Source organism: Lithobates pipiens, unplaced genomic scaffold (genome assembly GCF_037356315.1).
Source record: "Lithobates pipiens isolate NorthernLeopardFrog02 unplaced genomic scaffold, aLitPip1_a1.2 Scaffold_28, whole genome shotgun sequence".
NCBI classification, from domain to species: Eukaryota; Metazoa; Chordata; class Amphibia; order Anura; family Ranidae; genus Lithobates; species Lithobates pipiens.
In genome coordinates this window covers 57,055,899-57,592,265 of record NW_027507789.1, presented here as the reverse complement: position 1 = coordinate 57,592,265, position 536,367 = coordinate 57,055,899, and the positions used below count along the sequence as shown (strand labels likewise).

The following is a 536,367-nucleotide window of genomic DNA, read 5'->3' as shown; positions in this document are numbered from 1 at the left end:
CCACACATTGAGGGGGGTGTAAGTGGCTGGGTGGCATTGCTATGGGGTTCACTCTGCACTCAGACACTGTCTGACAGAATCCTGAAGGGAATCCCTGGCTCTGGCTGCTCTGTTTTTTGTGATTTTTTTGTGAGCTGGAACACCCCCAGCACTGCGGCCAAAATAGTATGGTCCAGTTTCTGTTTTCACCTGCTAGCTCCACCCACCACTGCTGAGCAGCCGAGCTGAGTGTGTCATCATTCAGCGCGGGGGTGGCTGCTGTTACACTCTGTGTCCACACCATCTTCTGGAGTCTAAACCTCCCCAGCTGAAGCTGAGAGCCGAGGTGAGCTGGTGATAGGGGGTGTGTGGGTTGTGAGAAGACGCTGGAGGAGTGTGTCTGTCCTGCCATCCTTACTGTGCTGCTCTGTCATAGAAGGGGGGGGGGGGGGTTGCTGTGTCCACCACAACCCAGGTATAGTGTAGCTGACCTGATGGGGGGGGGGGGTTGCAGAATACAGGCATGTGCTATGTACAGGTTGCAGAATACAGGCATGTGCTATGTACAGGTTGCAGAATACAGGCATGTGCTATGTACAGGTTGCAGAATACAGGTATGTGCTATGTACAGGTTGCAGAATACAGGTATGTGCTATGTACAGGTTGTAGAATACAGGCGTGTGCTGTATACAGGTTGCAGGATGCAGGCGTGTGCTGTGTACAGGTTGCAGAATACAGGCGTGTGCTATGTACAGGTTGCAGGATGCAGGCGTGTGCTGTATACAGGTTGCAGGATGCAGGCGTGTGCTGTATACAGGTTGCAGGATGCAGGCGTGTGCTGTATACAGGTTGCAGGCGTGTGCTGTGTACAGGTTGCAGGATGCAGGCGTGTGCTATGTACAGGTTGCAGAATGCAGGCGTGTGCTATGTACAGGTTGCAGAATGCAGGCGTGTGCTATGTACAGGTTGCAGAATGCAGGCATGTGCTGTGTACAGGTTGCAGAATCCAGGCGTGTGCTGTGTACAGGTTGCAGAATCCAGGCGTGTGCTGTGTACAGGTTGCAGAATCCAGGCGTGTGCTGTGTACAGGTTGCAGAATCCAGGCGTGTGCTGTGTACAGGTTGCAGAATCCAGGCGTGGGCTGTGTACAGGTTGCAGAATCCAGGCGTGTGCTGTGTACAGGTTGCAGAATCCAGGCGTGTGCTGTGTACAGGTTGCAGAATCCAGGCGTGTGCTGTGTACAGGTTGCAGAATCCAGGCGTGTGCTGTATACATGTTGCAGAATGCAGGTGTGTGCTGTATATTGCTGTGTGACCACCTATAGTAGCTGAGCTGTGAGCTTACCTGGTAAGGGGGGGAGGTGGTGTTGCTGTGTTCACAAACCAGGTATAGAGTAGATAAGCTGGTCTGATAAAGGGGGGACTTACACCCACATCTTGCAGCCATCAGATCCGTCCAGCAAGCAGCAGGTCACAGGAGCATCTTGCCATCTTCTCTGCGGCCATCAGATCCCATCCACGGTCCAGCAAGCAACACGCCTTGTCAGCAGGTCAGTTCCCAAATCTGAATGAAATCATCAATGCCAATGCTGTCCCCAAGGACAGATCTGATCCAGAGATCGCCATACAGTGGGATATCTGGATCAGATCTGTCCCTGAGGACAGTAGATAATGCAAAGTATGGGCCATACTTTGTATTGTCAGCTGTCTCCCCTTCTCACTCTGATGTCTCCCTCATAGCAGCTCCAGTCCAGCTCTCCACTTTCCTGACCGTGGCACGATCTGTCCAAAAATGTGGCATCTGCTCACACCTGAGTGACTGACACCTCTGTCCTGTCCCGTCTATTGTCACTGGCTAATGGATGAACAGCATCGACTGTTATTACAAGGAGCGGGAGGGGACATCCCCATCCCCCCACAACTCCGCCCAGGTCTCCCGTCCTACCCGCAGACTTGAGCCACCAGCCAGCTGGCCAGAGACCCGAACAAAGCCGAATTTGCCTTTGATCAGGTTTCCGATGTAGAAAACTGGAAGCGACAGCACAGTGTCACTTCCGGTTTACTCGGTAACCACAGCGCCATTTAAAATAGAAAGCAGAATTAAAAAACACTGATCTTGGAGGAGGGTGTTTTTTTGCGGGTGTTTTTACAGTTGGGGGGGTGCCAGATATAGGATGGGCCCTGGGTGCCAAATGCTCTAGGTACGCCCCTGAAACACACCCCCCTAAGCTAGTAGGAGCGGGGGGTATAACTCAGAATTCGTTTTTTTTTTATTCTGCACTGACTGTCTTTGTAAATTGCCCCAGCTCCTGTTGAAGTCAAGTCCGGGGACAAACCCGGGGACAGACTTGGTCCAGGGACAGTGTCCTCAATCCGGGGACTGTCCCCTGAAACCGGGGTCACCCTAATAAAGAGTGATGACGGTCCTCCCTGAGTTTCGAAAATCACCCAGTAACTGCTTTTTGTTTTTAATTGAGAATGCAATTAATAAGAACAATGACTTCAACATTAGGCCGACAAGTTAAATAAAGAAACACAATATACCAGTGGCGGCTGGTGGTAATTTTTGGGGGGAGGGGCAGTGAACAGTGCACCTAACACCCCCCCCCCCCCCGGGTCGGGTCAGGTCAGTCGGTCGGTGCACTTACCTCAACCATGAGGAACGGCTGCCCGGCTCTCCTTCACGGGCATCACGAGCGGGCATCTCTTTCCCCTGCTCGGCGACTTCCCTCTCCTCCCTCCTCCTCGGCGGCCAATCAGAACGCTTCTTCTTTCAGCCAATCGAGAAATGCGTCTCCCACCCGTGCTTCCTGATTGGCAGAGAGGCGATTCAGATTCTAACACACCTGGGTGGGCTCCAAGCTCAGTGCCCTGCGTCCAGAGTCCATCCTATTTTGAAGCCTATTAGAGCCTCTTGCTCTAATCGGGTGCTTAAAAAAACAAAACCCTACCACTGTAATTCATGCGCCTGGCGTCCTGAAAGGGGCTGGATGCATGAATAGGGGGTGGCGGCAATAGAAAGGGGAGGCAGCACCCATTTGCCCTTAACCTCCCTGGTCGGTAATCCCGAGTCTGGCTCAGGCTGGGATTTCAGTACCACGAGCGGTAACCCCGAGCTAGACTCGGAATCACATCGCTGGATACAGGGAGACTTACTTGCCTTGTCCCCTGGATCCAGCGATGTCCCTCTGCTGTGTGTGCGAGCCATCCTCCGCTCAATTCACACAGTGCTCGAGTGCCGTCGAGCTCCTTTCTCTGTGACGTTATGACACACGGGAGCGGAGATTGGCGCCAAATTTAAACAAGTTAAAATAAACAATACACATACAGTACTGTAATCTGTAAAAAAAAAATACACACCCCTTTGTCCCTAGTGGTCTGTCCAGTGCCCTGCATGCACTTTTATATTATAAATACAGTTTTTTTCTGCCTGGAATTTGGAGATTGTCCATAGCAACCAAAAAGTGTCCCTTCATGTCAAAAGTGATTTTAGACCAGCTAGAAAACAGCGATAATAAATTAGAATCACTTGCACAATTGAGCGATAGCGATTTGTGGGGAGATCCGTCATTACACACTAAATCGAATTAGAAAAATACACTCAAAAGAACACTGCGCTGCCTAAAAGCTCTTAAAATAAGCAAAATCAAGCAGCTAACACAACAAACAAAATTTGTTTCTAAAAATAAATAGGTATATACAGTGGTGTGAAAAAGTGTTTGCCCCCTTCCTCATTTCCTGTTCCTTTGCATGTTTGTCACACTTAAGTGTTTCGGAACATCAAACCAATTTAAACAATAGTCAAGGACAACACAAGTAAACACAAAATGCAATTTGTAAATGAAGGTGTTTATTATTAAAGGTGAAAAAAAATCCAAACCATCATGGCCCTGTGTGAAAAAGTGATTGCCCCCTAAACCTAATAACTGGTTGGGCCACCCTTAGCAGCAACAACTGCAACCAAGCGTTTGCGATAACGTGCAATGAGGCTTTTACAGCGTCCTGGAGGAATTTTGGCCCACTCATCTTTGCAGAATTGTCCTAATTCAGTTACATTAGAGGGTTTTCGAGCATGAACAGCCTTTTTAAGGTCATACCACAACATCTCAATAGGATTCAGGTCAGGACTTTGGCTAGGCCACTCCAAAGTCTTCATTTTGTTTTTCTTCAGCCATTCGGTGGTGGACTTGCTGGTGTGTTTAGGATCATTGTCCTGCTGCAGAACCCAAGTTCGTTTCAGCTTGAGTACACGAACAGATGGTCGGACATTCTCCTTCAGGATCTCTTGGTAGACAGCAGAATTCATAGTTCCTTTTATCACGGCAAGTCTTCCAGGTCCTGAAGCAGCAAAACAGCCCCAGACCATCACACTACCACCACTATATTTTACTGTTGGTATAATGTTCTTTTTATGAAATGCAGTGTTCCTTCTACGCCAGATATACTTGGACACACACCTTCCAAAGAGTTCCACTTTTGTCTCATCGGTCCACAGAATGTTGTCCCAAAAGTCTTGGGGATCATCAAGATGTGCTGTGGAGAAATTGAGACGAGCTTTGATGTTCTTTTTGCTCAGCAGTGGTTTTCTCCTTGGAACTCTGCCATGCAGGCCATTTTTGCCCAGTCTTTTCCTGATGGTGGAGGCATGAACGCTGACCTTAACTGAGGCAAGTGAGGCCTGCAGTTCCTTGGACGTTGTTGTGGGGTCTTTTGTGACCTCTTGGATGAGTCGTCGCTGCGCTCTTGGGGTAATTTTGGGCGGCCGACCACTCCTGGGAAGGTTCACCACTGTTCCATGTCTTCGCCATTTGTGGATAATGGCTCTCACTGTGGTTCGCTGGATTCCCAAAGCTTTGGAAATGGCTTTATAACCCTTTCCAGACTGATAGATCTCAATTACTTTCTTTCTCAATTGTTCCTGAATTTCTTTGGGTCTCGGCATGATGTGTAGCTTTTAAGGATCTTCTGGTGGGCCTTACTGTGTCAAGCAGCTCCTATTTAAGTGATGCCTTGATTGTGAACAGGTGTGGCAATAATCAGGCCTGGGTGTGGCTAGAGAAATTGAACTCAGGTGTGGACAACCACAGTTATAGTATGTTTTAACAAGGGGAGCAATCACTTTTTCACACAGGGCCATGATGGTTTGGATTTTTTTTCACCTTTAATAATAAACACCTTCATTTACAAATTGCATTTTGTGTTTACTTGTGTTGTCCTTGACTATTGTTTAAATTGGTTTTATGTTCCGAAACACTTAAGTGTGACAAACATGCAAAGGAACAGGAAATGAGGAAGGGGGCAAACACTTTTTCACACCACTGTAAAGTGTAGCGCTAAGAATGATAGTATGGTTAAAACATGTCAGGACCCCCAGACATATAAACCTACATGAAATGATACTGAAGTAACTGATCAATTCACTCTAATCTTATTATTATCAGTTATGTATTCCTTGTCTAGTCCCTATAGTTCAGCTAATCTATCAATCTATTACGCCAAGCACATGTTATTGTTAATACCACAATGCTACCACCCTTGGCTATGAAATAAATACACGGTCTAAGGTCAATTAAATCTTATTTATTTCCCAAGGAAATAAGAAAACGTGCATCAAGTGTCAGTAGAAGTTACAATAATACATAGCATACAATCACAGTGCAATATAAGCCTTATACTTATCGATCCTCATGACTGGGTCTCCTGATGGAATAAAAAGGGACAGAGAGAGACCTCATGGTTGCAAACCTTTTTGTTAAACATACCTCAGCCATACCACACCCCATAGCCCATCCTACTCTTTCCCGTAGACCAATCAGCGTCTCTGGGGCGTCTCCTCCCCCAGGCTAACAGTCCTGCCATACTTGGCCTCTGGGGGGCCAGTGTTTGCCCATGAATTGCAACTGCTCCGACTGGATTGCAAATCTTGTGGCTTGATCTCGGACGCCCCACCAGCTGTCCTCTGTTCTTGCAGACAAGCCGGCGCCATATTATCTTTGAAGTCAGTACATTCCAGGCGGGCTGAATAGAACTCATTCTGCTATTCAAATTGTGTCACATTCCTTGCTTTAAACATGTGAAACTGCCTGGCATCAGTATGGCTGAGTTCGGCTGTACAAACAGCTGTGTAGATGTATAATAATAATTCCTGTCTGATTCCAACAGATACTGAAGTGAGCTGGTGGCCTATACTAAAAAAAATCAAATAAAATTACCAAACGATGTGATAATATCAAATTCAAAAATACAGAGTGTAATTAGTGATACTCGTTAATGTCTTAAAATATTGGCCTGCATGTTAAATGTGCCTGTGTCAGTACAGTTTCGATGGAGCCTGAGAAACTGACTCCGTGGAACTGAACTCAGCCACAATTTATGGTGGCAACTATCAATAGGGATGAAGCTGTTACAGTCTGTAGGTTTGAAATAAGTTTGGAGGGGGCGTGGCTTGGCACGCGGCACGGATGGCAGCACAATAGGTGAGCTCCGGCAGACACACGGCCCAACGGCCTGAAAACCCACCGCACAGCCGTCAATGCCGGGCAAAAAACACTGCAGCGCAGCACCCTCTCATCCTCGAAGTGGCCAGCACTCTGTGGCAGCGAGAAACATCTCGGAGCTGTTTAAACACAGCTCCGCCATCAAGAGCAGCGCGGCCGATTCCAAGATGGCGCCGACACCCCCCCATGAGGTGGATCACAGCGGGGACTCAGACTCAGCCACGAAGGCCCCAGGTAGGGGGAAAACTAAATCAAATAAACCCCTGACATATGCAGATATGTCCTGCTTCACAGTGGACATTAAATCCACCTTCTCAGCTGCAATCACTGACCTAAAAACGAACCTTGTGGTTCTCACTGAGAAGCTGGCAGCCACAGAGCATGCAGGAAGGCAGAGGGACAAGGCCCTTCATAGATTGGATGAAGTTGCAGTTGCACATGCACAGCATTTTATTGAAATGAACAGGCACTTGGAAAACCTTGACAACAGAGGCAGAAGGAACAACATCAGGGTACGGGGGATACCCGAATCAGTGGATGCTGACCAAATAGCCCCCACACTACAGAGAGTGTTCAATAGCCTCCTGGACAGACAAGACGATATAGAGATAGTTTGTCTGAGGGCGCATAGGGCCCTCAGACCAAGGGGTTTGGACACTGCATCGCCCAGGGATGTGATTTGCTGCCTATCTTTAATGGCGAGACCATCATGTTATTCCAGGACTTGTCGCAGATCACTCTCAGAAATCGAGAGCTTTGCGTCCACTTCTTGAGCAGCTGAGAGAAAAGGACTTAAAATATACATGGCGTTTTCCCTTTGCACTTATTGTGTCATCTAATGGTCGCCAACATGTCCTACGCTCTCCAATAGATCTACCTGACTTTTGTGCAAACTTGGGTCTGGATTTTGTGGAGTTACCGGACTGGTATGCAGAGTTTGCTCTACCCCCTAAATGCAAAAACCAAGCTCGCTCACCATTCTCTACCCCAGAGAAGCCCAGCAACAAGAAGCTGAAATATGGCAAAGCTGGGGGCTCCAGAGCTGGCACCCCAAACCCGAGAGGTGCACCAGAGAGAGATCGGTCAGATGACTAAAGTTTGTTGGGCACCCAGCATCACCGCCTCCAACATTGGAAACTTCTAGCAAGCATGGAAGCGCTGACGGGGCACCAATATCTGGCACTGACCGGGCTCACTTTATTACTGTCCTGACTGTCCCACAGCGATGACGGGCAGCTTTTACTCCCTCTTACTTCTCGCCAGAGGTCGCCCAACCTACCACCGCATCCCCACAGATGGCTCCTGCCGGCTTCGCCCTTACGCGTCAGGGCAACCTACCCCTAATCATTTACATATGGAGTCACTGCTCTACACCCCAACCCGGCATTTTGGAAGGCACCCACGGGAGTGGGACGGTTCTCCGCATAGGGGGTTACCGCACACATTACAGAGACGGTACCATGAGTGCACTACACGGCACCGGGCTACTTCTCAGACTTTCAACACTCAGCTGTTTATTTGGGATGTAGTCGGACAGGCACCCATTTGTGCTTGGGACATTCGGGGGGATGGGGTGCTGCCATGACGCTTGGAAGGCGATGGCTGCTGCAGGGTTTAATATGCTTAATATGTTTAATTTGTTGACAATGTTACATATGTTCCACAAATCAGGTGGAGGCTGGGATCCGGCATCCCACGGGTGTGGGGCGTGGGATCCCGCCCTCTTAGGGTTCATTAATGTTTATGTCTAATAAGAATTCTTTATTTGGGCCGTGTGTCGAGTGGAGATGTCTTTAAATAGCAACAGACTTATTTACAGTGCATAAGACTTAGTTTTAGTCTTAATACACTTACCGAGTTGCCGTCTCCCTTTCGCCCCACTAGGTGCCCTGGTTCCCCCCAGGGACACCACATTACTACTAGATAGGGCTCTATCTAGTGACAATACTTTTCATCTCTATAACCCAGTTTCAACTGTCTAATTTCTTAAGGACTTTGGGTCAACCTCTTGGCTATATTGCCTCAGATTGTTTATTGTTTTTGTAAACGCATCATTCACTATCCTCTGGTATCTCTTCTCTTCTTTCCTCATACAGAGTCCTCGGGACCTCAAGCCTCCTGAGCACGCATCATGGCCTACGCCTCCCTGGGCAGCGACCCCACTGTGATCTCACACAATGTAAGGGGACTGAACATCCCAGAAAAAAAGCACCACGCTTTTGAGAGAACTCAAAAAGGGTAAGCCACATTTTGTGTTACTGCAAGAGACACACTTTAAAACACACAGTGTGCCTAGACTCACCGACTCGAACTACACAAGAGCTTTCCATTCCACGAACAACCTAGCTAAGTCTAAAGGGGTCTCAATCCTAATTCACAAGAACGCACCTTTCGAATTGGTAGAAGGGAATTATGGTGGAGTGCCAATTACTATTGCAAACGCATACTTCCCAAATAAAGCTCATTTAACATTTATTAAGCATTTAGTCCATCAACTACTAGGTCTTTCAACAGGCTGCATGGTTCTGGGTGGGGATTTCAACATACCTTTGAATCCCCTACTGGACACCTCAACGCGCAAAACCAGCATACGGTATAAAACCCTTAAACATATTAAAAAACTCTTACAATCTCTGCAACTGGTAGACGCCTGGAGATTCCATAACCCAAACGGTCGCGACTATACATTTTACTACGCCCCACACAGAAAACACATTAGACTAGACTACCTTTTTGTATCCCAGAATGACCTAGCCAAACTAACAGATGCTCGCATAGGACTGCAAACGATATCGGACCACGCGCCCATCACTCTTACCTTGAACGTGGCCAGATCACCCCTAAAGGCCCATTCCTGGAGATTGAATTCCTCCTTACTAACCGACCAGACGCTACTGCCCAAATTAAAAGATTGTATCACAGACTTCTTTGTGCGCAACACTATCCCAGAAGTAGATACCCTGGTTATTTGGGAGGCTCATAAGTGTACGTTGAGAGGCGAGCTGATGAAAATGGGGGCTTCCCATAAAAGACAAGAAATACAAGCACTGACAGACCGCATTAACAAACTAGAGACACTCCACAAACAGTCCCTCTCAATAGACTCGGCAAAAGAATTGCTAGACCTGAGGAAAACACTGCAACAGATTTTTGAAACTAAGTCCAAACGCTTTTTATACTTTAGAAAAAGAATTTATTATGAGTCAGGAAACAAGGCAGGCAGGACTTTAGCCAGAGCTCTCAAAGAGCATACCCATAGTAACACCATACTAGGCATCAAACGGACAAACGGCTCACTAAACATCACCACAGAAGCCATAGCAGGTCATTTTCATACCTATTACTCCAACCTTTATAATCTTCCACAACATAGACATCCTGAAATGGTGGGTGGCAGAGCCCAGATCATCAAAGACTTTCTTAACAAGAGTGGTCTCCCCCCACTAGACAATGTAGAAGCCAATTCCTTAGAACAACCGATAGGAGCACTAGAAATTAGACACGCCATCAACTCACTGAAATTGGGCAAAAACCCCCGGCCCGGACGGTTATACTGCAATCTATTACAAGACCTTTATTGATCTTTTGGAACATCCCCTAAGGAGGGCCTTGAATTCCTTGCCCCAGTCCAAATAAACGTCGCCAGAAGGGCTTGCGGCCTTCATAACGGTTTTGCCGAAACCACGGAAAGACCCCTCGGAGTGTGCGAGCTACCGGCCAATTTCGCTTTTAAACCTAGATCTGAAAAACTTCGCAAAGATCCTCACGGACAGACTGAAACCATTCTTGGCTAAATTGATAGGTCCGGAACAGGTGGGCTTTATGCCTGGGCGTGAAGCAAAGGATAATGTTATCAAGTCCCTGCTGCTGATTCACGCGGTGGACCGGAGCGCTGTCGAGGGCCTTCTCCTGTCCACGGATGCGGAGAAGGCCTTTGACAGGGTGGCGTGGGATTACATGCTGGCTACGTGCAGACATGTAGGCCTGGGCACAAATATGCTAGCATGGATCTCGGCTCTTTACCAGAGGCTCACAGCAAAATGGCACGAGGCAGGGGTGCCCTTTATCCCCACTATTATTTATCTTGACCTTGGAACCATTTACCAGGACGATCAATGCAGATCCTTCCATAGGTGGTTTCAGGGTGGTGGGCAGGGAGTTCAAGGTCGCTGCCTATGCAGACGATTTGCTTTTTTTTCTGACCTCCCCACATACTTCTCTCCCTAACCTGACAAAAGCTTTTAAACAATACGGGTACATATCCAACCTAAAAATAAATTATATGAAATTCGAAGCGATGAATGTGACTTTATCGACCCAAACACTTAAATTGACGAAAAACAACTCTCCCTTTAGATGGGAACCCTCCTCCCTAAATTACTTGGGAATTAAACTGACTCCACGGGTCTCACATATCTACGAGCAAAACTTCACGCCAATGCTTAAGTCCATCGAACACGACTTTAAAAAATGGAATACAGGAAACTTTTCTCATGGTTCGGCCGTGCAGCGATCATTAAAATGACCATTCTCCCCAGGCTCCTTTACTTAATCCGCACACTCCCCATCAAAATCCCACGACGAATGTTTCACGCCCTTCGTTCAATGATCATGAAGTTCATTTGGGCACATAAAAAACCAAGAATTAAGTATGTTTCTTTAATTAGGTCAAAGGAGCTTGGGGGACTGGGAATACCAGACTTTCGTAATTATTACGTGGCTTCCCACGTGGCAAGGATCATAGACTGGCATTGTCACGGTGACACCAAGGACTGAGTTGCTTTGGAAACATCGGTCAACTCAATCCCATTGACTTTTGCTCCCTGGGTGGCATATACAGACGACCTGAAACGTCACCCCCTAACAGGGACAATGCTTAACCACTTGCCGACCGCCGCACGACGATATACGTCGGCAGAATGGCACGGGCAGGCATATGGGCGTATATATAAGTCCCTGCCTGCCCGCGGGTGGGGGGCCCGATCGGGCCCCCCCCCGGTGCCTGCGGCGGTCGGCATTTCTTCGAGAGCGATCCGGGATGAGGGGGCGGCCATTCATTCATGGCCACCCCCTCGCGATCGCTCTCGACGAATGGAAATCCCCCGTGACATCACTTCCTCTCCTGTAATGTAAACACAGGAGAGGAAGTGATGTATTCTCTCCTCCGTGTCGGTATTTTCCGTTCCGACACGGAGGAGAGCGGATCGGTGAGTTGCACCAACACTCTACACACACAGTAGAACATGCCAGGCACACTCACACCCCCCCTTTACCCCCCGATCACCCCCCCAATTACCCCTGCCCCCCAGTCACAGTGACACCAATGTCATTTTTTTTTTTTTTTTTTTTTGCATTGGTGTCATTTGTGACTGTAATAACTGTTAGGGCAGTTAGAGTTAGCCCCCTTTAGTTCTGATGTACCCCCCTAACCCCCCCAATAAAGGTTTAACCCCGTGATCACCCCCCGTCGCCAGTGTCACTAAGGCTGGGTTCACATTGCAGCGGTTTATGAGAACGAATGTGATTCGCACCGCACTGCAGTGCAAATCACATCCGATCTCTGTGCGATTCGAGTTCAGCCATTCGCCGCACCCGCCACACCCGCCGCACCCGCCGCAAATTCGCACGGGACCCTTTTTTTGGCCCGCAGCAGAATCGGATCGCATGGGTGTTCACACCATGCGATCCGAGTTTGCAGATCGCACTGCGATATGCGAACTGATCTGGGGGTGTCAGTAACATTTCACTGACACTCCCAGCAGTTCGCATAGGGCAGTGTGAACTGCCGCCGGGAGGCATGCGATGCGGGAACCCGCCGCGGATTCGCGGCGTTTCCGCATCGCTCCAGTGTGAACCCAGCCTAATAAGCGATCATTTTTTTGATCGCCGTATTAGTGTCACAGGTGACGCTAGTTAGGCAGGTAGGTATTTAGGTTCGCCGCAGCTTTTTATAGCGCCAGGGACCCCCATATACTACCGCATAAAGCCCCCTGATTGCCCCCTAGTTAACCCTTTCACCAGTGATCACCATATAACTGTTACAGGTGACGCTGGTTGGTTAGTTATTTTTTTATAGTTTCAGGGCACCCGCCATTTATTACCTAATAAAGGTTTAACCCCCTGATCACCCGGCGGGTGTCATTTGTGACTAATAACTGTTAGGGCAGTTAGGGTTAGCCCCCTTTAGTTCTAAGGTACCCCCCTAACCCCCCCAATAAAGGTTTAACCCCGTGATCACCCCCCGTCGCCAGTGTCACTAAGGCTGGGTTCAGATTGCAGCGGTTTGAGAACGGATGTGATTCGCACCGCACTGCAGTGCAAATCACATCCGATCTCTGTGCGATTCGAGTTCAGCCATTCGCCGCACCCGCCACACCCGCCGCACCCGCCGCAAATTCGCACGGGACCCTTTTTTTGGCCCGCAGCAGAATCGGATCGCATGGGTGTTCACACCATGCGATCCGAGTTTGCAGATCGCACTGCGATATGCGAACTGATCTGGGGGTGTCAGTAACATTTCACTGACACTCCCAGCAGTTCGCATAGGGCAGTGTGAACTGCCGCCGGGAGGCATGCGATGCGGGAACCCGCCGCGCATTCGTGGCGTTCCCGCATCGCTCCAGTGTGAACCCAGCCTAATAAGCGATCGTTTTTCTGATCGCTGTATTAGTGTCACAGGTGACGCTAGTTAGGCAGGTAGGTATTTAGGTTCGCGCAGCTTTTTATAGCGCCAGGGACCCCCATATACTACCGCATAAAGCCCCCTGATTGCCCCCTAGTTAACCCTTTCACCAGTGATCACCATATAACTGTTACAGGTGACGCTGGTTGGTTAGTTATTTTTTTTATAGTTTCAGGGCACCCGCCATTTATTACCTAGTCTCACTAGTGTACCCCTAAATTTAGGGGTGTCTACTTTCCAAAATGGGGTCATTTGGGGGGGGTTTGTGCCATCTTGGCATTTTATGGCCTTCAAAACTGTAACGCCCTTAGAAAGCCTGAAGGCGGTGCTTGGTTTTCGGGGCCCCGTACGCGGCTAGGCTCCCAAAAAGTCCCACATATGTGGTATCCCCGTACTCAGGAGAAGCAGCAGAATTTATTTTGGGGTGTCATTTCACATATGCCCATGGCATGCGTGAGCAATATATCATTTAGTGACAACTTTGTGAAAAAAAAAAAAAAAAAAAAAAGTTTGTAATTTTCCCGCAACTTGTGGCAAAATATAAAATATTCCATGGACTCAACATGCCTCTCAGCAAATAGCTTGGGGTGTCTACTTTCTAAAATGGGGTCATTTGTGGGGGTTTTGTGCCATCTTGGCATTTTATGGCCTTCAAAACTGTAATAGGTAGTGAGGAGTGAAGTCAAATATTTACGCCCTTAGAAAGCCTGAAGGCGGTGCTTGGTTTTCGGGGCCCCGTACGCGGCTAGGCTCCCAAAAAGTCCCACATATGTGGTATCCCCGTACTCAGGAGAAGCAGCAGAATTTATTTTGGGGTGTCATTTCACATATGCCCATGGCATGTGTGAGCAATATATCATTTAGTGACAACTTTGTGAAAAAAAAAAAAAAAAAAAAAAAAGTTTGTAATTTTCCCGCAACTTGTGGCAAAATATAAAATATTCCATGAACTCAACATGCCTCTCAGCAAATAGCTTGGGGTGTCTACTTTCTAAAATGGGGTCATTTGTGGGGGTTTTGTGCCATCTTGGCATTTTATGGCCTTCAAAACTGTAATAGGTAGTGAGAAGTCAACTCAAAAATTTACGCCCTTAGAAAGCCTGAAGGCGGTGCTTGGTTTTCGGGGCCCCGTACGCGGCTAGGCTCCCAAAAAGTCCCACATATGTGGTATCCCCGTACTCAGGAGAAGCAGCAGAATTTATTTTGGGGTGTCATTTCACATACGCCCATAGCATGTGTGAGCAATATATCATTTAGTGACAACTTTGTGTAAAAAAAAAAAAAAAATTTTTTTTTTGTCATTATTCAATCGCTTGAGGCAAAAAAATAAAATATTCAATGGGCTCAACATGCCTCTTATCAATTTCCTTAGGGGGTCTACTTTCCAAAATGGGGTCATTTGGGGGGGTTTTGTACTGCCCTGCCATTTTAGCACCTCAAGAAATGAGATAGGCAGTCGTAAACTAAAAGCTGCGTAAATTCCAGAAAACGTACCTTAGTTTGTAGATGTGACAACTTTTGCGCAAACCAATAAATATACAATTATTGACTTTTTTTTTACCAAAGACATGTGGCTGAATACATTTTGGCCTAAATGTATGACTAAAATTGAGTTTATTGGATTTTTCTAATAACAAAAAGTAGAAAATATCATTTTTTTTCAAAATTTGCGGTCTTTTTACGTTTATATCGCAAAAAATAAAAATCGCAGAGGCAATCAAATACCATCAAAAGAAAGCTCTATTTGTGGGAAGAAAAGGATGCAAATTTTGTTTGGGTACAACATTGCATGACCGCGCAATTACCAGTTAAAGCAGCGCAGTGCCAAAGTGTAAAAAGACCTCTGGTCATTTACCAGCAAAATGGTCCGGTCTGAAAGTGGTTAAACTGATACAAGGCCTCCCCAAAAAGTCAGATAGAGGACCCCTGACCCCACTACAGGGAAATGCAGACTTTATAACGGGGCTCGGAAACACGCAGCTTAGGACTACTAACGGGGATAGACCCCTATTAGCTAGGGATTGTTATACACATACCAGGCTAAAAGATCTCCCCGAGCTGAAAGGGGATAACAGGTTGCCCGAGCTGCCATTCTGGACCTATCTCCAATTGCGGAACTACCTCCAGAAGCACGGGAAGCTGGGTGAATTTTCTAGACCATTGACAGGATTTGAGTCGGTGTGTCTTTCCGGTACACAAATAACTAGGGCTACCTCAATAGCATACGAGTGGTTGCAGGAGGCTAAACACCCAACAGATGATGGACTCAGGAGATGGTGGTCAGAGGAATTACAGGTAACACTCAGTATAAAACAATGGAGGAATGCTTGTGTTTTAGCTCATAAGTGCTCAATCAGCACCAAGATTCAAGAATCGGCTTTTAAATTGCTGACACAATGGTACCTAACACCCCAAAAACTAAACAAATGGAGTCCGCAGGTCTCCGACCTATGCTGGAGGTGTCGGGGAGATGTGGGTTCTTTATTGCACATTTGGTGGCATTGCCCATTGATTACCCCCTTTTGGGACTCAATAAAGAAGCTCATCAAAACCATAACAGAAACCACTTTGACCTTGATGCCTATTGCACGTATCCAACTGGTCCTTGAAAAAATACAAGCACTCTCTCACCATACACTTATTAGGTGCAGCCAAGTCATTGATTCCAGTCCACTGGAAGTCCTCACAGGTCCCATCCACAAGGGACTGACTCCACAGAGTCGCTGAAATTTATGAAATAGAAAACACAAGGGCACAAGCTAATGAAAAGGTGGAGGGTTTCTTGGGAACTTGGCAACCATGGATTATTTTCAAACACTCTAAGGCCTTCTCAGACATTGTTGAAGGCTGAGTCGGAGCTGTACGCCAGCCCAACGGCCCCCTCACTTAACTGGAAGTCGAATGGTAGTGAAATCTTTGGTTAAGATGGTTGACCCTTATCCTTTCTTTTCTTTCCTCTTCTCCTCTCCCCTCCCTATTGCCCTCACCCGCTCCCCCCAATTTCTTGCACCCTTCCTACGGTCCCGTACCCTCCCTTTTTTACCCTTTATACCCACTTCTCACTATTACTTATTCTCTCTACAAATCCCTCTTGAGGCCCTTTTATACTCCTAGTTCCTTTCCAACACAATAGGGACCACTAATTTGGTTAATCACACTTGAGGTACTCCAATGCCATTTTCTAATCCTATTCAGTTGTATTGTTATGGGATATTGGATTAGAAACCTGCAGGAAATATCCATCCATATATTGTTCCTCTTGATCTTGCTCACAATGTTAAATTATCTGTGGTTGTGTGGATAACTTTCATTGGAATTTAACTGTACAAAAATGGATCACATCGTGTTTCTTTCTCTTAATGTATTGTCTTTTGCTTCAATAAACTCTTTAATGACAAAAGAAATAAGTTTGAAACCTGAAATGGTTATCGACCATCTCTATTTCTAAGTCCAAAAAGTGTATCTTGCTCGAACTAGCCTCATATGTTAGGGTAATACCCCTATCATTGGAATTGAGGAGTTTGAAAAAGATCCAAGGGAGTCTATGGTGCCGCTCCATAGTGTCAGGTCACCTGAGACCAGGTGACAGATGCACTCCGTAGGAGTCGGAAGTGCACCGCTAGGTAGTGGACCTTAGGACTGACTGCTGCGGATTGCACCCAGGGAGATTCAGGACACAGGTCTACAGGATCACTAACACAGATCCCAATGGGGGCTGGAGCATAGATTCCCCAGGGCATGGAGTCTAAGAGCCAGCGGGTGTTCGCCAGAGCCTCCAGTGGTGAGGATGGACTTTGCTGCAGTCTGGCTCCAGGTCACGGCCCCTAGGGTCTCACAGTTCACGCTCACAGTAGACTACAGGAGAAGGAAGCAGCAGGCTGGAACGACAAGTATAGTAAAGGGATACGGTAGAGGTCAGGGCAACTAGCAGACAGGAACAACAGAGTACATGCCAAAGGTTCAGGGTCACAGGCAGACAGGGACATGCAAAAGGTCAAGGTCACAAGCAGACAGGAATCGGTGAGAACGCGCCAAGGTCGGTAACAGAGTCAAACATAGAGCACACGGCAAGCAGGAACCAGGAAGCCAAACACACAATGAATACACAATGGTTGGACAGCACTGTTGGCTTGCAGTGCACAGGTTAATATAGGGTTCCCTGATAGGGCCTGGGGTGGAGCCATGCTTAGAGGAGAGGTTATAAAAACCACAAGGTGGAAGTGGCTGGCCTCTTAGTCAGAACACATGAGGGGAGGTAAGCAACCAGAGGAAGATCACTGCATAACCATGACACATAGGAGGAGGATGTCGTCTATGTACCTAGCCCAAAGAACCAATGATGGGTTCTGTTGGGCATAGACGACATCCTCCTCCCACTTAGTCATGAAAAGATTGCTACCCCCCTTTGTTGCAAATAATAACGGTCGTTAAACCAAAAGTAACTATGCTTGGTGGCGAATTCCAGAAGTTCAATCAAATACTCACATTGAAAGGACGCCAGAGAGTGCTTGTGACCCAAAAAGTGGCGGACAGCCTCTATGCCCCTCTCATGCGGTATACATGTGTACAAGGACGCCACATCTGCCATGGCTATAATGTAATTGTCCTGTACCTCAATATTTTCTAGTAGTCTAATGGTAGAACCCGTGTCCTTCAAATATGACGGAGTTTTTCTAACTAAAGGCTGTAAATAAAAGTCTATATAACGGCCTATACGTGATGTGACCGAGTTGATGCCACTCACTATAGGTCGTCCTGGGGGTTTCACTGGATCCTTAGGAATTTTGGGTAAATAATAAATGGTGGGGATTCGTGGAGCTGTAGGTATCAAAAACATCTTTTCTTTTTTATTTAAAATATTAAGGTCATGCCCCTAACAAGTTCAACCAATTGTCTTTTATATAAACTAGTGGGGTTGTTGGGTACTTCTTTATATGTACCCAGTTCGCTGAGAATTCTGTACATTTCTAGTTCGTATTGTTCTTTGTCTAAAATAACAATACCGCCACCCTCATCCGTTGGACGTATGATCAGATCCTTTTGATCATACAAGGATCTGAGTCCACCCTAAACACTAAATCTAATGACAGCGACAATTCTGCAAATGAGCAAATTTCAGTGTTTTTGGATTTGATTACATTATTGAATAATTTTTATTATTATTTGTTATCATTATTTATAGTTATTTATTATATTATAAACTTTATCATACCCGGGATGTCTATTAGACTCTTGTTTGAACAGATTTAAGAGAGTTATTCCTAAGAATTGCAGGCCTACACTATAAAACGCCAAATTTCCATGCAAAATAACTGTACTGCTTTCAGCACCTAAAATCAGAAATAATCATACCTCCAGGTTAATGGACGGGCCGCCCCTGCAATATACAGTATATTAGTTGAGAGAGACCTAACAGTGCTGGTTCTAGTGGTGTACATGAAGAAACATTTTAATGGAGTGTGGTTGGACTAGTAAATAGTAACTCCTTTTTAACTTGCTTAAAATAATCTGGGTTCATGGATAGCCAGGACTGTTTTTAAGGCAGGGCAAAAGGGGCAGCTGCCCTGGACCCCATCATTGTTGTGAGGCCCAAAGCAGCTGCCTCATACTTGCCAACTATTCCAGTTTAAACTCCCTTGAAGTTTTAGTCCTGTGCTGTGTCCCAATATCTCAGTGTAGTTCTGTTTCTGCTGCCCTATTACCGTGTACAGATGACCCTCCTGCAGATCTTGTGTTTACATGTAAATAACCTGCATTGATATGTAAATAGTGGCAGCATTAATATGTAAATAGCCGTGGACCGTGGCATTGAAATGTAAATAAAGGTGGCATTCATATGTATATCATGTCCCCTTGAGGTCATTTCTACCATCACTTCTACTGAATGCTGCCCACTGGGGAGGTAAAGGAGCATGCTTGGAAGTCTTGCCTACAATTATAGTCATTAAGCTGCTAAAGGGCAGCATGTCAGGAAAGTGGTTTTGCATGTATTCCCAACACACACAAATATGAACGCAGGCCAAATGTCTGATACATTGCTGGTCAGTGTAAATCTTATTACATTGGGGCTTGGTGTACAATCCTTTCATTTACACTAGTTGCAAGTGTGAAGGTCCCCCATACATTGGTGGTCAGTGTAAATTCCTCTTTACATTAGTGGTTACTGTTAATGCTCCTATTATATTAGTGGTCAGTGTAAATCCCAATTACATTGGTGGCCAGTATAGAAACGCCTCTTTATATTGGTAATCTTTAAAAAAATCCAAACTTGCATTTATGGTCAGTTTCAAATCCTCCCTTACATTGGTGGTCCATGTAGAAGCCTCCTTTAAATTGGTGGTGAGTGTAAATCACCCTTACATAGGTGGCCGGTGTAGGAATTCCCCTTTATTGGCTGTTGATGTAAAGTTCCCCAGTGTAAATTCTTCATAACATTGGCGATCAGTGTACATTTCCCTTTACATTGGAGGTAGGTGCAGAATTGCCCTTATACTGCTGGTCAGTGTAAATCCCCCTTTACATTTTTGGTCAGTGTAAATCCTCCCTAACATTACTGGTCCGTGTAAAGGTGTCACCTTACATTGGTGGTCAGTACAAATCTCCTCGACAATGGTTGGCCATTGTATATTCCCTCTTACACTGGTGGTTGGTGTAAATGCTCTTATTACATTGGTGTCAGTGTAGAAATTCCTATTTTCTATTGGTGGGTGGTGTAAAATCCCACCTTACATGGTGGTCAGCGCAAATTCCCGCTCACATTGATGGTCAGTGTAAATCCCCCTTCACATTGGTGGTCAATAAAAATTCTCCATTACATTCCCAGAATCCCCCACTATACACTTAGATTGCCAGCTTTGCTCTACTTCATGGGTGCTCAACCTGTGGCCCTCCAGCTGTTATGGAACTACAACTCCCATCATGCCTCTGACTTTGGGAGTCAAGCTTGTAACTGTCAGAAGCTTGCAATGCATCATGGGGCTTGTAGTCCTGCAACAGCTGGAGGGCCACAGGTTGAGCACCCATGCTCTACATGATTCAGAATTTGCCACAATGTACTGCCTCCTAACTAATCCAAACCCCCCTCAACTGCCACTCATCCCATCAACCCCCCCCCCCAGCAATGCCACTGATCACAGCTCCCCCAGCATTGCCACTGATACCAGGAGCCCTAAGATTCCTAGGAGTTTTCTGTCTATTGATGGGTCCTCTCACCTCCCCAGTCCATGGTTTGCAGGCAGTGAGGAGATGTTGTGCTGTAATTATTAGCAACCAATCAGTGAGCAGTAATGCTGTGCATTAACCTATTGCAACCAATCATTGAGTGGTAAGGATATGTAGTAACCTCTAGGAACCAATCAGTGAGCAGTAATAATGTGCAGTAACCTCTAGCAACAATTTGTGAGTGGTATAGATGTCCAGTAATCTCTAGCAACCAATATACAAGCAGAAGTAATGTGCTATAACCGCTAGGAAATAAACAAACAATGAGCCATAATGTGTGCTGTAACCTCTGGCAACCAATCGCAATAGCTGCCTGATCTGATTCAGTAAACTAATTTTGAGTCTAGCTGCTACTTATTGTATGTCTCAAAGCATGTGGAGAGTGACATTGCATGGCAGAGGGGGCCCAAGAAATTGTTTGCCCAGGGTCCAGACAATATTAAGATGGCCCTGTGGATAGCACTGTAATTTGGTGGATATTGGAAAAATTATCCCCCACAAGCTTATAATATAGCTGCAGTATTTTATCCCAGTATAGAACAATGATTGACCATGTACCCCAGATGTGGGTCGTGATACCTGGAACCCCCAGGCACCTCCAGCACTCTTTGGAAATATAGGGGTCAATCACTTGTTAAATTTTAATTTTTTTCTGAACAAATATCATATTTATCGGTGTATAACATGCACTTTTTTCCCCTTAATTTCAGGAGAAAATCGTGGGTGCGTTTTATACGTGATCCCCACTGGAGGAGCGAGCACCGCCGTTATACACATAGCTGAGAGTACTGTGTACTCAGCTCCACTCGGCTCCACTCGCAGTCACTCCTAAGTCTTGCCATAGGACCTGTGTTATGTCCATCATAGGAACTGGGCCAAGGGGCGGGACTGTGGGAGGAGCCGAGAGGAACTGAGAGGAGCCGAGTACACAGGACATCCGGCTCTGTGTATCTCGGCGGCACTAATTTGATTTCAATAGATTTTAATTGGTATTTTAATACAATAAGATCAAAAATAAAGGCAGAAATGTGATAAATGTATATCATATACACAGTAACATAAACAGGATGCAATATAGGAGTACAAAACAGTGCTAGGAGACATTGCATCAAACCTCTATGTCCAGTCTTTGGTTGATTGTTTCGGGTGTGTGCCCATCTTTCATCATAAAAGATGGTAGGGCTAATCAGCAGTAGTAGATTTGACCCCGCTCCCCGCAAACACCCCTATGAGAGCAATCTGTATCATCGTGATGTCTGAGTTGGTTGTACACACTTAGGGAGAAGGTATCAATTCAGTATTTGTGTACCAGGAGAACCAAGGCAACCAGTTGTTGGGCGGCGCTAATTTTAAACAATAAGGCTGCAATGACACTGGGCAAGGCTGCATTGACACTGGGCAAGGCTGTAAATGACACTAGGCATGGCAGCAGATGGACACTGATCATGGACAAGGCTGCAGATGGAAATGTATAAGGCTGCATTGATGGGCATTTAAATGTAAGTTTTTTTCCTTAAACTTCCCCCCGAAAAGTTTTTATCCTTAAAACTCCCTCCTAAACTTGGGGTGCGTGTTATATGCCGGCGCACATTATACACCAATAAATAGGGTAGATCTTTTAACACAATATAGTTACTAACTTATTCTACTTAAAAATGTGATTACGGGTAAAGCATAGTGGCCATGTTTAACACACGTTCTTGCCTAGAACATAAGAAAAGATAGCCATGTATTGCATAATAACAAAAAGTGGAAATAAGCCTTTATCGGTTTTCATTTGAAAACTACTTTTGTGTACATTTCTTTATAATATAATTCCGAAATTTAGTTCATGATACTCAGAGACTTGTAAACAAGATGAGTGGAAGGCAATATAAAAACAAATGGAGTAAAGAGTATATAATCAGCCCTAGATGAGCTTCGCGTTGGTGCGAGTTGGTGCGAACGTTATGGACCATTCGCAGCAAATTTGTGTGGCGCTCACGGCCCACAATGGAGTGCATTGCTGGCTCATGATTGGCCAAGCATGCACTGTGACCCCGCATGCTTGGCCAATCACAGCACCGGCAGCGAGGAGAGCCATGATTGGCCACAGGCAGGATGCCTATGGCCAATCATAGCTCAGGCTGTGTAGTACACACCCCACACTATATAAGGCCGCCAGCGCGGCGGCCTTGTGTAGTGTGTTGGCGTCTGTAGGAGTCAGTGGGTGTTCTCTGTGTACCTTCAACACAGTATACACCGTTCGTTATCGGCCGATTTTGCGTTCTTGCTCTTCTGTTGTCTGCGTGCCCTGACCGCAGTATACACCATTATATCCACCTATATAGCTAGCTATATTGCTCTTCTCTAATAGAGCTTGCAGTCAGTTGTAGGAGATTGTGCGTGTTGTCTGCGTGCCCTGACCGCCGTATACACCATTTTATCCACCTATATAGCTAGCTATATTGCTCTTCTCTAATAGAGCTTGCAGTCAGTTGTAGGAGATTGTGCGTGTTGTCTGCGTGCCCTGACCGCACTATACACCATTATATCCACCTATATAGCTATTCTCTAATTGAGACATCTGCAGGAGTTAGTTGGTGTTGTGTGCCTCCAGCACAGCACAGTATACACCAGTATCTACCCTTTAATTCCTGTTCTATAATAAAGGCATCTGCAGGAGTTAGTGGGTGTTGTGTGCCTCCAGCACAATATACACTACCCAATTGCTGGTTTTCCCATCTCCCTTCAGGCCATTACCATGTCTGGAATGGCAACAAGGAGAGGCAGACAGGCACGAGCCAATAAAAGAGGGCAAGCAGGCTCTGTGTCTAGAGACAACAGTGCTGGTCGTGGACACGGTGCATCATCATCATCAGCATGTGGCCATGGAACACGCTTGTCCTTCTTTTCGGCAGCTGGACGTGTTGAGCCGCATTCATGCCGAAGACTTGGTAGAGTGGATATCCAAGCCCTCTTCATCCTCCTCATCCTCTCTCACCCAGGCTCAGGGTACTATCAAAGCAGCTGCCAACGCATCGTCTTCCCTCGTCTCAATGTCATCATTAGTGACTCCTTCCCCAGAAACACCACGTCCTCCTGAGAAGTCCCCTGAACTCTTTGAGCACAGTGTTGGGTACATGCTCCAGGAGGATGCCCAGTGTTTTGTAGGCTCTGATGATGATACTCAGCTAGAGGAAGGCAGTAGCATGAGCGCAGAGAGAGGGGATGCTCAAGAAGGACAGCAATCTGGCAGTCATGTTCCACAAGCTGCAGCATACTGCCAGGTTTGCTACAGCGATGAAGAGGGAGGGGATGATGAGGGCACTGACTCCACGTGGGTGCCTGGTAGGAGAGAGGAGGAGGCACATGTCCAATGAGGCAGGATGCCCTCCGGGGGCCAGCTTAGGGGCAGCACACTGACTGAATCACACCGCAGAGCTCCGCCTGTGCAGGGCGCTGCCTCTGCGCATTATTCTAAAAATTCTTTGGTGTGGGCCTTTTTTGAGACGAGTGCATCAGATCTCACCGCTGCTATTTGCAACATATGTCTCAAGCGTATCTCGCGTGGCCAAAACATCAGCCGCTTGGGCACCACATGCTTGACCAGACATATGTTGACCTGCCATGTAGCTTGTTGGCAAGCGTACCTCAAAGACCCACACCAAAGAACAAAGCGGACCTCTCCTTGCTCCTCATTAGCTGGGATCTCCAACCCCACTAGACCTTCAGTCCTCTCTGAAACCTGCACTGAGAGGAATGAAGGTGTAGAATTAGGTGTGTCACAGCCAAGTGCTTCCCGGGCACTCTGCTAGCAGTACACCCACGTCCGATTATAGCAGGCAAATTTTCCTGCCCCAGCTGCTGGACCGTCAAAAGAAGTTCACTCCCAGCCATCCACATGCCCAGCGGTTGAATGCTAGCTTGGCTAAATTGCTAGCACTTCATCTACTGCCTTTTCAGTTGGTAGACTCTGCCCCCTTTCATGAGTTTGTACAATGTGCGGTTCCTCAGTGGCATGTCCCCAAACGCCACTTTTTCTCACGGAAGGCGATTCCGGCTCTCTACCGGCATGTGGAAGGCAATGTCCTTGCCTCGCTGGACAGGGCTGTCAGTGGTAAGGTGCATATTACCGCTGACTCATGGTCCAGCAGGCATGGACAGGGACGTTACCTGTCTTTCACTGCCCATTGGGTCACTCTTCTGGCAGCTGGGAAGGATGCAGGACAAGGTGCAGTAGTGTTGGAGGTTGTTCCGCCACCACACCTCCAAAATGCTACTACTGGTTGTGACACACCTCTCTCTTCCAGTGCTCTGTCCTCAGAACCAGCGGTGCTCCATAGGCGTTCAAGGGGCTACGCAAGTATGCAGGAAAAACGATGCCATGTCGTGCTTGCGCTGGTTTGTTTGAGGGACAGGAGCCACACTGGGGCAGATATTTTGTCAGCTCTGCAGGGGCAGGCCGAGAGGTGGTTGACGCTACGCCAGCTTAAGCCAGGAATGGTGGTTTGCGACAATGGCACCAACCTCCTTTCCGCCCTCCGACAGGGACATCTGACCCATGTGCCCTGTGTGGCTCACGTCCTTAACCTGGTGGTGTAGCGGTTCTTGGGCAGGTACCCGGGCTTACAGGATGTCCTGAAGCAGGCCAGGAAAGTCTGTGTGCATTTCTGCCAATCATTTAATGCCTGTGCTCGGCTGGCTGAGCTCCAAAAGGAGTTGAACCTGCCCAAGAACCGCCTTATATGTGACATGCCCACCAGGTGGAACTCAACGTTGGCCATGCTGCAGCGGCTGCACATGCAGCAGAGGGCCATCAATGAGTACCTGTGCGACTACGGCACCAGGACAGGGTCAGGGGAGCTCGGTTTTTTCTCACCACGCCAGTGGGGCATGATCAGGGATGCATGCACTGTCCTGTCACCGTTTGAGGAGGCCACAAGGATGGTGAGCAGTGACGGTGCATGCCTCAGTGACACTGTACCTCTTGTCCACCTCTTGGAGCATACGCTGCATGGAATAATGGACAGGGCACTTGAGACAGAACAGAGGCAGGAAGAGGAGGACTTCCTTGCCTCTCAAGGCCCCCTTTATCCAGACAGTGTTCCTGCTGTGCCACCCATCACACAGGAAGAGGATGAGGAGGCGGAGGATGATTGTGTCAGCATGGAGGTGGAGGCTGGCACTCAGCAGCAGCAGCAGTCTTGTAGGGATGATTTACAGTCCCAAGAAACCCGTGGACTTGTACGTGGCTGGGAGGAGGCAGCTGCGGATCATGTTGTCCTTAGTGACCCAGAGGACTCCGGACTGAATGCTTCAGCTAACCTACGCTACATGGCCTCCCTGATCCTGCAAAGCATCCTCGTATTCTTCGGATCAAGGAGAGGGACCATTACTGGCTGGCCACTCTCCTTGATCCACGGTACAAGGGTAAGGTTGCCGACCTTATCTTGCCATCGCAGAGGGAGCAGAGGATGAGACATCTCCGGGAGGCATCGCAGAAAGGTCTGTGCAACGTGTTCCCAGTGACTGGGGGGTTACAAACTCCTGGTCCTGGACAACGTGTTGCTGAGGCATCGGTCAGAAGAAGCTTTGGAGAAGGTGGCCGTCTGACCGATGCGTTCAGACAATTTTTTAGTCCGCAGCCCCAAGGTATGATCGGTTCCAGCAACCATCGCCAGCGTCTGATTTACATGGTGCAGGAATACCTAGGGGCAAGGTCAGACTTGGACACCTTTCCCACCGAAAATCCTCTGGCTTACTGGGTCTTAAGGATGGATCACTGGCCAGAGCTTGCACAGTATGCAATTGAGCAACTGGCCTGTCTTGCATCCAGCGTTCTTTCGGCACGCACCTTTAGTGCTGCTGGTGGCTTTGTTACCGATCACAGGGTGTGCCTGTCCACCGACTCAGTTGATTGACTGACCTTCATAAAGATGAATCCGTCTTGCATCACCCACAGCTACCAAGCACCTGAAGCTGATGTAACCGAATATTTTTTTTTTTTTTAAATATCACATGCCTTCAAGACTGCCTATGCTGATGCTGAGTGACTGTCCTTTTATGTTGATTGTCTATCCTCTTCCTCCTCCGCTGATATGTTGGAAGAACATTTTTGGTGCTGGGTGATGCCACCAGCCCAATTTTTCAGCCCCCGTTTAACAGGGACGTTTAATTACAATTTTTGATGCAATGCTTTGCAGCCGGGCTCATTCCTGCGCTACAACTAGAGTATATGGGAGAGGTTGCAGTGTCGTGGCACCAGCACCAGTGCCTAAGACCCAATTTTTCAGCCCCTGTTTAACAGGGGCATGTAATTACAATTCTTGATATAATATTTCACAGCAGGGCCCATTCCTGTGCCCACCGAGAGTAACTGTGAGGACTTATAGTGTTATGGCACCAGCACCACAACCACCAAAGGCCCAATTTTTCTACCACTGTTCAACAATGGCATGTAATTACAATTCTTGATATAATCGTTCACAGCAGGGCGCTCCAGCGCCCACCAAGAGTCACTTTGAGGGCTTACAATGTTGTGGCAACACCAACACTTTGCTCTGCCATTTCTGCAGAGCATATAGGGCAGGTCCCTACTTTCAAACATCCAACTTACAAACGTTTCCTACTTGCAAACGGAAGGAGACAACAGGAAGTGAGATGAAAAAAGACAGACGGCAAAAAAAATTATACAGGGGTGATAACCCTTCCCTATGTTTTCCAAAAAGCTTAAAAATAGATTTTTTGACTGGAGCTACACTTTAAAAATGTACCAGTTCAAAATTACAAACAGATTCTACTTAACACAACAAATCTACACAGTCCCTGTCTTGTTTGCACCGCCTATATACTGCTGTTCTGAGTATATAGGGCCTGGGGGCCCCACGTCTTTCCTTTTTTTAATATGGGTACGGGGTTCCCCTTAATATGCATACAAGACTCAAAGGGGCTGGTAATGGGCAGGGGGGGCTACCCATGCCATTTTTCTCAATGATTTTCATCCATATTGCCGGAACCAGATATTACATTAAAAACGCAAGCAGTTTGAAATGACTTTTTTTCCGTTAAATGTTATTTTGTGCAGGGACTGTTCTAAACACAGGAAACACGTGGCACTTCACAGGCATACTATAGACACCCCCCAGGCACTATATTTAAAGGAATATTTCACTTTAATCGTCATTAAAATCAGTGCTCCCGACAAAACGGCCATTTTTAAAAACATTTTAGCCATTGACCCATGTCCCCTGGGACAGGAGCCAGGTCCTCAAACCCTTTTTAGGACAGTATCTTGCATATTCGCCATTAAAATTAGCACTTTTTATTTCCAACGTTCGAGTCTCATAGACTTCAATGGGGTTCTAACGTTCATACGAATTTGCGGTCCGTTCGAAAGTTTTGATGCAAACCGAACCGGGGGGTGTTCGGCTCATCCCTAATCAGCACCCACAATATATATGTTTTGTCATAAAAATGTAACAAGCAGTTACATTGTGATAGAAAAAATATAATTTTCAAAAGTTCAGAACCAAATTATTAGTTGGGTAATCAATCACCCAGTAAACCTCTGTCAAAAAATGATCACATGGATCAGGGTAACATGATCTAATAAAATTAATTTTGGTAGCCTGGGCTCTTGCAATTTGTAATTCTGGATAATTACTTCTAAGAATATTTCTATATATACAGAACTGGGCACAACCAATAGAACATATTCATTGAAATACACCTCTGTAAGCTTAATTAACACTGTTACACAGGCTATGCCATCTTTAAGATAATTGATGTTTAAAATATTTACATTCATCCTGAACATTATGACATTTCAATGTGCCCTCTTCCAGTGATTCAGTGTCTATGCTCCCCCTTGTTTCTCTGCTGTCCCTGCGGACATCTTCGGCCAGTCCTCTTCTGTGTCTTGCAGTTCTGCCATGATATAACTCTTGTGTGTGAGCGTTGAAGTTACATCATCCCAGCACCCAGCTCCATGGCTGCCGAGAAGCTTAGGCTTATCTTAACCCCCCTTTATTTGAAACACAACAAACCTTGCCCCCCAAAAATACACATAGACCACTTTTAGTTGGAAGTAGTGCAAGGCCACAGCTTTACTGAACATATCAGTATAACAACCTTCAAAATACCAATAACCATGCCGGGCACAGTTAAGCCGTGAGCATTTATAAACAAATGAAAGCTGTTACAGCAATATTCCTCTGCGTTCTGATGATCCGGCTGCATTGATGGGCACAGATGACAGGGCCAGATTAAGAACATCATGGGCCTGGTGCTGAGGATTTTGGTGGGGCCTTTTATAAACAATAAATAAAAATGCTAACTATTTTTTGGTATAACAAATTAAACTAAAGAGAGAGAAGGAGGATGAGAGAGAGCGAGAGAGAGAAAGTGGATGAAAGAGGTGTGAGGGGTAAGGGAGGGAGGATGAGAGAGAAAGGGGGAGATGAGAGAAAGAGGATGCACATGAGCATGTGTGGGAATGACATCAACGTAGCCTGGCTAAGGCAAGTGACCAAAGGCACAGAACACAGAAGGAATACCGGGTGAAGATGGAAGTGCCCGGGCCCCGCCGGATTGATCACAGCACAGCACTGGAGGGCTCAGTCTGACGATTTAAGTGTACCCTAATGTGCTAATATGCTGGGCATACTTGTACATTATGGCATAACCTACCCAAGGGCCTCTAAAAAAGTAGTAATGTTAGAAAAGTTTACTACCGCTTTAATATCACAGGAGCCTCTCATGGGGCCCCCTACTGACCCTGTGGCCCTTGGGCAGTGCCTAAGTACATAGTTTCAAAAATATTTTCAGGGACGCTTTTTTTTACAAGTGCTATATTTAGAGAAGCTGACACCCCCTATATTCCTCTATACATCACAAGAGTAATTACAAAATTAAATAAGTACTAATAATGGGGCAGAACAAATATGAGGACTGTGAGATTTCCTTTAGTTGAACTAACAAAAGTGTGCCCATTCTAGAGCTGGTAACATTGAGGATATTCAGTATAATTTTAAAGAACAGTTTTTGTGGGAAAGAGGCATAGGGGAGGAGCATGGATGGTATAAAAGTGGGAAGTATGTGCAGGTGAGGGAGAGGAATGTGGAGGGTATAACAGTGGGCACTGTGTACATGAGAGGAGTGCAGAGGGTATGGCAGAAGGCACTAGGTACAGGAGGGGAGTGTGAAGGGTATGACAGTGGGCAGTATGCACAGTAGAGGAGTGTGGAGGGTATGACATTGGGCACTATGTTTAAGAGAAGAGTGTGGAGGGTATGACAGTGAAGAATATGTACAGGAGTGCGGAGGGTATAACAGTGGGCACTATGTACAGGAGAGACATATGGAGAATAGGACAGTAAGCAGTAATTACAGGAGAGGAGTGTGGAGGGAGGGTATGATGGTGGGCACTATGTATAGGAGAGGAGTATGGAGGGTATGACAGTGAGTAATATGTACAGGAGAGGAGTGTGGAGGGTATGACAGTGGGCACTATGTATAGGAGAGGAGGATGAAGTAATCTGGGAAGGAAAAATGTAAAGGTTTGTGGAAGGATGTTTAGGAACTGCGTAGTGGTTAAGCGGGCCATATATGGATTGAAATTACACCAATTAAGCAGAGACCAGCCATAGTCGATCTATGTATGGGCTAGCTGGTTTTACACAAGTCAACCTATTAACCGACTTGAGTACAACCAGCCTGTCAGGTTTTCCCCAAAACAATCAGTGCTACCAGCTATAGTTAGCAACACTAATCATTGTATTCACTGGCAGAACACAATAACACTGTGGGGGTGATTGCATTCACAGGTCAGCAGGTGAGAGGGTGTGTGGGGACAGACTGGGGAGAGATACTAGTCAGTCCCTGGGTAGGCACTGGTTAGTACCAGAGCCAGATACACACAGGTTACATACGCCACGATCGTTAGATCATTAGAGCGTTAGAGCGAGAGCAATAATTCTAGCACTAGACCTCCTCAGTAACTCTAGACATGTAACCTGTAAAAAAAATGTAAAGCATCGCTTAGTACACAACAAAAAATCGTGCTAACTTTAGTGTTTTTTTTTATGAATGAAACTGTTTCTTTCCAAAAAAAACGTTTGAAATATCGTGTAACATAAGAAGTTGCAAAGACCACCATTTTATTCCATAGGATGTCTGCTAAAACAATATATAGTGCTTGAGGTTTCTGAGTAATTTTCTAGCATAAAAAAATGATGATTTTTACATGTAGGAGAGAAGTCTCAGAATGGGCCTGGGTGGCAAGGGGTTAATTATCATAAGTTATCTACAAATAATTATTATAAGCACTGTGAGTTCATCCTCTCAGTCTACTGCAGAGTGTTCCAGCTTGTATTGAACTGGCTGCTCTGTATGTAGCTTCTGACAGGCTGGGGTCTCTGTGACTCCTGATCGCCGAGCTACAATCCTCGAAGTCGATCTTTTTTTTTTTTTGAGGCAAATGGGCCTATCTTGAGAAAGGGGCCTGGAGCTGCAGCTCCAATAGCCCCTATGTTAATCCGGCCCTGACAGGTGAGGTTGCATTGTTGGACACAGGTAGGCTGCATTGTTGGACACAGGTAGGCTGCATTGTTGGACACAGGTAGGCTGCATTGTTGGGCACAGGAAGGCTGTATTGTTGGGCACAGGTGAAGCGATATTTATGGACACAGGTAGGGTGCATTGTTGGGCACAGGTAGGCTGCATTGCTGGACACAGGTAGGCTGCATTGATGGATACAGGTAGGTTTTATTTTTAGGGCACCGATGAAGCGGCATTGATGGACACAGGTAGGTTGCATTGTTGAATCGTAATCACAACAGAAATTACCCAAATGATTATGATCAAAAGTTTACATACCCTCTGTTCAGTGCTATTAGTTAGTGTGCTATACTTTGCTATTTTGCTTCAATTGTCAGTGTAGAATATTAGTTTAGTGTCAGTCTAGGGATAGTGTGAGTGTAGTAAGAAGGACCGTCATTCAGCTTTGCATAATGTGCAGCTAGAGTATGGAAAGCTCAGATAGTTTCACTGCAGTGTAGTGAGACTGTGTCATTCATACATACATTAGTGTAGCGTAGGGACAGCTCAGATAGTTTAATACCGCGTACACACGATCGGAATTCTCGTTGGAAAAAGTTCGGATGGTTTTCTCGAGGGAATTCTGCTCAAGCTGTCTTGCCTACACGCGGTCACACCAAATTCCGATCATTTAGAAGGCGGTGACGTACAACACGTACGACGGGACTAGAAAAAGGAAGTTCAATATCCAGTAACCAATAGCTTCCGTCTCGTAATTGAATCTGAGCATGCGTGATTTTTGGCGTGTCGGAATTGCATACACACGATCGGAATTTCCGATAGAAAGTTTTTCCTTCGGGAAAATTGAGAACATGCCATCAATTTTTGGCTGGCGGAAATTCGGACAGCTAAATTCGCGGTCGCATACTCATTGGTCATTTTCTGGCCGGAATTCCGATCATGTGTACGTGGCATCAGTGTTGTGTAGTGAGACTGTGTCTGTAATCTTGACATTAGTGTATAGGTAGAGTAGGGACAGTTCAGATAGCGTCAGTGTAGTGATGGATGAACACCGTCTATTTGATTGCGTTACTGCCAGTTTAATGCCATTTACTTCTGTGTGCATTACTGCCAGTTTAACTCCATTCAGTTTTGTGCGCGTTACGGCCAGTTTAACGCTATATAGTTCTGTGTGTGTTACTGGACCGTCAACGCCAAATAGTTCTGTGTACGTTACTGGTAGTTTAACGGCATATAGTTTTGTGCATTACTACAAGTTTAACGCCATTTACTTCTGTGTGCATTACTGCAAGTTTAATGCCATATCGTTCTGTGCATCACTGTACATGTGGCGCAATTTGTTGCAGTATATTATAGTATATCCGTGAAGTGTGTCTGCGTAGTGAGTACTCAAATTAAAGTGCACCAAACACCACTTTACTAATGTCTGGGAGGACAACAAGGAGAGGCAGACGTTCCCTTGCTACTGTAAGGGGGCCAGCAACAAATGTGTCCACAGGCAAAGGTGGACATGGTGGTCAGTCCTCAGCCAGGGCATCATTTCCTCTGTTTAGTGAGTTTTCCCGGGCTATCCAGCCACAGCATGCAGAGGAGGTGGTGGACTGGCTTACTAAGCCTTCTTCATCCTCCTCATCCTTTGTCACGAAAAAAGCGACAAGTGTGCAGTCCCCTGCAGTTGCCAGAGTAGATAAACCTGCCTCTTTGTCCACATCTATTCCTACCATAGCCCCAAAATCAACCATGGAGGAGGCAGCTGAGTTATTTGACCACAGTGTCAGCCACTTGCTTCTTGATGATGCCCAGCCATTACTGGATTTAAATGTTGGTTCTGAGGTTGAGGATGACATGAACATGAGCCTAGAGATGGGGGAGAACACTGGTAGACAAATTGGCATTCATGCTCCCCTAGCCGCAGCATATTGCCAAGTTGTCTCCAGTGATGATGATGCATTTTTTTACAGCAAGGAAATTCTTGCTTTCATCAAGATTACCTCTATAGGGTTACGGTGGGAAGGCGCCACCGACACCCAAAGACCAATTTTTACGCACCCGTTACTTCTATCCAATGTCAAAGTGACACCAGAATGTATCCAAAAAATCTCTAATCTTGTTCCCAGTGCACTACATTGTGGCCTCATCATACACATTGGCTTTATAAATGTCATTATTGCTGCAGGAGATTCTAGAGATGGTACAGATCTACCACTTTACAGGTAGACTAAGGGGACCCCCCAGGTACTATTTGGAAGGGTTTTTTTCATTTTTACGCTTTCACTTTAAAAATCAAAAAAATCACTGCTCATTTAAAAATTACGTTTTTTACAAACTTTTCTTTTATTGATACACATCCCCCAGGGTATGAGCCGGACCCCTATAACCATTGTATGCCTAATTACTTGCATATAAGCCTTCAAAATGGGCACTTTTTGTAGCTCACACATCCCCAAAACATCAGCAATCCACCTCCATGTTTCACAGTAGGAATGGTGTGCCTTTCATTATAGGCCTTGTTGACTCCTTTCCAAATGTAGTGTTTATAGTTGTTGCCAAAAAGCTAAATTTTGGTCTCATCACTCCAAATGACTTTGTGCTAAAAGGTTTGAGGCTTGTCTCTGTGCTGTTTGGCGTATTGTAAGTGGGATAATTTGTGGCATTTGCATAGTAATGGCTTTCTTCTGGCGACTCGACCACGCCTTTGGCTTTCTTCAAGTGCCTCCTTATTGTGCATATTGAAACAGCCACACCACGTTTTCAGAGAGTCCTGTATTTCACTTGAAGTTATTTGTGGGTTTTTCTTTGCATCCCAAACAATTGTCCTGGCAGTTGTGGCTGAAATTTTTGTTGGTCTACCTGACCGTGGTTTGGGTTCAACAGAACCACTCATTTTCAACTTATTGATTAGAGTTTGAACACTGCTGATTGGCATTCTCAATTCCTTGAATATCTTTTTATATCCCTTTCCTTTCCTTCAATTTTTTTGCTTTCCCCATGACTCAAAATCCAGAAAGGTCAGTGCAGCACTGGATGAAAGATGCAAGGTTCTGTCAGGAGTCCAGAAACTCACTGACCTTTTATATACACACACACACTAATTACAAGCAAACAGATTACAGGTGAGGATGGTTACCCATTAATAGCCATTCAAACCCCTTTGTGTCAAATTGTGTGCCTGTTATCAGGCCAAAATCATCAGGATATGTAAACTTTTGATCAGGGTCATTTGGGTGGTTTCTGTTGTCATGTCATTATGTTTAAAAAGAGTAAACACAGTTGATTGATAATTATTATTAAAGATAATAAAGGCTTCAGCCAAACACTAACCATAATTGAAAGAAATGCTTTTGTGTTATCATTCATATTCTCTGAAAAATGGCCAAGAAATCATAAATTCTGCCAGGATATGTAAACTAATGAGCACAACTGTATTTACCATATATACGCTTGCTCCAATGTTATCGCATGCACACTGAGGAAAAGGCACGATCATGCTGTTTCTAAGGGGCTCGTGTCATGGCCAGTGGCTCCCGCACGCATGCGTCATGACATCATGTGACTCCAGCCAGTCATGGAGGCGGCCACCAGCGGGGAAATCCTGGGCTTCGTTTGCAGGTAAGTGCAACATAATGGGGTAGTATGCGATGCATACTACCCCATTATGCTTTTACTTTGCAGGGGTAAAGAACCATCTGAGTTTACTTCCTCTTTAATTGTTACATTTAGGGGATTAGGTAAATGGTAAGATTAGAGGTAGAGGATAGATCCAGTGTTAGTAACAGCTAGCCATGGGTTCTTGCAGTGAACATAATGGCGCTGATTTGTCCCCAAATATCTGGTGCAAGGTTTCGGCCACTTAAAAATAGCATTCACTTCTGTTAATTTACATAGTAAATGAGTAACATGGAAAAACAATGAAGACACCAGATAAATATTGAAATGCATTATTTATCACTATGATAAAGAAAGATGATTTAGAAACATGATTTAGAAATATGAGAAAAAATCCCCAGATATGCCATTGTGGGTTATAATACATGCTAAATTATACACACAGCTAATAGTGTCTGTTACTTTGTGTACAACACACAGAGAATATCAGTCTGTTGCGGGGAGCAGGGAATACATAATTGCTTCATGTCTATGACACATGCAGTATGTCTCTCCTATTTACACATTTTTATTGTTACAGTGAAAAGAAACACAAATCAATGGATGCTATCAGGTTAACCACTTCAGCCCTGGAGGATTTTACCCCCTTGCTTACCAGAGCACTTTTTGCGATTCAGCACTGCGTCGCTTTAATGACAATTGCGTGGTCATGCGACATGGCACCCAAACAAAATTGATGTCCTTTTTTTCCCACAAACAGAGCTTTATTTTGGTCTTATTTTATCACCTCTGTGGTTTTTATTTTTTGCGCTATAAACAAAAGAAGATCGACAATTTTGAAAAAAACACAATATTTTTTACTTTTTGCTATAATAAATATCCCATTTTAAAAAAAAAACGAATTTGTTCCTCAGTTTAGGCCGATACATATTCTTCTACATATTTTTGGTAAAAAAAAAAACGTATTTTTTTTTTCACATTCATTTTTATTGAAAATTTTCTAAAATAATGTGTACAAATATATTATAGACAAATAGAAAAGATATATTCAAAATGGGTGGTTCCCCTGTCGTAGTAGGTTTAGACAATTCAACATTAACCACTTGGGATCCGCGCTATTGCCAAATGACGGCATTAGCGCGGACCTACTTTTCCGGGACGACGTCTATTGACGTCGTCCTGTGCACGAGCGGCCTGCGCGCCCCCTGAGGGGCGCGCGCGGCGCGCTCTGTGATCGGCGAGTCCGCGAGACTCGCCTGATCACCGATCCGAGCAAGGGGTCAATCCCGACCCCTTATCACGTGATCAGCTGTCAGCCAATGACAGCTGATCATGTGATAGAACGGAGCCGGTAATCGGCTATTATTCCTCCTCGCGCTGACAGCGCGAGGAGAAAAAAAAAGAGCCGATCACCGGCGGCCGTGATCGGGACATCAGTCCCGATCATGGCCAGCCCTGCTAGTGCCCACCTGCCCCCTGCCAGTGCCCACCTGCCCCACCTGCCCACCAACATTAATAAAATGTTAGTGCCACCCAGCAGTTCCCACAGTGCCACCCAGCAGTGCCCACAGTGCCACCCAGCAGTGCCACCCAGCAGTGCCACCCAGCAGTGCCCACAGTGCCACCCAGCAGTGCCCACAATCTGCCTCAACAAAGGTGCTGCACCCCAGTGCCACATATCCGTGCCCATCAGTGTCATCTACCAGTGCCCATCAGTGCCCATCAGTGCTGCCCATCAGTGCCACCTATCAGAGCCACCTATCAGAGCCACCTATCAGAGCCACCCATCAGTGCCCATCAGTCCCATCTATCCGTGCCACCCATCCGTGCCACCCATCTGTGCCACCCATCCGTGCCATCTTATCTGTGCCCATCTTTGCCCATCAGTGCCGCCTTATCTGTGCCTATTAGTGCCGCCTTAACTATGCCTATCAGTGCCCACCAGTGCAGCCTATCAGTGCCCACCAATGCAGCCTATCAGTGCCCACCAGTGCAGCCTATCAGTGCCCACCAGTGCAGCCTATCAGTGCCGCCTCATCAGCGCACTTCAATGAAGGAGAAAAATAACCTGTTTGCAAAATTTTATAACAAACTATTAAACATGATTTTTTATTTTTTTTTGCATCTTTTTTTGTTTGTTTAGCAAAAAATAAAACTCTGAGCTGTAATTAAATACCACCAAAAGAAAGCTCTATTTGTGGGAAAAAAATGATAAAAATTTCATTTGGGTACAGTGTTGTATGCCCGCGCAATTGTCATTCAAAGTGCATCAGCGCTGAAAGCTGAAAATTGGTCTGGGACTGAGGGGGGTTTAAGTGCCCAGTAAGCAAGTGGTTAATGGAAGCAAACTTGGTACCAAATTATTCCTGTAATTTGGAGGGCATGAGTCAAGTAATCACAAAGCACAAGATGCATATAATGACATGCCTGCATATAAAGATTGACAAAGATCAAAATAGGGAATTTTAGTACGAGCTTTTTGTTCTTTTAATCGTCGGGCTAGATATTTACCCACTTTTTTGCCTGATGCGTATAATGTTGATTTTAAAGAGTTAACAAATTTGTTGTGTTGTTCTAGAAGATTAATTCTAAGTTCTAAACGCAGGTTATTTAATTTTTTTGCTAGCATAGCATTTGGAGTTGCTTTGTTCTGGGCTTCTAGTGCTTTTTAATCCTCGCACTAGCCTGTATCAAAATTCCTCGCATAAATGCTTTGTGAGCGCACCACAAAATTATAGGATCTTCTACCGAGTTGGTATTAGTTGTGAAATATTCTTATAGTTGTTTGGATAAGTACATCACTTGTTTAGAAGATTGGAACAAACCAGTGTCAGTCCTCCAAATGCTAGATGCTCTATGTGCATTCCCCTCCATCATCGTGATCGAAACTGGAGCATGGTCAGACCATGAAATTTCATGGATGGCGGAGGAGGATACATCTTGTAACAAAAATTGATCTACAAGTATCATATCAATCCGTGAATAGGAATTGTGCCTAGAGGAATGAAAAGAATAGTCTCGTTCGCTAGCATGTTGGCACCTCCAAACATCATACAGTTCTTCTTCTTGCAGCAAATGTTGGAGTGATGGTAAGGGCCTTCGGGATTTGGTGGTAGTGTCCATAGTGTAGTCTGACGTAATATTATAGCTCCCACACACCACCAAATCTCCTTTTCTAACTGCATTTATCTTTTTGAATGTTCTTCTTAGGCCGCGTACACACGGGCGGATTGTCTGCCCAACTTAGTCCGCTGAACCGTGTTTCAGCGGACAATCCGCTCGTGTGTGGGCTTCAGCGGACTTTTTCAGCGGACAATCTGACGGACTTAGTCTTTCGGAATTTCCGTAATTTTGTCCGTCCAAACTTGGTTTTGTCTGTCCAAACTTGGTTTCAGCGGACAGTCTGCTCGTGTGTAGGCAAGTTGGACGGACTAAGTATGGCGCATGCTCAGAAAGGATTTACACGGCCGAAGGTTGCATTGCAGTGTATTGGACGTCGTTTTTCTAGTCCCGTCGTACGTGCTGTACACGTCATCGCGCAAGTTTTCAGCGGACTGTCTGTTCATCGTGTGTGGTCAAGTCCGTTCATTCAAAAGTTGAACGGACTGTCTGTCGGATTGTCTGACGAACTTAGTTGGGCAGACAATCCGCCCGTGTGTACGTGGCCTAAGAAACCTTAACTGGTGGGAGTTAGCATACAGGCTAACCAACGTGCAAATCCTGTGGTTAAAAGAACCTATTACTATCAGGTATCTTCCTTCTGGATCAGATATTGTAAGCTCGTGTGAAAAAAATCACACCGTCCTTAATAGCAATTATTACTCCTTTTCTTTTTTGTGGAGCAGAAGCTGAGAAAATGTGTGGAAAATTTTTATGCTTAAAGGGAGGATGTTCGGTGTTAAGAAAATGTGTCTCTTGAATACAGAGTACCTCAGCATGCAGTCTTAGGGCTTCTCTCCATACTGAGGCTCTCTTTGCTGGATGGTTCAGACCGTGAACAGTAAACGATATTATTTTGAGTGGCATTAATGCAAAGGTGGAGTGATTGGCAGCATACCTCCTTTGGGGTCGTTTCTTTTCCTCTGTGTTGTTGAAGGTCTTCTTTGTTTGCTTCCAGTGGTGATTCCGACATCACTTTTTGGTCCATCTCTAGCTGGGGAGGAAAGGAACTGGGTGGAAGAATAGGGTGGAAATAAGCATAAAAAAGAAAAACATTCAAAGAACCACGGCAAAAGCCATAAGTTTATAAGAAAAAAACGATTCAATCCTGAATCTGTTAGCAGCAGTGCTGCTCATTGTGTGATTAGGGGGGGATTAGGAAAGCACGGGGTTCAATTTTACCGTGAGGATCAGAGAAAAAAAGGTACTTAGTTGTGGTTACAATTATCTGGGTGTTCAGTGGTTGTGTTTTGGTGATGTTTTCTTACGTGTCACCACTTGCCAGGTATCCTGTGTATCTATTCTGGATGGCTCCATCTGATTGTCACCATTTAGAGCAGGAATTATGTCCCATGTCCGGAGAAGTGCCAAACCTTCATCTAGGTTATTGATTACTGTTGTTTGGCCATCCTTGGTCACTGTCGACTTGGTAGGATAACCCCAATGGTAAATGATAGCATGGTTGCACAGAGCCTTCATAATGGGTAGAAGGGTCTTTCGTTTCTGCATTGTAAATTGCGATAAATCCACAAAGAGTTGTACAGTGGCATACATCTCAGGGGGTTGTTTGTTGTTGTGGAAGGCCAACATAAATGTTTCTTTTACGTGAAAAAAATGGACCCTCATTAATACATCCCTGGGGATATTGTCTGGGAGATGAGGTGGTTTTGGCAGGCGGTGGATTCTGTCTATCACCAAGTCTGTGGCAGAGGAGTCAGGTAAAAAAGCCCCCATTAGTTCTTGGGCATAATGCTGGAGCTGGCCTGGAAGTACAGATTCAGGAATACCACGGAGCTTAATGTTATTTCTCCTGGATCTGTCCTCCAGTTCCACGACCTTCGTTTTTAGCCAAGTCACTTCATCTGATTGTTCATTGTGAGCGTCCACCATGGATTTGAATATGGCCGCGAACTCCCCCATTTTATGTTCCACATGGTCGACTCGGTCTCCTAATTAATTTATATCCTTCTTAAACCCCCTCATACACTCCAGCATGTCAGCATATAATGTGCTACGTAAAGATACGCAGTGCACAGTGCAGATGCACAGTGTCTAATATTGGCTGGATGTGGGAAAGGAGTTTATAGTGTCTGCTAGCTCCCTGGTGTCATCTAATGGCTCCTTTCCCTCACTCATCTTCCCTGTGCTGTGTTCTCCTTCCATGCGTGGCCTGGATTTAGCTGGGCTAAGCGAGAGCGGGGTAGATACTGCAGGAGAGTGGCGTTTTGATCGACCCTGCGATCCCGGGCTCAGAGTCGCCGAGCCCGATGCACTGGAGGGAGAAGGAGAGGGAGAGGCGCTGTTGGCGCCATCTTAGCTTAGGCCGCGGGATGTCCTCGGAAAGAACTGAGGCAGCTTTTGCAGTTGAAACACACCTTTCCTCTTGCGAGCCATCCCGATGTGTTGGCTGTCGCTGTAGGTGCACTTTGCAATAGATTTGGACATTCGGGAACACCTCGGACTGTGAGAGATCATCTCGGCGGCACGGAGCTATCGTCTCAAGCGTCCATGCGGTAGCTCGGTAGCCACGCCCCCACCCCCGTAATAAGTGTATATATTGATTGGTTTGTGCAAAAGTTATAGTATCTACAAAATAGGGGATAGATTTATGGCATTTTTTTTTTTACTAGTAATGGCGGTGATCTGCGTTTTTTTTTCGTGACTGCGACATTATGGGGGACACATCGGACACTTTTGACACATTTTTGGGACCATTCACATTTACACAGCGATCGGTGATATAAAATTGCACTGATTACTGTATAAATGTGAATGGCAGGGAAGGGGTTAACACTAGGGGCGCTGCAGGGGTTAATTATGTTCCCTAGGAGTGATTCTAACTGTGGGGGGATGGGACTCACAAGGGGAGGAGACAGATCGGTGTTCCTCTGTACTGGGAACACACCATCGGTCTCCTCTCTTCTGACAGCATGTGGATCTGTGTTTACATATACAGATCCGCGGTCCTGCTGTGTTCCCGAGCAATCGCGGGTGCCCAGCAGACATCGCGGCCGCCGTGCACGCGCACTGGATCCCGAGCGATGCTGCCGGTGCGCGCCTCCTAGATGGCCGGGAATGAGAGGACGTCATATGACGGCCGTCCAGGATGGGAGATCCCATCTGCGGGCATCATATTACAATACGCCAGTGTCAAAGTGGTTAAGTAAGCTGTTGATGTATTATATTTTTGACGTTGTAGCAAGTCCCTGCATTCTGTGCATAACACTCCTGGACCCTGCTCTGTGTGTCATGTACTCCTAAACCCAACACTGACTACAGCCCTCTGTGCATTAGATACTCCACCCTGGACCCCTGCTGTCGGCGTTCTGCATCCTAAACCCAACACAGCACTCCCCTACTCCTGTGCTCTGCATTACACACTCCTGTATTATATACACAGTACTGTACATTATATACTTCTCACCAAAGTCTTCATTGTCTCAACAGTTGCTGGTTGCTATACTGTCTCTGACTATTTTAATGACGTTCTTCTTTAAGGTAGGCTCAGACAAAGCAATCAAATCATATTTTTAGGTACAATGAAGCCTGTGTTCCTGGGCTTAAGCGCCCCCCCCCCCCCCCCCCCACACTGGTAAGACTTTGGCCACACCCACACTTTGCAGCGGCGTGCGTAGCAGATCACTACTTCCCTCAGGTGTCCCTCATTCTGAAGTTCAAATGTTGGGAGGTATGAATTTCTCTCCCTGGCTGCTAGGGATGAGCCGAACACCCCCCCAGTTCAGTCGCATCATAACTTTCGAACAGACCGAAAATTCATGCAAACTTTAGAACCCCATTGAAGTCTATGGGACTAGAACGTTCGACATAAAAAGTGCTAATTTTAAAGGCTAATATGCAAGATATTGTCCTAAAAAGGGTTTGGGGACCTGGCTCCTGTCCCAGGGGACATGGGTCAATGCCAAAATTGTTTTTTCGGAACCACTGATTTTAATCACGATTAAAGTGAAAAAAATGTGAAATATTCCTTTAAATATCATGTCTGGGGGGTGTCTATAGTATGCCTGTGAAGTGCCATGTGTTTCCTGTGTTTAGAACAGTCCCTGCACAAAATGACATATAACGAAAAAAAAGTCATTTAAAACTGCTTGCGGTTTTAATGTAATATCTGATTCCGGCAATATGGATGAAAATCATTGAGAAAAATGCCATGGGTAGCCAGCCCCCTGCCCATTACCAGCCCCTTTGGGTCTTGCACGGATATTAAGGGGAACCCCGTACCCAAATTAAAAAAAGGAAAGACGTGGGGCCCCCAGGCCCTATATACTCAGAACAGCAGTATACAGGCAGTGCAAACAAGACAGGGACTGTGTAGGTTTGTTGTGTTAAGTAGAATCTGTTTGTAATTTTGAACTGGTACATTTTAACCACTTAAGGACCGCCGTATTGCCATTGTACGTCATCACAATGGCACAGGCAGGCACAAGCACGCACATGTACGTGCCTGCCTTTCAGCGGGTGGGGGGTCTGATCCTCCCCCTCCCGCTGGATACGGCGGTCCGGTTCGCTGAAGGAGCGATCTGTGATGAGGGGATGGCTGTTGGTTTCTGGCTACCCCCTCTCGATCGCTCCTGGCCAATGAGAAGCTTCCTCCCACTGTGTATTGTATACACAGGAAGGAGGAAGTGATGTCATTCTCCTCGGGGCGGTCTTTTTGACCGGACTACGAGGAGAAGACAGAAAGTAAGTGTGCACCAACACTACACTGACATGTAGGTACACACAGGCACACAAACCCCCCCCCCCCCAGTCACAGTGTCACTGATTGCAGTGATCATTTATTTACTGATCACTGCATTCAGTGTCAGTTGTAAAAGTAAAAACTGTCAGGGCAGTTAGTGTTAGGTCCAGGGTAGCCCCCTATCAACCCCCAATAAAGGTTTAACCCCCTGATTGCCCCTAGAGTTAACCCTTTCACCCCCTTTTGCCAGTGTCACTAAGCGATCATTTTTCTGATCGCTGCATTAGTGTTGCTAGGTAGCTAGTTATTTTTTTACGGTTCACCGCCAGGTTTTTATAGCGCTAGGTACCCCGATATACTACCCAATAATGGTTTTAACCCCCTGATTGCCCCTAGTTAACCCTTTCACCCCCTTTTGCCAGTGTCACTAAGCGATCATTTTTCTGATCGCTGCATTAGTGTCACTAGTGTCGTTAGGTAGCTAGTTATTTTTTTAGGTTCACGCCAGGTTTTTATAGCGTTAGGTACCCCCATATACTACCCAATAATGGTTTTAACCCCCTGATTGCCCCTAGTTAACCCTTTCACCAGCGATCACAGTATAAGTGTCACTGGTGACGCTGGTTAGCCAGTTAGTTATTTAGGTTCCCCGTCAGGTTTTTATATAGCTCCAGGGACCCCCATATACTACCTAATAAAAATTTGAACCCCCTGATTGCCCCTAGTTAACCCTTTCACCAGTGATCACTGTATAAGTGTTACGGGTGACTCTGGTTAGTTTGCTTTTTATAGCATCAGGGCACCCACCATTTATTACCCAATAAAGGTTTAACCCCCTGATCACCCGGCGGGTGATATCAATTAGGTTTTAGGGTCAGGGTCTGCGTCGCCCCAGGCAGCGCTAGGTTAGTGCCAGTACCGCTAACACCCACACGCAAAGCATAAACCTCCCGTAGTGGTATAGAATCTGAACAGATCAATATCTGATCTGATCAGATCTATACTAGCATCCCCAGCAGTTTAGGGTTCCAAAAAAACGCATTGTTAGCGGGATCAGCCCAGATACCTGCTAGCACCTGCGTTTTGCCCCTCTGCCCAGCCCACCCAAGTGCAGTATCGATCGATCACTGTCACTTACAAAACACTAAACACATAACTGCAGCGATCGCAGAGTCAGGCCTGATCCCTGCGATCGCTAACAGTTTTTTTGGTAGCATTTTATATTTAAATCCGGAAGGCAGTGCTTGGTTTTCGGGGTCCCGTACGTGGCTAGGCTCCCAAAAAGTCCCCCACATGTGGTATCCCCGTACTCGGGAGAAGCAGCAGAATTTATTTTGGGGTGTAATTTGACTTATGCCCATAGCATGTGTGAGCAATATATCATTTAGTGACAACTTTGTGCAAAAAAAAAAAATTTTTAAATTCCTGCAACTTGTGGCAAAATATAAAATATTTCATGGACTCAACATGCCTCCCACTAAATAGCTTGGGGTGTCTACTTTCCAAAATGGGGTCATTTGGGGGAGTTTTGTGTTATTTTGGCATTTTATGGCCTTCGAAACTGTGATAGGTAGTGAGGAGTGAAATCAAAAATTTGCACCCTTAGAAATCCTGAAGGCAGTGATTGGTTTTTGGGGTGCCGTATGCAGCTAGACTCCCAAAAAGTCCCACATATGTGGTATCCCCGTACTCAGGAGAAACAGCAGAATATATTTTGGGGTGCAATTCCACATATAACTATGGCATGTGTGAGCAATATTATCATTTAATGACAACTTTTTGTAAACTTTTTTTTTGTGTGTTATTATTCAATCACTTGGGACAAAAAAAAAATATTCAATGGGCTCAACATGCCTCTCCACAACTTCCTTGGGGTGTCTACTTTCCAAAATAGGGTCATTTGGGGGGAGGGGGGGGGTTGTGTTATTTTGGCATTTTATGGCCTTCGAAACTGTGATAGGTAGTGAGGAGTGAAATCAAAAATTTGCACCCTTAGAAATCCTGAAGGCAGTGATTGGTTTTCAGGGTACCGTACGCGGCTAGACTCCCAAAAAGTCCCACATATGTGGTATCCCCGTACTCAGGAGAAGCAGCAGAATATATTTTGGGGTACAATTCCACATATAACTATGGCATGTGTGAGCAATATTATCATTTAGTGACAACTTTTTGTAAACTTTTTTTTTTGTGTCATTATTCAATCGCTTGGGACAAAAAAAAATATTCAATGGGCTCAACATGCCTCTCCACAACTTCCTTGGGGTGTCTACTTTCCAAAATGGGGTCATTTGGGGGGGGGGGGGTTTGTACTGCCCTGCCATTTTAGCACCTCAAGAAATGAGATAGGCAGTTGTAAATTAAAAGCTGTTTAAATTCCAGAAAATGCACTCTAGTTTCTAGACGCTATAACTTTTGCGCAAACCAATAAATATACGCTTATTGACATTTTTTTTACTAAAGACATGTGGCTGAATACATTTTGCCCTAAATGTTTGACAGAAATTGAGTTTATTCGATTTTTCTTATAACAAAAAGTAGAAAATATCATTTTTTTCTCAAAATTTTCGGTCTTTTTCCATTTATATCGCAAAAAATTAAAAATCGCAGAGGCAATCAAATACCATTAAAAGAAAGCTCTATTTGTGGGAAGAAAAGGACGCAAATTTCGTTTGGGTACAACATTGCATGACCGCGCAATTACCAGTTAAAGCAGTGCAGTGCGAAATTGTAAAAAGACCTCTGGTCCTTAGGCTGTTTATTGGTCCAGGGCTGAAGTGGTTAAAAGTGTAGCTCCAGTCAAAAAATCTATTTTTAAGATTTTTGGAAAACATAGGGAAGGGTTATCACCCCTGTATAATTTTTTTGGCCGTCCATCTTTTTTCATCTCACTTCCTGTTGTCTCCTTCCGTTTGCAAGTAGGAGACGTTTGCCCTATAGGCTCTGCAGAAATGGTGGAACAAGGTTTTGGTGTTGCCACAACACTGTAAGCCCTCAAAATGACTCTTGGTGGGCGCTGGAGCGCCCTGCTGTGAACGATTTTATCAAGAACTGTAATTACATGCCTTTGTTGAACAGTGGTAGAAAAATTGGGCCTTTGGTGGTTGTGGTGGTGGTACTGGTGCCACAACACTATAAGTCCTCACAGTTACTCTCGGTGGGCACATGAACGGGCCCTGTTGTGAAATATTATATCAAGAATTGTAATTACATGCCCCTGTTAAACAGGGGCTGAAAAATTGGGCCTTAGGCACTGCTTGCTGGTGCCACAACACTGCAACCTCTCCCAGATACTCTAGTTGGAGTGCAGGAAGGAGCCCTGCTGCAAAGCATTGCATCAAAAACTGTAGTACATGCCCCTGTTAAACAGGGGCTGAAAAATTGGGCATATACACTGCAACCTCTACCATATACTCTAGTTGGAATGCTGGAATGAGCCCTGCTGCAAAGCATTGCATCAACATTTTTAATTACATGCCCCTGTTAAACAGGGGCTGAAAATTGGGCCTTAGGCACTGGTGCTGGTGCCACGACACTGCAACCTCTCCCATATACTCTATTTGGAGTGCAGGAATGAGCCCTGCTGCAAAGCATTGCATCAAAAATTGTAATTACACGCCCCTGTTAAACAGGGGCTGAAAAATTGGGCTGGTAGCATCACCCAGAACCAAAAATGTTCTTCCAAGATATCAGCGGGATCATTGAGGAGGAAGAGGATAGTCGGTCGACATAACAGGACAGTCACTCAGCATCAGCATAGGCAGTCTTGAAGGGATGTGACATTTCCAAAAAAAGTATTCGTTTACATCAGCTTCAGGTGGTTGGTAGCTGGTGGTGATCCAAGACTGATTCATCTTTATGAAGGTCAGTCCATCAACTGAGCCGGTGGACAGGCGCACCCTGTAATCGGTTACAAAGCCACGAGCAGCACTGAAGGTGCGTTCCAAAAGAAAGCTGGATGCAGGACAGGCCAGTAGCTCAACTGCATACTGTGCAAACTCTGGCCAGTGATCCATCCTCAAGACCCAGTAAGCCAGAGGGTTTTCGGTGGGAAAGGTGTCCAAGTCTGACCTTGCCCCTAGGTATTCCTGCACCATGTAAATCAGACGCTGGCGAAGGTTGCTGGAACCGATCATACCGCGGGGCTGCGAAATAAAAAATTGTCTGAACGCATCGGTCAGACGGCCACCTTCTCCACTGCTCCTTCTGACCGAAGCCTCAGCAATACGTTATCCAGGACCATGAGTTGGTAACCTCCCAGTCTCTGGGAACACGTTGCACAGAGCTTTCTGCAAGGCCTCCCGGAAATGTCTCATCCTCTGCTTCCTCTGCGATGACAAGATAAGGTCTGCAAACTTACCCTTGCACCGTGGATCAAGGATAGTGGCCAGCCAGTAATGGTCCCTCTCCTTGATCCGAAGAATACGAGGATCCTTCCGCAGGCTTTGCAGGATCAGGGAGGCCATGCAGCGTAGGTTAGCTGAGGCGTTCCGGAGTCCTCTGGGTCACTAAGGATAATATGATCCGCAGCCACCTCCTCCCAGCCACGTACAAGTCCACGGGTTTCTTAGGACTGTAAATCATCCCTACAAGACTGCTGATGCTGAGTTCCAGGCTCCACCTCAATGCTGACACAATCCTCCTCCTCTTCCTGTGTGATGGGTGGGACAACAGGAACACTGTCTGGTTAAAGGGGGCCTTGAGAGGCAAGTAAGTCCTCCTCTTCCTGCCTCTGTTCTGCCTCAAGTGCCCTGTCCATTATTCCATGCAGTGTATGCTCCAACAGGTGGACAAGAGGTACAGTGTCACTGATGCATGAACTGTCACTGCTCACCATCCTTGTGGCCTCCTCAAACAGTGACAGGATAGTGCATGCATCCCTGATCATGCCCTACTGGTGTGGTGAGAAAAAAACATGCTCCCCTGACCCTGTCCTGGTGCCGTAGTCGTACAGGTACTCATTGATGCCCTTCTGCTGCATGTGCAGCCGCTGTAGCATTGAGTTCCACCTGGTGGTCATGTCACATATAAGGCGGTTCTTGGGCAGGTTCAACTCCTTTTGGAGCTCAGCCAGCTGAGCACTGGCATTAAATGATTGGCGGAAATGCACACAGACTTTCCTGGCCTGCTTCAGGACATCCTGTAAGCCCGGGTACCTGCCCAAGAACCGCTGCACCACTGGTTTATGAATGTGAGCCACACAGGGCACATGGGTCAGTTGTCCCTGTAGGAGGGCGGAGAAGAGGTGGGTGCCATTGTCGCAAACCACCATTCCTGGCTTAAGCTGGCGTGGCATCAACCACCTCTCAGCCTGCCCCTGCAGAGCTGACAAATTATCTGCCCCAGTGTGGCTCCTGTCCACCAAACAAACCAGCGCAAGCACGGCATGGCATCTTTTTGCCTGCGTACTTGCGTAGCCCCTTGAACGCCTATGGAGCACCGCTGGTTCCAAGAACAGAGCACTGGAAGAGGCCATGGAGGAAGAAGAAGAGGAGGGGGTGGAGGAGAGAGGTGTGTCACAACCAGTAGTAGCATTTTGGAGGTGTGATGGCGGAACAACCCCCAACACTACTGCACCTTGTCCTGCATCCTTCCCAGGTGCCAGAAGAGTGACCCAATAGGCCGTGAAAGACAGGTTACGTCCCTGTCCATGCCTGCTGGACCATGAGTCAGCGTTAATATGCACCTTACCGCTGACCGCCCTGTCCAGCGAGGCAAGGACATTGCCTTCCACGTGCCGGTAGAGAGCCGGAATCGCCTTCCATGAGAAAAAGTGGCGTTTGGGGACCTGCCACTGAGGAACCGCACATTGCACAAACTCACAGAAGGGGGCCGAGTCTACCAACTGAAAAGGCAGCAGTTGAAGTGCTAGCAATTTAGCCAAGCTAGCATTAAACCGCTGGGCATGTAGATGGCTGGGAGTGAACTTCTTTCGACGGTCCAGCAGCTGGGGCAGGGAAATTTGCCTGCTACAATCGGACGTGGGTGTACTGCTAGCAGAGTGCCCGCAAGCACTTGGCTGTGACACACCTAATTCTACACCTTCATTCCTCTCAGTGCAGGTTTCAGAGAGGACTGAAGGTCTAGTGGGGTTGGAGATCCCAGCTGATGAGGAGCAAGGAGAGGTCTGCTTTGTTCTTTGGTGTGGGTCTTTAAGGTACACTTGCCAACGAGCTGCATGGCAGGTCAACATATGTCTGGTCAAGCATGTGGTGCCCAAGCAGCTAATGTTCTGGCCACGCGAGATACGCTTGAGACATATATTGCAAATAGCAGTTGTGCGATCTGATGCACTCGTCTCAAAAAAGGCCCACACCATAGAACTTTTGGAATAACGCACAGAGGCAGCGCCCTGCACAGGCGGAGCTCTGTGCTGTGATTCAGCCAGTGTGCTGCCCCTAAGCTGGCCCCCAGAGGGCATCCTGCCTCGTTGGAGATGTGCCTCCTCCTCCTCTCTCCTATCAGATACCCACATGGAGTCAGTGACTTCATAATCCCCTCCCTCTTCATCACTGGAGCAAACCTGGCAGTATGCTGCAGCTGGTGGAACTTGACTGCTAGATTGCTGTCCTTCTCGAGCATCCCCTCTCTCTGCGCTCACGCTACTGCCTTCCTCTAGCTGAGTATCATCATCAGAGCCTTCAAAACACTGGGAATCCTCCTGGAGCATGTACCCAACACTGTGCTCAAACAGTTTGGGGGACTCCTCAGGAGGACATGGTGGGTCTAGGGAAGGAGTGACTGATGATGACATTAAGATGAGGGTCAACAGATACAGATATGTATATATGTATATAGATACAGGTGTATACTGTGCTGTGCTGGAGGCACACAACACCCACTAAATCCTGCAGATGGCTCTATTAGAGAACAACAGCAATAAAGGGTAGATACAGGTGTATACTGCGCTGGAGGCACACAACACCCACTAACTCCTGCAGATGCCGGAACACTACACAAGGCAGCCACGCTGGCGGCCTTATATAGTGTGGGGCGTGTACTAAACACCCTGAGCTATAATTGGCCACAGGCATCCTTTCACTGTGATGTGTTTGCGTAAGATGGCAACACCAAATAGAATAACTGGGTCTCGAGGACAGACTAGAACAGAGGTTTTGTTTGCTGATTATGCAAAAAGTACATGTAAACCCAATCATGAAAATCCCAGGAGCATATGTAGACAGGAAGTGGTTGCAAACAGGCGGCAGGAGATCAGCAGCACAAAGGATGAAAAATGATGAGCATAACCATCGGCTTGTACCGTTAGGGCGCTTAGTGGACATTCTGCATTCCCAACATATTTAGTTGTACATGTCTTTATGCCATGTTCTTTGTAGTGTACCCATGCATGTAGTGATGCCATGTTATTTTGCTTACAATAAAAATCATTGTACCAGAAAAATTATCAACGGAAGTAATTTGATTCTTTATTTTCAATAAACAATTTGAAAAAGTAAAAAAAAAAAAAAAAAAAAAAGTTAATAAAAATAGATAAAATGTCATTCAGCTATGGTTTATACATATATATTTTAAACTTTTTTTAACCATTAGAGAAGAGCGTTGAAAGCTACCAGATTGCAATACTATTGTTTATAAAACAAGCTTTGCTGCCTCCTCATGGACAGTTCAGGGGCTAGCACTAGCAAAAGTGTGCCCATTCCAGAACAGGAAAGGTTTGCGATATAATGAACAATGCTAAGGAAGTTACTTGGTGGGCAGTATCTAAACGAGAGGGTTGTGGTAGGTATGATAGGAAGTGACAACTTTTGTATAGAAGGTTTAACCCTATTGAACAAAAGCGGACCTTTGTAAGCACCCCGTCAATGCTATGTGGTTTGTCCTAACCCCTTACACTGGCACTTTTACTGGGCAGCTTATTCCACATGTAAATGTGAAAAAAAGAAGAAAAGGAAAAGGAAGGAGCTCCTCTACTGAATATTATTAAAACACGCATTATCCCATAGCTCCCAACATTTTGAGATGGGAATTAGGGACACCTACCATCAAATGTATGCAGGGCCAGATTAAGAACATCATGGGCCTGGTGCTGAGGATTTTGGTGGGGCCTTTTATAAACAATAAATAAAAATGCAAACAATTTTTTGTTATAACAAATTAAATTCAAGAGAGAGAGGGAGGATGAGAGAGAGAGAGAAAGGGGATGAAAGAGGTGTGAGGGAGGGAGGATGAGAGAGAAAGGGGGGATGAGAGAGAGGATTCACATGAGCATGTGTGGGAATCACATCAACGTAGCCTGGCCAAGGCAAGTGACCGAAGGCACAGAACCCAGAAGGAAGACTGGGTGAAGATGGAAGTGCCCGGGCCCCGTCGGATTGATCACAGCACAGCACTGGAGGGCTCAGTCTGACAATTTAAGTGTACCCTAATGTGCTAATATGCTGGGCATACTTGTACATTATGGCATAACCTACCCAAGGGCCTCTAAAAAGTAGTAATGTTAGAAAAGTTTACTACCGCTTTAATATCACAGGAGCCTCTCATGAGGCCCCCTACTGACCCTGTGGCCCTATATTTAGAGAAGCTGACATCCCCTATGTCCCTCTATACATCACAATAGTAATTAAAAAATTAAATAAGTACTAATAATGGGGCAGAACAAATATGAGGACTGTGAGATTTCCTTTAGTTGAACTAACAAAAGTGTGCCCATTCTAGAGCTGGTAACATTGAGGATATTAAGTATCATTTTAAAAAACAGTTTTTGTGGGTAAGAGGCACAGGGGAGGAGTATGGATGGTATAAAAGTGGGAAGTATGTGCAGGTGAGAGAGAGGAATGTGGAGGGTATAACAGTGGGCACTATGTACATGAGAGGAGTGCAGAGGGTATGGCAGAAGGCACTATGTACAGGAGAAGAGTGTGAAGGGTATGACAGTGGGCAGTATGCACAGCAGAGGAGTGTAGAGGGTATGACATTGGGCACTATGTATAAGAGAAGATTGTGGAGGGTATGACAGTGAGGAATATGTACAGGAGTGCGGAGGGTATGACAGTGGGCACTATGTACAGGAGAGAAGTATGGAGGGTATGACAGTGAGTAGTATGTACAGGAGAGAAGTGTGGAGAGTATGACAGTGGGCACTATGTATAGGAGAGGAGTATGGAGGGTATGACAGTGGGCACTATGTACAGGAGAGGAGTGTGGAGGGTGTGACAGTGGGCACTATGTACAGGAGAGAAGCGTTGGAGGTATGATAGTGGGCACTATGTATAGGAGAGGAGTGTGGAGGGTATGACAGTGAGCAGTATGTACAGGAGAGAAATGTGGAGAGTATGACAGTGGGCACTATGTATAGGAGAGATGGTATAAAAGTGGGAAGTATGTGCAGGTGAGAGAGAGGAATGTGGAGGGTATAACAGTGGGCACTATGTACATGAGAGGAGTGCAGAGGGTATGGCAGAAGGCACTATGTACAGGAGAAGAGTGTGAAGGGTATGACAGTGGGCAGTATGCACAGCAGAGGAGTGTAGAGGGTATGACATTGGGCACTATGTATAAGAGAAGATTGTGGAGGGTATGACAGTGAGGAATATGTACAGGAGTGCGGAGGGTATGACAGTGGGCACTATGTACAGGAGAGAAGTATGGAGGGTATGACAGTGAGTAGTATGTACAGGAGAGAAGTGTGGAGAGTATGACAGTGGGCACTATGTATAGGAGAGGAGTATGGAGGGTATGACAGTGGGCACTATGTACAGGAGAGGAGTGTGGAGGGTATGACAGTGGGCACTATGTACAGGAGAGAAGCGTTGGAGGTATGATAGTGGGCACTATGTATAGGAGAGGAGTGTGGAGGGTATGACAGTAAGCAGTATGTACAGGAGAGAAATGTGGAGAGTATGACAGTGGGCACTATGTATAGGAGAGAAGTGTGGAGAGTATGACAGTGGGCACTATGTATAGGAGAGGAGGATTAAGTAATCTGGGAAGGAAAGATGTAAAGGTTTGTAGAAGAATGTTTAGGAACTGCGTAGTGGTTAAGTGGGCCATACATGGATTGAAATTACACCAATTAAGCAGAGACCAGCCATAGTCGATCTATGTATGGGCTAGCTGGTTTTACACAAGTCAACCTATTAACCGACTTGAGTACAACCAGCCTGTCAGGTTTTCCCCAAAACAATCAGTGCAGCCAGCTATAGTTAGCAACACTAATCATTGTATTCACTGGCAGAACACAATAACACTGCGGGGGTGATTGCTTTCACAGGTCAGCAGGTGAGACGGTGTGTGGGGACAGGCTGGGGAGAGATACTAGTCAGTCCCTGGGTAGGCACTGGTTAGTACCAGAGCCAGATACACACAGGTTACATACGCCACGATCCTTAGATCATTAGAGCATTAGAGCGAGAGCAATAATTCTAGCACTAGACCTCCTCTGTAACTCTAAACATGTAACCTGTAAAAAAAAAAAATGGAAAGCATCGCTTAGTACACAACAAAAAATCGTGCTAACTTTAGTGTTTTTTTTTAATGAATGAAACAGTTTCTTTCCAAAAAGAATGTTTGAAAAATTGCTGCGCAAATATCGTGTAACATAAAAAATTGCAAAGACCACCATTTTATTCCATAGGGTGTCTGCTAAAACAACATATAATGCTTGAGGGTTCTGAGTAATTTTCTAGCATAAAAAAAATGATGATTTTTACATGTAGGAGAGAAGTCTCAGAATGGGCCTGGGTGGCAAGGAGTTAATATTCATAAGTAATATACAAATAATTATTATAAGCACAGTGAGTTCATCCTTTCAGTTTGCAGAGTGTTCCAGCTTGCATTTATACTGGCCGCTCTGTATGTAGCTTCTGACAGGCTGCGCAAGCAGCCCTGTATCTCCGGAACCATAGATGATAGCAGCCCCATATTTTAACCAGTGCTGGAGTGGGTCTTTAGCTACCCACCCTCCAAAATGTGACTCCTGATCGCTGAGCTACAATCCTCGAAGTCGATCCTTTTTTTTTTTTGGGCAAATGGGCCTATCTTGAGAAAGGGGCCTGGAGCTGCAGCTCTAATAGCCCCTATGTTAATCCGACCCTGAATGTATGCAGGCATGGGACAAGCCCCCTGCCACACCCCCTTAAAGGAGAATTAACCCAAAAAAAGGTCAATTAAATCCACAACAGTTTTTTTTTTACCACTACTACTCCTTTATATTGGCTTTTAAAATGTACAAATGCAGCAATTTAGAATTTGGATGAAAGTTTTAGCGCTGGGAAACACTTCTTGAAAGATAAAAAGTGAATTTTATATACAGCTATATGGATCAGACCAAAATGAGGGACAAATGAGGGGGGGGGGGGGGAACAGAGGGACATTGCTCTAAATCAGGGACAGTCCCTCAAAATCAGGGACAGTTGGAAGCTATGATATATTCACATAGAGTTCCCAGAATACAATATTTTTCCCTATGGAGGACACTGTCCGGAAGTCGTAGTCTGGAGAAGCTTTTAACTCCTTACTAAAGATCCACCCGTTGATGCTGGGTGGCATAACGCTCTTGGTACATTGTAAGCCCTTGTACACACAGTTGGACATTCCGACATCCAAATCCGTCAGATTTTGTCCAACGGATTTTGTCTGAAACTGTTGCATACACACGGTCGGACAAAGTTGTCGGAATGTCCGATCGTTCAGAACGTGATGACGTTATTTCGTTACGACGGGACTACGTTCAGGCTAGTAGCCAATAGCTTTGGTGTAGGAATTTGATCTGAGCATGCGTGGCACTTTGTCCGATCGGAATTCTCTACAAACGATCGGACAAAGTCCGATCGGATCATGTTGTTGAAAAATTATATAGCCAAGCTGGAAAACTTGGTCCGTGGGATATGCCGACGGAAACAGTCAGATGGAGCCCACACACCGTCAGATTATTCGACAACACGGTCTGATCGGACATTTTCCATCGGAATGTCCGACCGTGTGTACAAGGGCTTAGACCTGATTTGGGACTGTAGTGTGTGCTGTTCCTGTAAGGATATTCTGCTAAGTAGATTGTCACCCATTGTTATTATCATTTTGAAGTATGGTGTGAGCTTGAGCCCCTGTCCTGTTCAAGTTCTTCAGCAATAAATTCTAAAACAACATCTCCTAGGCTGAGTCTGTATTGTTGGTGTGCATGCAACTGTGTTTGTGGATGGCAGGCTCTGAACTAGCAATGTTACAAACAGTAGAAAGAATGTAGGTCAGAGGAGAGCCAAGTGAAGGGAGCCCATACCTTTTAGGGGTATTGCCAAGTCAAGCATTCATTAAGGGTGCGCATCTTCACTGTTCTCACGATTCCATTCGATTACAATTATCCTGTCCACAATTTGATTTGATTTGATTCTGCGATGCATCACGATTACAGTGCAAGTTTAAAAACATTTCATCCAAAAAGTCAAGCAGTCAGAAAAACTAAATTTTCCTCCAGTGGCAGAGGGATGTTGGGATCAGAGGCAGAGAGACGTTGGGATCAGAGGCAGAGAGATGTTGGGATCAGAGGCAGAGAGATGTTGGGATCACAGGCAGAGGGATGTTGGGATCAGAGGCAGAGGGATGGTGGGATGAGAGGGATGGTAGGATCAGTGGCATAGGGATGGTGAGATCAGTGGCAGAGGGATGATGGGATCAGTGGCAGAGAGATGGTGGGATTAGAGGCAGAGGGATAGATGGGATCAGGCAGATGGATAGATGGGATCAGGCAGATGGATGGTGGGATCAGAAGCAGAGGGATGGTGGGGTCAGAGGCAGAGGGATGGTGGGACCAGAGGTAGACAGATGGTGGGATCAGAGGCAGAGGAATGGTGGGATCAGAGGCAGAGGAATGGTGGGATCAGAGGCAGAGGAATGGTGAGATCAGAGGCAGAGGAATGGTGGGATCAGAGGGATAGATGAAATCAGAGGCAGAGGGATAGATGGGATCAGGAGGGGGGTAGTGGGATCAGAGGCAGACGGATGATGGGATCAGGCAGATGGATGGTGGTATCCGAGGCAGAGGGGTGGTGGGAATGGAGGCAGATGGATGGTGGTCTCAGAGGCAGAGGAATCAGGCAGACAGATGGTGGGATTGGAGGCAGACGGATGGTGGGATCGGAGGCAGACGGATGATGGGATCAGGCAGATGGATGGTGGTATCAGAGGCAGAGTGGTGGTGGGATCGGAGGCAGATGGATGGTGGTAACAGAGACAGAGGGATCAGGCAGACGGATGGTGGGATCAGAGGTAGGCGGATGTTGGGATCGGAGGCAGACGGATGGTGGGATCGGAGGCAGACGGATGGTGGGATCGGAGGCAGACGGATGGTGGGATCGGAGGCAGACGGATGGTGGGATCAGAAGCAGGCGGATGGTGGGATAGGAGGCAGACAGATGGTGGGATAGGAGGCAGACGGATGGTGGGATCGGAGGCAGATGGATGGTGGGATCGCTGGCAGATGGATGGTGGGATCGGAGGCAGATGGATGGTGGGATCGGAGGCAGATGGATGGTGGGATTAAAGGCAGACGGATGGTGGGATGAGAGGCAGTCGGATGGTGGGATCAGAGGCAGAGGTATAGATGGGATCATGCAGACGGATGGGGGATCAGAGCCAGAGGGATAGATGGGATCAGGCAGACGGATGGTGGGATCAGAGGCAGAGGGATAGATGGGATCAGGCAGACGGATGGTGGGATCAGAGGCAGAGGGATAGATGGGATCAGGCAGAAGGATAGTGGAATCAATGACACTGGCACTCAGGGTACAGGCATTCACATAGTAGAAAAACATACTGCTGCTGGGAGGACAGAAGTAATGGAATCTGCAGCTGACAAACAGATCTGTGAAGTTCACTGTATTCTCTCAGTGCTGAGAGTTCAACTCTTTCTTGTTGCACATTCCAACACACTAGGAGTTAACATAGTGGAATGTGTGAACGGGGAAGACGGAGCTGAACTCTCCCACGGGGTCAGTACAAGTTGTAAGCATTGTAAGCAGAGTACACTTATATGTACTCTTCTTACTCCTGTTAAACTAACTGTGCCTTATCGAATCCCCTCTTATTGTACATTAAGTGCCCCAATGTAAAAATATGTAGCTATATACCGCATATTTCAGACTGTTCCTCAGCTCACATGTAACTCAGACCTGGCTGGCTACTTGCTGCTCTCGTCTCTCCTCTCACTGACATCAGCGTAGGATTCTCAGTCCTGCCCGCTGTAGCTGTTAGATGGAGAGAGGAGAGCTGTGTGCCGGGGAGTAACATGAGCACAGAGGAACAGTCTGAAATATGCTGTATATCGCTACATATTTTTTAATAGGCATGTACACTTGAGCAGTGGGGCACTTAATATATTATAAGAGGGGATTCGTTAAGACACAGTTATTTAAAACTTGTAGAGTATGATGGTGGCGCTCTCCCAGGAGGGACGACGTCACTCGCCAGTTGATTATGCCGGTCGAAGCATCGATGCTGCATCGATGCTGCATTGTGGACTCTTGAATCGCGATGCATTGATGCTACGATTATATTCAACACTCCTAGCATCCATGCAAAGAGGATGATAGTAGTCCTGATAAGTCCTGCACCTTACTTCCCTGCTTCTCTAAGGGTTTGTTGACATGTGCAGCAGCCCTTACCACTCCTCCAAAAAGTGATCCGCAGTGGATGGCTTTTCAGAAGCATTTGACAGACAATATGTCTCCTCAGTGCCTGATTTAACTCTTCTAAATATCGTACCACCACACCACATTAAGTGCATGCAGTTGTGGGGCAGCCTCACAGATCTGCATGGGCCAAGATGAGCAGTGATAACGCCCACAGAACAGGCTGTTCCATTTTTGCCATTGATGCAAAGCACTCCATCAGTGCTGTGGCATGTGTACAGCCCTGAGCAGCTGCCTTTTCTAGGTTCAGACAGGCTGTTGGAGGGTGGTAAAACTGTGGCTCAACTGCTCTGTTTTACCACCTCCTGGTAGCATATGTGAATGAAATATAGCTGTATAGTTCAGTATCACGTCTTACAGAAAGAATTAATTAAAATTGCATGCATTTCCCCCCTCAAAGTGCATATAGATTTGCTGGGGGACTTTTTTTTGCTTCTTTACATGAGGTCCCTTCTTTACCAGATTTATTTTTGGGTGTACTCCACAAAATTATTGTTCATTCTTGCTCTAGGATGTTCTACAGCAAACTTGATATTTACAATGAAAAATAAATGGCACTGCTATATTTTGGGGGGCCTTTGATGGGTGTGGCATTTTTTGCTTAATTTTTTTATAAAAGCCAAAAGGCAAATGTTATTTGCCGGCAATTTAACTTTTTTTTTCCTTTGCATTTTTTTTAACCACTTAAGGCCCAGACCATCTTGCTGGCCAAAGACCAGAGCACTTTTTGCGACTCGTCACTGTATCGCTTTAACTGACAATTGCGCGGTCGTGCGACATGCGACGTGGCTCCCAAACAAAATTGATGTCCTTTTTTCCCCCAAATAGAGCTTTCTTTTGGTGGTATTTGATCACCCCTGTGGTTTTTATTTTTATTTTTTTGCGCTATAAACAAAAAAAAAACGACAATTTTGAAGAAAAAGCATTATTTTTTACATTTTGCTATAATAAATATCCCTCAAAAATGTATAAAAAAACATTTTTTCCTCAGTTTAGGCCGACACGTATTCTTCTACATATTTTTGGTAAAAAAATTGCAATAAGTGTTTATTGATTGGTTTGCACAAAAGTTATAGCGTTTACAAAATAGGGGATAGTTTTATGGCATTTTTATCATTTTTTCTTTTTTACTAGTAATGGCGGCGATCAGCGATTTTTATCGTGACTGCGATATTATGGCAGACACATCGGACATTTTTGACACATTTTTGGGACCATTGTCATTTATACAGCAATCAGTGCTATACAAATGCACTGATTCCTGTGTAAATGACACTGGCAGTGAAGGGGTTAACCACTAGGGGGCAATGTAAGTGTTAAGTGTGCCCTGGGGAGTGTTTCTAATTGTGGAAGGCGTGGCTACATGTGACAGTGTCACTGATCTCTGCTCCCAATGACAGGGAGCAGAGATCAGTGACACTATCACAAGGCAGAATCGTGAGATGCTTGTTCTTCTTCCCCGTGAGACGATCGCGGGTATCCCCGCAGCGATCGAGTCCGCGGGACCTGCGATCCGACTCACAGAGGTCTCGGCCGATGCACGGGTTCTTTTTTCCGGACTGGTTCCTAGGGCAGTGCCCACCCACACCCCACCTGCTAATTTTTTGCCGACCCTTTGGTGGGGTGTGCCATTTTTTTTCTATTTTTTTTTATAGAAGGCAAATGTTATTTGCTGGCAATTTAACTTATTTTTCCTTTGCAATTTTTGAAAAAAATCACTGCTCAAGGGCCTATCAGATTTTTTAAATGAATAATTTCAGTTCCTAGGGCAGTGCCCACCCACCACCCACCTGCTAATTTTTTTGCCAACCCTTTTCCTTTTAGCTCATTAATGCCGCGTACACACGATCGGACTTTCCGGCGGACTGAAATCCATCAGACAATTCGAACGTGTGTGGGCTCCAGCGGACTTTTTTTCCCCAAAAGTCTGATGGACCTAGAAATAAAACATCTTTCAAATATATCCGATGGACTCAAGTCCAACGGACTAAAAATCGGGAGAACTGTTTGTTTGCTAGTCTGATGGACCAAATACGACGCAAAGGCAGCTATTGACTACTGGGTATTGAACTTCCTTGTTTAGTCCGTTTACATCATCATGTTCAAAACACACGGACTTAGTCCGGTCGTGTGTGGCCAAGCCCATTTCTTTCAGAAAGTCCATCGGACCTCTGCCGAAAGTCCGTAGGGAAGACCGCCGGACCTAGTCCATCGAAAAGTCCAGTCGTGTGTACGCGGCATAAATTGCTATTTTTTATTTGACAGATTTAGCTCCCATTAATTTAAATGACACTTCTACTACAGTGATTGCTACTAGCTTTTAGGTTGGCAGCTAAGCAGCTGCCCTTCTGCTTAGTGAACACAGGAGGTTGCACACTTCAGCATCGCACAGCATTTTTTTTTTCATAGTATGCATATATAAACTATGCATAGATGTTGCTATTAAAGTGGTTGTAAACCCTTACAACACACTTTGACCTACAGGTAAGCCTAGATTAAGGCTTACCTGTAGGTCCAAGAAATATCTCCTAAACCTACACGGTTTAGGAGATATTTGCCGAAAGACAGGCACCGCTGTCTACGGCGCATGCGCGCAGGCGCACTGAGCGCGGCACCGTCAACGACGAAGATGCCGTGCGTGGCAGCTCCCGTGCGCATGCGCGGGAGTGACGTCATCGGGGCTTCGCCGAATGAGAGCGGCGGAGCAGCGAGACCCACCGAGAAGATGGATGCACCGGACTACAGGGGACAGCGGTGACATCGCTGGCTCCTGTGTCAGGTAAGTGACACATAATGGGCTACTATGCGATGCATAGTAATCCATTATTCTTTGCCTTTGCAGGGAATGAAAGAGGAAGTAAACTCATCAGGGTATACTTCCTGTTTAAATAACATTTCTGATCATATGAAGTTAATCACAAGTGTCCTCATTTACCTCAGAGTCCACAGAGTTCCCCCTTTACATCAGAGTCCACAGAGTTCCCCCTTTACATCAGAGTCCACAGAGTTCCCCCTTTACATCAGAGTCCACAGAGTTCCCCCTTTACATCAGAGTCCACAGAGTTCCCCCCTTTACATCAGAGTCCACAGAGTCCCCCCTTTACATCAGAGTCCACAGAGTTCTCCTTTTACATCTGAATCTGCAGAGTTCCCCTTTACATCTGAACTTGTAGAGATTCACTGTAAGGGGGGACTCTGCAGACTCTGATGTATAGGAGAACTCTGGAGACTCTAACATAAGGGATGCTCTGGTGTACTGAGAGGACTCTGATGTAAGGAGGAACACTGTGGCCTCCAGTGTAAAGGGGAGCTCTGATGTAATGAGTGCTCTGAGAACCATGATTTACCTTAGCATATTCACTTAGAGGCAGGAGAGAGAAGGGGGGGGGGGGGGGGGATTTAGTCCGGTATGAATAATGTGTCCTGGTCTCAGACAGTCTGAAGCCTGGACGCATGATTCCAAATCCGAACTGTCCGGTTGAATCCCAAACAGGTGGCAACGCTATATAAGTAAGATTCAGTCTAAAGACAGTTTTTACTTTTTTTTGCATCTCAAGCTGCTGATCCCCCCTTTCCGCAAGTGCCCGCCCCTTTCCGCAAGTGCCCCGCTGCCTGCTGGGAAACACACAGATCCCAGAGGCAGCGGGGACCATCCTTATTGCGCAGCGCGATTCGTGCATGCGCAGTAGGGAACCGGGAAATGAAGCCGAAAGGCTCCATTTCCTGATTCCCATAACCAAGATGGCGGCGGCAGCACCCGACAAGACGATCTAGAGATCGGCTTCGGTTGCCGACATCGCGGGCGCGCTGGACAGGTAAGTGTCACTATTTTAAAAGTCAGCAGCTGCAGTATTTGTAGCTGCTGGCTTTAAAAAAAAAAAAAAAACGCGGAGTCCCGGCGGAGTCCCGGCGGACTCCCGCTTTAAGTACAACGGGACTATGTAAAGGCTAGTAGCTTTGGTCTCATAATTTGATCTGAGCATGCGTGACACTTTGTCCATCGGAATTCTCTACAAACGATCAGGAAAAAGTCAGATCGGATTTTTTTGTCGCAAAATTTTAGATTCTGCTCTCAAATTTGGAAAAAAGGCCGATAGAGCCCACACACGATCGAATTTTCCGACAATATAATTAGATCGGACCTCTTCCCTCTGAATTTTCGACCACGTGTACAGGGCATTACAGTCACTAGATATTATTTATTAAAATGACAGCAACACGCTAAGGCTTTTAGGAGATTTCAATGATTAGATTTAATTCAATTTAAAACTGAAGAAATTTGCTTAAAGGGGTTCTAAAGACATTTTTTTTTTAAAATAACAAACATGTTATACTTACCTCCACTGTGCAGCTCGTTTTGCACAGAGTGGCCCCGAACCTGGTCTTCTGGGGTCCCTCGGCGGCTGTCTCAGCTCCTCCCCGCAAGAACTAACCACCTTCATGTGAGCTCTCTCACATGGTGGTTAGTTCTTACGGGTGCGCTTCCGTGATACGGCCGGCGGCTATAGCAGCTCACTGTATCACTCGGCCCCGCCCCCCGCGCACTGCGTCATTGGTTGTGATTGACAGCAGCGTGAGACCACCCACTCTAGCCAATCAACGGCCAGGCTGAGAGGCGAAGAGGACATTGGGGGCAAACGTAGCAGGTGAACGGGCTCAGGTAAGGAAAATCGGGGGGCTGGGGGGGCCAGTATTGTTGGATGTTTTTTCACCTTAATGCATAGGATGCATTAAGGTGAAAAAACGCAAACCTTTACAACCCCTTTAAATACTACAATCATGTGTTTTCTTATTTGAATCTTGTATCAGAGTTCCTTTATACCAGCCAATCCCCCCCCCCCCCCCCCACCTGCTCTGCGACCAACCATTGATCTCTAAGGGGAAAGGAAGGGGGCCGATATAAGGGGACCCTAATATAATGAAGGGTGCTAATATAAAGGGATTGTAATCTAATGGGGAGGGGGTGGGGTTGGTCTCTGAGTGAGAATCTAATATAAAAGGACTCTAAGCTAATGGGGTTTATAAGTGTGGGGGGGGGGGGTATTGATGTAGGATCATAGACTAAAGCTTGTAGACTTCACCTCAGTAACACCTCTAAAATGTGCCCCTTTTTAACTAATGAAACCACCAAGCTACTCATTCACTCCCTTGTTATCTCTCACTTTGACTATTGCAACTCCTTTCTCATTGGCCTACTTCTCCATAGACTATCCCCTCTTCAGTCTAACATGAATGCTGCTGCCAGACTCATCTACCTTACCAACCGTTCAGTATCTGCCACCCCTCTCCACCAATCCCTCCACTGGCTTCTGATCGCCTAGCGAATTCAATTCAAAATACTAACCACAACATACAAAGCCGTTCACAACTCCCCGAGCTACATCACCAATCTTGTCCCCAATTCTTAATCAACCTGTCATCTCTGCTCCTCTCACGACCTCCTGCAATCAAGCTCCTTTGTCTCCTCCTCCCATGCTCATCCCCAGGACTTCTCCAGAGCCTCTTCCATCCTCTGGCACTCGCTACCTCAATCTGTCCGGCTATATCCTACTCTGGCTATCCCTGAAAACTCAACTCTTCAGGAAAGCCTATCATGCCTCCAGCTAATCTTTTATTACTTCCATCAGCTTATTCCCCACAGTTAAAACCTTTTGTACCACTTGCCCCACCCTATTAGATTGTAAACTGTTTTGGGCAGGGGCCTCTTAACCCTCTTGTATCTTATTGTATTGTACTGTGCTACGTAAACTGTTGCCACTATATAAATCCTGTATTATAATAATAATAAGGTGACTCTAATATAATAGAAGATCTCTAAGGGTGGGTGCTAATATAGGGAGAATCTGGTATAATGGGGGGGGGGGGGGGTCTGTAAAGAGGGCTGCTGACTTACAATTAGCAGCAGCCAGCAGCCCCCTCCCTTAGAGGCCCCCATTAGCTCACAGTCCCCTTATATCAGTGCTCCCCCTTAGAGACCTTCATTAGATAAGAAAGACCCCCTTTATATCAGTACCCTTGCTGAAAGATCGCTTTACTGGCAGGACTCAGGAGAAGCTGCCAGCCAGTAAGTGTGGAAGGCTGGAAGCCAGAGTTCAGGGGTGGAGCAGCTACAGCTCTAGGGCTATTTTCTTCCCCTACAGTGTATGCAGCATATCATTGCTTGCTGTGACACCTGGAATTCCCAGCAACCAATGACTGCATGCAAAGGAGATCACTGAGGGGGAGGGAGAAGAAGACGCCGGCAAGGGAGAAGGTAGAGAGAACAGAAAGGCAGCCACAGCTGACAGGAGCAGAGCCCAGTGCTGAATCTTGGTCCAGCCATCTTGGGGCCCCCTCCACAGTGGCGGAACTCCAGGGCCTGGTCACAAGTGCAACTGTTGCAACCCTGGTAGTTCCTCCACTGCTTCAGTATAAAACAACTCCTGCAATATGCCTCTGTGTAGTAATTTATTGTAACAATAAATAATAATTGTGCTCTCTAATCTTGTGCAAGGTGACTGGTCTTGTATCCACCACCCCCCCCCCCCCCGTAGTTTTCTGCAGGCTGCCTGTAATGGAAAGATGTGCTGGATCCCTCCCACAGCTTGGCTCTCTCTATATGTGCAGCACAGTGATGTCATCACTAAGTTTTATAAAGTAATACAGTAAGGCCGCGTACACACGCGCGGACTGTTGGCCCAACTTTGTCCGTCCAACAGTTTGAGCGAACAGTCCGCTCAAACTTAGCATGGACGGACATGGCCACACACGACGGACGAACAGTTTGCTGAAACCGTGCGCGATGACGTGAACGGCACGTACGACGGGACGAAAAATACGACGTCCTATACACTGCAATGCAACCTTCCGACGTGGAAATCCTTTCTGAGCATGCGCGAGACTTAGTTGGCCGAACAAGCCTACACACGAGCGAACAGTCCGCTGAAACCTTGTTTCAGCGGACAGTTTTTCGGAATTTCCGTAAGACCTTGTTTGGCCAACTGTCCGCTGAAACTGTCCGCTGAAGCCCCACACACGAGCGGACTGTCCGCCCAAACACTGTTCAGCGGACAAGGTTGGGCGAACAGTCCGCGCGTGTGTACGCGGCCTAAGACTGCAAGTAAAATTGCAAGCATAATTCGTTCCAGAAACATGCTTGTAATCCAAAGCACTTGTATATCAAAGCAAATTTCCCCATAAGAAATATCATAAGGAAACTCAGATGATTCGTTCCACAACCATTTATTCATAGGTCCTTCAGTTTATAGTCCTAAAAAGAGTATAGCAATGTGACCAGGTTGTGTAACCATAAAATGTCCATCCACAAATGGAAGCCTCCACAAGGGGAATAGAAGCAAAATCCAGCAGGAGCTACATAGTATTAAAGCGGGAGTCCGCCATTTTTTTTTTTTTTTTAAAGCCAGCAGCTACAAATACTGCAGCTGCTGACTTTTAAAATAATGACACTTACCCCCCCAGCGCGCCCGCGATGTCGGCACCCGAAGCCGATCTCTCGATCGTCTCTCGGGTGCTGCCGCCGCCATCTTGGGTATGGGAATCAGGAAGTGGAGCCTTTCGGCTTCATTTCCCGGTTCCCTACTGTGCATGCGTGAGTCGCGCTGCGCAATAAGGATGGTCCCCTTACCACCCAGCGTGCAGCATTACACCTCTGCCTCCAAGCCGAACGCTTCAGATGGAGCTGAAGTAAACACCTCCCCCTCGTTCATCAGACTTGACTCATCAGCTCTGCAGCCCATTGAACACCTATGAAGTGAGTGTCCCTAGGAACATTGTTCCATTCGTTTACACTGACCTTTCATACACGCTCTGGGTTCTTTCAGATGACTGATTGCATTCATTAGGCATCCGATAGCTGTGCACATTGGTCTTTGGTTTCCACCTTCCCAAAGTTACAACTGAGAGATCTGAGGAGCTTTTCATTATCAAACATCTGTCTGTTTTATGATTGGTGTTTTTTATGTGTTTTAGATCCTGCAGGGATCAGATGTCTGTGTTCATTTTTTACATTTAATAAATGACATTTTAAAGTCTTTTTCACATCAATCTACTACCTGCACCCCCCTCCCCCTTGAAAGGTGCCAATTGTGGCGCCGGAGGGGGGGAGGGTTCCAATGAGCGGAAGGTTCACTTTAGGGTGGACCTCCGCTTTAAAGAGAAGAAAGGAGCCTCTAAGTGTAGAAATATGTTGCTAAATGTTGTACCTTAATAAAATGTAACCATATTGCTACACTTATGCCGTGTACACACGATCGGTTTTCCCGGCGGAATAAACTCTGAAGGTTTTTCCAACGGAGTTCTGACAAAATTGCGCTGAAACTGTCTTGCGTACACACGATCTCACCAAATTCCGACCATCAAGAACGCAGTGACGTACAATACATACGACAGGACTAGAAAAAGGAAGTTCAATGCCCAGTGCGCCACCCTTGGGGCTCCTTTTGCTAATCTCGTGTTAGTAGAAGTTTGGTTAGAGACGATTCGCGCTTTTCAGACTCTTGCTTTTCAGATCGTTTGAACTGCTGTTCTGTTTGTGCTTGTGGGTTTGTATTTGTTCTTCAGTGCATGCAGTCAGGTCATATCTGTTTTTCAGTGCATTCTTGTCCGCTCGTTACTGATTTTCAGTTCCCTCTTCACAGGCCTTGCTGTTCTTCAGTGCCAGGCGACCATTTTGAAACCATGTTGCGCTTACATTCTCATCGTACAGTTCATGCTGCGTGGGGGCTTGGTCCATGAACTCCTCCTCGCCCTGTTCATTTTGGTTACTCTATGATTGGTTACTCTAGAATTGGTGACCAATTCTCTCATATGCCTCATATGCCTCTACTGCATGAGATCCAGGAGAATAATCCTGATGATTTCAGGAATTTTCTCCAGATGACAGACCTCGTTTTCCACCATCTGTTGGCTTTGCTGTCCCCTTATATTACGAAGCAGGACACCTGCATGCGGCAAGTCATCACTCCGGAGCAGAGGCTGGTCGCCACCTTGCAGTACTTGGCGACTGAGAGAAGCCTGCAGGACCTCAAGTTCTCTACAGGCATCTCCCCCCAGGCTCTGGGGATCATTATCCCAGAGACCTGTTCTGCCATCATTCAGGTCCTGCAGAAGGACTATAGTATATTAGGGTAAGTTTTCTCCTTTAACATCACATTATATGTATTTAATGTTTGCTAATGTATTGTATTTATTTCATCGTTCCCTAATTACCATGATTGGAATATGCTGTGAATGTCCCCTTTATCCTCATGCATGCTGTAAGCTTTTAATGCTCCTTTTTTGGCATACATGCATATTTGCCTTTAATAACCTCCCCAGCATGCTATCCTGGGCCCACATACACCTATAGCCTAATCCCTTAACAATGTATTTTGTCAGCTCCATTGTAGTGCTTTACCCAAAACACCTCCTAAAATGTGTACAAATGTTATGTGTGTCCTTAAATTCATTTATAACCCCCAACCCCCCCCAAAACGTTTACAAATGTTATGTGTGTCCTTAAGTTCAGGCAGAGTGCCAGAGGCTTTTTTTGGGGTCCCAAACTCAGCTCGAACCCTCCTCCCCCACCCTAAAATTTTTACAATAGGCCATCAGGGGGGGTGAGGAATCTGATAAGTAGACCTTAGAATTTTGCCTTGAAATATTCCTTAAAATAAATGTTATACTGATGTCGGCCAAGAATGTTTGTGTGTAATCTGCTTGCAATGTTATGTGCAAAAGTACTTATATATTTTTTTCTGTTTTGACTCCACAGTTTCCTTCAACGCCACAGGAATGGCAGACTGTGGCATCCCATTTTGCCAACTGTGGAGGGGCTATAGATGGGAAGCATGTTCACATCGTGCCACCACCCCATTCGGGGTCTTACTATTATACCTATAAGGGGTTTAATAGTATAGTGTTAATGGCGGTGATGTCGGCACAATATGAGTTCCTCTATGTGGATAATAATAATACATTTTTATTTTATTTTTGCGCTTTTTCTTCCACGGGATTTAATAATTTTTCATCTTGGATAAAATGGAATATTTTCATTTCACTTTCTAGGGCCTATTGGTCAATTTTTTCACTTATCTCACTTATTTCATACAGGCATACACACCTGTATAAGGTGGTGTATGCCTGCAGCATCTTTTACATAATTTCTAATTTCACTAAGTTACATTTTGGTTAGATTTTTGGTCAATTTTTTTATTTTTTGCTTTCTTTTGAGTTTTCTTGAGTATTTTCACTGCTTGGCAGCACATGCTAAGATCTAATTGCAAATGCGATTCAGCTGTATGCAATTGCCTTCAATCTTTCAATTATGTGATATGCCTTGCCTCTTTTATGTTTTATGCTATATATTTGATATTGGCTTGAAAGATGGTTAGCTATGAGTAAGCACTGATTACTGTGCGAAACGCGTCAGTTTTTTCCTGTACCCTGTTATTCTTTTGCTGTGGATTTTTTGATTTTGTTTGGATGTAACCCACGTTGTTTTAGTTAAAGATGGGATTTCAAGTCTTTTTCCAGTGTGTGGCTATCCAGAGTTTTGTTCTGCTTGTTTGCTCATGGTGTGTGTAATGGCCAGCACCTGGGGCTCATCAATAGGAGACAGAGCTTCAATCCTCGAGGATTACTTTGGAGCGGTGGTTCATCCTTTCCTCTGTGGATGTGGGGAAAAATGGCTGGATGTCAGATGGAGGAGTCTTTGCCCAGACAGAGTTTTACCAAGGTCTCCAGACTGGTGGCCTGGCATTGCCACTTGATGTGGACAACGTGGAAGGACTCCCATTCGTATTTATTGCTGATGAAGCGTTCGGTCTGGGCAAGCACCTGATGAGGCCATTCCCCCAAAGGACCCTCACCCCAGAGAGGAGGGTTTTTAACTACCGACTGGCCAGAGCGAGAAGAGTCATTGAGAATAGGATTCAGGATAATGGCCAGCCGGTTCCACCTGTTTCTGACAGCAATCCATATGGCGGAGTACAAAATCAACCACATCATATTATCCTGCTGCATATTGCATAATTTTTTAAGAAAAAATGCACAAAATTATATTACCTCAGTTGGGCCTGAGGCAGGACTTAATGAGAATCCCCTGATGGGCCTGGATACTGGCCATACTGGCTTGGCACCCCAAAGTGCCCGTGAAGTTTGGCAGAAATATGTAAATTATTTTACCAGTAGGGGGGCCATCTCATAAAAATAAGATCTCATAAAATCTTGAATTTTTTTTATTGCTTGTGTTTGTTTTTGGCTGTCTCCTAGGTTCTCCTAGTGCACTTGTAGTGCCAAGTGGACTTTCCTTTAGTAAATAAGCCCCGTTGTCTCTGTAAACACAAAATTACTTCAAAAACTGGTATTGAGCATTGAAAGAAGAAGACATACATTGTTGATTAGCAAAATGTTTACTCTGTGACATTCACATGTGCGTTATAAAATTTTGAGGTAAAACTTTTTTTTTCTCAAGTTTTTTTTTACAACTTTTTCTTTTTTTGGTATAAACACGCATGTTTAGAAACATAACATACCAAACTCTGGAACTTACAAAGTTCAACATAGAAAAACTGAAGGCAATATTAGACATTATAGTGTCAAAAATGTCTTGATATTGCCTTCATCAGATGGGGTGATGTCATCCCTGTAAAAGCCAAATTTTGAAGATGCACACAATTTGGGAGTCAAAATGGGTCTTTCCCTCCTGATCCCATGCCTAATGTCAACATGTGCTATGTCCCATCATGGGGGGATTGATGGACGTGTTTTGAGGGGGCAACCCCTTCCCTTCCCCTCACTTAATAGAGTTACTAGGAAGTGGTTGCACCCACAAAACACATACATTGATATCTCCTGATGGCAGATAGCACATATTGACACACTGTGTGCATCTTCAAAATTTGGCTTTTAAAATGCCAAAAAAAAGTTTTAGGAAAGTCCACAAAAAGTGAAAATGGTGGCATTTGGAAGAAATTCAGATTCTACCCAACACATCAGTCATGTTCTTCATTTGATGTTCCATAACATTGAGTTTCTTCCTTATGCTGTCAATTTCACCATTCCACACCATGATGTCGTTGATTAGCCTTTGTGCACTTGCACTTGTGAAATGTTCAGCTTGCTCTTCAACAACCAGCACATCACCTAAAAATTTGAGTAAAAACATGTATTTAGCAATATGCAGGCATACATATAGTAGTACCTGAAGCTGGGGTGTCAGACACTCTCCTGTTGTGGTGACAATCTCACGACTATCTCCACCTCTCCTTCCTCCAGATCCTTGGGGTGTGTTTTTGTTCTGAGTTCCCCTTCTTTCTCATGTGGGGGGTTCCTGGGGTCTACTGAGTGGTGTTCTCCAAGTCTTTTCTCCCCTTATAACAAATTAATGATTTAAAACAAAGAGATCTGCATATCAATAGACAGTAGTTGTCAAAAATATTTGGGACAAGAATGAAAAATGCTGGGGTCAGAATGATAGTCTTTTCTATTTATTAACATTCAATTTGCAAGTCATGAGCTGAAAATTGTGTTTGATTGATGAAGCAAAAACAAAAACGATGTCCCTTTTTTATACACCAGATGAGCTCAGCCAGGAGGAGGGTCTGGAAAGTGGCAGCCAGAAAGAGGAGGCTTTGCCCAGCGTAAGCCAGGAGGAGGGCGGGCCCAGTGTCAGCCAGGAGGTGGGCGGGCCCAGTGTCAGCCAGGAGGTGGGCGGGCCCAGTGTCAGCCAGGAGGTGGATGGGCCCAGTGTCAGCCAGGAGGTGGGTAGGCACAGTAGGAGCCCAGTAGGAACCTCACCCAATCCCAGGTGCCTCCCCTCCGACTTACAACAAAAAGGCCCAGGGAGGGGATGATGAAGGAGGAGGAAGCGTTGGGCCTTATTAGGGAAGCAAGTGATGTCTTCAGGAGCTCCCCCAACGCTGAAGAGGCCTATGACTGCTATCTAGCCACAAGATTACTAAAATTGGAGGAGGGCCAATGCCTTCTCTGTGAGGGAATTATTGGGGAGGGCCTTCAGAAGGGGTTGAGGTGCCAGATGACTGAGAACAGCCACATATATGAGCTCATCCATCCTCCTCCTCCTCCTGCCACAAGTCCACCACCAGAGGCACAGCCTCCAAGGAAGGCTGCAGGGAAACGTGGAGGGAAGGCTGCAGCGAAGAGAAGAAAGTGATGACCTGGGTTCAGTCTGGTCTGACAGAAGACAAAGACTGGTGTAGTATAACAGCCTGGGGAAGACTGGTGTAGTACCACAGCCTGGGGACAGATATGTCTAATCTCTGGAATTCCTGGACCAGATTGTGCTCCAAATTATATGGACTCCTCAAGCTACCAATTTTCTTTTCCACAGACTTGTGCCCTGGGGACCAAAAGGCTTTGCAAATTCCAAAAGTTTCTCCAGCGTTGCCTTCCTCTTTATTTTGTTATCAGCCAGAATAAATGTAGATTTTATTTTCTAAAAATACTTGCCTATGTGTTTTTCTACAAAAAGGACAGTTTGTTTGTGAGTGGGCAGGTACATTTCTAAAAGACAATGTCACATTAACAAGGGACAACAACCTCCTTGAGGTTAATAAAAAAATACAAGATAATAATGTTATTGTGGTAATTTGACACACAAAAAATAAAAATATATATGGAGATCACTAGAAAATAATTTTTCAATAATCCAAAAAAAGGAGATCTTGATGAAATAAAAAATAAATAAAATAAAGGACTATAAAAAAATTCTAAACATTATTATGGATATCAGGCTTTTAAAAATTAAAAGATTTTTCATGAGATCAGGAGAAATAATCAAGAAATAAGTTTATGAATATGAGCAGCAAACCAACTTCATTATTCTAGCATTAAAAGAAGAAAAGAATGCGCTGCATTAAAAGATCACAGAATTTGCTGTGTGAGGAATGTGCTAGCTCCATTACGAATGCTAGTTTTACCACACTGAGCGCTTCTGTCTTGTACTTTCTTTGGTACGTCGGAACAGCATACAGACAAGTGGTTTTCCCGATAGGAATTGGTTCTGTCTGACTTTTTCTGTTGAACATTCCACTCCTGTGTACACGGCAATAGAGGTGACTCTCTTCTCTTTTATACTCAGTTGTGACATGACGCTAATTGTATATCAGGACATCGCTTGTATATCAAGTCAAAATGTATTTAAAGATTTAGCTTGTCTTGCAAAACGCTCTCAAACCAAGGTTTTGCTGTATCTAGGTTTTGTAAAGACATTCGGTGGAACAATTTATTTGTGGTTATTGAAATATATATTACAATTTAAATTAATTATTTGTACCTTCAGCTTTAGGAATGTAGTCTGCTTGTGAAACCAGGGTATCATAAAATGCATGCTTGGGTCAACATCCAGGCTCGAGTCTTAAAAGAAAATGAATGACATCTCTATCAGCATTTTAAGTGGAGGTATTTCTAAGCCAAGACTAGCAACTTTAGCAGAATGCAGGCATTTCCTCTAAGGCTGGGTTTACACATGTGCGGTGCAAATTGCAGCTTCGGTTTCCCTGCAAAGATAAAAATGATTTATTCAGAAGTTCCTCAGCGTTTTAGCTGTGGATCAGCTGACCAGGGATAGGGGGAAGGTGTAGTGAGGAGGGGGAGAGAATTTGTGTTCAGAACGGAACACATCTGCGAATCAGATGCGTGCCCATTAAAGATTATGTGCATGCAATTCACACCACGCTGCAACGCACATATGTGAACCAGACCCATTGAAAATAACATATTTTCAAATGTTCTGCAAACTGAATGCAGTGTAAGCCGCATCCAATACGCATATGTGTGACCCCAGCCTTAAACCAAACCTATAAGCCTTGATTTATTATTATCTTAATTTTTATACTCGAGACAATTTCTTTCAGTATTTCTGGTTTAATCCGGGGCGCATCTACTTTTGGTTTGGGCTATCCCCCATAGTCTGCAAAAGCTGTAATAAAAGGTTTACTTATAGTTATATTGTATTGTTTTTATTAATTAATAAAAAGTTTTATTAAAATGGAACTTCAACCAAAACTTTTTTTTTTGTTTACAGAAGCTTTTGGAAGATCAAAGGTAAAACTTCAATACAATGAAGGTGATATCATTCAGTAATACAATATAGTATAAAGGTTATACAATAAGTGATATCAATTCCTATTGTATTCAAATTGTGTGATAGGCACAATATATATGACAAAAAATCATCGTATTGTTAGAAGAAGATATGTAAAAGATTGAAATAACAAAAACTTTTTTTTAAGAGTGAGAAATAATTAGAACCTTTTAGAAAAAAAAAGGATTTTGCAGCTTGTGTCCCTATTGGAAAAATGTTGCTTCCTGTCACACAGGCATGATACAAAACCGAGTGCCACCTGCTGGTGGAATTTAAAATTAAAAGTAAAAAAAAAAAAAAAAAAAAAAAATCAAAGCTCTATTAAATATTCAATATGCATAAACCTTATATTAAAGATGCCTAAATAAGTGAACATTAATGGAGCTTACCAAGGAAATACTGGCTGTTCTTTAATTGAAACTACTGCACACATGGGAACTGTGTCAATATCAACCTCAGACATAAATTAATCAGCAGAAAATCCATTCTGACTACAGAGATGCGAACAAGGAAACACAACCCTGCAATAATAAATGCTGCGAACTGTGTAGTCACATACATTAAAACGTATCACACACACAAAAAGAGACTCCAATACAACTGGATCAAAAAGCTGCACCTCCAGCAATGTGGTTACCTAAATCAATGTAACCAGAGATGTTACATTGGTGAGACAGGAGAGAAATGACAATGAATCTGCATATACCGATCAGACATAACTTTATGACCACTGACAAGTAAAGTGAATAACATTGATTATCAGGTTTCAGATGACAGGCTATCAATGTCATCTGAAAGTCAGTGGGATATATTAGGCAGTAAATGAACATGTTGGCCCTGAAGCTGATGTGTTATATAGCGTACCCCCTAAGGAGCCGCAGGTAGAGAGGGATTCCCCACCCTGCACAGCCAGGCACACCACATTTTCACAGAACACTTGAGGCAAGGCCAGTGCTTTGTTTTGTATTTTTATTAGGGGGTCTAACTTGGATAGGGAGAAGGGTAATATGGGATGCCCACTTTAGTAGAACTTTCAGGGACAATTTCTTCTGTACAGCTATTTACACTCTTTGGCTTTCTCCAGCACAACACTTCTTTGAAGCACTACAACTCCCAGGACCAGCTGGTACTGTTAGATTGATAGCAAATGACCTTTAGAGGCAGGGACTGTGGGCCTCTTGTTTGTGTAGCAAAATCTTAGTGCCCAGCTGTCCTGTGGCTACTGATCCCAGCACCACCTCTTCAGGTACTGCTAGCCCACTTGGTTGCAGCTGCCCCTTTCTCTACTCCTCTTGGCTAAACTTCCACAGTCCTCCCAGACTGACTCTGCATCCATCACAGACTGCTCTCACCCAGTCCTCTCTGGCTGCTTCTCAGTTCTCTCAGACTGTAACACTCACCAGCCAACCTGGCTTCCTCCCTGGAGATTTGCCTGGAGGTGTTCTTCTGCTGCCGTGCCACAGGCCAGGACACCTTTGTGTGTCGTGAAGAGGGTCCCTTCTGCATCAGAGCTCCCAGACCCGAGGTCAACCTCCCAGACTAAGGGGCTATGCTCAAGGGTCTCTGACAGCCTCTTAACGCTCCATCTTCCACCTAAACTCCACTGCCCCAGGGCCTGTCCCCTGCCAACCCAACTGTTTGGCATTGGTCAGGGCCCTAAGACAGCTCCACCTCATCTCCACTCCCATTCTTCTGAAAATTTCCAGCAAATTCTAGAAGTAGGGGGAGGTCTCAGAAGTGCTGCCTGTGAGTCATCCAGCAGGGAGGTACGATGAGGTCAGAGGCTGGTGAAGCACTGGCTAGTATCAGAGCCAGATACACACAGGTTACATATGCCACAATCTATAGAGCGAGAGCAATATTTCTAGCACTAAGTACTGAAGTTTGGTGCCATTCCACGAGTGTGCACAATTTTAGAGGGTGACATATTAGGTATCTATTTACTCAGCGTAATCTGTATAATCACATTGTACAAAAAAAATCGAGCTGACGTTAGTGTTGTTTTTTTGTTTTGTTTTTTAAATTGCTGCGCCACCATTTTTTTTTCCTAGGGTGTCTGCTAAAACAATATATATAATGTTTGGGGGTTCTAATTTTCTTGCAAACAAATAATGATCTTTACATGTAGGAGAGAAGTGTCAGAATTGGCCTCGGTGGCAAGGGGTTAATTACCATAACTAAGTAATATACAAATAATAATGATATATTGTTTTTAAGGTAATTTACTATATTTTCTAAATCTGTACTCAAGCAGGTGACTTGACAAACTATAAATTACTGAAGTTTGAAGTTGTAACTTCCAACCAGTAATTTCACAGTAAATAGATAAATAATAAATTATTATTTTATTACAGATAGCATAGTAATATATGATTTAGCTTGAATATAACAGTACCCTTTCAGCAGCAGAAGATTCTCATTCTCCCTCTTAACTGTGTGAGAAAAACATGGGATTATGGGTAAAACATGGGATTGTGGGAAAATGTTATACTCATACACACACATTTTGTCCTTGTAGATAAGAGGGCTGGGCTGGAAGGGAGCATTTGTCTTTTAGACACATGCCCCTTCTACGACACTGCAGTGAGAGGCGTGCCTCCACTGCAGCATTTTCATTGGATAGCTGGGACCAATGGTACTTTACTATTGGTCCAAGACTCCAAGCTGTTTATTGAGCTCAGTGCCTCTGAAAAGAAATGAGAGGCACTGTGAACATAACCTCTCAGTCTTCTGCAAACAGAGTGCGATAGCTTGTATTTAAAGTGGCCACTCTGTATTTAGCTTCTGACAGGCTGTGCAAGGAGCCCCATATCTCTGGAACCATAGGTCATATGACCCCCGGTGGTGGGGTAGGACTTAGGCTACATACCCCCCAAATTTGGGGTCTCTGTGACCCCTAGGTCACTGAGCTACGACCCTCGAAGCTCAATTTTTTTTTTAAATGTTCATGGCCCTGCTTCGCCTGCCTTCCCTGATGGCACATCCCTGTCATCCAGCTCTCCCTGATTCACTCACCCGGACCCAGAAAAAAAAAACACATAGGTTTGGCTGGCATTCGAGCCTAAACAATTTTGCTACACTAACAAAACCTACTCTAGCACACTAGAGAGTGCTACAGTTAAAAGCAGAATAAATTACTTAACTATGTTGTGTAAATTGGCTGAAATTAAGGTATCTTTACTTTTACTTTTTTTTTTTGTAAATAATAATAATAATAAAAAAAAAATATTTATCAATGAGTGGCTTTTGAGACCTGGCTATCAAAATGACAGCTGGGTGTTGCCAAAAATAGTAAAAGTGGCATGGAAGGAGGACAGTGTAGTAAAACTTTAAAGTGATACTAAACTCACACTGTTTAATTTACATTGTCCCTTGCATTCTGTATGTGGATGATGGCACTGTAATTTTAATAAAAAATAAAACATCGAAGTACCTTTTTCCTAATCAATATACAGCTGTCACATGACTCAGATCTCTCCCAGCCAGTCTGCAGGGAAACATAAGCGGGGGAGCTTCTAGTCCTCTGTTGCTGGTTAAATATTCAAAATAAAAGAAAACAGCCTTTAGAACAGAGAGTAAAAATAAATAATATCAATAAACGGTTTTAAATAGTCATACAAATATTTGAAATCAAATCTTTATTTTTGGCAATAACACAGTGTGGGTGGATTTCTGCCAGTCACAGGATGCCACGCCCCTCCAGTCTGTGTCTTAGAATATAAGGGAGGTGAAGCAACCATTAACCACCATTCCCTATTTTTTTCTCCTTGTTTTTTTATCTTTCTATCTCTTTCCCTCCCAAATCCTTCAACCCTTTTCTAACAATTTTTTTACCTTTTCCTTTCGCCAACCTTTTTCCTCATGGTTTTAGGTATTCTTAGTGGCTTATTCACCTGTCAGGTGTTAATCACTCATACATGATCCTGCTGTGCCTAATGTCCAGTTTGCATCACTTGATGAATATTGAATCTCATGTTCAATTAAAAATATTGTTTTCATTTATTTGTTTTTTTCAGATTTTAATCTTGACCATTCATGGTGAGATTCTTTGACTAGAGAAGCATCTGTTCATATATCGTAATTACCTATGATTATCATATCATTATCATATCCGGCTGAATTGTGTCTCCCCAATTGTGATGTGGCAGTTTTCTGTCTTCTTGCCACTTGGGGGGACATTTGTTCAGCCAGGATATACTTGTTTAGCTTAATTCTGCTCTTATGGGCAGAGATGTATTTCAATCCAGCGTTATCTTCCCTCTTTTTCCCTTGTGGGACCTTATCAGGTGAGAGGAGTTCATTCTCTCCCCCAGTGGAGGACATACGCCACTCCAGCAGGGTGGGGTTTCTCTTTTTGGGCATCTCCTCTCCCCGTTTCTCCGGTCTACGTGGTTTCCGCAATGACCGGGGTCATGTGCTCGCACATTCTATTACTGACGCGTGCGCACTGGGAAAGACAGACCCAGTGACGTCGGAACCCAGCGCCGGTGTCTTGTCGAATACTGTCCCCCATTGGATAGTGTCCATCCTTTACTGTGCTTGCGCAGTACAGAGGACAAAGGAGACACCGAAAGTCTCTGAAGGTGAACAGCTGATCGTCCACTGTACACGGCGCCTGCGTCCAGGTTCAAGTCCCACCATCCAAGTGGACATATAGTTAGAATAAAAATATGCCGAGAGCAGCGAGGCCGTGCCCGAAGCATGGCGAGCGAAGCAAGCCCGCGAGTGCCCCGTTACAAAGCGGTGACTATTAAGTCTGCAGGCGCTGTGTACATCTGATGGTCAGCTGTTCAACTTTAGAGACTTTTGGCGTCTCCTTGTCCTCCGTACTGCACAAGCGCTGCGCCTGCGCAGTATAGGGCGGACACTATGCGATTGGGGGGACCTTTCTCAGCAGAACACCGGCTGGCTTCCTACAATCTTCCAGGTTGGAGGCATTTAAGGCTGCCGATGGCAGCCTTTAGTGAGATGACTGAAACCCAGGAATGCCCCTGTTGCGAAGCACACAAAGGTAAGCTCTATTTGTGGGAACTGGAGGCACAATATCCTGGCACACAGGACACTACAAATTGGCTTTACATGGCATGGTGACCATACATACTTACCATCTATTGTTTTTCTTTGACTATCTCCCTCTTATTAGATCCAGTTTGGCAATACTCATTGCATGAGCCAAGTGTACCAGTGCTACCTTGTTCCTTACTGTCTGGGTTCAAACAAACCCAGTTAACCTAATCAACCTAGTGTGCCTTCATTCCTGGGTGTCACATGACATTAACGACACAATTGTGTGGGTAATTTCCATTCTAACTCTATGCACACTACAATCTCAATCACCCTTTCTCTATCAACCCCTCTTTCCCCCACCCCCTTTTCTCTTTCTTTACTTTTTCGCACAGTTCCTCCACTTTCACCATCACCCTATTGCTAATAGTCTTCCATATTGCTTCCTTTTTTCTATTTGTTTTTCACATCCCCCCTTTTCCCGTCCCTTCTTCCCCCTTCCTTTTCATTCTTCTCTTCCCATTTCCACCCAGTTATTTAGGTTTATTTTTCACCCCCTTTCTTTCTCTCTTCATTACTGTGATTTTCACTTTTTCCAATTTCCTTACCCTCCCTTTCTTTTCTCTTTCTCACTCTGCCTTTTTCCTTCACTCGCCTCTTGTTCTCCCTTTTTACCCCCTCTTCCCTTTTCTCTATCATTTCTTTACCCCTCTATTTCTCTTTTCTTTATTCTTCTTTTTTCCTCATATATTCTCTCTTTTCTTCACTTTTTCTTTCTTTATTTCTTTCTTCTCTTCCTTTCTCTCTTTCTCTTATTTCCTCCCCTTTTTTTCCTCTCTCTTTTTCCTTTTTCGCTTTTATTTTTATATTTATACTATTTTTATATTTTATATTTCTATTTCACCTTTTCCTCTTGTTCACGGTTTTCTTTACCCTCTTTTCCTTACCCCCTTTTTTTAACTTTCTTGGTCTTCTCTCTCCCCCCCCCCCCACCCCTTTAACTTTTTCTTTTCTTCCCTTCCCTTTTTTCCTCTTTGCCCCTTGTTTTCACCTTCACTTCATTTTTCCATCTCACCTTTCATATCTCTATTCCCTTGTGTGTGCTTGAGTATTGGTCCCACATCATTACATGTAGAAATTTCTCTATATCATTTTAGTCCATTCCACATCTATTGCCTCCCGTGTCCATCCTGGGAGAGACACCCGCTTAGGGTGTCTCTAATGCCGTTAGATCCCTCTTTGGGTTTTCATTGGTAAGTTACGCTGCTTTTTATCAAACTCCACTAATCAAGCGTTATGGATAGCCTAGCTATAATGTCTTTTATTTGTGTAATTATGAGATTGTATTTACTTGCCTTTAGACGCTATGATTGACACCTCCTGATGAAGCGACACACGTTGCAAAACTTGTTGAGGATATCGTCTGTATCTGCATTGCTTTTCCCATCCACGTGATAGGCTCTTGACTATATTAATGTGAACCTCATGCAATTGTATACAATTCATAGACTGTTTTTGTTGTTATTGTATTTTATGTATTTTTCTATAATAAATGTATCAAATTTTATTTTATCATAACTTGCCTAAGATTACTGGGTACCGAGATAGTCATTTAATCACCATAGGCATTACAGGGAATTTTGCTTGGAGTGGTTCATGTTAACTCGTTCCTTCTTCTATTAACTTAATTAGGATGATGGTACCCACCCCTACTATATTTAAATATTAAGTGAGGCATCACTTATATACTTAACCACTTCAGACCCGGAAGATTTTACCCCCTTTCTGACCAGAGCACTTTTTGCGATTCGGCACTGTGTCGCTTTAACTGACAATTGTGCGGTCATGCAAGGTTGCACCCAAACAAAATTGATATCCCCTTTTCCCCACAAATACAGTTTTCTTTTGTTTGGTATTTGATCACCTCTGCGGTTTTTATTATTTGCGCTATAAACTAAAAAAGAGTGACAATTTTGAAAAAAAAGCAATATTTTTTACTTTTTGCTATAATAAATAACCCCCAAAAATATATAAGATTTCCTCAGTTTAGGCTGATATGTATTTGTCTACATATTTTTGGTAAAAAAAAAAAAAAAAACGCAATAAGCGTATATTGATTGGTTTGCGCAAAAGTTATAGCATCTACAAAATAGGGGATAGTTTTATTGCATATTTATTATTTTTGTTATTAGTAATGGCGGCGATCTGCAATTTTTATCATGGCTACGACATTATGGCGGACATATCAGACACTATTTTGGGACCATTGTCATTTATACAGCGATCAGTGCTATAAAAATGCACTGATTACTGTGTAAACGACATTGGCAGGGAAGGGGTTAAACATTAGGGGGCGATGAAGGGGTTAAGTGTGTTGTCCTAGGTAGTGATTCTAACAGTGGGGGAGGGATGGCTACAATGATGTACATGACAATGATCACTGCTCCCGATGACAGATGCGATTTCTGTCATGGCACTAGGTAGAACAGGGTAATGCCTTGTTTACATAGGCAGCTCCCTGTTCTGCGGCTCTGATGTGACTGTCGGGACACCGGCGGACATGGATTCCCGGGGCATGATCATGCTGTACATGGCGGGCAAGCCAGCTAGCCCCGCCAATTAAAGGGGACATACAGGTACGCCCATTTTTCCACTGCTGCCATTATGCCAACGTATATCATCATGCATTAGTCAGCAAGTGGTCAAGCTACATGTAATACCCCGCCCCCATTGTGTTTAGCTGGTTAGTAGGCATGATGCAAAAAATACGAATTGCCTATATACTATTACAGCACATAACCCATACACCAATAATTAATCCTGAGTGATCACAACAATGTCCTTGTTGAGACAACAATGATTGTTCTAGCAGGCTTGGATTACTATGTGTAGCTCGGCTCTACATGTTATGCATATAAACACTTCTTCAGGAGCTTACACATACATTCTATAGAAAATGAAGAAACATGTGTGGAACTAATTTAAGCCACTGTGTATGATGACAACTATCAACTGGAATGTATCCATTGCGGTCAGTAAGTTTAAAATAGGTTTTAAATTCTAAATGATAATCAATTGCTGATATCTTGAAATTGAGAAAATGCATGGTGATAAGAAGAGCCTCACAGCTCAAGACAATGCCCCTATCATTATTATTGAGTGAAGTCATAAAGGCATCAAGAGATTCCCAATCACCATTCCATAGGATGAGGATGTCATCAATGTACCTGGCCCAGAGAACTAGCTCTGGTCTCTTAAGGGCATAGACAACATCTTCCTCCCACTGGGCCATGAACAAGGGGCCCCAATGGCCACACCCCTCTTCTGCAAATAAAACTGATTTTGAACCAAAAAAATAGGATTTTTATAACAGCTTACCATATCCTTTTCATTGAAGTACATCACGGGACACAGAGCCATAGTAATTACTATGTGGGTTATAGGTCACCTACAGGTGATGGACACTGGCACACCCTAAGACAGGATGTCCACTCCCAATATAACCCCTCCCACTACTGGCAGTACCTCAGTTTTTGGAGCAAAGCAATACACGTGTATACCAGAAAGAAGGGAGGGACCTCTGTGTCCCGTGATGCACTTCAAAGAAAAGGATTTTATGGGTAAGCTGTTTTAAAAATCCTATTTTCTTAATCGTACATCACATGACACAGAGCCATAGTAATTACTATGTGGGATGTCCCAGAGCAATACCAACTGAAGGGAGGGAGACACAACAAAATTAGGGCACCATGAAATCAGGGGACTTATACTGCAGCCTGCAGAACACTGTGCCCAAAGGCAATATCCTCATAACTTTTTACATCTACCTTATAGAATCTGGTAAATGTATAGACTGAAGACCAAGTTGCAGCCTTGCAGATTTGAGCCATGGAGGCTTGGTGATGCAGGAAAAAAAATCAAGGTAGAATAATATCCTGGTTTAAATGAAAACTTGACACTACCTTCGGTAGAAAGGTAGTGTCAAGTTTTCATTACCAATACTACATAATACTACCTTATCCTTGTGAATAATTAAATACGGCTCTTATCAAAGAAAGAGCAGTCAACTCTGATACCCTTCATGCAGAAGATATGGCTACCAGAAAAATGAGTTTCCTTATCAAAAGGACCAAGGGAATATGTTGTATCGGCTCAAAAGGCTGTTTCTGTAATGCTGACAGAACTAAATTCAAGTCCCAAGAGTTCAGGGATGACCTAACCCAGAGGATTAAGCCGCGTTACTCCCTGAATAAAGCTACGAACCAAAGAATGCAAAGCAAGTGGTCGCTGAAATAATACTGATAAGGCCGAGGCCTGGCCCTTGTTAGTACTCAAGGCCAACTTAATTTCTAACCCCATTTGTAGAAAGTCAAAGATTCTACTTATGACATACTTCCTGGGGTGCCAACCCTTGGATTCACATCAGGAGACATATTCCTTCCAGACTCTATAATATATGATTCTGGAGGCCGGATTCCTTGCATTCACCAAGGTAGACATCACTGAATCTGACAGCCCACACTTCTTCAGAATGTGGGTCTCAGTAGCCAAACCGTTACATTTAGCCTTTGTAAGGTAGGATGGAATACCGGACCTTGCAAGAGAAGGTCTGGACGTGGTGGTAGGGTCCATGGGTCCCCTACTGCCATCTTTATGGCCTCTGCAAACCAAGATCTCCTGGCCCACACTGGGGCCACAAGAATCACTGACTAACCTTCCTGCTTGATCCTGCAAAGAAGTCGTGGAAGCAGAAGAGGAGGGAATGCATAAATCAGTGAAAACTGATTCCACGGGAATACCAAGGCATCTGTTCCGCAAGCTAGCAGATCTTTTGTTCTTGACAAAGTTTTTATTGCACCTTGACGCAAACAGATCTACGTCCAGAATACCCTATCTTTGACATATTGTCAGGAAGATATCGGGGTGAAGAGACCATTCTCCCGGGAACAACTGCTGGCGACTCAAGTAGTCTGCCTGACAATTCTCTTCCTGAAATGAAGATTGCCGACAGGCAAAGTACATTCATTTCTACCCAAGTTAGGATATGATTCACTTCTCTCTGGGCTGTACTTCTCATGCCCCCTTGGTGATTGATATAGGCCATTGCTGTGGCATTGTAGGATTGGATCCGAACAGGACAATTCCATAATCTGCACGTCCAGGCCCTCAGTGCCAAATATGCGGTCTGCAGAATATTGACAGGCAAAGTAATTTCTGACCTGGACCATTTCCCTTGGACAGTCGCCTCTTCCAGGACTGCTCCCCAACCCGAAAGGCTGGCATCTGTTGTTACCACCTTCCAGGTAACTGGTAGGAAGGATTTTCCTTTCTGCAGATTCTTGGTTATCAACCGAGGCTCTGGCGCACCTTTGGAGACAAGCGCATTGGAAAATCTAGAGCTTGGACTTTCTTGTTCCATGGCGATAGGACACTGTTTTGCAGCAGTCTCAAATGAAACTGAGCATAAGGAACGGCCTTGAATGAAGCCACCATCTTTCCTAAAAACCTCATGCAAAGTCGAATAGAAGGATTCTTCTTTGCCTTGACTACCTGAATCAGCTCCCTTATGGCACTGATCTTCGCCTGGGGTAAGAATACCCTCTTCTGGGCTGTATCTATGATCAGACCCAAGTATTCCAATCACCTTGATGGTTTTAAGGAAGATTTCTCTAGGTTGACAATCCAACCTAGCTATTCCAGGTAGTTGACTGTGGTGACCATACTTTGGTCTAAGCGGGCTACCTTGAGCCCTTAATCTGGCTAGAGAAGGGGCCAAAACCTTTGTAAATACTCGAGCAGCAGTAGCTAGCCCAAAAGGCAGAGCTACAAACTGATTTTCTATATCGAACCATAGATATTTTTGGTGAGCGGGGAAAATCGGCACATGGAGGTATGCATCCTTGATGTCGATTGACACCAGAAGTTCTCCACCTTGTAGGATGGAGACTATTGATTGGATTGACTCCATGTGAAAAGAGCGGATATTCAAAAAACTGTTTAGATCTTTGAGCTCTAGAATGGGTCTGACATCTCCATTTGGTTTGGGTACCGTGAAAAGGTTTGAATAAAACCCCAACCCCTGCTCTTCTATGGGGACCACGGATATAACATTTGGAGACAAAAGATGGTCCAATGCTTGAAAGAGACATTTTTCTCTGGATCCCTGGGAACTTTTGATCTGAGAAAACGAGGAGACGGGGACTCATAGAACTCTAGTTTGTACCCTAGAGTAATTGAGGAAGCCACCCATTTGTCTTGATACTTCCTGCCAGACCCTTGAGAACTGCAGAAGTCTTCCCCACACTTGAGCGAGCAGGGGCACCCCTTTAGAAGGAGGCTTTAGTATTTTGTTTTGTAGGTTTCCTTCCCCAGGACTTCTTTTGCCTGTCCTCCCTCTCCTTTTGGCAGTATGTTTGCATGGTTACAACGTGAACAATGTGTTTTACCTGCGTCACGAGACGTTGACGCAGGGTGGCACCACTAGGGAGTCATATCCGACACCTCTTGGACGGGGTGGCATGACGTGACAGCTTACATAGATGTCCTATTGGACATCGCTCTCCTCCTTCCACCGAGGTGACGTGCGGGGAAGAGGTGCCGCTCGCCGCTGTACTTGGGGGTCACTCCCCCAGTTATGTTCCACTTCTCCCTCTGCTGGCTGTAGGCCTATCAGAAGGTGAGTTCACTTAAGGATACAGCCTTTTTAAACAGGTGTTTCTTGACTGCCTCCTGACTGCAGAATACCACAGGTTGACGTGTTGCTGGATCTAGCTTGGTAAGCTTAGCACTGACTAATAGCTACTACTTCTAGGATCATCTTGTGATGGATCTAATCCTTACTCTGAGATATTATTTTGTTTTCTACATATGATTTTTATAGATTCTGTTTCTTACTACATCTGTGGCTTTATTACTACAAGCCAAGCGGGGGGACTGGCTGTTTAGTGGCTGTGTGTCTGCGTCACACGAAAATGCACTCGGATGCTGTCAGCATCTGACGGATATCCTCGGATTAGCTTTTGAGGGATTGAGTTTGGTCGTCCATCCATCTCGGTGCTGCCAGTTTGGATCGTGGACTCTGACCGAAGTGGACGCGGATTCAAGCCACACCTTGGGGGACACCATCAAGCTAGGCATTTACCATTTTTGGCTATTTAGCCTCCCAAGCTCGCATGACACATTGCCGTATGGTGTATGTGTCCACAGCTTACGGTAAGAGTACCCATCCTCTTATCTGTATGTTGTAGCAGTTTGACGTAGAAGCTATTTTGATTGTAAGCCAGTGCTGGAAGATAAAGCCCCATGAGTGGACTGAAACAAGTGGACATTCACCCTTTTGACCTATGGTAACTGTTGTTGTCCTTTTTTTCACATGATTAAGGACTTGTCACTATGGTTTATGTCATAGCCATTTATTTTAGATTTTTCTAATAAATACCAATTTTAACAAATATTACTCTTTCCACTTCTATACTATTATCTATTTGCATTAGCCCTACTTAAATTCCCATTAGAGGATATACACTCTCCTTGAGTGATTGTTTTTCTATTATATTAGGGATGTGGGCTCACTGACAACTTAGTCTCATACAGGGGTGACACCACTCTTTCATCTTTTGTCCCTGGGGTTGACCCTGAGGTTTACCTCTTGAATTTGATGGTGGGTACTGACGAGACTGCCTGGAGGCCAATGCTCCCGGCGCTGGAGAAGCGTCTCATTTAAATGAAATAGGCTTACTCCTTTTCCCAACTGGGAAAATAGTACTTTTCCCATTAGAAATTTTTTGTATGTACTTATCCAGATCATCACCAAACAGCAGTTCACCGCAAAAAGGAAATTTTCAACCAAAGTATTTTACGCATACGCACCAGCCCCAGCGTAAGGCGTGAGGCCTGGAGAATAGAATCTCTCATAGTGTTTATTGAAAAAACCCCCTGGAAGCTCAGTCAAATCTTGGGCCTGCTGATCAGGAATAATCTTGAGCACCTGTTTAAACTGGTCTCTCAAGGATTGACATACACCAATTGCTGCCAGCGCAGGCTGAGTTACTGAACCTGCCAGAGAAAAAGTGTTTTTTACTAGGAATTCAAACTTCTTATCTGTTGGATCGCCAAGCATTTGAGCATTGTCTACTGGACAAATCAAACTTTTATTCACAGAGGATATAGCAGCGTCAATTGCTAGTATCTCCCATTTTTTATTAAACTTTTCCTCCATAGGATAAAGTGTTGAAAACTTTTTAGGAGGATAAAAATGCTTATATGGGTGATCCCACTCAGAATACATAAGCTTTTCCAGCAATGAATGGATAGCAAAGGCATGCGCAGCTTGGGGAGGCTTTAGCGAACCCAAACAAGAAGTAGGCTTGTCAACCGACTCAGTTAAGGGTAGCATAAATGTGGAGCGGACCAAAACAGTAAGAGATTGTACCATCAATCTTTCAAATTGAGAACCTGATCCTTCCGCATTTGACCCCTCAGAAGAGGAGTCATCGGCCTCTTCCCAGTCCCCTGAAAAAAATTCATCATCGCTTAGTCCCACTCTGGGATGCGATTAAAGCTGCTAACCTCTGATCCAATCCTAACATGGTTGAGGAAAAAACATCTTCAGTAATGTAGACAGGGGCTGCAGTGTTCGAAACAGTTGCAATACCTGATGTCCCCAATTGGCTCACTCTGACCAGCCACTTCAGATCTCTCAGGGGAGGATGCCATCATAGAGATGAGTTTAGGCTTTTTAGAGCTTGAAGGAGTCCCTCTGGAGCCCTTTTTTGGGGTGTTTCTACCCCCCCTTCTGACCATAGCCTGATGCACAAATGCAGAGGTACTACCAGAACAAATCATATCCACTGCTTGAGCAAATAGTCCAGCAACTGCCGCTGCTATTTAACGCTCAGCCTGGTGCATTGATGCATTGATGGTACAATCTCTTACTGTTTTACCAGTTTAAACAGGTGCTCAAGATTATTCCTGATCAGCAGGCCCAAGATTTGACTGAGCTACCAGGGGGTTTTGCAATAAACACTATGAGAGATTCTATTCTCCAGGCCTCACGCCTTACGCTGGGGCTGGTGCGTATGCGTAAAATACTTTGGTTGAAAATTTCCTTTTTGCGGTGAACTGCTGTTTGGTGATGATCTGGATAAGTACATCCAAAAAATTTCTAATGGGAAAAGTACTATTTTCCCAGTTGGGAAAAGGAGTAAGCCTATTTCATTTAAATGAGACGCTTCTCCAGCGCCAGGAGCATTGGCCTCCAGGCAGTCTCGTCAGCACCCACCATCAAATTCAAGAGGTAAACCTCAGGGTCAACCCCAGGGACAAAAGATGAAAGAGTGGTGTCCCCCTTGTATGAGACCAAGTTGTCAGTGAGCCCACATCCCTAATATAATAGAAAAACAATCACTCAAGGAGAGTGTATATCCTCTAATGGGAATTTAAGTAGGGCTAATGCAAATAGATAATAGTATAGAAGTGGAAAGAGTAATATTTGTTAAAATTGGTATTTATTAGAAAAATCTAAAATAAATGGCTATGACATAAACCATAGTGACAAGTCCTTAATCATGTGAAAAAAAGGACAACAACAGTTACCATAGGTCAAAAGGGTGAATGTCCACTTGTTTCAGTCCACTCATGGGGCTTTATCTTCCAGCACTGGCTTACAATCAAAATAGCTTCTACGTCAAACTGCTACAACATACAGATAAGAGGATGGGTACTCTTACCGTAAGCTGTGGACACATACACCATACGGCAATGTGTCATGCGAGCTTGGGAGGCTAAATAGCCAAAAATGGTAAATGCCTAGCTTGATGGTGTCCCCCAAGGTGTGGCTTGAATCCGCGTCCACTTCGGTCAGAGTCCACGATCCAAACTGGCAGCACCGAGATGGATGGACGACCAAACTCAATCCCTCAAAAGCTAATCCGAGGATATCCGTCAGATGCTGACAGCATCCGAGTGCATTTTCGTGTGACGCAGACACACAGCCACTAAACAGCCAGTCCCCCCGCTTGGCTTGTAGTAATAAAGCCACAGATGTAGTAAGAAACAGAATCTATAAAAATCATATGTAGAAAACAAAATAATATCTCAGAGTAAGGATTAGATCCATCACAAGATGATCCTAGAAGTAGTAGCTATTAGTCCAGCAACTGCCGCTGCCATTTAACGCTCAGCCTGGTGCTTTTAGTAAATGTGCCAAGTGAATGCCTGTGTCACCAAACTTTTACATGCCCATTTTTGCTCGTGCCCCTCCGACAGCTGCAGCCAGCAAAAAAATACTCCTGCACTGGACATTGCTGCACGCCAAGCCCCGCCCCCTGTCACAGCGTCTTTCCTGCACGGGCCTTTGATCCGATGGGATCGGCGTGTGTGTGTGTTGGGGGGGTGACAAGGAGGAGACCCAGTAATCAAACCGCCATGCAGGGGTGCTAAAAACGGAGCGGCATCGCAATCATTTTGACTCCCCCCTATCCAGGGAGAGCTTTGTCCTCGTGGGGTGTTTTTTTGTTGTAAGAAAATTCCACCCCCCAATCTTACCGTAGGTCTGGGCTGTTAGCCAGAGGGGGATCTGCAGCTTCTGCTGAAACAGCGTGATCTTTGAGGAAGCATGACAGGGTATGTGCTTCTATACAGCCCCCCAGGTGGTGACTTTTAGGCATGACAACATTTACTTTTTAAAGGAGACAATTCATAGGAAATTTAAAAATTCCTTAGAAATCTCCACTTGCCTTTCCGGCCGCAGGGTTTTCTGTGGTAAAACCAACAGACCCAATCTTCGCCCCTCACGGTGGGCTCCATTTAAAAAAACCTTCAGGAACTGGGGCCTTTTTTTATCAGGGATCCGCATTGCTAGAGTTTTTTTTTTTTTTAGGATCCGCACAGGGCCAATCAGCACTGTCCAGAGGGGTCATGCAGCCTCATAGGACAGTCAGAGCAGGATGAAGACAACTCGTACAAGCTTTAACCAGTGCACGGCAGGACACCGATAGAAGTCACAAGACTGCTCTATACCGTCGATGAGAAAAGGTACTTACCAGTTTACATTTACTAAAATAATTACATTTCCATGTTCTGTGTACTGTGGGAGACCAGAGATAGTGAATGCAGGGTCCTGGGTTTAACACTAATAAAGACTCCAGTGGGCCAAACACATACTGGGCACAGCCATGCCAAAAACCCTTTTCAGAAGAAAAATTTGCAAATCTGCATTTGTAACATTTATTTTAGGAAATACATTTTAAAACACATCTTTATTATTTATACAAAAAGGACTAGTTTGTCATAATGCATATAAATCAAATAAAAGGCCACTTTAGGAAATCTGGGAATTTAAGCCAGAAAAAAAAAAACAAAAACAAAAAACAAGCATTACAAAAATGAAAACACATTAACGTTTCCTCTTAACAAAAGGACATTACAATAACATCACAGACAGGTTGGCAAGTGCATGGAGCTTCCTGTCTCTTCATACCTTAATCCTTAGCATGTGAAATATATATAAATCTTTTGGATGATATAGTTTTTTTATTTGCTAAAACATAGCAACTCGACAAGTAAATGATTATTTTTTTTTTTATTATTATTTTTACATTTTAATGGAGCGCAGCTTAGCAAGTGGAAGGATTTTTAGAGAAGGGTAAATCAGAGATTAATAATAGGACACTTTACAAATGAAAGGGCGACAGGTATACTTAGAAAAAAAAAAAAAAAAAAAAAAAAGATAAATACACAGACACGTTTATTATTCCTGCCTGGAAGGGAGCACATTAGTTTTCCACCCACTGAGTCAAATACATAGACTGGTTGCTTCTAGTACTGAAAAAAAGAAAAATGTGAGCATCGATTGAAATTTGATTTAAAGCGCATGCCTGGGCATCAAAAAAAAATATGAACTACCTATCTGAATATGAACATTTCCCATTGTTATGCCCTTATTAAAAAAAATGTGGCATGTATAGAAAAATATCTGTTGCTCTCCTAGAAATCTAGTGAGCCCCTAACATGCGTGGTATACGTTGCCCTGTCATCTCTGCCCCCTTTGGTTGGGTTACTAAACACCTCTGCCTCCTTTTCCATAATAATACAAAGGAGATGTGTTCTGTAGCTCAAGCGGAGAACAGAGAAGGGCAACAGGGCTGATTACGAATACAGTGCAGCAAATGCACAGTTTTCGGATTGCTACAGAAAGTGAGAAACTCACTGGATTTCTTCAGAATCAACAGGTATTTTACTGTACCTGCAATGTTTTTAAAGAGATAACAGAGAAATGTGCATGTATTGCAGAGATGTACTACATATAATTTTTTAAATTTTCCCTGACAGACACTTTAATACTACAATGCCATGTTGAGTGATAAATTACAAAAAATAGTGGCAATAAGAAGAAAAATATTGGAGAGATCAAAGAGGGGGGAAAAAAAAATAAAAACAGATAAATAACAAAAAGGTAAAAAAAAATTCATCAAGAAGAAAACTTGGTCTAATGAGGAGGGGGCAGTTCAACAGTTTGATAGACAAAGAAACGTAAGGAATTCGATCAAACCAGAAGGGTAAAGGAAACAACTGACAAATAAGGTTCTTCGAAAATCTCAAAAACAAAGCATTTTTTTTTTCTTAAAATGAATAAAACTTCCTTAATCCACTTTCAATCTCATCCGTTTTCCATCTTCTTTCACAGGAATAATAAATACCAATTCAGCCCACAATCCATAGATGAAATGCACTTTCACATTCACATTCTTTAATTTGACTTTCGGCACTTAAGAATGAAACAAAAAAAATTGACTATAGGACATTCTTGCTAGGAATACTTTGCTCTGAGCTCCCTGATGATAGAGCAAACTGCAGAAAGGTTTCAGAAAATGAGGAGAGCCAACTGGACTTACAATGAGCTATATCTCTATACAGTTCACCGTAGCAATGAAAAGGGTACTGCACAAATGTAACAAGGCAGTTAAGTGGCTCACACTAGTAGGAAAAGAAAAAGTAAATACAGATGTCTACCGTCCCCCTCTTAGTCTAATGACTGCCATGATGCCTTCTCCCTTTTATGGCACAAACTTGCAGATCAAGGCCCAGTCAGACCTGGAGACCTTGAAAATTAATGGGCTAACCTTCCTGTACTTCCTCCCCTCTATTCCTCCTGCACAATGTCACAGGAGCTGAACACACAGAAACTGAAGGACAGGATGAACATGATGGAGGGTGTACGATCCCAGGATTATATCTCGTTGGAAGAGTAGTCTTTTTCCGATGTGCCGTTGGAGAGCATGTTTCCTTCTTGAAGCCTCTTGACACGATATGCTTCAAAATGAATACTGCTTGTTATGTCTTTGATGTTCTGCATGTGCGTCCTGCATGGGAAAACCAGATAATGGAGTTTAGCATAGCAATGCTTTGCACTGACTCATTTAAAGGTAAATTTCAAAATGATGTCCATTCTAAACTCCAAAAAAAAAAAAAGTCACTAAATAAAAAATACATTTTTTATAGATTAGAAAGTTAAAATCTCTCTTTTTATTGCCATCTGTGCCCCATTTATTACAGGTACTTATATTGTGCAGTCAATTTATGCAGCGCTTTACACATATATATTGTACATTCACATCAGTCCCTGCCCAAGGAGCTTACAAATCTAAGGTCCCTTAAGCCGCGTACACACGGGCGGACTGTCTGGCCAACTAAGTCCGTCAGACAATCCGACGGACAGTCCATCCTACTTTTGAATGAACGGACTTGACCACACACGATGAACAGACAGTCCGTTGAAAGCTTGCGCGATGACGTGTACAGCACGTACGACGGGACTAGAAATACGACGTCCAATACACTGCAATGCAACCTTGGGCCGTGTAAATCCTTTCTGAGCATGCGCCATACTTAGTCCGTCCAACTTGCCTACTCACGAGCGGACTGTCCGCTGAAACCAAAGTTGGACGGACAATATTACGGAAATTCCGAAATACTTAGTCCGCCAGACTGTCCGCTGAAGCCCACACATGAGCGGACTGTCCGATGAAATGTGTTTCAGCGGACTAAGTTGGACAGACAGTCCACCCGTGTGTACGTGGCCTTACTCACATTTGTACATCTACTAGGGCCAATTTAAACAGGATCCAATTAACCTACCAGCATGTCTTCGGAGAACCGGAGGAAACCCACACAGACACAGGGAGAACATGCAAACTCCAGGCAGGTAAGTGAGTTGGTTGGGGTTCTAACCCCCCTTTGTAGAGAATTACCTTTTTGTCCCATAGACACAACAGGAAGAGGAAGTCTCTACAAAAATCCCTTTTTCCCTTACAGTAATGTGGTCTCCAAGCCACCCGAGAGTGCAACTCTACCCAATAGGTAAGAAGACAGCAATAAAACCTGACAGAGGTTCTAGTCCTTCCCTGCTTTATCCAAAAAAAGAAAAGGTTTTGATACAGACTGAGATACATTTTAGAGAAGCCTCCCTTCTTCAGCAGGCTTGATGAGGGAAGGTCACCTAAGATGCAAAACTCAGTCAAGATTCTCCAGAAATCAGACCAACCTAAGGTCCTAGTGCTATGGCTGTCATGACATTGTAAATTCCCCTACTAAAGTAAACGGGGCCAACATATATTTACTGGCTGCAAGAAAAGGAGATTGCCAGGGGAACTTCAAAATGAAAACTGAAGCACTCAGTAACTCTGGTTGAAGTTCTTTCCCAAGCTAGGTTTTGGCAAAATATATTAAATAGACAAAGTCAAAAATGTACTTTATGCTTGTAGTATCCCTTTATTGCTGGGCTCCCTGATGAAGGTGTCCGAACCTTCGAAATGTGTTCGTGTACAGTGGGGGCCAAGGTTCTGTGGAAGGAAGAAGGGACCATAACCTGTTGGATTCCATTATGCAGTGACTGTTTTTGACAGGTGCCCGCTCCCGCTTCAGGGTGACTTTGCTGCGGTGAAGTCACTCGGAAGTTTGGCTGCCCTCCTCCTTCCTCCAGGACATTCACAAAAGGCAGCGTGATTTGCACATGTGCATTAGAGTACCGGATTCGCTGCTAGTTTCCCCTACAGGAAATGGCGGCAGCAGCACCCAAGAGCTGATTGAAAAATTGGCTGGGGTGCCGACATCTTGAGATCTCTGGACAGGCAAGTGTCCTAATATTAAAAGTCAGCAGCTAAAGTATTTGTAGGGGCTGGAGCTCTGCTTTAATGTCAATCGTTTCCAGAAGGTGATGGAAGTTGGTCAACAGCTCTAACCAGGATCTAGCGTGTTTTACATTGTATGCTATTCCCTTTGTTGCTGCCTTTTAAAAAAAAAAAGTTCCGTCCAAGCCAACAAATACTTACCTCTGACTGGACCTGGGGTTTAATGGAGTTTTTTTTAATTATGTGGCAGGAAGAGTCGCTTTCAAAAGCAGCTGTGAAAACCCAAAAAGAAGGTAGGCAACAGACTGAGGAACTATGACCCAGAAGTAATAAGCCATTAAAGTGGTAGTAAACTTAGTTTTAAAAAAAATTGCTCACAGGTAGGGATTTTATGACAGAAAAGACCCTATTGGTCTCGTCTGCCATAAAAGCTTCCCCCTGCCTGTCAGCCGGCGTGTACACTAAGCCGTGTATGCGCACATTTATGGCCCAGATCTGTGCGGTGGTAATATGACTCTGGTGTGCATGCGCGTGATTGATGTAATCGCAGCCTGGCCATTCAAGCGACTGAATATACACACATGCACACACCGTGCCTTGAAAAGGTATTCATGCCCCTTGAAATTTTCCACATTTTGTAATGTTACAACCAAAAATGTAAATGCATTTTATTGGTATTTTATGTGATAGGCGCCTATAATTGTCAAGTGGAAGGAATGTGATGAATGGTTTTTAATTTTTTTTTACAAATAAATATCTGAAAAGTGTGGCGTGCATTTGTATTCAGCCCCCTTTACTCTGATACCCCCAACTAAAATCTAGTGGAACAAATTGCCTTTAGAACTCACCTAATTAGAAAATAGAGTCCATCTGTGTTTAATTGACTCTCAGTATAAATACAGCTGTTCTGCGAAACCCTCAGGAGGATTCCTAGAGAACCTTCGTGAACAAACAGCATCATGAAGGCCAAGGAACACACCAGACCAATCAGGGATAAGGTTGTGGAGACGTTTAAAGCAGGGTTAGGTCATAAAAACATATCTCAAGCTTTGAACATCTCACAGAGCACTGTTCAATCCATCATCCGAAAATGGAAAGGAAGAATGGCACAACTGCAAACCTACCAAGACATGGCCGCCTCTGGTGGGAGAATCTGTCCACAGGACAACTATTAGTTGGGCACTCCACAAATTTGGCCTTTATGGAAAAGTGGCAAGAAGAAAGCCATTGTTGAAAGAAAGCCATAAGAAGCCCCGCTTGCAGTTTGTGAGAAGCCATGTGGGGGACACAGAAAACATGTGCAAGAAAGTGCTCCGGTCAGATGAGACCAAAATTTGAACTTTTTGACCTAAAAGCAAAACGCTGTGTGGCAGAAAACTAACACTGCACATCATACTGAACACACCATCCCCACTGTGAAACATGGTGGTGGCAGCATCATATAATGGGGATGCTTTTCTTCAGCAGGGACAGGGAAGCTGGTCAGAGTTGATGGGAAGATGGATGAAGCCAAATACAGGGCAATCTTGGAAGAAAACCTGTTAGAGTCTGCAACAGACTCGAGACTGGGGCGGAGGTTCACCTTCCAGCAGAACAATGACCCTAAACATACAGCCAGAGCTACAGTGGAATGGTTTAGATCAAAGCATATTCATATGTTAGAATGGTCTAAAGTCCACACCTAAATCCAATTGAGAATCTGCAGCAAGACTTGGAAATGGCTGTTCACAGACGCTCTCCATCCAATCTGACAGAACTTGAGCTATTTTGCAAAGAATGGGCAAAAATGTCACTCTCTATATGTGCAAAGCTGGTAGACATCCCCAAAAAGACTTGTAGCGAAAGGGGGTTCTACAAAGTATTGACTCAGGGGGGCTAAATACAAATGCACACCACACTTTTCACATATTTGTTTGTAAAAATAGTTGAAAACCATTGATCATTTTCCTCCTACTTCACAATTAAGTTCTACTTTGTGTTGGTCTAATCAGATAAAATCCCAATAAAATACATTTATGTTTTTGGTTGTAACATGACAAAATGTGGTAAAAATTTCAAGGGGTAGAAATACTTTTTCAAGGCAAAGTGTATATATATATACATATATATATATGTATTTCTGAGAACAAAGGCCCGCAAGCCATAAATTTAACCAAGATAATGAAATACAGAAGAGAGAAGTATGTCTGACATTTTCACAGGGAGGAAGGAAGTAGCTGGTGTAAGGCCACAACGCGTCGGTTACAAGAAATATCACGCTTACTGCAACAGAGGATGCACAAAGGCAAAAAGGAGACAATACAGACATGGCATCATCCTTTCTCTTAGTAAAACACTAATATGAAGAGCATAATGCTGTATAAATAAATCGCCATATACTGTAAAATTCTGGTGGTATTTCCTTGATTAGGTTCATAAAACATGGGCGCCTCTAGATAGAATACAATACGTGATAAACTGCAGTAACACATTGCTGGCTGACTCACCTTATCAGAAGATCTCGCAAGTGAGCGAATTCACAATGACCAATGTTTTCCACTGCAGAAAAAAACAAAAAAAACAAACTATAAAGCATTTATTCTCATATACAAGATCAAGTAAAATCAGAGGAGCCAGCACTCATTTTACCAACTCATTAAATCCACCTATAAACTGCTGTATGTTATCAAGGGAAATGGCCGACTTAAAGCTGAACTCCAGACACAAAAATTAGTAAATGTAAATAATTTTACTTGGTATCAGCCTCTTGCAGTCTACACTATATTCTGTATAGCAGAGCTCAGAGATGCAAAAGCACCCAGCCATGAGTCCTGCAGTGCAGGAGCAATGCTGATACAAAGTGGGAGCAGAGTGACAAAGTAATAAAGTTGCTAGTGTGCGGTTTTTCCTTTCACTGTCCAGTCACTGAGTGGGGAGAGGACCTGTAAGTGAAACGGCAAAAAGAAAGCTTGAGTCCCCTGCCAGATAGGACTGTGTTGTGTAACTATTACAGTAATAAACCATGATGTAACACAACTTAATCTCAAAATAATTTCAACAAAGTCCAAATAAAGTGTCCATGTAATATCGTGCTTCCAGCCACCAGCGTGTATGGAGTATCTTCCAAATTGCCCAACGCCACCCATGCTTTGCATGCTTCCACCTTGTGTAAACAGTGAATGCTAATAATCTTAGAATCAAGGTTGAAAATAGTTTTTTTACATTCACAGTTTACACAAGGTGGGAGCATGCAAAGCACGAGTAGCATGTGATCATTTGGAAGATACACCATACACGCTGGTGGCTGGAAGCACGATATTACATGGACTTTGTTGAAATTATTTTGAGATTAAGTTGCGCGGCTACATCATCGTTTATTACTGTATTGGTGTAGGAGTGTGGTCAAATCAATCAACTTTGTGTTTTAGTAGCAAGTTGGGTCTTTGTTTTAATAAAGATATAAAACCATTTATTTGATTGCGCCGATTGTCTTTTTGTCACATTTTAAAGCTGTGTAACTCTTAGGACTAGATGGACAGAAAAAAAAGGTTGTAAAGTCTCAAGGTTTTTTTTGCATTCTTTGTATGAAGGTAAAAAAAAAACTCCAGTGTGCATAATATGGTAATGGAAAGAACATAATTTCACCATAAACCAGCTACAACCAGGTGCTCCTCAAGATTGGAGTGAAAAGAGTTATCAGAAGGAGTTGTCCAAGAGCCAAGGCCCACTTGTGGAGAGCTTTGGAAAGACCAGGAATTAGCAGGTACAATTGTTTCAAAGAAAAATATTGCACTCAACCGCTATGGCCTGTATGCACACTCACCACGCAAGACTCCATTGCTGAAGAAAAAGCATGTTGATGCTCATTTAAAGTATGCTGCACAACATTTAGACAAGCCTGTGACATACAGGGAGAATATAGTCTGATCAGACCAACATTTAACTCTTTGAATGGCATAATACACACCACGTTTGGAGGTCAATGGCACTGCACATCACCTCAAAAACACCCCCATATCAACAGTGAAGTTTGAAGGTGGGTACATCATGGTGTGGGGCTGTTTTTCAGCATACGGTACTGGCAAACTTCATGTCATTGAAGGAAGGATGAATGGAAAAATGTACCAAGACATTCTTGGAGGCTGCCCTCTACCAGGACGATGAAGATGAAACGAGGGAGGACATTTCAGCAAGACAAACACAAAGCCAAGGAAACTCTCAATTGGTTTCAAAGAAAGAAAATAAAGCTGCTACAATGGCCCAGCCAATTACCTGACTTCAATCCAATAGAAAATCTATTGAAAGAACTAAAGATCAGAGTTTATAGAAGAGGCTCATGGAACCTTCAAGATTTGAAGACAGTTTGTGTGGAAGAATGGCCCAAAATCACACCTGAGCAATGCTTGAAACATGGGGTGGAGAGATTTGGGTGGAACAGGGTCTCTGAGTTTAAAGGGATTATTCATGTAATTTCTGGCAGCTGAACAGAGAGTAGGTAAGTGACAGGGGCATTAAGGCAAACCTGATGCTTTGCACTGATTGAGCACATCATAGGTAGCCTTTCCAGTTGGCCCTTTAAGACCCCTTTCACACTGGAGGCGTTTTTTGGGTGCTTTAGTGCTAAAAAATACGATTTTTATAACAGCTTACCTGTAAAATCCTTTTCTTCGAGTACATCACGGGACACAGCGCCACAGTATTTACTGATGGGTTATATAGGCACCACTAGGTGATGGATACTGGCACACCCTAGACTGGAAGTTTAGCCCCCTATATAATCCTTCCTCTTACTGGGAGTACCTCAGTTTTATAGAAAAGCAATATATGTGTATAAGAAGAGGGGAGGGACCTCTGTGTCCCGTGATGTACTCGAAGAACAGGATTTTACAGGCAAGCTGTTATAAAAATCCTATTTTCTTTTTCGTACATCACAGGACACAGAGCCACAGTATTTACTGATGGGATGTCCCAGAGCAACTGAGGGGAAGGAGATACAACAAAAGTAGGGTGCAACCAGACCCGAGGACCTTGTACTGCTGCCTGCAGCACACTGCACCCAAAGCGATATCCTCATGTCTTCTCACATCCACCTGATATAATCTGGTAAATGTATGGACTGAAGACCAAGTTGCGGCCTTGCAGATTTGAGTCATGGAGGCTTGGTGATGCACTGCCCATGAAGCACTAACAGCCCTGGTGGAGTGTGCTTTGATTTGAAAAGGTGGAATGAAGATTGCCGATATGCACAGCACATGTTTTTCTGCCCAGATTAGGATCCGATTTACCTCTCCCTGGGCTGCACAACTCCTGGTGCCCCCTTGGTGATTGATATAAGCCACTGCTGTGGCAATGTCGGATTGGATCCTGACAGGACAACCCTGCAACCTTAATGTCCAGGCCTTTAGGGCTAGGTACGCCACCTGAATCTCTAGCATGTTGATGGGTAAGGTCCTCCCGATTTTAGACCATTTCCCTTGGACAGTCGTCTCTTCCAGAACTGCTAGCCAACCCAAAAAGGCTGGCATCTATTGTTACCACCTTCCAGGTAACTGGTAAAAAGGATTTCCCTATCCGCTTCGAATGAAGCCACCATCTTTCCCCATCAACCTCAAACAAAGGCAAATTGAAGGACCCTTCTTTGGCCTGACTTCCTGAACCAGCTCCTTTATGACACTGATTTTTGCCTGGGGTAAAAACACCCTCTTCTGGGTTGTATCTATGACCATAGTTACATAGTTCATCAGGTTGAAAAAAGACACACGTCCATCCAGTTCAACCTTAAAAACAATAAAAAATAAAAAAAATATCGTACAATCCAATATGCCCAATTTTATACCCAGGGGAAGGCAAAAAAACCCCAGCAGAGCATGCTCCAATTTGCTACAGCAGGGAAAAAAAAATCATTCCCGATCCCCCAAGAGGCAAATCGGATTTTCCCTGGACCAGACCCAAGTACTCTAGTCTTCTTACTGGTTTTAAAGAAGACTTCTCTAGGTTAGGGATCCAACCTAGGTATTCCAGGTAGTTGACTGTGGTGACCAAGCTTTGGTCTAAGCGGGCTACCGACTGGTCTATTAAGAGCAGGTCATCTAGGTACGCTATAAGCGTTATACCCTGGGCCCTTAATCTGGCCAGAGGAGGAGCCAGGACCTTTGTGAACACCCCAAGGTGCAGTAGCTAGACCGAAAGGCAGAGCTATAAACTGAAAATTATGTTTTTCCACTTCGAAATGCAGATATTTCTGATGAGCAGGGAAAAGAGGTACATGCAGGTATGCATCCTTGATGTCTATTGATGCCAGAAGTTCTCCTTGTAGGATGGAGACTACTGATCAGATTGATTCCATGCGAAAAGATCTAAATTTTTGGGAACCAGTTTAGATACTTGAGATCTTGTATGGGTCTGACATCTCCATTTGGCTTTGGCACCATGAAAAGGTTTGAATAAAACCCCAATCCCTGCTCTTGCATGGGAACCACCATGATTACTATTTGTGACAATAGACGCTTGAAAGAGAGACTTTTTTCCCTGGGTCTTTGGGAACACCCCAAAGATGGGAATTCTCGGAACGCTAGTTTGTAACCTAGCGTTAATGTGGAGACCACCCATCTGTCTTGAAAATCCTCCTGCCAGACCCTTGAGAAATTTTTTAACATGAATTCCAATTTTTTTGTCAGTAGGATCCCTAAGCATTTGAGCGTTGTCAACAGGACAAGTCAGTCTTTTATTCACAGAGGATATAGTGGCATCAATTGCCAGTATACCCCACATCTTTGTGAATTTTGCCTCCATAGGATAAAGTGTTGAAAACTTTTTAGGAGAGAAAAAAGGTTTATCTGGGTGATCCCACTCAGAATAAATAAGCTTTTCCAGCAAGAAATGAACAGGAAAAGCATGAGCAGCTTGAGGAGGCTTCAGTGAACTCAAACAGGACTTAGGTTTTTCAACCGACTCAGTTACGCGTAACTTAAATGTGGAGCGGACCATTTCAGTAAGAAATTGCACCAGCAATTTCTCAGCCTGTGAAGCTGAAGAAGGTCCTTCCCCCACTCAATTCCTCAGAAGAGGAATCAGTCTCATCCCGGTCCTCTGAGGGGGATTCTTCTCCCCTTTCACAGAGTTCCTCTGAGGGTCCTGGGTGGTAGACGGAGACCTAATGCGTTTTCTTCCATGTTGTGAAGATGCGATCTTTCCTGTAATCCACTTATGGTTGAGGGAAAAAAAACTCCCGAATAATATATACAGAGGCTGAAATGCCAGAAGCAGTTGCAGCCTCTGACCCTGACGGCTCACTCTGACCAGCCTCCCTAGGTCCTTCAGGCGGAGATGGTGCTGCAGAGGGAGATCCCTTTGAGCCCCTATTTCTCGGGGTATTTGTACCTCCCCTTCTACCCATAATGCCAAGCACAAATGCAGAGGTACTATCAGAAATGCACCAACTGCTGAGCAAAATAGTCCAGCAACTGCCGCTGCTATCAAGGCTCAGTCTGATGTAAATGTTGCCTGGGAATGCCTGTGTAACCCACACTCACATGTCCCCATCTGCTGTGTGCACCTGCAAAAGAGTGCACTTTGTAGCCTTGTATAGCCCGCGTTGTAGGCGTTAAACCACGCTGACTTCACGCTAATGCTCCGCCCCCCTCTTCCGACCAAAGACCACTTTTCCCGCGCAAAAGGGATCCCACATGGAGGGGAGACTGAGGCGGAGGAGAGCAGTGAATACACTTTCTTTGCAGCAATTTAGGAGCAGTGAATACACTGCTCCTAAAGTGCCCCGCCCATTGATTTTAACCCTTTTTTGGCTGCTAGTGGGGGTTAAAACTGTCAAATAGCACAGCTAAAATGATGGCACGGCTGATGCCTGGGCACTTTCAGTGTGAAAGGGCTCTAAAACTTTGTAAGGTCAGAGGTCTTCCATGGGCTTCACGAGCATGTGATCACTGTTATTTGCCATCATGGTGATCAGGAGCCCACCCCACCAGCTACTGATCATAAACAATGACTAGGAACTGTTTATGACAGCACAGTCACTGCACTGGGGGGGTTGGGGTCAAAGACTGAGCATGCTCTCAGCATAAACAAGGGACACCAGCTGTATACTTAATTTGGGTCACCTCGGTGTTAAAGCCCACCGCTATGCTGCTACATATATGTGTACAGCTGATGTTAAGGGGGGTCAAGGGCAGACTTGTAGCCTTTATTAACAAATGAACAATCATTTTCATTATTGCCCACCAGGTGGCAGGCATTAGCCAAGGCTGAATTGTAACATGATGCAGGCAATAAGGTTTTAAGTCACAATTACTTTCAGGGGATCTGCAAACAAAGCAAGTATCTTAGCAGAACTTAATGTGGGGCTGGCACTGACTTTTTCCCCCAAAAATCTTTTCGTTTGATTCTTATCCGTCATAATTATCCAGGCTAGTCCCCTTCATTTTACACTGCATATAAAAAAGGGGAAGGCTTTGTGTTATTTAACAAAGAGTTAAAATCTTCTCAGCGTTGGACACGCCACTCGTCTTAAGCCAAGGAACAACGTGAGCCTGTGGAGTGGAAAGAGGGGGTGGTGGGAGGAGAGGGGTGCGCGAGTAACCTCGATCTGAATTAAAAGTACAGACGTGGCAGGAGATGCTAGCCACAGATCATGTGCTGGCCTGGTCCAAGAGTCTGCTGGATATAGAACAGCCAGCAAGCAAAGCCTTGCTATACATCCAGAGGAGGGAAAAGGTGCTGAGATAGACTCAAATAAAACAGAAATAGAATCTCAAATAAAATCGGATCTAAGCAAAACCAGGCATTGCTATGTCAGTCACAAGACGTTCATGCACTTGGCTTTATTACTGAAGAGAGACAACAGGGTGCCCAAACCCATAGCAACGGGCCACAGAACTTTTACAGATATGCTGAAAATGCAAGTTGCTTGACATTCCTGATCAAATGACTGATACTTTCTGAGCCACCAAGCAGGCATGAAGACAAGTCAGAACTTGCGATCTGTATACTTGTTCCAGAACAGCGAGCCAAAAAGTATTGTAGTCACTGGATTAGCAGGGGAGGAGGCAAGTGGCATTTTCAAGTGGTCCTTCCAGATACCCAGTGAAGGGACGGACTATCCTTAGGTTATGCACAAAAATTAAACAGATCCTCCTACATAAGTTGTATCTGTCTATCTGCAGTCTTCTCTTCCCTACATCTATCTGTTCAAAAGTACTGAATTTACACTCTGCAGAGCTCAGCGAGGAGAGTTCTGATAGCCGATTGGAGGGAAGAGACACACCCCTCCACACAGCACACTGCAACAGGGCTGAGGCTGTCAGGAAAACTTGTCAGATTGACTCATGCTGATAGCAGAATGAAGAAGCAGACACAAATGACACAGTGGGGGAGAATACTAAAACTGGTGCAGCTGTGCATGTTAGCCAATCGCCTTCTAACTTCAGCTTATTCAATCAAAGAGGAACTACAATCTCTCCTCACATAACTTGTAATAAAAAAATCTTTGCTACTCTGAAGCTTCCCTCCAACCACGCTGCAGATTATTTTATATATACACTGTGATCAGGGCTCAAAATTTCAAGTCCTGAGCTACTAGCCAGGCCTTAAGGGTTACTCGCCACCAGTTGCCCCACCCAACCCCTCCCATGCCCTGCCCCCTAATCAGACCCTCATAAATGATATCTTGAAATGACACTTAAATGTTTTATGCAGAATTAGGTTACAAAATTGATTATTAACTTTATCAGTGCAGCCTCACCTGTGCCCAATTCAGCCTCACCTGTACAAAGAGGAAGAGGCAAGCCGCCCGGATCAGCAGAGAGTGATTGCCCGCTGTAATAGCTTTCATTTGAATTTCCTGCCTTCCCGTGGCTCATCGTCACATAGCCCCACCTCTTGGCCCAGCACCTTTAATAGAGAGAACGCCGGTCCAATGCGGGACGTGTGACGCCGCCAAGAGGTGGGGCTATGTGCCTTCCCGGGGCTCATCGTCACATAGCCCCATCTCTTGGCAACGTCACATGTCCCGCATTGGATCTATGCGACGATGAGCCCCGGGAACACAGGAAGTTCTAATGAAAGCTATTACAGCGGGCAATCACTCTCTGCTGATCCGGACAGCTCGCCTCTTCCTCTCCTCTCTCTTCCCCTGGCTGAAAGACCGTGCCGGAGGTGCTCACCCTGAACCCCCCCAACCCCCCACTCTGAAGCAGCCCCTCGCTCTCCAACAGCCATTTTCCACTTGCAAAATGCGAGTGGAAAATTTGAGGGCTGCTGTGATTCTGTACTTGCAAAATATGCTGCAGAAATGTCCCTCCACTAAGTCTGGCTGCATCCACTTTAACTACCGGCAGCTGAAGCTGCAGCCTGTTCACTGCCTGGATTCACAAAGAGGCACACCTGCAGCTCTCATTGGCCCTCTTATAACTCAGGGAGAGGGAGGAGGGAGGGGGGGGGGAGAGGGAGGAGGGAGAGGGGGGGGGGGGAGAGAGAGAGAGAGAGAGAGAGAGAGAGAGAGAGAGAGAGAGACACACAGACAGAGAGAGAGGGGGAGGGGGGGAAAGAGGGAGAGAGAGGGAGGGAGAGGGAGAGAGAGGGAGGGAGAGAAAAATATTTTACTATCCAAAGTTAAGATGGAAATCTGAAAAAAAAAAAAAAAAAGACTGAAGTTCCGCTTTAAGCTTTGACAATAAAACCTGGAATCTTATTGGTTTCAATGCAGACTGTGCAAAAGCTGGTGCAGCTCACTCTAGTTTTAGTAAATTTCCCCCTTTGTGCTCTTAACTGAGACCAGTACACACTATAGAGGGATAAGCTTTGTTCATATTTCATGTCTGAGGTTTACAACCACTAACAACCAAACTACGCAAAAGCAAATACTGATTGGCTGAAAACTGTTGCCATGTTGTTACTTTATAATTTTTTTTTAAATCATCTCCAAGCTCCACTTCCTGATACTGAACACCTGGGCAGATCTCTCCCCAGATTCTACACAGGTAACTAGATGTGACAGTTCCAATGTCAGCATCGACAGTTTCCATTTAAAAAAGGTATATAGAATTTTAGCTGATTCTTCAGAATTTCATTTCTGGATGGTCCTATTGGCATTGCGTGACTCAACAAACTTCGAAACTGAAAGCTGAAAGAACTGGGAGGAGGATTATCGTCAAAACGATGACTGCAGCCAATCATTACTCAGGACGTCAAACAGCTACAAGTGTGTGGCAGTCTGAATACAACACTCAGCAGAGGAGATTCCTGCATCCACACTGTTTTAGCCTTATAAAGAAAAGAGACAAGAGTGTATGGCTAGTCTTATACATATCTATTACCTTTCCCAGAGATCAAATATTCCCATGGACAATACCATTTTCTCCATAAGGATGCCGTTTTTATTCAAGCATCATCCAGGGTCAGCATGTACTTCTGGGATTAATATGCAGATTTAGAAATGGCACAGTTACATAAATCCGAGTGACAAAGCAGTTCTTGGCAGTGTTCACATATATCCGACACATTGTCACTTCCTACGATGTTGCAGTCTCATCACTGGGGGGATGAAAGACTGAGGAAATACTTCCTCCTATCTGCATCATCTCAGTCTAGAATAATGTCCACTTCAAAGCGGAATGCATCTCATTAAAATTACAAATGGTAGCCATTACTAATCTCCTGAAAAAGCCATTTTCCTGGCTGTGATTGGCCTCAATTTTTTGCGCCAATGATTCAGAACAAGCATGCAGCAAGATGAACTTTTCCTGGGTCTTTGTCTTAAAATGCACCAAAGTCAGAGCGGTAACCTGTATACTAACCAGCCAATTTTTTCAGAGGCAGCCTACTGGTTTCCTTTAAACCTTCCATCATCTACAGCCTTGGGGTGTTAAAGATCCTAAAGTGGACTTTCATTATCAGAACGCTCATAACCTAGTGGCTTAATGTGCTTAAATAGCTCCTGCGAATGTTGGTAGTCTTGGAGAAAAGGTGGATCTGTGAATCAATCCAGTGGCTTGCAACATGACCAAGGTCTAGACTGGTGTTTCTCAACTCCAGTCTCCAAGGCGCCCTAATGCCCCGTACACACGAGCGGACTTTTCAACATCCAAAGTCCGAAGGACCGAGTCCGTCAGACTATCCGATCGTGTGTGGGCTGCAATGGACTTTTGATTCGCCAAAGTCTGACGGACTTTAGAAATGAAGCATGCTTCAAATTTTCCCGAAGGAACTCCGCCGGACCCGGTCCCCTTCGAAAACTCCGCTCGTGTGTATGCTACTCCGACGGACTAAAACCGACGCTAGGGCAGCTATTGGCTACTGGCTATGAACTTCCTTATTCGAGTCAGGTCGTACGTCATCACGTTCGAATCCGTCGGAGTTTAGTGTGATCGTGTGTGGCCAAGTCCGTTCGGCCGAAAAGTCTGTCAGAACTCCGTCGGAACTCCGGCGGAACTCCTTTGGAAGTCTGTCGGACATAAGTCCTCTCGTGTGTACGGGGCATAACAGGTCATGTTTTTAGGCTCTCCGTTATTTTTCACAGGCGATTTAATCAGTTTCACTGCCTTGCATTGCATGAATCTATCCATGGCAGCAGCCGCCGCCACCCCCTATTCAGGCGTCTGACCCCTTTTCGGAAGCCAGGCGCCTGAATTACAGCTGTGGTGGTGTGTTTTTGAAGCGCCCAATTAGAGAAATAGGCTCCAAAAAACAACAACATTTGATTGGGCACAGTGGTGGCTGCAATCGATTGGGGCACAGTGGTGGCTGCAATCGATTGGGGCACAGCGGCGGCTGCAATCGATGGGGCACAGCGGCGGCTGCAATCGATGGGGCACAGCGGCGGCTGCAATCGATGGGGCACAGCGGCGGCTGCAATCGATGGGGCACAGCGGCGGCTGCAATCGATGGGGCACAGCGGCGGCTGCAATCGATGGGGCACAGCGGCGGCTGCAATCGATGGGGCACAGCGGGCGGCTGCAATCGATGGGGCACAGCGGCGGCTGCAATCGATGGGGCACAGCGGCGGCTGCAATCGATGGGGCACAGCGGCGGCTGCAATCGATGGGGCACAGCGGCGGCTGCAATCGATGGGGCACAGCGGCGGCTGCAATTGTTTTTTTCCCTGAATTTTTCAGTTTGTTTGCGCCCCCTCAAAAATTTTGAGCACCAGCCGCCACTGGAAGTCCCAATACATTTGCTGCAACGCAGTTGCATGTAAATAGCTGATACAACATACAGTACAAAGCACTGATAGCAGGTGCATGTATTAGAAAAGGAAAGTTTGTTTGGGCCAGCTTGGTGCAAATTAAAGTGATTTTACAGATACTCGTCTAACGACCGCCTGGACTTACGGCCAGCTCTACCCATGCGCTGTACATCATTGTTTTGTACAGTACAGAATTTTTTGCTATGGGGGCACCTAAGCCAAGTCAAAGCTCCCTGTGTCATACATTAACTATTTTAAGTGATAGCAAAGCTGGAGTTAGGCTTTATGCTGAAGGATCGGGTGGGGGCTATGCTAAAAAGAAGTTGAGATAGCCAATGCATTATTTTATCAAATGTGACACCAAACCCCAAAATGTTATACGCCCATAGTGCTGCAAACCTCAGCACTTACCACCTTTGTGCTGTTCCTATTAACCATGTAGTTTGCTTTGCATTTCATCTTGAAAAATAGACTCTTTCCCCTGCTCCTTCTTTAGGGTGTCTCCATCCACTTGCTGGATCTTGTGGAGCCACCTCTGCGTGTGCGCTTGCGATTGAATTTGTGCGCTCGTCAAGTCAAGCTCATGCATTTAGTGATACAAGGCGCCCACAGCACCAAGCCACTCCCTGGCTCCTCTCTCCTCCAGTAGTTTAATAGATAGCAGGGTGACCCTGCGTGTGCAAAGAAAATAGCACTCTGCTGACGTGTTTAAGCCCTTTCCTACCCAAAGTTTGGAGAGGCAGCACAGAGTGCTCTGCAGCCGGCAGCAGACAGAATAAAAAAATTAAACATACTGCAGAATGTTTACCGCCCTAAGAAGAGTGGATACAAATTGCAGCATTTACAATGACTAAGTTGTTGAGCTAATCTGGAAAAACATTTTCCACATTTGCAGATCTACTTTTCTTAAGGCACAGCTTTTGTTAGCATTTAGAAGCTAGTAAAGCAAACTCCAAATGCAGCCAGCACCCATCAAAAACATTGGGGTGTGCTCTGCCAAGATCCTCCCAAAGGCTAATGCTCAAGTAAACAGGGCCATGAACCAAATGTATAAAATAAACAGTTACCAAATGTGCACTTTACAGTGGGATTTTATTTATTTTGAGTCAAGATTACTCAGAAGATTAAACGTGGTCATCTTGGCAACATTTGTAGATGTATAAGAGCAAATTGGGCATATTACCATGACCCGCCTGCCTATAATTATCATAATATAGTAACAAGTGAAGTAGACACATGGGAGTATACTCACAGAGTTAGGTGTACCTACCAAGAATTACAAAGCCCCACCAACATTTAAAGAGGACGTAAAGGCAAAAAAATAAAATAAAAAAACACACCCCCTGTAAGGCAAAGGCATAATGAGCTAGTATGCATAGCATACTAGCTCATTATGAATAACTTACCTGAGAACGAAGCCCCCTAAGCGGCCCTCCGTCTTCCTCTTCTTCGCTGTCATGTATCCCGGAGCGACTACCGGGTCTTGCTGCGCCGGTGCTGTGATTCGCCGGAGCAGCGATGACGTCACTCCAGCGCATGCGCACGGGAGCCGACACTCGCGGCATATCGCCGCAATCTGCAGCCTGCCCAGTGCGCCACTCTGCCCAGTGCGGTGGCTGTCTTCGGGTAAATATCTCCTAAACCGTATAGGTTTAGGAGATATTTCTTGGACCTACAGGTAAGGCTTAATCTAGGCTTACCTGTAGGTCAAAGTGGTTTGTAAGGGTTTACAACCACTTTAAAGCTCAACTCAAGGCAAACGGCTAAATATACTTGGATTTCTGTCCATCGATTCCTGAGATTTACACAGCCCTGCTAGACACCAAAGCCACCCTGGTGACCACAGTTTTCTCATACCGTTAAAAATGCAGCTCGGTCACCTGTCTCCAGCTTATGACTAGACAGAGGTTTTAATTCCTTCCTGCTCCATCCCAAACTAAAACATAAAAATGTTGCCTTCTGATAAAATTAAATTTTTCTTAGTTTGATTGACCTGGAGCTCAGCTTTAATACAATAGGTAACGCTGTAGAGTAAATACAAACAAATTTAACCAGATAACGTTTGTCAACTTACCTTCAATGGTCCCCCACTTGGTTTTCCGGCCCAGTATTCGCCTACCATTAATTTGGTACTCTTGGTCACTACCAACAACAGCAAATGGAATCATTTCCTGCGACAGAAGATAGAAAGGCTCATTAGCATGATGTATGTGGGCAGTAGGCACAGCTACACATATACAAGGGGCGCGATACATGCGCCTGTATGGCAGGGAATGCCTTGGCCAATAATGATTGGCTTTGTGCAGCGACAGCTTACTGGCAAAATAAGATGGGTTTGGACTAAGATCTGAACATGCCCAAGTTCATCCCTGATAGGCAGGAATACTACATTACTAACATTTATAGGTATAGTTGGTCCAGGGAATATCCGATTGCCACTGTATCATGCTTTGATGTGTTTTTTTGCGCTCCTCTGGATCAACTGTGGGTATAGGATTGTGTATATGGGATTGGATTTTATGATTTTTTTTGTTGAAAATGTTATCCTTTTTATTGGTTGAACTAGATGGACTTTTTTCAACCTAACTATGTAACTAAAGAATGACTCAAAAGACATGCCGGTAGGTTAATTAGACCCTGTCCAAAAAAATTGGCAATGTTGTAAGTGTGTCAGGACCCTACAGGTTGAATGACCGCATAAAAGCTGCAGATGGATACCGGTGGCAAGAAAGCGCCCTGAGGCGATTCAGTTCGCATAGGTAGCGCTATACAAGTCACTCATTCAATGACTGTATTCTACCTATAAAGTGTGATACAACCAAAGGGGCAATGCAATGGATAGTATGACTGGACAGTATGACTGGCTACTTACTCTGATCTTTTCATTCACCAGCCGGTCTTCTGCATCCTCATCAAACTCCTTCTGAGGATAGATATCTATACCATTGTTCTGTAGATCTTGACGGATCTGTAAAGACAGAGGAAACATTCTTTGAAGCCAACCACAGAAATATTTCTTAACATATAATTTTTGGGGCAATGTGCTGTTCTGGTTTGCTAAAATTGAAACAATTTGTAGCCAGAAAACGCATCTGAAGAATTTGTTCCTTGCCTTAGAATCCATGCAAATAAAGACAATACGGGAAAGTTTTTATATACCTACTAGAAAAACTGTGTGCATCTTTGGAGCACCCGATTAGGTGACACACAATCCCCAATTAGCTGCCACAAGCTGATTGTCCCTGGATATTACTTGGCCTTCCTCATAATGATGGGAAAACCATCTGCAATGTGGATTCCAGAAAAATCACAGAAAGAGAATTCTGTTATGTGTGGGGCCAAGAAAACATTCTTGGCAACTTTCCCCACTGATGCATGTTTCAGCCCATTGGGTTTAGGATGACCACTGAAAATTATTAAGCTGCAACACGTTTTGTGATACCAGACAATGTGCGTTGTGCTGTGCGCTGGTGTGTTGCAGTGTTCCCACATTTTGGAGATACGTGGGGAGCTAATTACAGAAGAAAGGCACCACAGTACACCAACACACATGAATGGGCCCTTAGGGCAAAGCAACAAGGTTTTGATGCATGGTGGTGGAGTAAGAAAAAGTAATCCTGTAGTTTAATAATAGATTTTTTTTTTTTTAATAATCCTAGCCCACTGAATTTGACAGACATTGTACTAATAGCCTCTACTTTTAAAGGTTTTAATGCTGCTTTGTGGTTTTAGCAGTTGCCCAGTGTGTATAAATATAACTGCGCAGTTCAATAGGCACTAAAGTTTGACCAGAGTACTCGGAAGCTGGGTATACACTGACTTTTTTTCATTCAACCAGTGAGTTCACACATACAAAAAAAAAAAACCCTCACAGTCCAATCCCCCCCCCCCCCCCCCCCATCAACACAAGTGATGTTGATGCAGAGATCTTTCTAGCCGTGTCTTTGTATGCCGACAGTAGTGACTCCCCATTGTCAGAATACACAAATAAGTGCTGTAGCCACTGGCTGCAAGCGCTGATTGAATACCGGTTTTCCAGCATGACTGTTCAACAGAAGCCAGTTACACTGGATTCTGTTGAACAGAGAGGTACACACATATATTGAAAGTCAGCTGGTTCAGCGGGTACATGTATACCCAGGTTAAGGGCTTGTGTACAAGGGCATTGTTTACCTGCTATTGATGTGCACATCAGTAACAAGTCTGCAGATTCCCATTTGCCTTAACAGTACAGTACAGATGATCTGAGGCTCCATTTAATCTGCATTTTCTATTAACGTAAATTTAGATGTGCATCTAAATCTCCCTTGCCATTGAAGCCCGGTCTACTTTCGTGCTCCAGAGGCTACTGACAGGTGATGAGGAAGTGACGCGACGCCTCCTCATCGCCTGTTTTAACCCCCTTTTTGCAAACAATTGCATGCAGCTGCGGGGCGTTTGTATTGCCTCCCCATTGAGTCATGAAGCAAAGCCTCGCAGCCAAGGCATGTAAAGATTCCAATCTGCAGCCTAATGCAGCTTAAATAGGGGCAGCTGGCAAATGGCAAGAACACAGATCAATTGAAAATCTAAACAAGGTGCTCGAGATGTATTGCAGGTAAGGATCATATGCAGTCTTTTGTATTTAAACTTGTGTTAAGATGTGCCGAGTTGGAATATAAAAGCTTATGTTTGACAGCAATTTTTTTATACAAGTCCCAACAAACCTCTCTTTATCCGCAATACAAGTATGAGCGAGGGTGCATGTGATGAAGGGTGCGGCCAGAACTCTATGCCATCACAGAACACGGCAGTGGAAGTTCAGAAGAAGCATTTTGACTAAGAGGAAAAGGAATTTCAAGGCCTATTCAAACAAAAAACAGTGAAGGACTATTTACCCTGTTGCACTAGGACAACGTGATCATTCTGAAAGGCACGTCAACCCACTTAGAGTGCAACATACTCGCATTGCAATGCACAGCATCAGTGTAAACCATCTGTGCACTGTAGCAAGCTGCCTTCAAAGAAAAGAGAAAAAATAAAATAAAATAAAAACATGCATTTATTTTTTTCTGTGTGTTAAGGTGCTCTTCAAGCTCATTCATGGTGTGCATAGCATGGATGAAGTCCGAAAAATCCTAGACAGCCGTACACAACTGTATAGAAAAAAAATTGTGTGAAACTTCAATTGGCCTTTACAACTGTCATCCTCAAGCTGGATGAATCTATTCTTTTCAAATAGATACTTCTTAGAATTGATTATTTTATGAACTCATCTGTACACAAGATTTACATTAGAATAGATACACTTTATAATCCAAGAAAGTGTGAAAGATCTTTGATTGCAGCTGTTTCATTGGCCTAAAACAATATCCTGTGTATAGTCATAGCAGCCGGCACACAGGAAGCACCAGTAATGCTTCTTCAACACTTCATTTATCAAGATCAGAAGAGCACAGGAAACCGGTAACTGTATGTTGGTTAAACAAATTCCACACTGCTCGGCATGACAGAAACTGCAACAGCGCACTGACATTAGCTAAACTGACATGTAGCGCCCATTTAATATACCTTTAAAGCAGATTAAACTCCTCTTTTTTTTTTTTTTTTTTTTACTAAAAAGGACCCCAGGAGCTGTAAGCAATAATGTGCTAAAATTAGCACATCATGGTAGACTACCTGTCAAATGATCCCCTCCAGCATTGCGCTGCCAAGTGTTCCTTCCATCTTCTCTCTGTCTTCCTTCCAAGGTCTCAATGTTTGGCCACTTGCGCACAGGAGTCCAATCATTACGGCACAGAGGGGTGCAACAAATGTACGCTGAGCTGTGCCACGTGTGGCTTAGTGTACATTAACCTTGACAGGCAGCAAGAAATAGTTATGACAGAAGCGACCAGTTGGGTCTCTTCTGTCAGAAAAGTCCTACATATCAGGGATTTTTTAGGTTCAGTTTCACTTTAATAGGGTATGTCCACCCAAAAGTGATTTTAGTTTTCGGTAGATGATTTAAAGTTCACCTTTGTGAACATATTACGCCGATATTTAGGGTGTAACATGCAAGATGTTTAGCATCTCCCCACAGTCGCGTCATTCACCGAGTTCTTTGAATTCAAGAGCTACAAGTACCGCCACCCTTTGCGGATGATGGCTTTTAGTTCGCATCGAACTACCAGGGCAGGGATGAGCAGTCTAGGCAAGTCATTGTAGGGGGTCGACCAATGTCATTTTTTCAGGGCAGATACCGATTTTCATCTGCCTTTCAGGCCAATAGCCGATATTCCGTATATCACCATCACCTAACACCCAGATGCATCTTGTCACCCTCACCTGCCACCCACATGCAGCATATCACTTGCCACTGTCACCTGCCACCCATATGCAGCTCGTCACCGTCACCTACCACCCATATGCAGCTCGTCACCGTCACCTACCACCCATATGCAGCTTGTCACTGTCACCCATATGCAGCTCGTTGCCTTCACCTACCACCCAGATGCAGCTTGTCACTGTCACCCATACGCAGCTTGTCATCGTCACCTGCCACCCAGATGCAGCTCGTCACTACTTGCACTGAATCAGGCAGCCTCTCCCCAGCGGTGCCCGAGCAGGTAAACATGCGGGTGAGAGACGACATCTCTCTCTCTCTCTCTCTGCTCGCCTTCCTCGCGGCCCTGCTGTAGGGGTGGAACAGCACTGAAGCAAGGTAGGTAATAGTGAAAGATGTCATCTTTTTGATGCCCGCCACACAGCTGACTGAGATTGGCAGAGACCACAGCAAGTGCCGTGTGGGGACAGGGGGAGGCAGTCTAACCAATATCGGCAAGTTTCTGACTAGTACAGATTATTTGGAAAAAAGGCTGCTCCGATAATCGGTCGACCCCTAGTTCATTGATCTTCCTATAATAGAGTAACTGCCTGCCCGTATTGGGGGTATGAGCAGACAGCTACACAAATTGTCTGTTGGAGCCCAACATTGAACCCACTACCTGCAGTAATGCTTTACAGGCTCAAAAAAAAATTAAAAAAATAAAAATAAAGCACATTTCTTTAACTACAAAAAAAAGTGCTTTTTTTTTTTTTTAGAAGGTGAACTTATCCTTTAAACCAACTGACAGTTTCTTATATCTCTTGGGGACTTTAGTTCCCAGGCCGGGACACTGGCTGACCATTAGGAAGCTTTCCCGTTGTATTTTTATTTTATATTAAGGAGAGATTTACAAAGTCCTGGAACACCCAATATTTCCAGGCAGACATGAACAGAGTAAAGCATTGCAGCAGTTAGATATTGCTGTTTGATCGTCCAATGCACATAAGAACTCATGGCCTGATCAACCCACAAGGCTCCACCAATATCAAACTATCACTTTTGGGTGGACTTGGACTTTAACAAGCCTCATACTGGGCCTGTCTTTGGCTGAAAAAACTTGCACATGGTAACATGGCAAGCACACAGGAAAAATACATCTGTGCATCGTTATGTGCACCACTGCCCAGACTATGGATAATAAACCTAATTAGGGTAAGCAGCAACCTATAACACCATTCAGACGTGTGTTGTGGTGAAGTGTGCTGCCAAAAATAATGTATGCAAATTATGTTCATTGGAAAGTGCATTTGGGTACCATTCTGAATGAACTGCACTGCACTTGACTTATCAGGTGTTGCGCTAATATGCACGCTACCACAGATACATGGTGTGAACAGGCCCTTAGACATACCTGCTGGCTATTTACATTAGGTAGTTGCCAGCCTGCCATCATCTGCTGTTCACAGATAAAACTTTGTTTTGATATTTGAAGACACATTCCTCCACAATGCCTATAACTAGAGAGGTGAATGGGGGCTTGCTTGAAGTGCTTTTCCTTTTTGTTCAGGATACCTTTAGTGCGTATAGTTTGGGCAGGGGTTCACTTTAACATGCAGGAGGTGAAACCAGTGTCCGACATTACTGATAAACGACAAAACTTATTGGCTGCCACCAGTAGAAGATATGGAAACTTACTCTCTGTTTAAAATAATCTCTTTCTTCTAATGTTAATGTATCTGCTTTGGCAATAACGGGTACAATATTCACCACTTTACTCAGGCGTCTCATGAATTCGATGTCCAGTGGCCTGAGTCTGTAAAACAAAAACATTTGGAGCCAGGTTATTAAACTTTTGCAGCACTAGCCTATAAAGACATACAAAGAACTCAATAAAAGGAACATAATCTCTGAAATGAAATCTCTTTATGAGTCAGATTAAATCTATGCAGCTTTATAGAACATGTTTGATTGTCTCCCAGGATTTGAATCACCCAGCAACAAAACAGCCAAAACCTTGCAACACCACGACTCCAGAGCCAAAAGTTTAAGTTTAGAAACAGCATGCTTAAATAAAGGAAAATATCACAGGGCATATTAGCAAACAAAACCAAAGTGGTCAAACTAAGCAGTTAAAAGGTCAAGGGATTCTTCCTGCTTGGAAATAAATAGCGTTGCACCGATAACACTTTAAGACTAAGTACCAAGAACTCGCCAATACCGATTACTGATACTTTTTTTTTTTTAAATATCATGTGACAATGGCACCAATATGCATCACTGATAGGTGGCACTAGTATACAGCACTGATTGGGCAACAATGAGGCGTGCACTGTGTCAGTAGATTTTCAATGCTTTTTTTTGGGGGGGGGGGGGGGGGGGGGGGAGTGGACGGTGTCTGTGTTTTTTAAACATTTATTACAATTCTTTTTTTATTTTTTATCAGCCCTGTTGGGTGGCGGCTTTGGTGAGATATCAGAGGTCTAAACAGACCCCCGACAGCTCCCTTTTGAGACAGGAAAAGGGACTGCGGATAGAGATTCCCCAGTCCCTTTCTCACCAGCCTCAGCTGCACTGAAGATGAATGGACAGGAGACAGAGGCTCCTGTTCATTCATAAAACTGAAGCATTGTTACAATGCTCAGTTATGAATGACCAGAATCAGTGATCACCCAGAAAAGGAAGGAGCCGGTAAATGACAGATTTATGGGCTCCTTCCTCTGCTCTCTATCATGAAAGATACAGGACAAGGGGGGACCGGAAGAGGATCTGAAGAAGGAAGACACCGGAAACAGACACCTGACAGGTCCCTTGTGAGACAGGAAAAGGGACTGAGATAGAGATGAATGGACAGGAGACAGCGGCTCCTGTTCATTCATAAACTGAAGCATCATTATGTTACCTGGAGAAGGAGGACCCTGGGAGCCAGACAGCCAGGGATGATCGGTGTGGTGGTGGGGGCAGTTACAAGCACCAATCTCTCTGTATAGCTTTCAATAAAGCAGCTGAAAGCCACAAGAGGAAGGAGGAGGAGGAGGAGAAACGGCTGTCAGAAAAGCTATACAGGGAGATCAGTGCTTGTAACTGCCCCCAATGCCGCACGGATCATCTCTGAGGCTGCCCGGCACACCCTGCTACGCTGAGGATGGCGGGTGTACTGGCCTCTTGCAGGGAGGTATCGGATCAAGCATCGGAGCATTTGCACAAGCACAAGTATATATGCAAATGCTCATTATCAGTGCAACCCTAGAAAGAAGATGTATGCAATTTATAAGTAATTTACATGGATGTAGGATACTTCACCTTGGCTTACTCATTTACACCTCTATGGGAAACATACACATGCCACGAGTTCCTGTCTACCCTACTGGCTGATATTATGCTATTAAAGATTAGGAGAGGGTTCTAGTATACCGATTCTGACACGTTCTCCTGAAAAAGGATTGCCTAAACATGTTGAGTCTACATGTGAACTGTAATCATAATCTTAGCATTTTGTAAAACCCTATATGTGGAGAGTAATTTTTAAATGTTGTGCAAAACATTTTAAGGGCACTTTCACAATGGGGCGTCGGCGGTAAAGCGCTGCTATTCATTAGCCTTTAACCTCCGCTAGCGGCCGGAAAAAGGGCTTAAAAGCTCCTGCAAAGCATCGCTGCGCGAATCACTTTGACGGCTCTGCCCATTCATTTCAATGGGCAGGGGCGCTTTAGGAGTGGTGTATACACCGCTCCTAAAGAACCCCCAAGATGCTGCTTGTAGGACTTTTTCTAGAGTCCCGCAAGTGCACCGCTCTAGTGTCAAAGCACTCGTCTTTCACACGAGAACAACAGGAGAGGCGCTTTATAGGTGCTATTTTTTAGAGCTAAAACCCCTGTAACGTGCCTCAGCGTGAAAGTAGCCTTAATGATACATAATAAAGTTGTTTTTTTTATGGTACTCACTTCCTCTTCCATACGTCCACACATAGTCCATGACTACATAATCTGCTCATAGTGGTACATACTTTGATTAGCACTTTGGCTTTCAGCACTAGAGTTCTAGATTCACAATTAAGCAGAGCCCTAAATGTATAGAGTTTCCATTGTTTTTTTTTTTTTTTTTACTATGTCTGAGTGGGTTCTCATTAGATACTCCATTTTCTTCCAACTGGAGCATATGGGTCCTGGAATAGCTGCGCATGGCAACCAGTTTCTATACTCAACAAATGGTCACAAATAAAAAAAAAAAAAAAAAAAAAAAAATAAAAAGAATTTGCTACGTTTATCATGCTTATTGCAACCCACTGAAATTAATATGCTGCCCTATGGGTGAAGCACCACAATGTGGGGGAAAAAAAAACAAAAGACGAACAAACCGAGTCCTGATTCCTGATGTTGGCCAACATAATGTGAATGGGGTATTAAAAAGGATAAGTTTACCTTTACTAAAAAAAACAAAAAAACAGGGGGCCAGTGTAACATGTAACAAAAGGTGAACTACTACTACTCGTACAGGCAGGCAGATGCACACTGACAGGAACAGACAAAAAACAATCAGAGCGCTCAACAGCACCATGGTAGTTCAATAAAACAAGCCGTCAGCCGCAAAGACTTTTATAGTTTACTATTTAAATAACGCTCGGCCATGTCATTCATTCAAAAAGTGACAGCGGGCACCGGGAGAAGATGCACACCCCCACGGTCATGAGAGGGAGAGGCTGCAGCTGCTGGAGCATGTTATATGTTCCACCCTAAATACAGGTGGAATATGTAACATGTCCAAAAAGATGAACTTTTCCTTTATAGCAGTATTACACTGAAAAAAAAAAAAAAAGTAATATAACATAGTTTACCAATCATTAAATGTGGTGGCTGCATTAATTTCTTTTTTAGGCTTTTTTTCCTCCTCTGTCTTCACCTGACCAGTACCACATCACCTATATTAGAGTGCCCGTCCAGTTGGGATGAAGGAGCACAAGGGCACCTTTAGATAGCAGTATTGGAAAAAAGGTGTTAGATGGCCTAGTTTTACATAAATAAGCACCCGTAAGACTCAGTTCACACTGGGGCAACTTGTCAGGCGACTTAGCCGCCTGACAAGTCGTGCTCCATTCTGTACAATGGAACCGTTCTAATAGGAGCGACACAAGTCGCTCTGACTTAGAAAAAGGTTCCTGTACTACTTTTGGGGTGACTTCAGGCGAACTGCATTGACTTCTATACAGAAGTCATTTTGCAAGCCGCCGCTGAAGTCGGATGCAGGTCGCCCGAGGCAGTCATGCTGCAAGTCATGCTGCCTCAGTGTGAACCGACTCTAATCCCTTGTACACACGGTTGGACATTCCGACGGAAAATGTCCGATCAGACCATGTTGTCGGATAATCCGACTGTGTGTGGGCTCCATCTGACTGTTTCCGTCGTAATATCCGACAGACAAAGTTTTAGAGCTGGGCTATAAAACTTTCCGACAACATGATCCGATCGACTTTGTCCAATTGTGTGTAGAGAATTCCGATCAGACAAAGTGCCACGCATGCTCAGATCAAATTCCTACACCAAAGCTATTGGCTACTAGCCTGAACGTAGTCCCGTCGTAACGAAATAACGTCATCACGTTACGTACGATCGGATTTTCCGACAACTTTGTCCGACCGTGTGTATGCAACACAAGTTTCGGACAAAATCCGACGGATTTTGTTGTCGGAATGTCCGACCGTGTGTACAAGGGCTTAGTGTTAAATGGTTTGCGTCAACCCTCCAACCACAACAACTGCCGGACATTAAAAAAAAAAAAACTAAAAACACAGGTTTAATGGCCATATCACCCGGTGAAAAAGGAAGGAAAGCATAAAAAAAAAAAGTTAAAACAAACACAGCCATCACATCTACGAATTGGTAAGCTGCAATATAATAAATGTTTGCTTTGGGGTTTAATACTACTTTAAAGGGTAACTCCACTATTGAGGGGCAAAAAAAAGCAAATAAAAAATAAAATAATATACACAACTGCGAAACAGGTCATAGTCTAATTGAATGTTATTACAAACTACCTTTCCTTTTCAATCTGCAGCTCTGTAGTTTTCTGGAAATTGCAATGCAATAAACTGACGGCTGCAGGAAGAGAGGCTGGATACTGCACCTGTGCCCCCTTGACGCATTAAAGCACCAAGGATCGGACACACAGGGCTATATACCCAGCATATGTGGACGTAAAGGTGATGTGATACAAACAGATGCATTTCGTGAGATTTATTGGCACAACTGAGCTTTATTCCTTGAGCATAATAATAATAATAATAATAAAAAACTAAAATTATACATTTCCAAAAAGTGACTTACGAGTGTCCTGTGGCCGGAATAAAGTATATACAGCAGTGGACTCTGGTGTCTGGGATTCTCTTCTTACGGTTGATGTTCACCTCTTCCTGTAGGTACTTCTCATACTGGTCATTAATGAACTTCATAATGGGCATCCAGCTACAGAAATAATTATATGAAATAAATAAATATAGGAACCATATCTGCAAGCTATTACCACTCCAAGACATTTTACAAATTGAAAAAAAAAAGCTTATTGGATAAGCCTTATTTTCAATAGTTAAAGAAAATAAACATAATTATTTTAACAAGCCTGTTTAGTAAAAGTGCCAAAATCTACCATTAGATGCTTATCGAGATGATTCACACTAAAGGTGGCAACAATTAGAATGAATGGATGTAGGTGAATCTGGAAACAGGAGATGTCAGTTCCTTTATCTGGACAGTTATGGAAATGATTCATGTCCGTGAGTACTCTACAACCTCTCAGAACGCCTGCCCGGGAAGAGCCAATAACAGCATGCTTGTACATTCTATAATGCTAAAGATCTACAGCTTTTTTGGTTGGATCTTCCACTCATCTCATGTCTAGGGATACCTAAAGAAGAAATCCAGGCAAACAGCTAGTTATACAGATAAAATACATATATGGGGCGGTTTTACCTTTCCAAAAAATTGCATTCTGTCTATCCAGCCCTGCAATTTAAATAGCTCTGCCACACAGCACAGTTCTGTCATAAGAGGGGGCCTGATCTTTCTCTGTTGCAGTTTTACTTCCACTTACAGGTCTTCTCCCCACCCTCTCCCCATGACTGGACAATGAAAGAAGAAACTCCACAACTGCCCTCTTCTCCCATCAGCATACTGCGGCCTTGCACTGCAGCACACCCGACTGGCTCATTTTGCTGCTTCTCCCTGCCCCTCTGAGCTCTGCTGCACAGGGGCTACAAGGAGTGGATACCAAGTCAAATTCAGGTTCTTGCACTTAAAAGCACAAATACATTCTACATTGCATGTGTTACTTTGCTTTTTATGTTGGCCCTGGGTTCAGAAATAAAGGCTGAGTTCACTTTTCTGCAGCATGTTACATGTTCCACCCATTTTTATGGTAATATGTTCCGATTACTATAGTCGCTCCCCACAGCCCTCTCTCCCTTTGACAGCAGTCCTGGGAGAAGTTCCTCATACTAGCTGTCACTTTTTTAAAACAGTGTGGTTGCAGGGGGCTCCACCTAGGAGGCTGCGACATTCAGTCACAGAGTTCTGTGACCGAATGAACTACAAGTCCCGACATCCTTTGTGGCTTGTAGTTCTAAATGAAGTACCATGGTGCTGTTGCACGCTGTTTAATTCATTAGGTCTTCCCGTCAGTGTGAAACGATGTATAGGCAAGCTCACACTGACAATCTGCAGGAGACCTGCATGGCAACAGCGATCTGAAAAAATAAATAAATAGTAAATGCACATTTTTTTACCTGCAGAAAAATGTGCAATTTCTTTTTTTTTTTTTAAAGTGAACTTATCCTTTAAAGCAGACCTGAGGCTGGAAACAGATTTTGGGTTTGCCTAGGCCCCATCTTTTACCAAAAGCCGCAGCTAGTGCCAAAATACTTACCTGCAACCTGTAGAAATCTCCCTCCAGGTATCCTGAAACTCTGCTACTTCCTGCCTAAAGCCACATTCATGGGACAGGAAATGTACAGTATCTAACAAAAAGTGAGTACACCCCTCACATTTTTTGTAAATATTTTATGCCATCTTTTCATGTGACAACACTGAAGAAATTACACTTTGCTACAATGTAAAGCAGTGAGTGTACAGATTGTATAACAGTACATGTTGGCATTCATGGTTCCCTCAATGAACTGTAGCTCCCCAGTGCTGGCAGCACTCATGGAGCCCAGACCATGATGCTCCCACCACCATGCTTGACTGTAGACAAGAACACACTTGTCTTTGTACTCCTCACCTGGTTGCCTTCACACATGCTTGACACCATCTGAACCCAATAAGTTTATCTTGGTCTCATCAGACCAGGACATGGTTCCAGTAATCCATGTCCTTAGTCTGCTTGTCTTCAGCAAACTGTTTGCAGGCTTTCTTGTGCATCATCTTTAGACGAGGCTTCCTTCTGGGACGACAGTCATACAGATCAAAGTGTGCGGCGTATGGTCTGAGCACTGACAGGCTGACCCCCCCCCCCCCCCTTCAACCTCTGCAGCAATGCTGGCAGCACTCATAGGTCTATTTCCCAAAGACCTCTGGATATGACGCTGAGCTTGTCCACTCAACTTCTTTGGTCAACCATGGCGAGGCCTGTCCTGTTAAACCACTGTATGGTCTTGGCCACCGTGCTGCAGCTCCGTGTCAGGGTCTTGGCCATCTTCTTATAGCCTAGGACATCTTTATGTAGAGCAACAATTCTTTTTTTGACCAATATGAGAGAGTGACATCGATAACACCAAATTTAACACACCTGCTCCCCATTCACACTCAATATCTTGTAACACCAACGAGTCACATGATACTGGGGAGGAAAAATGGCTATTTGGGCCCAATTTGGACATTTCCGCTTAGGGGTGTACTCACTTTTGTTACCAGTGCTTTAGACATTAATGGCTGTGTGTTGCGTTATTTTGGAGGGGGATATCAAATTTACACTGTTATACAAGCTGTACACTCACTACTTTACAATGTAGCAAAGTGTAATTTCTTCGGTATCATCACATGAAAAGATATACTAAAATACAGTAAAACCTTGGTTTATGAGCAACGCGGTATACAAGCGTTTTGAAAGACGAGCAACATTTAAAAAAAAAATTGTCTTGATACACGAACAGTAGTTTTACTGTAAAAAAGACTTACACTCACAATGTTAAGGAGTCTGGTGTTCATGCATGTAAAACTGCTGTGTATATATACATTAAACCTGTCGGAGACACCCAGAGACACTCCCAGCTGGGTGGAGCGGGCATAATGTGTGTTCGGAGGACCTGGAAGTGATTTCAGCAGTTCCCGAGTGTCTCCGAGTTCTCCAGGAAGCGCACCTCTGGCCACATTTAGCGCTGCATACTGTACACCAGTGGCTTTACTGTAATATACACAGCGGGATCACATGGATGAGCTTCAAACTTCTTAACATTACAAGTGTAATTCTTTTTTACATTAAACTGCGATTCAATTTTTTTGTTCTACACAGAGGTGTACAGTATTCCTACTACAGTACTGTATTAATATGAACTTTTGCTCATATTTTGATCATTTTTATATGAATAAATTATCTGCATTTCCATTACTTCTTATGGGAAAAATTTCCTTTGATATAAGAGTGCTTTGGATTACAAAGCATGCTTCTGGAATGAATTATGCTCACAAACCAAGGTATTACTGTATTTACAAAAATGTGAGGGGCGTACTCACTTTTGTGAGATACTGTAAATGACAGGGCCACTGACTGGTTACCAATGACCCACATTTACAATCACTTTGCCATGATCTTATAGAGGAAGTAAACTCTGCGGGGTAAAAAAAAAGTTTTCCCCTTCCCTGCAAAGTAAAAGCATAATGTGTTTAGTATGCATTGCATACTAGCACATTATGTGAAACTTGCCTACAAACGAAGCCTGCGCTGTCCCCGCTGCAGGGCGCATCCATATTTACCCCTCTTCCTTCTGGGGCCGCGAAAAGTCCGGCTATGTGACTGGCCGAAGCCGCGTGACGTCACTATTGCGCATGTGTGCGGGAGACGCCATTCATGGCTTGTGCTCCTGAAAAAACTGCATGGACGGCCGTTCCTTCAGAGCGCATGCGCCGATGACATCATTGGCGCAGCATACAGTAAATACCTCCTAAACAGAGCACGTTTAGGAGATATCTACAGTACCTACAGGTAAGCCTTATTTTAGGGAGGTTTACAACCTCTTGAAGCAGTAAACGGCAGAATTTTAGGGAGGCTACTCAAGATTGCATTTGGGCACAACTTTATAACTTCTACTGAGCATAGGGAGCAAATGGATTTTAAAATCAGTTTCTAACTATAGGTCTGAGTTAAAGTCTGTTTCTACACCCCCCCCCCCCACCTATAATGAAGGATCGGTGAAGACTGTATCCTCATCCCACCTGCTGCCTGACTAATTACAAAACAGGTATTCACATAAGCAGATGTCTGCTTTGTTACCAATTCCTCAACTTCCTTGAAGCTGTGACCCACCCACCAAGGGAGCCTCTGTGGTACCACAATGTGCATGCTCGTTGGACTATAGGCTAGCTTAGGTAACTCCAGCTCTTAGCAAAGTGAAGCCAGGATTAGAGGAAAAACAGAAATTGTTCTGGTCAATGAACGCAATGGGAAGCACCATATGGAGCATGTTAGCTCTTGCATTTAAAAGTTTAAAATGGTGGATGGGTGCAAGGCCATCATGGCAGAAATGTGTTAACATCTGCTGTACCTACCTGTTTTTTGTTAGGTAGTAAATTTGAAAAGATTGAAGAGCATCTTTTACGGATTATCATGTTGGCAGCTGAGCGACTGCTTATCCTGCACCCGACAGCTCAGGGGGACATTCAGATGATTTGGGGTAGTAGCACCCTTTTCTTTCTTTTTGTAGCACTTTAAGAAATGGTTAACTTACCAGTTTTCATTATTAATGTGGTCCCCAAATCCAGGAGTGTCTATGACTGTCAGTTTCATCCGAACCCCTTTTTCTTCAATTTCTAAAAGGAAATGACAGGTTAACACATTAAAAAAAAATGAGTTTATGGTTGCAAGAAGAAAAATCTGTTTGATATACTGTAGGTCATGGAACAAAACCCTTATCACCACTCTGTCCTCGGCTGTACTGAAGCCTGTTGAGAGGAACATCATGCACAATGTTCTACAAATCCTTATCGGTCTCACTGGGGACTTGTACTTTTTACTGTCCGGTCTTATTTATTCATACCAAATTTATACAATTTATTTTTCTTACTCATTTCTAGAAAATATTTGTACCAAAGAACAGAAGTGTGCAAACCTTAACTATGTGAGAAAACACAAATCTTCCTTTATAAAGTGGACACTGACAGTTGCCTAAAAATATAGGAAGTAACACTTATTGATGACACTTTTTGCAGGATTCCACTACAACAGCCAATAGCTAAAAGATTATATCCATGTCAGAAAATCCTCCTAGCCCCTGTACACACGGTCGGACATTCTGCCAACCAAATCCGTTGGATTTTGTCCGACGGATTGTGTCCGAAACTGTTGCATACACACGGTCGGACCAAGTTGTCGGAAAATCCGATCGTTCAGAACGTGATGACGTTATTTCGTTACGACGGGACTACGTTCAGGCTAGTAGCCAATAGCTTTGGTGTAGGAATTTGATCTGAGCATGCGTGGCACTTTGTCTGATCGGAATTGTCTACACATGATCGGAGTATGTCCGATCGGACCAGTTTGTTGGAAAATTGGGTCAGACGGAATCAGTCCGATGCATACCACACACAGTCAGTCATCAGTCCGACAACAGGGTCCGATAGGACACATTCCGACGGATTCTCCGACCGTGTGTACAAGGGCCTACAGTCAAGGAGTAGATTACTGCAGTGGGTAATACTATGCGGAATGGAAAAACTAAAATTTACCAATATGAAAAGCTGCGGGCTCCATGGTTGGATGCCTCTGGGCTTGCCCCGGCGGATCTAGTCATGGACAGATTATTAGGGTTGAATGTTGTTTAATGCTTAAATATGGTCACCTGCACAGGTTGAATGCAAGAGTCTTGATTTCAATGGCATATAAGCTGCGGACCAGGGTTATACTGGTTCTGACTATTTTTATACTTGCATTGGAAAGTACTGCTTGGCTATGCTGTACTGGCTTTTTGTTAATAAAGCTTTTTTTCTGTATAAAAAAAAAAAAAGAAAAAAAAAAAAAAGAAGATTATATCCCACCTACCTACTGGAACAGAAAGAAAGGAAAGAAGGGCTGCATGCACACAACCATATTAAAGCATGCTTATCTACACTGGAGCTTTCTGCCAGGAGATTGCAGAAAAATCGTTAAAAAAATTATCGTATTAGCGGGCAATTACGCATGGTTAAAGACGTACAGAAGCACATGTGCATAACTCATCTGACTGGGTGGAATATTCATTTACTCTAGCCACTAAAATGAATGTATGCATTTAGGCACGTATTTGTGTAAATTATGCCAATAAGCTCCTCTCTGAACATAGGCTTGGGGCATTTTTTTTGCCCTTCAACATAGCTCTACAATACAAATCTTAAAAAGGTCAAAACATGCGTGGACACCTTTATTAAAATAGAGCTGCGTTCAGAGGCATAGTTAAAAAAAAAAGAGAGAAATAAAAAATTGCTCTAAAAGCGGCCATTTTATTGTCTGCGTACATGGGGCCTTGAATTCCAGGAATTCAGAAAACTTTGTAAAAACTGAATTCACACCATGAGTGAACCCTAAACAAAGTGACTGCCATCCCATAGGCTTATCGCTAATATTCACACCTGAAAGGTTTATTGTGCTTCACAATAGAAGATAATTTCTCCAATGCTGCGCACTGTGGTCTCAGTTCCTTCAAGAGCTGAGTCGCTGGGATTGCTAAGCCTGCCCCTGTCCTACTTTTGCCCATTCGCAGAAGTCTTTGCATTATGTAAACTCATTCACAAAAAACAAAGGCTTCTGTGAATGGGATAGCAGAGGAGAAGGGCAAGCATAGCTGCTGTGTGAGCTTCTCTCCTCCCACAGTCAGAGCATAGTCTTTGAAACTGCAATAAACCTGTCACATAAGTAATAGAGATAAGTCTCAAAAGGTGACATGCACCTAATTGGACTTCTCAAAGTGTGCCTTCATGTTTTGCAAAGTTGCTGGAAAACAGCTTTAAAGTTCCTCAATAGAGGTACAAGTACAATAAATAACTCAATAGTCATAATGACTGCTATACATTGGGGGATGTCATGGAGGACTCCTGGAAAAACAATTACTATTCCTCGCTTCAAGATTGTCTTTCAAAACATGAAAACTAAGGGAAATCTCAGAGAACAGCCGGGTTAGGAAACCCAGCATATCCCTTAATGCAGCTCCTATAGAAGGTAGAAAAGCTGCTAAACCAATTATGTAGTCTACTAATCCAAGGGCAAGGGTAGCCTGTCCCTGAGAACGGAAGCTGCACAGTTACACAACTGAAAAGTCATGTCTGACCTGCGCATATACTGTATATTTAGAATATCTCAGTGTGCTTATATTGGAAGAGATCTCAACAGTAAAATCTGATAATTCATTCTCCTCCTCTTTAGAGATGTCAAAGGAAAAAATCTGTGGAAACATATGATGCCTGCCACCAAGAACTAACAAAACTGCCCCACTGCCTGCCAAGACATTTGCACATGGGCATTAAGAAATAGATTCGTGAAATTGTAAGGAACATTTAACGATTACTTGATTTAGAAAACAGTGTAATGATAAGATATATTTCTGGATAGGCACCATTTCCCAATGCCAATGTCACCTGCAATGTCTTCAACTGCAAAACTAGAGCCCCTATCAAACTTTTCTCTACTCTGGAAGGATCTACGTTACCTTCATCCAAATGGTATGGAGATACATGACCACAGAGAGGCGTGGGGCATATTATATACATCCCACACCTACAAGCTTAACATGAAATCTAATCCTAAAAGTTAAATACACCTTACCATCTATGACCTTCCATTGTTGCTCTTCTCTTTATAGCTCCTTTTTCATTGTATTAACCAGGTGATTGTCTATCTTAACTGCTTAAGGACCACCTCCTGCACATATACGTCGACAGAACGGCACGGCTGGGCACAAGCATGTACCAGTACATTGCTCTTTAAGTGCCCAGCCTTGGGTCGGGAGTGCGCCGCCACCGCGCTCCCGACCCGGTCCTGAGCTCCGTGACCGTGGCCACGAGACCAGCAGACCCAATCGCTGCTTTTGCCCCGCGATCGGGTCACAGAGCTGAAGAACGAGGAGAGGTCGGTGTAAACAAACCTCTCCCCGTGTTTCCTACTGTGGCTGTCACTGATCGTCTGTTCCCTGTTATAGGGAAAGACTATCAGTGACGTCACATGCCAGGCCACGCCCCCTACAATAAAAAAAATTTAAAAAACACACACACACACACACACACAACCCCTCCTCACCCCCCAGTGGTTAACTCCTTCACTACCAGTGTCATTTATACAGGAATCAGTGCATTTAAATAGCATGGATTGCTGTATAAATGACAATGGTCCCAAGAATGTCCGATGCGTCAGCCATACTGTAGCAGTCACAATAAAAATCGCTAATTGCCGCCATTACTAGTAAAGAAAAAAAGAAAAAAAACCATCCCCTATTTTGTAAACGCTATAACTTTTGCGCAATCAATTGCGATTTTTTTATTTTTTTTACCAAAAATATGTAGAAGAATACGTATCTGCTTAAACTGAGGGGGAAAAAAAATGTTTTTTTCTATATTTTTTGGGGATATTTATTATAGCAAAAAGTAAAAAATATAAAAAAAAATTCAAAATTGTCGCTCAATTTTTCTTTATAGTGCAAAAAATAAAAACCGCAAAGGTGATCCAATACCACCAAAAGAAAGCTCTATTTGTGGGGGGAAAAAAGACGCCAAGTTTGTTTGGGAGCCACGTCGCATGACCGTGCAATTGTCAGTTAAAGCGACGCAGAGCCGAATCGCAAAAAGGGGCCTGGTCCTTTGGCTGCAAATTGGTCCGGGGCTTAAGTGGTTAAAGTGACAACATTCCAGGGAATATTTCCTTAGCTGAAGCAATGTTGTCACCCTAGGATACGGGTTCCAACCACCCCCAGTAAAGCATGCCTACCGATTACACATTTAGCATCAGTACTGCCCACCACCATTGATTGACTGCTGCTTCAAGGATATGTATTTTTTTTATGTGGAACTTTACATTATCAATAAGAGACGTGCGCCCAGCTCTGAGCTGAGAATGTATAAAGCAGCCTTAGGGAGTGAATTTAGAAGTAGAAAAAAAAGGTACATTTACTAAATATTACTAAAAATAAGATCAACTCATGTGGACACAAATTAGTTGGTACGGTTTAGTTATACTTTAAACATTCTGATTCACTTTGGCTTTAAAGCGAAGTTCCACACAATTTTAGTACTTGGCCTTAAATGAAAGACCACCCTTTCCACTCCTCGTTTTTGGATAAAAAAAAAAAAAATGTTCTTACCTTTCGTCCCAGCCATGCCGCGGCGAGATACGTCATTTCCTCTTTTGGCTCTGCCCCTTCTCCCCCCCACCACTGCCTTCTGGGATCTTTGTGCATTCCAGAAGACGACGGGGCCATTCAGAAAGTGCCGCGGGCCTTGTGTAGTAGGAAACTGGCAGTGAAGCCTGAAGGCTCCACTGCCGGTTTCCCTTCATTACAACGGTGGCGCCTGCACCCAATCCAATGGATGGATCAGCTATAGGGCTCCCAGAACAGGTAAGTGTCCTTATTAAACGTCAGCAGCTACAGTGTTTGTAGCTGCTGACTTTTAAAAATAACTGAGGGTGGAACTCCGCTGAACAACCAGCTTATTATGTTGATCATCTCCTGAGTTGGTAACTACAAAGTCAATGCCCTTCACACTATATTATATATTATATATAAATAAATACCAGTTTTTTACTGACAAGTATCAATACTTATACTCAAGTACTTGCCAATACATTTGCAGTGCGATTCGTGCCCGAAGTCACCATGACAAGCCTGGATTCACACAGGAGTGGTGTGGCAAACGGCATTTGATTGGGAATCGCACTGGAATCTTGTTCAAATCACATGCAATTCTTTGCAGTGCAATTTACGCCCATTCAGTTTGCATAGGCTCAAATCACACTTCAAAAAGATATAGGTTTTAGGTATAGGAGCATACATAAAACCAATACCTTTGCGGTGTAATTTGAGCTTGTACTCGTGCAAATGTTTAGTGTTGCTTTGCTTCCAGTATCGGTGCAACCCTCTATATAAGAATATCAGACATAAGGACAAAGGGCTCTTCGCCTACCCAATACGCTACAGTACAAGAAACAAATAGGACTATCCAATTAAGAGAACACAATGAACTACAGTAGCTAGATTTACATATGACAGTGGAAAACTGTATGTTGCTCCTAATAGAAGTTAATTTCATAAAGTAAAAGGAAAAAAATGGATTGCAGTCAAACATTAGCAAAAAGGAGGATAATGAAAAACACCACAACCAAGCCAAATGAACTAACATCTAGACATCTGATCTATAATCTGCTGTGTTAATCTATCAGGCTGAACAGAGGGGGGACTACACATTTATTGCTCCCCTATGGAAAGAACACTAGTACCTGGTAAAGGCCATCAGGCTAATTGGTCTCAAACATTCCTATTACATTTGAATATATCTCACTATGGTTGTGGAGATTTCACCGTGGCTTAGTGGTCGGCACTACTGCCTTGCGTCATTGGGATCCTTGGTCGGAGGCCTGGTCAGGACATGGAGTTTGCATGGGTTTCCCCTGCGGTGTCTTCCCTCATTTCAAAGACATACCTGTAGCTTATTTGGTTCCTGTCTAAAATTGGCCCTATGATATAGTAGGATATTCTACAGAGCACACCCAAGATGGCGGCCTCAACAGCTGGTCCAACAGTATAAGAAAGCTGGCCCAATAAGAAAGAATGTGATAAATAAAAAAAAAAAATGTGTAGATAGAAATACAGCTAATCTACGAATCACTAAACTTTATACAGTAACAAAAAAAAGGAGCAAATATGTAAAAATCTGGAAGTCGCATAAAAAGAAAAAAAAAATAGGCAAATGCACTAATAGGTCAAAACATCTACTAAAAATAAACTAAACTATACTTTCTATTTATTCCTGTGGAACATACCATTCTAGGACCTTCTACTCCCCTAGGCATACTTAGCAGTAACTTTTTCAGCACCTGCGGTCTCAAAACACATCATACATACAGGTGAAGTCTGCTTCAGAGGGTAGGGTAGGTTGTTTTTTTTGGTGCTTTTAAAGTATAACTTAAGGCAAAACTTTTTTACGTTTTAGATTTAGAGTGGAGAGGGATTAGAACACCAGTCAGTTTTTATTGCTGTCTGTGCCATGCTGGGGAGAGTCCTTCTCTCTATTTGTCCTGTTTACCATTATCATTAAGGCCGGGTTCACACCGCTGCGATGCGGGAACGCCGCGAATCTGCTGCGTTTTCCCGCATCGCACGACTCCCGCCGGCAGTTCACACTGCCCTATGCGAACGGCTGGGAGTGTCAATGATATGTTAATGACACCCCCAGATCCGATCGCATATCGCAGTGCGATCTGCCAACTCGCACAAGAATCGGATCGCATGGTGTGAACGCCCATGCGATCCGATTCTGTTGCGGACGAAAAAAAGGGTCCCGTGCGAGTTTGCTGCGGGACCGCTGCGAGTTCAGCCATACTATCTGTATGGCTGAACTCGCAGCGCTACGGAGATCGGATGTGATTTGCGGTGCGAATCACATCCGGATCTCCCCCCGCAGCAGTGTGAACCCAGCCTAAAAGTAAAAGAAACTCCCAAATTTTGGGTTGTCCCCAGAAAAGTATTAGAGGGGAAATCTTCCAATGGGGACACTAGTTCTGGAGACTTGAAGGGCCCCAAGGGATTCCCTTAATTTGCAGGGATTTTCTCGCACTTCCTTTTTGTCTATAGGAAAGGAAGTGAAGGGAGATCTCCAAAAAAGGGACGAGGATGGTAAAAAAAAAAAAAAATCAAAAAAAAAAAAAAAATCTGGGGTTATAAATATCATTTGCTCTTACCAAAATAAAATAAAAAAAATAAAAAAAAAAAAAAAGAGAGAAGTAGTTTTGCCCATAGTGCTACTTTAACCACTCACTGGCCGGCTCACGCACATTTACGTCGGCAAAGTGGTTTCGTTACCGCAAAACAACGTAACGATCGGGGGCATAAAAGCCAGAATGGGGATATTTGTGTGTAAACACAAAAAACCCTGTTCTGACAGGGGAGACACATCTGCTGTTTGTAGTAACAACACTCACGAAGGAACATATTTAACCCCCTTCATCGCTCCTAGTGTTAACCCCTTCCCTGCCAGTGACATTCACACAGTAATCAGTGCATTTTTATTGCACTGATCGCTGTATAAACATCAATGGTCCCAAAAATTTGTCAAAAGTGTCCGATCTGCCCGTCGCAATGTCGCAGTACTGCTAAAAATCACAGATCACCTCCATTACTAGTAAAACAATAAATACAAATGCCATAAATCTTTCCCATAGTTTGTAGATGCTATAACTTTTATAACTTCAAACCAATCAATATACGCTTATTGAGATTTTTTTTTTTTACCAAAAATATGTAGAAGAATACATATTGGTCTAAATTGATGAAGAAATGTTTTTTTCAAAATTGTCGTTCATTTTTTGCTTATAGCGCAAGAAATAAAAGACAGCAGAGGTGATCAAATATTACCAAAATAAAGCTCTATTTGTGGGGGGGAAAAAAGGGTGCCAATTTTGTTTGGGTACAGAGTCGCATGACAGCTCATTTGTCAGTTAAAGCGACGCAGTGATGTATCGCAAAAAATAGCCTAGCCGTTAAGGAGGCAAATCTTCTGGTTTGTAAGTGGTTAAAGCAAGTCATTGGACAAAGTTGTGCCCCAGCAGGCTACACCACATCTGTAAATCTAGCCACTATTTGAATGGCCAAAATGCTGTATATGCATTTCTTACTATGGTCCAGTAAAATGTTGCATTTATATATTACAGTATATAGATATAAAGGAGGTTATGAATACAATGGTAGTTTCAGTTCTATTACAGATAATGTACATAAAACAACATGCTTTATTTTGATATTCTTTAAAGGATAATTATATATATATATTATGTGTGTGTGTGTGTGTGTGTGTGTGTGTGTGTGTGTGTGTGTGTGTGTGTGTGTGTGTGTGTGTGTGTGTGTGTAAATATTTTTTTATTTTTATTTTTATTTTTTACCATCTTCGTCCCATTTTGGAGATTTCCCTTCACTTCCTTTCCCATAGACAAGAAGAAAGTAAGATAAAATCCCTGCAAATTAAGGGAATCCCTTAATGATAATCCCTTTTAATGATAATGGTAAACAGGACAAATAGAGAGAAGGAATCTCCTCAACATGGCACAGACAGCAATAAAAACCGACTTTGGTAACAGGTTAGGTCTCCCCCCCCACCGATCCCCCGCTTTATCAGCAGCCGAAGGAAATTCCATCCCTGCTCACTGTCACCATCAAAAAAAAAACACCACACGCGCGCGTTTGCCCGGCTACATCAATCATTCACAGTGTTCTGTGAGAACACTACAAGAACCGACGGCCTTTGCGTCTCTTGGATTCCAGTTCTCAATGAACTACCAGAGTGCTATTGATCGCTCTAGGTAGTTCACTGAGCCTTCTTACAGAATGCAACTGCCGGCCCGTATCGGAGGTACGAGCAGACAGATGCACAGTCTGCAGGACTGTGGCATTACACCCACAATCTGCTGATGGTGGGTACCATGCTTTTAATGTCCCTAACAAAAAAATAAATAAAATTATTTTTTTTTTACCTGCAAAAAATAAATAAAAATGTGCATTTATTTTTTTTGTAAACATGAACTTGTACTTTAAATCCATTAGATGCATTGTTCTAGTCCCCATATCCTCCACAGATTGGATTTCTACCACCGTCATGTTTCTTACCATGAGTGATACTTTTAATCTCTATAGTTTTTGGAATCCTCTCTTCAGCTGTAGGCTGCACAGATTTTCTGCTGACCTTGGATTTGAAGAGTGTGTTTATTAAAGTAGATTTTCCAAGTCCACTCTGACCTAAGAAAATGATGAAAATGAACAAACTGTTAAAAATTTAGGACTTCACTACAGTACAATAGTCTTTTTGGGCCGTGTAATAATAATAAAATAAGTTGTTAGGTGTACAAGTATTAGAAAACCTATTAGTCTTTTGGCTATATTTACAGAAAACATATTTTGGGGTAAGCCTCTACCAGCTTTGCTTATGCAGACCCAGCAAGGTTTTCCCTTTTCTTCTGTGAACATTCCCTAGCTTTGCTTGGCTAATGGGAATGGTTGGTAAGCATTAGAGATGAGTTTGGGTGTCATAAGAACTCCTCCCAGCCAAACATCAGAATGGTGTTTCTTTTTATTCCGATCTGCAGGCTGGGTCCTTCCCCTGCTGTGCAACACATGTAAACAAAAGGCTGGGATGCTGGTGACATCAGTAAAACTTATATGGACACATGCCTATATTTTTTTTTTTTATTCACACTCTTATTGAATCCATCCATGGAATCCTATAACAAAAAGGTATTCCAATACAACAAGCCATAGACAAACCACATCGCAGCTAAAGTCTTACAGAACAAGTAAGAAACACTGACTAATGCCGCATACACATGATCTGAATTTTGGTCTGATGTTTTCCCGACGGAATTCTGATGGGATTTCGCTCAAGCTGTGTTACATACACACAGTCACACCAAATTCCGAACGCGGTGATGTACAACGGGACTAGAAAAAGGAAATTCAATAGCCAGTAGCCAATAGCTTCCGTCTCATAGTTGAATCTGAGCATGCGTGAGTTTCGTGCTTCGGAATTGCATACACACTAATGCATTCTCGGATAGGAAATTTTCCGACCGAAAAATTGAGAACATGCTTTCAATCTTTTGATGGCTGAAATTCAGTCAGCAAAAGTCAGATGGAGCATACACATGGTCCCATTTTCTGACCAAAAGCTCTCATTGGTCTTTTGCTGGCCGAATTTGTGCGTACGCGGCATTAGGCAACAGTACATGTCTATACTTAACTAATAGCATTGACTTAATATGGGCAGGCATCTATTCAAATAAGGTCACTGCAATTACCAGCATCCCTGCCCTGTGCTAGTGTTTTTTTCGGCGTTCAGCCGACTAGCATAACACAAAAAATAATAATAATTTGGATGTTAGAATAGAAACAAGCTCGGAGGATGCCCAAGCTCATTCCTAGTAATTGGCAATTTTCCAGACTTGCCACAGATTTTAATCTGGATTGAGGTGAAGGCTTTGACTGGGTCATACGAAGACATTTCAGATGCCACTCCAGAATAGTTTTTGGCAGTGTCTTCTGAGTCATTGTCCTTCTGGAAATGGAATCTCCACTCCTTTTCAGGTCTCCGATATTGGATTTCTGTGCTCAAGTCAAAAGAAATGATTTCGCCCAATACAAACAAAAACACTTTCTACTCTAGAAGAGTCACTCCTGTGTCCTCTTCATGTTCTGATTGCAACCACGAGGCCGATGATCATGAGACCCAGTAGATGAAAAACTGTACTGCCCACACGTTAGTGCTCTGAATATTTAAAAGCTGTGGGATTTATTTAAATCTCCAATGGCTGTGGTATTCACATGCCGGCCTTCCATGAATGAATGCCTGGCAACAACCACAAAACTCATATCATTGACAAGGATTGAGGCAAAACAGATGTAGGCTTGGAGCTGGAATGCCCCATACAAAAAGTCACAAAAGAATGACAGTCATGCATGCCTAAATACTGCAAATACTCTAAGAATGTACATAGGACTGTCTTACTACAGAATGAGGCTTCCTAATAGATATTAAAAAGGAGAAGTATGGCCAAAGCTCTTTTTCTATACTTCTATGGATCACAGGAGTGCACTTTGTTCTGCACTCTTGTGACCTGTTTTCAGCCAACAACAGGCTAAAGCCCATGACACTCAGCCATCCAGGCCCTGGAAAGTCGGGATCCACCCAGAGGCCTGGATTGGCAGCTGGCTCAGCCTCTTAATGTTCCACCTGGAGCACAAGTCAGTAGCTCCCGCACCGTCCACAGCACTCCAGTGAGCGCTGGAGGGTCAGAGGAGAGAGCTAGTGATTGACAGTCATCGGCTCTATGCAGTCCAAATACAGAGAACCGAGCGATCATCGTTCTTTGATTGCTCAGTTCTCAGAAGTACAGCTGGCAAGGGATAACTACATCTGTGATTGGTGCTAAAGACATCTAGGAGAGTGCGACTGTTTATCATTTCTATTCTGGAGCTTCTCTTTTAAAGGTCTATACCACATTATCTCATGAGCGTGTTTACAATGAGCAAAGTCCATACCCATCAAAAGAAGAGAATCCTCATATAGAATAGCACCACAACCTAAAAATACTAGATTAAATACTTCAAAGCATAAATTCCTGACAAAGCATTCCTACATTGTGCAATGTGTATGGCTTTGATGGTTTGTTGTGTGACAGCAATCACCTTGAGCGCTGCAAAAACAAATCTACCGCCATCTCCTACAGGAAAAGAGGAGATAGATATCTGTTCTTTGTTGCTATCTATGAAAAAGAAAAATGTAAAAAACAAAAATCACTGAAATCCTTTTGATTGAAAATCACGCCACTCCCGCACACTGAGTTAACCATGCACAGTATCTTTTTGTTAGGAAATGTATATTTATATAGCACTCTCCATTTACAGTGTTACACTTTTGTCCCCCTGCAAAGTCCAACAAATACCTGTGGATCCTGCCCGTGCCCACCTAATTCAGCTTCCTGTGATGGTTGACAACAATGCTGCATTGTTCCTGAATTCATACTATTATGTACAGTATGCTATCTGCTTGAACTACAGTGGGATGTGACTACATTGCAGGATGTGTCACTGCTGATTTACTATCCTATAGCTGTCAGTCAGCACCTGACCACACCTAGTCCTGCCCACTGTTTTCTGGACTGACAGCTTCTGTTATTGAAACCCACCTACTATGAGCTGCAGTGTCTGGAAGGGTGAGCGTGTGAGACAAATGAAGAAGGATTTGGCTCAGATAGGGAAAGTAAAAGGCAGAAAAGCCTTTACAGTGCCCTGAAAAATTATTCATACCCCTTGAAATTTTCCACATTTTGTCATGTTACAACCAAAAACGTAAATGTATTTTATTGGGATTTTATGAGTTAGGCCAATACAAAGTGGCACATAATTGTGAAGTAGACAGATTTTTTTTTTACAAATAAATATCTGAAAAGTGTGGTGCGCATCTGTATTCAGCCCCCTAAGTCAATATTTTGTGGAACCACCTTTCACTGCAAATACAGCTGCAAGTCTTTTTTGGGGATGTCTCCACCAGCTTTGCACATATAGAGAGAGTGTCATTTCTGCCCATTCTTCTTTGTAAAATAGCTCAAGCTCTGTCAGACTGGATGGAGAGCGTCTGTGAACAGCAATTTCCAAGTCTTGCCACAGATTCTCAATTTGATTTAGGTCTGCACTGTGACTGGGCCATTCTAACACATGACTATGCTTTGATCTAAACCATTCCATTGTAGCTCCTGTATGTTTAGGGTTGTTGTCCCCCTGGAAGGGGAACCTCCGCCCCAGTCTCAAGTCTTTTGCAGACTCTAACAGGTTTTCTTCTAAGATTGCCCTGTATTTGGCTCCATCCATCTTCCCATCAACTTTGACCAGCTTCCCTGCCCCTGCTGAAGAAAAGCATCCCCACAATATGATGCTGCCACCGTGTTTCACGGTAGGGATGGTGTGTTCAGGGTGACGTGCAAAGCTACATTTTGGTCTCATCTGACCAGAGCACCTTCTTCCACATGTTTGCTGTGTCCCCCACATGGCTTCTCACAAACTGCAAACGGGAGAAAACGTGGACATTTTCAAGGCACTGTAGATGTGCTTTTTTATATTCAGACCCATGCATGAAACCTAGAGGAATGGCATTTATGGACCAATCCACCTTAGAAAAAAAACGATATTAAAGCTGCAGTGGAGTTTGGTGGGCAGTGGCGCTCGCACAGGTTTTTCCTGCTTTGGACAACAAGGTCTCTGACCCAATTCCCAACTCTATTCCTGTCAATCTTGGAATTTTGTCTGTTTCTCCCCACCTTTCTGTGTCCTGACATCTCCTGTTACAGTCTCCAAAGTATAAAACATTTTTACATTGACAAAAGGCACTAACCTAAGAAGAAAGCAGCTCAATATAAACCAGTCTGTCAGCCAATTTGCTAAAATGTAATGCTGTAGCAAATCTCCCAGCACTGGTCCTATTCCATATTTCTGGGTGTGTGAAATAGTGCGCCCCCACTGGCTGCTGTGGTCCATGCCAACAATTCCTATGTCACTACTGTGTCCTGCAGTGACTGGGATCAGAAAGAGGAAGCACAGTGGCCAGTAGGAGGACCCTCTATTTGACCACCTTCAGGAGGTGAATCTGGTTACCGTGGGAAGCTCTGCTACAGGGGTTTTAGAAAATTGGCTGACCCCACTGGAATGCTGCAGCCAGGTTAGTGCCTTTTGCAACTTTAACTCCCTTACATGCTATAACAGAGGTTTTAACTAGATTGTAGTTGCATACTTTGATATTTAGGTGATGCCACGGCATATCAAAGGCCAAGTTCACTTTTTTTTTTTTAAACCAAAATAGCATTAATGTACTTATTTTGCAAAAATAAAACGGCTTTGAATAAATTCTACACAGGCTTACCTCACTCTCTTGAGCTGTTTAAACACACTGCTCGATTACTTCTGCCTTACTTCCTGGTCAGACTTTAGGTCATGACACAGGAAGGAGTTGACCAGCTGATCTCATTAGCACGCACCCTGCATCATCTATCCACAGCTGTTCAACTCCTTCATGTGCAATGACCTAAAGTCTGACCAGGAAGTAAGGCAGAAGTAATCGAGCAGTGTGAACAGCGAAGAGAGAGTTAGGTAAGCTGGTGTAGAATGAAAAGCTGTTGAAAAAAAAAAAAAAGTGAATTTTCAGTGGCTATGAACTACTAAAGCACACAAACCAAGAACCAGTGCAATTTTTGGAAAAAAAAGAGCTTTCATGGGAATCTTAATTTAATGACTGGTGCAGTCGGAGTCACAATTATATTAGTGAAACAAAAAACAAAAACGCATATATGGATAAAGATGCTCACCAACCACCATGATGTTAAGCTCGAACCCTTGCTTCATTGCCTTTTTCCTCATCTGCTCCAAAATGGCATCTATTCCCACATATCCAAAATCCATGGCTGGCTTCTCCCCTACGGCTCGGGTGGGAAGGGGCTGCTTCATCCCTGCGTCTCTGATAATGTCTGTCATGTTGGCAGCGTACGGCTGAGTGTCCTCAATAACTGTTGGAGAAAGCCAAAAGAAAAAGGGTAAGTATTGTGGTTATACCTGTAGGAACACATTTTGGATTTAAAAGGAATTTACTTTATAGCCTGGGTCATACAGATCTCCTTTTAGAGCAACTGCACATTAACCAATTGCTACCCAGGCCAATTCTGAAACTTTGCGCCTACATGTAAAAATCATAATTTTTTTGCTAGAAAATTACTCAGAACCCCCAAACATTATATAGGTTTTAATTAGGGCTGCAACTAACGATTATTTTCATAATCGATTAGTTGGCCGATTATTGTTTCGATTAATCGATTAATAACCTTAAAAAAAAAAAAAAAAAAGTGGGTCAAATTGATGTTCATTTTCAACCACAGTGACGGGAAAATTTGGAAATAATAGAGAACTTCTTGGTCAAAGGACTTTTCAGACAGTGTATGTGGTTTTTGTTCAGAAATGAAGTGAAAATTTCAAACAAAATTCTTTCATTCAGCGAATGTACAAAGATTTTTCATCTGAATATTCTCACCTGAAAAATTGATCCCGTGAGGCCAGCATAACGCTCATTGCACATCTATGCAGTTTTTGCTTTTGATCTGTTTCTGCAGTGCTTTTTGCTGTGCGTTTTGATTTTTACGCACATGATTTTACGGCAATTTGCGTTTTTTGCATTTTTTTTGGGGCAGATTAAAAAACACAAATTGCTGCAAAAACGCATTACATTCTTTTCTGCAGCTTCTCCATTGAAGTATATTGAACCAAAAAAAGCACCGTTTTGCGTTAAAAGTCCCTGACCCTTTCCAAATATGCAGCGGCTGAAAAAAGCAGAGATATGAACGTGTCCCATAGGAAACCATGTAAATGAACTGTAGTGCGTTTCTGCAAAAAGCACCAATAAACATAAACATATAGATGTGAACCAGGCCTAAGACGTTTAGTAATATAATGGGGTTAAAAAGACTAAAATTAGCCCTTTATAGTACAAAAAAAGCAGATAATCACTACTGGAAGGGGTTCTTTTCTTTACTGTAGCACAGTGAAAGTAATATTTACAGTAGTGATTATATTTTTGTACTATAAAAAGGGCTCATTTTAGTTTTTTTTTAACCCCATTATGTTACTGGCCGATTAATCGATTATGAAAATAGCAATCGATTAATTTCATAATCGATTAGTTGTCGATTAATCGATTAGTTGTTTCAGCCCTAGTTTTAATAGCAGAGAGAAAAAAAAACAGTAAAGTTAGCAAAATTTTTTGCATAATGTGAAAGATGATGTTACGCCGAGTAAATGGATACCCAACATGTCACACTTTGAAATTGCACACACTTGTGGAATGGTGCCCAACTTCAGTACTTAAAAATCCCCATAGGCGACGCTTAACATTTTTTTTATAGGTTACCCGTTTAGTTACAGAGGAGGTCTAGTGCGAGAATTATTGCTCTCGCTCTAACGTTTGCGGCGATACCTCACATATGTGGTTTAAACATTGTTTATATATGTGGGCATGATCTAGGTATGCACTCGCAAGCATTTTTTTTGGATCACTGTTATTCCAAATTACAAGAAATGTAAAGATGCCTTAGGAATAGTGCATGACAGGCCCTCTTTACAGTGAGATCTGGGGTCAATAACCAAAAAAAGGGAGGATCCTGGCTTCCCAGTCGAGGCGGTGGCATTGTTTCAAATGCAGAGGCTGGGTGTGAACCCATAACGCGCCCGGCCGCCAAAAGATCATAGACACACCCGGTGGGCCAGATGGCCCCCGATTCTCTATGGTAAACTTCTGGCATGGACCAATTTTTCTCCCTCTTGCCGATCCTACAGGCAAGCTGGGAGAAACACCAGAGGGCGACGGGCAGGCACCATTCAGATATCCCCACTCAAAGTCGATGAAAAACAAGAAAACCGCAAGAAGGTTTCCTTTTAAATCCTACGGGACTTTTCACACCACTGCGTTACAGATGCAGTGCGTTTTGAAAAGTCCTGCATGCAGCATCCTTGGATGTTTAGAAATCCGCACCAAAAATGCAACTTCCCATTGAAGTGAATGGAAATCTCTGCAAAATCGTGGTAAAAAGTGCTGCGATTTAGCTTTTTTGGTGCATTTTTGAGTCCTAGGTCCATTTTTCACAAGTGCAGGCAACCCAAAAATACCAGAAATGCACAGCAAAATAACAGTAAAAATGCATACGCGCTTTTACTGCGATCTTGCTACAGAGTAGTGTGAAAGTACCCTTAGTATGGATGCACTTGGAATGCATTCAGCTGACAACTGTTCAGGAACGAAGCATGTCACTTATCCGGCTCTGCAGTGAGGAACACGTGTGCAACTCACAAATATCACAAGCCCAAAAACAGTGAACACATATGTATTTCAAATGTGTATTTAGCAGTTTGCCTGAGTAATGACTTTAACTACATGGCAGCAGTCCTACGGAGCTCCTATCAGCTGCCCATTAATCTGCATGCCTGTCCAACAACGAACACTCATGGTTAAGAATCTGGGCAGCCAAACCAGGATATGGTAATGAAGGTCAATGAGAAGTAGAAGAGGTTGATGACAGTACAAAGAACAGATCAGAGAAACATGTTGTCACCCGATTCAGATTCTGTATATTTGCTCAACAAGTTCTTACACAGATTTAGTGGCTGTTTCCAGGTGAAGTACAACAAGTACATGGAAGGGAAGGGAATGTTTACCATGCCCTGAAATTACATTTTGTATATTCATCTCATAATTCGGTGCCAATTGATGGATTTTTACAAATAAGCCATTAAAGGTGTGCTGATGGAGGCAACGTTTACTCCGACAATAGTATTAGTAAATGGCAAATATTACCATAGTAGGCCATTTACATAAACCATTATGGGGTGGCTTTCACATTTATATTTCCTTCCTGTTCCATACTGAGACTGTTATTTTAGATTAGTAAATGCAAACTCTAGTGTTCCTGTGTTCACGGAAAATGTTTTCAGTGAGCTAAAGCAGAAGTTTGCACTAAGAGAATGGAGCAGTGAAGCACAATCATTGTGCAGCACTATTAATCTGTTAACATAGGCATACATGGTAATCCCCATATGTTTGCAATTCTACCTTTCTGATGCAATGCAAGTATTTCTCAACATGCACCAAAAAGCTCTGTGATGGCTCTGAAAGGTTATATTGAACTTGCCATTGAAAATGAAGAGCAATATAGTGCACTGCTGTATCCTGCATACGAATGGGCCCCTAACAAGTCCCATCATGCCTCTGCGTGTCATACTTGTGGCTGTCAGAGTCTTGCTATGCCTCATGGGACTTGTGGTTCTGCAACAGCTGGAGGCCTGCTAATTGCATTTCCCTGATATAGTGGCATAATACACTTAGAACAGGGGTCTCCAAACTTTCTAACCAAAGGGCCAGTTTACAGTCCTTCAAACTTTAACTGGGCCGGACTGGGGCCATTGGGAGTAGAAATTGTCCTGGCATTAGTGGGAGTTAGTAATGCATCTTTGTTACCAGGGGGAGGACTAGTTCCCGATCGTTTATGTCTGTGGTAAGAATAGTGCCCCATCATTGGCATCAGTGAGAAGAATAATGCCCCATCATTGGCATCAGTGAGAAGAATAATGCCCCATCATTGGCATCAGTGAGAAGAATAATGCCCCATATCATTGGCATCAGTGAGAAAATTAGTGCCCCATATCATTGGCATCAGTGAGAAGAATAGTGCCCCATTATTGGTGTGTTTAAAAGAATAGCACCTCATTGTTGATGTCAGCGGAAGGAAAAAGGCACCAAGGACCAGATAAAGGCAAGTAACTGGCCCTTGGGCCACAGTTTGGAGACCACTGACTTAGAACATCAATTTAGCCATTGTTTGGTTTTAGGGAATGTATCATAAATTTGTACATATTCATTAACTCTTTTAATTATAGCCTGGCCTAAAAAACAAACAAAAAAACTCAAAACGTAAGAATAAACAGTTTGTCAAATAATGATGAAAAATTGGAAATTAGTATTGTGCTGGATGGAGAACTAGCCAGCAGATGGAGCTCTAGTCTCCTTTTCTCATACTCTGCGATTTTAGCTGTGCTAACAGAACTCCTATTGATAAAGACCAGCTCAAATATTGAGGGAATTCCTCCTTACTTCCTTTTAGGGCAGGAAACGATAGAACATCTCAAATGGGACACAGATGAGAAGGGCAGCTTCACACGGAGCCGCTGCACTTTGGCCACAGTGCAGTGTACCTACAGTTTTCATGCAGGGTTTCTGCACTTACCTATACACTATTATGTCCCGTGATTTTGGTGCGATTTAAGAAAGCACATCAAAACCACAGGGCATAATAAAAGTCTATGGGGAAGTGCAGCTAACCTGCCCAAAAACTATCGGTATACTTGCTTCAAACCTGCGCTGCATCCAAAGCGCATTAAGAGCAGTGTGAAAACGCACTTAAAAAAACGCACCCATAAGTGCAAAAGGGTTTAACTCCTGATGATATGGTCTGTGGCCTCCTGTACTGGTGACAATGACTCCCTTAACCACTTCCCGACTGCCCACCCCACAGTTACTGTGGCAGGGCGGCCCTCTATGCCAGATCACGTACGTGAACTGACACTTCCGGGGTTTGTATGCTTGCGCCGCTGCCAGTGACCCGCTCCCGCTGTGATCACACACACATAGCAGGAGCCCAGGAGCAGATACCACAGACTCTATGTCTGCCAGCACCCGCCAACTGTTTAGTACAGAGGGAGAATGGTGGTCTTCCTATGTAAACAAGGGAGACCATTGTTCTCAGCAGGGAAAACATTGGTCCTGTGTTTCTGCTAAGCAGGAACACAGATCCATGCCTTCCCATAGTAGAAGCACCTCCCACACAGTGAGTAAGCACTTGCTAGGAACACATTTAACCCTATGAGCGGCCCTGTTAACTCCTTCCCTGCCAGTGTCATTAGTACATCGACAGGGCATATTGTTTAGCATTGGTCACTGTATTAGTGTCACTGGTCCCCAAAAAGTGTTAGGTGTCCGTTTCGTCTGCCGAAATATCGCAGTCCCGCTACAAGTCACCTAGATCGCCGCCACTACTAGTAAATAAAAAATTGAAAAAATATCTCATAGTTTGTAGACACTATAACTTTTACGCAAACAAATCAATATATACTTATTGGGATTTTTTACCCAAAATATGTAGCACAATACATATTGGCCTAAATTGAAGAAACTTTTTTTATTGGATGCGTTTTACATTGTTAGAGCCGGTTCACACAGCGGGCGATGCGAGGCGACACGACTCGCCTCGCAAGTTGCCCCCGTTCTGTACAATGGAACCGTTCTGAGAGGAGCGACTCGAGTCGCTCCGACTCAGAAAAAAGGTTCCTGTACTACTTTTGGGCGACCTCGGGGCGACTTGCATTGACTTCTATACAGAAGTCATCTGCAAGTTGCCGCTGAGGTCGCGGCAGGTCGCGGCGAGGCAAGTCGGAGTCGCCTCGCCTCGCCTGCAGTGTGAACCGGCCCTGAGTCATTTTTTTGTTAACAACGCAAAAAAGCAGAAAAAACAAACAAAACAAAACAAAACAAACAAAACAAAACAAAAACAAAAAAAATGCAGAGATGATCAAATACCACCAAAAGAAAGCTCTTTGTGTGGGGGGGGGGGGATATTATATTTGTGTACAGCGTTGCATGACCGCGCAATTGTCACAGAAACGCAGTGCCATATTGGAAAAATGAAACATAAAAAGAAAAAAAGAGCGCAAAGCTGCCCTAGTGTGATACTGTGTAATACTAGAATACAAATTCAAATTAAAGGTTTCACAAACGTGGATCTGAAAATCACATTGTACAGCAAGGTGGATGTCTCTTCTCCTAGCCTGATAGAACGGGTTGGCTCCCAAAAATTAGTGATGTGAATGGGGGATGTATAAAGCAGACTCCACTTCCTCCTCATGTCCCATTGTGTAACTCGCGGCCGAGAGTGAAAGATTGTTAGTGAAGTAACTCCTTCTGCCTAGCAGAGCGGTTGCCAAGACAACACGTTTTGGAGGCGTGGCCTCCTTTTTCAGGTCCAGTAAATATTCTGGAGTTGAAGTGGTTAAAGTGGTTGTAAATATTAGTGATGGAATCTGAGCAAATCACATACATCTATAGTGTTTACTTATCTCTCTCTAAAGCTCTAAATGTAATTTCTCTTTGGTGTTTCCTTCCTCTGTTATCAGCACAAGTCACTTCTGAGAAGTTTTTCCCACACATGAGATAAATTTGTGTTTGGGAGGGAGGAAGGAGGGGAGGAGAGCTCAGAACTGAGCTCCTCTATTCAGAACACAGTTCTTCTGCTGTGTGGAGGGGGGTGTGTTCCTTTCCTCCAATCAGCTCTTACGTACTGTAACTGCAGCCTCTATGCCCCCTCCTCTGTGCTCCTGACAGATAAAGAAAGAAAGATTTTAACTTTTCTGCTCTTGTGAAGGGGTGTAGGGAAGAGAAGACTGCAGATAAACAAGTTAAACCTACACAGGAGGATTTGTTTCATCTGTGTGCATCATCTGAGGCTGTTCAATTAACTGGGTATATGTAAGGGTCTACAGCCACTTTAATATTGGGTCATAAAGACTGCAAGCAAGGAGAAATATCCCCAACAGGGTCAGAGAACCTGAATTTTAAGCTCCTCACTCTTTTTAGTGCTAAAAGACTTTGGTTGGAGCTAGGCTCCGCTGAGCCATCAATGTTGTAATCAATGCAGTGACTCATCTAAAAAAAAAAAAAAAAAAAAAAAAATACAATTGACCCCAAACTATTCTAGTTTCCTTTTAAGGGAATAATAAATTTAAAGTACCACTTAAAATAGTGTAATTATATTTTTTTATTATTATTATTTCAGATTTGCATTAGAAACACCAACAGGTAAGAAGCTGACTGGCAAGGTGTTGACTTCTACTCTCCTATTTCATTTCTGATTGTGTGCATAATGTTTCACCTGTGTGCAGGATTACAGAGTAAACAGTTTATTAGGCACCAGAGGCTTAGGCCTCTTTCACAAGGGCTTTCCCATCAGGTCCGCCTGTTGGTTTTTCAGGTGGACCTGATTTGATGCTCCATTCAGCCCTATAGAGTAGCTGTGACATGTCTGCTGGCACCCGGTGCTATCCGATGATGTCCACGAAATGCAGACAGATTAAAAACCATATTTTCCATCCGCCTGGTGGATCAAATGAAAAACGGACAGGTTGTCAATTTTCATTCAATCTCCCCATAGAGGAGAGGGGGGCTCCGACAGGTCCATCTCAGCACAGCGAGCCAGGACAGACCTGTCCTCCGCTTGCTCAGCGGGTATCAGCGGATTGATCCCCACTGAGCAAAAACTGAATCCGCCAGGCGGAAAGCCGGTGTGAAAAGACCAAGAGAGCACAAGGGAAAATATTTAGAAATGGTAACACCAGGATTTTATATCTCTGGCCCCGCTACTGCAAGGTCTAGCTAGGGTTCCCAAGGTATACAGAAAGTTACTAGTGAGCCATAGAAGGGGTTCATGATCCAATGGACACTAGCAAAAAAAAAAAAAAACTGGAGGCTGATGGAGTGGGTGAGGTTATAAGTATACATTGGGGGGCTGTCCCAGCAAAGATTTTTGCCTGTGTCCAATCTCCGGAAGATAGCTGCACATAACCCTTGGTCTTAGAACCAATTCCTGTACTGTAGGACTAAAATGTTGATCTGCCAGAAATACACGCCCTCAGCTCCTAAGTCCTGTGCAGGCTGATAGCACAAAGCATTGTTGTGGACTGAGTGGTGTCAGCCCTACTCAACTGTCTTTTGCTAAACTACTCAAACCTTCCCACTTTTCATTTTGTACAACATAAAGGCTGTTCATTTTAGGAGGGCTAATTAGTCTCTTTGAGATAACATGGAATGTCAGTCTGCACAGGACAGCCCTGAATTTTAATATAAATCAACGGGTATTTTTCGCACTCATAAAACAGATAAAACAAATACTTTTCAAGTGCATATTTAACAAATCTAAAGGGAGCAAATAAGAGAAGTTCAGTAGGTTTAGATACACTTTAAGAAGTGCAAATTATAGAAGATTGCAAATAAAATTATTATACGCACTAATTAAAGACTAGGGGATGCATTATTAATAATATCCCCAGTCTTGTCCATTTTGAAACAGGCACGCTTTTTCTAGTTTAGAATAAATATAAGATCCTTGGGTGTGTGTGGCACAAATATCTAGAACAGTGATTCTCAACCAGGGTTCCGTGGAACCTTAGCGTTCCTCCAGAGGTTGCTAGGGGTTCCTTCAGCATTGGGCCATTTCTGACTTTCGGATAAGTTCCCATCGATACATTGATATTTTTATCTATCTGTAAGGAGGTAAATCTTCCCAATGACCACAAGTCTAAGAACCATTCTTCCCACTGACCATCACACTAATGTATCATGAGTTGTAGATTTCTAATTTTTAGCAGGGGGTTCCCGAGACCCGAGAACTATTTCAAGGGTTCTCCAGTGTTGAAAAAGACTATTTAGAATGTACAAAGAAGCTAAACAATTATTTCAGTGTACTAATTAGTTTATGATGTAAAGGAAAAAAAGAAAAAAAAAAAAACAGTTTCCTGTTGTGGAGGGTGGTAAAGGAAATGTAACATTGTGTGCACTGATGCAGCTTGAAGTAGAGTCACTGATATTTAAAATATTTCTCAGGACTTCCAAGTAGATATTCTAGAGATAAAATATAGAAAGAAAAGGCCTAAACAGAGTTTTAAAAAATATATTATGGACACACATTTGAAGTGAAGTGATGTTTTGATTATGTCAGCTGAACAATTAGAACAACTGCTCCAAAAGTTTTAAATTTCCCCAAAATTTTGGCAAAAAAAAAAAAAGTTTATTTTAGGAAAATACACTGGAGCGAATGGAGGGTAAAAAATAATTCTCAAATAAGTTTCAGAAATTAACAGTTTAATAAATTAATTCTCAAATAAGAACACATAAGGAGCGAAAATCTAAACTAATGAGCAAAACTGAAAAAAAAAAAAAAAATTCAAATTTACCAAAATGTTGCTGTCTGTAAAATTGCTACATTTTCTCTGAAATCACTCTGCTCATCCCCAAAAAGCATTAAGAATTCTGTAAATTATGAATTAAAGATGTCAAAGGCTCATCAACATTATTGCAGGCCACAGAAGATATGCCTGGTTACCTCATTACCTACACAAGGTTTATACTGAGCTCAAAAAGAGAACCGTCCCACTGCTAGATAATGCCATAATGCAGGCCAGAGTCCTGTGTGATTACAGTTGTGAAGAGCTGAGGTCTTCGATTTTAGACTGAACACACCAGAGCAATCCCACTAGGAAGCTGTCACCTTGTCCTGTACTGCCAATGGGGAAATAAAGGAAAAAAAAAAAAAAAGGGGGGGGGGGGGTGGGTGGCACAAAAACCATAGGCGAATCAACAGGAGAGGGTGGCCGGCTCCCAATGGAGCAGTTCCCACATCTCCGTGGTGGCCACGGAGCAGATTGCACAGGGGTGCATCTATGGCTCCTTTTCAGGTCCTAATTCAGGCAAAATTTTAGCCCGATGTGTCCCTGAAATGGAGAACCGGGATGCACCAGGCCCCTGCTGTGAGCCGCGTCTGCACTAAGTGTGAACCCAGCCTAAAGATTTACTTTTAAGTGCCAAATTCACTTTTTTTTTTTTTTACAGCTCCCCTATGTACCAATATAGCATTAATGTACTTCTTTTGCAAAAATAAAAAAACAGCTTTCCATTTATTCTACACACCCTTCCTTACTTCATGGAAGTTTAAAAACCCTGTTCCATTATTTCTGCCTTACTTCCTGAACATACTTTAGGTCATGACAGAGGAAGGAGTTGACCAGCAAAGGGTAGATGATGCAGGGTGTATGTTAATGAGGTCAGATGGTCAACTCCTTCCTGTGTCATGACCTAAAGTCTGTCCAGGAAGTAAGGCAGAAGTAATGGAGCAGTGTTTTTAAACATCCATGAAGAAAGTGATGTAAGCGTGGGTAGAATAAATGGAAAGCGGTTTTATTTTTGCAAACAAAGTACATACATGCTATATTGGTACATTAGGGAGCAGGAATAAAAAAAAAAAAAAAAAAAAGGAGAAGGGTTAACTTGGCATTGAAAGGGCTTCCCTGCATATTTCTTATGCTCTCTAGCCATTTGCAGAAAAAGGTACAAACTATTACCTCCTCACAGTTCTGTAATTGGTCTTAAAGTGGAAGTAAACCCATTGATTTAAACAGTTAAAAAAAATAAAAAAAAAGACTTGCCAGGAATGCTAACTGCACATTGGCTGTGCTCTCAGCCAAACTATCAAACCATCCAATGGCTGGTGTCATAACGAATCACATGTGCAGCACCATAGCAGCTGAAGATTAAACAGAGGCAAAGATGGCAGCTTGGCTTGGCACCTTGGCTGAAACCGATAGGGGAGTTTACTTCCACTTTAAACCAAGTCACCAGTTACAGCGTAGTACAGTACTGAACGAGAATTAAATGAAACTGAAAATAAACTTCTCAGTGGACAACTTTCACCTGTTTCAAGAAACAGGTTATCCTGGGGGGGGGGGGGGGGGGGGGATACATGGAATGAGGAAGCCCTTTTCCATGCACATCGAACCATTCTTCTACAAAATATTCTGGAACGCAGGTGAAAGTATATACGAGCTGTGAACTTATTAACCATATTGATCAGGTCAATGATGACTCTCCAATATTAAATAAAAAAAACACAAAATAAAAATAAAAAATAAAAAAAACACACACCACATATTATTCCAGTTTTATCTTTAAAATAGGCTACAATTTCCTTTTCGCCCATCTTCTTTGTAAGAAATTAGAACTAAAGAGTCCTAACATTATTACATTTTCTGCTATGTTTTGATGAATCGGAGCCACAGCAACTTGAAATGGTTGCCAATGTTCTCTCAGGGCCTAAATATCTGCCTAAACTCGCAGCAAGCATTCCTCAACTGTACCGCTCTTCCTTAACCAATTCAGTTACTCTGCGATAGAACACTTAAAGTGATACTAAACACACACTGTTTAATTTACATTGTCCCTTCTCTTTCTGCATATGGATGATGGCAATGTAATTTTTACTTTTAAATTAAAAAAAATACAGCCTTGGAAATACAGAGTAAAAATAAATAGGTTTTAAATTGTAATACAAATATAATTAATATATATGAAATCAAATCTTAATTTTTTGGCAATACCATAGTGAGGTCGGATTTCTGCCCCTCCAGCCTGTGTCTTAGGACAACAGGAAGGTGAAGCCTCCATCAATCAAGATGTAATATCCCTCCCCCATAGTGTTTAGCTGGTTAGTGGACACGGAGGAGGAGGTAGGACGTGGGATGTCATTAACCACTGTGTATACGCCTACATGTGTGACTCTATAGTGACATGGCCTGCTCAAATGTGATGAGGAGAAAATGCTCACAGCAGAAAATACACTGAAAACATGTGCACTAGCTGCCAACATCCTGCTCTGCAAAATACTCAACTGCATTGGGGACATAAACAGAAGTGGGAAAAAACAGAATCGATCAGAACAGCAGGATCAACCAGGTTTTTTACAGAATGCAGAAAACGATAACTCATAGTGAGTTAGTATAAACAGAATGCAATACACCATTTATTGATAGATTTTGATGATGTGGGTTTAGTGACACTTAACCGCTTCCGGACCAATTTTACTGTGGCAGGTTTGCTCCCCTGCGTGAGCAGTCGTAGCTGTACGTTGGCTCTTTAACACACCTCCGGCGGCGCCCGCGCCTGAAGCGTGTCCCCGGAGCCGATGCGAGTGCCCGCGATCGTTCGTGACAGAACGAGAATGGGGATGTGTGCGTGTGAAAACGCACAAATCCTGGTTCTCTCAGGGGAGAGGAGAGAGATTGCGTTCATACCAAGTATAAACACTATCTCTTTCCTCCCCTAGTCAGTCCCATCCCCCCTAAAAGTCAGAACACACCTAGGGAACACAGTTAACCCCTTGATCGGCCCCTAGTGTTAACCCCTTCCGTGTCGGTGTTATTTATACAGTAATCAGTGCATTTTTATAGCACTGATCGCGGTATAAACGTCACTGGTCCCAAAAATGTGTCAAAAGTATCCAATTTGCTTGCCGCAATATTGCAGGATCGAAAAAGAAAAAAAATAAATAAAAATCTCTGATCACTGCCATTACTAGTAAAAAAAAAATAATAAAAAAATAATAAAAATGCCATAAATCTATCCCCCCATTTTGTAGACGCTATAACTTTTGTGCAAACCAATAAATATATGCTTATTATGATTTTTTTTTTACCAAAAACATGTAGAAGAATGCATAGCGGCCTAAACTAAGGAAAACTTTTTTTTTTTTTTTAATTGGGATATTTATAGCAAAAAGCAAAAAATTGTGTTTTCAAAATGGTCGCTCTTTTGTTTATAGCACCACAAACAAAAAAAAAACAAAAAAACGCAGAGGTGATCAAATACCACCAAAAGAAAGCTCTATTTGTGGTTAAAAAAAAGAACGTCAATTTTGTTTGGGTACAGCATCACATGACCGCGCAATTGTCAGTTAAAGCGACGCAGTGCCGTATCGCAAAAAATGGCCTGGTCATTTAGCAGCCCAATCTTCCGGGGCTAAAGTGGTTAAAGTATAACTAAAAGGCAGTTTTGGACATTGAGAAAATTCCTCCTCTCTATTTGTCCTGGTTACCGTTGTAATTGAAAGTGAAAGAAAATCCCAAATTTTGGATTGTCCCCAGAAAAGTAATAGGAGATGAAATCTTCCAATGGGGACATTAGTTCTGAACTGGGGATCCCTAAAGAATTTCTTTAACGTGCAGAGATTTCCTGTTTGGCTATGGGACAGGAAGTGAAATCTCCGCAATGGGACACAGATGGCAAAACTGACAGGAGTTATAACCCTCACTTGCTCTATCCAAAAAAAAAAGGTTTTGCCAATAGTTCTACTTTTAGCTATAAGACATTGGCGCCTAGGTTCCTGTGCCCACAAACCCAGTTCCCTGAGCACCAAGAAAACATTCAAGACTTGCCACCAAGAGTGGATGACAATTTTCATAGCCTACAAAAATCAAGAACCAAGAGTTCTCAATGGTTTTATGAAGGCCAGAAGGTGCCAAAACAGTCTGAACATTGCCCCATCCAAAGCCAGCCACAGACATTGGATAGTTGCCAAATCTGGTGCCAATGATTCTTACCACTGGTTATCAGTGCAGATGACCCCAGTCAAGTTTCCCAGCTGATTGGACGGTTTCATTTTTATAGCGGATCAGTAAAATTTCATCCAGAGAAAGGCAAGTTGGCACCAGATCTTTCTAGACACACCACCATCTTTTTCCTGCTAAATTTTTATCAGAAAGGCCAGTGTTTGAGGAACATTATTCATCTTAAAGCCCAATCATTTCTAAAGGATAACCTGTGGCAAACACAGGCCTGGCAACCATAATGTAACACATATGTCTGAAACCACAAGTAAGAAAGACTAAACATTTAAGGGAAAAAATGAAGACATGAAAGCCCTGACTTGATGTCAATTTTACATCAAACGAAAAGAACAGAAAGCTACACAACACCAACCTAACCTCACGTCGGAGCAGATTTATAAAAAGTAGAACTTTGCTCCACAACCAGCAATCACTTTCATGTTCTATTCTCTGAGAAAATAAAATGGTACAGATGAAAATGTTCCAGAAAAAATAAAATTGTGTGCGCTCAAACACTTCACTAAACATGGCATCGTGTTCGGCACGATCACATGATGAGTAAAGTTTCACCCTAATTACTGGTTAGGGGATGGTTTCCACTCACAAGGCATTTGCTTGACATGACCACCCTTTATCAAATGAAACAAAAAGCCAAATGCAGGAGTACCAACTTTTCATCATAAGCTGGCTAAAGCAGCATACTGGTAAATTTTATTTTTTTTCCTTAATACATTTTGCACTAAAATTTTATATATAGTCTTATGTTCTTTATGTGACCCCCATCAAATCATTCCCTCCATCCATTACCTTTTAGAATGTAAGCTCTACAAGCAAGACCCTCCTGTATTGAACTGTACTGTAATTGTGCCGTCCCCCCCTCTACATTGTAAAGCGCTGCCTAAACTGTTGGCGCTATATAAACCGTGAATATTATATCACACCGCACTCACGTGAAGCCAGCCATGTATGGATCAAAATTTGAACGGTTCAGCAGGAACCAGCAGAATTTAGAGGGGGGGGGGGGGGGGGAGGGTTTAAGTGCCCAGTAAGCAAGTGGTTAATTAACTACTTCAGTGCAGCCAGCCTGTCAGATTTTTTTTTCATATTCTGATGCTCTGGGAAATGTGGGAGGGATTCCCACATCAACTCTGATTGTGTTGATGGGGAAGGCCCAGCAATTTTCTTCCCTTCAACCCGTGGTCGACGGAAAGAAGATTGCATAATATATGGCCTTACCCAAAGTCAACCATAGATGGATAGAATCTGGATAGAATCTCAGCCAATTCAGCAGGGACCGGCCAAGAATTGATCCATGTATGGGCATGCTGATTGCACAAGTCGATCCATTGCTCGACTTGGGTACAACCAACATATCGGATTTTTAGCATGCGATAATAAATGTGTTTTTCTGGCATGGACGATTTCCCCAGCTGAGATTCCCCCATCAACACTGACCTGCAGGAAACCCAGGGTTGCAGGAAAGAAAATAGCATCATCTTTGGCCTGCTTTAGAATGACATCCTCCTTCCAATGGACACAATGGAAAGTGGTAGTATGAACTAGAAAAGCAAAGTAATTTCAGCAGCCGAAACATATCGTCTGAAAATGGTGTCATTGGCGTTTTGCTGATAATGGTGCCGAAAAAGCACGCGATTTTTACCACGATTTAGCCGTGATTTTACCACCATTTTTACTTGCTTATGGTGTGTTTTTCCTAGGTTATGGGCCTAAAAAAAAAAAAAAAAAAAAAACGCATTAAAAACGTAACATGGGTGGCGTTATTGATGAATTCTTGCTGCATTTTCAATGCGGAGGTGCGTTTTTGGTGGAACAGCTAAACAGGAAGTCAGAAGAACTCCGTAGAACAGTAACACTCAGAATTAAAAATGCTTCTAGGGGAATGCTAGAACCATCATTCAGCTTTCTATTGGTTTTTCTGTGCCGTAGATTCCTGTCTGGTAAAATGTTGTCCCCTGGAAGTACGAGGAAATCTCTCTAACAGAGCCCTGGATAACCGTAAAGCTTGGCTGGGATTCTAACCTTTTCCACCATTCTACCCAAAACGATAGAAAAACAAAAAAAGTTTGGTTGGTCGGGTGTGGATACAATTTAAAGGCAGAAGATCAGATCTATATGAATTGGTTGTTGGTTATACGTTCACTTCATTATGGTTCTACTCTTATACAGCAGAATGCTTTGTACTTGAATGGGTCAGTGTGATGAGCCCTGATACAGACCATCCACTCCTCCTCCTCTGATGGATAGCATGGCTGGCTCCCCACTATCTCCCTTACTTTAGAGGCTCAGTATAAACAGGAAGCTTTTAACATCTCGTCTGTTTGTCAGGGTGACAAGATCGGCAGAGAACAAAGATGCCAATGCGCTCTACATACAGCCCATTGAACCAGTAATGGCACCACAGATGTTTTGACTTTATATAAATATATATAGAAGGGGTTTTTCTTCTCAATGGTTTGTGGGCAGAAATGTGGTCATGTAAAGTGTTGGAACATTTGTAATTTTGGACTGAAGGTTGAAGACCTCCCACATCTCTCACATTTTGATGGGGGGTAGGCCATAGGCCAGCTCATATTTTCTCCATCCCAACATGTTACTGAAGCAGCTGTGGTTGGTGGAGAAAAGCCTCTTCATGCCAAAGTTTGTTTTTGGTGTAAAGAGAGAAACCACTTTTAAAGGAACTTTTACTTGATTACAATGCCCCAAAACTGCCATTCCCATACAAACATAGAAGAGTGACAACAACAAAAGAAAGACCAAGTGGAGTATAAGTAGGACTGACTCAATGAACCACTCTTCTATATTTCCTACTTTTAAGATCAGACTCCTTTTTTGGAACACATTAGCACTATTATGTTCATTATTGATTTTGGGTTCTGTACGTAAAGATATGAGTCGTAAAAGGACTTGGTCAAAAACAGACCTCTATGTAGTAGTTCCTACTACAGTGATTTTCAGATTCCGGACTATAGCACAGGTATGGAACGTGCATACTAAAGCCAAGTACACACAGGTGCTTCACACCCGTGGAAGTCGACCCAAGCCCATCGAACACTAAACATTCAAGTCAATGGGGAAGAACTGCAAACGTTCAAACTGTGTGCAATGCAGTTGTGGTCCATTTGTTGGCAAAAATGGGGTGAAAACAGGCTGTGAGGAGTTACATCACTTCATAACCCGCCTATCAGAGTGCGATCCAAACACAGATTGGGCTTCAGAGGCAAGAAAGATTTAGACACATGTCTAAATCTACTCTAAGCCTTATCAGGAGCCATACACATTCTATAACTGTCACAAAAAGTAAGAGATTTCAGATTTGTTCATTAAAATAGCCACTGCTGTGTTCTCCTCTCCCTTCATCCCTAACCTCAGCTGGTTCCATCTTCAAAGGAGCTCTGCTGTGATCCAGGAGGTGAGAGTGGCCTGTGGGACCTCCGCCTGGCTCCACCGGACTCTTATGGTCAGGACGCTGCTCGGCGCCATCTTGCTGGAGTCCGGAAGTAGTGCCCTTTGGCCTCTAGTATCTATGGATCCACCATTTTGGTGTGGACTGGAACTGAATGTGATGCCGCCCGGAAAAGGAACCATCTTGTGCCACCCGTCCAGAGCAGTCCCTCCTGCCTAGGAGTGTTTCCAGCTTTCCCTATGGAGCTGCACTGCCGAAAAACGTCACCCTTCATCCTCCAGTGGCCTGGACCCCTGCTGACCCTCCGGTTCCTTCATCCCCCAAGAACCCAGATTGGGTGAAAGTTAAGGGAGGAGGCATTTACCCACAAGAGTTCTGGGATACCCCACTGTGCCCTGGAAGCTCTTTACCGGGGAGTACCCCCAGTCACTGAGAGTCCCCCCTGAGAAGGGACTGAACCCTGGCTGGACCCACAGCCCTCCCCGGATTTGGCGTCCAGCTCCCAGGGGGTGACCGTCCACTACCATACGATAGCATGAAATTCTAGCTGTGTATGTACATAATTTTCTGAAAATCGGCATTCAGAGCACACAATAGCGCAATTATTGACTTACACATTGACCATGTGAATGCTTTACATTTTAACACTTGACTTGGATTATTTACAGAAGTGATGTGATGTTTAATAATGCAGGTGACCCCATTCTGTCACTTCCCTCGTGCTAGTGTACTTATTGGAATGTTGGTCTATAAACGCAGCATTGTTCATTAGAGCAGCCGTTGCCTGTGATAGCAGTATGGATTGGGTGGATGATGACAATGAGAGTTCTTCCATAGTAGGTGTGATGCTTGGAGCTTTGGTGAATCCGAAGCAAGAAAAAGGACAAAAATAATACAGGATATGGAGCAAGGAGAAGCTGAGGAATCCTGATCAATTTTTCCACAAGGATCTACTGTGAATTAAAAGGAAACAAATCCAGATGATTTCTGAACCCATCTGTGGATGTCAGAAGAACGTTGGACATTCACACTGACAGTATTTCATAGGTTCTGATAAGAAACAGGCAAAAAAAAAAACATAAATAAAAACTAATTATTGTTATTATTGCACCTCTGTCAGCGTTATATGGTTTGTTTTGACCCTCTAACTGCTACATTGGCATAACAGCATGTTCTGTTGAAAAGCAACAAAGTTACTGGCCAGATCACCAGGTGAAAAAAGAAAAATCAAAAAAAAAAACAAAAAAAAAAAAAAAACAACAACAACAACAACACTATTGCAGTCATCACTAAGAATTGCTAAGCTGCACTATAATAACAGTTTAACCACTTTCAGACCAGACCAATTTGCTGGTCAAAGACCAGACCACTTTTTGCGATTCGGCACTGCGTCGCTTTAACTGACAATTGCGCGGTCGTGCGACATGGCTCCCAAACAAAATTGACGTCCTTTTTTTCCCCACAAATAGAGCTTTCTTTTGGTGGTATTTGATCACCCCTGCGGTTTTTATTTTTTGCGCTATAAACAAAAATAGAGCAACAATTAAAAAAAAAACGCATTATTTTTTACTTTGTTATAATAAATATCCCCCAAAAATATATAAAAAAACATTTTTTTCCCTCAGTTTAGGCCGATACGTATTCTTCTACATATTTTTGGTAAAAAAAAAAAAAAAAAAAAAAAAAAATCGCAATAAGCGATTATTGATTGGGTTGCGCAAAAGTTATAGCGTTTACAAAATAGGGATAGTTTTATAGCATTTTATTAATAATTTTTTATTATTTTTTTTTACTAGTAATGACAGCGATCAGCGATTTTTATCGTGACTGCGACATTGTGGGGGACCCATCGGACATTTTTGACACATTTTTGGGACCATTGTCATTTATACAGTAATCACTGCTATACAAATGCAGTGATTGCTGTGTAAATGACACTGGCAGTGAAGGGGTTAACCAGTGGGTGGCAGTGTAGGGGTTAAGTGTTCCTAGGGGTGTGTTACTAACTGTGGGGGGGTTGGGCTTTCATTTAGTGAACACTGATCTCTGCTCCAATCACATGGAGCAGAGATCAGTGTCAATAGTTGCTAGGCAGAATGAAGAAATGCTGTTTACAACGGCATTTCTTCATTTGGCCGCTCCGTGAGACGATCGCGGGGATGCCCGCGGCGATCGAGTCCGCGGGTCCCGCGACCGGACTCACGGGGGTCCCGACCAGCGCGGGAGCCGCCGCTGGCACGCTCCCGATGGCAGGGCGGCAAATTTAAAGGGACGTACATGTACGCCCATTTGTCTGCCCGTGCCATTCTGTCGACGTACATCGTCGCGCGCTGGTCGGCAAGTGGTTAATGGGGTTTAATGCTTCAATACTGGGTTTAATAAGTGGTTGTAAACCCTTACATAATCTACCCAGTGAAGTGTCGGATGAAACAAATCCTCCTACATATGCTGTACCTGTTTATCTGCAGTCATTTGTCCTGTACAGCCCTATAAAAAAAAAAAACTGAGAAAGAAAAAAAGGAAGGATGTTTTACAGCACAAAGCAGTGGGCGGAGAACTGAAATTACACTCTGCAGAGCTCAGCGAGGAGAGCTCAGTGAGCTGATTGGAAGGAAGAGACACACCCCCCTCCACACAGGAACAGCGCTGGGGCTCTCAATCAGCTAGAAGTCCTTCTCATCAGTTTTTCTCTTGGAATCAAGAAAACTTGTCAGAAGTGATTCATGCTGATAGAGGAACGAAGCAACAGACAGAAATGAAACTTAGTGCTCTGGATTGAGACAAGTGCACAATAGAGAGGGATATGCTTTGTTCATATTTCATGTCTGGGGTTTACAACTGCTTTAAAAATTACTTCAGCATGCAAACGGAGGTTTCTGAAGGTGTCTTTGTATAAGAGATCACTGGACGTTAATAGCTTTTGTCATTTCCCATGACCATAAATAAGAAAAGAGGTCGGGATGATATGTGCCGTTTTCTTTCTTGATGTGCATCATGGGACCAAAGCTGGACATGGTGGACATGACTTTGTATTTATTAATCCTCAGCTGGAACAAACTATCCACGTAGTGTTTGCTTTCATACATGACCCCAAAGTGTCGTTTCAAAGGGATCTTTTTTATGTGCAAGATAGGATTTGGCTTTCAAGCTTTTCCCACCCCATAAAGCATAGGAGCTGCAGCTCATCCAAGACTGACCGTCAGCACACAATTAGGCAGATTGAGCTCCTCTTATTTCTGGACACTTTCCTAATCCCACTGTATAACGGCCCGCTTACAATACTGTCACAGTGTGAAGGGCAGAGACGCGGCAGCGACATTCACTTCCTGCCAAACTCCCGTCTCCTCATCCCACTGTCATTTCTCTCGCCATGTGGAGAAGCAGATAAACGATTCCGCATATTTATTAAAACAAAAACATTTACACAACACCTTACTGTGCGCAGCTAGCAATAAGTATGTTAAAGGAAAACTCCAGGAAAAAAGTACAACCAGTGGACTACTAATGGTATTCGGGAGGCACTGATGCTACTCTACAATCATGAAGACCAATCTATATACCAGTGCAGTGACCATACTGGGCAAAGTTAACAGGTTCACTTTACTGGAAGAACCCCTAGAGCAGTGATGGTGAACCTTGGCACCCCAGATGTTTTGGAACTACATTTCCCATGATGCTCATGCACTCAGCAGTGTAGTTGAGCATCATGGGAAATGTAGTGCCAAAACATCTGGGGTGCCAAGGTTCGCCATCACTGCCCTAGAGACAGCAACAAAGCTTGGGGGGGCCTTCATGGTATCAGCAGTGGAGGTTTTCTTTCAAGATGTTGTTTTAAGTAAACCTATCAATTTGCCCTGAATAGGCACCTTCACTCCTTTGCCACATTGTTGCTCTATTGTCCTCCAAGTACCAGGTTCACCTTACTTGTGGAGTCCCTAAAGACAGAACAAAGTGGCAGGAGAGCAAAGGAGAGTATCAGTGGGTGAATGCCGATTTCCCAGGAGAGCCTGTCACTCTGAAATGAAGGGGCAAGGTTTATATTCTTGCCTGGTACTCTTTGTGGTGAGCATCAGCAATGGAGGTTGTTCCTTCAAGAGAAAAAGGTCTTTCGAGAGGATATTGTTTTAAGAGATCCTATTCTTTTATCATGAATGAGCAAAGCTGATACTACCACCAATACTAACCTTCGCTCCTCTACTGCCTCGTTGCTCCAAGTGTCCTCCAAGTATCAGGTTCACTTTACTGTAGGAACCCTTAAAGACAGCAACATCAAGTGAGCGAAGGGGAGTATGAAAAAACAACCTCCACCCACCAATGCTTAAGTTGGCCATAGCTTATTTCAGTGCATCACTAAAACAAATGGCTTTAGAAATGAACAGTCCTTTTATATTCACTTGGTAACCATACAAATAGCACAATTCCTGCCCCTTCATGTCTACGCTCATTTCTCCACTTTATCTCAGGAGGAAGCCATAGTTGTCACAAATTGGACCATCAAATACATCCGTCTATGTTCATCCCATTACATGGTGGATTGATGGGACTAAGGCAGCCCCATTGATTTCTTTCCTTCCTTCCACCACAGGTGGATGAAAAGAAAATTGCTTGATTCTCCCATCACACAGTTAGTGTTAATGGGGGAATGGCTCCGGTAGCGCTTTGGTGTTCTGCCGTCAGAGGGCGTAGGAACCTTTCCAGCTGGCGTTCAGTCAAAATAGCCAATTCATTGAGATCTTCAATCAAGTCACTTTCGATTACTGAAAACGATCAATAATTAGAGATTTTGGCGAGTTGCCGTTTTGACAACACCAAACGCGTACATTCTGGTACACGAAGACTTGGCTGTTTTGACACAACAGCGGCTAATGAGGAAAAAGCTGTTGCCGCTTCAGAGGCGGCCATTTTATTGGTTAGTATCGGAGGGGACTAACAATGTCTGCTTATATCGTGTACCAGATTGCATATAGTGCCCGATGCCGTGTATAAACAGCAAATCATCAAATTCTCTAATTACTGATGGTTTACAATAACCGGAATTAACGTGTTGGAGATCTCGACAAATTGGCTAGTTTGACAGAAAACAATGATTACTGCTAGAAGCTATAGCCACCGACAGTAATCAAGTGTACAAAATCCTACAGGCTAGTTGTACCCAAGTTGTTTGATGGGTCGACTTGGACATGGATCAAATACTGGCTGTCCTTGCTGAACCACCCGAGATTTGATCCATGCATGGCTGGCTTAATAGTTTATACAAGATGAGGTTCTTTGAGCTTTTTAATGCACAGGACAAGCATGCAGCATTTCTGACCAGATCAACTGGTATCTTCTGTACTTTCTAAATATGTACTTAACCTGAAAATGAAAAAAACCAATGCAACCATCACATCTAAGGACTGGTAAAGCTGCAATACACATAGCTCCCAACTGTCCCTGATTTTGAGGGACTGTCCCTGATTTGGAGCAATAGCCCTCTGTCCCTCTTTCTCCCTCATTTTGGTCTGATCCATATAGTTGTATATATAAAACGCACTTTTTATCTTTCAGAAAGTGTTTCCCAGTGCTAAACCTTTCATCCAAATTCTAAATTGGTGCATTTTAAATTTTAAAAGCCAATATAAAGGAATAGTAGTGCTAAAAAAAAAGCTCTTGTGGATTTAATTAACCTTTTGTTTTGGATAACTCTCCTTTAAGAGGGTGTGGCAGGGGGCGTGTCCTATGCCTACATACATTTACTAGTAGGTGTCCCTCATTCCCATCTCAAAATGTTGGGAGGTATGAATACGCGAGGGAAAAAAGTATTTGATCCCCTGCTGATTTTGTACATTTGCCCACTGAAAGAAATGATCAGTCTATAATTTTAATGGTGGTTTACTTTACCAGCGAAACAAAATAACTACAAAAAAATCCAGAAAAACACATTTCAAAAAAGTTATAAGTTGATTTGCATTTTAATGAGTGAAATAAGTATTTGATCCCCCATCAAGATTTCTGGCTCCCAGGTGTCTTCTATACAGGGAACGAGCTGAGATTAGCACTCTCTTAAAGGGAGTGCTCCTAATCTCAGCTTGTTACCTGTATAAAAAGACACCTGTCCACAGAAGAAATCAGATTCCAATCTCTCCATCATGGCCAAGACCAAAAGAGCTGTCCAAGGATGTCAGAGACCAGATTGTAGACCTACACAAGGCTGGAATGGGCTACAAAACCATCGCCAAGCAGCTTGGTGAGAGGTTGACAACAGTTGGGGAGATTATTCGCAAATGGAAGAAACACAAAATAACTGTCAATCTCACTCGGTCTGGAGTTTTAAATGATCATGAGAACGGCGAGGAATCAGCCCAGAACTACATGGTAGAATCTTGTCAATGATCTCAAGGCAGCTGGGACCATAGTCACCAAGAAACAATTGGTAATGCACTACTTCTGAGAGGTGTGCAAACTTGATGGCCTCTGATTGCCAATAAGGGTTTGGCAACTAAGTCATGTTTTGTGAAGGGGTCAAATAGTTATTTCACTCATTAAAATGCAAATTAATGTATAACTTTTTTGAAATGCGTTTTTCAGGATTTTTTTTTGTTGTCATTCTGTCTCTCCCTGTTAAAGTAAACCTACCATTAAAATTATAGACTGATCATTTCTTTGTCAATGGGAAAAAGTATAAAATCAGCAGGGGATCAAATACTTTTTCCCCTCAATTTACATGATTTTTTTTCAGTTATGGGTTCAGATGGGCTTTTACTTTATTTCTTCACTGCCCGAAATAATTGGGCTGAGTTGACTTTAGGGCTGCAACTAACGATTATTTTCATAATCGATTAGTTGGCCGATTATTGTTTCGATTAATCGGTTAATAACCTTTAAAAAAAAAAGTGGGTCAAATTGACGTTCATTTTCAACCACAGCGACAGGACAATTTTCAGACAGTGGATGTGGTTTTCGTTCAGAAATTACACTAAAATTTTAAAAACAGAATGTTAAAAACAAGTGAAAATTTCAAACAAAATTCTTTCATTCAGTGAATGTACAAAGATTTTTCGTCTGAATATTCTCATCTGAAAATAGGCGTGGCCAGCATAAGGCTCAGTACACACCTATGCAGTTTGCTTTTGATCTGTTTCTGCCGTGCGTTTTGATTTTTGCACACATGATTTTACTGCAATTTGCTTTTTTTTTGGGCAGATTAAAAAACATAAATTGCTGCAAAAACCCATTACATGCTTTTCTGCAGCTTTTCCATTGAAGTATGTTGAACCAATAAAGCACCATTTTGCGTTAAAAGTCCCTGACACTTTCTGATGTGAACGTGTCCCATAGGAAACCATGTAAATGAACTGTAGTGCATTTCTGCAAAAAGCACCAATAAACACATAGATGCAGATCTAAGACATTTAGTAACATAATGGGGTTAAAAAAACTAAAATTAACCCTTTATAGTACAAAAAAAAAAAAAAGCAGATAATCACTACTGTAAGGAGTTCATTTTTTTACTGTAGAACAGTGAAAGTAATATTTACAGCAGTGATTATTTGCTCGTTTTGTACTATAAAGGGCTCATTTTAGTTTTTTTTAACCCCATTATGTTACTGGCCGATTAATCGATTAGTTGTTTCAGCCCTAGTTGACTTGCACATTTAAACATCTATTCATAAAAATACAAAATACTTTTTCAGTTGTGACCACATACCTAAAGCATGCAAAAAAAAAATATGGCGATGAAGTCAGAAGTATGAAGATTGTGACTGGCCAGGCATCATCTGATAACACTGAAAAAACGATAAATCCTAGATGTACTGTTATGTGAAACCGAGTAGACGCATAACATGTATGGCCTGCAGGCAATGCAGATCAAATGTAGGATAAAGAAAGATTTCCTAATCACTGAAATGTCCTTTAGAAAGGGGATCTAGAGATTTATATTTTTTTTATTGAGCCATACATCATTATCAAAGACATCCAATTAAAATGCAATTCAGAAACTAGTAGGGAAGAATACTACAATGGAAAAGATTGTATGTATACAATTAGATTATAACCCCATAAACAGATTTTTTTTTCAATAATATTCTAAACTAGTAAGAAAATGCCAATACAAAGAGCACTGACACGGGGTGGGCAGACTGCCCTTTATAAGAAAGCTTAATTACACTTATTCTTCCTGTTGCAGCCACCTAAGTGCTAGGCCCCGAGCAGCACCCTGTTAAAGACCAACAATAGTGACCTTTCTCTATCCTCCGCCAGCTGGTCCAGGAGAGGATGTGGGGCTGTGCTGGGGAGGAAGGGAAGGAGAGGCTAGCCCTACAGAAAGAATAAAAAGGTCCCCGGAGGAGGGGGGGGGGGGGGGGTGGGAGGAGAAGGGGACACACACACTAGGGGAGGTTTATCACTTCCTCATACAGGCCTGTGAAACTTTATAGATTTAAATGCAAACATGTGTTGCGAGGGATTGGTGCTATTTGTATATGTATACACTAGCACATACCAGACATGAAGGCAGAAGGGGGAAAAAAAATGATTCCAGATACGCTTGGTGAACAAAAGTCCTGAATAGAACGAGGAGCCATCAAGTTCAAAAGCAAACTTTTTTTTTTTTTTTTTTTTTTTGCTGAAGGGATTATTCAGTTACATTCCCAGCTCTGCATTTGTCCATGGCGTGTTTGCATGGGTTACCATTTATCAAAATGATTTCTTTGGAAATTGCACCAACAATGTAGAATTTTAAAGTCTGGGGAGAAAAAAAATTAAGTCAGCAGCTACAAATACTGTAGCTGCTGACTTTTAATATATGGACACTTACCTGCCCAGGGAGCCCAAGATGTTGACACACCAGCTGATCTTTGGATCGGCTCCCGGGTGCTGCCGCCACCATTCCTGGTAAAGGAAACCGGCTGTCATGCCTTTCAGTTTCACAGCCAGTTCCCTACTGCGCTTGCGCGCTGCAGTTTCTAATTGGCCGGCGGCAGGGGAAGGAGAAGTTGGGCCGAACTTCCAAGGGACGGCGCAGCAGCGCAGTCTCACAAAAGTGGGGAAGGGTACCTGTCAAGAACAAGTAACCGTTCCCCCTCCCTTCCCGAAATGTGGCACCGGGGGTGTGTGTGTGTGTGTGTGTGTGTGTGTGTGTGTGTGTGTGTGCGTAGGAAGAAGATAAGCAGAAGTTCCACTTTTGGGTGGAACTCTGCTTTAAGTTTTGTAAAGAAATGTGTTGAAGCGTTAAAGTGCAACTCCCGAGCTGTGCCTGCTCTGCATGGATTAACTGCTTGTTTTGTCAAGGGGTGTCCAGAAAGCTGTACCACACATCCAATCCTTGGCTCCAGCAGCAAACAACACTCCCCCATGATCCATTGGTGGCCCGTTCCTGTCTGTGCCAAGTGAGATTAAGCAATGCCCCATCTTTGGTATTAGGGGAAGAAATAGTTATTGTCAGTGGGAGCAATGGTGCCCCATCGCTGGCGTCAGTGGGAGCAATGGTGCCCCAAGGACCAGATGAAGGCAAAGGGCCGCAGTTTGGAGGACATTGCCCTAGGAAAAAACGAGCAGTAAATCCATGCAGCATGGAGAAAAAAAAATACCCGGAGTTCAGCTTTAAGTAAAAACACGCCAATGTTTCAGATACATCTGTGTACCACTTTGCTTCATTTTTGCATTCCTCCAGAACACTGTCAGGACCCTGGCTAATGACGACATCAAACATGAAGTTGCCTTTTGCAACTGAGAGAGGAGAAGAAGTATTCCCTATCTGAGCTGCCCATCATCACTCAGAAGTAATGCTGGTCTGGTTAAGATTACAGAACCGAGTATTTCTAAGCCCTCTTTTGCATGGGCCTAGCTGCTGACTCGTGGCCCGTGGTGGATCACGTCTGCAGCAGCTGGTCCACGGTTGGCAGACGATCAGTAGGCGATACTTTATCACCCATACAGAAGACACACTGAAAACCCTCTTTAAGCCACCACAACCAGGTCCCAAGCAGCATTGCCCAATTTATCTCTATGGGGAATGGAGGCAACTAGTATTGCCCAACGAACACAATGTGCCTTTTTTCTTTTCGCGCTGGTAATGCTTTGTTGGGTTTTTTGTTTTTTTTTTCTTTCCTCTGGATCATCTGTGGGTATAGGATTGTGTATATAGGAGTGTAGAATTCTTTTTTTTCCCCTATTTGTGGACCTGGACCACTGACTGGATGGACTTTTTTCAACCCGACTTTGCAACTCTAACTATATGTAATATATCTCCGGTGGTCATTGCTTGGGTTTGAAAAATAAGCCTCAACTGCCTGTTTTTGCTACTTGATAAAGGGGCCTAGAGCAATCAAAGTCAACCTGCCAAAATAGACATTGCTGCTGAACTTTGATATATGCCAGTTCCCTGCCTGAGATGCTGGACCAATAACTGGGACTTGGGTGACAACCACAATTTCCAGCACTGTTTCAAAAGTATTAAACAAAATATGTTATGGAGTATGCGGCTAGTGTCATACCCATGGTTTCTGACCTGCGTGGGCAGGCCCAGGTGGACGTCACTCTTGCCTACGTGAGGACTGAGGGAATGGGAGCAGGTAGCGGTCAAAAAAAAAAGTATATGCTCCAAGTCAAAGAAGAAAAAAAACCATCAGAAGTGTTAGAAGCAGGGGTGGGGAGGGGGAATAGCAGAACTTTCTTGCGAAGAGTGTAGATCTGCTTTAATGAAATGTCAATTGTGACACGGGAATAAAGTTCCAACATTCAAAAAGTACCACCACCAGTGGCCGGGCAAGTAGGAGATGCTGCAGATGTTAAATGAACCCAATAAAGAATCTATAAATGGATGTTTGCCCATGCTCAGTTACTTGCCAGTCAGCAATGGTACCGTCCATATTGCATCATGACAGATTCACTTTAAGGCTCAGGAATGGTTAAACTGCGGTCAGGGAGATGTATCTGAAGAGCATCAGATGGTCTATGGTAAGCCAGACTAAGCTTTTTAGCATATGTGGGGGTACAAGTCATTTTGCGAAAATTACAAATCTCTAGGGGGGGGGGCTCCAGGTGCTGGGCAAATCTAATCATCATCATGTGACTGGTAAAGAATGCCAAGATGGCTCTAACGGCAGATGGCATGTCATTAGGGACCTCTTATATGATAGCATCTGAAATCATGTTGCCCAACCATCTTCTACCTCTAAATTTTTACAAAAAGGACGGGAGAATCAGATTACTATAAGCAGTAAAGATTGCCCATGCTCAGTTTCAGCCCAAACAACCAGAATGCTCTTAGATGAAAATTGTCTTGTGGAAATAAATGCTCCCCAAACAAAACAAAAACAAAACAAAACAAAACAAATGGGAAGGAGCTTAGAAAATATTGCGGATACTTCCCTGCTTCTGGCCTGTAGATGTGGAGTAACCAATGCACTAATATCCTTAAAAAATAAAAATAAAAAATAAAAAACGCTGAGGGGGCAGGAGTCTGGAAAGATCAATGTAAAAAAAAAAAAATGTATAATGTATATATATATAAAGTATTAAAAATAGCAAAAAATAAATAAAGGTAAAGAGAACACTGCATATAGCCATCCCTACTGATGTTAAATTCCATAAGCAAGTATTTCACCAAAGATGGAAGGCTAACTGCAGCAAACATTACGGCTAGGTTCACACCTGTGTGTTTAGTGTTTTTTGCAGAATTGCACTAGTTGATTTAACATGGCTTCCTATGGAAAATGTTCACATCTATGCTTTTTTTCAGGCGCTGTATTTTTGGAAAGGGTCAGGGACTTTTTTTTTTTTTTAAATTGTACGCTTTAGTTCAATAGACTTCATTGGAGAAGCTGCAGAAAAAAAACATGTAGTACATTTTGTGCCACAGTTTTACCACAACTGGTGCTTTTTTAATCTGCCCAACAACAATTTGGCCAAAAACAAAAACCATAACAAAATGCAAAACACAAAAAAGTGGGAAAAACACATGAAAAAAAGAATGCAGAAATGGATCAAAAGAAAACTGCATACGTGTGAACCAGGCCTAAAACAGAGCTGAGGTTGCCTGCAATTTTACCGCCCAACTCTGTGTAGATGTCTGTAAAAGAAGCAGGGAATAAGATTTTTTTTTTCTTTACTACTCTTCAGGACAACCAAATATTGTTCAATTACAAGTCATGTGTTTTCCCACTAAATCCTGATGTGCTCTATGAATCTCTTCCAGATCTGTGCAGAAATCCAGTCTGAAACTTTACCTCTGCACAGGAGCTTCCTGTAATAAAGACCGGTCACTGCTGCTCTCTCTCGTTGTGCAGAGTGACTGGTCTTGTCTCCGCCCCCTCCTGAAGTTATCTGCAGGCGGCCTGTAATGGGTGGGGCCTCTGCTAGGAACTTGTAGACTTTCCACAGAGAAATCCCTGTGAATGGCAGAGAAGTACCCCACGATTAAGGTAAGGATGGGGTCAATTTAGGAGTTGGGGACAGGGAATGTTACCATGTTGCACCCTAAAATACCAATGTTGAAATCATGCATCATCTTTAGTTTTGTCAGTTGTGCCATGTTTGTCGTGATTTTTTGACACGAAAAAAGGGCATCTCTTTTGCGTGTTTGGGGTGCCAATCACAATGGCACTACGAGCCCAACACAAATTTTACATGCGTCTCTGCATACGTTCAAGAAATGCTACAGTGTGAATGCAGCCTAAATAGATTTGACATCTGCACTGAGCAGTTTTCTAGTATGTATAAGTACGTTTATTACTAAAGTTGGCCATACATTGGGTGAATTTTGGTTGGTTCCTAATACAGTGGCGGAAAATCAGAGAGAGGCCCCACTCCTCCCAGCATCATTCAACTGTAAAATCAAAGCAGCTGGGCAGAAAACTGTTGGCCAAACAGTGCCTGCATCCAATCAGATGCAGACACTGTTTTGGTATTCTGACAGCTGATGCCCCTGGCTGTCAGAATACTTTAGGCACAGTGGGGTATTAGTCCATTCACACGGTTTAGCAAAGATAGAGAAATCTGTTTGATTTCTTTCGCAGGCTGCTCGCAACGCTTGACCTCTACCCAATTTCATGTCCGCTGACATCCCCCGCTACATAGGGGAGATTGCAAGATCTGATCAGGTCCCCTAAAAAAATGGACAGGCGGGCCTGATCAGACAGCCCCTGTGAAAGGGGCCTTAGGCGGTCCATAGACGATTCTATTTTCATTCCCTCCAAGGGTGGAAGGAAAGAAAATTGCTAGATTCCCCCATCAACATAGTCAGTGTTGATGAAGGAAAGCCTCCCGAAGTGCTATCGCGTTTCACTGTCGGGGGGGCATGGGTAGCCTTCCTATCCGGTAGAACACAATTACTGCTGGTGGCTATATCCGCCAACAGTAACTGCACATAAAAAATTGCAGCAGGCCAGTTGCACCAAAGATGATTGATAGTTTCACTTGAGTACAATTAGCCTGCTCTTAAATGGATCGAATCTTGGCCAGTCCCAGCTAAACCGAACGAATTTCATTCCATGTATGACCAACTTTAGTTAGCCCATAGGCTGAAAAGGTTAGTCCACCTTCTCAGAAAAAAATGAAAAAGGTGAACACCCTGCCCACCCTCCCTCTCCCCACTGTACTTACCTCCATGGGTGACAGCCCATCAATGCCCATGCAACCAGTGTAGCATTCTAGATGTTTGAAATCCCTGCTCTTCCCCTTCTTTCTGTAAGGCTTTCAGGACAGATTGGAGCTTTTTGTATTTGGTCAGCACTTGACACACGCTTCAACCAATCGCTCTGATCTGTCTCGGAAGCCCTAGAGAAAAAAAAAAGGGAAGAACAGGGATTTCAAGTCCCCAGACCACTACACCAGCTATGTGGGCACTGACAGCTCATCACGGAGGTGTATGGAACCTTATGCCTCATTTCCACTGAGCGGAACGGTTCGGGTTGGTACAGTTTGGAATAGTTAGAATGGTCCGGCCTATTCAGGTGAGCGTTTCCAATGCAAGTTGGACCACCAGGGGCCATAAGGGGTTTAGAAAAAATGCCTTTGACATGAGCATTGACGTTTTTTTCTGTCCGCCAATCAGTGGAATCTATTGTGTAATGCCAGTATCCCCGCCCTAACAGTACCGTACCATTTTCTATGGCCCCACATCTGAAGCAGGACCATGAATGGTGCGGTATAGTTCGCTTGTATGGGCCGCTTTCATAATGGAAACACTCAAAATAGCGCACCGTACTGCACCAAACCGATCCAATCAGTGGAAACGAGGCATTATTGTAAGGTCCATGCTCCATATGTAGAAGGGTTTTCTCTATGGGCGTATAGCACCTTATTGTAAGGTCCATGCTCCATATGTAGAAGGGTTTTCTCTATGGGCGTATGGCACCTTATTGTAAGGTCCATGTTCCACATGTAGAAGAGATTTTGCCATTTGTATCCCAAATCAACCTTTGGGTACCCTTGAAGATATTGTCAATCAATAACGCTGCTTCCTTCTGACCAAGAAACAAAAGGGCTACTTAAATTTTTTTTTAAAAGAGACACATGGCAGCAGTTTGAAAAAATATAGGAAACCCAATGAAGGAATTGGGATCACTAAAAATAAAGGGCGCGTAATATTCTGCCAGTCTCCGATGCACAGTGCATAGAAATTCAATATATACATAGCAGGCTCTTTTATAAACACCGGCTGACTGTTAACCTTTCCCTGATCCAGAAGAAGACAGCCCGGCCTGCTGGAATCTATAGGCTGAGAAGGATGTGCATGTCTTTGCTAGATTGCAGAGACTAAACAGGAGGGTGGTTGGGGGGAAAATCCGGGGAGGGGGGGGGGGGGATGGGGAGGTGTGGAAGGTGAGCTTTCTGTGTCTTCATTTACAGAACAGGAAACCATGACAGATCTCATGTGCTGAATACACCCTCACCAATAACCATGACACAGATACAATAAAGCCGAAACATAAAGGATGCATGTGTCTGTACTGCCATAGATAATCGGCCTGCAGGATGCTTGGAGGTACGAGGCCACTGACAACGTTAACTCCATTTCCTGAAAAAACAGGCCAAGGGATCGCATTGCTCATGGGTTCATTAATGAGCTCACCACCAGGTTCATTTCATTCATCCATGGTCAACTCTATCGGGGGATTTCAGTGTGACATTCATCAATCTAGAACTGAAGATTGCCCTCTTCTATAGTAGATAGGCAGCCCTTTTATTATATAGGAACCTCATTTTATCACATGATAATAATCCACGTATGCAGTGGGATCTATTGCTGCTTTCTCTGAAGGTACCCTGAGAGGCAATGCAGAAAAAGCCATTGATTAATCATCAATAGGATTAGGTTAGAGACACATGGCTTTCTCATACAATAAGCCGTCATTTTCCTTTACGGCTGCGGACCGTCCTCCTGACGTGACCCATCGATGATGTGCTCAGACACATCTTCTGGGATGGTTGTCATTGACAGTCATGGGCTTTCTGAAAATTCCACTATTTTATATCTCATCAGGGTTCTTGGGTTGCCTTTGGAATTTAAAGCAAGCTACCGACGCAGCGCTGCGAGGACAGATAGTCTGCAGGTACAACATTTTCCTGCCGTCAAGGTTACAAATAGTATTTGGCAACCCAAAACCAGCGACAGGGAAGATAAGGCCATTGCACTGTCAACACCTGAGAGAAAACAGGTTTAGAAGGAAGTTGGAGCGTTTTCTTCTAGAGTGGAAAATGTGCCACACTCAGCATAAGAAACATTTTAACCGGGTGATGGCTGAGCCCAAAACCTAGAAGGACCCAATACTTCTGATGGCTCAGAATCCTGTAATAGGCCCTGCATGTGTATCACTGGGAGGATGCGGCTGCACCAAAGGAGCCTGGCGTGTGGCCCCTGACTTCAAAGGGCCAATCATAATACTCAGTTAATTAATACTCCATTAACTATCAGAGCCTTCAGGATATGGTCAGAGAGCGCAGGCGCCGCGCAGGAGGAGGGTCAGAGAGCGCAGGCGCCGCGCAGGAGGAGGGTCAGAGAGCGCAGACGCCGCGCAGGAGGAGGGTCAGAGAGCGCAGACGCCGCGCAGGAGGAGGGTCAGAGAGCGCAGGCGCCGCGCAGGAGGAGGGTCAGAGAGCGCAGGCGCCGCGCAGGAGGAGGGTCAGAGAGCGCAGGCGCCGCGCAGGAGGAGGGTCAGAGAGCGCAGGCGCCGCGCAAGAGGAGGGTCAGAGAGCACAGGCGCCGCGCAGGAGGAGGGTCAGAGAGCGCAGGCGCCGCGCAGGAGGAGGGTCAGAGAGCGCAGGCGCCGTGCAGGAGGAGGGTCAGAGAGCGCAGGCGCCGTGCAGGAGGAGGGTCAGAGACCGCAGGCGCCGTACAGGAGGAGGGTCAGAGAGCGCAGACGCCGCGCAGGAGGAGGGTCAGAGACCGCAGGCGCCGTACAGGAGGAGGGTCAGAGACCGCAGGCGCCGTACAGGAGGAGGGTCAGAGACCGCAGGCGCCGTACAGGAGGAGGGTCAGAGATTGTACATGTGATATGTTACACAAAACTGCAAGAGATCTCTGTTATTACAGTCCCTCTACAAATCAATGCATCTACATCTGTGCTCCCTACACTACCTTGCAAATTACATTATACTACATTTGATATCACTCTCAGCAAGAACCAATATAAAACAGATGAATAAAAATAGAACAAAAAGGGATAAAGAGCCCAGAAAAAAAATGCTATTGTGAAATAAAAACAAACCATTTAACCACGACAAGCCAGTCTATTGAATAGTTTTTACTGACTTAAGCATCAAAACACAGAATGTTGTCTAGGGGCCCCAAGGGCCATACAGTAAGGGCCAAAGCACCATATGTGACCCCTGGGCCTCAGAGCCTTGTATGTAAAGGTATTAGATATAGGAGGCATCGGCTGACGCTCCTGACATATCCAAGGGGCCACATATAGGAGACACTGAAGACTGATCGGGGACCACAGATATGAGGGGGGTGAGTGAGGGGGGTGAGGGGTCAGGGACCACAGATATGAGGGGGGATGAGCGATCACCCTACAGGGGACGGTCTGATGTTGGGGTTACATGACAATGATAGAGGCGACAGAAGACTACCCAGGTCTGAGGGCCATACAAGTACTTTTGGGGCCCGGGTGGACACTGGGGGCCCTGGAAGTAGTCACCTTGTGATGTAATCATGGAGGGCCCCATTCTTCATGTTGTGCCCAGGACAATCAGTTCATTTTATTGGCCTGCCCAAAGGGTCGTCGTGGTTTTAGTACGGTGTGTCCTTGTGTGGGCCCCTGACTTGGCCTGTTTGGGGCCCATCATCAATGAAGGGACAAGTGATGTGATTTGCTGTCATTATACATGGATTTGAATGGGGCCCAGTGTCAGGGAGCTCTGTCAGTGTCATATTTCAGGTGATGATCAGTATCTCCTATATTATCAGGAGGAGGAGGATATCTCTATAGAGGTGACAGGCCCGGCACAGCGCGGGTTAATGATGGGCCCTGCAGCGCTGATCTCCCCTCCTCCAGGCCGTACGATGCTCCGTGACCCCCCCCCCCATGACCAGATCGGGGTCGGGCGATGTCGGTGCTCCCCACCCCCCTCCATCCATATGGTCTGATCACATCACTACACACTATTTATCAATGAGCGGCACAGACAGCGACGCCTCCTCTCCCTCCCCGGACTCCTCCGCCCCGCACCTACCTCCCGACCACACCGATCCCCGGGGCTGCTCCTCCCGATCACCCGCACCAGGCACACTAACTACGAGCAGAGCCTGAGAGACGGAGGAGAGCGGAGCGGCCACACCCCCCTGTCACATGGTACACGGAGGGGGCGTGGTCTCTGCGGGCGAGGGGCGCAGGAGCTGTGATGAGCTCGGGGTTGATGGGGGGGAGATAGCGGGCGATGTCCGATACCGTACGATGTGTGATCGGAGGAGGGAGGAGACTGTCCCTGAAGTCCTGATGGGGACAATGACATCATTTAGTGACACTAGATCATTGCATCAGGCACAACATTGCATCCACTCTCACACACCATGGAAATATAATAAATATATATATATATATATATATATATATATATATATACATACACACACACACATCATTTATATACAGTATACAGGAATATTTTTTTTACTGAGTCTCAGGACTGCATTATGTCAAGCCAGACATTCCAAACAAAATGAATGGATCAGTCCTGCTGCATTTTTTGCAATGTGCACGAAGGAGAAAGTTGGAATAATCATTGGCGCCAGTGACCGCAATAATGACCCCCCTCATTGGAGTAAGTGACCGCAATAATGACCCCCATCATTGGCGCCAGTGACCGCAATAATGACCCCCATCATTGGCGCCAGTGACCGCAATAATGACCCCCCTCATTGGAGTAAGTGACCGCAATAATGACCCCCATCATTGGCGCCAGTGACCGCAATAATGTCCCCCATCATTGGCGCCAGTGACCGCAATAATGACCCCCCTCATTGGAGTAAGTGACCGCAATAATGACCCCCATCATTGGCGCCAGTGACCGCAATAATGTCCCCCATCATTGGCGCCAGTGACCGCAATAATGACCCCCCTCATTGGAGTAAGTGACCGCAATAATGACCCCCATCATTGGCGCCAGTGACCGCAATAATGTCCCCCATCATTGGCGCCAGTGACCGCAATAATGACCCCCATCATTGGCGCCAGTGACCGCAATAATGTCCCCCATCATTGGCGCCAGTGACCGCAATAATGACCCCCATCATTGGCGCCAGTGACCGCAATAATGTCCCCCATCATTGGCGCCAGTGACCGCAATAATGACCCCCCTCATTGGCGTCAGTGACCGCAATGATGACCCCCATCATTAGCATCATCAGTGACCTCAATAATGACCCCCATCATTGGTGTCAGTAACTGCAATTATGACCCCCCTCATTGGCGTCAGTGACCTCAATAATAACCCCCATCATTGGTGTCAGTGACCGCAATAATGACCCCCATCATTGGTGTCAGTAACCGCAATAATGACCCCCCTCATTGGCGTCAGTGACCGCAATAAAGACCCCTATCATTGGCGCCATTGACCGCAATAATAGCCCCCATCATTGGCGCCAGTGACCAAAATAACGACCCCCATCATTGGTGTCAGTAACCGCAATAATGACCCCCCTCATTGGCGTCAGTGACCGCAATAAATTAAAGACCCCTATCATTGGCGCCATTGACCGCAATAATGACCCCCATCATTGGCGCCAGTGACCAAAATAACAACCCCCATCATTGGCGTCAGTGACCGCAATAATGACCCCCATCATTGACGTCAGTGACCGCAATGATGACCCCCATCACTGGCGCCAGTGACCGCAATAACTACCACCATCATTGGCGTCAGTGACCGCAATAATGACCCCCATCATTGGTGTCAGTGACCGCTATGATGACCCCCATCATTGGTGTCAATGACTACAGTAATAACCCCCATCATTGGTGTCAGTGACCAGAATAACAACCCCCATCGGTGTCAATGACAATATTAGCTCCCATCATTAGTGTCAGTGACCACAATAAATCCCCTCTCCCCCTTCATTGGTATCAATGTAATAGCCCCTAGTGCAGTGGCAGTGAAATGTAACCCTCCTTTGCTTATCGCACGCTCTAGCGCTTGTCTCCCCAGTCTGTACAAGGGGACCAGAACCGGTACTGTGGGTGGCGATAACACCCATACAGTACAGTGGGTAGAAAAACGGTCATTTAAATATATATAAAAAGACAAAAGATATGCATCTGCAAACCCAGTTATTACCTTGTAAAAGTATCTGTGACCTAATCACTGTGCTGTACATATCCTGTGCAGAGAACAGTGCCGTGGGAGGGGCCAAGCAGCCCCACCCACTACAGGCTGCTATCAAAGAACTACAGGAGGGGGCGGAGACTAGACCAGTCACTCTGCACAATGAGAGGGAGCAGCAGTGACTGGTCTTTATCACAGGAAGGTAAAGATTCACACTGGATTACTGCACAGATCTGGAAGAAACACAAAAAGCACAATAAGATTCAAGTGATTCAAGATTCAAGGCTTATCAAGGCTTATCTCCTGATCCAACCAAAAATAATTGGATCAAGAGACTGTCCTCTAAGGTCCATGGCACATTCACAGCTCATGCAGACAGCTCTAACCAGCCATCCTCTTTGGAAAAGTCAACTGGCTGAGTTTGGTTTTCCCACTTGATCACATTGACTGCTCAATGGGAATTATTGCTGGAGCAATGAGAACATGGACTTCTATGGAGGAATCCAAAAGACTGTACAGTGATCAGATCATTCCTCCATCTTATATCCATAACAGATATACAGCTATGGAAATATATTCCTGACCAACAAATCAGAATTCATCTTCTTACAGGATTGTACCCAATATGTGATAATGGCCAACGCTGACCATGGACATCACAAAGAGGTTGAATGTGCACAATCTGACCACCTCCCAATGTCTTGGCCAAGGCTTGCTCATACACATGAGGGTTGTAGAAGAGCTCCTGAAGGAAGGAGGTGGAAGGTGGTCACAGCACACACTTCATACAGCAATCAAATGGGCTTTTCTGACCTGTTGGCCCTCCGATGGATTGGTAGACGGCCCTCCTCAGGTCTATGGGCCCTTGTTCCTGCCTATAATGATCCAGAGGGAAACTTGGTTTTGGGACTCATCTCCCGAAAACCTCCAGCCAACTGATCAAGCTGACTGATAGAGAAAAATAATGATCTAAAATTTGGATTTCTTTGGAAATTGCAGCTTTTCTTTTGAGATAAGTCCAGAGGCGTCTGCTCAGTGCATGTTCATGTTCTGTCTGGCAAGGTATGACTGGGCTTAGTGCTGTAGAAGGCGTAGGGAATGACTGTTCTGCCTTACAGCTAAACGCAGGGCAAACGTCTAAATACACAGCTAAAGTATCTACATGGGAGTTTTTTCTTAACCTGCCAAAGTACCTCTGGCAATATAGTCCTGAGATTTATAGTCCTGTACGTCAAGTATAGTCAAGGATGGCTACCTTAGTGATTACGGCCAGTTCACACCACAGAAACGCAGCCTCGATGCGTTCTGAATGCGTTTGTGCATGTGAATTTTTAAAGCATTCCACTGCGTCTTTTCCCCTTTTATCCTTCATCTTAAATAGGGACATGTGCATTTTTGATGTGTTTTGGTGCGTTCCGGCATGTTTTTAATGTGTTTAGGTGCGTTCCGGCATGTTTTTAATGTGTTTAGATGCGTTCCGGCATGTTTTTAATGTGTTTAGGTGCGTTCTGGCATGTTTTTAATGTGTTTAGATGCGTTCCGGCATGTTTTTAATGTGTTTAGGTGCGTTCTGGCATGTTTTTAATGTGTTTAGATGCGTTCTGGTGTGTTTTTGATGTGTTTTGCCATAATCTAGTACAGTTCTGTGCAGAAAAAAATGCTGCATGTTCTACTTTTTTTCTGCACTGAAACTGATTGCACTGGTGTGAACGATGCTATTGGAACCCATATTACCTGCTGTATGCAAAACAACAACAACATCAAACTGCATCTGGTGTGAAATAGTCCTTAAAGCGGAGTTCCAGGCTTTTTATGTTTATTAAAAAAAAGCAGCTACAAAAAGTGTAGTTGCTGACTTTTAATAAACAGACACTTACCTGTTCCACGGTCCAGCGATGCGGGCAAATGGAACGCCGCTCTTCTCCCCCTCCTTTCCGCCGGCACCTCCAGTTCCACTCTGGGCACCTGGCCGTGACAGCTTTTGGCTTCACGGCCAGGTGCGCACGGTGCATGCGCAAGTCACGCTGCGCTCCCGGAGTGGACAGGCGATCTCCTGGGACCCGTCACGTGTCCCAGGAGATCGCCTAGAGGGAGGGGCCTAGGGTTGCCACCTGTCCAGGATTCACCCGGACAGTTCGGGTTTGGAACCATGCGTCCGGGTTTCAGACTGCCTGAAACCCGGACACATTAATCAGACTGGACTATGGCTTCCCAGCTGGGTTGCTGGCTGCAGTTGTCTGAGCTGAGAGTGACTTTTACATTCTTTCACGCTGCCCAAAGCCAGCACTAACAACCCCCCCAAACACACACACAGATGGGAGAGGAGAGAGGGCTCGATCTGCACCTCTGCCCCCCCCCACCCCCTACCCCTCTGTGTCTGCCCACACTCCAATCATGGGCACTGTACTTCAGAAAAGGAAAATGGGGGTTGGAAATTTGAAGTTCAGCAGTCTCAGATACATCTGGATGAGAGGTGCTGATTGCCAAGGGGGTGAGTGAGCTCACCATCCATTCCAGTCTGTGACTGAAGTCTCCCCCTTCTCTCTCCTGCCTCTGAGAGAGTACACTAAGGTATATCAGGGTTCTCAGAGCACCCCTTACATCAGATTTCCCCTTTAGACCAGAGGCCACAGTGTTTCCTCTCCATACATCAGAGTTCTCAGTGTTCCTCCTTAAATCCGGGTTCCCCGAGGATCCCTTATGTGTCAGAGTTCCCAGAGTTCTCCTTATCATCAGAGTCTGCAGAGTCCCCCCTTACAGTGAAAAGGAACTCTACGAGTTCAGATGTAAAAGGGGAACTCTGCAGACTCTGATGTAAAGGGGGCTCTTGTTATTAATTTCATATGATTAGAAATGTTAATTAATAACAATATATATATATATAGTTTATAATATATAAAAAAAAAAAAATTAGTGTGCGCCGCTAAAGTGTTCGGGTTTGACTTGAAGAAAAGGTGGCAACCCTAGAGGGGCCGCCTAAGGTGAAAGGAAGAGTCGCCTTGGCGGTCCCTGGGCGGAAGGAGGAAGTGGGACAGGAAATCCCCCTCCTAACAAAGCCCCCACTCCCCCCCCCCCCAAAAAAAATGACATGCCAAATGTGGCATGTAAGGGTGGAACTCCACTTTAAAGCAGAACTAAACCCTACTGTACTATCCTTTACAGACAAGGAAGCTTCCATCTTGGCCTCTGCATTTGCAACGGAGCTGCACATGTGATCAGTAAGGATGGGCTCAGGTGTGTTCGCAAGCACACGCGCCCGCCAGGAAGCTGACACTTTGCAGCGCTAATCACAGGCAGTGATACATTTCCCGATCCGCGGCTGCGCAGATTGGTATATGGCTCACTGCCTGTGATTAGCGCTGCGGAGTGTCAGCTTCCTGACGGGTGCGGGCACGTGGACTTGCGAACACGCCTTATCCCATCCTTAGTGATCAGTTATGGCACCAGCCATTTGAAGGTTTGACAATCCGACATGCCTTCAATGAAACTGTTTCTGGAACCTTTTCATTTTAGATAGAGCGAGGGCGGGTTATAATCCCTGTCAGATTTTTTTTTTCACCATCTGTTTCCCATTGTGGATATTTCCCTTTACTTCCTGACCCATAGCCAAGCAGGAAGTGTAAGAAAATCTCAGTAAATTAAGAGAATTCCTTGGGGAACCTCCAGGTCACCAGAACTAGTGTCCCCATTGGAAGATTTCCCCTCTATATCTTTTCTGGGGACAACCCAAAATTGGGATTTTTTTTTTAACCTTCACTGATAATGGTAAACATGACAAATAGAGAGGGGGATCTCCTTAACTGGGGCACAGACAACAATACAAATTTAAAGTGTTCTAAGCCCTCTCCACTCCATCCAAAAATGAAAAAAAGCTTTGTCTTTTTAATTATATTTTACGCTTTCTCTACTGCATCTAAAGAAAAAACATCCTATTTTTTCTTTTATTAATTTAACTCTCCAGAAAACAAAGTGCACATGGATCTATTCTGGCTGGTGGTTTCGTTGTCCCCTAAACACACCTTTATATGCAAGCTGTAGCGCCACCCTGTTTGAAGCCCAAATTATGGGTGTTCCTGTGGAGGGAGATACAGGCAGCATAGCGCCTAAACAAGGCACAGGTTTTGCCTCGATAAATTGCTACAAAACACATTGCACAAACTTGTCGCCCAAAAGAAGCTTCACCTTCACGTGATGTGGTTTGCCAGCATTGCAGCATGATTTATTGCATGGCATTCGTGGCAAAACGACACTAGGTTTAGGTGTCATTAAAAATGAATGGCACCTGAATGCGCGTGCTGCATTTTGCCAGGATTGCAGTGCAATTTGGAATCGCGGGCAGAATCGCAGCAATTCTGCCCACGATCCCTAACCTTTAGCTGTAAATGGGGCCTATGGATTTTGGATCTGTATACAGGATCTGCCATGTGTGTGTATAATCAGTGGCAGATACATTACACGGAGCCGCAGATCTGAGGCCTAATTCACACCAGCTGCTGGGTTTGATTTGAAGAAAAGATGGCAACCCTAGTCCCACGGGATTACTGCAGTACTGATACAACGATCCCAGCGTATTGCATTGTTCCCTTTTTTTGTTTAAACAAACTTTATTGAAATGTCACACAGACATTTCATAAAGTTCAATTGGCATTGCTCATGCATTGCAGTGCAGTGATGTGAACTGAGCAAACAGGAGACAAGGCATTTTGCCACCCAATGAAGTCTCACCATCTGGTGTGAATGAACCCTGAGTGACCTTTTACCATTATGAATGAACAAGCAGTGCTGATCGTTCATTCATAACAGTGACAGATCACTCAGAGCTGTGAATCTCTTGGTCTATCAGGCCTAGTACAAATACACAGCCCAGCCAATGGATCACAGAGAGCTGCAGTGCTATGTGAGCTTTCTCTTTTATGAATGAGCAATCAGCCATGTCAGGCTGGTACCATTTAAAACGCAGTCCAACAACGCTGATTACTCATTTATGAAACTGAAGAATCACTCAGCACTGTCACCCATCAGCAGGCTAAAAGCAACCCGGATAGACACAAAGAGTCACAAGCTCTGTGATGCTATTTTGTGTCCGGCAGCACTGATCTCCGGAGAGACCAGAGCTGTCATTCACAAATCTCCATCCTAGCAGTGTTTTCGGATGGGGGGAAACCTGTCCAACCACACTGTTTTGTAACTAAACCCTTATACACACTAGGGGTGCAACGGATCGTCACCAATCCGTGATCTGAAACGGGTCACCCTGTTCGGAGTGCTCCGCGGATCGCGTGGCTTTAGAAAGGCCACGGCTTCAGCCTAGCTCCGGAGCGGTGGCCATCTTGGTACACCCGGCGGCCGCTGTATTGTCAGGAAGTTATGTTTCCTCGCCGACATCTTGCTACACCCCACACTTCTGCACAGTAATGATAGAGTGAGCAGGGGGCAAGCGGGCATCTTGTTAGACCCACCGGAGTTTTCGATTTCATGGTTATTTTCAACACAAAACGGAGCTTAGATGCTTAAATACAGTATTTGTAAATCAGACGGACTGTTTAGATGTTAAATTTTAAAAGTAGCAGCAAACCTGCTGACCTTACATGGTTGCTAATGTGACAGAACTAAAATGTTAAATGTGAAAATCAGAGGTGTTCTGTCACATTAGCAACCATGTAAGGTCAGCAGGTTTGCTGCTGCTTTTAAAACTTAACATCTAAACAGTCTGTCTGATTTACAGACACTCTATTTAATCATATAAGCTCCGTTTTGTGTTGAAAATAACTGTTTTTTTTTTTTGCTGATCCGAAAAATGATCCGATCCGTGACTCTGATCTGAGGAACGATCCGATCCGTGAGTTTTTTTGATCTGTTGCACCCCTAATACACACTGATTTTTGTCTTTAGATTTACCAAAACCATGTAGTGTGTCTGACTGCATACACATTGAAACTCCAAAGGTTTGACCTCATATTATATAGTTTTGGTAAATATGAAGGAAAAAAATCAGCAGAAAATCTGATAGTGTGTATGGGGCTTTAAAAGGGACCGATTTTAACAGGGCCAGGTGCTACAAGCACTTGGATCCCTAGAGAGTTATAAAGCATTGCAAATGTGTAGTGATTGGACTGTGAGGGAGCAGCAGAACACAGATGAGCTCATCCCTCTGCTCATTCTATTCTCATCCCCTGTCAGTTTGTTCCCTGGGCTCGGATCACATAAGTACACATATACATACTGTATATACAATTCTAGAATCTATAACAGCCAGAGCAACCTAAAGAATAAATGATATTTCTTTATATAATGGGATGATAATGGATCTGGTTATTTCTAACCAGAACAGACATCTGACAACAAATAGGTGTCACAAATTTAGCAGGGTATAAATTCTGGACAAAATGTAGGGCGACCTTCCCCTACAATGTACAAAAGCTATGTATTAAATGATTAAATAGCCTCACAGGAATAAACATGACACTTTCATGAATGTAATTTAACACATAAATTATAACATTGATATATAAGGTTTCACTAGGCTTTCTAAAATAATCAACACTTTATACTGCAAAGCAGACATAAGAAACAAAGAGTTGTGTTAGTAAAAGCATCACATACAGTAATACACACATTACACATTGTTAGGCACACATTTAACCACTTGATTGCCCTTCTCCTTCCCAGCCAGAGTCATTAGTACAGTGGTAGTTTTAATTATTAGCACTGATCACTGAGCCTAGTGTTACTGGTGATGTCAGTGGTAGTGAGTACCCTCCTCCCCTCCCACAGTGTCAGTTAGTGTCAGATTTCCTGCCACTAACTAGCGCAGTTCCATTATAAGTCGCTGATCCCCGCTATTAGTGGTATTAAAAAATAAAAATAAAATTCCAATATATGTGCACAATAGTTTGTAAATGCTATTACTTTCGCACAAACCAATCAACACACTTATTGGGATTTTCTTTTACCAAATACATGTACCAGAATACACTTTAGCCCAAATTTATGAAAAAATGTGATCTTTAAATAGTTTTTTACTGGATATGTTTTATAGCAGAAAGTAAAAAATATTGTTTCTTATATATAAATATTCTGTCTTTTTTTGTTTTTATCGTAAAAAAAACAAACAAAATAAAACCCCCAGTGTTGATCAAATACCACCCAAAAAAAGCTCTATTTGTGTGAAAAAAAGGGGAATTTCCATTTGTCTGCCTGCTCCTTCGCCCCCCTCCCCCCCCCCGCCCGGCTGCCACATTTATTATTTATATAGCGCCAACAATTTACACAAGGCTTTACAATGTATGGGGGGGGGGGGGACACAACACAATTACAGTACAGTTCAATACAAAAGGTACAGGAGGGCCCTGCTCGTAGAGCTTACATTCTAAAGGAAGGGGGTGGTGGTACAAAAGGTAATAGCTGCAGAGAATGATTTGATGTGGAGGTGGCTCGGGTGGCTCACATTTGGCACCTTTTGGGGGAATTGGGTATCTGGTTTGGTTTTGACAGGTACCCGCTCCCACTTACGGCTAAGTTCCCCGCGGCAGACTGAGCGGGAAGTTTGGCCCCTCCCCTCCTTCCCCGCAGCCTTCTGGGATACTTCACAGGTCCCAGAGGACTACGGCCCATTCACAAAACGCTACATGCTTCATGCATGCGCAGTAGGCAACTGGCTGTGAAGCCACAAGGCAATGCAGACTTGGAGAAGCCGTGTGTCTAATGCCCCGTACACACAGTCGGACATTCCGACAACAAAATCTGTCAAATTTTTTCAGATGGATTTTGGCCCGAACTTGTGTTGAATACACACGGTCGCACAAAGTTGTCACAAAATTTGATCGTTCTGAACGCAGTGATGTAGAAGACGTACGACGGGACTATAAAGAGGCCAGTAGCCAATAGCTTTTGTCTCGTAATTTATTCTGAACATGCGTGGCACTTTGTCCATCAAAATTGTCTACACACGATCGGAATTTAAATGATCGGATTTTGTTGTCGGAAAATTTTAGATCCTGCTCTCAAACTTTGTGTTTTGGAAATTCCGACGGAAAAAGTCAGATGGAGCCCACACACGATCGGATTTTCCGACAACACGATCCGATCACACATTTTCTATTGGAAAGTCCGGTCATGTGTACGCGGCATAAGTGATGATGAATGATCTGAGAAGCACTGAGATGAACTGTTCAGCGCTCAGAAAACAACATCTGTTCACCTGCAATGCTTTTACACAGTGCTTGTATCTTATGAGACAACCCCTCCTGATGGCCTGTGGGAAAGTGCTGGAGGACCTTGGGAGGATGGGAAGTCATGCATTCCAGCAATAAGACACTAATCCAACTGAAACACAATGTAAAAATAATGTGAAACTTTTTGTCATGAAGTGCCAAAACTTTGCACTTATCCACTATGGAGGAATCTTGGTTTTATGTTGAATCATGAAAATCTAGCCATTCATCTCTAGCTATTAAAGTGCCCATAGACATTACAGGACAGTCTGCCAAGCCAGCCTATAACAGCCAGATTGGTCAGTGATCCATTGTCTATGGGGCAGCAAATTCTAGCCCTGAATTCGTGTTTTTGCGCATCAAAGCAAGTGAGCAGGTTAGAAGACTTGCCTGGTTGCTTTTGTTTGGGCTGGAAGATTTTACTCCCTTCCTGACCAGAGCACTTTGTGCAATTTGGCACTGCGCCGCTTTAACTGATAATTGCGCGGCCGTGCGACGTTGTACCCAAACAAAATTGGCGTGCTTTTTTTCCCACGAATAGAGCTTTCTTTTGGTGGTATTTGAACTGTAGTTTTTATTTTTTGCTCTATAAACAAAAAAAGATCGACAATTTCTAATAAAACACAATATATTTTACTATTTGCTATAATAAATATCCCCAAAAAATATTTAAAAATTTTTTTTTTTCCCTCAGTTTAGGCCGATATGTATTCTTCTACATATTTTTGGTAATAAAAATTGCAATAAGCGTATATTGATTGGTTTGCACAGAAGTTATAGTGGGGTTAACCATTAGGGGGCGATGAAGGGGTTAAGTGTGTCCTAGGGAGTGATTCTAACTGTGGGCTACCTAGGAAATGACAGCGATCACTGCTCCTGATCACGGAGGAGTGGATCTCTGTTCATTCTGTTCATGCCTTGCTTAGATAGGCATCTCCCCGTTCTACCTCCCCACACCGCAATCGCGGCCCGCCAGAGAACATTGAGTTCCCAAGACCCACGGGCACGTGCCCAAAAGGCGGAAAATTTAAAGGGATGTACCTGTACGCCCATTTGCATGCCTGTGCCATTCTGCCGACGTACATCTGTGTGCGGCGGTCGGCAAGCGGTTAAACAAGCAGCTAGCAGGCTTCATCACTACTTGAAGCTTGCTGAAAACCTGCAAGTCGCTTGATAAAAGTGACAGTCTTCACTCCTATTAAGATCTGTGTATAACATTTCCAAACAGCAGCTGAAGGGCACTTTAAAGGCTTAGAGAAAGCCACTCAAAGCTTGCTGTAAGTTTCATAAAAGCTTGCTGTTTACACTGCTCTTTTACAAGCTGAAGACCATGTGAAACAGGCCTTACGATCCAGAGCAATACTCTTTGCAGTAATTGTTTTATGCCACTAGATGTCCTCAGTCTCCTGGGTTGAATGACATCCAACATTACAGAACACACTTTCCCTGAGCCTAGGCTGTCATGGACCAACCTCCAGCCCATGACTGGACAGTGAAAAGAGAAGCAGCACAGGGATCAGCTCATCTCTGTGTCATTCTGCTTTCTCCTCCTTTTAGCATGTTCCTTTTCAGAATAAGATCTGGCTCCTTGTACAGCTCATTCACGGAACGGCAGAATGGGGAGATGCCTTTGTAAACAGGGCATTTCCCTGTACTGCCTAGTGATATGACAGTGACATGCCACTGATATGACATGATGCTGTCATATCAGTGGTAGCCCATCCCCCCCACAGTTAGAACATCTCCATAGGACACACTTAACCCCTTGATCACCCCCTAGTGTTTAACCCCTTCCCTGCCGGTGTCATCTACACAGTAATCAGTGTATATTTATAGCACTGATATCTGTATATAAATGAAAATGGTCCAAAAATTGTGTAAAAAGTGTCCATAATGTCGCAGTCACGATCACTGATCGCCGACATTACTAATAAAAAAAAATAACAATAAAAATGCCATAAATCTATCCCCTATTTGTGACGCTATAACTTTTGCGCAAACCAATCAATATACGCTTATTGCGATATGTAGAAGAATACATATCGGCCTAAACTGAGAAAGACATTTTTTTAAATATATATTTTTGGGGATATTTATTATAGCAAAAAGTAAAAAATATTGCTTCTTTTTTCAAAACTGTCGCTCTTTTTTTGTTCATAACGCAAAAAATAAAAAACGCAGAGGTGATCGAATACCACCAAAAGAAAGCTCTATTTGTGGCAAAAAAAGACGTCAATTTTGTTTGGATGCAACTTTGCACGACCGTGCAATTGTCAGTTAAAGCGACGCAATGCCGAATTGCAGAAAGTGCTCTGATCAGGAAAGGGGGTAAATCCTACCGGGGCTGAAGTGGTTAATACAACTTCAGGGAATATAGGGTAAGTTCTGCTTTAAGTCTTCCTCCCCCTCCTCCTCTATCACATTTAACATATAATTTTTTTGGGGGAGTGTGTACATAGTTTTGACAGGTATCCGCTCCCATTTCCATTCGGTTCGCCTAGGTGATCCGAGCAAAAGTTTGTCCCCCCACCCTCCTTACCTGTAACTTTCTGGGACACGTCATAGGTCCCAGAAGGCTGTGGGACCATTCACAAAGTGCAGTGTGGCTTGCACATACACAGTAAGATGCCGGTAGTGAAGCCACAATTTGTCACAGCCAGCTTCCCACACTAAAGATGACAGCATCAGGGACCTGAAGATTAGTGAAGAACTAGCCCAGGTGAGGACAGAGCTGGATCCCTGGACAGGTAAGTGTCCTTTTATTAAAAGTCAGCCGCTACAGTATTTGTAGCTGTTAATGTTTATATATTTTTTCTAGTGTGAAGAACTGCTTTAAACTCCAGTATAGTGACTTTGCCTAGGACAGGGATATGCAATTAGCGGACCTCCAGCTGTTGCAAAACTACAAGTCCCATCATGCCTCTGCCTCTGGGTGTCATGCTTGTGGCTGTCAGAGTCTTGCTATGCCTCATGGGACTTGTAGTTCTGCAACAACTGGAGGTCCGCTAATTGCATATGCCTGGCCTAGGATGATGATGATGCCATCAGTAATCTAAACCCCAGTGATCAGACTGCAACATTATAACTTTGTAGCAAGTTACAAGGCAAAAGGGTGAAGTAACAGGGTCTGATCTTTGTCTGAACCTCACAAGCACCATCATTTAGGCCCCTTTCACACGGGACAGATCAGTAATGAAAAACAAATGAAGGCATTGTCAGGGGGAGCACTGTGATTGTAATAAATACCTGTAAATATTACACTTATTACTTAGCTTTCATGCATTAGCAATAAAAAATATATCCAATGCTAGTGCCACTTAAAGAGCCAATAAGTTTGCTCTCTATATACATATGCATTTACAAATTATACATGCACGGTGGCTTAGCCATACAGAACTAGGGTCATTGGTTTGAATCCTGACCAGGGGCACCAACATGGGTGGAGATTTGCTAAAACTGGTGCACATAGAATCTCGTGCAGCTCCACATAGTAACCAATCAGCTTCTTACTCCAGCTTGTTCAATGAAAAGGATTGTAAACCCTTGTGCTTGTGTGTGTTTCCTCCCACACTTCAACAACATGCTGATAGGTAAATAGGCCTTAGTATTTGCATTTTATGCATATGTGGTAGGTACCTACCTTAGATTGTAAGCTCCTTGGGGGAATGAACTAATGTGAATGTACATTAAGTAAAGTGCTGTATAAATTGTCAACTTTTTGTGAACCTTTGTTTACATGAATGAGTTTTTTTTAAATTGACATTTATATCTATAAGAAAAAATCAGAAATACTTTACATTCCCCTTTATGACAAAGGTGTCTCTCTTTAACATATTTCACCTATTGGGTGTTGTATGTTAGGTCAGTGTAAGTCAAATACAGGATTGGTGATTACATCAATATAATATATTCAGTTTATCCAAACTAAAGCTGAACAATGTTTTCCATTGTCTTTATCTGCTGAGAAATAACTCCTTTTTTCTGCAAAAATGCTGCTGGAGCACGTGAATTTGCTATTAATAAGTAATTGGAAAAAGATGTGCAAATCCCATTTATAATCCGGCATCTGAGAAAAGGTCCTGATGACACTGTAAATGTATTAAATTGAAGACAGCAAAACATATAAAATAAGAAATTTTGCAGACTGGTGGCTGGGATTTCCCTAAAATGTCTTCACCAGGGATTGATCTTCTTGTCCCGGAGGGGCTCTCACTTCATGGCAGTGTGTTACATGATACTGGTCACTGGTCCTTGGCAAGATCTGAAGGGGTTGTTCCATGGAAGAGAAGGGCAGATGGACGCCAGATGTGACATTTTACAGATCTTTACGGGTTTGGTTCCCAGAAAGACTTATAACCCCATCTTACAGCAACGGCGCATACGGTTTTCTAGTAAAGCGTGATTATTTCACTATAGACTTTCTGCCATATTTTTTTCATGATAAGAATATACTACAATAGATTTATGGGCCAAACCATTAATTCTGGTAGCACTACCAAGGTCAAGAAGGGTGCTTTAGGGGTCCACCTGGCTGAAAGTACTCAGCGACTGTCATCTACATTGTGCCATGATAGGGAATCGGGGGCCTTTTTTTCTGTGGTTGTGGAATTGTAATAAATCCCTCCATGGAAGACTATTATGACTGGCACATAGACAAAAGATTACCGTAAAGGCTATTTACCATCCTCAGGTCCATCAGTAGGTTTCCTTGGGGGAACAGTGGCACACACTTCTGGGTATTACCCAGGGTTATCCGGGCAGCTGCATCTGTGTCCCTTGGCCACATTCCTAAAGGCCAGCGCACTCCATGGCAGACTTTCACACAACAATTGTCCACGTGTCGCCAAGCGCCCATGTTTCTTAAGCTTGCATTTCTTCTGTTTCTATGCCTTCTTGTGCCTCTGCCGTCCCCTGCTCCATGCAGGCAATAGCTGCCAATTCAGATATGGCAACTGATACTGCTCCTGGAATATGTACTTGTCGCTCCTGCTATATTCTGTTTGCAAACTCTGTTCCTCCGGGCCCTTTGCAGCTTGGCAACTACTCTAGGTATGATCTGCTTGCCAAACTCTGCTCCTTTGAGACCTCACAGCCGGGCACATCCGAGCATCTCTCCTTAGTGATCCCACAAGCTTTCCCCTTTTCCTCACTGGTTGCCTGGCTGCCTCCACTGGTGGTCCTATCGCATATTCTGGTTATGTTTTCCAGTATCTGAGAAAGTTTGAGAACAGAATGCAGTTAAATCCAAACCCAGGGGGTCTCTGGTGAATACGGGCCTATCCTATGTCTCTGCTCCTTGTAGAGCCCAGCTGCAGGCTTGGTAGGGTCCAAATCAGTATGTTTGGGCAAGGTTTTTGAACGTTATTGTTGTTTTCCACAGCTGATCACAGATCAGGGTAAAGGGCCAACCACAGCAGCCCTTTACCATGTGATTAGCTGTGTCCAGTCACAGCTGATCATGATGTAAACACAAGCCGGCTAATGCCATTCCTTTCCTTATGCTGATAGCGTGAGGAGAGAAGAGTCGGTAGCCAGCTTGTGTGAAAGAGACATCTGCACTGATAATCAGAGCACTGATTATCAGTGTCCCGATTATCAGTACAGCCCCAACAGTACCCATCAGTGATGCCAATCAGTGCCCATCAGTGTCTCCTCATCAGTGTCATCTATCAGCGCTGCCTATTAGTGGCCATAAGTGCTGCCAATCAGTGCCCATCAGTGCCTGTAGCTTGCCAATCAGCATCTGACCACACTCAGTCCTGCCCACTGTATTCTGGATTGACAGCACTGCTGAAAACCTCCCACTGTGAGCTGCAGTATCTTGGAGGGGGAGCATATGAGACACAAAAGAATATTTGGCTCATTAAAGCGGTGTTCCGCCCACCGCTACAAAAATTAAAAGCCAACAGCTACACATACTGCAGCTGCTGGCTTTAAATAATAGGACACTTACCTGTTCTGGAGTCCAGTGATGTTAGCACCGCAGCTAATGTTTCCATCAGCTGTCAAGTGCATGCCACCGCCATTGCGGGTAAGTGAACCCGGCAGTGTAGCTTCACACCGAGAACCCTACTGCTCATGCATGAGGCTCCGCTCCTCTCTCCTACTGGCCCGGCTGAGCGGTGACGTGGTGGGCCACGGCCTGGACTCCTGAAAGTGGGAACAGGATACCTGTCAAAGACAGGTATCTGCTCCCCCTGCCCCCAAATGTTGCACCGGAGGGGGGGGGGGAGACAAATCAACGGAAGTTCCACTTTTGGGTGGAATTCAGCTTTAAGAGAAGTTAACTTTTTTGTTTACTTTATGAGGTTTATGTATCACATAGTAAATGGATTATATGTTTTTTTTTTACCCAGTTGTCTAGCCAGTTTGCGCATTCTGCATCAGTTCACATTGGACCAATGACTCAAAGACAGCTTGTCACCCTATGCTGAGAGATAGTACAAAGTGTATGGAGCCCGAATGAGTGAACTGTAAGTACACAATACACTATTCCAGCAACATGAACACATTGACTGCTCAGGTACAGTACCAATGAAGACATAGCCAGATGGCACTGGCAGACATGGCAGAAGTCTGGGACCTTTTATTATACATAGGAATTTGTTGCAGTCAGCAACTTGTAATATAGGTGGCCTAGGACACAGACTCTGCTGGCTACAGAAATTCAGCCTTGGCTATGAGTATGGTGATATCTTCCAGCACATAGCAGCAGAACAAGAGCAATTACTCTTAGTAGAATATAATAGAAGCTCCGATTCCCCCCAGCCTCCTCTGGATGACTCGGGAGCTGTGCACAAAGACATGCATTTGTGCCAATTCAAATTACAATTATCATTTTCTTTTTTGCCGCGGGCAGATGAATATTAGTTTTTTTACAGTAATATGCTCTAGTTTATTATACAGCAGGTACAAACTGTTATTTCCTACAAGCTTGCTCTTTCGTTGAGGTTGATTTATTAAAGGCAAATATTAAAGGCAAAGAGACTGTGCACTATGGAAGTGCAGTTGCCCTATACAAGGGTATTTGCTCCAGAGCTTAGTAAATGAGAGGAAGCAATGCTGAATTCCATCATCCAATCACGTATGTGAAAACAAAAAAGATTCTTTTTTAAAATGTTCCTTGTATGTGATTAAGTATTCTCTGCAAAGTGAATTTCCCCCTCATTTATTAAGCTTTGGAGCAAATGCATTTGTGGACTTCAATTGCACTTGCAACGTGCACAGTCTAATTACCTTTAGTAAATCAGTAAAACCTCTTAGCTTTGTTATTCTTTAAATATTAAAAATTGTAGTTTAGCCACTAGAGGGAGCTCTGAATATGATTATAATCACTCCTCCTCCAACAACAACAGTTGTTAAACTGCTGAGACAGAATATCAGGCAGGACTCATAGGCTTGCATTGTAACAAGGAGCAGTAAAGCACAATCACTGTGAAGTTTGTGTTCCACATCCTTTTCAGCAAAAATGTCTGCACCAGCCATTCTGCTAAACGCATACAGCCCCATGCATTCCTATGGCTGAGCTGTATTGTACTGGAATATAACTCACCCACAGAAATGAATGGGTACGCAGCGTGGGCACACTAACAAGAGGAGGTAGCGGGGAAGTTTTTGCTGGAAAAAAAATGTGATGACCCCCCCCCCCCATGGCAGACGAACCTTAGGACGGAAGCAGATCATGCAGACATGGATCCGGGCTGCAGCTCCTCAATCCAGGGCATTGCTTCTCCTCCAGGCCGAATAGGAATTGGGTCCTAACTGAGACCCAATTGGCCGGGAGTCCTAAGACTCCCTGGCCAATTGGGTCTTAGGAACTGCTTCCTGATTGACCGTGAGAAGAATCAGGAAGACAATAGCGAAGATTAACTTGCTATTGTCACACAAGTGGATGGGTTCGGGGCGCAGTGATCTGCGCCCCGAACCCACCCTTTTTTGAAACCAATTAAAGCCTCAGGCTCTAATCATGTGCTTCAAAAAAAAAAAAACATTGAAATCCATGTGTCCGGCACCACGCATGTAGATTATCTGGCCGGATGCATGGATAGGGGGAGGCGTGCCCATGCACCCTCTATGGACAGGCCGCCGCTGGTTAGAAGCCTTTATTCTTTATACTTGTGTTAGATCAGTGACTTTAATAGAATTAAAGTCAAAGCATCAGAATGACAGTCATACAGACATAGAGGTCAACAATAGCGGTTGTCTACGAATCCATTAGAAAACCGTTCATTGAAATTAGTGAATGTAATTTAATTTGTCCCAATATCTGTCCCCTGTAATCCCCTTCACAGCAGCATTCAGATTGTGAGTGGGAACACAAGGAGATGGATAAACAGTGTAAATCTGGGCATACACTTTACAATCTGATTGTACAATCTCTGTACAATTTCCCCAAAACTATGTAATATGAGGACCTACCAAAATTATTCAATACGTTTCCATCCAATCAGACAGGCCCATGCACTACATAGTTGGTAGATTTAAGGAACATTGTACAATCAGATTGTGTAGTGTGCGTGGTCAGATTGATGCGCTGACAAGGAATTTGTGGATAGGAGGGGAGCAGAGTGGGTCACATGATGACCCCACCACCCTTTTGCTGTTCTTCGCTGGCTAAACAGCAGGCCAGTGAAGGAACAGGACTGAGAATAGGACTATGCTTTTTACTTAAGTTAGAGCTATAGGGAAAACTTTTCATTTTGGATAGAGTAAGGAAGGGAATATAACTGCATTTTGGTTAGTTTTTTGCCATCTGTGCCAAACTGGGGGGATTTATCTTCACTTCCAGGTCCAAAGTAAAAACAGGAAGTGAGGGGAAATCCCTGGTAGACCCCTAGACCACCAGAACTAGTGTCCCCATTGGAAGACTTCCCTTCTATTACTTTTCTGGGGACAACAACCCCAAATGGTAATGATATGATAACAGGACAAATAGAGGGGGGGGGGGGGGGGATCTAACAAGGGCACAGACAGCAATAAAAACTGACAGGGGTTCTAATCTCTCTCCACTCTATCCAAAACGAAAGAAAAAGTTTTGCCTTTTGGTATACTTCTGGGTATCGTGGGCTCCGGCACTGTGATTGGCCGTAGCCGCGATGACATCACTCCTGCACATGTGCACAGGAGCCACTGGTAACAGCACAGTCTGACTGGAGCAACAGTATGTACTGGCATTGCATCAGTGTGCATGTGGCGATGACATTCATGCAGGTTTAGGAGATATCCTGGGTAGCTACAGGTAAACCTTATTATAGGCTTACCTGTAGCAAAAAGTGGTCTGTAAGGGTTTACACCCTCTTTAAGATTTCTACTGACTGACTTCTGTTCCACTTCCCTGTTGGAAAATTGTTGCTTGATCGGTGCTGCAGGCTATATATATACACACACACACACACACACACACACACACACACACACACACACACACACACACACACACACACACACACACACACACACACACACACACACACACACACACACACACACACACACACTATATTATCAAAAGTATTAGGACGCCTGCCTTTACACACACACATGAATTTCCCAAAGGTGTTCTATTGGGTTGAGGTCAGCACTCTGTGCAGGCCAGTCAAGTTCCTCCATCCCAAACTCTCTCATCCATATCTTTATGAACTTTGCTTTGGGCACTGGTCCAAACATTTGGTGGAGGGGGATTATGGTGTGGACTTGTTTTTCAGGGGTTGGGATTGGCCCCTTAGTTCCAGTGAAGGGAACCCTTAAGGCGTCAGCATACCAAGATATTTTGGACAATTTCCTGCTCCCAACTTTGTGGGAACAGTTTGGGGATGGCCCCTTCCTGTTCCAACATGACTGCGCACCAGTGCACAAAGCAAGGTCCAAAAAGACATGGATGAGCGAGTTTGCGGGGGAGGAACTTGACTGGCCTGCACAGAGTCCTGACCTCAACCCAATAGAACACCTTTGGGGTGAATTAGAGCGCAGACTGTGAGCCAGGCCTTCTCGTCTAACTCCAACATCAGTGCCTGACCTCACAAATGCGTTTCTGGAAGAATGGTCAAACATTCCCATAGACACACTCCTAAACCTTGTGGACAGCCTTCCTAGAAGAGTTGAAGCTGTTATAGCTGCTAAGGGTGGGCCAACTCAATATTGAACGCTACGGATTAAGACTGGGTGCCAGTAAAGTTCATGTGTGTAAAGGCAGGCGTCCCTATACTTTTGGTAATATAGTGTGTGTGTGTATATATATATATATATATATATATATATATATATATATATATATATATCTCCATATACACAGTGATCTTATCATTTCCCTTCATTTTTTACATCATAATTTACATACTGTGAGTGACTAGTTATATTTTAACAGCAATGACATCATGTTCCATAAATATGGATATAATAATCCCTATACATGTATAGAGGTCAGCGATTGAACTATGAATCATTATATACAATTTTCCCTATAAAAATACAGTAATACATGTCTGTAAATGCAATGACTACAGCTACTGCGTGCGACTGAACCGCGCCTGTGAGAAAATATTCCCCGGGATAAATATTAGTTTGTATTTGTTCCAAACATCAAAGAGCGGGAAGTGCTGGATACTAGGGGTCAGAACAAGCTGTTCATTGTACGCCAGCGGCTGGTACCACCCTGCCACCAGACCAGGGCAAGCTGGAATACCAAGAGCCCCCTCTAGAGGATGAACAGGGTAGTGTGTGCATGTCCAGCTGTGCCTGAGGCCATGCAGGAATGACAGTAATGTCTATGGGTGAGCGAGTGGAGGTGGGAGGAGAGTGCAAGTATGAGGTTTCAATGCATTCTTCAAAGTCCTGGTAAATTCTTTGCCCGGAGAATTCAATGCCAGCCTGACCAGAAGAAGCTGACAAGCAAGATGATGGTATTAAGAGAGCAAAAACAGCAAATTGAAGAGCTGAAGTATACTGTACAAAATGCATGTGGCATTCCCTTGAATATTCATATTAAATATCATAGTAAAATTACTACTGTATAGTATTAGGTGCCATGATGGGCTAATTTGGGTAAGATTTAGGCTTCATTTAGATGTGCAGCTAGCATTGCTGCGCCTCTGAAAAATGACTTGTGGTGGATCGCTCTTCAGGGGCATTTTACAGGCAGTGAGGAGGCAATACTTCACTTCCTCCCTGTCTGTCTTACCCTACTAAAATGTAGATTTGTATGCAGCGCTATAAAACAATTACAGGCAGTCCATAAAAAGAAGAAGGGGGAACAGAGATGAGACCCCACGCAGATCTGTCGACATAAGATCTTACCTTGATAGCAGTACCTAAATCCCTAGAGCGGGATGGGGCCTGACCTTAGATGCAGGGCCGTCTTTAGCACAGGGCAAAAGGAGCAGCTGCCCCAGGCCCGGTCATTGTTGTGGGGCCCAAAGCAGCTGTCCCTTGAGCCTGCACTGTCTGCAAATAGTTGATAAGTGAATTCAGGAGGGCCCAAGAAAATGTTTGCCCATAAATATTAAAGATGGCCCTGCTGAGATGCCATTGTTAAGTTGGGGAGGAGGCCTGGAGACAAGTGTGACATTGACACAATCACTGACATACAACTGTTGGGCCTCATTCACAATGTGGTCTAGTGTAGTAAGTATCTTGCAGAAAACTGCAAGGTGTGTGCAGACAGCCGTGATGGGGAAGCAATGACAGGCTGACAATGGCAGCAGCTGTCCGCTGATGTTCAGAAGTTGTATATGGAGTTGATTATCTGCAGTTGAGGACAGATGATCGTTCCTGGATACAAGCTACTTGCAATCAAGGGCTGATTATGTGTCCCTAACTGCAGATAATTGCTTCATATATAATAACATCCAAATATCAGCCTGTTGGCCTGATACTCTTTTTGTACGGGCTTTGTACCGCAAGATACTTACCACACCATGACTAAGTTGGCCGTGTGAATGAAGCAAGACTTTCTCTAGTGGTTGTCTTTTCCTTGCTGGCCAATATGCTGAAGAATCTTATTTGGGAGGGAGCAGTGATGGAGCAATTCCTTTGTGCTTCACCATGGGATGAGGTGCCTTGATCCTGGCCATTATGTCACTGGGTGGCCTGTGCATCACTGACAGAATCCCAAGAGTGGCACTGTCCTAAGTACAAAGGGGTACCTGAGATATTACGTTATCTCATTGCACCTGTACAGTAAACACGTTCTAAGAGAAGCACAAAGGCTGCCATTCCCGACCTTCTGAAAATGCTAGTCGCCTGGCTGTCATGCCGACCCTCTAGGCAATGACCTAGAAATAACAAGTCTGCATACCAGATCCAGCCTAGTGTTCCATAGTACTAAAGTTGAAGGGTCAAAAAAAAATCTGTCCTCCGCTTTCCAATTCCAAATCTCCATTTTATAAAGCTTAAAAAGGGGATCAAAATAATTCCTTACCAAACAAAATAACCACTGATTACAAAGACCACGTATACACAGGTGCTGGATGCAGATGTGTGTCCTGCCTGAGCTGCCAGCACTTCCTTATTTCCAGGAACAATTCCAGGTTTGTGTCTGTCTTGCTGTTTGGAATTTTCGGCACTGACCACAATGATAACACTTTATTGTATATGAAATGACTGTATAGTCCTTTTTAATGTTTTAACATGTAAAAGATATCAGCTTGATGACAATCCTATCAATACATCTTCATATATTTAAAAACTTGTATGCCATTTGTTAATAATACATGAACATGGAGACACCCCAGGCCTGGCTTTTAGCTTTGCAGTGCTACACAATGGTTGTGGTTAAAAGAGAAGTCTGGGGTTTTGTACATTTATACTTACCTAGGTGGATGCAGCATTGGTAATATGCTGCATCTGTCCCCCCGCCGGCTCTAACACTGAGAACTGAGCGATCTAACACTGCAGATCGCTCAGTTCTCACAGCTTCCTGAGCAGAGAGCTGGTTGTGGAGGGGGCGGGAGCTTCCGGCTCAGGCTCTCAGCACCTCACTGAGAGGCTGAGGTGGGTGTCCGTCCAGGCATGTAGGTCGATCCCGACCCCAGTGTCGTGATCTTGGCCGAGTCCTGGACCGGGTTTGTGACATCAGCAGACAGCGGATTTCAGCCTGCTGTCTGCTGAAAATGGGTCACAGGAGTGCAGAACGAACTGCACTCCTGTGATACACAAGAGAAGTACAGCCAAAGAGCCAAAGAGAGTGAAGGTCCTCTTTAAGCAAGGGTTAAAATCGCCAATAAAACCATGGTAAAGCACCGCTAAAAATAGTGGCGCTTTACCCACCCCAGTGTAAAAGTGCCCTTAGGCTTGATTCACACTAATGCGTTTTTTGATGCATTTTGCAGAAATGCAAGGACATTTTTTAAACATGGGTTCCTATGGAACATGTTCACATTAATGCATTTTTGTGCCTCTGCGTTTTTGGAAAGGGTCGGGGACTTTTTTTCATGCAAAATGCAGCATTTTGCATGTAATAGAAGTCAATGGACCTGCATCAAAAACGCAAGTACCGCTTTTTACCGTGTTTTTACCGCGATTTGCGTTTTTTTTCTTCACTGTATATATCTGGTTGCTAAGCAACCACAGTATAAAAAAAACGCAAAAGGCGGCAAAATCGTGGTAAAACCGCGTGTCCAAAAACGCGGCAAGCACCGCAAAAAGCACTGCAAAAACGCTCAAAAGCAACATGCATAGATGTGAATCGAGCCTTAAGGGGGTTGTAAACCCTCGTGTTTTTTCACCTTAATGCATCCTATGCATTAAGGTGAAAATACGCCCTTCACTCAGCAGCACCCCCATTTTTACTCACCTGAGCCCATTCATTCCCTCAGGGGAGACTCACTCTACCTCTCTGGTCGGCTCTTGATTGGATAGACTGATAACAGCACAGACATTGGCTCCTGCTGCTGTCAATCAAATCCAATGACATGGGCGCTGGGTGGCGGGGCCGAGTCCGGCCTTCTGTGTCTATGAACGCGAATGCTGAACTTGGGAGTGCGAACCCATGGTAATCCCCTGGGAGAGCGCTTCTACTAGGGGGTTCCCAGATGCCAGGAGGAGCCACGAGCGCCGCCGGGGGACCCCAGAAGACGAGGTTTGGGGCCACTCTGTACAAAAGAACTGCACAGTGGAGGTAAGTATGATATGTTTATTATTTCAAAAAACAAAAAATAACAAGGGTTTAGTAACCCTTTAATGCCCCTCCATGTTAGTCTATATGTCTATGTACACATACAGTAGGTGTTTATATGCATTCAGAGGCAGAAAAAAAATTGAAAGCCAGTGCATTCAGGAGAGGAGCGATTCAGTGCCAAAAAACACTTGACATGCCTAAACGTGTACACATATCTAAAAGCCTGGGTGTTCATTCCAATAGCCAGAATATATAAATGTTCTGGCCAATGGAATAAATGTACACTAAACGCACCTAAACACATTTGCAAAACGCAGCTTAAGGTGCTTTTTTAACGCTGCTTTTTCCTCCCCTGGAGCAAAGGTGTCCAGGGGAGGAAAAATAATATCCTGTGTACATTATACAATAGTTTGCTCGATTTCCGCATTTAGTGTTGATGGTGGAATCCCTCCTGCTGTACTATTGTATTATGACAGCAGGAGGTTTCCTAGATGTCAAAATACAACGATCAAATGAGAAAATCTCAGCAGGCTGGTTGTACAATAGATCAATTTCAGTACAACCAGCCTGCCCATAGATGGATCGAAATTCGTCTGATTCCTACTGAGCCAGCCGAATTTTGATCCATCTATGGCTGGCTTAAGATTTACATCTAGACATGTAATGTTATATAAACTGTATATTGTACACAATGCATTTTCAACATCCCTTCCAGGATCATTATACATCATCTGCACTTCCTCTAGATAATATCTTGGTGAAAGAAACATCATGTGATGAGCGACACCCAGGGCACATTTACATGACCGGGACTAAACGCCCCTACAGAAGGAATATCACACAGAAAGAGCTTTCATGTCCAGCAAAGATAAGCGAGAGAAATCTAAAGGGTCTATACCAGTGATTGTCAACCAGGGTTCCTCCAGAGGTTGCTAGGGGTTCCTTCAGTATTGGGCAATTTCTACCTCTCAGATAAGTTCCCACTGACACCATTGATCTTTTTAGCTATCTGTAAGGAGGTAATTCTTCCCAATGACCACAAGTGTAAGGACCATTCTTCCCACTGACCATCACACTAATGTATCATGAGATTTCTATTTTTTAGCAGGGGTTCCTCAAGACCTATTTCAAGGTTTTCCCTGTGTTGAAAAGGTTGAGAAAGGCTACTCTATACTCTGACAATAAAAATGCTGCTGTTTTTTATATATAGAGTTTCGATGAAGCTGAATTGATCTGAAGCAGAACTGATACAATGTTTCACAGACGGAACTGTTGTTTACATCAGGTGATATGGAAAGGGTTAAAACAGTGAACTTGTCAAATCAATTTCTGTCTCTACAACTTTGTATCACATTTGTATAGCAGTTCACTCTCTGTAGTAGTGGATTCATTACACTTATTTATTATGATAATCTGCTCCATCTAGTGGTCATTATGTGGTATTTTCTTCATTCACTCTATTCTTATAAATGAAAAACAAAAGAGAAAATAGCCTAATAATATTTGTTTTTCACAAATAACACATGTACGAGGTTAGCTCTGTTTACAAGAAAGTACTTTATTTATCTACGTTTACACACTATCACCTTCAAAATAGTCTCCTTGCACAGCAACACAGCGCTCCCAGCATTCCTACCACTTCTGGAATGTGTCCTGGAAGTCTTCTTTTTAAAATGTGTCAATCACCTTCTGTGATTTGCGCTAGATCTCAATGGTGTCAAAACGTCCACCTTTGAGCCGGATCTTCATCTTTGGGAAGAGGGCGAAGTCCGCAGGAGCCAAATCTGGCAAGTTGGATGGGTGTGGAAGTGAGATCATGTTGTTTCCGGCAAGAAACGTTTGTTCTAACTTGCTGTCCACGATGAAGAGCAGGTGTGATAATGCACGTGGTCACAAAAGCACCAGTTGCACAGCTCCCGATGTACACAGGACGATGTCTTTTGGCAAACTTAAAGGGGTTGTAAAGGTTCATTTTTTATTTTCTACATATGTTCCTTTAAGCTAGTGCATTGTTGGTTCACTTACCTTTTCCTTCGATTTCCCTTCTAAATGTTTTTTTTCTTTGTCTGAATATCTCACTTCCTGTTTCTCCTCAGTAAACTTCTCACCATCATCCGAGCTGGTGGTTAGTCAGCCAGAACAGCTTACTGAGGAGGAACAGGAAGTGAGAAATTCAGACAAAGAAAACAAAGAAAAAAAAACATTTAGAAGGGAAATCGAAGGAAAAGATAAGTGAACCAACAATGCACTAGCTTAAAGGAACCTATTTAGAAAATAAAAAATGAACCTTTACAACCCCTTTAGGTCGGTGCTTCCTGTGACTGTGAGTGCAGCCTTGTGCTGCCATCTGTTGGCATGTTAGAAAACTAGCCTTGAAACATTTTGATACCACCTCTTACATTCAGTTTCCCAGAGAAAATAGCTCTTTCTCATATTATTTGGTCTTCTGGTCAAATGCTCAGAAGACCAAATAGTATGAGAAAGAGCTATTTTCTCTGGGAAACTGTATGTAAGAGGTGGTATCAAAATGTTTCAAGGCTAGTTAATATTAGGGGGGGGGGGGGAGTAATAAAAAAAAACCTGACCCCTCACCCCCATGGAAGATGAATGGCAGTGATCAGTGCTTCCCAGTGCAGCATCATGGTGTGTTTGGGCACGCTACTCCCACACTGGATTGTGATTTGGTCTTATACAATGCCTGTACATATTTTATCTTTATGAGTATTCATTTGGCTGTATGTATTTTATATAATAAACCTTCTGTAGAGCACTAGGCATTTGCACCCTCCTGTGTGCTCTTTTCTAAAAAAACAAAAAAAAACAAAAAAAAAAACATTTTAAATAACTTTTATAAGCAATCACATGATCTCTGTTCTCAGCTGCATACAGGGCTTAGAGAGGTTTCCCAGTGAATGGCTGTGCAGGAGGGGTGTGTCAACACAAGTCTTGGCCATTGGAGGACAGGCAGGCTGTTCTCCCAGCACAGCCAAAAAACTGACCACTTTGGGACGCATGTCATGCCTAAATTGGTCAGTTTAAAATAGGAAAGCAGGGGAACTGGCAGGTTTAGCAGGTATTTCACACAAAGGAAGAAATAAAAAGATAACTTAGGATACTTTTTAACACAAGTACAACAGACATATATCAGGAATATGACCTTTTGGGATAACATATTCTTTAAAGTCTTACTAAACCGTAAACAGTAAAAGCAGTCTGTATATGCAGGAAGCATGCTTGATATACTCATTGTGGAACCCAAGGGGTTAATCCTCTGCATTGTGCAAAAAGGCTGTTTGATCCTGTATGCACAGATCTTGCTTTTCTTCGACTGGCTCCAGAACATGTCAGGATAAGACAGAGTTACTGGATTCATTCTGCACATACTCAGGTGTGTACAGGTATACCCCACTTATAAGTACACAATGAGGTTTATTTACTAAAGCTAGAAAGTGCAAAATCAGACTCACTTCTGCATAGAAACCAATGAGCTTCCAGGTTTTATTACCAAAGCTTAATTGAATAATCTGGGGTTAGAAGCTCATTGGTTTCTATGCAGAAGTGAGCCTGATTTTGCACTTTCCAGCTTTAGTAAATAAACTCCATTGTGTACTTAGAAGTGGGGCATGCCTGTATTGCTAGAGTTTTTTTTGTTTTTTGTTGTCTTGGGAGAGTGCATGTGATCAGCACAGGGCCAATCAGCACTGTCCAGACAGAGGGTCAGGAGTCCTGCAGCCTGACAATACAATCGTGGGGAAAGGAAAAACTCCTCCTACAAGCTTTAACCAGGCACTGATAAAAGTCACAAGACTGCTATACACTGCTGATGAGAAAAGGTATTTAGCAGTTTATAATTACTAAACTAATTGCATTTCCATGTTCTGTGTACTGTGGGAGACCAGATATAGTGAATGCAAGGTCCTGGGTTTAATAACACTTTAACGATCATCACACAGGTATGGTCCACTATTGTCCCTATCAGGAAACCCACCCTGAGAAATTCCGTGTAACCTTCGGTGAAGTGCATGTAAACAGGAAAGTGACTGCAAAGTGGCAGCGGGAGATCGCAGCACTTAGATGCAACAACGGATAAAAAATGTCAAAATAAACATTTATTTCCAAAATGAACTGTTTATTATACACAGTGCTGAATGGCCTTCATTTAGAGTTTCCATGCCTGTTCCACATTTGTCCAGAAATGTTCTCCAGTTAAATAATGAAAGAAAGATAAATGAGAAGTTCATTGTGGGACTGTAACTGAGATTAGGAGGAGATCTCCTGACATGTTATACTGGGCCAAAGCCTATTGACTAAGCCTAACAGAAATGGAGTTCTTGTTATACATTAGGGGTTAAATGCTCCTCTAGTGTATTCTGGATTTCCTGTCTAGCATTTAGCGGAAGATCGCAATTAGTCCCACATGTTATATACCATAAAACGTATGTATCTGATATACTGGAAGCCACACTAAGCTCTACGTGTATATCACAGAATAATGTGATAAAGGGCAGGTTTTGTGGTTTCCTGAATGGGCAAGGCGATAAGAGTTATTTTAAAGTACATGTACACTGTAGATGGATGATATTTTGCTAACACACCACGTATTTTTAAGAATTGCCTTTTTTTTCTTTTTACTTAATTATTAATGAAAACCCTTTTATTCTTGTATCTCAGTTCTGCTGTTCTCCTTCAGCCTCTTTCCAGACACTTCCTTATCAGTGTGGCTTTCCCGATGGCAGTGCACCTTCCCTGCATAATGTGTGTTGGAACAGGCACTAGCAAACTAGCAGGACGTGTTCAAAAAAGACATTCAAGGCAGCATCACCAGATAATTGTTTTAAAGCAACCTTGTCACAAGACTGATGCCTCGTACATATGATCGGACTTTCCTCCAACAAAGCCGTGGAATTCTGTCCGAAGGGCGTTGGCTCCAACTTGTCTTACATATACACAAATGTTGGCCAACAATTCCGAACATAGTGGCGTACTACGTGGTTTTTCAGCTCTTTAGTGCCACCCTTTGGGCTCCTTCTGCTAATTTCGTGTTAGTAGAAGTTTGGTGAGTGTTGATTCGTGCTTTTCTTTTCACATTTTTCATTAAGCGCTTTTCAGTTCGCGCTTTTCATTTCATGCTCTTCAGTTCGTTCCTGAACGTCCGTTTGTCAACCAGACATGTCGCCAAATTGGAGGAGATAACGTGTTCTTTATTATTGGCCTTGGAGTTATTGATTTGACATTATTTTTTGGGTAAATAATGATTTGATTTGGTATATTTTCTATATTTTTGGATGCATAGAATGCACTTTTTGGTTAAAGTTCTATTGGCAGATAGCATTTGTAATTTTATTAGTTTTCTTTTTTAATGCACAATAAAAAAAATTGTGGAGAATAATACTTGGCTATGTGTTTTACTTCAAATGACAGTTTGGGAGTAGATAGTTACATTTAAAAAAATACAATGTAAAATTGACAAGAGACACCAACATAATTGTATCTTTGATCTTAAAAACATACGGGTAATGGTGTTGTGGTAACTTGCACAAATAAAAAAACATAATACTACTTACTATTCTTGATATCGCTAGAAAAAAAAAAAAGCCTTTGAAAATTTGTTTGCAATAACTCCATCAGTATCACCAGAAAAGCAGCTTCATTATTATCCCATTAAAGTGGTTGTAAACCCTTACAGACCACTTTAACCTACAGGTAAGCCTAGATTAAGGTTTACATGTAGGTGAAAGAAATATCTCCTAACCTACACGGTCTCTGAGATATTTGCAAATCGCCGTATGGCGATTTCTTCTACGCATGCGCTGGAGTTAGAATGGGCACACTGTGCCGTTTCTAGCTCGGGTCATGCCGTGACTAGCAGCTCCCGCGTGACGTCACGGGCTGGACTTACCATTGGGCTTGACTGGGCTCAAGCCCATGGGCCCCGCCCAATATGGGGCCCCGCAGGCCCCCCGAGATACACAGCCGAGTGTACTTGGCTTGGCTCCGCTCACAGTCACGCCCAGTCCCGCCCTATGATGAACATAACACAGGGACTGAGCGTGACTGTGAGCCGAGTCGAGTGGACTGTGAGAGGACCCGAGAGCCGCCGAGAGGACCCGAGAGCCGCTGAGAGGACCCGAGAGCCACTAAGATACACATGACTCTGTATCTTGGCAGCACCATTTTTAAACTTCAAGACTGTAATGACAAGGCTGCAAATAACTAGCTTGCAAATGACAAGCCTGCAATGACACCGGACAAGGCTGCAGATGGATGGGCAAGGCTGCAGATGGACACTGATAAGGCTGCATTGATGGGCATTTAAATGTAAGTTTTTTCCTTACACTTCCCTCCTAAAAGTTTTTTTCCTTAAAATTCCCTCCTAAACTTGGGGTGCGTGTTATACTCTGGCGCGTGTTATACACTGATAAATACGGTAATGTATATAAGGTAGGGCCCAAAAGTGACTCAAGCCCAGGGGCCCCCACCACCCTAAGTCCTGCCCTGGTCACGGGACTCCGGACAGTCACAGAGCCGCAGTTTGCGGCCCCGGAAGGAAGAGGGGTGAAAAATGGAGGCTCACTGCTAGCGAGGAAGACGGGGACATCACGGGCTTCTCCTGCAGGTAAGTGACACATAATAGGCTACTATTCAATGCATAGTAGCCCATTATGCTTTACCTTTGCAGGGAAGCAAAGAGGAAGTAAAACCCATCAGGGTTTACTTCCTCTTTAAAGAAGAAGAGAATTGCGCACTGTATTTCGATATTTCATAATTTGCCATGACATGAAATTCAATTCTCCGTTACGAACACTAGTTTACAAGACCGAGCGCTTCTGGCTTGACCTTGCTTCCGAGCATGCGTGTTTGTACTTTGGACTTTTGTTCAACGGACTTGTGTACACACAATCAGAAAATCCGACAACAGACATTTGTCCGTGGAAAATGTGAAAACCTGCCATCCAACATTTGTCCACGGAAAATCCGACAATAATTGTCCGATGGAGCATACACCGTCGGATTTACCGACAACAGCCTGTCATCGAACATTTCCTGTCGAAAAGTCAGATCGTGTGTATGAGGTTTTAGGCCCAGTTCACATGATTTGATCAGAAGGGGATCTGTCTGCTGATCCCCTGCTGATTTGAGCAGAGCGGACAGAGTGTGCACTGCTCTATGGGCGTCTGGGTGTAAATGGACTCTGCTGTTCTTTTAAATCTGTCTGCCCTCCAATCCGATCCACCTACATGGAGGTGAAAGGATCCCCCTTCTGTTTATTTTTAGTGCACCGGATTGGAGGTAGGTAAACGAACACAAGTCAGTTTACACTCATCAGTCAATAGAAGTGAATGGACAGTTCCAAGCAGGTCCGCCTGAAAAACTGAGAGGTGGACCTCATTGGAACAGTCATGTGAAAGGGGCCTAGAAGCCCTGGTAAAAGATGTACACACACCATTCCTGCTTGCTGCCCGTGCTACCAAAATGCCTCTTAATTTAATAGGAATTTTTGGGTGAATGTTTTTTTTTCTGAAAATGTTACCTCCAGAAGTATTGACCTCCAATACAGAATTTTATAACTACTGTATCTTGGTGTGATTTGGGCGTTGTCAGGAGGAACCAGTGTCTTAGTTGAATGGGTCTTTCTCCAATGGTATGGAGATGGATCATTCAAGTCTGCAGGCATGGGCAGCATTGGACACAATTTCTGCACTGAGGCTGTTAGCACCACCACCATTGAAAACAGTTATGCCGCGTACACACACGTTCGGATTTTCCGACTGCAAATGTTGGATGTGAGCTTGTTGGCGGCAAGTCAGACCGTGTGTATGCTCCATCGGACGTTTGTTGTCGGACTTTCCACCAACAATTGTTGGCTAGCATGCTCTCAAATTTTCCGCCAACAAATGTGTGTTGTCGGACTTTCCGATCGCGTGTACACAAGTCCATCGGACAAAAGTCCAAAGTACAAACACGCATGCTCGGAATCAAGGATGAGCCGGAAGCGATCGGTCTTACAAAACTTTCGTTTGTAATGGAGATATCACGTACATCTTGTATGTCACTATGTTCGTAATTGTTGGCCAACATTTGTGTGACCGTGTGTATGCAAGACAAGTTGGAGCCAACACCCTTCGAACAAAATTCCACGTTTTTGTTGTCAGAAAGTCTGTGTTCTATCGGGTTCAGGTCAGGACTCTAGTCCTGTTTAACAAGTCTTTAAGGTACTGCTATTTTCTGAATGCAATTATTTGCTGCAAATGGTGGTCTGATAGATCTCTATCTCCACAACTAATTCTATTAAAAATTTTGCAGAAATAGAAATGACAGGAAGCAATAAACGAATGCTCATAATGCTGTGCTCCAGGCACAGTTTGAGGAGCGCTGTATATGCCTGGCAATTAGAGTCAGGCTCCATGCACACTGGGGCTTTTCTAAACACTTTTCTCCTGGCAGGAGAAAAGCAGCTTAAAAAATGTGCCTAAGCCACGTTTTTGTAAACCCATTTCAGCGCGTCAAGCGCTCAGGTATTCATTCATTTTATTGGCCCGAATATTATATTATTCAAGTCATTGAACAGAATAAATAAATAAGCGCTAAATGTGCCTAGCGGTTAGGCTTGTTTTTTTAGCCAAAACGCTGCTCTCTTAAATGCACAAGTGATTTTAGATTTCTTTTTTTTGCCTCTAAACTCCTTTAGAAGCCTATGTGTGCATGGACACATAGATTCGCATGGGAATTTAGAGGCAGAAAAATAAAAATTCAGGCACTTGCGAGCTCAAGTGTGCATCAGGCCTTAAATGTAGTAGTAGTAGTAGTAGTGAGTGTACAGTTTGTGTAACAGTGTAAATTTGCTTTCCCCTCAAAATAACTCAACAAACAGCCATTAATGTCTAAACCACTGGCAACAAAAGTGAGTACAACCCTAAGTGAAAATGTCCAAATTGGGACAATTAGCCATTTTCCTTCCCCATTGTCATGTGAATTGTTAGTGTTACAAGGTCTCAGTTGTGAATGGGGAGCAGGTGTTTGGTGTTATCACTTTCACTCTCTCATACTGGTCACTGGAAGTTCAAGATGGCACCTCATTGCAAATAACTCTCTGAGGATTTGAAAAAAAAGAATTGTTGCTCTACATAAAGTTGGCCTAGGCTAAAAGAAGATTGCCAAGACCCTGAAACTGAGCTGCAGCACAGTGGACAAGACCATACAGCAGTTTAACAGTACAGGTTCCACTCAGAACAGGCCTCGCCATGGTCGACCAAAGAAGATGTGTGCACGTGCACAGCGTCATATTCAGAGGCTGTCTTTGGGAAATAGACGCATGAGTGCTGCCAGCCTTGCTGCAGAGGTTGAAGGGGTGGGGGGTCAGCCTATCATTGCTCAGACCATACGCTGCACACTGCATCAAATTGGTCTGCATGGCTGTCATCCCAGAAGGAAGCCTCTTCTAAAGATGATGTACAAAAAAGCCCACAGTTTGCTGAAAACAAGCAGACTAAGGACATGGATTACTGGAACCATGTCCTGTGGTCTGATGAGACCAAGATAAACGTATTTGTTTCAGATGGTATCAAGCGTGTGTGGCGGGAACCAGGTGAGGAGTACAAAGACAAATGTGTCTTGCCTACAGTCAAGCATGGTGGTGGGAATGTCATAGTCTGGGGGTGCATGAGTGCTGCCAGCACTGGGGAGCTACAGTTCATTGAGGGAACCATGAATGCCAACATGTACTGTGACATACTGAAGCAGAGCATGATCCCCTCCCTTGGAAGACTGGGCCGCAGGGCAATATTCCAACATGATAACGACCCCAAACACACCTCCAACACGACCACTGCCTTGCTAAAGAAGCTGAGGGTAAAGGTGATGGACTGGCCAAGCATGTCTCCAGACTCAAAACCTATTGAGCATCTGTGGGGCATCTACAAATAGAAGTTGGAGGAGCACAAGGTCTCTAACATTCACCAGCTCTGTGATGTCATCATGGAGGAGTGGAAGAGGACTCCAGTGGCAACCTGTGAATCTCTGGTGAACTCCATGCCCAAGAGGGTTAAGGCAGTTCTGGAAAATAATGGTGGCCACACAAAATATTGACACTTTGGGCCCAATTTGGACATTTTCACTTAGGGGTGTACTCACTTTTGTTTAGACATTATTGGCTGTGTGTTGAGTTATACAAACTGTACACTCACTGCTTTGTAGCAAAGTGTAATTTCTTCAGTGTTGTCACCTGAAAATATATAATAAAATATTTTCAAAAATGTGAGGGTTGTACTCACTTTTGTGAGATACTGTAGCTATTCCAGCAGAATATCACTTTTTTTTTAGATACCTATTTATTTTACATATACTTTTTATATAATATCATATATAATTAATTATATATGATTAAGGGTGAGTTTTGGAACACTGTTTGCTTTACACTTTTGTTAAAAAAAGTGAGAAAAATACCCCTCTTACAGTGGTGTTCAGAATTTCCACCCTACAGTTAAAAGATCACTGGGGTCATTCCATTGGCTTTGTCAATTGGTGTTGGTCCTGGAACTATGCATCCAATAGGAAATTGTATCAAATAGGAGATGGATCAGCCACAATCCCTAGCAACCTCTGGAGGATCCCTGTTTGAGAATGGCTCCTCTACGGCCTTCTCTGGGGATCTTTTGTGATGCCCCCGTCAATGAAGAGCAGCCACCAAAGGTTTTGGTCTGTGGACCATTGTTTTTCTTCCACTCTCGAGTCCAGCACTCCTGCTATACACATCTACAGCAGAATACAGTATCTAAGGTTTGAGGTTTTATCCATTTCAAAGAATCTCATTAACTATCGTTAACAATACAAGTCAACTGAGAAAAAATGCTATGTATGATATATTTTAAAGGAAATGTGTTCTCTTATTACCTGCCTAGCTAAGCAATGTTCTCCATCCTGCATCCCCAGGCCTCCTGATAGTTCCAGGCTGGAGCACCTGCTGCAACGAAGCTCAGCAGTAGGATTGCCAACCGTCCATAAGTTTATGGACAGTTTGTAATTTTTGGTTGATTTACAAACTGTCCGTAAATGTCAGTTACAGACTGCGCCCGCCCGTATAAAATATGACTGCGGGCCAGCTTCACTTGAATGAAGGGGGAGTGACATTATGGTGCCACTTGGTGCCTTTTAATAATAAAGGAGTCAAGAAATCTGAGCCGGAGGACAGGGGAGCTAAGAGTGGGAGAATACAGAGAAGGGGGTGGGGAGGGTGATGGTACAATACACATTAGGTGAGTAATAGAATGGGGGGAAAGGCTTGCTGCCCACCCCGGCCAGGACTGTGTCACTCACTGGAGAACTGGACATGGACTCTGGAGGAGAGCTTGGAGAAGAGGATAGAGGTGATGATGAGAGGAGCCCCGCCTGACTGCCCTGCATATGAGCCAGCAATGGAAGAGGTCAGTGACAGGCAGATCCAGCCTCCAGTGGTCACACAAAGTCTGCGGGGGGTCATTGATGTAAGGGGGAACAAATACACTAAGGTAAGGGGGAACACTGATATAAACTTTCCCTTTTATATCAGTAACTGTGGAAGGTGGTCTGTTCCTGAAATTCCCCCTTCATCAGAGTCTGTAGGATTCCCGCTTACAGTTCGTGGGGGAACTCTGTGGACTCTGATGTAAGGGAGAACTTTGTGAACTGTAATATAAATCGTAACTCTGTGGACCCTGATGTAAAGGGGAGCTCTGTGTACTCTTATGTAAGGTGGGGCGCTGGTGACCAGAGACCCCCTTACACCAGAGTTTCCCTTTACACCAGAGTGGGCAGCATTCCCCCTTACATCACAGTCCTCAGAATACTCCTTTACATCAGGGTCTGTACAGTTCCCTTTTACATCTAGGTCTGCAGAGTTCTCCCTTGCACTAGACAGACTCTCATGTATGGGGGAACTCTGTGCTAGGTTATATTAAACTGACCATCATATAAATAGAGAAATATGTATTTTTCCTTTTGTTATTTCTTAAACAAAACTAATAGCACTAGCTACATGTTTGTAGCTTAAATATTGATATTTGCGCTGTTATGCATCGAAAATTGTAATTTTTTGAGGTGTCAGTAAAAAATTTGGCTCCATCATGAGTTGTGTCAGTAAAAAAAAAGGTACATTTTTGGTATCCTGTCAAAAAATGTCACTTTGGGAGGTTGGCAACACTGCTCCGCAGGTGTCTTACTGTTTTTATTTACAATTTTGTAGGAGTTGGGGGCTTTGAAGAAATACTAGGGCTAAACAGACCAAGGATTGAGGACAGAGATTCCTCAGTCCCTTTCTCTGCAGTCTCAGCTGCACTAAAAAGTGAATGAATGGAAAGCGCTCTGTGCTGAGTGGCTTCCTGCTCATTCACAAACTGAAGTGATTCCAGTTGTTTACTACGCTTCAGGTATGAATGGACACAAGAGCGATCGGTACCAGTCACTTACTGTGTTCATTTAGAAAAGGAAGGGGTCGGTAAATTACATATTTACTGGCCCCTTCCCAGCTCTCCATCATGAAACATCCTGTGTTGCGGGGTTGGGCGGGGCACGCGGGGGGGCATCACACAGGGCGATTAGGGTGTGCTCAGGCACATATGGCACACCCTGTGCGGATACCTGTGATAACTACCGTGTGTGTCAGGTGCAATGCCTGCCTAAGATGGACAGATGGTGGTTGAGACTTGCTCACTAAGTTGTTCTGCCTTTTTTAGGATATACCTGTGGAAAGCAGGTGATAATTGGGGACCACTTGACTCCCAATGATAACAGTGGGGATGTTCATCAGACAATCAAAGCCCCCTTTTGGCCAGGGCTGTGTGCATCTATTCAAGCACACAGTGCCTGGCAAGCCACTCCCCCTGCTCCCTCTTCCCAGCTGACAGGCAGCTGCAGAAGCCTATGGCTCCTCTCCCTTCTCCTCCCGTTTGGAGGAACAACAACAACAAGGATCATCCCTGTGACAAAGACAACAGGTAAGTGTTTGGGGAGAGGCGGGGTAATAAATGTATTGGGGCAATTCTTTTTACCTCAGTGCTGTGAATGTAAGATAAAAAATTCTTATCCTTACTTTATTGGGAGAGACAAAATTTGACATTTGTCACCAGAACAGTTAAAGAGAAAATTTCCAATGGGGACACATGTTTCAGTGTCATCTCACTTTGTGTAGAGTACAACTTGCTTCCTGTCATGTCTCTGGAACAGGAAGTAAAGTGAAATCCTCCTGGTGGGGACACAGACAGCAAAAAAATGATGAAACTTTTGTCTGGAGTCCTACTTTAAAGGTGCATTAAAGTGTGGCTACATTTTGAGCTCTATAATTCGGTTGTACATTAAAGCCACAGGTGTCAGTGAGGACCCCGGAACAGGCCACATAGATCGCTATGTTATATACTTTACACTCTCCAACAAACCTGTTTATTCATCTATGAATATTTTCAGCTGATTTAAACTGCAAAGGCCAGTCAGCATGTAACCAAGGCATGGTGTTATTATTTGTTGTATTCCTGCTAATCTCTAGCAACTGTGTAAGCAATAATTCAACGGATTGTCAGCTGGGTCATTGTTAGTCAAGCAAGAAGAAAACTGTGCAAGCAAATTTTCTAACTCCCTGACTGGCCAGCTGTGATTTGCTTAAAGAGAACCTGAAAAGATGACCAACATTATAGGGAACATTTACAGGAAGTGAAGGTAAGTCTCCCGGTGGCAAAAAACAAAACTGAACGGGTATAAACCCTAATATATACACTATATTACCAAAAGTATTGGGACACCTGCCTTTACACGCACATGAACTTTAATGGCATACCAGTCTTAGTCCGTAGGGTTCAATATTGAGTTGGCCCACCCTTTGCAGATATAACAGCTTCAACTCTTCTGGGAAGGCTGTCCACAAGGTTTAGGAGTGTGTCTATGGGAATGTTTGACCATTCTTCCAGAAGCACATTTGTGAGGTCAAGCATTGATGATGGAAGAGAAGGCCTGGCTCACAGTCTCCATTCAAATTCATCCCAAATGTGTTCTATCGGGTCGAGGTCAGAACTCTGTGCAGGCCAGTCAAGTTCCTACACCCCAAACTCGCTCATCCATGTCTTTATGGATCTTGTTTTGTGCACTGGTCCAAATCATTTGGTCGAGGGGGGGTTATGGTGTGGAGTTGTTTTTCAGGGGTTTGGCATGGCCCCTTAGTTCCAGTGAAGGGAACTTATAAGGCGTCAGCATACCAAGATATTTTGGACAATTTCATGCTCCCAACTTTGTGGGAACAGCTTGGGGATGGCAGGTTCCTGTTCCAACAGGACTGTGCACCAGTGCACAGAGTCCTGAGGTTGAGGTCAGAGACAGTCAAGTTCCTCCACCCTAAACACGCTCATCCACGTCTTTATGGACCTTGTTTGTGCACTGGTGCGCAGTCATGTTGGAACAGAAAGGGGCCATCCCCAAACTGTTCTCACAAAGTTTGGAGCATGAAATTGTCCAAAATATCTTGGTATGCTGACACCTTAAGAGTTTCCCTCCCTTGAACTAAGGGGCCAAGCCCAACCCCTGAAGAACAACCCCAAATCAAATGGTTTGGACCAGTGCACAAAGCAAGGTCCATAAAGACATGGATGAGCGACCTTGGGGTGGAGGAACTTGACTGGCCTGCACAGAGTACTGACATTAACCTGATACAACACCTTTGGGATAAATTAGAGCGGAGACTGCGAGCCAGGCCTTCCTGAAGGAAACCCTGATGTAAGAGTGACTTTGATGGGGACCCGATGGGGTCCCTGATGGAGACCCAGATGTATGGGGGACTCTGATGGGGAACTTGATGTAAGGGACACTCTGATGGGGACCCTAATGTAAGGGGGGACTTTGATGGGGACCATGGTGTAGGGAGCACATTGATGGGGACCATCATGTAAGGGGGACTCTGATAGGCACCCTGATGTAAGGGGAACATTGATGGGGACCATGGTGTACAGGGAACCTTTAATTTCCTTTTTCCAGAGATGTAACAGGAACTTTGAGGAAATCTTCTTAAGTGAGAGGAAGTCCCTTCTTAGGTGTCCCCTTTGAGAGAGATCTGCTTACCTTTTGTTATGAGGACAACACAAAAAATTTTTGGATTTCCCCTCAATTTCTGTCTCAGTGACAATACTCAGCAGCACAAATAGTGGGTGAATCTTCCCAACAGGAACATAGGCAGTTATACAAACCTGACAAAGGGTCTAACCCTTCCCCACTCTATCCAAATTTTTTTCCTGTTGCAGCCAATGAGCCCACCATAGTCAACAGGAGAGAGAACACACTGCTCATGTGCACCCAAAAGAACAGAAGAGCGTTCCCTACCATGGCACTAGGGGGTGCTGGTCCCAAGTGGTTAATCTTTCCCTACAAGAATTTGGGACGGAACCATTGCTGGCTGCAAAGGAGTTGATGAAGTTTCATCAGTTTTGAGGTTGTGGACTTCATTGTTTAAACAGAACGGGAGGTAGGTTTGGCACACTATACTCCTATTCAACCACATAGTGTGATTCTTGGTAAATCTGAACTAACACTTTAAAAAACGATTTTTTTTAATCTTCTAATGAAATCATAGAAAAAGGTTTTTATCAGAAACTTAAAGATCTGTCCTTCTATGGTACCAAACTTGCATGGATTTTTCCAAGTGTATGTCTCATCAGATATGAGAACAAAGCTCAGTGGGCTTGGTGGTCCCAAAGAGAAGACAGATAGGGGAAAGCATACAAGGGCCTGGTGGAAGGTTGTGGGAGGCTGGGAGAGGCCAGTGAACATTAGAAAACACAATGATGATGCTCAGGAAAGACCTCTGACACTTGTGAAGTCATTTCCCAAGTTCCTGTGTCAGCCGCTCTCCCAGAAGAGGAAGTGAGTTCAGCCAGAGTTTGTGCAAACACCCCTCTATCTGCTTCTCCCTGCAAACCTACAGCCATCACCATGGGGTCTTCATGGAAATACTGACTGTCTTGGACCAAGATCAACGGAAAAAAAAATCAGAATAGAGATACATTTTCATATAGACAACACTGCCATCTCTGATTAAAAAACATCATTTATGTTGAGAAAACTGTTAAGCAAAATAAGGCTGTATAATTCATATCCAATGGGGCTGTCCAATTTGGATAGAGCAGGGAAATGTTTCTACTGCTGTGTTCCCTTTGGTTAGATTTTCCCTCGTTTCCTGTCTCAGTGATTCCTTTCACTGGGACAGGAAGTGAGGGGAAGTCCACCTAGCGAGAACCTGTAATCTAATTGTAGAGACTGGGGTCAATTCACTAAGACCCCTTTCACACTGGGGCATTTTGCAGGCGCTATAGTGTTAAAAATAGCGCCTGCAAACCGCCCTAAAACAGCTGCTCCATTCACTCCAGTGTGAAAGCCTGAGTGCTTTCACACTGGAGCGGTGCACTGGCAGGGCGTCATAAAAAGTCCTGCCAGCAGCTGCTTTGGAGCGGTGAACTCACCACTCCTCCACCGCTCCTCCCCAATGAAATCAATGGGGCAGCGCTGCTATATCGCCGGAAAAACGCAGCTGCGGCGGCATTTTGCGGGTGGATTTAACCCCTTTTCGACTGAATAGCGCCGCTAAAATGAAGGTAAAGCGGTGCTTAAAAAAGCACAGCTTTACCGCTGACGCCCTAGGTGGCACAGTGTGAAAGGGCTCTTATGCCGCTTACACATGAGCGGATTTTTCGTCAGAAAAATCTTAGATGGTTTTTCCGATGGAATTCCGCTCAAGCTTGGCTTGCATACACACGGTCACACAAAAGTTTTCTGAACTTTCGACTGCCAAGAACGTGGTGACGTACAACACTACGACGAGCTGAGAAAATGAAGTTCAATGCTTCCGAGCATGCGTCAAATTGTTTCTGAGCATGTGTAGGAATTTTGTGCATCTAAATTGTTACAGACGATCGGAATTTCCGATCGGAACTTTTTCCGACAGAAAAATTGAGAACCTGCTCTCAATCTTTTGCTGGCTGGAATTCAGCCAGCAAAAGTCCAATGGAGCATACACACGGTCGCATTTTCTGACCAACAGCTCTCATCGTCCTTTTGCTGGCTGAATTTCCGATCGTGTGTACGCGGCATTAGAGTTAAATAATGGCAAATATGATGCAGTAAAATAGCTCTTGTGTTAAATCAGTTTTGAAAGTCCCATTCACTAAGAATTGTGGGGTACATAACTACTGGGGTAAAGTTTCGATAATGTGTATTTTCTTGCAGTAATTTATCACATTGAGCTGGTTGCTCAACAGCTGAATGTAAAGAAACATGCCGCAAATAAACAAAAATGAAAAAAAAAAACAGCATGGGGTCTCTCCCCCAACGCATACCAGACCCTTATCCGAGCAAGCAGCCCGGCATGTCAGGCCATCCCCAAACCATTTCCACAAATTTGGGAGCATAAAATTGTCCAAAATGTCTTGGTATGATGACACCTTAATAGTTCCCTTCACTGGAACTAAGGAGCCCAATCCCTGAAAAACAACCCCACATCATAATCCCCCTCCACCAAATGATTTGGACCAGTGCACAAAGCAAGGTCCATAAAGACATAGGTGAGCGAGTCTGGGGTGGAGAAACTTGGCTGGCCTGCACAGAGCCCTGACCTCAACCCAATAAAACACCTTTGGGATAAATTAGAGGACTGTGAGTCAGGCCTTCTTGTCCAACATCAGTTCCTGACTTCACAAATGCGCTTCTGGAGGAATGGTCAAACATTCCCATAGACACACTCCTAAACCTTGTGGACAGCCTTTCCAGAAAAGTTGAAGCTGTTATAGCTGCAAAGGGTGGGCCAACTCAATATTGAACCCTACAGACTAAGACTGGGATGTCATTAAAGTTCATGTGCGTGTAAGGGCAGGTGTTCCAATACTTTTGGTAATATAGTGTATATACCAGCCAGAATATTAGATGGGCTCTATCTGGCGTGCTACTGCTTCCTAATGCACTCTGTGGGAAGCTCTCAGTGTGCAGTGAAATCAGAGTAAGCGATTTCAGTAGAAGATAGGAGCCTGTACATGTGCAAGTGAAGCTGGAGTTCAGCTTCTGAACAAGCAGACACAATGAGAATATGAAAGAAAACAGACACCCCATTCTATCTATTTCTTGGACAGGGTTTAGGTTAATTGAATTCTAAAAAAAAAAACAGTTCCACTTAACATAGTGAAATCTGAGGTCACCCAAGTGTTAAGTAATGAATAATGCATAGAACATACGAATCATACAGACCTGTATATGGGAACGAGACTGACTGGTCAAGCCTAGCCCTCTGCTGCATTGTATTAGAACCAGCGGCGGTGCATCCATAAAGGGCGCAGGAGTGCCGGGCCCCCTCTCTCCTGTCACCGCTCTCTCACCATAGATAGATTAATGCATTGCATGAATCTATCTATGGTCGCCGCTGCTGCCCCTTATTCAGGTGTCCGGCCCCTTGTCGGGTGCCGGGCACCTGAATTACAGCAGAGAGTTTTTTTTGTGGAAGCGCCTGATTAGAGACGTGGGCTCTAATAGGCTTACAAAATGGTAAACAGCGGGCGCAATGCTGTGCATTCGCTGTTTACTCACTGATGTATTAGGAAAGCGAATAAATCGCTTTCCTAAGACTGACTTGCCTCTCAGCCAATCAGGTGCTCGGGTCCAGTTACCTGTCACCTGATTGGCTGAAACAACAGGCTCTGTGATTGGATGACTGATAGAAAGAACCAGAGACATCGAGGAGTGTGGACGTGGAGGATGCCACCGCCGGGACAGGTAAGTTCCGACTCCCAGGGCGATACACACTGGCAGCATTTGATGGGGCACAGTAGCAGCAATTGATGGGACACAGTAGCGGCAAATGATGGGCACACTGGCAGCAATTTATGAAGCACACTGACAGCAATTGATGGGGCACAGTAACGGCAAATGATGGCCACAGTGGCAGCAATTGATGGGCACACTGGCAGCAAAAAAAAACTTTTGAGCACCACCCGCCACTAATTAGAACACTATGATTGTACAGTGTTCGGCTTGACAGGGAATGGATTAAGAATCCTCAGCCATTGCCTGCCAAGCCGAACACTTAGGATAGGATATTAATATTATAGAGAGGCGATACAAAGCGTTAAGGTGGGGCTAGCCAAAGTAAAAAGTATTTTTGTCTGGGAGATGAATTTTTGCATTCCCAGCCCAGATTCTATCACAGACATCATCACCTTCCTTCTCACATTACTATAAGAAAAAGGAATTGTTCACACATAGCCCTCAAAGAGACTCTGTCACCCTACACAGTGACAAGGTCTGATCAAATCCCACGCCCCCCACATGCATCCCATGACGCAGGTCATATGAGGTTGGAAGCAGCTTCTTTTTAAGTCATGGCAAACAAGGGCGTACTGTTTTACTCAACACATAATGTGATTTAGGTTTGAAAGAAATGATCATTCCATCCCATTGTTTAGCATATACATCAGTTTTAAAATTTGCATAGACTACAAATAAATCAGAACTACAGAAAACAAATATCCACAAGCAGGGGCGGACTGACCATTTGGCCACTCGGGCACTGCCTGAGGGCCCCGTGCCACTAGGGGGCCCCATCAGGGTTGCCAGCCTCAGTAAAAAACAGGGACAGTATGTAAAAAATCAGTTTTTTTTACATCTGTCTCTAAAATGTCCCTTACCGACATCCTTTTGGTCTAACAATCAAGAGATTATAGCTGCCCCACCTCTCCAGTACCTTCTCAGCCAATAGAAACATGTCTGTGTATACTGTGTGATTGTATACTGTGTGTGTGTTTATGTATACTGTGTGTCCTCATAATATCTGATTGCCTGGGGGGGGACCTCATAATGTCCTATTGCCTGGGGGCCCCATGAGTTGTCAGTCCGCCCCTGTCCACAAGCTCCCTTCTTTCCCGCGACTTCCTTCAGGTGTGGGGTCTTCAGCCATCTGATTGGTCAGTGGGAGAATGACATCACTCTTGCGTATGCACACAAGAGTCATTTTCATTCTGGCACCAAGGTGTGCCGAGAATGTACACCAACCTGCGCATGCACAATATGCACTCTAAAGATAACTGAGCACAGGCAGGTAAGTGTGTTTAATTGCAGAAGAGACAGAGCATGTGTTTTCTGCAATAAATATCCTCGCAATGTACCGCATTTAGTTGCATGCGTTTGGGGCCTTTACACCCTTGTCTGTTTTAAAGAAGAAGTAAACTCCCCTAGTGTGTTTGTACCTAGAGGTAAGCCTAGAATAAGGCTTACCTCTAGTTACTGTAAATATCTCCTAATATCTTGTAAAGTGTTGCATAAATTGGCAGTGTTCTATAAATACCCGTAATAAATATTGCTGCAATGCATCAGCGTAACTGGGCCCCTAAAGCAGAACAGCTCCGCCCCCTCATCCTCCGGCGCTACCATTATGACAAATGCACCAAAGGGCTCTGCCAGGCTCTGAGGTCCTGGCGGAACCCATCTGCGCAGGTGTTTGTGCAAAAACACGAATGGTTCCTTGATAGCTGTTATTGCACATGTGTGGGACATTTTAGTCTCATCTGACACCTTTTTCCATGAGGCCTCAGAATCTTCAAGGTGCTCAGATGAGACTAAAATGTAATTATTTGGCTTTAACACCAAACGATATGTCTGGCGGAAATCCAATACAGCTCACCATCCAAATAACACCATTCCTACAGTAAAGCATGGAGGTGGTAATATCCTGTTATGGGGGATTTCTCTGCAACAGGGACTGGAGCACTTGTCAGGATAGAAGACAAAATGCCATCAGATTCTTGAGGAAATTCTGCTGCCCTCTGCCAGAAAGTTGTCAATGGGAAGAAGGTTTACCTTCCAATATAACAGTAACCCAAAGCACACAGCAAAAATGACCACACAGTGGTTGAAGTAGCAAAAGGTGAAGGTCCTTCCATGGCTTAGCCAGAGCCCAGACTTAAACCCCATTGAAAATCTGTGGAATGACTTGAAGACTGCAGTCCACAAATGGTCACCATCAAATCGAACTGAACTTGAGCAGTTCTGCAAAGAGGAGTGGGCAAATATTGCAAAGTCTAGATGTGCAAAGTTAGGAAGGACATATCCAATAGACTTAAAGGGGTTGTAAAGGTAAATGTTTTTTCACCTTAATGCATTCTATGCATTAAGGTGAAAAAACATCTGACAGTGCCCCCCCCCCCCGTTTTACTTACCTCACCCCTCGAAAGTCCCGCGCTCATCCCCCGAAGTCCTTTCCACCGTTCAGCCTGGCCGCTGATTGGCTGGAGTGGATGGATGGAAAGCAGCGCAGCCATTGGCTCGCGCTGCTGTCAATCACATCCACTGACGCGAAACGCTGGGGGTGGGGCCGTGTGATACAGCGAGCGGATATAGCCGCCGGCTGTATCACGGGAGCGCGTCCGCAGATGCTTCTCACCACGCGAGGGAGCTCGCATGAACGTGAGAAGTACCTGCGGGAGGAAGCCGAGACAGCCGTCGAGGGACCCCAGAAGAGCAAAAACGAGCTGCACAGTGGAGGTAGGTATAACATGTTTGTTATTTAAAAAAAAAAAAAAAAAATCACTTTACAATCCCTTTAAAGCTGTAGTTAAAGAAAAATGTGGTCCAACAAAATACTTTCCAACTCAGTGATTCTGTTTTTGAATTTTTTTCATTTTTTTCTGACATGTTGGCAGTGGCGGCCCGTAATGCAAAAATGGTGGGCTCGTAGCGCAGAGCACTGTGCCCCGAGCCCACCCACTTGTGTGACAATAGCAAATTAATATTCACTATTGTCTTCCTGATTCTCCTCCTGGCCAATCAGGAAGCGAGACCTGTCACCCGATTCGCCGATAGGAGAAGGGATCCTATTGGCTACCTAGGAGAAGGAGGGAGAAGACACACGGCAGAAGGCACCGTGATGCCGAGGAGGAGGAGACGCTATGGAAGCCGCCGCCAGTCCTCCGGAGGAAGTGTTGCCCAAGACCTAGATGGGGTAAGTGCTGGGCCGGTGACCTGACCGGGGAGGGGGGGGGGGGTTTCTGTGGGTGCATTCTTTGCTGCCCCACCCCCCCCCCCAAAAAAAAATATCACCAGCCGCCACTGCCAGTTGGTGTTATATCTTTCACTTGGATGTTATAAGTTGCACTAGTAAATACAGCTGTTTAAAACAAAAATCGTGTCTGTCTTCACTTCAGGCTGCAAAGCAACAACATGTGATTATTTTAAAGGGGGGGGGTGATTCTTTTCTATACCCACTGTAATGAGATAACTGTCAGCAAGGTAAATCTTCCAGTATCAGAGAGCTCTAATGAGCTGTGTAGCTGTAGGCTGATTTTCAGTTTTATAGTACACATTGTTGTATTTTTAAGTGGAAAATGTATCAATTAATTTTCCTGGACACGGCTGTGTTTGTCTGTGGAAATTTTCGGTAAAATGGAAACAATGACACCGGTTTTCTTTCATTTATTTTTTTTCCAAACATAGATAGTATTCCACTGTTGGAAAAACTTGGATTTGTTTTTGAAAGGCCAGCATAAAGCATGAAATCTCAGGTCTGATCACACCTTGGCTTTTATGTATTGTCTATATTGTATATATTGTATATATTGTCTATATTGTATATTGTCTATATCGTATACTGTATATATTGTACAGTATATTGTCTATATTGTATATTGTCTATATTGTATATATTGTATATTGTCTATATTGTATATTGTCTATATCGTATACTGTATATATTGTACAGTATATTGTCTATATTGTATATTGTCTATATTGTATATATTGTATATTGACTATATTGTATATTGTCTATATTGTATATTGTATATATTGTATATTGTCTATATTGTATACTGTATATATTGTATATGGTTTATATTGTATGTTGTCTATAGTGTATACTGTATATATTGTATACTGTATATTGACTATATTGTATATTCCTTTTCATTCATTTTTGGGGGAGTTTTAGGTTCCATTAATTTCTATGGAAGATACTTGATGGAAACTGACAATAAATGCAGCAAACTAGGTTGTTAAAAAGCATTGATGTGCATTGTAGTGTTATATACACTATATTACCAAAAGTATTGGGACTCCTGCCTTTACACACACATTAACTTTAATGGCATCCCAGCCTTAGTCGGTAAGGTTCAATATTGAGTTGGTCCACCCTTTGCAGCTATAACAGCTTCAACTCTTCTGGGAAGGCTGTCCACAAGGTTTAGGAGTGTGTCTATGGGAATGTTTGACCATTCTTCCAGAAGCGCATTTGTGAGGTCAGGCAGTGATGTTGGATGAGAAGGCCTGGCTTTCAGTCTCCACTCTAATTCATCCCAAAGGTGTTATATCGGGTTGAGGTCAGGACTGTCAAGTTCCTCCACCCCAAACTCGCTCATCCATGTCTTTATGGACCTTGTGTGCTTCAGGCTTTAGGAGCAGAGCCCTCCTAACCTTCTTGTATTGAATTGTGTTGTTACTGTACTTTCTCCCTTTATACTGTAAAGCATTGCACAAACTGTTGGCGCTATATGAATCCTGTATCATAATAATAATGTGTAAACAGCTTTAAGTGCCCCTCAAAAAAACAATCAAAGGCCGAAAGGAAAAATCAATACATATTATGTGAAAAAAAATATCACTATTCGCTATTTTCACGTTCCGATAGGCTGCTGAGGAGGAGGGAGGAGACAGAAGCCACCGAGCAGGGAAGGGGAAGCTGCCCGTGATGTTCATGTAGGAGAGATGCCCAACACCCTGCCATAGTTGGGGTTAATGCTCTGGACCTGACCTGGGGTGGGGGGGGGGGGGGGGGATTGAGGTGTAGTCCACAAAGATTGCTGGGAACAATGTAACTGGTAATAATGCAGCAAAGGCAAGGAGAACAGGAAGTTATCAGCTGGATTGTGGGCAGGATTAACTGTCACTTTTGCACCAATTAATCAGTAACAACAAAACACTTTCAATGGGATATTTAACTGACCAAAAGAAAGCAAATAGAAGTTTCTTTTTAGTGTTTACATACACTTTGTAACAGGTTCCCATATATTTTGCTCAGGGCTACAGTGACACCCTTTGAACGTTCCCTAGTACTGGTCTCCCTTATGTACTGCTATGGAAGGATTTGACTTGAGCTCTCCTTATTTAACCGCAATTTCACTGTATAAATATTTGTGCTTATCAGATTCTTTGCTTACACTGTAACTGAATGAGGATGTAAAATCCTTCCACGTTATATATTTTTCATTTTAATAGGGACACAGTAACAAGTTGTAATTTAAAGTGGACCTTCACCCTAAAAAAAATATTTCCCCCCTACTTTATGAGGTTCTCATGCTGCCTATATGGAACATTCGCCTCCCCACCCCCACCACGATTCTGCACGTGCACAGATGTGCTTCCTAGTAGAGAGGTTTCTGTGTATGCACGAACATGCACGTGTATGGAAGTAATAGATCTCGGTGTGTCTGAACGTGCACAGGACCCCCCTCCAGTGCATGCGTTGATGCACCAGGTAAAGGAAATTAAGTTCCTCTTTAGGTTGTGAAAGTGCATGTTTATATAGTTGCCAGTTTCACCTTGGGGAAATTTCTTGATCTGGTGATATTGTCACATGTTCGGGATGCGGTAGGGGTTCTCCTGATACACCTATGTCCAAACAAGCTATGGCGAGCTCCTTGCTTATAAGGAGCATGCACACCTGCACACAGGGGCGGACTGACCATTGGGCCACTCGGGCACTGCCCAAGGGCTCCATACCACTAGGGGGCCCCATCAGGGTTGCCAGCCTCAATAAAACCAGGGACAGTATGTAAAATAGTGTGTTTTTTTTTTATATCTGTCTCTGAAATGTCCCTTACCAACATCCTTTTGGTCTAAAAATCCTGAGATTATAGCTGCCCCACCTCTCCAGTACCTTCTCAGCCAATAGAAACATGTCTGTGTATACTGTGTGATTGTATACGGTGTGTGTGTATGTTTATGTATACTGTGTGGCCCCATAATCTCTGATTGCCTGGGTGCCCCATAATCTCCTATTGCCCGGGGGCCCCATGAGTTGTCAGTCTGCCCCTGCCTGCACACTCACACAACCTGCAGGTCTCCAGTAAGACCTGGACAGAAGATTAAAGGTACCATCCCACCCAAAACGCCCTGAAGCCTACAAGATTCAAACCCTGATCCAGGATTACAAAACTTGAAGACGCTGACAAGCCAGTCTTCTCCGCTCAGAAACAATACTCTGGAACCTCACACTCTGTGAGTGCAGATCTACCTATAGTTAAAGTAATATTAAAGTTTTTTTTTTTTTGTTTTAAAATAACAAATATGTTTTACTTACAATGGTTTTGCACAGAGAAGCTCCTGGCTCACCCCCCATCCACACCAAGTGCCCTCACAGCAAGCTGTTTGCTATGGGGGCTGTTCTGTGTGCTTGCTCCTGAGCCGCACTCTGTCCTTAAGGCCCCTTAAACTGCCAGTAAAACATTTGAGCGCTTTTGAAGAGCTTTTCAGGCACTTTTGAAGAACTCTCCATTCATTTCAATGGAGAGGGGTGTTTTTTCACTGCCCTGCCAGCCCACTGCCCCAGTGTGAAAGCATTCATTGATTTTAATGGAAATAGGTTTTTGTGAGCTTTTTGGGTGCTTTAAAAGTGCCTGAAAAGCACCTCAGTGTGAAAGTGGTCTAAGACACACAGAGTGGGACTTGGCCCCTGCTCCCTCGTCACTGGCTCTGGTTGACATCAGCAGGAGCCAATGGCTCCTAATGCTGTATCTGAGCTCTGGATCGAGATCGGCTCGTGTATGTATTTAGAGGGGTCAGTTGCAAGGGGGCAGTTGCAAGGTAAAACAACCCTTTGCCTTTACAAACACTTTAAAGTCATTCTAAAGGCTGAAGGTAAGAAAAACCTTCTGTGTGCAGCAACCCCCCCCCCCCCCCCAATACTTACCTGAGCTTGATCCAGCAATGTGCATGAGAGCATGGGCTCTCCAAGGACTCCCATTCTTCAATCAATCACAGCTAGTGAGCCAATGAGGAGTGAGAGGGGGTGTGGCCGAACTGTGTGTGCCTCCTTGGGTGACCCCATTGCAAACTGCTTGCTCTGGGGGCACTCAACAGGAGGGAGGGGCCAGGAGCACTGAGAAGAAGAGGATCGGGGCTACTCTATGCAAAACCACTACACAGAGCAGGATAGTATGATATGTTTGTTATTTACAAAAAAAATGTTTGCTTTTAATATCACTTTAAGTGCTACAGCACATATTTTTTTATGGGAGGCCATAGTTTTACTTTAACTTATTTTGGCCAAAAATACAAGCCTACTGTGTCTTCTATTACAGCAGAGACCCGACAGTCCATGTAGTATATACATACTTATATTAAGGCTGCATATATGCAGTATAATGTCATGTTTAATCAGTAACAAAGGAAGGAAGGTGGGAGAGAACTTGGGGGGGGGGGGGGTTGAGAGAGTCCAACTCTAATGTGTCCTGCTGTTTAGGGCATAGTGGGGGAGGAGCAGCGCGGACCTCCACAGCTGGTTCCCTGCACTTCACAAGTGGTTAGCACAACATCTGGCTGATAGAAGATTAGTAGATGAACTCCCAAAAAGATGGAATATTTATATTTAGCATCAGGATCATCACCAAGACAAACAGCCAACAGTAAGAGCTTCACTGCTAGTTCTGAGTCACTTACACAATGGGGTACAAGAAGAAAACTGTACTTGGAAAAATAGAAATATAATACATTATTATTTATGGACAAGCTGCATTTACTAGTCTGATCGTTCTGCATGATAAGCTAAACAAAGACCAATGACAGTGTTTAAAGGGACACGTTCCTGCTGTCCGTGCCAGAAAACACCATTCCAATCCTTAGAAATCTGCTGACATCCAAAAGGGAAACCAACACATCTGGAAGGGTTGATCTCCTGGATCCCTCACAGCTCTCATTGGTTCCTCTGGCTGGCCTCCATGTGACTACTGTATCCTGTAATGAATGGAGTTCAGCAGGAGGAACCAGTAGGTGCTGCTGGGGACCCAGGAGATTAGAAGTAGGTTTCTCAGGTTTGAAGTAACATGGGTAGCAGGAAAGATAAGTAGAAACACACACAGATCCATAGCTCCGCTCAAGACTGACCTCTATTACACACTGAGAACCCAAGAGTTGGTCATCATAGTCCATCTCCCAGATAGGAAGTTATTGTGCTGCAAGTTTAAAAATGACTCGCTAAGCTTTTGCTAGACTTGCCAAGCTTTACAAGTTTGTTGCACAATTGCAGCAAATCTGCATTGCATGACTCCAGATCAACTTTCTTTGCGAACATTCTGCAAGTCTGCTACAAGTTCTGGTTCAGTTATGTTGTGCAATAGTCATCCCACCACAGGGGGCACTGTGGCTGAATTTTCATGCTGTAGATTTGCAGAGCTCCTTCTGTAGACTCACCACTGCAACTTTGCTCATGCTATAGATTTGCCATGCAATATTGCTAAAAATTGGAAAAGTGTTAACTAGAAGGTATGCTTCAAGTGCTCTGCAAGTGTACAATTCGTCAGTGAAATTGTGCAGCAAGTTAACAGACTTACAGTTCAACACTGCCACACATTTTTGGCAAGTTAGCCTTCCTATCTGGGCTCCACTCTCCATTGAAAATATCAAAGACTCTCAGCCGCACTCCACTTAGATCCTCTTCCAGTAATTTTGAATAATTACAGGCATGCCCCACTTTTAAAGTCGTTGTATACTCAATTTTTTAACTTTTACCTACAGGAAAGCCTATAATAAGGCTTACCTGTAGGTAAAAAAAATATCTCCTAAACCTGTACGGTTTAGGAGATATTCCCCTCGGTATGCGCCGCTGACTGCAGCGGCGCATGCGCACAAGGGGATTCTTGGCCTGAAAATCCGGCAGTGGCCGGCCGGCCGGAATGAAATCTCCCGCGCGCATGCGTGGGAGTGACGATATTGCGGCTCCGGCCACTCACAGCGCCGGAGCCGCGATACCCGGAAGAAACGCTGAGGGAGCATGTCAGCTCCCTCGGCGTGGATCGGGCCAGATGTCGGGGCCTCGTTCTAAGGTAAGTATTTCATAATGAGCTAGTATGCGGTGCATACTAGCTCATTATGCCTTTTGCTTTGCAGGTGTTAAAAAAATAAATAAATTGCGGGTTTACTACCGCTTTAAGTACATAATGGGGTTTATTTACTAAAGCTGGGAAGTGCAAAATCAGGCTCACTTCTGCATAGAAACCAATGAGCTTCTAAACCCAGCTTGTGCAATTAAGCTTTGGTAATACGACCTGGAAGCTGATTGGTTTCTATGCAGAAGTGAGCCTGATTTTGCACTTTCCAACTTTAGTAAATAAACCCCATTGTGTACTTAAAAGTGGGGTATGCCTGTAATTAACTAATGCAATAATGTCTCTGCCCAAAAGCCAACCTTCCTTGACATGTTTCACCACTCCTGGTTTGCTCACAAGAATAGGGGAAGTCTATTACTGTATGCAATCATTTCATTGATTATTAAATATATTGCAGAAAGAGCTAAGCGGAGTGCTGAGATTCTTTCATATTTTCAAAGGAAAGATCAGTACAGTATTTACAATGTTCTTATACAGGCACACCTTTACTGCAAAAGTTTAGTATAGTGACATGGCCCTAGCCTGGACCTAGCATCAGATATACCTTTTATTGTTAAGTGAATGCCTGCTAAGTTGTGTGTAGGTTTAATGCCTATGGGTTTTTATTTTTTTTTACCTCTCCCAGAGTTCACAGTACACCCACTAAAAATGACTTTGCCTGCTTTTCTCTCCTGAAGGATAATGTCATCTTTATTCAGGCATCATTTAGGGCCAGCATCTTTATCCTGGGCTGAGATTCTGGCCCAAAGATGCACAATCATGTGAGTGTTTGTGCAGTTCCTGGCTTTGTTTGCAAACGACACAGATCAGCCTCTGCTGCAGTCTTTTGCAACTTGCTGAAAAGTAACAATGTTGCAGTCTGATTACGGGAAAGAGGAGAGACGGGAAATGCCCCCCCCCCCGCCCCCCTTCCCCACCTGACGTGGGTGCATATGGGTATAGTTCTCCTGTATTAGAAACAGGTATTCACAAGGGCTTCTCAGATCACAGTGACCGATTGACTGGTTTAACTAAGAGAAAAGGCAAGATTTGGAAGAAGAAGAAGACACCCATAAGGTATGTGCTGCCTTTTCTTCAAAATCTTGCTTTTCCTCTTAGTTAAGCAGATCCATTGACCGCTGCCCCAGGATTCCATGGAGCCACCCATACATGTACGTTTCTAGGAAAGAAGGATTCTCCCCAATATTTTGTTTTTTTTGCCTTTAACTGGGGTGTACCTACACATTATGTTATTAACAAAGCTAATAAAAGTGTAAATCTTGGTTTCTTTGTAGCTGAACAGATCCATTGACCACTGCCTCAGGGTCCTGGTTTATGGGTGGCTTTGTTGCCCTCCAGGAATCCATGGAGCCACCCATACATGTACATTCTTAGGAATGAAGAAATCTCCCCAAGACTATCATTTTTTAGTTTTAACTGGAGTGTACCTACACATTATGTTATTAACCACACTAATAAAAGTGCAAATCTTAATTTCTTTGTAGCTGAACAGATCCATTGACCACTGCCTCAGGTCCCTGGATTATGGGTGGCTTTGTTGCCTTCCAGGAATCCATGGAGCCACCCATACATGTTCTTTCTTAGGAATGAAGAAATCCAAGACTATCTTTTTTTTAGTTTTAACTGGAGTGTACCTACACACTGGGGTTGATTTACTAAAGCTGGAGAGTGCAAAATCAGTCTCACTCCTGCATAGAAACCAATCAGCTTCCAGGTTATATTGCCAAAGTTTGATTGAACAAGCTAAGGTTAGAAGCTGATTGGTTACCATGCAGAAGTGAGTCTGATTTTGTACTCTCCAGCTTTAGTAAATAAACCCCATTATGTTATTAACCGTGCTAATAAAAGTGCAAATCTTGATGTCTTTGTAGCAGAACAGATCCGTTGACCGCTGCCCCAAGTCTCTGGTTTCTGGGTAGCTCTACTGCCTCCCAGGAGCCCATGGAGCCACCCATATATGTATACGTTACTAAGAAAGAAGGAATCTCCCCAATGCCTCATTCTTCTCTTTTACCTGGAGTGTACCTGCTCATTATGTTATTAATTATGCTTAAAAGTGCAGTTTTTTTAGGATTTTTAGAGGAAAATAAAATCACCTCTCAATATTTTGTCCCTTTCTCTCTTTTGGAAAATAGAAGGATTAGTGCAACTAATACGCTACCATTAAGCTGTTATGGACAATGGATATAAAGTTTATAGCAATTGGCACACGAGTGTTCTGAAAGAATACAGAAACAGCATGACTTTTCCAATATTTAGTGAGCAATGTTTTCCACCGCACCCCCCTCCCCAAGCGCTCGCTTTGCTTTAAACTGCAGAAATAGTTCCAGAATTCCCCAGGGTAACACTACTCTGAGCAACCCTCGCACACACTTGGAACAGATGTGACCGGGAGAAAACAAGAGGCGTGCCAGAAGCGAGGAGGAAAGTGAGGAGGAGAGGAATAAGGAGGAGTGTGGGTGCGAGCATGGCTACAGCAATAGGAGAAGGGAAGAGGGTGAAGAGCACCCGGGGGAGAGAAAGTAGCAATGGTTGTTCTTAAAATGAGGTTTACCAGAAACCAGAGCTAAACTCATAGGCAGCTGCAGTTTCATTGTAACCCACATTCTCCCTCCCTTTTGGATCCTAACTTGGCCAGGCCTGTGCAATATAAACACTTTGTAGCTTTGTGTACACTCTTCTATTCACTGAGATGTCCATTGCTATATATGTCCTAAGATGGGAGCTCTGCTAGATTAGAGTTAGGGACCACACTGCGCAGAGGGGGCATGGCCAGGGCACTGTAGCTTTACTTATTTTTGCAAACCGCATTTAACCCCAACCGCATTTAAAGCAATTAAAACTTTTTTTTTTTTTTGATAACAAGATGGTAAAAGCGTACTTTTGATATAGTACTATTCCATACCGCCCAACTTTTTGACATTGGAATGAGGGACACCTATCAGTGTAACTGATCAGTGCCCGTCACTGCCACCCATCAGTGCTCATCACTGCCACCTATCAGTGCCGCCTCATCAGCGTACATCAATGACGGACAAAAATTACCCGTTACCGTTATAAAATTTTAAAACAAAATAAAAAAATACATTTTAAAAAATTCGGTCTTTTTACATTTTAGAAAAAAAATAAAAATTGCACAGGTGATCAAAAAGAAAAGCTCTATTTGGGGGGAAAAAATGATAAAAATTTATTTTGGGTGCAGTGTTGTATGACCGCGCAATTGTCATTCAAAGTGTGACAGCGCTGAAAGATGAAAATTGATCTGGATAGGAGGGGGGTTTAAGTGCCCAATAAGCAAGTGGTTAAAGGAGAATTGTACAAAAAAACAGGATTGCTTTTAACCCACAAGTGTTTTTTTTCACCACTACTGTTCCTTTATATTGGCTTTTGGAATTTACAAATGCAGCAATTTAGAAATCAGATGGAAGGTTTAGCACTGGAAAATACTTTTTGATAGATAAAAAGTTCATTTTATATATACAACTATATAGAACAGACCAAAATGAGGGACAAATATGGAGGAAATAGGGACAGAGGGACAGCTCCAAATCAGGGACAGTTGGGAATTATGCTATTCTGTTTGCCTAGTGGTAGCACCGGCCCTGTGCACATGGTCGCGGTGCTGTAGTGCCCCATTTAGGGGGTCAAAACAGGCAGTGAGGAGATAATGCAACCCTAGTGTAAACTAGCCCATACTTCTTTCGCCAATGAGGACCTGATGATTCCACTGCATCCAAAGGTCTCGTTCACATGGGGGGGTACTAAAGCGTACGTCTATGGAGGGCTGTGTTTACCCCACACAGGGATGCACAGGTGTTCCATGAAAAATGTATTGTGATGCATTTTGTGACTTTTTCAGCCAAAAAGGATGGATGCAAATGGATGCAAATTTAGGCCTCATTCGCCTGGGCTTTGGAGGGCCACAATAAATAAATAAATTCACGCCTATCGTTTTTTCTCTCTTTTTAAAATCCCTCCAGTGGGGACTTCATCCACCCTTAAGCCCCCCTGCTGCTACCATAGAACGCCCCTTGCTTTTTCTGCCTTCCCCATATCTTTCGGAATATAGGTCATTTTGACATTGTCCAAAGGTTTGTCCTAGGCACGTGGAAATCGGCTTGTATGAAGAATCCAGCATTGTCAGGACATCATTCTTATTTGTAGATACAAGAAGAAAGAAGAAGCCATTCAACGACAGCTATAGTACTTCTGCTGGTACGGCAACTGCTATTAATAATCGGCTGATCCTTATCAAGTGCTCTTTTTCTAGGCAGAAATATGGACCAGCTGCTGACATGTCTTTCTCTCTACAAGCAAATAAAGGAAAGGGTACGGAAAAGGCACTGAAATATCTAAGGAAATAACATATTAGCTCTGCAGGCCTTCCCAGTTTTTGACATTAACAAAGCGTAGTTAAATCCGAAACAATGTCAATAACGCCACTATGATCTAGCAGGACACGTGTTGTAGTTTAAGTTTCCTTCATGGCTTTAATTGATGGGGCATTCCTTGGTATTATAGGATGTTTGCATCACGGAGTTGACATATGAGATGATTCTACAGGAAGGCTGAGCTCTGCACTCACGGGATGTCCCAAGCTAGATAGGGCTACACATCTGCTTCTGGATTCCATTCTTGTATCAGAGTTTACATTATGGAAGACAGCTCCATTAGAACTGTAACTCTTGCCATGTCCTGAAAAAATCTGCAGGCCACAGGCAGTTAGCAGTTAAAGGGACTCTGTTGCTATTTAAATTTTTAATCAAGTCAGCCCTATAATGAAAATTTACCAGTCATGATGCCGGTGATGTATCAAATAGTGTCCCCCATCAGATAGTGTCCGCCCTGTACTGTGCCTGCGCAGTACGGAGGACAAGGAGAAGCCGAACATCTCCGAAGATAAACTGCGCCTGCGCAGTGAGTCCAGGTTCAAGCCCCGCCATCCAAGTAGACATAGAGTTAGAATAAAAAATAACCGAGCGAAGCGAGGCCGTGCCCAAAGCATGGCAAGCGAAGCGAGCCCGCGAGGGGCCCTGTATGAGCAACCGTATGCCTGTGCAGTACGAGGCAGAAACTATTCGATGGCTGGACACTTTTTGACAGAACACCGGCACTGATGACTTTGACCACTTTGTTGCAGGTCTAAGCCTTCTGAAAGTTCTTCTGGGAGTGTCAGATGCCTGGTTCCCCATTGCACTCAATGGTTCCTTCCACCGGCCCCTAGGTGCAATAGAGGGCACCAGCTTCCAACAATCCCTGAAGAACAACATTTTTTTGAAGAACATTTTTCAGCAAAGCTTGGATCAGAAGTTCAGAAAAGGCACCCAGGACAGGTAAGTAATTCTATTTTTAACTACTAGCCTGTATATTCCCCTTCATTAACAGGACATTTTTTTCAGTTTTCAGTGCTGTGATAGTTTGACTGACAATTATTTGGTCCAGCAACACTGTTCAGAGATGGTAGTCAATATAATACTATAATAATAATAATATTTATATATTTAAATTTTTTGGTTGATTTTCATGGCCACTGTTTTTTTTAATGAAATTTTTCAAAATAAAATAAAATGTAGGATTGTTTACATTCACCTTTAATTTTTTACCTTAAAAAAAAGTCACACAATCATTGGTAGGCAGGGGTACTTTAAATTCCCCGCTCCCAAATCCTACAATAATTGGTGGTCTATGGCATCTTATGGCATTTCAGTGACATTTCCCGCCCCACCTTTAAAAAAAAAAAAAAAAACAATCCCACAATTATTATTATTGTTATTATTATTTTTTACAACATGCTGGTATTGAGGTGGTTAAGTAGTGACAAGAGTAGTTCTAAAAGTGGCTGTAAGACACGGCATATTAAAGTGGTGTTGCCACCAAAAAAAAAAAAAATAGCTTAAAATTAATAAAAAAAATGAAAAAAAAACATTATTGGGAAAAAAAAATGTTTTTTACTCACCTCTAAATGGCTGTTTCTAGGGGGTCCCTCGTAGTCTGCCTTCTTCAATGCCCGGGCTGGTGATATCACTTCCCCTCACGCTGTACAGTCATCTGGGACCTGTCACGTGTCCCAGATGACTGTGCGGCGTATCACGGTGCCCAGCGTCACTCGCGCATGTGCAGTGGGTGCCCGGCTGTGGCCCACAGTAAGAATTCCGGCGCCGTGAGCGGAACGGGGAACGAGGGGGGGCTTCGTTCCCCCGCATCGCTGGATCCTGGGACAGGTGAGTGTCCGATTATTAAAAGTCAGCAGCTGCAGAATTTGTAGCTGCTGACTTTTCTTTTTTTTTTTTTCTTTTTAGGGGGCACCCCACTTTAACAAGCAGTGTGTTTCAATCTGCCTGCCTCCTTCCTCTGCTATCTGCATGAATCACTTCTGACAAGTTTTCCTAGCACTAAGAGAAAAATAGTGACAGGGGAAGGAGCTCCAGCACACAGACTGTGATTGACATCCGCAGCTCTGTTCCTGTGTGCTGTGTGAAGGAGGTGCGTCCCTTCCCTCCAATCAACTCTCAGAGCTCTCCTCACTGAGCTCTGCAATGTGTGGTTTCAGCTCTCCAGCCCCTGTTTTCTGAAAGCTCAGACAAGCGTTATAAAAAGTCTGCACTTTGAACAGCTTTACAGAAGAAATGGTGCTGCAGATTCACAGGTAAAACTTATGTAGGATGATTTCTTTCATCTCTGGGTATCACCTGAGGGCAGCCACTTCACTGGGGATATGGTGGGTTTACAACCACTTTTTAATGTATATGTAAACCCAATAGGGGACCTGGTAAAGCACTTTTTACTTTCCCAATCCTGCACTCCTACAGGCTCCTCTGTGCTGATAGGCAGGTCCATGCAGCTTTTTCTCCCCTAAGCTCTGGCAGAATAGGGTCCACTGACATCATAAAGACTCATGAAGGGTCCAATGCCTGTGCTGAATGTGAGGATGCCAAGGAACAGTCCACTTAAGCGGGGGGCACCGTTTTTCAGAGGAATGACGGAGTAAAACTGCTTTTCCTTCTACTAGACAGAAGTGAGCAATTAACACATTAAGTGCATGATTTTAGGTTTCCTGGTTCTGGGTTTTAATTATAAATCTGCAGGTTTGATTAAAAGAATACCCAGCATTCCTGCTATGAACGTCCTTTTTCAAGCACTTCCAGTTATGGGGTGACAACTGTCCACTAATTGTGCTCCTGCATTGTGACCCCTTCATAGGTTCCCTTGGTGGAGACTATAAATGACGAAACACATTATATAGGCATGTACCATTGTCACCATCAAGAAGTTAGACCTTCGCGGTGTGAAGATAACTCTAGAGCAGGGGTCTCAAACCGGTGGCCCTCCAGCTGTTACAAAACTACAAGTCCCATGAGGCATTGCAAGGTTGACAGTTACAAGCATGACTCCTACAGGCAGAGGCATGATGGGACTTGTAGTTTCGCAACAGCTGGAGGGCCACCAGTTTGAGATTACTGCTCTAGAGTAAGTGCATGTAGACAGGAAATTGCTGAAAAAGGCCAGAGGAGATCAGCAGCATTCATATGAAAAAAAAAAAGATGAAAACTATATTTTTGAGAAAAATCTTGCAAATGATACACAGTGCTTCAGCAAACCAAATGTTGTAGTTAGGGTATCCATCTACTTTATAATCAGTGCTGATCAGTTCTTACAGACACAAAAGAGCCTGTGACCACAGAGAAGAATACAAACATGGCATGCTGGGCCAAGATGTAAGCCTGAGAACAGTGAAGAATGATGAATTGTGCATTGTGGGTATTCCACAGCGGAATCGGATTTAATGCCGTCTATAAGTCAACGTCTTGGGCAGCTGTTGGCATTTAATTAACCTTGTCCAAGCCAGCTGTCCCGCCCCCTGTTAAATCGTGGTTGCTCCCCCCCCCCTCGCCATTGCTGTCCAAACAGCTGCCGGGCTGCGTCCTGAGCTTAAGGTTCATTCCCCCCAAATCCTAAACAAACGTCTGCTGGATCTGCTGGCCCCCACGAGACGCCAGAAATGATATCCTTCCTGTCCCACTCCGATTCCTACCACTGGATTAGCTGGGACAGACCATTGTGCCCGCTAGTCATTGCCATGTTGTTAGACAGCTGCCCACATTGGGGAATCAACACTTAACCACCTAAGCATGCTACGCTACTAATGGTAGAGACGTTGATAACTCTCTCAGATTCAGATGATTATGTCTCAACATTCTAGCAATTTAGCACAAAGGTCTACGGCTTTCTATAACTAAAAGCATCAGAAAGATATACTGCAAAAAGTTGGTTAAAGCCCAACTCCGGGCAACTAAAAAATGAGTTGCTTGTTCTGTCTAGAGATGAGAAACAGTTTTACTTTCTGCACCTGATTCTCTGCTCCCCCAGCAGATGGCGCCTCCCCAAGCTCCGGTGGTGGACTGTCCCTTGGTGTGATCATGTCCAATGCAGGGCTGTAGACCATGATTTGGTCTTGATTACCTCAGGATTCTAGGCCACTAAGTAAGTGGTAAGTGAATTTTTTTTTATTCCCCTAGACCAGGGGTGTCCAATCTTTTGACTCTCTTGTGTCACATTGGAAGAAGAGGAATTGTCTTGGGCCGCACATAAAAACACTAACAATAAGGCCCAATTCCCACTTTGCAATTTTGAAACACGAGCAGAATCACCGCGATTCTGCCCGCGATTACAATTTACACTGCAATTTTGGCAAAACCCACTATAGGTGTTTGGGTGCCATTCATTCTTAATGACGCCTCAAACACAGCATCATTTTGCCACGATTAGTCACGTGCCAATCACGGCACAACGCATCACGCGCCTGATCCTTTTTTTGGGCAACAAGCTTTAGCCTGATGCATTTTTACGCAATTGCTACGTGATTATGTCACGTGACAATCTCGACAAAATCACACCACGTTTGAGGTGCCATTAAGAATGGATGGCACCCAAAGACGTGGTGCATTTTGGCATGATTGGAGTGGAATTTTAAATCACGGTGATTCTGTTTGCAATTCAAAATCGTGAAGTGTGAATGGGACGTAAGCATAGCTGATGAGCAGAAAGTCAGGCAGATAATCAGATTTCAACTATGTGCTGTGTGTTCAGGCTGTGTGTATACAGTACAGGGATGGAAGATGGCTAGGTACAGTGTCAGAAATAGAGGTGGGGTAAGGGCGGGGGGTGCAAATGAAATCTGGGGGGCGAGGTTCAGCCCACTCCATCTCCCCCCTAGATCCGGCCATGTGGCATTTACTTGGCTGGTGCTAACTAATGGAAGTCCCTGCATGTGCTGCCGGTGCGACTGAAAACACGGCATCCCTGGCCAGCCACCGCCATGGTTGCTATACCAAACAGGGCATCCCCCGGGACATGACCATTAATAGCCACAAATTTACAACTTTGTCTCAGGCCGCAAGCAGCCTGCTGGCAAGGGGTTGGAAACCCCTGCCCTAGACCTAAATGAGCAATTCAACCCTGCAGTGCAGGCACAGCCCCTTTGCATGGGACAATTCTTCTGTTGCATGGAGTTGGGCCTTTCCTTCGGTTTTACAAAGTTGTACAGGCTCCTCTCCTCCACTCAAATTACTTAACTCTGATTTCATTGCACACTGTGAGCTTCCCAAAGTGTGCATTAACATCCCCCAACTGTCCCCTCCTGGGATTTCCACAAAATCCCAGCATCCCATTGATCCAGGTTGATTCCTGAGGTCCAGTGCTGGAATGAGTCCTGGAATGAGACCCCTCCCAGCCAATGTAATTTGACATCACCCACTTTTTCCAGGTCGCTGTCTCCCTGATGTGTCCCTCATTCTCAAGTTTACCCTTTCAGGTTAGGACCCTAGATGCTACATACTCTTCAAGGAACCCATCAAGAAGCAAAGGACAAAAGTGCACACAGGAAGACAGACTTGCCACATCTGAATCCCCCAATATGAAATTGCTCCTTGCTTTAAAGATAAATTGGTAAATACATTGGAATCCTCCCAGATATCACTATGGACGTTGCAAACACAAGTGTGAAGAAGGTGTCTGTATTCTTCACATCCTCTTTAGATGTTGCATTACTACAACAACTCTGCCCATCAAGGATTGGTTGTCTGTACTTGACCCGCCAGTAATTACAGGATGTATAGTCATAGGTGTGGCAACGGCAGGTCTACAATGTTTCCTTTCCAGACACATCAAGATGGGAGTGGAGGGAGGCAGAGTTAAAATGGAACTCCAGCCAAATTTTTTTTAGAACCTCTACTAGGTCCTCATTGATGTCTGTCCCGCAGCTTCTCTCTCGGTTTTTCCTCTTGGTGGCTTTTCAGGAAGTGAAGGGAAATCTCTGCATATTGAACAATTACATAAAACAATAGACAGAGGTTCTCATCTTTCTCTACGGTATCAAAATGATCTGGCTGGGGTTCCCAAGGAAACCCCAGCCAAAGCAAAGGACAATAATAAAAGGTGGACCTTCACCTGATGTTAATTTAAAGTGGACCTTCACCCAAATATAAAAGTAACCATGATCCTCTCTCTTCTCTCTAGCCCGTTACACAATCATATATATATATATATATATATATATATATATATTTATTTATTTTTTGGCGGGGGAGTGAGTACCTTTTTTTTTTGTGGTACTGACTCCCACTTCCTTATTCCTCCACCTAGGTGAAGTCCTGGCATCACATCACACTTTCCATGAGGCTATAGAATCAAACTTCATGTATTGATGTGTCTAGCACATGTGCAGTAGGGAGCCAAAATGTCAGCTGCCAGTTGGGAACCAGCTACCAAAACCAAGATGTCAGTGCTGATGATTGAAAGCATTGAGATTAGTCAGCTAAAGCAAGAGTCTCCAAATTTTTTGAACAAAGGGCCAATTTATTATCCCTCAAACTTTAGAGGGGCTGAACTGTGGCCAGGAGGAGTAGAAAATGTGCTGGTGTTGGTAACAATGCCCCATCATTGGTTTCAGTGGGAGGAATAGAACCCCGTTGTTGGTGTCAATGGAAGGAATAGTGTCCCATCATTGCTGTCAATGGGAGGAATAATGTCCTATCATTGGTGTTAGTGGGGGGAATAGTGCCCCATCATTCGTGTCAGTGGGGGGAATAGTGCCCCATCATTGGTGTCAGTGGGAGGAATAGTGCACCAAGGGCCAGATAAAGGCAAGCAAAGGGCCACATCTGGCCTCTAGGCTGCAGTTTGGAGACCACTGATGTAAAGGCACAGTACTGGACTACTGGGGTGGAAAGTATATTTTTCTTAAAAGGCAGCAGTTACCCTATTTGTAGCTGCTGACTTTTATTTTTGCCACATCTGGGTAAAATTTCTCTTAAGCGACCTTCACCAGAGATAGGTAAGTTGCCCCCCCCCCCCCTCCACTACATTTCTGTACCTCTTGGCTTGTTTGGTGTTAAAAGCTCAGTGGACAGGAAGACTATTATGCTATTCGAATGGACAATCAATTTTCCTTCCACTGTGGGCACTTGCCTAATGTTAAAGGACATAGGGGTTGATATACTAAAGGCAAAAAGACAATTGCCCTCTGCAAGTGCAGTTGCTCCAGAGCTTAGTAAATGAGGTAAGGCTTCACTTTACAAAGAATACCCAATCACATGCAAGGAAAATAAAAAATAAAAACTGCATTTTTGCTAGCACATGATGGGATGATGGAAGTCAGCAGAGCTTCTGTGCATTTACTCAGCTCTGGAACAACTGCCCTTTAGTAAATCAACCCTAAAGCATCACATTGCTGCATACAATATATGTGAATTGGGAGGTGCTGTGACGTCATCACGTTTGCCTCATTGGAGGTGTAGCTCTGTGGAGGACAGCGAGCAGGGAGAGTGTTATGGGACACCAATGATTTTATATTGCGCTATATTGCAACTTTCTTGTAAGTGCGATCCATTTATTTTTATTAAATTCTTTATTTAAATACTACACAATGGGAGCTTTTATTATTTCTATTCCCTGAGTGGTAACGATCCAGGATCAGCTGTATTGCGGCATAGGTTTTTGGGAGACCGAATTCCCTGGGCTTGCTGAGACCATTCTATTGGTCTTTGGAGCCGGTAAAGAGAATATTTACTCACTTCCTGGGTGTTTTTCCACTTGTCAAAGGGATTTCATACTCGCTGATCTTCGTTGGAAATTCACCTAAGGACTTGTATCTATGGACTGGTTTTCACTATACTTTCACTTTTTGGGACTCTGCCTTAGTTTTCACTTTTAGCATTTTTTCACCAGATATTTTTAGTCGCTTTAAATAATAATTTTTTTGATGTTTATTATATATGCTTAATTATAGTGTGCAAATATATTATATTTAACCACTTGCTTACTGTGCACTTAAACCCCCCTCCTGCCGAGACCAATTTTCAGCTTTCAGCGCTGATGCACTTTGAATGACAATTGCGCGGTCATACAACACTGTACCCAAATGAAATTTTTATCATTTTTTTTCCCACAAATAGAGATTTCTTTTGGTGGTATTTAATTACAGCTCGGAGTTTTATTTTTTGCTAAACAAACAAAAAAAGGTGCAAAAAAAAAAAAAAAAAAAATCATGTTTAATAGTTTGTTATAAAATTGTGCAAACAGGTCATTTTTCTCCTTCATTGAAGTGCGCTGATGAGGCGCACTGATAGGCTGCACTGGTGGGCACTAATAGGCATAGTTAAGGCGGCACTAATAGGCACAGATAAGGCAGTACTGATGGGCACAGATAAGGCGGCACTGATGGGCAAAGATGGGCACAGATAAGATGGCACAGATGGGTGGCACGGATGGGTGGCACGAATGGGTGGCACTAAGGGGCACTGAAAGGTACCACTGATAGATGGGACTGATGGGCACTGATAGGTGGCACTGATAGGTGGCTCTGATAGGTGGCACTGCTGGGCACTGATGGGCGGCACTGATGGGCACTGGTAGATGACACTGATGGGCACGGATATGTGGCACTGGGGTGCAGTACCGTTGTTGAGGCAGATTGTGGGTGGCACTGTGGGCACTGATATGTTGCACTGTGGGCACTGCTGGGTGGCACTGTGGGCACTGCTGGGTGGCACTTACGGGGGGCACTTATTTATTCCTGAGGGTGGCAGGTGGGCACTGGTAAGCTGGCCGCGATCGGGACTGATGTCCTGATCATTGCCGCCGGTGATCGGCTCTTTTTTTTTTCTCCTTGCGCTGTCAGCGCGAGGAGGAATAATAGCCGATTACCGGCTCCGTTGTATCACATGATCAGCTGTCATTGGCTGACAGCTGATCACGTCAGAAGGGGTCGGGATCGACCCCTTGCTCGGATTCATGATCAGGCGAGTCTCATAGACTCGCCAATCACAGAGCGCGGCGAGCGCGCCCCTCAGGGGGTGCGCAGGCCGCTCGTGCACGGGACGACGTCAATAGACGTAGTCCCGGCAAAGGAGGTCCGCGCTGTAGCCGTCATTTGGCTATAGCGCGGATCTCTAGTGGTTAAGCAGAGTTTGTGCTATTAATCCAGCATATTTCGTGATATATTATTATTTATGTAAAAAAAAAAATTCACTATTGTTTTATCACTTATTTTTTATTTGTCAATATGTGTGAATTGCTAGGCCAGTAAATTTCAGATCACTCTTTATTTTAATTAAACCAGGAAAAATGGAACAGAACACTTTCAACAGGCGCAAGCAAAGAAGATTTTCAAGTATTTGATGACACAATTAGCAGTTAATATATCCCAAAAATGTATTTTTTATCAATAAAACATTATTTCAATAAGTAGACTGACACAATCTGCTTATAAAATAAATATTGTTTTGTGCCTTTTTTTGGGTGAGGTTTTGAAAAAGAATATGGCCTTTGCTGATCTATGGTAGAAGTATTCATAAAATGACATATAATTAGTACTTGCACCCCGTCATGTATTAGATAATCCTCTTCTCTCTCTAAAGGTCTTGAAGAATTCTGCTTTGAACATTTAAACTTTTATATTTCTCTAGGTTATTATTACCTCTTTAACCTCTACTAAATCTCTGCACTTCAATTTCAAGGAGATCATGTTGCTTTGTTTAAGCATTCATTATACCTGAAATATGTCCAGTCCTTCCCATGAACTCAAAAGCCCTTTCTTATTTCAGTCTAATGTTGTTTGCTGCTTGCATAGTCCCAGTCCAGCTCATTGGAAGGCACACAAGGCCGTATAACGGACATTTCTGGCTTTTTTGCACGCCTGGGATACACAGCTGCCATGTACAGCCGGCCATAGTGATAAATGGCTGTATGTGGATGTACATGGGTTTATGCTGCTATTTGCATAAACCTGCACATGCATGCAGGTGTAGAAAATTGGATGCAGCCAGTCTTCCCCTAGGTGTGTACGGCGTTACGCATGCATGGGTTTACACAATTAGTGGCTTAAACCTGTGTACAGCCTTCATTACTGTGGTCGGTTGTACACGGCAGCTGTGTATCCCAGATGTGAAGGTACACGTGTGATTTACCGTATGCACCCGTGTGTATGAGGCCTTAAAACATAACTTCACTCAAAAAGTGAAGTCCCCCTGGTTTGCTTCCTCCCTTCCCCCAGCCTGTAACTGAGTTACAGGTTTTTTTTTTTGGGGGGGGGGGGAGGGAGGAGCGAGAGTATCGATTTTTATTGGTACTGCTCCCACTACCGCAATACTCACCTAGGTGAGGAAAGTATCCCATGCCTCGCCCCTTTTCTTGCTTTTACCTTACCCTTGGCAATTGTTCCTCCTCATTGTCAGCAACAATGAGGCATACAATAGTTCCTAACACTGACAATGGGGCACTATTCTTCTCACTGATGCCAGCGATGGAACACTATTCCTCCCATTGATACCAATGGCGGGGTACTATTTCTTCCACTGATACCAATGATGGGGCACTTTCCCTCCCATTGATACCAATGATGGCGCACTATTCCTCTCACTAATACCAATGATTGGGCACTATTCCTTCCACTGACACCAATGATGAGGCACTATTCCTCCCATTGATACCAATGAGGGGGCACAATTTCTTCCACTGATACCAATTCCTCCCATTTATACCAATGGTGGAGCACTATTCCTCTCACTAATACTGATGATAGTGCACTATTCCTCCCCCTGACACCAATGATGGGGCATTGTTCCTTCCACAGACACCAATGATGGGGCACTATTCCTCCCATTGATACCAATGATGGGGCACTATTTGTCCCATTGGTACCAATGATGGGGCACGATTCCTCCCATTTATACCAATGGTGGGGCACTATTTCTTCCACTGATACCAATGATGGGGCACTATTACTCCCCCTGACACCAATGATGGGGCACTATTCCTCCCAGTTATACCAATTATGGGGCACTATTTCTCCCTCTAATATCATTGATGGGGCAGTATTCTTCACACTAATACCAATGATGGGGCTCTATTCCTCCTACTAATAACAATGATGTGGCACTATTCCTCCCATTGATACCAATGATGGGACATTATTTACTCCCACTAACACCAGGTCCTTTTCTACTCCCACTGGCCAAAGTCTGACCCCCTAAAGTATGAAGGACAGTAAACGGACCCTTTGTTTAGAATGTTTGGAGACCCCTGCACTAGACCATGGGTGCTTAACCTGTGGCCATCCAGCTGTTGTGGAACTACAATTCCCATGAGGCATTGCAAGGCTGACAGTTACAAGCATGACTTCTAAAAGCAGAGGCATGATGGGACTTGGAGTTCCTCAACAGTGAGAGGTCCACAGGTTGAGCACCCATGCACTAGACCAAGGCAGTATATCTCTAGAGTCTAAACTATCCCTAATCTATCCAAAACTGGAAATACATGTTTTAACTGGAGTTCCACAAAGTAACAGCCTCCAGAAAAATAGAGGGGTTCAGCCATACCTGTCATACAATGAGTATTTTATTTCAGCTATGAGTGTGTTAACATTCCTGATGGAAGGTTGCACACATTTTATTGGCTTGTTCACAGTGATCATAAACAGACAGTGGAAGGCTTCCCTGTACGCCGATTCCAGACATGATGTCACGTAGGATCTGTAGAATGATCCAGACACAAGGAGATAAAATTATGTTAAGTATCTCATACACAATCCAAAATAATTTTTATGTGTTAGGAAAGATGAGCGGCCCAACAGCTTAATGCAATGTCTTCAAGCCAATTCATCATAGTAAGTCACTTAGTGGAGTTGAGATTAAAAACACAAGGAAGCCATTTATTCTGGATTTATAAGTAGCTATGGCACTCAAAACTTACCTTTCCATGTACCTCCAGATCTCATCAGGGGCACGCCCAGGAGCACAGCTGTTGCTGTAAGACCATTTTGCTGACACGATGTCAAAGGGGTTGATTTACCAAAACTGGAGAGTGCAAAATCTGGTGCAGTTCTGCATGGTAGCTAATCAGCTTCCAACTTCAGCTTGTTCAATTAGGCTCCATTCACACTTGTGCGACTTGTCATGAGACTTTGAACATCAAAGCCGCATGACAATTTGCAGCCAATTCTTTTCAATAGCACCCATTCAAATTAGTGAGGCTTAAAGGGGTTGTAAAGTCAGAAGGTTTTTTTTTATCTTAATGCATTCTACTTAACTGAGGTCCCTCTCTGTCCAGCGATGTCCAAGAGTGTCTCAGCCATCCAAGATTCTCCCTCCTGATTGGCTGGGACACAGCAGCGCGCCATTGGCTCCCACTGCTGTCAATCAAAGTCAGCTAACTAATCAGGAGAGAGAGGGGGCGAGGCAAAACGGAAGCTCCATATCTGAATGGACAGAGGGAGAAGTGACTCGGCTCAGGTGCCCCCATAGCAAGCTAGCATAGCTGAAGAGGGACCCGAAAAGAGAAGGAACTGGACTGCTCTGTGGAAAACCAGTACACAGGGCAGGTAAGTATAACATGTTTGTTATTTTTATAAGAAATAAACGAGATTTTACAATCACAGTGATTGTAAAGTCTTGTTTTCTAAAAAAAAATAACAAACATGTTATACTTGCCTCCCCTGTGCAGTGGTTTTGCATAGAGCAGCCCAGATCCTTCTCTTCTCGGGTGCTTCTTCTGTGCTCCTGGCCCCTCCCTCCTGTTAACTGCCCCCACAGAAAGCAGCTTGCTATGGGGGCACCCGAGCTGAGCCACAATGTCCATTCAGACACAGAGCTGCGGTTCGGCCCTGCCCCCCTCTTTCTCCTGACTGACTAACTGATTTTGATAGCAGCGGGAGCCAATGGCGCCGCTGCTGTGTCTCAGCCAATCAGGAGGGAGACAGCTGAGACATTCTTTGACATCACTGGACAGAGATGGGGCTCAGGTAAGTATTAGGGGGGCTGAAGGGCGCTGCTTCTCACAGAAGGCTTTTTATCTTAATGCATATAATGCATTAAGATAAAAAAAAAAAACTTCTGACTTTGCAACCCCTCTAAAGTGTTACTAAACCCACATCAGTAAAATCAGTCTGGATATGCAGTAAAGCATGCTTGTTATACTTACTGTGGAAGCAAAGGGGTTAATCCTCCGTGTTATGTAAAAAGACTGGCTGTTTGATCCTACCTTCTCTGATTCTCCCCTTCGTCCACTGTCCCCAATCCAACTCCAAATATTACAGAGCCATAGGAGGCACTCTGCACATGCTCAGTTTGGTGTGTATTGCTAGAGTGTTTTTTTTTTGTTTTTTTTGGGGGTTTTTTTGTTTTTTTTTGGGAGGGTGCTCTGATTTGCACAGGGCCAATTAGCACTGTCCAGACAGAAAGTCAGCCTCATAGAACAGTCAGAGGAGAATGAAAAATCCTCCTACAAGCTTGTAACCAGAGCTCGGCCGGACGCTGATAGAAGTCACAAGACTGCTATATTCTGCTGATGAGAAAAGGTATTTAGCAGTTTATATTTACAAAAATAATTGCATTTCCATGTTCTGTGTACTATGGGAGACCAGATATCGTGAATGCAGGGTCCTGGGTTTAGTAACACTTTAAAGTTGCAATGACTTTGAAAAGGTGCCTGCACTACTTTGGTGTGACTTTTGCTGAGTCTTTGGTGCAGAGAATGTAAAGTTGGATCAAAGTTGCACTCAAAAATCGCACTGGAAATCGTGCGACTTTGGAGCTGTCACAAGGGATGTTGTTCATTCCCACTGATATCAATAAAGTTGATTAAAAAATACATACATTTAAACTACTGTGTAAAAATGTTTTTTTCAAAAACAAAAATAATAAAATGAAAACGGAATCATAAAGTATTTGTAAAAGCAATCCCTAAAATCGCAATAAGGCTTTTAGTTGCTAATGCAAAGTCAAAGTACAGTGATTTTCATTTACATTTTCAAATATGGAGCTTCTATTAAAATAATACTTAACCAACCATGAAGATTCTTGTTCAGGTAATTCCTATTATAGATTGAAGACTAAAAACAAAAATCCAGGCTCACAGACCAGAGGCCAAGTGAAAAGTCAAAAAGAAAAATGAAATGTAGCTGTGGCCGCTGCTGTCCAAAACTCATATGCCCTGTACACGCAGTCGGAAATTCCGACGGAAAAGGTCCGATCGGATTATGTTGTTAGAAAATCCGATCGTGTGTGGGCTCTATCGGACTGTTTCCGTCAGAAATCCCGATGGAAAAAGTTTGAGAGCTGGATCTAAAATTTTCAGACAACAAAATCTGATCGCACTTTTTCCGATCGTTTGTAGAGAATTCCGACGGACAAAGTGCCACGCATGCTCAGATTAAATTACGAGACCAAAGCTATTGGCTACTAACCTCTATGTAGTCCCGTTGTATGCAACGAACCTTACCACGTTCCGAAGGATCGGATTTTCCGACAACTTTGTCCGACCGTGTGTATGCAACACAAGTTTCGGCCAAAATCAGATGGATTTTGTGGTCGGAATGTCCGACCATATGTACAGGGCATAAGACAAATGAGGACAGAAGATATAATCAAAGAGGTGACCAGCGCTGATCAGCAGATATAAATAGGACCCTTAGAGGCAAAGGAAAAACGGCTTTGTGCTGGGTTTCCCTAAGCCCCCGTGTCATCCATGCGGCTCCAGCCTCCAGGCACAGTCAGTTTTTTGACCCAAGTCTCTGCATGACCATCAATTGACTGGTGTATGTCTTGGTGAACATTTTATTATTTTTTTAACATTAATAAAAAAGTTTTTACTTTGCCTCTGAGGGTCCTATTTATCTGTGTCTGTGCTGGGGGATCCCTACGCCATTTTTTAAAAAATTTTGGCGTGGAGTTCCCATTAATATCCATACCAGACCTGAAGGGCCTGGTAATGGAATTTTGGGGGATCCCCACGCATTTTTTTTTTGTTCAATGACTTACAATGACTTTTATGTGAATTGTCGGGACCGACAATCGATTAATAGACAGCACTAGCGCTAGTACTATAAATTACTTTTTTTCCTTTAGAAATGTCATTTTGCTCTCGGACTGTTATAAACGCGGGAAACATGCGCCACTTTACAGGCATAATTTACACCCCCCGGTACGAAATTTAAAGGAATATTTCACTTTTATTGTTTCACTTTAAGCAGTATTAAAATCATTGCTACCAAAAAAACATCCCATTTTAAAACTTTTTTTTGCATTGATATATGTCCCCTGGGGCAGGACCCAGGTCCCCAAACACTTTTTATAACAATAACTTGCATATTAACCTTTAAAATTATCACTTGTTCACGTGTTCGAACACATTTTTTGCCTGTTCACATGTTCTGGATGCAAACCGAACAGGGGGGTGTTTGGTTCATTCCTAATGATAAGCAGATGTCCAGAGCAGCCCCCCCTTCTTACTTTAATGTCAAAAGACCCTCACAAGTCAAGAGTCCCCCACCCTCCCTTACATCACAGTGCACCCATCTTACCGTGTGCTGCTGCTGGTAAGAAGCTGGGAATCAGGATCTGGAGGAGGCCCAGAGGAGGGCTAGAGTCAGCTGCTGGAGTCTACTGATTGCTGAAACCAGGAAAGGTGGAGATGAGGGATGCTGCGGCTGCACAGAGAGGTGCAGAATCTGTAGCAAGAGTTCTATCTTCCTCTCTGCTGCCGACTGCTGGGACGGGGGATGGAGGGGGGGTACAGAGACGAGCCTCTCTGCTGCTGCACAGAGAAGTGCAGGATCTGGAGAAGGAGTTCTGTTCTCATTGCTGCAACAAGATGGGGGCAGAGACAAGGGGAGTGCTGCAGCTGCAGGAGAGGTGTGAGGGCCATATGAAGGGGCCGGGTGGGCTCTATTTGGCCCGTGGGCCTTGTGTTTGACACATGTGGGTTAAAGCATTTATTTTAAACTAACATCTCTTGGCAAGAACATTCTGAACTCATTCCAATCTGCTCTCTATAAGGTATGGACATTGTGATCATTTTAGATGATATCACATCTGTAAATAGAGATGAACCAGTTGCAGCAGATATTTCTAGCTCAAAGAACATTGGAACTCAGACTGCACTTAGTGCTTAAAGATTCTGCATCTGATATCCGCCATTTGAACAGGTTTTAGATGACAATGGGTTGTGTGCCAAGAAAACATAAAGCCGAATTCCAGGCAGCTATTAAAGCATAAGTTACTTAACGTAGAATTAAACCCTTGAGGGATATAAATACCTGTTGCTGCTTTATTTTTTTTATTTTTATTTTTATAAAATATGTAACAGCTTGCTGTGTTTTTAGTTTGGGGGCTTTTAAGTCTTTTTTTCGCACAGAGTAGTGGACTACCATGCATAGCATAAACACTATGGCAAAGGCATGCAGCATAGCCACAGGGTGCACGTGTCGTGAAGTCACTGCCAATCACAGCCCTGGTGGTGTTTTGGAAGGGATGGTTGGATTGCTCTCAAAGTAACAGGTTTCCATGTGTGTTCACTTATTGGTCTGTAGACCCTGAGAGCGTGCACAGGGTGACAACACTGCTCCTGTAGTAAGACACTGCAGAAGCAGCATTTTCACCCTATGAGAGGAAGCAGCTTCACTGGTAGGATCACCAGGTAAAATTGGGAAAAATACAATGGCAACAATAGAGGATCATACTGGAGGTTGGTAGCTTGCATGACAGGGTGACTGCATAGAAGCACAAATGGGAGAGACATATCACCCCATAACAGGACATGCCTGAACAAGGACCTTCAGGGCAGGATCACAAGGTGTTATGTTAGTGAAAGATGAAGATTTTAAAGTAATACATTTTTGAAATTACATTAACATATACATGTGATTGTATTGCTTGGCTTTAAACAAACTTTAGTATATTGATTACAGCTTCATTTCACATCAATTGCAAATTTAAAGATGAAATATCACTGATATTATTCTGATGGTTCCAGCTTTCCAGGAGACAAAGTGCATAATACACTTAGGTCTTCCTAGGTCAATCCTTTTCCTTAGTTAGTATGGTCAGCAGCGTGAACACCTCCTCTTTCCCCCACTGTTAAACCATACAATTACCAGATAGAGGAATAATTAATTAGGCATGATTGCCTTGCGCTTGCCTCAGGCACCAGGCCCTTACCCGAGACTAGCACTGTCACAATGTATGCAGGAAGAGGAACTACCATACCTGTGAAAGAAAAAAAAAAGCAGTCTACAAAGACGCGCTCACAGTAGACCATTGCTTGGTCTCCCTACATATGTCTCAGCCAGTCTGGGACTCATACCAGGGAAGAATGCTTTTGATTATGTCAGTGTGCGACAAACATGCATCCAGCAGCCACGCTCACACTACACAAGAGGCACTGGCAGGTGTGCTCTGCCAAAGCCCTGTAACAGGAACACCCACAAATTGGTGGTCCTTTTGGGGAGGAGCAAATAAGCTGAAAATTAATAAAGAAAAGAGGGAGATTCTTACAAGAAATGATTGCCATTTATATAACAAACATTTCCAGGTATATGAACATGCTTTTCCGGACAAGTATTTTATTTACAAAAGACCATGAGTGTTCTTCTTTAAAGTGATATTAGAACCTCTGTTTTTTGTTTTTTTTTAATTACTTTCAGCAGGTGCTTTAATTGCTTACTAGGCATACAGCTTCTTTATCTATTAATCCTTGTCTATGTTCCAATTTAAGCTCGTAACATGACCACTTCCCAGGTTTCCTGTTTCAGGGTGGCTACTTCCCCTTGCAGTGTCCTATGGAGCCACCCTTGCATGCCAGGACTAGAGCAGTGTCCTCCTACACTGTGCATCAAACACAGCCCCATAGCCTAGGATGGCAAAGCACTCCAGACTGCACTGTCAACTATTAAAGTGATTATAAACCTTTATTTTTTTTAAAATAATAAACATGTTATATATATATATTTACCTGCACTCTGCAATGGTTCCGTCACAGTACACTTATGTTAAGGTTCCCTTTATAGAGCTCTTAGGCAGGAAGCAGCTCCTATGCAAGTGTATGCAAGTATACAAGTATGGAGGCACTCATGTGAGCTCAATCCCTAGCCCCACAGCCTGCATCTATAGACACAGACAGCTTAATTCAGCTCAGCCAGACCCCCATCATAGGATTTAATTGACAGCAGCAGGAGCCAGTGACTCCTGCTGCTATCAATCTGCCATGTAAGGAGGAAGAGAGTAGAGAGAGCAACTGCTCTTGAACACAGTGCTAAATCGAGATCTGGCTCAGCTGGGGGGACACAGAAGGTTTTTTTACCCTAATGCAGAGAACGCATTAAAGTGGTTGTTAACCCACTTTCAAAAAAGCACATAATTAATTCTGTATCTTAATACAGTGCCCCGCTGTCTCTGTGTTTTATTCACGAATGATCCCGGCACTCATGTAGCCGACTGTGTCTCCTCTCTGCCTGACAGGAGCAGCAGGCGGGGCCGAGCTTTCCCCACTGACGTCAGCGGGACGTAAGGAGGAGAGGAGAGAGGAGACATAGCCGGCCACGTGACTGCCGGGAGCCGCCGTGAGATACAGTAAAGAGTAGAGGAATTTTTAAAATAAAACACAGAGACAGCAGAGCACTGCATTAAGATACAGAACACATGATATACAGTAATATTTGTTATTCCTGCAGCAGGAGGGGGATGGGGCGGCACTGTCACTAAGGTGACACGCAGAGAGGGAAGGGGAGCGGGGTAGGTCAAAAAAGACACAGAAGAGCAGGGCTGCGGATGCCGGAGGCAAGTAAACTGACCACGATGTCAGGGCTTAGCAGCCATGATTACCGTGGTCAGTTTACAGAGGGGAGGGGAGAAACTGGCAGGATCAGCCAGGTTTTGTAGGTGTTACATGGGGCCAAATTACACAGAACAAGCACTGTGCTGTATAAAATGCTTTAAAGGAGCAGGATCCATTTTTTTTTTTAAAGAGGAAGTAAAGCCTCCTAAGAAAAAAAAAAAAGAAAAGACATCCTGCAAGGCAAAGGCATAATGAGCTAGTATGCATAGCATACTAGCTCATTATGAATTACTTACCTGAGATTGAAGCCCTCAAAGCGGTCCTTGGTCACCACCTCTGTTGCCGCTATGATACCTAGAGTGACTTCCGGGTATCGCGACTCCGGCGCTGTGACTGGCCGGAGCCGCAATGACGTCACTCCCGCGCATTTGCGCTGGTGCCGCCACTAACGGCATGATCGCCGTTAGAAACGCCACGCTCAGTGCGCCTGTGCCCGATGTCTACGGCACGTGTGCCACTATTCTTTTAGGTTTGGGAGATATTTCTTACACCTACAGGTAAGCCTTAATCTAGGCTTACCTGTAGGTTAAAGTGGTTATAAGGGGTTTACAACCACTTTAAGGTTAACAAATGCTGCTTTGAAAGATGTAAATTGCAAGTGCTAGGGTAAGAATTTTAACAAATAGTTTACTGGGGATTGTTTATTCTATTGTGCTTGGACGAAAAAATGTTTAGGGTTTAATATTACTCCAAAATGTAATTGACTGATATGAATAAATGTTTCCATTCTAAAACACTGCTGAGATTAGCACAGAATGAAGGATTTGAAAACCTAATTGTCCAGGAAAAGGTTTAGATCATATAGGCAAATTTCCCAATCTCCTCCCAGAGTAACGCAATCCCCAAATCGCTGGGTAAGTTGCATGACTCACTTAGGTCAGATGTCCCTGCACAGCCCCCTCTCCCAGTGACTTTGACATTAATCATGTTGTAATCATCTGGTATCCCAAAACACGATGACTCGCTGTTATCACAAGAAAGGGATAGTTTCAGGAACAGCGCTGTACAGGACTGTGCGAAACAAAAGCGTGAATCGTACTTTTGTATTGCAAAGTGAAAGCTTTTGTCAGTGCGTGAATTGTGAATGTCAAAGGCCAATGTGTATCATCTGGACTTGGGGAATAATGTGACAGCAGAATAAAACATCATAGGCCCCCCTTTATCTATTCATTTATCTATATGGGGAGTGACTTATAAAGATGCCGGAAACCTCAGCTCATGTGGTCCATATGGGACCAACTATTTAACCGCCTACGGAAACCTTATCATTTGTCCCTATTTACTGTGGCCAGTCCCCATTATGAGATTCCCAGAATCATCCTTGGGAACCTGGCAGCGTAGAATAGACCTTGCAGACCATGGGTGCCAAATCAACAGATGAACTGTGCAAACGTCAGTCCAAAATGGCGTTGTTTGATCCCCCTGCATGGTTTATTTTACATTGTTGGGTGTCCATGGGTGATTTTGTTGATACCCACCATATATTGCCTATCGCCTACTCATTCTGTTTGCCTGGGAAAGAGAAGAAGGAGGGCAATGGATAGATACAGACTTCCATGTGGGGAAAACCAGGGGCAACCAGTAAGCCGCCAAGCCAAAGGACAACTGCAGCTGCCCTTTTTACAATGCAACCCATCTGTTAATTGCTCCTGACCTGACTTCTGCTCTTTCTGCATTATTTGTTCCTGATCTCTCCATTACTTATGCCTGACCCCTGCATTCTGTGTATTATGTACTTCTGACCTGACCTCTGGTCTCTCTGCCTTACATGTTCCTGATCTCTCCATTACTTATACCTGACCCCTGCACTCTGTGTGTTACTTACTCCTGACCTGACCTCTGCTCTCTCTGCATTATTTGTTCCTGATCTCTCCATTACTTATGCCTGACCCCTGCATTCTGTGGGTTATGTACTTTTGACCTGGCCTCTGCTCTCTCTGCCTTACATGTTCCTGATCTCTCCATTACTTACACCTGACCCCTGCAGTCAGTGTGTTACTTACTCCTGACCTGACCTCTGCTCCCTCTGCATTATTTGTTCCTGATCTCTCCATTACTTATGCCTGACCCCTGCATTCTGTGTGTTATGTACTTCTGACCTGACCTCTGCTCTCCCTGCCTTACTTGTTCCTGATCTCTCCATTACTTACACCTGACCCCTGTACTCTGTGTGTTACTTACTCCTGACCTGACCTCTGCTCTCTCTGCATTATTTGTTCCTGATCTCTCCATTACTTACACCTGACCCCTGTACTCTGTGTGTAAAATTACTCCTGACCTGACCTCTGCTCTCCCTGTGTAACTTGTTTTTGATCTTACCATTGCTTATGCCTGACCCCTGCACTCTGTGTTAATTATTCCTGACCTGATCTCTGTTCTCTCTACGTTACTTGTTCTGAATCTCTCCATTACTTACACTTGACCCCTGTACTCTGTGTGCTACTTATTCCTGACCTGACCTCTGCTCTCTCTGGGTTACTTGTTCCTGATCTCTCAATTAGTTATGCCTGACCCCTACACTTTGTGGGCTATTTATTCCTGACCTGACCTCTGCTCCTTCTGTGTTACTTGTTCATGATCTCTCAAGTACTTATGCCTGACCCCTGCACTCTGCGCAGCATAGGCTCAAGCTCTATTTAAGCATACCTCTTTAATCTCCTCCCACATGCTACATTCTTCTGCTGCTTACAGTGGCCAAAGTATTTTTTCTTTATACCTTGAATGCCTGCCTCCAATGGCCAATTGTTTCAGGGCATGTTAAAAAAGAGTGCAGGGCTAAAAATGGGAGTGTGATTTTGTGGCTTAAAAGTGGGCAAGGTCAGTAGTATGTCCCTGGATTTCATTTAGAAAATATAGTAACCTTAGTCTAAAGCTTCATGCACATGGGTACCTAGGGTCAAATGACATAAAATGTGCGTATTTCCCTTCCCGGGATGCATAGTTGCTGCCTGCAGCTGTCCATAGAAATCAATTATCGAATGCAGCTGTGCGCAAGGGTACGTTGGCACTTATGTAAACACTTGCACATGTGCGAACGTATGGCACTGTGTGCATGCAACAATAATTGAAGGGAAAAAAGAAAAACAAAAAAAAAACCTTCACCTACATTATCCAAAACCGAAAAATGGCTATAGAGAAATGTATTCTTTTGAAATGTTCCATTTGTGGCTTTTTTCCCCTATTGTACATTTCTGTAAAGATGTGACAATGTGGTTTGTACTTGAAGTATTTATGGCCTGGCTTGTTTATCAATCTGAATTCATGGAAGTGTGGTGGGGTATGTCCTTTGCCCAGACATCAGAAGGTGTCCTTCTTTCCCCTTGGTAGGTATGCATAAGTGTGTCAAATCCATTTTCTGCACATTAATACTGCAACTTCCTTCGATCATGGGGTTAAAAAGAGTTCTGTATGTAACCGTATAAAAGGAACCACCATGTGACAGCCCAAATGAACAATGGGACCATTTTGGGTGTTATGCATGGCACTATTCATTGATCATATGATCACAGCTCTGATGCTTGCATGGATTCTATTTTTCTATTAAAATGCTATGTGTTTAGTTACTGCATACAAATAGTGACGCATAAACGTCCAATCAAGACGTTCACAAATATCATCTAGGAAGACCAAAGATCGCAAGACACACCGAGGGTTAGACTTATAAATGTGTTCTTTAGTACTGGATTGAGATAAAATAATGTTGTTTTTTTACGGCTCAGTTTGTTTTCTGAAAACCAGTTTGAATGGCTGAGGAAACCTTGGAGATTGCTCAAGTCTTTGGAATTCGTCAATGTAAAAAAAGGTCTACTAACTCTTTCATACTATAGACCCAGTGGCACAGCTATTACATGCATTATGGGGTATAGCTAAACCCAGGGCCACAAGGGAAGATACGTCTGTGAGTGCCAGGGAATCAAGAGCACATAGCTTCCAATTGTCCCTGAATTCGAGGGACTGACCCGTATTTGGAACAAAGTCCCTCTGCCCCTCTTTCATCCACATTTGTCCCTCATTTTGGTCTGATCAACATAGGTTTATATAAAATGCACTTTTTATCTTGAAAAAGTGTTTCCCAGCGCTAAACTTTTCACCAAATTTCTAAATTGCCGCATTTGTAAAAAGCCAGTATAAAGGAATATTAGTGGTAAAAAATGCACTTGTGGGTTTAACCACTTCAGCTCCGGACCAATAAACACCTTAAGGACCAGAGGTCTTTTTGCAATTTCGCACTGCACTGCTTTAACTGGTAATTGCGCGGTCATGCAATATTGCACCCAAACGAATTTTGCGTCCTTTTCTTCCCACAAATAGAGCTTTCTTTTGATGGTATTTGATTGCCTCTGCGATTTTTTTTTTTTGCGATATAAATGGAAAAAGAGCGAAAATTTGGAAAAAAAAAGATATTTTCTTCTTTTTGTTATAAGAAAAATCAAATAAACTAAATTTTAGTCATACATTGAGGGCAAAATTTATTCAGCCACATGTCTTTAGTAAAAAAAATGTCAATAAGCGTATATTTTTTGGTTTGCGCAAAAGTTATAGCGTCTACAAACTAGAGTACATTTTCTGGAATTTACACAGCTTTTAATTTATGACTGCCGATCTCATTTCTTGAGGTGCTAAAATGGCAGGGCAGTACAAATCCCCCCCAAATGACCCCATTTTGGAAAGTAGACACCCCAAGGAAACTGCTGATGGGTATGTTGAGCCCATTGAATATTTATTTTTTTTGTCCTAAGGGATTGAATAATGACAAAAAAAAAAAAAATTTTTTACAAAAAGTTGTCACTAAATGATATATTGCTCACACATGCCATGGTTATATGTGGAATTGCACCCCAAAATATATTCCGCTACTTCTCCCGAGTATGGGGATACCACATGTGTGGGACTTTTTGGGAGTCTAGTCGCGCACGGCACCCCGAAAACCAATCACCACCTTCAGGATTTCTAAGGGTGCAAATTTTTGATTTAACTCCTCACTACCTATCACAGTTTCGAAGGCCATAAAATTCCAAAATAGCACAAAACCCCCCAAAATGACCCCATTTTGGAAAGTAGACACCCCAAGCTATTTACTGAGAGGCATGTTGAGTCCATGGAATATTTTATATTTTGCCACAAGTTGCGGGAATATTACAAACTTTTTTTTTTTTGCACCAAGTTGTCACTAAATGATATATTGCTCACACATGCTATGGGCATATGTGAAATGACACCCCAAAATACATTCTGCTGCTTCTCCTGAGTATGGGGATACCACATGTGTGGGACTTTTTGGGAGTCTAGTCGCGCACGGCACCCCGAAAACCAATCACTACCTTCAGGATTTCTAAGGGTGCAAATTTTTGATTTAACTCCTCACTACCTATCACAGTTTCGAAGGCCATAAAATGCCAAAATAGCACAAAACCCCCCCAAATGACCCCATTTTGGAAAGTAGACACCCCAAGCTATTTACTGAGAGGCATGTTGAGTCCATGGAATATTTTATATTTTGCCAAAAGTTGCGGGAATATTACAAACTTTTTTTTTTTTGCACAAAGTTGTCACTAAATGATATATTGCTCACACATGCTATGGGCAGAAGTCAAATTACACCCCAAAATAAATTCTGCTGCTTCTCCCGAGTACGGGGATAACACATGTGGGGGACTTTTTGGGAGCCTAGCCACGTACGGGACCCCGAAAACCAAGCACTGCCTTCCGGATTATATATAAAAAACAAACTAACCAGAGTCACCCGTAACACTTATACGGTGATCAGTGGTGAAAGGGTTAACTAGGGGCAATCAGGGGGTTCAAATTTTTATTAGGTAGTATATGGGGGTCCCTGGCGCTATATAAAAACCTGACGGGGAACCTAAATAACTAACTGGCTAACCAGCGTCACCAGTGACACTTATACTGTGATCGCTGGTGAAAGGGGGTGAAAGGGTTAACTAGCAGCAATCAGGGGGTTAAAACCATTATTGGGTAGTATATCGGGGTACCTAGCGCTATAAAAACCTGGCGGTGAACCTAAAAAAATAACTAGCTACCTAGCGACACTAGCGACACTGATGCAGCGTTCAGAAAAATTATCGCTTAGTGACACTGGCAAAAGGGGGTGAAAGGGTTAACTAGCGGAAATCAGGGGGTTAAAACCATTATTGGGTAGTATATCGGGGTACCTAGCGCTATAAAAACCTGGCGGTGAACCTAAAAAAATAACTAGCTACCTAGCGACTGTAGCGACACTAATGCAGCGATCAGAAAAACGATCGCTTAGTGACACTGGCAAAAGGGGGTGAAAGGGTTAACTAGCGGCAATCAGGGGGTTAAAACCATTATTGGGTAGTATATCGGGGTACCTAGCGATATAAAAACCTGGCGGTGAACCTAAAAAAATAACTAGCTACCTAGCGACACATGCAGCGATCAGAAAAATGATCGCTTAGTGACACTGGCAAAAGGGGGTGAAAGGGTTAACTCTAGGGGCAATCAGGGGGTTAAATCTTTATTGGGGGGTGATAGGGGGCTACCCTGGACCTAACACTAACTGTCCTGACAGTTTTTACTGTCACAACTGACACTGAATGCATTGATCAGTAAAGAAATGATCAATGCAATCAGTGACACTGTGACTGGGGGGGGAGGGGGGGCGGGGGGGGATCGGGGGGCGATCGGGGGGGGGTTTGTGTGCCTGTGTGTACCTACATGTCAGTGTAGTGTTGGTGCACACTTACTATTAGTCTTCTCCTCGTAGTCCGGTCAAAAAGACCGCCCCGAGGAGAATGACATCACTTCCTCCTTCCTGTGTAAACAATACACAGGGGAGGAAGCTTCTCATTGGCCAGAAGCGATCCAGAGGGGGTGGCCGAAAACCAACGGCCATCCCCTCATCACGGAGCGCTCCTGGACCGAATCGGACTGCCGTAAACAGCGGGAGGGGGTCCGATCGGACCCCCCACCCGCTGGAAGGCAATCACGTAAATCTACGTGATTGTGCCTGCCTGTGCCATTGTGCTGACGTACAATGGCAATACGGCGGTCCTGAAGTGGTTAACTAACCCTTTTTTTAAATAATTCTCCTTTAAGGGGCATGGCGGGGGGGGGGGGGGGGTGTCCTATTCCTACATACTTTTGCTAACAGGTGTCCCTTGTCCCCATCTCAAAAAGTTGGGAGGTAGGAGAGCATGTGTATTTTAACTTCCTTCCTTCTTCCTATCTCTCCTTCTCCTCCAATTACCGTATTTATCGGCGTATAACACGTGCTGGCATATAACACGCACCCCAAGTTTAGGAGGGAATTTAAAAGAAAAAAACTTTTAGGAGGGAAGTTTAAGGAAAAAAACTTACATTTAAATGCCCATCAATGCAGCCTTGTCAGTGTCATTTGCAGCCTTGCATTATAGCCTTGTCAGTCATTTACAGCCTTGTCAGTCATTTGCAGCCTTGCATTGCATTGCAGCCTTCCGTTGCAGCCTTGCAGGCTTGTCTCCTTGCTATTTTAGAAATGGCACCTCCGAGATACAGAGCGGATGTCCTATGTATCTGGGTGGCGCTCTTTCTCGGCCGTTTTCGGCGGCTTTCGGGTATTTTCGGGCGCACACGGCCGTTCTCAGCTATTTTCGGCCCTTCTCGCCTATTTTCGGCTGCACTCGGCCGTTCTCGGCGGCTTTCGGATTTCCAACATTTCACAAATATATTATATATACCTCCTCCGTGCAGTTGGTTTTGCACAGAGCAGCCCGGATCCTCCTCTTCTCTTGTCACTCTTTGGTGCTCCTAATCCCTCCCTCCTGTTGAGTGCCCTTACAGCAAGCAGCTTGCTACAGGGGGCACCCGAGCCTCAGCTCCCTGTGTCCATTCATACAAAGAGCAGTGCCCGACCCAGCCCCCTCCCCCTCCTCATTGGCTCACTGACTTTGTTTGACAACAGCGGGAGCCAATGGCGCTTCGCTGCTGTCTCAGCCAATCAGGAGGGAGAGTCCTGGGCAGCCGAGTCTCTTGTGCGACATTGCTGAATCGAGAGGGGGCTCAGGTAAGTATTAGGGGGGTTGCTGCACACAGAAGTCTTTTTATCTTAATGCATAGAATGCATTAAGAAACAAAAAAAAAAACTTCTGACTTTATTACCACTTTAATCACTTCAGCCCCGGAAGGTTTTACCCACTTCCTGACCAGGTAATTTTTTGCGATACGGCACTGTATCGCTTTAACTGACAATTGCGCAGTCGTGTGATGTTGCACCCAAATAAAATTGATGTCCTTTTTTTCCCACAAATAGAGCTTTCTTTTGGTGGTATTTGATCACCTCTGCAGTTTTTATTTCTTGAGCTATAAACAGAAAAAGACCTACAATTTTGAAGAAAAAAAACAATATTTTTATTTTCTGCTATAATCCATATCCAAAAAAAAAGTAAAAAAACTAATTTCTTCATCAGTTTAGGCCAATGCATATTCTGCTACATATTTTTGCTAAAAAAAAATCCCAATAAGCGTATATTAATTGTTAAATAGTTACATAGTAGGTGAGGTTGAAAAAAGTCCATCAAGTCCAACCGATTGGTTTGCGCAAAAGTTTTAGCATCTCGAACCTACATCACAGATTTATGGACTTTTATTTATTTATTTATTTTACTAGTAATGGTGGCGATCTGCGATTTTTAGCAAGACTGCAACATTGCAGCTGACAAATCTGACCCTAAGTGACACTTTTTGGGAACAAATAAAGTGATCGGTGCTAAGACAATGCACTGATCAATGTATAAATTACACTGGCAGGGAAAGGGTTAACACTAGGGGGCGACCAAAGTGTTAAGTGAGAGGATTAAATGAGGGGATTCACTGGAGGAAAAGAGAGATCGTGATTCAGCTGAAACAAGATCTCTCTCTTTTCTTCCCTGACAGAGTAGTGGTGTGCTTTGTTTACATCGGCGCACCGCTGCTCCACGTCTCTTCTGTACCACTGGCAGGTCACGGTGGCCATTGACCCCAGCTGTGTCCAATCACAGTGGGAGCGGTGCTCCGGTGGCAAACATGTGCCCCCTAAACCGAGTGCACAAAATCACGTACAGGTATGTGATTTTGCGTACTTGGACTGCCCCGCCGCAGCAATTGTACGTGGGGAGGTCTGGAAGCAGTTTTAATCTGATCTCTGGGCATATATAATGTGTAACAAAATAATACAGCTGTATACTCACTAAATGAATTTTGTTAACAAGGGACATGATTACAGGAGGAGAAAGCAGAGTGATAGAGAGATGAGCTCATTTGTTTGCGGTTTCTCTTTATTGGTCTACTCACAGATTAGGGGAGGAACAAGAGCTGTAAAAGTGTTACTTTAAGCGCAACTAAACTATTAAAAAACTGCAAGCAGGTAGATTTTTTTTTTCTATTTCTCTTCTGCAAAAAGAAACACTTACCTGCCTGCTCACAATCTTCTATTGAATGCACACTGAGCTGAGTATGAGCAGCACAGGGTACATTCCCAACACACTCCAGTTTTGTGCATGCGTGGAATGACATCATTCAGCGACTGGCCAATCAAGAGGCCAAAAATGAAGTGTCCTGCCCTGCCAGACAGGGCTGCACTGTGGTGGCAGAGCTGTGCAAATCTCAGAAGTGGATGAATGGAATTAAACATAATTTAGTTGTAAAGCAGCTCCCACACAGTATGCATTTTATCTGTGTATTTATCCATTTGCCTGGAGTTCAGCTTTACTTTTTCGCCAGACATATTCGTAGTACACGCTTTGCCCATATGGGCGTTAAAGGCTGAAATATTTAAACGTCAGTCCTGTCTTAATTTTCACATACAAAGTTAATTTGTTCTATAGATATGCATGGACTCCACTACACATGTTATCTACAACTACCAGGCACCCATATTAAAAATGCCATGATAGAACTATGGGGGTTGCCATTGCAGACCAATCATTCTGGGAATGCAGTTGTTCAGCTGTCATTCTAGTTCAATTAATTAAATATTTCCTGGAGTCACAGGCTCAGTATGCAGAATAGAAGTTGTAGTAACAATAGTAAGAAAAGCCGGTAACGCTGTAATCCTTGAAGTGTCGTTTATTGGTACATCAGAGTGACAATAAAACAATAAAGCTGACGCGTTTTGGCAAAAGCCTTAGTCGTAGCTTAGAGTCGTAGAATAGAAGTGGACTCTGAATACATGTTATGGTCATTGAGGACAGAGATAGATGCTAGTCCGCTAGCATTTGTAGAAGAATGTCAGCATTGGCAGCCCCTACATTTGTTTTATGACAAATTTCTTTAACTTTCCTCTAACCATCCATCAGCACTTGCTAGGGAAGACTATTCCATACCACCAGCTAACATCTCTCCTATTTCAAGGGCAAAATTAAAAGTCTGTGGGATCAAAAATAAGAAATCCACCATCTTTCTTCAAAGGCTTCAGATATTTTAGGCATTCGTGAATTGATGGCCGGCAGTGCTAACGGCATACTAGGTATCCTGCCTAACTGGGACTCTATTGGGAAGAAATATTGTCAGGGTGTATGGATGAATCTGGAAAGGGAAGGTGGTGCACCTGCTTTCTCCCAAGCTTTAGGCCTGCTCTGGTGGATCATCCATCACTGCCTTTACAGTTTGCACAGTCCTATGAGTTAGGTATAGAGTAAGTCAAATTCAGAGAGCATGTGCGATCAGCAGGAAACAGGCTTGTAGAAAACCAATCAATAATTACTTCCAATCAAAATCCCCCACAAAAGGACTAAAAACACCGTGTAAGTGCAGGGCACCACGAGCCCCATTTTCTGTGCAATGATGCATACATCAGTGATAATGACATAATCAGGGCTGCCTTTTGCGTCCCGGAGAACTGCCCACCATCAGGTGAGGAGCAAAGTGTTAGAAATTTGACCAGAAGTCTTTAAAAAATAAAAAAAGTATAAAATAGCTTAAAATACTGCTGGTGGGCCTTCAGATTGAAGGTGGGAGGGGGCTGCTTTGGGGGAAGCCCAGAGTTGGGCTTTACGTAATCACCATCTATGCAGGGGTCTACACCTGCCCTATAATCCACATTTATGAAAAACTGAGCTTGGATATCAACTGTGCCACAAAAAGATCCCATTCTTTCTCATAAGTGATTTTCTGCTTGAATAAACAACGGAATAGATGCAGGACAAGTAAATGATACAGTAGTAAATGCAAGACTATTGCTTCGACCAGTCTGGCGCCACTCAGGCTAATGAAAGCAAAGTTCTGGTGTCAAATTTTGCATAGCTACTTTTACAATCATGGAGAGAACAAATATGTCTAATGTTAGGTCTTTCAAATGCAACATTGGAAGAGCTACCAATGTTAAATATAGATAAATATTATTTCAATGCGAATAGATTTTGTTTCTCCTAGTTGGATTCTCCTGTTTTCCTCCATTATGTGAAGAACTCATTATGTGAGCCTTATGTTGCTGTTTTTATTAATTTAAGCACTAATTTAGCATGTACAGATAAACAAAACCATCAACAGAACAAATGACAATCTGGAGCTAAAAGTTGCCATAAAAAATAAAACGCAGGACTTACGCATAAACAATTCCCCAGAGCCCCACTAGTGCTAATGAATGGCACCATGATAGGGGAATAGTTGGATGACTCTGTCCATATTTTCTCTAGGAAAATGCAGGACTTACCCTCTGGTGATCTCTGCTGCTGAACTTCTACCTGGACGGTCTGCAGTTTTGGCTCTGGCTGATGGTGAAGCATGGTCGATGAAGGTATGGAGTTTTCCACCTGTTTTACTTGGGGGACTTCTGGGGATTTAGGCATCTGTATATCAACCTTTTTAGCATTGGTTTCTTCTGTTCTTCTCTGAGGCATCTCAGGAATTTTAGAACTTGGAGACTCTCCTCGGAGCTCATGAGACTTTCCCAGAGTTATCTCTGCTCTTCTTGGAATGGGCTCAGGAGGCTTATGGCCTGGTAGTTCTGCCCTCTTCAAACCAAACCGGGAAACTGCTGGGGCAGAATTTTCCACCTGCTTAGATGAGATGTCAATGGAGATCTCTGTTCGTCTTGACATGGGTTCTGGATGCCGAGACCCCGCCAGGTCGATTCTCCTTAGTGATGATTTTGGAGATCTTTGACCTCCGATGTCTGCATGTCTCAGGAGTGCTTCTGCATTTCTAGGGCTTTGTTCTTGAAATTTCTGGGCGGCAGAGCCTGCACCTCTTAGGAGTGGGTTTGGAGTTCTGCGGGCCTGGACAGAGGGGTTCGAAGACTGGTCAACCTCCTCAACCTCAAAGGACCTCTTTAGTGCTGAAAGAAAGAGAACATAACATTAAATTGTTGAACTTGTATGTAAATTATAGGCTATGAAAATACCATGGTGACTTGTATTTCTCCCAGCAAAGTGATTTCATTCTTGCACTTTCTTTTTCAATTCCTGTGCTTAATATATAGTACTGTATTTTCTAGATATGTGTCACAGTAAACAATTAAAAGTTATTTTTCAAATACTGAGAACACTATCTGTTGTGGTTATTAGACATGATTAAAAACAGCACTGTTGAGTAAGCAAGTCACATGTTGCATAGCCTCAAACCATTTATCTTTGCATTGGGATCACTCTAGTGACTGGAGAGGGCCATCAACCATTATTGAATAATTTTCACGAGCATAACTCTGTAGTATAAAGAAATAATTAATTAGAACAACATCATAGTTGTTGTATCACAGCCAAGTTTTGGGACCACATAGGGCCCATTTATTAAGAAAGAAAGGCAGTCAACGTTCTTATGTTATAGCCATTTTTGGGACAATGCAAGGCCTCTTTCTTAAGACAGAATGATCATCATTTTCTTATAGTCAACATTTCAGGACCACACAGGGCCCCTTTATCAAAGTAGAGTGATGATCATAGTCATATTATAGTTGACATTTTGGGACAACGCAGGGCCTCCTTATCAAGGTAGAATACCGATTATAGTCATTATATTATAGAAAGAGTTTGGGACCATGCATTCTTTAAAATTGACAGTAAAATTTACAGTATTTATGCTTATCCAAGTCTATTTAAATAAAAAAAAAAGAGTTGGAGTCGGGCTTAACTAAATATCTTAAAATGTTATACTAAATTGTGCACTGTAGTTCCTTTAAAGTGACTCACTATTTAAAACCACCAAAAGATAAGCCCTGCCTGTAATGAAGACTATCTAAAGACTCTCTCGGGTTTCTATTGCCTTTCATTTCCTTGTTGGCCATTATTACCAAGCCTGAAAGTGAGGGAAAATCCAAAGTAGTCTCTAAAAATCGAGAAGTCTCTCCAAAACAGGAACAGAAGGAACTTTTTAAATCAAGATGTTTTCTGTGATGGCAACTGTCTAAGCCCTTGTACACACGGTTGGACATTCCGACGGAAAATGTGCGATCGGACCGTGTTGTCGGATAATCCGACTGTGTGTGGGCTCCATCGGACTGTTTCCGTCAGAATATCCGATGGACAAAGTTTTAGAGCTGGGCTATAAAACTTTCTGACAACATGATCCGATCGGACTTTGTCCGATTGTGTGTAGAGAATTCCGATCGGACAAAGTGCCACGCATGCTCAGATCAAATTCCTAGACCAAAGCTATTGGCTACTAGCCTGAACGTAGTCCCGTCGTAGCGAAATAACGTCATCACTTTGCGTACGATCGGATTTTCCGACAACTTTGTCCTACCGGGTGTATGCAACACGAGTTTCGGACAAAATCCGACGGATTTTGTTGTCGGAATGTCCGACCGTGTGTACAAGGGCTAATAGAGGATTTCCATAGCTTTGGGGAGATTTTCTGCGACTTATTGGTATAGCTACAGGATGGGAAGTGAAGGGAGATTTCCCCAGTAGGAGATAATAAAAAAACAAAAAACCTGACAGTAGTTTTAACTCTTCCCACTCTATCCAAAACTAAATAAATAATTTGGGCTTTAGATATATTTAAAGTGATTGTAAAGGCAGAAGGTTTTTTATCTTCATGCATTCTGTGCAGCAGCCCCTCTAATACTTACCTGAGCCCCATCTAGAACCAGTGATGTTGTAGGAGTGGCTCGGCTGCACAGGACTCCCCTTCTCATTGGCTGAAACAGCAGTGTGGTGCCACTGGCTCCCGCTGCTGTCAATCAGTCAGTCAGCAATGAGGATAGAAAGGGGGCCGTGGCTCCTTGTCTGAATAGACACAGGGAGCTGTGGCTCAGCTCGGGTGCCCCCATAGCAAGCTGCTTGCTCTGGGGGCACTCGGCAGGAGGGGAGGGCAGGGCTTGGAACAGCGAAGAGGGACCCAAGAAGAGGAGGATCTGGGCTGCTCTGTGCAAATCCACTGCTCTGAGCAGGTAAGTATAACATGTTTGTTATTTTTTTTTTTTAAAACAAGACTTTAGTATTTCAAAACTTGCCCTTCTCGTCAGCCATGTTACCAATCTTCACAATTCTGAAGAGATAAACTTTGTGAAAAATCCTCAGCATCTAACATACTTTTGGAAGTAGTTCACTGTGTGCTGAAGTCCCTTTGGCCATCCTCTAAGTCATTACTCAGTTCTGTTGTTATACAGGAGATGGTAAAGGAAACTACAGAATGCAAAGGGGCACCAGGCATCTGACACTTCCAGAAATGGCAGATGCTGAGGATCCTTAAGTAACGTAATGTCTTTAAAGCGATACTAAACCCTCCTATCCTTTAGTGCCCGTTCACATTACCGCGACTTGTCAGGCGACTTAGCCGCCTGACAAGTCGCGCTCCGTTCTGTACTACGGAACCGTTCTAATAGGAGCGACTCAAGTCGCTCCGACTTAGAAAAAGGTTCCTGTAGTATTTTCGGGGCGACTTCAGGCGACTTGCATTGACTTCTATACAGAAGTCATTTTGCAAGTCGCCGCTGAAGTCGTGTGCAGGTCGCGTCTGTGAGACGCGCTGCAAGTCACGTCGCCCCTGTGTGAACGGGCACTTACGTGATTGTGCTGCACACATGATCAGATATGAAACCTGCCACTTCTTGACGATTTGACATTTTGGATGAAAGCAGAAGCCAATGGGACCGTCATCATTAACGTCATGCCTTGAATGTAACCGTTTTGGGAAACAGTTAACTAAACCCTCCTATCCTTTTCAGCCAAGGAAGCTGCCATCTTAAGCTGCGTACACACGGGCGGATTGTATGGCCTACTTAGTCCGTCATACAATCCGACGGACAGTCCGTCCTACTTTCGAATGAACGGACTTGACCACACACGGATGCACAAACAGTCCATCGAAAGCTTGCGCGATGACGTGTACAGCGCGTACGACGGGACTAGAAATAGGAAGTCCAATACACAGCAATGCACCCTTCGGCCGTGTAAATCCTTTCTGAGCATGCGCCATTCTTAGTCCGTCGAACTAGCCTACTCACGAGCGGATTGTCCGCTGAAACCAAAGTATGACGGACAGAATTACAGAAATTCCGAAATACTTAGTACACCAGACTGCACGCTGAAAAAGTCCGCTGAAGCCCACACACGAGCGGACTGTCCGCTGAAATGTGTTTCGGCGGACTAAGTAGGCCATACAGTCCGCCCGTGTGTACGCGGCCTTAGACTCTGTTTGATCTGCAAGTGCCATGGTGCTGCACATGTGATCAGTTATGACTTCAGCCATTTGATGGTTTGACGGCTTGGTTGACAGCACAAGCATATGTGACAATTAGCATTCGCAGCATGCTGGGAAATCAAAGGGTTTAGTCCTACTTTAAATCAAAAGGATTTAGTTTCCATTTAAGGCTGGGTTCACACCGCTGCGGCTGGGAGACCCGGATGTGATTCGCACCGCACTGCAGTGCAAATCACATCCGATCTCTGTGCGATGCGAGTTCAGCCATACAGATAGTATGGCTGAATTCGCATCGCACCCGCCGCAAACTCGCACAGGACCCTTTTTTTGGTCCGCAGCAGAATCGGATCGCATGGGTGTTCACACCATGCGATCCGATTCCTGTCCGAGTTTGCAGATCGCACTGCGATATGCGAACTGATCTGGGGGTGTCATTAACATTTCACTGACACTCCCAGCAGTCCGCATAGGGCAGTGTGAACTGCCGGCGGGAGGCATGCGATGCGGGAAAACGCCGCGGATTCGCGGCGTTCCCGCATCGCTCCAGTGTGAACCCAGCCTTATACAGAAAAGATTGGCAGTGTAGGCTGTGGGGCAGGTAACTATTTTTTTTTAGGGCCAGTTCACATCAGACGCAGTTCTGTTCCGTGCGCTTTTTTTCTGCACTAAAAATGCATGCACAGTGTTTTCCATGTATTCCAATGGCTCTAGTTCACACCATGCAGTCAGTTTCTGGTCAGTTTACGGTCAGTTTCTGGTGCAGAAACTGATCGGAACTGACTGTATTGGTGCAGAAAAAATTGAACTGCGCGGAACTGCATCTGGTGTGAACTGGCCCTAAGAGAATGATGTTAATAGCAATTCCTCTCCCTGTGTAACAATTGAAATGAAGACAATTCAATTTCTGTTAACTGCTGAGGAATTATGATTTAGAGGTGAAAGTGGCTTAACCACTTTGCTACCAGCAGGCCTGTATTGTACCATTGGTTGATAGCCCCACTACAGTTAAAGGATTAACTTTTTCAGATTTTGCTTTTCTTCTGCTGACAGAGAGTAACCACATCCTACGCCCAGATGTAACAAGCAGTTCTTTGCTCCAATTCAGTGTGCCACGAAAGCAGCCAGGAAACGGTTAAAGTAAAATCCAGCGTCAGCAAAATGACTTCCAGTACAGAGGAAGAGAGGGCCAAACAGACCAAGAAAAAACTGTTTGCTGGGAGTTAAACTCAATATTGTGGACTGTACGGGGAGTTACTGAGAAAGGATTAGAAATTATTATTATTATAATTATTATTAGAAATTAAGAAAAAGAATAAAGAGTAGGATTTCTGCTTTTATGCTTTTTTTTTACTGCTTTTATGCAAATGAGAGCAGGCGAGTCAGTTCAAAAAGTGGACTTTTGTTTTGTCAGGCCTGATGCAACAGAGGAGCCTGTGATACATCATTGCTGAGGAACTAAACACTAGTTAAAGCACATGTAAACCCTAAGAGCCGGTTCACACAGGAGCGACTTGGGATCTGACTTGAAGTCGCCCCAAGTCCTTGAATTCCATGTTAGTCAATGAGACCCGTCTTAATGCGCACTACTGAAGTCGCTCTGACTTCAGAAAAGGTTCCTGTTCTACTTCAATCCGACTTCTTGTACCCATTGATTTCAATAGAAGTCGTCTCCAAAGTCGGATCGTGTCTTAACTGAAGCAACAATACAGGAAGAGAAAATTGTTTTCTCAGGTAAACCCCTCCCTTCCACAGAGCTGATTGTTGTTTGATTGGCCACTGGAAAGTCCCCTGTCCTGAAGTCGCCCCAAGTCACACTGTGGTGCACGCTCAGGTCGTGTCCAGGTTGCCTCGCAGAGTCATGTTGCCCCTGTGTGAACCGGCTCTTACTAAATGGCAGATAGCTTGCTAAAGCGCTGTGAATCCTAAAAATCACAAACCTTTTTTTCTGCAGTATCGTATTCACCTTTTTTTCATTCTTTTTTGCATCTCAGTTCTGTGTATCTTTTGCAGCCTCTTTGCAGCCACCATAGTTGACCGTGCCTGTGCAATCTGCTTTGGCATGGCCAGCTGTAGTCTTCTTTCCAAAAGCATGCGACAACGTAACACACAACAGAGAGACACCTTATAGCAGGAGTTGTCACCCTATAAAAGTAACTGCCTATCATTGTTATGGAGTGGTCAATTGTTACCTTTGACTCTCTCTTTTATTGTTTTCTTGTTGAAATTCAAAAACATATATTCAACCTAAGGTTGGGTTCACACATATGCGGCTGCGGGTTAGTGCCTGGGGTCCACTGCGTCCCTGTTCACCGGTTCAGATGCGAATCAGGTCTGAATTTTGCCTGAATTCGTACCTGAATCGGACTCAAAGATGCACAGGACCCTTTTTGAATGCAGACCGTGGCCGCCCCAGTCATTTGTGAACTGGCTCCATTGAGAGCCGGTCACACTCGCCTGTCATGTGCATTGGATGTTGGGAAATAATGTTGGGTTGCGCTTCTAAATGAATGGCACTATTTCACTACACCTTTAACAAGGCTTTGACAAAGATATCTCTCTCTCGTAGGTGAATTTCCCAGTTTTTAAGCACCTTACATTAATAATCTTATAATGAAAATTCAATCATGGAAGTGTAACACCAAAACATGGTCTTGTAATGGAAATGACCATTTGGGGGAACTGGAAAATCTGCATGAGATATGTTGCCAATGGAGTCCTTGAATCACAAATGAAGTCTCCTTGTAACAGAGCTCTCCAGCAAAAATGCCTTGAAATACTAGATTCATTGGCTCGATACCCAACTTTTAAGGTCTGGATCTGAACCTGCAACCTCTGCTGTGTCTAGCAGCATCTCTTCTTGCTGTACCACCTGAGATGCTGAACAGCTCCCTGGACAATTCCTTGGACAATCTTGCCTTCAACCTTGTTTCTGGTGAACCTTGAACTCTTTGCTCATCCCATGAACTTCCTATTTAAGCCATGCTTTTGCACTTCCTGTTTGCCAGATTATTTGCCATCTTCAGCCAATATCTTGTTATGGTCACTCCTGCTGATGACCATATCTTTGCTACTACTCTATTCTTGACCTTTGGCTTGTTTCCTGACTTTGTTTCTGCTTGATCCTAACCTGAAATCACTTGTGACTGACCTTTGGCTTGTTTGTGGACTATGCTTCTGGCATGATGCCTATCTGCTATATCTTCTACTGAAACCCGGCCTGGTACTAACACAAAGCAAAACCCATTTTCACCAACAGGAACTCTGGTGAATACCAGTTAGTGCATAGACCCCGCACCTTGCAAGAGTTCACCTCATCCACCAGGATGACCTGCTGGTCAGTGGGGGCCTTTCTACTGCTATAGCTACCGGCCTCTGAGCCTGATGCCTGACCTTGACACTACTTGCCTGAAGTATGCATATTCTCCCTGTGTTTGTGTGGTGTTGCCCTGAGTACAGTACTTTCCTTCCACCCTCCAAATATATGCCGATAGGCCAATTGCCTCCTGTTTAAATTGACCCTAGTATGTGTATGTATGCATCTGAGGTGCGAACCTTAGATTCGAACCTCCTTGAGACCCGGAACTGCTGTGAATGTACAATATATATGTAAAACACTTTATAATTTGTTGGTTTCATTTAAATACCTGTAATAAATTAATATGCAATGCTGAATTATCCGCTATTGTGCAGTCTGCCACACGATCGGTCATTAGACCGTCTGGGGGTTATGGCATGGTAATTGCCATTAATTACATTTAGTGGCAAATTTAGAAAGCACAGCTATTTTCTTTGCAAATGTGCCCTCTGCTCTATTCATTTTAAATGAATAGGGGAAAAAGTGCCAGGAGGAAAAGAGCCCAGTCACATGATCTGTCAAAGTCATGTGACCTGATCATAGGGTATTTCCAGAAGCTTCCTCGTCATGGGATCTTCCGAGGAGCATTATGCAGAGGGCACCACAGGCTTCAAACCACATCTTGCACTTTGTGAATGACTCGTAAAGTACAAACACAGTGTGGCGGTATCCTGCAGAGAGTGGATGGCGTTATCCGCTCTATGTTTTACATAGGGCCCTATGTAATTCGGTAGCTTGATTTGTGTCCACACTTTTCACATGCTGTCAGAAGAAATAATAAAGATTAAAACGTTTAGCACAATCCAACCCACCACAGCTTTCCTATTGTTACCATACTTTATTCATGGCACAGTGTGGGCTAATTTCTCTGGTTCTTGTGAAGGATTTGGCATGCTATATCCATTAGTGAATCCGATCTGATAGATTCCAGTCAGAATGTCAGTGCTAAACACAGAAACAAGCAATTATCCACTAATGAAATGAGTAAAACTGACATCCCTGATGACTTATAGAGAGCTGGAGGAAATTTAAATCATAGCTGTTGTCTGTGGATTGGTACATTAATCTTCTGCTGACTAAAAGAAAACAAGGGAACCCTAGAAGTATCAAAACATGATTCAATAAACTCCCTTCACTCTTCCATTAATATGCACTTTGCAGGCTGAAAAGTGGTAATAAGGTTAGCCAATTAAAACATACAGTATATGAATAGGCCGCTTTGCATTGGACATACTTGTGCTGCATACAGGCAAGCATACACTATCAACCTTTAGCGATCAAAGGAGGAGTAAGGTGAAGCTGTGATCATAAAAATAATACAGTAGTTCACAAATTAGATAAAACATTTATTGCAGTATGTCTAGTGTATGCCCACTTTAAAAAAAAAAATCGTAGTTTTTGCTAGAATGAGAGAGGGTTAGAACCCCTGTCAGGTTTTCACTGCTATTCTGGGCTCCATTACAGAGATTTGCAATAAATTTCTGTCCTGCTGACAATATGCCTGGCAAGAAGTGAGGATAATTCTCTAAGGCTGGGTTCACACCACTGCAAATTGGATGCGTGTATCCAATTTGCAATACCAGGAGATTTTGACCAGCTCTCTATGGAGCCGGTTCACACATCTCCGCTGTGGCTTCGGTGCGAATTTGCTGGGAGCCACATGCGGCGATGGTGTGAACCCAGCCTGAAAAGGATGAGCTTGAGTGTGTTGAGATTCTAGTTCAACCCCAAGTGAGCATGTGTACTAGGAAGCTCTCACCGTACTGGACCAGAGGGGAGGGAATGCCCTGGCCGCAGATGACTGGCCCAGTAAGGTGACAGCTTCCTGGTGGGCTCTCCCACTTGGGGCAAGCAAGGGCAAGGCAGTGGGTGGGGATAATAGAGGCATGTCAAGCATGCCACATCAAATGTTGGGTTTAGCCAAATTGTGCTAACAGTGGGAGATGCTAAAGGGATTTAATAACACCTGAGCCTGCTTTGCTTTGGGTCAAGAGTGCAGGCCCAGGTGTGCACTGCAGGTGTGTAGTGCAAGGGCAATGTGGCAAATGATCCACACCCTTATCACCCGCAACAAAGTCTGCACAAGCCCAGAGGGGAGGGACTAGGAAGACCATGTAATATTTGCATGTGACATCATCATTAACCCCGGACACAGCTGGGAGCAAACATGCCCCTCCCCACCTCCTCTTGTTCCATGCCAGTTACAGAAATGTTGCTTTGCAGCTACCAGAGCCAGGGATGCCATTACATAGCTCCCAACTGTCCCTGATTTCGAGAGACTTTACCCTATTTGGAGCAATGTCCCTCTGTCCCTCTTTCCTCCACATTTGTCCCACATTTTGGTCTAATCTATATAGTTGTATATAAAATGCACTTTTTATCTTTCAAAAACTGTTTCCCAGTGCTAAACCTTTCATCCAAATTCAAAATTTCTGCATCTGTCAATTTTAAAAGCCAATATAAAGGAATATTAGCGGTAAAAAAAAGCACTTGTGGATTGATTTAACCTTTTTTTTGTTATGTCCCCTTTAAGGGGCGTGCCCTATGCCTTCATACGTTTTCTAGTAGGTGTCCCTTATTCCCATCTCAAACTGTTGGGAGGTATGCCATTATTAAAGCTGGAAAAAAAATCGGAGATTCTTTTAACCAGAAGAAAAGGAGGACATTTTGTTTTCCCGGGGACACCCCGCTGGAATCAGGGACTGTCTCCAGAAACTGGGAACGTCTGGTCACCCTATACAAGGGGGCAGTCTTAAAATGAACCTGTTGCCTGTATGTGCGTTCTCTGTAAGCATGCACATAAAGCACAACGTTCAATTCCTCAAACGTGTTTAGTTGATAAAAATGTAGCTATATTTTAAATCATATTTCAAACTGAACACTATTGCCCATGTTTGACCTGTTTCACAACAAAGTTATTTTCGAAATGCTTTATTTCCACGCCCTACGCAAGCTTCAGCAATAAATCATTGCTTTCCTCCTGGTAGTACTCTAGTATTAGAGTTTGACATACAAGCGGTGGATTGCCTTGGCTGAGGCCCTTGATCTCTGACCTTCCTCTTAGTCAGCTGTAAGCTGTTAAGAGCAGTACAGAGAACATTTTTGCCTTTGTCAATCCCACAATAATAAAAACTCTTATCAGTAGCCAGATGTTTGCGCTGTCTTCCTATGATAACTGTACAATATGGGTGGGGACTCTGGAGGTATCCTGTCCCTCTCCCTCCTCCTCCGACAACTCAATGGGTGGGGCAAATACAAACAGTCATTTATTGTTAATGCACTTAACATTTTCAGTGCTGAAAATAGAAATCCATTACTGTTTAAAATCTCACAATCAGCAAATATTTTATTTTTGCTAAAGATTTCATTTTTCTTGTCTCTATGGAGCACATTTAGTAATAGTGACACTCATGTAATGCTGATATTTTCTAAGTGACTTCAGAACATGTAATGTATTACTTTTTATTATTGTTATTATATGTTATTTTGGGATCTGTACAGTGGTGGCTGGTGCGCAAATTTTTTTTTTTGGGGGGGGGCAAAAAAAATTCTGAAAAAAAATCTGAAAAAAACCCCATCAATTGCAGCCTCACTGTGCCATCAATTGCAGCCACTGTGCCCATCATATGCAGCCACTGTGCCCATTATATGCAACCTCTGTGCACACTATATGCAGCTTCTGTGCTCATTTTATCTTTCACAAAGTGTTTCCCAGTGCTAAGCCTTTCAACCAAATTCTAATTTGCTGCATTTGTTCATTTTAAAAGCCATTATAAAAGAATATTAGTGGTAAAAAAAGCACTTGTGGATTGAGTTAACATTTTTTTTCGTTATGTCCCCTTTAAGGGGCGTGGCAGGGGCATGTCCTATGCCTACATTGCACATTCTGTGCCTATCATATGCGCCCACTGTGCCCATCATATTCAGCTTCTGTGCCCATCATATGCAGCCTCTATACCCACCAAATGCAGCCACTGTGCCCATCATATGCAGCCTCTGTGCACACCATATGCAACTTCTGTGCCAATCATATGCAGCCACAGTGCCCATCATATCCAGCCCCTGTGCCCATCATATGCAGCCTCTGTGCACACCATATGCAACTTCTGTGCCCATCATATGCAGCCTGTGCGCCCATCATATGCAGCCTCTGTGTCCACCATATGCAGCCTCTGTGTGCACCATATGCAGCCTCTGTGCCCACCATATGCAGCCTCTGTGCCCACCATATGCAGCCTCTGTGCCCACCATATGCAGCTTCTGTGCCCATCATATGCAGCTTCTGTGCCCATCATATGCAGCCTCCATGCAAGTGCTTTTTTCTGGTGTGCCAAAAAGGTGCAGTCTGCCCATAATTAAAGAATCAACCAGTGGCAGCTGATGGTCCGCTGCGCAGAACAGAGAAAGACCCCCCCCCCCCACCCATTGGGAAGCCAGCAGTAAGGCATCTACCTGATCCAGGGCTGAAGCTGGGGCTGTGGTCTCCTCTCCACCTCTCATTGGGTGCAGGCAGTGGCTCCGATGTCCGCTCCTCCTGCGTCTCCTCTCTAATCTTTGGCGCTTTGGCCATTCGGGAAACAGTTCTCACAGACCTGCCTCCTGATTGGCGGGGAAGGACATTAATGAGAAAATAGCGAAAATTGATTTGCTATCGTCACACAACAGGGTGGGATTGGGACACAGTGCTCTACGCCCTGATCTCATCCTATTTTGAAGTCTATTAGAGCCTCTGACTCTAATCACGTGCTTCAAAATACACACCCCCCGTCTATGCCCGCCATAGTAATTTATGTGCCCAGCGTCCTGAAAGGGGCCGGGCACATGGATAGGGAGGGCAGAGGAGGAATTAGAGGGGCCGCCCACAATGCACGGGCTACCACTGGATATGTATTCCAAAAAGAATTTTAAAAGAATTTTGTATTAATAAAATATACTTTTTTACAATTCAAGGTGTACTCAGGTACTGCGATAGTCCATCCTTCTTTTTCCCTTCCCTTTTAGTGACCTGTTGGGGACAGGTCTCCTTGTCCCAATTTTCTCAATTTACTGGCAGAAAAAAAAATGTTTTACTATCCAAATTTAAAACAACAAGGGTAGAAGATTTAATAGAAAGTAAAAAAAAAGTCTGAAGGTCCGCTTTAAGCAATGAGAAATGTCTGCCTCTTATATAAGTTCCCACTGACACCATTGATCTTTTTAGCTATATGTAAGGGGGTAATTCTTCCCAAAGATCACACATGTAAGGAGTATTCTTCACACTGACCATCACACTAATGTATCATGAGCTGAAGATATGGAATACTTACCAACAGTCCCGGGACAATCCTGATTTTGGGACCCTCGTCCCGATTGGAGGCTGTCCCTATTAAAATCCTGGGATTTTTCTTTTGTCCCGGGAAATCGGGATTGTTTTTGGCACCGCAGCTGCTTCTGACTTCAAAAGTATGGCCGCTGTCGCTGTAAGGTCTCTTTCCGGCTAGCAGGTTATTTCCCCTTGTGTTCAGTGGAGAGGGGAGGGGCCTCCGTTCCGTGCAGCCAATCTTTTCTCTTCAGTGTACAAGTAGACAATTCTCTTGTACACTGAAACCGAGGTTAGCTGCATGGATCGACCCCCCCCTCTCCCCTGAACATAGGGAAACAAGACCTGTTAGCCGCATGGAGCTGCCGCCAAGCCTCTGCCCCATGGCCTGCTGCCAGTCTGTGAGTGGCAGAACCAAGGGACTCAAAGAGCATATCACACAGACGCCGGCTCTTCGGACGGACATGCTGACATCACCGCTGAGCTCTGATCTACGTACGTTTCGTCCAATAGGATGTCTTCCAGGGGCAACAGAGTGGTCCTATTTACTGTAAAACCCAAACAATTTAGTCAGATTAAAATTAGTGACATGGCAACAGAAGTTTTGCAAACTGGAGCACAGTGCTGCGGGGTCTGTGAGATGCAGATCCAAGGTTCTCTACTGCACTGGGGACAGCTGATATAAGGAGGCACTCCGCTGGGGATGCCAGATGTATGGAGGCACTCCGCTGGGGACACCTTATGTAAGAAAGCACTCCGCTGGGGACGCCTGATGTAAGGAGGGGCACCGCTGGGGACACCTGATGTAAGGAGGCACTCCGCTGGGGATGCCAGATGTAAGGAGGGACTCCGCTGGGGATGCCAGATGTAAGAAGGGACTCCGCTGGGGACACCTGGTGTAAGGAGGCATTCCGCTGGGGATGCCTGATGTAAGGAGGGATTCCACTGGGGACACCTGATGTAAGGAGGCACTCCCCTGGGGTTGCCTGATGTAAGGAGGGGCTCTGCTGGGGACACCTGATGTAAGGAAGCATTCTGCTGGGGACGCCTGATGTAAGGAGGGACTCCACTGGGGACACCTGATGTAAGGAGGGGCTCCGCTGGGGAAAGATGATGTAAGGAGGGGCTTTGCAGGGGACACCTGATGTAAGGAGGGGCTCCGCTGGGGACACTTGATGTAAGGAGGTGCTCCGCTGGGGATACCAGATGTAAGGAGGGACTTTGCTGGGGACACCTGATGGCATCTGACATGGCAAGTGGCACGCTCAGGGCTCCCACTGATTCTGCATTGAATTGCACTGAGTTGAACTATTTAATTTTATATTACAATGTAATAATAGAAATAATGACAATCATGGTGCCTGGATGATTAAAGTGCAAACACCAGGTGTTTGGAGTATCTTTATATGTTGATTGTTAAACTTTATGGAATACACATATTTCTATTGCGGTGTAGGATCTGGGCCTGCTGTCCCTCCATCCCTCTTTCTTTCCTTTCTTCTCTCTCCTTCCCTCCCTATTTCTATCTCCCTCCATCCCTTGTTCATCTCAGACTCGGACCACATCCCATTTGAGCAACGCCCCTTTACCACACGCCCACTATTTTGTTTAAACCAAGGCCAATTCTCGCCACGGCACACTTAACACACCAAACTTTCCTTTTCCCTCCACACCACGCCTTAAGGATCAGTCCACCCAACAGTGCTATCTTAGTTATAGGTTAAATTGATGGGCTGAGTCAGCCCCTGTCTTCTTATATATATTGGACTTTTTGTCCAACTCTGACTTTTCCGTGTTCCTGCCCACCTTTTTGTGTTCCAGCGCCTCCTGTTACATTCCCTGTACTATAAAATAAATACAAATCCAACAGGGGTAGTTGGAACGCCTCATAATGGCTACATCCGGTGAGCAGTCCCGGGAACTCAACTGAAATCTCACTTAGACATGAAACTCTCAGTTTTTAAACCTAGAAACAAAAATGTATTATATTGCACCTTATCAATTCTTAGATGTGGTGGCTGCATTTGTTTTTTAGGCCTTTTTGCCTTATTTTCAACCGTGACCCAGCCAGTAAGTTTTTTTTATTTTTCAACTTCCTTATTTAGACCAAGCTGTTCAGCAAAAGTGTCAGTTAGGGGGTTGAGACAAACCATCTGTCAGTGACAGAGGTGCTTACAATGATCAGCTTTTATTTGTTTAGGTAAAATCATTATCCCAAAAGGAACAAAAACTGCCTGCTGTAACTGCTTAATAAGTGTTAGCTGGAGTTCAGCTTTGATTTGCTAGTCAAGTCCATCTGAATCTTCTAGTTTAACACTATCCTCTCCACAGCCAGCCAATGTTGCTTTCCAAAGGTGGCTTTGTTACTCCTCTATCCAGAATGGTGGCACCTTAAAGTGATTGTAAAATCTCTTTTTTTTCTATAAAAATAACAAACATACAATGATACTTACCTGCCCTGTGTAGTGGTTTTGCACAGGGCAGCCCCGATCCTCCTCTTCTCGGGTCCCTCTTTGGTGCTCCTCGCCCCTCCCTCCTGTTAAGAGCCCCCACAGTAAGCAGCTTGCTATGGGGGCACCCGAGCTGAGCTTCAACTCAGTGTGCCCATTCAGACATGGATCACTGGTTCGGCCCCACGCCCTCTCTCTCCTGATTGGCTCACTGACTTTGATTAACAGCAGTGGGAGCCAATGTTGCCACTGCTGTGTGTCAGCCAATCCAGGAGTAAGAGTCATGGACAAAGAATGCATTAAGATAAAAAAACTTTCTGCCTTTACATTTGCTTTAAGAAGGAAGCGTGTTAGTGTCCGGTGTTCTGACCCATCAAATCTTGTAACGAAAGTGACGTTCTGTCACGGCCATCTTGGTACACCCCACACTCAGCCGCAGTAGGCCTACAGTCTGAAGTCGCCAAGCGGACATCTTTTTACACCCACTGAAGTTTGGCATTTCACACTTATCTTTGCCAGTAAACTGAGCTTTTATTGTGACACTGTTTTGATGTTGAATTTTAAAAACAGCGGTGATCAGTCAGGTCAGCAGGCTTGCCGCTGCTTTTAAAATTCAACATCAAAACAGTGTCACAGAGTTCTAAATACTGTATTTCACTATATAAGCTCAGTTTATTGGTAAAAATAAGTGTGAAATGCAAGACTTCGGTGGGTGTAAAAAGATGTCCGCTTGGTGACTGTAGGCTTACTGTGGCCCAGTGAGGGGTGTACCAAGATGGCCGTAACGGAACGTCACTTCCGTTATGAAATCTGACGGGTCACCTAATCTGATGGAACACTGGATTGCCAGGTAAAATTAAAGGAGAATAAAGTAAAAAATATTGCTGTCTGTGCCCCCGTTAGGGAGATTCACTCTCTCTATCTGTCCTGTTTACCATTATCATTGAAAGTGAAAGTCAATTCCCAAGTTTTGGATTGTCCCCAGAACAGGAATAGTGGAGATATCTTCCAATAGGGACAATAGTTCTGGTGAAAACCAGGGATTCCCTCACTTTAGAGGGATTTTTTCTCACTTCCTGTTTTGGCTATGGGGCAGGAAGTAAAGGGAAATCTCCCGATGGGACACAGATAGCAAAAATAAACCTTACAAAAGTATTAACCCCCTATTACTCTATTCATAATGAAAAAAAAAAAGATTTTGCCTATAGTTCTACTAACAATATATTTTATTTTAGGTTTAATATTCCTTTAATTTTCCAGCATCTACCAAAAATTAAATATACATTTTTGGTGGACTAAGCATTCAATAAAAAATGCCCCAATGTCTCTCTTTAGTTAATCACTAAATGTAACATTAGTCAATAAATCAACAAAGAAGGTTCTACAATGTCAAGAACATGGAATAAAAGTATTTTGAAGGAATGATGAATACTTCACAAATGTAGCAACCCTACACTGCTGTTTTACAACCAGACATATGGACAGATCCATGGACAATAAAAATTCTCCACTAATGCCCTGGGGTAAATTACAGTTTATAGCAGGTTTCTCCATTTTACAAATTTATTGCATGTGTTTCACCTCCAGGCAAACATGTAAACACACTTAGGAAATACATACATGAGAGCTGTTTTATCTACCATAGGATTTGTATTTCTGTCTAGCCAGTCACTAGATTTAAGCCTCGTACACACAATCGGATTTTCATCTGGGAATTGTGTGATGACAGACTGTTTGCCTAAAGCCAAACCATTAGTACGCTCCATCGGATAATTGTTGGCCAACTTTCCGCCAACAAATGTTGGATGACAGGCTAGTAAATTTTCGGCGGACAACGGCCTGTTGTCAGATTTTCCTATCGTGTGTACAAAGTCCGTCACACAAAAGTCCAAAGTACAAACACGCATGCTCGGAATCAATGCTCACCAAACATGACAGTACCAGAAGGTTCCCAAAGGGTGGCACTCAAGAGCTGAAATTCCTTGTAGTACGTCACTACGTTTGTGTTTGTTGGCAAACAATTGTGTACCGTTTGTATGCAAGACAAGTTTGTGGCACACGCCCTTCGGACAAGAGTCTGGTGCGTTGTCTGCGGAAAATCTGATCATGTGTACGAGGCTTAACACAGCTCTAAAGTATAGCAAATCCCTGTTCAGCATGGCAGAAGACCTGATTTTAATCTGCAGCAGTTACGTTACACTTACAGGTCTTATCCCTCCCTCAGGCTGTGACTGGACAGCAAAAGGAGAAGCAGTAGATTGATGAGCTCATCTTTCTGTTACTTTGCTCTCTCCTCCTATCGACACGTTCTTGTTAGCACATGACCACTGCAGCACAACTGATTGACTCCTTGTGCCGCTTATCCCTATCCCAGTCCAAACTCTTCTTTACAGTGGATTAGAAGAGGCTGATGTGTTAGGATAAGTTCTTAGTGCATGACACCCTGAAAAGTGAGCCGTGGTAGGTTGCTTTGCAGAGTGTGGCTAAGCAGCAGCTTCCAGGTGTTCAGGAAGCAATCCTGCTATCTCCTGCTTGTCTGTTTTTTGCAAAATGGCAATTTTCAATTTTCAAATGGCATTTTTTGTCATTTAATATTCCTGGAACCGCAGTTTGGTTTTGGGTTAATTTACACCAAATTTTGGTCTCAGTACCAGTCTAGCTGGATTGCATTGTGTTCTGCTTGGCCATAGGGGGATCTGTCGTCTCCGGCAGGTGTGGGAACACAGTCCAGTTAGGTGCACTGAGTGGCAATTCTTTCTCGGAACCAGCCCAGTAGGCGTGTCGTCCTGCTGTGCATTCTGGGAGAGAGTACTTAAGGTGCTGAAATCACATGCTTCGAGTTTCCGGTCCAGAAGTTTATGTCTGTTTGGTTCTGGTCCTCCTGACCAGCCCCCAGGGCTCTCATGGCAAAGAGATGCTCCAAAGACATGCTGGTAGGTTAATTGGCTTCTGTCCAAAATTGGCCCTAGTATATGAATGTGAGTTGGGGATCTTGGATTGTGGGCTCCTTGAGGGTAGGGACTGATATGAGTGTGCGATGTATGTGTGGAGTGCTGCATAAAATTAATGATGCTATATGGGTACGTTAAATAAAAATAGGGACAATTGTGGACAAGCACCCACACCTCACTCAGGTTGAACTAGATGGACTGGTGTCTTTATTCAACCTTACTAACTATGTAACTATGTAATACCATACCCACTGTGAAGCATGGTGGTGGCAGCATCATGCTTTGGGGCTGTTTTTCTTCAGCTGGAACAGGGGCCTCAGTCAAGGTAGATGGAATTATGAACAGTTCCAAATACCAGTCAATATTAGCAAAAAACCTTCAGGTTTCTCCTAGAAAGCTGAAAATGAAGAGGAACTTCATCTTTCAGCATGACAACGACCCAAAATATACATCCAAATCAACAAAGGAATGGCTTCACTAGAAGAAGATTAATGTTTTGGAATGGCCCAGCCAGAGCCCAGACCTGAATCCGATTGAAAATCTGTGGGGTGATCTGAAGAGGGCTGTGCACAGGAGATGCCCTCGCAATCTGACACATTTTTGCAAAGAAGAGTGGGCAAATATTGTCAAGTCAAGATGTGCCATGATGATAGACTCATACCCAAGATGAGTGAGTGCTGTAATAAAATCAAAAGGTGCTTCGACAAAGTATTAGTTTAAAGGGGTTGTAAAGGTAAATGTTTTTTCACCTTAATGCATTCTATGCATTAAGGTGAAAAAACATCTGACAGTGCCTGCGCCCCCAGCCCCCCCGTTTTACTTACCTCACCCACTCGAAAGTCCCACGCTCGTCCCCGACTTCCTCTTCACCACTCAGCCTGGCTGCTGATTGGCTGGAGTGGATGGATGGAAAGCAGCGCAGCCATTGGCTCGCGCTGCTGTCAATCACATCCACTGACGCGGAGTGCCGGGGGGCGGGTCGTGTGATACAGCGAGCCGCTATAGCCGCCTGCTATATCACAGGAGCGTGCCCGCAGGTGCTTCTCACCATGCGAGGGAGCTCGCATGAACGTGAGAAGTACCTGCGGGAGGAAGCAGAGACAGCCGCTGAGGGACATTTTATTTTTTACATCACAGAAACCTGACATTTTAACACAGGTTTGTAGACTTTTTATATCCACTGTATAATGTTTGGGCGGTTCTAAGTAATTTTCTAGCAGAAATTACAGATTTTAATTTGTGAGCAACAAGTGTCAGAAAAAAAGGTTTAGACATGAATGGGTTGAATTGTGTGTACAGCTCCATCTGACTGTATGTTTTCTTTTAGGGCTTGTTCACACCAGCAGTGTACATGTGATAGGAAGGCAGCAGTGTCAATACGCTGTAGAAAGTATATTGCACTGTAACGTTTTTTCATTAGAGCTTTATTGAAATTTCACAAAGTGACATTTGATTCAGTTCTATTGGTTGCAGCACAGTGCAATGCAGATTGCATCTTACCATGCTGCTCCAAGAAAAAAAAAGCATTGCGTGCTGCACTTTGTATCAGCACAGTGATGTGAGCTGTCCAGCAAAGCCCAACGCGGCTGGCGTAAGAATGCCCTTTTTGATTTGCAATGCCATGCGGCGCACTTTGCTGCCACTACTGACTTCCTGTTAGTGCATGTGTCCCGGGTTCATGTTCCTGATTTTTTGACCCAGTATTCAGCCTCTTGCAGTCCCTCTACAACAGAGCTGGTGTGTAAGAGGAATAAGCAGCACAAGAAGCTATACAGCAAGTGCTGACAAGAAACATGCTGATAGCAGGAGAAAGCAGAGAAAGCAGAGTGAGAGAGAGCGGAGGCTCATCACTGCACTGCTTCTCTTTTTGCTGTCCAGTTACAGGCTAGGGGCATCCAGGGTTACCTGGGCTCATTTTAATTTTATTCTGCATACTTTCAGCTATTAAAGCCATTCAACTTTTAAAATGTTCAGCTCTTTCAGATGATGATGGGACTTCAACTTTTTTTCTACTATTTATACTTTTTAAAATATTAAGCTTTTTAACACTTTTTTTTAACATTGAAGTGAATGAGAGTACAGTTCAAATCCTTAAAATCTTCTTCCGCTCCCAAAAGTTTCAGCTCCTTCATACTTTCACCTACAGACGCTAAACAAACTTTAAAATGTTCACAAAATATTCAGCTATCTGGCTATATCTTTTCAGTTTGATATCTTTTACAGTTTTTGTGAAAAAGCTGTTTAAATTTAGTGATCATTTCAGAAAATGTCATTAAATTTAGGGCATCCAGGCTTTTGTTGTCTGTTTTGTTTCCATGGTTACCAAAGCTTGTACACAGTGATGGGCAGTGGGGGGAGGTGGCTGGAGTATCTCAGATTACCATGTACTGATTTACAATAGAGGAATATGATGGGGCAGTTCTGATGGGGTAGTTTTGACAGGGCAGCTTTGATGGGGCAGTTTTGATGGTGACAATATGATGGGGCAGTTTTGATGGGGGCAATATGATGAGGAAGTTTTGATGGGGGCAATATGATGGGGCAATTTCAATGCTATTCAGCATTCCCATGCCTTTTCTCCAGGAAATGCATTTTCTAGTTTTTCTTATTATATTTATATTATTTTATTTATATTTTGGGTTGGTGTTCTGCCTAAATCAGTTTAACCACTTGCAGACCGGACCATTTTGCTGGTCAAAGACCAGACCACTTTTTGCGATTCGGCACTGCGTCGCTTTAACTGACAATTGCGCGGTCGTGCGACGTGGCTCCCAAACAAAATTGACGTCCTTTTTTTCCCACAAATAGAGCTTTCTTTTGGTGGTATTTGATCACCCCTGCGGTTTTTATTTTTTGCGCTATAAACAAAAATAGAGCGACAATTTTGAAAAAAACGCATTACTTTTTACTTTTTGTTATAATAAATATCCCCCAAAAATATATAAAAAAACATTTTTTTCCCTCAGTTTAGGCCGATACGTATTCTTCTACATATTTTTTGTAAAAAAAATCGCAATAAGCGATTATTGATTGGTTTGCGCAAAAGTTATAGCGTTTACAAAATAGGGATAGTTTTATAGCATTTTTATTAATAATTTTTTATTATTTTTTTTTTTACTAGTAATGGCGGCGATCAGCGATTTTTATTGTGACTGCGACATTGTGGGGGACCCATCGGACTTTTTTGACACATTTTTGGGACCATTGTCATTTATACAGTAATCACTGCTCCTGTGTAAATGACACTGGCAGTGAAGGGGTTAACCAGTGGGTGGCAGTGTAGGGGTTAAGTGTTCCTAGGGGTGTGTTACTAACTGTGGGGGGGTTGGGCTTTCATTTAGTGAACACTGATCTCTGCTCCAATCACATGGAGCAGAGATCAGCGTCACTAGTTGCTAGGCAGAATGGAGAAATGCTGTTTACTTTGCATTTCCTCCATTCGGCCGCTCCGTGAGACAATCGCGGGGATGCCCGCGGCGATCGAGTCCGCGGGTCCCGCAACCGGACTCACGGGGGTCTCGACCAGCGCGGGAGCGCGCCGCCGGCGGCGCGCTCCCGACGGCAGGGCAGCATTGAATATTGGACGTACCTGTACGCCAATATGCCTGCCCGTGCCATTCTGTCGACGTACATCGTCATGCGCTGGTCGGGAAGTGGTTAAAATGATTGTAAAGGCTAAGGCTGTGTTCACACTATGACCTGCTGCGGATCACACAGGAGCGCTGTGCATTCCTGTTCCCCGTTTCAGGGCCGATTCTATGCCTGAATTTGGCCCTGAAACGGAGCCAAAGACACATAGCATTTTTGTGCAGTGCGCTCCGCAGCCGCAACGGAGATATGTGAATCGCCACCATAGGGAACCAGTCACATTCTCCAGCTATGCAAATTGGATGCGGGGAAAACCCACATCTAATTCGCATAGGTGTGAACGGGGCCTGAAGGTTTTTTTACCTTCAGGCAAAATGCATGACAGTAAAAAACCTTCAGAGTGCAACTCCCCTCCACAGCCCCCTCTTATACTTGCCTGAGACCAATCCCGATCAAGCAATGTTCCCAGGTATCTGCCTCCTCATTGGCTGAGACATAGCAGCGGGAGTCACTGACTGTCAATCACAGGCGGGTGAGAAGGGGGTGGGGGCGAGCCATTCTTTATGTGTCTTATAGATGCACGAGTGCTCTCAGAGAAAGCAGTTTCCTAGCAGGGGGTGGGGGGGGGGGGCCTGGAGCACCGGCAGGGGACCCAAGAAGAAGAGGATCAGGGCTGCTCTGTGCAAAACCACTACATGGAGCAGGTAAGTATAACATGCTTGTTATACAAAGAAAAAAAACCTTTACAAACCTTTACAAACACTTTACTGAAAGTTTGTGTTTCTTTTTTACTGGATAGAGTACCATGGTTTTAGTGGTATTTTATTAAATATGGCTATTGTGTTAATTTCAAAGTCACTGACACTGAAATCTTTCCACGGAAAATTTACAAGGGAAAATAATGAAAAAAAAGATGAACATGACCTTTGACACTGCACATGCATGCTATAATTCTGTATTTTTTTTCTAACAGATCAAGCAGGATGGGAAAAGAGAACGAAAGCTGTGGATGTACTGTCACTTCCTGCCCGCTAGTGGAAATCCTATCTTGTTTTGATGGGAGATGAGGTCAGATGATGAAAGAAACAGAAAAGTCAGAGCATGGGGGAATACAGCAAGCACAGTGTGAACTCTTTATACTCCGAAACCTTTAAAGATAAATGCCATGGATAGACTCAGGATTTGAAGATTTCTCCTTGGAATTTTTCTTTGCTTAACCCAAAAAAAAAAAAAAAAAGGAATTACTTTTTTTACTTTCCAAAACTACTTGACACTTCATCACTTGATCCTGGACACGCATTTCAGTACCTCCTGCTACAAGTTATGCTACACCTATGCTGGGATAGATCTGGCAGATTATGTGTAAAGGCTTACAGGTGACCTTACAGTGAATCTAAACCCCAAAAATGTAATATATTGCAGAATATATTGCAGCTTACCAATCCTTAAAGCGGAGTTCCACCCAAAAGTGGAACTTCCTCTCATTTATCTCCTTTCCCCCTCCGTTGCCACAATACCTGTCTTAGACAGGTATCCTGTTCCCACTTCAGGGAGTCCGGGTCACGGCCCATGACATTACCACGGGGCTCCCTCCTCCTCTCCCTGTTTCCAGGCCAGTAGAAAAGAGGAGCGGGGCCTCCCGCATGCGCACTAGGGTTCTCGGCGTGAAGCTGTAAGGCTACACTTCCCGGTACCCTTACCCGTAATGGCGGCGGCAGCACCCAACAGCTGATGGAAACATCAGCTGCGGTGCCGACATCGCGGGACTTCAGGATAGGTAAGTGTCCAATTGTTAAAAGCCAGAAGCTGCAGTATGTGTAGCTGCTGGCTTGAAATCATTTTTTTTTGGGGTGGAACACCGCTTTAAAGAGAAACTTCACTCTAACTCCACCCCTTTCCCCAACAAAAAAGAAAACTAACATTTTGTCCCCGTCTCAAAATAGAAAAAAAATAACATACTTACTAGACCAGGGGTTTCTAAACTTTCTGAACAAAGGACCAGCTTACTGTCCTTTAGACTTAAGGGGGGCCAGACTGTGCCCAGTGGGAGTAGAAAATCCCTTGGCATCAATGAGAGTAAAGAATGCCCCATGGTTGGTGTCAGTGGGAGGAACAGTGCCCCATGGTTGGTGTCAGTGGGAAGAAAAGTGCCCCATTATTGGTGTCAGTGGGGCGAACAGTGCCTGATTGCTGGTGTCAGTGGGAAGAAAAGTGCCTCATCATTGGTGTCAGTGGGAGGAACAATGCCCGATTGTTGGTGTCAGTGGGAAGAATAGTGCCTCATCATTGGTGTCAGTGGGAAAAATCATGTCCCATTGTTGGGGTCAGGAATCGTGCCCCATCGTTGGTGTAGAAGGAATAGTTACTTGTATCAGTGGGAGGAATAGTGTCCCAAGGGCCTGATAAAGGCAAGAAAAGGGCCACACCCGGCCCCAGGGCCACAGTTTGGAGACCACTGTATTAGACCATGGAGTCCAGCATTGTCTTGCATGAAGCAGAAGTCCACCCTTTGCTGTTATTCTTCAGCACTGCCATGTTTAATGGAAATCTGACACATGCACAGACAGTCCGCACATACGCCAGATCCCCCGTGCCTGCACAGACATGATATGGAAATACCTGCTAGTGCATGGGTGACATCTTGCAAAAGGCTCCTGGGATATACATGTCACACATTTGAGGAGGCAAAGACCCGCAGGAATGTATTCTCTTTTAGGGGATCTCACCCTGACCTAGGCCAGGATTTGAAAAGTTGAAAAGAGAATAACTTTTTTAATAAAATGTTTTATTTTTGCTAATACTGTATGTGGAAGGGGGGGGGGGGGGGGGTGGGGGAGGGGAGAGAGAGGACCTTCAAACATGGGTAAAGTTCTGCTATGTGAAGGCTGCATTCGTTTTCTTTTCTCAGGCTTTTCTTCTTGTATTATAAAAAAAAGTGCACCAAAACACATGTGATGCAAAAATAGATTATTGAAGATATCACAAATATATCCAGGTTGAATACAATGGATTAATTAACACATAAATCATGTAAGCCTGGCATACCCTAGATCAGGGTTTCTCAACCAGGTTTCCATGGAACCCTAGGGTTCCTCCATAGGGGTTCCTCGAGCAATGAGCGATTTCTGCCTCTCAGATAAATTACCACTGACATCATTCATCTTTTTAGCCATCTGTAAGGGGGTCATTCTTCCCAATGTCCACATGTCTAAGGGGCATTTTTCCCACTGACCATCACACTAATATATCATGGAGTCGTAGATAAAGTAATTTTTAGCAGGGTTTTCTGACACCAATACGTTCTTTCAAGGGATTTTTTGTGTTGTGTGCAATTCTATATAAATAGGAGGATCTCCTTGATAAACAGGTATACTTCCACAAAACGATGGTATTAAGCCTCCTTTATTCTGCCTGACTGTGACACCACAGTTCTACCTTTTGGTATGCTGTATATGTAGATCCTTGCATGGATTACCTTGTAGGTATGTCACCTGCTATCCAGGATATGCCAAACTAACTTGTGTATATTTAGGAATCCAATGTATTTTACCAGGATATATTAATGCTGACCTCTGTCTTGAACTTAAATTTTTCTTTAGATTGCCACCAGGCTTGACCAATATTGTTTATTGGATTACATAGTTAGTAAGGCTCGGTTCACACAGGGGCGGCACGACTTGCAGCGCGACTCACAGACGCGACCTGCACACGACTTCAGCGGCGACTTGCAAAACGACTTCTGTATAGAAGTCAATGCAAGTCGCCTGAAGTCGCCCCAAAAGTAGTACAGGAACCTTTTTTCTAAGTCGGAGCGACTTGAGTCGCTCCTATTAGAACGGTTCCATAGTACAGAACGGAGCGTGACTTGTCAGGCGGCTAAGTCGCTTGGACAAGTCGCCCCTGTGTGAACCGAGCCTTAGGTTTAACCAATAAAATAAATAAATACACAGAATTAATAAATATAAAACCCCTTTATATACAGAATTCTATACCCACAGTTGATCCAGAGGAAGAAAGAAAAAACTATAATTTGCTCCAGTGGGGAAAAAATGAATTCCTTTCTGATCGCTCAGAAGGCAATCGGTTATTCCCTCGATCAACTATCCCTGGTGTTATTACCTATAAATGTTAGAATGTTATATTTTGTGCATTTAGAAAAGTATCAAGCTCTCTTTTAAAACAGTCTCCTGAACAAGACAGAACTAGTTCTTGAGAAGGGAGTCTATTCTACATTTTCACAGCTCTAGACTGTCTCCTAGTTTTTTGTAAAGACCTTAAAGTGAATAACTCTACACTAAGTTTATTATATGGACCACTTGTGTATTTATTTATGGTGATCATATCCATATCCCCTCATAATTGCCTCTTCTCAAGTGAGAATAAATTCAGTTTGGCTAGTCTAGACCTTCATGTCTCTTATAAGTCTGGTTGCCCTTCTGTAAACTTTCTCCAGTTCTCCGATATCCTTTTTGGTGAACTGGTTCCCAAAACAGAATTGCATAGTCTAGATGAGGTATTACTAATGCTTTGTACAGGGGCAAAATTATGTTTCTCTCCCTGAAGTCTATAACTTGTTTAATACAAGATATTTTCTTGCTAGCTTTAGAAACTGCAGCTTGACATGTTTTTATTAGGTCTATGATCTACCAGGACACCCAAATCCTTTGCAAATCTTGACTCCCCCAGCTGTTGTCGTCCTAGAATGTATGGTGCATGCATGTTTTTAAGCTCCAAGAGACAGTCTGTAATGACATTACTCCCCTACATAGCTTGTACATGCGTGTTATCTGCAAACACTTAAAATGGTACTTTTTATCCCAAATTCTATATCATTTATAAAACGGTTCAAAAGTAAGGATCCTGAAACTTAATCTTGGGGGTATACCACTAATAAAATTAGACCATACAGATTATGAATCATTAACAGCTACTCTCTAAATGTAATTTTTTTAGCCAGTTTCCCATTCATTTACAAACTACATTTTATAAGCCTGTAGACTTTAATTTACACATAAGCCATGTGTGGGAAACTGTGTCAAACAGTTGCAAAGTGCAAGTATACTGTATCCTTTGTCTAAGTTTTTGCTTACTTCCTCATAAAAAGAAAGCTGATTTGTTTGACAACTAGTTTTTCACAGTGTGAATTGTTGCTGACTATTGCTTAAAATATTGTTTTCTAGCAAAAACTCTTTTATATGGTCTTTTATCAAACTCTCAAGTATTTTGCCAAATATAGAACTTTAATAAAGGCACCACATTGGCCTTGCGCTAATCTCATGGTACCAAGCAAAGTCTTAAAAAGTCTCTAAAAATTAGAAGCAATGGGGTTTATTTACTAAAGCTGGAGAGTGCAAAACCAGACTCACTTCTGCATGGTAACCAATCAGCTTCTAACCTTAGCTTGTTCAATTAAGCTTTGGCAATAAAACCTGGAAGCTGATTAGTTTCGATACAGAAGTGAGACTGATTTTGCACTCTCCGACGTTTAGCAAATAAACCTCAATGGCTTTGAAATAACAGAGCTCAACTCTTTAAGTAGACATGGGTAAAAGCCACTTAGCCCAGCTCTTCACCTTTATTTTGTTTAAATGTTTTTAGACCATATTCAATTTCAGCCAATGGGGTTCTTTTTGTCAATACTACCACATTATGGTCTTGAACTTCCATTTTCCCTTTGTATGTACAGAGCTGAAGAAGGTATTTAATACATTTGCCTTCTGTTTGCACTTTGCTTGTCTGTTGCCTGTCCTGACCTTGAAACTGTTCTCTGGATTACGCAACCAGCTACTGCCTTCCCAAACCCCTGCCAGTCTTTGGACTGTGCCATGGATGCTCTTCTGAAACACCACAACGCTTGCGTGACCAGCCTAGACTACAAGTACCCTTTCCTGTTATCTTTCCTGAGTCTTGGTACAGTCTGGTCACAAACCATAGTATTATGTACTAAGACCAAGGAACAACCAAAGCCGGTAGGCCTGCTTGCTTCAAGGGACAGGGGCTGCTAAAGGTTGACAAAATACTAGTAGGCTATAGTTCATGACCTAGGCATAGGGCCACCAATGAGTCAGAAAATGCTGTATAAATTGTATGGGACCTTTTGCAAGCTTTACATTTCATCTAGAACAACTTAGTAAAGATTTCCAGTCATTTTCCAATTATAGCAAATTCACAACATGAATCTCTAGTCTGGAGAGATGTGCTGCTTTCTCTACAGTACTCAAGATTTTGCACATATCTTGCACAGTTTATAGGTGGAAGAAACCAATAGTCCTAAAGATTGTGCATGTGAGTTCACTTTCCAATGTTCCAGGTCTTCCAGGCGTTCAGGTGACACTTTCAATGATGTTCTAAATAAGTTCCATTAATCACTCCCAATCATAAGGATTTATCTGTAGTCTCCTGCTGTTACACAAGCTTTAGTTATTAGACAAGTATGGTCTGCCATGGCCCTGTCATCACCAGGGTGATCAGTTAATTATACTGCTGATATCTTTATCTCGCAATCATAAAAATGCACTCTTGAAGAATTTACAACTCTTTAGCTTCATAGTGTTAAGTGAATTCTTCCTACTGAACTTCAGCTAACTGAACCTTAGCAAGTGACTTTATTTTTTAAACTGTGTATCTCTGTTGACCATGCACTAGTAGATTTTAGAAAAAAACAAAATAAAAAAACAATAGAATCGCACTAACCATGTGCTTGTAAAATAAACAAAATCACATATGTAAACCACCCATTAGTCACATAATGTGAAAAAGAAAAAAAAAATAACTGTGATCAATCAAAAATAAAATTAAATAGTGAACTGTAAAATAAAGTCCATAAATCGTGAACAGAGTTGTCCGCACACTCAAGACCCAGCAGTGTGTGTAGATTCCACCACCGAAACAGCAGGAACGGACTCTTACCGGAAAGCCATGATCCCCTATGACGGAGGATCAAATAAGGCGTATAATGAATAATGGCTTGGCTCCCAGAGGACCAAAGACATGGTGACAGACTTGTAACATCCACTTCACAAACAGGACATCAGGAGAAGTTCAAAGCAGAGAGTATAGGAGAGCCGGAAGTACCAGGAGCTTTCAGTGCTATGTGAGTACAGACTGCATACAGATTTCTAGGGAAGGGAGCTCCCTTCCCTGGTAAAATTGAATGTGTTTTTAATGTTTAATTTTGCAACAAATGCAATTCCCCTATCAAAAACCACACATACACTGTTAGAAGAATTTTTCCATTCTGCTCCTTCAAATTGTTTTGTCAGTGTGGTCAAAAACAAATGTCGATTTGACCCAACTAATGATTAGATAATCGAATGAACATTCCTAAGACTAAACATATTGTACAAAATTCTACTAGTGTCCACCCAGCTTTACAGTCTGCACTGCCCCACAGAAACCAGCAATAACATACTTTTATCAAGAACAGATACTGTTGTAAACAACATGGAAAATATATTTTATTCATTAGAATGTTTCATAAGAATCTGCTGTCTACTAATATAACCTTTAGACAAGTAACTATTCCCTAATAAAATAAAGTAGCCTATCTTCTGCAGTATCTTAGCTCATGAAATGCAGATGTCATCATGACTCGGTTTTAGGTGACATACCTTGATCAAATTTTTGCCAAGCACTTCACACTTATACCATAGTCATTTAAAGTTATGGGTGTAGTTTGGATTTTGGTAGATATTTCTCCCCAGAATAATTTAAAAAACAGTAAATGAACAGATCCCACATTGTACAGGCAAAGCTTAGCAATCAGTCATGAGTGGAGTTCATAGAATTATAAAGAGTTGATTCAAAGTGAACCGATCATCCATTCTTGTATGTATGTGTAGGGATCTGCTGCCCTCTATTGTTTGTAAATGTAATTGGCTGTGTTTCCATCTGTGATAGGGTTATTTATGTACATCACTTCCTGTCCCTGCTAGCTGGGTCAGAAACCCCAAATTGGAGGACTTTTATATCTTTATAAAGAGGAGTTTCCAGGAAGTAAGTAAGAGAAAAAGCCGAGTCCCATGTCATGAAGTTGCTGCTATATTTTCACCCAGACCAGAAGAGACTATTATAATAGTCTCTTCTGGTCTGGGTGAAAATACAGCAGCAACTTCATGACATGGGACTCGGCTTTTTCTCTTACTTACTTACTACTAGGGAGGGACTAAAGCATAGAGAAGATAGGCTGACTCTGAGATCCAATTCCACAGTTCACAGTGAGAAGTCCCATTCCAAGCTGGTCGAAAAAAACTGTTGGAGGATACCCCTGTGATTGCAGATTTTGTATTCAGGCCTCCGACACAAAGACAGATGCCACATCATTTTCCGAGGCCCTTGCAATTGGACTGCGCTGCACTATTCAACTGGTGGTATCTATATTAATAAATATAAATATAAATTATACATATACCGAGGTATATGTGCACAATTCCACCAGGACTCCTATCAGGCCCCTTGCTGTTAAAACCTATTTGTACATTGGATGCATGTCATGTTATTCATCTCCTGTTATATACAGTTTGTATTATTTCTATATTGATGTGCATCTACAGTATATGCTTATGGTTAATGTTATATGCTGATTGCAGTATTTCTTCTGCTCTCAATTACTTTTATTAGATTACTGGTTCATTTCCCAGGAAAGGAATCCCTTCTGTTCACAGATCCCATTCTTCCACTTAACAATGGTTCTGGTTCTCTTATTTACCTACAGGTTTACAGCAATATCTTGTTTGGGGAGGGCCACCCACCCCCCCCCCCCCCCCCTTTCCAAAGAAGGCTACATACTGTATGTATCTGTTCAGTTCTAACTGACTCCCAGTGATTCTAAAGGCATGCTCTCTTACATCATGTCTGATACACTTGAAAACCCTTTTCCATAGAATTTTCTTGTAGTATATGTTACGAAGAAGTTTGCCAGCTCTTTCCCCAAACCTTCCTAACAGATCAGCTTTGACTAGCATAAAGAATAGGATAATACATGTGAATAACCAATTTGTTCACACATAATAGGACCAATTTAGAGAAAAACCACACAAACACAGGAAGAGCATGTAAACTTCATGCAGATAGTGTCTTGCCAAGATTCAAACCGAGGACCCTATTGCTGCGAGGAATAGGGGCTAATCGCTAAGGCACTGTGCCAGCTGCATCATCCAAAAAACCTACTATGATCAGGGTTTGATTTTCCAATACCTTAGAACTACAGTGCCTTGAAAAAGTATTCACACCCCCTGAAATTTTCCACATTTTGTCATGTTACAACCAAAAATGTAAATGTATTTTATTAGCATTTTATGTGACAGACCAACACAAAGTGGCACATCATTATAAAAGTGGAAGGTAAATGATAAATGGTTTTCAGAATTTTTTACAAATATCTGAAAAGTGTGGCGTGCATTTGTATTCAGCCCCCCTAAGTCAATAACGTGTAGAACCACCTTTTGGTGGAATTACAGCTGCAAGTCTTTTTGGGTATGTCTCTACCAGCTTTGCACATCTAGAGAGTCTCAAGTTTTCAAGTCTTGCCACAGATTCTCAATTGGATTTAGGCGCAGTTTTTTATTTCTGCAGGTCTGAACTTTGGCTGGGCAATTCTAACACATGAATATGCTTTGATCTAAGCCATTCTATTGTAGCTTTGGTTGTATGTTTAGGGTCGTTATCTTGCTAGAAGGTGAACCTCCTCCCCAGTCTTCTGCAGACTCTAACAGGTTTTCTTCTAAGATTGCCCTGTATTTGGTTCCATTCATCTTCCCATCAACTCCAACCAGCTTCCCTGTCCCTGCTGAAGAAAAGCATCCCCACACCATGATGCTGCAACCACCATGTTTCACGGTTGGGATGGTGTGTTCGGGGTGATATGCAGTGTTAGTTTTCCGCAACACATAGCATTTGGTTTTTAGGCAAAAAAAGTTAAATTTTGTTCTAACCAGAGCACCTTCTTCCACATGTTTGCTGTGTCCCCCACATGGCTTTCTCACAAACAGGACTTCTTATGGCTTTCTTTCAACAATGGCTTTCTTTTTGCCACTCTTCCATAAAGGCCAGATTTGTGAAGTGCACAACTAATAGTTGTCCTGTGGACAGATTCTCCCACCTGAGCTGTGGATCTCTGCAGCTCCTCCACAGTTACCATGGGCCTCTTGGCTGCTTCTCTGATTAATGCTCTCCTTGCCTGGCCTGTCATTTTAGGTGGACGGCCATGTCTTGGTAGGTTTGCAGTTGTGCCATACTCTTTCCATTTTCAGATGATGGATTGAACAGTGCTACATGAGATGTTCAAAGCTTGGGATTGTTTTTTATAACCTAACCCTGCTTTAAACTTCTCCACAACTTTATCCCTGACCTGTCTGCTGTGTTCCTTGGCCTCCATGATGCTGTTTGTTCACTATGGTTCTCTAATAAACCTCCGAGGGCTTCACAGAACAGTTGCATTTATACTGGGATTGAATTGCACACAGGTGAACTCTATTTACTAATTAAGTGACTTCCGAAGGCAATTGGTTACACTCGATTTTAGTTCAGGGGAATCAGCTTTTCAGATATTTATTTGTAAAAAAAAAAAAAACAGAAAACCATTTTCCTATCACTTCACAATTATGTGCTACTTTGTGTTAGTCTATCACATAAAATCCCAATAAAATGCATTTACATTTTTGGTTGTAACATGACAAAATGTGGAAAGTTTCAAGGGGTATGAATACTTTTTCAAGGCACTGTAAGTCTTACCAACCAGCTCTTATTGGTCAGCGAGCATGGAAGATGGGAGAGGTGGGGAACCATTGGAGGATGGAAAAGACAAGGACAAGAATAGCTACTGCATAATACACTGAGACTTATATATCACATCCAATGCCAGTACCTCTGGATCCAATGACCAGGTTGACTTGTGATTTTCGCTGACAATACTTTCTGCTTTATGATATTTATCATATACTCAGGTTCAGTTGCATAAAGTATTATGTTTATTGACAAAATTAACTAGATATCATAATTTTGTATAGTAAAACATATTAAAAATCTGCACTACCATCATTTTAAATAGGGGCTGTAATTGTGGTCAAATGTATAAAGCTATGCTGGTAGGGTCAACCAAGGAATGCCGAGAACAGTGACATCTATTCTGCTCGGTAGACGTACCAGGTGGAATAAGAAGCCATAGGCTGCAGGCAATGTCCTAAACACCTGGGCATGGCTTCCACCACGTGATGCAGAACACATTCCACACTGTTATAATTATAAAGCTTCCAGAAGATTCAGGTGTGAATACATCAGGCAAGGTAATGCAATATCCCAAACTCTCCTCTGTACAAATATTAATACATCTGGGGACAAAGGTTTACTTGGAGATTGTAAATGATTTATCAGGTGTCTGTTGGAAGCAAAGCAAACATTACTGGGAAGTATAACTATAGCATATAGCTATTACTTTATAAGAATAAAAATTAATAAAGGCATATGGGGCGACCAGGACCCATCACAGATTAGTTAACCAGGCAGAAGCTGCTGGTCCCATTTCACAAAATCTATATGATGTATAACTAAACCAAAAAGCTCCCTTTATCTGGTAATTTTTTTCATGCAGGACACTTCAATATATTGTGACCCATACCCTTAACAAAGACCTTAAAAAGACCCTATACCCCTCTGTCTCATAGAAAAAAAAATGGTGCAAGCTTAGTGCATCATGCACACTGGTAGTTTAGCCCTGCTGCATTTGGAAGGTATAGGTGCACCATCCAGCCCCACTGCTAGCGGCCTGTAGAACTCTATGAGAGGCTGATAGCTGCTGCGGCTGGTGGTGCACCAAGTGCTACTAATGTGTAGGCTTTGGGGGGCAACTTGGACACGACTTGAGAATGAATCACAGCGCAACAACTTGAGGCAACTTACAAGGCAACTTGAAGTTGCCTCCAGGACAGGGGACTTTGCCAGTGGCCAATCACATAATAATCAGCTCTGTGGGAGGGAGGGGTTTGCCTAGAAAACTATTTTTACTTACTGGAAAGTTGCTTCAGTTAAGACAGGGGATCCGACTTGGAGGCAACTTCCATTGAAATCAATGGGTACAAGTTGCCTAGAAGTCGGATTGAAGTCGCACAGGAACCTTTTCTGAAGTCGGAGCGACTTCAGTAGTGTACATTAAGATGGCTTCATTCACTTCCATTGATTTTCTCAACAGCGCGACTTGGGGCGACTTGAAGTCGGATCCCAGGTTGCCCCTGTGTGAACTGGCTCTAAATCCAACTTAAGGTGTATCTAAACTCAAAAAACAAACATGTTAAATATTGCAAATCTACAATCCTTAGATGTGGTGGCAAAAATAGTTTTTTTTTTCAGGACTTTTTCTCTTTATTTTCACCTTGTAATCTTGACACTAACATGCTTTCTGTCCTAGGGTGGCTACTCTTAAGCCTGCTATATACAACTTGATTTTTGGCCAGGTGCAAAATCATTGGACAAACCATATGCATTCACCATTTGAGTATTCAAAGAACCACAAGTGCCAGCTAATTAAATACAACAGCCAGCATAAGCCCGCGTACACACGGGCGGACTGTTCGCCCAACTTAGTTCGTCAGACAATCCGACAAATAGTCCGTTCAAAATTTGCATGAACGGACTTGACCACACACGATGAGCAGACAGTCAGCTGAAAGCGTGCGCGATGACGTGAACGGCACGTACGACGGGACGAGAAATTCGACGTCCAATACACTGCAATGCAACCTTCGGCCGTGTAAATCCTTTCTGAGCATGCGCCAAACTTAGTCTGTCGAACTAGCCTACACGCGAGCGGACTGTCCGCTGAAACCAAGTTTGGACGGACTGTCTTACGGAAATTCCGTAAGACTTTGTTAGTCAGACTGTCCGCTGAAACAGTCCGCTGAAGCCCACACACGAGCGGATTGTCCGCTGAAACACTGTTCAGCGGACTAAGTTGGGCGAACAGTCCGCCCGTGTGTACGCGGCCTAAGAGATTCCTCTATCCACATTGCTTAGTGTGATATGAGGAATCTTGTATGCTGCGTACACACGACCAGGCTTTCTGGCAGAAAAGGTCAGACGGAATCATTTAATCGGATATTCCGATCGTATGTGGGCTTCATCTGACTTTTTTTTTTTTATTCTGACGGACCTAGAAATAGAACATGTTTTAAATCTTTCCCGACCGAATCAATTCCTATCGGCAAAACCGTATGCTATTCCAACGGACCAAAAACTACGCAAAGGCAGCTATTGGCTACTGGCTATTGAACTTTATTTTTCTTGTCCCGTCGTACATCATCGTGTTCTAAACTAACGGACTTTGGTGTGATCGTGTGTAGGCAAGTCCGTTTCAGCGGAACTCTGTCAGAGTTTATTCTGACGGAAAAAACTGTTGTGTGTACGTGGCATGAGCCTTCTCTTGTTTAGATTGCGGGATGAACAAAAAAAAAACTATACATGTATATGGCGACCCCTAGGCCTTGATCACATGGACAGACAGGAAGCAGTAAAAACAGGCAGTTGATCCCAATTTTCTAATACCCCAGGACCATCAACATACACTGTGCAATGGCCAACAACAAAAATAATACAGCAACAGGTATTTTCTGAACTTTTATTAAATGTTTTTGGCTTGAAGAAAGAGAACTAAAGCAACCACCACATAAAAGAACTAGTAGGCTGCAATATATTATATTTTTGTTCTTGTATTTAGATATGCTTTTGTTCATTGGGCTCACAAGGTCCACATTTCTGGTTCACAGCAAGTAAGCCATAGGCAGGTTCTGGGTGCAGCCATCTTGTATCTAGCTGCAGTGGTCCCAGCAGCCACCGAGCTGTCAGTCAAGTGACACTCTTTGGTATTCCAAAGCAAGTGAGATGTCTCTTTGTTTGGGTGTAAGCTCCCAATAAAAAACACACATTCATAAGATATATTCTTAGATAGTCACAGGATGGAACTTTGGTAAGTGAATAAATGTGGGCACAATGCTGGCCCTATACTGCTGTTGTCTGCACTCTCAATAACCACTAGAGATCCTGAAGGGATCCTGAAGGGCGAGCGGCGCGCTCTGTGATCAGCGAATCTATGAGACTCGCTGGATCACAGATCAAAGTAAGGGGTCGATCCCGACCCCTTACCACATGACCAGCTGTCAGCCAATGACAGATGATCATGTGATGTCAACACAGCCGGTAATCGGCTATTTTTTCTCCTCGCGCTGAGAGCACCGGTGGCAGTGAGCGGAACATCAGTCCCGATCACTGCGATGTGCCCAGATACTCAGTGCCCACCTGTGCCCCCTACAAGTGCCGCCTACCATTGCCCACCAGCTCCACCTGTCAGTGCCCACCAGCGCTACCTGTCAGTGCCCACAGTGCCACCTATCAGTGCCCACAGTACCACCTATCAGTGCCCACAGTACCACCTATCAGTGCCCACAGTACCACTTATCAGTGCACACACTCAGTGCCTGGACAGTGCTGCTGCACATCAGTGCCATCTATCAGTGCCCATCAGTGTCACCTACCAGTGCCCATCAGTGCCACTTATCAGTGCCATCTATCAGTGCCCATCAGTGCCATCTATCAGTGGTACCTGTCAGTGCCCATCCGTGCCACCCATTAGGGCCCATCAGTGCCATCTTATCAGTGGCCATCAGTGCTGCCTTATCTGTGCCCATCAGTACCAACTTATCTGTCCCCATCAGTGCCACCTTATCTGTGCCTATCAGTGCCACCTTAACTGTGCCTATTAGTGCCCACCAGTGCAGCCTATCAGTGCCCACCAGTGCCGCCTCATCAGCACATATCAATGAAGCAGAAAAATTACCTGTTTTCAAAATTTTATAACAAACTATTAAACATGATTTATTTTTTCAAAATTTCCCATCTTTTTTTGTTTGTTTAGCAAAAAATAAAAACCCCAGTTGTGACTAAATACCACCAAAAAAAGCTCTATTTGTGGGGAAAAAAATGATAAAAATTTAATTCAGGTACAGTATTGTATGGCCGCGCAATTGTTATTCAAAATGCGACAGAGCTGAAAGCTGAAAATTGGTCTGGGCAGGAGGGGGGTTTAAGTGCCCAGTAAGCAAGTAGTTAAGGACATTCCTGCTGTCAGCTTTTTTAGAAAGCAACGTGAGACTGAGTTGGGAGCCGAACAATCCCAGCACTGATGTAAGAGGGAGGGGAAGAGCAGCAGCTGTGGCCAGAACACCAAAGGATCTGCCACTTTCATTGCCTATAGAAAAAAAGAAAACAATTGTTTGCAAAGATGTCAGCACACATCATACACTGTAAGTGTTTAAAAAGCCCTGTGGCGGCATGGATTTTTTAAAAAGCATTAGTCATGAGAACATTTTCAGAGATGCCATGGTTAGTCCATTTTTGAAAAGGCCAGTTCCCTGGCTGTCTGTGACTTTAATATGTATGTGTCACAGACCCGGAACAAGCCTGCAGAAAATGAAAGCCAGAGAAAAGTCTGAATTCTTTATCTATACTCATTTAAGATCAGTGATTGAGAAAGTCATGAAGCATCAGCGTACAGCTACATTCACATGGGTGAGGGGGTGCAGATAGTTTGCTTTGTTTAAAGGTGGATGTAGTTATGGCAGCATGCAAACCCCCAGATTGGCTGCAGACAATATTCGTGTGGCCAGAAACTCAGGAGTAATGCCATCCCTGGACGTACCCTGTCTTCATCCAGGGTCGGTCAGAGGCTCTGATCGCATGTAACGGTTGAGATGAACAGTTGCATGTAAACAGCGCTGGCGGCTGTATAGAGTACAAATATGACAGCAGTCCCTGACACAGTGTGTGCATGCAGCATTTAAAACAGCTGCCAAAAATTTACCAATTTGTGCCAGTGGCAGACCATTAGCACTTTCAAAAACAGAGGACAGCAAGGTCGGCCCACATGTTTTTCTTGTGAAAGGTGTACTTAAAGCAGAAGTAAACCCATCCATAAAATGGTTTCATTTACGGCACTTGCCGGAATTGTAACACTCCCATTGGTTGTGCTCTCAACCAAACTGTCGAACCATCCAATGGCTGGCGTCATCACTGATCACATGTGCAGCATCATGGCAGTTGTAGACTAAACAGAGGCAAATAAGGCAGCTTCCTTGGCTGAAAATTATAGGGGAGTTTACTTACACTTTAAGGTTGGAGTCACACCTATGCATTTTTTGTGCTTTTTGCATTTTGCAGATTTGCACTACAGTCCATTTAACATGGATTCCAATGGAACACGTTCTGTAGTGCAAATCTGCAAAATGCATAGGTGCAAATCCAGCCTAAGGGCTCCTTCATACCATATGTCCATGAAAACTGATGGGAAAACCAACATTAATTTTCATCAGTTTTCATGCGTGCTGACATCAGTTTTCATGCGTGTCAGTTATGTGCCCTATTCACACCAATTTTGATGTCATGTCAGTTTTTTTCCCTTGCAGAAGAAATCTGCACGTGGTACCAGGGTTGTGGTGTGAAGAGGGCACATAGAGAACAATTGTTTTTTTGTGCCCTTGCAGAAAGCATGCAGAAAAACGAACGTCTCTGCACCATGGTGTGAACGAGGCCTCAATCATAGTAAAGGAACAATACAGTATAAAAACACAAGTATTAAGTCAATTCTTTTCCTGGGCAGCAAGCCCTTGATTAGGAGTGTCCATTATGCAATCTGGCTGCTTTCTCTTGAAAACTAAAATTCTAATTACCCAAGGGTACAATTATGTTTCTAGAGAATCTCAGCTCGCCCCCTGAAACATGTCCACACTCCATCTGCCCTTTGTGTGATTTGCAAACAGCTGTCCCGTCCAAAAATGGGGCATGCAATATGACTCTAATACAACTACAGTTAGCAGTTTGTGTGGGTTACTCTTCCTCTGACACTTCTCTGATTTTACCAGAAAATACAGGAAAACCGGCTCTCAAATCTTAAATTTTAGTTTGTACACAGAGAATGATTAGAAATCTGTACCAAGAATGCTCATGGAACAGTTTAGAATGTGGAAGAGTTGGGCCTCTTGCACACTGCAATCTGATCTCATGCAGCGCAAAATCCAGAGTATTTCCCCCCCTTTGGAAAGCTCAGAAACTGCGTACAGCCACTCACTGACATGAATGGCTGTGCATGGCTGTACTCAGGTAAGTGGACTAAGTCGTAGGCCTAAATCGAAATAAACACATGGACAATGCTGACCAATCAGAATCCATCTGGTTCATCCTTGCAGAGCTGGGCAGAGAGAAAGCAGCAGGGATATCCAATCTCTGGACCGGTGGAGCACCTTGAGAGCTCAGGATCATGGGAGGCAAGTACAGTGGGGACTGAGGGAGTGGGGGTTCAGTGTTAGGTCACCTTTACAGATTTTCTGTGAAGGTGAACTAACATTTTAAGGACCCCTTTAGGTCTCTCTGATGTGTTACATTACCTAATACATGTATTTAATTCATTTGCATTAGCAGACAACACACACAGTTCCAGTTGGAACTGAAGTTGAATGTCCCTGTGAGTGCCAGTAAAAATAAACAAGTGAACACGGATCATGTGACCGCTTTAAAAGCCAATCACAGCCATCATATGATGGCAAAGTCGCGCTGCCTCCTGGTCATTAAAGCCCACTTAAAGAGCCACCGGGATGTGATACAGCGTCTCTATCATGTGGTGGCTATGATTGGCTCTCACAGATCAGGAAGCCCATCACTATGGCTCCCGTTCAAAAGCCGTGACCGAGAGCTGTCAGTGACAGTTTGGTCATTGTGCTGGTTCGCTCCCAGCACTCATCCTCAGGCTGCCATGGGTGCATATTTGCTGTAGCTGGGCATTAATGGATGAGGTTGAGTTACTAATACTTTAGAGTGCAAAATCTGGTGCTGCTCTGCATGTAAATCAATCAGCTTTCTAATTTTTTATTTTGTCAAAACTCAATTGAACAAGATGAAGTTAGAGGCTGATTGGCTACCATGCACAGCTGCACCAGATTTCGTACTCTCCAGGTTTAGTAAATCAACCCCCATTGTACCAAACAAACCCTAAATATGACAAAACTTGTTTATATGTGTGCTTCATATCATAGAGCTAACATAAGAATACCTATGAGTGCTCAAGAAGACAATGAACTTTATGTCGGAATACTAAAGCTGAATTTCTTTTTTCTTGGTAAATATTGCAAAATGTCAAGAATCCAGTTACAATCATACGTTTGCCCTTTCCTGTTCCATAGAGCTTTCTGTGGTCTGACAAAGGGACAAAGTCCCATATTTGGTAGGCCTGCCAAAACGCTCAGAAAGTATGTTCTTGCCCATTTCCTTTCCTTTATTTTTATCAACTGTATTATACTTAGATGTATCATTCTCCCAGGCCTTTTACCTAAAACACAATAACCCCTTTAGAAGAGATTTGAGAATGACATTTAGATATTCAATGTTGTACACATTTACAAATCCCTACACTGTATATATATCTGTGTGTATAATACATATATATATATATATATATATATATATATATATATATATATATATATATATATATATATATATAATATATATATAAAATTATACATGATTTATATAGCCCCAACAGTTTACGGAGTGCTTTACAATGTAGAGGGGGGACAGCACAATTACAGTACAGTTCAATACAGAAGGGACAGGAGGGCCTTGCTCGTAGAGCTTACATTCTAAAGGGAGGAGGGGGTGGTACAAAAGGTAATAGATGCAGAGAATGATTTGATGGGGGTGGCTCGGAGTCAGTTGTTAGGTGGGTGTGGGATAGGCTTCCCTGAATAAGTGAGTTTTCAGGGATCTCCTAAAGATGGACAGGTTAGGGGCTGATCGGATATACTGGGGCAGGAAGTTCCAGAGGATGGGAGAGGCTCTGGAGAAGTCCTGAAGGCGAGTATGAGAGAAGGTAACAAGGGAGCTAGAGAGCAGGAGGTCATAAAAGGAACAGAGGGGACAATATATATAAATATTTCAAGAGCTGACAATATGTGTAGTGATTGCAGGCTGATAACACACATGCCATAGTGCAGGGGCAATGGTCTTGAGAGTTCCACTGTTATCACCATGACTTTGTTATGATAAAATCATTAACTGATGATAAAGATGTGTTGGTGATATAAGGTATATTCTTCTCTGATGTGGTTGAACAGCAGCATCCATTTGCAACTATTATCACTAAAGCTCCACCATCGAGACTGAGGTCCAAGATGCAAGATTGTCCCTGCAAATCCGGGACAGTTTACACCAATGCTCTTGAGTTGGATATGCATAGATCTCATATTGTTTAAGTATCTTGTATATACCATAATTTTGTATTTAATATTATTATTTTACAGGATTTATGTAGTGCTGTACATAATAAAAGGAGGCAGCACTGTTACAATACAATTCAAGACATGAGGGTAAGGAGGGAATGAGAGAGAAGGAAGTTTATCTCCTAATTTATGTCTGTTTTCTCTACAAACTGGGCAATCGTTCTCACCAGCTGTCCTGTTACTATGGGCTGTGTGATGTGTTTTTATGCCGAATGGGAAGGAAATATTGAATCATCCTGTTACTTTAATTAATTGCTGAAGCACTACATGACTAAAAACGATATTTTATCACATATCCTATTGTCTCCACTTGTTTCCCCTAATATGCATGTACACCCTAACTATGAACTTCCCTTTTTTGCTACATTTTGTTCTATTAAATATGTAATTGAAAGCATTTGGTTAAATCTGTTTGATAAGTGCATAAAATATACCAATTTCTCCTGCTAGACTCTTGGAATCTGATCAATTCTAAATATTGAGTGTTTCAGTTAGCATTGCTCCAAGCTCATTATCTCTCTCTGTCCTAGGGTGCCAACACCGCTCCTCTATAAATACAGTACATTTTTACATAGCTATATTGGTCCAGTGTAACTATGCATATACCATACCTGTGGGATCCTTCTAGATGCTGGAAATCACTCTAGTGGACACCAGTACTGCAATGGTCTCCACTAGCTTTTGGGTGCCATGCCAAACAGCTGTCCTACTGCTTAGAGAACACAAGAGATCAACCACTTTTCTACTTGTAGCAGTGTGCACCATGCAGAGGGGTCCCATAGGTATCCACTGATCCACTGATGTATCTTTCATACTCTTTACCCACATAGCTACTGTGATTGTTATGCATATAGGCCACACTGTGATCATGTTTCCGATAATGTAGAGGTGCCAGCTCAGGATCTCGTCACTGCTTTTGCAGCCAACCTTCAAGGATGTATTATGTACATTAGGTGTCCTCAGCAGGTTAAAAAGTAGGGTTTACCATAGCTCACAGGGGCAAATTATAGCTAGTGGGTGGACTAACAGTCCAGAGATTAGATGAGACTGAGAATTAACCAGTTTACAGTTTAACCCTACTAGATCAGTAATCTAGTAGGGTCAAAACCTATAAAGGACTAGAAGTATATAACAGAAGTGTATAGCCAGGACTTTTGCAAATCAGAGGAAAGAGCCAACAAGTAATCCAAATTCATAGAAAGGACTGCAACTTTCATGCAAGGTCAGGCCAATCCAAGTCACCAGTAGAGTCAATCCAAGAAACAGCAAAGAGCCAAAGCCAGCTAACAAACTCTATGATGGGCAACCTGAGAATGGAACATAAAAGAGACTATGACCAATCACTATAATCAATAATACCTGCAAATTGTGTAGGTGTGCTCTGCCATACTTCTGAATGTCAACATTAGGCCTCCTATCATGAAGGGAATGCTGCTATAAACTTAGCACTGGGAGACCCTTTAAAAGGATGAGTCAAAGAGGACCAAGCTGCAGAAGATAACTTGATGACAAATCTCACCACTGATATCCGGCCACAACACGAATGACTGCTCAGCCTGATAAATGCACCGCAGGTAGAACCATGACAACATTCAATCACAATGGGAAACAGTGGTGAACATTTCCTGTACAATCATTTTAATAAAAGTTTCAATAACAGAGTACAAGAGAAGACAAGTGTAAGCAAATTCAGGATAATAGAGATACAAATTTAAAATCTGGCCAGGCAGTATTCCTTTATAGTTCTTGATAATTGTACCATAAAGTGTCAGGAAACAAGAGTCACGGAACTTGTGGCACAAAATCTGTGGGGTTGTAATGGTATAAATTTCAACAAACTAATCCTGTCCGTCCACAAAGTCCAATATCGCCTAAACCAAGATTGAACAGAATGTGATTTTGTGTAAACAATGGGACATAAAAAAGGGGATTGAGTGATGGTTGGAGGATAGATTTGAAACAGTGGAGAACATTTCCATGTTCCATTTACATTTCAGGTCCAAAGGTGCCTAGCAGACCAACTGAAAATCATTTGATGCGTTCATCCAATTAAAGCTTTAAAAGACAAAACATGCATCTTCCAAAAATGGCAGCCAATTCATCTGTATAATGGGGAAAAATTTAGTCCTTAAAGACACTGTGACTGGCTCCACCCTGAATGTCCCTTAAAAGTCTATATTCTTCCCCTCCATGACCCACTTATACTTACATTTGCACTGAACTCTCTATAAGCTCTGTGTCAGGAGTTTACGCGTGGTTGACAATGTAATCCTCCACCTCCTCCCTTAAGGTTATTCAGGCTTAGGGAGGGCTGCACAGGCCCAAGCACTGTATCTAGGAACAGCTAACAGGATATCCCATAAAGGAACATATGGAGTGTTTTCTGGGGGTCCCTTTGAAATACCAGAGTGACAGGAAAATACAGGGAATGTGAATAAAGGTAAGTCTGAGGCAAGCTGTTTAGAGAGCTAAAGAGGTAATCTTAAAGGACAAAATTAGGAAAAATGATTGTTCTATGCCCACCGGCTCACCCCTATTCAGGGGTGTGGATCCTGCACCTCAACACAGATTAAGACTATAGTAAGGAATAAAGTTCCTAAAACGCAGGTGCTATCAATGGTTCAAGCGGTATGAAAATAAAAAATTACCTTCATTAGTTATTGTACGGAGTCACCATCAGTGATCGGTAATCACCATCAGTTTCAATAATTATCCCAATTGATTACCAAACAGCAAAATAATAACCTCCAACCCATTTCACTAAAGCAATTGACAACGTTATCACCTTTAAAAAAAAAATTTGGCAGACAATTAACAATGTACTTAATTTACAATTAGGTAAATTGAAAGATCTATGTCTGTCAGGAATAATTTTTACAAACCTGAGAGCGCATTACATTGCCTCCTCAGTACCTGTCAATTACCTCTGAAGTGCGATCCAAGGGCGGATCATGCTTCAGAGGAAAGGTAGATTTAGACACACATCAATGTCTACCTTTGTGGTTAATGTGCTGCACGCGTGTTCCATAAACATCAGCTTCTGGTTCAGACAAACACTTTGTTGTGTTTATATCATAAGGGGAGTGAGAAGAAGACATGCACTGACAAATGCTTCCGTACAGTGTGTCTAAATAGCACAGATCATAGTGAGGTTCTCAGGCACCCTGGGCCCCTAATGGACACGTGGGGGTTATTTACTAAAGGAGAATCCACTCTGCACTGCAAGTGCACTTGGAAGTGCAGTCGCTGTAGATCCGAGGGGGAACATGCAAGGAAAATAAAAAACAGCATTTTATCTTGCACATAATTAGATGATAAAATCAGCAGAGCTTCCCCTCATTTCAGATCTACCCCTTAGATTTAGAGTGACTGCACTTCCAAGTGCACTTTCAGTGCAAAGTGGATTTGCCTTTCATAAATAATCCCCATGGTGATTTACACATAAGAGGGTCTGGAGAAGCTGGACACGGAGTTTCCAGGGCTCTCCAAGGTAAGCTGAGTTCCACAAACCCCCCACCCAAATTGACTCCTGTCACAGTGCCAATTATCATTGGGAATTTTCTAACCAGCCCAATCAATCTATTTATACCACAAGAGTGGTAGCCAGGTGGTGCATGGCATCCAGACTTGAGATTGTTGCTGTTCCCCAAAAACAACTGGGTTGTGCTCCCTTTCATTTTATGTGTTAGTATTGGCGCCGTTATGGATAGAAATATACTGTATAAGGAATTTGTCAGGATACCACTAATAACATATTTATGAAGATGCATGCTCTATGGCTGTGATGGAAATCCTGCTGCAGGTCAGTTGCCCACCAAAGCGAGGAAGGAAATATAAGGATTACAGATCAATATCAGGCACTTTAATAACAGTGGCAGGTTTCATGTTTCTAAAAATATTTTATTTTTTAATTACACAGGAGCCTGCAAAGCAATATACCCACAATCAGTGTCAGGCTCCTGCAAGACACTTCTTATGCCCTGTACACACGGTCGGACTTTCTGATGGAAAATGTGCGATTGGATCGTGTTGTCGGAAAATCCAATCGTGTGTGGGCTCCATCTGACTTTTTCTGTTGGAATTTCCGACACACAAAGTTTGAGAGCCGGATCTAAAATTTTCCGACAAAAAAATCTGATAGTTTAAATTCCAATCGTGTGTAGACAATTCCGATGGACAAAGTGCCACGCATGCTCAGAATAAAATTACGAGACGAAAGCTATTGGCTACTGCCCTCTTTATAGTCCCGTTGTACGCGTTCTACGTCACCTCGTTCTGAATGATCGGAGTGTCCGAAAACTTTGTGCGTATGTATGCAAGACAACCGTGTGTATGCAAGACAAGTTTGGGCCAAAATCCGTCATAAAAAATCAGACGGATTTTGTCGTCGGAATGTGCGACCGTGTGTACAGGGCATTACAGCTCTCTGTCCATACCTTCATACTGTCAATTACTGAGCTGCAGGATGTGTCAATGGACTATGAGTGTTCTGATCATAGTCAATTGAGAACTGCAAAATGCTGCTGCTCTTGGACACACTGACAGTGGGGTTTTTTTTATGCGTCTAAATGTCTTGTCTCTAAACTAAAAAGTGCACTTGCTCCAGAGCTTATTAAATTATTTTCCTTGCATGTAAATTAAGTATTCTTTGCAAAGTATAGTTTTGCCTAATTATATAAGCTCTGGAGCAACTGTACCTGAGGAGTGCACAGTCTATTTTTCTTTAATAAATCAGCCCCAATGTGTGCATGGACATATACACCCTTGGAAGCAGCAGAAGAAAATGTCCAGTGTGCATGAAGGCTTAGTGATATATGTGGAATATAAGATTGATTTAATAAATACAGATACTAGGGTTTTTCGCTATGATATACACTAAATTACCAAAAGTATTGGGACGTCTGCCTTTACACACACATGAACTTTGATGGCACCCCAGTCTTAGTCTGTAGGATTCAATATTGAGTTGGCCCACCCTTTGCAGCTATAACAGCTTCAACTCTTGTGGGAAGGCCGTCCACAAGGTTTAGGAGTGTGTTTATGGGAATGTTTGACCATTCTTTCACAAGCACATTTGTGAGGTCAGGCACTGATGTGGACGAGAAGGCCTCGTTTTGCAGTCTCCGCTCTAATTCCCCCCAAAGGTGTTCTATCAGGTTGAGGTCAGGACTCTGCACAGGCCAGTCAAGTTCCTCCACCCCAAACTCGCTTATTCATGTCTTTATGGACCTTGCTTTGGGCACTGGTCCAAATCATTTGGTGGAGAAGGGATTATTGTCTGGGGTTGTTTTTCAGGGGTTGGGCTTGGCCCCCTAGTTCCAGTGAAGGGAACTTTTAAGGCATCAGCATACTAAGACATTTTGGACAATTTCATGCTCCCAACTTTGTGGGAACAGTTTGGGGATGGCCCCTTTCTGTTCCAAAATGACTGCGCACCAGTGCACAAAGCAAGGTCCATAAAGACATGGATGAGCAAGTTTGGGGGTGGAAGTCTGGCCTGCGCAGAATCCTGACCTCAACACAAAAGAACACCTTTGGGGTGAATTAGAGCAGAGACATCGAGCCAGGCCTTCTCGTCCACATCAGTGCCTGACCTCACAAATGCGCTTCTGGAAGAATGGTCATACATTCCCATAGACACACTCTTAAACCTTGTGGACAGCCTTCCCAGAAGAGTTGAAGCTGCAAAGGGTGGGCCAACTCAATATTTAACCCTACGGACTAAAACTGGGATGCCATTAAAGTTCATGTGCGTGCAAAGGCAGGCTTCATAACACTTTTGGAAATATAGTATATTTAAACACCCAGTTGTTTAAAGGGCAGAGGCTTTGTCCTGTTTTTAATTATTGGCCAATATGTGTGCATTTTATGTATTTTTATGTTTCTTCTGCATAGTTTTGAATAAAATAAGCTATATGGTTAAGTCTGGTAGATTATCACTGGAGTGTTCCCAACTACATTTCACCCATTGTTTATACCATATATGTAGAAGATGTGGTGGATTTGAGCCTAAGCTAAGTTTGTATTGTTTCAGTTTTGCATGATAATGATAATTCTGGCGTCTCCTCTCAGTATATCACCCCTGAATGAATCACTATTTTGTTTTTAAATAAGTAATTGAGACTTGGAGGACTGTCAATTTCAATATTATTTGGTAGTGCCAGCAGCACAACACCAATAATCTTTTTAGCTGCCTAAAAAGGATGGCATTCTGACCACCACTGTAAGGGGCATCTTCCCACTGACTAACAATATAAGTGGCATTCTTTCCACTGACCACCAATATCAAGGACATCTTCTCACTGACCACCAAAGTAAGTGGTATTCTTCCCACTGACCACCAAAGTAAGGAACATTCTTCTCACTGACTACCAGTGTAAGTGGTATTCTTCCCATTGACAACCAATGTAAGGAACGTTCTTCACACTGGTCACCAATGTAAGGAACATTCTTCCCACTGGCCACCAATGTAAGGAACATTCTTCCCACTGATCACCAATGTAAGGAACATTCTTCACACTGGCCACCAATGTAAGAAACATTCTTCCCACTGACCACCATTTTTAAGAACATTCTTCACACTGGCAACCAATGTAAGGAACATTCTTCCCACTGGCCACCAATATAAGGAACATTCTTCACACTGGCCACCAATGTAAGGAACATTCTTTCCACTGATCACCAATGTAAGGAACATTCTTCACACTGGCCACCAATGTAAGAAACATTCTTCCCACTGGCCACCAATGTAAGGAACATTCTTCACACTGGCCACCAATGTAAGGAACATTCTTCACACTGGCCACCAATGTAAGGAACATTCTTCACACTGGCCACCAATGTAAGGAACATTCTTCCCACTGGCCACCAATGTAAGGAACATTCTTCACACTGGCCACCAATGTAAGGAACATTCTTCACACTGGCCACCAATGTAAGGCACATTCTTCACACTGTCCACCAATGTAAGGAACATTCTTCCCACTGGCCACCAATGTAAGGAACATTCTTCACACTGGCCACCAATGTAAGGAACATTCTTCACACTGGCCACCAATGTAAGGAACATTCTTTCCACTGATCACCAATGTAAGGAACATTCTTCACACTGGCCACCAATGTAAGAAACATTCTTCCCACTGGCCACCAATGTAAGGAACATTCTTCACACTGGCCACCAATGTAAGGAACATTCTTCACACTGGCCACCAATGTAAGGAACATTCTTCACACTGGCCACCAATGTAAGGAACATTCTTCCCACTGGCCACCAATGTAAGGAACATTCTTCACACTGGCCACCAATGTAAGGAACATTCTTCACACTGGCCACCAATGTAAGGAACATTCTTCCCACTGACTACGAATATAAGGTGGCATTCTTCCCATTGGCTGTTGGTAAATTTGTTTTTGAAGGAGTTCCCCAAGACCCTAAAATATATTAATGGTTTCTCTGGGGTAAGAAGGTTGACAAAACCGGGCTCAGAGAGTATAACTCTGCAGTAAGTGCCCATGTTTCAATTATTGGAGAGAAAAATTCTTATAATACACTAAAGTATTTTGGCAAGGATAAACTTATTTTTATCAATCTAAACTACCATATATTTAATCAGACTAGCCAAAATGTGTTTCTAATTTTGGATGTAGAATTCACTCTTTCTAGCCTGGTGACCACTGTCTCCGAGAAAGAAATGAAGGGGAAATCTTAAATTATTCAGTTGTCACCAGAACAGAAGGAGATGGCAAATCTCCCACTGGGGACACCTGTTGTGGTGATAGATGCCAAAAACAGTGATTTCCCCTGACTTTGGGGAGATTTCTTCTTACTTTCTGCTGTGTCTCCTGGGCAGGAAATGTAGGACAACAGGGACACGAACCACAAAAAAAGGACATCCTAGAGGTTGTAGCCCTTCTTCATTCTATCAAAATCGAAATAAGTATTTTTGCTGGAATTCCACTCTAACTGAATATAAAAAAGAATGACAATTTAATTATCACTTACTTGCAGATATCCTGTAATTTCATATGTTCTTGTCCTTAAATACCCCAGACAAGGTAACCATGTTCTATCTTTTCAGAACACGTAAGCAAAAGAACGCTGTCTGGACAGTCAATGTTTCCATAAAATTATTTATATGGCTTTGGTAGGGGTGGCTTTTTACAAATAATTTGTCTTTAGATCAGTTTTATCTACAGAAATTAAAATTTTCCATTTTCCCTTCTTGCTTTCAGCATACAAAGTGTTATCACCAGTTCTTCTTCTGTTTCCTTCCTTCCATAACTCTATTCACTAAGGGATTGACTTGCTAAAGATCAAGTTAAAATCATCTCTTTCATGTTCTCTGTGCGTGTTTTTTTGTTTTAGCTTTTTTCTCTTCCTAGAGGGACATTTAAACAGATGAAAAGCCCCATTTCACTTTTAAACTTTTTGTGGTCTTTCTTATAGTTAATCCAGCATTTCCCAACACTTAACTGCCTCGGTTAAATGGGTCTTTAGTCTGTTAACATAACCCTATGTAATGGCGCATACACACGACCGGACTTTTTCGACGGACTAGGTCTGACGGTCTTCCCGACGGACTTTCGGCGGAGGTCCAACAGACTTTCTGAATGAACAGACTTGGCCACACACTACCGTACTAAGTCCGTTCGAAAGTCCGTTCGTTTTGAACGTGATGACGTAAACGGGACTAAACAAGGGAGTTCAATAGCCAGTAGCCAATAGCTGCCCTTGCATCATATTTGGTCCGTCGGACCAGCACACAGACAAACGATTTTGTCGGACTTGAGTCCATCAGATAGATTTTTTTGGGAAAAAAAAGTCAGCTGGAGCCCACACATGATCGAACTGTCCGACGGATTCTGGTCCGCCGGACCAAGTCTGCCGCAAATTCCGATCATGTGTATGCGGCATAACAGTCTGGCTTGGGTGGACAAAATAAGTTGGAAGGGCTGAAATACTAACCTTCCCAGGTGAAAATGCTGCTGCAGTCTCCCTCTTGTGCTTATCGCACTGGCCAAAGCTTAGACATGTGGTCACATGACCTCTGCTAAAGAAAATAATCTGAGTTTAAAGTGGGGTACCCCCTAAAAAAAAAAAAATATTAAAAGTCAGCAGCTACAAATACTGCAGCTGCTGACTTTTAATAATTGGACACTTACCTGTCCCAGGGTCCAGCGATGCGGGAGAACAAAGCCCCCCCTCGTTCCCCGCTCCACTCGTGGCGCCGCCATGCGTACTGTGGGCACCCGGCTGTGGCTGCACAGCCGGGCACCCACTGCGCATGCGTGAGCGGCGCAGGGCGCCGTGATACGCCACGCAGTCACCTGGGACACGTGACAGGTCCCAGGTGACTGTGCGGCGCTAGGGGAAGTGATGTCACCAGCCCGGGCAAGGAAGAAGGCAGACTACGAGGGACCCCCTAGCAACAGGTATTTAGAGGTAAGTAAAAAAAATTTCCAATTATTTTTATTTTATTTTTTTAAGAATTTTAAACATTTTTTTTTTTTTTGGTGGCAACACCACTTTAAACTGGTTGATCCAGCCTTAGCAGAGATCATGTGACCAAAAACCTTGGCTTTTGTTTACGTGACGCAACAGAAGGAACTTGCACAGCATTCAAGAAAGGAGCAGTGCCTTGAAAAAGTATTCATACCCCTTGAAATTTTCCACATTTTGTCATTTTATAACCAAAAACGTAAATGTATTTTACTGGGATTTTATGTGATAGACGAACAAAAAGTAGCACATAATTGTGAAGTGGAAAGAAAAATGATAAATGGTTTTCAAACATTTTTTAGAGTAAATATCTGAAAAGTGTGGCGTGCATTTGTATTCAGCCCCTTTACTCTGATACCTCGAAAATCGAGTGGAACCAATTGCCTTCAAAAGTCACATCATTTCTAAATAGAGTCCACCTGTGTGTAATTTAATCTCAGTATAAACACAGCTGTTCTGTGAAGCCCTCAGAGGTTTGTTAGAGAACCTTTGTGCGTAAACAGCATCATGAAGGCCAAGGAACATACCAGACAGGTCAGGGCTATGGAGATGTTTAAAGCAGGGTTAGGTTCTAAAAAAACATCCCAAGCTTTGAACATATCATGGAGCACTGTTCAATCCTTCATCCGAAAATGGAAAGAGTATGGCACAACTGCAAACCTACCAAGACATGGCGGTCTACCTAAACTGACAGGCCGGGCAAAGAGACCATTAATCAGAGAAGCAGCCAAGAGGCCCATGGTAACTCTGGAGGAGCTGCAGAGATCCACAATCTGTCCACAGGACAACTATTATTCGTGTACTCCACAAATCTGGCCTTTATGGAAGAGTGGCAAGAAAAAAGCCATTCTTAAGAGAAAGCCATAAGAAGTCCCATTTGCAGTATGCGAGAAGCCAGCAAACACGTGGAAGAAGGTGCTCTGGTCAGATGAGACCAAGCTTGAACTTTTTGACCTAAAAGCTCCGACCGTGTGTATGGGGCATAAGTCTTCTGACAAATCAAGCCAAAAAAGCCAAAGACTTTACCTATAGGGAGTCAGAAATGGACCCTTTTTTTCCAGCAACAAATATTATTTTACAGAAAAAGTAGTTAATATGTGGAAAAGACTTCCAGCAGAGGTATTTACTCAGTCGACAGTTAGGCAGATCATATATTAGTCTTTTTTTTTTTTTTTCAATCAACCAGCAGGTTGAAGAATGAAAAGTGGGCCAATTCCCCCATCCACCCATTTGAGGAGACTTCCCTGCCATCAGAATACACCCATCAGTGCTGCTGGTCATAGTGGTCGGAAACTTTTCAACAGGCTGGTTGTACTGAAGTCGCTCAGTATATCGACTTCAGTCCAACCAGTTTGCCAAAACATGGATTGAAACTCAGCCAGACCGTAGATTTATACTCAGAAATAATTGTATATAAATTTGTAAAAATGGGGCAGACCAGGGTTGCCAACCTTCAGTACATTTACAGGTAGTTCGTTAAAAATCTGTGATTTTTACAACTGTCCATAAATATCAGGGGCTGATAATTTGTCATGTTGGGTTGACTTTTTAAGTGTAGACCAGGCAAATTACTTTTTCTGGGTGTTGTCAGTGCTTCCCTATTGTGTTTATACTGTTTAAATATCGGTGGTCTTCGCCCTGACGGTTTTCAGGTTGTCAGTAAAAAATGTGCTCCGTCTGTAAATTTTTTGTAGAAATTGCTGTGCGAGGTTGGCAACATTGGGGTAGACTTGGTGGGCCACTTGGTCTTTTTCTTCCGTCATTCTATATTTCTATGTATCAAAGTACCATGTAAGAATTCTAGTGTTTTTGACAGTTGCTAAGGTCACAATCTCCAGCTGCTAACAAAGACCCATTCAGTATGGCAGTGCAAAGAACAGAGGGCAACTAGATTTTGACCTTGGCCGCAGCCAACATATAGCACTGCAAACAGCACTGATGTACCTAAAAAAAATTTTTACTTTTTTAGCAAATTTGAAACCATCCTTGGTCTGCATTTCATTTTTTCATGAGCTGTTACTAAAACAGTTTCATAACATTAACATAATTGTAATTGTGCAATTAAGTTGTTAAAGTCGACCTTCAACCTCTTTTAGTACTCTAGATATTTTTCCTCCTTTTCTCTCCAGTTACACAATTAGATATAAAAAAAAGAAAAGGTTTTTCGAAATACCTGTTCTGCAGGTCCCGGCCCCCTTCTTCCAGCTTTCTCATCTAGGCAAGAAAAATGTCCCCCTCTCTTTCTGAAGCCTCCTGAGATGCTTACGTCAACCATCCCAAGATGCTTAAAAACAACGTCAAGCACACTGGACATGCGCAAAGCAATGTCACCTGGGGGCTGGGTGCAAGAACTCAGATGGCGGCAGCAGGTTACACCAGACAATGGATTCGCTGCCTATGTGAGTATGTTTTTTTAGGACAACTAGCAGTCAAGGTAAGAGAGGAAGAAGTAAAAGACATAAAAGGGAGGTAGTGAAGACCCTCTTTAGACACATACTTAGGCCTTAAAGTATACATAAACCTGCCTCTTTTCTCCTTATTAATTGCTATACACTGTAAGCCCTTGTACACACGGTCGGACATTCCGACAACCAAATCCGTCGGATTTTGTCTGACGGATTTTGTCCGAAACTGGTGTTGCATACACACGGTCGGACAAAGTTGTTCGTTCGTTACGACGGGACTACGTTCAGGCTAGTAGCCAATAGCTTTGGTCTTGGAATTTGATCTGAGCATGCGTGGCACTTTGTCCGATCGGAATTCTCTACAAAACGATTGGACAAAGTCCGATCGGATCATGTTGTCGGAAAATTTTATAGCCCAGCTCTAAAACTTTGTCGGTCGGATATTCTGACGGAAACAGTCCGATGGAGCCAGGGGCATACCAGGCCCATACGGCGTGGGGGTCCCCCAAAAACCCCTATCCGATCACGCCCCCCGGCTGGTCAGGAAAGGGGGTGGGGACAAGCGAGCGCCCCCCCCCTCCTGAGCCGTACCGGGATGCATGCCCTCAACATGCCCTGCGGACCCCCCCACGCCAAAGCACCTTGTCCCCATGTTGATGAGGACAAGGGCCTCTTTCCGACAACCCTGGCCATTGGTTGTCGGGGTCTGCGGGCGGGGGGCTTATCCTTATCGGAATCCGGGAGCCCTCTTTAATAAGGGGGCCCCCAGATCCTGGCCCCCCACCCTATGTGAATGAGTATGGGGTACATTGTACCCCTACCCATTCACCTGCTGATTGGTTTCTTCGCAGAGCTGTGCCAGATTTTGCAAGCTCCAGTTTTAGTAAATCACCCCCCCCCAATGGCATTTTTTTTTCTTTGGGTTAACAGACCCTTGCAGTTTGCATTTTGTTCACATTAGCTATTAAAACTCCATCTGTCTCATCAGCAACCAATGGCGTTTGTCACAGCTGCCCTCCTCTAGTTCCATCTCTTGCAAAAAGCAATCAATAGTGACAAAGGTCAGTTACCTATAACAACCAATCAGAATTCATCTTTCCTCCACTTGACTGCTGCAGACTGAAATCTGGTTAATAGGAGTCCTGCTATTGTCATGAAAATAAGCAAGGATTTCCAGTTTAGTAAACTATATGGTAAGATTAATGGTAAATAAGAAGAGGGGAAAACTGATGTTACTGCCATTTTTCAATCTTGTCACATTTTCAAACCACATGCTCAGCTGCTGACACCGTGCAACAGACAGAAGGAAACACGAGAGGCCCAGACGTGCTCTCAGCTGGGATAAGATATGACAAAACACCACTTGGCTACTACAAAGGACTAGCTAAATATTCAGCTGAAGGGACCCCGAGGGAAAATAAAAATATCAAATTTTCTCAAAAACAAATGTCTTCCAAAGTCTACAGTGCAATTAAGAAGAGAGGGTTCAATATTGAAGGCACAAGGGACACAAGGTCACTGTAGGGTTTCTGTAGGGCTTGACATACTGTATCATATCAGGCGTCTAAAATGTTCAGTTATAGAAGAACCACGAGTCCTCCTGTATCCTGCTAAAACACATTGGAAGGGATATGGCCAGACAGCTGGTTAGACACATATTGCCTATTTCAGATTGTTGTAGAATGTAATGGGTGAACCCTCCCCGGATTATCTATCAGAAGATGAAATATGATGGGACGATGTGAGTTTTCTTATTGGGAAAGCAATGGGAGCGGCCAGCATTGACTCCTATTTTAATCCCTTTATTTGTTTCAGCGGGAATGGAGGCGGGGAACGCAGTTCCGGCAGCTCCAACACTGAACGTATGCAATGGCAACCGGTGCTGTCGTGTGATTGGAGGGTCTACTGTTGCTGGCTGCTGTGGGATCTATTGTTGCATGCCAATCTATTGTTGCTGGTGGGGGATATTTTGTTACTGGAGGGTCAATTGTTGCTGGAAGGGATCTACTGTTTAGGGGTGTTTTGTTGCTGCCTGCTGGAGAGTCTATTGAAGCTGGCTGTTGGGAGATCTGTTGTTGCTGGGAGGTCAACTGATACTGACTGCGAGGGATCTATTTTTTTTTTTTTTTGTTTTTTTTTTCATCAATACTAAATTCCATGTAAATTACTTAACACTACAAAATTATACTTGACTCTATACGCAATTTTGCACTTTCCGGCTTTAGTAAATAAAAAGTGTACTAAGTGTACTAAATTGTGTACTTAAAAGTGGGGTATACCTGTATTCTCTAAAAGGGGCTTTACCAGAAGCTGGGTAGGTGGTGGAACCAAGGGTCAGTGCTCAGAGATGGGTAGGGGCAGAACCAAGGGTTAGTGCTCGGAGGTGGGATGGGGCGGAAGCAAGGGTCAGTGCTCAGAGGTGGGTAGAGGCGGAAGCAAGGGTCAGTGCTTGGAGATGGGTAGGGGCGGAACCAAGGGTCAGTGCTCAGAGATGGGTAGGGGCAGAACCAAGGGTTAGTGCTCGGAGGTGGGATGGGGCGGAAGCAAGGGTCAGTGCTCAGAGGTGGGTAGAGGCGGAAGCAAGGGTCAGTGCTTGGAGATGGGTAGGGGCGGAACCAAGGGTCAGTGCTCAGAGATGGGTAGGGGCGGAACCAAGGGTCAGTGCTCAGAGATGGGTAGGGGCGGAACCAAGGGTCAGTGCTCGGAGGTGGGTAGGGGCAGACGCAAGGGTCAGTGCTCGGAGGTGGGTAGGGGCAGAACCAAGGGTCAGTGCTCGGAGATGGGTAGGGGCAGAAGCAAGGGTCAGTGCTCAGAGGTGGGTAGGGGCAGAACCAAGGGTCAGTGCTCGGAGATGGGTAGGGGCGGAACCAAGGGTCAGTGCTTGGAGGTGGGTAGGGGCGGAACCAAGGGTCAGTGCTTGGAGATGGGCACAGGCGGAACCAAGGGTCAATGCTTGGAGATGGGTAGGGGCGCAAACAAGGGTCAGTGCTCAGAAGTGGGTAGGGGTGCACTTATTCTCTGAGAAAAAAAGCACTGGCCTGACACATATGTGCAGGGGCAAAATTGTGGGCTTTCACACCTATATGCCAAACATATGGATCGCTGGGCAGCCATTGTTTAGGTGTTGTGCTTTCAGTTCAGGCTACAGATCAGTAGCCAGCGGGACCGGGTTTCAATCACGTGACCATTGTGATAGTAGTCACATGATCACCAATCCTTCTCACACGCCCCCTCGTGCTCCGGACTATTTAAAGGGATGCCTGGGTGGGCAGGAAGAGGTTAATATGACGGCTCCACTGCTGTCATCCTAAAGCTGGCCATACGCTAAGCGAATTTCATCCCATTCCGAATTCCGATTAGTGGATGGCCATGCCGGCCACCTCTTGCCCAACATCCTTTGATTGAAAAGTGAAGGGAGCCAGCTGGAAAATTGTTGGCCAAACAGCGTCTGCATCCAATCAGATGCAGGTACTGTTTAGGTATTCTGACAGCTGGCGGCATCGGCTATCAGAATACAATAGCCACAACAGGAGTTTCTTCCATGGATGGATTTATCTGTTTGATTTCTTTCGTTGAGCCCGCAGACTGAATGAAGGAAATCTGTGGCTGTATGGCTAGTTTGATTCTCCATTTACTACTAAACAAGGATGGAGATGAAAGGGCTGGAATGTGTATTTTGAACTAAGTCAGCAATGGCAGTATCCATACATCAGTCCTGACAGGCTCACTTTAAATAGTCACAGAGTCAAAGGCACACAAGGGCCACCTGTTAGTAAATTCCATTTCATATAGGGCCTTATTTCTCAACATGTCTCTATATGTGTGTTAGATTTGATCCAAACCTGCATCCAGGGCTGGTGCAAGGATTTTTGACACCCTAGGCAAAACCTTATTTTTCTGGCCCCCCTTCTTGGCTCCACCCCTGACTCCACCCCCTCTGATCTGCCCATGTATACCCCACCTTTATAATGAAGCGCCCATCAAATGCAGCCTCACCAGCGCCCATTAAATGCTGCCTGCCTGTGTACATTAATGAATGTTTGCTTGTTTCCATTCAATCAGGAGTCGGGACACAGACACAGTCCTCTGCCGCAGCTGCGCCTCTGACACTATGTGCGAACTGAGAGGCGGCTGATTCTTAGTTGCTTGCTGCAGAGGGAAGAGAGTAGGAACACCAGTGATCGGGCGCCCTAGGCAGCAGTGTGCCCTAGGCGGCTGCCTAGTTTGCCTAGTGGTAGGACCAGCCCTTCCTGCATCCAAATTGGCTGTTTCTAATTGGCTGCTACTGAGCAGTACAGACAGTACTTACAATATGTGTTAGGGCCGTTCACACAGGAACACGGTGCCGTAAAGGTACATTCCTTGCGTTCTTCTCACACCATGTTCAAAATGCACTGCCTGTGCGATCTGCTGCGAATGACAATATATTATTAATGGCATTCAAATGCAGATCGCAGTGCTTTTGTGGACACCAGATCGCATGATACTACAGTACCATGTGATTTGGTGTGGCACATTCAAATGAACGGGCTGTAAAAAAAGTATAGTAGGGGAACGCACAGGAATCACACAGGAATCAAGTCTGAGAATTGTCAGTATTATCCTATAGTAACCAATTTGATTCAGAGCCCATTTACTCTGTTTCATTTTCACACATGTGTTGCAACAAAGTCAAACAAGTGTTCAATGTCTCCATAATAAAAATCGTGTCTGTTCCCACCTCAAAGCTGTAAAATAAAAAAAAAAAGACATCATGTCCATTTTTTGGCATTTTAGTGCATTGGGAGTCCCAAAGACGTCAATGGCAACACATCAAAATGCATAAAACATGCGTTTTGATGCAATGGGAGCAGGTATTAACAAGTCTCGGTCAAAGGTTTCTAACCTTTTTCACTCCAAATTCCAATTTCATATGCAATGAAAACGGTTTTCAACGTGCGTCAATTAACATGTTGATGCATAACAATGCACCTGCCTAATACTACAAAAAAACGCACGCACATATATCTAACTGGGCCTGCAGAGCTCATTCGCACCAGACTCGTTGGGGCTATGCTGACAGCTATTTCCAGTGCAGCCTACATTAATATACAATGGGGTTTATTTACTATAACTGGTGCAGCTCTACATAGAAACAAATCAGCTTTCAGGTTTTATTGCCAAAGCTTAATTGAACAAGATGGATTTGGAAGCCGATTGGCTACTATGCACAGCTGCACCAAGTTCTGAGTGCTCCAGTTTTAGTAAATCCCCCCCAATGTCTTGTTTCCAATGGCGTCAGTTGATATGTTTGAAAGGTATCAGCAGCATTTTTTTATTCTTTTAGCACAGCGGGTTTTGACGCAAACCACTGCATCGCACACTGCTGCAGTGAATAAAACTGTAGTGAAATGTCCCTTGTGACTTGTGTTTTCCTTGAAAAAAAAAGTGCCTGAATTGACCCATCGGCACTGTGACTCCCAGCTGCCGTGGTATCAGTGCAGCTTGCTGGTGTGAATAAGCCCTTATAGTGGACCTTTACTCAAAAGAAACAGTATCGCGCATCCCCCTTGCGTTTCGCGTCTTTACGCATGTGCAGTGGGGAGCCAGCTGTAAGGGCCTATTCACACTGCAATTTTGCTGGGTTTATACCTTGCTAAAATAATAATAATAAATAAATAATAAAATATTTCCCTGACCACAGGTTATTTTTTGAGTCACATGACCGCAGGTGCATGATTGGAGTGAGGCAACCAGTAAATGTACCGGAAAAGCATCAAAAATGTATATGCGTTTTTTAACACATTTTCTCCGGAAGTAGTATAAAAACTCCCTTAATCATTAGAAAGTCGCAGCCTGCGTCACCGCTCTTGTGCGCCCGTGATCTCGGTAAAGAGCAGATGACGTGACTCTTTGCCCATGTGATCAGCTGTATCCAATCACATGTAAACACGGAAGTGCTGTTTATTGTCTCTCCTTGTCTCCCACTGACAGAGCGTGAGGCGAGGAGAGCCGATCAGTGTCATCTCCTCGCAGGGGAGACTGTACAGGTAATCGGGGCACTGATCATCAGTGCAGTCCCAGCAGTGCCCATCAGTGACACAAATCAGTGCCTATCAGTACACCAATCAGTGCCCATCAGTGTTACCAATCAGTGCCCATCAGTACACCAATCAGTGCCCATCAGTGTTACCAATCAGTGACCACCCGTGATGCCAGTCAGTGCTGCCTTTCAATGCTCATCAGTGCATGCTCATCAGTGTTGTCCATCATTGCCCATAAGTGCTGCCTATCAGTGCCCATCAGTGCCACCTATCAGTGCCACCTATCAGTGCCGCATATCAGTGCTCAACAGTGCTGCATATCAGTGCAACCTCTCGGTGCCCATTGGTGCCACCTATCAGTGCCCATTAGTGCCGCATATCAGTGCTCATCAGTGCTACCTATCAGTGCCCATTAGTGCCGCATATCAGTGCTCATCAGTGCCACCTATCAGTGCTCATCAGTGCCACCTATCAGTGCCCATTAGTGCTGTATATCAGTGCCGCATATCAGTGCTCATCAGTGCCGCATATCAGTGCCCATCAGTGGGGCATATTAGTGCCTCCTCATCAGAGCCACCTAATCAGTGCCCTTCAGTGCCGCCTCATCAGCATAGCCTATCAGTGCCTATTAGTGTCGCCTCATCAGCGCACATCAGTGAAGTATAAAAAATACTTATTTACGAAATTTTCTGACAGAAAATAAAAACTTTTTTTATATACAAATTTGTTTTTTTTCAGCAAAAAATTAAAAACCCAGCATTGATTAAATACCACCAAATGAAAGCTCTATTTGTGGAAAGAAAATAATAAAAATGTCATTTGAGTACAGCGTTGTGTGACCGCGCAATTGTCATTCAAACTGTGACAGCGCTGAAAGCTGCAAATTGGCCTGGGCAGGAAGGTGGGGGGTAAAAGTGCCAGGTATTGAAGGGGTTAAACATGTGTTCTACATTTTCAAGTGCAAGGTTATTTTATACCAAAAATGATATTCACGCATCGATCGCAGCGTCACCGAGCTATAGATTTGGCTTTGATTACCAGATGCCACCTAGAAATGTACAGTAACCACGTTGCGATTATTAATCTCTGGCTTGTAGCGTTCCATCTATTAAAGCTTCATCCAGATGTAGAAAGTCTCTGTGTTCTGTTTCATTCTTCCTCCCCCTCGCTATGAGTCACCGATCTTTTTTTAAAATTCTTTTCTGTTCTTTCTGAGTAATTTTCAGCCTGTTCTCCTCTACCACCCCCCCATCTCCCTCGTTACCTGTGTCTGGCCAGACGCACTATTTCCTGTCCATAGCACTGCTTGTACCCACCTCTTATCTGATGACCTACCTATGTGCTCCCTATAAGCTGCTTCTGAACATCACCATGGACTTGGAGACTCCACTGGATCTCCTCTGCGTTCCTCCCATCCCATCCAAGCACACGCTCAACCACCTAACCATCAACAGTCAATGACACAACAAGCATCTGTTACAAGTAACAACAAAAAAAAAAAAAAATTAAATTTTTAAATTTTTACGAACCTTCAAAGTCAGAAATAATACCTTCCAGGTGCGCGTTCACCGTAGGATCCGACATTTTCGGGGACCGTCCACTATTCCAGATTGTGTCCGGATCCCAGCAGTGATTTCCTCGTCCTCCCCCCCCCCCCCCCTCTAAACAACAAATCCCAAATTTGGAAAAAAAATGGGCTCACATCAGAAGCTGCCGCCAAGAAGGGGGAAGGAGAAGAAGAAGGGAGGAGAGGGGGGGGAGAAGGATTCTCCTGTTATGACTGAGATTCTCAACTCTTTCCCTTTATTGCATGTGGGGTTTTGTGTCTCACTCTCTCCCTAACTTGAGCAGAGAAACACAGCCCCTAAAAGCTGATTTGAATCAATGGTGCAAGGGCAGCCCTGTGGCTCCGCCCCCCTGACACACACACACACACACACACACACACACGAGCGCGCACAGCTCACATTCCCCAGGCTGCACCGAGCAACCCTTTCTGTCAACCCTCTGTAATCCTTTAAATGTCACAAATCTGGCTATTAATGGGTTAATCTTCATGGTTTGTACGGCAAGATGCAAAGCAGATTTGCAATATTACGGGATGGCGAAAAAATAAAATGTATTTTCCTTTAAAACTGTTATTTACGTCATTACCGCTGCCGAGCCCCGCAGCAGTATGATTTGCACGGATGGCAGCATTTTAAAGGGGAAGAAAAAAAAATATGAAATCCCTGTCCCTGCATTGCACGGGTTGAACCGGTATTGAACATTAAAACAAAAATGTTTGAAAAATGTATATTTATATAGACACCATAGTATTGAGACACCTGCCTTCACACGCACATGAACTCTAATGCATCCTAGTCTTAGTCCATAAGGTTGAATATTGAGTTGGTCCACCCTTTGCAGATATAACAGCTTCAGCTCTTCTGGGAAGGCTGTCCATAAGGTTTAGGAGTGTGTCTATGGGAATGTTTAACTATTCTTCCAGAAGCGGTGAGGCACTGATGTTGGACGAGAAGATCTGGCCACTCTAATTCATCCCAAAGGTGTTCTAGCGAGTTTGAGGTCAGGACTCTGTGCAGGCCAGTCAAGTTCCTCCACCATAAACTCATTCATCCTTGTCTTTATAGACTTTGCTTTGTGTACTGGTGCGCAGTCATGTTGGAACAGGAAGGGGCCATCCCCAAACTGTTCCCACAAAGTTGGGAGCATGAAATTGTCCAAAATGTCTCGGTATGTTGATGCCTTAAGAGTTCACTTCACTTGCGCTAAGGGGCCAAGCCCAACCCCTGATAAACAACTCCATACTATAATCCCCCCTCTGCCAAATAATTTGGACCGGTCCACAAAGCATTGTGGACCGGTCCAAATCATTTGGTTGAGATGGGATTATGGTGTGGGATCATTTTCCAGAGGTTGGGCTTGGCCCCTTAGTTCAAGTGAAGTGAACGCTTAAGGCATCAGCATACCAAGACATTTTGGACAATTTCATGCTCCCAACTTTGTGGGAACAGTTTGGGGATGGCTGCTTCCTATTCCAACATGACTGCGCACCAGTGCACAAAGCAAGGTCCATATAGACAAGGATGAATGAGTTTATGGTGGAGGATCTTGACTGGCTTGTACGGAGTCCTGACCTAAACCCGATAGAACACCTCTGGGATAAATTAGAGTGGAAACTGCAAGCCAGGCCTTCTTGTTAATGAATGACTTGTATAGTGCTACCTATGTGAACTGAACCTGAGTGCTTTTGCCACCAGTATTCATCTGTGGTATAGCATGGTCCATTACCCTGTGGGTTCCTGATGTGCTTACAAACACATATTTGGCCAATTTTTTCAACAGGATCTAATTAACCTACCAGCATGTCTTTGGAGTGTGGGAGGAAACTGGAGTACCTGGAGGAAACCCACACAGGCACAGGGAGAACATGCAAACTCCAGGCAGGTGGTGCTGTGGTTGGGATTTGAACCAGCAACCCGATTGCTGCTAAGTGAAAGTGCTACCCACTACACCACTGTGCTGCCCTATGTTGGCCAACATCAGTGCCTGACCTCACAAATGCACTTGGAAGAATAGTCAAACATTCCCATAGACACACTCCTATACCTTGTGGACAGCCTTACCAGAAGAGTTGAAGCTGTTATATCTGCAAAGGGTGGGCCAACTCAATATTGAATCCTACGGACTAAAACTGGGATGCCGTTAAAGTTCATGTGCGTGTAAAGGCAGATGTCCCAATACTTTTGGTAATATAGTGTATATATGATTAATAAAAAGGGGGGTGCCGTGAAACCTATTTTTAAGTTAAATGAAGATTATTTCCTAAAAATGAGGCAGGCCTTGCCACAAATACCACATGTCATAATAAACAATCAAGGACTAGGACACCATTGCAGTGTCTCCAAAAAGAACAAATAGCTTGGATTCTAGTGCTCTGTTCTTCTACAACAGAACAGTAAATGATACTAAGTGAGGCTCAGGGCCTTTTGTATTTATGTCTATGTAGTATTGTCTGTTGAATGACATTTACCGTATTTATCAGCGTAGAATACACGCCGGCGTATAACACGCACCCCAAGTTTAGGAGGGAATTTAAAAGAAAAAACTTTTAGGAGGGAAGTTTAAGGAAAAAAACTTACATTCAAATGCCCATCATTGCAGCCTTGTCAGTGTCATTTGCAGCCTGGTCAGTGTCTTTGCTGTTTAAAAATGGTGCTGCCGAGATACAGAGGGGATGTCCTGTGTATCTCGGCGGTGCTCGGTAGTTCTCTGCCGTTCTCGGCGGCTTTCGGGTATATTCGGCCGCACTCAGCTGTTCTCTGCTATTTTCGCCCGTTCTCGGCTATTTTCGGCCACACTCGGCCGTTCTCGGCGGCTTTTTCTAATTTCCGAAAGCCGACGAGAACGGCCGCAAATACCCAAAAGCCGCAGAGAATGTCAGAAAAGGTTCGAAACGGCGGGGGATCGGCGTAAAACGCGCACCCCCGATTTTCCCCTGATTTTAAGGGGTAAACGTGCATGTTATATGCCGATAAATACGGGTAGTTGACTAAAGGGCTGTCATTTATTTTCTTTGCAATAAAATGCTCATTTAATAAAATGCTCTTTTCAGCTATTTTTGCATCTAATGCCTGCATGTATGCAGTCCATCTAGGGTTAGGGATACCCAGACACAAGGTTCAAAACACGGACTGTCTGGGTGAATCCTGGACAGGTGGCAACCCTAAGTCCAGCAGTGGTTGCAATGGACTTCTTCACCTCCTGATGTTATGAAATGAGAAAGAGGGCTACCAATGGGGCAGCGCAGCTATACTGCCGGCATTGCGGGTGGTTTTAACCCTTTCTCGGCCACCAGCGGGGGGTAAAAGCGGCCGAATAACGCAGCGAAATTGACGGTAAAGCGCCGTAAAGGGTTTTTAGCAGCGGTTTACCACCGGCGCCCCAGGGGTCTAAGTGATCTGGATTCAGACAAGTACACACTATAGAGGGATAAGCTTTCATATTTCATGTCTGAGTTTTATTACCACTTTAGGAGATGCTCCATAGTTTTGCTATGTCACCAGCCATGATCTGCTTGCAGAAGCACAGAGACCCAGTGATGACATCACTAGGTCTAAAATAAGGTAAGTAATACAAATGGAAAGGTTTCACTTAATATTTTCCTTGCCATGCTGCTATGGGGGGGGGGGGGGGAGAAAAAAAAACATGGAAGAGAAAATATAATCAGATTAAACGTCAGCTTTATAGGGATGGTTAGCAAGGAAGAGACTCAATGTGGGGATAGATAATAGATTGTAGCTGCACATAATTTATGAATCAGATGGCGTGACGCAGAAATGACCATCCTAGGATGACGCAGGAATGATGACCTGGAGGCTTCACCCCTCCTCCCCTAATTCTCATGTAAGGGATGGTAGGATGCCAGTCCTATTATCTCTTTAAAAGAAAGAAGGGAAAGGATCAGGGATGGAATCCGCTGTCACACTCTTGTAAGAAATGCATATTTTTAGCACTGCAGAAAGACGAATAATGTACTGAATAATAGGAAACAAATTTCTGAGTTTTGTCTTCACCGCAATGATCTAATCCGCATATTTCTGTTACACTGCTGTCATTGATTTTTTCTCTCTATTTCCATGAGCTGTGCCATCTCCTTCCTCAGTACTGGGAGGCGGGTGATTCAGCAGCTGACGGGTTACAGTCACGACGTCACCATATCCTGGAAATGGATTGATAGGCAGCAGGAACTCCTAAAATATCAAGTAAGAGGAAAAGCCAGCTGTCAACAGGAAGCCAGCCACACACCGGGGGGTACCGGCTCGGACATATGTTCACTCTGCCTATTATTGGGGGCATTCGAATGCAGCATTCTCACATCTGCCCCTGTCACATTATCTAGATCAGCCTTTCTCAACCTTTTCAACACAGAGGAACCCTTGAAATAGTTCTCTGGTCTTGAGGAACCCCTGCTAAAAATGAGAGATCTGCAACTCATGATACATTAGTGTGATGGTCAGTGGGAAGAATGGTCCTTACACTTGCGGTCATTGAGAAGATTTACCTTCTTACGGATAGTTAAAAAGGTCAATGGTGTCAGTGGGAACTTATCTGAGAGGCAGAAATTGCCCAATGCTGAAGGAACCCCTAGCAACCTCTGGAGGAACCCTAGGTTTCTATGGAACCCTTGTTGAGAATCACTGATCTAGATGGTCAATTCCTTAAAAGTTTCATTTCCTGCATAATTAACTGTGTAAATCATCATTTTTTTTCTACTGTCGGATATAAAATCGTTCAATGGACTACTGTACATATTCAATGTCTTACAGATCCTGCTGTCGGGACACAGCAGTGGGGATTCCCCCATCCACCTTGTTGCGCGCTGAATGAAAATAAATAAAAACCAGTCTATGGCCATCCTAATGCCGCGTACACACGGTCGGAATTTCAGCCAGCAAAAGACCGATGAGAGATTTTCGTCGGAAAATGCGACTGTGTATGCTCCATCGGAATTTTGCTAGCCGAATTTCCGCCAGCAAAAGATTGAGAGCAGGTTCTCAATTTTTCCAATGGAAAAAGTCTCTATTGGAAATTCAAATCATGTGTATGTAATTTCGACGCGCAAAAATTCACGCGTGCTCAGATTCAACTACGAGATGGAAGCTATTGGCTACTGGCTATTGAACTTCCTTTTTCTAGTCCCATCGTACATGTTGTACGTCACTGCGTTTTTGGCGGTCGGAATTTGGTGTGACCGTTTGTAGGCAAGACAGCTTCAGCGAATTCCCGTCGGGAAAACCATCCGAGCTTTTCCCGACCAAAATTCTGATCGTGTGTACGCAGCATTAGGCTTAAAAAATGTCAATTCCCATGGCAAAAAAAAATAATTCTCATATAGAGCATATTTGTACAGGTGTTTAGGAGTGTTAGGCGCATGTAATGTTTTTTTCTGCGAGAAAACTCTCAAAAAACGCAAACTAGAAGGATCTTTTTTGTCTGTAGGTAGGGTGCAGAGTGGCACAGCAGCAATAATTCACACAGTCAGGTGCAATGAAAAACTTGTATTGAAGTAATGCAGCAACAGTCACAACAAACCCGGTGGCAAGGCTGCCCAATCGGGTGCGCTCATGGTTTTCTGCAACATGAAGAGAGCAGGTTTCAGCCAGACTGGCAGCATCTGTTAAGAGAGCAGAATGTGGCATGGCTGTCATCAGTGGCGTTAGCAGGTGGGGGGCTGACAGTGGCTGAAGCCCTGAGTGGATCCCCAAAAAGCCCTGGGTCTCGGGTGGCCACAGTTCTATTATTAGCCCCAAGTGCTGAGGCCGAGCGGGGACTAATCTGATACCGAGCGCGGCCAAGTGTAATAGCAGGTCCCGCCTTCTGGAGCCTGCATCGCTGATGGACGTCCCACTGGTCCAATGCCAGGACCGCGGGGCATGTGACGTCCATCATAGGTGCTGCAGGCTCCAGAAGGCGGGAATTACAATGCGGCCACCGCGCCACTGTCAGAGGATCCCGACCCCACTCGGTGCTCGAGCAGACAGCTCTCCTCTCCTCATCATGGCTCTGGCTGCCTGGAGTCTACTATAATGTGTGATGGACACGCCGCTGAGCTGCAGGACACCTGAAGTCTGGTCAGGTAGGTCAGTGTATGTCGTGTAGGTCAGTGTATGTCGTGTAGGTCAGTGTGTGTCAGGTAGGTCAGTGTGTGTCAGGTAGGTCCGTGTATGTCAGTGAAGGTCAGTGTCAAGTAGGTCAGCGCGTGTCAGGTAGATAACCCCCCCCCCCCCCCCGGTGCTGGGCACGGACTTCGGACTGAAGCCCCTGTTTTTTTTTACACCTAGCAACGCCCCCGAGTTGTCATGTGCCCGAGCGGGATGTTGCCCAGAGAAGTTGCGACAATACACTTTCCCTCCTTGTCAGGAACCTTTCCCTACCACTAGTATTGGCCGTAACATACTTTCTCTATTCTACCCACTTGCATAAAAGGTACCAAACCTGGGTGCCAGGGCCTTAATCACTTCCCTGACGGGTAGGGTTGCTACCTCATCCCTTTAAACCCGAACACATATGAATTTCACATGTTTTGAGGCTGATGTGGAATGGCACTGAACCTCACATGTGTGGTTTGAATGCCGTTTATATATGCGGGCACCAGAGCTTTTTTTCAGCAGGAACGTGGGGGAACGCAGTTCTGGCACCTCCAGCACTAGGGGTCTATTGTTGCCGAGGTCTACTGTTTCTGGTGGGGGATCTATTGTTGCTAAGGGGGGGTCTTATATTGCTGGGGGTCAGTTGTTGCTGGGAGAGATCTACTGTTGAGGGAGGGGTCTGTTGTTGCTGGCTGACAAAGTCTATTGATGCTGGCTGTGAGGGGGGATCTATGGTTACTGGCTGCAGGGGATCTATTTTAGTGCTCTTCTTGTTATCATTACCAAATTTCATAAAAATTCCATACAAATTGCAAAATGATATCTGGTTCTGTATTCTCTAAAAAAGGCAGTACTGGGAGATGAGTAGGGGGTGAAACCAAGGAATGGTGCTCATAGGTGGGTAGGGACAGAGAAAAGAGGTAACTCAGAAAGGGGGAGTTCCTGCACCTATTCTCTAAGAAAAAAATCCCTAGCGGGCACGATCTACGTATGCGTTCACTTCTGCATGCAAGCATGAGGGGATGGGGGCGTTTTAAAAAAAAATGATTTTGGTTTCTTTTGTTTTACACTTTCCCTTTCATTTTTTTATTTTTATTACTTTTATTCATAGTTACATAGTTAGACAGGTTGAAAAAAGTCCATCCAGTTCAACCACAAAAAAAAATATATATATATATATATATATATATATATATATATATATATATATATATATATATATAAAATAAATATCATACCAGCCCATATACCCACAGTTGATCCAGAGCAAGGCAAAAAACCCCAGCAGAGCATGATCCAATTTCCAATTTGCTAAAGCAGGGGAAAAAATTCCTTCCTGATCCCCCGAGAGGCAATCGGATTTTCCCCGGATCAACTTTACCTATAAATGTTAGTACCCAGTTATATTATGGAATATAAACATCCCTTGTAATAGGAACAAGGCATGACAGGTCCTCTTTACAGAAGGATCTGGGCTCTACATCTCTCCTCTATGCTGGAAAGCCTGAGAAAAAAAAATCGATCTCAGGTTTTCCAGCAAAAAATAAACAAAATGGCAGTGTTTACAACTGTAGGCGCTGGAATTGACGCCATGATGTCACGTCTGGCCTCCGAGGGTCATAGAGATGGCTGAGCACCATCTGGGCCACGACCAGCTCTATGGTAAACCGCCACCACCAGCATATTCACTGTTCCGGCTCCCTGATCAGATGGGCAAGCCCAGAAAAGCACCAGAGCATGGGCTTCCCCTCCCAACACCTGTAAAAGCGATAAAGCAGCTAAACTGCTGCTATGATGGCTTTACTTTGCAGGGAATCCCCGACTGAAAAAAGATATCTAAATGATGCCTGAAGCTGCAACCATCATCCAGATATATCAACTCAAAGTCCAGGAGGTCATATGACGTCCTTGGGTGGGAAGTGGTTAATAGGCTCTGTCTGACTCAAGATGGCTGCCAGTCACATGGGGCAGCAGCATCAAATCAAATATCTTCCTCAGTGACTCAGGAAAGCATTATGGAACTATGTTCGGGTTGACTTTCTCATCAGCTGTGGGCGAGCACCACCTTCAGAGGAGAAGCCTCAAAATGCTGAGCTTAAGATATGTCTCTAAAGATCCTAATGTGCATAAGAACACACAGGGGGCACAAACACCTAGTGTATTACCCGAGATTTACTATAAAAGAAAAAAACAACTAGCCAATTGAATACTCACAATGGACAGCAGTAACATGCATAACAAAAATCTCTGATGGTCAACCAGTGTGGCAAAGAGTGACCAGACTGTTAGGGATCTCAACGTGTTTCGTGGACGCATCCCCTTCCTCAGTTCCACTGAAGCATTGTTCCAGAGGACATATAGGCCACACACATTGTCCTGGTCTGGTGATTACCCGTTTGATCGCTAGAGTAGTTGATTATCCCAATGTGCATGAACACATAGGATATGACACTGATCTGCTTCTACAAGCAAAACACAAAACACCTGAAGAAGCAATGTTTTCTAAGACCAGTTTGCATGGACCCTCAGGCAGAGAAGGTAGGAAGAGGTAGACCAGAGCCAGTTCCTACAGACACCCATCACAGTTTGCATAACAGAGAGCCATGACTTTCGGGGACCTACTATTTAAGTTAAGTGGCGCTTTACAAAGTTGTTGTTTTTTTGTTTATTTTGTGTATGTTTTATTTATTCCTAAACTACAGTCCTTACATTTTGTTTGTTTGGACTGGTTCACATTTTTATTTGCATTTTGCAATCCATAAAAACTCATGTCTCATAAAAATACACTGATCCCAATGAGGCCGTTCACATATGCTTGTTACGCTTCATCGTAAAATAGGTCATGTCTGATTTTTTGCGCATATCATGTGCTGTGATTTCCAGTACAATAAAAAAAAATGCATGTACAATGCATGTTAAAAAAATGGACAGAAGCTGATGCAGACAGGTGTGAACCCGGCCTTGGATATAATGTGACCAGTTTATTGTTAACAGGCAGTGCCACTTTTTTTTTAAATCCTTATTTTTAGAGCAGTATTAAACCTAAAACCCAAAACCAAAAATGTAAAATATTGCAGCTTGCCAATCCTTAGATGTGGCGATTGCATTCGTTTTCCTTTTTTTCCTTTTTTCCTCCGTTCTCACCTAGTAATTTGGCCAGTAACACACCTCCCATATTGGTGAGACACAACTCTGGAGGAATGAGCATAGCAGAAACACCAGACAGAAACATTGCCAGTCGGGGGGGAGGGGGGCGGGTTAAATGTATTAGCAGATTTCGATACATAACAAAATGTTACAGTGTTTTTTTTTCCTTTTGGGATAAAGGTTTTATATGAATAAACAAAAGTTGATTATTTTAACCACCCCTGCCAGTGTTAAGTGGTTTGTCTCATCCATGTAAACTGCTATATTCTGCTGGAGAGCTTGAGCTTGTGAAAAATAACAGACTTGCTGGCTGGATGGAAATAGAAAGAAAGCCTAAAAAAAACAAAAATAACAAATACAGCCATCACTGGCCGTATACTATACGGTTTTCTTGTACAGCTTTCCTTTAGATGTACCAGTACCATATAATATGAGGCGAGATCTAAACACTTTCAAATTGTATGCAATCAGACAGGCCCTTGCACTACATAGTTGAAGGTAAATCTAAAGAAAATTGAACAAGAAAATTGTAGAATGTATAGCCAGCTTAAGAATTCATGATACGCCAGAGCCCACGTACACACGGTCGGAGATTTTGGCAACCAAATCCGTCGGATTTTGCCCGTCGGATTTAGTCCGACGGATTGTGTCCGAAACTGTTGCATACACACGGTCGGGCCAAGTTGGCGAAAAATCCGATCTTTCAGAACGTGATGACGTAATTTAGTTACGATGGGACTACATTCAGGCTAGTAGCCAATAGCTTTGATGCAGGAATTTGATCTGAGCATGCGTGGCACTTGGTCCGATCAAAATCCTCTACACATGATCGGATTAGGTCCGTCCGGCCCAGTTGGTCAGGAAATATTTCCAACATGTTGGAAAATTGGGTCAGATGGAGATTCGGACGGAATCAGTCCGATGCATACCACACACAGTCGGATTATCTGACGACACGGTCCGATAAGAGTAATTCCGACAGATTCTCCGACCGTGTGTACAAGGGCAGAGACAGAATTCCATAACCTGATAAGACAGAGCCTTTGGAGTTTGGTGTGTATTGCTAGGGAGTTTTTTTTTTTCTTGGGATGGTGCATGTGATCAGCACAGGGCCAATCAGCACTTTCCAGACAGAGGGTCAGGGGCCCTGCAGCCTCATAGGACAGTCAGAGGAGAATAAAAAATAAAAACTCCTCCTACGAGCTTTAACCTCCCTGGCAGTATGATTAATTCTGGTTTTAGGTGCTGAAAGCGGTACAATTATTTTGCATGGAAATTTGGCGTTTTATTTTGTAGTCCTGTAATTCTTAGGAATAACTCTCTTAAATCTGTTCAAACCAGAGTTTAGCAGACATCCCGGGTATGATAAAGTTTATAATATAATAAATAATAATAAAAATTATTCAATAATGTAATCAAATCCAAAAAGAATTGTCGCTGTCATTAGATTTAGTGTTTGATGACGAATTTCCCCACAAATCGCTATCGCTCAATTCTGCAAGTGATTATAATTTATTATTGCTGTTTTCTAGCTGGTCTAAAATCACTTTTGACATAAAGGGACACTTTTTGGTTGCTATGGACAATCTCCAAATTCCAGGCAGAAAAAACAGCATTTATAATATAAAAGTGCATGCAGGGCACTGGACAAACCACTAGGGACAAAGGGGGTGTGTAATTTTTTTATACAGTACTGTAATCTGTAAGATTAAAGTACTGTGTGTGTTTTGTGTGTTTTTACTTTTTTGAATTTGGCGCCGATCTCCGCTCCCGTGCGCCGTAACGTCGCAGGGAACGGAGCTCGGCGGCATTCCGGCACTGTGTGAATCGAGCGGAGGACAGCTCGATCACACAGCGCGGAGGACATCGCTGGATCCAGGGGACAAGGTAAGTAACTTCTCCCTGTGTGCTCCCTGTATCCAGCGATGCGATCCCGAGTCTCGCTCGGGGGTTACCACTTATGGTACTAAAATCCCAACCCGAGCCAGACTCGGGATTACCGCTAGGGAGGTTAAGCAGACACTGATAGAAATCACAAGACTGCTATATACCGCTGATGAGAAAAGGTATTTAGCAGTTTTCCAAAAATAATTGCATTTCCATGTTCTGTACTGTGGGAGACCATATATAATGAATGCAGGGTTATCAGTTTAGTAGCACTGTAATACTGCTTTAAAGCAGAGCTCCACCCACCCTCCAATGCCACGTTTTGACAGATACCCGCTCCCACTGATTTTTATCTTTCTTGCATGTCCCCCTCGGATTCACAGCGACTTCACTTTCAAGTGCACTTGCAGTGCAAAGTGGATTTGCCTTTAGTAAATAACCCCCAATATTTTGTAATTTTTGCTATAATAAATATCCCCTTTTTAAAAAAAAAATAAAAAATCTAACTTTTTCTCAGTTTAGGCCGATATGTATTCTTCTACATATGTTTGGTAAAAAAAAAAGAAATCGCAAAAAGCATATATAGATTGGTTTGCGCAAAAGTTATAGTGTCTACAAAATAGGGGATAGATTTATAGCATTTTTTTTTTTTTTTACTAGTAATAGCAGCGATCTGTGATTTTTATCAGGACTGCGACATTATGGCGGACACTTTTGACACATTTTTGGGACCATTGGCATTTATACAGAGATCAGTGCTATAAAAATGCATTGATTACTGTGTAAATGACACTGGCAGGGAAGTGGTTAAACACTAGGGGGCGATCAAGGGGTTAAGTGTGTCCTAATGAATGATTCTAACTGTGGGGGGGATGGGCTACCACTGACATGACAGTGATCACTGCTTCCGATGACAGGGAGCAGTAGATCCCTGTCATGTCACTAGGCAGAATGGGGAAATGCCTTGTTTACATAGGCATCTCACCGTTCTGCGGCTCCGTGACACGATCGCGGGACACTGGCGGACATCGAGTTTGCGGGACCCGCGGGCATGGTCACGCTGTACGCAGCAGGCGCACGCACCCACTAGCCCCGCCAATTAAAGGGGCCGTACTGGTACACCCATTTGCCCACCGCTGCCATTGTGCCAACGTATATCGTTTAAGTGATTCATTTCAGGACTCTTGTTTTTCCAGGCTTTGTTATACTGGTTTGTTTCAAGTTTTTTGTCATTTTGTATCAATTGTTTACACACATTTGGTATTTGTCTATGAACTTATACACTTAGATTTGACAATGCACTTTACACTTAATACCACATTTGCAGCTGCTGACTAATTATTTTTTTTTGGGGGGGCGGGTGACTCCTCTTTAAGGCCTACCTAATGTATCTAAAACCTACACAGTTTGATAAACACCTCCTTAAAGTAGACCCACTGACCCAATCTGCAGAGTATTAGGAAAGTTGCTTTTTCCACCAGTCTCCACCCTATTTCTTCCTTGTGTAAGTTACATTTGGGTCACCACCATAATGCTCTATAATTGTGCGCAATGCCCAAGTCTATAATGAGTCATATCCACAGAAAGATATTTGATGTCGCGAGAGTACATTCGAAATACCTGATATACTCACTCTTTTCCTTAGACACTACTTTTATTGGCTCCTGTATGTACCTGCAACATAAGCCTTAGCCCTTGTACACACGGTCGGACATTCCGACAGAAAATGTCTGATTGGACCGTGTTGTCGGATAATCCGACTGTGTGTGGGCTCCATCGGACTGTTTCCGTCGGAATATCTGACAGACAAAGTTTTAGAACCGGGGCTATAAAACTTTCCGACAACATGATCCGATCGGACTTTGTCCGATTGTGTGTAGAGAATTCCGATCGGACAAAGTGCCACGCATGCTCAGATCAAATTCCTAGACCAAAGCTATTGGCTACTAGCCTGAACGTAGTCCCATCGTAACGAAATAACGTTATCACATTACGTACGATCGGATTTTCCGACAACTTTGTCCAACCATGTGTATGCAACACAAGTTTCAGACAAAATCCGTCAGACAAAATCTGACGGATTTTGTTGTCGGAATGTCCGACCGTGGGTACAAGGGCTAAGTGTCTACATTAATCATTTAACTGAATATGTTATTTGGTTTATTTGAATAATGGCTATTGCATACTGTTTTTTTTTCCCCAGTAAACACATTGGACAGGAACATTTAAAGCCCTAAATGTCTATGGGAACCTTAGAACTTTATCGGGTACGGAGCCTCTAGCTGATTATTTGATGTTGAGAAAAAAGATTTTGTATGATCTCATGTGGTTATACTATACTGAACTTGTCAATCTGTGATACAAACTTTCCATGTATCAATCTTTTTAGAAATTTTGTATTATTAAATTTATATAAATGTTATACTTCTTTTGTGTGCATACCCAATTTTGGAGTCATCACCTTTCAAAGTCCCGCCAGAGGGTTTTTGTTTTGGTATTTGTATGCTTTAATAGGGATGTGGGTGATTTCTCCAATTCCACACTAGAATTGAGCTATTCTATATACAATTCTAGTGTGGAATTGGATACATAGGTCTGTGAATATCAGAGTTTTACAATACATAGAGCATTTTAAAACTATTCACAGACCTGTCTAGGCATGATGGGAATTGTAGTTTCTGAACAACTGGAGGGCCATAGTTTGAAGACCTCTGTTCTATAGTATTGTTCACAGTTAATTAAAAGTATTAACGTACATCAAGCCAACGTGTTTCGGGGGAAAGGACTCCCCCCTTCTTCAGGACTGTTGCTGTGTACTTTTGGATGGTAAAGGTTCCCATGATGGTTACATTAATCATAAGATTCCAAGGAAGCAGGGTGGTGGGGTCCTGGCTATAGTTGCAGAGGTAGCTTCCTTCCTATCCAAAGTCTACATGCTGAAAAGATGACCTAAGGCCATACAGGGAGGGTAGCAGCCCAAACCCCGAGAGAATCCATCAAAACCATCCACCATTGGGCACAACCGACTCGAAGGGATTTCCTCCTATCTGCCCATACAAACACCCACCCGTGACCAGTGACTGATCCAGTCAATCCAATTCGGTTTCCAATGTCCAATTTATCATTGGGAAACTACTCTAATTATTAGTTACATGGATACTCAAATCTAAATCTGCCCATGCTGATGTAATAGCACTTAGAAGAAGTTCTCACCAGACCCTCTATATCCTGAAACAATGTAATTGTTTTCCAGTGCCTAGACCCTTCCTTCTACTGGCTTCATGGTCTGGCTTAGGCACAGGTCTAGCCGGAGGGTGAGCGTTCCAACTCCCTTTACTAGCAAACTGGAATACTCTGACCCTTGGCTGTACATGAAGAAAAAGGTACTTTAATATATAAAGGGTTATTTCATCTTTAAGGCTATGTTTATTATGAACTGCCTGTCCCCTCGTTGAGATATTGAGGATTTTACCAGCTGCTGGCTAAGGTATTTCCGCCTCTCTCTTCATGTCTCAAGCAGACCAGCTGGAAAATACACACTGTTTCTTCACATTGTGGCAGCTATTATGATGGATTTAGTAGCTGTGAACTGGACACTGCCATTGTAGGACACCTTTGGACACAAGCTGCAGATGACGAGAGTTAAAGTACATGTAAACCCTTACCAAATAATATTTAGTTTGCTTCAGCACTGTATATTAAACCCTTGCCATGGCTTTATATGTTATTTACCATATATACATGCTTACAGAAGGTATTCTATGGTTATTCATATGGGATTTCAGTAATGCTACAAGTTGAGTTTTTTTTACCAGTTACATTGGACACCATGATATGGTCATCTTCTACATTTTGGCTTCTTTTTGCTTCCACCTTTATTAAGGAAAATGGAATATACACTTGACGCAATGAAGCATCAAATCTTGGAGTAAAAAAATAATAAGCACTACTTTGGGTGGATGGGGTCAGGGTTCTCTACCAACCCTGGATGCCTGGGCCTACAACCACACTCTCTAATGTTTCAATGATGTTGGCAGTGTCATATTTATACTTACTGTCCCCTTCTAATTGTCTTGTTCTGCCATTCCTACTTTCTGCTGTTTACATGATGAAGAAGACAACACCATTTAGCATAAGGTATATAGACATAGGACATATCTCTGTCATGCTGCCAGTTAAGTCAACAACAAAGAATGAATACATAACTAAGGATTGATAAAACCAATGTAGCACCCTCCTAGGTAGGTGCTAGAAGAGAGTATTGTTTTTGATCTTTCTGCTTACCAGGAAGATGGTCAGGAAAAACTCTCTGCCTATCAGGGAGCAGGATCTATTGGTTAGGTCTGCTCATTGTACTCAGGTTCTGACTGCCCCTCACTGGTCCAATAGAGAGGCATATTGGACAGCGGGAGGGGACCTGACATGTGTGTGCAAAAATTTTGTTACAGCCCTGGCAATTGGCAGAAAGAAAGTTCTGCATTGCATTGTGGGATACTGCATTAAAAGCCAGAGTACATGTGCTCAGGGTGAGTTGAGCCAGGGAACAGTGCCCAGGAGGGAGAGGGGCGGCTGCCCTCTCCTCCACGGAGGGGGCCGTGCAGCCCTGAATGGTTGTCCCAGGGGCCTAGAAAGAGATAAGCTGAACCCAGAGGTCCTGCAGAGCTGACTGGAAAGGAGACACCAGGAAGGATCTGAGTCTGCCTACTGTGAGTACAGATCTGTGTCTTTGCGGCCTGTCGAGTGAGGGTCTCCCCTTCAGCTTGAAGGTTCAATGGATGGGTGTCAGTAAAGAAGATGCTAGAGAGTGTCCTGAAGATAACTTAGTGCATTAATTCTGCTGCTAGTGAGGGCAAGAAGACTTAACCCTTAACTTAAAGATACATGTGGCTGTATGGTTAAAGAGGAGGTCCGTTTAAAAAAAAAAAAAAAAAGTCAGCAGCTGCAAACACTGCAGCTGCTGACTTAATAAACACACTCACCTGTCCAGGGCGCCCGCGATGTCGGCCGCCCGAGGCCGACCCGTCCCTCGGCTCTCGGGTCTCGGCGCCGCCATTCCCTCTAAGGGAAACAGGCAGTGGAGCTTTATGGCTTCACTGCCCGTTTCCTACTGCGCATGCGCGAGTCCCGCAGCTACTGCGCATGCGCGAGTCCCGCAGCGCTTTCTGAATGGGATGCGCTGTGTTCTGGAACACACAGTTCCCAGAACACAGCGCGACCTATTACCCAGAAGATGCCGCGACGAAGAGAGAAGACAGAAGATCTCCGCGGAGGAGGAAGAGGAAGATTAGGAGAAAGTGCCTAGCAACAGGCATTTCTAGTAAGTAAAAAAAAAATTTTTTTTCATTTTATTTTTTTTATATTTTTTTGTAATTTTTAATATTTTTTTGTTTTCAGGGTGGCCCTCCACTTTAACCACTACAGATCCGCGCTATTGCCAAATGACGGCAACAGCGCGGACCTACATTTCCGGGACTACGTCTATTGACGTCGTCCCGGATACGAGCGGCCTGCGCGCCCCCTGAGGGGCGCGCGCGGCGCGCTCTGTGATCGGCGAGTCCGTGAGACTCGCCTGATCACCGATCCGTGCAAGGGGTCGATCCCGACCCCTTATCACGTGATCAGCTGTCAGCCAATGACAGCTGATCATGTGATAGAACGGAGCCGGTAATCGGCTATTATTCCTCCTCGCGCTGACAGCGCGAGGAGAAAAAAAAAAAGCCGATCACCGGCGGCCGTGATCGGGACATCAGTCCCGATCACGGCCATCAATACAAGGGACCACCTGCCACCAGCCAGTGCCCACCTGCCTCCCGCAGTGCCATCCTGAAATTAAATAAAACGCAAAAGTAAGTGCCCCCCGTCAGTGCCCCCCGTCAGTGCCCATAGTGCCCACAGTGCCACCCACAGTGCCACCCACAGTGCCACCCCACAGTGCCACCCCACAGTGCCACCCACAGTGCCACCCAATCTGCCTCAAAGGTGCTGCACCCCAGTGCCGCCCATCAGTGCCCAGCAGTGCCGCCCATCAGTGCCCAGCAGTGCCGCCCATCAGTGCCCAGCAGTGCCACCTATCAGAGCCACCTATCAGTGCCCATCAGTCCCATCTATCTGTGGTACCTATCAGTGCCCATCCGTGCCACCCATCCGTGCCACCCATCTGTGCCACCCATCCGTGCCATCTTATGTGCCCATCTTTGCCCATCAGTGCCGCCTTATCTGTGCCCATCGGTGCCGCCTTATCTGTGCCTATTAGTGCCGCCTTAACTATGCCTATCAGTGCCCACCAGTGCAGCCCATCAGTGCCCACCAATGCAGCCCATCAGTGCCCACCAATGCAGCCCATCAGTGCCCACCAATGCAGCCATCAGTGCCGCCTAATCAGCGCACTTCAATGAAGGAGAAAAATGACCCGTTTGCAAAATTTTATAACAAACTATTAAAACATGATTTTTTTTTTTTGTTTTTTTGCATCTTTTTTTGTTTGTTTAGCAAAAAATAAAACTCCGAGCTGTAACTAAATACCACCAAAAGAAAGCTCTATTTGTGGGAAAAAAATGATAAAAATTTCATTTGGGTACAGTGTTGTATGCCCGCGCAATTGTCATTCAAAGTGCATCAGCGCTGAAAGCTGAAAATTGGTCTGGGACTGAGGGGGGTTTAAGTGCCCAGTAAGCAAGTGGTTAAAGCAGTGTGTCTGCTTCCACAGATAATCTGGTAAGGTCAAGTGAGAGTTGTCCATATCTACTGTGAATAGTTCCAGTTGAAGTATCCCACTCACCCACTCATTCCTTCTCCCATCCAAGTTCCAAATAAAATCCAAAAACCCAAATACCCTCGACTGGTCTTTGAGTAACGAGCAAGCGGCAGTAAGGGTGGAACAAGTGGGAGCTCTCAGCAATCCAGCAGGAACTCCTTTGAACATAGTGGTAAATCCTAAGCAAACAGGTGGGAATCCCTAGCAGCATAGCGGGAACCCTAAGACACAGCAGGAAACCCCCTGCACCTAAGTGGGAACCCTCTGCACCTACGTGGGGGACCCTCTGCATCTTAGTAGGAACCATTGGCAACCAGCTGCAGGTAAGCAGAGAGAGGCCTACGCAGTCAACATTCAGCAAGCCCTACGGGGACAGTGCTACACCAATAAGTGGTTTTCACATCTACTTTACCTTTATACTCCTTTTAAAATAAACAATTATGATAATTTAGAGGATGAATGAAAGGTTTAATTACTTTTTTTAAACAAATTAAACCATTTTAAAAAAAAATGCATTATTTTCTTTGTTTCTGTTAAAACATTTTGCAAAAAAATAATTGAATGAAAATAACCTAAACCAGTGTATATTATTTAGTTTGTATAAAGTTATAGAATCCACAAACTATGGTATATATCTGAAAATTGATCAATCCTGATGTATATCTAATTTATTGAGGCCCAAAAAATGCCAGGACAGTAGAAATAACCCCTAAATTACCCCTTTTTGGAATGTAGACAGTCCAAGGTTATTAATAAGACGCATGGCGGGTTTTTGAAGTTGTAATTTTTTTTTTTTTGGGAGAAAATTAAGAAATTAAAAAAATAAACATTCACAAGTTTTTTTTTTTTTACATACTACACCAGGGCAGTAAAGCCATCATATACCTGGTGTGGCAGTGATCAGGGACACTGACTGGTGACAGTATGTTTTTTTTTTTTTTAACACATAGTGACCAGAGCAATATAATGTTTACATTGCACTACTCTGGGGAAGTAATCAGGATTTTTTTTTTATACATTATATTTGCTTATAGCAGTGAATTACATTGCTATAAGCAAGCATTTTACTGAATGAAACTGAATCATTCAGTATGTTTTGTTTTGATTAGCTGTGATTGGTCAAAGCTAATGACTTGGTTCAGACGGGCTGTGATTGGCCCTGTCTGTACCATGTGATCAAATTGCCAATCACACAGCAACACAATTGTACATAAAGGATGGCATAAAAGAAAGTCATCCGTTGTGTACAACTGTCATGTGACCTGCTGTGATTGGTGGTACCGGCAAGGAGCCGGTACTCTGATTGGTCATTGGCCATGTCCCGTGGACACCTACCCCTTCTATTGCTCTCTCCTAGTTATGCAGAAGACTGGACTTGCCATTAGAGTCTCATGCTTTGGGACCCCATGTTAAAATACAAGCTAAATATCTGTACATACTTCACCTCCACAGTAATAAGCTCAAATACATGCTGGCATGGCAACTGGCATCACACATCTAAATTCCTGGTAATAAAATCCATTAAAATCCACATGTATTTAAAATCACATAATGCATATTGTTCAATTAACGACATACCTGCAATGATGAATGACAGTGTGACTTTTCATTTTCAATAATTAGAGTTGAATTACTGCAGCCAACGTTGCTGCAATTGAGCAATAAGATGGAGAGAAAAGACAAGCTTAATAACATACTGTGTTCAACCTGAAAAATATTAAGGTATGTTTTGAGGTTGAAGTGACCGAAAAGAGCGAACATTATGGGGGCATTTGCGGCTAATTTGAGCGCTGCAGAACACCCCATAATGCACTGCAAGATCGCAGTGCTTTGTTGTATGTTGATTGGTCAAAGCATGCACCTGACCTGCATGCATTGGCCAATCAGTGCCCTCTGCTAAGAGAGCCATAATTGGACAAAGGCCTTTGGCCAATCATGGCTCAGGGGGACTAAGTCCAAGCCCCACACTATATAAGCCCGCTTACACGACTGCTGTGTGTAGTGTTGTTGGTGGACAGAGAGATAGTTTGACTTAGATTAAGCAGGCAGGTTATTCAGTTAGTGGCAGTGTATTTGATTGATATATATATATATATATATATATATATATAGTCAGTCTAGTATACTATATATATATATATTCTGTATGATGATTGTGCTTTAATGTTCCTGTGTCAAAGAAAGTCTTCTCATATGGACTTTGATTGTACTCTTAGCAATCAGCTAAAGTGTTATTCTAACGGGACTCGGTCAGAATTCACGGATAAGTGGCTGCAGCAGCTGATCAACAAAGGTTTTCAACATGACCGGTGCAGAAAGGATGTCACCAACCTTAGCCAATAGTTACTAGGCCAAAACCCATACTCCACCCCCATCCCATACCATTACCTACAATTAATGGAGACCACAAAATGGATGGAGTAACAAGATAGCCGTAGCAGCCCTTTTATTAACAAATAAGCTTAATTCAACATAAACGAGAGAAAAACATTCCTTATAACAGAAAATATATCAGTCACTAAGCCTGTTGGTCTTTGAAGGCACCCCAAATTACAGTGTATTCCAAATATGCACTGCAGTACGTTTTAACATAATAAGCCTCCAGCCACAACACACCGGCTCGGAAACAACTCACTAACTGCAGTGCAACCAGTACAATATTCCAGCTAAACCGACGTTAACTGGAATATACCAGAAGGACACATATCACCGATAAGTCCCGAACCCTTCCTTATCCTAGTTTTTCTTCTGCCATCAAAGGCCAACAACCGCCCAGCTGCCATGACATTCTTACTCTCGATGCTCCCGAAACTGACCAGAATAGAGAGGGTGGGTGGGAAGATGTTACCTGAGCCCGTTGAGCTCTACTGGGCGCCAGGGCTGAGCCACCCCTCCTTAAACTTCCCTAGACCCCACTCCAGCCAGAGGCTACCCCCCAATCAGGTAAGCCCTCCTTAATTACCGTAATTAAACAGCCTCTTAACCCCTTACTCCCCTGTTTCCCCTCTTCAAACCATCATTCCGCTTTGGGCCTCCCTTTCGTGTTCAATGGATCTAACAATTGACTTCTGCTTAACAGGAATGGCCACACGTGGATTGAAACTGAGACAGACAAATCTTGATCCATCTATGACCAGCTTTAGAGTACACACACACACAAAGTCATTTCTATCACCTCCTGCAAATAAGGATCTTTAGTGCCCTGTCTGAGATTGCTTTTAGTTTCATTAAGTTGGCCATGCACAGCTGGAATTTTGTTTGATTCCTACTAAATCGGGTGAAATTCAAGCCTTGAGTGGCCATGCAAGCACCTCTCGACTCAACAATAGTCAATTGAAAAATGAACATCCAAACATTTGGGCATTCAGGCTGTCCCCGCTGCATGATACAATAGCTGGCAGTGGACGTTCCTCTATCCATACTGTTCAATGTGGATGGGGGAATCGACTGCTCAAATTTTAGAATAAAGCAAGGGAATTTTCCTTAATATTTTTTTAAAATCTGATTCACAGTGGCAGCTAAACCAGCTGGTACTGAAAGCAGGAAGGTATCTAGCTTTGACTGCAGGCATGCTAATATACTGGGCTGGAACCATCATAAGGCACAGTTGACATGTGAATATTGGTGGTAGAGAGATGGCCATGCCATTTAATCGACAGCACATTTTTACATTCATCAGGAGAAAAAAACGTATGTGGTATAAGCTGTGCAGGGACAAGGAGTGGGCAGGAGGGGCATCTGCCCTGGGCACTGTGGTATCATGTGAAGTGGGGGGGGGGGCGCTAAAAGGAGATGGGGGGGATTTGTGTTAGGGGGAATTTGGGCGCTGAAGGGGTAAGTATTCTTCTAGGAGGGGAATCTTGGGGAGGTGCTAAAAGTGGTGATTTAGGGGGATTTGTGTTGGGAGGGGGATGGGGGAAGAAGATTAGTGCTAGGTGGGGGGTTTTGGAGGCAATTTGTGCTTGGTGGGGGGGATTTGAAGTGGGAGGAGATGTGTACTAGGAGGGGAAATTTTAGGGTTAGAGAATTTGTGCCAGGAGCGGGTTTTTATTTTTCAGCACAAAGATTTGTGCTGAGATGGGGGGATTTCAGAAGGGGGCATTTATAAGCATAAGTGCCCTAAGCATGCAGATTAGTGCTCAGAATTCAGATTAGTGCTCAGTGTTTTTGTGGGAAGATTTTTGCTGTCTAAATGCTTATACTTCTTGGGGGTGGGGCTCAGTTTGGCATGTCTGCCCTGGGCTCAAGATGACTTTGTCCTGGCACTGGGTATAAGCTTATGTGTGATTTCATACCTCCTAATTTTCCGCAAAAGGGAAAGAGGGACCCAATATATTATATAGTATTTAGGCACCAAACACACCCCTACCACACCCAGTTATGCAGGAAATGGATTTGAAATGGAAATGAAATTAGCACCTAAAAATGATTGAAACCGGACTTTCTCAAACTTTTTACCCCAGAGGAACTTTTTTGGCTATACTTGTCCCGGGGGTCATAGGAATGCAGTTAGTTCTGCACCCCTGTGACCCCGTCCAGGCTCTAAAAATATCCCGGACATATGGGATCCACCAAGAAGCATGGACAATCAGCTGGCTCACTCTGTTAGCGAGCTGCTAAGAGCCTGAGCCAGAAGTTCCCACCCCCTCTACAGCTCAGCGCTCCAGTGAGCACTTGAGGAGCAGAGCAGAGAACTGCTGACTAATAGTCACCAGCTCTCTGCAGGTTGAAGACCAAGCCATGTTTTATCGCTCAGTTCTTGGTTTTAGAGGCAGCGGGGTGACAGCTGTGCCTAGGATCAGTGCTGCAGCCATCTAGGTATGTATAGTTTTTTTGTTTGTTTTTTAAGATATTCAAACTTCTCTTTTAAAATAACTTTCAGGTCTCAGAGAATCCCTACTAAAATAAATTCATTAGAGGTAAGTGGGAAAATAACCCAGTGTTGTGATAGCCTCAGAGACTGCCCGTGGGGGGGGGGGGGGGTGATTTATTATTATAGATTCTATATTATAGATTGATTCTATATAGATTCTATATACCCTATCTTGTTACCTGTCTGATCAGTGATCACTATCACCAGTCCATTTTCTGTTTAAACTATATACATTCAACATGAACGACAAAGATTCGACAAAGCAGCAAAAAACATACAAACGTCGAATCTTTGGCTTATGGTGTCTGTCGAAAGTTCTAAGAAGATTCGACGGAGCAACTAAACTATACGGAGTCATACAGTTTAGCTGCTCCGTCAAATCTTCTTCGAACATTCGACAGACACCATAAGACTTCAATGACAGATTCGACCTTAATTCATTTGGATTTTCAGGCGAATGCAATTTTTAACGAAAAACAAAATAAATAAAAATGAATTTCGGGAGTAACTAAATAAATGTATTTTTCAGATGAAAACGAAATTTCTGAAACAAAATATTTCAGTGTGCACATGTCTATTGCCCACTGCACTAGCGCTGTCCCATTATAAGTCACTGATCACGCCATTAGTAGCATGAAAAAAAATATATAAATATTCAGTATCTATACCAGGGATATGCAATTAGCGGACCTCCAGCTGTTGCAGAACTACAAGTCCAATGAGGCATAGCAAGACTCTGACAGCCACAAGCATGACCCCCAGAGGCAGAGGCATGATGGGACTTGTAGTTGGAGGTCTGCTAATTGCATATCCCTGATCTATACCATAGTTTGTAGGTGCTATAACTTTCACGCAAACAAGTCAAAGAAATCAGTATATACTTTTTGGGATTTTTATCAGACATATAGCAGAATACATTTTGGCCAAAACGTATTAAGAAATTAGATTTTTATTTTATTGGATATGTTTTATAGCAGAAATGAAAAAATATATATTTTTTTTCTACATTTTCCGTCTAGTTTCATTTATATTACAAAAAATAAAAAACCCAGTGGTGATCAAATACCACCAAAAGAAAGCTTTATTTGTGTGAAAAAAAAATAATATATACATTTTGTTTGTATATAATATTGCATGACCACACAATTACCAGTTAAACTAGCGCAGTACTAAATAGTAAAAATAGCCTGGTCGTGAAGGGGGTAAAATCTTCTGGAGCTGAAGTGGTTAAGATCATTTAAAACAATGAAGAAATAGAAGAACGTGTGAATATAAAAAGCTGTATATTTATTTTATTTATATATAGCTTGCTTTGATGCATCTCCTTGTCCTTTTCACATACAAACTGTCTGAGGTTTTCTAGAAACACGCAGTTACTTTACCTTAATTAAACTGTTTTTCATTTCCGCTAATTGAAAACAGGACATTCAAAAGGATATCATTAAAAATTATGTAAACTAAATTTACTGTAGGGATGACCTCAGCCTTAGAATGGAAAAAGGCAACACCCCCACCTACAGGAGATTCTGGAAATGACAGCCTAGATTGACGCTAGTACTTGTCTAGCCTAGAGCAAGATGGATTTGGAAATCTTTAGAAACATGAATGTGATTTAAATGAACATATCTGTACTACTTACATTTACAAACTTTGTCATCGTTTCATCAATATGTCAGCAATGAGCAGTTATTTCATGATTGGCGAGGTGAAGAGGACACGAGGGCATGGCCTCCCATCACTGTGCTGTCAGTGATCAATTTTAGGGCTCTGTTACAAAGATACATCTTAACGCATATATTGCAACATGTTAAAATGTAATGTAAAATGTGCACAACTTCCATATCATGTAGTGCGTTCTTAAAAATACATGTCTGGTTTTTCTATGCATATAACATGTTTTAATGAGTTGGCAACTGGTAGTAACAAGCCCTGGTCAATCGATGTTAACTCTATAGTCTCATTTAATTTAAAATACGAGGCAAAATGCATGCCAATCCCCAAAACAAACACCCTTTCAGGCATGACAATGCACCTGCCTAATGCTACAAAAAAAAAATTCACATGCATAGATCTACATGGGCCCTGTAAAGTAAAGCAGCAGATTGCAGACAACAGCCTAATTGTTATAACAGTCAATGACAGATCCGCAGAGTGCAAGTGAAGGGTACAAACCTCTGTAATAAATCCTCTTTGATCTGTCACCTATAGGTCTTAGGGGCAGGGGCAGATTGACCATTTGGCAACTCGGGCAATGGGCGAGGGCCCCCGAGCCACTAGGGGGCCCCATCAGGGTTGCCAGCCTCAGTAAAACCAGGGACAGTATGTAAAAATCTGTGTGTTTTTTTTTTACATCTGTCTCTGAAATGTCCCTTACCGACATCCTTTTGGTCTAAAAATCCTGAGATTATAGCTGCCCCACCTCTCCAGTAATTTCTCAGCCAATAGAAACATATCTGTGTATACTGTGTGATTGTATACTGTGTGTGTTTGTGTATACTGTGTGTGCGTGTTTGTGTATACTGTGGGGCCCCATAACCTCCTATTGCCCGGGGGCCCCATAATCTCCTATTGCCCGGGGGCCTCATGAGTTGTCAGTCCGCCCCTGCTTAGGTGGTTATTTACTAAAGTAAAATGCACTTTGCACTGAAGTGCACTTGGAAGTAAAGTCGCTGTAGATCCGAGGGGACATGCAAGGAAAATAAAAAACAGCATTTTAGCTTGCACATGATTGGATGATAAAATCAGCAGAGCTTCCACTCATTTCAGATCTACCCCTCAGATTTACAGTGACTGCACTTCCAAGTGCACTTGCAGTGCAAATTGGAGTTGCCTTTCGTAAATAACCCCCTTAGTTTCCCAAACTTGATCGGCACATTCCAGGATATCACGATTAAAAGTAATTTGTATTTTATACCCAATCACATGCAAGGAAAATTTAAAAACTGCATTTTGCTTGCAAATGATTGGATGATGGAAGTCAGCAGAGCATCCTCTCATTTAATAAACCCTGGAGCAAATTCCCTTACAGAGTGCAACTGCACTTGCAAAGTGCAGAGTCTATGGGGTTGATTTACTAAAGGCAAATAGACTGTGCACTTTGCAAAGTTCAGTTGCACTCTGCAAGAGCAGTTGCTCCAGAGCTTAGTAAAAAAGTAAGAGCTCCGCTGACTTCCATCATCCAATCACATGCAAGCAAAACTGCATTTTTTTAAATATTTTCCTTGCACGTGATTGGGTATCCTTTACAAGTTGAAGCTTTACCTCATTTACTAAGCTCTGGAGCAACTGCACTTGTAGAGTACATTTGCACTTTGCAAAGTGCACAGTCTACTTGCCTTAAGTAAATTAACCCCTATGTGCCTTTAGACAATCAGCCACTTCACACCGGTGCGGCTTTGAAATCGCGCTACTTTAAAAGAAAATTTTTACTGCTAATTTCATTGCGGCTTACAACTTCATTTAACAGAAGTCTATGCAAGTTGCAATGAAATCGGTAAAAAGTAGTGCAGGAACCTGTTTCATAATGGCTGAGACATGAGTCACGCCTATATGAACGGTTCCATTGCCAGCAATGGGCTGCTACTTATCATGTGGTTTGGAACTGTCAAATCGTATGGCAAGTCGCACCAGTGTGACTGGGGGCTTAGAAAATGAAAATGAGTCAATGGGGGTTATTTACTAAAGGCAAATCCACTTTGCACTACAAGTACACTGCAAGTGCACTTGGAAGTGCAGTCACTGTAGATCCGAGGGGGACAAGCTAGGAAAATAAAAAACAGCATTTTAGCTTGTACATGATTGGATGATAAAATCAGCAGAGCTTCCCCTCATTTCAGATCTTCCCCTCAGATCTACAGCGAGTGCACTTGTAGTGCAAAGTGGATTTGCCTTTAGTAAATTAACCCCAATGTAATGGTTAGCAGAGCAGAGTGTAATTTATATTCCATTATCAATTGTATAGTGTGTATCCATAAACACACAATAAATATTTTTGAATTCCCTATAAAATCAAATAAAAAGTGGTTTGATTATGCAACATCAAACCTGCTTGTTCTTTAGGGTGGGGGTGGTGGGCAGGAGGGTGGAGAGGGTGTAGGGTATTAGGCTGGAATCACACCTATGCAGTTTTAGTGCTTTTTGCATTTTGCAGATTTGCACTACAGTCCATGTAATATGGCTTCCTATGGAACACGTTCTGTAGTGCAAATCTGCAAAATGCAAAAAGCACTAAAACTGCATAGGTGTGAATCCAGCCTTAGTTCACCTTTTCATAAAAAATAAATAAAAAAAAGGTGAACTAACACTGTAAAGACTTAAAGTGGAGGGCCACCCTAAAATAAAAAATGTCATTAATATTCTAAAAAAAATAAAAATAAATGTTTTAACTTATCTGAAACGCTGTTGCTAGGCAATCTTCCTAATCTGGCTCTTCCTATTCCGCGGCGCTTCCTCCTCTTTGGCAAGTGGCCCCGTTGCCTTCTGGGACATATGGGTGTCCCAGAAAACAACGCGGCCATTCGCAAAGCGCCGCGCGACTCACGCATGTGCAGTAGGAAACTTGCTGGGCTCGCTGGACAGGTAAGTGCCCTTATTAAAAGTCAGCAGCTACAGTGTTTGTAGCTGCTGACTTTAAAAAAAAATAAAAAGGCGGCCGGAACGCCCCTTTAACCACAATGGAAGATGAATCCCAACTAAGGACCAACTTACTGTTTCCTATTAACTATTTATTCAAAGAGCAATAAACAAAATATATTAGGCCGAGAGAACTGCAACGTTCCTTTAGGGATTAAATACTTAGACATGTACATGTTTCTAATGCGCGGTAATCTGTAAGCATTTAATCCTATAAAGATCTGTATATACACATAATCATACATTAATTAAAAGAGCTGCTAATACAAACTAGCCACAGCTCTACGTCAACTAAAATACACATCTGGGCTATCATAGTAAACCATGGGGTCCAATAGGGAACGAAGGGCCTAACATGATGATTTTTATTGTTAAACATAGAGCTAGGCTCTGATGTCAGCCCAGCTCCAGACAAAACATTTTTCTTTAGTTTTGGATGGAGCGGGGAAGAGATTTTATATGCTATCTGTGTTTTCATGGAGGAGATTTCTTTTATCTTCCTCTTCTGTCTGACACCTGTCACCAAGACAGGAAGTAAAGGGGAAATCTCAGTGGGTGGGGCTTACATGTGGCTATGGTGTAGGCACACATTAATTACATATGGTAGGTTGCTGAAGGCTTGCCTCTTTAACCGCCGCAGTTGTACTGCGGCAACATGGCTCGGATGCGTGAATCGCTGTCTTGTTACGCGCGTGCCCCCTGCTCGCCCACAATCACCGTCGGGCTCCCGCGATCGCTCGAGGCACACAGAGAACCGGGATCTGTGTGTGTCAACACACAGATCCCAGTTCTCTGAGGGGAGAACAGACAGATTGTCTGTTCATACAGAGTATGAACAGCGATCTATCTCTTCCCCTACACAGTCCCCTCCCCCTTCAGTTAGAACACACACTAGGGAACACATTAACCCCTTGATCGCTCCCCTAGTGGTTAACCCCTTCACTGCCAGTGACATTTTTACAGTAATAAATGCATTTTTATAGCAATGATCACTGTATAAATGCCAATGGACCCAAAAAATGTGTCAAAATTGTCCGATGTGTCCGCCATAATGTCACAGTCCCAATAAAAATCGCAGATTGTCGCCATTACTAGTAAAAAAAAAAAAATAATAATAAAAATGTCATAAAACTATCCCCTATTTTGTAGACGCTATAACTTTTGCGCAAACCAATCAATATACGCTTATTGCGATTTTATTTTTACCAAAAATATTTAGAAGAATACGTATCGGCCTAAACTGAGAAAAAAAATATTTTTTTCTATATATTTATGTGGGATATTTATTATAGCAATATTGCATCTTTTTTTTCAAAATTGTCGCTCTTTTATTGTTTATAGCGCAAAAAATAAAAACCGAGTTGATCAAATACCACCAAAAGATAGCTCTATTTGTGGGGGAAAAAAAACGTCAATTTTGTTTGGGTGCAACATCGCACGTCCGTGCAATTGTCAGTTAAAGCAACGCAGTGCCGAATCGCAAAAGTGTTCTGGTCAGGAAGGGGGTAAAATCTTCCGGGGCTGAAGCGGTTAAGCAGATTTGCTTGTGGCCAGTCACTGTGACCTGCTCCACTGTCCAACTGGAATGAAGTGTCTGGCCAAACCGGAATGCCAATTACAAGCAGGGAAATGTCTTCTTACTATCACTGGGTACAAAAAGAAGGTGTCCAGGGAACTTTCCGTGAGCCGCCAGTCATTGTGCAGGGAGTTTTTGGCTCTGAAGAAGAGACCTGTCAGCCAGAAGGAACCTAGACTAGGTTCCCCCCACATACACACACACTGGTGGTTCCAAGCGATCTGGGGGTGTCTAGTTTGAGTAGATTTTATTGTTACCTATTTTTAATAAATATTTATTGGATAGTGCACTAGGCCAGTGCGCTCTCTTTTATTAATTTCTGCTGAGCAAGGCACGATTTCTTGGCAACAGTGCTAATGCATGTAAATATGCGTCCGATCTGCGCCAAGAACCGGGCGCGTGTGCTCTGCGCAAAGAGGTTAAAGTGATTGTCTTGGTTAAAAAAAAAAGAAAAAACATGTTATGTTATACTTACCTCATCTGTGCAGTTGGTTTTGTACAGAGCAGCCAAGATACTCCTCTTCTCGAGTCCCTCTTCTGTGCTCCTGGCTCCTCCCCCCTATTGAGTGCCCCCACAGCAAGCAGCTTGCTATGGAGGCACCTGAGCCGAACCACAGCTCCGTGTGTCCATTCAGACACGGAGCCTCGACCTGGCCCTTCCCCTTTTTCCTGATTGGCTAACTGACCTTGATTGACAGCTGCGGGAGCCAATGGCGCCACTGCTGTGTCTCAGCCAATCAAGAGGAGAGACCATAGAATGCATTAAGATAAAAAACCTTCTGCTATTAAAACTCCTTTACCTGCTTGCTGACCAGCCGCCACAGTTCTACTGTGACAGATTGGCTCGGCTGCGCGATTCACCGTAGCTGTACGTTGGTCTGTTTAACCTCCCTGGCGTTATGATTATTTCAGATTTTTGATGCTGAAAGCGGTACAATTATTTTACATGGAAATTTGGCGTTTTATATTGTAGGCCTGTAATTCTTAGGAATAACTCACTTAAATCTGTCCAAACCAGAGTCTAGTAGACATCCCGGGTATGATAAAATTTGAAAAACAAAATCATAAATTAAAATATAATAAATAACTATGAATAATTATAACAAATAATAATATAATAATAATAAAAATTATTCAGTAATGTAAATCAAATCAAAAACACAGAAATTTGCTAAGTTGCAGAATTGTCAGTGTCATTACTTCTCAGTATTTGATGACGGATCACCCCACAAATCGTTATCCCTCAATTCTGCGAGTGATTCTAATTTATTATCGTTGTTTTCTAGCTGGTCTAAAACCACTTTTGATGTAAAGGGACAGTTTTGGTTGCTGTGGACAATCTCCAGTTTCCAGGCAGAAAACAGTTTTTATAATATAAAACTACATGCAGGACACTGGACAGACCACTAGGGACAAAGGGGATGTGAAATTATTTCATACAGTAATGTACATTATACTGTATGGATAGTGTGTGTTTCACTTTTTGAATTTGGCGCCGTTCTCCGTCCTCGTGCGTTGCAGCGCTTGCAGGGAACGGAGCTCGGCTCTGTGATAGATCGAGCAGAGGACGAGCCAATCACACAGTGGGGGGACATCGCTGGATCCAGGTGATAAGGTAAGCCCACTCTTCATGGATCCTGCGATGCAATCCCGAGTGTGGCTCAGGGTTACCGCTTTTGGTTCTGAAATTTCACCCCGAGCCACACTCGGGAATACCGTCAGGGAGATTAATAGTTATAGCAGGCGCGTGCGCCGCTGGCTCAAATGTTTGCCGGTCACCCGCATTCGCTCCACAGAGAGCCAGGACGGGGGTCTGTCAATGTAAACAAATAGATCCCTGTTCTGTCAGGGGAGTACAGAGGGATTGTCTGCTCCTAGTGATCAAGAACAGCGATCTCTCTCTACTCCACGTCAGTCCACTCCCCCACAGTTAGAAACACCTCCCTAGGGAACACTTAACCCCTTGATCAACATAGTGTTAACACCTTCCCTGCCAGTGTAATTTATAAGTGATCAGTGGCTATTTTTAGCTCTGATCACTGTAATAATGTCACTGGTCCCAAAAAGTGTGCGATCTGTCCGCCGCAATAAAATATATAATAAAAATGCCTTAAATCTATCCCTTATTTTGTAGACGCTATAACTTTTGCCCAAACAAATCAATATACGCTTATTGCGTATATATGTAGAAGACTACATCAAAACTAAACTAAACCGATGAAGACATTTTTTTATTTAATTTTTTTCGATATTTATTATTGCAAAAAGTAAAAAATATTGTTTTCTTTTTCAAATTGTCACTCTTTTTTTGTTTATAATGCAAAAAATAAAAACTGCAGAGGTGATCAAATACCACCAAAAGAAAGCTCTATTTGTGGGAAAAAAAGGACGTCAATTTTGTTTGAGTACAATGTCGTAGGACTGCGCAATTGACATTTAAAACGACGCAGTGCTGTATCGAAAAAAATGGCCTGGGGTAAATCCTTCCGGGGCTGAAGTGGTTAAGGAACTAAGGGTATGTGGTGACATCTACTGGTAGAAAGAGAGAAGTACACTGGAAATCTCACTAGATGGAAACAATGTGAGTCTAATACCCCGTTCCATACCTCTTGATGATCCAGACGGCAATAAAATCTGAACTTTACACAGATTTATATTTATTGCTTCCTGTGTCAAATAGACAGGAAGTGGCGCTAATTTTCCTGGCTTCCTCCCATTCCTGGAAGGTGGCGTGTACAGCCAACCATATAATGGAATAGCTAACTATGCCCATATCCGTGTAATGACGCTTCTGTGCATCAGCGTTCACCCATGCATGCTCATATGAAGTATTTCCTGAATGTGAAACCTCCGTGCCATTCAAAAGTTCCCAAGCACTGTACAATCACGGCATAACCAGAGGAGGTTATTAACCCTTTCACCCCCCCCCCCTCCTTATAAACCTGATCTCCATAGTGTCTCTCTACGTGACCTGTTTTTGGAGGCAACACTATACTCTGGTTTAAAAAAAAATCTATTCAATCATGTATTCTTAACTCAAAAAAGTGCCTTCTACTATTTTCAGCCTCCTCCAAATCTGCAAATTCCTTCCTTTGCTGCTGTGATCTGACTTCCTGCTATAGGGTGACAACGTTCATTCTCCATTGTCCCACTTTATGTAGGAACATAACCACCCTCTCTTGCTCACTCCTGAGATGGACTATGGACTATGACAGTCTTTCTCAACCTTTTTACCCCAGAGTAACCCTTGAAATCATTTTCTAGTCTTGAGGAACCCTTACCAATTCATTGGTGGTCAATGAAAAAAAATGCCCCTTACATTTGTGGTCATGTGGAATGAGACAGCCCTTACAGTGGTGGTCAAAATGCAATCCCTACGGATGGCTTAAAAGATTGTTGGCTTCATGCAACTGGCTCTACCAAGTGGCACTGACCCCAGAACTATGCAGACACCTTAAGATAGGAGGTTGATCGGCCGCAGCTCAAGGAACCCCTAGCAACCTTTGGAGGAACACTAGGGTTCCACGGAACCTTGGTTGAGAATGGTTGGACTATGGGATTTGTAGTGTGCGTAAAGCAGTGCACATAGCCGCAACTAACATTCTCTGCCCATTCCAAACAAATGAAAGTGAGGGGGACAAGGATAGGTTCATGAGCTCACAGAGGAAGTTACAAGGAGGCAGAAAAACACAATGAGAAACAATTGCTGAAAATCTGATTACAAGGCTATTAAATAGTGGATGTGTATGGATTATTTTTGGAGGATAAAAATATAATTTAGTGTTCCTTTAGCCCTTTACCTCCCTTATCCTGCACATCTGCACTTTAACCCCTTCATCTCCATCCTCCCACAATGTAACCTGTAGATTAGCCCCTTCACTTCCTCCTTCTGTATATGACCTAAATGCCTTTTATTATCAGCATGTTTCTCCATTTTCAAAAAAACATTGAGGCAAAAATGAGATCACCTTGGGGAGTCTACTTTCCAAAAATGGGTCATTTTGGGGTGTTTAGACTGTCCTGGCATTTTTATTTTAACAGAAAGTAAGGGAAATGATAAAATAATGGTTATTGAATGCCACCAAAATAAAGTGCTATCTGTTGAAAAATGATATCAGATTTGAGTACAGTGTTGCATGAGGAAGTAATTGTCAGTCAAAGTATCATGGCACCAGAAACTGAAAAATGGTCTGATAATGAAGGGGTAACACAGGCCAGTACTTAAGGGGTTAAGTAAAAGATTTCTACATTGACTTTAGATTTAATGATTCACCATCAAAGTGGGAAACCTTCAGTCATCACAAACACCTTCACATACAAGGAAAAACACACGCTGTATGTAGAGGAATTTGGATGACTTCATACTTCAATGACCTTTAGACTTTAGTTATAATGCCAAGTAAAGCTCTGCATATTTAACCTTTTTTTTATAAACTTAACGAATATCTAAGGCAAGATTCTTTTTCATTTTTAAATAGTGTAAAGTTTTTTCCTTTTGCCAACTGTGTCCCATTGGAGAGATTTCCACCCCATTTCCTGTGTGTAGCCAAATCAGGAAGTGGGAGCAAATCTTTGTGTCCTGTCATGCTGCGTACAAGCGATCGGAATTTCGGCCAGAAAAATGCGACCATGTGTATGCTCCATCGGCCGAATTCCCACCAGCAAAAATTTGATAGCATGTTCTGGAAAAACTTTCTATCGGAAATTCCGATCGTGCAAAAACTCACGCATGCTAAGATTCAACTACAAGATGGAAGCTATTGGCTACTGGATATTGAACTTCCTTTTTCTAGTCCCGTCATACGTGTTGTACATCACCGCGTTCTTGGCGGTTGGAATTTGGTGTGACCGTGTGTAGGCAAGACAGTTTGATAATAAAACCTGGAAGCTCATTGGTTTCTATGCAGAAGTGAGCCTGATTTTGCACTTTCCAGCTTTAGTAAATAAACACCATTGTGTACTTAAAAGTGGGGGTATACCCTATACTCCTATGTTGCCATAGGAGACAGCGGTCCTACCTATACAGAAGTGGTGTCCAGCTGGATGCCTTCACCTGTATAGCTGTCTACCTATAGACGTCTCGGAGTCTGCCAATTAACATTGCATCTACCTAAGGGTGTCCTGGCCCTAACCCTCTCTCTCACAGTTCTGTTTAAGAGAAAATAAATCTCTTTGCATGCAAAAAGTGTCTGGTGCCCACCTGTTCATCTTGCATTACACCCGCCATGCCTTGCAACCCACTCTACACTGAAGGATGTCAGCTGTCCTTAACTCTGGAGGTCACTATTGGGCTTCAGGGGCCCGGGACTTTGCTACACTATCTAGTATAAACAATGTCACCAAGGCTCTCTAGTTGAGCCCTGGATAGCGCTATAACCCAGACAGGGGTTCTTCCCTACGTTTCCACAACTGGAAAACAGATTTTTGGCTGTACGTACACTTAAAGTCTTCATTGGAAAAATATTCTGCTTTTATATATCAGCTATGCTCCACAAAAGACTCTTGTAATTCCACTCGTTGGATGATGCTACTTCTCCAAGACATAACTTTTAAGCCCCCTTGGGACTGTAGAGTATTTTAGGACTTTTTTTGCTCAGAAGGCTTTTCGCTGTCGGTAATGAGCAGCTAGGAGGTCAGTGTTCCTGGCTCACCGCTGTGATTACAGCTTTATAGACAGCCAGCCACAGCAAAGGGAGCTTGTATGACTACATTTACATCTATGTACACAAACATACAGAGGTTGATTCACTGAAGGCAAACAGAACATATGCTTTGCAAGGGCATTTGCTCCAGATCTTAGTAAATGAGGTGAAGCTCTGCTGACTTCCATTATCCAATCATGTGCAAGCAAAAATGCTGTTTTTTTTTTAATATTCTTTGCATGTGATTGGGCATTCTTTGCAAAGTGGAGCTTTACCTCTTTTACTAAGCTCCGGAGCAATTGCCCTTACAGAATGCAACTGCACTAGCAAAGTGCACAATCTATTTGCACCCACCCTGTAGCGTGTACAGAACACCAAGGTTGAACATATGGGGGGGGGGGGGGGGGGCTGATTTACTAATGAGAAATACTCTGTTCACTTTGCAAGGGAAGTTGCACTTTGTAGGGGAATTTCCCTAGAGCTTAGTGAATGCGGTGAAGCTCTGCTGACTTCCATAATCCAATCATATGCAAGCAAAAATTCAGTTTTTTTTTTAACTTTCTTTGCACATATTGGGGTATTCTTTGCAAAGCGAAGTTTCACCGCATTCACTGAGCTCTAGGAATAATTCCCTCACAAAGTGAAAATTCCCTTTAGTACACACAGAGTGTAATAGTGGCCCTAGGTTATTTTAGTATATAATATTATATAATAACAATAAAAATAATGATAAAAATGAACTTTATTTTATATAGCGCCTTTAACCACTTTCAGACCGGACCATTTTGCAGGCCAATGACCAGACCACTTTTTGCGATTTGGCACTGTGTCGCTTTAACTGACAATTGCGCGGTCGTGCGACGTGGCTCCCAAACAAAATTGACATCCTTTTTTTTCCCCACAAATAGAGATTTCTTTTGGTGCTATTTGATCACCCCTGCGGTTTTTATTTTTTGCGCTAAAAACAAAAATAGAGCAACAATTTTGAAAAAAACGCATCATTTTTAACTTTTTGTTATAATAAATATCTCCCAAAAAATTTATATAAAAAAAGTTTTTTTCCCTCAGTTTAGGCCGATACGTTTTCTTCTACATATTCTTGGTAAAAAAAATCACAATAAGCGATTATTGATTGGTTTGCGCAAAAGTTATAGCGTTTACAAAATAGGGGATAGTTTTATGGCATTTTTATTAATAATTTAATGTACTAGTAATGGCGGCGATCAGCGACTTTTATTGTGACTGCGACATTGTGGCGGACACATCGGACATTTTTGACACATTTTTGGGACCATTGTAATTTATACAGCAGTCAGTGCTATACAAATGCATTGATGCCTGTGTAAATGACACTGGCAAAGGGGTTAACCAGGGGGTGGCAGTGTAGGGGTTAAGTGTTCCTAGGGGCGTGTTACTAACTGTGGGGGGCTGGGCTTTGTGTTAGTGAACACTGATCTCTGCTTCAATCACAAGGTTGCTAGGTAGAATGGGGAGATGCTGTTTACAACGGCATCTGCCCTTTCAGCCGCCCCGTAAGACGATCGCGACTGGACTCACGGGGGTCCCGACCGGCACGCGAGCGCGCCGCCGGCGGGGGGCGTAGACGATGGCATTTAAAAACAGATGTACCTGTACACCAATATGCCTGCCCGTGCCATTCTGCCGACGTACATCGGCTTGCGTCGGTCGGGAAATGGTTAAAGGTAGCTTCTGAAAGCGCTTACAGTGATACTAAAGTCTCCTTTTTTTTGTTTAAAAATAAGAAGCATCTTATACTTACCTGCTCTATGAAGTGGTTTTGCACAGAGCAGCCCAGATCCTCCTCTTCTCAGGTTCCCCGCCAGCCTGCTTGCTCTGGGGGCACCCAAGCAGGCTCGATCCCAAGCTGCTGCTCTGCGTGTACATTCACACACAAAGCTGCAACTCAGCTTTGCCCCCTAATTGGTTTACTGGCTGCGGTTGCTGTCTCGGCCAATGAAGAGGAAGCGTCCCTGAAGAGTCGTGGCTCTCGTGCACATCGCTGGATCATGATGGGGCTCAGGTAAGTATTGGAGGGCTGCTGCTCAGAGAAGGTTTTTTACCTTCATGCATAGAATGCATAAAGGTAAAAAAAAACACGAGCCTTTAGAACCACTTTAATACACAGTATATTATTAGGGTATATTAGTAGGTTTCTAACAAATCAGTTAAATTTCTTTAAAGTAGAATTCTATGTTTTCTATCACTTTAAATAGTTAATTTGGGCCAAGCTGGCCCAAATGAAGTATTGCCATTATAAAATTATGTGGCCACAGTGTGTGCTGCAATACTCTGTAGTAGCTAGAGCTGGGCAATTTTCTCCCCCCAAAAAATCTGCAATTTAAAAAAAAAAAAACTCGATTTGAATCAAGTTTTTGATGGACACCGTGCCGGTCCTGAGGAGCTGGACAATTTTCTCCCCCCAAAAAATCAGCGATTTAAAAAAAAAAAAAAAAACTCGATTCACGATTTGAATCAAGTTTTTATTTTTTTTATTTTTTGATGGACACCGTGCCAGTCCTGAGGAGCTGCGGGCAGGAGTTTTTAGGTGTTTTTAGGCCTCGCAGACTAGGCCGAAGCCACGGCCTCACCTATAAACTCCTGCCCGCAGCTCCTCAGGACCGGCGCGGTGTCAGTGCCGATTCTGGTGAAATTTTTTTGAAAAAATTGATTTGCTAAAAATTGTAATCAATTTGACCTCTCAACTCGATTCAAGATTCAAATTGATTTTTTCCCCAGCCCTAGTAGTAGCATTAGCTACAAACTGTAAGCGGCGCTGTATTCTGGCAGCAAAACGGGCGATTTCCCACCTGCTGCTGAAATTAAAAAGTCAACCCGAGTTCTTCTCCGCCATTCAGGAGAAGCCTTGTATTTTTTATCAATAAATACAAGCCTTCCACTGATGCGGGTGGAAATCGGGACATCATCCGCTTGTCTTTCCACCTGGGCCAATCAGAGGAAGCCTTGTGTTCATTGATAAAAAACAAGGCTTCTCCTGAATGACAGAATGGCAGTTTCTTCTGCATGATGGAGAAGTTTTCAGATTAACTCTTTTGTATTCCGACAGCAGACAAGAAGTTGCTCGTACTGCCATCGGAACACCACGCTACATACTGTATGTAGCTACTGCTATGTTTGTATTCTGTCTTATGAGCATTTTCATAACTCTAGTGACCTATCCGTTCTCGATATGAGATTAGCATGCAAAAATAAATGGACCATCATTCATCCGATATTCTCATTGTGTGTACCAGGCTTAAGGGTGGAATTTTGGGCACCACTGTAAGGGGAGATTCTTCCCACCAACCACCAATATAAAGGGCATCCTTCCCATTGAGCCCAGTTAAATTTTTTTTAGCAGGGGCTCCCTGAGACCTAAAAATTATTTTAGGGGTTCCTTTAGGGTAAAATGTTTAAGGGCTGCTTAAGATAATAATTAAATAAATAATAAAATTATTATTTATAAATAAAATAATTTATAAATAATAAAGCATTGCTGAATTGCTGTGAGGGCTGGCTTAGCCCTTCCTTCTCTGGGCTGGCCGCTCAGCTGTCGGCTAATTGCCAGCTCTCTTCTCTCTCTACAGTTACCAGCTGTTCCTGATGATGCTCGTCTGACCTGCCTACTTAAAGCCTTCCAGCTCACTTCACCTCTGCCTTCGCCTTGGTCACATCACTAGAAACCATCTCCTGCGGTTTGTTTAAAAACTGGCTTGCTGACATCCCTTCTGGCTCCTTATCCTGCTTGCTGTTGCTCTACTTGGATCCCTAACTTCTGGCCTGGCTGACTACCCGATCTGGTTACTGGACTCTGGCTATGCTTTACTACGCTTTTTCTATTTACCTTTTTATTTTTTTTAATAAACAAGTGTGATTTGATTGTACTTCTGTCTCAGTCTGATTCATGGTTTCTGACAATTGCATATTTCACAAAATAACGTAAAAAATAGATTACAGCCGGTAACAATTTTTAAAGGTTTTTCTACTGTTGTTACTGGAAGTTTCCTGACTAAAGTGCTTGCTCTATCAGATTGGAATGACAATTTCTATATGAACTGGTTCACCCATGACCTGTGTCTTTTACACTGTATTGTGAATCATTCAGCCAAATCGGTTTTCAGGATACTATCAGTGCTATATCTTAAGTAGCAACTGTAGCTTCCATTGTATAGTACAGCTCATGCTTAATGAACAATATACAAGAATACTGTAAAGCTGATTCAAGACAACTGCCAAAAAGAATGAAACTGTTGTAAACCACATTACATGATTAAAGTTGTATTAAACCCTCAGCATTTATTAGTTTAACACATTGAATATACACTGAGCAAAATTATAAACGCAACACTTTTGTGTTTGCCCCTATTTATCATGAGCTGAACTCAAAGATCTATGACTTTTTCTATCTACACAAAAGGCCTATTTCTCTAAATCTGTGTTAGTGAGCACTTTACCTTTGCCGAGATAATGCATCCACCTCACAGGCGTGGCTTATCAAGATGCTAATTACACAGCATGATTATTGCACAGGTGTGCCTTAGGCTGGCCACAATAAAAGGCCACTCTAAAATGTGCAGTTTTAATGTATTGGGGGGGGGGGGGGGGCTCCAAAAACCAGTCGGTATCTGGTGTGACCACCATTTGCCTCATGCAGTGCAGCACATCTCCTTTGTGTAGAGTTGATTGTGGCCTGTGGAATGTTGATCCTTTCCTCTTCAATGGCTGTGTGAAGTTTCTGGATATTGGCAGGAACTGGAATACGCTGTCGTATACGCCGATCCAGAGCATCCCAAACATGCTCAATGGGTGACAAGTCCGGTGAGTAGGCTGGTCATGCAAGAACAGGGTTTTCAGCTTCCAGAAATTGTTTACAGATCCTTCTTGTTCTTTTAGGGAGCAGCTATTAGTTGTTTGATTCACTGATTATAGGTTAATTTGATATTTTTTTATTATTTTTTGTGGCGCGGAGTTTATTAGTTGCTGTGTATCAGCCACTTTTTTTCACCTTGCAACATGGGGCCATGCATTATCATGCTGCAACATGAGGTGATGGTCGTGGATGAATGGCACAACAATGGGCCTCAAGATCTCGTCATGGTATCTCTGTGCACTCAAAATGCCATCAATAAAATGCACCCGTGTTCATTGTCCATAGCATGCGCCTGCCCATACCATAACCCCACTGCCACCTTGGGCCACTTGATCCACAACGTTGACATCAGCAAACCACTCACCCATACAACGAAATACACGCTGCCTGCCATCTGTCCTGTACAGTGAAAACCAGGATTCATCTGTGAAGAGAATACCTCTCCAAAGTGTCAGATGCCATCGAATATGAGCATTTGCCCACTCAAGACGGTTATGACGATGAACTGCAGTCAGGTTGAGACTCCAATGAGGACAACGGGCATGGAGATGAGCTTCCCTGAGATGGTTTCTGACAAGTTGTGCAGAAATTCTTTGGTTATGCAAACTGATTGTTGCAGCAACTGTCCAGGTGGCAGGTCTCAGACAATCTTGGAGGTGAAGATGCTGGATATGGAGGTCCTGGGCTGGTGTGGTTGCCAGGCCAGTTGGGTGTACTGCCAAATTCTCTGAAACGCCTTTGGAGACAGCTTATGGTAGAGAAATTAACATTTAATTCAAGGGCAACAGCTCTAGTGGAAATTCTTGTAGTCAGCATGCCAATTGCACGCTCCCTCAAAACTTGCAATATCCGTGGCATTGTGCTGTGTGATAAAACTGCACATTTTACAGTGGCCTTTTATTGTGGCCAGCCTAAAGCACACCTGGGCAATAATCATGCTGTCTAATCAGCATCTTGATAAGCCACACCTGTGAGGTGGATGTATTATCTCGGCAAAGGAGAAGTGCTCACTAACACAGATTTGTGAACAATATTTGAGAGAATTAGGCCTTTCGTGTACATAGAAAAAGTCATAGATCGCTAAGTTCACAAAAGTTACTCAGAGTAATTAAAGAAACATTCCACAGTAAACTAATTGTTAGAATTCTTACATCACTTACTGTACAAGGTTACAACGTTCAAAGCTACTGGCTCTAGTTTTCTCAGTACTACTTTCCTGAACTTTACATAAAAAAGTTAAAGGAGAAGTTTGGGGTTTGTAAAAAAAATAGACATACATACTTACCTCTATGCTGTAGCATCGGTGTGATGTTGCAGCTGTCTCATGTATGCTCTAAACCCAAGAACTGAGCAATCACATGATTACTGACTGCCAGTCCCTGCTCACTGCTATGCCCCTGTAGAACTTAATGGGGTGCCAGGCAGGTGAGGGGGTGGGCGAAGCTGGCTTTGGCTCTCAGATGCATGCTGAGATGTGGAGTCAGTTGTCACTCAGGTAGTTGGGTGGATCCAGACAATATTGTTGAGATCCTTCCAGAGCTTGGAGCGGACAATAGCCCACTATCGGCTGATTCTGGGTAACAGGAGAGCAAAATGAGGTGCACTCCTGCAACCCACAGGAGAAATATGGCCAAAAAAGCTTTATCTATATTTCGTCTTTAAACAGTGGACAGTGCAGTTTCCAACCAGTACTAATATCACTGGAAAACACCCAAAACGCAAAATATTGAGAATATTCCCCACTGATCCCAGCGCTCACAGAGGTAAGTCAAAAAATAATACCAAATACAAGCTGCTATCATACAGAAAATCAATCACAGAAATATATAGTACCGTATATACTCGAGTATAAGCCAAGATTTTCAGCCTCTTTTTTGAGGCTGAAAGTGCCCCCCTCGGCTTATACTCGAGTCATCGCTGTCTGCCCGCTCGATCAGCGTGTCGAGCAGACAGACAGCGGCCATTCTATAGTTCAAAAGCCGCGCCTCCGGCTCCGCCTTCGCCTGTGATAGGCGGAACACTGAATTTCCCAGCAGCCTGTGTTCCGCCTATCACGGACATCGTATCATCCTCGTACTACGGACGAGGATGATACGATGTACGTGATAGGCGGAACACAGGCTGCTGGGAAATTCAGTGTTCCGCCTATCACAGGCGAAGGCGGCGGCGCAGCTTTTGAATTTTACAATGGCCGCCGAGGCGCCGACGAAGAGGGCACGGGACGGAGGCAAGGCAAGGCACGGCACGGGACGGGACGGGACGGGACGGGACGGAGGCAAGGCACGGCGGCGAGGCACGGAGGCAAGGAGGCAAGGCACGGGACGGAGGCTCGGGACAAAGGCTCGGGACACAGGTAGGCTGGACACACACACACACACACACACACACACACACACACACACACACACACACACACACACACACACACACACACACACACACACGGATGGATACACACACACACAGGGATGGATGGATGGATGGAGACACACACACACAGGGATGGATGGATGGATGGATGGAGACACACACACACAGGGATGGATGGATGGATGGACACACACACACACAGGGATGGATGGACGGACACACAGGGATGGACGGACACACAGGGATGGACGGACACACAGGGATGGACGGACACACACACAGGGATGGACAGGCATGTCTTACCCTCGGCTTATACACGAGTCAATAAGTTTGCCAGTTTTTTTGGGGGTAAATTGGGGGCCTCGGCTTATATTCGGGTCGGCCTATACTCGAGTATATACGGTATATAGCATTCACTAACCAATTGTCCCATATATACTATATTGACAGCGCTAAAAACAACAAAAAAATAACTTTAAGAGGGTGATAATCCTGTGATTACAAAGCAAACCACAGAAATGTCCTTAAAAAATCCCACGCATATGAGGATGAGATTTCAGGTGTCACATTCACACGTTGGAGAACCAGAAAGGAAAATCCAACCAGTCTGTTAGCTTAGAGAAGGGAGCGGAGAGGAAGAGGGAGACACAAGGGAGTACTTTGCCATCCTAGGCTAAGAGGCTATGTGTTTCTATTGATTCACACTGTGTAGGGAGACACTGCTCTAGTCCCTACATGCAATGGGTGGCTCCATAGGATGCCGCAAGAGAAAGGAGCCACCCTGAAACAGGAAACCTGCATCAGCAGTTATAGCACCAGTTTAAACTGAAACACAGGCAAAAAATTGCATACTCGTTCTTTATTTTCATTTTATTGACTTCAGTCAATATTTTTTAGCATATGCAGTAAATTGAAATATATTACTTGACTGGTGTTTGGATATAGTAGCACCGTTTTCATTTGCTTCAGATTTTCATAAAGCATATCCTGCATGCTGTTGGACTGCCTGTGCCTATTACAAGCCACGGTACACTCATTGCTAGGAAATGAATCATCCACTAGTTATGTCCAAGAGAGTAGGCATTTTATTTAATGACGGAAAGTACTATGCTTTGTATATTACTGTTTCTAGCTACATTGAGTTTGTAATCTCAGACTAGGACTGCCTATGCCAGGTTTGAGCTGACTTCTCTGTCCAGAGGCCACACACACATATATTCAGATATGAAAGTATCTATTAAGTGCTTGGACATGGGTTAGCATAATATTGGGTGGTATGGCTGAATTTAAATATTAAAATGGATAAGAATATAAGGTACCTTATTCAATATCTGACAGATTGATTTTTTAAGGTTATTCTCTATTTGCCCATATAGTGTATTTTTACAATAATTATAAATAACCGAATGTGTATGCATTGCCAGAGCTTCTCTAAGCACTCCATTGTTTTCCAGCTTCTTAAAATTGGCACAGTCATTATTGGTGTGGGAGTATCAGGGCCGAGAGTTTCATCACATGAAGTTTCAGCATCTAAAAATGTAACAGGACTAAACTTTCTTCCCTCTTACGAGTTCTGAACCATATACAATGTCATGTATGTTGTACTGAACACTAAACTAGCTAGCCTGCGTAGGTAATCGGATCCCTCTAATCCTTATTACCAACCCCTTTGCTAGCCATACACCTCCATCAGAAATTAACTGATTCCCCCATCCACGTTAAACAGCATGGATGACGGACTCACCCCTTCCAGCTACTGTATCCAGCAGCCGGCAGGAATTGCAGCTGCTGAATACCTGAACAGTGCCTGCATCTGATTGCATCCAGCCACTGTTCAGCTGATACAATTTTTCCACATAATTCCTTCAACAAACATTAAGCGAAAGGTCAACTTTTGTTGAGACAGGTGGTGTATAGCCAGTTTTAACTTCAAAATAAACTTACACTAACACACGAATCTCATCCTTCACCCCAATTTAAGCCCATAGTCTAAAGCAATATCACCATATTCCAAAAATCAAGCCCTAAACCTTAATTAACCTTTAACTTCAAAACGAATTCAACTCTTAATCTCAACCCAAGCCTTAAAGCTAACACTTAACCCGAGCCTAGCTCTTAAAACCAACCCCAAACTTGAATCTATCCCCTAAACTTGATATTTAAACTTAATTTTACCCCTTAATACCTAATCCCAAACATCAGCCTCCTATATCCAATTTTCTGTGGGTTAGGTAAAATAAGGATTCCAATCTGGCATAACATCTCCTACAATCTGGAAGCTCCCAAGTGCACCAAGCACCCTGCCTTCAATGCAATGTTTCAAAGTTTGTAAACAGAGTGCCAAGGTATTGGGACAGTCCAGATATAGCAGAAAACCAGCAACTGGAGCAGACCTTATGCCTGTGGTGGTCAACTTTCTTGATATGGTGAGCCTCAAGTGCGGTCCTCAACATCACCAAAGGGCCACACCTAAATTTCAAAGGATAGTCAGTGTCAGAGATAGCAGACACAGAACAGGTTATAATCAAAGACCATGGGATCGTTACAGGAGATGGTCAGAGACTGCGGACCTAATACAGGAGAGCTCAGAGGCTGTGCACAGGATACAAGAGTTGGTAAGAGACTGAGGACATGGTACAAGAGATGGTCGGGGACTGCAGACATGATACGAGAGATGCTCAGAGATTGCAGATATGAAACCGAGACTGTTGACATGCTTCAGAAGACTGTCATTGACAGGAGACATACTACATGCTACTGCTCTAAATGAGGGCTATAACTGCTATAGCAGGGCTATTAGGAAACACAGATTAGAGTCTGCAGGGGCCCGGAAGTCCACATAAAATGTGGCAAAGGGCCGCATGTGGCCCTGGACTGCAGATTGGGCACCAGGGCCTTATATTGTAATAATAATTATAATTTAAGGAGAAGTCCAGCCTGGGCTCATTTGGCTGGGCTTCTCCTAAGGATCACAGGAGTTTGATGGCTCAGCTCTCAATGCAGAGACGCCAGGGGACAGATGCAGCATCGGACCAATGTTGCATCCACCTAGGTAAGTATGATTATGGGAAAAAACACAGACTTCTCTTTTAAGGTTTCCAAAAAATCTGTCCAGACCTTCTTTTCTAGTGCAGCATCATCAAGCACTATCTAATAATAGCAGAGACTCTTGGTCAATGTAAGAAAGCCTTTATAAAAGCCTAGGCATTAGGCAGGCTTCGCCAGAGTAGACAGTTGGTTTTCATTATTAATTCTTTAGATGCAAGCACTAGGGAAGGTGACTCAATGAGCTAACTGTCTATGATGTTCACATACAGGGAAACCTACAAGGCTAACAGTAGCTGGCTAGATTCTTACAATTGAAAGCACACGTTTGAGTAGCAGGGCTAGGGAGCTTTTCTTCGGCACTTAATAAGAGGAAATCCCTCCAGTGATACCTTCTAAAAATGCATGAATTGGATTTGTGACCTAGCCGAAATTGTACGTGGTAAGCCCCCTCCCTTTGCCTATGAGTAATGTGCTGACAGCAATTCCTTGGTGACCACATCCTCTCAGTCATTGCCTGACCTGCACATGCTGATTTCTGATATTCTGATCTTTGTTGTATTTTAAACTCTTAGGCAAACAGCAGTCGTAAATTAACTGATTCCTCTACACACAAGAATTAAAAGAAATATGCAGCTCAATTCTCAGGTCCCATTTTTGAACTGTTGGTACATTATCTTCTAAGATCCAGACAATCATTTAATTTTCCTGAAATCTTTCCCGATACTTTCTTATTTTTTTTCCCACAGTATATCCTTCTAAAGTGTTCAAAATGAATGTTGGCAAGAGAAGAAAACCATCAAAAACGCAAAATGCCCAGACGATGACACAGAGATGATGTAGACTGTGACAAGGTCTGCTCTGCTACAGCATGGTTTCCAGTTTTATCTGCTCACGTGGCAGCAAAATCTGGACCTCCCTTTAAAAAAAGACCCTTTAACCACTGGAAAGTTACTTGTGACAGTGTTATACTGTGGAATAGAGATCAGCAAGTAAATAGAAGCACGTTTGGCTAGAGAAAAGAAAATCCTTGTTGGTATGGTTTGGAGTAGGTTACACTGGTCAGCAGTCAAACAGAAGCAGCATTGTAGGTCCTTCAGCGTGCAGTCCTACTCAGCACGCCTATATTCTGTAGCATGTTCGAGCGTAATGCCAAGTCGTAGCTGGCAGAGCAAGCAAATTTGTTTTTCTAAAAGGCTGGTCACTAAAAAAACACTATTTCATCTAGAGTCAAAAATCCCCCTGCTTTATATTCTAAGAGCCACGAGGAAGTTAGGAGGTTCCACGAGAAGAGGAAGAAACTGGAGGACTGAACTTTTAGGGGGGAGGGCTTCTCAATACAATAGATTACCAGATGATGAGGGATTTCTGTAGGTGGGCAAGGCACAAGCGAAACAAAAAGATTTTTGATATGACAGTAGTCCACCTGCATGCCACATGTATATCCTTTGTTACTTCATCAATTCAGTTCCAAACTCTCTTACCAGAAAAGCTTGCAGTCTAATGATGTACCAATGTGAATGGCAAGAACACATAGGGGTTGATTTACTGAAACTGGAGAGTGCAGCTGTGCATGGTAGCCAATCAGCTTCTAACTTCAGCTTGTTCAATTAAGATTTGACAAGAAAACCTGGAAGCTGATTGGTTTCTATACACAGATATTGCACTCTCCAGTTTTAGTAAATGAACCCCATAGAGATATGACTTTGACAACTACTTTAAATTTAAAGGGCATGACAGTCCCATAGAAAAGTATTAGAATCCCATTGCATGCCAGTATACACTGATACAAAAGAAGTTAACATGTACAACAGTGATTTACTCTACTTGTCTCCCTGTGTAACCCTCTTCATGCCACACGGTTCTGTCTTATAAGGGGAATTAGGGTTTAAAGGAAAAATAACAAATCAACAAAATGAAATTCTGAATAATATTTCTTACCTGAAATGCGCTCCTTGTCCATCACTCCCCCAGCATCAGTTTATCTGCAGTCCAGCCTCTCTGCCCCTGTTTGGGAGGTGGTAACCCTCTCTGTCCTCCTCCTTCCACTCCCTCGCTCCTCTTTTCTTTTTTTTTTCTTCTCTTGTAGTTCCTTGTCTCACGTTTTCATTTTTTCGTTACCTCCTTCCACTTTTCTCATTCACCCTCTAATGTACTCTCCGCTCTGATCTCACTTAAACGTTGCCTTATCTCCTCCTTCTTCAACGGTCTTCTATCCAGCTTTCCTTTGTCTGTATCTTTACAATTTTCTCTTTCCAAGTCTGGTCTCTCACTCTTTTTCTATTCCGTCAGGCTGTCACTGCCCTCTTTCTAAGTACTTCTCTATTTCCTTCCCTCCTCCTTCCTTTTTAATCTTTTAGCCATTCATTTCCTCTCTTCTCTCTTCTTTCAGCTTGGCTTTTTTTTAACTCTATAAAATGGTTTATTCCAAAAGACTTATAGACTTCTCTTTCTTGATGCCGAGTTTCCTATTTTGAGCGCTGTCATTTCTTATAAATGCACGTTGCCTTTAACCCAAAGCCTGCTCTCTCAGCTCTGCTGTTGATTTTGAAGTTAACAATCTCTTCTTTCTTGCACATCCAGGGCACTGCGCTTCTCTGGCGGCCCTAATGCGCGAACATAGCTGTCGTCATTGTCCTCACCCTCAGCTGCCTCAGATGTAATAAGCATGTGCTTGTCAGATGCTTGGTGGCATCCTCCTTCTCAAGCAAAAAGCATTTCATTTATCACAGTTTAGTTGGTTGTCTTAAATCGTTATTTTTAACTTTTTTGCAAGCTTTAAACATCTTCTATTATGCAGTGCAAAGCCCAAGAGGTTATGGGAATGAGATAATGGTTGAAGAAAGAGGTAATAGGTGTCACTTCCAGTTTTGTTTCAACTAAAAATAGAATTGTTTGGTCCTAAATTTACCAGCTATACCGCCAGATCTGCAGATTTTGTAAGTTTGCCCACTTACAAAAAAACGAAGGGTCAATAATTGTTATCTTAAGTGTATTTTAAATGATAGAAACAGAATATTAACCAAAAATCCAGCAAAAACACGACACAAATGGTATAAATTGAGTTGCAGTTCAGTGAGTAAAAAAAGTATTTCATCCCCAAGTAAATCATGATTTAGTACTTGGCGGAAAAACCCTTGTTGGCAAGCACAGAGGTAAGACATTTCTTGTAGTTGGTTACCAGGTTTGCACAACATCTCAGGAGGGATTTTGGTCCATTCATCTTTACAGATCTTCTATAAATCCTTAAGGTTTCTTGGCTGTCCCTTGGCAACTCGAACTTTCACCTCCCTCCATAAATGTTCTATAGGATTAAGGTCCGGAGCAGGGATCCTCAAACTACGGCCCTCCAGCTGTTGCGGAACTACACATCCCATGAGGCATTGTAAAAATCTAACATTCACAGACATGGGAATTGGCGGCACAGTGGTATAGTGGGTAGCACTCTCACCTAGCAGTAAGAAGGGTCACTGGTTCAAATCCCAACCACGACACTACTGCCTGGAGTTTGCATGTTCTCCCTGTGCCTGCGTGGGTTTCCTCTGGGTACTCTGGTTTCCTCCCACAATCCAAAGACATGCAGGTAGGTTAATTGACTTCTGTCCAAAATTGGCCCTAGTATATGAATGGGGACCTTGGATTGTGGGCTCCTTGAAGGTAGGGACCAATGTGAGTGTGCAATGTACAGGGACAATTGTAGACACTCACTCAGGTTGGACTGGTGTCTTTATTCAACCTTACTAACTATGACTAGGAGGACCATAGTTTGAAGATCCCTGGTCTGGAGACTGGCATGACCTTAATGTGCTTCTTCTTGAGCTACTCCTTTGTTGCCTTGGCGGTATGTTTTGGGTCCTTGTCATGCTGGGGAGGGAAGAAGGTTCTCTTCCAAGATTTTACAATACATGGTCCCGTCCATTGTCCCCTCAATGTGGCAAAATTGACCTGTACCTTTAGCAGAGAAACAGTCCCAAACCATCATGTTTCCACCTCCGTGCTTAACTGTACAATCTTGTCCCTAACGTCCTTTGACAGCTCTTTGGTCTTATCCATGATGGTGAGGTTTGAATGAAAGAAAGAGATTCTGTGGACAGGTGTCTTTTATATACATAACGAGTTGTTGTTAGGAGCACCTTCTTAAATTGACAGGACTAATCTGTGTACCACATGAGCACATATTGCAGCCAGTCTGCGGGAGCCAGAATTATTGTTGGTTGGTAGGGGATCTAATACTTATTTTACTCACTGAACTGCAACTGAATTTATACGATTTGTAATATGTGTTTTTTCTGGATTTTAGGTTGATATTCTATCTCTATCATTTAACCACTTCAATACCAGCCACTTTCGCCCCTTCCCGCCTAGAACAATTTTCAGCTTTCAGCGCTGTCGCACTTTGAATGACAATTGTGCAGTTGTGCTACACTGTACCCAAACTACATTTTTATAATTTTGTTTCCACAAATAGAGCTTTCTTTTGGTGATATTTGATAACCTCTGTGGTTTTTATCTTTTGCTAAACAAACGAAAAAAGGGCGATTTTTTTCTTTGTTTCGGTTATAAAATGTTGTTTTCTCCTTCACCGACGGGCACTGATGATTTGGCACTGATAAGGTGGGACTGATGGACACTGATATGTAAAATTGATGGGCACTGATAGGCGGCACTGATATGCAGCACTGATGGACAATGATAGGCGGCACTGATAGGTGTCACTGATGGGCACTGACAGGCTGCTGTGATGGGCACTGACTAGCAGCTGTGATGGGCACTGACAGGCGGCTGTGATGGGCACTGACAGGCAGCGGGCATTACTGTATGGCACTACCAGGTGGCAATGATGGCCAGCACTGATGATGAGGTACTGCCAGGTTTTACTGCTGGGCACTGATTGGCACTGTGATGGGCAGTGACTGGCACTGTGGTGGGCACTAATTGGCACTGTGATGGGCACTGTCATCCATTTTTTATGGGACACTGACTGGCAGCTCAAGGGCACTTTTTAGCAGCTGTGGTCGCACATCTGATGGGGCTGTGATTATCAGCACAGATCCCCCCTCTGACAGGGAGAGCCACCGATCGGCTCTCCCTGTCAGCGCAAACTGAGGAACTGGCACTTCCTGGTTCATGCGATGATAAGTTGTGATTGGTCACAGCTGTGATTGATCACAGCTGGTCACAGCTGATCATGTGGTAAGAAGCCTCTGTCATGCACAGCATGCGGGCGCCCGCGGGCATGTTGACGTTCTGGATGTTATATGATGCCCAGTCAGGATTACTGAACCACTTCCTGGCCGTCAATCTGCTGAAGGCCGGGCGGGAAGTGGTTAAAATGCACCTATAACAACATCTATAGACCATTCGTTTATTTGTAAGTGGGCAAACTTACAAAATCTGCAGGGGATCAAATAATTATTTTCACCACTGTACATCTGAGTGTACACATATTTTAATTCTAATGATAATGTATATCTTGCCACCCTGCCTTAAAGTAGTTGTAAATTCTTTCATATACCCAGTGACCTCAGGTGATACACAGAGATGAAACAAATCCTCCAACATAAGTACCTGTTTATCTGCACCTTTCTCTTCTCTACTTCCATTCAAAGTGCTACATTTATAAAGCCTGTCTGAGAGTTCAGAAAAAACAGTGCGGAGATTTGAAATTACACTCTGAAGAGCTCAGTGAGGAGAGTTCTGAGAGCTGATTGGAGAGAAGAGACACACTCCCTTCAAACAGCTCACAGGAACAGATCTGAGGCTATCAATTTGCTGAAGGTCCCTCCCCGGTCACCTGTTTTCTCTTGGTGTCAGGAAAACTTGTCAGAATTGATTCATACTGATAGCAGAGAAACAGGGCAGCAGACAGAAGTTACACTAAGCATGTAATGAAATGAAGCGTAGCCAGATGAAATCTTGACATTTAGTGCGCTTAACCACTAGCCAGCGAGCCACCATCATTCTACTGCAGCAGGTCAGCTCTCCTGTGAAAATCACCATAGCTGTACGTCAGCCCTTTACACAGCTATAGCAGGCGCACATGCGGTGGGGGACCTGATGCGCGTGACTGGCGAGTGTGATGTCCGCCGGCCATGCCCGATCGCGGGCACGAGAGCAAAAACGGTAATGTATGTGTGTGTAAGCACACACACATCCCCATTCTGTCAGGAGAGGAGACACAGATCGTCTGTTCCTACTAGTTAGGAACAGCGATCTGGCTCCTCCTCTAGTCAGTCACACCCCCTCACAACATACACGAGGGAACACAATTAACTCCTTGATCACCCCCTATTGTTAACCCCTTCCCTGCCAGGGACATTTATACAGTAATCAGTGCATTTTTATAGCACTGATCGCTGTATAAATGTCAATGGTCCCAAAAATGTGTCAAAAGTGTTCGATCTGTCCACTGCAATGTCACAGTCCTGCTAAAAATCGCAGATCGCCGCTACTACTAGTAAAGAAATAAATAAATATAGCGCCTATTTTGTAGACACTATAACTTTTGTGCAAACCAATCAATATATGCTTATTGGCCTAAACTGAGGAAGAAATATTTTTTTTTATATTTTTTTGGGGGATATTTATTACAGCAAAAAGTAAAAAATATTGTTTTTTTTTTTAATTGTCCGTCTTTATTTGTTTATAGCGCAAAAAATAAAAACTGCAGAGGTGATCAATCAAATACTACCAAAAGAAAGCTCTATTTGTGGGAAAAAAAGGACATCAATTTTGTTTGGGTACAGCGTCGCATGCGTAATTGTCAGTTAAAATGACGCAGTGCCGTCATTAAGGGTGCAAATCCTTCCGGGGCTGAAGTGGTTAAAGCGGTTGTAACCCTCCCCCCCCCCCAAAAAAAAAGATTCTGCTCCTTTGAAGCATACTGCTTGCACAGTGTTTTCTGTCCATTTCTAAGCATTAAAATACCTGGTTGATCCTGCCTGTTCCTGTGTCCCCTTATGTGAACTGACCACGGTAATCATGGCTGCATGCTATCGTGGTCAGTTTATGTGTATCCATCATCCCGCTGTATTCAGAGTCTCTCCCCTCTCCCCCTCCCTCACTTCCTGTCAGTTCCTAGTCTGTGAGCCATCTCCTCCCCACACCTCCCCTCCCCTCCTGTCGCTATTCCATGTGGTCTTAAAGTTTGTGATGAAAATTACTGGCAGCCAAACACCCCTACAACATTGCTGTATAGAGAAACGGAGCTGCCGTTCAGCCCCACCCCCTCTATCATCTAATTGGCTAATTGACTGCTGCAGGAGCCAATGGCACCATTGCTGTGTCTCAGTTAACCAGGACAGAGTCCCAGATGGTCTAGGAATTTGTGGACATCGCTGGACAGAGAGGGGGCTCAGAAAAGTATTAGGGGGTGCTGCTACACACAGAAGGCTTTTTATCTTAATGCATAGAATGCATTAAGATAAAAAACCCTCTGCCTTTACAACTCCTTTAACTGAGAAGCAACAGAACTGAACTATGAATATTTGTGTGCTTCTCTTTCCAGGGAGTAGAAAATGTATTGCCAGTGGTGCATGCTGGGAAGGATATCAATATTTGGGTTAACCTTGAAAAGAGGGTATTTCCTCCCAGTCTTAGTGAGCCTCAGGATAAGTGCTGCCAATGCTGCTAGCCTCCTGGGACTTCTGCCTAGGAAGGGCTACACGTATCTGGAGCTCTCCTGCCTGGGATGGAGGAAGCTATATTCAAACTAGAGTGCCAGGGGAAAGAATCTCTGCCAGAGGAGGTGTCCAGGATAGTTTTGAGCAGCTGGAGACTGGCAGAGGACTGGTATCTAGCTTGGAGAATGTCCTCTAGAGGACAGACCCTAGAGAGTCCTCTACTCACCCGCAAAGGTACTGCTAAATTACCAAAATGACAATCTTGGGTAAAGCTGGGAGTAGACTGGAGTCTGTGCAGACCTGTGCTCTGGGTATCTAATGACCTTAACCCTCTCAAATGCTGCAAATACATACAATTTCACAGAAATTAAGCAAAATCAGCAGCATGGACCACACGGAGGATCGGGCAGTTGACTGTCCCTCAGCATCCTCACCACTAAAGCAGACCTATGGACCCTGCTCAGGTCTTGATGACATCAGGAACCTAGCCTTCTAGAGTGCGAGGACTGGTATAGCTGTGAGGAAAAGCAGAGGATTGGGTATTTTTTTTTTCTTTTATTATTCCTCAGACATAATTGAGCAACTAACTCTTGCAGTGGGGGCACAGGCAGCCCCACTTCAAGGAGCTGGGCTTTATCATGTTACAGTGTATCTGCTATTTAAGTGACTGGGTTACATTACTTTAAAGTAGAAGATGCAACAGAAAACTTTGTTGATCATCTTATTCATCTGAGGATATTGCTCTTTGTCCTGTGTCGATTGGTGCTGTGGATGCTGCGATATTACGGCGGGCAGAAGTAGACGATTACCAAATTAGATGTGAAGTCACAGATGAATGGAAAAGATGTTGCACAGAATAACTCAGAGATGATCTGGTAGGTCTCTATTCTTTCTACTTATACAAGGTTTCCTTATGACAGATCTAATGCACTAATACACAGAGGAGAGGGGTGGTGGCTGGTGCTGTGCTGTGGCTACCCCATAGGAACATCCATAAATTGGGATTCAGCCTAGGGAGGTGCTGCAGCCAGCACAAGCAAAAAAAATATGTGTTTTTATTTCCCTACCACAGCACATATCTGAATGGGCTATAGTGCTATATGCACTTGGTACCCCAGAGGATTCAACAAGGTTTTAGCATGTTCTTGTGATACTTCTAGGCTAACCCAAACCTGTCACAGTTACAAGAAATTAACACTAAACATGTAATGAAATGTTGCATCACCAGACAAATGCATAATTTTTTATAGGTGATCCTATTGGTTGACAGGAAGATTTACAAAGCGGGGTGATCTCCTCTTATGCAACTCACGGCTTTGCTGCTTGTGGAGGTTTAACCTCACTTAGGCCCCTTTCACACTGGGGCGGTTTTGAGGCGCTACAGCGCTAAAAATAGCGCCTGTGTAGCGCCTGAAAAAAACCGGCACCTTTCACTCCAGTGTGAAAGCCGGGGGGCTTTCACACTGGAGCGGTGCACTAGCAGGACGGTGAAAAAAGTCCTGCTAGCCGCATCTTTGGAGCGGTGAAAGAAGCGGTGTATTCACTTCTCCTAAACCGCTCTTACCCATTGAAATCAATGGGACAGCAGCAATTTGCGGGCGGTTTTAACCCTTTTTCAGCCGCTAGCAGGGGTTAAAACCACCCTGCTAGCGGCCACAGACCGCCGCTAAAACGACGGTAAAGCACCGCCCCAGTGTGAGGGGCCTTACTGTAAGGTGAGAGCATTGTCACCAGGACAAGACACGCCTGTGGCTTTATCCCCTCCATCGCTGCAGTCCAGGGAGCGTTCCAAGCCTCCTCTCCAGTTCTCCACCACCATAGTATCTTCCTGCCGGCTGGGAGAGTCCACAGAGCGGCTGAAACAGCGTACATTCTACTGACAAGTGCGATGGATGCTTTGCGGGGCATTTACCCACAGATGTACCCTTCTTTGTTTACCTTGGTGTAAGTTACTATGTGATTTTATTCATATATACTTTACAGTCTAACCCAGAGGCGCCTGCATTTGTTTTTTCTTACCAGGACAGGAAGTGAGAGGAAATCTCTCTACTGGAGCACTGGAACTGGACAGCAGCAAAACCCTGACATAGTTTCTAACCTATCCCCACTCTATTCAAAGCTAAAGCAAACAAAAAAAAAACTTTTGGCTGGACTTACACATTATCTCTCCAGGATCTACAAAATACTAAAATATAAGTTCAAAGTGGATGGAGACTTTTATAAAAGCAGAAATGGAGATTCTATATCATTACCCTATTTCCCTGGTGTCATAAGAAGAGGAAGCAGCTGGGGGCCAAGAAGAGTTGAAAATCTTGTCTTGAGTTGACCCCAGACAGCAGTATGCTGCCTATGACACAATTCTTGCCTTGCCACGTGGTAGGAAAGGCTCTATGTATGGCTCAAACATAACTCCTGCAGTAGATCAATATTCAATTGGCAACACATACTGATATTTCACATACTACAGCTGCAAAACTCTAGCCTTCAAAACACATCAGAGAATGGTGTAAGCTGGAAGTCCTCCAGTGCACAACTAGACTGCACATATTAAATCAAATTTTAACTCTTTGGTTATCTTTGCTTTATACCAAGGGGCTGCTTTATGGTAAAAGGAAAATAATCATGCAAAGAAATCATAGGCTGTTGACCATAACAACCAAACATTTAGGGCATATTCCCACCATAACATGCAGAAATGTGCCTTTCCCACACTACACCCCAAGCATCTAGCAAATGCAGTGTGTTTGTGGCCACCAAACCGCATGGTACTGCAGTACAGTTTGGTGTGACACCATTTGTAAAAGTCATACCTGCTTTACTTTTGCATGTTCCTGTATGTTTGGCAGCCCACTAAAACGAATGGGCTGCCAGAAATGGAAGGTGTGGGATTGCACAAAAAAAAAAAAACACACATGCGCATGTGCACGTTCTGTTGCCCTAGCGTAACTTAGTGCCATTAAAACTTTATTGAGCTTTAAAGAAGTACATAGAACCGCTGTGTATCTCACGGCAGGTTTAACATCAACAAAGTTCAAAAGATACATACAGTAGGTCATATAGGCCTCACATAAGCAATACACATTGCTTCAGGACCCTAGGCCCCTTTCAGATCAGGTCTGCCTGTCAGTTTCTCAGGTGGCCTGATCAGACCCTCCATTCACCCCTCTGGACTGGACTTGTATCCATTTACACCCACCTACTTCCATTCCGACACAGTCCGCAAAAAAAAAAAATGGAAGGGGATTCGTCGTTCTCCATCTAGGCAGATCGGGATCGGAGGGCAGTAGAGTTCTCGTTACATCTGACCGCTCATAGAGCACAACAGACTCAGTCTGTGTCCGTTCTGCATAAACTGACTTGTCACCTGCCTGCTCTGTCCACTGACCCCCTGCTGATCCAAACAAAGTGTGCCCCATGTGAAAGGGGTCCTATGCCTGAAAAGAGCCATAATCCAACCAGACATATGAATCAGGCAGAGGCTTCGTTATCAGCCATCTAAATTTATTTAATGTGTACTAGACATTGGAAAACAAAAAACAGGAATTTTGATACCTATGGGTAATAGCAACATTTTTTTCGTTAACCTACACTATATTTTAAAGCTGAATGAAAGGCAAACAGCTTTTTCTGTCCATCCCATCCAGAGATTTATACAGCTCTGCCACACAACACCACCCTGTCTGACAAATCAGGAGACCTGTTTTTCCTCTGCTGATCTACCTGTTTGTGATCTTACTTTTATTAATCACTTTTTTCCTTTATTAAAGTGGAGTTCCACTTAAAAAAATAAAAATAACAGTCAGCAGCTACAAATACTGCAGCTGCTGACTTATAATAATTGGACACTTACCTGTCCCAGGGTCCAGAGATGCGGGGGAATGAAGCCCCGCTCATCTTCCCCTCCTCTCTGCGGTGCCGGCATTTTCACTGTGGGCACCCAGCACGCTGTGACTAGCCGGGCAATCATCTGGGACCTGTGATGTGTCCCAGATGATTGCCGAGATGGAGGGGGGAGAGGTGATGTCGCTTCCAGCTCCACAGTGCGCCGGGCGGAAGTGGGAGCTGGAACCCTCTAAAAAGAGGGTATCCACTCCCCCTCAAAAAAATGACATGCCGAATGTGGCATGTCAGGGGGTCACCTTCCCTTAAAGCGGAAGTTCTATTTTTGGGTAGAACTCCGCTTTAAGACAAATTTCAACATATAACATAAAAATACACATTACACAAAATATCCATATACATCCTTTCATTTACATAGACCACAATAATCAGAAGAGAACAAAAAAAAAACCCACCCACACCCGTTTATCTGCTCATAACCAAAACTCAATTCGTGCAATGCTTTATTCAAAATGTAATTAAGAAGGGGCTAAGGCACAGCACCCTATTCTATTATATGTGTCAAGCAACCAACAATACAGAAAACAAAAAAGTGTATCATTTCAAATTACTGTTATCGTTTCCTATTATATTTAGTGTTTGATTCAATATAACCTCCCCCTACTATTTCATAAACTTTTTATACCTCTCTACCTCTTTATGTGATTTCATTACATGTTGCCCACCCCGTGTCTAATTTACTATTATAAATTATCCTCCCTTTTGACATCAATCATCTCTCCACTGCACTTCCCAGGGGATATGAAAAAAAAAACCCACCTCCTCCCAATTTCCCCTCACCAGACGCATCCCACAGACTATCTGATGCATAATGCAACATTACCTCCGAAAGGGTCTAATCCACCCCTATTTCTGAGGAGTCATACAGCCATCCTGCCCATGTATCTTTAAATTCATTCTGTTGGTCATTAGTCATATGTATCCATCTCTCTGCTTCCATTACTTTTTCCACCTCCCTTTTCCAATCCATTATAGTGGGGCATCTGGACTGTAGGTATCAGTATTTTAGCTGACTTTAACAAATGTGGAGTAGCGCTTCTCTTATAAAACTTAGCAGATGATGGCATCCCATGAAAAAGAAAATCTAATGGGGAGGATTCTATAGGTCTACGTGTCATTTCCTTAACCCAAGGGACTATCTCCTCACAGAATACTTTAATTTTTGGGCAATGCCACCATAAATAAAGAAATGAACCCCCTTGGTTACATCCCCTCCAGCAGTTACCATCCACCAATGGGTATATCTGAGCCAATCGAGCCGGTGTACAAAACCATCTTATCAAGAACTTATAAGACATCTCCTGTATATGGGAACTTATTGAAGTATGGTGTCAGCCTTTTAATTTTTTCGGATGTAAAATAATAACCAAGCTTCCTTTCCCATTCTCAGATGAAATAGGGAGTTGTCATACTTTGGGCACTCAGAACCAGCTAATGCATTCGAGACAACATATGACCCAGCTCTGACAGGTCAACACATCATTCCTCAAAAGTAGTAAGTGGGTTTGCTGGCCTAATCTGATGCTTCCACTTATTGAACAAATCCGTCAATTGACGATATTTCCATACAGCCATTGGTGTTCCCCCAATATCTGAACCAAATATACCAATGGAAGCAATTTACCCTGTGGGGCCATGCCAGCACAGTCACCATTCCCCAACGATCTAAAATCCCTTTCTCTTCCCCCCGGGGGAATCCAGGGAAATCCTTCCTGTGGTGTCATGGGGTATATTGAGGGGGGCAAACGTTCCCCTCTGTTCATTCTGTCCCAAATGGATGTCTTCGTCTATGGTGATACATATTCTGACAACCCCCTATAAGAAATAGGAATACAGGGAGCTCCGGCCAAGTTCCCACCTGCTAGTGTCTTCTCCAAGGGGACCCAAAGTTTACTAGCAGAGTCATGGCACCAATTCATGATACAAACCAGGGCCATGGCTCTGTAATAAAATACTATATCCGGAAATCCCACCCCACCTTCCCGTTTTGGTCTCCTCAAAATCTTGTATGCTCCTACCTAGGATGTTTATCTCCCCACACAAAGGTGATAAAAGCCCTTTGTATTTGTTTAAAGAATATCTGTGGGAGTGTTATGGGTACGGTATGTAAAACGGTATATAAGTCTGGGAATTACACAAATTTTAAGCGCATTTACCCTGCCAATCCACATCAGAGTGTGAAATCTACACTTCTGCAAATATTTATTATAGATACCACCAAGGGTCCATAATGTAGACCATATAGGAGCTTTACATCTGAAAAGATATAAATCCCTAAATAAAATATAGAATCAAGGCACCAAACAAAAGGAAAAGATTGTTGCAGGGTGGTTCTCATCCTCGAGGGCACATGGCTCGGCATCAACATTGATTTCTCAATATTTATTTAAAAGTTAGATATAAGGCCAAACCTATCTATTTCCAACATCAGTTCAGTCAAAGACTCTTGAGGAGAAGAGAGTACAACAGTACAACAGTAGAACAGTAGATCATCTGCGTAAACTGAGATCTTATGTTCTATTGATCCAATACAAATCCTATTTCCCCTAATCGTGCACAGAAAAGGCTCCAGCACCATAGCAAATAACAATGGGGACAATGGGCATCCCTGCCTAGTCCCATTCCTTATCTCAAAATAATCTGATAGTCTACCATTAACTTTAACCCTTGCTCTAGGGTCTGCATACAGCGCCGTCACCCATCCCATCATCCGCTCCCTCAGACCCATCTCCCTATAAACTCAGACAATAAACTCCCACCCCACCCTATCGAATGCTTTTTCAGCATCCATTGAGATTACTAAACTTGGGGGCTGGTTCGGTCTATTATGCATCCATTAAAATACATGCAGGGCCTGGATAGTATTATTTCTGGCCTCTCGGCTCTTCATAAACCCTGTTTGATCTGGGTGAATCAATATAAAAATATGTTCTTGTAAACTTAGGGCCAGAATTTTAGCCAGAAGCTTAGTGTCAGAGTTAAGCACAGAGGGTCTTTCCCTACCTTTAGGAGAACCTTCACATAAGCCAACAGTGCCTCTGGAGGCAATGGGTTAGAGACCGAGACAGAATTAAGGTATCTGCAAAGAGGGACCAACAGGATTTAGGAAAACTTTTTGTAGTACATATTTGTGAAACGATCAGGTCCCGGGCTTTTACCCAATGGCAAAGCCACAATCGCTCCGCCCAACTCTTCAATAGAGATGACTTTTTCAATTTCCTCCAAGGCCACAGACGGAATGGCCTGTAACCCTGAGGCCTCAAGATATTCCTGAATTCTGTCCACACGCCCACCCTCCATCGCCCCACAGGAACTGAAACTATATTATATAGAGAGGCATAAAAGCGGTGAAACTCAGCTGCTATTTCTTGGGTGTCAACTATCTGCTTATCGCCTGTCTTTATAGTGTGAACATGACGTGAATCCTGTTGTTTCTTTAATTGTCTAGCCATTAGTCTCCCGCCCTTATTCCCCTGTTCATAGAAACAGTGGGCAAAATATCTATATTTGCTTAGAACGTTTCAATTGAGAAGCTGTTTTAAGTCTAATGGCAATTTACACACTATATTACCAAAAGTATTGGGAGTTTACACGCAGATGAACTTTAATGACATCCCAGTCTTAGTCCGTAGGGTTCAATGTTGAGTTGACCCACCCTTTGCAGCTATAACACCTTCACCTCTTATGGGAAGGCTGTCCACAAGGTTTAGGAGTGTGTCTATGGGCATGTTTAACCATTCTTCCAGAAGCGCATTTGTGAGGTCAAGCACTGATATTTGGGCGAAAAGGCCTAGCTCACAGTCTCTGCTCTAATTCATCCCAACGATGTTCTATCAGGTTGAGGTCAGGACTCTGTGCAGGCCAGTCAAGTTCCTCCACCCCAAACTCGGTCATCCATGTCTTTATGGACCCTACTTTTGCACAGTCATGTTGGAACAGGAAGGGACCATCCCAAACTGTTCCCACAAAGTTGGGAGCATGAAATTATCCAAAATGTTTCGGTATGCTGACGCCTTAAGGAGTTCCCTTCATTGAAACTAACCAACCCCTGAAAAAAAAACCCCACACTATAATTCCCCCTCCACCAAATGACAAAGCAAGGTCCATGAAGACATGGATGAGCGAGTTTGTGGTGCAGGAACTTGACTGGCCTGCACAGAGTTTTGACCTCAACCTGATAGAACACCTTTGGGATGAATTAGAGCAGAGACTGTGAGCCAGGCCTTCTCGTCCACATCAGTGCCTGACCTCACCAATGCTCTTCTCGAAGAATGGTCAAACATTTCCATAGACACTCTCCTAAACCTTGTAAACAGCCTTCCCAGAAGAGTTGAAGCTTTTATAGCTGCAATGGGTGGGCCAACTCAATATTGAACCCTATGGACGAAGTCTGGGATGTCATTAAACTTCAAGTGTGTGTAAAGCCAGACGCCCCAATAATTTTGGTAATATAGTGTATGTGTATGTGCAGCTCAGTTTACATTTTCGGCTCAGTGCCCTGTGCGTGTGCGAGAGTGACATCATCATCGCTGGCCAATCAAGTCATCTGAAGATTGGCACCCTGAATAAGCCAGGAAGATGCTGTCGGCACCGACAAGGGACTTCATGCCCGTTGGACTGTTGAAGTAGAGGTAAATATGGCTGACTTTAGTATCACTTTACATAACGCTCACAGGTCTCATTCCCAGCCTGTACCTGGTAAGTGAATAAAGAAACAGCACACAGATGAGATCATCTTCCCGTCACTCTGCTCTCTCTTCCTATCAGCATGTGCCTTGTTAGCACACAAGCACTGCAGCACAGTTGACTGGCAGAATTCTGCTGTACAAGGTCTGCAAGAGGCTGGTGCCAGGATAAATCCAGGTACTTACATTACTTGTTACAATAAAAAAATACATTTAATTATGTATCAATATGTTTCTGTATTCTGTATGTGCCTGGAGTTCAGCTTTAAAGTTCTGAAGTGACAATTCATGTTATGCAAAAAGTTTGCAGTGAGTTCTCAAACTGATAAGTCATTCTGTTGTTACCATGGAAACAAGCAGGATATAAAGAACAGAGATAGTAACACAGCTCTCAATTTCCTCCTACAGCCACTGCAGTGTCGGTGGGGTGATTATAAATCAGAAGTCTGCAAAATTGGGCTGTTAAAAAAATCCCAAACGGCACTTTACAGAATAACATTTCTGAGCATTTCTTAGGCTGTAATGGCACCAACATATACAATTTTATTTATTTTTCATTAACATCATATGGTAATTAGTAGGCAACTTGTGTTCTTGTTCTTCCACCATGTTGACAAATCTCAAAACATCTGAATGAAAGAAAGTTCTGACTTATGCAACGCTGTATTTCAAATTACCCTGTAGCTGGCGCATGTATACATCCTTTATGGTTTGCAGAATCCCAGAATAAGGCTATAATTGGAGCTGGAACATATCATTTGTAGAGTTCTGAACTCCTTGAAAAAATCTCTACTACTTGTGTAGTCAACTAGACAAAGAAGTACAACATACGAGTCTTCTATATACATCTAAACCTGGACTCCAGGAAAATATAAAAAACACGAATGCATTTCTGTATTCATTAATAGATCCTTAAAACGTGCTTGTTTGTTTTTAAAGCAAGCAATGTAAGTACCCTAATCTGACTTAGCACCATCATCTTGCAGTTACTGACCAGCAGAGCTCAGACTAGGAAAGGAAGAAGCTGCACAAGGATCAGTTGTGTTGTAATGCAAGCAGCATGTTGAAAGGAGTAGGGAGCAGAGTGACAATGAGATGTGCTCATCAGTCTCCTGCTTTGTCTGGGGTCAATGGCTGGGGGACAGACAAGACCTGTTAGCCCTTGTACACACGGTCGAACATTCCGACGGAAAATGTCAGATCAGACTGTGTTGTTGGATAATCCGACCGTGTGTGGGCGATAATCCGACCGACAAAGTTTTAGAGCTGGGCTATAAAATTTTCCAACATGATCCGATCGGACTTTGTCCGATCATGTGTAGAGAATTCCAATCAGACAAAGTGCCACGTATGCTCAGATCAAATTCCTAGACCAAAGCTATTGGCTACTAGCCTGAACGTAGTCCCGTCGTAGTCCGACAACTTTGTCTGACCATGTGTATGCAACACAAGTTTCAGACAAAATGCGATTTTGTTGTCGGAATGTCCGACCGTGTGTACAAGGGCTTAGTGTTAATAAACTGCAGAAGAAAAAATAAATAAAATCTGGTCTTCTGACCTACCGAACCAAGCTGTGTAAATCTCAGAAATGGATGGACAAAATAAACTTTGCCTGACAGTATTCATTTTGTTGAACCCATAATTTTTCTGAAACACCCCAATCAGAAAATTCATTCAGGTAGTCAATAGTTATTCAGGAAGTCATTACCCTGTGTAAGCTCTGACATCTCTGACACAGAGCTTATGTATGGCTAGAGCTTCCAGCTCCAACAAATAAATGACATGGTGGGGAAGCAAAGCACTACCTGCATGGACGTTGCATGTCCTCCATATGCCTGTGTGGGTTTCCTCCAGGTATTTCGGTTTCCTCTCATGCTCCAAAAACATACTGATAGGTTAATTGGCTCCTGTCCTGGTATGTGTATGTATGAATGTGAGTTAGGGACCTTAGATTCTAAGCTCTTTGAGGGCGAGGACTGATGTGAATGTACAATATATATGTAAAGTCACAAAATGTGACCTCTAAAAGGCTAGAGTACTTATAAACCATCCCCATGTGGGGAAACTTGCCCATTGTGCAGGCATACACCTAAGAAAGCCCATGTGAACGAGGCCTAACACAGCACATTCCATCTCATACTGTATGTATTATACTTAGAAAACAATTGTTTTCTAAGTGCTTTTGCGTCAAGTCTGCGGTGGTCTATGCAGCTTGATGGGCATGGTACGAAGGAGCCCTTTTATTGTAATCTATCACAAGGTGGTTACGTTCTTATTTCTCCTACAGAACCTCCAATACTGCTAGGTATGGCAGCTGTGCCTATGTAAAGAGTTAAGCTTCCATTATTCTGAGAGTTTCTTTCTGCCTGGCACACCTCATCTGACCTCTGAGCATTCCACGCCAGGGTCAGCTCCAGACTTAACTCTCTTTCATCACCTCAACCCGTCTTGTTTTTCTCAGTTTGATATTCATGATACAGAATGTATCGCTTTTTCAACAACTCTCACTGTTCAGATTTGTTCTCCAGCCTCCCTCCTCCATCTATCTGCCCTGAATCTCTTAGTCGCCAACAGCCCATGTACCTGTCACTGGATATGTGCCAGCTCCCAGCTGGTACCCCATGCCCCTACATGCCTGGAATACCTCCTTTCTCTGCTAGAACTTGAGGTTGCTATCTCTTTTCTTATCTTAAACTCCTAGATATTTCCATGGGATGGCTTCATAAAAGCTGAAGGAGAAAAAAGTGCATTTGGTGGAAACCATTGAGTATTAAAAGTGAAACTCCAGTAACTTTCTAATTTTTATTTTTTATTTCTCTCAATTTCTACTTACACTCTTTGAGCTCTAGAACCGTCCCCAGCTTCCTCCTTGGTCCACAGCTGCCAGTGCTCCTCAGGCAGAACTGTCATGTCATTGTACCCAACCTGTCATATACAGTATACATCCCCTAGAGGGCGTGTCATCACACAGGCTGGACTTTACAGTACACCGGGACTGAGTGGTGCTCACACATCATTATGTGGTTCTACTCAGTGCTAGAAGAAGTTCCGCCCCCTGCTGCCACCAGAGGAAAAAGAAGAAGCTGCTGTGATCTCTCCAGATTGGCTGGAAGACTGCTGGGAAGTGGTCAGTGAAGCAGTGATCTATTGTTTTTGTCTGGTCAGTGCTGTCTAAGCTGGGTGTTTGATTTTCCTACATGCTTCTGGGAGAAGCTTCCAGAATATAGGGCAGGAATGATTATTTATGCAGTTATGAATATTTATCATGCCTCAGCCAATCCCTGGAAAGGGGCATCCAGAAGGTGTCTGAGGAGGTGGTACATGTTTGGGAGTCCTGGACAGAGTGTCCTTTCCTCTTCAGGGAGATTTTGAGTTCTCCTGGGGCTGATGGGGGGCCTAGTGTGAGGGAAGATTTTCAGTTTTCTGTGCGGCTGCTGAGCTGAGGGCCTGGGAAAAATTTGCTAAATATTTCTGATGGAGAGTATTACCTGGGTCTCTGATCTGGAGAAGGATCTTTTGTTTCTCTCACTGAAATGAGTCAAATGGAAGGTAGGTGAAAGACAGCTCTCCAAGGATATTGTGAGTAAGACCTCGCTTGGGATCCCAGGTGTGCATGTGTCAGAGGGAGTCAAGTGCCAGGGGTTACTGTATGGACTGGGTCTGCTTATAGAGACCTAGAGAAGAAAAGAAGTTTGTCCTGTTGAGTCCTGATATCCTTTTGGAGTATCCTGATAATGTGACATTATCTAGGTCTATATTTCCATATTGCCCTGAAACCACAAAAGAAACCCACTGGTTTGTGTTGGCCGCCAGGAGCACCCATTCTGCATTATTGATATCAGTGATTACCAGCTTGTCATCTGGTAATATTTCACCATATTTCCTTACCCAGATCTTTCTTCTACTCTTAAGAATATGTGCATTTTATAGCTGTTATATTATTATCAATATTTGCTATATTTTGCTGCTGTTCGCCCTCATTTCAACCTTGCTTTTCTCGATTCAATGCTTTCTCCTCTCTCTGAGGCCGTTCTCTCCCAACTCTCCATCCTCCGTCCTTAATCTTCCTCTGCTCACCCCTCCCAGTTCCTTCTTTTCTTTCACTCTCTCAATTCTCCACCTTTTTATTCCTGTCGCCAGCTCAGCAAAGTTATAACCGGCCTGTTGTCTAAAGGATGGCTTTACAGTAAAGTCATGCCTGCCAATTAAAGAACAGTGCCCCAATTACATACATCAACTGCTTCATGCATTACAATGCCCATTAGTGTTAATCCAATACTTTCCTTATAAAAAACTGCAGAGTACACATTTTATTATGTTTTTGTATGGGATTCTAAGCAGCCCTCCCCTCTTTGAAAAAGCTGGTTATCCAGCCCAAAGCATTGCACAGGCTGCCAATGTGTAATACATTGTTACAGTGAGGGATCCTGCTGTACCTGTTAGCAATTATACTATTCCATTGCTAACTCCTTGGCCAGAATGCAGGGATTACATTGGGTGCTTGCTATTTAACCCATCCAACACTGAGCCAAATGCAAGAACACGCTGCAGGACATTATAGCAGGAAGGGTTCATCTGGATTAAGTAGAATTACATACCCTGACCTTACCAGACAAATGCTGACAATTAGAATCCATTTTCTGTTGTTACACCTGCAGAGAGTTATATTAAATCACCGAAATCCATATTTAGTTGGGGGACTTCTTACGACCTTGGAAGTCTCCCTTTGCCTTGAAATAAGTCACTAGGTCAGATTTTCCTGGTTAAAGCCAGACATTCATGGTATTTATCCAGAAAACAGAATAAAACCTGGCAGCATTAAATATGAAAAAAAGGATTAAAGCCCAACTCCAGCCAAAACTTTCTGATTACATTTTACATAGAGTGGGGAAGTGTTTAAAGCTGAACCCCAGGAAGAAAACAGTTTTGGGCCAATTTGTTGTGTAAAAATGAATTACCTCTAATCAGGGGTGTCCCGTGTTTGGCTGCAGCTCCTCTTCCCATCACAGAAAGCCTTGCATTCAATGTATATTTTCTGTGAGCCGTAGTTTTAAAAGTAGCCCAGTTTAAAAGTAACTCTTGGCAACCCAGACTTAGTATATGATAATAAAATGCAGAAGCAGAAGATGGCTTCTGTAAAAACACGTCAAGATGATCAGCAGATCCAGAGACATTGCCAGTTGAAGTTACATAGGACTATCAACTTTACCAGTAAAATTTGTCCTTGGCCCTGCCACTTTCCAAGCCTACTCTATAATTCAGTCAGTCCACCATTTATATTATTTAATAGCCACCTCCTGCCCATTGGCTTAAAATCTTTTGCAGGTGTCTGATCATAATCATTTTTGAAACATCAGAGGATTAAAATGTATGTAAATATAAATATATTTTTATTGGTTTGATGGCCTCTGGAGTTATCATACTAATTAGCGCTCAGAATCTTTGAACTCCCAGATAGACGTTGGCTTTGATGATATAGGAATCAGAATAAAATGAAATCTGGAAATATATATTCTCTGTTGTAGTTGATTTCCTCCTTGCACACCCAGTCCCTACTCAAACTTTTACTAGCTGTTTAAAGCGGTGGTATAGTCTTTTTATGAACTTTTACCTACAGGTAAGCCTATAATAAGGCTTACCTGTAGGTAAAAAAAATATCTCCTAAACCATTGGGAGATATTCCCCTCGCAATGAGCCGCTGACTGCAGTGGCGCATGCGCACAGGGGATTCTCGGCTGAAAGCCCGGGAGACACTGGACCCTGCCGGAAAGAACTCTGTGATGACATCACGGCTCCAAGCCCTCACAGCGCTGAAGCCGCGATACAGGAAGACACGTCAAGGGAACATGTCAGCTCCCTCGGCGTGGATCGGGTGAGATGTCGGAGCCTCGTTGTATGCCTTTTGCCTTACAGGTCTGGGAAAAAAAATGTCAGCGGGTTTACTCCCGCTTTAACCCGCTTTAACCATTTGGGGGATTTCCACTTACTACCTATGTATTTGTTGGATGTTAGATACAAAGGAAATAACGGGAAATTTCCAATGTCTAATGGTGACAACAACAGTAATTAAAAGAGTTTTCTAATGAACAGTGGGGAATAGTTAAGGTATCTGTCACATTTTTACGGTTTGTGCCACCATCGGGGAACATATCCTCATACTTCCTGTCCAGCCAACACCAACAGAGCAAGGAGTGACACAAAACCACAGCTGAGGCACCAACAGCATTTAAAACACAAAAGAGGTTCTAGCTCAATTCCATGCTATCCAAATTGGTAAAGTGTCAACTTCAAGTGCTCTGCAAGTATACAACCTGCCAGTGACAATGTGCAGCAAATTAACAGACTTACAATTCAACACTGCTACAAAATTTGTGGCAAGTTATCCATGCTATCTGGGATTACACCACCACCAGCCTGAACCGTTGATACAAGGCAGGATGGATCCATGCTACCATCTGAATGTTGCAGCTGAAATCAAGACTCATCAGACCAGGCAATGTTTTTCCAATCTTCTATTGTCCAATTTTGGTGAGCCTGTGCAAACTGTAGCCTCAGTTTCCTGTTCTTAGCTGTCAGGAGTGGCACCTGTTGTGGTCTTCTGCTCCCGTAGCCCATCTGCTTCAAGGTTTGATGTTTTGAGCATTCAGAGATGGTATTCTGCATACCTTGGTTGTAACAAGTGGCTATTTGAGTTACTGTTGCCTTTCTATCATCTCAAACCATTCTGCCTATTCTCCTCTGACCTCTGACATCAACACAACTGCCGGCTCACTGGATATTTTCTCTTTTTCGGACCATTCTCTGTAAACCCTAGAGATGGTTGTGCATGAAAATCTCAGTAGATCAGCAGTTTTTGAAATACTCAGACCAGCCCCTCTGGCACCAACAATCATTCCACATTCAAAGTCACTTAAATTCCAATTCTTCGCTATTCTGCTTGGTTTGAACTTCAGTAAAGTCATCTTCACCATGTCTAGATGTCTAAATGCATTGAGTTGCTGCCACGTGATTGGCAGATTAGCAATTTGCGTTACCAAGCAATTGAACAGGTGTGGCCGGTGAGTGTATAAGAAGCACAGTAAAGCCTTCCTAAAAGAGAAGGTATCTACATGTCTCACTTGCAACACAAATCTCAAAAATAGAGGGTTTATTCCTCAAATATGAATCATTATTTAAGCCTGCTTGGCCAACTTTACAACCATATTATATGCTGGTTCACAGCTTAGACACAGTCTAATATTATCCAGGCATTTTATTTCCAAACCGAATACAGTTAGCTGCTCCAGGCTTGTTGGTCATGGTCAGTACAGCATACATACAGTTGTAGTAGTATGGATACAATGGATGCAATGACTTCTCTATGGAATAGGACTTGGTGAATAACATGAAAATATAGCTGAGCAGCTTATGGTGAAGTAGGTAAAAAAGAACCAAAAGATTTCCTCTGAACCAAGGCAAAGCACTGGAGAGCTTTTAGAAAAACTGGTACCAGTGGCCCCAAATTCAAATTATGCTCCTAGTATGAGTAAATCAATATATACTATAATTCAGGTACTGCAAGAGTTATCAACCTCTCAATTTTCATACTTAGCTTCCAATCACTGTAATACTCAATACTTATTAATCCAATTAATTTTCAGCATTTTAAATACATTTAATAGAATCAACCCAGTACTTACTCGGACTGATCACATCGCTGCTGAGTTTGCGTAGTCGCCCACTTGTTGTCCTTGTGACACCTAAAGGTACAAAGTCATTTAACAGATTATAAAAAGGTGTGCTACTATAAATAATAAACTATATGATTAACTTTAAAGCCCAGTTTATTTTCATTAAAAAGCAGCCCGTTTCCCGCCTGCATACTGTAGAAAAGGACTGTGTCTGTTTTCCTTCTGCAGAGGTCCAACACACCCCCTTGTTGAGTTAGAGCTACAGTTCTCCAAGCAGTAGAAAGCCTAAGCTTTGCTGATTTCAGAACTACAGGTCTGACTTAGCAAGGTGTGTTGGACCTCTACAGAGAGGCCACTGCTTCCACATGGAGAGCAACAATTAAAGGGGACATACAAGTACGGCCATTTGCCCACCACTGCCATTGTGCCGATGTATATCGGCATCCAGCGGTCAGCAAAAAGCATAATGCAGGTGATACAGTTTAATTGATTTAGGGGCAATGTAGATTTTTGCAGTGCATTAACATATATTGGTGTTGATTTACTAAAACTGGAGAATACAAAATCTGGCGCAGCTCTGCAAAGAAACCAATTAACTCCCATTTTTTTATTTTTTGTCAAAACTTAATTGAACAAGCTAAAGTTACAATAGAAGTTGATTGTCTACCATGCACAGCTTCACCCCATTATGTTGTTATACATTATGCACCAAAAAAAAGATAATATTGCAAATATTGCAACTTACTGTTTTTTAGATGTGGTGGCTGCATTAGTAGGCAAGGGACTGTGTTAGGACTACTTAATGCGGTGTAAGAACTACAAAACGCCTCCCTCTCTTCCCTATAACATGGAAAAAGGTGTTTTATAGCCTATCAAGATAGCAGGAAACCATGCTCTGTCCCCATGGCTGTTCTGTGAATGGGCTCCTGCAGCCTCCTGGGATATGTGGCGGGGGTTTCTTAGGGGGCTGTGAGAGCCAGATATAGAATTCTGACCTGGGCTGAAAGGCTGCAGGCAGCGAGGTCACCGAAAAAGGCAAAGCCCCCCAAACAAAAACTGATATTAGTAATGTGTGAAGGTATAGAGCCAAACATTATTTGCTGAGTAATTTCTGCTTTAATAAGTAGTCTAGAGTAGATCTAATAGGACTTGATGCTTTGGTCCCTATGGTAAATTGGCACTCCTATTAGTTTGGTAACAAGGGCAAATGTAAGTACTTCACTAGAGTCCTCATTCTTTGTGATTTCATTGATGAGGCCACAGGACCAGCATAATGCTGCTGGTCGGCATGAGGGACTTAGCCCTTGTACACACGGTCGGAGATTCGGACAACCAAATCCATCGGAGTAATTCCGACGGATTAATTCCGGAAGAGGTCCGGAAGTGATGTTGCATACACACGGTCGGACTAAGTTGTCGGAAAATCCGATTGTACATAACGTGATGACGTTATTTTGTTACGACGGGACTACATTCAGGCTAGTAGCCAATAGCTTTGGTCTAGGAATTTGATCTGAGCATGCTTGCAACTTTGTCCGTCGGAGTAGGCTACACATGATCGGAGTATGTCCGATAAGAGCATTTTGTCGGAAAATTTTACCAGCAAGTTGGAAAACTTGGTCCGTCGGATATTCAGACGGAAACAGTCCGATGCAGACCACACACAGTCGGAATATCCGACAAAACGGTCCGATAGGACACATTCCGTCGGAATCTCCGACCGTGTGTACAAGGGCTTAGATACTCCTAGCTTCAGATCAAGGGAAAAGTATAGAAAAAAAACTAATTTTAAAGTTGACCAGGATTGAATTCTAGAGGAGGCAGAGAGACAATGGCAAGGTTAAAACAGTGAGAACCATTCAAAATACAACACTGTAAAAAGATAAACCAAAGAGAGATTGACAGTTGCGTCTTAAGCGGGTGACAAAGATTCACCACGAAGGGCAACACCTGAGAGTGCCTGGTCTTCACTAGAGCTCCTGATGGTGAAGATGGAGTTGTGGCTTGTACTCCTAGATAGTGTCACTTGTGACATAAGAGAGACAAACAGCAAATCTAATATTATTATTATACAGGATTTATATAGCGCCAACAATTTGCGCAGTGCTTTACAACATGGGGGCAGACAGTTACAATACAAATCAATACAGGAGGGATCAAAGGGTTCTGCTCATTAGAGCTTACGATCTAGAAGGGAGGGTCATGTGGAACAAAAGGTTATAACTTGGGGGGTGAGCTGATGGAGAAAATTAAAATGTAGTTGTTAGGTGTGGGTAGGATAGGCTTCTCTGAAGAGAAGCATTTTCAGGGATTGTCTAAAAGCTAATAGAGTAGGAGATGAGATAATCAGACAGATTGGGGTAAGGCATTCCATAGGATTGGAGAGGCTCTGGAAAAGTCCTGGAGGTGAGCATGTGAGGTGGTGATGAGGGAGCTAGAGAGCAGGAGGTTCCAATACAACTGCATTAGCATCTACACCCTTCAGTCCACTCTGATAATCACTTATGCCACGTACAAATGATCGGAATTTCGGCCAGCAAAAGACCGATGAGAGCACTTTATCGGAAAATGCGACCATGTGTAGGCTCGATCGGAATTTATCTGGCCCGAATTCCCGCCAGCAAAAATTTGAGAGCATGACCTCAATTTTCCCAACGGAAAACTTTCTATTGGAAATTCCGATCGTGTGTGTGCAATTCCGACGCGCAAAAACTCACACATGCTCAGATTCAACTACGAGACGGAAGCTATTGGCTACTGGCTATTGAACTTCCTTTCTAGTCCCCTCATACGTGTTGTATGTCACCGCGTTCTTGATGGTTGGAATTTGGTGTGACCGCGTGTAGGCAAGACAGCTTAGGCGGAATTCCTTCTTTATTCCGTCGGGAAAACCATCAGACCCTTTTCCGACCATAATTCCGATCGTGTGTACGTGCCATTAGGCTCCAGTTACAGTTGTTCGACTTGTCATACAACTTTGGACAAAGTCGCATTAAAAGTCATTCCACATGATGTTTTCCAATGATAACCATTCCAAGTTACACCCATCCAAAGTTGAGTCAAAGTTGCACCAAGGTTGCATCCCAAAGTTGGCTCAACTATGGAGTCGTACAAGTGTGAATGGAGCCTTAAAGTGTATCTAAACCCAAAAACCAAAAATAATAAACCTCAATGTTTCAATTACTGTGGTAAGTCAGCACCTTTGATGTTGGGATTGGTGTGGTCATTGGGGGTCACCGGATGGCACCCTTGTTCAACGACATCTAATGAATAAGTTCTAGATCTCCAGAGGGCTCAATGAAAATTGGTGTTCCAGGTACATCCCCCCTTAGTTCCATACACTCCTGTCTTATCTTGCAGCCCAGTTGTTGTCGTTTAGTTTATTTCAAATTCGAATGCTGCTTGTTTTAACTGCATTTACTAAGCTGCAGCCCAATTTTTTTGTCCTCCAAATGAAAACTTAAAAAAAAATTGTGCATCAAGGCAACTAGTCAATTTTAAAGCTAATAAACAACCTATCATGATCTCCAGTGCTCAGGAATGTTAGGCCACACAGAAAACCAGCAGGAAATTACCCTCCCTATCATAGTTACATAGTTACATAGTTAGTAAGGTTGAATAAAGACACCAGTCCATCCAGTTCAACCTGAGTGAATGTCTACAATTATCCCTATCCCTGTACATTGCACACTCACATTGATCCCTACCCTCAAGGAGCCCACAATCCAAGGGCCCCATTCATATACTAGGGACAATTTGGAACAGAAGCCAATTAACCTACCTGCATGTCTTTGGAGTGTGGGAGGAAACCGGAGTTCCCGGAGGAAACCCACGCAGGCACAGGAAGAACATGCAAACTCCACGCAGGTAGTTCTGTGGTTGGGATTCAAACCAGCGACCCTTTTTACTGCTAGGTGAGGGTGTTAACCACTACACCACTGTGCCGCCCAACCACTGTATCGCCTAACTTCATTTCATATTTAGGGCTCCCTACTCTGACCCCAATGTGATTAAAACAGTCGCCTTTATATGTTGCCATGGTGAGCAAGAAACCAGTGGTGGAGGCTTTAAACAGCACGGCAGCATGGTGATGTCTTTACTTCCTTGTATGCCCCCAATTTGATGAACATACACTTGCTATGTTATTATATGGAGGGGGTGATTTATGACAACCCCCTCCTAGCTGACTGGGGAAGGCCAAAAAGATACAGAAGATACTAAATGAAAAGCACACTAAATGGAATGCCACAAAACTGTTCCACAGAAACTGCCATAACAGGGAGCGGAGCCCAGCACACAGAGCATCGGGCAAGTGATCCGGCAGAGGACACAGCGGGTGGACATTGCAGGATCCTGCAATGCAATCCCAAGCGTGGCTCAGGGTTACCACTAATGGTACTGAAATTTAACCCCAAGCCACACTCGGGAATACCACCAGGAGGGTCAATCTGAGTTAATCCAAACTTGGCAAATTGAAGAGGAACTAAACTGTATCTGAGCACCACAAACTGAAAATGCTATTTAATTAACCTTCAATATCCAAAGCAAATTCCCCCATCCAACCCATCATGAATAAGGGCAGATGATTCATGTAGCATTTACTTCCTGAAATTCATTTGCCCTTAGCATAGGCATGCTGGCAGGAGGGTGTGCTTAGCTGGGAAAGCTTCTCCTCCCCTCCTCTAAAAAAAAAATATGCCACACATAGAATGCTTAACATCATTTTGGCCTAAAAAACAAAGGTTTAAACAAGTAAATATATACTATTTTTCCATCTATTTACTAAAGCTAGTAGCATAAGGATTAAAAATAGTCAATGTTGATTGAGTTTAGTTCTGCTTTAAAGCGGTTGTATGCCACTAGACATTTTTTTTCCCTCGCTGCAAGGTAACGCCACAATGTGCTAGTATGCATCGCATACTAGCACATCATGTGAAACTTACCTTAAAATGAAGCCGTTCCAGCGCCGCGATGTCAGCGCTGCACCCGCTTCCATTTTCACCCATCATACGCATGGGAGCCACCATTTCACAGCACAGTGTTTGGAAGGAACGGCACCCGTGGCCGTTCCTTCAGAGCGCATGCGCCAGTGATGTCACTGGCTGCATGTTAGGCTTTCCTATAGCTAAATGTTAGCAGAGGAAATGTACTTCCTCTTTAACTGAATCATCTCTAATTGTGTGCATGTATACATTTCCATGAAGGTGCAGAACTAGAATATTCCACCAAAATAGTGTTCTGATGACACCTAGTGGTCTTCTTGTAAACTACAACTTAACTTCTTATCTATCTATCTATCTATGTTTATCTTATATACAGTATATAGTTTTTTTTAAGATCCATCTGGCACATCAAACAATTACAAGTTTTTATTTTATATAAAATGTAATTGCATGAAAGATTCTATGACCTGTTATTTTAGTTAAAATGCAGTGGGCCAATTCTGTACGTCTATCACTGTTTCATTCTGGCATTTTGGTAATTTATAGAAACTGGCTTTGTCTATAGCTCCGTAAACACGATTGGATTTTCCGACGGGAAATGTTGGATGTCAGGCTGTTGGCGGGTAATCCGACCGTGTGTATGCTCCATTGGACATTTGTTGTCCGACTTTCCGCCAACAAATGTTGGCTAGCATGTTTTCACATTTTCGGCCAACAAATGTCTGTTGCGGACTTTCCGATTGTGTGTACACAAGTCCGTCGGGCAAAAGTCCAAAGTACAAACACGCATGCTTGGAAGCAGAAGCCGCCAGTCTTGTAAACTAGCGTTTGTAATGGAGAACTGACATTCGTGGCTTCTTCTTAAAGGGATAATAATGAAGCTGCTTTGCTGGTGATGCTGGTGGAGTTATTGCAAACGAATTTTCAAAGGCTTTTTTTTTTCTAGTGATATCATAAATAATATTATTATGTTTTTTTATTTTTTATTTGTGCAAGTTACCACACCACCATTATCCCGTAGTTTTTAAGATCAAAGATACAACTATGTTGGTGTCCCTTGTCAATTTTACATTGTATTTTTTAAAATATTACTGCCTACTCCCAAACTGTCATTTGAAGTAAAACACATATTATTCTCCACAATTTTTTTATTGTGCATTTAAATAAAATTAGACATGCTATCTGCCAATAGAACTTAACCAAAAAGTTTATTCTATTCATCCAAAAATATAGAAAATATACCAAATAAAATCATTATTCAACCAAAAAAAAATGTCAAAGCAATAACTCCAAGGCCAATAATAAATAATGCGTTATCTCCTCCGATTCTGCAACATGTCTGGTTGACAAATGGCCGCTCAGAAACAAACTGAAAATCATGAAATGAAAAACGCAAAGTTATTTCTCCCACTGTCATCAACAATGGGGCACTATTCCTCCCACTGATATCAGTGATGCAACACTACTTCTCCCCTAATACTATACAGGGGACACTATTCCTCCCACTGATGCTGGGACATTTTCTACCCCCACTGGTCACAGTTCGGCCCCCCTAAAGTCTGAAGGACAGTAAACTGGCCCTTTGTTTAAAAAGTTTGCCAACCCCTGTTAAGAGACCAAACATTTTCACCAAAAATCTGCTCCCCTTTTTTCTATTAAAATAAGAATGCTAGAGTTGTACAAAATACCCCAAAATTACCCTTTTTTGGAAACAAGACACCCCAAGGTGACATGCTTTCCAAAATTTTCTGGAAATGAAGAAACATGCTGGTACTGAGGGGGTTAAACACAAAGTTTGAGAATGGGGCACCAGGTACAATAATGTACAGGTCATGCACAGAGGCAGGAAGAAGTGAAGGGATTAATACACTAGTCACATACAGTGGTGGGATGAAGATGGTATGTGTAGGAGAGGAGGGGGGCATCAAAGGGTTAATAAAAATGATCTTTGTAGCCGTAAACCAGAACAGAGGGATCTGCAGCTTCTGATTCATTCATTCTGTTCTCACTTACAATTACACAGTCTCTCTTCTTCCCCACTGTACGGGCAAGAGGAGAGACCAACACTGTAAACTGTAGCATGTGATCACTGGGATGACCAATCACAGTGATCACATGGTACCCAAACGCTTGGATCTGCTGGGTACAATGTCTTTGTGTGCCATCATTAAAAAGCTGGGAACACAGCGATCAGCAGGCGGATCTGCCACCCGATGGCTATTTATTCAGTGTTATCATATGTTCGAATTGCCCATGGGACTTTTACAGGAGTTGCACCCAAAAAATAAATCAACACATTCTAAAAAATATACACTTGTATTATACTTAATTCATCCTGGAATAATTGTAATATTTCCAATGCACACGTTCCTTGAATTGGCTGTTAGGTGTCAGAGGGTGTCTAATGCTTATGCCACGTACACACAACCGGACTTTTTGATGGACTAGGTCTGAGGGAATGAATCAGTCGGATATTACAATCGTGTGTGAGCTCCAGTGAACTTTTTTTTCCCAAAAGCCAGACGGACCTAGAAATAAAACATGTTTCAAATCTTTCCAACAGGCTCAAGTCCAGTCGAACAATCCGTCCGTCTGTATGCTAGTCTGATGGACGAAAGCCGACGCTAGGGCAGCTATTGGTTACTGGCTATGAACTTCCTTATTCTAGTCCGGTCGTGTTCGAATCCGTCGGACTTTGGTGTAATTGTGTGTGGCCAAGTCCGTTCATTCGGAAAGTCCGTTCGGGATGACCGTCGGACCTAGTCCGTCAAAAAGTCCGGTCGTGTGTACGCGCCATTACATGCAAGTGAACTGGACTACGCTGCAGCTGTGGGCTAAACGCTTAGCTCACAGTTGCAGCTCCCACAATGCAAAATTTTCACCATTCTGAGGGCCACAACTAGGTAACTAAGGACATTCCGAGGGCCACAACTAGGTAACTAAGGACATTCCAAGGGCCACAACTAGGTAACTAAGGACCGCAACATGGGAGCCATTCACAGCAAGGCCCATTATCCCATGCCGGGTGCTCTGGTGAACACTGAGCATTTGCTTAAACGCTGTGCCTCGGTCATCTTAAGGACCTACCTTTGCCTAGTGGTGGAGAAGGTCCACTACCTCCATTACAGCCCTCTGTCTGCTTTTTTCATCCACAGCCTCCAGAGTTTTCACCTTTCGTGTATTTAAATGAGCCAAAAGAAGATTTATGACTGACTGGTATGAGTTTCTTCACTTTGTACATGCTCATTTCACTTGGTATGGAAAATTGATTAAGCACAAAAGTGTGTGCTGACACCATAATTGAGAAGTGACAAATGCTTCTATACCATGACCTTTACAAAGCCTTGTGAAAAACTGACAAAAAGAGCAACTGCTTTTGTTGCCTGAAGCAACTATTGCAAACTTTCTATTCTTCTGACAGTGTTTGAAGGAAGACATCAAAAGCCCACAGCCCTCAGCTCATGAAATTCCATAGGAAATAAGCTTAAGTCCCCCGTGCCTTATCTGAGATCAACTGTGCTTAGACTGCTTGCTACAAAGAGAGGTGCTGCCATAAATAACTACTATCCTCCTCTATGAGTGTTTATGGCAGCACCCTGGTAACTTCCAATCGGTCTCAGGACAGCCGATTACAGATAAAGGTTTTTAGGATGCAGAATGACATATAGCTCCCCTATGCTTTTGGGTGGCATTTCACCCATTGTTTAAATGCTTCCCCGATGGAGAGAACAGAGACGGACGATGGACCTGCAGTAACTGGCAGAAGTCTGTATTACTGACAATACTCTAATGGCGCATACACACGATCGGAATTCCGGCAAGAAAAAGACCGATGAGAGCTTTTCATCGGAAAATGCGACCATGTGTATGCTCCATCGGAATATAGCTGTCCGAATTTCCACCAGCCAAAAATTCATAGCATGTTCTCAATTTTTCCGACAGAAAAATTCGGAAATTCTGACACGCCAAAAATCACGCATGCTCAGATTTAACTACGAGACGGAAGCTATTGGCTACTGGCTATTGAACTTCCTTTTTCTAGTCCTGTCGTACGTGTTGTACGTCAGTGCCGAATTTGGTGTGACTGTGTGTAGGCAAGACAGCGTCGGGAAAACCATCACAGTTTTTTCCGACGAGAATTACGATCGTGTGTACGCGGCATAAGATGCACAATGCATGTACAGTGGGGTACATTGAGAAAAATAATATTTTTTGGGCAATGTTGGTTATGCAGCAGATGTCAGTGTATCGTTCAACCAGCCACCCATTGGGGTTGATTTACTAAGACTAGAGAGTCCAAAATCTGGTGCAGCTCTGCATAGAAACCAATCAGCTTCCAGTTTTTTTGTCAAAGCTTAACCCCTCTGGCGGTATTCCCGAGTCTGGCTCGGGGTGGAAATTTTATACTAAAAGTGGTAACCCCGAGCCATATTCGGGATTGCATCGCTGAATGCAGGGAGAGTTTACTTACCTTGTCCCCTGGATCCAGCGATGTCCCCCCTCTGTACGAGCGAGCCGCCCTCTGCTCAATCTATCATGAGCCGATCTCCGTTCCCTGCGAGCGTTGCGACGCACGGGGACGGAGAACGGCGCCAAATTCAAAAAGTGAAACACACACATTAAATACAGTATAATGTAATCTTACAGATTACATTGCTGTATGTAATTAGTTCACATCCCCTTTGTTCCTAGTGGTCTGCCCAGTGCTCTGCATGTAGTTTTATATTATAAAAAAACTGTTCTTTCTGCCTGGAAACTGGAGATTGTCCATAGCAACCAAAACTGTCCCTTTACATCAAAAATGATTTTAGACCAGCTAGAAAAGAGCGATAATAAGTTAGAATCACTCGCAGAATTGAGCGATAGCGATTTGTGGGGAGATCCATCATCAAATACTGAAAAGTAATGACAGTGACAATTCTGCAACTGAGCAAATTTCAGTGTTTTTGATTTGATTACATTATTGAATAATTTTTATTATTGTTATATTATTATTTGGTATAATTATTTATAGTTATTTATTATATTATAATTTATTATTTCATTTTTCAAACTTCATCATACCCGGGATGTCTGCTAGGACAGATTTAAGTGAGTTATTCCTAAGCCCTTGTATACACGGTCGGACATTCTGCCAACCAAATCCGTTGGATTTTGGCCGACGGATTTTGTCAGACGGAATGTGTCCGAAACTGTTGCATACACACGGTCGGACCAAGTTGTCAGAAAATCCGATCTTTCAGAACATGATGACGATATTTTGTTACGACTGGACTATGTTCACGCTAGTAGCCAATAGCTTTGGTGTAGGAATTTGATCAGAGCATGCGTGCACCAGTTTGTGGGAAAATATTTCCAACAAGTTGAAAAATTGGGTCCGACGGATATCCCGACGGAAACAGTCCGATGCATACCACACACAGTCGGTTTATCCGACAAAACAGTCCGATAACACACATTCCGACGGAATCTCCGACCGTGTGTACAAGGGCTAAGAATTACAGGACTACAATATAAAACGCCAAATTTTCATGCAAAATAATTGTACCGCTTTCAGCACCTAAAAACTGAAATAATCGTACCGCCAGGGAGGTTAATTGAACAAGCTGCAGTTAGAATATGATTGTCTACCATGCACAGCTGCACCAGATTTTGTATGCTACGGTTTTAGTCAAATCAACCCTATTGCCTCAGGAACTGTGGTATGTAAAATAAAAAATACCCATGTTAAAAAGTACATGTTAAAAAAAGAAAAAGTTAAATACCCCAAACATTCACTATATTACCAAAAGTATTGGGACACCTGCCTTTACACGCACATGAACTGTAATGACATCCCAGTCTAATGCACTGTACACATGGTTGGATTTTGCTACGGAAAATGTTCAATGGGACCTTGTTGCCGGAAATTACGACCGTGTGTAGGCTCCATCACACATTTTCCATAGGAATTTCTGTCACACAAAATTTAAGATCTGGATTTCAAATTTTCCCGATAACAAAATCCGTTGTCGGAAATTCCGATCGTGTGTACACAATTCCGACGCACAAAATTCCACGCATGCTCGGAATCAAGCAGAAGAGCCGCACTGGCCAAAAACTTCCTTTTTCTCGGCTCGTCGTACGTGTTGTACTTCACTGCGTTCTTGACGTTCGGAATTTCCAACCAACTTTTTGTGACCATGTGTATGCAAGACAAGTTTGAGCCAACATCCGTTGGAAAAAAAACATGGGATTTTGTTGTTGAAATGTCCGATCGTATGTACGCGGCATTAGTCCATAGGGTTCAATATTGAGTTGACCCACCCTTTGCAGCTATAACAGCTTCAACTCTTCTGAGAAGGCCTCTATGGGAATGTTTGACCATTCTTCCAGAAGCGCATTTGAGAGATCAGGCACTGATGTGGACAAGAAGGCCTGGCTCACAGTCTCTGCTCTTATCCATCCCAAAGGTGTTCTATCAGGTTGAGGTAAGGACTTGCTCATACATGTCTTTATGGACCTTGCTTTGTGCACTGGTCCAAATCATTTGGTGGAGGGAGATTATGGTGTTGGGTTGTTTTTCAAGGGTTGGGTTTGGCCCCTTAGTTCCAGTGAAGGGGACCCTTAAGATGTCAGGATACCAAGACATTTTGGACAATCTCATGCTTCCAAATTTGTGGGAATGGTTTGGGGATGGTCCCTTCCTGTTCCAATATGACTGTGCACCAGTGCACAAAGCAAGGCCCATAAAGACATGGATGAGCGAGTTTGCGATGGAAGAACTTGATTGGCCTGCAACCCAATAGAACACCTTTGGGGTGAATTAGACCGGAGAGTGTCAGCTAGTCCGTCTCGTCCAACATCAGTGCCTGACCTCACAAATGCAGTTCTGGAAGAATGGTCAAACATTCCAATAGACACACTCCTAAACCTTGTGGACTGCCTTCCCAGAAGAGTTGACGTTGTTATAGCTGCAAAGGGTGGGCCAACTCCATATTAAACTCTACGGATTAAGACTGGAATGCCATTAAAATTCATGTGCATGTAAAGGCAGGCACCTCAATACTTTCGGTAATATATTGTATATTTTCTGAAAGCAGAGAATTGGAGGAATAAAATAAAGGTAGCTGACATTTTTTATGTCACATGATATTATCGCAGGTTTATCACATTTTCTGAAAAAAATACCCTAAAGTTAATTTTAGAGCACACAAAAGTAACACATTACACTTTTTGTTTAAATTTAAAACATGAAGTTGCAGCGAGTGAATAGCTACCCAAATGTGAAGCCTTAAAATACCAAGTTAATTTTAGGGCTTACAAATGCAATATATCCCAATTTATTTTATGAAGTATAAAAGATGAGGTTGCAGCAAGTAAATTGATACCCAACATGTCAAGCCTTAAAATTGCATGAAATGGTGACAAATTTCAGTACCCAAAGTTGCCCATTGGTGATGCTTTTAAAGCCTTTACAGGTTTTCAGTGCAGAGTAAGGGAGGGTTAGAACTTCCTGTCCCATAGGCAAACAGGAAGTGAGAGGAAATCCCTGCAAATTAAGGACATTCCTTGGGGACCCCCAGTTCACCAGAACTAGTGCCATTAATTCTGCAACTGAGCAAATTTCAGTGTCAAAATTGTCAGACGTTTCCGCCATAATGTCGCAGTCAAAATCACTGATCGCCACCATTACTAGTAAAAAAAATAAAAATGCCATAAAACTATCCCCTATTTTGTAGACGCTATAACTTTTGCGCAAACCAATCAATAAAGCTTATTGCGATTTTTTTTTACAAAAATATGTAGAAGAATACATATCGGCCTAAACTGAGGGGAAAAAAAAGTTTTTTTATATATTTTTTGGGGGATATTTATTATAGCAAAAAGTAAAAAATATTGAATTTTTTTCAAAATTGTCACTCTATTTTTGTTTATAGAGCAAAAAATAAAAACCGCAGAGGTGATCAAATACCACCAAAAGAAAGCTCTATTTGTTTGGGAGCCAGGTCGCACAACCGCGCAATTGTCAGTTAAAGCGACGCAATGCCAAATCGCAAAAAGGGGCTTGGTCCTTTAGCTGGAAAATGGTCCTGGGCTTAACTGGTTAAACATCATAATTTTGTTTCATAATTCTTTTTTATAATGGACTCAGGGCTCTTCCGTATATAACACATCGAATATGCAAATTTTTCAGGTGTGTAGGGCTAAAGTATATATGAAGTGATTTCTGCTTATACGCTTATTTACTTAAAGCTATCCTACGGATATTATAAAGAAAATACATCCTTCTATTTTCTTTTCCCCAGCACCTCTTACACCCACTTTACCGTGTTATACAATGTACTATTAGATTTGTTGGAATGTTAGGATAATATTTATCTACCTTAAATATTGATTTTAGCATCTTGTACAGGCTGAGGCCTGCATCTAACTAAACACTGATAAGAGGCTTGCTGTATGGAAGGCACAGAGTCTGCTTGGAGCGTACAAGAAAACCTCATCTCAGAACACTGTATGGGTATACAGACAAGATAAGCTCTCATCGCTGAATTCTATGATCACTGCTGGCTTTACATTGCAGAGACAGAAATATTTGCCATTCTTTAGTTTACATGTCATGCTAAAAGAGTCATTGTTGAAGTTTCTGCTGATAAGCTGTATTTATGCATGTAAAGTCCACTGCAGCAACACACAGTACCGATAGCGGGAAGACTGCAGTCTTAGCCCCCGTACACACGCTTGGTCGGACATTCCGACCACAAAATACTTCTGATTTTTTCCGACGGATTTTGGCCAAAACTTGTGTTGCATACACACGGTCAGACAAAGTTGTCGGAAAATCAGATCGTTCGGAACGTGGTGATGTTCGTTGCGTACGACGGGACTACGTAGAGGCTAGTAGCCAATCGCTTTGGTCTCGTAATTTGATCTGAGCATGCCTGGCACTTTGTCCATCGGAATTCTCTACTAACGATCGGAAAAAGTCAGTTCGGATTTTTTTGACGGAAAATTTTAGATCCTGCTCTCAAATTAAAAAAAAAAAAGTCCGATAGAGCCCACACACGATCGGATTTTCCGACAATATAATCTGATCGGACCTTTTCCATCAGAATTTCCGACCCTGTGTACAGGGCATAATGGACACTTGCTGCATGCAAACATACATTTAATATTAAATACAAGACTGGATTTGGACTTTCTCCTTGTAATCTGTCTATTAACATTCATTATTATAATGCCCATGATGGGAATCTGTTAATATTGAGAGCCCTGAGCCAACACTTTGTACAGACGCTGGCTCTCAATTCTCTCAATGACTGCTTGAGTACCCAACCAACAGACAAACATGATGGTTCCTGATTATGTGATTGCTACGTCAGCTAGGATCACATGCAGTTTGGAGGCTTTATAGACAAAATAAGCCTTTAGCCTGCAGATGAATGCTGTCGCTTTCAGAATGCAGTGCCAGCTATTTGTGTATTTTCAGGTACAAATACATTACATTAATAAAGCGGTTTTACATACTTCCATGTACCCAGTGAAGCAACTTCAGGTGATACATGGAGATTAAATAAATCCTCCTACATAAGTTGTACCCCTTTACCTGCCGTCTTCTCTTCTCTACAGCCATTCAAAGTGCAGCATGGCCAAACCTTTTCTGTGCTGTCAGAAAAAAAAAAAGTGTGGAGAGCTGAAATTACACTCTGCAGAGCTCAGTGAGGAAAGCTCTGAGAGCTGATTGGTAGGAAGGGAAATACCCCATTCACACAGCACACAGGAACAGAGCTGATGTTGTCAATCACAGGCTGTGTGCTGAAGGTCTCTCCCCTGTAACCTTTTTTTTTCTCTTGGTGTCAGGAAAACCTGTCAGAAGTGACTCATGCTTATAACAAAGAAAGGATACGGAAGTTCAGTTAGTGGGTCGCAAGTTTGGTTCAGTTTTGACCCAAATAGGTGAGTGATGTAATAAATAGACTCCAGTGTATAGAGGTTTAACAGTTAAGTAGCTTACCTACAATGTTTTGTTCATGTACAATTATTTTTTCGCGTACAACGACAAATGTTAATTTTGTATTTCTGTCTGAAAACTTGAATAAAAACATTGGAAACAAAGAAAGCAGGCAGAAAACAGAAATGGCACTTAGTGCACTGGATTGAGACAAGTACACACTAGAGAGTGGTTAAATTAACGTATTACTATTTTAAAGAGGTTATAAACCTTAGACATGAATTATGAACAAAGCATATCCCTCTAGTGCAGGGATATGCAATTAGCGGACCTCCAGCTGCTGTAGAACTACAAGTCCCATGAGGCATAGCAAGACTCTGACAGCCACAAGCATGACACCCAGAGGCAGAGGCATGATGGGACTTGTAGTTTTGCAACAGCTGGAGGTCTGCTAATTGCATATCTCTGCACTAGAGGGATATGCTTTGTTCATATTTCATGTCTGAGGTTTATAACCACTAGTAATACGTTGATTTAACCACTTCAGCGTCCGAAGAATTAACCCCCCCCCTTCATGACCAGCCAATTTTGTTGCGATACAGCATTGCGTTACTTTAGCTGACAATTGCGCGGTCATTCAACGCTGTGCCCAAATAAAATGTATGTCATTTCCCCCCCACAAACAGAGCTTTCTTTTGCTGGTTTTTGATCACCTCTACCAACAATTTTGAAAAAAACTAACAATATTTTTTACTTTCTGCTTTAAAACATATGCAATAAAAAATAAAATAAAAAAAGAAAATAATAATAATATATACACACACATTATATATATATATATATATATATATATACACCGGTCTATATTTTTTCATTCATTTAGACCAATATGTATTCTGCTACATATTTTTTGGTAAAAAAAAAATCCCAATGAGAGGATATTGATTGGTTTGGGCAAAGGTTATAGCGTCTACAAACTATGGGATATTTTTATTCATTCTTATATATTTATTTATTTACTAGTAATGGTGGCGATCAGCGACTATCTCCTGATGAAGTCACGTGATAAATGGCTATATTTTAAAACAATTTTACACTATGGGAGGCATTCTAGCTACTTCATGCCCTTAAGTGGTTTGAAGTCATTAGCGGTACTTCAAGAGCCCGGACCTTGGAACCCTATTGAGGAGATAAGGAAAGCAATACACCAAGGAAGAACTACCAGCCCAATAATCTGACATTAAGGCTTTTCATTCACAGCTATGAGGTGAGAGTTCTGAGAGCACTGAGGTGATTGGTGAAAGCACAGCGATCATTGGAAGTTCAAATAAGAAGGACTATAAACTTATTATAGTGATCACTGGAACACTTTGTTAGTTCATTGAACTCTTCGGCTTGGCTTATAGATTTATGCATTAGTCACTTCTTGTCAATTATTTATTGTAATTAAGGTGCATGATTGATTGCACATCGCATCATTAGAGGAATTGCACAAGACCACTTTACCATTATTGATCAGTGACTTATAGCGGGGCTGCGATATTGCGGTGGACAGTCAGACTCTAACTGACACTTTTGGCATTTTTTTGGGGACAAGTGACACTGATACAGTGATCAGTGCTAAAAAATATGTGCTGTCACTGTACTAATGACACTGGCTGGAAAGGGGTTAACATCGGGGGCGAACAAAGGGTTAACTGTGTACCTAGCCAGTGTTTTACTACAGTGTGGGAGGTGCTTTTACTAGGGAAAGGCATAGATCCTAGTCCATGCATTTCAGAGACACAGGATCCATGCCTTCCCTCCTGTCAAAATGGCAATCTGCCTTGTTTACGGCAGACTGTCATTCTTTGTCTCTCCAAGATGATCAGTGGGTGGCGGCAGACATATTGTCCACGGTAACCGCTGATCAACTCCCACTGTGTGTAATCCCGCCGGAAACGTACATTTGCGCCTGCTACCCGGAGGAGCCAGATTGCGTATATATATACGTGATCCAGCACACAGCTGCCACCCTGTAGTAGTAAAACTGCTATAGGGTGGTCAGCAAGTGGTTAAAAAATAGAAAAAAAAATTGTCAAAAACAGTTTACATTTTTTAGCCTCTGATGAAACAAAACAGCGCACGGTGTGCCCAATAAAAGCATGATATATCCTTAAAATATATTAAAAAACCTTTAGGTATGCAAATGAGTCATAAAGTTATTGTCACATTAACTGACGCATGCTGACACTGCCAAACATGCAGGCCTGGGCATCTGGGCATCAGTCACCTCTGGCCATAGTTACCTGGTGTTCTGCTTTATATAAGTACAATAAAAACCCGCTCTACTCCACTGTAATTCTCACTTTTCTGGTAAGCACATCCATTTTCCATCCCATAGTATGCGTTTTGCATGCTGTACTATTAACAACAGTGATACAGAATGCTGTTAATTGCTTCTGTGCTGATGGGTTGAACCAACAGTTCCTATCAGTGGCATATATCAGTGCCCATAAGTGCCACCTCATCAATGCCCACCAGTTCAGCCTATCAGTGTCCATCAGTGCCGCCTCATCAGCGCACATCAGTGAAGGAGAAAAATTACTTAGTTACAAAATTTACTGACAGAAACTAAGTAAAAAAGAATTTTTGGTCTTTTTTTTTTTTTTTGTCAAAAATCAAAAACCAAGCAGTGATTAAATACCACCAAAAGAAAGCTGTATTTGTGTAGAAAATGATAAAAAAATATGTTTGGGTACAGTGTAGTACGACCGCGCAATTGTCATTCAAAGTGTGACAGTGCTAAAAGCTGAAAAATGGCCTTGACAGGAAGGGGGTGTAAGTGCCCTGTGGGCTAATGCCACATACACGTGATCAGACTTTCTGGCAGACTAGGTCCGAAGGGACTAGTCCGTCGGACAATCCAAACGTGTGCGGGCTAGTCCGATAGTTTTTCGGAAAATAAATCCAACGGACCTAGAAGTAGAACATGTTTCAAATCTATCCGACGGACTCAATTCCAACGGACTAAACTCGGGAAAACTGTTTGTCTGTGTGCTGGTCCGACGGACCAAATACTATGCAAGAGAAGCTTTAGGCTACCAGTGTTGGTCATCTTACATTAACAATGAATTAGTTAAGTTACAAATGATTTCTCCCAAAAAGTAATTGCGTTAGTAACTCGGTTACTACACTGGAAAAGTAATTAGTTACTCAGCAAAGTAACTGTGACAGGGATGGCAGCGGTGGTACTTGAGGGGTGGCAGCGGTGGTAGTTGGGGGGGTGGCAATGGTGGTGGTCTACTTGGGTGGGTGGCAATGGTGGTGGTGTACAGTACTTGGGGGGTGGCAGTGGTGGTACTTGGGGGGGTGGCAGCGGTGGTGTACTTGGGGGGGTGGCAGGCAGCGGTGGTACTTGCGGGGTGGCAGCGGTGGTGGTGCCATTCTCTCCCACCACCACCTCTGCCTCTTACTGATCCCATCCCCCACCACCACTGATCTCATCCCTACCGTATCCCCCCATCACCTCTGTTGTAGAAGTGATGGTGGGTGGGTGGGGATGGGATCAGTAAGAAGCAGAGGTGGTGGAGGACTTGGGATGGATCGATTGCACTGCAATTCGAATCGTCAGACAGTCACTTACTTGAATGCCTCCAGGGATGCCTTTCCTCGAGGTAGACCTTCCCCTTCACTCGATTGGTGTCAGCTGGTCAGATGACTTCATTTTTCAGTGTCCGCCCCGCCTCCTTACATTCTCTCTCTCTGGATAGGCAGGGTGGAATGGGGCGGTCCAGACATTCTCTCTGAGTCTCAGCCTCTTCTCAGCTCGCCGCGGCGCAACGAACAACGGCCAGGCAGGGCGGCCACGGCAGGCCTCCCGGGCGGTAGATGTAATTGCGGTAACGCCGCCCAAGTAATAGGAATTGAGTTACTATGAGGGGAAGAGTAATCAGTTAGATTACTCGTTACCCTCTAAAGTAACTGCGTTAAGTAACTGAGTTACTTACATCACTGTTGGCTACTGGCTATTGAACTTCCTTGTTTAGTCCCGCTTACGTCATCACGTTCAAAACTAACAGACTTTCGGAAAGTCCGTCGGAACTCCACCGAAAGTCCGTCAGGGAGACCGTCGGACCTAGTCTGCCAGAAAGTCACGTGTACGCGACATTGGGGGTTAATTAAATATAGATATTTGTAGTTTAGAGGGAGCTCTGTGTTTAACCACTTGCCTCCCAGGCCAATTCTGACATTTCTCACATAAAATCTGCATTTTTTTGCTAGAAAATGGCTTAGAACCCACAAACATTATACATTTTTTTGAAAGCAGAGGCCCTGAAGAATAAAATGGTGGTTGTTGCAAATGTATATTATGTTGCACGATATTTGCGCAGTAATTAGTAAAATGTAAATTTTCAGGAAAAAATATACTTTAATGAGTTTAGGTGCACACAAACACAATTTATTACACTTTTTTTTTTATTTGGTAAAATATAAAATATAAAAGATGATTTTACGCCAAGTAAATAGAAACCTAACAGTTACAATTCTGCACACCCATGCATTGGCGAAAAACTACGGTACATTTAATTATCCATAGGTGATGCTTTAAAAGCCTTTACAGGTTTACAGGTTACTAGTTTAACCACTTGCCTGCTGGACACTTCCCTTCCTGCCCAGGCCAATTTTCAGCTTTCAGCGCTGTCATAATTTGAATGACAATTGTCATGCAACACTGTACCCATATGATATTTTTTGCAATTTTTTACCACACAAATTAAGCTTTCTTTTGGTGGTATTTAATCACCACTGGGTTTTTAATTCTTTGCTAAACAAATTTAAAAAGACCAAACGTTTTGAAAAAAAATAAAATAAATCATTCATAGTTCGTTATAAAATTTTGCAAACAGGTATTTTTTTTTCATTCACTGATGTGCGCTGATGAGGCTGCACTGATACGCACTGATAGGCTGCACTGATGAGGTGGCACTGGTGGTTACTGATGAGGAGACACCGATGAGGAGGCACTGATGGGCGATGATTGGCAGGACTGATTGGCAGCACTGATGAGCACTGATTGGCAGCACTGGTGGGCACTATTGGGACTGCACTGATAATCAGGACACTGATAATCGGTGCAGATGCCCCTATAAAACAAGCCGGTTATCGTCTCTCTTCTCCTTTCCTCATGCTGTCAGTGTGAGGAAAGGAAAACCAATAACCGAAGGACTCAGTTATCACAGAGCGCACACGCAAGCAACTCGAACACCACAGAAGGAGATCCATGTAAGCCCACCGGGAAAAGTAAGCCTGCGTTATAGCCTTCTTTCGGCTATAGAAAGTGGTAAAATTGAACAAGTCTGGCACTAGAATTATTGCTCTCACTCTGAAAGTTGTAGGGATACCTCCCATCTGGTGCAATCACTATTTACATATGTGTTTGGTACCCATGTATGTGTTCGCATTTGCATGTGAGCATTGGGGGGGGGGGGGGTTGCTTAAATTTTTTTACAGTTTTACATGATTTTTTACACTTTTTTTTTTGGATCAACTTTTTTGCTATCACAAGAACTGAACAACATCCCTTGTAATAGCATAGGCAGTGACAGGTACTTGTTATTGAGAGATTGGGGTTTAGTAGGTCTGCCATGAAAAGCATCTGATCAATCCAGAATCGGAATCCAGAAAACTGTTATGGGCGAATGTTTAGCTGGGTATTGATTAAATAATTCTTTGATTAAATTGTTACATAAATCGGTTTGCCTCATTTTCCATGAATTTTGAGGTATGCATATCCCAGATAGCAAGTAATTGAGCTGCATGTTTGAAAATGACTTGCTAAGCTATTGCTAGACTTGCCAGTCTTCACAAGTTTGTTGCACAATTGCAGTAAGTCCGCATTACATGACCCCAGATGAACTCTCTTTGGAAACACTCTGCAAGTCTGCTGCAAGTTCTGGTTCAGTTATGTTGTGCAATAGTCATCCCACCACAGGGGTCACTGTGGCTGAATTTTCATGGTATAGACTTACAGAGCTCTTGCTGTAGACTCACCACTGCAACTTTGCTCTTGCTAGAGACCTGCCACACAAATTTGCTACAAATTTGAAAAGTGTCAACTAGAACTTGTCCTTCAAGTGCTCTGCAAATGTACAACTTGCCAGTGAAAATGTGCAGCAAGTCAATAGACTTACAATTCAACACTGCCACAAATTTGTGGCAGGTTATCCTTGGTATCTGCAATGTGATGATGAAAGTCAACATCTCATTATCTGTGATATAATTGGTTCCTTATGAGCTGTATTTAACCACTTTAGCCCCGGACCAATTTTCAGCCTAAGAACCAGAGGTCTTTTTACAATTTCGCACTGCACTGCTTTAACTGGTAATTGCGCGGTCATGCAATGTTGTACCCAAACTAAATTTGCGTCCTTTTCTTCCCACAAATAGAGCTTTCTTTTGATGGTATTTGATTGCCTCTGCGATTTTTATTTTTTGCGATATAAATGGCAAAAGACCGAAAATTTTGAGAAAAAAATATATTTTCTACTTTTTGTTATAAGAAAGATCCAATAAACTCAATTTTAGTCATACATTTAGGGCAAAATGTATTCAGCCACATGTCTTTAGTAAAAAAAATGTCAATAAGCGTATATTTATTGGTTTGCGCAAAAGTTATAGCGTCTACAAACTAGAGTACATTTTCTGGAATTTACACAGCTTTTAATTTGACTGCCTATCTCATTTCTTGAGGTGCTAAAATGGCAGGGCAGTACAAGCCCCCCCCCCAAATGACCCCATTTTGGAAAGTAGACACCCCATTTTCTAAGGGTGCAAATTTTTGATTTCACTCCTGACTACCTATCACAGTTTCGAAGGCCATAAAATGCCAGAAAAATAACACAAACCCCCCCCAAATGACCCCATTTTGGAAAGTAGACACCCCAAGGAAATTGCTGAGGGGCATGTTGAGCCCATTGAATATTTTTTTTTTGTCCCAAGTGATTGAATAATGACACAAAAAAAAAAAAAAAAGTTTACAAAAAGTTGTCACTAAATGATATATTGCTCACACATGCCATAGTTATATGTGGAATTGCACCCCAAAATATATTCTGCTGCTTCTCCTGAGTACAGGGATACCACATATGTGGGACTTTTTGGGAGTCTAGCCGCGTACGGCACCCCGAAAACCAATCACTGCCTTCAGGGTTTCTAAGGCCGCGTACACACGGGCGGATTGTCTGGCCAACTAAGTTCGTCAGACAATCCGACAGACAGTGCGTCCTACTTTTGAATGAACGGACTTGACCACACACGACGAACAGACAGTCCGCTGAAAGCTTGCGCGATGACGTGTACAGCACGTACGACGGGACTAGAAATACGACGTCCAATACACTGCAATGCAACCTTTCGCCGTGTAAATCCTTTCTGAGCATGCGCCATACTTAGTCCGTCCAACTTGCCTACTCACGAGTGGACTGTCCGCTGAAACCAAGTTTGGACGGACTGTATTACGGAAATTCCGAAAGACTTAGTCCGCCAGACTGTCCGCTGAAAAAGCCTGCTGAAGCCCACACACGAGCGGATTGTCCGCTGAAACACGTTTCAGCGGACTAAGTTGGACGGACAATCCTCTCGTGTGTACGCGGCCTTAGGGTTCAAATTTTTGATTTCACTCCTCACTACCTATCACAGTTTCGAAGGCCATAAAATGCCAAAATAACACAAAACCCCCCCAAATGACCCCATTTTGGAAAGTAGACACCCCAAGCTATTTACTGAGAGGCATGTTGAGTCCATGAAATATTTAATATTTTGCCACAAGTTGCAGGAATATTACAATTTTTTTTTTTTTTTGCACAAAGTTGTCACTAAATGAAATATTGCTCACACATGCTATGGGCATAAGTCAAATTACATGCTAAAATAAATTCTGCTGCTTCTCCCGAGTACGAGGATACCACATGTGGGGGACTTTTTGGGAGCCTAGCCACGTACGGGACCCCGAAAAACCAAGCACTGCCTTCCGGATTTAAATATAAAACGCTACCAAAAAAAACTGTTAGCGATCACAGGGATCAGGCCTGACTCTGCGATCGCTGTAGTTATGTGTTTAGTGTTTTGTAAGTGACAGCGATCGATCGATACTGCACTTGGGTGAGCTGGGCGGAGGGGCAAAACGCAGGTGCTAGCAGGTATCTGGGCTGATCCCGCTAACAATGCGTTTTTTTGGAACCCTGAACTGCTGGGGACGCTAGTATAGATCTGATCAGATCAGATATTGATCTGTTCAGATTCTATACCACTACGGTAGGTGTATGCTTTGCGCATGGGTTTTAGCGGTACTGGCACTAACCTAGCACTGCCTGGGGCGACGCAGACCCTGACCCTAAAATTGACCCGAATTGATATCACCCGCCGGGTGATCAGGGGGTTAAACCTTTATTGGGTAATAAATGGTGGGTGCCCTGATGCTATAAAAAGCAAACTAACTAACCAGAGTCACCCGTAACACTTATACGGTGATCACTGGTGAAAGGGTTAACTAGGGGCAATCAGGGGGTTCAAATTTTTATTAGGTAGTATATGGGGGTCCCTGGCGCTATATAAAAACCTGACGGGGAACCTAAATAACTAACTGGCTAACCAGCGTCACCAGTGACACTTATACGGTGATCGCTGGTGAAAGGGTTAACTAGGGGCAATCAGGGGGTTAAAACCATTATTGGGTAGTATATCGGGGTACCTAGCGCTATAAAAACCTTGCGGTGAACCTAAAAAAATAACTAGCTACCTAGCGACACTAGCGACACTAATGCAGCGATCAGAAAAACGATCGCTTAGTGACACTGGCAAAAGGGGGTGAAAGGGTTAACTAGGGGCAATCAGTGGGTTAAAACCATTATTGGGTAGTATATGGGGGTACCTAGCGCTATAAAAACCTGGCGGTGAACCTAAAAGAATAACTAGCTACTTAGCGGCACCAGTGACACTAATGCAGCGATCAGAAAAACGATCGCTTAGTGACACTGGCAAAAGGGGGTGAAAGGGTTAACCAGGGGCAATCAGGGGGTTAAAACCATTATTGGGTAGTATATTGGGGTACCTAGCGCTATAAAAACCTGGCGGTGAACCTAAAAAAATAACAAGCTACCTAGCGACACTAATGCAGCGATCAGAAAAATGATCGCTTAGTGACACTGGCAAAAGGCGGTGAAAGGGTTAATTAGGGGCAATCAGGGGGTTAAAACCATTATTGGGTAGTATATCGGGGTACCTAGCGCTATAAAAACCTGGCGGTGAACCTAAAAAAATAACTAGCTACCTAGCGACACTAGCGACACTAATGCAGCGATCAGAAAAACGATTGCTTAGTGACACTGGCAAAAGGGGGTGAAAGGGTTAACTCTAAGGGCAATTAGGGGGTTAAACCTTTATTGGGGGGTGGTAGGGGGCTACCCTGGACCTAACACTAACTGCCCTGACAGTTTTTACTTTTACAACTGACACTGAATGCAGTGATCAGTAAATAAATGATCACTGCAATCAGTGACACTGTGACTGGGAGGGGGGGGGGGCGGGGGGCGATCGGGGGGGTTTGTGTGCCTATGTGTGCCTACATGTCAGTGTAGTGTTGGTGCACACTTACTTTTAGTCTTCTCCTCGTAGTCCGGTCAAAAAGTCCGCCCCGAGGAGAATGACATCACTTCCTCCCTGCCTGTGTATAGAATACACAGTGGGAGGAAGTTTCTCATTCGCCAGGAGTGATCAAGAGGGGATGGCCAGAAACCAACGGCCGTCCCCTCATCCCGAATTGCTCCTGAAGCGAAACGGACCACCGCATCCAGCGGGAGGGGGTCCGATCAGACCCCCCACCCGCTGGAAGGCAAGCACGTACATGTACGTGCTTGTGCCTGTACATGCCATTGTGATGACGTACATTGGCATGCGGCGGTCGTTAAGTGGTTAAAGCTGAAAGAAGTTGTAAAGGCAGAAGGTTTTTTATCTTAATGCATTCTATGCATTAAGATAAAAAACCTTCTGTGTAGCAGCCCTCCAGCACCCCCCAATTACCTACCTGAGCTCCTTCTCTCTCCAGCGATGTCCACTCAGCCATCCAGTACACTCCTCCTCCAGCAAATTAAATTCATAATACTATCCCCTATCCTTGCTACCTTTAGGCGATCCCTGAAAACTCATCTCTTCCGAAAAGCCTATCATGTCTCCAACTAATCTCTTTTACCACTTCCATCAGCTCATTCCCCACAGTTGCAACCTTTTGTACCACCTGCCCCACCCTATTAGATTGTAAGCTCTTCTGAGCAGGGCCCTCTTAATCCTCTTGTATTTTATTGTATTATAACTGTATTGTCTTCTTTTTATATTGTAAAGAGCTGCATAAACTGTTGGCACTATATAAATCCTGTATAACAATAATAATTGGCTGAGACAGAGCAGCGGCATTATTGGCTCCTGCGGCTGTCAAAGTCAGTCAGCCAATCAGGGGAGAAAGGGGGCGGGGCCAGGTCAGGCTCCATGCCTGAATGGATACATGGAGCTCTGACTCAGCTTGGGTGACAACCTGAAGGGCCATGAGACTCGGCTGATTCCGAGCATGCATGGAATTTTGTGCGTCGGAATTTTCGACAATGGATTTTGTTTGCGGAAAATTTGAGATCCAGCTCTCAAATTTTTGTTGTCGGAAACTCTGACAGAAAATTTCCGATGGAGCCTACACACGGTCGGAATTTCCAGCAACAAGCTCACATCGAACATTTGTTGTTGGAAATTCCGATCGTGTGTATGCGGGATTAGGCTGGCCATACATTATACAATAGTCTTGTGCAATTTAGATTTACCAAAACCATATAATATGAGGTCAAACTTAAACATTTTCAATTTGTAAGCAATAAGGCAGGCCCTCGCAATACATAGTTCAAGGCAAATCAAAAGGAAATTGAATAAGAAAATTGTATAACGCATGGCCAGCTTTACACTACGGCTATTACACAACATTAGTACATACAGAAGACAAGAAGGTAATCAAAAAAGATAATACTGATTCTCTACACGTGGGAGGTTCTATATAAGGTTTCAGAAAGGAATAGCTACCAGATAAAATAGTGTTGTATATACACGTTAGTCATGAGACCACTCGTAAAACTTTCATTGCCAGGCAGACAGACAAGCATATTGTTACACTTGTAGGCAGTCATTGAATCATTAAACTGAGCTGAACCAGAACCAGTTTCAACAGCTGATCTGTGCTAAACAAAGACACCAGGGAGAGAAGGACATTTAAAACAGACACCAGCTGATAGACACCTTCTTCCACGTAGAAGCCAAATATGGGCACAATATATGGTACTGGTGAGAAGTAAACCAGTAAATCTTCCATGTACAATGTATATGATCTACAGCAGTCCTTTACCACACAATGGACACATAAATATTAACATGACATTAACCCTCTAAATGGCAGATTCATGAAATGACCACCCAGCAGTGGCAGCAAACATTAATTCCAGTTTAAAATTGAAAAAATATCCAACCATTAGGAAGTGAGCCGGCAATAAGAACGTGAATTTCACATTTAATTTTATTTTGTTCATGTGTCCCCTTTGTAGCCTGTCTTTAATACTCTTTTTCATGTGGATATCTAAAGGAAATTTGTCATGCTGCGTACACACGACCGGACTTTCCGACAGACTAGGTCCGAAGGGATTAGTCTGATCGTTTTTCGAAAAAAAAAAATCAGAAGGACCTAGAAATAGAACATGTTTGAAATCTATATGACGGACTCAATTCCGATGGACTAAAATAGAGAAAACCATTTGTCTGTGTGCTGGTCCGACAGACCAAATACAACGCAAGGGAAGATATTGGCTACTGGCTATTGAACTTCTTGTTTAGTCCCGGTTACATCATCATGTTCAAACGACTTACGAATGGACTTACGAATGGACTTACGAATGGACTTATGAATGGACTCGGTTGGAAGTCGGTTCGTGTGTGGTCAAGTCCGTTTGTTTGTTGAACTCCACATAAAGTCCGTCGGGAAGACCGTCGGACCTAGTCTGCCAGAAAGTCCGGTCATGTGTACACGGCATTAGAAGCAAAATATGAAGACTTCTATAAGTGCTGACCTCCTTTTGAAAATGCTAGCCTTCTGGATGTCTTGCTGACTCTCTGGTTTCAGTGACAGTCACCTGCCCACAACAAGTAGGCAGATCAAACTTACTCACTGTCTTTCATTCCATCTCACTTTACCTCATTTCATATCGCCTCACCATGCTTCATCTTGCCTCTCTTTATCTTACCTCACTGCCCTTTATCTTATCTCACCATGTTTCATCTAATATCATATCCCCTCAATGGGCTTGATCTCACCTCACTGTCCTTTATTTCATCTCACTTCACTTCATCTCGATTCACCATGCTTCATCTCATTTAAAGTCACCTAATTTTATCCTACCTCAACGTGCATCACCTCACCTCATTGTATCCTGTCTCACCTCCATTTATCTTATCTCACTAAGATTCATTTCAGCTCACCGTGCTTCATCTTATCTCATTTCATCTTGTATCAACGAGCATCATCTACCCTAAGTTCATCTCATTGTGGTTCATCTCACCTCACCATACTTTATCCAACCTCTCTATGCTTTATCTCACCTCACCTCAGCAAGCTTCATCTCCCATCAGTTCATCCTAACTCACTGCTTCATCTCACCTTATGCTGCGTACACACGATTGGACTATCCGGCGGATAATCCAACGGACTTTGCAGCTGAGGTCCGCCGGACTTTCAATCGAATGAACGTGGCCACACATGATCACTCCAAAAGTCAGGCGGATTCGAACGTGATGATGTAGAATAAGGAAGTTCATAGCCAGTAGACAATAGCTGCCCTAGTGTTGGTTTTAGTCTGGACTAGCACACAGACGTACGGATTGTCCGCTAAAAGCTGAGTCCAGCGGATAATTTTGAAGCAAGTCTTATTTCTAAGTCTGCCAGACTTTTGGATAGAAAAAGTCCGCTGGAGCCCACACACAATCGAATTGTCTGGCGGACTCTGGTCCACTGGACTAAGTCCGCCGGATAGTCCGATCATGTGTACGCGGCATTAGTCCATTCCCCCTCACCATGCTTCATCTCACATCAGCATACTTCATCTCCCATCAGTTCATCCTAGCTCACTGTGCTTCATCTCACCTCACCATGCTTCATCCAACCTCTCTATGCTTTGTCTCATCTCACCATGTTTTTTCTCAATCACCGTACTTCATATCACCTTAGCAAACTAGATCTCCCATCAGTTCATTCTATCTCAGTGTGATTCATCTTCCCTTAATTCATCTCACTGGGCTTTATCTCACCTCACCATACTATATCTCATTGTGTTTCATCTCATCTCATCTTCCTTTCACCTCATCATACTTTCTTCACCCCACCATGCTTCATCTCACCTCCCCAAATCTTATCTGCCTTCAGTTTATCTAATCTCATTATACTTCTTATCTAACCATACTTCATTTCATCCCACCATGCCTCATCTCACTGGTCTTCATGTTACCTCACAGAACTTCATCTTCTCGCAGTGCATCTCACCTTACCATGCTTCATCTCACCTCATCACACTTCATCTCACCTTACTTGCTTTAAATAATCTCACCCCTTTATGTTATCTCACCTCACTTCACTTAATCTCACCTCACCATTTATTTTACCTCACAAAGCTTTATCACATCTCACATGACTTAATTTCATCTCATTTCAGTGTGCTTCATCTAATTTCAACACACCATACCGTTTTTTATGTCATCCCACCTCACTTCATTTCATCTTGCCTCACCTCCCCTCGTGTTATCTCACCTCATCATGCTTCATCTCATTTCACTTTATTTAATCTCACATCCCTTTACCTCCCATCATGTCATCTTATCTCACTTTGCATCATCTCACCTCACCTTAAATCACTTCACTTCATTTAGCTTCACCTCACTTCATTTCATCTGTGTGCTACTGAATCTCACCTCACCTTCTCTAAGTTCATCCCACTTATTAAAAAGCTTCATCTCATCTTACTCCACCTTACAATGCTTCATCTCACTTTACTCCTCCCCACCTCATCATGCTTAATTTCCCCTTACTCCTCACCACCTCACTATGCTTCATCTCAACTTACTGCTTCTAATCCCATCTCACCATACTTCTCGTCTTACTCCTCCTAACTTCACCTCACCATGCTTTATATCACCCTACTCTTTCTAACCTCACCTCACTTAATCTCACCTTACTCCTCTCAACTTCTCGCAAAACAGTTAAACATTTGTCCGTGGAAAATCTGACAATTGTCCGATGGAGCGTACAAACGGTCAGATTTTCCGCCAACAGCCTGTTATCACACATTTGCCGTCGTAAAATCCGATCGTGTGCACGCGGCTTTAGACCCACCGGTGGCAGAGTGGACAGAGCGGCAGCACAGAAATGGAAGATTCCAGGTAGAACCAGGCAGGTAAACCCACATTATCTATTTAGCTGAAAAAATCCCTGAAAACATTGTAGTACCTACATAGGCATTTTTTAAACATTTTAAAAGACTGCATTTTGAACAAGGCCTACACCAGCCATTTTTAAATCAGGAAATCAATATTGTAGTATATTTTTTTCACAAAAAAATGCCCCCAAATACTGTAGTGACTATGGGCACAGTGTTAAAATGCTTTGACTAGGCCACTTTTTCAGCAGAATCTATTTAGTATCTACATGCACAGTATTTAATAATTTTGACCGGGCCCTATTTTGAAGAGGATAAAATCTAGCAAGCTTTAATAAAAATGAAATAAAACGTTTATTTAGCTGAAAAATATTGCTGTGACTATGTGACTATGATACTAGCAAGATTTTAAAGGAAAAAAAAAACACAACCTTCTTTATTTATCCAAAAAAGGCCCCTAAATACAGAACAGGGCCCACACCAGTCATTTATAGGAAAGGGCTGACATATAATAAAAACCCCCATGACTGGCATTTCTAGGCCAGAAAGTGCGTTGTTAGTAACTGGTTGCTATAGACGTGAACGACAACATTGGCTCATCATCTTCTCAAACCACAAATGGTTCTAGCTTGATACATTAAAATCTCTAACAAAAAGTCCTTTTTTTTTCATGAATTCATCTAATCTACCCTGCTGACATCGCTTATGTTCTGTATCAAAACACCACCCAATGGAGCTTAACAAGCTATAGATACAGTGTCATTAAAGCTTTCTGTGAAAGCACAGCATTTCCCATAACATTTCCCACCTGTGGGTGCGGTGCATTCTCTAGTAATCTCTGCTGAAAAACAAAAATGTCATTGTCATCTTTTGCTTGGTTTTCTACCCAAATTCCAGGCAATGCTGTTCCGTCAGGTGCAAGGGACGCACAGGGTCATTCAGGGGTGACAAGGTTGCCCTGTCTACCTATGACCGCATTGGACATCTTTGCGTGCAGATAGTTGAGGAATGTGACCCAAGTGTCACCCTCTTCGCTGTCACTCATCACTTCATTGACTATCAGAATGGCTGGCATAATACAGTACAATAAGATGGCAGGGACAGTGGTGACAAGAGATAGATATCATTTATAATGAAGCTGAGACATAAGTGAAGGGTTCTTTAACAGTACAGTTGAAAGTAGTAGCTGCCCTGTGAACCGGCAACAAATTCATTTTCTCCGTGGTGACTGCACGTGTCAGGGTATATTAATGTGTCTGGAAAAGCAGAACACACGCTTGTTTGTATACTTGTCTTTTCCTTGTGGCTGTACTTGGCCTCGGTGACCACACTGTTAACCAATTGGATGTTTCCTACATTGCCAACATGTTTTAAAATATGTCTAATCTTCTGGGAGCACATGGTACTTAGATGCAGAGCAAGTAGAGTCCACACGGTGCCTACTATGTTCAAAGTCTCTTATGCACCCCTCTGATCCGGGTTTCTCTTTAATAATGATGGTTTTACTTTTCCAACTTCTGGGTTAACCACTTCACCTCTGGAAGGTTATACCCCCCCCCCCCCCTTCATGACCATGCCATTTTTTGCGATACGGCACTGCGTTACTTTAACTGACAATTGCATGGTCACGCAACATTACACCCAAATTAATGCCCCTTTTCCCCACAAATAGAGCTTTCTTTTGGTGGTATTTGATCACCTGTTTTTTATTCTTAAGGGCCGGTTCACACTGCGACGCGAGGCGAGGCGACACGGCTCGCCTCGCCTCGCTCCCGCAAGTCGCCCCCATTCAGTGCTATGGAACCGTTCTGAGAGGAGCGACTCGAGTCGCTCCGACTCAGAAAAAAGGTTCCTGTACTACTTCGGGGCGACTTCGGGGGCGACTTGCATTGACTTCTATACAGAAGTCCTCTGCAAGTCACCGCTGAGGTCCGTGCAGGTCGCGGCGAGGCAAGTCGGAGACGCCTCGCCGCGCATCGCTGTGTGAACCGGCCCTTAGGCTAGAAACAAAGAACGACCCACAATTTAGAAAAAAAAGAAAAAAAGAAACAGTAAAACCTTGGTTTGAGAATGTTTTGCAAGACAAGCTAATTATTTTTATAAATTTTGACTTCAAACAAGCGATGTCTTGATATACAAGTAGCGTCATGTCACAACTGAGTATAGAGATGCCTCTAGGTGTAGCAATATGGTTACATTTAATGAAGGTACAAGATTTAGTAACTCACACGGTTGATGATGAAAACAGGCACATCTAAGTATGCAGGCATCCGAGGTTAAGCTGTCCACATAAACCATCTTCCGCACCGCCATCAACGTCATCCCTTCCATGCTGCATTTCATGAGCGCTTCAAGACTCGCTTTCTGATCACTCTAATGCAGGGTAGTCTTCCAGGTCACAATTGCAGACTGACAGTGGTGAGAGTCGGCGGTGCGAAGGATGGTCTATGTGGACAGCTTTACCCCAGATGCTTACATACTTAGATGTGCCCATTTTAATCATCAACCATGTGGTTGAAAACAGGCAGGGTCTGCTAAATATTGTATCTTTAATAAATGTAACCATATTGCTACACTAATGCCACGTACACACGATCAGACTATCCGGCGGACTTAGTCTGGCTTACAAACCGCCGGAAAGTCCGCCGTACTTTCCGAACAAGCGGACCTGCCTGCACACAACCAGACTTTTGACTATGGCGGGAGTCCGCCATACTTTTGAAATGAACGGACTTGCCCACACACAGAGAAATCAATGACACGACGCTGGCCCCGTCACCTGGTATGGACTTAAAGGGGAAGCCCTACGCCGAAAAAACAGCGTGGGGGTCCCCCCAAGGTCCATATAAGACTCTTATCCGAGCGTGCAACCCCGCCGGTCAGGAAAGGGGGTGGGGACGAGCGAGCAGCCCCTCCCTCCTGAGCTGTACCAGGCCGCATGCCCTCAACATGGGGGGGTGCTTTGGGGAAGAGGGGGCCCTGCGGCCCCCCACCCCAAAGCACCTTGTCCCCATGTTGATGAGGACAAGGGCCTCTTCCCGACAACCCTGGCCGTTGGTTGTCGGGGTCTGTGGGTGGGGAGCTTATCGGAATCCGGAAGCCCCCTTTAATAAGAGGGCCCCCAGATACCGGCCCCCCACCATATCTGAATGAGTATGGGGTACAATGTACCCCTACCCATTCACCTGGTGAAAAAAATTTAAATAAAAACACAACACAAGATTTTAAAATAATTTATTGCACAGCTCCGGGGGTCTTCTTCCGTCTTGGGGGGGTCTTCTCGCCGGACTCCTCCACTATCTTCTGCTCTTTTGCTAGCTCTTTTACTAGCGGAGGAGCCCGGCTTTCTTCGTCGCCGTCTGGGGGTCTTCTTCCGACTTCGGGGGTCTTGTCCCCCTCTTCGGTTCTTCTTGCCGGGCCTCCGCTTTCTTCCTATAGCTCCTTTACTAGCGGTGGCCTGGTTTTCTGGTGGCGCCGCCTCTTCTTCCGACTTTGGGGTCTTGTCCCCCTCTTCGGTTCTTCTTGCCGGGCCTCCGCTCCTTCTTCAAGCTCTTTTACTAGCGGTGGCCCGGTCTTCTGTCGTCATTGCTGTCGCCGCCGCCTTCTCTTTTCTTCTTCTCTTCTTCTTCCACTTGTTCCTTAAGATGTTGACTCGACGCTGTCTCTGGCCATAATGACAGGGACACGTTGTGTGGCAACTTATATAGGGACAACGGGCAGGGTCCCCGCCACTTATGATGTCACAGCCCCACAGGATGTATGTAGTGGGGGAGGTGCTTTTACCAGTGGAAGACATGAATCTGTGTTTCTGTTTTACAGAAACACAGGATCCTCCATGCCTTCTGTACTGACAGAACTGCAATCTGCCTTGTTCACATAGGCAGACTGGCATTCTGTCAGTGTACTGAATGATCAGGGGATGCAGCAGACATCAGGTCCGCAGGACCCGCTGATCACCTCCCGCTGTGTAAAATCACAGTGGGAGAAAGCTGCCATGATGCTGGACAAGGTACGGAAGGCAGAACCATGATGCTGGACGAGGTACGGGAGGCGGAACTTGCCTGATTCTTGTCCCATTCCAGTAGTTACCACTCTCAAGTACCTAGGAATACAGATTTCGCCCGGGCTCACAGATTATTGTTCCCTAAATGTGCATCTCTTATTGTCCTGCTTTCCAGATAAGATTAATACATGGAACAACCTTAAAGTGGTTGTAAGCGTGGGAGTTATGTCATTGCGGCTCTGGCCAATCACAGAGCCGGAGCTGCGATACCCGGAAGTAACCCCCAGGAGTGATGTCTGCCACCGAAGTGGTGTACGGGCACCACAGCGAGGGCTTCGATCTCAGGTGAGTATTAAATAATGAGTTAGTATGCTATGCATACTAGCTCATTATGCCTTTGCCTTGCAGGTGTTAGTTTGAAGAAAAAAAAAAAAAATGGGTTTACAACCACTTGAAACTGTCACTGGCAGGAAAAGTCAATCTAATTAAAATGATTGTAATGCCCCAGCTGCTGTACTTCCTCCACAACTCACCTGTAGTGATACATCTCAAAATCTTTAGAGTGGTCCATACTCTTTTTCGACGGTTATTGTGGAACACCAAGCCCCCCCCCCCCAGGATTAAACTGGAGCAGGTGCAGCACACTAAGGACAGTGGAGGTTTGGCGGTAGCCAAACCTTGGCTGTACTATATAGCTGCCCAGATGCAACATCTGGTTAGCTCTTTGTCCCAAGATCCAGTGGGCCCATCGGCTCGGCTGATGCTTTTCGCCTTGGGGGCTGAGACCATCCCAAAAGGTCTGCAGGCATAACTAATCCAAAAAATATAGAATAAGGGCAGGCAACTGCAGGGGGTGCTGAGATTCATATAATTTTGTCAAATATTGAGTAATCTCTCAGATGTGGAATTTGCTAAGTTGCAGCAGGGGCCCAGGTGGCGCACCTTTGGTGTGACTCTGCTGTCCCACATATTCAGCAATGGTAAACTGCTTTTGTTCCCTGACCTAGAAACCAGATTTAAACTACCCGCCACTATGTTCTACTCTTACCTTCAGCTCCAACATGCCAATAATGCACAGGGGGCTGCAGGAGAGTGGGCATTGTCACCCACTCCTATTTTTCATTTGCTGCAGACCACCACTGAATCTAAGGGGATCATATCTCAGTGTTACCAAATGTTACTTACACAACACTTATGGACATACCCCAGTAGGGCAGTGTCTTTATGGGAGAGAGACCTAGGGCTACTTACGGGAGATCAGTGGGAGGAGGCCATACAGTCCATATCTACCTGTTCTCTGAATGCGGTACAAAAAGGTTCCCAACTCTATATTATACTGAGAGCACACTACACCCCGAAGAAACTTCATGGGCAGACTGGAGGATCCTATGTGTTGTCGGTGCAGACAACACAATGGGGATCTCATACTGTACATCTCCTATGGCGCTGACTGAAGCTCCACCTCTATTGGAGCGAGGTGGTTGGAACACTCAACCGGGTGTTTCAAACGAAGGTACTTTTAGACCCAATATGCTGTATACTGGGGGTTCTGGAGGATGTGATCCCTGAGGATCTGCTAAGGATTGGATTCTCTAGGCACTTCTTCAGGCCAGGAAACTCATCTTAATGGGATGGAAATCAATCTTACCACCCACTACTGCCTTCTGGATAATACATATGGGAAACACACTTATTATGGAATGGTATATCTACCAACACAGGTGATGCCTGGGTAGGTTTGAAAGGCTATGGCTAGACACACCTGGACTAAGTCCCAGGGAATTGGTATTGTCTAGACTGCTACAGTGTCCCTCGGGGTGATTAAACTATATATATATGTGATACACATACGAAGGGATCTATGACAATATGGAGGGGGGATTGTGGAAGTGAGTAAATGTATGCTATGTCTTGAACTATAGCTGCTGCAACGTTCACTGGAATATGTCATTGTTCGAAAGTTATGGCTTGTGCATTGGAAGTTGTTTAATCTGTTCAATAAAAACCTTTTTGATTGAAAAAAACACAATTTAGAAGCCTATTCTAATCATATTTCATGTGTATTCAAGCTTCAGATATTTTTGTTCTTGCCAATGTAAAGCACTAGGGTGAGGAGATTAGTTCCATCCGGGCTGGCCTGTACCCTCCTGGCTAGGCTAGGCAGCAGTGCGCCCTAAGCGGCTGCCTAGTTCGCCTAGTGGGAGCGCCAGCCCTGGGTGAAATATAAAAGTATTATGCTTGAAATAAAAGTACAACTTATTCAGTAAATAAACTGAACTTGCTTTTTAAAATTGTATCTTTTGTATTACAAATGGAATAACAAGGACTGTATGCATTAAGAACATTTCACCTATACATGAGAACAGGTCACCACCCCTCTTTCCCTAATAATAATGTAAAAGCTTCCTGCCAATATGCATTTTCAGTTATTGACAATACTGATTCAGTAGCATATATTGCTCTTGTAAGAGCTTGATCAATGTTCTCCTAGTTTTCAGGTGTCATTTTCTCTATAAATGAAGGTATTGTGTATTTTTGGAAGGCAGTGGTTTGAAACACTTCCTAAATTGAAGATGCTGCTGGTGAAGAAACACCTTGTGATAATCCAGCAGGAGCAGAAAGAGTGTCTCTGTAATGAGAACTCTAGAGGGAAAAGCTCCTCGCACTTTCATTCTGCTATACGCTTTAACACATATTGATTAGAATATTCGCTGATCTAACTTACTGAAAAGACAGTACCGTCATTGTTTACCAAGACCACAGAGATCGGATGATGGTTGTTTACAGTGTACACACTGGTGAAAACCAATAAATTGAGACCGCACTGATGTTTGCATAGGAACCATTATGCCAAATAATGTTTGCTGCTGTAATCTTCTAGCTGTAGGGCACAATTAAGTAACCTTTTCCTTAAAGAGCAGCTCAACAGCATAGGTTATAGAGTAGGAAATCAATTTAAGGTGTAAATATAACTCATTTTTGTTTTCCTGCACTTCCAATCCATTGGTTTAAAAGTAGATGTCAAGCCATTTAGTCTCTTGGAATATATGAATTTTTATTTATAATTTTATTTTTAAAACCAGCTGATGGACCTCTAGTCTCCTTATAATATTTTCCTGTTTATTAGCTGTTTTGTTGAAACATGACATTTGTTTGTAGAGATCAAAAGCTCGAGATAAAATTCACATACAGCTAATTAAGCTCTCTTACTCCCCTGCTCTATGCAGATTAGTTTTATACCTGAAGAAAGTCTGAAGGAAAACAGCTTCTGCTGTGCTTTCTCATGAGAAAACACATAATGCTCTGTGCAACCTTTTTGATGCATAGTGTGTACTTACCACTAAACAATTATAAAATGTAAACAAAATACAATACAATTGGCCTTAAATTATAGTTCCCCTATACACTGACTATCTCTTTGCTGGAACACAGGCTTGACAGGCCACATTTTTCTTCTTGAGGCATTCAGTGCATCCTTCAAAATTATTTTCAAATGTTGTCAACCATAGAGAAGGTGAATCTACCTACTGAAATGGGGCATGTAAAGCAATAATGACTAAAAAAAGTTTTAGCCATACATACACTGTAGGACTTATTCAAACTATTTATCCACTGCACTGCAACGTATGTGTCACGATCAGGGGTCAGGTTCCAAGACCAGTCGCTATAGCAGTTTGAACAACTACCACTGACCAGCAGGATAAGTACAAAGGCAGTCACCCTGGCGGATGATGCGGGCTCACCTTAGGTGCAGAGTCTAAGTGCTAACTGGTGTTCACCAAATCTCCTGATGGTGAAGATGGATTTTTCTGCATGTTAGTACCAAGTCGCGGTCCTCAGGATCACCCCATCAGGAGGTAAGCAAGCCGGGGTCCAGTAGTGGATAAGCAAATAAGGATCAAACAGAAGCATAGTCGGTAAACAAATCAAAGGTCAGTAACGAGCAGTTGCAAGTTGGGATCAGGCAGAAGCATAGACGAGGAACAAGCCAAGGGTCAATAACGAGTGGTAGCAAAATATGGACGGCAGCAGGGAAGTCGAGAGTGAGATACTGATTGAGGAGAGCACAATAATCTGGCAAACAGGAAGTGCAGAGACATGGCTTAAATCAGTAAATTCATGGGAGGAGCAAAGAGTTCAGTGTTCAGCTGAAGTCAAGAAACAAGGCAGGGTTGTCTAATGGATTAGAGAGGGTGCTGTCCAGCATCTCAGCTGGCTCAGTGAGAAGAGTCATTACCAGACACAGTAGAGGTCCCAGGTTCAAGTACAAGCCCTAATGGTATGTGTTTGAAACATTGCCCATACATTATGCACCATCGGGAACTGGCCTACATATGCTGCATGGGTGGCCCTGTTGGCTCCCTCTCATCAAACATCTGTTACTGGCTAAAATATGCTATGTGGGGGGCCCTGTTGTGTCCCTCTCACCAAAAAGCAGATGCACTCTTCAGGTATCAGAACAGATGCAAGTCACTGTTCAGGTATTATGACAGCTGCAGGTGCCAACTGTCAGAATAAAATACTGTAGGTGCAGTGACAGCTTTGTCCATCTGTGCGGTTTAGCTTGGATGGATGAGTTGGTTAGCTTTATATTTATTCAGCCCGTAGGACGAAGTGTATGGCCACCATTAGGCCCTGTTCACATCTCGACATTTCAAACCATGCGACAAATCGCACAGAAAATACGCTTTTGACCATGTATTTGGGAAACAACGCACATTGTCGTGATCATGATGTAAACAGGAAGAGCTGTTGATCGGCTTTATCTCACTTGCATCTGACAGACGCGAGTAGAAGAGAGCCAATCGGCTGCTTTTCTGACGGGGGGGTCTGTGCTGATTGTTTATCAGCGCAGCGCCCCCTCCAATGCCTACCCAGGACCACCAGGATACCACCAGGACCACCAGGGATTGCCACCACACTGGACCACCAGGTATGCCACCCTAGACCACCAGGGAAATGCCAATCAGTGCCCAGGCAGCTGCCAATCAGTGCCCACCCCCAATGTCTGCCAGTGCCATTAGTGATGACTATCTATGCCATCTGTCAGTGTCTCCTATCAGTGCCCATCAGTGTCGCCTATCAGTGCCATCCATAAGTGCCCCAATCAGTGCAGCCTTTCTGTGCCCATCAGTGCAGCATATCAGTGCCACCTATCAGTGCTGCCTACCAGTGTCCTCAGTGCAGCCTATCAGTGTCCATCAGTGCCATCTCATTGGTGCCGCCTTATCAGTGCCACCTCATCGGTGCCGCCTTATCAGTGCCGCTTTATCAGTGCCAATCAGTGAAGGAGAAAACGTACTTCTTTACAAAATTTTATAACCAAAACAAAAAGAAAAACTTTTCTTTTTCTAAATTTTAGGCCTTTTTTATTTGTTTAGCAAAAAATAAAAACCGCAGAGGTGATCAAATACCACAAAAAGAAAGCTCCATTTGTGGGAACAAAATGATAAAAATTTTGTTTGGGTACAGTATAGCATAATGGCGCAATTGTCATTTAAACAGCGACAGCGCAGAAAGCTGAAAATTGGCATTGGCAGGAAGGGGGTGTAAGTGCCCGGTATTGAGGTAGTTAAAGGAGTATTTTTTGTGGTATCAAGAGTATGTTGGCAATTTATTTTCATGTAGCCACATCAGCCAAAGTTCAAGGCATGGTATGAGTTCAAGAGAGAGCGGCTATGAATCACTTTTGAATCCAGTAATTAAAGTGACGAGTTCATAGGTCTAACTGTACCTGTAATGTGTGCACAAAGAATAATAGAAAACCATGGGATGAGCCCAGATCAGAAGGATCACAGCAAGCAAGGTAAACACTCCAGTCCAAAAAGCCACTTGTCCAGGACTCAGCACTCATGTACAAGGTGGGTCCCCTATGAAGTGTGGGTTCACCTGCCCCATTGTTCTCCGAGTCATTGAGTTTTGTCAGTACTGGCACGTTCCTTACACAGAGGTGGAGTCGCCTCGGGCTGTGCAAGTAAATCCTTTCTTCTAATGTATTGTGTCATCACAGCGTGCTGGTTCTTGTCTGACATCCCAGCAAAGGGATAACGGCGATGATTGCACAGTGTGGGGGAAGGCATAGCAAGATGTGTGCTTGTCATCTAATGAGTAATTTTGTTTATGAGGATTTAGGTAATGCATTATAAATGACAGAAGAAAGTAACTATTTTCCCAGTCAGCCCAATATTTTCTGCAGGTATAACTGGCACATAAGCACGCCTTGCCTTTATTATTCTAGTAACCAAGCTTTAAATCCTTGTAATGCTTGGGGGCTCAGTCCACAGACTAATTATATATGGGTTATAGGTACCCATCCAAAAAAAAAATAATATTTTTGTGAGCTGACACTTTGAAGGAAACCAGGGGCCACAGAGGCTACCATTGCTGTCCTCCTTGTGAAAAATGCAAGCTGTCTGGCTGTTTCTGGCAACAATACTTTCTGAGACACCGACATGGTACAAGTATGTAAAGTCCAATGATAACACCAAACGAATGACCAAGAGTCTAAAGTTCCTAAAACCTAACTTAAATTTTTTCTGATTTTTTTAAGCCTTCACAAGAGATGGTCCTTACCTTCAAACCTTGAAATTCAAGTCCTCTGCCCCCCAGCCCCCCACTGCCTATGCTCCTGTTGCAGTAATCTTCCTGTGCCTTTGAGGTTTATATAGCCACTGGACCAGTCATTGGTACTCACCAAGAGTGCTGACTATGCCCCGACCTTTCCTCCCCCCTTCTTCATTGATAGAAACTGTACTGTAGCTTCCATCAGTGAAAAGCATTCTATGAATGGAGGAGGAGGAACTTTAATTCATTCTCTTGTCCTCCATTCATAAAACACTATTCATTGATGGAATCTATAGTAAAGCTTCTATGAATTGAGGAGGAGGAACTTTAAAGTGACTGTAAAAGGTAAAAAAAAAAATGTAAAAAAAAACAAAAAAATGTATCATACTTACCTTCGCTGTGCAGCTAGTTTTGCACAGAGTGGCCTGAACCTGCTCTTATGGGGACCCCCCCGTGGCTCTCGTAGCTCCTCCCCACATCAGACAACCCCCTAGGAGAAGCACTTCCCCGAGGGGGTTACGCTGCGGGCACACTCCCGAGTCCAGCATTTGGTGTCCATAGAGGCTGAATGCAGGTCTCGCCCCCCCCCCCCCCCGCGCGCTTGCGTTATTAGATTTGATTGACAGCAGCGGGAGCCAATGGCTGCGCTGCTATCAATCTATTGAATCAAGTGCCAAGAACCCCGGGCAGAGAGACAGCACGTCCCCATGGGTCAAGTTCGAGGGTTCTGCTAAGTAAAACGGGGGGCTAGGGGGCCGGTCACTGACAGGTGTATTTTCACCTTAGGGCATAGGATGCATTAAGGTGAAAACACACGTAGGTTCACAACCCCTTTAATTCATTCTCTTGTCCTCCATTCATAAAACACTATTCATTAATGGAAACTTTAGTGTACAGCTTCTATGAATGGGGGGGGGCAGAAAAGGCACACATAGCTGGAACACTTGTGACTGTATTATCCCCGGCAGCACCAAAAGATTAATGCAGTGGGGTATTGGGGGGTTGGTGTAGAGGAGTTTGGAACACTTCTCATTGAATGCACATACCATCCCTTATGCTGATAAAAAAAAAAAAAAACACTTAGACCCCTTTCACACCACACCGCACCTTGCGTCGGCGGTAAAACGCTGCTATTTTTAGCGGCGTTTTACCGCCGGATTTGCGGCGGATTTGCAGCGCATTTCAGCCGCTAGCAGGGCGCTTTTACCCCCCGCTAGCGGCCACGAAAGGGTTAAAACCGCCGGCAATACGCCGCAATAGCGCCGTTTTGCCGGCGGCATTACAGCGCTGCCCCATTGATTTCAATGGGCAGTAGCGGTAGAGGAGCGGTAAACACACCGCTCCTTCACCGCTCCAAAGAAGCTGCTGGCAGGACTTTTTTCTGACGTCCTGCCAGCGCACCGCTGTAGTGTGAAAACCCTCTGGGCTTTCACACTACACACAATGGTGCAGCTTCTTTAGGGCGTTTTGCAGGCGCTATTTCTAACGCTATAGCGCCTGCAAAACGCCCTGGTGTGAAAGGGGTCTTAGGTTTTAATGATAAAATGGGTTATAACAGTAACAAAGGCAGTAACAGACTCCTCCTTCTTCAAGTCTCAGAGATTTTAACTGTGCTTATACTCACCCAGGTAGGCAGATACCAGATAGATCTGTATTCTGGTTTTCTGCTTGAAACGGTTTCACAAGGCACGTTATGCAGCAAAGAAGCACCGTATCTATTTAAGTCCATGTAAGCATAGCACAAATCCCCAAACCTGATGAAGGGGGAGACTGTTTGGCCTCCTAAACTCAGTGACTGTTTTTCTGCTATGAGACAATGTTATCATTAAACAGAGAGACAGAGAAAGGGACTGAGGACAGAGATTCCCCAGTCCCTTTCTCTGCAGCTTTCTGCTGCACTGGACAGTGACTGAATGGGAAGTGATCTGTGCCCATCAGTGGGCAGCAGTACTGCCTATCAGTGCCACCCATAAGTGCCCATCAGTGCAGCCTTTCAGTGCCCATCAGTGTCGCCTATCAGTGCGCACCAGTGCCACCCATGAGTGCCCATCAGTGCCGCCTATCAATGTGCATCAGTGCTGCATATTAGTGCTACATATCAGTGCCACCCATCAGTGCTGCCTACCAGTGCCCATCAGTGTCGCCTATCAGTGCACATCAGTGTCACCTCATTGGTGCCGCCTTATCAGTGCCCATCAGTGAAGGAGAAAGTGTAGTTATTTACAACATTTTATAACAGAAACAAAAGAAAAACTTTTTTTTCTCCAAATTTTAGGTCCTTCTTTATTTGTTTAGCAAAAAATAAAAAACGCAGATGTGATCAAATACCACCAAAAGAAAGCTCTATTTGTGGGAACAAAATTATAAAAATTTTGTTTGGGTATAGGGTAGCATGACTGCGCAATTGTCCTTTAAACAGCGAGCTCTCTTATCCGTGCTCCCAGGCACATTCAAATCCATCAAAAAAGATGTAATACGTCACTTCTTGGCCGCAGCCAGAAAGGTGATTCCACAGTATTGAAAGTTGAGGACTGTACCTTCCCTGGGGGAGTGGGCCATTGAAGTGGACCGCATTAGAGACCATAAACGTCTGTTGGCTGAGGAATCTAAAAAAGACGATCAGTTCTCCCTTATTTGGACATCTTGGTCCATGTTCCACTACTCATCGGACTTCATCTCATGGGCAGAGGGCAACCTAGACAGCACCACCTCATGACCATGTTGGAGCGACTCCTGTTCCTACCCTTTCTGCTTGTTTTTTCCCTGTTAGCGACACACATAACGAACTTGGTACAATAATACATTATGTATCCTTCATATACATTTGATCTATTGTCACCACCTGCTACTGTTATTGTTGATGTCTATATGGAATGAATACATTTCCCTCTTTGTTTCTTTCAATAAAATAAGATTGAACTAAACAGCAACAGCGCAAAAAGCTGAAAATTGGCTTGGGCAGGAAGGAGGTGCAAGTGCCCGGTATTGAAGTAGTTAAAGGAGAATTTTTAGTGGTATCAAGAGTATGTTGGCAATCTATTTTCATGTAGCCACATCAGCCAAAGATCAAGGCATGGTATGAGTTCAAGAGAGAGCGGCTATGAATCACTTTTGAATCCAGTAATTAAAGTGACGAGTTCATAGGTCTAACTGTACCTGTAATGTGTGCACAAAGAATAATAGAAAACCATGGGATGAGCCCAGATCAGAAGGATCACAGCAAGCAAGGTAAACACTCCAGTCCAAAAAGCCACTTGTCCAGGACTCAGCACTCATATACAAGGTGGGTCCCCCTATGAAGTGTGGGTTCACCTGCCCCATTGTTCTCCAGGTCATGGAGTTAAAATCTCTGAGACCTGATCACCCACTGTGTTCATGCAGAAAAGGAAGGGGACAGTAAATTACATATTTACTGTCCCCTTCCCTCACTCTCCATCCTGAAACATCCCCATGTGCCCGCAGCAGTAGCCAGTGGCAGAGGAGAGGAAGGAAGCCAGCAGCGGTGTGGGGGGACATGGAGGGGGGCAGGCAGCATGCATATGGGTACCCCCATATTCTGCAATGCTGCTGAACCAGAGCCACCCCATTTTTACCTTTGTATGATGGATGATGTATGTAGCAGTTAAAGCCAGAACTCCGAATCTGCGTACTTGTACTTGGCGTCAGTGACTCTTAAAGTAAAGAATCATTAGATCAACATAGAAATCAGCATATTCAGAAGTTCAGCAATGGCAACCAGGGGACCAAGAGAAGCCTGCACACACCGCAGCAGTCTGAAGTGCTCACTGTTAAACCTGAATCTTAATATTGTAAGGACTTACACACAGTCCTATTGGTCCATCCATAAAGTGGGTTATCTCAATGGCCAAGTTTCCATGGGGTGGGGTGGGATAGATAAGCTTTGACACTACTAGGAAGTGTCGCAGCTCAGAGGATCAGAATAGGATTCGAGTAGAACAGCAGGGATTTGCAGACTACTGTAGGCTTTTGTGGAGGCATGTCTAGATATTAGATACCTGAACTTTATACTAAGTGTATACTTTTTTTTTTTAAAAGAGTAATTTTATTGTCCATTCTGAATTACAGGTTCAAGAAAAACTCTAAAATGGATATATAATATATACTTGCAAAGCTGTTTAGATAAAAAATGCACAGGTTAATTAATTTAAACCTGTGTGATTAGTTTAATCGCCTAAACCAGATGTCCAGAATAAATGTATTGCCTGGCATTGCCTGCCCTGCTGTCATGTTATGGGGAGTTGGCGAGAGCCCTGCTGTCTGGGCCTGACTCCACCGCAGCATTTACCATGACTGACACAGGAAAAATGAAAAGCTAATTTTAATGATATTCAGTTGAATTATTTCATCCAGTTAGTAATGCTTAAGGGCTTTTTGCAGCCTTAAAGCCGTATTAAACCCCAAACCAAACATTTATTATATTGCATCTTCCCAATTCTTAGCCCTTGTACACACGGTCGGACATTCTGCCAACCAAATCCGTTGGATTTTGTCCGACGGATTGTGTCCGAAACTGTTGCATACACACGGTCGGACCAAGTTGTCGGAAAATCCGATCGCTCAGAACGTGATGACGTTATTTCGTTACGACGGGACTACATTCAGGCTAGTAGCCAATAGCTTTGATGTAGGAATTTGATCTGAGCATGCGTGGCACTTTGTCCGATCGTAATTCTCTACACATGATCGGAGTATGTCCGATCGGACCAGTTTGTCGGAAAATATTGCCAACAAGTTGGAAAATTGGGTCCGACGGATATTCCGACGGAATCAGTCCGATGCATACCACACACAGTCGGATTATCCGACAACACGGTCCGATAGGACACATTCCGACGGATTCTCTGACCGTGTGTACAAGAGCTTAGATGTGATGTCTGGATATGTTTTCTTTTTTAGGCTTTCTTTTATTTTAATTCGGTGATCTGGCTCGTAAGTCTGTTGTTTTTCAACAGATCAAGCTATCCTGCAGATTTACAGGGATGAGACAACCCATTTACTACTGACTGGGGTGCTTCAATGATCAGATCACACTATCTTCACAGGCGGCTCACAGCAGGGGTCCGATGCATCTCCGTTCACCATTTCAGGGCCAATTTAAACCCAAATTTTTGGCTGAATTCAGACAATAGAGAGCGGAGATATGTAAACTGGCTCCATAGAGAGACGGTCAAAATCTCCTGCCATTGTGAATTGGATGTGGAGAATATAGTGTGAACCCAGCCTTAATGTAAACCCTTTATCGCAAAAGGAAATTTTTTTTTTTCTACAACTACTTATAACATATTAGCTGGACTTTGGCTTAAATGTGTATTTAAATCTGCTAGCACATCTGAGGCCGCGTACACACGGGCGGACTATCCGTCCAACTAAGTCCGTCAGACAATCCGACAGACAGTCTGTCCTACTTTTGAATGAACGGACTTGACCACACACGATGAACAGACAGTCCGCTGAAAGCTTGCGCGATGACGTGTACAGCACATACGACGGGACTAGAAATATGACGTCCAATACACTGCAATGCAACCTTCGGCCGTGTAAATCCTTTCTGAGCATGCGCCATACTTAGTCCGTCCAACTTGCCTACACACGAGCGGACTGTCCGCTGAAACCAAGTTTGGACGGACAATATTACGGAAATTCCGAAAGACTTAGTCCGCCAGACTGTCCGCTGAAAAAGTCCGCTGAAGCCCACACACGAGCAGACTGTCCGCTGAAACACGTTTCAGCGGACTAAGTTGGACGGACAATCCTCTCGTGTGTACGCGGCCTAACACTCACCTCCCCCCAGACTGGCAATGCTGCTGTCCAAAGGTGCCCCCTGTGCTTATTCATCCAGAGTGGGAGCACTCTAATACAGGACGTGTGTTACTGGCCAGATCACCAGAAGAAACAAGGGAAAAAGCCTAAGAAAAGAAAACGAATGTAGCCACCACATCTGATTGGCAAGTTGCAAAATATAACATTTTTGGCTTTGGGTTTAATACAGCTTTAAAGTTAACTTATGTTTTGCCCATGTAGGACAGTGTACTGGGCCCAATTTAATGCAGGTCCCCACACTTTGCTCTTGTTCACACGGTCAGACATTCCGATGGAAAATGTCCGATCGGACCGTGTTGTTGGATAATCCGACTGTGTGTGGGCTCCATCGGACTGTTTCCGTCGGAATATCCGACAGACAAAGTTTTAGAGCTGGGCTATAAAACTTTCCGACAACATGATCCGATCGGACTTTGTCCGATTGTGTGTAGAGAATTCCGATCTGACAAAGTGCCACGCATGCTCACATCAAATTCCTAGACCAAAGCTATTGGCTACTAGCCTGAACGTAGTCCCGTCATAGCGAAATAACAGCGTCACGTTACGTACAATCGGATTTTCCGACAACTTTGTCCGACCGTGTGTATGCAACACAAGTTTTGGACAAAATCCGTCGGACAAAATCGGACGGATTTTGTTGTCGGAATGTCTGACCGTGTGTACAAAAGCTAAAGAGAAAGAGATTGATTCACAAAATGAAAAGCTGCTGCTGTGCATTATCTGTGTCAATCCAATAATGCTCTACAAACCCCATGTTATGAGTGCACTGTCTATTAAAAGAAATCTGCCTTTAGGGAAACACGGAGGCTGCCATTGCTCACCTATCTTTTTGCTCACCCTATCCTAGTTGCCTGGGTGGCACGCTGAGCCTCTGGCTTCAATACTTCACTGAACTGGCACCAGTGTGTAGATAAGTATCTCTGCTTATTCCCTGAGGCTGGGTTCGCACTGATGCGAATTGAATGCGGATTCCTCCGCTTTAAATTCGTATGACAGGAGAGTGTGACCGGCTCTCCATGGTCTGAATTGCAGAAGGGTTCTGTGCATCTTCTGGTCCGTTTTAGGTGCAAATTCATCCAAAAATTCAGACCTGATTCGCACCTGAAATGGTGAACAGGGATGCCCCGAGTCCTCTGCAGCTAGTGTGAACTCAGCCAAAGTGGGCTGATCTGTGACTGGGGAAAGTATTTAGGGCTAGTGGCTCAGCATAGCATCTGAGTATTTTGCCTTTTCAGAAGGAAGTTATAAATGGCAACCTTGTATTTCTCTCATGAAAAAAAATATTTTAAATGTTTCATTGGAAAAATAAAGATTTTATATAAATACTAAAAATGATATAAATGTCAGTTTAAAAACATGGAAACTGCTACAAAAAAGCAAAGAAAAAATTTGGTGACTTTGTCATGAGAATGTAGGGACTCCACTTTCTGGCCTCCTTTTGAGAAAACGAGTTGCCTGGCTGCCTCTGACAATTTTGAGTCACAGACCAGGAACAAGCATGTTGTTAATAAGTGTCAGAATTCCTTTGTCTCTAAACTTTTTGTGGGTCAGTGACTGTGACTGATTGCATGTTTGTAGTGTGATTGCACTGAAGCCAAACATTAGCACAACAGCCAAAAAAGTTCAGCAATGACACCCTCCTTTATTCTCTCATGACAGAGTCCCTTTAAAGCGGAGGTCCACCCTAAAGTCAAGCTTCCGCTCATTGGAACCCTCCCCCCCTTCAGCGCCACGATTGGCACCTTTCAGGGGGGAGGGGGGTGCAGGTACCTGTACAGTACAGGTATCTGCACCCACTTCCGGCATAGATATCTGCAGAAGGTACGCCCCTTTCCGCAGAAATCTACGCCCCTTTCCGAAGGTCCCCCGCTGTCTGCTGGGAAACACACGGATCTCAGAGACAGCGGGGACCATCCTTATTGCGCAGCTTTAAGCTGTGAATAGAGATGAGCTTGGGTGTCCTCCAAACTCATGTCTATGCAATAGTATACTTTGCGCTATTTTATGCCGCGTACACACGACTGGACTTTCCGGAAGACTAGGTCCGGCAGTCTTCCCGATGGACTTTCGGCGTAGTTCCGATGGACTTCCGAACGAACGGACTTGCCCACACACGAACGGATTAAGTCAGTTCGAAAGTCTGTTCGTTTTGAACATGATGACATAAGACGGGACTAAAAAAGGAAGTTCAATAGCCAGTAGCCAATAGCTTCCTTTGCGTCGTATTTAGTCCGTCAGACCAGCATACAGACCGCTGCTTGAAATTGCCATTTTGGATGTGATGTCAGTTGTCATTCAAGTGACACTCTATAGCAGTGATGGTGAACCTTGACAACTCAGATGTTTTGGAACTACATTTCCCATCATGCTCAACTATACTGCAGAGTGCATGAGAATCATGGGAAATGTAGTTCCAAAACATCTGGGGTGCCAAGGTTCACCATCACTGCTCTATAGTATATCCCCCTCACTCTTCCTCCAGCAGTTATGTAAAAGGTTATGTAGGGAGGTGAGAGGAAAGATGGAGGAGCTGTACCTGTACAGAGAATAATTAGACAGGCGGTGGTCAACCTTCTTGCTATGAGGGGCCTCAAGTATGGTTCCTGACATCACCAAAGGTCTGCACAAAAAATTCAGTGAATATTCAGTCTCAGAGGAAGCAGACACACAACAGGATATAGTCAAAGACTGTGAGTATGATAGAAGAGATGGTCAGAGACTGTGGGCATGACACAAGAGATGGTGACAGACTTTGGGCTAGATACAGCAGATGGTCAGAGACTATGGGCATGATGCAAGGGATGGTCAGTGACTATTAGGCATAATACAAGAGATGATCAGAGACTATTAGGCATGATACAAGAGATGTCAGAGACTATTAGGCATGATACAAGAGATGTCAGAGACTATTAGGCATGATACAAGAGATGTCAGAGACTATTAGGCATGATACAAGAGATGGTCAGAGATTTTGGGCATGATACAAGAGATGGTCAGTGACTATTAGGCATGATTCAAGAGATGGTCAGAGACTATGGGCATGATACAAGAGATAGTCGGAGACTACGCCATGATACAAGAGATGGTCAGTGACTATAAGGCATTATACAACAGATGGCCAGTGACTATTAGGCATGATTCAAGAGATGGTCAGAGACTATGGGCATGATACAAAAGATAGTCGGAAACTACGTCATGATAAAAGAGATGGTCAGTGACTATAAGGTATGATACAAGAGATGGTCAGTGACTATGGGCATGATACAAGAGATAGTCGGAGACTACGTCATGATACAAGAGATGGTCAGTGACTATAAGGCATTATACAAGAGATGGTCAGTGACTATTAGGCATGATTCAAGAGATGGTCAGAGACTATGGGCATGATACAAAATATTGTCGGAGACTACGTCATGATACAAGAGATAGTCAGTGACTATAAGGCATGATACAAGAGATGGTCAGTGACTATTATGCCGCATGACCGGACTTTTCGATGGACTTTCGGCGGAGGTCCAACGGACTTTCTGAACGAGCGGACTAAGCCAGTTCGAAAGTCTGTTCATTTTAAACGTGATGACGTAAACAGGACTAAACAAGGAAGTTCAATAGCCAGTAGGCAATAGCTGCCCTTGCGTCGTATTTGGTCTGTCGGACTAGAACACAGACGAATGGTTTTCCCGATTTTTAGTCCATCGGACTTGAGCCTGTCGGATAGATTTGAAACATGTTCTATTTCTAGGTCCGTTTGATTTTTTTTTTAACCACTTGCTTACTGGGCACTTAAACCCCCCTCAGTCCCAGACCAATTTTCAGCTTTCAGCGCTGATGCACTTTGAATGACAATTGCGCGGGCATACAACACTGTACCCAAATGAAATTTGTATCATTTTTTTCCCACAAATAGAGCTTTCTTTTGGTGGTATTTAGTTACAGCTCGGAGTTTTATTTTTTGCTAAACAAACAAAAAAAGATGCAAAAAAATAAAAATAAATAAATCATGTTTTAATAGTTTGTTATAAAATTTTGCAAACGGGTCATTTTTCTCCTTCATTGAAGTGCGCTGATTAGGCGGCACTGATGGCTGCATTGGTGGGCACTGATGGGCTGCATTGGTGGGCACTGATGGGCTGCATTGGTGGGCACTGATGGGCTGCACTGGTGGGCACTGATAGGCATAGTTAAGGCGGCACTAATAGGCACAGATAAGGCGGCACCGATGGGCACAGATAAGGCGGCACTGATGGGCAAAGATGGGCACAGATAAGATGGCATGGATGGGTGGCACGGATAAGTGGCACGGATGGGTGGCACGGATGGGCACTGATAGGTACCACTGATAGATGGGACTGATGGGCACTGATAGGTGGCACTGATAGGTGGCTCTGATAGGTGGCACTGCTGGGCACTGATGGGCGGCACTGCTGGGCACTGATGGGCAGCACTGCTGGGCACTGATGGGCGGCACTGGGTCGCAGCACCTTTGAGGCAGATTGTGGGCGCTGTGGGTGGCACTGTTGGTGGCACTGCTGGATGGCACTGTGGGTGGCATTGTGGGTGGCACTGTAGGTGGCACTGTGGGCACTATGGGCACTGATGGGGGGCACTGATGGGGGGCACTTACTTTTATTCAGGATGGCACGGCGGTGGGCAGGTGGGCACTGGCAGGGGGCAGGTGGTCAGCTGTATTGCTGGCCGTGATCGGGACTGATGTCCCGATCACGGCCGCCGGTGATCGGCTTTTTTTTTCTCTCCTCGCGCTGTCAGTGCGAGGAGGAATAATAGCCGATTACCGGCTCCGTTCTATCACATGATCAGCTGTCATTGGCTGACAGCTGATCACGTGATAAGGGGTCGGGATCGACCCCTTACACGGATCGGTGATCAGGCGAGTCTCACGGACTCGCCGATCACAGAGCGCGCCGCGCGCGCCCCTCAGGGGGCGCGCAGGCCGCTCGTATCCGGGACGACGTCAATAGACGTAGTCCCGGAAATGTAGGTCCGCGCTGTTGCCGTCATTTGGCAATAGCGCGGATCTGTAGTGGTTAAAAAGTGGTTGGACTAGCCCACACACGATCGGATTGTCAGACGGACTGATCCTGCTGGACCTAGTCTGCCGGAAAGTCCTGTTGTGTGTACGCGGCATTAGGCATAATGCAAGAGATGGTCACTGACTATTAGGCATGATACAAGAGATGGTCACTGACTATTAGGCATGATGCAAGAGATGGTCAGAGACTATGGGCATGATAAAGGAGGTAATGAAAGACCATTAGGCATAATGCAAGAAATTTTCACTGACTATTAGGCATTATACAAGAGATGGTCAGAGACTATGAGCATGTTACAAGAGACGGTCAGAGACTGCAGACCATCTGCAGTAGACTGTCAGAGACTGTGAACATGATATAGGAGTTGTTGAAGACAGGGAACGTGCTTCACCAGACAATAATAGACTGGAGACACATTACATGAGACTGCTAGATATCACTGCTTTAACAGGGAAATAGAGAAAGACAGAGTAGTGTCCACAAAGGCCCCAAGGGCCGCACAAAAAGTGCTGAAGGCAGCATGCGTCTCCCATGGCGCATTAAGGGCACCAGAAAAATAGACACCCCAAAAGGAAAGAGGGCTATGGCGTGCAAGGAGGGAGGGGGCTGAGCTAGGGAACTGACTTGCCTGAAATAGGCACATTTTATAGCACATTTAAAGGCATATTGGAACTGAATAAAAAAATGTATTGAATGGAAAACACTCAAAGTAAGAATTTTAAATACTTGATTTTTCTGTGCCTTACATGCAGTTTTTTGTAAGTTGGTTTAGAACTGTACATTTTTAATAATTACCGTTAATACAAGGATAAACAGTTGCGCCTTTTCACATTTTTCAATAAACACACAGCAGCATTCAATACATCCCTGTCTCTGCTCTAAACAGTTGTGAAGGAATGCTTTCATGTGACAAGAGCACTGCTACAACAAAGCACATATATGTCAGCTAAATTGCAGCTGTGCTACCTTCCAGATTCTATAATTCCTCTGTACACAACTACAACATATATCCTTTACAGTATAACCACCGTAATGACATACACTGGGCCCATATGCAACGCAGCATTCACCACCTAACCAGCATCTACTAGAACCTTTTGATCACAAAATGTGTAATGCGTAAAGCTTTTAGAATTCTTTCATCAGGATGGTTTCGTAGTAAGAGAAACCATATTGGTTTTCAGACAATTTTCTTTCAGTTATTTAAAGTGACCCTGTAACTTGACTGAAGGAATAAAAACGGAAAGAACCCTTCAGAACATTTGCCAGCCGTGAGCAATTTGTGCTGCTTACCAAATGCCTGAATTCAGCAGCATTCGAGGACTGAGGGACGGTTCAGTCTCGGGTGCCGACATCGCTGGACCCTGCGATAGGTGAGTTTCCTTATTTTAAAAGTCAGCAGCTGCAGTATTTGTAGCTGTTGACTTAAAAAAAAAAAAATTGCGGGTCTCCCGCTTTAACAAAGTGCAGCAAGGTCCCAGGCCTCCTTTAGTCTAATGAGAAACTCCAGAGCCAGGGACTGCTGACATCCTTCTGTATAGAGTGGGTTGCAAGGCATAGTGGGTGTAATGTAAGGTAGATTCATGGGTGCCAGACACTTCTTGAATGCAAAGATATTTATTTTATCTTGAACAGAATGGTGGGAGATAGGGTTTAGGGCCAGGACACCCTTAGGTAGTTGCAATGTCAATTGGCACACTTCAAGACTTCTACAGGTAGACAGCCATGCAGGGAAAGGCATCCAGCAAGACACCACATCTGCATGTGTAGGAGAGCTGTCTCCTATGGCAACAGTCTTAAGCCCTGTACACATGGTCGGAGAATCTGTCGGAATACGTCTTATCGGACCGTGTCGTCAGATAATCCGACTGTGTGTGGTATGCATCGGACTGATTCCGTCCGAATCTCCGTCCGACCCAATTTTCCAACATGTTGGAAATATTTCCCGACCAACTGGGCCGGTCGGACCTAATCCGATCATGTGTAGAGCATTTTGATCGGACCAAGTGCCACGCATGCTCAGATCAAATTCCTACATCAAAGCTATTGGCTACTAGCCTGAATGTAGTCCCATCGTAACGAAATTACGTCATCACGTTCTGAAAGATCGGATTTTTCGCCAACTTGGCCCGACCGTGTGTATGCAACAGTTTCGGACACAATCCGTCGGACTAAATCCGATGGGCAAAATCCGACGGATTTGGTTGGCAGAATCTCCGACCGTGTGTACAGGGGCTTAGAACAGTTCTTACCACAAATTGTAACAAACTCCTTTTCTTTTTTACAATCACTTCTTGTAGATTCTCAGCCTACTGAGCTCCCAGTCTCTCTCACTAGACTTGCTGATTCACTGCCACTGAATCCCGTGACCTCTTATAATCTTCTTATTTTAGTATCTTCCTCAAGTGTCACCCCCCGCTTCCCTGCTGGGTTCCTGGCTTGGCACTCCAGATACTCCTCAAGCATCACCCCACTGACTGGGTCCCTGGTTTAGCACTTGCTGAAGTTTCCCAATTCTTCACCGTCCCCGTTTGGTGAGACTACTGCTCCGGTTCTAACTTCAGCTACTCACTGTGGTCCCTGTTAACAAGGTGGTTGGTCCCTTAGTGGCGACAGCTTCCCTCCGACCACGTCAGGTTCTCCGGCCAGCAGGACCGTCACTTATGATTGGACTGCATACCACAATCCCAACCCTGCACTGCACTCTTGCTTCTGGATAGGCCATCAGACAGCCTAGCAGCCAGATTTGCCCAGGATAGGCTCAAACTCCGACCTAGCAGCCTGGGCAGCACAACACACATCCACCCAGACAGCCATCCAGGTGGCACAGAACCCCCGATCACCTGACTCCACCCAAATATATAGGTTCTCCCCACAGGCCAAGGGATTTAAGAAAACCCCTGTCCATTGGCTGAGATACCACATATACTCCTAATCTGTCCTTGCTTTGCCCTTTAATGTCACCAGGTACCCGGCCACCTAGCAGCAGAAGAGAGAAGTGCAGCAACACAAATACACCTGGCAGGTAAATTTAGGAGCAACCCTGCCTAAACATCAGGGTGCTACATCAGAGACAGCTAGCTAAAATGAATTGCTTTCTGCTTAACAGAGAGCGGTGATCGACTAGTGTAGTCTGCTCAGTGTGTTTCGGGGCTGCTCATGCTGCCTTGAAGTTTCACTGTATCCTAGCAGCTAAGGAAAGTGTTGGATAATAGGCAGAAATCATGCAGATGAGAGCATAAATATTCTGCCCTGGCCAATTACAAGGAGAGGTGCCCCTATGCATGCTGGGTGTCTGTATATATATTCTAGGAGCACATGAGCTCTGGGTCTTTCCTAGCAGAGGATTGCAACAGCTAGGGGAGAGGTGCTGCCTCCCCTAGCACCTGCTGCCATGTGGTCTTAGGTGGGAGACCTGAGGGCCTGGATTGAGAGAGAGTGTGCTGCCATGTGGTCTCAGGTGGGAGACCCGAGGGCCTGGATTGAGAGAGAGTGTGCTGCCATGTGGCCTCAGGTGGGAGACCTGAGGGCCTGGATTGAGAGAGAGTGTGCTGCCATGTGGTCTCAGGTGGGAGTCCTGAGGGCCTGGATTGAGAGAGAGTGTGCTGCCATGTGGCCTCAGGTGGGAGACCTGAGGGCCTGGATTGAGAGAGAGTGTGCTGCCATGTGGTCTCAGGTGGGAGTCCTGAGGGCCTGGATTGAGAGAGAGTGTGCTGCCATGTGGCCTCAGGTGGGAGTCCTGAGGGCCTGAAGTTAGTGAGATTGACCCTGGTTTTGCAGAGAGCTGGCTGAAGGGGCTGTCTATTCAAGATCTGGCCTGGTATCCTTGGTATAGAGTGCTGCTTGGAAGGAGGCTACCAGCTGTCCCTGGACACTTTGTGAGTACAGACAACCTAAAGGATCAATAGACTTTTGCTTTTAACCCCTTCTGGTGTGCTACATAGTCAGTTGAGGAGGGTTTAACCAAAGGGAACACTGGCTGGTGTTCTGAAGAGCTTATTCAACTGTTTGCAACTGCATAGGACTTTGGTCACTTCTGAAACTACTTTGTGCTATATCTAAGGAGAAGTCTGCTATTTTCTATAAGCTAGGACTTCCTCAGAGCTTAACCAAGAGATCAGTTAGATGCCCTCAATTGTGAATAGTTCTATTTCTTGGAGTATCCTACTAAATCCACTTCCCTATCTGAGTTCTCCAAAAATAAAACAACAAAAACAAAACCCCTAGACTGATTATTGAAGACAATGAGCTGACGTTTGTGTGCACCTGGCTGTATGAATCTACCTTGTGCCTGGCTGCAGAGCAAAAGTGGGGAAGACCCGGGAAAAATATCAGGGGCTTCTGAAGGGGTAGCGCTACATACCCACTGGCCAACAATTAATTGGTTTTAGCAGGGGTTCTTCAAGACATGAAAATTATTTCAAGGGTTCCCCTGGGGTAAAAAGGTTGTGAAAGGCTGCTCTAGAGGCTAGCAAGGATCTTGGGAAGCATTTGCTCAACACTAAATGATTTTGCTAAAAGGAAAAATTAAGGTGTTCTCAACGTTTTAGACAATAATTTACTAAACACATTCTCAAATGTTTAAAAAAAAAAATTTTTTTGCCCATAAGTGTGTTGATTTATGAAGGTTTTTTTTTTTGCCATTCACCAAATGAAAATGCATGTACATTCCTTCTGTGCAAATAGATCAAAAAATTGAATGTAAACAGTATATATCCTGTGCTCTTCAATTGTAATTAATTGATTTTAAATGGAAAAATAGAATGTTTTCATCATACTTACCTGTAAAATCCTTTTCTTTGAATACATCACAGGACACAGTTAGGCTAATATTCATTACCTACTGGGTTAGATCCCTTTCACACTGCCACGGCAATAGCGTCGGCGTTTTACCGTCGGATTTGCAGCGCATTTTGGCCACTAGCGGGGCGCTTTTACCTCCTGCTAGCGACCGAAAAAGGGTTAAAACCGCCCGCAATACGCCGCAGTAATGCAGCGCTGCACCATTGATTTCAATGGGGAGCAGCGGTGGAGGAGCGGTAAACACACCGCTCCTTTACCGCTCAAAAGAAGCTGCTGGCAGGACTTTTCCTGACGTTCTGCCAGCGCACCGCTCTAGTGTGAAAGCCCTCGGTCTTTCATGCTGGAATGAATGGAGCAGCAGTTTGAGGGCAGATTGCAGGCGCTATTTCTAATGCTATAGCGCCTGCAAAATGCCCTGGTGTGAAAGGGGTCTTATACTTCATCTCCAGGTGAATGGACATTGGGAGGGTTTATATAGGGGATCACGTCCTGTCTAAAGACCTTTTGACCAGTGTCCATTCACCTGGAGATGAGGTATAACCCAGCAGGTAATGAATGTTAGCTGAAAGCCTCGTACATGCGGTCTGATTGTTGGATGACTGAGCGTCTGATTTTTTTCAAAAGGGCACATGCGGGATTTTGTCTAGTATACCAACTATCCGTAAATTGTCGTTTGACAAGCAAGAATGTAGTGACGTACTACCAGAGTATAAAAAGGAAGTTAATTTCTCAAGCACCACCCTTTGTACATCTGCTAATTTCATGTTAGTAGAAGTTTAGTGAGCGTTGATTTGCGATTTTCAGATCGTACAAAACAAATGCCTTTTAAAATACGTTTGGCCTAACTACATGCAAAGCAGCTTCATTGTTATCCCATTAAAGAAGATGAGAATTTTTACATTTCATCAATTGCCGCGGCATGAATGTTAATTCTAGATTGCGAGAGGTAGTTTACAAGACCGATCTCTTCCCAGTCGTTCCTTGATTCCGAGCATGCGTGTTTGTATTTTCGACTTTTGTGTGACGGATTTCTGGACTGACTATCCGAAAAGCAGATGTTGAGTTCACATCAGACAAAAATGTTATAGCCTGCAAGTCCAGCTTTTGTCTGATGTAAAATTCAAATCGTCTGTCGAATGCACTGTACGAACGATCCGAGAATCCGGAGATAACTCGTCTTCAGACTTTTCCCTTCTGATTTTCATACCATGTGTACGAGGCCTAACTCTGTGTCCCGTGATGTATGAGTAACACTGCACATGGCCACAGATGGAGAAAAGCATTATAAGAAATCCATATGATACTTCACTCCAACTAATGGTCAAATGTGGTACTTTCTGTTTAAAATCAATGATTTACAATAAAACAGCACAGGATATAGTCTATTATCTACATTTGTTTTTTGCTGCATTCACACAGAACAAATGTACATGTACTCTTACTGGGCTAATCTCTATGCAAATTCTTCATAAATCCACCCCTTAGTATTTTTTAAAGGTCCATTTCTTTTTTGTTTTCATTTTGAATTGAATAGAGAATGTATATGACCTCTGTATAGTTCTTTTTTTCTTATGACCTGTCAGGGATAGTTCCATTTGTTTTTATTTATTTCGGGTATTTCTAAAGCGCTTTACATATACATTGTACATTCACATCAGTCCCTACCCCCAAGGAGCTTACAATCTAAGGTCCCTAACTCACATTCATACATATACTAAGGCAAATTTAGACAGGATCCAATAACCCACCAGCATGTCTTTGGAGTGTAGGAGGAAACCGGAGTACCCCGGAGGAAACCCACACAGGCACAACATACAAACTCCAGGCAGATGGTGTCGTGGTTGGGATACGAACCATTGACTCTTTTGCTGCTAGGTGAAAGTGCTAACCACTACACCACTGTGTCGTTTTTTCCTGTCCCATCGGTGCACCAGGAATTATGAGGAGATCTCTCTAAAGCACATGTATCAAACACAAGGCCCAAGGGCCAAATCCAGCCCACCGGGTCATTTCATGTGGCCCCCCCTGCAGCTGTGGCACCCCCCTTGTCTCTGCCCCCACCTTGTCTCAACAGTTGGCAGAGAGAGGACTGAACTCCTCCTACAGATCCTGCACTTTTCAGTACAGCCACAGAGATACTCATCTCTGCCCCCCCCCCCCCAAGTTGGCAGAAAAGTGGAGGACAGAACTCCTCCTACAGATCCAGCGCCTCTCTGTGCGGCTGCCTCCTCTGGTCCCATTGATTTCAGTGGGCCGGGGGCGCTTTAGGAGCGGTGTATACACCGCTTCTACAGTGCTGCAGAGGTGCTGCTTGCAGGACTTTTTTTTACCGTCCTGCAAGCGCACTGCTCCAGTATGAAAGCCCTCGAGCTTTCCCATAGGAGAGACAGGTGAGGCTCTTTACAGGTGCCATTTTTAGTGCTGTAGCACCTGTTAAGCACCTCATCGTGAATGTAGCCTTAGACAGCTGTCACCACAACATGTTTGGCCATTGGAGGATTTCTCATCATCTCCTGTTCTTGTGACAACTCCAGAATTTTTTGATTTCCCCACAGGACCACCTTCTGGCTGGAAATAAAAATATGTAAATCATATGCAGCATTTCATATCGACCTTAAAGTGGTTGTAAACCCTTACAAACCACTTTGACCTACAGGTAAGCCTAGATTAAGGCTTACCTGTGGGTCCAAGAAATATCTCCTAAACCTATACGCTTTAGGAGATATTTACCTAAAGACAGCCACCGCTGTCTACGGCGCATGCGCCATAGACAGAGGCGCGCAGGGTAAGCCGCAGATCGTGGGGATATGCTGCGAGTGTCGGCTCCCGTGTGCATGCGCAGGAGTGACGTCATCACTGCTCCGGCGAATCACAGTGCCGGAGCAGCGAGACCCACCAAGAAGATGGACGCTCGGAACCACAGGGGACAGCGGAGATTCTGGCTCCTGTGTCAGGTGAATGACACATAATGGACTACTATGTGATGCATAGTAGTCCATTATGCTTTACCTTTGCAGGGAATCAAAGAGGAAGTAAACCCATCAGGGTTAACTTCCTCTTTAATTACAGTAAATTAAAATATTGTGTTTAAAGCGGTAGTAAACCCGCAATTATTATTTTTTTTTTTAAAACCTGCAAAGCAAAAGGCATAATGAGCTAGTATGCACCGCATACTAGCTCATTATGAAATACTTACCTTAGAACGAGGCCCCGACATCTCGCCCGATCCACGCCGAGGGAGCCGACATGCTCCCTCGGCGTCTCTTCCGGGTATCGCGGCTCCGGCGCTGTGAGTGGCCGGAGCCGCGATATCGTCACTCCCGCACGTGCGCGCGGGAGATTTAAATCCGGCCGGACGAGCGCTGCCGGATTTTCACGGAGAGAACCCCCTTGTGCGCATGCGCCGCTGCAGTCAGCGGCGCATACCGAGGGGAATATCTCCTAAACCGTACAGGTTTAGGAGATATTTTTTTTTACCTACAGGTAAGCCTTATTATAGGCTTTCCTGTAGGTAAAAGTTAAAAAAGTGGGTATACAACCACTTTAAATAAAACATTTTTGTTTATTTTAGTCTAACAACTAAAGCTCTTCAATGTTAGATTTACCTTAGGCCCCTTTCACACATGCAGATATTATGTCCGTATTTCATCCATCCGTTTGCGGATGAAATACGGACATACATGCATTCCTATGGGATAGCGGGTGTCTGCGTTCATCCGCAGACACCCGCTATCGTCCGCCTCCGCTATTGTCCGATTCTGCAGACGGAGGAAAATCCTATTTTTCTATCCATCTGCAGAGCGGATCGGATGAACACGGACAGACGGTCCGTGCTCATCCGATCCCCCATAGAGGAGAATGGAGAGCTGACAGGGCGTTATCCGCCGGCTCAGCGGGGACAGCTGAGCAAGCGGATCATCACGGGGCAGATCATTACTGATCCCTCCCGTGTGAAAGAGACCTTACTGTCTCACATATTGAGACGTATTGAATAGTGCTAATGTCACTACAGTTAGGGCCTGTGCCAATGAGCTTTGGGCTTGTGTTGGGGGCCTACATTTGAGGGCTTATGCATGCTTATGTCTGCGAAAAATGCACTTTTTATCAGTAATTTACTTCATATTATATATTATATTATATATACTTACACACACACACATATATATATATATATATATATATATATATATATATATATATATATATATATATATATATATATATATATATATATATATATATATATATATATATACATATATATGAATGAATGAATGAAATACTTGTATAGCGCACAATGCGAACTGAATCGCCTCTAGGTGATTCTTTTTTTTATGGAACAGAACACAGGTTTGTTTCCTAGGGCCCTATGTCATGGCCCTTATGAACCCTATGCATAAAATAAATAAATAAAAAAAGGAATAATCTGTGTCTAAGGTCCTGCATATGGATTGTTTTTGACTCTGCGCACATGTAAATGTTTGTGTTAAGGCTACTTTCACACTGGGACGCTCAGTAAAGCGGCACTGTATTTAGCAGCGCTTTACCGTCGCTTTAGCGGCGCTGATCGGCCGCTACCGGGGAAGTTTTAACCCCCGCTAGCGGCCAAAAAAGGGTTAAAACCGCCCACTTTGCAGGTGGGTTTGGAGCGCTGCCCCATTGTTTTCAATGGGAAGGGGCGCTTTAGGAGTGGTAAATACACCGCTCCTACAGCGCTCCAAAGATGCGGCTTGCAGGACTTTTTTGACCATCCTGCAAGTGCACCGCTCCAGTGTGAAAGCCCTCAGGGCTTTCACATTGGAGTGCACTGAGCGGCTCTTTCAGGGCGCTTTGCAGGCGCTATTTTTAGCACTTTAGCCCTGCAAAGCGTCTCAGTGTGAAAGGGGCCTTAAAGCTTACATGTTCCCGGTGTACAGCATCAATGTATTTTATTGGAGTACAAGAGCCGCCTGTGTACAAGCAACAGAAGGATGCTAGGTGTCAGATGGAGGGTAATAGCAGCCTTAAGTCATTATCTAAAATAAAAGTGCTAAAAAAATTATATATAAATGCACATATATATATATATATATATATATATATATATATATATATTATACACACATAATCCATTTTGTAACTGAGTTTCTAAGGCTTGTTCAAAAGGTTTGCTGGTGCTACTAATTTTTATTTTACTACTGCACAGAGCCTGCCCAGGTGATGATAATGAAAGCAGATCCTCCCAGTTAGCAGACGGTCTGGTTATGGTTATGGTAAGGCTTACATCAGATAATTGAAAGCAAGAGATGATAAGAATCTGCAATAGTTCATGCAGAGAGGTTTTTCTCAACGATTACTTTATTATAAATGCGCATCTCTGAATTCTGGACTGTGAGCCGGAGAAATCTGAAGACCAGTGAAATCATTTGTGCAAAGGGCAGCTGGCCGAGTCTCAAAAACACACTTTTCCAAGGTAAGAGTTTTAAAAAGGAAAATGTGAATTCTGTAAAATCATTAGCGCTGGAAAGAATGCATTAGTATCTAAAAATGGTGTTTGGGGACCTTTTGGAAAATGTGAAAAAATTCTGTTCTTCCAGTAAGGGGTTTTGGAAAAATCAGTCTATAAATCTACTGTTATGCGAGGGGTACCGTGTACAGTATTTAAAGGGGACCTGTAACATTTGTAATATTCCATCTTTAGAGATTGCCTAGTGCACTGCGGAATGAGTTAAATCAAGAAACCCACGCATTGTGCCAATTGAATTTTATGTAGTTACAGTGTCTCACAAAAGTGAGAATACCCCTCACATTTTTGTAAATATTTTATTATACCTTTTCATGTGACAACACTAAAGAAATTACACTTTGTTACAATGTAAAAGAATGAGTGCACGTCTTATATAACAGTGTAAATTTGCTGTCCCCTCAAAATAACAGCGCACAGCCATTACTGTCTAAACCGCTGGCAACAAAAGTGAGTGCACCCCTATATGAAAATGTCCAAATTGGGCTCAATTAGCCATTTTCCCTCCCCGGTGTCATGTGACTCATTAGTGTTACAAGGTCTCAGGTGTGAATGGGGAGCAGGTGTGTTAAATTTGGTGTTATCGCTCTTACGCTCTCATACTGGTCATTGGAAGTTCAACATGGCACTCTCAAACTCTCTGAGGATCTGAAAAAAAGAATTGTTGCTCTACATAAACATGGCCTAGAATATAAGAAGATTGCGAAGACCCTGAAACTGAGTTGCAGCACGGTGGCCAAGACCATACAGCGGTTTAACAGGACAGGTTCCACTCAGAACAGGCCTCGCCATGATCGACCAAACAAGTTGAACGCACGTGCTCAGTGTCATATCTAGAGGTTGTCTTTGGGAAATAGACGTATGAGTGCTGCCAACATTTCTGCAGAGGTTGAAAGGGTGGGGGTCAGCCTGTCAGTGCTCAGACCATACGCCGCACACTGCATTAAATTGGTCTGCATGGCTGTCGTCCCAGAAGCCTCTTCTAAGGATGATGCACAAGAAAGCCTGCAAACAGTTTTCTGAAGACAAGCAGACTAAGGACATGGATTACTGGAACCATGTCCTGTGGTCTGATGAGAGACCAACATAAACTTATTTGGTTCAGATGGTGTCAAGCGTGTGTGGCGGAAAACCAAGTGAGCAGTACAAAGACAAATGTGCCTTGCCTACAGTCATGCATGGTGGTGGGAGTGTCATGGTCTGGGGCTGCATGAGTGCTGCCGGAACTTGGAAGCTACAGTTCATTGAGGAATCCATGAATGCCAACATGTACTGTGACATACTGAAGCAGAGCATGATCCCCTCGCTTTGGAGACTGAGCCGCAGGGCAGTATTACAACATAATGACCCCAAATACACCTCCAAGATGATCACTGCCTTGCTAAAGAAGCTGAGGGTAAAGGTGATGGACTGGCCAAGCATGTCTCCAGACCTAAACCCTATTGAGCATCTGTGGGGCATCCTCAAATGGAAGGTGGAGGAGCGCAAGGTCTCTAAAATCCACCAGCTCTGTGATGTCGTCATGGAGGAGTAGAAAAGCACTCCAGTGGCAAACTGTGAAGCTCTGGTGAACACCATGCCCAAGAGGGTTAAGGCAGTGATAGAAAATAATGATGGCCAAACAAAATATTCACACTTTGGGCCCAATTTGGACATTTTCACGTAGGGGTGTGCTCACTTTTGTTGCCAGCGGTTTAGAAATGAATGGCTGTGTGTTGAGTTATTTTGAGGGGACAGCAAATTTACACTGTTATACAAGCTGTACACTGCTACAATGTAAAGTACTGAGAGTGTAATTTCTTCAGTGTTGTCACATGAAAAGATATAATAAAATATTTTTAAAAATGTGAGGGGTGTACTCACTTTTGTGAAATACTGTATGCAAAAGCACTGTGCCCCCCAATTACAAAGCCACCCCATCACAGAGCCCCCAATCACACAGTCACCTCCTCACATCAGGGCCCTACCTTTTGGCTCCAGCAATGCAGCAGAAGGTGGGAGGTTGAGGTGGTCTGGGGAGGCGGACTTGTGTCTTGTGCTGAATGCTGGGGGGGGGGGGGGGTGGACCTATATGCCTATATTACCCTGGATCAGAGTTACATCATACCATAGTTTGGGCGAGCTGGCTGACATCACCATAACAATGTGCCCCCTTCCCCTAGGACATTAGTGGTTGTCATGCTGCTGGCAGCCGGCCCAACTGTACTGGGTCCTGTGCACACTGAACCCTGGGGGAAGCAAGACATCACTCTGGGGTCCCGTGGCACCCTGGTTGAGAAAGACTTGCTTGAAGTGGAACTAAGCCCCTCTAAAAAAATATGCTAGATGGCATCAATCAAGCTATAATTACAGTGTGGCTACTATCTCCACTACCTATAAAATGAAAATAGCCAGTTGGGCAAGGATGATCCAGACTGCACACTACAATGTGTTTTTTAATTTTATTTTTATAAATAATTTTTCATTCACCTGGAACGTGCCTTTGAACATTCTAGCACATTTGATTAGTCAATTCCCTAGCACAGCCCCTCCTTGCATGTCAAAGCCTCTTCTCTTCTGGGGTGGGGGTTTTAATTACTATCTGTGCTGGCCCAGCTTCTGCACCCTTCCCATCCAGTCCTCCCTACATAAGCTTTTATGTAGCAGCCACAGAAGGAGTGAAGTCTAGCTTCAGTGATAGCTCGGAGTCTTCTCGGGCTGAGGACATCCCATCCAATGTGGCAGTGACCAATAGTCTCAGAGCATTTCACAAGAGAGACCTTTACTAGTAATTGATATGCTCAAACTAGACTAAATGCTCATAAAATCCTATGGAAAGATTTCTGTTAAAATGATTGTTTCCAAACAACAAATGTCTTTTGGTTGCTCCCTTTTGGTCTGCTTAATATAATATTGAAAGTGTTTTGTGAAAAACAATGCCTGTTCATTTTCTGTAAATCTCATGGGTTGATAAGTGATAACTTCCCGTGCTCTCTGCCTGGGCAGAAGGAGGGAATATGTAGATGATGATGTGGGGAGAGGTCTGTGTTCTTTCTAATGTATCAGACATTAAGTAGGCAGGGCTGACACCATGTGCTTGGAAATTCAGAGCCAAAAATTCCTTGTGATTTAATGTAAAAAAAGAAGATAGGAGCACACTACATTTATGGCACAGAAACTGTTTTTCTTCTGTACTTCCAGTGTGTTTAACCAGTTCCCGACCAGCGCACGCCGATGTACGTCGGCAGAATGGCACGGGCAGGCATATTGGCGTACAGGTACATCCAATCTCTAATGCTGCCCTGCCATCGCGAGCACCCTGCCGGCGGGACCCCCGTGAGTCCAGTCGCAGGTCCCGGCGGACTCTATCGCCGCTGGCATACCTGCAATCGCCTCACAGGGCGGCTGAACGGAGAGATGCCGTTGTAAACAGCATTTCCCCGTTCTGCCTAGCAACTAGTGATGCTGATCTCTGCTCCATGTGATTGGAGCAGAGATCAGTGTTCACTAAATGAAAGCCCAGCCCCCAACAGTTAGTAACACACCCCTAGGAACACTTAACCCCTACACTGCCACCCACTGGTTAACCCCTTCACTGCCAGTGTCATTTACACAGGAATCAGTGCATTTATATAGCAGTGATTGCTGTATAAATGACAATGGTCCCAAAAATGTGTCAAAAATGTCTCATGTGTCCACCATAATGTCGCAGTCACAATAAAAATCACTGATCGCCGCCATTACTAGTAAAAACAAAATATTAATAAAAATGCCATAAAACTATCCCCTATTTTGTAAACGCTATAACTTTTGCGCAAACCAATCAATAACCGCTTTTACAAAAAATATGTAGAAGAATACATATCGGCCTAAACTTTTTGTATATTTTTGGGGGATATTTATTATAACAAAAAGTAAAAAATCATGCGTTTTTTTCAAAATTGTCGCTCTATTTTTGTTTATAGCGCAAAAAATAAAAAACGCAGGGGTGATCAAATACCACCAAAAGAAAGCTCTATTTGTGGAAAAAAAAAGGACATCAATTTTGTTTGGGAGCCACGTCGTTTGACTACGCAATTGTCAGTTAAAGCGACGCAGTGCCGAATAGCAAAAAGTGGTCTGGTCTTTGGCCAGCAAAATGGTCTGGGGCTGAAGTGGTTAAAAGTGGAACTTATGCCCATTTGTCTCCTCTCCCCCTCCGGTGTCACAATTGGCAACTTTTGGGGACGTGACAGGATACCTGTCTCTGACAGGTATCCTAATCCCACTTCCAGAAGTCCGGGCTGCAGCCTGTGACATCACCGCGGGGCTCCCTCATCCTCCCTCCTCCCCTCCCTGTCACCGTGCCAGTAGGAGAGAGGAGCGGGGCCTCGCGCATGTGCAGTAGAGTTCCCGGGGTGAAGCCACAAGGCTACACTGCCAAGTACCCTTACCCACAATGGCAGCGGCAACACCTGACAGCTTATGGACACATTAGCTGCGGTGCCGACATCGCTGAACTCCAGGACAGGTAAGTGTCCTATTGTTAAAAGCCAGCAGCTGCAATATGTGTAGATGCTGGCTTTTAATTTTTATTTTTGTTGAGCGGAATACTGCTTTAAATGAATAAAACATGGGAAATGGAAGATGTACATGATATGTATGTTCTCTTTTTTTTTTTTTTTCTCATATTGCCTTGACAGCTCAAAGTGCAAAGAAATTCTTTTCAATGCCCATAGTATATGATTTCTCATATCTTTAAGTTCTGTAATGTAAACAATACAAGGTTCCTGAGATAACTGCAGTTATTTACAGCCAGTCATAAACCTTTCATTTGATTTTACCTCTAGGATCACATTTTACATCAGGTTAACATTTAACAGCAATTGTGTTTCCATAGTTAGATAGATGCAGCATGCGTTTTAGAAATGACTTCCCCCTACAAAAGATGTTTATTGTTACAGGTACTAGCTAATGTAAAGGTGTCAAAGGTATTTTATTAAAAAGAAATGGAAATTGCTTAAGATACACATTGCTTTAGGAAAGATATTGCTGTCCTGCCTCAAACAAAACTAGCTTTCCTTCTCAGGAAACCCATTTGCAGTTCTTCCTTGGGAAACCCATTAATGTTCTGCCTCAGAAAACCCATTGCTGTCCTGCCTTGAGATACTAACTGATGTTCTAATATAGGTTAACCCATTGTTGCCCTACCTCTAGAAAAACTCACTGTTGTCCCTTCCCTGATAACCCATTGCTGTCTTGCCTTGGGAAACCCATTGTTTTTTAGCCTCAAGAAGCTCATTGCTGCAAGCCATATATAAATCAATTTTCGATGGCTGGAAAGAAATTTGGCTTCTACTAAACACCTACTGATGTTCTACCACAGGGTAACCCATTGCTAATCTGCCTTTGGAAGTCCTTCCTTAGAAAATCCATAACTTTTCTGCCTCAAGAAATCTATTACAATCCTTCCCCAATGTAACCCATTGCTGTCTTGTCTCAGGAAACCTATTGTTGCCCTTTCATGGCAAACTCACTACTACCCTGCCTCAAGAAACACATTGCTATTCTGCTTCAGAATACCCTTTGTTCTCCTGCATTAGGAGGCCCGCTGTTAACCTTACTTCAAAGTAATTCATCACTGTCCCGCATCAAGAAACTTATTGCAGTTCTGCCCCAGTGTAACTAGTTGCTGTCCTGTCTCAAGGAAGCCCATTATGTTTCTGCCTCAGAAAACCCATAGCTGCCCACTCTGAGGAAGCCCACTACTGTCCCACCTCAGAAAACCCAGTTTTGTCCTGTCTTAGGAAGCCCATTGCTGTCCCACGCTAGAAAACCCATTTCTGTCCTGCCTCAAAAACAAATTGTTGTATTGTCCCATACTTGTCCTTTCCATCGCTTTCCAACAATACAATGAACTACAATGAAGACTTGTTCATCTTCTTGAAGTTTAATAAATGTAGAGGACAAAACCCCTACTACATCTCTGGGGTTTAACTACTGGATAAGATAAATAACAACATTTGAAAAATCAGGCCTTTTAAATATGAACTATGTTCATAGCTCAGAAATTAGTTTGAAGTTGGATCATCTACTCACATTGGTGGTGGAATGATTTTTACCGCTATCATGCTATCAAATGTCTCCTTCATCAAATAAAGCTGTGATGTATTCAAATGATGATACAACAATATGAACACAGCCAACCACCAGAGTTACTGACACTCAACAACACACTTCTTTTTGCATTTCAGTGGGTTTCATGAAAAAAAAACTGACAGCTCCGATCGGAGCCGCTGTACTAACCATTTGAACCAGACGTTGTCTCCCAACATTAGGCCTGTGTATAAGGGGCTTTCATTTTCTCTTGCTCTGATCATCCTTCAATACACAATGTCCATGTCTGGTTAAAGGAATCTGTCTGGAAAGAAATATGGAGATGCTCCAGGGCTGTCATCCTGATCCTTCTATTCAAGTCACTGGTCCAGAACAAGCATGTGTATATCAGCGGTCCTGAGACATACGAATATGGTCATTGATTCATTAAATACTGAAGTAAGGATAAGGATGGCAGAGCTGGAAACTGCCCCTTTAAAAAAAAAAAAAAGTCATCATCTGAAGACTCCCTATAAGGGTCCTTTCACACGGGGCGGATCAGTTCTGATCCGCCCCATGGATGTCCGTTTGCTCAGCGGGGATCACTCCGCCGATCCCCGCTGAGCAGGGAGATGACAGCTCCGTCTCTGCACACTGCGCAGGGACGGACCTGTCACAGCGCCGCTCTCCCCTATGGGAGATCGGAAGACGACGGACCGCAGTGCCCGTCGTCACCCGATCCGCAGACGGATGGAAAAATAGCTTTTTCCTCCGTTACACTTTTTCGGATCGGAGCGGGTCGGATGTCAGCGGACATGTCACCGCTGACATCCGACGCTCCATAGACCTCTATGGAGCACCCGTTCAGGTCCGCCTGAAAAACTGACAGGCGGGCCTGAACGGGACGTCAGTGTGAAAGAGGCCTTAGACTATAATAAAGCTCTGTGAGAGGCATGAAAAAGCAACAGTACATGGATTTTGCAGCTGCCTTTTGAGCAAGGATGGAACTAATAATCCTAGAATGCGTTGGCCACCAAAAGCTTGCAGAACACTTTGGAACTTATAGCTCCTCAACAGCAATAGGGTTACAAGCTACTAAGAAGTGGTATGAAACACCTGCAGACAGATATCTAAGTTCTCATTTGCTGCTGCCATGCAACTTAAATGAATGATATACTTTCCTATCTACTTTTCTTTCACTCATGGTTAGTGTTTGGCTGAAGCCATTTACTCTTTTTAAATCATAATGACAACAGAAACTACCCAAATGACCCTGATCAAAAGTTTACATACCCCAGTTACTAATACCGTGTATTGCCCCCTTTAACATCAATGACAGCTTGAAGTCTTTTGTGGTATTTGTGGATGAGGCTCTTTATCTTCCCCAAGGTAAAGCTGCCCATTCCTCTTGGCAAAAAGCCTCCGGTTCCTGTAAATTCTTGGGCTGTCTTGCATGAACTGCACAGTTCAGATCTTCCCAGAGTGGCTCAATGATATTGAGGTCAGGAGACTGAGATGGCCACTCCCGAACCTTCACTTTATTCTGCTGTAGCCAATGACAGGTCGACTTGGCCTTGTGTTTTGGATGATTGTCGTGTTGGAATGTCCAAGTATTTTTTGATAACATACTGCATTCATCTTGCCAACAATGTTGACCAAATTCCCTGTGCCTTTGTAGCTCCCACTTCCCCAAAAAATCAACGATCCAGCTCCGTGTTTCACAGTACAAATGGTGTACCTTTCATCATAGGCCTTGTTGACTCCTCTCCAAATGAAGCGTTTATAGTTGTGGCTAAAAAGCTCAATTTTGGTCTTATCACTCCAAAAGTCTTTGTGCCAGAAGGTTTGAGGCTTGTCTCTGTGCTGTTTAACGTATTGAAGCAGGATACTTTGTGGCATTTGAGTAGTAATGGCTTTATTGTGGCGACTCGACCATGCAGTTCATCTTTCTTTAAGTGCCTCCTTATTGTGCATCTTGAAACAGCCACACCACATGTTTTCAGAGAGTCCTGTATTTCACCTGAAGGTATTTGTGGGTTTTTCTTTGCATCCCGAACAATTTTACCGGCAGTTGTAGCTAAAATATTAGTTGGTCTACCTGACAATGGTTTGGTTTCAACAGAACCCCTCAGTTTCCACTTCTTGATTTGAGTTTGAACACTGCTGATTGGCATTCTTAATTCCTTTGATATATTTTTATATCCCTTTCCTGTTTTTTATAGTTCAATTACCTTTCCCACAGATCCTTTCACAATTCTTTTGATTTCCCCATGACTCAGAATCCAGAAACATCAGTGCATCACTCGATGAAAGATGCAAGGGTCTGTCAGGAGTCCAGAAACGCATTGACCTTTTATACACACACACTAATTACAAGCAAACAGATCACAGGTGAGGATGGTTACCTTTAATAGCCATTCAAACCCCTTTGTGTCAACTTGTGTGCATGTTATCAGGCCAAAATCACCAGGGTATGTAAACTTTTGATCAGAGTCATTTGGGTAGTTTATGTTGTGATTATGATTTAAAAAGAATAAACACAGTTGATTGCTATGAAATGGTTTCACCCAAACACTAACCATGAGTGAAAGAAAAGTTTTTGTGTTACCATTCATATTCTCTGAAAAATGTCCAAGAAATCATAAATTCTGCCAGGGTATGTAAACATATGAGCACAACTGTATGTACTAATACAGCATAGCAGCATAAGGATTCAAAATAGTCAATGTTGATTGAGAGAGCGAAGTTCCACTTACTTCTTGTGACAATGTTCAAGCCTGGAGATTGAATGCACAGGCCCAATCATTGGATCCTGGGAGAAGGTCACATGTTCCTTCATACCCAAAAAAGACAGGGTATATTTAAGGGTATATTATATTTAAACCCCGTACACACAGAAAATCGTACGAAAAATATTGCTTTGGGAGCGACACATTACTTTTCACTTTCAAAAAAGCCGATCAACGGCTTCTGTTGAATGGATATTGGTCCCAAAGAGGAAGAAGCGAAAGCCACCTCATATGTGCCAACCAGTATCGCCTGCCAGTGCCACCTGCCTGTGCCACAAATCAATGCCCACAGTGCCCACCAATAGTGCCCAGCAGGACATAAGTGCCAGCAATCAGTGCCACCTATCAATGCCCACCAGTGGTGCCTCATCAGTGCCACCTAGCATTGCTATCTATCATTGTCATCTACCAGTGCCAATCAGTGCTCATCACTGCCACCCATCAGTTCCCATCAGTGCCACCTATTATTGTCCTTCAGTGCCACCTATCAGTGCCCTTAAGTGCCGCCCATCAGTCCCACCTCTCAGTGTCCACCAATGCCACCTATCAGTGCCCACCAGTGCCACCTCATCCGTGCCCACCAGTGCGGCCTTTTAGTGCCCATTAGTGCCGCCTTATCAGTGCCCATCAGTGTCGCCTTATCAGTGCCCATCAATGCAGCCTACCGGTGCCCATCAGTGCAGCCTGCCAGTGCCCAGCAGTGAAGCCTCATCAGCGTACATCAATGAAGGAGAAAAATTACCTGTTTACAAAATTTATTAACAAAATATAAAACGGATTTGTATTTTTTTTTTTATTGTTCTTTTTTATTTATTTTTTTAACAAAAACTAAAAAACCCAGAGGTGATCAAATACCACCAAACGAGAGCTCTATTTGTGGGGAAAAATGATAAAAATGTAATTTGAGTACAGTGTTATATGACCGCGCAATTATCATTCAAAGAGTGACAGCGCTAAAAGCTGCAAATTGGTCTGGGCAGGAGGGGGGGGTTTAGGTGCCCAGTAAGCACGTGGTTAAAAGAAAACTCTTTAGACACACTTTAAAGCACACATATCAGAAATCTGAGCTATAAAACTGATCACATGCTAGAAAAAAAAATACTTAAACAGAGGTTAGCTTCAGTGATAATCTCATATGAAAACAATCCGTGGATCTAGAAATGCATGCAGCCAGCTTTAGTTACGTGCAAAGCCAGACTGCTGAAAAAGTTGCGCTTGAATCTGCCTCTTCCATCTGTCAAGCCTCTCTATTAGTCACTGAGGCTGACAATCACATTTATTGCCCAATTGGAAGATGGAAGAGGTGGGGCCAAGCTCAGATTTGACAAAAAAAAACCCACAAGTTTTACTTGTAACATCAGCTTTCTTTATCCCTGGATCTACTGATTGTTTTGACGTTCTGTTTTCACTGAGAGTAACCTCTGCTTATATATTTTTCGGCGTACGTTATGTCTGAATTTCTCAGATTTGACAGGTTTACTTTTGAAGTAAAACAAATGTCTATCATAGACAGCCAAAAAAAAACGAAAAGCTAACATACATACAATGGTGGTCGGCTATACAAGGTTGCCCTCTGGAACCATGCACAGGTCTGGCTCTGCTGAACACTTCTGTTCAGGCCCAAGGAGAAGAGAGTGATGAGGAGCTAAGCAGTGCATACTCATGTGGCTGGTACCACCTATGCTGGGGGGAGGTATATTAGCATTTGCAAAGGGGTGCTGGTAGGGCTAGTGTAAGAATTTTTGTCTATATAGATGAAGATGCATTTTGGCAACCCTCCCACCCCCATCCTCAATGCTGTTACTGCTGTACCTCCGTCCTCCAGCCACCCCACATTGGTACTGCTAGCCCACCCCCACCACCTTTCTCCATCCACTCCACGCTGGTACTGCTCCCATGCTCCTGCCACCCCGTGCTGGTACTGCTACCCCACCCCCACTCCAGCCACCACACATTGGTACTGCTGCACCATCCTACACTGGTACTGTTGCCTAACCATCCTACGCTGGTGGTAAATCCCTGGGCCTTCAGCCACCCAGTGCTTGTACTGGTGCACACACACACAACTCCATCCACAAGAGACTGGGGATTTGGATTTCACTGCCCCCCTCCCCTATTCTGGCACCATAGGGCAGCTGGTGACAGCCCTGCTGGCCGGCATGACCTGGAAATGGGGTCCCTGGTCCTAGGGAAGATGGGCTGGTGTACAGAGAAGATGGAGCTTTCTCACTCACTGAGGTGCAGGGCGAGGTCGAGGGAGTGCAGGTACTGGATCCTGGGCAGCATGGTCTGGCTGTGCCACCTTATCCTGTGCACCTGGTTGTTGTAGTCAGTGAGGAAGTTGGCGCTGTGCTGGAATACAACATTTAGCAACTCCCATAGTTGATGATTAAAAAGATTAAACGTATGCAGGCATCCAGGATAAAACTGTCCACATAGACCATCCTCCGCCCCACATCCTCCGCCCCACTGGTTCTCACCGTTGTCAGTCTGTAATTGTGACCGGGAAGACTACCCTGCAGTAGAGCGATCTGAAAGCGAAACTTGAAGCGCTCATGGAGTGCAGCGTGGAAGGGATGACGTCTATGTCGGTACGGAGGAGAGTCCAAGTGGACAACCTTACCCCAAATGCCTGTATACCTAGATGTGCCTGTTTTACTCATCAACCATGTGAGTTGCTAAATGTTGTACCTTCATTAAATGTAACCATATTGCTACACTTAGGCCGCGTACACACGCGGGGACTGTTCGCCCAACTTTGTCCGTCAAACAGTTTCAGCAAACAGTCCGCTCAAAATTAGCATGGACGGACTTGCCCACACACGACGAACGAACAGTTTGCTGAAACCGTGCGCGATGACGTGAACGGCACGTACGACGGGACTAGAAAACGACGTCCTATACACTGCAATGCAAACTTCGGCGTGTAAATCCTTTCTGAGCATGCGCGGAACTTAGTTTGACAAACAAGCCTACACACGAGGGGACTGTTCGCTGAAACAAAGTTTCAGCGGACAGTTTTTCGGAATTTCCGAAAAACCTTGTTCAGCGGACTGTTTGCTGAAACTGTCCGCTGAAAGCCCACACACGAGCGGACTGTCCGCCGAAACACTGTTCAGCGGACAAAGTTGGGCGAACAGTCCCCGCGTGTGTACGCGGCCTTAGAGGAGCCTCTCTTCTCTTTTATGCTTAGTTCTGACATGACACTACTTGTATATCAAGACATTGCTTTATCAAATCAAAAAGTCAAATTTTATAAACAAATTTTGCTTGTCTTGCAAAACACTCTCAATCCAATCTCAATCCAATCACAATCAATCAATCAACCAATTCAATCTCAGACACTCTCATTTCAAGGTTTTACTGTATATTCTTCCGCAGGAAGAAGTGGATAAAAATCCACTTTACCTGCACCAAATAAATTTCCAAACCCAGATATCACCTTGTAAAAGTGGCAGTGACATCATCCCTGTGTTGTTCATAGTCTGCGCAGGGAGCTGTGGGTAAAAAACCGGCAGCTCCTCCCACAACAATCTGCCAGTAGAAAAAAAGAGGAAGGGGCGGAGACAAGACCAGCCACCCTGCACAAGGAGAGAGAGCAGAGGCGACTGGTCTTTATTACAGGAAGCTCCTACACAGAGGAAACGTTTTACACTGGATTACTACACAGATCTGGAAGAAATATACAAAGCACACCGAGATTGAAGAATACACATCCCTCTTGTAATTAAACAATATTGTTTTTGCCTGGATTTTGGATTTAATAAGCCCGTGGATATTTTATAAAGGCAGCACTATTTATATCTAGCAAAAGCTTTAATTTATAGGAGTCCCTTTAGCTCTTTCTCAATATTTCCTGCTGATGAACCTTAATATCTGTCATTTTCCCTCCTCTTTGCTCCGAGGTCAGTAGTTAAGCTCAGTAATTACAAGCCACTTCCACTTACATAGAATATACCATGTGAGTAGCAGAATAGAATAGCTATTTTCACTGATCCATACCTCCCAACTTTTTGAAATGGGAATGAGGGACACCTATCAGCAAAAGTATGCAGGCATAGGACATACTCCTTGCCACGCCCCCTTAAAGGAGAATTGTATATAAAAAAAAAAAAACAAGATTGGTTAAACCCGCAAGTGCTTTTTTTACCACTACTTTTCCTTTATATTGGCTTTTGGAATTTACAAATGCAGCAATTTAGAAATCAGATGAAAGGTTTCGTGCTGGAAAACACTTTTTGATAGATAAAAAGTGCATTTTATATATAACTATATAGATCAGACCAAAATGAGGGACAAATGAGGAGGAAGGAGGGACAGAGGGACATTGCTCCAAATCGGGGACAGTCCCCCGAAATCAGGGACAGTTGGGAGCTATGCTGATACTTGTAATGGTGACCATACACACTTTGATAAATGATCAATTTATTTTCCAACTGACTCCTGATAGGAATAATCAATCTATATTGATTAGATCGTGACAAACATAGGGAAGTGGATTTTGATTGGCAGTGGGAAGATACGAATGTAAGTTGTTGATCACATAGCAGTTTTTATGCAATCTCATAATCTGAAATATGATTGAATTCATGAACAATATCTAATTGCTGCTGATCCATCAATAATTTTGCACCTTGGCCGATTGAAATTGATTGTAAAGGGAAGTTATGGCCATTCGTTTTGTTTGCTGATTCGATCGTTTTGATCTGTTGGATAATAAAAGTCAAAGAATTTATAGCGATCATAAAGTAAAGCTCTAGGTATCAGAGCCTAATGCCGCGTACACACGAGCGGATTTTCCCATCAGAAAAATCTTGGATGGTTTTTCCGACGGAATTCTGCTGAAGCTTGGCTTGCATACACACGGTCGCCCAAAAGTTCACTGAACTTTCGACCGTCAAGAACGCGGTGATGTACAACACTACGACGAGGCAAGAAAATTAAGTTTAATCCTTCTGAGCGTGCGTCAAATTGTTTCCGAGCGTGTGCGATTTTTTTGCACGTCGCAAATTGCTACAGACAATCGGAATTTCCGATCGGAACTTTTTCCGACCGAAAAATTGAGAACCTGCTCTCAGACCCGGGTACAACACATGATTAGCTGCAAATACAAAACAAAGATTGCTTTTAGCTTTAATTTCATCCCCAACTGAATGCAAGATCGTGGCTGTAGTATAAAATCACCCCCCCCCCCCCCCCCCCCCCGCCCTTGTTTTAATGACTAATCTGCTGGTTCTCAATATGAATATTACACACAGGATCATCAGTGTAAGGAAGCAACTTTTGTGAGCTATTTTTGAGTTTTTTTTGTGACGGGTTCAAAGAAAGGAGGTCTCCTTACCTGAGGTCGATGACTTCCTCATGGCACTCCACTGCTTTGCACTTTCTCCCACTGCAATCCTGCGGGAATTCTGACCTCCCAGGAGAGACAAATACAGAATGGGGAGAGCAGACAAGAGACACACACTCACTCACAACCAGTACACTCCCATTTGGTAGAAGGAACACACCTTTAATGAACTTGTGCACAGTTATGGAATGCACCAACGTACTCCTAGACACAGGGTACGACGGGCACCTTACGCTTAGCTCTATCTTTAACCCTTGCCGCCAGCCTACAGGCACACAAGGAGTTAACCCTTGACAGCTGGAAAGTCTGTAGCAGGACAAGGATTGAGAAAGGCAACAATGAGTCCAGTGTTCTCCTATTCACAGAGTGTTTGTTTTGCTGCTGTAGGAGAAGTTCATTGGCACGGAGGGTCGAATCATGTTCGAATTTTAGCAGCTTGTCTATAGAGTGTGCCGTTTCTGAGCTCATTTGATTGTTATGGAATTCACAGAAACCAATCAGAATGGCTAGTTTGGCCATAGTTTAGTATATTGAAATCTTATCCGTCTTATCAGTTGCTAAAGGTTACAGCGCTGGCTCACATAGCCGCAGTTCACCGTGGATTGCTGTTTAACCACTTGCCTACCGGGCACTTACACCCCCTTCCTGCTCAAGCCATTTTTCAGCTTTCAGCGCTGTCGCAATTTGAATGACAGTTACGCGGTTGTGCTACACTGTACCCAAACACATTTTTTATCATTTTCTTCACACAATTAGAGCTTTCTTTTGGTGGTATTTAATCACTGCTGTTTTTTTTTTTTCCTACAAAAAAAAGAAAAAGACCAAAAATGTTCAGTAAATTTTGTAACTAAGAAATTTTTCGCCTTCACTGATGTGCCCTGATGAGGCGGCACTGATGGGCACTGATAGGCTGAACTGGTGGGCATTGATGAGGTGGCACTTATGGGCACTGATAAGGCAGCAATTTACGGCACTGATTAGGTGGCACTGATGAAGAGGCACTAATATGCTGCACTTATGGGCACCGATATGTGGCACTGATGAGCACTATTAGGTGGCACTGATGGGCACTAATAGGCGGCACTGATGGGAACTAATAAGCAGCACGCATAGGCGGTACTGATGGGCATTGATGGGTGGCACTGATGGGTGACACTGATGGGCATTACTGATGGGCATTGATTGACAGCATTGATGGGCAGCACTGATAGGTGGCACTGATTGCCAGCACTGACTGGCATCACTAATGGACACCGATTGGTGGCACTTGTGGGCAGTGGTGGGCACTGATTGCTGCCACTGGTGGGCACTGATAGCTGGCATTGGTGGGCAATGGTGGTCACTGATTTGTGACACTAATTTCCAATATTGTAATCAGGGCACTGGCGACGCGGCAGAGACTGCCACGCTGTGTGCCCCCGTGAGCGCTCGAGAGCGCCCCTTCTGGGACACCGTCCCAAAATGAGAGCCACACCATCCTCATCATTTGACGGTGGGCAGACGGCAAGCAGTTAGAGGGTCGTAAAGAAGCAGTTTTAAGGCATTCAGGGAGTGATGCTGTTGCCTCCTGGATACTGTTTATTTATTTTTTTGTTCTCTTTCTTTCTTTTTTTTTTCCAAACAGTGTTTTTGCATAACACGTAACACGCTGCAAATACAAGTGCTTGGCTCACAGTTGCAGCGCAGTCCCATTGACTTCAATGGACAAGTTTGCTAGGAAAAATATGGACCCTAACAAACTAAATATAAGAACTATAACGGTACCCAATTTTTGTAAAAAGTATTAAAAAATATTTATTGTATAATAAAAATTGCACTTGTATACATATCAAAAAACATACAAAACACACAAAAGCTGCACATAAAACAACCCAAACCATCCAGGACTCCTTGAATACAGATTCTTGGTGGCTTCCCTATGGTGGAGCACAGTGACTTGCTGTAATTTCAATGCAGTTTGCGTTTCGCAGGAGATAACCCGCTTCTTCAGGAAAAGTTTCAGCAGGAACACTCACGGATAATAGTCAAAAACATCAAAATAGAAACACACTGAATGGTCCTCCTTCACATGGTCATTGTCACCCATATAATGCCACAGACCTGTCCTCCTCATTTTCCAGGATAGTCGTTAGTTCCTATATAATTGGAACTAGGTATCTATAGTTAAAGCGTATAGTGTACCTAGTGATATACAAGGTATTATATTAGGTAGGTAAAGAGGTTCCCATCATGTCGCTCCTCAGATCAGCATGAAGTGAGATGTGCCAGTGAAAGTGTGCAGCAAGTTAAAGAGGGCCGGTTTAAAAAAAAAATAATTTAAAAGTCAGCAGCTGCAACACTGTAGCTGCTGACTTTTAATAAGCACACTTACCTGTCCAGGGCGCCCGCGATGTCGGCCACCCGAGGCTGACCCGTCCCTCGGCTCTCGGGTCCCGGCGCCGCCATTTTGGCTAAGGGAAACAGGCAGTGGAGCCTTGTAGCTTCACTGCCTGTTTCCTACTGCGCATGCGTGAGTCACGCAGTGCTTTGTGAATGGGGCGCGCTGTGTTCTGGGACACACAGTTCCAAGAACACAGCGCGACCCATTACCCAGAAGACGCCGCACGGAGGAGAGAAGATAGAAGATCTCCGCGGAGGAGGAAGAGGCAGATTAGGACAATGTGCCTAGCAACAGGCATTTCTGGTAAGTTAAAAAAATATTTTTTTTTCATTTTTTTTCTTCTGATTTTTTTCTAATTTTTAATGTATTTTTTTTTTCAGGGTGGCCCTCCACTTTAACAGACTTACAATTCAACACTGCCACAAATGTGTGGCAAGTTATCTTTGCTATCTGGCATGTGTCTGTTATGTACTTGTGTCAAAAAGCATGCTGTTCTCTTTGTATTTATTCCTTTGCATGAAATACCTGATGATCCAGCCATTTCCCCTGCTTTCCTGTTGCAAACTTACAACACTAGGCAGGAGAGCACATCCATCCCAGTGTGGTCAGTTTTCTGGCTGAGCTGGAAGAACAGCCTGCTTGTCTTCCGATGGCCAAGACTTGTGCTGCTGATATATCCTTCTGCTGCACAGCTCTTCACTGGGAAGATCAGTGTATTACTGTCACCCCCATAGTCTCTACCCCCACCTCTCTAAGCCCCTTAGGCTCTGTTCACACTAGTGTGACTTTGAAGCGCAACTTTGATGTGACTTTACACTCTCTGGCACTTAAGTTGCTAGAAAGTTGCATACAAGTAGTGCAGGAAACTTTTCAAAGTCGATGCGACTTTAAGATTGGAACAGGTGCCATTGAAATCAATGGGCTGTGACTTGTCATAGGAGTTTATGTGTCCAGACTCCAAAGTCACATAACAAGTCACACTAGTGTGAACACAGCCCAATGCAGCTAAGAACAGAGGTTCTGTGATCATAACCTCTATTCTAAAAAAAAAAAAAGTATTTATAATGTGTATAAATAAAATAAGAAAAATACATCACACACACACATTTTGCCTTGCATTTCTATTTTAAACTGCAACAGTTTGTGTGCCTTTTTAGACTTTTGGTGTGCAGTTCTGGGGCAGTAAAATTGGGCAGTCTGGCCACCTTTTTACTGCTCACCATCTGCCCAGATGTTCGTACATAATGGCAGATTGGCGGGGGGAGGGGGGGGGGATTTCCTAAAACTGGGGCACACAGAATCTGGTGCAGCTGTGCATAGTAACCAACCACCGTATAGGTTTTACTGTCAAAGCTTGAAGTGGATGTAAGCCCGAAAAATATATAATATATATTATAAATTAAGGCTTACACCTTGTACAGTATAGGATTTTTATGTCATCTATGCCCAGTCTTTCCAGCTCTGACCAGTCCTCTTATCTTTTTTCAGCAAGATAAAAACTGACACACTAATAGAAATACCGTTTCCCCTAAAATAAGAACTAGCGTGATTGTCGACGATGGCTGCAATATAAGCCCTACCCCCCAAATAAGCCCTAGTTAAAGTCCTTCTATGTCTTATTCTCAGGGTAGGGCTTATTTTTGGGGAAAGAGGATGGGGTTTATTTGGGGGGTAGGGCTTATATTGCAGCCATCACCGACACTCATGCTAGGTCTTATTTTAGGGGAAACAGGGTAGTAGTCGTTTCTCCACCTTGCTGTAGTGTCAGGTGATTTCCTTATCTCATGCAGGAGCCTGAGAGAGACATTCTGTGTACTTCCAACACCCCTTCCTTTCTTCTCCAGCTCTCCCAGGATTGGCTGCTCCACCCCTCAGCATGATTGGGCAAGCTGAAGTCATGTGGTGGCCTTTCTGGGTTTTCACTGGATGTTAGTGATCATAACAGAAGTTCAGTGTAAGAAATACACAGGAGAAAATGCATGTTCACAAGGGGAGTGTAGAGATGGACGGGGAGTCTATTGTCATCACGACTCCACCCACCAAGCTCCAGACAACAGACCCACCCACAGAATCTGCAGTTTTTCGGGTCTCATAACAGACAGAGGGGAGACATTTGACAGGTAAGGATACATGCAGGAGGCATGCATATCCTTCTAGATAACCACTATGACAGTAGTTTAGAAAGGAGGAGAGTGGGTTTACATCCACTTTAATTGAACAAGCTGAAGAAGCTGATTGGTTACCATGCATAGCTGCACCAGATACTGTGTGCACCAGTTTTAGTAAATCTCCTCTATGAGGTTATTACTTGTGGTTGAGGATAGATCGGGCTCTCCAAACATTTTAGTATGAGGGACACATCATATATTTTTCATACATTCATGGGCCAAAAAATAAAGAAAATCAATTTTATAAACGAATAAATACCTTTTTATTTGTATTTTTTTTTTAAATCTGCATATGAATTAGAACTACAGTAAAAAAAAAAAACTTCAGGAAAACAAAGTCAAGATATTTCAAATAAACTTGAGCTCATCAGAGTCTCCATCAGAACCCCTTTACATCAGAGCCCCTTTACAGCAGAGTCTCCATCAGAGCACTCTTACATCAAAGTTCCCCTTACATGACAGTCCTCATCAGAGTCCCTTCTTACATTCAGGCACGTTTATATCATAGCCCTTTTTAGAGCCCCTTTACATCAGAGTCTTCATTAAAGCCCCCTTACATTCGAGTCCCACCTTACATGACAGTCCCTATCAGAGTCCCCTCTTACATCCAGGTGCACATCGGAGTCCCCTCCTATATCCAGGTCTAATCAGAGTCCTCTCCTACATCCAGGTCCACATCAGAGTTCCCTCTTACATCCAGGTCCACATCAGAGTCCCCTCTTACATCCAGGTCCACGTCAGAGTCCCCGCCTACACCCAGGTCCACATCAGAGTCCCCTCCTACATCAAGGTCCACATCAGAGTCCCCTCCTACATCCAGGTCCACATCAGAGTCCCCTCCTACATCCAGGTCCACATCAGAGTCCCCTCTTACATACAGGTCCACATCAGAGTCCCCTCTTACATACAGGTCCACATCAGAGTCCCCTCTTACATCCAGGTCCACATCAGAGTCCCCTCTTACATCCATGTTCACATCAGAGTCCCCTCTTACATCCAGGTCCACATCAGAGTCCCCTCTTACATTCAGGTCCACATCAGAGTCCCCTCTTACATCCAGGTCCACATCAGAGTCCCCTTTTACATCCAGGTCCACATCAGAGTCCCCTCTTACATCCAGATCCACATCAGAGTCCCCTCTTACAACCAGCTCCACATCAGAGTCCCCTCTAAGACCCCTTTCACTCCAGTGTGAAAGCACGAGGGCTTTCACACTAGAGCAGCGTGCTGGCAGGGCATCAGAAAAAAGTCCTGCCAGCAGCTTCTTTGGAGCACATTAGGAGCGGTGAACTCACCACTCCTAAAGTGCCCCTGCCCATTGAAATCAATGGGCAGCACCGCCGAACCTTCGGCAATGGGCCACTGTAGCAGCGCCTTTCGGGTGGTTTTAAACCTTTTTCGGCCACTAGTGGGGGTTAAAAGCACCCCGCTAGCGGCCGAATAGCGCCACAAAAACTATGGTAAAGGCCGACGCCCAGGGTGGCTCAGTGTGAAAGGGCTCTTACATCCAGGTCCACGTCAGAGTCCCCCCTTACATCAGCAGAGGCAGGCAGCATAAAATCTTGCAGCGGGCCAAAGTTTGGGGACCCCATGATAGATGATCATCAATGCAAGCTGCTTGATCATAATCTGTCCCTAACTGCAGGTATATTCTATTGTATAACTTGCATGTGATTATATCTGTAGACAGCTGCATACAGCTCAGTTGTGAATACAGCCTCTGACTGACCCTGGATGTAGCCATCATGCATCCAGGGTCGGTCCTTCTGCAGAGTTTTGGTCACATGCAGACCGGATTGGCCATAGAGCAGTGTTGCTACATCCAGAGTTGGCATGTAGATGCCTCTGAACACAGGAAACTATATGTGTCCATGTGAATGTCGTCTTACAAAGGGAAACGAAATAAGAAAGAAGCAAAGACAAGTATAGCATGGCTTAGAAAGGCAGCTGCACACATCCTGTATTGTCTATTTTTAACACTTTCATTTTATAATATCAGCATTGTAATAAGAATACACACAATAGTTATTTGTAACAATCCAATATTGAATATAGGCTTACTTGAAAAATCTCCTTTCCTGTTGTGAGTGCTGCCTGTCTGCTGGTCATCTCTTTCCACAACTTCCTGGATTCCCAGCATGCTTTGCAGCTGCTCCTCTGCTGTTTACTTTCCTGTAATGACTCCGCCTCCTGAAACTCCTCCCCTCAGGAGTCCTCTGTAGTTTAGAAGGCAGGCTCTGTGGAATGGGCGGCACAGCAGTGCTTATTCACACGATATAGTGAATAAATGTCACAGAATTCAAGGAAGTAAATGTGTTCTTCACAAGATTGTTCAGATTAACCACTTTAACCCCCGGAAGATTTAACCCCCCTATGACCAGGCCATTTTTTTGCGCTACGACACTGGGTTACTTTACCTGTTCATTGCACGGACATGCAATGCTGTACCCAAATAAAATGTTTGTACTTTTTTCCCACAAATAGAGATTTCTTTTGGTGGTATTTGATCACCTCTGCGGTTTTTGTTTGCGCTACAAACAAAAAAAGGCCGACAATTTTGAAAAAAATATATATATATTGTTTACTTTCTGCTATAAAACATATCCAATGAAAAAAATTTAAAAATCTAATTTCTTGATCAGTTGAGGCCAATATGTATATTGCTACATATCTTTATCTAAAAAAATCCCAATAAGCGTAAATTGATTGGGTTGTGCAAAAGTTATAGCATTAACAAACTGTGTGAAATTGTTTTTTTTTTTTACTAGTAATGGCGGCGATCAGTGTATAGCAGGACTGCGATATTGTGGCAGACACCTAACTGACACTTTTTGGGACTAGTGATACTAAAGTAGTGATCAGTGCTACAAAAATATGCACTGTCACTGTACTAATGACACTGGCAGGGAAGGGGTTAACGTCAGGGGCAATCAAAGGGTTAACTGTGTTCCCTGAGAGTGCTTTCTAACTGTGTGTGGGGGGGGAGTGGTTGCACTGTGGGAAGGCAGAGATCCGTGTTCCTGCTTAGCAGATACACAAGATATCTGCCTTCCCTTGTCACAGAATGGCGGTCTGCAGGGGTGTTGCTAGGTCTGAATAAGATCTGGGGCTAGAGCCCAGAGCAGCGGTCACGAACCTTTTTGCATGCCCGTTGGGGGGGGGGGGCGTTGTTTTTTTTACGGGCGATGGCTGGTGTTGGTGCTTCAATCATCATGGCATAATGGTTGATATGGTGTCAGGGTGATGGAAGTGCATTATTTCTATCGTTACATTCTAATATACAATGAAGTGGTTCAACTCACCATACTGCAGAATCAGACATTGAAGCAAGGGGGTCTGTCTGCAAAGTGGAGCTCCATGATGACAGGAAGCACGTGACTTCCACTCCACTGCACTGTGAGGGCAGAAGAGCGCTGATGTGTGGCGGGCAGCAAGAGATGATGTCATCTCTTTGCTGCTCGCTGCACCTCGCTCCCAAATTGAAGAGGCCCGGCTGTGAAGAACACTGATGTGTGGCGGGCAGCGAGAGATGATGTCATCTCTCTGCTGCTCGCCACTCCTCGCTCCCAAATTGAAGAGGCCCGGCTGTGAAGAGCGCTGATGTGTGGCAGGCAGCGAGAGATGATGTCATCTCTCTGCTGCTCGCCGATCCTCGTTCCAAAATTGAAGAGGCCCAGCTGTGAAGAGCGCTGATGTGGAGCTGGTGAAGAGAGATGTCATCTCTGCTCGTCCGCTCGTTCGCTTCTCTCCTCTCCTCCACCTCTCTCATGCAGCCAGCCCCCCTGCCGCAGCAGCCGCATCCTGCTGGTTAGTCAGGGACAATGCAGCAAGAGAATCAGGGCTATGGGCCCCATATTCGGGGCTATAGCCCCAATAGCCACCCCATAGCAATGCCCCTGGCGGCCTGCCTTGTTTACATAGGCAGACCGCCGTTCTGCCTATCTCCCAAACATCTGCCAGACCCGCTGATTGGCTCCTGCTGTGTCTAATCACAGCAGGAGAGGGTCGCTGGTGGGGCACGTGCGTGCCCCAGAACTGGAAGTGCCCGATTATAGGTTGGACTTGTGTCTTTTTTCAACCTCACCTACTATGTAACTATGTACCTAGTATGTGATCTGGTGCAGAGTGGCCACTCTGCCGCAGTATATCTGCATGGGGCGGCTGTGAACAGGTTAATAGAAGTAGGTTAGAAATAATTGAAATCCATTCTGGAAATGATTATACATTTTGACCATAGATACAGTATAATAAAAGCTTACTATAAATGTGACATATACACTACAAAACATAATATACATAATTTACATGTTGCAAGCAAAGATGTATTGTTCAATGAACAGAAAGTAGTTTGAGGGGATAGAGTAGAGTTAAATTGGTTATAAAGGTAAAAGTACTGTTTTGTGCTCTGCAAGACATTAATAAGCAAGCCGGGAGAAGGCAAACTGGCATAACAGGTGTTTTCTGTTATTTTAACAGGCTGGCAACCGTAGATAATCCTTTCACATTCAGACGGGACTGCTTTGTCTTTACATAATGAAATTGCACTGATAGTGCACTTGGAAGTGCAGTCGCTGTAAATCTAAGGTAGATCTGAAATGAGGGGAAGCTCTGCTGATTTTATTATCCAATCATGTGCAAGCTAAAATGCTGTTTTTTTTATTTTCCTTGCATGTCCCCCTCAGATCCACAGTGACTTTACTTCCAAGTGCACTTTGCACTTGTAGTTTGCACTTGCAGTGCAATATGAATTTGCCTTTCGTAAATTACCCCCTATATACATTCAAATTTATTAAAGTGAACCCTTCACTAAGGCCCCATTCACACTCTGCTTAGCGAGAACTCACGTTCCTGCGTGGGTGATTTTTACTCCACACGTTGCGCATTTACTTCAATAGGATGCCCTATGCGAGTTTGTCGGCCGAAAGAAGCTCCTGCTCCTTTTTGGGCAATAAGCTTCAAAAAAGTGAGTTTTGCCGCAATTGCAGAAGGATTCTGTCACGTGAATGAATGGCACTCAAATGCATTGCACGTTTTGAAGTGAAGTGTGAATGGGGCCTAACTCTTATGCCGTGTACACACGACTGGACTTTCTATCAGAAAAGGTCAGACGGAATCATTTCATTAGATATTCCGATCGTGTGTGGGCTTTATCTGACTTTTTTTTTTTTTTATTCTGACGGGCCTAGAAATAGAACGTTTTAAATCTTTCAGACGGGATCAATTTCTATCAGGAAAACCGCTCGTCTGTATGCTATTCCGACGTAAACTACGCAAGGGAAGCTATTGGCTACTGGCTATTAAACTTCCTTTTCTAGTCCCGTCGTACGTCATTGTGTTCTAAACAAACAGGTGTTACTGCGGGGCACTGATTGGCACTGTAGTGGCACTGATTGGCATTGATATGGACACTGATTGACACCGATTTGGGCACTAACATTAGTTTCTGATGGGGCACTGACTGGCAGCTGATGGGCACTTATTGAAAGTTGCGGTGGCACATCTGATGGAGCTGTGCTGATAATCATTGTGCTGATTATCAGCACAGACCCCCTGACAGGGAGAAACGCTGATCGGCTCTCCCTGTCAGTGTGAACTGAGGAATGCCGTTTGCCGGCACTTCCTGGTTCACGCAATGATCAGCTGTGATTGGTCACAGCTGATCACATGGTAAGGAGTCTCCGTCAGAGGCTCCATACTACGATTGGAGATGCAGTGTGTCAGACTGACACACAGCACCATTGATTGCAGCGCTGTGTGCCCCCGCGGGCATGCGCCCCCGCCGGTGTGCTCCAGCATGTTATCCTGCTTGACGTCATATGACGCCCAGTCAGGATAACAGAACCACCACCCGGCTGTCATTCTGCTATAGGCCAAGCCGGAAGTGGTTTAGGTGGTTGTAAAGGTTCAGGGTTTTTACCTTCATGCTGCATGAAGGTAAAAAACCTTCAGTGGCTCTTCCGGGTTTCTTCCTCCTCATTGGTTGAGACAGCAGGGGGAGTCATTGGTTCCTGCTACTGTCAATCACAGTCAGTGAGCCAATATGACAGCAGGGGTGGGGCCACGCTGCGCTCCATGTGTGAATGGATACAGAGCAACAGCTCAGGAGCTGCTTGCTATTGGGGCAATCGACAGAAGGAATGGGCCAGGAATGGGTAATTTTAACATGTTTGTTATTTTTTTTTTTTTTTAATCTGTCTTTAGTATCCCCCCAATGGGACACATGTGACAAACCAAATGGACAGGGGGTTATAACTTTAGCTGTACTACAAATTCCATTCCAGTGACTTTGCCTAGACTGAGATGATTCATGAGCAGAATGAGGGCCCAATCATACCAACTGTGGAATGAGAAACACGTGTTTCCATGCGCATTTCCCGCACTGCACAAGAATGTGCTGCCGTTAGATGTGCGTGGGAGCCATTAATTAGTAATGGAACTCCAAACTTATCTAGAAATGCGCATGCCTTGTGGCCACAAGAGCGCATAGCACAGTAACACACAGGGGGTTATTTACTAAAGGAAAATCCACTTTGCACTGCAAGTGCATTTGGAAGTAAAGTCGCTGTAGATCCGAGGGGGACATGCAAGGAAAATAAAAAACAGTATTTTAGCTTGCACACGATTGGATGATAAAATCAGCAGAGCTTCCCCTCTTTCAGATCTACCCCTTAGATTTAGAGTGACTGCATTTCCAAGTGCATTTTCAGTGAACTTTCAAGTACACTTGCAGTGCAAAGTGGATTTGCCTTTCGGAAATAACCCCCACAGTTTGGTGCAGCACAATTTTAAAAGTCGTGCTTCCTGTCTTTTTTTTCCTGCTTTCCCATGAGTTTGGCAGTGGTAACATACTGGAACGAGCAAAAAATGCACACGTTGTGGTGTGAACAGGCACTGATACTGGAACTTTGTAGTAAGTAACAAGGTGAGCAGCAGAGGGGCTGGTGTACGTCAGAGCTTTGTGAACACAATGCCTTTTTGATCTACATTCTATGCATTAAGATAAAAAGCCTTCTGTGTGTAGCAGCCCCCCTAATACTTACCTGAGCCCCATCTGTATCCAGCAATGTGCACCAGTGCCTTGACTATCTGCGGCTCTCCCTCCTGATGGGCTGAGACACATCAGTGGTGCTATTAGCTCCGGCTGCTGTCATTCAAAGTCAGTTCGCCAATCAGGAGAGAGAGGGGCAGGGCTGAACTGCAGCTCCACACAAAACTTTAGTATCACTTTAATGAATACATACTTTTTTGTGCCTTTTATATCTGCCTGGTTTTAAGCCTTAAAGGAGACGTACAGCCAAAGAAGCCAAATTAGTTAATTCTGCACTCCAGTGACCCATTTTCAGTAGACAGCAGGCTAAAGCCCGCTGTCGGGTGAGATCCCAGAGCCGGTCCAGACTGGGGAAAGACTGCAAAAATTTGGTCGGGATCTGCCCACAACCCTGAATTGGCACCTGGCTGCTCCCACCCCCTCCATATTTCAAAACTCTAGAAAGCGCGTGGGGGGGGGGGGGAAGAGCAGAGAGCAGTGATAGTCATGATAGTCACCGCTCTCTACTTAACCACTTCCCGACCAGCGCACGCCGATGTACGTTGGCAGAATGGCACGGGCAGGCATATTGGCGTACAGGTACATCCAATCTTAAATGCCGCCCTGCCATCGACGTGCTGGCCGGGACCCCCATGAGTCCGGTTGTGGGTCCCGCGGACTCGATCGCTGCGGGCATACCCGCGATCGTCTCACGGGGCGGCTGAACTGGGAGATGCCATTGTAAACAGCATCTCCCCGTTCTGCCTAGCAAGAAGTGACGCTGATCTCTGCTCCATGTGATTGGAGCAGAGATCAGTGTTCACTAAAAGAAAGCCCAGCCCCCAACAGTTAGTAACACACCCCTAGGAACACTTAACCCCTACACTGCCACCCACTGGTTAACCCCTTCACTGCCAGTGTCATTTACACAGGAATCACTGCATTTGTATAGCACTGATTGCTGTATAAATGACAATGAAATAAAAAAGGGAAATAGACTTGGCGCTATACCGTTTGGTTTTAAAATGAATAATTAATTATAGTTTATATAAATTTTCCAGCGTGCTGGTAAAAAATGAAAAACTATCTATTCATGCCCAGCAGTAATCTCTAGTGATTATTTATATATATATATATATATATATATATATATATATATATATATATGCTTCTTTATAAAGTGCTAACAAACCATAAACATGCAATTCCTATACTTAGGTATTAAGGTGCAAGTGCCAGTGAAAAAAGCATGTGCGGAATTTAAATATTAAAATGCACAGATTCAAATAAAATAAATATATGGTAGATTAACAATTTTGCATGTCATATATCAATTAGTGAACAAATCAGTGTACTAGGTGACACAACTAAATACTATGTGACTAATGGCCGTGAGAAAATAAATAAAAATAAAAATTTTAATAAAAATTTTAATTAAAAATGAAAAAGGTGAGCAGACTGAAAAATTATAAAAAATTAATAATGAATGACACATATAAGAGTGAAAAATTAAAAATTAGAAATATATGATAAAAATTGATTTAAAAATAATATGATAAACGGTGGAAAAAACTTCTGTGAGTGTCTTTTAAAAAAAGGGGGGGGGGGGGGTGACTGCAACTGCTGCTCCCAGTGCTCGGTGACTGCTAATGTAATTGCTCTCACCAAAGGTATAACCCCATCCGGGGTGGATCAGCCTCCACAGTATAAGCCACTGTGTTGCTCTCTGGCTTTTCTCTGCTGTGGTCCTGGGGGTCCCCCGTTCCTCCGTTGGTATAGCGTGCCACGTTATATGCAACAAGGAAGAGGCATATCCATAGTGTAGTACGTTTGTAAAAGGAGTTTTATTTATATAAACTTAAAATTACAAACATTCAGTGTAAAATAGTTTTTCTGTAGTGATCGGTTTGAAAGTCCCGCCCGGCCGTATTGCCGTCTAAGCAAGAGGTGTACGCTGTCTGGCCACGCCCTACGCGTTTCGTCATTCAGACGTCATCTGGAGCCATATTTTAATTTTTATTTTTATTTATTTTCTCACGGGCCATTAGTCACATAGTATTTACTGTACTGTGGAGGCTGATCCACCCCGGATGGGGTTATACCTTTGGTGAGAGCAATTACATTAGCAGTCACCGAGCACTGGGAGCAGCAGTTGCAGTCACCCCCCCCCCCCCCTTTTTTTAAAAGACACTCACAGAAGTTTTTTCCACCATTTATCGTATTATTATTTTTAAATCAATTTTTATCATATATTTCTCATTTTAAATTTTTCACTCTTATATGTGTCATTCATTATTAATTTTTATAATTTTTCAGTCTGCTCACCTTTTTCATTTTTAATTTTAATTTTTATTTTAATTTTAATTTTTATTTATTTTCTCACGGCCATTAGTCACATAGTATTTAATTGTGTCACCTAGTACACTGATTTGTTCACTAATTGATATATGACATGCAAAATTGTTAATCTACCATTTATTTATTTTATTTGAATCTGTGCATTTTAATATTTAAATTCCGCACATGTTTTTTTCACTGGCACTTGCACCTTAATACCCAAGTATAAGAATTGCATGTTTATTTATGGTTTGTTAGCACTTTATAAAGAAGCATATATATATATATATATATATATAAATAATCACTAGAGATTACTGCTGGGCATGAATAGATAGTTTTTCATTTTTTACCAGCACGCTGGAAAATTTATATAAACTATAATTAATTATTCATTTTAAAACCAAATGGTATAGCGCCAAGTCTATTTCCCTTTTTTATTTCATTTTACTGTTTGACCCACACTGGGTGGAAATTTAATAGAGGCCGCTCATACCAGAACTATACTAAACTGTTCCATAGCGCGACCTTACCCCCTTCTTATGCCTTTTACTATAAATGACAATGGTCCCAAAAATGTGTCAAAAATGTCCGATGTGTCTGCCATAATGTCGCAGTCACAATAAAAATCGCTGATCGCTGCCATTACTAGTAAAAAAAAATATTAATAAAAATGCCATAAAAGTATCCCCTATTTTGTAAACGCTATAACTTTTGCGCATACCAATCAGTAATCGCTTATTGCAATTTTTTTTTAACCAAAAATATGTAGAAGAATACGTATCAGCATAAACTGAGGGAAAAAAATGTTTTTTTATATATTTTTGGGGGATATTTATTATAACAAAAAGTAAAAAATAATGTGTTTTTTTTTCAAAATTGTCGCTCTATTTTTGTTTATAGCGCAAAAAATAAAAACTGCAGGGGTGATCAAATAACACCAAAAGAAAGCTCTATTAATGGGAAAAAAAGGACGTCAATTTTGTTTGGGAGCCACGTCACACGGCCGCGCAATTGTCAGTTAAAACGACGCAGTGCCGAATCACAAAAAGTGGTCTGGTCTTTGGCCAGCAAAATGGTCCGGGGCTGAAGTGGTTAAGGAGCTCTGAGAGCCGAGCGATCAGCAGTGTTTGATCGTTCGGTTCTCAGTCTTAGAGCCAGCGGGGGACAGAAGCAGCTTTGGACCCATGCTGCATCTACCTAGGTAACTATGGTTCTTGAAAAAAACAAACCTAAACTTCACTTTTAAAATTTAGAGAAATCATTCCACAAAATTATAAATAACCTTTCCATATTCAAGATGTAAAATTTTGCAAAGTGTATGTCATAGCCATAGTCAGGCAAGGCCAATAGTAATTCTGCATTGCTCTCGCGCTGTGTCTAAGTCAGGAGCAGACACTGCTGAGTAGTGAGGAATTCTCCTCTGGAACCCCCCATGTTGGTAGTAATGGTACAGCTTGCTAGGGATAGTCTGAGCTAGGTAATCTCTATCAGTACAAAGTGCTGTTCTCTGTCAAAAAGGAAACTTTTTTATTTCCAGGCGGTTGTGAGTGTAAACATATCCAATTTCAGGCCAGTGTAGGGGAGGAGTGACGTCAACTAGACATGCATGTTCACGACCTCTAGTCATTGAAGATGAAGGGAAATCCTTTACCAATAACCCTGCAGACACATAACATTAATACTTTTCCTCTTTTCTGGAAAGAGATTCTACATGGAATCTTAAGTCATGGGAGATTTGCATAACACACCTAGTTTTCCCTGACATATTACCTAAGATAAGATAAGGTGCTATTTTCATATAAAACACATACAAAGCGACGTGAATTAAACAAAAAAAGCATACTGTATCTGTGCAAAAGTTTTAGGCAGGTGTGAAGAAAGTCTGCAAAGTAAGAATGCTTTCAAAAATATATATTTTAATTGTTTATCAATTTCCAAAATGCAAAGTGAGCGAACAGAAGAAAAATCGAAATTGATATTTGCTGTGACTACCCTTTGGCTTAAAACCAGCATCAGTTCTTCCACTTTCACACTTTGTACACTTGCACAAGTCAGAGATTTTGTAGGATTAGAGTCAGGTGTACGATTAAACAATTATACCAAGTAGGCATGATCATAATCATGGTCCACCATGGCATGGCCAGGTCTGTTCTGGAACCTGTCCTGGGTTAAAACTGCTGTATGGTCTTGGCCATCGTGCTGCAGCTCAGTTTCAGGGTCTTGACAATCTTTTTATGGCCTAGGCCACCTTCATGTAGAGACACTCTTTGAGCGACTCTAGAGCAATTCATTTTTTTTCAGATCCTCAGAGAGTTCTTTGCCATGAGGTGCAATGTTGAAATTCCAGTGATCAGTATGAGAGAGTAAGAGCGATAAAACCAAAATTTAACACACCTGAGACCAGGGGCGGACTGACAACTCGTGGAGCCCCCGGGCAATAGGAGATTATGGGGCCCCCGGGGAAATAGGAAATTATGGGACCATACAGTATACACACACACACATACATTATACACACACAGACACATATTGTCCCTGGTTTTATTTAGGCTGGCAACCCTGATGGGGCCCAAGTGCCCCAATGGTCAGTCCGCCCCTGCCTGATACCTTGTAACCCCAACGAGTCACATGACACCGAGGAGGGGAAAAGGCTAATTGGGCCCAATTCGGACATTTTCACATAGAGGTGTACTCACTTTTGTTGCCAGCGGTTTAGACATGAACGGCTGTGTGTTGAGTTATTTTGAGGGGACAGCAAATTTACACTGTTATACAAGCTGTACATTCACTACTTTACATTGTAGCAAAGTGTTATTTCTTCAGTGTTGTCACATGAAAAAATATAATAAAATATTTACAAAAATGTGAGGGGTGTACTCACTTTTGTGAGATACTGTGTGTGTGTATATATATTTTTTTCATGTGACAAAATGAGATTTTATATATATATATATATATATATATATATATATATATATATATATATATATATATATATATATATATATATATATATATATATATATATATATATATATATATATATATATACACATATATATACACATACAGAATGTATGCCATTCTGACATTCTGATCACTCCACCACTGTCACCATCATTCACATAATGACATAAATGAACACAACACAGTTAATAAACCAGCTTGTCATGTATTTGCTTTTGGAGGTACTTCCTTATTTCTTCAAGGCCAGGTTAATGTTTAATACAGGAATGGCCTGTTGACCCATAACCCTTGGTCTACTAAACGTCAGTGGAGCAGCAAAACTCATATATCCTTTCTTTTTCTTTTTTTTTTAATATCAGTCCTTTAAGTAAAATTCCAACGTTAAGGGCTGGTTCACACCACAAAAACGCACTCTGTATCCGTTCTGAATTCTTTTCTGCATGTGCGTTTTTAATGTGTTTTTTATGCATTTTTGGTGCATTTCCAGGTGCTTTTTTTCCTGTTTTTTTTTTTCACTCTACAAGGGTCCAGTGCATTTTTATGCATTCCAGTACAGTCCAGTGCAGGAAAAATGCAGGATGCTTTTTTTCTGGAACTGACTGTACTGATGTAATCTATGCCATTGGAGACCATATAGCCCACTTTCCAGGCGTTTTTGATGCAAAACAAAAATGCACTGGATTGCATGTGGTGTGAACTGGCCCTAAAACAAAAGTATGGCTTTAAAAAAAAAAAAATAATCATACTCACTTAGATGTTGCCGCTGCTAAGACAAACTGCACTACTGTGATCCATAGGAGAAGCATAGTAAAAATAGCTTTGGCTATACTTTTCCTTTAATATGACTTTAAATGGTTTGTTTGGGACAAGCTGGCCGAAAAACAACCTATTTCTATTACATAACGCTGTATAAGCTGTAATATACTGTAACAGCAGTAAGTAGTGCTATGTTCCGGCAGCACTACGGGCAATTTTTTTTCCTTTTTCTTAGTTTTTTTTTTCATTTCGTCCCACAGCAATGCAAATACATACAATTTACAGTAAGTCGGCCTCCATAGCCAAATAAAATACAGCATCAGGCTGAATGCTTCTCTGCCATTCAGGAGAAGCCTTGTATTTTTATCAATAAATGCAAGGCTTCTTCTGATTGGCAGAGGCGGAGAGGCAGCTAGCTGATGTCACGATTTCCATCTTGGCCAATCAGAGGAAGTCTAGTTATCAATAATAAAAATACAAGGTTTCTCCTGAATGGCAGAGAAGCACTCAGTCAGCTCTTTTTTATTCTGGCAGCGCCAGAACAGTTTTATTCCGACAGCGCCATCAACTGAATGTAGCTAATGCTACTACAGTAAATGACAGCAAACCTAGCGGCTGCATACTGTAGTTATGTAATGGAATTAATTATTTCGGCAAATTTACCCCAAACAACCTACTTAAAGTCATCTTAAAGCTGTAATGTTACTTTAACCACTTGAGCTCCGGAAGGTTTTAACCTCTTCATGACAAGGCCATTATTTGCTATTTAGCACTGTTCTACTTGAAAGCGGGGTTCCACCCTAAAGTGGAACCTCCACTGATCGGATCCCTCCCCCCTCCGGTGTCACAATTGGCACCTTTCAGGGGGGAGGGGGGTGGAGATACCTGTCAAAGACAGGTATTTACACCCACTTCCGGGCATAGACTCCCGTGGGAGTCTACGCCATTTCCTGTCCTGCCGCGCTGTCTGCTGGGACACACACGGGTCTCAGACTCGCGCATGCGCAGTAGGGAATCGGGAAGTGAAGCCGATTCGCTTCACTTCCTGATTCCCTCACCTAGAATGGTGGTGGCAGCAGCCGAGGGCAGCAGCCGGCATCGCTGGAACCCGGGACAGGTGAGTGTCCATTTATTAAAAGTCAGCAGCTGTAGTATTTATAGCTGCTGGCTTTTCATTTTTTTTTTTTTTTTGGTGGAATCCCTCTTTAACTGGCAATTGCATGATCATGCAACATTGTACCCAAATTAAATTTATATTTTTCCACACAAATAAAGCTTTCTTTTGTTGGTATTTGATCACCACTGGGTTTTTATGTTTTATTATATAAATAAAAAAAAAGATTGAAAGTTTTTTTTTTTTTTAAATATATATTTTTTACTTTCTGCTATAAAACATATCCAATAATTAAAAAAAATCAAATTTCTTCATAAATTTAGGCCAAAATGTATTCTGCTAAATGTCCCAATAAGTGCATATTGAGTTTGTGTGAAAGTTATAGTGTCTACAAACAATGGTGTATATATATAGTGGAATATTGTTTTTTTTTTTAGTAATGGCGGTGATCAGTGACTTATAGTGGGGCTGTGATAGTGCAGTGGGAAATCTGACATTAACTGACACTGGGTGGGAAATGAGTATAGAAAAGGTTCCTCTCCACCCGCATGCAGACACACAACTCACCAGACTTAATTGACCCCTATTACAGGGAGTCAAATTACGCATATGGGAAAAATCTAATGCCGCGTACACACGGTCAGAGAATCCGTCGGAGTGCGTCTTATCGGACCGTGTCGTCGGATAATCCGACTGTGTGTGGTATGCATTGGACTGATTCCGTCCGAATCTCCGTCAGACCCAATTTTCCAACATGTTGGAAATATTTCTGGGCCGGTCGGACCTAATCCGATCATGTGTAGAGCATTTTGATCAGACCAAGTGCCACGCATGCTCAGATCAAATTCCTACATCAAAGCTATTGGCTACTAGCCTGAACGTAGTCCCATCGTAACGAAATTACGTCATCATGATCTGAATGATCAGATTTTTCGACAACTTAGTCTGACCGTGTGTATGCAACAGTTTCGGACAAGATCCGACGGACAAAATCCGACGGATTTGGTTGTCGAAATCTCCGACCGTGTGTACCGGGGCTAGGATGTCATACATGAGGTCACAGGAATTAATCCAAACTGCTGCTGTCATCCATTCAATCAATATATCTTTGTCTTGCATGAACTGCACGTTTGAGATCTTCCCAGAGTGGCTCAATGAGATTGAGGTCAGGAGACTAAGATGGCCACTCCAGAATCTTCACTTTATTCTGGTGTAGCCAATGACAGGTCGACTTGGCCTTGTGTTTTGGATCATTGTAATGTTGGAATATCCAAGTACGTCCCATGCGCAGCTTCCTGGCCGATGAATGCAAATGTTCCTCCAGTACTTTTTGATGACATACTGCATTCATCTTGCCATCAGTTTTGACCAAATTTCCTGTGCCTTTGTAACTCACACATCACCAAAACATCAGAAATCCACCTCAGTGTTTCTCAGTAGGAATGGTGTACCTTTCATCATAGGCCTTGTTGACTCCTCTCCAAATGAAGCGTTTATGGTTGTGGCCAAAAAGCTAATTTTCGGTCTCATTACTCCAAATGACTTTGTGCCAGAAGGTTTAACCACTTGCCGACCGCCGCACGACGATATACGTCGGCAGAATGGCACGGGCAGGCATATGGGCGTATATATAAGTCCCTGCCTGCCCGCGGGTGGGGGGCCCGATCGGGCCCCCCCCCGGTGCCTGCGGCGGTCGGCATTCCTTCGAGAGCGATCCGGGATGAGGGGGCGGCCATTCATTCATGGCCACCCCCTCGCGATCGCTCTCGACGAATGGAAATCCTCCGTGACATCACTTCCTCTCCTGTAATGTAAACACAGGAGAGGAAGTGATGTATTCTCTCCTCCGTGTCGGTATTTTTCGTTCCGGCACCGAGGAGAGAGGTTCGGTGAGTTGCACCAACACACCACACATACAGTAGAACATGCCAGGCACACTCACACCCCCCTTTACCCCCCGATCACCCCCCCAATTACCCCTGCCCCCCCAGTCACAGTGACACCAATTGCTTTTTTTTTTTTTTTTTGCATTGGTGTCATTTGTGACTGTAATAACTGTTAGGGCAGTTAGGGTTAGCCCCCTTTAGTTCTAATGTACCCCCCTAACCCCCCCAATAAAGGTTTAACCCCGTGATCACCCCCCGTCGCCAGTGTCACTAAGGCTGGGTTCACATTGCAGCGGTTTGAGAACGGATGTGATTCGCACCGCACTGCAGTGCAAATCACATCCGATCTCTGTGCGATTCGAGTTCAGCCATACAGATAGTATGGCTGAATTCGTGTCGCACCCGCCGCACCCGCCGCAAACTCGCACGGGACCCTTTTTTTGGTCCGCAGCAGAATCGGATCGCATGGGTGTTCACACCATGCGATCCGAGTTTGCAGATCGCACTGCAATATGCGAACTGATCTGGGGGTGTCATTATTTCACTGACACTCCCAGCAGTTCGCATAGGGCAGTGTGAACTGCCGCCGGGAGGCATGCGATGCGGGAACCCGCCGCGGATTCGTGGCGTTCCCGCATCGCTCCAGTGTGAACCCAGCCTAATAAGCGATCATTTTTCTGATCGCTGTATTAGTGTCACAGGTGACGCTAGTTAGGCAGGTAGGTATTTAGGTTCGCCGCAACTTTTTATAGCGCCAGGGACCCCCATATACTACCGCATAAAGCCCCCTGATTGCCCCCTAGTTAACCCTTTCACCAGTGATCACCATATAACTGTTACAGGTGACGCTGGTTGGTTAGTTATTTTTTTATAGTTTCAGGGCACCCGCCATTTATTACCTAATAAAGGTTTAACCCCCTGATCACCCGGCGGGTGTCATTTGTGACTGTAATAACTGTTAGGGCAGTTAGGGTTAGCCTCCTTTAGTTCTAAGGTACCCCTCTAACCCCCCCAATAAAGGTTTAACCCCGTGATCACCCCCCGTCGCCAGTGTCACTAAGGCTGGGTTCACATTGCAGCGGTTTATGAGAACGGATGTGATTCGCACCGCACTGCAGTGCAAATCACATCCGATCTCTGTGCGATTCGAGTTCAGCCATACAGATAGTATGGCTGAATTCGCGTCGCACCCGCCGCACCCGCCGCAAATTCGCACGGGACCCTTTTTTTGGTCCGCAGCAGAATCGGATCGCATGGGTGTTCACACCATGCGATCCGAGTTTGCAGATCGCACTGCGATATGCGAACTGATCTGGGGGTGTCATTAACATTTCACTGACACTCCCAGCAGTTCGCATAGGGCAGTGTGAACTGCCGCCGGGAGGCATGTGATGCGAGAACCCGCCGCGCATTCGTGGCGTTCCCACATCGCTCCAGTGTGAACCCAGCCTAATAAGCGATCGTTTTTCTGATCACTGTATTAGTGTCACAGGTGACGCTAGTTAGGCAGGTAGGTATTTAGGTTCGCCGCAGCTTTTTATAGCGCCAGGGACCCCCATATACTACCGCATAAAGCCCCCTGATTGCCCCCTAGTTAACCCTTTCACCAGTGATCACCATATAACTGTTAGGCCGCGTACACACGGGCGGACTGTTCGCCCAACCTTGTCCGCTGAACAGTGTTTGGGCGGACAGTCCGCTCGTGTGTGGGCTTTCAGCGGACAGTTTCAGCGGACAGTTGGACGGACAAAGTCTTTCGGAAATTCGGAAAAACTGTCCGCTGAAACTGTGTTTGAGCGAACAGTCCGCCCGTGTGTGGGCCTGTCCGCTGTACTTTCGAAATGAGCGGACTGTTCCCGCTCGGAAAGTCCGCCCATTTCGAGCGCGTGTACAGGTAGGCGGGGCCCGCGAGGGAGACGTCGCGGGCTCCGCCGCCTGGAATGGGCTTAAAGGGGAACCCCAACGCCGAAAAAAATCGGCGTGGGGGTTCCCCCCAAGTCCACACCAGACCCTCGTCCGAGCACGCTACCCGGCCGGCCAGGAAAGGGGGGCGAGCGAGCGCGCCCCCCCTCCTGAGCCATACCAGGCCGCGTGCCCTCAACATGGGGGGGTGCCTTGGGGAAGGGGGGGCCGCGCGGCCCCCCCACCCCAAAGCACCTTGTCCCCATGTTGATGAGGACAAGGGCCTCTTCCCGACAACCCTGGCCGTTGGTTGTCGGGGTCTGCGGGCGGGGGGCTTATCGGAATCCGGGAGCCCCCTTTAAGAAGGGGGCCCCCGGATACCGGCCCCCCACCCTATGTGAATGAGTATGGGGTACAATGTACCCCTACCCATTCACCTGTGGAATAAAGTACAAAAAAAACACAACACATGGAAAAAGTATTTTATTGCACAGCTCCGGGGGTCTTCCGTCTTCGGGGGTCTTCTCGCCGGACTCCTCCGCTATGTGTGTGTAGCTCTTTTACTAGCGGAGGAGTCCGGCTTTCTTCCTCCCCGCCGCCGGCCTCTTCTCCCGACTTCGGGGGTCTTGTCCCCCTCTTCGGTTCTTCTGCCGGGCCACCGCGCCTGGTCCGGTGGCCCGGTCTTCTGTCGCCGTCTTCCGTTCTTCTGTCGCCGCCTTCGGTTCTTCTGCCGGGCCACCGCGCCTTCTTGTAGCTCTTTTACAGGCGGTGGCCCGGTCTTCTGTCGCCGCTGTCGTCGCCGCCGCCTTCCGTTCTTGTTCTTCTTCTTGTTCTTCTTCTTCTTCTCCTGGAGATGTTGACTCGACGATCTCTCCGGCCGGAATGCCAGGGACACGCTCCGCTGCCACTTATATAGTGACAATGGGGCGGTGTCACATGGTATATGTCACATGGGTTGGTCACATGGGTTGATGTCACATGGGGACTATGACATCGTAAGGGGGCGGGGTCACCATGTGACCAACCCATGTGACATATACCATGTGACACCGCCCCATTGTCACTATATAAGTGACCGCACAGCGCGGCTCTGGCATTCCGGCCGGAGAGATCGTCGAGTCAACATCTCCAGGAGAAGAACAAGAAGAAGAACAAGAAGAACAAGAACGGAAGGCGGCGGCGACGACAGCGGCGACAGAAGACCGGGCCACCGCCTGTAAAAGAGCTACAAGAAGGCGCGGTGGCCCGGCAGAAGAACCGAAGGCGGCGACAGAAGAACGGAAGACGGCGACAGAAGACCGGGCCACCGGACCAGGCGCGGTGGCCCGGCAGAAGAACCGAAGAGGGGGACAAGACCCCCGAAGTCGGGAGAAGAGGCCGGCGGCGGGGAGGAAGAAAGCCGGACTCCTCCGCTAGTAAAAGAGCTACACACACATAGCGGAGGAGTCCGGCGAGAAGACCCCCGAAGACGGAAGACCCCCGGAGCTGTGCAATAAAATACTTTTTCCATGTGTTGTGTTTTTTTTTGTACTTTATTCCACAGGTGAATGGGTAGGGGTACATTGTACCCCATACTCATTCACATAGGGTGGGGGGCCGGTATCCGGGGGCCCCCTTCTTAAAGGGGGCTCCCGGATTCCGATAAGCCCCCCGCCCGCAGACCCCGACAACCAACGGCCAGGGTTGTCGGGAAGAGGCCCTTGTCCTCATCAACATGGGGACAAGGTGCTTTGGGGTGGGGGGGCCGCGCGGCCCCCCCTTCCCCAAGGCACCCCCCCATGTTGAGGGCACGCGGCCTGGTACGGCTCAGGAGGGGGGGCGCGCTCGCTCGCCCCCCTTTCCTGGCCGGCCGGGTAGCGTGCTCGGACAAGGGTCTGGTGTGGACTTGGGGGGAACCCCCACGCCGATTTTTTTCGGCGTTGGGGTTCCCCTTTAAGCCCATTCCAGGCGGCGGAGCCCGCGACGTCTCCTTCGCGCGCCCCGCCTACCTGTACACGCGCTCGAAATGGGCGGATTTGCCTCCTCCTTACGTGGGCGAGTCCGTTCATTTCAAAAGTTGAGCGAACTGTTTGCCCAACCTTGTTCGTCAAACAGTCCGCTCGTGTGTGGGCAAGTCCGCTCATGCAAATTTTGAGCGGACTGTTTGCCCAAACTGTTTGACGAACAAGGTTGGGCAAACAGTCCGCGCGTGTGTACGCGGCCTTACAGGTGACGCTGGTTGGTTAGTTATTTTTCCCCAATCGTCTTTCAGGACAGCCACCTTTGAGAGACACTGGCTCCTCCCCTCTTAGGAAACACCGCCTTCATTTTCATGATTTAAGCCTCCTCCACCCTTCGTTCCTCAGTTATGGTGTTTCCTCCGGTGGGGAGACATCACTAAGGAACCTTAGCTGAATTCGGTTGGTGAGACTGAAGCTATCCGAGCGGAGCCCCGGCCCCACTCGGTTACCCGACCGTCTATCGGTCGGCCCTTGACAGTCGGATCAGCGGGGAGCTGAAGCGTTCGTACTGTCTATACACCCTAAACTTCGCTTGGGGAAAGCAGGAAGTTTTACAGGGTCGTCCGTCCGTTCACCCGCGGGTGTTTTAACGGAACAGGCAGTCCGGTCGGCTGGGGAAGCTGAACTTTTGACTGACCTTTTTCTATATACGCACTCCAATCTTCGCTTGGGGAAAGCAGGAAGTTTTTGGGGAGGTTCATCCCTGCATTTCGCCCAGTGGGGCGCTGCAACGAGGACGTCCAAGGCCCCCCTGTGTATCCAGTCGGCTGGGAGCCAGAGGCCGGACCGGTTGGCGGGCGACGTCAATTCCGGTGGGGGCGGACCTCTTCGTTGGATCTGCGTCTTCCGGTTCCGGACGCGGCACGTGGAGGGGAACCTAGCGTTCGGCTGGTGCAGCCTCTCTTTCTACAGTTGCACAGGTAGCTGTTGGAGGCACGTTCGTACCACTCTTCCTCAACAGGAGAATGTCCAAAGCAGTGGCTTCGGGAGCTCCAGGAGTAACGGCACCAGCCACTCAAAGGTAAAAGCCCTGGCGAGGGGTTCCCTTACCTTACAACCAGTAGCTCCACTGGTGTTTTTTCCCCCTAGGTGGTCGGGGGGAAGGGCAGTGCGTCTGGGATCCAGATGGAGATTGATCCTAGGGGAGGGCACTCCCGGTGGTCCTCTTAAGTAGTGCTGGTGTTTCTTTTTTTTTTAGGATTTTATGCTGCTCTTTTATCTCTATGTCTCAGAAGGACATGAGCAAGTCTCCCCTTGGTTCTAGGAGGGAGCGTCCTTCATATAGAGCCTCTTTTGGGGGAATCCCTGGTTCAAAGGCACTTGGTAAAGAGTGTATTGAAGCACCGGATAGCTCAGTCAGACCTTTAACCTAAGGTTCCAGTGGCCTCAGAGGGTTCAGGTCCCTGTTTGAGCGCCATCAGGAAACAGGCAGCAGAACACGGTGCATATCTGGCGGCTTCTGTGAAGGTTCCAGTGGCCTCAGCTCCAGAGCACTCTTTCACCAGCACAGCAGAGTGTTCCACCTAACCCGATGGATGTTCCTCCTGCAGGTTAAGGGAGAGTCTAGAGGGTTCCAGAGAGGAAGTTGAGGAAGAAGTTGACAGTGCCGTCTCAGACTCCCAAGGGAATCTGATAAAGGTGAGGGCTTGGGTGGGGAACCCAAAAGAACCCCTCGATATAAACTTCCCCCTGGATGAAGTGGATAAGCTCTTGAGAGCTATTCATACCACTTTAGGAAGAAGGCATTGTCACCCCACGATCAGATGTACTAGGACCTGGGGGAAGCGGGTGTTCCCGGTTCAGGATGTCTTGATCGATGCCATCAGGAATGGCGGGGTCCCGAAGGAAAACCTTTCTTTTCTGGTGCATTAAAGCAAAGGTTTTTTCTTGGGCGGAAGAGGAAGCTCTTGTCTGGAATAGAATCTCCCAGGTTAGAGACTACCTTTCTTCAGACGTCCAGGCATACTGACCTGTCCTCAGGGACATGGGAATACTTTCAGACCCTATGTTTGAAATGATGGACTCACTTCTGAAGGATGCATGGGCTTTTTCTCTTAAGAAAATATCTAAGCCTGCCATAGGAGCCACAGTGGTGGCTCGTAATATGAAGTGTTCGCTTATCCAGATTAATGCATGAAGCAATGATGGCAGAGGAGACTTTTCTATCCTCCTTTCCCATGGTGCTTAAGGAGTCAGCATACACTGCGGGTGCTTCGGCTCAATCCATGCGAATGTATGCAAGGTCCTCGGCTCTGACCAACTCAGCCTGGAGGGCCTTAAGGCTGAAGACATGGCAGGGGGACAAGGCGTCCAAAGCAAAGCTCTGGAATCCTTTTTACAGGAGACTGCTGTTACTGCTACTGTTTACTGCTGTTTGGGCCAGGTCTTGAAGCAGTGCTAGATCGCACGGCTGATAAGAAAAAGGCCTTTCCCCTTAAGAAGAAATATGGGGAGCAGTAAAAAAGGGGCCTTCCTCCCCCAGTGGGAGATGATCACCTCCAATCAGTTTGTGTTGGGGATCATCGTAAGAGGTTACCGTTTGGAGTTTTCAGAGCTCTCCTCTTTTGAGACTCCTTGTCACTGAGCTGCCAAAATGTGCCCTTCTTTCCTCTTCAGGAGTTAGAGGAACAGGAAGTGGTAATACAGGTCCCAGCAGGATATATAGAAAGGGCTCCTATTCTCACATTTTTGTGGTTCACAAGCCTTTGGGAAAAAAGTTCAGGCTCATCCTGAACCTGAAACGTCTGTGTGTCTTAGTCACCTACAGATGGCTTTCGTTGGTTTTGGTCACTGGGTGAGGGCACCTCTTCCACCAAAACTGTTTCAGGGCATGGATAGTATGGATGCATACCTGCATATTCCCATTGCAGAGAACCACCAGCGTTTCCTTAGGCTGGCAGTGATAACTTCTGTAGGGGTGCTACACATTCAGTTCAAAGCACTTCCCTTTTGGGCTATCCCTTTCCTCCTCCTATCTTCACCAAAGTGATGGTAGAGGTTCTGGCATTCCTGCGTCTCAGGGGAGTCTCGGTGATCGTGTGTCCTGAAGATCTTCTCCGGTTTGTACCTTCTCTGACGCAGTCGATTTGGGATCAACAGGTAACAAAAGACCTGTTAGTGAGCCTGGGTTGGCCTCTGAACCTAGAGAAACCCAACTTAAATTCCTTACCAGGGGGTCACCTTCCTGGGGTAGGTGCTGGGCTCAACAGAACAAAAGGTCTTCCCTCCTTGGAGAAGATCCAGAAGATAGACAGAGCACTGTTGTTTCTCCAGGGCAACCGTCAAAAACTCAGTTAGGCAGGTTGAGTTTACTGACAGCCACGCTCCTAGCAGTTCAGTGGACGGGGTCATGTTACCGTCCTCTGTAAACTATTCATCTTGAAGCTTTGGGACCACAGTCAGGGGTCTTGGGACTCTTTGGTTCCAACTCAGGTAAAGAGGTCCCTTTGGGAAAGGGAGCACGTTTGTTACAAGACCTAGAATGGAGTTTCCCAGTATCCAGGGTGGTTACAACCGATACGAACGGCTTAGGTTGGGGTACACACCTAGACTCCTGTTTGGTACAGGGTACCTGGGAGAGGAAGGAATCTAAGAGATCCTCAAATTGGAGGGAGTTGAGAACAGTAGATCTGGTTCTCAGGACCTCTCAGAGTTCTCTGGAGACTTCATGTAAGAGTCATGGAAACAATCCCTTGGCAGTGGCTTGCGTCGACAGGACGGGGACTCCTGGAGCGGATCCTTATGGGTCCTAGCGAAGGCCATCCTCAGATGGGCCGAATATTAAAATCCTGTCTTTTCAGTGATCTGTTTGAAAGGAGAGCAAATCCTGATATTAGATTTCCTCAGAGCAACCAGGTTCTCAAGCAGGAGGTTCTTCGAATGGATCACCCAGAGTTGGGGGATTCCTTGGATAGACCTCTCTTTTTCTCAAGGGAAAACGCAAAGGAAGCCATCTCCTGTTCCATGAACAGGGGAGATGGGAGGTCGGGAGCAGACACACTAAAGCACAGAGTTAGGGTTTCTCTAAGTGCTATGCTTTCTCCCCTCCCGTTCTGATTCCTGCAGGGTCAGGGAAGTTTTCAGGTGGAGATTACTACCTATTTTCTAATCGCACCTCTTGGGCCCAGGAGGCCGTGGTTCTCCATTCTGAAGGGCCTGTCAGTGGAACCCCCCCCCCCCCCCCCGGGTTTTCCCGGTCTAGGAGTGTCCCTTCTCCCAGGGTCCAGTCTGCGGTCCCCAGGTGGATTCTTGCAGCTTGGCTACTGAGAAGGAATTGCTGAAGGGCAAAGAGGTCTCAGACTGTTTAATAGCCACTCTTCTGAATTGCAGGTAAATAGAAACTCAGACCATTTTCTTGAAGGTATGGAGACGGTTCAACAGCTGATGCTCAGAGAACTCCTTCAATGTGCACAGCCTCGTAGCCGTTCTAGAGTTCCTGCAGTCAGGGGCAGATAAAGGTTTAGCCCCATAAACATTGAAGAGTCAGGTTTTCGCTTTTAGCGTATTCCTGGAAGGGCATCTAACATCAGACCTTGGTATAGTAAGGTTCTTAGAGCCTTAAGTAGGCAAAGACCAAGCCTTTGGTCGCCCCCTTCCCAGTCGGGGTCACTCATTAGTTTTACAGGTTCCCACAAAGGAACCTTTTTCAGCAATTGGAATCTGGCTGGTTATGGTTGATCACTCTCAAAACTGTTTTTTTTTTGTGGCGATCACTGCGGCAAGGAAAGTGAGTAAACTCAAAACCCTTTCTGTTAAGGCACTCCCTTTCCAGACCATTCAGTTTTTAAGACCATTCTGGCCTTTTTACCTAATGGTAGTCTCTAATCCTCAGAGAGTCCGAGAGATTATGCTGCCTATTTTTCGTTCAAAACCAGTGAGCGAACAGGAACACATCTTATTGGACGTGTCCTTCATTATTTTGGTTACACAAAGCCAGTTCAGGAAGTCTGATTTACCTTTGGTGTTACTTCCAGGGGCTAGGAAGGGTTCCAAAGCCTTTAGACGTACGCTAACCAGATGATTAAGGTCAGCCATTGGGCAGACTTGCGCGGTTGGGGTATTAAAGCCTCCAGTTAGAATTAAAGCACACTCAGCCAGGACAGCGGCAACTCCGCAGACAATGTGGGCTGGTGTGTCTCCTGAACAGATCTGTAGAGCCGCAACGTGGTTCAAGTTTTCTACGTTCGGGAAGCGCTATAGATTGGATCTTCTCTCAGCCAAAGACCAAGCCCTTTGGTCACAAGGTGCTGCAAGCAGTAGGTCCCACCCTAAGACAGGGTACTCGCTTATCCTCTCAAAGGTGGCTGTCCTGAAAGACGATTGGGGAAAAATGGAATTACGTACGGTAATGTCCTTTTCCGGGAGTCTTTCAGGACAGCACCGGTTCCCACCCAAGTTTTTTGCAGATCATCGGGAACTCATTACATGAGGCGTCAGGTAAGACTTAAAGGTTTGTTTATTTGACGTGTTCTTGTGTCTCCCCAGTTGGCCGGAGGTACTCTGGAAGAACTGAGGAACGAAGGGTGGAGGAGGCTTAAATCATGAAAATGAAGGCGGTGTTTCCTAAGAGGGGAGGAGCCAGTGTCTCTCAAAGGTGGCTGTCCTGAAAGACTCCCGGAAAAGGACATTACCGTACGTAATTCCATTTTTTTTATAGTTTCAGGGCACCCGCCATTTATTACCTAGTCTCACTAGTGTACCCCTAAATTTAGGGGTGTCTACTTTCCAAAATGGGGTCATTTGGGGGGGTTTGTGCCATCTTGGCATTTTATGGCCTTCAAAACTGTAACGCCCTTAGAAAGCCTGAAGGCGGTGCTTGGTTTTCGGGGCCCCGTACGCGGCTAGGCTCACAAAAAGTCCCACATATGTGGTATCCCCGTACTCAGGAGAAGCAGCAGAATTTATTTTGGGGTGTCATTTCACATATGCCCATGGCATGCGTGAGCAATATATCATTTAGTGACAACTTTGTGAAAAAAAAAAAAAAAAAGTTTGTAATTTTCCCGCAACTTGTGGCAAAATATAAAATATTCCATGGACTCAACATGCCTCTCAGCAAATAGCTTGGGGTGTCTACTTTCTAAAATGGGGTCATTTGTGGGGGTTTTGTGCCATCTTGGCATTTTATGGCCTTCAAAACTGTAATAGGTAGTGAGGAGTGAAGTCAAATATTTACGCCCTTAGAAAACCTGAAGGCGGTTCTTGGTTTTCGGGGCCCCGTACGTGGCTAGGCTCCCAAAAAGTCCCACATATGTGGTATCCCCGTACTCAGAAGAAGCAGCAGAATTTATTTTGGGGTGTCATTTCACATATGCCCATAGCATGTGTGAGCAATATATCATTTAGTGACAACTTTGTGAAAAAAAAATAAAAAAAAATTAAAGTTTGTAATTTTCCCGCAACTTGTGGCAAAATATAAAATATTCCATGGACTCAAAATGCCTCTCAGCAAATAGCTTGGGGTGTCTACTTTCTAAAATGGGGTCATTTGTGGGGGTTTTGTGCCATCTTGGCATTTTATGGCCTTCAAAACTGTAATAGGTAGTGAGGAGTGAAGTCAAATATTTACGCCCTTAGAAAACCTGAAGGCGGTTCTTGGCTTTCGGGGCCCCGTACGCGGCTAGGCTCCCAAAAAATCCCACACGTGTGGTATCCCCGTACTCAGGAGAAGCAGCAGAATTTATTTTGGGGTGTCATTTCACATATGCCCATAGCATGTGTGAGCAATATATCATTTAGTGACAACTTTGTGTAAAAAAAAAAAAAAATTTTTTTTTTTGTCATTATTCAATCGCTTGAGGCAAAAAAATAAAATATTCGATGGGCTCAACATGCCACTTATCAATTTCCTTAGGGGGTCTACTTTCCAAAATGGGGTCATTTGGGGGGGTTTTGTACTGCCCTGCCATTTTAGCACCTCAAGAACTGAGATAGGCAGTCGTAAACTAAAAGCTGCGTAAATTCCAGAAAACGTACCTTAGTTTGTAGATGTGACAACTTTTGCGCAAACCAATAAATATACAGTTATTGACTTTTTTTTTACCAAAGACATGTGGCTGAATACATTTTGGCCTAAATGTATGACTAAAATTGAATTTATTGGATTTTTCTAATAACAAAAAGTAGAAAATATCATTTTTTTTCAAAATTTGCGGTCTTTTTCCATTTATATCGCAAAAAATAAAAATCGCAGAGGCAATCAAATACCATCAAAAGAAAGCTCTATTTGTGGGAAGAAAAGGACGCAAATTTTGTTTGGGTACAACATTGCATGACCGCGCAATTACCAGTTAAAGCAGCGCAGTGCCAAATTGTAAAAAGACCTCTGGTCATTTACCAGCAAAATGGTCCGGTCTGAAAGTGGTTAAGGCTTGTCTCTGTGCTGTTTGACATTGTAAGTGGGATACTTTAATTTGCATAATAATGGATTTCTTCTGGCGACTTGACCATGCAGCCCATCTTTCTTCAAGTGCCTCCTTATTGTAACAGCCACACCACATGTTTCAGAGAGTCCTATATTTCACCTGAAGTTATTTGTGGGTTTTTCTTTGCATCCTAAACAATTTTTCTGGCAGTTGTGGCTGAAATTTTAGTTGGTCTACCTGACCATGGTTTGGTTTCAACTGAAGCCCTAATTTTCCACTTCTTGATTAGAGTTTGAACACTGCTTATTGGACTTCTCAATTCCTTGGATATCTTTTTATATCCCTTTCCTGTTTTATACAGTTCAACTACCTTTTCCTGCAGATCCTTGACAATTCTTTTGCTTCCCCTACGACTCAGAATCCAGATATACTCAGTGCAGAACTGGATTAAAGATGCAAGGGTCAGTCAGGAGTCCAGAAACTCATTGACCTTTTATACACACACATTAATTACAAGAAAACAGATCACAGGTGAGGATGGTTACCTTTAACCCCCCTGGCGGTGTTCCCGAGTCTGACTCGGGGTGGATTTTTCATACCAAAAGCGGTATCCCCGAGCCAGACTCAGGACTGCATCGCTGGATCCAGGAGGAGGTTTACTTACCTTCTCCCTCGGATCCAGCGTTGTCTCCCCGCTGTACGAGCGAGCCGTGTCTCGCTCGATGCATTACATCGCCGATCTCCGTGCCCTGCGAGCGTTGCGACGCACGGGCACGGAGATCGGCGCCAAATTCAAAAAGTGAAACAAACAGTAAACATACAGTATAATGTAATCTTACAGATTACATTGCTGTATGTAAATATTTCACATCCCCGTTGTCCCTAGTGGTCTGCCCAGTGTCCTGCATGCAGTTTTATGTAATAAAAACTGTTCTTTATGCCTGGAAACTGGAGATTGCCCATAGCAACCAAAACTGTCACTGTACATCAAAAATGATTTTAGACCAGCTAGAAAATAGAGATAATAAATTAGAATCACTCGCAGAATTGAGCGATAGCGATTTGTGGGGAGATCCGTCATCAAATACTGAAAAGTAATGACAGTGACAATTCTGCAACTGAGCAAATTTCAGTGTTTTTGATTTGATTACATTATTGAATAATTTTTATTATTGTTATATTATTATTTGGTACAATTATTTATAATTATTTATTATATTATAATTTATGATTTAATTTTTCAAAACTTTATTATACCCGGGATGTCTGCTAGACTCTGGTTTGGACAGATTTAAGAGAGTTATTCCTAAGAATTACAGGACTACAATATAAAACGCCAAATTTTCATGCAAAATAATGGTACCGCTTTTAGCACCTAAAATCCGAAATAATCATACCGCCAGGGAGGTTAATAGCCATTTAAACCCTTTTGTGTCAACTTGTGTGCATGTTATCAGGCCAAAATCCCCAGGGCATGTAAACTTTTGATCAAGGTAATTTGGGTAGTTTCTGTTCTCATTATGATTTAAAAAGAGTAAACACAGTTGATTGATAATAGGTAGCTTTTGCCAAACACTAACCATGACTGAAAGAAAAGTGTTTGTGTTATCATTCATATTCTCTGAAAAATGGCCAAAAATGTATTAATTCTACCAGGGTATGTAAACTTATGAGCACAACTGTATATAGATAACATATTCAAAGCTCCAGTTTTGCCATATAGAGAGGGAGAGGAAAGGATACTCTCATGGTGCAGTAATTCAAATAATTTATTTAAAAAAGAAGGTTGCATTGCACTTACATCAAAGAAGGCAGGGATCAGCATATATTGTATAGGAATCACCGCTTAGCACTCCACCATTCCAGCTGACCAAAAAAAACATAGCTCAAACACCACCCAACATTGTTTCCTCAGCTTACATCTGATGTCTTCAGAGGTTCAAGGTGTAGGCTGGCAGAACATTTTGAAATCGCGGGCAGAATCGTGGCAAATCTGCCCGTAATTCAAAACACCTGATTGCATACACATTGAAATTCCTAAGGTTTGACCTCATATTATATGGTTTTGGTAAATCTGAAGGAAAAAATCAGTAGAAAATCTGATACAGGCATACCCCACTTTTAAGTACACAATGGGGTTTATTTACTAAAGCTAAAAAGTGCAAAATCAGGCTCACTTCTGTATAGAAACCAATGAGCTTCTAACCCCAGCTTGTTCAATTAAACTTTGGTAATAAAACCTGGGAGCTCATTGGTTTCTATGTAAATGTGAGTCTGATTTTGCATGTTCTAGCTTTAGTAAATATACCCTTTTGTGTACTTAAAAGTGAGGTATGCCTGTAGTGTGTATGGGGCTTTAAAGGGAATTTAAGAAAAAACTCTCAAAAGGAAAACCTTTGAACTACAAATGATAATTCTGTTTGACACGAGATAATGGACTAATTGTGGATTTTAGCTTTCTAAATCACTATCAAATAGTTTTATGACCATTCTCACCAGGATGACTCTTCTCCAACCTCATTCAATAGCCCAGAACTCCTTATCTCACTAACTTTCTCATTTTTATTACCACGTGTGATTTTTTTCCACTGCCCTGAAATGAGGAACAGCCCTCCTATTTTTGGGATATAAGATAGAATGAGACGTGAATAGCAGCAGTTTTATGAAGGAATAAAAATTAAAGAGCTTTGGGAAGCAGCAGAGATACCCAGTTAGGGTGTCCAGATTCCATCACAGGTGGCACTGATGAGGTGGCACTAGTGGGAACTGATGAGGAGGCACTAATTAGGCTACCCTGATAGGCAGGACTGATGGGCACTGGTAGACGGCACTGATGGGCACTGATAGGTGACACTAATGAGAAGGCACTGATGGGCACAGATTGACAGCACTGGTGGGCACTGTTGGGACTACACTGATAATCCGTGGCCTAATTTTCAGTGTACATGTCTCTTTTATACAAGCCGGTTATTGGCTCTCTCCTCCTCTCCTCTCCTCACGCTGTCAGCGTGAGGACAGGAGTGCCGATAATCAGCTTCTGTTTACATCTGTGAGCAGCTGTTATTGGACACAGCTGATCACATGGTAAAGCCATCATATGACTGCGTCCCAGAACCAGCCAGCTGCACTGTAGCCATCATTTGGCTATGGCATGGTCAGCAAGTGGTTAAGGGGAACTCTTACTCGGAAGTTGATTATTGCATTTCTTACAAATTGTTGTCTTATAAATTGTGCTGCTTACTCTCTGGGCCGTGGCATCAGGATTTGAAGGAAGTAGTTTGACACAGAAAGGTCATTCTCTTCCCTTTAATACCTGGGTCATAGGTTCTTTCAGGGCCTATCGGTTATTACCGTTTAGTTTATTGTGATCTTTCTTTGAACTGCATGTCCATTGTATACTTGCTAAGACTAAAGTTTAAGATTGAAAGATATCTGCAGTAATAATCCTTGCTCTTTTCTGACTTTTTTTGGTTTTGTTATTCTTCCCTGCAAAGTAAAGGCAAATTGTGCTAGTATGCATCACATACTAGCACATTATGTGACACTAACCTGCAAAGGAAGCCCGCGTCATCCCCGCTGCAGGCTGCATCCATTCACCCGCCTTCTTTCAGACCCTGGCTGTGTAACTGGCAGAGCCGTGTGACGTCACTCCCGCACATGCGTGGCAATAACTTCTGCAGAAACGGCATGGTGACTGTTCCTTCAGAGCTCATGCGCCAATTAAATCAGCACAGTATACAGTAAATATCTCCTAAACGGCGCACAAAGGAAGGTTTAAAACCTCTTTGAAGTGGCAGTAAAGTCTTTTTTTTTAACTTGCCTATAGTAAGGCTTACCTGTAGGTACAGTGAGTATCTCCTAAACTTGCACTGTTTAGGAGATATTCATGCTGCATGCTGCTGGTAACATCAAGGGCGCATGTGTCCTGAAGGGATAGCATACCCGTACCGTCCCTTCAGAGCTCTGTGCTGCGGCCGTGACTCCTGCACACATGAGCGGGGGGTGACGTCGTTGTGGCTCAGCCAATCAGATGGCTGGAGCATGCAAACCTGGATGAAAGACAGGGTGAAGATGGAAACCCTATCAGAAGTGAGGGCTTCGTTCTAAGGACATCCCACCTCAGACGTCTCAGGACAATTTTTTCTTTAATATATCTATTAAATTTAATAGTGTCCCACCATAGACTGACTTTCTTTTCCATACTATGGCCAAATTTTCTCATTAAACATTAAACATTTCTTAGATTTTTCCACATTAGCAGCATTAAATACATCATCTATGTTGACTTTCCTTAGTTCAATGAAATTGACTATATCCATGACTGCAGCAAAAGCGAGGCAAATGTGAAACAAAGAATAAAATATGTAAGGTGCTCTCTGAGGTGGGAGACATATGAGGTGGGATGCCCCACTTAATGATGGTCTCTTGGATAAGGAATTTGTAGATGAGTGGTTCCATTTTTTTTTTTTTTAATGATAAGGGTCTAGAGTTACTAAACTTTCTCTTAATGAGGAAACATAAGAAAATCAGGAAGATCAATCAAATAATAGGAGAAATCAAAGAACAACTAGAACAACTAGAAACATATAAAGTTACAGCTGAATTTACAGCACTTACAGCCCAATTAAATAAAGACCTCACTAAAAAAGACTTGGAAGTCCAACGAAGAAAAAGTTAAAAATATTACAGGGATATCAATGATTTTAAATCTGATCGAGTATTTAAGTGGCAAAACACATTGGGGCAGAATGAACTGACTTCAACTTATTCTACACCAGAAAAGTCAGTCAGGGTACATCCACATCAAGATTATCAATCACCCGAACGGGAAATATTTAAGGAAACTTAATATCAAGAAGTACATACTTGGGAACCCCATCAAATCTAGGATAAATTTAAATAAGTTGAAAAATTACCAAGACAGGATTGGAGTTTAAAGGTGCAAACAATCAATTGAAATTTATATTACAAAATATAAATTTTATAAAACAGACACATTTAAAAAGAGAGAAATAATTATATATATATATATATATATATATATATATATATATATATATATATATATATATATATATATATATATATATATATATATATATATATTTTTTGTAGGACCTTAACCTCCCTGGCAGTAATCCCGACTCTGGCTCGGGTTGGGATTTTACTATCATAAGCGGTAACCCCGAGCCAGACTCGGGATCGCATCGCTGGATACAGGGAGAACACGGAGAAGTTACTTACCTTGTCCCCTGGATCCAGCTGTCCTCCGCTCGATTCACACAGTGCCGAATGCTGCCGAGCTCCGTTCCCTGCGACGTTACGGCACACGGGAGCGAATATCGGCGCCAAATTCAAAAAAGTAAAAGTACACAAAACACACACAGTACTGTAATCTTACAGATTACAGTACTGTATAAAAAAATACACACACCCTTTGTCCCTAGTGGTCTGTGCAGTGCCCTGCATGCACTTTTAAATTATAAATACTGTTTTTTCTGCCTGGAATTTGGAGATTGTCCATAGCAACCAGAAAGTGTCCCTTTTTCAGTGTTTTAGGATTTGATTACATTATTAAATAATTTTTATTATTATTTATTATATTATAAACTTTATCATACCCGGGATGTCTGCTAGACTCTGGTTTGAACAGATTTAAGAGAGTTATTCCTAAGAATTACAGGACTACAATATAAAACGCCAAATTTCCATGCAAAATAATTGTACCGCTTTCAGCACCTAAAACCAGAACGAATCATACCGCCAGGGAGGTTAATACATTACCACCCTTTAAATTCTCACGGTCCCAAAGACTCCTCAGGACCTGCCAAGAGGTCCAATGAGGTGTCTGTGTGCCAAAAATGAGGGGAGAACAATAACCCTGTAATCACACCTGCAAAATCATATGGTTGAAGTCTATCAATCTTGGTATCACCTAAGTCAATAGTTTGCAACTTGGACCGATTCAACTAAAACCTAGCTTGTTATAGTGAGAAGTTAATGAATTGATAGACTGACACTAATATCCTCCCAAAGACGCAAACATCATGTGTTGGCAGCAAACTTCAAAGGGACTGTGCTATCTGAGTACTTCCTTCTTTAAGAGTATCAATGTTCCTTAATTTGGTATCAATATGATACCTTTTAACCAGGTAAAATCAAAATAGTTGGTCTATCCCAAAGGATTACCGTATATACTCGAGTATAGGCCGACCCGAATATAAGCCGAGGCCCCCAATTTACCCCCAAAAAAACTGGCAAACTTATTGACTCGTGTATAAGCCGAGGGTGAGACATGCCTGTCCATCCCTGTGTGTGTGTCCGTCCATCCCTGTGTGTCCGTCCATCCCTGTGTGTCCGTCCATCCCTGTGTGTCCGTCCATCCCTGTGTGTGTGTGTGTCCATCCATCCATCCATCCCTGTGTGTGTGTGTCTCCATCCATCCATCCATCCATCCCTGTGTGTGTGTGTCTCCATCCATCCATCCATCCATCCCTGTGTGTGTGTGTGTCTCCATCCATCCATCCATCCATCCCTGTGTGTGTGTGTGTCTCCATCCATCCATCCATCCGTGTGTGTGTGTCTCCATCCGTGTGTGTGTGTGTGTGTGTGTGTGTGTGTGTGTGTGTGTGTGTGTGTGTGTGTCCAGCCTACCTGTGTCCCGAGCCTTTGTCCGAGCCTCCGTCCCGTGTCGTGCCTTGCCTTCGTCCCGTCCCGTCCCGTCCCGTGCCGTGCCGTGCCTTGCCTTGCCTCCGTCCCGTGCCCTCTTCGTCGGCGGCCATTGTAAAATTCAAAAGCCGCGCCTCCTCCTTCGCCTGTGATAGGCGGAACACTGAATTTCCCAGCAGCCTGTGTTCCGCCTATCACGGACGTCGTATCATCCTCGTCCGTAGTACGAGGATGAGCGGATGCCCGTGATAGGCGGAACACAGGCTGCTGGGAAATTCAGTGTTCCGCCTATCACAGGCGAAGGCGGAGCCGGAGGCGCGGCTTTTGAATCAGAATGGCCGCTGTCTGTCTGCTCGACACGCTGATCGAGCGGGCAGACAGCGATGACTCGAGTATAAGCCGAGGGGGGCACTTTCAGCCTCAAAAAAGAGGCTGAAAATCTCGGCTTATACTCGAGTATATACGGTAACCCCTTTTTAACTTGGTTTAAAAATCTTGCAGATAACAAGGTGATCGGCCACAGCCATGTGGCAAAGGTCCCCTTGTTACCTGCAAGATTTTTAAATGGCGCAATTAATGTATTTAAGGACTTCTAGCTTGCTAGTATATTATCCCCTGATGAAGTCACGTGACTTTGACGATACACGCCGGGATTGGTTCAGACAGGCACACCGGAAGTGACGCGGGTGTACGAGCTCGTCGCTCGTGAGTTCTTTTTGCCTGTTGTTTGCTGTATTTATGTGAGTAATTTTTACTGCTATTACTGATTTAAAAGTTTTAAAAACTATACTACACTATCTGCCCCCCTTCGTTTATATATATGCTATTAGAGTCATCTGCGGGCACCCCCAGTTCATATCACTCAATAGAAGATTCAGGATTATCCACTCGACGGAGAGACCTCATCTAGGAATATCATTACCCAGAGGGAACTAGGAGGAATTGCCTGGGAATTTCGGGAGACCTATCGAATTGTCCACTTTAGCCAAGGGAGGCCCAACAGATATGTCTGCTTATGCTGTTAACCCACAGCTGTATGATGAGAGGGCGTTGAGCACAGAGGTGTAATTACACTAAAGAAAGAAGTCACCTTATATTTATTTTGTGTGTGTTTTTGCACAAAAAGAAGAGACACTAGTCACTTTTGTGTTGTGTGTATATTGCATGGAATACACACACTTATTGGACTTTTTGATACATTTGTCACGTATTACTGTATTCATATATTTTTTATTTTAGTTTAAAGTTTAGCTTATTTTATAGCACAACATCATTCATTATACACATGGCTGAATTTGCATTGCATTCCGACCAAAATGGTGTAGGACTCTTTTTTTATTTTTGTCCGCAGGAGAATCTTTTGGCATGGGTGTTCACACCCATTAACTCTGATTCCTGTCCGAATTTACAGTTCGCACTGCAATCTGTGAACCGATATGGAGTCGTCATTAACTCTGTATTGATACTCCTGGCGGTTCGCATAGGGCAGTGTGAAACGCCGGCGATTCAGGTGTAATGCGGGAACCAGCAGGGTTTCCCGCATTGCACCAGTGTGAACTGAGCCCCAAAAAAATTGCAAAAAAACAAACAAAAATAAAAAACACTTCTTTGTTTCTGTTAAAAAAAAAAAAACAGTCTGCTACACTGTGGTAAAAATGGCCCAAATAAATGTATATAATTAAGTCTGTGTGAAAGTTATAGAATATAGAATATATATATAAAATAAATATATGTATACACAGTATACCCCATTAAACATCAATGACAGCTTGAAGTCTTTTGTGGTATTTGTGGATGAGGCTCTTTATCGTCTCAGATGGTAAAGCTGCCCAATCCTCTTGGCAAAAAGCCTCCAGTTCCTGTACATTTTTGGGCTGTCTTGCATGAACTGCACATTTGAGATCTCCCCCAGAGTGGCTCAATGATATTGAGGTCAGGAGACGGAGATGTCCACTCCAGAACCTTCACTTTATTCTGCTGTAGCCACTGACCGGTCGACTTGGCCTTGTGTTTTGGATCATTGTCATGTTGGAAAGTCGAAGTATGTCCCATGTTCAGCTTCCTGGCTGATAAAGGCAAATGTTCCTCCAGTATTTTTTGATAACATACTGCATTCATTTTGCCATAATTTTTGACCAATTTTCCTGTGCCTTTGTAGCTCACACATACCCAAAAGCTCACACATAGGCCTTGTTGACTCTTCTCCAAATGTAGCGTTTATGGTTGTGGCCAAAAAGCTCAATTTTGGTCACCTCACTCCAAATGACTTTGTACCAGAAGGTTTGAGGCTTGTCTCTGTGCTGTTTGGCGTATTGTAAGCGGGATACTTTGTGGCATTTGCGTAGTAATGGCTTTCTTATGGCAACTTGACCATGCAGCCCATCTTTCTTCAAGTGCCTCCTTATTGTGCATCTGGAAATAGCCACTCCACATGTTTTCAGAGTCCTGTATTTCACCTGAAGTTATTTATGTTTTTTTATTTGCATCCCAAACAATTTTCCTGGCAGTTGTGGCTGAAATTTTAGTTGGTCTACCTGACCGTGGTTTGGTTTACACAGAACCCCTCATTTTCCGCTTCTTGATTAGAGTTTGAACACTGCTGATTGGCATTCTCAATTAATTGGATATCTTTTTATATCCCTTTCCTGTTTTATACAGTTCAACTACCTTTTCCTGCAGATCCTTTGGCAATTATTTTGCTTTCCCACATCTCAGAATCCAGAAACATTCAGTGCAGCACTGAATGAAAGATGCAAGGGTCTGTCAGGGGTCCAGAAACTCATTGACCGTTTGCACATACACTAATTACAAGCAAACAGATCACAGATGAGGACGGTTACCTTTAATAGCCATTCAAACCCTTTTGTGTCAACTTGTGTGCATGTTATCAGGCCAAAATCATCAGGGTATGTAAACTTTTGATCAGGGTCATTTGGGTAGTTTCTGTTGTCATTATGATTTAAAAAGAGTAAACACAGATGACTGATAAATGGCTTCAGCCAAACACTAACCATGAGTGAAAAATGTTTTTGTGTTATCATTCATATTCTCTGAAAAATAGCTAAGGAATCATACATTCTGCCAGGGTATGTAAACTTATGAGCACAACTGTATTTGAAAATTGATCAATCCTGTACTGACTGCAAATCTCTTTTCTTGACAGTACAAATACCCCCAAATGACCCCTTTTTGGAAAGTAGACAGTCCAAGGTATTTAGCAAGAGCCATGGTAAGTTTTTTAAAGTTGTATTTTTTTGGGAAACTTAAGAAATATATATATATATTTATATATATATGTACCATTGTCAGCAAAAATGGTGGCAAAGTGGTTCTGAAGAATGCTCATAGAATGCTTGAAGGTAAAAAAACCTTCAGTATACAGATCCCTTCCCCCCTTAAATTTACCTGAGCCCGACCAAAACCAGTGATGTACATGATAGCCGTGGGTCTCCCGGGATGCTCTCATTGGCTCCCGCTGCTGCCAGTCTCAGCCAGTGAGGAGGGAGTTGGGGGCAAGATTGAGCCACGCTCTGTGTGTCCCCATAGACACACACACAGGTTGCTCAGGACCAAGCACAGACAGCTTGCTCTGAGGACTATTGGCAAGAGGGAGGGGCCAGAAACATTGGTGGGAGACCCAAGAAGAGGAGGATCGGAGTTGCTCTGTGCAAAACTACTACACAGAGCAGGTACGTATGATGTGTTTGTTATTTTAAAGAAAAAATAAACAAGGCTTTAGAAGCACTTTAAAACAGGCAGTAAGGAGACGTTGCATTGGTTCCTTACTGCATGTCTGTAGCCTCAGGAGCGCAACTCAAATGTGGATAAGGCTTCAGAGGAAAGGGAGATTCTACCCTAAAAACTGAAAACAGAAAAGAAAAATCTAAAAAATGCAATAATAGCAATACTAAAAAAAATGTGAACATTATCATTCCTGCAGGTTTGTAGCCTCATACAGACTGTAATGTAAAGCTCTTGATCCAGCAGATACAATGTCATAGTATGAATTTTTTTAAAAGAACTTTGACCTAGGTAAAATGTTCCCACATTCCCATATCTTGACATAACATAACACCCTGGCATTTACACACAATCCTTCAATTAACCATATGGACAGGAGAACTAGTGTAAGAAAGGAGCTGGCCGGTTTGTGGGATAAGGTGAGATATTTGAAGCAGAATATATGCGGAGGAGGAGGACTCCATTGTATACTGTGCTATGCCGTGTCTGTATATGTGACTGCTATTTGCCAGGCCAATTTCAGGCACTACACACTTTGTGTTTACAGATAGGGTCAAAGGCCAAGTGTTGTGTGTGCATATTATATATATTTATCTAGATTGGATACACACAGTTTGATCTCTTTCAGTTTGGGCTGGTGGGATTTGGTTATTAACCCTTAATGGAATTGCGGAACGACACCAACCAAAATGCATGTAGCATCATGAAACACCTACACAAAAGAATGAACATCTTTATTTATTTTATTTATTTTTTTAAATGTATTTTAAAATATATGTTTCATTTGTTAGGCTAGCCATGCACAATACTATGGATAAATCATTTTTTTTCACAAACCAAGCACACATTTAAAAAAAGAAAAATGACAGTTATTTTCAGAGAGGACCAAGCTACAGTATTTGAGAATAAGAGTCACATAACTAAAATATTGATCCTTATTCGTTTGCTATTTTGGTGTGGCTAAGGCCTTGCTCATACCAAATGTGTTGCCATGCATGTTACTGTCATGCCACGTACATATGACCGTACTTTCCGGCAGACTATGTCCGACTGAATCAGTCCGTCGGACAATCCGATCATGTCTGGGCTAATCCGATTGTTTTTCATTTTAAAAATCCAACGGACCTAGAAATAGAACATGTTTCCAATCTGTCCAACGGACTCAATTCCTATCGGGAAAACCGCTTGTCTGTATGCTGGTCCGACGGACCAACATACAGGGAAGCTATTCCTAAGCTATTGGGAAGCTATTGGAAGTTATTGGCTACTGGCTTTTGAACTTTCTTTTTTAGTCCTGTCTTACGTCATCACGTTCAAAACAAACAGACTTTCGAACAGACTTAGTCCGTTCGTGTGTGGCCAAGTCCGTTTGTTCGGAAGTCCAGTGGAGTAGGGCAGACAGCCCTTCTTCCTGACTCCCCGTGTGACATATCACATGACTAGAGAGGGGAAGGCTATACAAATAAGGTTTGACTATACTTCTCCTTTAAAGTGGAGTTTCACCTAAAAAAATAACTAAAAGTCAGCAGCTACAAATACTGCAGCTGCTGACTTTTAACCCCCCTGGCGGTATTCGAATCCCGAGTCTGGCTCGGGGGGGTGAAAATTTTGTACCAAAAGCGGTAACCCCGAGCCAGACTCGGGATCGTATCGCTGAATCCAGGGAGCGCATACTTACCTTGTCCCCTGGATCCAGCGATGTCCCCCCGCTGTACGAGCGAGCCGTCCTCCACTCGATCTATCACAGAGCCGAGCTCCGTTCCCTGCGTGCGGTGCGACGCACGGGGATGGAGAACGGCGACAAATTCAAAAAGTGAAACACACACATTACATACAGTATAATGTAATCTTACAGATTACATTGCTGTATGTAATTATTTCACATCCCCTTTGTCCCTAAGACCCCTTTCACACTGGGGCGTTTTTCGGGTGTTGTTCAGGTGCTTTAGCGTTAAAAAAAGTGCCTTTGAAGCACTTGAAAGAAGTCTCATCTGCAGTCCCAATGTGAAAGCCCAAGTGCTTTAAGAGCCCTTTCACAATGTCAGCGCCCGAAAAACGCTTGTAAAGCACCGCTTAAACTAGCAGCGCTTCACCAGCATTTTTCAAGCGTTATTGGGCGCTTTTAACCCCTGCTAGTGAGGTTAAAAGGGTTAAAAGCGCCCACAAAACGCTGCTGCCAATAGTGCTTTTCAGGCGCTTTTCAGGCGTTTTACAGGCGCTTCAATGGGAAGGGGCGCTTTAGGAGCTTTATGCTTGCAGGACTTTTTTTGACGCCCTGCCAGCGCAGCGCCTCAGTGTGAAAGCACGCGGGTTTTTACATTGGGATTGCAGTTGCAGCTTCTTTCAAGCGCTTTACAGACGCTTTTTTTAACGCTAAAGCGCCTGAAAAAAAACCTAAAAAACGCCCCAGTGTGAAAGGGGTCTAATGGTCTACCCAGTGCCCTGTATGCAGTTTTATATTATAAAAACTGTTCTTTATGCCTGGAAACTGGAGATTGTCCATAGCAACCAAAACTGTCCCTTTACATCAAAAATGGTTTTAGACCAGCTAGAAAACAGCGATAATAAATTAGAATCACTCACAGAATTGAGTGATAGTGATTTGTAGGGAGATCCGTCATCAAATATTGAAAAGTAATGACAGTGACAATTCTGCAACTGAGCAAATTCCAGTGTTTTTGATTTGATTACATTATTGAATAATTTTTATTATTGTTATATTATTATTTGGTATAATTATTTATAGTTATTTATTATATTATAATTTATGATTGAATTTTTCAAACTTTATCATACCTGGGATGTCTGCTAGACTCTGGTTTGGACAGATTTAAGTGACTTATTCCTAAAGCCGCGTACACACGGGCGGACTGTCTGGCCTACTTAGTCCGCGGCGACGGCGGCGACAGAAGACCGGGCCACCGCCTGTAAAAGAGCTATAAGAAGGCGCGGTGGCCCAGCAGAAGAACCGAAGAGGGGGACAAGACCCCCGAAGTCGGGAGAAGAGGCCGGCGGCGAGGAAGAAAGCCGGACTCCTCCGCTAGCAAAAGAGCTACAAGAAGATAGCGGAGGAGTCCGGCGAGAAGACCCCCGAAGACGGAAGACCCCCGGAGCTGTGCAATAAAATATTTTAACCCTGTGTTGTGTTTTTTTTGTACTTTTTTTCACAGGTGAATGGGTAGGGGTACATTGTACCCCATACTCATTCACATAGGGTGGGGGGCCGGTATCCGGGGGCCCCCTTAGGGGCCCCCGGATTCCAATAAGCCCCCCGCCCGCAGACCCCGACAACCAACGGCCAGGGTTGTCGGGAAGAGGCCCTTGTCCTCATCAACATGGGGACAAGATGCTTTGGGGTGGGGGGGCCGCGCGGCCCCCCTTCCCCAAGGCACCCCCCCCATGTTGAGGGCACGCGGCCTGGTATGGCTCAGGAGGGGGGGGCACCCACTCGCCCCCCTTTCCTGGCCGGCCGGGTAGCATGCTCGGACAAGGGTCTGTTGTGGACTTTGTGGGGGACCCCCACTCTGATTTTTTTCGGCGTTGGGGTTCCCCTTTAAGTCCATACCAGGCGGCGGGGTCAGCGACGTCTCCCTCGCGGGCCCCGCCTACCTGGAGACGCGCTCGAAATGAGCGGACTTTCCTCCGCGTGTGTGGGCGAGTCCGTTCATTTCAAAAGTAGGGCGGATAGTATGGCGGACTTAGTCCGCCGTATTAGTCCGCTCAAAAAGTGCCGTGTGTGGGCAAGTCCGTTCATTCGAAAGTATGACGGACTGTCCGTCGGATTGTCTGACGGACTAAGTTGGCCAGACAGTCCGCCACGTGTGTACGCGGCTTAAGAATTACAATATAAAACGCCAAATTTCCATGCAAAATAATTGTACCGCTTTCAGCGCCTAAAATCTGAAATAATCATACCGCCAGGAAGGTTAAAAGAAGGACACTTACCTGTCCAGGGCGCCCGCGTTGTCCTCACCAGAAGCTGATCCGTCCCCTTGGCTCAAGGTGCAGGCACCGGCATTGCAATTAAGGGGATCAGGAACTGAAGCCTAGCAGCTTCACAGCCTGGTTCCCTACTGCACATGTACGATTCTCGCTGCATGTTCTGAGTGGTCTCTGCTGTCTTCTGGGTCCTGTGTGTCTCCTAGAAGACAGCGAGGGGAGGGGCCAGACATTGCATAAATTGCAGCGGATCCTGCGGCGATCTTTCGCTGGAAGTGGGAGCAAATCCCTGTATTAGACAGGTATCTGCTCCCCCCCTCTCCCCTAAAAGGTGCCAAATGTGACACCGGAGGGTGGGAGGAATCCAGACAGTGGTAGTTCCATTTTTGGGTGGAACTCCGCTTTAAGTGCTTTGTGTTAAGGCAACCCATTAATTTAAACCAAAACGCACCAAACACACACACACACAAAAAAGCGCATGTACTAATATTCGTAATGCAGTTATGCAGGTGTTATTCATAATGAATAGCGCCATAACACAGGGGTCTCAAACTGATGGCCCTACAGCTGTTGTGGAACTACAAGTCCCATCATGCCTGTGCCTAAAGGGAGTCATGCTTGTAACTGCCAAGTCTTGCAATGCCTCATAGGACTTGTAGTTTTGCAACAGCTGGAGGGCCGCCAGTTGGAGACCCCTGCCATAACATGTGTAACCATGCATTGCAAACCTTAATTATCCTCTCTATTTGTCCTGGTGATCATTGTCACTGAGACAGAAAGTAGTGGGGAAGTCCACAATTTTAGAATTGCGACCAGAACAAGCTGGGTGGGGTAATGGATTTTCCACCTGGAACACATGTTCCAGTAACAACTGGTCCTTTAAAATCCTGTTGTGTCTTTTCTGACAGAAAGGGAAAACCCCCAGTGGATCACAGACAGCAAAAATAAACTGATGTTTCTATTTGTTTTAAAACGCAAACAATGTACAGTGGAACCTCAGATTGCGAGTAACGTGGTTTATGAGCATTTCGAAATACGAGCTATTTTTGTTGTTTAATTCTGACTCGCTTTGCGAGCATTGTCTCGCAAGAAGGGCAGAATTCAAGCCGCCTGGGGTGTGCAGTACCGCATTTGGCCAGAGGTGCGGGGGGCGCTGGTGACTCTCAGAGACACTCAGTTCCTGAGTGTTTCTGAGTGTCTCCGGTGCCTCTGCACCTCTGCCCACATGTGGTACTGCATAGACAAGCAATGGCTGTGGAACTAATCAGCTGAGTTTCTATTATTTCCTATGGGGGAAACTCACTTTGATATATGGGTGCTTTGGATTACAAGCATTCTTCTGGAACAAATTATGCTCGTAATCCAAGGTATTGTATATGAAAAAAGACATGACATTTTGACACTTTATCAAATATATACATTTTAAAGCATAGTACTTATCACTTTTAAAATAAACAGTAAAAATGCTTTGCATTGCACATAATTATCATTTAAAGTATCACTAAACCCTTAAAAAAAATAAAAATAAAACCTATGTCAATTTATAGATTTTTTTATTTTTTATTTGATGTTTATTGTAATTAGTTTTTCATAGATTTTTATTTTTCCTTTTTTGCATTCTTAAAGCAGAACTGAACTCTCTTAATCAACATTTACTATTTTTAATCCTTATGCTGCTACCCGTAAATAGATAGGAAGTTATATTATATTTACTTGTTTTAGACTTTTATTTTTACATGTCTTCAGTTGCTTCCTGGCTACTGGCCTAGGCTAATGATCCCAGGAGTCTTCATGAGATTTTCTTTTTCGCCTGGAGGAGGGGAGGGGGCTTTCTCAGCTAAGAAGACCCTCCTGCCTCCATGTCTGAACTTATGTACCAGCAGACCATTTATATTGGACTGCACATGCACAGGCGTCCTCACAGTAAGGGCAGATGGATTCCAGGAAATAAATGCAACAAATATGGCCGCAGCTAGAAATGTGGGTGTTTTTTAAAGTGATGTCTCAACAAAAAAAAAGCATGGAAACATGGATGAATGGATGACTTTGGTTTGAATATTAAAAATGAATTTAAAAGTGTTTTTGCTTTGTAGTGCTCAGATATAATTTTGAACAAAAATATTACAGCGCAGACATGCAAAACTAACATTTACCTCCAGCAAGGCTATTTAAAAACACCTAGACATTTTCAAAAAATTATGGGGATTTGGACACACCATATTGCTATATGGTGCTTAAGCCCACTTACTGCGACAAAAGTACCCCATGATTAGTGGGTCCTACACTATCCATAGATTGGGAGATCCTGCTTCTCTGAACCATGGGAGCTATACTCCTCTATATAGGAGAACATGAGGTTTCCACCATGACATAGGTGGTCACTAATGAGAGGTACTAACTGAGGGAGTGGGGTGCTCCACCCAACAGGATTTGGTCAGATGGATTTCAGGAAAATAAGTGCAACAAATATGGCCGCAGCTAGAAATGTGGGTGGTGTTTTTCAAAGTGATGTCTCAACAAAAAAAAAAAAAACATGAATGAATGGATGACTTTGGATTGAATATTAAAAATGAATTTAAGTGTTTTTGCTTTGTAGCGCTCAGATATAATTTTGTTCTGTTAAAAAGAAAGTGTAGAAGTAGCTCAATGGTTAGTGACTTTTCTCTACCAGCTGATTTGATTAAAGCAACTAAAAGTTGCAGCTCCTTTCAAGTAAGTGGGGACCAGGGATCCATCGCTACCCAGGGGCACTACTGACCACTCTTGCTGCTGTCCCCCCGTGATGACATCATGGAGCTGCTGCAGTCTTCTGCAGCCTGTGAGGGCCCCACCACTGGACAGCCAATAGCAAGTGTCCTGTCCATGTCACCTACGCAGCAATGTGGTCCCTTAAAGTAGGGCTCTCGCACTCTTCAGTTCAGAAGAAAGTATACTTGGGACCTAGCTCACAACGTGTCTGTGGATTTGGGTGAATATTTGGGGCATTTAGTTAAATTTTTGTTTAAACCATATTGGGATATAGCTAGATGGGGGGGGGGGGGGGGGGGGGGGGGTCTCTGGCTGAAGTAAACGTTAATATTCACATATTTATTAATATTCTATTATTTATATTTAGAAGGATCTTTATATACAGATTTTATATGCTGCATCAAACGGGTAAGGTGGTCGCTTTTTTTAAGCAGTTATTGTGCCAGTGCATGTGAAGCAAATAACCTTTTAGGTATAAAAAGACAGATTATTAGCCTCCATTCTTACACAATAGTTAGGGTGTATCGCAGCCTAAAGTCTATTTATTTTATATTTATTATGAAAAGTTGCCCTCTAGGCAGAAACGTCATTTAACAAGTCACGTATTTATAATTACTGGCTGGTTGTCGTCGGTGAATTGTTGTTGGGAAATCACAGCTGGGTTTAGGGATGCCAACATTTCAGCTTAAAGAAAAAAGGACAGGCTTGGGGTTTGGTGTATTAATGACTCATAACCTAAAGCAAACCTGTGTTTTTTTTTTTTTTTTTTTAGGTGAACTAGCTGGCAGATAAAGAACCTCCAGATGCCAGGCCATTTGCTCAACTTTTAACATTTTCGGGAACCATCAAAACCTGGTGCTCTGTGTTGTGCAAATTGCATATAAAGTTTGCATGACTGTTCTCTAGCCTGACATAGATTATCCACATACCTTCTTAACCACTTAAGTCCCGAACCATTTTGCTGGCCAAAGACCAGAGCACTTTTTGCGATTCGGTACTGCGTCGCTTAAACTGACAATTGCGCGGTCGTGTGGCATGGCTCCAAAACAAAATTGACGTCCTTTTTTTCCCACAAATAGAGCTTTCTTTTGGTGGTATTTGATCACCTCTGTGGTTTTTATTTTTTGCGTAATAAACAGAAAAAAAGTCAATTTTGAAAAAAACGCATTATTTTTTACTTTCTGCTATAATAAATACCCCCCAAAAATATATAAAAAAAATATTTTTTTCCTTAGTTTAGGCCAATATGTATTCTTCTACATATTTTTGGTAAAAAAAAAAAAAATCGCAATAAGCGTTTATTGATTGGTTTGCGCAAAAGTTATAGCATCTACAATATAGGGGATAGATTTATGGCATTTTTATAATTTTACTAGTAATAGCAGCGATCAGCGTATTTTTATTGTGACTGTGACATTATGGCGGACACATCGGACAATTTTGACACATTTTTGGGACTATTGGCATTAATACAGCGATCAATGCTATAAAATTGCACAGATTACTGTAAAAATGTCACGGGCAGTGAAGGGGTTAACCACTAGGGGGCGGGGGAGGGGTTAAGTGTGTCCTGGGGAGTGATTGTAACTGTGGGGGGATGGGCTAGCAGTGACAGGACACTGATTGCTGCTCCCGATGACAGGGAGCAGACGATCAGTGTCCTGTCACTAGGCTGAACGGGGAGATGCTGTGTTTACATCTGCATCTCCCCGTTCTTCAGCTCCATGACACGATCGCAGGCACCCGGCGGACATCGAGTCCTCGGGTCCCATGGGCACGGTCAAGGAGCCTGCGGCAGTCACGCGTGTGCACTGGGGGAAATTCAAAGTAACATACAGGTACATTAAATAAAAAAGTATGTGGCGCTACCTCACCTACCAAAAACCTACAGATAATTTAAAATAAATAATAATAAATAAGAGCAAAATTAGCAAAAATAAATACAATGATAACCATGTACAAATAGCTGTAGTGCAAACAACGCTTCAAGTGCAATAAAAACCACACTTAGGAATAAACTGTGCAATATAAACACATGTGCAATCAGCAATAAAAGTGCAAAAACAGTGCAAAAAAAAATTCATTACATTAAATTAAATCCATATAGCACAAATTATGGTATCTTTTATAGAAAGTGCAGTGCAAACTCCAAAATATAATAGTGACAGTCCACAGAGTCCATGCAGTGAGATAAAATTGCAGTAAGTCCCGATTGTGACAGTCCACCGATCTTGCAGTGCTCAGCTGGTGCACCCCCCCATTTCCCCCAGCCTGTCACCTCAATAGAAGACCATCAAAGGCCATAGAACGCTGTATAGACTCTGATAACACTCTTATTCTTCTTTCCCTCCTCGTGAGTTCAGCCTGTCATTGTAAATAATTAATCAGCCATATATGAGATAAGAAGAAGGGGGGGGGCTCCCATGTGTAGTATATAAAATAAAATTTTATTCAAAACATATCCACACTTACAATTCAGTAGAAAATTTTTCGAGTGAATAAACAAAGACTTCCGGTCTCGGCCGCGACCGGAAGTGACGACTGTGACACCTGGCTCCTCCCTGACGCGCTGCATCACATCCACGTGACTTTATCAAAGGGTCAAGGAGACAGGTGTCAATGGAGCTTTTATATGGTCGGCGCATTTCCTTGTTGGTATAGAGATCACTATGTATGTTGGCAGCTTCCCTTTATTTATTTCATTAATAGGCATTTATTAGGGCTATTAGTTGGGTGGAGCGCACTAGTACCTTCGTTTACATTTATACACGTACATTACAGCAGAGTTCCGCCGAAAAAAAAAAAAAAGAAGAAAAGTCAGCAGCTACAAAAAGTATAGCTGCTGACTTTTAATAATCAGACACCCACCTGTCCCACGGTCCAGCGATGTGAGCGTACAAAGCCCCCCCCTCTCTCCCAGCATTCTTACTGTGGACGAGCTGCGCATGTCCGGGCTATCTTTTGGGACCTGTGACATGTGCCAGAAGATTGCAGGCAGGGAGGGGGGAGAGGTGAACTTCCCAGGATGAAGTGGGAGCTGGATGCCTCTAAAAAGAGGATATCCTCCCAAAACAAAAATGACATGCCAAATGTGGCATGTCAGGGGGTCACCGTCACTTAAAGCGGAAATTCCATTCTTGGGTGGAACTACGCTTTAATTGCCAAGGAGACCACCTCATACATTTAGTGACCAGTAGAGAGGTGTGGAGGAAAGGCTGAAGTGCAGTGATTCAAGCTGTAGCCACAATTTGTGTTTTGGAGCCCTCCGGGCTCTTGTGACTCCTAGGGTGATGGAACCTGGTGAGTAGTTATTTCCCTTTTTTGCTTGACTGCATCCTGAATCTGTGTAATCTGATGAGAATCATCCGATTCACAAATACAAGCAATCATGGTTCATGAACAGTACCAATATTTTTAGACTGGATAAATCTTCATGGAGCATTTCAGGCATATCTCCAATATATCCTTTATTTAAAGGCATTTAAAGGGACTTTTAGGCCCCTTTCATATGGGCGATCTGATCAGGTCCGCCTGTGAGTTTTTCAGGCAGACTTGATTGGATGTTGCATGTCCATGTGGGTGTCACACCCACCTACCTCTAACCTGATCTGGTCCACTATAAAAACAGAAGGGGATCCATTCCCCACCATCTAGGCGGATCGGAGAGTATAATTGCCCGTTCACACCATAACACCAAGGAGCATTGAAAAAACTTGTGGGTCCAAAGATGAAGTTTAGTGAAATGTTTATTTAGCAAACCAGCACCAGGGATGGTACTTACCATGAACAAACAGTGTCCTGCGTGCTGGTGGCTGCTATGTTTGGTTGAAACCATTGGAGACCCTGATAGCATTGATGTTTCAATGCTGCAGGGGCTATATGATCGGCTGAACCTGTCAGGAGTTCGTCAAGTGCCGACTATGCTCACCCCTTCCGCACACCCTACTCTATTCATAGAAGTCATACTATCATACAATTAAAAGCACTCTGTGGTTTGAGGTGGTAGACCTTTCATTCATCTGCCCATTCTTCTTTCACAGAGTGCATTTCATAGTGGAAATTGATTATACGACTTCTATGAATGGAGGAGGGGGAAAGGACAGGCATAGTGAGCACTTGACAAGTGACTGTCACGGCATTAGATCATCGCTGCATGGGAAACCGGTGGCAGAGTAATGAACATTTTTACACAGCAGCCACCAGCACATGGGACATTCATTCTAAGCAGGGACGTTTTTAAGGCAGGGCAAAAGGGGCAGCTGCCCTGGGACCTGTCATTGTTGTGGGGCCCAAAGCAGCTACCTCATACTTGCCAACTATCCTGGTTTAAATTCCCTTGTCCCCAGAAGTTTTAGTCCCATGCTGCATCCCAATATTTCAGTGTGAAATGCTGCTACTAATGCTGCCCAGCTCTGCCCTATTGTTCTGTTCAGATGACTGATCTGCAGACCCTGTGTTTACATGGAAATGACCAGCATGTATATGTAAATAGCGCATTCATATTTAAATAGCCACAGTGTGGCGGCATTCGTATGTATATCATGCCCCCCTGAGGTTATATCCACCATCACCTATACTGAATGCTGCCCGCTGGGAGGTTATAGGGACATGATTGAAAGTCTTGCCTACAACTGTGGTCATTCAACCTCACATCAGCCTGTTCTGAAAAGGTAGGCAAATTAGTGGGGGAGGGTAGCAGTGGCTATTGTGAATGCTCCTATTACATTAGTGGTCAGTGTAAATCCCCTTTACATTGGTGGTCATTGTAAATCTTCTCATTACATTGGAGCTTGGTGTACAATCCTTTTATTCACACTAGTGGTCAGTGTGAAGGTTCCCCTCCTTACATTCGTGGTTACTGTGAATGCTTCTATTACATTAGTGGTCAGTGTAAACCCCTGTTACATTGGTGGCCAGTGTTGAAACTCCTCTTTATATTAGTAGTCGGTAAAAAAATCATCATTGCCATTAATTGCACCCCCTCCCCCCAGCACTGCCACTGATCTCAGGAGTTCTAGAATCCCTAGGAGTCTATTGATGTGTCCCCTCACCACCCCAGTCCATGGTGTGCAAGCAGGAGGAGAGCAAAATTGCATGGAGGGGGGACCAAGAAAATGTTTGCCCAGGGTCCAAGCAATATTAAAGATGGTCCTGTTTGTAAGTACTATTTCTGTTTTTTTTTTCTTTTTACATTTTCACTAAACTTTAACTATAACATTTTTTACGGTTTTCAAATTTGTTAATCCTTTGTGGTCTGGGTGTGATGGGCACGTGTCCCCTACTTACATACTGTACCTGGCGCTAAAGGGTGTGCTTTTTCAGAAGGTTGGCATATAAGATTTATGTGAAAAAAAAATCTGCTGATTTGTCAATTAATACATTCATCATTAGGATGATGAGCTGCGGTAACACTTTTTTCAGTTAAAAAAGGAATGAATTTCCACTTACAAAGGCTATGGAGGGTATACCCTATTCTGTAGCCTATTATATTTTAAGTTGTTTGCTGTGTAATACCTGGTGCATTTGATCCACATGTACAATTATTTGTGCTACTATTTAAATGTATAGAACATGCCAAAAGTGCACATACCTGTACTCTGCCTGCAGAAAGAATACATAGGCATATGCTGTTTTCATTGCTCCTATTGCCTGGCTTTAAGGTGCCATCTAGTGGTGATAAATATTATTGCATGTACACTAAAAACTTACATGACAATATTTATTTATTACAGACATTTATATAGCACCATCAATTTACACATCCCTTTGCATACTATTCAGTTAGTGCCCTCAAGGAGCTTACATGTTAAGATCCCCATCCCACATATACTATTTAGATAGGAGCCAATAGGACTACCAGCATAAATTTGGAGTGTGAGAGGAAACTCCTGCAAGCGCAGGGGGGACATGCAAACTCTATACAGATAGTGTCCAGGCTATGATTTGAAACCAATTACCCCAGTGCTGCAAATATTAAATCTGACAGCTTTTTTTCTTTACAATAAAAAATTGTGCATTTTTTCCCCTAGTAAGCGTGAACTGAAAAATGGCATTCAATTCTATTTAACCACTTGACCACTGGGCACTTAAACCCCCTTAATAAACAGACCAATTTTCAGCTTTCGGTGCTCTCACATTTTGAATGACAATTACTCATTTATACAACACTGTACCCATATTAAATTTTTGTCCTTTTTTTCAAACAAATAGAGCTTTCTTTTGGTGGTATTTAATCACCGCTGTTTTATTTTATTTTTTTGTGCTATAAAAGAAAAAAGACCGAAAATTCTATAAACAAAATGAATTTTTCTTTGTTTCTGTTATAAAATTTTGCAAATTAGTAATTTTTTCTTCATAAATTTTGGCCAAAATTTATACTGCTACATATCTCTGGTAAAAATAAGTACAAATTGGTGTATATTATTTGGTCTGTGTGAAAGTTATAGAGTCCACAAGCTATGGCGCCAATATCCGAAAATTGATCACACCTGAAGTACTGAAGGCCTATCTCATTTCTTGAGACCCTAACATGCCAGAAAAATACCCCCCGAATTATCCCTTTTTTGAAAGAAGACATTCCAAGCTATTTAGTAAGAGAAATAGTGAGTTTTTGAAGTTGTCATTTTTTCCCCAGAATTCTTTGAAAAATCAAGATTTTTTTTCCTTTTTTTCCCAAAATTGTCATATTAGGCTTTTTTCTCACACACAGCATATGCATACCACAAATTACACCCCAAAACACATTCTGCTATTACTCCCGAGTATGGCGATACCACATGTGTAAGACTTTTACACAGCGTGGCCACATACAGAGGCCCAATATGCAGGGAGCACCATCAGGCGTTCTGGAGCACCCAGGACAATTCTGACATTTCTCTCCTACATGTAAAAATCATCATTTATTTGCTTGAAAATTACATAGAACCCCAAAACATTATATATGTTTTTTTTAGCAAAGACCCTAGAGAATACAATGGTTGTTGCAACTTTTTATATCGTATGGTATTTGCACAGCAATTTTTCTAACGTGTTTTAAAAAAAAAAAAAAAAAAACAGTTTTGTGCTTTAAAAAAAAAAAAAAAAAAAAAAAAAAAAAAAAAAAAAAAACAGTAAAGCCCAATGTTTTTGCATAATGTGCAATATGAAGTTGCGCTGCGTAAATATATACCTAACATGTCACCCTTCAAAATTGCATGCGCTTGTGGAATGGCGCCAAACTTCGCTACTTAAAAATCCCCATAGGTGACGCTTTAAAATGTTTTACCGGTTCCATGTTTTGAGTTACAGAGGAGGTCTAGGGCCAAAATTATTGCTCTCGCCCTAACGTTCCCAGCGATACCTCACGTGTCTGCTTTCAACACTGTTTTCATATGTGGGCGGGACTTGCGTGTGCGTTTCTGCGTTTTTTTTTCCCCAAAAATATTTTTTTTGATCACTTTTATTCCTATTACAAGGTATGTAAACACCCCCTGTAATAGAAATAAATAAAAAAAAAATAATAAAAAAAAATGATTCTGGCTTAGTTCGATTGCAGCGGCGAGTCGGTAAAAGCAACGGAGGGGGGGCGAGGATGTATAAAAGTAAAGCAGTTCATTACAATTTGTGTTAGCAACTGTTCTAAGACTGTTGCCATAGGATACAGCTCTCCTACACATGCAGATGTAGTGTCTTGCTGGATGCTTTTCCCTGCATGGCTGTCTACCTGTAGAAGTCTCGGAGTCTGCCAATTGACATTGCAACTATCTAAGGGTGTCTTGGCCCTAAACCCTCTCTACCACCGTTCTGTTCAAGAGAAAATAAATCTCTTTGCATTCAAGAAATGTCTGGAGCTCACAAATCTACCTTACATTACACCCACTATGCCTTGCAACTCACTCTATACAGAAGGATGTCAGCTGTTCCTGACTCTGGAGGTTCTCATTAGACTAAAGGAGACCTAGAACCTTGCTACAGCAGCATAAGTAGATACATGTTATCTTGTTAGATAGGTAAAGCAGTACAGTGAGTGAGTACACCCCTCACATATTTTATTATATCTTTTCATGTGACAACACTGAAGAAATTACACTTTGCTACAATGTAAATCAGTGATTGTACAGCTTGTATAACAATGTAAATTTGCTGTCCCCTCAAAATAATTCAACACACAGCCATTAATGTCTAAATTGCTGGCAACAAAAGTGAGTACACCCCTAAATGAAAATGTCCAAATTGGGCCCAATTAGGCATTTTCCCTCCCCGGTGTCATGTAACTCGTTGTTACAAGGTCTCAGGTGTGAATGGGGAGCAGGTGTGTTAAATTTGGTGTTATCTTTCTCACTCTCTCATACTCTTTACTGGAAGTTCAACATGGCACCTCATGGCAAAGAACTCTCTGAGGATCTGAAAAAAGATTGTCTAGGCTATAAGACAATTGCCAAGACCCTGAAACTGAGCTGCAGCAAGGTGGCCAAGACCATACAGCTGTTTAACAGGACAGGTTCCACTCAGAACAGGTCTCGTCATTGGTCGACCAAAGAAGTTGAGTGCACATGCTCAGCATCATATCCAGAGGTTGTTTTTGGGAAATAGACGTATGAGTGCTGCCAATATTGCAGCAAAGGTTGAAGGGGTAGGGAGTCAGCCTGTCAGTGCTCAGACCATACACCGAACACTGCATCAAATTGGTCTGCATGGCTGTCATCCCAGAAGGAAAACTCTTCTAAAGATGATGCACAAGAAAGATTCAACTGTGCTCCCTCAATGTGGCTTAACGCCTGTCCCAATTGTACATTGTCCTGTGGGTACACTTCACGCCTACAAGATTGTTTAGAATGGGGGTGAGAGTAGACTCGGATTACCCTAGATGCTTGAGAGACCATGGAGATAGGATTCATCTGCTATGGTGCTGTCACAAACTCCATCATCTATATTGGACAGGAGTTCTGACTACCATCAATAGGATATTTCAGGTTAATATTTTAATGGACTCTAAAATGTGTAGACTAGGAATTCTGGATGATCTCCCAATTGATGACACTCCAAAGCAGGCCATCGCTAGAGCCCTGTTCAGGCACGAAGGCTCATTCTTTGACATTGGAAGGCAGTGGACCCTCCAACAGTGAAAGAATGGATTGCTCAGGTGGGGGACACTCTACCGTTGGAGAAGTATATTTTCCAGCAGAGGGGACGCCCTAACAAATTTAATAAACTGTGGGCGCCCTGGCTAGATTTCGCCAGTGGACTTGGTACTGGACAGGCTATTACTTTAATAACTTTGTTATCACACTTTGAGATGTAGGAGCACCTGTTAGACTGGAGCTTAGACAACCCTGAGCTGTTGTGTAAGGGTGGTATGTAGAATCTAATTATTTCAAGTTATCCAATGTTGTAATGTGACTGCGGTTTACAATGACTGTTATGCTGTATTATCCCGAATCGGAATCCATGACTGGCGTGTTTTCTCTGTTCATGTATTTTTTCTTTAATAAACTTCTTTGAGGAAATAAAAGGTTTCTATGATGCATTTCTTGAAGCGCCAATGGCAATGTATCTTTTGTAATGTTCTGACAGAGCTTTTCACTGACCTTTTCAAAATCTCTTAATTATAGACTTGTAAATGCAAGGGAATTAAATTCTGCCTATGATATATTTCTTAAACGCCAACATATGAAATTGTTTTTACAGTTCACTTTTTAGCAGTTGCAAGTGCAAGGGTGATTTTACCAATCGCAAAATGTTTCTTGAATTATTGACTTTCTTCTATACTACCTTCATCTTATTCAACTGGCCTACAAAGTGCTGGTGCCTGCAACCTATTAGAGCCATCATGGAAAGGATTTAATGAAAAGTTCCTACAATATACACCATCAGTTAAATTTTTCTATAGAAACTCAACTCCATTTGTTGTTTATAGTGCATATAAATTTTGTTACAAAGTTTCCCTGTTTTAACAGTTGCTAGAGCATAGTTACCTTTTACTGCTTGATACATACTGGTCAGTAGACAGCAAATACATTCTGATCAGCATTTAAAACCAGATTAGCATCATATATGTTCATAAAATCATGTCATTTGTGGAGTATCTTGCCATACTGTATTACAGCTGCTGTACAAATTAAAAGAACCTTGTGAACCAGAGAGTAAAAATGCTGGACTTAAGTCACTGTACAGTTCCAAGGCCATATGTCTTGACAACTTTTGGAGCCATACAAGCACAATCACCTTGAGTGACAAATACTTTTATCCCATTCAAGCTTGGAGTAAAGTGGTTGACTGATATTTTAGAATTAGAAACAAATTGAAGGAGTCTTTCAGATCACATAACCACCATTGCAATTTTAATCTAAGCAGGATGGAATATTTGGCCCTGCAGAGTTTGAAGGGGAGTACTGATATTATTATCCACCGGGTGGACAAGGGTGGTTCTGTTGTAGTCCTGAACATAGACAGCTACAGGTCAGAGGCATTAAGACAATTAAATGATGTGAACACCTATCACTTACTTAATGCTAATCCTATTTTACCAATACAGCATAAGATGTGTCACCTTGTGGATGAGAAAAAATCCCCATATTTTTTGATAATGATTTTTGAAAATGTCTAGGTGTTTTTAAAAAGCCTTGCTGGAGGTAAATGTTAGTTTTGCATGTGTGCACTGTAATATTTTTGCTCTGTTGTATGGTCTTATGGCAGCACCATCTTTATGCCTTTTTTTAGGGTGTGCCCCCCAAATATCTTGTTTGTCTATTGTATGGATTCTGACCAAATGCTTTTGGGTGGAGCACCCCACTCCCTCAGTAAGTACCTCTCATTAGTGACCACCTGTGTCATGGTGAAGACCTCATGTTCTCCCATATAGAGGAGTATAGCTCCCATGGTTAGGGATGTGCCGAACACCCCCCCCCCCCGGTTCGGTTTGCACCAGAACTTTCAAATGGACCGAAAATTTGTGCGAACTTTAGAACCCCATTGAAGTGTATGGGACTCGAACGTTCGAAATAAAAAGTGCTAATTTTAATGGCTAATATGCAAGATATTGTCCTAAAAAGGGTTTGGGGACCAGCTTCCTTCCCCAGAGGACATGAGTCAATGCCTAAAATGTTTTTAAAAACGTCAGTTTTTTCGGGAGTACTGATTTTAATGACAATTGAAGTGAAAAAAAAAAAATGAAATATTCCTTTAAATATCATGCCTGGGGGGTGTCTATAGTATGCCTGTGAAGTGGCACGTGTTTCCTGTGTTTAGAACAGTCCCTGCACAAATTGACATTTAATGGAAAAAAAGTCAATATGCACCTTACCGCTGACCGACTTGTCCAGCGAGGCATGGACATTGCCTTCCACATGCCGGTAGAGAGCCGGAATCACCTTCCGTGAGAAAAAGTGGCGTTTGGGGACCTGCCACTGAGGAACCGCACATTGCACAAACTCACGGAAGGGGGCCGAGTCTACCAACTGAAAAGGCAGCAGTTGAAGTGCTAGCAATTTAGCCAAGCTAGAATTCAACCGCTGGGCATGTGGATGGCTGGGTGTGAACTTCTTTCTACGGTCCAACAGCTGGGGCAGGGAAATTTGCCTGCTACAATTGGACGTGGGTGTACTGCTAGCAGAGTGCCCGCAAGTACTTGGCTGTGACACACCTAATTCTACACCTTCAATCCTCTCAGTGCAGGTTTCAGAGAGGACTGAAGGTCTAGTGGGGTTGGAGATCCCAGCTGATGAGGAGCAAGGAGAGGTCCGTTTTGTTCTTTGGTGTGGGTCTTTAAGGTACTCTTGCCAACGAGCTGCATGGCAGGTCAACATATGTCTGGTCAAGCATGTGGTGCCCAAGCGGCTGATGCGAGATACGCTTGAGACATATGTTGCAAATAGCAGCGGTGCGATCTGATGCACTCGTCTCAAAAAAGGCCCACACCAAAGAACTTTTGGAATAACGTGCAGAGGCAGCGCCCTGCACAGGCGGAGCTCTGCAGTGTGATTCAGTCGGTGTGCTGCCCCTAAGCTGATGTGCCTCCTCCTCCTCCTCTCTCCTATCAGGCACCCACGTGGAGTCAGTGACCTCATCATCCCCTCCCTCTTCATGGAGCAAACCTGGCAGTAAGCTGCAGCTGGAGGAACATGACTGCCAGATTGCTGTCCTTCTTGAGCATCCCCTCTCTCTGCGCTCACACTACTGCCTTCCTCTAGCTGGGTATCATCATCAGAGCCTTCAAAACACTGGGCATCCTCCTGGAGCATGTACCCAACACTGTGCTCAAACAGTTCGGGGGACTCCTCAGGAGGACATGGTGGGTCTAGGGAAGGAGTGACTGATGATGACATTGAGACGAGGGAAGAGGATGCGTTGGCAGCTGCTTTGCTAGTACCCTGAGCCTGGGTGGGAGAGGATGAGGAGGATGAAGAGGGCTTGGTCATCCACTCTACCAAGTCTTCGGCATGATGCGGCTCAATACGTCCAGCTGCCGAAAATAAGGACAAGCGCGTCCCATGCCACGTGCTGATGATGATGCACCGTGTCCACAACCAGAACTGTTGTCTCTAGACACAGAGCCTGCTTGCCCTCTTTTATTGGCTCGTGACTGTCTGCCTCTCCTTGTTGGCCTTCCAGACATAGTAATGGCCTGCAGGGAGATGGGAAAACCAGCAATTGGGTAGTGTATATTGTGCTGGAGGCACAGAACACCCACTAACTCCTGCAGATGCCTGTATGATAGAACACCAGCAATAAAGGGTAGATACAGGTGTATACTGTGCTGGAGGCACACAACACCCACTAACTTCTGCAGATGGCTGTATTAGAGAACAACAGCAATAATGGGCAGATACAGGTACATATTGTGCTGTGCTGGAGGCACACAACACCCACTAACACCTGCAGATGGCTGTATTAGAGAACAACGTCAATAAAGGGTAGATACAGGTGTATAGTGTGCTGTGCTAGAGGCACACAACACCCACTAACTCCTGCAGATGCCTTTATTATAGAACACCAGCAATAAAGGGTAGATACAGGTGTATACTCTGCTGTGCTGGAGGCACACATCACCCACTAACTCCTGAAGATGCTTTTATTATAGAACACCAGCAATAAAGGGTAGATACAGGTGTATACTGTGCTGTGGGCACACAACACCCACTAACTCCTGCAGATGCCTTTATTATAGAACACCAGCAATAAAGGGTAGATACAGGTGTATACTCTGCTGTGCTGGAGGCACACAACACCCACTAACTCCTGCAGATGCCTTTATTGTAGAACACCAGCAATAAAGGGTAGATACAGGTGTATACTGTGCTGTGCTGGAGGCACACAACACCCACTAACTACTGCAGATGGCTGTATTGGAGAACAACAGCAATAAAGGATAGATACAGGTGTATACTGCTCTGGAGGCACACAACACCCACTAACTACTGCAGATGACTGTATTGGAGAACCACACTAATAAAGGGTAGATACAGGTGTATACTGTGCTGGAGGCACACAACTAGGGATGAACTTCATGTTCGAGTCGAACATACGTTCGACTCGAACATCGGCTGTTCGCCCGTTCGGCGAATTCCGAACGTTATGGCCCATTCGGGCCAAATTCGTGTGGCGCTCACAGCCCACAATGCACTGCGTCATCGCAGTGCATTGCTGGCTCATGATTGGCCAAGCATGCACTGTGACCCCGCATGCTTGGCCAATCACAGCTCCAGCAGCAAGGAGAGCCATGATTGCCTGTGGCCAATCATAGCTCAGGCTGTGTAGTACACGCCCCACACTATATAAGGCCGCCAGCGCGGCGGCCTTGTGTAGTGTGTTGGCGTCTGAAGCAGTTAGTGGGTGTTCTGTGTACCTTTTACACAGTATACACCGATCGTTATTGGCCGATTTTCGATCTTGCTCTTCTGTAGTGGTTGTTGTCTGTGTGCTCTGACCGCAGTATACACCGCTATATTCACCTCACCTATATAGCTAGTGATCTATCTTTTATAATAGAGCTTGCAGTCAGTAGTGTTAGGAGCTTGTGCGTGCTGTCTGCATGCTCTGTACCGTGTACACACCGCTATATCCACCTACATAGCTCTTCTCTATTTGAGCCCACTTGCCATCTGCAGGAGTTATTGGAAGTTGTGTGTGCCTCCAGCACAGCACAATATACATCTGTATATACCCCTTTATCTCTGGTGTTCTATAAAAAAGGCATCTGCAGGAGTTAGTGGGTGTTTTGTGCCTCCAGCACAATATACACCTGTATCTACCCTTTATTGCTGTTCTCTAATAGAGCCATCTGCAGGGCTTAGTGGGTGTTGTGTGACTCCATTACAGTATACCCCTTTATCTCTGGGGTTCTATAATAAAGGCATCTGCAGGGCTTAGTGGGTGTTGTGTGACTCCATTACAGTATACCCCTTTATCTCTGGTGTTCTATAATAAAGGCATCTGCAGGAGTTAGTGGGTGTTGTTTACCCAACTCCCTTCAGGCCATTACCATGTCTGGAAAGCCAGCAAGGAGAGGCAGACAGGCGCGAGCCGAAAAAAGAGGGCAAGCAGGCTCTGTGTCTAGAGACAACAGTGCTGGTCGTGGACGCGGTGCATTGTCATCAGCACGTGGCCATGGGACACGCTTGTCCTTCTTTTCGGCAGCTGGACATGTTGAACCGCAACATGCCAATGACTTGGTAGAGTGGATGACCAAGCCCTCTTCATCCTCCTCATCCTCTCTCACCCAGTCTCAGGGTACTAGCAAAGCAGCTGCCAACACATCGTCTTCCCTCGTCTCAATGTCATCATCAGTGACTCCTTCCCTAGACCCACCACGTCCTCCTGAGGAGTCTCCTGAACTCTTTGAGCACAGTGTTGGGTACATGCTCCAGGAGGATGCCCAGTGTTTTGTAGCCTCTGATGATGACACCCAGCTAGAGGAAGGCAGTAGCGTGAATGCAGAGGGGATGCTCAAGAAGGACAGCAATCTGGCAGTCATGTTCCACAAGCTGCAGCATATTGCCAGGTTTGCTACAGTGATGAAGAGGGAGGGGATGATGAGGGCACTGACTCCACAAGGGTGCCTGGTAGGAGAGAGGAGGAGGAGGCACATGTCCAACGAGGCAGGATGCCCTCCGGGGGCCAGCTTAGGGGCAGCACACCGACTGAATCACACCGCAGAGCTCCACCTGTGCAGGGCGCTGCCTCTGCGCGTTATTCTAAAAGTTCTTTGGTGTGGGCCTTTTTTGAGACGAGTGCATCAGATCACACCGCTGCTATTTGCAACATATGTCTCAAGCGTATCTCGCGTGGCCAAAACATCAGCCGCTTGGGCACCACATGCTTGACCAGACATATGTTGACCTGCCATGCAGCTCGTTGGCAAGCGTACCTCAAAGACCCACACCAAAGAACAAAGCGGACCTCTCCTTGCTCCTCATCAGCTGGCATCTCCAACCCCACTAGACCTTCAGTCCTCTCTGAAACCTGCTCTGAGAGGAATGAAGGTGTAGAATTAGGTGTGTCACAGCCAAGTGCTTCCGGGCACTCTGCTAGCAGTACACCCACGTCCGATTATAGCAGGCAAATGTCCCTGCCCCAGCTGCTGGACCGGCGAAAGAAGTTCACTCCCAGCCATCCACATGCCCAGCGGTTGAATGCTAGCTTGGCTAAATTGCTAACACTTCAACTGCTGCCTTTTCAGTTGGTAGACTCGGCCCCCTTCCGTGAGTTTGTACAATGTGCGGTTCCTCAGTGGCAGGTCCCCAAACGCCACTTTTTCTCACGGAAGGCGATTCCGGCTCTCTACCGGCATGTGGAAGGCAATGTCCTTGCCTCGTCAAGAATGTAAAGTGTAAGCGCCAAGCATATATAAATGTAACTCTTGAAATTAGCAAAGCGTGAAAAAAGAAAAAACACTACTGTGTACGTATACCTATAACGGATAAATACAACGTGACCCCAAATATGGGGATATCACAACATGTATGAAAAACAAAATGGTGAGTATATAAACATTGAAATCTATATATCGATAGGACTAAACGTGTAAATATATATCATAATAACAGAAAAAAGTCCCACTTTACTGTGACATAACCCCGGAAAACGGGGGGTCGCAAAAAAATGTGCAGTAAACATCAACATAAGCATATAAATAATAAAAACGCTAAAGTTCATAAATTAATGAAGCAAAAAACGTATAAAGTGCAAGTCCCAATAAACTTCGGTGTCCACGAGCGTCCCACTTTACTGTGACCAGAGGTAATTTCACCCAGTGTAGCTCCCACCACCTTAAGAAGCACAGGCTTACCAGATGGACATGACCCGAATAGACATATGCCTAAGGGGTCAGTAATAGCTTGTAATCCCAGCTACTGCAACTTTAGATTCAGCATTCCACCATAGGGGGAGTCCAAACACAAATGGTTCATTCGGTATGACAGGCTGCGTGTAATCACGTTTTTGTATATATAGACAGCTCCGGCAACAGTTCAGGCATGAAAGTAAAAAGGTAGAGCCGACATAGCGTAATAACGTTTTTCAAAAAATGGCTTTAATAAAAATAAAATATCAAATTCACATTTCCATTGTGATCAATAAGCATGTCAGAGGAAAAATAGGCAGTGGCGGAGTCCTCCCGACGCGTTTCGACCTACAGGTCATCATCTGGGGTGGGCTCCAACCACTGTCCCACTGCCTTATATAGATACTACACAGTAAAACAATTAAAATCCCCCCTGTGTCTCAGACATACCCACTTCCAGTGCGGGCAAGATGGCGGACCGGCGTGCGTTCCACGACTTGGTCCGAATGCGTTCCACCCATATAATCTATAATAATAACATGGGACTCGTATTGTGAATAATAAATGCCCACTTCCGGTTCGGGCAAGATGGCGGCCCGGCGTGTGCTCCACGCCTCAATGTCAATGCATACCACCCATATAGTTCTATGACAAAAACAAATACTTCATAGTACAAGGACAAATTTGGCATATATAGCAGTGACATGGGGCGTGGAAAACAGACGACATCATAACCAACTAGACGGGTTGTCAGGGCATATGGAGAACGTGTAAATCCACATGATACACCACCTAGTGTTGTTATAACAACAACTTGGAACTGGAAGTGCACCCACGCTAGTTGTTCCCAATGATACCACAACCGGAAGTAAACAAACCTAGCTTCCGGTGCGGTCTGAAAGGGAGAACGAGGCCTGAGCCTGACCTAGCCTTGCTCAGCCCCCACTGGCAACTAGAGGATGGATACACTAGCGACACCTAGTGCATAGGTGCATATTACCGCTGACTCATGGTCCAGCAGGCATGGACAGGGACGTTACCTGTCTTTCACGGCCCATTGGGTCACTCTTCTGGCAGCTGGGAAGGATGCAGGACAAGGTGCAGTAGTGTTGGAGGTTGTTCTGCCACCATGCCTCCAAAATGCTACTATTGGTTGTGACACACCTCTCTCCTCCACCCCCTCCTCTTCTTCTTCCTCCATGGCCTCTTCCAGTGCTCTGTCCTCAGAACCAGCGGTGCTCCGTAGGCGTTCCAGGGGCTACGCAAGTACGCAGGCAAAACGATGCCATGCCATGCTTGCGTTGGTTTGTTTGGGGGACAGGAGCCACACTGGGGCGGATGTTTTGTCAGCTCTGCAGGGGCAGGCCGAGAGGTGGTTGACGCCACGCCAGCTTAAGCCAGGAATGGTGGTTTGCGACAATGGCACCAACCTCCTCTCCGCCCTCCGACAGGGACAACTGACCCATTTGCCCTGTGTAGCTCACGTCCTTAACCTGGTGGTGCAGCGGTTCTTGGGCAGGTACCCCGGCTTACAGGATGTCCTGAAGCAGGCCAGGAAAGTCTGTGTGCATTTCCGCCGATCATTTAATGCCTGTGCTCGGCTGGCTGAGCTCCAAAAGGAGTTGAACCTGCCCAAGAACCGCCTTATATGTGACATGCCTACCAGGTGGAACTCAACGTTGGCCATGCTGCAGCGGCTGCACACGCAGCAGAGGGCCATCAATGAGTACCTGTGCGACTACGGCACCAGGACAGGGTCAGGGGAGCTCGGTTTTTTCTCACCACGCCAGTGGGGCATGATCAGGGATGCATGCACTGTCCTGTCACCGTTTGAGGAGGCCACAAGGATGGTGAGCAGTGACAGTGCATGCATCAGTGACACTGTACCTCTTGTCCACCTCTTGGAGCATACGCTGCGTGGAATAATGGACAGGGCACTTGAGGCAGAACAGAGGCAGGAAGAGGAGGACTTCCTTGCCTCTCAAGGCCCCCTTTATCCAGACAGTGTTCCTGCTGTGCCACCCATCACACAGGAAGAGGATGAGGAGGAGGAAGAGGAGGAGGAGGATGATTGTGTCAGCATGGAGGTGGAGGCTGGCACTCAGCATCAGCAGCAGCAGCAGCAGTCTTGTAGGGATGATTTACAGTCCCAAGAAACACGTGGACTTGTACGTGGCTGGGAGGAGGTAGCTGCGGATCATGTTGTCCTTAGTGACCCAGAGGACTCCGGACCGAATGCCTCAGCTAACCTACGCTGCATGGCCTCCCTGATCCTGCAAAGCCTGCGGAAGGATCCTCGTATTCTTCGGATCAAGGAGAGGGACCATTACTGGCTGGCCACTCTCCTTGATCCACGGTACAAGGGTAAGGTTGCCGACCTTATCTTGCCATCGCAGAGGGAGCAGAGGATGAGACATCTCCGGGAGGCCTTGCAGAAAGGTCTGTGCAACGCGTTCCCAGAGACTGGGAGGTTACAAACTCCTGGTCCTGGACAACGTGTTGCTGAGGCATCGGTCAGAAGGAGCGGTGGAGAAGGTGGCCGTCTGACTGATGCTTTCAGACAATTTTTTAGCCCGCAGCCCCAAGGTATGATCGGTTCCAGCAACCATCGCCAGCGTCTGATTTACATGGTTCAGGAATACCTAGGGGCAAGGTCAGACTTGGACACCTTTCCCACCGAAAATCCTCTGGCTTACTGGGTCTTGAGGATGGATCACTGGCCAGAGCTTGCACAGTATGCAATTGAGCTACTGGCCTGTCCTTCATCCAGCGTTCTTTCGGAACGCACCTTCAGTGCTGCTGGTCGCTTTGTTACCGATCACAGGGTGCGCCTGTCCACCGAATCAGTTGATCGACTGACCTTCATCAAGATGAATCAGTCTTGGATCACCCACAGCTACCAAGCACCTGAAGCTGATGTAACCGAATAATTTTTTTTTAAATATCACATCCCTTCAAGACTGCCTATGCTGATGCTGAGTGACTGTCCTGTTATGTTGATTGTCTATCCTCTTTCTCCTCCGCTGATATGTTGGAAGAACATTTCTGGCTCTGGGTGATGCCATCAGCCTAATTTTTCTGCCCCTGTTTAACAGGGGCGTTTAATTACAATTTTTGATGCAATGCTTTGCAGCAGGGCTAATTCCTGCAAAAAGACTAGAGTATATGGGAGAGGTTGCAGTGTCGTGGCACCAGCACCAGTGCCTAAGGCCCAATTTTTCTGCCCCTGTTCAACAGGGGCGTTTAATTACAATTTTTGATGCAATGCTTTGCAGCAGGGCTAATTCCTGCAAAAAAACTAGAGTATATGGGAGAGGTTGCAGTGTCGTGGCACCAGCACCAGTGCCTAAGGCCCAATTTTTCTGCCCCTGTTTAACAGGGACATGTAATTACAATTCTTGATATAATATTTCACAGGAGGGCCCATTCCTGTGCCCACCCAGAGTAACTGTGAGGACTTATAGTGTTGTGGCACCAGCACCACAACCACCAAAGGTAAATTTTTCTACCACTGTTCAACAATGGCATGTAATTACAATTCTTGATATAATCGTTCACAGCAGGGCGCTCCAGCGCCCACCAAGAGTCACTTTGAGGGCTTACAATGTTGTGGCAAAACCAACACCTTGTTCCGCCATTTCTGCAGAGCATATAGGGCAGGCCCCTACTTTCAAACATCCAATTTACAAACATCTCCTACTTGCAAACGGAAGGAGACAACAGCAAGTGAGATGAAAAAAGATGGACGACAAAACAAATTATACAGGGGTGATAACCCTTCCCTATGTTTTCCAAAAAGCTTAAAAATAGTTTTTTGCGACTGGAGCTACACTTTAAAAATGTACCAGTTGAAAATTACAAACAGATTCAACTTAACACAACAAACCTACACAGTCCCTGTCTTGTTTGCACCGCCTGTATACTGCTGTTCTGAATATATAGGGCCTGGGGGCCACACGCATTTCCTTTTTTTAATATGGGTACTGGGTTCCCCTTAATATGCGTACAAGACCCAAAGGGTCTGGTAATAGGCAGGGAGGGCTACCCATGCCATTTTTCTCAATGATATTCAACCATATTGCAGGAACCAGATATAACATTAAAACCGCAAGCAGTTTTAAATTGTGTTATTTCCGTTTAATGTCATTTTGTTTGTGCAGGGACTGTTCTAAACACGGCAAACACATGGCACTTCACAGGCATACTACAGACACCCCCCAGGCACCATATTTAAAGGAATATTTCACTTTTTTTTCCACTTTAATCGTCATTAAAATCAGTGCTCCCGCCAAAATGGCCATTTTTAAAAACATTTTAGGCATTGACCCATGTCCCCTGGGGCAGGAGCCAGGTCCCCAAACCCTTTTTAGGACAGTATCTTGCATATTAGCCGTTAAAATTAGCACTTTTAATTTCGAACGTTCGAGTCCCATAGACTTCAATGGGGTTCTAAAGTTCGTACGAATTTGGGGTCTGTTCGAAAGTTCTGGTGCGAACCAAATCGGGGGGTGTTCGGCTCATCCCTACACACAACACCCACTAACTCCTGCAGATGGCTGTATTAGAGAATAACAGCAATAAAAGGTAGATACAGGTGTATACTGCGCTGGAGGCACAAAACACCCACTAATTCCTGCAGATGGCTGTATTGGAGAACAACAGCAATAAAGGGTAGATACAGGTGTATACTGCTCTGGAGGCACACAACACCCACTAACTCCTGCAGATGCCTGAGAAAAGAACAAACTGTCCCTGCCTATCCTTCTCTCCCTTCATGCCAGAACGCACTACACAAGGCCACCTCGGCCTTATATAGTGTGGGGCATGTACTAAACCCCCTGAGCTATAATTGGCCACAGTCATCCTGCCTGTGGCCAATTATGGCTCTCCTCGCTGCCGGCGCTGTGATTGGCCAAGCATGCGGGGTCGCAGTGCATGCTTGGCCAATCATGAGCCAGCAATGCACTGCGATGGTGCAGTGCATTGTGGGCCGTGAGCGCCACACGAATTTGGCGCTAACGGCCCATAACATTCAGTATTCGCCGAACGTGCGAACAGCTGATGTTCGAGTCAAACATACGTTTGACTCGAACACCAAGCTCATCCCTACCCATGGTTCAGAGAAGCAGGATCTCCAAATCTATGGATAGTGTAGGACCCACTAATCATGGGGTACTTAAGTAAGTGGGCTTAAGCCCCATATAATAATATGGTGTGACCAAATCCCCATATTTTTTGATAATGATTTTTGAAAATGTCTAGGTGTTTTTAAAAAGCCTTGCTGGAGGTAAATGTTAGTTTTGCATGTGTGCGCTGTAATAATTTTTGATGGTGGAAAATCCAATTACACCAATCTTTTACCATTTCCCTAAGGTCCATAAACAACACACTTCTCTCCAGGGACGCCCAATAGTAGAGGTAATTGGTTCTCTACTTGAAAGACTTAGCAAGTGGGTAGATGAACACCTTAGAGATACTAGCTACCTCTTAGCCCCTATACATGAGATTAAATGGTCAACAGAAAAACATGGATAACTGTGGATGTTAAGGCATTTTATTCCAGGATACTGCATTACTTATGCCGCGTACACACGATCAAACAATCGGGTGGAAAAGTCAGGCAAAGAAGAAGAACGGAAGGCGGCGGCGGCCGCCGCGACAGAAGACCGGGCCACCGCCTGTAAAAGAGCTATAAGAAGGCGCGGTGGCCCGGCAGAAGAACCGAAGAGGGGGGACAAGACCCCGAAGTCGGAAGAAGAGGGCGGCGGCGAGGAAGAAAGCCGGACTCCTCCGCTAGTAAAAGAGCTACAAGAAGATAGCGGAGGAGTCCGGCGAGAAGACCCCCGAAGACGGAAGACCCCCGGAGCTGTACAATAAATTATTTTATCTTGTGTATTGTGTTTTTTTTGTACTTTATTTTACAGGTGAATGGGTAGGGATACATTGTACCCCATACTCATTCACATAGGGTGGGGGGCCGGTATCCGGGGGCCCCCTTATTAAAGGGGGCTCCCGGATTCCGATAAGCCCCGCGCCCGCAGACCCCGACAACCAACGGCCAGGGTTGTCGGGAAGAGGCCCTTGTCCTCATCAACATGGGGACAAGGTGCTTTGGGGTGGGGGGGGCCACGCGGCCCCCTCTTCCCCAAGGCACCCCCCATGTTGAGGGCACGCGGCCTGGTACGGCTCAGGGGGGGGGGGGGGCGCTTGCTCGCCCCTCCTTTCCTGGCCGGCCGGGTAGCGTGCTCGGACAAGGGTCTGTTGTGGACTTTGGGGGGACCCCCACGCCGATTTTTTTCGGCGTTGGGGTTCCCCTTTAAGTCCATACCAGGCGGCGGGGCCAGCGACATCTCCTTCGCGGGCCCTGCCTACCTGGAGACGCGCTCGAAATGAGCGGATTTTCCTCCGCGTGTGTGGGCGAGTCCGTTCATTTCAAAAGTAGGGCGGATAGTACGGCGGACTTAGTACGCCGTATTAGTCCACTAAAAAAGTGCCGTGTGGGGGCAAGTAGTGGGAAAGTCCGACGGACAGTCTGGCGGGAAGTCCGCCAGACTAAGTACGTCGGACAGACGGCTACGTGTGTACGCGGCTTTAGCCTTACAAGCTTAAAGCGGAAGTAAACCCTGATGGGTTTACTTCCTCTTTGATTCCCTGCAAAGGTAAAGCATAATGTACTACTAGTAGTCCATTATGTGTCACTTACCTGACACAGGAGCCAGCGAAGTCACCGCTGTCCCCTGTAGTTCCGAGCGTCCATCTTCTTGGTGGGTCTCCGTGGGTCTCGCTGCTCCGGCGCTGTGATTCGCCGGAGCAGCGATGATGTCACTCGCCGTCGCATGCGCACGGGAGCCGACACTCGCGGCATATCGCCGCGATCTGTGGCTTACCCAATGCGCCTGCGCGCCGCTGTCTACGGCGCATGGCTGTGTACAGGTAAATATCTTGGAAATATTTCTTGGACCTACAGGTAAGCCTTAATCTAGGCTTACCTGTAGGTCAAAGTGGTTTGTAAGGGTTTACAACCACTTTAATACCATCCAGCATGCTATAGTAACTACATCCCGCAGCTACGAGAGTTCCTGTACATGGTAGTGGAATTTTTCTTAAAGCATACATTTTTCATGTTTGATTTAAAATATTACAGAGGGTAGGTCAGTGCGGAGTGTAGGGGTCCCTCTGGGGCCTACACTGACCTACCCTCTGTCATAGAGGGACCCCTACACTCCACACTGACCTACCCTCTGTCATAGAGGGACCCCTACACTCCACACTGACCTACCCCCTGTCATAGAGGGACCCCTACACTCCGCACTGACCTACCCCCTGTCATAGAGGGACCCCTACACTCTGCACTGACCTACCCCCTGTCATAGAGGGACCCCTACACTCTGCACTGACCTACCCCCCTGTCATAGAGGGACCCCTACACTCCATACTGACCTACCCCCTGTCATAGAGGGACCCCTACACTACACACTGACCTACCCCCTGTCATAGACCCCTGCACTCCGCACTGAACTCCCCCCCGTCATAGAGGGACCCCTACACTCCGCACTGACTTACCCCATGTCATAGAGGGACCCCTACACTACACACTGATCTATCCCCTGTCATAGACCCCTGCACTCCGCACTGACTTACCCCCGTTTAGAGGGACCCCTACACTGCATACTGACCTACCCCCTGTCATAGAAGGACCCCTATACGCCACACTGACCTACCCTCTGACATAGAGGGACCCCTACACTCTGCACTGACCTACCCCCTGTCATAGAGGGACCCC

At 43.8% G+C, this 536,367-nt stretch overlaps 1 protein-coding gene and 1 long non-coding RNA gene across 6 annotated transcripts; one reads left to right on the top strand and one right to left on the bottom strand.

Moving 5' to 3' along the window:
* Positions 1-88,321: 88,321 nt before the first annotated feature.
* Positions 88,322-470,019, bottom strand: SEPTIN9 (septin 9). Of its 5 annotated transcripts, none has more exons than XM_077459257.1 (12): positions 469,935-470,019; positions 388,017-388,076; positions 258,850-259,473; positions 136,970-137,167; positions 131,730-131,858; positions 122,625-122,706; positions 118,015-118,152; positions 113,393-113,510; positions 108,284-108,379; positions 107,486-107,582; positions 94,724-94,775; positions 88,322-90,470 (listed from the first exon to the last, which is right to left on the bottom strand). In XM_077459257.1, exons 1-12 carry the CDS (start codon positions 470,011-470,013, stop codon positions 90,338-90,340), a joined length of 1,806 nt encoding a protein of 601 aa, XP_077315383.1. In that variant the 5' UTR covers positions 470,014-470,019; the 3' UTR covers positions 88,322-90,337. The 5 variants fall into 5 exon arrangements, with proteins under 5 accessions (XP_077315383.1, XP_077315384.1, XP_077315386.1 ...); XM_077459258.1 differs by lacking the exon at positions 469,935-470,019 and adding an exon at positions 463,317-463,477; XM_077459260.1 differs by lacking the exons at positions 388,017-388,076; positions 469,935-470,019 and adding an exon at positions 366,072-366,428.
* LOC143934855 (uncharacterized) lies at positions 334,867-357,729 on the top strand. The gene is made up of 2 exons (XR_013263388.1): positions 334,867-335,056; positions 357,433-357,729. It is a non-coding gene; the product is annotated as an uncharacterized LOC143934855 (long non-coding RNA).
* Positions 470,020-536,367: the final 66,348 nt, after the last annotated feature.

Excerpts from the sequence above, each read along its gene's own strand:
- SEPTIN9 (XM_077459257.1), bottom strand. The coding sequence starts at position 470,013 with ATGCTGGGAATCCAGGAAGTTGTGGAAAGAGATGACCAGCAGACAGGC. Across the intron at positions 259,474-388,016 it reads CAGCGATGTGATCAGTCCGA|CACTAAAGAGGTCCTTTGAG; the intron begins GTAAGTACTGGG and ends TCTTTCTTTCAG. Across the intron at positions 131,859-136,969 it reads GCTTAACATCATGGTGGTTG|GTCAGAGTGGACTTGGAAAA; the intron begins GTGAGCATCTTT and ends TCATTTTCTTAG.